Source organism: Musca domestica, unplaced genomic scaffold, assembly GCF_030504385.1.
Source record: "Musca domestica strain aabys unplaced genomic scaffold, Musca_domestica.polishedcontigs.V.1.1 45, whole genome shotgun sequence".
NCBI classification, from domain to species: Eukaryota; Metazoa; Arthropoda; class Insecta; order Diptera; family Muscidae; genus Musca; species Musca domestica.
In genome coordinates, this window is record NW_026712335.1 from 6,082,878 (window position 1) to 6,570,428 (window position 487,551).

At 35.5% G+C, this 487,551-nt stretch overlaps 7 protein-coding genes and 1 long non-coding RNA gene across 8 annotated transcripts; 5 read left to right on the plus strand and 3 right to left on the minus strand.

Annotated features, from left to right (window-relative positions):
* Nucleotides 1–42,726: 42,726 nt before the first annotated feature.
* LOC101897844 (RING finger protein nenya-like) lies at nucleotides 42,727–43,552 on the plus strand. Its single transcript, XM_005178378.3, has one exon. It carries the CDS (start codon nucleotides 42,727–42,729, stop codon nucleotides 43,462–43,464), a length of 738 nt encoding a protein of 245 aa, XP_005178435.2. The 3' UTR covers nucleotides 43,465–43,552.
* A 292-nt stretch (nucleotides 43,553–43,844) lies between these two features.
* LOC101896624 (uncharacterized) lies at nucleotides 43,845–44,751 on the minus strand. The gene is made up of 2 exons (XM_005178371.4): nucleotides 44,351–44,751; nucleotides 43,845–44,297 (listed from the first exon to the last, which is right to left on the minus strand). Exons 1-2 carry the CDS (start codon nucleotides 44,639–44,641, stop codon nucleotides 43,902–43,904), a joined length of 687 nt encoding a protein of 228 aa, XP_005178428.3. The 5' UTR covers nucleotides 44,642–44,751; the 3' UTR covers nucleotides 43,845–43,901.
* Nucleotides 44,752–47,556: 2,805 nt separating this feature from the next.
* On the plus strand, nucleotides 47,557–50,368 carry LOC101896806 (caspase Dronc). The gene is made up of 2 exons (XM_005178372.4): nucleotides 47,557–48,626; nucleotides 49,253–50,368. Exons 1-2 carry the CDS (start codon nucleotides 48,150–48,152, stop codon nucleotides 50,138–50,140), a joined length of 1,365 nt encoding a protein of 454 aa, XP_005178429.1. The 5' UTR covers nucleotides 47,557–48,149; the 3' UTR covers nucleotides 50,141–50,368.
* Nucleotides 50,369–53,889: 3,521 nt separating this feature from the next.
* Nucleotides 53,890–55,524, minus strand: LOC101898007 (uncharacterized). Its single transcript, XM_005178379.4, has 4 exons — nucleotides 55,004–55,524; nucleotides 54,536–54,746; nucleotides 54,368–54,461; nucleotides 53,890–54,300 (listed from the first exon to the last, which is right to left on the minus strand). The coding sequence occupies exons 1-4, from the start codon at nucleotides 55,344–55,346 to the stop codon at nucleotides 53,908–53,910; spliced, it is 1,041 nt and encodes a 346-aa protein (XP_005178436.2). The 5' UTR covers nucleotides 55,347–55,524; the 3' UTR covers nucleotides 53,890–53,907.
* An 841-nt stretch (nucleotides 55,525–56,365) lies between these two features.
* On the minus strand, nucleotides 56,366–57,307 carry LOC101896977 (large ribosomal subunit protein mL46). Its single transcript, XM_005178373.4, has one exon. The coding sequence runs from the start codon at nucleotides 57,213–57,215 to the stop codon at nucleotides 56,409–56,411; it is 807 nt and encodes a 268-aa protein (XP_005178430.2). The 5' UTR covers nucleotides 57,216–57,307; the 3' UTR covers nucleotides 56,366–56,408.
* Nucleotides 57,308–59,433: 2,126 nt separating this feature from the next.
* LOC101897333 (small integral membrane protein 13) lies at nucleotides 59,434–61,539 on the plus strand. Its single transcript, XM_005178375.4, has 2 exons — nucleotides 59,434–59,741; nucleotides 61,312–61,539. Exons 1-2 carry the CDS (start codon nucleotides 59,663–59,665, stop codon nucleotides 61,473–61,475), a joined length of 243 nt encoding a protein of 80 aa, XP_005178432.2. The 5' UTR covers nucleotides 59,434–59,662; the 3' UTR covers nucleotides 61,476–61,539.
* Nucleotides 61,540–61,550: 11 nt separating this feature from the next.
* LOC101897153 (N-alpha-acetyltransferase daf-31) lies at nucleotides 61,551–62,375 on the plus strand. The gene has a single exon (XM_005178374.4). The coding sequence runs from the start codon at nucleotides 61,551–61,553 to the stop codon at nucleotides 62,142–62,144; it is 594 nt and encodes a 197-aa protein (XP_005178431.1). The 3' UTR covers nucleotides 62,145–62,375.
* Nucleotides 62,376–64,260: 1,885 nt separating this feature from the next.
* On the plus strand, nucleotides 64,261–398,453 carry LOC131804524 (uncharacterized). The gene is made up of 6 exons (XR_009343156.1): nucleotides 64,261–64,440; nucleotides 64,557–64,645; nucleotides 110,855–111,040; nucleotides 130,054–130,163; nucleotides 279,573–279,608; nucleotides 398,335–398,453. It is a non-coding gene; the product is annotated as an uncharacterized LOC131804524 (long non-coding RNA).
* The last annotated feature ends 89,098 nt before the right edge of the window (nucleotides 398,454–487,551 follow it).

Below are 487,551 nucleotides of genomic sequence, written 5' to 3' on the forward strand. Positions count from 1 at the left end.
CTCTATTTACATTTTCTTTCGATACCCTTTTCCATCCATTAGCAATAGTTTTAATTCGGAAAAACTTTCTTTTTTTGAGGCAAAGGTGTTTGGGGAAATATATATGAAAATAAATTGCTACGGATAAGAGCGGAATTTGCCTTAAAATGCAGAACCGAGAAACACATTTACAACAAGGATGTAGATGAAGAAAAATAGGGAAATCCGCCATACACCAATACAACTACAATCATATTTGATACAAAATCCCAGTTTTAAGTTTTACAACGGAATTATCTTCAAATAAGTTTCCAAATTTCTGAGAAAAATCGGTAGATTATGTTTTCTGAAAAAGAAGTAAAAAAGGCATGAAGTTCCGAAAGCCTTTTAACTCTTTGTATAATGTCAAATGAGTCAAGTAAAACTTCTGAGTAGTTTTGTAAAAATACGAACGCAAAATACAAAATTGTTGTCCATTCAGTTGAAATATAACAAGTAAAAAAGCTGTAAGTTCGGCCGGGCCGAACTTTGAATACCCTCCACCATTTGGTACAAATTTAACAATTTTCAAAAAAACAAGTTAAAAAGTATCAGTCGGTATTGCCGACAGATATATACCCTCAGCCTGTGTTCGATTATTTAAATATAATTTGACTAGTGTTACAATTATTCAAACGTTTGACCCTCTATGGAGCAGGTTCCGAAGGTATGGCCCAATATTGTCCATTTCGAAAATTGTTTCGAAAGTTATAACATATATAATTATTGAAAATTGTGACCCCAGAAGGGGTTGGCAGATATATATCAACTTCACAACAGATCTTGTGTTGGCAAAAATATTTGTGTGTGTAAAATTTGAAGAGAGTTGGTTATTTATTTCGCTTTATTTGAGTGTTTTGTTTTTCAAAATCTTGAACCCTGTTTATAACAGATCTTGTGTTGATAGAAATATTGAGATGTGCCAAGTCTAAATGGAATCGGATGTTAATTTGGCCTTTTATGTGCTTCAAGATATTGAAATGTGTGAAATTTGAAGACGTTCGGATCCTTACATCACATTATTTAAGAGTTATAATTATTCAAAATGTTGACCCTTTGTGGGGGAGGTACTTGATGGGGTTGACCGATACTGTTCATTTTCGCACCCGACTTAGCATTGATGAAAATATGAGGATTTGCAAAGTTCGAGCAAAATCGGTTTATGGTTTCTCTTTTTGTGCAAAAAATAATTTTTTGAAAATTTTGATCTTTTGTGGGGGAGGTACCAGAAGGAGTGGACCGATACATCCCATGTTAATACCAGATCTTGGGTTTATAAAAATATTGAAATGTGTGTAATTTGAAGACAATCGGACTCTTACATCACATTTTATAAGAGTTGTAATTATTCAAAATTTTGACCCTTTGTAGGGGAGGTACTAGATGGAGTGAACCGATATTGTCCATTTTCGCACATGACCTAGCATTGATGAAAATATGAGGATTTGCAAAGTTCGAGCAAAATCGGATTATGGTATCTCTTTTTGTGCAAAAAATAATTTTTTGAAGATTTTGATCTTTTGTGGGGGAGGTACCAGAAGGAGTGGGCCGATATTGCTCATCTCCGAACTCGATCTAAGTTTGACAAAAATATTACGATGTACCAAGTTTGAATCAAATCGGATACTCCCTTCGAGAGTTATCGTGCGCACCAGCCAGCCAGACAGACAGACAGACAGACGGACGGACGGACGGACATCGGTAGATCGACTCCAAATGTTCTGAAACGGATTTGGTCCAAAGAGACTTAGGGTCTAAAACCATTATTTCGACTAGGCACGTTTTGACCGTATCAAATGATATATACCCTCTGTAGCCATATGGCTGAGGGTATAATTAAATCCGTTAAAAATTCTATTAAAATCTTAAAAATACCGAATGTAGCCGTATATTAGGGTCTATACGACGACGTGGACCTGCATAGGCAACTTTTGTCACAAGCTTTTACAATATTCAAATGGGAAACTTGAAAAAAATCTGTTTATAATTTAGCTGAAATCATCAAAATACCGAATATAGGGAGGTACCATGGGGGTATAATAATTCTTGGACATGCACAGACAATTTTCTTTCATAGGCTTTTGTATTCATTACGAACTTTAAATACAAAATTTGAAATAATTCCGGAAAATAATTTCGCTAAAATTATCAAAATACCGAATATCGGGGGATCCGTTATATGGGGGCTATACGAAGACCTGGACCTGCACAGACAATTTTCTTTCATAGGCTTTAGTATCCATTACGAACTTCAAATACCAAATTTGAAACCATTTCGGTAAATAATGTCGCTAAAATTATCAAAATACCGAATATCGGGAGGTACCGTTATATGGGGGCTATACGAAGACGTGGACCTACATGGCCCATTTTCTGTCTTAAGCCTTAATATCTATTACGAACATTAAATATTAAATTTGAAACAATTCCGGTAAAAATGTCGCTAAAATCATCAAAATATCGCATATCGGGAGGTACCGTTATATGGGGGCTATACGAAGACGTGGACCTACATGGCCCATTTTCAATACCAAAAGTCCTGCAGACAAATACACATTTAAGTAAAATTTTAGCAACCTACTTCATTTCGTTCGGAAGCTACAGTGATTTCCACAGACGGACAGATGGATAGATGGACATACGGACGGACATTGATAAATCGACATAGAATTTTATGCTGATCAAGAATATATATACTTTGTGAGGTCTAAAATGTATATTTAGAGGTGTTACAAACGGAATGACAAAACTTAATATACCCTCCATACTATGGTGGAGGGTATAAAAACTGGAACTAGGAAAAAACCAATTGTTGATGGAAAGCTTAAATTGTGAAAAAAAAACTGTGAAAAAGTATTAAAATACCGAATATCGGGACCTATATAGACAATCTTCTGCCACAGGCGGTTAAACCCATTTCGAACTCTTAATACAGAATTGTTATCAAAAGGAATTTTTATCAAAAGGAATTAATGGAGCCAGGGTATGCAGACGGTTAATTTTCTTCACACACTCACAAACAGACCCATTGAAAAATTGTTTATTCAGGGAGTGACAAAGTGTTCGACTCTCTGATCAATGGAGTGATTTCAGACAGAGAGCCGACAAAAAGAGTTCACAAGGTTCACAATGAGTTGGGGCTAAATGAGTAAGATAAGTTGCAGAGGTTCCAGTCTCTCTTGAGGACGGATCTTCCACTCTATAGGTCATGAAGAATTTCCTGATATGATAACCAGAAGGTCTAATATTTGTGTTAGTCCTGTAGAATCAGTTTGAATCCATTTTAAGTATTAATTGAACGACTCTGCCAGTGTAAATGATATACAAGTCCTTGATATTGGAGTATATGGTCTCGTGCCTTTCTTCACAGCATGAAGATATCTCCAAACTAGAGTTGTGTCAATCTACTTCGATCGAACGAAATAGTTCCATATCTAGTATCGTGGACTCCGGTCGTTTGTATGAAAATATACGTATGAGTGATATGAAATATATGAAATCACTCATACATTTAGGAACTGGTGTTCTAAGCTATGAACTAGATTGAAACAACTCTACTCCAAATGTTGCCTTTGGTGTAAAAAATATGTTTGGCAATATGGATATTTTTTCACATACGAGGGTATCTCGTGCTCCGATGACCTGTAGGAAGTTCTACATGTAGTGGAAACTTAATAGAGAAGGTCTATGAATAAAAGATCTGTTTTAGGTCATTTACATGCACAAGACTTGTAAAATATCTTCTATCCGTAGAAAGTGTTCTAAACCCAGAGCTCAAGTTTTGTTGCATATGAGAGAGTTCGTGAAATCTGAAAAATACTCTACTCTCAAAAGATTAAGAATTTACACTAAGAGTGAAATAAGTAAAGGTTTCAAAATTATTGTTAAGTACTCGTCAAGAGAAGAATCGATTTGAGCGGGTTTCAGAGGTATGTCTAGGGAGGTGTGCTATAGATCGCATATATTTTGGGTAAAATACCTTTAGAAAGCTGTTATTTAAAAAAATCTAGTTATACCCTTCACCATTCCATAGGGGTATATTAGTTTTGTCATTCCGTTGGTAACTCCTCGAAATATTCTGTCTGTCCGTCTGTCTGTTGTAATCGTACTATCTTTTGAACGAATTGAGATAGAATGCTAAAATTTTCCATAAATGCATAGTTTACCAGTAGGCATTTTAAGTTCGTAAATATCGACATTATTTACCGGAATTATTTCAAATTTCATATTTAAAATTCGCAATGCATGCTACAGCCTATGACAAAAATTGTTGTATGCAGGTCTACGTCTTTGTTTATCCCCCATATGACGATAACTCCCGAGACTCGGTATTTTCATGATTTTTACGACATTATTCACTGTAATTGTAACAAATTTCGTATTTAAAGTTCGTAATGGGTAGTACATCCTATGACAAAAAATTTCCTAATTTTCGTTATTTAAATGATTTATCGACATTATTCACTAGAACTGTTTTAAAATTCCTATTTGATGTTCGCAACGGGCACTACAGCCTATAACAAAAACATTTCGTAAGCAGGTCCACGTCTTCGTATAGTCCCCATATAACGGTTTTCATGTAAGTGGTAATTTTCGGATTTTTTTGAAATTCTTCAAGTTCTTTCCAAATGATGGAGGGTTCGGCCCGGCTTTGCTTTGCTTTTTTACTTGTTTTGTACATCAGACCGATAAGATATATAAAACTGGATTTTAAATATCAATCTGTTAGACAAAAATCCTCGTTGGACATGCATTGGACGTCTTCTTTATAAAATGTTGGAGAACTTTTAAGTTTAGAAGAACTGCTGGATGTCTTTTTTTCTATTAATTACATTTTACACGGGTTCTCAGTGAGCAGTTTAGCTCCTCCTTAGGTTTAAAATATTCAATATAGGTGCATGTTTTGGCGTAGTTCCCATAAAAGGGGACTTTCAGATCTTCAGCATTTTTGATGTATATTTCTAGCAAAATTGTTGTTAAGTGATATTTACGCCAGTTGGTAGTTCAAATCCTCCCATAAAGTGTTCAATGTGATACAATTTTTTGTGTGGCCTCATATTTCGGAACTTCCTGATTTTCGATATTTTGAAAGTTTGGTCCAATTTCCAATCGTGTCGCTGTAATTTTATATTCCTGTGGGTACATAATTTACTCTCAAAAATGTTAGCATAACATATAACGAAACATCTCAATTTTAGAGAATTTTATTAGGCCATATTTCCAATTTCCAGTTCAACGGAAATGAACGTCATCTTAGAATTTTATTGTATTTACAAAGATTTAGCAGCTACTTATTAGAAGAAGACCAATAAAAGGTCTCCTTTTTTACGAACACTTATTTTATTTGTTTTTGAAGGCCTTAAAATAATTGAATATGTTTCTATTCGTACAATTTAGATATTGCATTGAAAAATATCCACGAATTAAAAATTTGACAGCCTTTTTTAGGACTCTAGAGGTCCAATTAATTGTCAAAAGACCTTGGGTTAAAATGGTCGACCTTGTACTTCACCGGCTAACATTTTCCGACATGCATGCCACTTCGACTTATTTATTTCTTAACAATTTATTTATTTATTTATGTAGCTGTAATTTATTTAGTTTAGCACCCAAAACCCAAGTGAGATATCACACATAATATTTTGTCAAACTACAACACTTATGGGCTTAAAAAGTTACATTGTTATTTATTACAACATTTAAATAAATTCGAAAAACTTGACAACATTTGCATAAATTTTGAGAAATGTTGAACTTTTCACATTAGTGTGTTTCGAAAATAGATGACACAAAAATGTTCAAAGGTTATAAATTACATTTATTGAAAATTTTGAGCTTTTTTGGGTGAGATATCAGAAGAAGTGAACGGATATTGCTCGTTTCGAAACACAATCTAAGTTTGACAATAATATTACGATATACAAAGTTTGGACGAAACCAGATACTCCCTTCGAAAGTTTTCATACGCACCAGCCAGACAAAAAGACGGTGGGATGAACGGACAGCTCTAGATCGACTCCAAATGTCCTGAAGTGGGTTTCGTCCAAAGAGATCTGTGGTCAAAAACCGTTATTTCGATGAGGCACGTTTTGACCTTATCAAATGGTATATACCCTCAAATGATATTTACCGAAGACTTTGAAAAAATCTCTTTGAATTTTTCATCAAAATTTGTTGGTAATAGAATTAACTAACACTCTTAACTATCCATGATGGTTTATGATAAATTTTAAAATATGTGATGGTGGTGTGTATGAATATTTAAAATTTATTTTTTATTATTTGACCATTCGGTACACCCTAACAATAAACTTGCAGTTCCCAACAATACCTATTATTTACAGAAATACAAACACAAAAGTTTTCCAAACAAATGTTTTTGCCTTGAAATAGAAAAAAATTGTTGTTGCATTGTTTCAGAGTTTAATAAATACTAATACATTTTAGAGAATAGTTAGCATTAAAACCCTCACTCACACAAATAACTACACACACATATATGAATATACAACCAAAGAACATTTTGATAGGATTAAAATGTAAAAAATTACACACACACACAAATAAGTACACATGTATTATAAACACACACAAAAACATCCACAATGAGAATATCTTCTATCCATATCTTGATATTTATAAATTGTTAGTTTATAATGGATTATTATGTTGTTGTATATACAGTTGTGTTCGAAATAATAGCAGGATTTATTTTCAAATGCTGTTCTAAAGAAGCTTAAATCCTGAAATCTTGTTGGAGCTATAATCATGTTATTTATTTAATTATTATTTTTTTTAAATCAATGCTATTATTTAGAACATAGCTGTATATACGAACACAATCAATATCGACTGCATTTTGTTTAGTGTTTAAATAGAATTAAAATTTGTGCATTGTATTCAATGGAGATTAGCCAATGATGTCGCTGTACAAAACACCAGTTGAATCTTTACAGTGCGGTACAAAAGTGTATTTCATTTTTAATATATATTTTTTAATGAAAACGTATATTCTAAACAAAATGTGATATGCGCGCTACTTGAAAAAAAAAACGAAAAATATACCCTTATCAGGAGGATATTGTTAAACAAAAAATTTATTAATTATGGAAAGGTAATTAAAATTGTCCCGCATCCTATAGACATTTATGTGAGATATTCTCTCCAGTCAAGACAAAAAATTCCACATTACAATCAATGCGGTTCTCAAAATCTGGATTAATGTAAGTTTAAACTAATGTCATACAGCGTGAGATAAAAAAACTGCAACAAAGTCAAATGCCATAATTTTTACATTTTTTTTTGGAACAACAGTTCTGGCTTGTTTGTTCGGAATACCGCAGTATTTTTTGTTGCAAAATGGTCAGGCTTTATCCCCTTATTGTTGGTTTTATAAAAACATTTGTTTATTAGTGGAGAACCAGGGGGTAAGGCAAGGTAATTTTAATAAATAAAAGCAAAAAAATGTCAGAAACAGCATCAAATTGCACGAATTATGGCCTTCAAACTGCCTATGAAACCATCACACGCTGCCCGAATGTTGCACTGCGGTATTTTGGCCAATTCCCCGCGAAGCTCTTGCTTGAGGTGATCGACACTTTGGTATTTTTTAGTGCCACTCTTGCTTTCCAAAATACTCCAGACACAATAGTCCAACGGATTGGTATCCGGAGATTTTGGTGGCCATTGTGCGCTGGAAATGAAGCGAGGAACCTCATTTTTTAACCATTCTTGGGTGGCGCGTGCTGAGAGCGATGATGCGGAGTCCTGTTGGAATGTCCAAGGTCTGCGGCCAATATGTTTGCTTGCCCAAGGCTTTAATACACCCTCCAGAATTTTATTTCGCGATAATATTCGGCATTAATGCTGATGCCACGGTCGATTAATACGAGCGGAGAGCGAACATCGGCTGTTAAGGCAGCCCACACCATCACCATGGCCGGCGCTTGAGTTCTGGTGGCCAACCGAATGTGCACATTTTCAGCTGACCTCTTTGGCAAGTAAACACGATCATTTTGTTTATTTACAAACTGCTGGACAACGAGTATTTTCTCATCGGAGAAAACCAAATTCGGCAATTCACCACTTTCGGCCAAGCGAAGCAACTCTTTGAATCTTTTGAGTCTATTTTCTTCCTGTTGCGGTGTATGTTCTTCCACTTTTTGGAATTTCATGGCTTTACCCCGAGCTCATTTTATTTATTCAATATTTGCCGAATGGAATATTGCGATATGTTCAGCAGTTCACGAGCCATTTTTCGGCCACTGCGACGCGGGTTTCGATCAAGTCGCTTCTTTACTTTTCGAACCATTTCTGCTGATGTTGCTGTTTTCTTCCGCCCACTTCCTTGACATCGTCGGGCTACGCGACCAGTATCACGGTAATGAGCGATGGTACGAGACACAAATATTTATTCACATTTAAATGCTGGAGTGCTCTAACGAGAGCCACTTGTGGTTTTCCAGCCAAATATAAAGAAATCGCACTATCACGCTAAAATTCCATCAAGAATAATTTTCTGGAAAATTCTCGCCAAAAAGGTTTTGTACGCTTGTAAAAAATATAATGAGCTGTCACTGGAATAATTTTAAAAGCTGTCGGACGAGTGGCTTAGTGACAGCACTCTGAAGTTGCTTGCAGTTTTTTCATCTCACCCTGTATCTCCCATCCAAGGACGAAGGCTTTAAAAATACCTCCATCCACATGAAATTCATCCACGACAAATGTTACTTTTCCCTAAAAAAAATAAATCTCCATGAGAACATCAATTAAACATTATTATAGAATAATGTTACTATCACTTTTGCCCCATACTGTAAAGAGCAATACACAATAGACGATTGTATATGTGTATAGTTGTAATAAATGTTGTAATCTGTTTGTGTGTATGTATATGTAGATATACAATAATTACTGAATAGACAAATATTTGGACAACAAAACAATTGTAAGTATTCAATGTATTTTTAGTGTTAAATTGTTTTTGTTTTATTTGTTTATTAACTAATAATCCTTAAGTGTTTGGAGTAGATGTTAAAACTTGAAGAAAAAACAAAAACACAAAAAAATAACTAAACGAATAAATGTTAAATATTTATTATTTTAATAAAAAAAATATATCCCTACATTTAGTAAAAGAAGTATATTTAAAAAAACAGTGCCTTAAAAACATACTTTCCCCCCTGTTTACAACACAGCAATTTCCCTACCCTTCCCCTTTGTTGTTTATCACTAATATAAATTTTCTTTTTTTGATGTCATTTGTTGTCGTTTTTCATTTAAAGTCTTCTTCTACTTCTTACAAATTGTGTTTTTATGTAAACCAAAAAAAAAAATAAGAATAATAACAAACAAAAGTAATAAATTTGGATTTTCCCTACTTCCCAAACAATGTCGAAAATGAATTATAGTAAACGTAAAGAGTAATTCAAGTATATTTTGGAAAAACGTAAAAGAAAAACACTAAAACAAAGCTTGCAAATTTATCTTAGTAGTGGTTGTATACTTTGGCTGTTAACTAATGTACGTAAAAGATAAGAAAAAAATATTGAATTTTAACTATTAATTATTTTCTTTTCATTGTACACTACTTTCTAACAATTCAAATGAACTTCTCAACGTGTTGGAATTGATTGTACTCATTATTTTATGGAGTTATCTTATTCAAGATGCACATATGCATATCAAAAGAAAGGCAAATATTTCCGTGTCTATCAAAGTAGAGGATTGGATGCAGTAATAATATTTTTAAGTAGGAAAGTCCGGAAAAAAATTGAAGTTGCTTCTAAATCGAGTTCGATTATATTCATATAACGCTGGATTTGAAAGATGGTTAATTCTATTTATTTAGGGTGTGGAAAATTCCAAGAGCTTTGAAAAGCTTGAAAAAAGTGTTAATATACTATTTGGATGTTTGTAATTGAAAGTATCTATCGGACAGCTTTATTTTAAACATTGGTCTCAAAATAAAGAATTTCTGAAAAACATATTCACTAAACCTATGCAATTTGCTATAGTCGATTGCGATATACATAATGTCATGATCCGATTTGTGATGTTTGAAGGATGAAGAAGCATTAACCAACCAATTTTAAAAAAGAAGCAAGTAAAAAAGGTGTAAGTTCGGCCGGGCCGAACTTTGAATACCCTCCGCCATTTGGAACGAATTTGGCAATAATCAAAAACAATAAAATCCGTTAAAAATTCTGTTAAAATCTTAAAAATGCCGAATGTAGCTGTTATATTAGGGTCTATACGAAGACATGGACCATATTCAAAATCGAAACTTTAAAAAAATCGGTGAATAATGTAGCTAAAATCATCAAAATATCGAATATCGGGGGGAGCTATACGAAGACGTGGACCTGCACAGACAATTTTCTGTCTTAGGCTGTAGTATCCTTTACTATTATCCAAATTTGAAACAACTCCGATGAATAATGTCGCTAAAATCGTAAAAATACCAAATATCGGAAGGTACCGTTATATAGGGGTTACGAAGACGTGGACCTACATGGCCTATTTTCAATACCAAAAGTCTGTGTTTTTCCACAGACATACGGACGGGCATCGCTAAATCGACATAGAATTTTATGCTGATTAAGAATATTAATATAATTATAATATATATAAATATAATAATATATAATATATATAATTATAATAAATAGGCTTCTGTATTCAGTTGTTGGTCCTTTTCAACCCTTTAATATTTTGTGATTATCTTCAAAAACATTAAGCTTCTATTCTGATACTAATCCTACCCCCATGCCTGAAGATCGAACGATAATTGCGACACATGGTATTGCAGGGTGGAAAATATTGTTACGTTCTTGGATTTCACTTAATCCCGTGTAGACGTTGTTTTATTTCCCAATACAGCTCGTACCAAATAAAACGCGGGTTCTTTCGGATTTCGATTATTACAATGATTTTATTCACACAACTTTACTTTGCACTTTACTTTACTCGACGGTTTCAATTCGCGATCTGATTCACAACTGACTAACTGCCTTTCCATTTCCCCTATTTATATGAGCCTCGCCTGTCGCTACAGAAGTTTCTAGACGATCTGGTAACGCTTAGATTACGAACAATCTACCAATGCAACGAACACATACAAACTTACATTGAGTGAACAATAACAACAGCACATACACAGGCGAGGGGGTAACAAAGAAAGAGGAATTAAGCGATCATCAATGATGACGTTTAACAAGAATTGTACGTCAGCAACAAAATAGAAAATGAAAGAGGAAATGGAAGGATGTAGAAAAATCTATACAGTAGTTGTTGTTGTGAAGTTATTCAAATAAACTGCGTAGTAGAAATTTACGTTACAATTCAAATTCTTAAATTAACGGAATTCATCTAAATTAACTTAAATCTAAAGTTATATTCGTAACAATATATTATATAATATTATATGCTGTAAGTCAAATTGAAAATGTGATTTGATGATAAAAAAATATGACAAAAGGTCAAAAGTCGGGCGGAACCGATTGTATGATACCCTACACCATTTTATGTGAAGTAGATCATACAAACTATGAACCAAATAATATTGCTGTTAAATTCGGTTAAATATGAAAACCTCTATTCAATTTGGGTTGATATTAGATATATGGTGAGCAATAACGGTAAAATCGAATGAAGATGTATATCAAAGCTATATAAAAATCTGAACTGATCTCGATAAAATTTGGCAAAGGTATTTTCGAGCAGTATCTGATGCCCGGTATCAAATATCATTGTTGTGGAGTGCATATTACGCATGTGAGGGACTTTAACATCAAATCGGATGAATCGTATATATGGGAGCTATAGCTATATCTGAATCGGTTTTCGCCAAATTGGCTAGGCTGAATTCGGTCGCAAGTGCCACAATTCACTCTATTTGGGCTAATATTAGCCATTTGGTGAACAAAAAAAACCTTAATTCAAATAATTCAGTGTAGTTCCATGTTTGTTCATATTTTTGAATAACCCCCCGTGGGGTCCAAAGCTCATCTTCTACTGAATGGACTGCAATTTTAAATCTCAAATTTTTTAATGATATATAATCAATATTTTATTAATTTTTTTTTTCTCGTATATCTCTCATACATCGGCCGCATGGCGTAGGATATTGAATGATCAACCAGACCAAATTTATCGCCTTTATGCAAGCTTAATTACAGATAGTATAATAATATGGGTATTTTGAAAACTCACTTTCAGAAGTAAAGAATGTTTAAATCGACTATATATTCACACATCTAATAGAGTTAGCTGTATTATTGAAATTACGAAGTTTTTCGGTTTTTGAAATAAATACGCCGCTTAACATGCTTACATTTTTTGCATTCAATCGCTTTAAAATGGATTATTTTTCTACTTTATACTATTTCTATTTTAATCGAATTCTAAAATTAACTACTTATATTCACAATGTTTTCACCCAATAACGATGGTGTTTGATTATTTATTTGGTATATGATCATAATTTGACTTTTTTCATAATAACCAAAAATATAAAAAAAAATGTGTTATTTCTAACAAAACATATTTAAGACAAGTACATTTTTTGCATATAAAACCAGTTTAAAGAGTAACAAGTAAAAAGCAGAAAGTTCGGCCGGGCCAAACATTGAATACCCTCCACCATTTAGAACGAATTTGAAAATTTTCAAAAAATAAAATCCGTTAAAAATTCTGTTAACATTTTAAAAATACCGATTATAGCCATTATATTAAGGCCTGTACGACGTGCACCTACATAGGCATTGTTTGTCACAAGGCATTACCATATTCAAATTCGAAACTTGAAATAAACGGTGATTAATGTAGCCAAATTCATTAAAATACCGTACATGGGGAGGTACCGTTATAGCTATACGAAGACCTGGACCAGCATAGACAATTTTCTTTCACAGGCTGTAGCTTCCATTAAAAACTTCAAATACGACATCTTAAACAATTTCGTAAAATCGTCAAAATACCGAATATAAAGAGGCACTGATATATGGGGCCTATACGAAGACCTGGACCAGCATAGGCAATTTTCTGTCACAGACTGTAGTTCCCATTACGAACTCTAAATACGTAATTTGAAACTACTACGGTGAATATTGACACTAAAATCATCAAAATACCGAATATTGGGATGTACCGTTATATGGGGGCTATACGAAGACGTGGAGCTGCATAGACAATTTTCTGCCTTAGGCTGTAATATCCATTACGAACTTCAAACACCAAATTTAAAAAAATTCCGGTAAATAATGTCGCTAAAATCATCAAAATACCGAATATAGGGAGGTACCGTTATATGGGGGCTATACGAAGACGTGGACTTGCACAGACAATTTTCTGTCTTAGGCTAAAATCATGAAAATACCGAATATCGGGAGGTACCATTATATTGGGGCTATATGAAAACGTGGATCTACATGGCCCATTTACGAACTTAACCTGCCTACTGGCAAAATAAACATGTGTGCAAAATTTTAGACTTCTAACTCATTCGAAAGATAGCGTGATTACAACAGACAGACAAGCAGACGTGACTAAATCGTCTTAGAATTTTACGCTGATCAAGAATATATATACTTTGTTGGGTCTAAGATCATTATTTCGATGAGTTACAAACGGAATGACAAAATTAATATACCCCCCATAGTATGGTGGAGGCCTTATAAATCTGATACATATATCCTACAGTTAAAATTCTTTCTTGCCAATATACATATTAAAATAACTTTCACGATAAGAGAGTTAAGGCCCAATCGAATTAACTACTTGTTTATAATTGAATTAGCATAAATACTACAGTACATGTCAACGTCCATTACCAAATAATAAGTTTCGAAATCAATTGTTGGCAATCATTACTAATTACAAATTGACCTTCCAACACAAGGACATGTCACAAGAGTCTATCTTAAAATAAACAGAAAAGAGTTTTTGTGTTATTTTTGGAAACCATTTCTTAGTCTTGACCGCTGCTGATATTGAACTCGTAATCAGTGTTGCCAACATTTTGAGAGCTAGAAGCGTAATTAAAAACCAGAAAAGCGTAAATGGCGTAAAAACTTTCCATAAAAAAACGTAAAAAGCGCTATGTATTTTTTTTTTTTAACCAAAATTCCAAAATTGTCAACAAAACACTTTTTTTTAACTAAATGCTGCGTTATTCAAAAATTTAGATCGTATCTTATATAAACATTTCATGTATATAAGAGCATACATATTTTTAAAAAAATATGATATATTAGGAACATTTAACATGTGGTTAAAACTTACAGACATATAAATTTTTACAAACAATTATGTTCACCTATAAAACCCATAGCTTCAAATGCAGTTGTCTGCATCAGTTTCTTCATTTTGCCATAAGACCGTTTGTAAAAAATAGTTTGACTTTTTGTAAACTTCCTGTGAAGACATTTTTTACAGACATTTGACGGCAGGTCATATTTGTCACAGCACGTATTCTCCCGACGAAGGCCATATTTAATATGTAAAATAGAATTTACAGAATTGAAGGATAATCTGTTTCTGATTTTCGATTTATATAAATTCATAGCACTGGATGCTCTTTCTACTTCTGCATTTGAGTATGGGAAGCTTAACAGTCTTATAACGAATTCTGATAAATCTTGAAAGGGATTTTGCCCTATGGAATCTTTGAACTCATTTACTTCTATCCAGATCTATCTATTATCAATACTTAGTTCCATATTAGAAATGACATCCGCGTTTTTTTTCATTTTACTTTTCCTTCAATTGGTTTATAATACACAAAAATTCTTCCTTTTATTTTGGTTTATTAAAAGAAAGTTACATGTAAACAAAAGAACATCAATGGCAGGAATGAAAGACACGTAAAGAATTTGCAGTAAAGAACTTGCGTAGAACTTGCCATACTATCAAAATATTCGAATGTATAAACATTGCCACATTTTAAAATCTAAAACCCGCTAAAAGCACCAACAGAAAAGATGAAAAGCGTACGTACAGTGCTTTTTTTCGTTTCGCGCTATGCCCACTATTTTGGCGTTTTGGGGGGTCTAAAAAGCACCATAAATAGCGCGAAAAGCACTAAGTTGGCATCGCTGCTCGTAATCTTTTAATTTTTAGTTACCCCCACACCGTTACGAATATGAAGGGTTGTTTCAAGCATTAAATCTACATCAACAACACATCATATTTTATTATATTTTCCTTCGTTTGTCGGTGCCGAATCTCGAACTCTCAACCTTCGATTTTGTAGTCGAAAGTGCAATTTCTGTGCTGATGTTACTCATTACTTGATACTGGGAAAGTCTTTTGTGTTGTATTTTTTTAAGAATAACCAATATTTTTGTCTCACGCGAATATATTTGAGCTGTTTTTTCAAATCTGGACAACCTTTCGAGTCTGTCAATTTATTGCAAGTAATTTCTTTATTGCGCAATTTTAGAAACGTTTTAAACCCCATATTCTGAAACAATGTAGTGGGAGTTAACATGTGGAGCAGATTCATTTGAATTGTTAGAATATTCCAAAACATGTTCTCTGTTGAGAAAAAAAAAAACGAACTATTATAAATGTATTTTCTTTTATCGATTTCAATAATTATGGCTAAATGTTAGTTCATCAATTGTGATTCGTGCATACTTAAAAGCTTACAAAAAATACCAAATTATAATTCGGAATCGTATTGGTATGCTCGAATCGTATCTTCCGTATTTTATTTGTTGTTTAACATAGTATGTAACTGTAGTTGTTTTCTTTATAACCCTCATGTTGTAGTAGTTAGTGAAATTGAAATTAATTTAAATGCCAACACATGTATCTAAACGCAATGAAATATCAAGATGGACGATGTGTGAACAATCTTCACCATCATTCATAGAGCAAAGAACAATCGATGTCTTGTCCAGGGCAACTTTTATCTCCATCATCACGACCGACCTTAAACATTTATTGGTATTATTCTTGGATATTTTACTCCGAGAATAGAATATATGGATCACCGTTTGGGTATGGCCCTCTAAAGGCTTCGGATCTCATTTCTATGTTTCGACAATTTTTCTTTCGGCCTAACTTGAAAAATGGTCTATGTAGTTCCATTTTTCTGTATAGCCCCTACATAGCCCCTAGGGTTCTCGAAAAAAATATTGAAATTAGGTCTATTTTTTATATAATCCCTATACGGTACCCCTTCAATTTCGATAATTTCATGTTTTCAGAGCAAATTTTCAAATGAATTACCTGTAATTGTATATTTCTGGTTAATATATTTCAGAAAAAATATTTAATATAGGTACAGCTCTCATATAGCGTATCTTTCACATTTTATGCACTTTGAGGATAGCCAATTTGATCATAATTCCTGATTTAGACTAGGTGAGATTACTTTCGGAAATTTTTTATAGTTCCCAATTCTAAATATTTGTAGAAGCTGAATAGTAATTTGCGGGATAATACGATGTCAATAATTCCAAATTTTTATAATTAGTTACATCACACTTTCAGTGCGGTTTTTCGATATTGACAAGCAATTTTGACAAAATGGGCAGCAGAATGTCTTTAGTTTAACTCTTAAATAGCTCACACCCATAAAGGCTCAATCTCTTCAGTTTATCTATAGAAACCCTCTTCAGTTCATCTATGGAAACCACCTTTAGATCGTCTGTAGAGACTATTTTCAAATCGTCTATAGAGACTATCTTCAAATCGCCTATAGAGACTATCATTAAATCGTCGACAGATATTCCCTTCAGGTCTTCTATAAAGGCTCTCGTAAAGTAGTCCATCCAGACCCTTTTAAAGTCTTCTGTTGAATCTCTCTCAAGGTCGTCTATTGAGACTCTCTTAAACACGTCTACAGATGTTTCCTTCGGCTCATCAATCAGGTATCCCTTTAGCTCAACTAAAAAGTCTGCCGTTTCAGTTCGTTTAAAGAAACTGTCTTCAGATGGTCTAAAGAATTTGTCTTCAATTGTTCTTTAGGTATTACCTTTTGCTCGTCTATAGACTTCGTTCACAGCCTGCACAAACTCTCTCTAGCTTGTATAAAGGGCCTTCCTTCAGCTCTTCCATAGGGACTCTTTCAGATCGGCTGAAAACACTCCCTTCAACTCGTGTACTCGTACATCGAGATTCTTTTCGGCTCGCTTATTGAAACTCCTTTCGACTCGTTCATCTAGGTTCCATAAGGCTAGTCTATCAGAACTCCCTTTAGTTTTTCTACAGGGACTCCATCCAACTCGTCTATAGCGAAACTACCAGTTTGTATGCGACACTATAGGTACTCTATCCAGCTCGACTTTACGAATTCCTTTCAGTTCATCTATAGAACTCCGCTCGTCTACTTGGTCTCATTTCAACTCCTCTAAAGTGACATCCTCCAACTCCCTTCAACCCGTCTATAGGGATTTCTTTTAAGTTCAACTGCAGATACTCCCTGCAATTCGTCTGTCGAGAACTATCTTTAGCTCATCTATAACGATACCCTTCATCTTACCTGTAGATTCGAACTTTAGCTCGTCTATTGAAACTTATTTTGGCTCATCCATATACTGCCTTCGTATTTTTATTGGGACTACCTTAAGCTCGGTTAGACTGACTCTCTTTAGCTTCATTACAAAGACTACCTTATGTCGTCTATAAAGAATTTCTCAAGTTCGTCCATGAAGACTAACCACAATTTGTCTACTGTATACTGTTTTCAGCTGGTCTATCATAATGACTTTCAGTTGATCTATCAAGATAAAAGATGTTAACTTTTTTATTTCAAACCATTAAAATTTTCAGAATTTTTCTTTGCGTTTAGATCTAAATAATGTATTACTTAAGTACACAACACCATACATATCAATAACATAATAATACAAAAAAACACACACACATAGTTTGAGGAGACGGATATTTCGCTAATAAATATTAAGAATTAAAAAAAAAACATATAACATATTTTTGAACTCACAACTTCTTGATTATAATTTCGCTTTTAATTTCCCTTCATCAAACTCATTAAAAACCGATTTATTCACCAATTTTCTTACAGTATCAACTATTTTCGGGTCGTAACAATTAGCAAAGTTCTTCTGGGAGCCGTTCAAGCAGTGAAAGTGTGAACTTTATGCGAAATCCGTTTAAGTAATTTAGCTGCTTGTGGTTTTTTCTCATTGTTTTCGAAACAAGACCAATCGAAAAAAAAAACAGAATTTTTGAAAACCATAAAAACACTGCAGCGCAAAACAGAAAGAAAGAAAGAACACCGTAACGAGACCGCTCCCACAACCCCCCAAAACAAAAACTTATTGTCATCAACACATTTACACTAATTTTACAGTCTAAGCAAAAAAAAACTTTCCCTTTTTTCCCCACCCGATATTAGATGTTACAATTTAGAAAATTTCATCATATTCCTGTCTAGATGACTCATACATAGACTACTAAATATAAAAAAGTGTAGAGTAAAAATCTTATACAAATATTTTTATTTTCTCTTCAACATTCAAAAACATATTGTAATTTTAAATTATATAAAAGAACAAGATATAAACATAGAAAAAATTTAAATCATATGCAAATTTTCCAAAGTTCAAAATAATGAGAAGACGAAAAAAAGAACACCAAAACCAACAACATAAAAGCATGCGGCGTTTTCCTCCCATATGCGGAACGTATGATAAACTATGTGGGGTATTGATTTCAAATTATATCAATTATTTACAGAAAATTACTATATCATTGTTTCGATATGCAAACATATGCATCTGCGTGTGTGTAACATGAAAATCAATGGAATTCTATTTTATTATTTGAAATCATGGAACTGAATAATTAAATAATTTATATGTGAAATGCAGATTTTGATTTTTTAAGCGATGGTACATCGTGTCGTATGCGTTATGCCATTAATTATACAACGCTAGGGATAAATATTGTGAATATGCTGGAGCGCACAATTATACTCACTGCAATTAGTATTTCTGTTAAACAAGTGCTATTTTAGAAAAAATCGAAGTGATTACAGACCATACCAAAAATAAATTAAACTATTTCAGCTCTTAAGTGAGAATATATAGTGGTTGATGATTCGCAAGAAAAATTCTAGTTAAAACAAAAAATAGATAAAATCAAAATGGATTTTAGACGAGTTTGTGTTAAGAAGCATAAGTCGACTTTATATTCAAAATCAGAAATATAGAAAGCTAATATTCGATTTTTATTTTCGACTGCGAAAAAACTCATAAAAAGCTAATCATGTAGGAAATACATTAATATAGGATGAAACCACCTCTCCACAATTCGGATAATGATAACATTCATAAAATAAGAAACGATCAACAGAACTTTTTTCAAACTTCTTGGATCTCCCTATCATAGGGCTAACATTTTACCCTATTTTTGGTCGAAACTTTGTAAAAATTATTGAAAAATAGTTTGAATATTGACAAATTTTCTGGCCACTTTATTTGTCCAAGTATTTCGAGAAAAAGCATTGAATACTCGATCGTTACTTCTTTCTCTTCGTTCTCAGTGAGACTGTTCTAGTGAGTATCATCGTCTTCCCATTTCGACTTAAGGGAATTATGACAGTAAAGAAAAACCTATTTTGAGAATCCCAACGGAAAAATTATCACTTTCCAATACAAAATTAGAAAAAAAGTACGAAAATTGACCATTGGGTATGACAGAGCTCATCATCGTCTCATATATTCAAAGAATGTCATGTAGTCCAGCTCAAAATAGACTTCATCAGATAATCAAAATACTAAAAATGTGTCTGGTCAGTTTATTTGCCTAAGTCTTCCGAAAAAAAGAATTGAGCAATTCGTAGCCTGTACTTGGTCGTTACTTCTCTCTCTTCGTTCTCACAGAGACTTTACTAGTGAATATCATGGTCTCCCCATTACGACTTAACTAAATCAGGGTTATAAAGAAAAAAATTAAAATTTAAAAGAAAAAGTCAGAACATTGACCATTTGGAGTGTTGTGTGACTGGGTGCACCATCGTCATATATATTCAAAGAATATCATATAGTCCAGCTCTTACCTTTGGTATCCCAGCTCTTGCCTTTGACATATTTGCAAGAAAGTGAGATAAGGTCTCGCTTCGGCCCTGTACCTTGGTATTACTTCCGATACTGAAGGGTTTTTATATTCCTTCACCACCTAAATTGATGTCGAAAATAATACCGAGGTACAAGGCCTGGGAAAAGCATCCTATCTGAAGACCTTCGGGTTGACGATCGTCTCATATATAAAAAAGATGGCATGTGGGTTTAGACCCCAACGTTTGCTTATAAAATACTTGGAGGAATTGTGATATTTTGACTATCTTCGAGTGTTATTCTCAACCCTTAGTTGGGTTAACAACTGCATTTATTCGTTGACTATTTTTTTTTTTTGGAATTTCGTGCTGATAAACATAAGCATCTCGTCGGTAAATGACACATTTTTGTACCAGCTTTTCCCAAATTCTTTGAAAATTTCGCTTTTGAGGAGGAGTCACAACAGCGGTGGAAGTATTAGGTATTTTAAAAAATTTCCTAACGGAACTGTCCCAAATAACCATCTCTAGACAAGGGAAATACCTAGCTTTGTAAGAGAGAGGATAGACAGAGTTCAGCTTGACATAGCCTTCATTCTTCAAATATTCTCCAACACAGTACAACCCAATTTCAATGAATTTGCCATCCATACAGAGCTCCTAAATTCTTGCTCGGTATCGAATAAGGAGTGAAATTAGCGCAAATTCGAGTAGGGGTGAGTAAAAAAAATCGAGCATTTTCTATTTTCCTATGTCTCTCGTATAAGAGCGTATATGATTTTGCTCATTTTCGAGCGGGAGAAAAATACGCTAACCACCAACTTATCCTACTCCAAGTCTGAGGTCAGAGGGGGGAGTCTAAACTTCATGTAGCAAGGTATGTACAATTTCCCAGCATGTCTACTTTTTCAAAAAATTTCAGTGATCTTCCTAAGGTACATTACAGGCTAGGGAAATGGAAATAGAGGGAGAGAGAGAGAGGATGGAGTATAAGGACAGAATATACAAAAATACGACCGAAATACCAAAAATATTATGAAAATATTTATCAAGACAATCCGAAAAGTTAACACCCATTCAGAGGGGTTGGCGAAGCATATCCATGAAATAGGAAAAATATGTTAAATATTTTACTACAAGGCTAGTCAAAAACCATATCGAACAGTCGCAATGTTTCGCCTCATCAGGCAAAATAATTTCTCCGTGTAATACCGGATGTCAAATGAACTTTAAGACCCAACTTTTTACACAATATACAATGTAATGAGGTCTGTGAACGCCCAATTTCAAAGGCCGACGAGGAACGAACCAGCATTTTCTTTAACACTAGAGCAGCAATATTTCCAGTTGTTCTGGAGAAACGTAAAAAGGTTTTATTCGTTGCATCAGCATCAATTTTTATTATCCACTCGAACCATGTACCCAAACAAGGCTTAACATTCAGATTTAATCCAAATTATGTCGTTCGTGGTCAACACAGAATTTGGTTCGAAAAGGTGCTTCAAGACGATTTAGTTTTTTCCGAACTGTGACTATAAGATTTTAAGTTTTTTCTTTTTAATTTAAATAATTTTCATGCGTTATTGAGGCGTATGTGTGTCGTGTTATTTTGCTAATGAAGTAGATTAAACCTGTCAGATGTGGGTAGTCGTAACTGAAAAAGTGACACCTACTGAAACGCCGGACAAATCAAGATAACACCTCCTGTTAAATACTCCTAAATCAACTCCAATTTAAAATAATACCAATGATTTCCCTTGCGCGTAAGATGTCGGATTCATATGTATCCATATTTCACATTTTCATTTGTAAAATAAAATAATCGCATTTATCAAATTCAAAAAGTAAACACACAACCACATATGTAAATTTAATAAATTTTATTAAAATGTCAACATCAATCCCCCACATAGTCATACGTTCCATAGACTTTAATATCCCTTGAACCTACAATTCCTAGATATGGTACCCTGTATTATTAACTAAACCCCCTAAAAAGGCAACCCTGAAAAAGAAACAAAATATCTGTGTTTAACACAAAACTTATTGGCAAACAATCAATCATATTTATAGAAATAAAGAAAAAACAAAAAACTTAAACAAATCAATATACATGCATATATACATATTTATAGAGAAAAACAAATAACAACTATTTTATCGAAACTATTAAAATACACATGCTATAATATTTACACCACAATATACATAAATAAATAAATAGAAAATCTCTATATATAGTTGAGTGTACTACAAATGAGAAATTCAAAAAAAGAAAAGAAAATGCAATGGAAATTGTTTCTAAAAAACACACAAACACTCAGATAGTTACATTTTATTATCACTACTACATCAGTACCTCTCTAATTGTTGCAAATGTTTTGAAATCGAAAGTAGAAAACCAACAAATGAACATATATACTTATTTAGACAAAATACATCATTTACAACAATTGTTGTTAGATTCGTAGATATTAACATTATTATTATTATTATTCAATATAATTGTTACAATATAACCAACAACAACAGCAACAGTAAACAAAAAGTTCCTGGCACATCCTTAAAATCCTCTCCTATGCAAATAAGAATTTTAATAACCAAAGCAAAAAACTCCACAATAAAACCGATTCCATCCACAAGAACCAAACCAAATACCAAGGAAAACCAATATATGTCCTTTCTAGTGAACAACAAGAACTACAACAACAACCAAGAACAAGGAAATCTAATATTATTCATATAGAAATTTTTAAATGTATAAGCATAGAATTCTATAAAAAAGCATATATATTTTTTTCTTTTAGTAGTGTACCTAGAAGAGCACTAGTTTACATGTCTCAAAATATATCTTAAATATTCAATGTCATAAATATTTTCATTTGAAGTCAGAAGGATATTTGTTTAGGATAACCTGGGTAGGATTTACTTTTTCCTCTTGATAAAGTCTATGATTAGCAGTATACTCAAATCTAATCATCTTAAATTATTTTTCTTTTAGTATCCGGAACATGAAGTAGCTTTATTCTTGTATTAAAGATTAAAGGACACAACGAGACGAATTGCATTAAATGGCATGTCAATTGTATATGTGGTATTTGATAGAAATTGTCATACATTGCCAAAAATGCCCTGTTTAATTCATGAGTGTCATTGTCGAACATGACATTTGCGACATAGATACTCTCACAATACTGTTCATGAACGTCGATGTTACATCAAACATTTGGTTTGATGTCATGCATCACATGCGTCGTTTTCTCTTCAATAAAAAGAGGGCAATTAATTGTGTTTTAAAGATTAATGGATACAAAACTAGTAAATGATTGCCTCATGTCAATTACATACTTAGTATTTGATAGACATGGTCATACATTGATAATAATATCCTATTTAATTCATGGATTTAATTCATTGGCAGCAAGTCATGCCATACAACATGGTTGTGTGTCTTTTGTATGTTCAGTCGGCTGTGTGTTATGTCAAGTTCTGTTATACTACTTTATCCAACCGGTCATAACATGGCAAGTGTTTTCTTCTGAAGACAGCAAACCAAATGCCACATGCATTTCATTAAAAAGAATTGAAGAAACAAGATTCTATAAATTAATTTTCTTGTCGAAGAATTTAATTAAACTAAGCTTTACATTCAGATATAATCCAAAATATAAAGTTCAATATTGTTTGTTTCAAAATAGATATTTGTTTGTCATAATACACACTCTTTCTGCCTTGATATCGATAAGCGTGACATGATGAGACATTGAGTATTTGAATTGATGTCAGGAAATCTTTGACTGTGCGTTTCATCTCTCCATTAATTGATGAACGTCGTTCACTGGCAGCAAGCCATGCCATACAACATGGTTGTGTGTCTTTTGTAAGTGTGTTGTCAGTTGCTGTACAATATTTAACACAGATTTAAGCTAATGTTGTTTGACAGGATATCTGTGACACATTTTTTTGTCGACATGGCATTATGGGGCATCAAACATTTTCCTTTATTGTCATGCATGAAAAACCCTTTATTTTTCAATAAAGTAATAATAAAATGTATCACATAGGCATTCCTTTATTATTGTAAAGTAAGAATAGAGTCCAATATCCCTCTTCGATTATCAACTCTATTCTCTTTTCGTATCCTGCACGGAGGTTCAATGTTTTGAGTGAGAAAAGAAAACCAACCGAATGGTTTGACTGTTGATTCACTTCTGCTTTTATTTAAAAAAAAAAAAATTTTAAGTGCTACAAAAGCTAATCTAACTTAACCTAATCGAAGCCACACAATTATTCTTATCCATTCTAATACTGAATGGAGAATATTGCAGGGCTGCTTGTTATTTCATTCAAGTGGTCTTGTGCATCTACTGAGAGCATCGATATCTGTGCGTGTGGGTCATAACCTTTATCTCACTGAATAGTTCACATGTGGTATTTTATGGCGGCTGGGAAATATGTATTTAAATTTTATTGCTAGATTTTTCCCAGCGCCTTAACCGCACTCAAAAGTATATACAAATATACAGATCGAATATATTGACATTATATTTTTGTATTAAAGATTAAGGGGCACATCGAATCGAATTGCATGAAATGTCATGTCATGACAACCTTATATATAGTGTTTGATAGAAATTGTCATACATTGACAACAAAGCCCTGTTTAATTCAAGGGTGTTATTGTCTAACGTGGCATGACCGAAATAGATACTCGGACAAGGCTGTTGATGTAACATAAAGTGTTTAATGGCAAGCGGGTTTCTTTCCATTATAACAAATGTCACTATTACATTCCTTCAAATAAACCAAGAACAAGGTTTGTAAGAAAAATTATGTTTTCGAAGCAGAAAATCAAACAAAGCTTAACATTATGATTTAATCTGAATTGCGTGGTTCAATATGGTCGGCATGGTTTGATGTCAAGAACTGTTATGCTATTGAACCAACAGGGCGTAGTATGGCAAGTGTTTTCTTTACATTACAGGAGACAAAATGTGAAATGCATTACAAGCATTCCATTCAAACAGCAGTTTATAGAAGTTGAAGAAACAAGTTACTATAAAAAAGCAATGTTGTCGAAGGAGTTAATTAAAACAGCTTTACATTCAGATTTTATTGATTTCAAAGGTCGAATTATAAGAAGTGAGAAAAGAAACTATTAGCTCTGTTCGGATAGTTTGATATTTACCCAGCATAACCCCCCCCCCCCCCCAAATGCTGTGAAAAGACACCATAAATAAAAAGTCGGTCTCCCTGGCTCGTAGAACTAATATACAAAAAAGGCAAACCTATAGCTTCGTTGGGGTGCGGTTTCAAATATATGTGACTCGTAAGGAAAATGTATGGGAAAGAACAACAAACTGCTTCATTACCATGAAGCTTAAAATCTATACGTCTCCAAGACTAAATGAAAAAATGAGAAAAGAAACCGGTTCAGGTATGGTTTCAAATCTCTCTGAATCTTAGCACCAATGTATGAGAAGAGAAACCAACCGATCCGATTGAGTTCAGTTTCAAATCAATCCACATCGGAGGGCCAAATGTAAATTTCAGAAAAGAAACCAACCACTCACTTCAAATCTCTCTGGCTCGAAGCTAGTTTCAAATATACCCGGCTCCTAAATTGGTATTTTTCCAAGTTAGGGTTAAATAAACCATTGTAGCATTCTTTTATTTGTTGTTTCAGATAAACATTCATAAGATTTTCTGTCCTCCCATATTGAAAATGAAAAACTAGAAATTTGTGTTTTGTAGGGTTTTTGTTCCAAAAAGGATTTCTTTCGTTCCCTTTTGCCATGCTTCTTAATACAAGCGCTTTAAAACAAACCTGTCTATTTGAAAATATATTGACATTGAATATTTTTTTATTTTACTTCCTTCGGTAGACTAATGCAAACTTTTTAATATAATCAATAAACTTTTTCAAATTTATTCAAATATATTCGTATGTATAGTAGTGTCAATATTGAAAACTAATTGTTAACACAGCAACAACTACTACTAAGATGAAAACCAAAGGATTAACTCAAAGCAAAACAAGTAAATAAATTATGCAAAACAAATGGGAACCAATAATGAAACAAAAACATTGCACATTGAAAAGGGAACAAGAAAATCAAATGAAAAACGCTATTAAATAAATATAAGAACACAAATTTGAAATATTCTAATTTTGTGCTATCATTTTATCCACTTCCGTTACTCAACTTGTTTGTTTACTATCGTTTTTTTTTTTTTTTAATTTGAGAATTTCTAAGAATAAATACCTTAAAATATGAAGCCAAACAAGAAAAAGTCGTGTTATAGCAATAAAAAATATATAAATAAAAAATTAAATAATAAAAAAAAAACACTGTCAAATATGTATATTAAAAATTTTTCGTTATTTGTTTTTTTTTTAATCTTTAATATTTACAATTAAAAATATGTTATTGTAAATATTATTCCCCTCCCTCCCTCACTTTATCAGCACACGTTATACCTTAATCATTTTAATGACCATAACAATAATTGAAAACTACAATCCTTGTCAATTTTTTTTCGAAAATGTTAAATATGAAAAATATAAATTATTAATATGCATACATATACATACTAACATCTATACAAATGTGTTTTTGTGTTAATAATACAGACAAGGTAAAAATCTGTTATCAATACACATGCATTGAAATATTTTACTGAATTTAAAAAATGTGTGTCGCATTTGTCATCACCCCATGTCTTGAGTGATAAAAAAGATTCTGCATATCCCATTGTAAAAAATATGTAATATATGAAGCCATTTTTTCTGGTAGAAATACGTCCGATTCTATTGCAATATTTTTGAAATAATATAATGTGCAAAGGCTAAATAAATGGATGGGAAGGTGTCTTGGTTGGGAATAGAGGAATTTACACCAACATGAGTTTTTATATGGATGAAGATAGACCAATAAAGGCACACATGTGAATTTTGCGGGGACTGGAAAATATATGTATATTTTTAGAGTATTGCTTTTAATGTTTAAATTTCATTAAAGGTTTCGATCACACCAAAAGTATGTGCAAAGTGCAGGGAGATAAAAATGAGATAAAAAAACCAAAAAAGTCAAACGCCATAATTTTTAGATTTTTTTTAAATTGCATTGAATAAAAGCATACAATTTTAGAATAAATTTAGATTTGACCGAATTGGTCACCTTTGGCACGAATTATGGCCTTACGGCCAATACAACCGTCACACGCTTCCCGAATGCTGCTCTGCGGTATTTTGACCCATTCCCGGCAAGCGCTTGCTGGAGGTGATCGACACTCTGGTATTTTTTAGTGCAAACCTTGCTTTCCAAAATCCAGAGATTTTGGTGGCCATTGTGCGCTGGAAATGAAGCTAAGAAACTCATTTTTTAACCATTCTTGGGTGACGCGTGCTGAGTGCGATGGTGCTGAGATGTTTGCGTGCCCAAGGCTTTGATACACCCTCCAGAATATTTTCGCGATAATATTCGGCATTTATTCTGATGCCAAGGTTTGCCACGATTAATACGAGCGGAGAGCGACCATCGACTGCTATGGCGGCCCACATCATCACCATGGCCGTCGCTTGAGTTCTGGTGGCCAACCGAAGGTGCATATTTTCAGCTGACCTCTTTGGCAAGTAAACACGATCATTTTGTTCGTTTACAAACTGCTGGACAACAAGTGTTTTCTCATCGGAGAAAACTAAATTCGGCAGTTCACCACTTTCGGCCAAGCGTAGCAACTCTTGAGCTCTTTTGAGTCTGTTTTCTTTCTGTTGCGTTGTAAGTTATTGCACTTTTTGGAATTTCAATGGCTTTACCCCGAGCACATTTTTCAATATTTGCCGAATGGAATATTGCAATATGTTCAGCTCATAAGCCACTTTCGGCCACTGCGACGCGGGTTTCGATCAAGTCGCATCTTTACTTTTCGAACCATTTTCTGGAAAATTCTCACGAAAATGCTTTTGTACGCTTGTAAACAATATAATGAGCTGTCACTGGTATAATTTTAATAGCTGTCGGACGAGTGGTTTAGAAACCCTGTATGTGATATATATGAAGCAATTTTTTTATGATAGAAGTAGTGCAGCGATTTTGACCTATATTTGACAAAATTATTAGGATGTGCCAATTTTGTACCGAATCGGAGCCCTTACCGGGAGTTACTGTGCGCACTGTAGTCATACTGTACTATAACGTCTAGGTATACTTCTTCTGCCCTTAAGTGTTTGATTTTGGGCACGTTTTATACTTCAACGATCGAAAAATTTGAAAGCTATATGACGAGAATATACAAATATAGTATTTTCTTTTACTAATTTTAATCACATCTCGAGTAGAGAGTGAAATTCGATAGAATTCGAGCAGGAGGATACCTGCAAGAAATAAAAGCAATAAATTATACTCTATTTCTCTATACTCTTGGCGAGTTCTCTTTAAAGTTTTTTTTTTTTTACATCGTAAACTTTGTTTAAATTTTCCGCTCTTTAGAGCACTCCTGCTCGCCAATAGTTTTAACTTGTAAGTCAAAACGAGCAAATCGAGCTCTGAGTATTCATCAACAAAAATGTACACCACGCGACGCGAACAATGGTACTCACAATTCTTCGGAACGAGAGGAAGTAAGCAAAGAAGTCGGAATAAAAAGTTCAAGCCCCGAAGAGTGAAAAACAACTCCATACTGTTAATATCAGTACTCGAACGTATTAAGCCTAGTCTTTGTGGAAACTCACTCTCTTCAGATGATTTTTCGGCCTCTGAACATCATAGAATCGGGTACTATCGTTGAAGTTGAACTTCTATCACGCCAATGCAAAAAATGTAGAAGTAGAGTAGAAGAATTTATTTTGGGAATGTAGATCCTAGTTGGTATTTAGGGTTGAGATATCTTTAAAAATTAGAAATAAATCTGTACCAAAAGTTCCAAGGTACTTAATGATGTACTATTTTATGAGCGAGCGAATAAAACAAGATTTCTGAAAATTGCAACGGCACCACATTTCCCGCGTATAGCGTTTTTATAACAACCGTACTTTAAGAAATTAAGAAATTACAACAATAAGGGTACGGGCAGTACCAAAAAATTCCAAATATTGTACCATTTGTATTAAGCAATGGTCTCCCAAAGTCTATTATGAACGTAATGGAGAACAATTTGAAATGTAAACAATTGAAAATATAAGCGCCGAGATCTGGGACTAGGAATTTGAATTACAAAATTTCAAAAAATACCTTTAAAAATTTGGCTAAAACCAACAAAATACGGGCGGGACAGGCTGTCGCCAGACGGACATGGCTTATTCGAAATATAATTGTAAGCTGACTAGTTATAATTATACATATGGGATCTGAAATGGTTACAAAGGGAGGGACAAATTTATAGCCTGTTCAAAACTTATTTTTCTATCATTTGCAAGCCAAATGGCAAGCAAACATAATTTTTGGCACGAAAAAAAGTAAATGAAATTAAATAAAACTTTGTCTAGGTAGCAATTATTTGTCTGCCTTGAACAAAAGTTATCGGGACGGTCTATTTATATATCCTCCATCTTTTGGTGAAGAGTATAACAAGTGAGTTGGATACTAATAGCTCCTGTTTGCATTTTGATTAAAACTTATCGCAACGTGTGTCTTTAAAAACAAATAAAAAATCCATACAATGAATGAGGTTTTTCTACATGAGACCATTGAGCACAGTTGGATTTTCTTGGAAATACTGAAGACCGTCTTCTCTCCCATATTTGCAGATATTTTTTTATCTTACAAAACTTCATCCATTTGCCATGCTATAGACCTGTCAGCATTTTCAAGAATTTTTATACTAGATTTTCCTTCTTAATATTCTTGTCCGTCAGAATTCTGAAATTTATTTTTGCCAAATTCGGTGATCCCGTTTAATAATCTCACACTCAAGCTTATTTCGAAAGTGAAATAAACAAACTGAAAGAAAATACATTTGTATAAATGTAAGTATGTATATATGTATGCATTGTAAAATAACACCCTCCCTTGTTATATCTATCTATATATATATATGTAATAGAAGACAATCAGAGAACAAACATTATGTATGTAAATGTGTAAACACATCTTCACAAGAGAAACAAAAACAATTCAAAGATAACAATAAATTCCTAGATATAAATCTAATCGAAAGGAAGAATCCCAGAAGAAAATAAAAACAACAAATGTACCTATGTATCTTTAAATGCTACTAACATTGTATAACGTGCTACGTAAACCTCTTTTTACCCACTCACGACTCACTGACATTCATACATTCAAACATATGTGACGTAACCATAATGGAAAATAATAATAATTAAATAACTTAATTAATGTAAACGAAACAAAAGCAAAAAAAGAAGAAAATAGAATAACCATATAACAACGTTTGTCTTACATAAAAATCACAAATCACTATTTACAAGTTCATGGAACAATAATTAAAATCCGCAGGCCGGGGGCATTGTTATGTGCAACTCTCCGACTCCGGTTTGTATGTACTACATATCTGTATATTTTATTATGTTTATACACTTTGATCTTTTCATTTCCATTTTGACATTTGATAATATTTAAGTCTTAGGCCAAATCTACCAAATACCAAAATTAATGTTAGTTCCATAATTACACACACACACACACGCAAGCAAGCATAAGATGTTTTCAAGGAAATACTAATTAGAAACTAATTTGTAATGAATTTATCAATAATAACCTGTGGAAATAGGATTTATTTTCATCTCCTAATACCGTTGTCATCTCCACACACAAAGGAATTTCATTGAATACCGGAAAAGAGAATTCCTTTGAAATTGACATTCAATTCAAAAAGTTATGATGATGACAATATTCGTTGTGGAAATCTTAATTACGAAATAATTACAAGACTTGGATTGGAATAAAAATTTAATCGTTGAATAACAAACAGCTCACATTTTTGTTAATAATTTATGAAATGATGTGTTAACTGCTTTGATCCATGTAAACACTTAACAAATCAACACAAAGGAAGATAAATAGGAAAAGTTGAGGACTGAAGACAATTACGTGATTGATTACCGACCAAATTGAGGGGAAACGTGCTCAGTGCGTTAGGAAGCCGTAAAACAGAATGGGAATTCAAACAATTTTGTTTACAAATGTCATACAAAATATTGAATAACTGAACTGAATAAGTAATTGAAAAAAAATTACTTTTACGAAAATGGATAGATAGAACATCTATTTTGAAAACACCTGTAGAAGGTATCTTATCTACCATCTACAGAGCATCTCCTATAGTTAGGTATATCAATACAGCTCTTGAAAAGATAGAATATTTTTTATGAAGTTACGACAACACCATCCTAAACGTAATTGCGACAAAAACTACCCTTGTTTGCCTAGGCAGCCAATTGATGGGGGAGGACTCCGAGGAAGCCATTAATAATGTAATTGTTTATGACTTCTATGACTGCATCAGTATGAATCCTACCCAGATCTGCCTGATAGGTTTCTTAATCTAGGGACTCTCTCTTACAGCGTTCGTCATCCTTCTCTAGCATATATGTCCTTCCTGACACGCCTGGAAGGCAGAGTTTTATCAACCATATGATGGTTTGGATAACTCTCGCGATAGCACCCAAGCAGGTACTGCAACGGTTATGCTGACGTATGGGAAGGATTTTCACTTTCTCATGTATATGTCGCAGGGCAGAATTCTGGAAGGTGTGGATATTCTTCCTCTGCATGGCACTGGCCACAGACTAACCAGTCCGCACTCTAAGTTTGGCCTACTTCTCATTTTATCGCAGGTATTTGTCAAGTGTGACGCCTAATATCTTGGGGTAATTAGTGGTCAGAATTAAATTTTCCTAGACCCACAGATTCAACTGTGTTCTCACATCCCCAGACCATGTGGAAAAGAATGTGTCCGTTGACTTAGTGGCAGAAATTTCCATAATCCCCGCGTGGAAGAAGTGGCAAGCTCTAGGGTGTTCAGCCTTACACATATATCCTCTGCAGTTGGATCCGACGCATCAATCATGCAATTATCCGCATAAGTTTCGATATCAATGCCGACAGGAGGGCGAGGAATTCCGAAAAGGTATAGGTTAAACAATTTCGGGGGATTCACCCCACATTGGGCAACTCCGTTCCACTTTACGGGAACTTCCTGTTCCAGAATCCCATGTACGACTGGCGTCCACAAATTTAGTTGGTTATCCAAAATTTCAAACTTGGCCGGAAGGTAGTAGTATCGACATCCTCTAACAAGGTGGCATGTTTGACTTTGATAAATCGTTCCTCTAATCCTGGGGAGTATTCGCCACTGGCGACCAAAGTGAAATCGTCCTGTGTGACTCGCCTTTGTTGGCATCCTTGCATGGCTTCAGCGGGACCACCCGGCAAATTGTTCAGGCTTCATGAAGGATGTGAGTGGCTATCGACAGATGACAATTTTTGTCAAGTACCCAACTTCGGTATCCAGTTGTCTCAGCATTAACATTGAGATTCCGTCTGGGCCCAACCCTTTGGATGACTAAGCCATTTGCAACATCACCCATTGTAAACTGTGGTGGTGCCTCCTCGGCGAAGCCTATCACTCTCCTTGGCAAGTTGTCGATTAACATATCCAGCGCACCTCATCGTATCAGTCGCCTTTACGACCGTTAAAAAATGACTGAGGTCCTATCATCCTGTTTCGCAGGGGTCGAGAGCGATTTACCCATTATCCACAACTTACTGATGTCGGTTCCAATGTTTCAACACTTAAAATGGTTCAGGCACTTTTTCCTCTTATGCTCCAACCGGTTGAACTCACTGATTCTGGCTTAGTAGGTTGGGAACGACGGAGATTATAACGCTACTCTCGCTGCCTCTTCTGCGAGATTTGCTCTTATTTCTGGTATTCGTCCAGCAGGTATAGGATCGAATACTTTCTGCTACCCGAACATCATAAGAGATAAGCAGTTCTCTCAATCGAAGTTTGATTAACTCTCTGAATTCTGGCCAGTGAACTTTCCCATGGTTAAGGAAATACTTTGCCACCCCTGATCCACTATGGTCATTATCTAGGACGGAATGTTAACTCATGGTGGGCATACAATTGGCTGAATATACACAGTAAGTACTTCCAGCTCGGCAGACATTTGACTGCTACCCTCATACATAGAAGTGGCAGCCGCTAAACGTAAAATAGTATAATTCCCTATCCTCCTTTTTAATTTTTATTTCTGGCCAATAAAAGCGGAGGCTTGGTCGTACGGCCAGTCGGTGCTAAATAAGCCCAAAGTGGAGGAAGACTTTTAGGAGTTACATTGAATTAGAACTCATGGTCTAGACCCCACACCATTGTTTGTCATCATCGATATCTGAAATAGATTGATCCATTTGTTTATTTTTAAAGAATTTTTTTGATCCCTGAGAAATCTACATCCATGTCTCGAAAATTATTACCAACCGTAGGTTTATTGTCTCAAAGAAACCTAAACATATAACGACCTTGTTTTTTGTCTGCGAAAATTGGAACTAACATTAATTGTATTATTTAACAAACAAAAATGTAGCTAAAAATTGGACAATCACAAACCAAAAGAAAAAAAACAAAAATAATTTTAGAAACATCTATTATTTTATCCTCTATTTTCCCTAAGAACAAAAAAATGATATTACTGACATAATGATGAGGAAAATCTCAAATTACTTTAAAAACAAACATATTTCACAACCAATGCATATCGGAATAATTTTTTTACAATATTTAAGGGTTAAACTTTATTTAACAAAACTAAAATATTATTACAAAAAACAAAAACTAAAAAGTTTCTATAAATATGTTAATAACAAAATACTTCGAGACGAAAAAAATTAAGCTCAATTTGGACTGAATTTTTTTGAAAATAACAAAAACCACAAAAAATCACATTTATTATTAATATAAGTTGTTAATTTAGTATTATTTTAGATATATAAAGAAAAAGAATCACCATCTCCCAAATTTACTAAACAAATACACAATTTGAGCTTAAATTTACAATTAGATTTTAATTAAACAATGTTATGAACTACTGAGACAAATTTCCCCCGAAGAAAACCAAAAACAAAAATTAAATTTTATTAAAAAAAACCCTGTAATTAAAATTAGTTTTAGAACATTTTATAACACTTGAAAAAATATGCAAAATTAATATAGAATTTTTTAAATTAAGTTTTAATTAAAATTTAAAAAAATATATATATAAATTTTCAAACCTACAATTAACTAAAAGAAGATCCAAACAAACTTGTGAAGTAAAGAACCCATAGCTTGGAAAGAGATGGACCTAAAAACCCGGTATTGTTTATACATATTGATCCAAAACAAGGGCAAACATAAAAGCTAATCTGATATTTAAATATCACTTTTGATTACTAATTTTATAATAATGAGTCCGAATGTGGACCATGGAACTCTTGGACATGCATATCTCCTTACCACATAGCTAGTCTGAAACACTTCAATTATTAGAAATGTGCATGTAGTAGGTTAAAAAAGATCTTAGAACTGGGAATGCGACTCCTAGCTCTATGGCTTGCAAATTCGATCTTCAATTAACACAAAACATGCCGCCAGCTTTAGGTCTGAAACTTTCCATGTGATGCCTTTAAACTGTAAACTCCTTCTGCAAATAAGAACTATAACTTACTACCATTTCTATTTCATCCTTAAAACAAACTATCCAACCAAAAAGAAATTCATTTACAGTTTACAGTTTCATTTATTTCATTTATTTCATACAATTCAATATAAATAAGCCAACATGGCCAAAATCTTATATTAATATGCAACAGTATAAACACAGCCTATAACTATATTAACATAAAAAAAAACCTTAATACATAACAACAAATTTACAAGAATTATACAAATTATATTTATAAACAAAATACTTTAAATAACAATAATCAGACCCTCAGACACAACTTCTCCACCAAGCTGAACAACAGTTAAGCAAGGCAGAGAGGAAAAATGCAAGAGGCATCCATACCTTAAGGTGCTAACCATCACTCGCTTCAAATCGAGCAAATGTAGCAACTACAAGCATAAGAACGAAATTCTTACAAAAGAGAAAAGAAAAATAAAATAATAACGTTACTCAACAGAAATTAAACAACCATAAAAATGGCCCCCCAGCCAATAACTAAAAAGAAATAACAAAAATAACCCGCAACCAGAAACTCAATGAACAGACAAATATTCAAAACACCTCTTCCTGTATGTATTAAAATAGTAGGTAAAATTACGTAGGGTCAGAGGCAACTGATTCCACAATCTCGCAACTCTCACAATAAACGCCTTTTCACCAACTAAAGACGAAAACCTCGGAAGTAGCAATTGCGGATTCCGAGATGATCTACAAAACACAAACTTATTATATAAAGGAGAATTAACATTAATCATAATCCTGTACTGACACAAAAGTAGGCGATACTCAACATATCTGTCAAAAGACAGACCAAGAAACTTAATAACATACTGTGTTACATGATCACTACGGCGCAACCCAAACACATACCTAACAATAGAGTTAACAAGTTTGCGCACGCGCAAAATTTGGCAAGCATTGGTTCCAGAAATTACCTCCAAACAATAGTTGACATGAGACATTAATAAGGATCTGGCTACCATCATCCTAACACCAAGAGGCAAGTGAGCCTGAAGACTATAGAGCCTCCTAAGCTGAAAACGCACACGAGACAGCAATGAATCAACATGCGCAGAAAAATTAAGCTTGGTGTCAAGGACTACACCTAAACATCTCATCTCATCCAAAACATTAACCACAAAAGAGCCAACACAGATGCACGGCATAGGAACATTACGAGGACTATTAAACAGAAGAGCTTCGGTTTTATTTTATTTATTTATTTACAATAAAAGAAAATTGAATATATAATACAAATATTTATGATTAACATCATTATATATGTATGTGTTATTGGGTAATGGAAATTTTTATTAAATGTTTTATGTCACCATATACAAATATTGCATATAATTGCAAAGCAATTGTTAAATTAAACACACAACCTTCCAGCAACCAAACCCTCTTCATGCTACAAAATGAAATATATTTACTACAAAATGTTTTCAAATAGTTTCCTCCCACAGCCATCATCCAAATGAAATTCTCACAATACCCATAACTGTTTTTCTTCTTTAACATAACCCCTTTTTTAACCACACCAATTGTATTTCTATATTTTTAACGAAAATTTAAGTAGAATGAATGTAACAATGTGGTCATGTGTCGTATACCAAATACATACATAGAGAACATACAAAGAAAAATTGAAAAAAAAAAAAAAAAAAAATTAAATAAACTAAAAACCACCTTATCCTAGTGTATGACAAACAACAAGCCCCCCATAAATAAATTTACCAATAATTTTTTGTATTTAATTTGTAATGAAAAGTCAAACAGAATTGAGAAAACTATTTATTGAATTGAAAAAAATAAAAATGAGTATGTTAAATTCTAGAATGGAAAAAGTTATTGAGTCAAATTGTAATGTGCAAATATTAAAATTATTAAAAACAACAACAAGAACAACAAAACAGATAATAATAAATAAATATAAATGTTATATGTCTCAAATATAAATGATGTAGTTTTATTTCGTAAACCAAAATATAAGTTCGATCTCAAATAATATACAGATGGTCAGTCCATAAAGTGGGATATGAGAATAAATTTCAGAAGAAGAACAAAGCAGGAGGACCATAAGTCCTCAGTAGTTTTACTAAAAAGCAAGCAAATAAGTTATACCAGAAAAAAACCTTTCTTGTTTTGTCACCTTTAAAAACTCTACTTCCGATTATTAGGCTATTATGTGTTAACGAAACTTCAAATTATCGAAAACGAGTTTTGCTTGTGTTAGTCGTCGACTCCCATAAAAACCAAAAAAATAATTTCTTAAGTTAATGTTCTTTAAAAACAATAAAGTGGGTGGAGTCGTTATAATTTCTACTACCATTGCGAGTTTTAAATACCTCATTTAAATCAATTCCTTTAAAAAATGTGGCTAGGGCTATCAAAATGACGAATACCGGTGGGAACCGTGGACAATGTTCTGGCACCAGTTGTAGAAACCATTGTAAACTACAAATACCAAATTTTACACAAATCCTATACAAAATGTGACTTAGCCAAAGATAACGTTGTATGCGAGTTTTAAGAAAACCTAGACCAGAGGTAGAATCTGTTACAAACCCATAATGTCAAGTTTGGATCAATTCCGTGGAACACATTACGAACTGCAAATACCAATTTTTAGACAAAGCGGCGGAAAAATGTGACTTAAAACACCAATGAAAGGAATATAGGGAGGTACCGCTATACAGGGTGAGATGAAACAAATTCAGACTGCTGTCATTTCTAAGCCCCTCGTCCGACAGCTGTTAAAATTATTCCAGTGACAGCTCATTACATTGTTTACAAGCGTACAAAAGCATCTTGGGGACAACTTTCCAGAAAAAATTATTCGTGATGGAATTCAAGTGCGATAGTGTAATTTCTTATATTTGGCTGGATCACAAGTGGCTATCGTTAGAGCACACCAGCATTTAAATGTGAATAAATCTTTTGTGTGATACTGGTAGCGTAGCCCGACGTCAAGGAAATGGACGGAAAAAAACAGCCACAACAGCAGAAATGGTTACAAAAGTAAAGAAGCGACTTGATCGAAACCCGCGTCGCAGTGTCCGAAAAATGGCTCGTGAGCTGAGCATATTCTACCGCAACAGAAGGAAAATAGACTCAAAAGTGCTAAAGAGTTGCTTCGCTTGCCCGAAAATGGTGAACTGCAGAATTTTGTTATTTCCGATGAAAAAAAATTCGTTGTCCAACAGTTTGTAAACAAACAAAATGATCGTGTTTACTTGCCCAAGCGGTCAGCTGAAAATGTGCACCTTCGGTTGGCCACCAGAACTCAAGCGATGGTCGCTCTCCGCTCGTATTAATCGAAAGTGGCATCAGATAAAATGCCGAATATTATCGCGAAAATATTCTGGAGGGTGTCTTAAAGCCTTGACCACGCAAATATTTTGGCCGCAGACGTTAGACATTCCAACAGGACTCAGCAATATCGCACTCAGCACGCGCCAACCAAGAATGGTTACAAAATGAGGTTCCTCGCTTAATTTCCAGAGCAAGATGGCCACCATAATCTCCGGATGCCAATCCAGTGGACCATTGTGTCTGGAGTATTTTGGAAAGAAAGGTTGGCACTGATGAATACCAAAGTGTCGATCACCTCAAGCAGTACTTCGCCGGAAATGGGCCAAAATACCGCAGAGCAACATTCGGGCGGCGTGTGCCGGTTTCATTGGCCGTCATAATTCGCGCCAAAGGGGACCAATTCGAATAAATCTGAACTTATGTTAACATTTCATTTAATTCCATTCATTTAATAAAATTAGAAAAAAAAGTAAAAATTATGGCGTTTGACTTTGTTGCAGTTTTTTTATCTCACCCTGTATGGGGGCTATAGGAAAACGTGGGCCGACATATGTCTTCAATAATTCTACCAATATAATTCAATAATTCTAGGCACAATACAAACCATTGTGAAAAATTTCAAAGCTCTATGACAGCTAATGTGAACTGCATTGTGATTTCGAGACAGATGAACGCTTAAAATCTACTTAGAAGTTTATGCTGATTATGAATATATATATACTTTATGGGGTCTACGGCGAATATTTGGAGGTGTTACAAACGTTTTTATTAACAATTTTAGCAATATATTCGGGGTTGTTAGGCGATAAAAGCGATATCAGAAGAAAGTCATATGCGGGAGCTATACCTATGCTGATTTCACACCAAATCTGCTTATGCAATCTCTTTTTCAATCTAAAATTAAATGATTTTCAGAAGAGTTAATTTTTACGCTGACTTTGCAAAAGTCGCATTTCGTTGGCCGACTTAATTTAAGTTAGATTACTGGATGAGCAGCTACACTGGAATCGGCAACGGCTTCACTCAGAGACAATTGGTCCATTGTGTTCACCCTAAGAAGAATTAGTGGTGATAAGGAAGATATATATCGAGAAAGACCCCTTTCCGGTCTCTGACATTCTGAAGGTGCTTTATAGTGTACTAAAAACCAATATGACTACGGTTCTGATGGTCTATGCAAAATAGAATAAAAATGTTCCTATCTATGGCTTCAATAATCTGTTGAAGAGGCTTTTAAAATTAAACATTGGGGTCGAAACACCTTAAAACAAGTAAAGTATTACATTAATACCTTAGGGTAAAGGAAACATTAGAACCCATTATGACCAACAAACACCAATTTTTAGACAAATCCGTTAAAAAAAAATAGGACAAAAATCATCTAAATACCGAATATCGGGAGGTACGGTTATATGGGGGCTATACCAACACGTGGACCTATACATGTATTGTTTCGCCACTGGAGCTAGAACTCATTATGACCAATAAATACCAATTTCTAGACAAATCCACGAAAAAATGTGGCAAAAATAATCAAAATACCGAATATTGGAAGGTACCGTTATATGGGAGGTGTACCAAAGCGTGGACCTATAAATACTATGTTTCGCCACACGAACCCATTATGACCTACAAATGCCAATTTTTCAGGCAAATCCGTGAAAAATGTAGCAAACATCATCAAAATACCGAATATCGGCAGGTACCGTTATATGGGGGCTATACTGAAACGTGGACCTATACATACAATGTTTCGCCATACGAACCAGGAATCATAACGACGAACAAATACCAATTTTTAGACAAATTCGCTGGAAAATGTGTCAAAAATCATCAAAATGTATGGGGCTATACAAAAATGTGGTCCTGTACATACAATGTTTCACCACCGGAACTAGAAACTATCATGGACAACAAATTCCAATTTTTAGACAAATCCGTAAAAAAATGTGATAAAAATCATCATCATCATACCGAATATCGTGTGGTACCCTTGTGTGGGGACTGTACCAAAACGTGGAAGTATACATACAATGTTCCGCCATACTAGCTAGAACCCATTATGACCTACAAATACCGATTTTTAGACAAATCTGTGGAAAATTGTGGGAAAAATCAACAAAATACCGAATATCGAATATCAAAAGGTACCGTTATATGGGGACTATACCAAAACATGGACCTTTACATAAAAGGTTTCGCCATACTAGCTGGAACCCATTATGACCAACAAATACCAATTTTTAGACAAAGCCGTGGATAAATGTGGCAAAAATCAACAAATACCAAATGTCAAAAGGTACCATTATATAGGACTATACCAAAACCTGGATCGATGCATCTCATTTTCAATAACAGCCATGGTACAATGAATTCAAGGTAGGGCAGAGCTACCATATGATGTAATTTTTTTTTATTTTTCTGGCTTAATATGTCAACTTCATTTGCTTATGTGTGCTTCTTCTTTTCAATAATAAAAAATTGTTCAGAATATATTCAAATTCGGGTGTTTTCAAAATGCTTATTGCAACGAATGCATCGACAAAATCTACAGTTTTTGTCGCGAAATAAACCATAAGAGACATATTGAACATGATATTGAAAATAAATTTTGACCATTCATTCAGTTTTCGCGGTTTTAAATTATTTATTCAAAATCAATGCAACAAGTTGTTTGCTTTTTTTATTATTTTGATAGTAATTCTGACATTATAAGCCAAACAGGTAGACCTCTATACTTGCATTTTTTTCAAAGTTGACCTACATTCTCTTCATTGTACCATGATAACAGCCATCCTAGGCACAATACGAATTGTTCTGGTAAATGCTGGACGCTCCACGTCAAAAAATGTGGGCTGTATCGTGATTTCAACAGACAGACGGACGCTTAGCACTTAATTCGCTTAGCCAGGGGTTTCAGAATATTTAGTGCACTCTGAGTCTAGAAAGATTCGTTAACCCACTTAAGAAGTCCCCTTTGGGGTCTCTGCTATTCATTGGTAAAAATGTTTTATGATCTAGTAAAAAAACACGACATATAAAACCTGATAAAAAAAATTCCTTTCAATTACCCGTTGAAAAGATTTCTTAAACTAAAAGCTGACTCGAATTCCCTTACAAACGATTGTATTCAATCATACTAAATCCATGGTTAACCCAAATCACCAAAGTTTTCCGAACGGAATTCCAATTTGTAGTCTCTAACATTCATTGGGAAAAACTTATAGTCAAGTATAGTCAAGTAGAAACCACCGCGACTACTGCTCTGATAGTCCATGTGAAAAAAATGTGGAAATTACTCAAAAATGTCTGTGTTTTAATGAAGAAGAGAAAAACTCTTCAAGACGGACGGTTTCATCTACAACAAATGCCTTGAAGATGGTCACACCCAAAGAGGTATGTGTCTCGATGTGGTACAATTTAGTATTAGTATTATGGTATGAAATGAATAAATAAATAAATTAGATCGTATGTAATTATTTTTTATACCCTCTGTAGGCCGAGGGAACAAATACTACAAATATCGTAATGATTGGACAATACTATTCAAATTATTTTGGTCTTACAAATTGAATATGTTTGCAATCATAAATAGTTGTTTGCAAAAAAATAAATAAATAATAAAATTGTACTCACTTGGTCCACTCCACAAAGCAACAATTCTGCCAGTACTTTCAATATGTATATTGACATTACTGCTAGACAAAGATCTCAATGCATAAAAATTATTTTCCAAATCAGCAAATAAATCGCACAAAATTAAATACATATTCTTTATATTTATTCCTTTTTATTCTTTTATATTTTTCCTGTAATCTACAAAAGATTGAGATTAGAACATATAAATTATACGAATTTAATTCGAATACCTTCACATTTCAATCACATTGTCATTTAATAGGACACAGTACACATTTCTTAGTATTGCGACCCTTTGATAATTGTTTCCACATGAGTCATCCTTTTTATAAGGAAATTCAAGCAAGAGCATTCAAATTTTCAAAAAAAAGAGGCTGTCACATAAATTTTACACTGGACTTTCATGTCGAGAAGATAGGAACCGATATTCACAACCTACAATTATTTACGTCAAATTCTATATTTGCACGTTTAATACACTCGCGAGAGTGTAGAGCTAAGCTTTTTCTTTTTGATTTTAACATCTTCTGTACAATTTTATATAGTATATTTTTTAACACAAAACAAAAATTAATAAATTATTTGTCGGTCATTGTTGTTTACGTTTTGAAGCGTCTATCATTTTACTGGCATTTTTTTCAAACCGTTATCAAAGGTGTTGCCATACCAAAGTTTCACAATTGTCTACCTTGGTGAGTGGCGTTAAATGGCAATAAGTGACGTATGACATATCTCGAAAGGTGCATTATTACAAATAAAAGTTGTAAATTGTTATTATTATTATTGCTGGTTGGTTGACTTAAAAAGAAAAGAAAAAAGCTAAAAGCTAATATTATCCGGAAAGAAAAGTGAGTCAGTAAATTTAAACTTTTAAGATTTTATACCCAGATATTTCTCCAATTTAGCGGAAATTATTTAACCACTGTTCACATGTAGTCCCGCAGTTTCCCATTGACATCGTCACTTAAAATATTTACCGTTACATTTGTGATTAAGTTGCGTGATTTAAGCCTTTCCATTGGTAATATCTTTAAAAAATCTAACAAACAAAATGTTCCCTTTGCACTGCAATAAATGTTTCTGCACTCGTAAATTGGAACCAAAACGTTTATTTAATATTTCACGTTGTGGACACATTATCTGCCAGCAGTGTCTCCAATCCAAGTGTCGCATCTGCTCGAAATCCTACAACGCAATTCCCATACAAAAGGAAATGCCAGCATCAATGCTTGAATATTTCGATGATCCAATCAAAAGCTATCGTCACTATCAAAAAGTTGCAAAATTTCATTACGATCAAGAACGAAGTCTCGGCATCCATTTGTATAGGACAAATGAAGCAGCAATCCAGAAGGTCACCGCAGAGTTGCAAGCTTTTAATAAATTACATATAAAATTAACGCAAACTAAGGAGAAAGAACGCGAACGCATAAGAAAATTAAAAGAATATATTGCGTATTTTGAACGACGATTGGAACAGTCACGTTATGTAAAACCACCCGTTGCAGCACAGCCACGATATCGGTATCCCTCCCGTCATAAGAATACCCAAGATAGCAGTGGTGTTATGCCGGTGGTAGACTGTATGCCACAATTGACACAAACGGCTCGATCGCATTATGCCCCACCCCGCAGTCCCACCTTGAGCAACAACAACAGTTCAGGCAGTGAAAAGACAATAAGTGAGGTTTCCAGAAGGATGTTGCGTACACCACCGCCACTTTTGCCCTTTTCGGAATATAAAAAGAAATCCAAGAAAAGCCCAAATCGAAAACATTTCAACATGTAACAGAAGAGAAATTTAAAGTATTTATAATTTACCATATTTTTTTAAAGGTTCCTAAATTTATCAAAGTAAAAAAAAGAATTCGAAAAAATCCCTTGGCTAATCTTGTTATTGCTATTTGTTGGCGTTGCTCATTAATGGGCAACATTTTTAAATATATTTTAGCAGGCAAAGCTGTCAATTTTCGGTGCTATTGCTAAATTGATGTTAGCACTTGAAAATCATCCTAACTACATCTACACAAAATATCAGACTTCCTTTTATGACCGAACCAATATTAAAAAATGTATGATTGCTTGGTGACAAAGTTTAGATTTGAAACATGCAGCACGTCAATTTAACTTGCATCTGTAAAATGTGTATGAAATAGTAGAATAGTAGAGTAATACTTATTAAAATATTATATTTCTTAAAAATCCACTGATATTTACAAAATATATTCATTCTTCTTCGTCTTCTTCCTGCAGATGGGACAACATTAATTTGCCAGCAGCTCGATCTTTTTTATCGTTTTTAACTCTGCTAACCTTATTGGTTTTCTTTGAACCGCCAATTACGTATTCAGGCATAATAAGCTTTGAGCCCTTTAACTTTGGCGAATCAATTTCAACATCCTCCTGTTCTTGGGCTTTTAACGTTTTAAAATTGCGACTTAATTTGCTAGACTTTTTAAATTCAATTTTCTTGTGCTGTACAGTTTCTGGACCTTCGTCATCCCCATCTGTTTCTTTGCGGGCATCAATTTCTCGTAGAAATTCAAATGCAGCCGATGTATTTGTGTGATCGGAAATATCAACATCTTCCAAAGAGTATTTTTTCCACTTGTGTGGATTAACCTGAAACAGTATGAAATATTAAAAGTCCAAAATACTTCTTGAAAGAGCAATACCTTGAAATCGGGCAATGTTCTGGGTTTTAAACACCTCGATATGGGTAACTCCGGCTTCTTGAATATACTTTCTTTTCCACGTAAACTCTTCAGAGAACGATCGAGGGATTGATTTTTATGTGGACTTTTAATCGAATTTCTGTACACCAACTCCGTCCCTCCAGATGAGGTGCGTTTTAAAGGATTTTTAATTACACTTGTCTGGTCTAAACTGGTACCCTTCAATTCACTGCTGGCATCATCAAGGCATGCAAACAAAGCATTACGTTTTGCTTCGAAATCGACCATCATTTCACTTAAATTGTTTTTTTTTTTTAATTTTATTTATTTAGTAAATAACTATCTTCTTCATTTCAATGAAGAAGAAATGGATGAACGATGAAAATTGGGAATCAAAACAAAAAACCAGTAGGGTTGTATAGATCGTAAAACGGTGTGCAATGTCAGTGCTTCTTGAAATGATAACACAAATCTATTGGAGCAATGGACCTGGACCAATGAAAAGAAAACACATACATAAACAAAAAAGATGACATATTAGGCCAAGAAAATAAAAAAATTAAAATCATATGGTATCATAGCCCTACCTTGATATCATTGTACCATGATACAAACCTTTCAACTTTCAACAAGATAAAAACAAGTAAGCAAAGGCTATAGACGTGCGGGGCCGACCATGTGATACCCTACAACACTACTATATATAAGAAGCTTTATCGCTTTTGAAATTATGTCAAAGAGCACTGCCCAGATATTACCCTTAGCATTTTGGCCAGGGACATTTGCCCAATATTTACGCACTCCGTCGTGCTGTTGGTTGTAGTGGTTCATTTTACAGTTTAATATAATCCAATGGTCATCCAAAATGCTAGAATTCTTCCCTGTCCTTAACTTTTTGCGCAGGCGTGTTGATTGGCTTCAATTGTGTGGTCAGGAATTTTTTTCTGTTTTTGGTTCATTTGAACCTCTAAATATTTTGCGCTCATCTCCAAAAACAAGTGGCCCCTCTGTGTTTCCAAATTTAGACTCATATTAATAATTTGCTTGGCTATAATATTTGGCTATATTCGTTAACGAAATCAGCATATTTGTGTATTTCGGATATCATCTGTAAGTAATGTTGGTATTTTTTCACACAAAAGTAGTGGTCCATTCTACCCGCTGTCCTAAACTCTAAGTTCATGGGAGACTTCGTGTCCTTTAGTTTATATTTGTACCTTTATAACGGCTGCAAAATCAGGGACATTTTTAGTTGTTGGTCCATTTCAACCCCTAAATATATTGCGGACATCTTTGAAAACAATAGGCCTAGCCCTTCTGAGCTTAACCCTACCCTTGTAAAAATTTTGTGAGGATCGGACGATAATTTCATTCTGTATATAATAATCCCGAACTGTGTTGTAAACTGAAAAAATATTACAAAATGTATACTTCAATATTATAAGTCAAATTGAAAAAATCGCATGCGATAAAAAATATGAAAAAATAAAAAAAATTAAAAAAATACTACAAAATCTATATTAACATCACAACTGGCATTTTTTTATGCGATTTTTTTAGATTTATGCTTTTATGCCAAGAGGGCATTCTGAATTGGCAAAATCGGTCCGGCCATTCTTGAGATATAAGCATTCTAGCTAACATCCCCCTCCTTTGTATATACACATTGTATATATTTCGCTATATATATCCGATTTATTTAGTATCGGCATCGACGTAACAGTCAGACTTGACCCGTTCGTCTATTTGTGATTTCGTCGGGATTAAAAAATATTCGCGGTTTAATGGAAAATTTGACTTTTATTTAACACAAATGTAATGATCTATTTTACCCACTAAATATTACCCTATGATCATCAAAATTGGAAGACTTCTAGCCACCCCTAAGCTCTAGCTTCATGCTAACTTCGATTGGTCAATAATTGCGACCTGTAGAGCTGCAACAAAATCTAGAAATTTTTCAGTTTTTGGTGCATTTCAACCCCTAGATATTATGCGATCATCTCCAAAAGAAAAAGGGTTCTATTCTGGCCCTATCCCCACCTTCATTCTAAATTTCGTGAAGATCGGGCCATAATTGCGACCTGTAGAGTGATTACAAATTAACATGGACAGGCGGACGGACGGACATACATAACTAGATCGTCTCAGCTCGGCGAGATAGGTAGATCCATATATACTTTCCTATGTAGGAAATCAATATTTCGAGGTGTTACATAATTTTTGGCCCAATCAAACTTATAATACCCCCAACACATAGTGTTGTAGGGTATAACAAAAGTATGGAAAGACAATTTTCATGTGAGACCAAGAAGAATATCAGTGGAATTGGTATGGAAATGTGATTGTGTGAATTTTAAAACTTCTCGTTTTTTGTACGGAGTATTCCTATTCCATAAGTATTCGAAACGTCAAATTAAAATAACAAGTAAGCGGCAAATACATAAGGACTATAGTAGAGTGAACGCGTTGGGACTTAGTTCGATGCTAAGTTTTGTTTTTGTTTCCACTCATTTACACAAACAGTGAAGGTGTGGGTACATAAGCAGCTTGAAGTCCCCACATGGAATATTATGACATGATGCAGAGCTGCACTCAAATTCTGTCGTCGTTTCCTTTTATAATAAGCCTAGCCATGATGCCAAGAGCTTATGAACCCTCACCTTAAAAAATATGAAACAATTCCCGTTATCTTAATATCGGTTTTGTTTCGTTTCTTACTACAAGAAAATGCAGAACGAAACGATTGCAAACGTTTGATATAGTGCATTTTCGAACAAATCGATTAAAAAAAATTTAAAAGTTTGCGTCTTCGTTGGAGAGGTGCGATAATCGCTTTGTTTGTTTTCATTCTCTGATACTGAAATACGTGTTCCAACGTTTATTTCATTCATTCATACATTTATTTAATTTAAAATAAAGTGTACGTTTCAATATATTCTAAGTTCCACGAAACTGCAGTTACCTTGTGTGTGGAGTATAAGATCTATAATATTTATGCACATATTTTGGCCATATGTCCAGGGCTAATATGATAATGATAGTATTAATTATATAATTATGTTTTATTAATGAATTTCTAATATGTCGAACTTTAGTATTATTTTCGCTGCACATGGCAACTCAAATCATGCAACACAAATTGACATCCCCGTTGTAAGTCATCATCTTTCTCCTGCTAGAATAAACAACACTGCCATTATTTTTATTTCACAATTGGATACCAAGAATCGATTGGTTCAGTACGAAAGTTTTATTTTGTGTTGTTCGTTTTGCCTTTTGTTTCGAGAGAAATTTTATCCACAAAAATATTACAATAAGGACAATTTAAGTGTTTTAAATTTTGATAATTTTTTGCAATTGACATCTGAAGCTTAGTTAATTGTATAATAGATTGAAACTAGAACCTTTTTGGCAATAATTCGTAATTTGCTTTTGAAAAAATAAGGATTGCTGAAAATCAAATCCTATCAAACAAAGACAAAGGAAATATTCATAAGAAACGTAAACACAGCAGTACTAAAAAACGTCGATTCATTTTCGTGAGAGATTCCCAGGCCATATATGAACGTAGGAGAATCTTAATTACTTCCTAAACATTTATTTTCCCATCACTCACTGCCAACGAATTTCATTACCACTGCAGCAACAACAATAAAAAAATTGCAGCAGCAGCAACGACAATTCCAAACATATAGATCAAAAACATACATACACATTTGTCAAATCCGCATAGAGCAACTACGTCACAGTACATCATACATACATACGTATAAACAAAACACATCGACCCGGCACAATGGATGATGAACACCGTAAACTTATTGAAAAAAGCATTGATCGCTTAATAACATGTACAAAATTCGATGAATTATCCCACGCCTGTTTCACTATGAATCTGTTGTCAAAAGTAATGTTACAGAAAATTAATCGTGTTCCAGAAAATCAAATGCAATTATCCGATGCTGAGAAGCAAGTGGAACGTCACCGAAGACTGTTCAAGAAAATTACCCAACGTGGTCCAGATGCGTTCAATAAGCTGTGTGATATATGTGCCGCCTTGCATTATGACACAGCTTTAGGAATACTGAGGCCGGACAGATACGTTTCGATAAAGAGCAATAAAATGGCGATATCATCGGGATCAATGAACCATTGTCAACAGAATGCTAATTATATTAACAATAACACCAGCAGCAATAATAACGATGATAGTAGACGCAGCAGTATAAGCATCGATGATGATGAAGACAATGGGGATGGAGCTTATCAGCAGGTAAATTTGATGTTACATATATCGAGAGGAAATTCCTCTTTAAGTACTTTTTAGTAATAGGTCATAGGTCATTTTTGAATGGAATAGCTTCTATGGGGCTTTTCTATACCCCTTACCTTATATTGACTTTAGGTGACGAACACACCTTCTTTTGGAGCAACACAAACCCCATTAGCCTATTGATGAAGTCTAAAGTCTAAGGCAAAATGTTGTTCAACTACAATTTTGAATAACTAAGGTATCGAATTTGGATCTGTCGAAAAATTCATACCTAGTATATTTGAAGGACCAAAATTTCAGAAAGTTTTTAAATTTTCTCATATAAAATAATGTATAGGCTTAATTAGAAGTCTCTTATTTATTAGTGTTCCAGTTTATTTTCGTGATTGGGTGGAAAATATTATTGCAAAAAATTAGAGGAACATTTAGAATGCTTAGAATTTCGTCATATTTTTCCTTTGCTGTTATTATGATTTGGCCTCTGAGTTCTGAAGGAGCATTAACAATTTTTAAATGCCTCTGGACCTGAAATAATCAAATCTAAATATATATTCTGACGCATACACATACGCATTATATGTCATTGTACTAAAGTTTATACTATATATCATTGTTTGTCATTTCAGACTGACCGCAGACGTAGCAGCAGTAAAACATTGGACTCTGTGAGTGTACTGCAAGAGTATACTGGTGAAATTTGTCCCAAAGATAAGTTTGAAGTGAAAAGAGCCGCAAGGATACTTAAGCATCCTAGTTTGGACACATATCCAATGCAGTCTAAAGAAAATCGTGGAGTTTTCTTTATGGTTAATATGATCAACTTTCCCGTGGAAACGCATCGTCGAGATGGTGCTGATGAGGATACACATTCACTGCTGTATCTCTTCAAACAGCTGGGATTTAAGTTATTCTCCTATACGAATCTATCACACGAAGTTTTCTTTGACATATTGGGTAAACTTCTGAAATCAGATTACACGAAGAACACGGAGTGCTTTGTAATGGCACTTATGACCCATGGTGATATGGATGACAGTGTGCAGCGTATTACATTCAGTGATGGCTCTGTGGTCAAAGTGAAAGATATTGAGGATTATTTCAATCATCATGTCTGTGAGAATCTGGTGAATAAACCTAAAATATTCCTATTCCCATTTTGTCGCGGTGATATGTTGGAACATGGTGTCATCAATAAAGTACAGACTGATAGTATACAATACAATACACATAGAATTAAAAATATACCCATCTTATCCGATTTGATTGTCTGCTATGCCACATCGGAGGGTTTTAAGGCTCATCGCGACCCGGCCGATGGATCGTGGTACATCCAGAGTTTCGTTAAGAATATGGCGAAAAATGCTCATGATACATCCTTTGAAGATATCCTTAAGAATATTCAAGCCGACACATTGAAATTACGAACAATTGACGGAAGTTTGCAGACAGCCAATTATGTGAATAGAGGATTCAATAAGGCATTGTATTTTAATCCTCGCATTTGGCTGGAATAAAGTTCATACAGTATTGCAATGTAGTAGTAGTCGTAGGTGCTAAAATTAATATTTTTTGATATAATTATATTTTTATACAAAAAGTGCATTTGTTTTTTTACATATAAATGTAGTTTATGTAAGTTTTTATTACAAATCATGTCTTCGCTGTTCTATACATATAAAATATAAAAAAATAAATAAAATTATATTTTTAGTATGCTGGTTAAAAAGCATACACAACATTAATTTTATTTTTATCTTAGTGTTATAGACCTAGGGCACTGACCATTTTGTGAGTCATGCATAAACAACTTTAGTTCTATTTATACCCTACAACACTATGTGTTGGGGGTATTATAAGTTTGATTGGGCCAAAAATTATGTAACACCTCGAAATATTGGTTTCCCACATAGGAAAGTATATATGGATCTTCCTAGCTCGCCGAGCTGAGTAGATCTAGCTATGTATGTCCGTCCGTCCGTCTGTCCGTCTGTCCGTCTGTCCATGTTAATTTGTAATCACTCTACAGGTCGCAATTACGGTCCGATCTTCACGAAATTTAGAATGTAGGTGGGGCTTGGACCAGAATAGAACCCTATTGCTTTTGGAGATGATCGCCAAATGTTTAGGGGTTGAAATGGACCAAATACTGAAAAAATGTCGGATTTTGCAGAAGCTATACAGGTCGCAATTATAGACCAATCGACGCGGAATTTCGCATGTAGCTGGAGTTTAGGGCGGGAAAGAAGCCTACCAATTTGGGTGGTCATCGGATAATATTTAGCGGGTAAAATAGACCATATCTTCTGTATTGAAAAAATTCAAAATTTTTCATCAAACCGCGAACATTTTAAATCCCGGCGAAATCATAAAGCCATGACAAGGTTACTTCTGATCTTTACATTGATGTTAACATCCAACAAATCGGATATATAGCAAAATGTGTGCGATATATATGTCTATCAAAGAAGATATGCTTGAAAGATCTCTTATATGTCGAGAACGGCTGAACTGATTTCGACAGTTCTCATTAATTAAGAATGGCCTCTTGGCAGGAAAGAAAAAACGTCTAAAAAAATCGCATAAAAATATCTCTCTAAAGATGAAAATATTGATTTTGTAAAATTTTCTCATATTTTTTCAATTTTGTCATATTTATTTTGGCATATTTTCATTTTGAATTAAACATTTGGTAATATTCCTACAGCTAACAAAACTAAGTAGTTGGGATATCAGGATATCACATACAGATCGCATTTATGGCCCGATCCTTACGAAATTTTGCATGGGGATAAGATGAGGGTCAGAATAGGAGCCTACTCTTTTTGGAGATGATCGCCATATATTTAGGGGTTGAAATGGACCAAAAAACTGCAAAATTGTCGGCAGGTCGTAATTATCGCCCGATCCTCACGCACATTTGAATGGGGGTTACCAGACATTGCAAAAGCCAAGCAGTTTTGGATGGCCATCCAAAAATATTCAATGTGTGAAGGAGTTTGCCAACTTTTGTAGACAAAATAAGAAAATGTCCATTCCAGTGAATTTTTGGAGAATTCACAAATACAGGAAAGACGCACTTCTGACTATTTCGTTTACGCTGATTTCATTGAAGAATATAGTCAAATGTCTGTATCTCAGATAGATGCATTTCAGTCAAAAACCAATAATTGAGATCTTTGGGAAATATTGGTTCCAGATCTAGGAAGACCATTTAAGTGCAACATCTACCAATAAATTGGAAATGAGCAAATTAGTTTAAGTTGCTATTCTAAAATTAGAGAACGAAACCTGATTGTTTTCTTTTATTATTTGTCACACTATCTTGTGCAATTCTTTCGAGTATCTCGCCTAAATAAACTGTATCGTTTATTATAGTGTTGTAGGGTATTCAACGGTCGGCCCCGCTCGACTGTAGCCTTTGCTTACTTGTTTCTTTTATTTTTGTCTGAAAGGTAAAAAAACTTGGGGCACTACCCATTTTATGAGGCCATGTGACGCATGCATTAGGAAATTGTGAAATAAATTTTTATGATACTGTAACTTATTCTGGACGTATCTTAACTTCAAAATCGACATTTTTGTTTATTTACCTACTCATTGAGCAAAAATGAGATTATCTATATAATATAAGAAGCTCGCGATGACCTTTCTTAACACATTTTGATGATAAAATTCAATGATTTGCAAGTGCTGTTCGTTTGTAAGGCAATTCATGATTCAATTATAGACCAAACTGAAGATGTTTGACAGCGTGAGCTGTTTAAACCAGTGTTGCTAAGAAGATTGTGATTGTCCAACGTTTGTAATAGATTTTTTAATGAATATTCTACAGATTATACAGGGTGAGATGAAAAAACTGCAACCAATTTTAGACTGCTGTCATTTCTAAGCCACTCGTCTGACAGCTGTTAAAATTATTCCAGTGACAGCTCATTATATTGTTTATAAGTGTACAAGCATTTTGGTGAGAATTTTCCAGAAAAAAAGTTATTCGTGATGGAATTCAAGCGTGATAGGGTGGCTTCTTTATATTTGGCTGGAAAACCAAAAGTGGCTATCGTTAGAGCACTCCAGCATTTAAATGTGAATAAATCTTTTGTGTCTCGTACCACCGCTCGTTACCGTGACACTGTTGGACGGAAGAAAACAGCAACATCAGCAGAAATGGTTCGAGAAGTATGAACATATCACAATATTCCATTCGGCAAATATTGAAAAATGATCTCGTGGTAAAGCCATTGAAATTCCAAAAAGTGCAAGTACTTACACCGAAACAGAAAGAAAATAGACTCAAAAGTCCTAAAGAGATGCTTCGGTTGGCGAAAGTGGTGAACTGCCCAATTTTGTTTTCTCCGATGAGAAAACATTCGTTGTCCAGCAGTTTGTAAACAAACAAAATGATCGTGTTTACTTGCCAAAGAGATCAGCTCACACATTCGGTTGGTCACCAGAACTCAAGCGCCGGCAATGGTGAAGATGTGGGCCGTCATAACAGAGGATGGTCGCTCTCCGCTCGTATTCATCGCCCGTGGAATCAGAATGAATGCCAATGGTCACCAAAATCTCCGGATACCAATCCGTTGGACTATTGTGTCTGGAGTATTTTGGAAAGCAAGGTTGGCACTAAAAAATACCCAAGTATCGATCAACTCAAGCAAGCGCTTCGCCGGGAATGGGCCAAAATACTGCAGAACAACATTCGGGCATCGTGTGACGGTTTCATTGGCCGTTTGAAGGCCAAAATTCGTGTCAAAGATGACCAATTCGAACAAATCTAAACTTATTCTAAAATTTGATGCTATTTCCTACATTTTTTGTTTTCGTTCAATAAAATTTAAAGAAAACATGTAGAAATTATGGCGTTTGACTTTGTTGCAGTTTTTTTTATCTCACCCTGTATATTTTGTGGATTTCAAAGATTATTTTGAGAATCTTTTAAGGTATGGTAAGTACAAAATCCTTTATTGGACATCATTATTTGGAAGCTATATGAATACAATTTGACGTAACGAATTTTGGGTAAAGTCGTTTAAACCATTGACATCCCGGGTTTGTATGTTTCTGAATCAATGCCTTGAAGTGTACGCGAAAATTGTGTCTGTATTTAATTAGACATGTAGTCCCTCAGTGGCCTGTAATTTAGACATCTAACTCTTCAGTGGTCTCTTAACAAACTCATCAATTAAATTGGCTACTGCCGCTTTTAAAATGTTTCGAAGCATTATCTCTAACAATTTCCAATTAAAAATGAACCTCTCGTTAATTTCTGTTAAATAAATATCTATATTTCATTTAGCTCATTTTTTATCTGCAAATTTGAGTTCGGCATGACTAAAGATCCATCGTCATTGTAAGCATTATAATTCGCATCTGGATCAGGTTTACATTTTGCATCTGTGATCATAGTTGCAACCTTTTCCTCCTTTTTAATTTTTGTTTTCTTTTTATACTTTGTTTTAGCTTGTTGCGTTGTTGAACTTCTACGTTGAGGCTTCCGTTTCCCTGTTGTTTTGGGTAATATATAATCATTAACTACGGTATTTTCTGTAAGCCATAATGGATCTAAGCTTGGAGGTGTACAATTCATTCTAAACGGTAATGATTGCTGGAGTTTTTGTTTCATTAAAATTGTATGGTGATCAGCATCTTCTGTATTGACTTCTTCAATTAAAGCCTACGCAAAGTTTGAATTTTTAAATTAATTCGGTAATACAAAAAAGGAAAAAAGTAACATTTCATACCTCAAACTCATTGGCCAGAAATTTTGCTGTGACTGGGTCCAAATTTGGTTGTGGCAGACCAAATAAACCATTGCAAATAAAAGAATAGATTGCTCTGAAAATATGTAGTTGAAAAATTTGGATATTGGAAATGAGTAGCAAAAATTTGAGAAACAAAATAATACTCACTTCAAATCCACTCCTTGTAAATTTTCAGCTTTAGGAAGTGTTTCGTTATTGATTATTGTACTTAATATAATAGCCGGTTCATAATAACTATGTTTCGGAACATCCATTTTCCTAAAAACCTCTAACCATTCTGATATGTTTGTAAAGCAAAGGGAGTCGCATTCTTGATAGACATTTTCCTGAGCTTCTTTTATTCGGGTCTGCACATAATCTAAAAATATGAATACTTAAGTTCTAGTTGGGAATGGACGGTTATTCAATGTAGCAATGATTGGCTAAATTCAAATGAATTTGGAAATATTTAATATCGGTTGTTAGAGTTGAACCCCAGTTGTTTCCATCAACATTTTCGTTGTGTTCATTTTAAAATGCGCATTCACAAATTAATTTTGAACGAAATTTATTTGATATCGAATACGGAAATTTATCCCACATTTACATATTTTTTAACATTTACACTCAATTTACCTAAAGTATGCTTCAGTATATGTTCCGGGGCTCTTCTCACTTTTTTCATTAATCTCTCATAACTTTGGGATGACCACCCATAGGTCATCATATGTTTAATAATGACTTCCTTGTAGTGAGAATATTTTCGAGCTTCATCATTATGAGATGCAGATGTTTTTGGGGTTTCCTCGTCGTTGCTGACAGTTTCGTCTAGCGGAATATGTTTTTCCTCCTCTTGTTCATAAACATTGTAGGGTGAAAATATATATTCTTCATACTGCACATTGCTATCGTCGTCATCGGGATCGTCGTGAATGGCTTCATTCTTAACTTGAATTTCTACATTGTCGCAACTACTCATTTTTGCACAGAATCGTTCTTGATTGTAGAAATAAAATTATATTTTGCTCTAAGGCGATCCATTTGTTTTTGTTTACAAACGAAGAAGAAGAATCATATCACCAGTACAGGGGAATGGTAAGTGTGGAATCAATTCACTTTGCATAACAATGGAAAATAGAGAGCGAAGATGAAGATTTGTTTTTAGATATTTAGGTCTTTTAGACTTCACAATTCATATGTTAAAGTTATTTAAAATATTCAGGTCTTGTAGACTTCACAATTCATAAATTAAAGATTCAATTCCACTTGGTTTACTAAATTTGATCAAGTGAAAACTATTTATCTAAAAACGATTTCAATTTAATTCAATTTCCGGACATTTGATTAATAAATACCGACTTATTTACTTGCATTCAATTAATTGTACCTGACGGTTGCCAAAAAGGTAAATGTTTAAACGTCTTGCACATGTCTTTTTGTGGTGATCGCTTTTACATTTAAACGGGTCGATCTAGAGGACCACCATTTTGATCAAAAGCATATATGTTCCTCTTAAGAGAGTCAACTTTGAAAATCTTTTTGAAGTCGATATACTTTTTAACAAAGCCCTTGCATAGCTGTATCGCCAGATTTTATGGATTTGAAAAAATGGTCATAATTAGGCTTGGAGTTCTCAAGTAACACATAATATTTCGAAATCCGTACACGTTTTGGAATAGTCCCTTCAATGATTCCGTCTATTTATAGGTATCTCGAAAGTGTTTAACATGTTTTCGGATTAAACTGGCTATAATTTAGTAACTAGCAGATTGTTATCGCTACATTTTAAACCACATTTACTTACAATACGATATTTAGACTTCTTAAGGGTTATATAATATCGAAGCGTAAAAGCTAGATTACACATCATGCTTTGTCAAGTAAATTTTCTAAATTTATATATAGAATTTTAACATTTTTCACTTTATCCCAAAAATTTTCAAACTTCAAATAAACCAAACATCCTTCCATGCTAAAAAATAAAACAAAATGTACAAGTATAATGATTAGTTTAACTTTATTTCTCCACAACAAACATTAACTAAACTAAAAATTTTTGAACACTTTCAACGTATCGCTCGTTACTTAGTTTACTACCCAAAGCATCCTTTTGCATCCAGGCAAAATTCTTGCTAATATTTTTGTCGACATTGCCATTTTTAAGTGAAGCTCTGAAAAAGAATACTTTAGCACCAACCGACTGATCTCTCACTGCTGCGGGATACTTATATTTATAAAAACCACAAGGGGCATTGCCGTAAAACAACAAATCCAATTGTTCGCCACACTTTTCGCGTACAATGCGTTCGGCCGCTTGGCGCATTGTTTCACCCTCCAGACGGGGTCCTTGGGGCAAGAGGAAATGCTTTTTGGAACCAACAGCTTGCTCCACCAAAAGATATAATTTGTCGTCCAAACAACGATTTGTAGACAAAACATTGTTAGTTTTGTCATCAGCCGTTGTACGTGGAGCCTTTTCGAATTTATTCAATTCTTCGGTGTAAGCATCTTTTAGATCCTGTGCAGTTTGTTTGGAGGCAGCTTCATCGAGATCTATTTGGCCTTTCTTAAGTAGTTCAGCCTGTTTTAAATCTCGTTCGTGTTGGATTTCGCTGTCGGATTTAAGCGACTTCTCGAATTCCACACGCCACAAATATTCTTGGAAGTCTTTTTCTAAGGCGTTCAGTTCCTTGGATACAATAGGCAGTCGTTCAACCAACACACCGGCATACAAATCCCATTTTTCCTGTTTCCCTGCAGCACCAGGAGCCGAGGCAAATGGACGACACAATGAAACAGCATTCAAACGAACTTGATTACCAAGAATAAAACTCGCCTTCCGCAACATTGTGATTAAATTATTTTATATAAATTTCTTAATATTAAATAACAATAAACAACAGTGGTGGGGAAATTAATCAGAACAGCTGAACATAACCTACAATTGTCATTTTTCCACAGTTGTATAAAAAGTAGTAGGCATTAGCAAAAATATTATTTTATGTATTAAAAATTAATTAAATAATCCTAAAAACTATATTTATATGTACATTCTCCATTTTGCTATTACTTTTGAAACTAATTTATTTTAAATTTTGAATATTTCTTAATATAAATAAGGTTGAGTTATCATTCCGCAGTAGTTGCCGTTAACAGAAATAGTAGTAGAACATGTTGTCATTTCACAGTAATCAGCTGTTCTTGTCTGCCCCAGTCGTATATACAATTTTCGCGTGGTGTTTTATTTGTAATATTCTAGCAGCAATAAGAAATTTATAACTATTTGTGGAAAGCTGAAGGATTAATAAAAATTTGCAACAAACATCTATACATAAGGTATTTAAATTTGAATTAATATATGTTATTTATCAAAACCTTGCTTCCTTCTTCTTTCGTGAAAATTCTAACCTCTGTATACAACAAAAGTTGAAGAATATGAACAATTTGTTGGTGAGAAAAAATAAAAGGATTCCTTGATGTGAATCTTCCAGCGGATTTCGAAGTTAGCTAATGTGATGACTTGCAGCTCCAATGTGTTTTTCTGTAGAATGATACTTATCATCCCTTACCATTCAATGAAAGCACGATTGTCACAGTCGGCGTTAAGGTTTCAGGGCACCAATTGCTATGCATCTACCTCGTCCAGGGACATGCCATAATATGAACAGTGTTTATTTCAAAAACTTATATGTACATTCTGGCACTTGCTGTATATATTTTTTTAAACTTTTCTGCAACACATATCCAGCAAAGTGTATGCTCAGTAATTCCGAGGTACAAATTTTTGGTACCAGGTCAAATGGACGTGGTAGGTTAAAAAGAAGTCATGTTTGTACCTCAATCCCTATCGAAGTGCAGGAAAAATAAAACACATACAGTAATGGCTAAGGTTTAAGAGGTCTTTAAATATAAATTCATGTCAACTTATTAATCAGAAAATAGGTGATATGGATTAAAATCCTATTTGACTGAAATATGAAGCTCGGAATTCCGAATCATATTGAAAGAGAGAAAGAAATAATTCATTCCGTACAAGATTCAATTTATTTTCCTGGGGCTGGAGTTAAAGGACAATTGTCAAACTTATGTTGACAAATTGCATGATTTTTTGTATTCACATACAGTTCAGATTCATAAGCATACTGGATTTCGGATTAAAAGTCCTTCATTAAAATTTTTGGGACTTTCATTTTAAATCCAGACATTTATGTTACATGTTTCGATTTTTTCAAAGCGTATCTGTTTCCTGCATGTGGAAGATATTTTTATAAAAATTGCAAATTTGTTAAAATATTGCCAAACTAATTGTTATTTAACATGTCCGAGTAGAAAACCTCCTTATAAACCACCGAATGTGCCTTTCGGATTGTGTGTATTTCAAATTGGACCAAACTGCCCTGCTCTATTATGATTACAATTTTACTTTCATTATTAACTGAACCTTCAATATTCTCCTAGATTTTTGGGTCGCAAATTAACCATTTATTAATTTATTTGTCCAGTAGAATTTTCGCAAATTTTTACTGAAAGTCTCCGGCTTATTTTTTTGTATGTCATTTGTATGTCTGACAAGATGTTCCTGCGACAGACATAAACTTTGCTTATCATGCATACAAAATCCGTGGGACATCATTAATAAATCACGATTAAGCTATTAAATTTAGACAATATGATTTGTTATATTAAAAAAGGTTTAAACCCATTTTTTATTTTTTTATTTAAGTTAATTGATTGAAAAGCTCAGGTGTCCAAAAACCATTACAATATTTAACGATTATAAAATGTACAGTTTTATCAGTGGAGAACAAAGGCATTTTATAATAAGACAAGGAAGTCCCTGTTTTCTGAAAGAGTCACCAATTTTCATTTGTGCCTTGGAATTTTCTCCACACAAAAGTTAAAAAAAAATCTTGTTAGCTTTTACATCACTCCACTGCATTAATGTCTTTCATTGTTATGTGAATCATTCCAGTTGAATGTCAAGTGTAGCTCAGAGCAAGAAGAAGAATTAGAATTTCTTTCAGCAAACATATGTTTTTGATGTATAGTTTGTTGTTGTTATTCAACTTTATTTATGTAGTTAGTAATTGTTTCGTGTTAAATCAGCGCGTTCTCTGTGTTTTCTTATTATTTCTAAACAATTTGGTGTTTTTTATGTTTAAACAAGCAAAATTATTTGTAGTTAATAAAGAAAATATGCTAGTGTTTTGTGTAACAACATTATCATAAACAAGTGTAAAATAGAAAACAAAGAGTTCATTAAGAAAATCTAGATTGTAGAAGTAGAGAAGAAAAATGTCTTTGGCCTCAACACTGGCACTAATTTTTACTGTCTTAGCTTCTGTAACAATAGTTGCTGCTATCATATTATTGGGTAAGACAATGATCATTAAATAATTACATGCTTTGCCATAGGTGATGTAAAAAATTGTGACGTCACTAATTGTGTGTACGCACAAGTTCCACAGATATCAATCGATGAGCGATAGTATTTAGACTGATTGTTCTGTATTTCCGCTTTGTCATGACAAAAATGTTAGTATTTGAAACTTTGACCTTAAACATGTGTATTTTGGTGAACACGTATCTGAAATAAACTTTCACTGATTATTGGAAAACAGAATCGGAAACACAATGTGCATATGCATGCAGAACTAAAAAAATTATATAGTAATTTTTCCTTATCAAACCGCGAAATAATTAATTTAGTTCTCTAGAAATAATCAAGTCTCAGAATAAAACTTCAAGTTTGAAGATGCTTAATTAAGTTAGTTTTTATAAATATCAATTTAATTACCAGAACCGTCCCATGAGTTATAAAATCTTCATATTAATAGGAAATAGGTTGTTGTATTTCATAGATGGGCATTCATGCACTGTCGCCTTTGTGTTACCTGTTCTATGCATATAAATTTCAAAAATTTATTTTGTAAATGATTAAAACTAAAAAATTCAACACATATTATTATTCTAAAATTCTATTAAGAATTTCTCTTTCATTATTTTGCCCATTAATGCTGTAGATTCTATTTAGAACTCATAAAAATGTTTTAATAAGCAGAAAGTTTTATATAATTCTATATAAAATAATAATAACAATTTAAAAAATACAGGGTGAGATAAAACAACCTCAACAGACAAGTTAAACGCCATACATTTTACATTTTTTTTTAAATTTTATTGAAAGAAAGCAAAAATGTCGGAAATAGCATCAAATTTTAGAATAGGTTTAGATTTGTTCGAATTGGACACCTTTGGCACGAATTATGGCCTTTAAACGGCTAATAAAACCGGCTTTGGTATTTTTGATTACCAACCTCGCTTTCCAAAATACTTCAGACACAATAGTCCAACAGATTGGTATCCGGAGATTTGGGTGGCCATTGTGCGCTGGAAATGAAGTGAGGAACCATTCTTGGGTGGCGCGTGCTGAGTGCTATGGTGTTGAGTCCTGTTGGAATGTCCAAGGTCTGCCGCCAAAATGTTTGCGTGCCCAAGGCTTTAATACACCCTCCAGAATATTTTCGTGATAATATTCGGCATTTATTCTGATGCCACGATCGATTAATACGAGCGGAGAGCAGCCATCGGCAGTTATGGCGGCCCACACCATCACCATGGCCGGCGCTTGAGTTCTGGTGGCCAACCGAAGGTGCACATTTTCAGATGACCTCTTTGGCAAGTAAACACTATCATTTTTTTTACAAACTGCTGGCCAACGAAGGTTTTCTCATCGGAGAAAACCAAATTCGACCGTTCACTACTTTCGGCCAAGCGAAGCAACTCTTTAGCTCTTGCGATATGTTCAGCTCACGAGCCATTTTTCGGCCACTGCGACGCGGGTTTCAATCAAGTCGCTTCATCTCACCTTGTATATATTTAATTTTTTATTTACATTTAGATAGATCTCACAAATTATTTTTTTATTTATTTTTTAATTCCAGGCTGGTTCCTAATTTGGAAAGCATTCTTGTCTAAATTCAGATTAGTACGAGAACTTTTGGGACAGACAAATCCAGACGGCTCACCGGCAACACCAGAAAAAACATCTAACTCAATAAGCGGTACACAATCACATGCAAAAATTAGAAAAATAAGAAAAGACTAAACGGCCACTTAATTTTCTACACTAAATATATAAAACGTATTGAGCACTAATAACCACAACAACAACACTATCATCATGAATATTCGTTGTGCTAAACCAGAAGACTTAATGGCAATGCAACATTGCAATTTGTTATGTTTGCCTGAAAATTATCAAATGAAATACTATTTCTATCACGGTCTTACCTGGCCTCAGCTCAGCTATGTAGCCGAAGACGACAAGGGCAATATTGTGGGTTATGTATTGGCAAAAATGGAAGAACCCGAATCCGGAGAGGATAGCAAACGTGGTCACATAACATCGCTAGCTGTGAAACGCTCATATCGTCGTTTAGGTTTGGCCCAAAAACTTATGAATCAAGCCTCAAAAGCAATGGTGGAATGTTTTGAGGCCCAATATGTTTCTCTGCATGTGCGTAAGAGTAATCGTGCCGCCTTAAATCTCTATACCAATACATTGAAATTTAAAATTATCGAAATCGAGCCCAAATACTATGCCGATGGTGAAGATGCCTATGCCATGAGAAGAGATTTGGGTGAATTCACCTCAACAAAGGCTGATAATCTAGAAAATCAAGAAAACAATCAAGATAACAATAAAATCCATTACCGCGAATCTGGTACAGCAAATCATCATGACCACAGTAACCATGATGGCCATTGTTGTTAGGAGATAAGTGAGAGAGTAAATGCTTCTAAGAAATTAAATCGTGAACCCTTTTTTTAGAATACGACAAAATATATTGTATTTTTTTGCAAATACCAACAACAATATCTGTGCGTTTTAAATCATTATTTTTTTATTGAAATTATCAAACTATTCTCTACCGTCATTGTGTAAATAACAAAATACGAAAAAAATGCATAATTCTTTAATAAAGAAAAGAGAAGTAATATGTAATGCTGTTTATGTGGTTTTTTATTTATTAATTTAGATAAGTTCGTGGCACAGTAAACCATGGGCATTTTGGGATTTTGACAACGGAAGCATAAACAAATATAACCTCATGTAGTATAACTAGTTAGAAGAAAAAAAGGTCTAGAAAAACCCTTATTTTCTAAGACCTTGGCATCGACATAATTGGTATAATAATAAAGGATTTGGTGTAATTGGTATAATAATAAAGGTATAATAAAAAGGATCCAAGATGTCTTTTGCGCCAGTGAGGTACCCAAACCACTATAATTTGCCTTCTTCTTGATATTAAACGATAATAGAATCATATTTTATGTTATTCCATAACTTTCGTATCCATCCGAAGTAGGTGTGTGTTCGCATGTCTGATTACTTTTCTTGCAAAAAATATTCAGCAACTTCTTCCTCAAAGAGTACGGTGGTTTTTTCCTTCTCTATAAGAAAACTCTAGCAAGTAAACAGGCGTCATCCCTGCCAAAATCTGAGGACAATGAGTGCGCTGTCTGGTAGTAGTTTTTCGTAAGATAACTGTAAGAAGTAAATATACAGTACTCCAGCCGAAAATAAAACTATATTCCCGCCATAAAAAGAATGGAATAATATTTTGTACTTTGGATACCCTCCACCATTTGGATCGAATTTGAAAATTTTCAAAAAGTAATATCCGTTAAAAATTCTGTTTACATCTTAAAAATACCGAATATAGCCGTAATATTGGGGTCCATACGACGTGCCACATGGGCATTGTATGTCATAAGCCATTACCATATTAAAATTCGAAACTTGAAATAAACGGCGAATAATGAAGCTAAAATCATCAAAATACCATATATAGGGAGGTAGGGCCTATACGAAGACCTAGACCTGTATAGACAATTTTTTGTCACAGACTGTAGTATCCATTACGAACTTCAAATACCAAATTTGAAACAATTCTGGTGAATAATGTTGCTAAAATTATCAAAATTCGAAATATAGGGAGGTACCGTTATATGGGGGCTATACGAAGACGTGAACCTGCACAGACAATTTTCTGTCTTAGGCTGTAGTATCCATTTCGAACTTCAAATACCAAATTTGAAACAATTCCGGTGCATAATGTCGCTAAAATCATACAAATACTGAATATTGGGAGGTACTGTTATATGGGGGCTATATGAAAACGTGGACCTACATGGACCATTTACGAACTTACGGTTTATTTTAAATAGAAATGTTTTAAAACAGCTTGCACAAAATAATATCAACGGATAATCGAGAGATGATTGATTGTGCTGGAAGAAGAAGACAAGCAGTGTTTGCAAGAAAATTAATTTTGATTACAAGTTTTTTTTTTGGTGACCAGACAGACCTATTATTAACGTCCTGTCTTATAATCCAAATTTAAGGGCTAAGTACATAAGAAGTAGAATGGCTAAGCATATTTTGTAGCATATCACAAAGGGATTACAGAGCTGCCCTAAAATCCTGCCGTCGTTTTCCATTATAATTTGACATTAATATGCCTAGCCATGACTTCATGCTTTTTATGTACTTGCACCCTTAGTCCTAGGAGAGTTTACTGGCGACAAGTTTTGTCGTTCTCTTTTCAACTTGGCTCTCCCATTTATACAAGGCAATTGTTTTCAGCAAATCTCTTTTTTATAATGGCTTTTATGTTCTTTTTAATTATATATTTTTATAAAAATGAAAACACAAAAAGAATTCTAGAAAATCGCCAATACAAATTCGTCTAGTCTAAATCAGGTCATAAATGGAGCTCATTGTCAGTCTTTTATAAAAGTGTCGCCGTTACGCATTTCATACGACTCTAAAGTTTGTTCAAGCAAAACCCTGCAATCTGGCAACGCAGAACAGGCTAACGGTTAAAAATAGTAGGCGAAAACAAAGAAATGATGCGAAATTTTGTTGAAATATTGTAAATTTAATCAATTTTGTGTGTTTTGAGAAAGTTATGTCGTGATTTGTGAAATAATATTGAAAGCGTCAGTGTTACGGTGACTATTCGGTCGATAAAATTTGGAAATTTGCAAATAAGGGGGAGAAATAGGTTTGTGAAATTCGTTTTTGTTGTGTTTTAAATGTTTTCCAGCGCTTCAACTTCATAAAAATGATGAGTTGTGTTCTTCACATTTACATAAATGATAATATACGTGGTTGTTACAGCTTCCGGTCAACAAGTTGGGTGTTTTAGATTCCATGATGTATCCAAAGCCAACACAAGACAACCTGTCTGTCAAATGCAAGAAATAGTGGTAAGTACATTGCCATTTATTGATATTAGGATAATAATTTAATTATAATTCTATTTATATGAATGCTAGCGTTAGTAACATAAGATATGTAAAAGCTGCCTTCGTCGGAAGCCTCATAAAATATATGTTCGCAATCAGAATAAAATTCTAAGTTGATCTAATAATACCTATTTTATGGAAATAAAGATCCAGACCATATTTTATGACGAAGCGCTTTGCAATTTGGTATAATAGTTTGCATAGTGTCTGGGATGATTTAGCCTAAATTTAATGATTTCTCCCGTTCCATTTTTCATGAAATAGTTTCGGCTTAACTCTAGTTTAGTAAAAACTCTTCAATTTTTTCGAAAATTTTTTTCAGTGGTAGGTATTTTAACCATGATCCCGGGAAACTATTTTTTTCTTGGGGGACGGACCCGGGACCCCAGATTTTTGACCCGAAAGTCCGGGTTCGAGACCCCTACTAGACCCGGATCCACTTAACCGATATAGACAATATGGGTATCGTTGGAAAGCTTATGAAAATACCTATCCAACAAGTGGTCACATGATGGGGTAAGATCTTACGGTTCGGAAGTTATAGTCAAATTATCGATTTTTTGGACCCGGATTTTTTATAAAACCCCCAAAAAGTTAAAAAATGGTCCATTATGGGGGACAACAAAATTGATGCCAAATTATAGCTGACACTTCTACCTTTCCAAAAAGGTTCAATTTGTGCTAATACCTTTACTGAGTCCAGAGATATGGGTCTTTCCATCCGCATAACCCGATTCTAACCAGTTCATTAAAACTATGTTTTCAATAAAAAAGGTATATTTTGCGTAAGAATGAAATTCAGAAATCTTTGATTCGCGTTAGCCGGTGTAGGACATACCCAGAGGAGAAAATCTCAAGCCCCGGCCGAAGGCCGGCTACTTACAAAAGGTATCCAATTTAGAAAACTTTGGTTCGCGTTAGCCGGTGTGGGACATACACAGAGGAGAAAATCTCAAGCCCCGGCCGAAGGCCGGCTATTTCCAAAAAGTGTCAAATTTAGAAAACATTGGTTCGCGTTAGCCGGTGTGGGACATACCCAGAGGAGAAAATCTCAAGCTCCGGCCGAAGGCCGGCTATATACAAAAAGTGTCAAATTTAGAAAACTTTGGTTCGCGTTAGCCGGCTTAGGACATACCCAGAGGAGAAAATCTCAAGCCCCGGCCGAAGGCCGGCTACTTACAAAAGGTATCCAATTTAGAAAACTTTGGTTCGCGTTAGCCGGTGTAGGACATACCCAGAGGAGAAAATCTCAAGCCCCGGCCGAAGGCCGCCTATTTACAAAGAGTGCCGAAATTATGAACCTTTTGTTCGCGTTAGCCGGGGTCGGACATACCCATAGGTGAAAACCTCAAGCCCCGGCCGAAGGCCGGCTATTTACAAAAAGTGCCAAATTTAGAAAACTTTTGTTATTCCGACGACTGCTACGCGAAATAAACACTTTTTTTATTAAAAACATAATTTTAATGAACTGGTTAGAATCGGGTTATGCGGATGGAAAGACCCATATCTCTGGAACCGAAAAAGGTATTAGCACAAATTGTAGCATTTTGGAAAGGTAAGAGTGTCAGCTATAATTTGGAAACAATTTTGTTGACCCCTATAATGGGCCCTTTTTTGACTTTTTGGGGGTTTCATAAAAAATCCGGGTCCAAAAAATCGATGATTTGACTATAACTTCCGAACCATGACAACTTACCCCTTCATCTGACCACTTGTTGGATAGGTATTTCCATAAGCTTTCAATCGATACCCATATTGTCTATATCGGGTAAGTGGATCCGGGTCCAGGTCTTGATCCCGGACTTTTGGGTCAAAAATCTGGGGTCCCGGGTCCGTCCCCAAAAAAAAAATAGTTTCCCGGGATCAGGGTAAAAATACCTACCTCTGGAAAAAATTTCGAAAAAATCTAAGAGTTTTTACTAAACTAGAGTTGTTCCATAGTTTCAAATTTGGTATTTATTAATGGTAATGGATTTTGAATCTTGTGGCTGATAGGTTTACATTTTCGTATAACCCCCCTATTCGTTATTTCGACGATTAAGGCTAATTTGTCATGGAATTTCTTTGAATTTGATATTTACCGATTGCAATAGATACCATCTACTTTAGCAGACAACTGCCTACATAGGTCTTCGTTTTCCTATAGCCCCCATATAAACGTACCTCCTTATATGCGGTATTTTGATCATTTTCACTACATTTCGCAAGAAAATAACTCTTACTGTATAGAAACGTTAGCGTCCACTAAACTGTATTTTGAAGACATTAACTGCAGTTTCCAACCGATTTCACTTGCATTTCCATTGCAAAATGCAATTCATTGGAATATTGAATTTTATTCATAAAAGTCCTTTGTCTCATAGTGGAGAGTAATAAAAGATCGTCATTTTAAATGCTTTTTACTTTTTCATTTTAGATTGAAGAATAGTAAACTGACCAATTGTGGTCTCCAATTTGCAAAAGATCTTGTGAAGGTCTTCTATTTTTAAAAGACCGAGCATTCGACCATATACAAGTTACACTGGAAAACGCTGACCTCTTTGGCAAGTAAACACGATCATTTTGTGGGTTTACAAACTGCTGCACAACGAACGTTTTCTCACCGGAGAAACCCAAATTCGACAGTTCACCACTTTCGGCCAAGCGAAGCAACTTTTTAACCTTTTGAGTCTATTTTTTTCTGTTGCGGTGTAAGTTCTTGCACTTTTTCGACTTTCAATGGCTCATTTTTCAATATTTCCCTAATGGAATATTTCGATATGTTCAGCTCACGAGTCATTTTTCGGCAGGATTCGATCAACTCGCTTCTTAACTTTTCGAAACATATCTGCTGATGTTTCTGTTTTCTTCCGTCCACTTCCTTGACGTCGGGCTACGATTCCAGTATCACGGTAACGAGCGATGGTACGAGACACAAACTACTTATTCACAGTTAAATGCTCTAACGATAGCACCTTGTGATTTTCCAGCCAAATATAACTATCACTATCACGCTTGAATTCCATCACGAATAACTTGTTTTCTGGAAAATTCTCACCTAAATGCTTTTGTACGATTGTAAACAATATAATAAGCTGCCACTAGAATTATTGTAAAATCTGGCGGTACGAAGTTGGTTGCAGTTTTTTCATCTCACCCTGTATAAAAAATGGTGTTATGAAGACTTTATATTATATTAACAAAATATTCATTTCAATATTGGCTGCCGCCAAAAAGAAATATACTAAGAATTTTAGCTTTATATAGGAATTTTGATGTTGACCCATTCATATGAGGCAAGACTATCCAAACAATGGTTTGAACAGCAGACGTAATGGGCACCTGATATCGAATTTTATTTGAAACCATTCTTATCTTGCCGCAAGTAATGATTTCCACAAAATAATCATCAACTATTTTGTATCTGTATGCGTCGATAATATACCTGCCTCCCAACACTTTATTCATAATTATTTCGCAAAAGGGAAATTAATTAAAAATTAAAATAAATTGACCATAACTAATTTCGGTTAATTGAAGGTAAGAGCCTCAAGGCAATGACACAACACAATTATATTGTATTTAGAAACATTTTGAAAAAGAAAAAGAGGAAAGAAATTCTGCCGAAAGGCATGTCTCTCTAAAATTGATTAACACCGTACCTTTAAAGAGGGTCAGATGGGAAAATGTTTTAGGTTGCTGTTGTGTTTTTTACTTGTTTCTTTTTCTTCATATTTCCGTCGATAAAACAAAGTAAAAAGTAGTAACATTTACGAATTTTTAATTAGCCTGATTAACAAATTTCCAAATTTTCTTTGGTTGCTTTGCTTTACATCCACTACATGCGCAACCTAACTGGGTTGATAACAGCTAAGATGAGAAAGAAAAAGCAGAAAGCTTCTTTGTTTCTTCTCTCTTGTCCTTTCGGAGATTTTTTTGTTGCCGAAACAAAGCTGTTGATAAGGCTAATTTTGTTTAATGAAAATCCAACTTTGATCCCTTTTTCCTGGAATTCAATTTGCGTTGGGAAGAAACTGTTTAATTTGAATGGGCCCGTAAACATAAGTTTGGTATAATTACTATGCTTCGGTGTCTATGTGTGTCTGTGTAAGCGCTTGTTTGCTGGAATTGGGCCCAATGAAGGTTTGCTAAAAGTATTGTTTCTTTATATAATGATCCCGGGGATAAGTAAATGTTTATATTGATAAGGGCACAACGAACCTAATATTGTAATTATAATTAATAGATACGTCATGTCTTGTTAAGAGAACATCCAACTCGAAAAAAAAGAATGTCGAAAGGATAAAAGTGTGTAAGGCTTTGAAAAATATTTAAACAAATGGAGAAAAAGGTATCTCCAAAAACAATAAAATACAAATGAAAAGATACATGATTATTGTATTCGAAAAAAGAAACAAGTAAAAACAGATACCAGAACAAATATCTTAAATTTGAAGAGCCTTCAGAAAAACTAAATCTATTCGAATCTTCCTTTTAATTAAAATACAAAATTTATTCCCATTAACTATAGAAATTTGAATGGAGTATCAAAACAGCGTTTTGATTAGATGGAGTAAAATTCGAAGTCTGAACTAAGTTGAGCCTTTTTTTAGCGAGGACGTGTTCAATCTATTCAAAAATACAAATACGGCGGTGTATGGGGCTCAAGTGGAAACGTGGATATATATAGTGAATAGAATAGAGATTTGGGTCGATATAGCAAATACAAGACCTACATCCATATTATTCGGCAGGAAGAGTTAGTATCCTGTGATGAACACAATGGACCAAAAGGTCTCCGAGTGGAGTACTTTCCTTCTCTAACCTCATCTAGTATCCTGCGTGAACTTTAAATTAACCCAAGACCTTCGAAGTAATTTAAATGGAAATGGACCTGTTACTATGGGGTTACACTAAATAGTGGACATATCTTGCTAATCTACTAAATAATCTACTAAATCTCGAAATTCATATGAATTGATTTTAAACTGTGATTGAAATCCTCACAAATTCCGAAAAATATTTTATTAAATCCACGATAACAGTTACCTACGCGATTATGGAAGCAGAAAAAATATTAAAAAATATATTTTTAAAAATCGCCGATTATGGTGACCGACAAACTGTTGTTTAGAAATCCACGAATATTGTGTCCCAATTTGTATACCCTTTACTCTACTATGGAAGGTATAGGGAACGATACCTCACGATACACTGTATTTGGACGACTTAACTTACTTTTCCCTATAGAATTGAACAGAACTTTGTGTCCGTAACCGATTCTTGTTCAGGTGGCAGAGCATTGTCTATATGGGTCCAGGTGTTCCTATGTACCCCATATATCTCCATATACCTCTAGATATTCTTTTTATTTTATCCCCATTTTCTATAGAAATTCTAAAGGGCATATTAAATTCGTCATTCCGTTTGTAACTCATTGAAATAATAATTTTCGACATAACAAAGTACAGGGTGAGTTAAAAAAGATGCAAAAAAGTCAAACGCCATAAATTTTACATTTTTTTAATTTTTTGAATGAAAGCAAAAAATGTCGGAAATAGCATCAAAATTTAGAATAAGCTTAGATTTATTCAAATTGGTCACCTTTGGCACGAATTATGGCCTTCAAACGGCCAATGAAACAGTCACACGCTGCCCGAATGTTTGCTCTGTGATATTTTGGATCATTGCCGGCGAAGCGCTTGCTTGAGGTTATCGAGACTTTGGTATTTTTTAGTGCCAACCTTACTTTCCAAAATAGTCCAACGGATTGGTATCCGAAGATTTTGGTGGCCATTGTGCGCTGGAAATGAAGTGAGAAACCTCATTTTGTAACCATTCTTGGGTGGCGCGAGCTGAGTTTGCAAAATGTTTGCCTGCTAAAGATTTAATCGATCGGCATTTATTCTGATGCCACGGTCGATTAATACGAGCGGAAAGCGACCATCGGCTGTTATGGCAGCCCACACCATCACCATGGCCAGCGCTTGAGTTCTGGTGGCCAACCGAAGGTGCACATTTTCAGTTGACCTCTTTGGCAAGTTAACACGATCAGTTTGTTTGTTTCCAAACTGCTGGACAACGAATGTTTTCTCATCAGAGAAAACCAAATCCGGCAGTTCACCACTTTCAGCCAAGCGAGGCAACTCTTTAGCTCTTTTGAGTCTATTTTTTTTTTTTGAGGTATAAGTTCTTGCACTGTTTGGAATTTCAATGGCTTTATCCCGAGGTCATTTTTCAATATTTGCCGAATAGAATATTGCGATATGTTCAGCTCACGAGCCATTTTTCGGCCACTGCGGCGCGGGTTTCGATCAAGTCGCTTCTTTACTATTTGAAGGAGTTGTTTCAAATTTCGTATTTAGAGTTCGTAACCGAAATTGTTTGAAATTTCGTATTTGAAGTTCTTAATAGATACTACAGTCTGTGACAGAAACTTGCAGATCCAGGTCTTCGTATAACCCCCTATATAATGGCTATATTCGGTATTTTTTAGATTTAACAGCATTTTAACAGATTTTATTTATTTTTTTTCGAAAATTTTCAAATTCGTTTCAAATTGTGGAAGGTATTTAAAGTTCGGATCGGCAGGAAATTTCCCATACAGTTTTTCATTATGGTGCAGCCCCAACAGCTCCATTACTTTATGGTATTTTGAAAACTTACTCCAATCTCCAACCAATTTCACTGGCAAACATTAAACTTGATCGAATATTAAACCCTAATTTTTAGTTTTTAAAGGATTTATACCAGCCGAAGTTAACGCTTTCTTACATTTTTAATTTTTTTTAATCCACATTATTGGATTAATTTTTAGTTTTTAAAGGATTTATACCAGCCGAAGTTAACGCTTTCTTACATTTTTAATTTTTTTAATCCACATTATTGGTTGCCAATTTCCAATATATTTTAATTTTTTGGTGTCCAACTTTTTTTTTTTAATTTTTTGGTGTCCAATTTTTTTTTAAATGCACAAATTCGGTACCGAATAAAAATTCGGGGAAAAAATCCTTAAAAAATATCCTTAAAAAATATCCCTTTTTTTCTATAAAAAAAACAACGGCTTAAGGTCCACAATACTTTCTTCCCTCTCCACTGGCCACCTTTGCATCCTCACCAAAAACTAAATGGCTTTATTACCAAAGTATTTCAAATGCTAAATTATATTTTGTCACGACTGATTATGGAAAACTTTTGCTTACAAATATCGCTGACGCAGTTTCCTGGGCCAGTTTCCTGCATAAATTGTCTTGCAAGAGGTAAACAAAGGCTTGTAAAAAAAATGGAAATGTCGAAGCATAAACACGCTTCAAATGTACTTCGTCGCTTCCTTCCTCCGCTTGAAATGCGAAAGGTATTATGAATGTTTGTAGATTTGTTTCTTTTTGATACTATGAGTTTGTTGTTGTTTTGCTTGCTTTAATTTTTTGCATGAAGTCCGCGCGTCTCTCCCTATTACTAGAAGGTGGTATGAGCCGCCAAAGGAAACTTTTACTGTGCGAACTTTTAATGCTTTATTAAGCTGTCTAAGTAGGGTCGTTACAAGCTCAAGTAGTTACAATTCGTTTAACTTATATCCGTTTGCTGCGGAGTCGACAAACGGACAATGATTAACGGAAAGGAGGTTTGCTTCATTTAAAGGTGCTCTGCTTTTCTGGAATACAGTATCAACTTTTTCTGTTTGATGGAGCTGTTTCTCTGAGGCAATAGACATGATTTATGCTGTTAAAGCCTGAAGGGTAAGCATTGGGACTGTATTTTGATGTGTGAAGCTTAATTTGAATATCTAAAAGGGGTACTGAAATATTTGGAGGGCAATGGTAATATAATCGAAAAAAAGTTTTTACCAGGACACTGAGCAATATAAAGGTAATATTTTTTCGAAATTTATATCAAAGTTCTAACATCAATGTTCAATATTCAGGTAGTTATACAGGGTGAGAAAAAACGGCAACAAAGTCAAACGCCATAATTTTTAATTTTTTTTTTAAATTTTATTGAATGAAAGCAAAAAGTGTCGGAAATAGCCTCAAATTTTAGAGTAAGTATACATTTGTTTGAATTGGTCACCTTTGGCACGAATTATGGCCTTCAAACGGCCAATGAAATCGCCACACGCCGCCCGAATGTTGCTCTGCGGTATTTTGGCCCATTCCCGGTGTAGCGCTTGCTAGAGGTGATCGACACTTTGGTTTTTTTGCCAACCTTGTTTTCCAAAATGCTCCAGACACAAAATGCTTCAATGGATTGGTATCCGATGGCCATTGTGCGCTGGAAATGAAGAGAGGAACCTCATTTTGTAACCATTCTTGGGTGGCGCGTGCTGAGTCCTGTTGGAATGTCCAAGGTCTGTGGCCAAAATATTTGCGTGCCCACGGCTTTAATACACCCTCCACAATATTTTTGCGATAATATTCGGCATTTAGTCTGATGCCACGGTCGATTAATACGAGCGGAGAGCGACCATCGGCTGTTATGGCGGGCCACACCATCACCATGGCCGGCGCTTGAGTTCTGGTGGCCAACCGAAGTTGCACATTTTCAGCTGACCTCTTTGGCAAGAAAACACGATCATTATGTTTGTTTACAAACTGCTGGGCAAGGAATGTTTCCTCTTCGGGGAAAACCAAATTCGGCAGTTCACCACTTTCGGCCAAGCGAAGCCACACTTTAGCTACTTTGAGCCTATTTTCTTTCTGTAGCGGTGTAAGTTCTTGCACTTTTTGGAATTCCAATGGCTTTAGCCCGAGCTCATTTTTCAATATTTGCCGAATGGAATATTGCGATATGTTCAGCTCACGAGCCATTTTTCGGCCACTGCGACGCGGGTTTCGATCAAGTCGCTTCTTTACTTTTCAAACCATTTCTGCTGATGTTGCTGTTTTCTTTCGTCCACTTTCTTGACGTCGGGCTACGCTACCAGTATCACGTTAACGAGCAATGGTAGGAGACACAAAAGATTTATTCACATTTAAATGCTGGAGTGTTCTAACCACTTGTGGTTCTCCAGCCAAATATAAAGAAATCACACTGTCACACTTGAATTCCATCACGAATAACTTTTATTCTGGAAAATTCTCTCCAAAATGCTTTTGTACGCTTGTAAACAATATAATGAGCTGTCACTGGAATAATTTTAACAGCTGTCGTACGAGTGACCTAGAAATGACAGCAGTCTGAATTTGGTTGCAGTTTTTTTTTATCTCACCTTGTATATACCATAAATTGTCAAGAGTTTTTCAGAAGGTCTAGGAAGGTTTATAAAAATATAGGGGGAGGGGTAAGAACGTGTGCTGCAAGTTGTGTAGAAATTATTACATTATCATATCTCGGGCCTAATACGAGTAAGGATGGCTGTACTATAACGAACTTATTCAATCTTCAACTAAAATTGATAGAGATTTGACTCCGAAATCGATATCTCAATGAATATAAATTTTAGTCTGATAAGCTTGTACATCGAGAAGCACTCCGTTGTACCTTCCTCTTCCTATCAGACAGATATTTCCTAACACGCCTGAACAGAAAGTATAATTTTATACTGACCCAAAAAAAGAACCTTTGTACAGCCCACTACAGTTCTCCGAATTACATCATGCAAGCCCTGAATATTCAAGTTCCGCCGATTAGCAACTTGCGGACATTGTTTCTACTTTTCGGTTTATCACAATTCAACTATCAACTATCGAATATGACTCTAAGGGCTTGGTGTAGGGATTAAATGCCTTTCGACCTGCACATTTGGGTGCATTTTCATCTCGGCATTCCACGTGGTAAAGAGGGGGGTCGTTGATTCAGTGGTGGATATTTTCATACTCCTCGTATGGAAATGGTTTTCAAGCCCAGCTGTACTGATTCAATATCCACTATTAGCTTGAATTTTCCTAAAATAGTTTAACCTCCATGTCCCAGAAATATTTATAACTTTTTACCATGTTATTTATTAGCCTCATTATAATGAACTTTTAGTGCCACATTCAAATTTGTGAAAGCCTGCAAGTGTTGATGAAATAACTTTACCCATCCCAAAAAGTAAATCCCATACTTCATTGAACTATAAGAAAACAACATCCCCTCCTACCTAACTTGTAAAACGAGACCATAATGCCATCGCCCTCCCTCATTGTTCCTTTGAAATGCGCGTATCATTTGTAAATGATTTCCTTTTGTTACGGAAAATTATCGAAAAGAGTGGGGCGGCTTAATATCTCAAAAAACTTCGTTGCGTTAATATTTTTAATGAATTCATGAATTTTTGTTGTCTGTGTTTTTTTTTTATTATTTTCCTCCAAATAAAAGATAAAATCTCCCATGTTTGATTTATAAGCCAACATCAATGGTTACGTCGCCGGCAACATCATCACCATTGCCATTGCCACTGCCATCATCATCATTTTTATTCTTTGCCATAAATTTTATGGTTTCATAAAGCCTATCGGGTAAACAAAGGCGGGTGCAGGACTGAGACACACCATATCACATTGTTGATGAGCAACATATTAAACCATAAGGAAGCCAATCATCAAATTTCTAACAACAACAACAACGGGAACAACAATAGAAAACGCAAAACTACGGATATTCGCGTTTGAGAAGGCCCCGCCAATGCCCTAATCCTGGGAAGCAATACAAAAAAGAATCATTAAATTTAATCCTATTTTTGTCCGCAACGTAAAAGCGAAAGTGTTTAGGAGTTATGGTTAACTTGATGAGAATATGGCTTATTTTATCAGCGGGTCACAATTTATGGGAGCTGGGAAATAGACAAATAATTTGCATAAGCGAAGCGATTTGTGAACGCGAATATCCACAGAGAGGAATTTTTTTTTGTGTATTTTTACCTCAATGTTTAAAGGGGAAAATTAATATCAAAAAACACACTTGAGGAAAAATTTTAAAATAAAAAAATTTAAATGTTATTCATGATAGAATTCAAGCATGATAGTGTGATTTCTTTATATTTGGCTGGAAAACCACAAGTGGCTATCGTTAGGGACGTCCAGCACTTAAATGTGAATAAATCATTTGTGTCTCGTACCATCGCTCGTTACAGTGATACTGGTAGCGTAGCCCGACGTTAAGGAAGTGGGCGGAAGAAAATAGCAAAATAAGCAGAAATGGTTCGAAAAGTAATTAAGCGACTTGATCGAAACCCGCGTCGCAGTGGCCGAAAATTGGCTCGTGAGCTGAACATATGCATTATTCCATCCGGCAAATATTGAAAAATGAGCTCGGGGTAAAGTGCAAAAAATGCAAGAACTTACAACGCAACAGAGAGAAAATAGACTCAAAAGAGCTAAAGAGTTACTTCGCTTGACCGAAAGTGGTGAACTGCCGAATTTTGTAGTCTCCGATGATTAAACATTCGTTGTCCAACAGTTTTTAAACAACAAAATGATCGTGTTTACTTGCCAAAGAGGTCAGCTGAAAATGTGCACCTTCGATTGGCCACCATAACTCAAGCACCTGCCATGGTGATGGTGTGGGTCGCCATAACAGCCGATCGCATTAATCGACAGTGGCATCAGAATAAATGCCGAATATTATCGCGAAAATATTCTGGAGGGTGTATTAAAGCTTTGGCCACGAAAACATTTTGGCCGAAGACCATGGACATTCCAAGAGGACTCAGCGTCATTGCACCTAGCACGCGCCACCCAAGAATGGTTACAAATCGAGGTTCCTCGCTTCACTTCCAGCTCACAATGGCCACCAAAATCTCCGGATGCCAATCCGTTGGACAATTGTGTCTGGAGTAGCAAGGTTGGCACTAAAAAATACCGAAATGAGGATCACCTCAAGCAAGCGCTTCGACGGGAATGGGCCAAAATACCGCAGAGCAACATTCGGACAGCGTGTGACGGTTTTATTGGCCATAATTCGTGCCAAAGGTGACCAATTCGAACAAATCTAAACTCATTCTAAAATTAAAAAAAAAAAAAATAAAAATTTGATGCTATTTCCGATATTTTTTGGTTTTATTCAATAAAATTAAACAGAAAATGTCAAAATTATGGCGGTTGACTTTGTTGCAGCTTTTTTTATCTTACCCTGTATATGTGCGAACCCGCCCCACAAGGGTTTATAATTTTCAATACTTTTATCTGTCATAATTCGAGAAACAGGGCAGCGATTTTTTACAACCTGCTATATCTACACATTTCTCTCATCCAGAATCCTGAATATGGATTTTATGATTTCGCATACAATTGGATATAAATGTTCGATTTTCTTGTAATTTTGTTCATACCAACATTTATATCTGAATTAGGTGAAGTATGAAAATGGAATACTTCGGTCCACAATATCGGGTACATCATTCAATTTTCTCTTTAAACTGCAGTTGAAATAAAGTCGTAGAATTCCATTTTCTTCAGCACTTTTTTGCAGTGTGCAATGCTGTTAACGTTTATTTGAAAATTTTAAATAAAAAAATTAAATTTAAAAAAAAAACTGCAGTTGAAATAAAGTCGTAGAATTCCATTTTCTTCAGCACTTTTTTGCAGTGTGCAATGCTGTTAACGTTTATTTGAAAATTTTAAATAAAAAAATTAAATTTAAAAAAAATTATTTTTATTTTTCTCTCAATACCAAAATGTCAATCCAAATACATATTCTGAAAAAAAGTATTAAATGTTCTTTTATTTTAAAATTGGTATGGTACTGATTACACAATCCTTTCACTGGCTCCGCTGACAAGTTGAATAACCAGTCACAGAGCGTTAATTCTTAATAACAGAGAGTCCTTCGGGCGATGCTTGTGGCAGGTTTTGTAGCCAGTTCAATTGTCTTCTTATTGTAATATTTATGTATGTACTTAATGGATGATATGAACGCGCACGTACACATTTACAAACACATACGAATTTAAGTATCTTAATGTATTTGTGTTTGCCATACTCAACATAAATATTCAAATAATAAGTATGTTTGTCAACACCATCATCTGTACACAAATACATACATCTATACATATGTACATTGAATTTCTGCAAGTCCTTGTTTTAAAACTTGGCGAAAACGTTCCTTTGTATCGGAATTATGAAACATTTTCATGTTGTATTGTCGTCGCTCGTTTACTTTTATCATGACATGCATTCATTAATTGTCTGTTTAATTAATTGGTTAATGAAAAACAGAAATTTATTTTATACGTACGCACTTGCATACGAAAGGAGAGCGCACATACGAACGCACGCACTCTGAGGCAAATCCTTTTTAAATGTATTATTTTCGCTGCATTATTTTTACTCTGAAAATAAAAAAAATGAAAGAGGGGAAAGCACAGGATATTTGAAAAACGAAGTGTGTAGCAAAAGTTTTGAAATAGCTGTGCCATGTGAGACGGGTACAGAAATAATAATATTACTTTATGAAATTATATTAATTTAATATACAGAAATGTTTGCCGTATACAGGATGAGATGAAAAAACTGCAACCAACTTCAGACTGCTGTCATTCCTAAGCCACTCGTCCGACAGCTGTTAAAATTATTCCAGTGACAACTCATAATAAATTTTACAAGCGTACAAAAGCATTTTGGTGAGAATTTTCCTGAAAAAAAGGTAATCGTGATGGAATTCAAGCGTGATAGTGTGATTTCTTTGTATTTGGCTGGAAAACCACAAATGGCTATCGTTAGAGCACTGCAGCCTTTAAATGTGAATAAATCGTTTGCGTCTCGTACCATCGCTCATTACCGTGATACTGGTAGCGTAGCATAGTCCAGCGTCAAGGAAGTTGACGGAAGAAAACAGCAACATCAGCAGAAATGGTAAAGAAGCGACTTGATCGAAACATGCGTCTCAGTGGCCGAAAAATGGCTAGTGAGCTGAACATATCGCAATATTCCATTCGGCAAATTTTAAAAAATGAGCTGGGAGTAAAGCCTTTGAAATTCCAAAAAATGCAATAACTTACACCGCAACAGAAAGAAAATAGACTCAAAAAAGAGCTACTTAGCTTGGCCAAAAGTAGTGAACTGCCGATTTTGGAATTTGTTTTTCTCCGATGAGAAAACATTCGTTGTCCAGCAGTTTGTAAACAACCAAAATGATCGTGTTTACTTGCCAAAGAGGTCAGCTGAAATGGGTACCTTAGGTTGGCCAACAGAACTCAAGCGCTGGCCATGGTGATGGTCGCCATAACAGCCGATGGTCGCTCTTTGGTCGTATTAATCGACCGTGGCATCAAAATAAATGCCGAATATTATCGCAAAAATATTCTGGAGGGTGTATTAAGGCCATGGGCACGCAAATATTTTGGCCGCAGACCTTGGACATTCCAACAGGAGGTTCCTGGTTTCATTTCCAGCGCACAATGGCCACCAAAATCTTCGGATAAAAATCCGTTGGACTATTGTTTCTGGAGTATTTTGGAAAGCAAGGTTGGCACTAAAAAATACCAAAGTGTCGACGACCTCAAGCAAGCGCTTCACCGGGAATGGGCCAAGATACCGCAACTTTCGGACAGCGTGTGACGGTTTCATAGGCCGTTTGAAGGCAATAATTCGTGCTAAGGGTGACCAATTCTGACAAATCTAAACTTATTCTAAAATATGATGCTATTTCCGACATTTTTTGCTTTCATTCAATAAAATTTAAAAAAAATATGTAAAAATTATGGCATTTGATTTTGTTGCATTTTGTTGTCTCACCCTGTATATAGTTTCCAACTGATGAAGTTGATGAAATTTGCTCTTGATTTTCATCCTAGCAAAAACTTAAAAATTGTATAAGATGAATTACCAATAGTGTGTGTAAATTTGTCAAATTTTTTTAGAAAACCTATTATTTGGTAGTGGAACCTAAACCCCTCGCATCCATTTTATATGAAACTCACATACATTCGTACATAATTGACCTATGGGAATTAATTTTGTGTTAAATGTAAAATGGCGAACAAATTGGAAACATTATTATTTTGTTGTTGTTTTTTTTTGTGTGTTTCATTTGTTTGTAACAAGGCTCCACGAGTAATACCGATGCGTGTTCGTCCATACGCATTTATCACTGTCCTGTGTACATTTATCCTTGCGGAAGAGTGACAAAGACCACTTAAATGTTTCCATCTGTATGCATAATTAAAATGGCTAATATTTATCTGTGATTTATATTGACACTGAATGAGAGACATTTTATGTGAAAATTAATTGGCAAAAAACAACGCAATAACATATGAGTAAATGGGGTGTGTGGGAAAGGGGAGGTTGTTTATTTTTTCGTGAAACTACCGATCGTTACACAATGTTTTTACGTTTCTTGACATTCCATTTGTGAGTCTTCGAAATAATCACAAGATAGTCAGTTAGTAAAATTAAATAAAATAGCAGTCTCTGAGTTATAGCACTCTCTGATTTTATTTGTAACATGGAGAAGGAAGCGAGATAGACCCATAGATACTTTTGAGGATCTTCATAGATGTATTTTAGTGAACAAAATGCAGGTCGCATTTAATATCCGATTGAGATGAAATTTTCCAAACAATATTTGTTTGGCGCAAGCATTAACCCTATTGAAATTGGTGAGAATCGGTTCAAATTTAAATATAGCTCCGATATATATCTTCAACCGATTTCGGGTTAATTGTGCACCAAATGGCCAATACCAGCCCGAATGACCTGCATTTTGGCACATCCGACCGATTTCAGTCTTCAAGGAAGTACATCAAATTTGGGGAAAATCGGTTCAAATATACAGACTGAGATAAAAAACTGCAACAAAGTCAAACGCCATAATTTTTACATTTTTTTTTTAAATTTTTATTGAATGAAAGCAAAAAATGTCGGAAATAATATAAAATATTAGAATGAGTTTAGATTTGTTCGAATTAGTCATCTTTGGCAGGAATTGTGGCCTTCAAAGGGCCAATGAAAACTTCACATGCTGCCTGAATGTTGCTCTGCGGTATTTTAGCCCATTCCCGGCGAAGCGCTTGCTTGAGGTGATCGACATTTTGGTATTTTTGTAGTGCCAGCCTTGCTTTCCAAAATACTCCAGAAACAATAGTCCAACGGATTTGTATCCGGAGATTTTGGTGGCCATTGTGCGCTGGAAATTATGTTAGGAACCTCATTTGTGCTTAGTGCGATGGTGCTGAGTCCTGTTGGAATGTCCAAGGTCTGCCGCCAAAATGTTTGCGTGCCCAAGTCTTTAACACCATTTCCAGAATATTTTCACTATAATATTCGGCATTTATTCTGAATTAATACGAGCGGAGAGCGACCATCGGTTGGCAAACCGAAGGTGCACATTTTCAGCTGACCTCATTGGCAAGCAAACACGATCATTTTGTTTGTTTACAAACTACTAGACAAGGAATGTTTTCTCATCGGAGCAAACCAAATTCGGCAGTTAACCACTTTCGGCCAAGCAAAGCTCTTTTGGGTCTATTTTCTTTCTGTTGCGGTGTAGGTTCTTGCACTTTTTGAAATTTCAATGGCTTTACCCCGAGCTCATTTTTCAATATCTACCGAATGGAATATTGCGATTTCTTACATCCGAGCCCACAAAAGCCCAAATTATTCCAAAACGAAAGCAAATCCGATAATCGAGTGCTGTAGAAATCCAAATATTTCAGAACCGAATGCCAACAAACTGACTACCTCCGAGCCGGTGGCAATGCGAATATATGTGATCTTGTAACTGTTGAGCGATTTAAGAAACCTAATCAGCACAACATATCTGCCAAACATGGTACTAGAACTATACTAGCAAACCTGTCATTCTTCGTTTTTTTTATACCCTACACCACAAGGGGGTCAGGGTATTATGTCTTTGTGCATTTTTGTGTAACGGGCAGTATGAAACGAGATAAAACCATGGTTAATTTTCATGATCTGCATAGAATCACATTCTGAATCGATTTATGCATGTTCGTCCGTCCGTCTGATGGAATTTTGCACAAGTCATTTGTTTGGCCTAAGTACGAACCCTATTGAAATTGGAGATAATCGATTAAAATTTAGATAAAGCTCCCATATATATATTCGTCCGATTTGCTTTTCATTGAACAACAAACGTATAATATAAGCCCAAATTGGAATTATCCAAATTGAGCCTGGAGATAAGTATGCCAAATTTGATCGAAATCGGTTCAGATATAGCTATAGCTTCCATATATATTGTCCATCCGCAGCCGATATATGCACTCCGTAACATCGATATCCGGGGAAATATATCAAACACAGCTCAAAACAAGTAAGCAAAGGCTACAGTCGAGCGGGGCCGACCGTTGAATACCCTACAACACTATAATAAACGATACAGTTTATATAGGCGAGATACTCGAAAGATATTGTGACAAATAATAAAAGAAAACCATCAGGTTCCGTTCTCTAATTTTCGAATAATAGCAACTTAAACTAATTTGCTCATTTCCAATTTATTGGTAGATGTTGCACGTAAATGGGCTTCCTAGATCTGGAACCAATATTTCCCAAAGACCTATAATCTCTCAGAAGTGGCAAAAGATTAACATTTATTATTGGTTTTTGACTGAAACGCATCTATATGAGATACAGACATTTGACTATATTCTTCAACGAAATCAGCGTTAACGAAATAGTCAGAAGTGTGTCTTTCCTGTATTTGTGAATTCTCCAAAAAGTCACTGGAATGGACATTTTCGTATTTTGTCTACAAAAGTTGGCAAAATATTTCACACATTGAATGTTTTTGGATGGCCATCCAAAACTGCTTGGCTTTTGTAATTTCCGGTAACCCCCATTCAAATGTGCGTGAGGATCGGGCGATAATTACGACCTCCTGACAATTTTGCAGTTTTTTGGTCCATTTCAACCCCTAAATATATGGCGATCATCTCCAAAATGAGTAGGCTTCTATTCTGACCCTCATCTTATCCCCATGCAAAATTTCGTAAGGATCGAGTTAAAATGCGATCTGTATATGATATCCTGATATCCTAACTACTTAGTTTTGTTAGCTGTAGAAATATTACCAAATGTTTAATTCAAAATGAAAATATGCCAAAAATATGACAAAATTGAACAAATATGAGAAAATTTTATTTTTTAAATTTATTTATGCGATTTTTTGGACGTTTTTTCATTCCTGCCAAGAGGCCATTCTGAATTAATGAGAACTGTCGAAATCAGTTCAGCCGTTCTCGACATATAAGAGATCTTTCAAGCATAACTTCTTTGATAGACATATATATCGCACATATTTTGCTATATATCCGTTTTGTTGGATGTTAACATCAATGTAAAGATCGGAAGTAACCTTGTCATGGCTTTGTGATTTCGCCGGAATTTAAAATATTCGCGGTTTAATGAAAAATTTTGAATTTTTTCAATACAAAAGATATGGTCTATTTTACCCGCTAAATATTATCCGATGACCACCCAAATTGGTAGGCTTCTTCCCCGCCCTAAACTCTCGCTACATGCGAAATTCCGTCGATTGCTCTATAATTGCGACCTGTATAGCTACTGCAAAATCCGATATTTTTTCAATATTTGGTCCATTTCAACCACTAAACATTTGGCGAACATCTCCAAAAGAAATAGGCTTCTATTCTGACCCTAACCCCACCTTAGTGCAAAATTTCGTAAGGATCGGGCCATAATTGCGACCTGTAGCGTGATTACAAATTAACATGGACAGACGGACGGATATACATAGCTAGATCGACTTAGCTCGGCGAGCTAGGAAGATCCATATATACTTTCCTATATGGGAAACCAATATTTCGAGGTGTTACATAAATTCTGGCCCAATCAAACTTATAATACCCCCAACACATAGTGTTGTAGGGTATAAATACCTTGCCAAATTTTATCAAAATCGGTTCAGACTTGGATATAGCTCCCAAATATATCTCTATCTGATTTAAAGATAATTGTGCACCAAATGGTTAATAAAAGTCCGAATTGAAAAGGGCACAAATGCCTTCGCAATCGACTTAGGGGAGGATATTCCACCCATATATTAATTCCTTTGGACTTCAAATTGTAACTATAATCATAGTTGGTATGATTTAATTCTCAGAAATTCCTCATAACAAGTTTTTTTTTGTTATTTGATGCTCTACTAGACCCGCCGACTTTTGGACTTTCCTTACTGATTTCTCACTGAATTTGGCACATTTATAATAGGACATCTTACCCTACTTTTAAACCTTTATTTTTGATTATTTCATTTCAATTATTATTTCATTATCCATCAGAATGACAGGTATTTTACTGAACCTGTCAATTATTACTTTTAAAATTATCCCATACTCATCAGTTCATTATCATTGATAATTCAAAATCCATAATTAATTTTGGACTAACAATCTTTTTCACACGAAATTATTCATTAACAAAATTGAATTAAAACTCGACTAGTTTTCGGGCAGAGATTTATTATTTGGCGCATAATTTGTGTGTTCAGGTGTGTGTTTCGAAATATAAGCTGCAATTTTATGTTTAAATAATTCACTGGAATTATTGGCACTCAATAGGCAAATCCTACACTTAATTAACAAACACATTTCCGAGTTCACACAAATACACATATATCCACACTTCCATAACCATTCGTCATAATTAGAAATCAAATTTAATTTTTATTTTTTTTGGTTGATTATTGCTTTTCAAATCCCTCAAATATATATTTCCCATTTTATCCCCTACCCCTCCCCCCTCTATCACATCATGCTGTACCATGTTGGTGTAAGCGAACATTGCCATATATGATCATTTGAATATTGACATGGATTGTATCGAATTTCCAAGAACAAAAACTATAATAACTGACCGTCCATACGTGCCGATATGACCAACAAACGAATTGCATTACTCGACTGTTTGTTGGCACGCATTTCGGTATGTTCATATAAAATGTGTGTGTGTATGTGTGCGTGTCTCTTCATTGATGTTTTTGTAGAAGAAAGAGCGGAAAGAGGAGGCTTTTTCCTCTAACATTATTATAGTTCATTATGAGTGTAGTCAAATTTGTTATATCGTTTGTGGTAAATCTCTGCCTTTTCATGCGGTACCATACACTGAGATAATGGGTTGGACAGGCAGGTTGTTGGCATCAATTCAATATGAATTGAGATAGTTGAATTCTTCTGAACAGAGCATTCGGAGGTCAATTTATTTTATGAATGGACTAACAATGAAGATACTATTCGTGCCCTGTAGATGACATTTTGAAAACTTATTTACACAATGGAGAGCATAAGAAGATGTTGTAAATTTTACGATTTTCCCATAATCGGAATGCCTATCAAGTACATATGCATGTATAAGGTGGCGCGAAATTAATAATTCGCATATGCTAATTTGCAATAAGTTCGAAGTATATACTACTTACCAGAGAACGGCCCTTGTAAGCCATCATCCACACCAAATATGCCTGATGAGCCGCTTAACCAACGGCGAAACGCGTCGCATAGTGGTGAGTGTGTGATAGTGTCTATCTGGCTTTCCTTTTCACTGCAAATTTCAGATCATTAAGCTCCTCTCGAAAGAGAAAACAAACACATAATCTTCCGATGTTTTTTGGATATAATAATTAGGGGCCTTTCGTAAAATTTATAGCATTTTCTGATAGGATGCTTACTTTTGCGCCACCTTGTACCACGTGCCAAACGTGCAAAAGTTCAGGATTATAGATTCAACCTTTCAACCAAATTTCAATAATACAATATTTTGATACTATTTAGTAATTTTGTACCCATATAGAGCCAGTCTCGTAAGACCAAATTGTATTGCATATTAATAGTGATCCTTGTTCACAATTCCAAGAATCCGACTTTAACCATTCGATCAAAACCCATTGCCCAATGTTTGGTATGGATTTAGCATGGGTTTTCGAAAATCTTAAAATAACACAGCTGCGCAATCACACCCCATGATTCTTGGGTCTGTCGTTTCGTCTTTTCTCATTAAGTCAAAAAATGAGGAATTTTTGTATTAACTTCGATTAGCTCGATTTTACTCGCCATTCAAACATACTCGGGAGCAGGAGTGCTCGGAGTATACGAGTTTTATGAGAAGTTTACTCAAAATATTCGAAATATAGCAATATTTTACTCTAGGTGTGAAATCCATAGTAAATTATTTTTATAGCCTGAGCCATATGGCTTCAGAAGGTACAGGGTGAGATAAAAAAACTGCAACAAAGTCAAACGCCATAATTTTTAATCTTTTTTTATTTTTACTGAATGAAAGCATAAAATGTCGGAAATAGCATCAAATTTTAGAATAAGATTAGATTTGTTCGAATTGGTCAGCTTTGGCACGAATTATGGCCTTCAAACGGCCAATGGAACCGTCACACGCTGCCTGAATGTTGCTCTGCGGTAATATGCCTCATTCCCGGCGAAGTGCTTGCTTGAAATGATCGACGCTTTAGTATTTTTTAGTGCCAACCCTTACTTTCCAAAATACTCCAGACACAATAGTCCAACGGATTGGTTTCCGGAGATTTTGATAGCCATTGTGCTCTGGAAATGAAGTGAGGAACCTCATTTTGTAACCATTCTTAGGTGGCGCATGCTGAGTGCGACGGTGCTGAGTGCTGTTGGAATGTCTAAGGTCTGCGGCCAAATGACTCTACCACGAGCTCATTTTTCAAATATTTGCCGAATGGAATATTGCGATATGTTCAGCTCACGAGCCATTTTTCGGTCACTGCGACGCGGGTTTCGGTGAAGTTGCTTCTTTACTTTTCGAACCATTTCTGGTGATGTTGCTGTTTTCTTCCATCCACGGTACCACGGTAACGAGCGATGCTACGAGACACAAAAGATTCATTAGCATTTAAATGGTGGAGTGCTCTAACGATAGCCACTTGAAGTTTTCCAGTCAAATATATAGAAATCACGCTATCACGCTTGAATTCCATCACGAATAACTTTTTTCTGGAAAATTCTCACCAAAATGCTTTTGTACGCTTGTAAACAATATAATGAGCTATCACTGGAATAATTTTAACAGCTGTGGGACGAGTGGCTTAGAAATGACAGCTGTCTGAAATTGGTGGCAAATTTTTCATCTCACCTTGTATATCATTGATAAGGTATAATTGAAATAACAGTTTTAGACCTTGGGTCTCTTTGGATCAAATCTGTTTCAGGACACTTGGAGTCGACCCAGGTGTAGTCGTTCGTCCGTCTATCTGCCTGGCAGGTGCACACCATAATTCTCGAAGAAAGGGATATTATTGTTAAACTTAGATCGAGTTCGGCGATGGTAAACATCGGCCACTCCTACTGGTACCTTTCAAAGGAAATAATTTACCTTAAGAAAGGGGGAAGATTATTCGATTTTGTGCAAATTTTGCAAATTCGAATATCAGTGCTATTTCTGGTGCGAAAATGACAATAATAGCCTACTCCATAAAGTATCTACCCCACAGAGGGCGAAAATTTTGGAATAAATATAAATCTTATAAAATGTGAAATAAAACTCCGATGGTCTTCAAATTTCACACATCCCAGTATTTGCATTAATACAAGATCTGGTGTAAAGATGAAATATATCGGTCTACTCTTTTTGATATCTCCACACTACTACACAAAGCGTCAAAATTGTGAATAATCAAACCGATCATAAAATTTGAAATATGCATCTGATCCTTTCTAAGCCTAGCACATTCCATTATTTCCACTAACACCTCCCCCACAAAGGATGATATCTCTCATCATCGAATTTCACACATCTCCAAATTATTAACACAAGATCTGGCGTGGAGATGCGATGTATCGGCACCTCCCCTACAATGAGTCACAATTTTAAATCACCAAAACGATCGTAAGAATCAAAATAAGAATTGTTCTAAATTTCACTCATCCCAATCTTCTTCCCACAGAAGATCTGGTGTAAACTTTGTAATTATCGACCCATCCCTTATGGTAGCTCCCCTACAAAGGTCAAATTTTCAACTCTTAGGTCTCTCATAATTTGCGAAATAAGTCAACGATTAATTTCGCACTTGGTATATCTAAGTATTTATCTCAACCAGAGATCTGATGTGAATACGAAATATATAGGCCCACTCCTTCGGGTACCTCCCCCATAAATTTTGATTAACAACTGTCCCCATAAAATTGAAAACAAATATCAGATTTTTCTTTAAATTTTAAACATCTCAAAATTCTTATCAGTGTTAGATTAAGTTCGGGTTTACTATTACTCAAAAATGAAGGAAAATCTTACTCGTTATTATTGGACTGTCATAGAATACAGTCGATTTCTGTTTTTTCCCGCTCGAATACGAGTGGAGAGCTCCTTTTTGTAAATTTTGGCAACAGTCGTAAGATTCTTCTTTCTTCAACGCATTTGTTTTCTTCTTTTGAAGTGGTACTAGTGGAGTACTAGGCATTTTGCGTCCCTCGATCGAAATATATTTTATACCACTGTTTTCAAGTATTCTCCTCCCTTTCCCTTCTCTCTGACTGTTTAATATTTTAGTACAGTAGGCCACATAAAAATATTCAGCATTACCGACACTGTATAGCCAATTATTACCCAGTATCAAAAGTCCAACAAAAATGTGCCAACCTTAACATTGCCAGCATCCAAAACCCTTTCCACACAATAGTTTGACAGTTGAAAACCTTCACCACACGAAGAATGAATTTATTCATTTCAACATCCAACAAAATATAGATTTGACTGTATTTATAAATCACATTATTCAGGCAGAGAGGGAGAGTACCAGCAGGTTGCTGGATGATAACAACGATGCTGATGACACACATACATGTACACACAGGAAATAAGGATTTCATTTGAAATTACTTCGAAATAATTGTGCCAATGGACAAATTGCAATTGGACGAAATCACCAACAACATGTTGTCATTCAAACCCGCAACAAAAATTCTCACATACGAGAGTAATTTCTGTTGTTGTTCTGAGTACCCGTTAACATTATAGTACAGATTTTATTTCGAGGTCCGCTCGCATGCTGCCCATGCAGTAGCGGGGACCACCATTATGGTGACAGCGAACGCATTTGAATTCATTAGTTTTTGGGCTACTGATTTCCAATGGAGGAATTTTTGTGAATTCTCTCATTTCAGTCCAACCGAAGGGAGCTGATGGATGGTTGTTTGGTTCGCTGTTTGGTTGATGATAATGAGGGTGGTGATGGTGGAGTTGCATAGTTTAATGATGACCACCGGTGACGGCTCCAGCAAATCAATGGCATGACCACAGTTTGTCATCATGTGAAAACCATTGACACTTAATCGTATTATACGATCAAAGCACAACTACAACAACGTTTAAACTTTTCATCACCGAATTGGATGCACTGAGTTTTGCATTATTACGTTTTTATGTGGGCAGAAAACAAGAAAAAAGAAAATGCAATGAATTTCTGTGCCTTTGACAAATTTCATTTCATGCTAATGAAACGAAGTTTTTGATAATTCGAACAAACATAATTGACTTCTGCAATGCTATGTTGGGGAACGTTGTGGGCTGTAGTACTTATCTGGAGAACGAATGTGGTTGTCATTACTTTTGAAAGAACAAGTCAGTTTTAAATGTTGACCGCATGGAATTATTTTAAAATGAGATGGGAAAGGAAATTGGCAGTTCCTAGAAATGAAGTAAAACTTGGTTGAAGGCAGTAGGGGCTTTCAGTGGATGCAAAAAAATTTGGTGCATTTAGTGAATGGGAAAAAAATTAAAAAAAAAAATCTAAATTTAACAATAAACCAATATGGAAAAGTCAAAAGTCGGGCGGGGCCGACACCACTATTCATATTTAGTAGAGATCCCATAACAGAAACATTTATTTAAAGTAGATGATTCCACCTATCGTCATCTGGCTTTATAGCAGTTATAGTTTGGACTGATATAATAATGGCTAATGATATTTGCCATTTGGACTAATATTAGCCAACTAATGGCACTATAAACCTAAAATCGGATTAAGGATATATATGTGGGAGCTATATCCAAATCTTAGCTGATATCGACACAATTTGGCAGATGTATTTCAGAGCTCTATAAGATATCTGGTACCAAATATTAATGTTATCGAATGCATATTACAAATGTGAGGGACTTAAACACTAAATCGGATGAAACTTATATATGGGAGCTATTGCTATATTTGAGCCGATTTTCAAAATTTCCAAATTTGATGTATTTGCTTCTAGACTGAATTCGGTCGAATGTGCGAAAATTCAGGCCATTTGGACTGATATTGGCTATTTGGTGCACAATCATCCCGAAATCGTTTGAAGATTTATATGGGAGCTATATAAAAATCTGAACCAATCTTGATAAAATTTGGCAGAGGTATTTCCGAGCTCTATAAGATATCTGGTACCAAATATCATTATTGTCGAATGTACGAATGTGAGTACTGTGTGTTCTTAAAAACCCATTCGGATGAAACATATATATGGGAAATTGTACAGGGTGAGATGAAACAAGTAAAAAAGCTGTAAGTTCGGCCGGGCCGAACTTTTAATACCCTCCACCATTTGGTACAAATTTGACAATTTCCAAAAAAAAAAATAAATAAAATCCGTTAAAAATTCTGTTAAAATCTTAAAAATACCGAATGCCTATACGACGACGTGGACCTGCATAGGCAACTTTTGTCATAAGTTATTACAATATTTTAATACGAAACTTGAAGAAAAATCTGTTTATAATGTAGTTAAAATATTCAAAACACCGAATAAAGGGGGTACCGTTATATGGGGGCTATACGAAGACGTGGACCTGCACAGACAATTTTCTGGCATGGGCTGAAGTATCCATTACGAACTTCACATGCGAAATTTGAAACAATCCCGGTAAATAATGTCGCTAATATCATCAAAATACCGTATATCGGGGGGTATGGTATATGGGGGCTATACGAAGACGTGGACCTACATGGCCCATTTTCTATTTTATGCTGCAGTATCTATTACGAACTTCAAATACCAAATTTGGAACGAGTCAGTTAAATAATGTCGCTAAAATCATCAAAATACCGAATATCGGGGGGTACCGTTATATAGGGGCTATACGAAGACGTGGACCTACACAGACTATTTTCTGTCTTAGGATGTAGTATCCATTACGAACTTCAAATGTCAAATTTGAAACAATTCCTGTGAATAATGTCGCTAAAATCATAAAAATACCGAATATCGGGAGGTACCGTTATATGGGGGATATATGATAACTTAGACCTACATGGCCCATTTAACCTGCCTACTGGCAAAATATACATGTGTGCAAAATTTTAGCCTTCTATCTCAATTTGTTCGAAAGATAGCGTGATTACAACAGACAGACGGACATTTTTAAACCGTCTTAGAATTTTACGCTGATCAAGAATATATGTACTTTGTTGGGTCTGACATGAGTATTTCGAGGAGTTACAAACGGAATGACAAAAATAATATACCCTCCATAGTATGGTGGAGGGTATAAAAACGGTAACCAACTTCAGACTGCTGTCATTTCATTCGACCGATTATTTGAGTGACAGCTTATTATATTGTTTACAAGCGTACAAAAGCGATTTGACCGAAACCCGCGTCGCAGTGGCCGAAAAATGGCTCGTATCGCAATATTCCATTCCGCAAATATTGAAAAGTGAGCTCGGGATAAAGCCATTGAAATTCCAAAATGTGCAAGAACTTACACCGCATCAGAAAGAAACTAGACACAAAATAGCTAAAGAGTTGCTTCGCTTGGCCGAAAGTAGTGAACTGTCGAATTTGGTTTTCTCCGATGAGGAAACATTCGTTGTCCAGCAGTTTGTAAGAAACAAAATGATCGTGTTTACTTGCCAAAGAGGTCAGCTGAAAATGTGCACCTTCGGTTGGCCATCCGAACTCAAGCTCCGGCCATGGTGGTGGTGTGGACCGCCATAACAGCCGACAGCCGATCAGAATAAATGCCGGATATTATCGCGAAAATATTCTGGAGGGTGTATCAAAGCCTTGGGCACGCAAACATTTTGGCCGCAGACCTTGGACATTCCAGCAGGACTCAGCACCATCGCACTCAGCACGCGCCACCCAAGAATGGTTACAAAATTAGGTTCCTCGCTTCATTTCCAGCGCACAATAGCCACCAAAATTTAGTAAAAATATTGCGATCGATCAAAGTACGCCCTTCGTCATCTTACGCATCAGCCAGCCAGGCCAGGTAGACACCCACAAATCGACTCCAAATTTCCAGAAACTGATTTCGTTCAAAGATACCAAGGGTATAAAACCGTTATTTCAATGAGGCACGCTTTATCATTTCAAGTGGACGTCACTTCAGCAAACTTATCGATATTTCAATAATCCAAAGATTTCGATTTTAATGAAAAATAAATTTATTCAATTATTACCGAATCGATTTTGGACAATTGTACAGTTGAATTGAATTACAAATTCCTCTGCCGCTTGAGCTTAAAAAATGTCATAAACGTTGGGTTTTATTCCGACTCCATATTGGCAAGTAAAGACACGTTTAAAAATAAATTACTTTTTACGCTTGAATTGCAGACACTCTACCTTTTTTCCTTAGCTTGTGTTCTCGGCTCCCCCTCCCTCCAACCTCGAATTACCTTTGGGCCAATAACAAATGGCAAATTGTAGAAGGGTCATGATAAGAAAGTCATTTGCAAAGTCAATAACTTTCTTCTTTTTTTGCTTCCCCCAACTTTGTATTGATTAAGTTTAACAATTGTAGCTAGGAGTTTTTTTTTTTGTTAACTTTTCCATTTTTGCAAAAAAAGGTAGAAAAGTGGGGAAAACTAGAAAAAAAGGTTTGCATAGCCTCATAATTACGTGACTATCATTTGTAATAGAAAATCAGAATTCATTTAGCTGTTATCGGAACAATACTCCCACAGTTAATCTGCCACAACCTTTTGTTCCATTGTCCCTGGTTACCGGATGGATGGATAGGCGAGAGGGGTTAAGCGTTTCTAGCAGACAGAAAGTTCAAAGCAAAAGCAAAAAAACAAAAGAGCAAAAAAAAAAAAACCCAGAATGAACAATAAAAAGTATGAGAAAAGTTTCGCATTGTTATTGTCAAATGGTAATTTGCTTTTTTGTAGTTGTTGTAGTTTCGCATACCCATTACCATTACAGTCAGAGAGGAGCAGAAGCAGCAGCAACATTGAAATCTCAGAAATCCTACAACATTTTCTCACAACAGCAGTTTTAACGACAGCACTTTCTTTGCACATTTCGACATTCAACATTCTTGTTGCTGGATGGAGCAGGCACGATGAAACATTTCTGTCTACATTTCCATCCGAGACAACCTAGACGGTGGCGAACATCAGGAGAAACAACGAGTAGTATTTAACCAAAGTAATGATGGGAACATGCTTTTATATTTCTTGTAGGTAATCTTTTCATTTGTGTGTTTTCTTTGGTTTGAAAATTCTGCACCCTACAAAAACTAAAAGATATAATTGAAATGTCAGGGAAAGTTGGTTTTCAGATTGTTAAGAAGAAGAAAAGATGAGCCAAAGTCGTGGCGATGAAGGCCACTTTAGTAAGATAAGAGTGATATTTTGATCAAATGGTTACAAACTTCAGAAATCGTTCCAAATACTTGAAGCCACAAGCTCTATCTGGAACGAAGCTCAGTGAGCCATATTGTTATTCTAGAGACCAAATCTTTTTTTGTCATCCCTGATTTTATGATCAAGTGGATTTAAAATGCAATACCAAAAAGTTTGAATGTTTCTGTCGGTGTTATACCCTCTGGACTAAATGTTTATGTATACCCTGTTTGGAAAACGTACAAAAATATTGAACCTATAAATACTTAATACTACAGTATGCGAAATTTGTAAAAAAAAATGCTGAACAACTTCCGAAGAAACCGGGACAATTATTCCATACTTTACGAGAATTATTATTGCATAAAATTATGACTCTTTGTGAGGGAAGGACTAGAAGGAGTTGGTCGACAAGTCCCATTTTTAAACTAAATCCCATGTAGGCCAAAGTATCGCATTGTAATTTTTCAAAATTGTGATCCTTATGGTCGAGGTAATGATATAGTTGTATGGAGTTCGAAAGAAAATCGCGGTATTGTATTTTCTCACCTGACTAGGACTGAAGATTGAACCTTCTATGATATTTACAAGTACAATTTTTTTCTTTCAAAATGTCGACCTTTTGTTGGGAAGAATTACCAGAAAGAGTGGACCCATATTGGCCATCTCCAAACTATCGATCTAAGTTTGGTGAAAGTGGTGGGATATACCGAAGATAAACATCAGCATTTTACTTGCATTTTTTGAGTCTTGTAACTAATCAGAGTTTTGATCGCTTTTGACGAGGTTCCAGAATGTAGGTTAACTTCCAGTTCCTATGAGTTTTCTAACTCGGATTAGTTGTCTAACTTAGTCCTCTCCCATCGCATGATGGTTTTATTTAAAATATACCTGAGTCCAACCTAACTAGAGATCGATGATTTCTATAGAGATAATCTTTTGACGAGGTACTAGAATGAGGTACCCTTTAGGTCCCATATAATCTGTGTTTTGTACATGTAGTCATAATTTTAAAGTAGCCATAATTTTAGTTGCAATTCTTCTTAAAGCAAATCAATTGGAAAAATGTGTTCAGGATCCTTGAAATAGCTGAAATCCGAAGGTAACTTTATGTATAAGCTATACCAACACGAGGATCTATTTCTTAATTTTGCAAGGAGGGGTTCTTCCTACGGAGAAGAATACATATATATATATATATATATATATATATATATATATATATATATATATATATATATATATATATATATATATATATATATATATATATATATATATATATGTATATATATATATATATATATATATATATAATGTTCTGACTTTCAAGGTTTCATATATTATTCAAGTTATTTCCTTTTCGGAATAAATATAGGACAATGTTTAATTTTTAAACCAAAAAGTCTTCAAAATTTTTAATTTTGAAGTATCGAGGAGGATATTAGTTAAACCAAAACAATTGCAGCGTCTCCATATATAGACCAACGACACCAACAGTGACCTCTATATCAAATTTTGGATTTCAGGTCTATTCCTTCACCTAATAGTACTTTTTTTTATATTTCGCGGTGGTTTAGAAATGTGTCCTATCTAAACCACCACGAAATCTCAAAAAAAAAAACACAAAGTGATCAAAATTGTAAATTTCAGAATCTTATATATATCCCTTCACCCAATACCAAATTTAGTATCATTTAGTACTTTTTCGAAGAATCATAGTGCACATTTGTAAAACAACCTCCATCCACATCTTTCCACAAACACAAAAAGTGACATCTATACCAAATTTCAGGATTTCAGCTCTATTAATTCCATTAGTATTTTTCGTAGAACCACTTCCATATCCCGATTCCGGATACCAACAGACACCTCAATATTAAATATGAGGATATGGTTGGAATCCTCATATTTGATATTGAGGTGTATGTTGGTATCCAACACCAAATTGAGTACCATTTAGTATTTTTCGAACAATTCAACCTTAGATACCAACAGTTATCGAAACATAAAATTTCAATATTGTATCTCCCTTATACCTTCACCCAGTACCAAGTATAGTACCATTCAGTACTTTTCGTACAATTATACACACATTTCCGAAACCACCACCATACGTCCAGGCTACACATGAACAGCGACTAAATCTCGGATTTCAAGCACTCTCTGTTCAGCGCCATCCTGTTGAAACTACATCTCCTCCGGATCAATGTCATCCAAAAAATCATTGATCATGGTGCGGTAACGGTCTCCATTGACCGTAAAGCGAGCTCCGGCCTCATTTTTGAAGAAATAAGGTCCGATGATGCCACCAGCATGAAAACCGCACCATACGGTGCATTTTTCTGGATGTAATGGAGTCTGTAGGGTCTCTTGTGGATTGGCCTCACTCCATATGCGGCAATTTTGGTTATTAACAAACCTGTTAAGCCAAAAATGCGCCTCATCGCTGAACACAATTTTGCGATAAAACAACGGATCATTTGCCAACTGCTCTAGAGCCTGATTTTCGAAGTAAATTTGGATAATTTCGTATCGTTGTATATGCGTGAGTCTATTCATGATGATTTGTCAGAGTATACTGAAACAAATATAAAAAGTTTCATCATTACCATCGTTCTCCACTAATAAACAAACGTTGTTTTTATAAAAACAACAATAAAGGGATAAAGCCAGACCATTTTGCAACAACAAAACCATTTGCAACAACAAAACAAGCCACACTGTTCTATTAATAGACAAGGCACGGTCGACGAAGGGGGTTTTTGTTGTAACAGACAAAACCAACTTACATGGTTATGCTACTTCGTTCAGGCTGAACGAAAGCATAACAAGTGAAGAAAGATGTAAATGTTTATAAGTGCGGTTGTAAGATTTAGAAGACTTTCCAAGAGAATTTTAGTTTTATTTAATTCTTTGGTTCCTCTTCTATTGAGCTTACGATCTCGTCACTTGGGTAAAAAAATGTTTTTTGTCATAGAAGTTATTTTTAAAATAACTTCTGGGGAGAATATCCCAGACAAAAACAAGGGAACTGATGAGGATTGGTGGCTCTTTCCGAAACCTAGGTATTCCCTGCCTTACCCCCTGGTAAACATTACCATCGTTCTCCACTAATAAACAAACGTTGTTTTTATAAAAACAACAATAAAGGGATAAAGCCAGACCATTTTGCAACAACAAAATACTACGGTATCCCGAACAAACAAGCCACACTGTTCTGTTTCATCAAAATTTAATTTTGTGTGTTACTTTTTACTATTTAAAGTTCTATCTAGCTTAAAAAAACATCATGTCCTACCTCTGGACACAGAAAGAAAATCTCATTAGAGTTTCCTTAGAAAGAAAGGAGACCTCAAGAGTTATTCCACAGAAAAAGGTTTACTAAAACAGAAGGATTCAAACGATATTCTACAGGCAGAGGACTGCAACAAGTTTTCAATAAATTTAAAACCTCAACAGACCTTCCACAAACAAAATACCTTAAAAAGCTTCAACCGGCATTCCCTAGAATCCCCGAAACCCCCAAATTAATTTTTTGCAAAACAGATCTCAAAAGGTCGCATTTACTGTCTTCTGTATAAATATGTAAATCTAGAGCCCATTTTCAAAAAGAATTCCTAAAATGATATCCATTAGACAAGTCTTCTATAGACAGAACACCTCAAAGATCTTATAAAGACAGAAGACCTTAAAGGTCTTCTAAAGACAGAAGACCTCAAAGATCTATAGACAGAAGACCTTAAATGCCTTCTACAGGAAGAATACTTTAAAGGTCGTCTATAGATATAGGACCTAAAAGGTCTTTTAAAGATAGAAGAAGAAGAAGAATTTTATATACAGATCTCAAAGGCCTTTTAAAGACAGAAGACCTCAGAGGTCTTCTAAAGACGGAAGACCTCAGAGGTCTTCTATAGTACTAAGTAAAATACCTTAAAGGTCTTCTATAGACAGGAGACCTCAGAGGACTTCTATAGTACTAAGTAAAATACCTTAAAGGTCTTCTATAGACAGGAGACCTCAGAGGACTTCTATAGACAAAAGATCTTAAAGGTCTTTTATAGACAGAAGACCTTCTATAGGCAGAAGACTTCAGAGGTCTTCTAATGGCAGAAGACATCAGATATCTTCTATAGATAGAAGACCTCGAAGATATTCTTTGACAGAGGACATCAAAAATTTTATAAAGACATGATACATTAAAGGTCTTTTAAAGAAAAAGACCTTGACGATTTTCTTTAGCGAGAAGACCTTGAAGCTCTACTGTTGACAGAAGACCACTATTGACAGAAGTCCTTGAAGGTTTCTATAAGCATACGATTTTAAATGTATTTTATAGACATACCTTAAAGTCCTTTTGTATACAAAAAACCTTAAATGACAGAAGACTTTTAAGGATAATCTCTAAAACATAACCCTTAACAGTTCTTCTGCAGACAAAATAGGAACTTAAGACTTTTATAGAGTAAAAGACTAAAGGTTTTCTTTTGACATAGAACCTGAAAGATCTTCTATAGACGGTGTTTTACCTTAAATATCTTTTACAGAGAGGAGATATTAAAGGTCTACTTGAGTCGGTTCCTGCTATTTATACTAATGTTGTTCATTTCTTTTTACCAACACGCTGCTGTCTACCTAAGTATGTGTGTGTGTGTCTGTGTGCGTATGCTGAAATGTAAATTGCTAGGGTTTCCTAGAACCACCCAGACAATTTGTGATAGCAAATTGCTTTTATTGGTATTTAGGTCGCCTTCTATTTAGATATGAATGTGCGTGCGTGCGTGCGTACGTTCTCTGCTCGGAGAAATAGACAAATGCAAGCGACTATATGCATGGCAAGGTGTGTCTCAACGAGGCATTTAAAGATTTTTTTTTGTAGGCAGAATTGGAAAGTGTGCCTTATTGCCTGTGTTAGTGTGAATCTTTTACTGAATTCTAATTAAAGTTCAGCGTTTTTACTTGCAAATTCCTTTATTGGGAAGTGTTATTTTGTCAGCTCGGTGTAGATTGCAGGTGACACATGTTATCGTACCGGAGACAATTTCTAAGAGTCGTATCAAAATTTCAGTTAAACGAAAAGTGTTGGAAATTGTTATTACAGTGATGTGTGAGTGAGCATGGTTTAATCAAGTCGTTATTGTCTATTTGGGCGCCATCAGTACATGGTAGTTTGTGGTTCATTCTGTATGCACAGAAATTTGTCGTTAGAATTCTACATGTATGCGTAATCGTTTGGGAAAATACCTTCCTCCCTCCTCTCTTATATTTTGAATTTGAATGTTTTGCTGTTTCCGACATTTCTGATTGAATTTAAAAATTTCAATATGCATTTGCGGCCTCAAATATCTATGCGTGTTCTCGCGTCGCCGAGGGTAAAGTCATTTACATGTTATAAACCCATTCGTTAACACCCGGAATTTAAGGCAAATTACTTTTTAATACAATAATACATGTTTTTGCATATGTATGTATGTGTGTGTGCATGTGTTATGTTTAACTGGCAGCCACCTCGGTGCTAACGAATGCCACCACAATCAGCACCAGAAGCGAATTCGGAAACACACACATTTGTATTTTATACAAATCACGCACACAAACAAATCCATTGTGCTAATGTGCGTACATATGTATGTGCATTTATATTAATTTAAAGCTCATTTACATACAAAAATATGTTACGATACTAGGTTGTAGTTTTGCAGAAAGGGGTTGTATGTTTCGGGGCATTACAACATAATGCAGTAAAAGTGTGGAAAATGTAGAAATAACACAGTGTATAGAGATTGTAGGTTTGTTACACAAATATAGTGAGGGATATAGGGATATTATAGCTCTGTTGGTTGTATTATTTCAATCATTCACGATCATAGGCTCGTAATCATTTTCTATTTTAGGAAAGGTATAATTTTCCAAGGTGTTGCCCTTTTTGGGCAGATATAGTACTATCTTACCAAAGGCTGATACCAATATCTTAATGTAAATTGTTCAATTAATTCGAGTCCCCCATTCAACGAAAAATATAAATTTGACTATTGTGACGTCGAAAACCCTTTATCATCTTTGCCTACACTCAATGCAAGCGAACCGTTGTCACAACAACGGAGCAGCATCACTACCAGACCAGTGAAGCAGCAACATCGACCGCGATTAGCGACACAATCCTTAATGGAATCCTTGGGCATCCTAGAACATTCTTTCGCATTCTGTAGACATCCTCGCATGTTCTGTATACTTCATTGAATAATCCTATGAAAGACCTTCGTCATTTGTTTAAAGTCTTCATTATGCTTAAATATCCTTGTAGTCTATCCGAGTACTTATTAAGGTCTCTTGAAATCGTAGCTTAGAATATCCATGTCGTCAGCTTGAGTACTTATAAAGGTCACTCGCAACTGCAGTTTTGAATATCTATCGCCTGTAGACGTAGCCTTGCACTCCCCCATAGGTACTGCTTGCGAACTTATCAAGCTCTCTCGCATAAAATCTATCCGGTAGACTTGAAAAAACCATCCCAAATCCTGAGGACTAAAGCCTGCCCCGTGTCTTGGATAAATCCAGGTCTCAAGTCGAAGAACCATTTCAAATTCCGGACCTGTGATGAGTAAGATAAGTTATACTTACAATGCAGTATAAGTTCATTTAACAACAGCCTTTCTATTTCCGTCTAAAAAATAAATATCTGTACCAACCGTTGGACCCCGACGAGCTATCCCCGCCCAAGTTGAGAAATCCGGTCCATTAAAACTATGAATATTTGCGAGGGAGGTACTATAAAGAGAGGGTAAATATTATGAGCAAAGTTTGGTCTCAGTAGTTCTAAAATGTTGTTAATTTGTGGGGCCGACATATTCTTTTTCCGATGTATCCAAAACGAGCCACTCTTTGGTGCAGATTTTGAAAAAGAGAAAGGAGTTTCCATTATGTTATCGGGTCATGTTAAACGAATTGAAGAGTGGGATATGGGCAACATTTGGTTTCAACTGGACGTTGAATAAACGGAATGAGAGTCACTTATGGAGAGATTTACCAAATAGTTTTTGGAAATTAGAACTTTAAGGTTACGAAAAGTTCTAAAATTGTACTAAACTTCTAAATTGGTGCCACCTGGTATCATGTGAACAGATAGAGCTAAGAACTTGAAATTTGTTATGAGAATTAAGGTTGGAAAGTAAGTTTGACATAAGCTTTTGGAAATGTGTACAGAGTGTGCCATATGTATTAAATGGTATTAAATTTGGAAAAGTTTGGTTTAGGGGGAACGGAGGAAGCTGGCATTTTGAAATTTTGTATTGGAGTCCCTGCACTACCACAAGTGCACGAAAAGTACTATAATTGGTTCTATTTGATATTGGATATATATAAAATTCTGAAATTTAATATTTAAATTACTGATGGTACCAGCGTTTGAGATTTGGCGATGGTTTGAAAACGCGACCTACATTTGTGCAAAAGGTACTAAATCTGGTATTGGGTGAAGCAATAGAGCTGGAAAAATAATATTTAATATTAAGGCGTGGGTTTTGGATATGTTTACTAAATTTGTACGAAAAGTACTAAATAATATTAAATTTGGTATTGGCTAAAGGAATAGAGCAGAAATCCTGAAAATTGATATAGATGTCACTGTTGGTGTCTGTGTTTGAGAGAAGGAGCTGGTTTTGGATATGCGTACGAAATGACACTTAATTTGGTAAAGTGAGAAGTTAAAGAGCTGAAATACTGAAATTTAATGTTTAGGCCACTTTTGGTATCTGAGGTTTCGATATGGAGATTGTTTTGAAAATGCATACTTTAACTGTACGAAAAGAACTAAATGCTACTAAACTTGGTATTAGGTGAAGAGATATAGCAAATTTAATGTGTATGTCACTCTTGGTGTTTGTAGTACCACAAAATGTGCCGTTAGGTGTTGGGATAGATATGAAATTCTGAAATTTGGTATCGAGGTCACTGTTGGTGTCTGGGGGTGCAGAGAAAGAGGTGGTTTTGGACAAACGAAGTATAACTGTAGGAAAAGTATGATAATCAATTTGGGTTTGGGTCTTAGCATAGAGCTGAAATTCAGAAATTTGGTATGAGAGAAGGAGGTCGATTGTGGAATGCGGACTATGATTGTGGTACTAAATTTGCAGTTACGTGAATGGATAGATCTTGCTGGATTCGGAAATGTGAACTGAAAGTGCAAGAAAAGTACTAAATAGTACTATATTTGGTCCAATTTAGTATTGGGTGAACACATAGTTCTTTAAATCTGAAAATTGCTCTTCATGTATAGCCTAGACATATGAGTTGGAGGGGGTTTTGTTGGTTTCTTTGATCTAAATATCGTGGTGGCCAATTTTTATTACGGAAAGACGTTGAAATAATTTTCCACAGAAAAATTGGATGTGGCTGCATTATGCCCGGTAAACTTAAAATTGTAAGATTTTGAGAATTTTTGGTGTAAAATATAAACATTTTGCTATTATTCTTTCCGAAAAAAGAAAAACTTCAATAATATATAAAATCTTGAAATCCTGAAATTTTAGTAGGATGTATGGAGTATTGATTAAAAAATGTTGTCAAACTGGAGAATTGCTCATTTGTATTGTTCATTGTATCTGAATGGCACTTTCTTTTTTTATGAGGTGAATTATTTCCTTGGAAAATGTTGCCATTTTGAAATGGAAGTACCAGAAGGAGTGGACCACTATTATCCATCTCCGAACTTGATCTCAGTTTGACAATAATATTACGATGAACCCAGTTTGGACCAAATCGGATACTCCCTTCGTGCGAACCAGTCAGACAAACGGACGGATATCACTAGATTGACTCCAAATGTCCTGAAACGGATCTGGTCCAAAGAGACCTAGAGTCTAAAACCGTTATTTTGATGAGACACGTTTTGGCCGTATCAAATGATATATAACCTAGCCAATAGCCATGTGGCTTATGGTGTAAAAAGTTTTTTGTATTGTATTTTAGTTAACACTGAAACCCTAATTTTTCCCTGTAGGTCACAGATGTATATACCTAAATATGTATGTACATATGTATTTGTAATATAACACACATTCACATGCCTCTGCATTCTCTCGTTGATGACATTCTAAGTGAAATGCAACGGAATGCAACCATTTATGTCCATTTGTTGTTCGGTATCAGCGGATAATCCAATGCCACGACGGGGGCAGCGGGGCGTAATGATCGGAATGCAATGCAAAATGGCCGTATGGTGCAAATGCAATTGTGATTTATGGCATTAAAATGACTTTGTTGGGTCCGAAATGTAGTTTTCACTTGGTTATTGTGTCGGATTTAATGCTTTATGGGCAAATGAGTGGGCATCTATGTGTGTGTGAGTGCGTGTGTGCAAATGTGTTGGTGTGTGGTGTTACAACACGTCTGCTTGAAATTGAATGTTATTTGCATTTTTGTAATCTATTACGAAGACTGAATTTAAAATGAGAATTAGCTACCCGATAACTAAATGTAATTGTGTTAAATGTTTAAGAATCTTAAATGAAGGATTTTGAAAAGTGAAAAAAAAAGATATTTTGTTGTAAATTCGAATTAGATAACTTAATAACGTGTGATTAGTTTAGTTTGGGAAAATTTGTTTAAGAAACAATTTCATAATTGCATTTCATAATCGATGGGATCTAAAGATAAATTATTATTTATTACACGTAAAATTGTCAACAAAAATAAATTCTACTGAATTTAACAAACATGGGAAAAATGTTGGCAGCCTTTTTTTGGCATTGGTAAAAATGTCACTCATTTTATTATAAATTTTTTCACAAACCATGCTGCCTGCCTGCATACTGCCTCAATTATTGTAACATTAAATATTGAAACCATTCGAATATTATTTTTTTTTTCTTTTTTTGACCAAAAACCCAATTTTGTGCGTGAGGCTTAAACTATATGTTGTGGTATCGGAATTTGTTTTTGTTTCTGCTAAATGAAATGGAATATCAGACAAAAAACAAAAACACATACACATGCACACACACTCTCATCGTTGGATGTCTGCAATGCAGAGACAGGGACATTTTTTCACTTTTATTTATATCTGAAATTAAATCTTTTAATTGAATATTGAATTTTACCTCTGTCAATTTTCATTGATAGTTTGTTGTGTGGACGAGCATTCGGGTTGTGCGTTTTTGTGTTATTTGGGGACTTTAATTGATGGCAATATATTGGCGGTTTGGCATGAATGTGCAGATGAGTGTGAATGTGTCTGCCCCAACACAGATATATATTTTTGTGTGTCTATTTTTCAAATTTAAACACAGGAATTGCATATAAATATAATTAAGTGTTGAAAAATGCTATATTATAAATATGATAAGTGGGATAGGTAATAATCAATCAATCGAGTTATATGGTTCATATTTCAATTTAATTGGCATTCAAATTGTGTTTTCGATTTATTTAAATAGATAAGATCAATTTTCAAATTTTTTAAATTTTGCACAGGGTAAAAGTTTAGGTTATGGCCGAAATGTTAGTGATATTTTTTTTTGTTAAATTTTTATTGCTTGACATTTTTCAATTGACTTTAGATATTGAATTGTACATTTTGCAATATTTGTATACACCTTACAACACAATGTGTTGTATAATATACAGGTCGCAATTATCTTCCGATTATCACGGAATTTTTCATGGTGGGTAGGTTAGGGTCAGAATAGAAGCTTATTGTGCTTGAAGATTTTCGCAAATTATTTAGGGGTTGAAATAGATCCAAAACTGAAAAATTCCTTATTTTGTAATTGCTCTACAGGTCGGAATTAATTAGCAATCGACATGGAATTTTGCATGAGGCCTAAAGTTAGAGTAAGCTTAGCATTTTGGATGGCCACAACTTTTTGTGTGTAGTTTTTGAGTTTCTATAAACACGGTCGTAAATATATGCCAAATGCCACCGGTCAAAAATCAAAGTTTTTCGAGGACAAAACCATTTTTTTCGGGACTTGATGAAATTATTTAAAATGGGCCAAAAAGGTTTTGGACCTAAGGAAGTCAACATTTTCAGAGAAAATAATTAACCTTATAGAAAAAGAAAAAGTCATCAAATTTTGTTGGAACTTTGTAAATCTATAATATTTGCATAAGTCAGGTGCGAAAATTGACATTAACGGTTAACACCATAAGGTCATCAATGGTGAATAATCATAACTCTTATAATATGTGAAATAAAAATCAGATTGTTATTTAATTTTGAAGAAATATTGAATAACCAAAATGTTCATAAAATTTGAAATAAGCATCCGATTCTTTTCAAACTTTATATATTCCAATTTTTTTATTACCGCAAGATCTGTTGTGAAGATGATTGATATCGGACCAAACCAAAGTGTCACAATTTCCAATATTTATATCTCTCATATCTTGAAAAATAAGTTCTTTTCAAATACAGGGTTGTCCATATTCGACGGACCCATCTGGCAACGCCATAACTTTTGACAGAGATGTCACATCGCTTAATGACATACCGCGTTTGAAGCGTCAGTCCAAGCAAATTTTTACCATGAACCAATACACGCCACGCGAGCTCTCTGAAATAGTTGAAATTTACATTCAACAGAAGAAATCAATTGTGAAAACTCAACGTGCTTTTAAAACATTAAAAAATGTGAGAAGTGCGCCTTCTAAGAACACCATTAAGCGTTTATACGAAAAATGTTCGACTGGTAAGGCTCTTTCTAATCCGAAGAGGCCATATAAAAGTCGACCAAGGCGGTCGGCCGAGAATATCGCTGCGGTACGAGCCAGTGTTGAGAGGTCTCCAAGAACATCCCAAAAACGCCGTTCTCAGCAGTTGGGCATGGCTCGGTCCACTTTACAACGGATTATTCGCATTGATTTGCATTTGTTCCCGTACAAAATTCAATTGACGCAAAGAATGTTGCCTGCGGACAAGCCTCGTCGATTGGAATGGGCCCAAAGAGTCATCGAAATGACCGAAGATGACGAGCAATTTTGGAACAAAATTATCATGTCCGATGAAGCCCATTTCACATTGAATGGGACCGCAAATAAGCAAAATTGGCGTTTTTACGCCACTGTAAATCCTCAGGAGTTTCAAGAAGTGCCTCTTCATGACGAAAAAGTCACAGTTTGATGCGGCGTTAGTGCGAAAACGGTCATTGGGCCGTTTTTCTTCCAAAATGAAAATGGTCATGCTGTTACCATTAATCAGGAGCGTTATCGCGACATGATGACAAATTTTGTGATGCCAATTATTCGCCGAAAGCGTATGAGGCAGTACTGGTTTCAACAAGACGGGGCTCCACCGCACACAAGTCGCATAACAATCGATTTTCTGAAGAATTTGTTTGCGGGCCGTTTGATGTCGAAAAGTGGTGATTTGGACTGGCCACCGCGTTCGCCCGATTTGACGCCGTCTGACTTCTTCTTGTGAGGATATTTGAAGTCAAAGGTTTACGTTAACAAGCCAAGGACCGTAGAAGAGCTCAAGGACAACATTCGTGAAGAAATAGCCGCTATTCCGGCCGAAATGTTGGCAAAAACGATGAAAAATGCAGCAAAAAGGGCACAATACGTCACCAACGCCAGAGGCGGCCATTTGAGAGATATCATATTCAAAAATTGATGTAAACAAATCTACTTGGAACAAATTAAATGATTAACATTGCCAACCGCCAAATTTTTATTTTTTTCTTTGATTTTAAAAAAAGAAAAAAACTTGGGTCCGTCGAATATGGGCAACCCTGTATATATTCCAATTTTTTTATTACCGCAAGATCTGATGTGAAGATGATTAAGATCGGACCAAACCTTATGGTACCCCACCCACAAAGTGTCACAATTTCCAATAATTATATCACTCATATCTTGAAAAACAAGTTCTTTTCAAATATCTTAATATTTCTCTCATATGTGAATATGGAATTTATCGGCCAATCCTTATGGTACCGCCCCCACAAAAAGTTGACATTTTGATTTAAAATTATTCACATAAAAATGGAAATAAATGTTGAATTTTTGTTGCATTTTGCACATTTTAATGGTTTAATCATGAAGTGTTAGATGAAGTGGAATACTTCAGTCCACTATTTCTCACACACACATTTCAATATTTTCCAAAAAAAAGGAAGTCGATATAGTCCATATCAGAGTTAATTCAGATGAGAAGTGGATTATATTTCGCAATATTTAGGACATAGCTTTGGAATTTGATAGAGATCTTTGGATTACATTCGAACTCATTGGTACAGAAAAATGGTTTTATCGGTCCACTATTTGGAACAGTTCTCTTGTAAGTATGACTCGGATTTCAATTTTATTTTTCATATTTGGTTTTGTCAAAAAAAAAAAAAAAAAAAAAAAAAAAAATAAAAAAATAAAAATATAGGTTCACTTTTCTGCACAGCAGTTATATAATGATACCGCCTGGTTTTAGTTTTTGCAAACGCCTTGGCCATATTTTCCAATCGATTTCTTCTTCACTTGGTTTCTTCCTTCTAAAATCCTGCTTAATTATAAAATACTACCAAAAAGGAAACATTTTGGATAAGAATAATACTATTCTCTTTGTGTATATTAATTCCGAACACACTATACATATATAATACACTAATTCCATTGAATCCTAATCCGAATATTTCTAAAAGTGTGGGACAGGTGAATCTTGTTCCCTCCATTTTGGTTACGTTGCGATGTAAATTTTCAATACGCCGACACACGTTTCTTCTATTTTTCGATATATTTTCATAATTTGCCAGATTTTCCCAGTAATTATTTTTTGTGTTGCTCTGTGTTATCTTTCTAAAAAACGGATGATCTGCAACTCCTTATGTACTGTGGTAATATGCTGCGTATGATTTATGAATTAACAAATAATTAATTGCTTATACGCCATGGGGGTATATTGATGCATGAAAATTCCTAGAATACGAAAACAAAAAATAAAAAAAGAAATATTAATTAAAAACACAAATAATAAAATTAACAAACATAAATATTGTCATTTACCGTAAAAAATTGATAAAATATTCTTTATTTATAATTTAATCTAAAATAAAAACAGTTTTCCTCTTTTGTTTAAATTGTGAACTTAAAATAAATGTTAGTATTGTTTATTTTTAAAAATGGAAAAGTTGACTTATACTCTGGAATTTCCAATGCATCATGGAGTGGATTTTTAAATTGTTTATAAAAGTAAATCTTCTAGGCCATTACGGCTGTTATTCAATTGTAAAAAAGTCAAAATTGTAATACAAAAAAAAAAAAAAAAATAAATAAATAAATAAATAAATAAAATAAAAAAAAAATATTTTCACCAAGTTATTTTTTTAGTTTTTATTTAACCGCAACATGAATTAGCCTCCAAATTCACAGCAAGTATTTTAAATTAAAAGTAAAAAATTGTATTAAACATGAATATGTATTGCGATTCACAAAATAAAAAACATAGCCATCAATAATTTCAATTTCCAGGAATACAGTATTAAAAAAATACCCAATACAAATGTACCCACCTGTTCTGTTGATTACTTTTTAAACTATAATCACATATTTCAAATGGCGGTTCAATTATACGCTATGATATAATAAAACAAATAAAATTTAATTGATTTTTCATTTTATTGGTCATATTCTAGAACATTGTTTTTTCCCCCAGTTGGCTTAATTTCTTTCCAAAAGTGTTCATTCACCTGTTATTGAAACAAAAGGCCATGTGGTTTTTTTGGAAGTGGAATTGGTATATCAAATTTGTTTTTTGTTTTCTTTTTTCGATATGAAATCAACATTTATGTAAATTATTGTTTATTGTAGCATATTTGTATGCAAATATGCCGCGATGTGAAAATTATTTCATTTTTTTTTATTTTGTATATTTGGTGGTATTATTGTCGGAGATAAAAAGCAGACTTATGACAATGGTTCTCCCGCTGGAGATAATGGTTAGAAATTTGGTCAATATTGCATGATTTTGTGTGAAGCCCTAATCTGGGGTTATATTGATAATTTTTGTGGTCAAGAATTAAAATTTGAAAATATAAAAAAAATTATTTAAAAAATAATAATAAATCAATAAATAAATAAAAAATCATTGATTTTAAAATGGGTGGTTTTGTTGGACTCACGAAACATGCAGGTTAATGTGTACAATTTTACAAAGAAATTATGAAAATTAAATTTTTGAAATTATGCCGATACCGTGGTTCCCTCCGAATGATTTCCCAGCCGTGGTGGTTGCAATTTGATATTTCCAAATATATATAGGTGACATTACGCGTGTGAGGGGCTTAAACACCAAATTGGATGAAACATATATACACTGGTGGCCAAAACTAAAGCAACTTAAATCGCAAAGACAATAAATGTCCCGTAACTTTTACAAAAATAAAAAATCCGTAATTATTTTTCCAGTTTTAAATGATGGGTTTAATTCACTTTTAAGAAACTAAAAATAAAAATACAAAAATAATTTTGAACGAAAAATAATATATGGAAAACTAAAATGACCCAATTTTTGCTTGGTCAAAACTAAAGCAACTTTTGATTTTTTATTTTAAAGTAATTAAATTTTGGCTAGTAGTCGATAGCATAACCATTATTTTTGATAGCAGGTGCACACCTACGAGGCATTAAATCTATAACACGCTCAATTTGATCCTTGGGTGTGCTTTCCCAGGCACCCCGAATTCTTTAGAAAATGTTGTGCTTATTTATTTCCGAATCTCTCTTGATCTTCCTATCTACGATACTCCAAAGGTTTTCTATGGAGTTTAGGTCAGGTGATTGTGCCGGCCATAACAAAACATCAATTCTTGACTCCCGCAACCAATATTTGACAAGTTTTGATACAAGTTTGGGATCATTGTCATGCTGAAACACCCAAATCAGCCGAATATTTTATTCAGCGTAGGGGAACAACGTGATGTCCAACACATCTTTGTAAACAAACCGATCCACAACTTCTTTTATTTTGTGGATAGGCCCAAGTCCATAGAAAGAAAAACAGCGCCACGCCATTTTGACCCTCCCTCATGCTTCACTGTGCCTTTGCAACACTGCGGCTTGAGTCCTTCATTTTTTGATCTTCTCACCGTAAAATTTTTCACTTCTGAGCCTTTAATATTAATCGTAGACTCATCCCAAAAATAATGTTTTTTTCCATTGAGCTTGATTCCACTTAATATTATCGTTTCCGAAAGCCTTTTTGATTTTTTCAGATATAAGTGGTTTTTTGATGTCTTACGGGCATGCAGACCAGCTACCACTACTCGTCTACGCACTGATCTCGAGCTTATATCCAATGATTGCTCTCTCACCAATCCAGTTGAACTCTTAAATAGTTGTTTTTTATTTCTCTCACAATTTGTGGATCAGTACGGGCTAAAGTTTTTCACGGCCTTCATCCGTTATAGACTGTTACTACTGATCCAGTTTCAAAAAACCGACTTAGTATACAGAAATAATTATGAAATCAAATAAATATTTATGAAATATTTCTCGGAAATCATTTTCTGTGATATGTTGTTTTGATAGTCACTGATAATTTGCTGTTTTATACAGGTATTATATTTGCTTTTAGCCATTTTTAAATTTTTTTTGGGCAGTACTTAAAAAACGAAAAGAAAAACACATACTGTTTTAAAAAACTTCTCAAAAAGGATTTCTGACAAGCGAAATTGTCGAAGGAAGCAAAAAGCGATAAATATCACAGTAAAAACAACTGAAATTGCAGCGGTTATATGAATGTACAACAGAGTTGCTTTTGTTTTGTCCAAGCCAAAATCGGGTTAATTGACTTTACCAAACATTATTTTTTATATAAAAATGAATTTTGGTTTTATGTTTTAGGTTTTTAAAAAGTGAATAAAGTACCTAATTTAAAACAAGAAAAACTTTCTCATTTTCTTAATTTTTGAAAAAGTTACAGGGCATTTATTCTCCTTGTAATTTCAGTTGCTTTAGTTTTGGCCACCAGTGTATATATGGGACCTATAGCTATATCTGAACTGATTTTCACCAAATTTGATGTACTCGCTTCTGGACTGAATTCGGCTGGATGTGCCGAAATTTAGGTCATTTGGACTGATATTGGCCATTTAGTGCGGAATTAATCCGAAATCGGTTGAAAATATATATGGGAGCTATACCTAAATTGGAACCGATTCTCACCAATTTCAATAGGGTCCTCTTTGGGGAAACTAATATTGCTTTTTGAAAATGTTATTTTAATCGTATAATTAATGCGACCTGCATTTTGTTCACAAAATACATGGACAGACGGACTGACATGCCTAAATCGACTAAGAAAGTAGTTCTATTAAGATCCTCAAAAGTAACTATGGGTCTATGTCGTTTCCTTCTCGATAATACCCATATTAATATATGGTGTAGGGTATAAAAACGCCTATTCAGAAACTCCTTATGTACTATAGTAACATGTTGCGTATGATTTATGCATTAACAAATAATTAATTGCTTATACGCCATGGGGAGGAGTATATTCATGGACAAAAATTCCGAGAATACGAAAACAAAAAAATTATTCATTAAAAACAAAAATAATAAGGTAAACCAACAAGAATATTCTAATTTCTACTAAGTAAACATTTTCCAACTGTGGCGAATAGAAAAAGTTCGCCTCAGCCGAATTTAATCTACGTGTTTATATTACTGTTAATAAATCCATATTTATTTTCTATTTCTGTTTGTTTTTTGTAGCATTGCTCTGTTCATCCTGCATCGAATCAGAACCTTTTCGTCTGAACAATTATCTTCAAATGACATGGCTGACACGACAAGTCATCACAAGATTTTGGGGAAGTCATTTCCCATACTATCATCAACGACAACCTATTTAAGAAGGTAAAGGATGAAAAACCACGAAAGAAGGTACATCATTTCACGGTAAGTAAATATTTTATATAAACGTATACATATATCCAAAACCAATTTTGTGTCGGAAGCGATATCTTATGGGCTTTTGCCGATTCTGGCCCCCATGATCGTCACCGATTGTCTACTCTTCATCTTAAAAACCATTCTATTTTCGAAAACCTGAGATAACAATATCGTTCAAGCCTTCATCGCTAGGGATAAAATTGATCATCAGTGTCACCCGCTATAACATTTGCCGGAATGTTGAGATTGCCAGATGACGTATGAAGTCTCAAAATTTAAAGACAAATGAACAATTTATACTTACTCTAGATATTCTCAAAATTTAATGACAAATGAACAATTTATACTTACTCTAGATATTCTGCTTTCTGTTTCTGGACTAAAATTCAGGACTAGGTTTTTTGAATTGTATTGATAGTATTTTTATGGTGCATATTAAGTGGACATATTTCGTTTGCTCTTATCCGATTTTGAGTACATATAAAGTCTCTGGCAAAGTAAATTCTTGTTCCCTCTTGTTAAAAAGGTCATTGGCAGATGATACTTCTGCATCCTTACTTGTGTATTTGTTAAGATTGAAAGAGTATATAATAAGGTATATTTTTGTCCTCCGCAGCCGCAATATGCACTCTGTAACAACAATATTTGGGGAAATATATCAAATACAGCTCAGAAATACATTTGCTAAATTTTATCGAGATCGGTTCAGATTTGGATATAGCTCCCATATATATCTTCGTCCGATTTACCTTAGATTGTGCACCAAACATCTAATATTTGTTCAAATTGGATGAAATTTGGCACTTACCGAATTGAGTCTAGAAGGTAGTATGTCAAATTTGGTGAAGATCGGTTCAGATATAGATATAGCTCCCATATATACTGTTCATCCGATTTGTCATATTTGTTACCACAGCCGTAATATGCCCTCCCTAACTACAATATTCAGGGAAATATATCAAATACAGCTCAGAAATATCTTTGCCAAATTTTATGGAGATCGGTTCTGATTTGGATATAGCTCCCATATATATTTTTATCCGATTTCAAATTTATTGCGCACCAAATGGGCAATACAAGTCCGAATTTAAAAGATACAAATGCTTCGGCATATTTAGTCCTTTGAACTTTAAATTATAATTACAATCATAGCGTGTATGATTGAATTCTCTCATATTAACTTTTAATTGTTATGCTCAGCTCTACTAAATTAGCAAAGTGGTGTAGGGTATCATAAAGTCGGCCCGCCCGACTTTAAGACTTTCTTTACTGGTTTTCTTTAATTTCTTTCAAGAACTGCCAGAGTTAAGAGCGTGGATGTTTAATATTATATTTTAAGGGACTATTAAAGCCATTTGCGTGTTTCTTTTATAAATGAATTTTTAATACTTTTTTCAATGACTTCCAAAGCTATAAGAGTGGATTTTTAATAATATTTTATTTGAAAGACTACTAAAGTCATAAGCGTAGATTTTAATTAATAAATATTTTTTTTTAAAGAACTGCCAATACCATAAAGTTGATATTTAATAAGATTATCAGAACCAAAAGCGTGCATTTTTTAAAAACTATTTTTTTCAAGCAGTACCAGATCCATGAGCCCATGCTAATTTTTTTACATTATTCAAGAATTATATGTGTCATAAGAGTGAATTTTTAATAGTATCTTTTTTCAAGGATCATAGCTATCAGGGTCATATGAAGGCGTGTTTTTTTATAATTTGTTTTCTTTTATTTCTTTCAAGTACTACCATGACTTCGGTCGCTCTGGAGTATGGATTTTTAGGATTATTTTTTTAAGGGCCGAAAGTTTTTATAAAATTTTTTTTTAAGAACTATCAGAGCCATAAGTGAGGTTTTTAATAATATTTTTTAAAAGATTATCTGAACCATAAGCATGCATTAAAAAAATCCAAAGACTTCCAGATCCATAAGCATGGATTTTTTTAAATATTTTCAAGGACTGGATTTCTAATTGTGTATTTTTTAATTTTTTTTCTATGGGTACCAGAGCCTTACGCCAGAATATTAACAGTAATTTTGCTCAAGTGCTATCAGAACCATGAACCATGTTTTTCAATGACTATCAGTACCGAAAGTGTGGATTTTCAATATTTTTCAAGCTCTAACAGGGACTGTCCCCAGTGTGGAGATTTCTGGAATTCTATTCAACCGCCTTAAACTTGGGTTTTCTCTTAGTTGGCTCAGTGTACCTTTTCATCCCTTCTCCAAAAGTCACTCAAAAGGCGAAGCTGGTAACTTTTCCCGGAATTCAACCATAATTCCAGCTTAAATCGTGAATTTTTTTCAAAAGCTATTTTTCAAGTGCTATATAAATTAGATTCTGGAAGTACTGGTAACTTCTCCCTGAATTCAAGAATTATTCCAGATTAAATCATGAATTTTTTTATTAATTTTTCAAGGGCTTTATAAAGGGCTTTATAAATTAGATTCTGGAAGTACTTTAACTGCAATCTGTAAAATTCTCTCAAAGTTAGCTTGTGAATTACTTTTTCAAAATTTCTAAGCACTTAAGAATTATTCAATTTTATAGAAATTCATATTTTGTTCCTTCCTGCTTCTTCCATAAAATTGCAGCATTCATTCATTTCTAACGAAGTTCCCATCCATTCCCTATTCAAGAAATAAATAAATGAAAAAAAAGAACTAAGGAAACTTTATTAGCGAACTACTCTCATTCCATTATGTCGAAGCTCTGTTTATATTTAACACTCAGCACAACAGTTCAGGTAGTGAAGAGGAATTGATGCAGCGGATGGTGATGATGAAGGTAAAAAATATGCAATTTGCAGTGCACTACTATTTCTGATGATGATGATAATTCCGGTGGTGGTGATGGTGCTGGTGCTGATGATAGTTAACGGAAATTCCTTGCCTGAATTTCATTCCCATTCAGTGGGTTATTTGAATTTGAGCTTTTACTTTTATTAGGGCGGGCGGACATAGAGGAATTCGTATTTTTTCCACACTCATATTTACAATTGCTTCATTTGATGGCTGATTAGATACCAACAGATGACCTCCTCTCGCCCCCCCTCTTTTCATCACCAATACCAATGATATTGGAATTTCGTTGTGTGTACTGGGCAACATTTCTAAGCTTCCCCAACCAGTCAGCCGGTACTTCAACTGATGAATTTTTGTGGTAGGGTTAGGTTTCCATTCACAGCACAAGTCCCTCAATAATATCAGTGCCTGATGAATATTTTATATTCCAACAAACCGGAAGATCCTGTCTGCAGCATAGCCTCCGGATATTCACCTGAAATAATGATTCAAACTTTATTCCCGCTCTGTCTCTCTCTTCCCTTTTTTTATTTCAACAATTTTTGTTAACGTTCTTTCCAGTCAAATGATTTCGAGAGTACTGCGAAATGAAATACCGGAACATATTTCTATGGATACTTCATAAAGCAATCAATGTGAAATACTTTTTTTTACTGTGAACAAAAATGAAATGAAAAAATGCAGTTAGTAAATGCTTAATGGCCAATTAAACATTAAAGTCAATAATATTTTTGTATTGCACTTTTATTCCCAGTCAATGGTCAAAGGACTTGATTGCTATTTTGATTTTTTTCGGTAACTCAGGGGTAAATTATAAAACTGAATTAAAAAGTTGTTATTATTTTATTTTAAGTAAGCTAGAAAGGGTAATAGCAGTCTATTTGAAAAAGTCCTTGAGTTATTTAATATTTAATTAATAAATTTTAAATTGTGAATTAAAACAATTAAATTTGGGAGGATATGTGAAAATTTAAATGCTGGGCAAATTGATTGCAAACCAATTTTTGATCTTAAGGATGTTGTTATATGAGGTCTAAATTGCCCTAAGTACCGATAATTTTTGCCATTTGTTCTTCGCTCCAATTTGAACTTAAAAAATCAAGTTGCAGCCCATTTAGTGGAAGCAGTGTTATTTGCAGGCCTGCGAAGTCGAAATTTTTTTTTAATACTTCGACTGCGACTTGGTTCCAAAAAAAATTTATTCATTTCTAGAAAAAATATTTTTTAATTAAAACATAGACCGATATTGACTCGAAATACCGAATTAAAGGCGATCGAGTCTCTCTGGATATACTGTTTTCCAACAATATTTAAAATTTTCTGCAGATATGGCCTCCATCCCGTGCAGAAGGCCTTAAAGTACTTAAATCACTTGCTATTGCAATATGGGACTTATGGAAAAATATGGTCCGACAGAGAATTGCCAAATTTCAGCAAATCTGGCTGTAAATAAGGGCTGAAATCTTCGAATACCGGCAGCTACACATAGGCAGGTATACATAGTAATAAAGCAATCCTCAATATTTTTTCTCTTGAAAGTTATTATATTTTCTTTGAACCGTTAACATCAAATTACGACTGAATTGGTTGAAAAATGTGTATAACATCTTCATCGTTCTTCAAATTGAAGGGTTTAGCTCTAGAAGGCAGACACGCGGTGTTAATATAATTCGGAGTTCAAGCCAAAACGATATGGGTACAAATCTCAGCTACCACGAAGCATCTGCCACTCGTGGCTTCGTAATTAAGATTCTAGTTTCATGGACCAAGAGGAATGTGGTATTGCCATATATATGGTTTATGTTAAAATTTTAACATATTTCGAACATTTTTCGTGTAAACTTTGTGAGAGAAATTGGAAATATTAAAAAGTGATCCTCTTCCTCTCCCAAATACCAAATTTAGTATAATTTAGTAATTTCCGTACTTTTTTTGTACGTCTTTCCAAAACCACTATCAAATCTCAATCCTACACATAAGCAGTAGTAGCAAATTTTAGAATTTACGCACTGTCCGTTCACCCAAACTCAAATTAAGTTCAATTTGGAACTTTTCTATCCTCTTTATTTCAACCTTGTTCACTATCAGTGATCCCGAAACCAAGAATAATTTCCGGCTCAATCCGTTCAATCAAAGCCAAGTGGTACCAAATTTAGTAGAATTTATACACTTAGAACATATTTTTACACTGTAGGCACCAGAAGGAGTGGGCTGATATTGTCGATCTCAAAACTCGATTTGGAAAAAATTTACAATATATCAAGTTTAAACTAAATTCGGAGGAGTTACCAGAAGATATGGTCCGATATCTACAATCTTTATAACAATTTTTTTGTTAATGGAAATAAATAGTGAGATGAAAAATCTGCAACCAACTTCAGACTGCTGTCATTTTTAAGCCACTCGTCCGACATCTGTCAAAATTATTCCAGAGACGGCTCATTATATTGTTTATAAGCGCACAAAAGCATTTTGGTGAGAATTTTCCAGAAAAAAAGTTATTCCGTGATGGAATTCAAGCGTGATAGTGTGATTTCTTTATATTTGGCTGGGAAACCACAAGTGGCTATCGTTAGAGCACTCCATCATTTAAATATAAATAAATCTTTTTTGTCTCGTACAATCGCTCGTTACCGTGACAGCCCGACGTCAAGGAAGTGGACGGAAGAAAACAGCAACATTAGCGGAAATTATTCGAAAAGTAAAGAAGCGACTTGAGCGTCGCAGTGGCTGAAAAATGGCTCGTGAACTGACCATATCACAATATTCCATTCGGCAAATATTGAAAAATAAGCTCGGGGTAAAGCCATTGGAATTCCAAAAAGTGCAGGAACTTACACCACAACGAAAAGAAAATAGACTCAGGAGAGCTAAAGAGTTGTTTTGCTTTGCCGAAATTTTTGAACTGACGATTTTGGTTTTCTCCGATGAGAAAAAAATCGTCGTCCAGCAGTTTGAAAACAAACAAAATGATCGTGTTTACTTGCCGAAGAGGTCATTTGAAAATGTGCACCTTTGGTTGGCCACCAGAACTCAAGCGCCGGACTTGGGGAAGGTGTTGGCCGCCATAACAGCCGATGGTCGCTTTCCGCTCGTATTAATCGATCGTGTCATCAGAATAAATGCAGAAAATTATCGCGAAAATAATCTAGAGGGTGTATTGAAGCCTTGGGCACGCAAACATTTTGGCCGCAGACCTTGGTCATTCCAACAGGACTCAGCACGCGCCAGCCAAGAATTGTTACAAAATGAGGTTCCTCATTTCATTTCCAGCGCACAATGGCCACCAAAATCTCCGGATATCAATCCGTGGGACAATTGTGTCTGGAGAATTTTGGAAAGCAAGTTTGGCACTTAAAAATACCAAAGTGTCGATCACCTCAAGCAAGCGCTCCGCCGGGAATGGACCAAAATACCGCAGAGCAACATTCGGGCAGCGTGTGAAGGTTTCATTGGCCGTTTGAAGGCCACAATTCGTGACAAAGGAACAAATCTAAACTTATTCTAAAATTTTATGCTATTCCCAGTATTTTTGCTTTCATTCAATGAAATTAAAAAAAATGTAAAAATTATGGCGTTTGAAGTTTTTTATCTCACCCTGTATTTATGGTCGTGACAAAGGCCACAATTCGTGACAAAGGAACAAATCTAAACTTATTCTAAAATTGTATGCTATTCCCAGTATTTTTGCTTTCATTCAATGAAATTAAAAAAAATGTAAAAATTATGGCGTTTGAAGTTTTTTATCTCACCCTGTATTTATGGTCGTGACAAAGGCCACAATTCGTGACAAAGGAACAAATCTAAACTTATTCTAAAATTTTATGCTATTCCCAGTATTTTTGCTTTCATTCAATGAAATTAAAAAAAATGTAAAAATTATGGCGTTTGAAGTTTTTTATCTCACCCTGTATTTATGGTCGTCATAGCCGTAATATCCCATGTCCTTAATATTCTGTACAAAATATGTCTAGATAAGCTTAAGGTTAGATATGGCTATAGCTATATATTTGATGTAAATAATAAACTATTCATGACATGTTTGTCCAATTTGGGGCGAATTGTGGATCATAGTCGGAACTAGAATTCAATCTGTCGACCTCGGACTAAAGCGATTTAGATATATATATATATATATATATATATATATATATATATATATATATATATATATAACATCCATAAATATGCTCCATCTGACTTTATATTTAAGGCCTCTGAATACCATAATATAACAAAATATTTTGTATGAAAATTTACAGGAATACGCCTTCATTAAACAAAATAAAAATCTAATTATATAAAAATAGACATCCAAACATAATGGATTCAATCGATTTGAAATGTACACCCCAATAAATATGCATAGTGAGGTAGCGTATTATAAAGTCGACCCGGCGCACATTGGGGTGAGATGCCCAAATACGGAACTTTTTAATCTGAAGACAAAAAGACTACTTATTTTTATGAGAAAGGAATAATTATAAAAAATATGTATACAAAATTGGCTGGCAATTAAGCCTTCCTATCTGAAATAGACTAAAATCTTATTAATATATTTAGAAGAAAAAAATATATGTGACTGATATTTAAAAAATCATCCTCCCTTAAATCTCTCTCATTGTCTTAAATGGGATCATCAGTCAAGATTGAGGGTGAGGCAAGTAACTTCACCACTGATTTTTTAAAGAGACTGGAATATTTTTATATATGTTTAGAATTCCAGTTAATAATTTAATAACTTATTATAATAATAACTTATTTAATAAAGAGCAACAAAAATAAAAAAAAAAAAAAACAAATGAAACAGAGAACTAGATCAAAGTACATTCACCGCAGAATCAGTTGACTATTTTCACTTCTCGATATTAATTTTTTAAAACTCCATATACTTTTCGTATATGGCGAAAATATGGTAATATTTTGAATTAATTTTTAAAATATTTTGACATCATTATTTTTAAAACTTTTTAATTCAAAAACACTGATAACAACCTGTATTCGATTTTTCAATTTTAAAATGATCACTTTTGATGAGGAAAAAACTAAATTATTGCACTTCAAAAAACCAAGGATAATTTTTTTCTTCTTCTTGCGAAAAAGTGAAATATTTCTTAATTTTGCCACTGTGTAATTAGAAAACTAAACAAGGTATGACTTTAAAATTTTCGGTACTGATGTAGAACTTAGTGTTATATAATAGTGTAAAAGCATTTATTCCAAAAGACGAATTTTATTTTCCAATTAATCTCTGTGTTTTGTGATTTCACCCCTCTGTGCGGCGGTCTTTTGTTCTTTCGTTACTGGTTTCAACTCAGTTATCCTTTATATCTTGCCTTCTTTCCTTCCTTCATTATGAAAAACATTTTCTTGATTCTTCTAATTCTACGCTAACATCAGGAAGAATATTCAATCTGGCGATCCCTTATGGTCTATTCATGATCCACTTTTTTCAACCACAATCTTCGTTCCAAAAGTTCTTTAAAAATATGTTAAACTTCATGACTGCAGCTCACAACAATGTGTAGTCGGATTGTTGTACTTTATTATCATTCACTATGATAAAATTCCAAAAGAAATATAACTTCAAATATATTTGAAATTAATTTCTAAGAATTCTACCAGTAATTTTAAGTTTTGCGTGACACATTAGAAAAATCAAACACTACACACACACATACATACTTCACAAATATATAGACTCTTGGTGGCAAAAACTATTTGCATAACAAAACTGTCATTACATACATCTAAGGTTGCATAAAAGATTCATTTATACACTGCAGCGCCAACAACACCAACAACAAAGTGGAAAACTGCAACAAATTAAATTTCAAGCTTATATAATATTTATATGCCACCACCAATTTCCAGGAAACCCTGAGAAACAAAACAACAACAACAACAAACTTTTAGTTGCCTCACTCTCTTTTGAATGTAAATTGAAAATTTTATTTAGCTGAGGACATGGTTACGGTTGCTTGTGTCACATTCACATGCCCGACATGACTCGACTCCATTCGAATCGACTCCGCTCAACTCAACTCCACTACGCTGCACTGCACTGCACTCTACCTGCTTAAATGGAAATAAAACAATTTATTGCTGGGCCATAATAGAGGAGAACTTCGAACTTCCACTTCGTAAAAATTCCCACTTCAAGTTATGTGCCAGGCATTCAGATGTCAGCCTGAGTCGTTGTTGAAGTTATAAAAGCAACTATTTGCAACAACAATAACAACAGCATTTAACAGCCAACAAATTGTGTCAAAAAGTTTAGCAAACTTTGAAATGGAAAATGTTTTTGCCAAAGCTGCTATTTAAACAACAATGAAACAACAACAACAAAAACTTGAAGTTAAAATATTTATAAGCTTTTACCGGCAATACAAATAATGGAAGCCTATTGCCTGCCATATGGTCTTGGGTAGGCCTCACCAGGAATTTGTTTAGAGCTATTCCATGTTTGTTTTGTATCAGGGATGGGAAATTCAATACTATTGGATTTTATAATGGGACATAACAGGAGATTTATGTGAGGATAAAAGAAATCATTTTAAAGAAACGAATGGGTCAAAAAATGTGTGGGTTTGTCTCCATGGTGGATATGAAAATCAGGCCTTCAGTCTAGAAAGAGCCTTCATTTATTTTTCTTTTCATAATATGGAGGGTATATTAAGTGTGTCATTCCGTATGTAACACCTCAAAATATACATTTTTTACCCTAATATATTCATGATCAGCATAAAATTATATGTCGATTTAACGATGTCCTTCCGTCTGTCTTGTCCATCTGACCGATAATCAGTACCCAGACGAAACGGCTGAAGCTGTAATCTCGATATTTTGCACGAGGTTCAGCCTGGGGTCGTAGGCGTGTGATAAGGCTGGGTGTTTGGGAATTGGTACTAAAAGGGTACGAAAAGTACTAAAATGGACTAAAAATTGAATACTATGTGTGTTGGACAAACGTAATTCTGAAGTTTGGAATAGTAGAGGTTTTTGGAGATTCAAACTTTGAAGTTACGAAAAAGTTCCAAAATGGTACTAATCTTCTAAAATAATGTTGTTTTGGAAATTGGTACTAAGTGTGCAAACTGTACCGGACGGTAATATATTTGGAACAGTTTGGTTAAGGGTGAACAGATGAAGCTGGATTTTTTATACCCTCTACCATTCTATGGAGGGTATATTAGCTTTGTCATTCCGTTTGTAACTCCTCGAAATATTCATAATAGATCCTACAACGTATATATATTCTGGATCAGCGTAATATTCACGCTATATATTTCACGCTATTTTACCAGTAGTCAGGTTATGTTCGTAAATGGGCCATGTCGGTCCACGTTTTCCTATAGCCCCCATATAACGGTACCGATATTCGGTATATTCATGATTTTATCGGAATTTTTTCAAATTTCATATTTAAAGTTCGCAATAGGTACTACAGCCTTTGACAAAAATTTGTGTAAGCAGGTCCACGTCTTCGTATAATCCCCATAAGACGGTTTTCATTTAAGTAGTAGTTTTCGATTTTTTTATACCCTCCACCATACTATGGAGGGTATATTAACTTTGTCATTCCGTTTGTAACTCCTCGAAATACTCATGTCAGACCCAACAAAGTATATATATTCTTAAAGCGTAAAATTCTGAAAATTTAGCCATGTCCGTCTGTCTGTCTGTCTGTTGTAATCACGCTATCTTTCGAACAAATTGAGACAGAAGGCTACAATTTTGCACACATGTATATTTTGCCAGTAGACAGTTTAAGTTCGTAAATGGGTCATGTAGGTCCAGGTTATCATATAGCCCCCGTATAATGGTACCTCCCGATATTCGGTATTTTAACAATTTTATCGACATTATTCTCCGGAATTGTTTCAAATTTGGTATTTGAAGTTCGAAATGGACACTACAGCCTATGACAGAAAATTGTCTGTGCAGGTCCACGTCTTCGTGTAGCCCCCATATAACGGTACCTCCCGATATTCGGTATTTTGATGATTATAGGGACATTATTTACTGGAATTGTTTCAAATTTAGTATTTGAGATTTGTAATGGATACTACAGTCTGTGACAGAAAATTGTCTATGCAGGTCCAGGGGTTCGTATAGGCCCCATACATCAGTAACTCCCTATTTTGACGAGTTTAGTTACAATACCCACCGAAATCGTTTGACATGTCGTATTTGACGTTCGTAATGGATGCTATAGCCTGTGACAGAAAATTGTCTATGCTGATCCAGGTCTTCGCACAGCTCCCATATAACGGTACCTTCCTATATTCGATATTTTGATGATTTTAGCTACATTATTCACCGTTTATTTCAAGTTTCGAATTTGAATATGGTAATGGCTTATGACAAACAATGCCTATGTAGGTCCACTTCGTTTAGACCACAATGTAACGGCTATATTTGGTATTTTTAAAATTTTAACAGAATTTTTTAAGGATTTTATTTTTTGAAAATTTCTAAATTCCTTCCAAATGGTGGAGGGTATTCAAAATTCGGCCTGGTAGAACTTAGCTCCTTTTTAACTTGTTAAATTTTTAAGTTCCTTCCAAATGGTGGAGGGTATTAAAAGTTCGGCCCGGCCGAACTTAGCTATTTTCTTACATATTTTAAATTGGTATTGCAGTTACACAATTTTGATATTGAGGTCCCTGTTGGTATCTGGAATCGAGATATGAGGGTGGTTTTGGATATCTGTACTATATATATAGTCAAAGTACTAAATAGTCAAACATTTGGTATTGATTTAAATAATAGAGCGGAAATCCTGAATTTTGATATAGAAGTCGCTTTTGCTGTATGTGGTTAAGATATGGAGGGGGCTTTGGAAATATGTACCATAATTGTTCGTAAATTACTAAGTGGTACTAAACTGGATATTGGGTGAAGGGATAGAGCCGGGATCCTGAAATAATATGATATGGATGTCACTCTTGGTGTCTGTGATTGAGAGAAGGATCTAGTTTTGGATACACGTACTATAAACGTACGAAAATGTACAAAATGCCACAAGATGTTCTGTTGGTGTTGAGATGGAATTCTGAAATGTGGTATTGAGAGACGTAGGAAAAGTACGGTAACAAATTTTGGGATGAGTCTTAAGATAGAGCTGGAATTCTTAAATTTGATATGGAGGCCTCCGTTGGTATATAGTTTTTAAAGAAGGAAGTGGATTTGAGAATGCATACTATGATTATTCAACGACTACTAAATGGTACTAAATTTGATGTTGAGTGAACCGATAGAGCTTAAATTCTGAAATTGGACATTTAGGTCACCGCTGGTTTGCAGGATTTTGATATGGTGAAAAGACGTTGAAATAGTCTCGGTCAGAAAAATTGGTATCAAACCCTGGGCAAGAGTTTAACTAATAAGCTGTTCGGTAATCTTCAAAACTAAAGATTTTGAAAAATTTTTTGTTTAAAAAGTAATCATTTTCGATTATCTTTTTCGATATAGGAAAAATGTAAATAAGAATAAAGTGTTATCGAACTGGCGCAGCTTAAAAAATAGTGCGATGTGTAAACTTTTGTTTGGAAATTTTTGCCCAAGGAATAATGAACAAGTTGTACCTTTAGAGTACTTAAATTAACTGGCGGAACGAATCTAAAATTTTTAGGTAAACTTTTTGCTGACAAAGTTTCGGGCACTTGCTAGTAAAATAGTAAAGATTTGGCCAACTCTACCTGTTTGTCCGGTTTTGAGATCGTAGAGCTTCGAAATTTTGCACTGGCATTGATATTATCCTAAAATATTTGTTATTGATAATGAAATATATGGGTCTAGGGTAAGGTATAGTCCCTCACAAACAGTACCACCTGGTTTTCTGAATTTTAATGGTTTCGGTTCCAATTATCAACCAAATCATCTGTTATTGGACATTTCGGGTTCTCGGGTACCTTAACTCCTCGGAAAAATATTCAAGTTAGGTTCATTTTTAAGTATTACCCCCATATAACGGTACCTCCTGATTTTTATTTTTTAAAGTTTCAATCCTCCAACCCTGTCAACTTTGTGTGTGCTTGTGTCAAACTTCTCCTAATTGCAATATTGAGAAATCGGTTAAATGGCAACGGAAACCAAGCAAGTCCACTAACCTGTGGCCTGTCAGACAAAAGACGAACTGACATCCGGTAATTGTTGTTCACACCGGCTTTGGCCAGGCAATATTTTTCAATAGCCTGGTTATAAATATGCCATGGCGTGCTGCACCATTACTACGGCATTTTGCACTAAGGGAATTTTATTTTCTTTTTTTTTCTGAGATTTCCCCCAAAAGATAAGAGATAGCTGGAGAGTAGAGTAGTAAACTGGCCACAAATAAAATTACTGCATGTCATTGTTGCAAGCCAATTCAAGCAAGGACAACGGACCTAATGTTACTGGTCGTAACAATTTTCTGAACTGACCAGGATGTTGACTGCCGTGTCACTGACGAGTTTTCTTGAGCAATATTTTTACGATTTGTTTCCGAAGTGAACATTGGCTGGCAGCTTGACTAACTGGCTTAAGGACATGCAAAATAGTTTGTTATTCGAACGAAAGAAACACATGAAATTCAGGAATTTGTTTTCTAATGGCATAATAAATGGCCATGGCGAGGAGTTTTGTTAGTTTGTGAAATGAACACATAATTTATGTAAAACAGCAGAACACCGTCTGTGAAAAGAAATATGTTTTCCATTTTAATTTACAACTGGCGTAATCCAATCGCAAATAATTGGATTGCGAGTTAATCAATGTTGACCACCAAAAAAGACATTACTATTTTATATATTCAACAAAAAATATTAAAATTTGAAATAAAAAATTGCAAGTTGGACGGATTTGAATGATAAATAAATATGTACATAAAAAAAAATATGTACATAAATCTCCTATTTATTTCCCGCTGTCAAATGACAAATTACAAAAACAACGGTATAGTCATATAACATTTACTACATACCTATCTATACTCACCATGCGGGCATGTATACAAAAATTCACTTCTACACCATTTTTGGGGGCCCGATTAGCATATAATTTACTTTTCTAAATGAAATTTGTATGTTGAAAATAAAATTGTTTATCAAATACGTTTGATAGAGCCCGATGACTGCATGAGGCCCTTAAAAATTTTAAATATCCATTTTTGCCAAGAAAGTCCTTGATTCCAAGATTGTTATGTGGAGGTCCTTTTCACGATTTGATGTTCACAAAATTCTTTAGCAATTAATATTTTGCCAGAAATTCTTTGAAAAAGAGTTATTAAAACCCTTGATTTTTTAACAGGAATTTTATTAAAAAAATTCAATTGTGGTTTTACAATTGTTGATTTGCTTTTTAAAATCCATAACTTTTTATCAAGAGGTAATTGAGAAGGATATCTATAAGAGTATGCTTTTTTCGTTCGGAAAGACCTGCAAAATCAAAATATTAAATATTTTATTTATTTTTTATCACAGGGAAATTTGAAAAATATTCTTAAAAACCCCATATTCAGGAGTTTTAAAAGAAAAAAAAATTTATAAAGTCAATTATTCTTGACCAAATCCTTTAAACAATCCAGGACTTTTGAGTTTTGGAAAGACTTTTGTTTTTTTTTATACGCTCTACCATACTATGGAGGGTATATTAACTTTGTCATTCCGTTTGTAACTCCTCGAAATACTCATGTCAGACCCAACAAAGTATATATATTTTTGATCAGCGTAAAATTCTAAGTCGATTTAGCCATGTCCGTCTGTCTGTCCGTCTGTCTGTTGTAATCACGCTATCTTTCGAACGAATTGAGATAGAAGGCTAAGGTTAAGGCAGGTTAAGTTCATAAATGGGCCATGTAGGTCCACGTTTTCATATAGCCCCATATAAGGGTAACTCCCGAAATTCGGTATTTTGATGATTTTAGCGACAATATTCACCGGAATTGTTTCAAATTTGTTATTTGATGTTCGAAATGGATACTGCAGCCTAAGACAGAAAATCGTCTGTGCAGGTATTTTGATGATTTTAGCGTCATTATTCACCGGAATTGTTTCAAATTACGTATTTATAGTTCGTAATGGGAAATGCAGCTTAAGACAGAAAATTGTCTGTACAGGTCCCCGTCTTCGTTTAGCACCCATATGCCAGTTGCTCCCTATATTCGGTATTTTGAAGAGTTAAGGTACAATAACCACCGAAATTGTTTGGGATGTCGTATATTAAGTTCGTAATGGATGCTACCGCCAGTGACAGAAAATTGTCTATGCAGGCCCAGGTCTTCGCACAGCTCCCATATGACTGTACCTCTCTATATACGATATTTTGATGATTTTAGCTACATTATTCACCGTTTACTTCAAGTTTCGAATTTGAATATGATAATGACTTATAACAAACAATGCCAAGGAAGGCCCATGTTGCATAGGTACCAATATAACGGCTTTATTCGGTATTTTTAATATATTAATTTTTTAAGGATTTTATTTCCAAATTCGTTCCAAATGGTGGACTGTATTCAAAGTTCGGCCCGGCCGAACTTACTGCTTTTTAACTTGTTAAGAAACAATTTTTGATAAGTTTGTCTTTGCTAACGTTTAAAAAAAATCTTAATTTTTGTCAAGTAACAGAATCCAAGATTTGGATCAGGGGATCCTAAAAAAAACTGAAACAGTCTATGGCTTTTGTCATGGAACTTTTAGTAAAATGTATTCTCAAAATAATTACAAGTTATACATATTATCAAACAATTCAGGAATATTTTAGGAGATTGTTCAAAAATGTTTTAAAACTATACTTGGTCAGGAGTCTTCCACAAATTATGCCATTTTGATATCTATTCTTGACTAGGATTTCTTCAAACTTTTCTTAGCTTTTATTTAGGTGATCCTTATTTTTAATTTTTTTAACCAGAAGAGCTTCAAATAATTTTTAGGAGTGGGTTGAGTTTTTTGATCCAATAGAGTCCCCCTAAACAATCTACTATTTTTTGTTAGAACGTCCTTAAAACTGGGGATTTTAATCCACTAGGGGTACTAAATAGTTTACAATTTTTTGTTAGGTCGTCCTTGAAATTTGGGTTTTTAATGCACTTTTTATTTCAGCAAGAGATCCTTGAAAGAAACCATAAAATTCATTATAAATTTTTAAAAAACCCATGAGTCCTTCAAACATTTGACTCATCTTTATCGGAAGGTTCTTGCAAAAATATTTTTTAAAATCCACGCCTCTTGTATAGGTATGGAGGTCCTTGTATTTTTTTTAGTATACATTTCTTGGACAGAAGTACTTGATATGGTTGACGTTGTAAATACTTTCTAAATTCCCGATTTTTAATGACAACATCCTTGCAAAGACCAAAATCTAAAATTTTTCACGATTTTTAATAAAGGGGTCCTTGCATTTTTTTTAGATGTAAGAAGTTTCTTGCATTTTTAAAAATTCCCTCCTCTTGTAGACAAGAGATCCTAGAAAGTTTTCTTAAAAATCGACAACTTTTTTCACGAGGACATGTACAAAATATTTAATAAAACTCGCTATCCGTAGATTTTTTTAAAATTCCATTTAATTTTATTCATCATTTAATCCACGATTTTTGTAAAGAAAGTCGAGCGCAAATATTATTTTTTTTTATATTTTTTCTTTATAATCAAAAATATTTTTCAAGGGGCTTTGAAATTCTTTGAAAAAAAAAATGGCGGGACTTTGCCATTTTTCTGAAATAATAAACGATCTTCATCAATTGATCCTTGTGAAGAATTCTTGAAAATCCTATCGTTCTTTTTTAAATCAAATTGTGTTTATAAATAAAAATTTGCCGCCATTCATTTATGTCATTTTTTAACCAATTTTTCCATATCAATTGTATCTTTTCGAAATTTCGAAAGGTGCAAAAAAAAAAAAAAATCCACGAATCTTTGCAAGGAACCTTTTTATTTTTCTAAAATTCAGAAGTCTTCGAAAAGGTTTTCCTAAAAAGTACACAGGTCATAAATACTTGCCCATGGAATATTCACCACTTTTGCCAAGAGACCCTTGAAAGAACTTATTTAAAAAAATCTCTCGCGTCGTTGAAAACGTTATAAAAAGTCCATTCCGTAAAAAATCCACCATTCCATTTAGTACTGTTTTTTGCGACATTATTTATTTCTCATAAAAAATCTAAGATTCCTTGAAAACTTTTTCCTAAAAAACTCAAGGGTCCCTTAAAAGATAAGATCTTTAATTATTTTTTAAAGTCCCCACCATCATTGAAACCTTGTTTTCTAAAAAGAATCATGGCTCATTCAAAGGGAGGTACCAGAAAGAGTGAGCCGATATATTCCATCTTAACACCAGACTTTGGGTTAATCAAAATAATAATGGGATGTGTGAAATTTGAGGACAATCGGACTCTTACATGACATTTTATAAGAGTTGTAATTATTCAAATTATTTATTTAATTATTCAAAATTTTGACCCTTTGAGGGGGATGTACTTAATAGAGTGGACTGATTTTATCCATTTTTGCACTTCGATTTGAATTAATGCAAATATTAGGATTTGCAAAGTTGGAGTAAAATCGGTTTATCGTTTCTCTTTCTGTGCGGGAGGTACCTGAAGGAGTGGATCAATATATTCCATCTTCACACCAGACCTTGGATTAATAAAAGAATTGGGATGTGTGAAATTTGAAGACAATCGGACTCACATTTTATAAGAGTTGTAATTATTCAAAATGTTGACCCTTTGTGGGGAGGTACTTAATGGAGTGGACTTATTTTTGCACCTGACCTAGATCTGACGTAAATATTAGGATTTGCAATGTTGGAGCAAAATCGGATTATCGCATCTCTTTCTGTGCAGAAAATATATATATTTTTTTTGAAAATTTCGACCTTTTGTGGGGGAGATATTGCCCATCTCCGAACTCGATCTAAGTTTGACAAAAATATTACGATGTACCATGTTTGGGCCAAATCGGACAATCCCTTCCAGAGTTGTCATGCGCACCAGCCAGCCAGACAGACCGTTGTTTCGAGTAGGCACGTTTTGACCGTATCAAATGATATACAGGGTGAGATGAAAAAACTGCAACCAACTTCAGATTGCTGTCATTTCCATCCAAGCCACTCGTCCGACAGCTGTTAAAATTATTCCGACGTCAAGGGAGTGGACGGAAGAAAACAGCAATTTCAGCAGAAATGGTTCGAAAAGTAAAGAAGCGACTTGATCGAAACCTGCGTCGAAGTGGCCGAAAAATGGCTCGTGAGCTGAACATATCGCAATATTCCATTCGGCAAATATTGAAAAAAATGAGCTGAGGGTAAAGCCATTGAAATTCCAAAAAGTGTAAGAACTTGCACCGCAACACAAAGGAAATAGAATCAAAAGAGCTAAAGAGTTGCTTCGCTTGGCCGAAAGTGGTGAACTGCCGAATTTGGTTTTCTTTAATGGGAAATAGTGTTTACTTGCCAAAGAGGTTAGCTGAAAATGTGCAGTTTAGGTAGGCCATCGGAACTCTAGCGCCGGCCATGGGGATAGTGTGGGCCGCCATAACAGCCGATGGTCGATCTCCGCTCGTATTAATTGAATTCCAAATATTATCTCGAAAATATTCTGGAGGGTGTATTAAAGCCTTTTTGCCGCCGAATTTGGGCATTCCAGCAGGACTCAGCACGCGCCACCCAAGAATGGTTACAAAATGAGGTTCCTCGCTTCATTTCCAGCGCACAATGGCCACCAAAATCTCCGGATACCAATCCGTTGGACTATTGAGTCTGGAGTATTTTCGAAAGCAAGGTTGGCACTAAAAAATACCAAAGTGTCGATCAAGCAAGCGTTTCGCCGGGAATGGACCAAAATACTGCAGAGAATCATTCGGACAGCGTGTGACGGTTTCATTGGCCGTTTGAAAGCCATAATTCGTGCCAAAGGTGACCAATTCGAACAAATTTAAACTTAATCTAAAATTTGATGCTTTCATTCAATAAAATTAAAAAAAAATAAAAATTATGGCGTTTGGCTTTGTTGCATTTTTTTTATCTGAACCTGCATACCTAAACTTTCCTCTTTAAACTTCAAATACTTCCTACTTACATATATTTGAAAAAAAAATCCATTCAAATCCATTCATTCAATTTTTTTTTTATTTTGCTTTCCTAAATGTATCAGTGTGTCATCACAACATAATATGTATTTTGTAAAACAACTCTTGTCAATAATATCTCACATTTTATTATATTTACAGATTTGCAGATGTGTGTCATTATTTGCAAATTTTCAAATTTTCAAACACACTTAGACATACACCATCCAACCAACCAACCGAGTGCCACAAATAGATAAGACGCGGATGCGGTAAGTGGGTAATTAAACACGTCGTGTGTACGGTACTTAACTAAGTGCGGCGCAGTTTATCTAATATTCATATTTTTTCTTGTTCTCCGTCATTGTCCTAAACCATAATTATCAGCTATTGTGTTGAGAAGATTTTATTTTCATCTTCTTTTCGGATATTTATCACATTTGGTTACATGACCCAAGTGTGGCCTCCTTCAATACACCATTTGTGTGTGAGTATGTCGTGCAATGGGCTTACAGTGTTTATGTGCGCACGTGTGGCTGTGGCTGTGAGTGAGTGTGAGTGTATGACTGCGTGTTTAACATCTAAGTGAAAACTAATTATCCTCTATGTTTCCTAGTTAGTTTGCTTTGTTTCAATGGCCATAGATTTAATCGCATTACACTTAACAGCCAACAGCTTTCATAAGATATTTTAATTGTCATGTCTGAGGCAGACCGACGTATAATAATGAGGGATAAATATTAAGGCTTTTAGTTGAGGTAAGCATATAATGTAGTACCAAGTACTTGAAGGCATGCAAATGTGTTGAATATAATCGTTCTGCATAGAATGTGGTCAAGGATCGTCAGATGAAATAATTTGTTTTGTCATGATTCCTAATTTTATGGGTGATTGGGAAATAAGCTAAAGATAAACAAGTAAAAAAGCAGCTAAGTTCGGCCGGGTCGAACTTTTAATACCCTCCACCATTTGTAAGGAACTTGAAAATTTTCAAAAACAAAAAAAAAAAAACACTACAAAAACAAAACTTTGCTGTGAAAAAGATCTGCCAATAGACCTTGAGTCGAACCTGGAGAGTTTCTAGTGTATAATTCGCATATGCTAATTTACAATAAGTTGGAAATATATACTACTTTCCAGAGAACGGCCCTTGTAAGCCATCATCCACACCAAATATGCCTGATGAGCCGCTTACCCAACGGCGAAACGCGTCGCATAGTGGTGAGTGTGTGGTGAGTGTGATAGTACCCATTACGAACTTTAAATACGAAATTTGTTACAATTTCGGTGAACAATGTTTCACAAATCATAAAAATTACGGAGTATTGGGCGGTACCGTCATATGGCGGCTATACGAAGACGTGGACCTGCATACAAAAAATTTTGTCATAGGCTGTAGCACCCATTACGAACTTCAAATACGTAATTTGAAATAATTCCGATAAATAATGTAGCTAAAATCATGAAAATACCGAATATCGGGAGGTACCATTATACAGGGTTGCCCATATTCGACGGACCCATCTGGCAACGCCATAACTTTTGACAGAGATGTCACATCGCTTAATGACATACCGCGTTTGAAGCGTCAGTCCAAGCAGATTTTTACCATGAACCAATACACGCCATGCTAGCGCTCTGAAATAGTTGAAATTTACATTCAACAGAAGAAGTCAATTGTGAAAACTCAACGTGCTTTTAAAAAATGTGAGAAGTGCGCCTTCTAAGAACACCATTAAGCGTTTATACGAAAAATTTTCGACTGGTAAGGCTCTTTCTAATCCGAAGAGGCCATAGTCGACCAAGACGATCGACCGAGAATATCGCTGCCGTACGAGCCAGTGTTGAGAGGTCCCCAAGAACATCCCAAAAACGCCGTTCTCAGCAGTTGGGCATGGCTCGGTCCACTTTACATCGGATTATTCGCATTGATTTGCATTTGTTCCCGTACAAAATTCAATTGACGCAAAGAATGTTGCCAGCGGACAAGCCTCGTCGATTGGAATGGGCCAAAAAAAAAAAACATGTGTCCGTCGACCCTGTACAGGAGCAATACGAATACGTGAACCTGCATAAGAAATTTCCCCCCCTAGGTTGTAGTAACCATTAACAACTCCCAATACGTAATTTGAAACAATTCCGGTAAATAATGTTGCTGAAATCATCAAAATACCAAATATCGCGAGCTACCGTTATGTGGGGGCTATACGAAGACGTGGACCTTCATACAGAAATGTTTTTCATAGGCTGCAGTAATCATGAAAATACGGAATATCGGGAGGGGGCTATACGAAAACGTGGACCGATATCGTCCATTTACAAAACTTAACCTGCCTACTGGTAAACTATGCATGTATGCAAATTTTTAGCCTTCTATCTCAATTCGTTCGAAAGATAGCGTGATTACAACAGACACACGGACAGACAGACATACAGACGGACATCACTAGATCGTCTTAGTAGAATATCGTAAATATCGTGATATCTACTCGTAGCAGACTACGAATTTTGAGAAATTCAGAATATTGATGCAAATTTAATCATATGCAAGGAGCTCATTTGGATTTCTTCCTGAGGAGTAGTTCTAATGCTCTGGTAATGGTGTCGGTGACCTCAAGTTCTATTGACTGCGAGCCCATCCTTGCCAGTTCATCGCCATTCTCATTTCCTTTCCAATGTACTTCTTCATTTCAATGACCAGTCACAGCAAAGCCAGCGAGCTGGGCGCTGACTTTTCAGAGCCAATCTATATCTTAGGACTGCTTCAGATTTGATCGTGGAATCTTATCGTAGTCTTAAGAACAGCTAGATTATCCACATAAAAAGGTGACAGGTTAAGTTATTTCATTTTCCATGGTTTTGAACATGTCTGCTGTCTTTCTGATCGCAAAGACGACCGCATAAAAGCACTGCCCCCAATACCAACATGTAAAATTATCAGCTCCTTCCCTTTACCCAAAATGGAATTGTACTAAATTTAGTAGCATTTAGTACAGTTCTGACATTTAGTACCCATTTCAAGCATAGACCGCAATTCCAACATATTAAACTTCCAGATCAATCCATTCAATTAAAGCCAACTTATACCGATTTTAGTACCCTTTAAGACAGTTGCCATATTTGGTACATAATCCTAATTTATATCAACATGACTTAATTTGTATACCAAATGTCACAATTTTAGCTGTATCCATTCACAAAATACAAATTCAGGGTGAGATGAAAAAAGTGCAACCAACTTCAGACTGTTGTCATTTCTAAGCCACTCGTCCGACACCTGTTAAAATTATTCCAGTGACAGTTCATTATATTCTTTACAAGCATACAAAAGCATTTTGGTAAGAATCTTCCGGAAAAAAAGTTATTCTTGATGGAATTCAAGCGTTATAGTGTGATTTCTTTATATTTGACTGGAAAACCACAAGTGGCTATCGTTAGAGCACACCAGCATTTAAATGTTAATAAATCTTTCGTGTCTCGTACCATCGCTCGTTACAGTGATACTGATACCGAAGTGGACGGAAGAAAACAGCAACATCAGCAGAAATGGTTCGAAAAGTAAAGAAGCGACTTGATCGATCCCGTGTCACATTGGCCGACAAATGGCTAGTGAGCTGAACATACCGCAATATTCCATTCGGAAAATATTAAAGAATGAGCTCCGGGTAAAGAAATTGAAATTCCAAAAAGTGCAAGAACTTACACCGCAACAGAAACAAAATAGATTCAAAAGAGCTTAAGAGTTGCTACGCTTGACCGAAAGTGGTGAACTGCCGAATTTGATTTTCTCCGATGAGGAAACATTCGTTGTCCAGCAGTTTGTAAAAAAAAAAAAATCGTGGTTACTTGCCGAAGAGGTCAGCTGAAAATGTGCACCTTCGGTTGGCCACCAGGGCCATGGTGATGGTGTGGGCAGCCATAACAGCCGATGGTCGCTCTCCGCGCGTATTAATCGACCGTGGCGTCAGAATAAATGCCAAATATTATCGCGAAAATACTCTGGAGGGTGTATTAAAGCCTAGGGCACGCAAACATTTTGGCCGCAGACCTTGGACATTCCAACAGGATTTTGCATAATCGCACTTAGCACGCGTTACCCAAGAATGGTTACAAAATGAGGTTCCTCGCTTCATTTCCAGCGCTCAATGGCCACCAAAATCTCCGGATACCAATCCGTTGGACTATTGTGTCTGGAGTATTTTGTAAAGCAAGGTTGGCACTAAAAAATACCAAGGTGTCGATCACCTCAAGCTTCGCCGGGAATGGGCCAAAATACCGCAGAGCAACATTTGGGCAGCGTGTGATGGTTTCATTTGCCGTTTGAAAGCCATAATTCCAGCCAAAGGTGACCAATTCGAACAAATCTAAACTTATTCTAAAATTTGATGCTATTTCCGACATTTTTTGCTTTCATTCAATAAAATTAAAAAAAAAATGTAAAAATTATGGCGTTTGACTTTTTTGCAGTTTTTTATGTCACCCTGTAAGTTCTACATTAGTGCGTTTTAGTACTTTTAGTACACCCCTAGTCCGCATTTCTAAATATTCAGTCTCATATCACCCCTACAAACCAACATTGATCCACAGGCAACATTTTAGCCGTTTCAGTGAAACTCAAACATCTGGTCAAGTAAACTCGGCCTACAGTTTTTTAACCAATTCTCTCAATTGCTAAGTGTTTTTTTTTCAGTGTCGTTAAAAACTCGATTTTATCCCCTTTGAATGGTTTGAAAAGTTATTTTTTGTTCACATGTTAATCATATCTTAATTCTCCCCAAAAACGCTTTAACATATTTAGGCCAATTTAATCTCAAATTTCGTCATCCATACCCCAAAAAAAGGAGGACATTGTGAATTGTTATCGCTATATTAACATTGTGCTAGCTATCCCAAATGCTATCGAATATAAATGTTATTGCTATAATGTTCCTTGTTTGTTTGTTTGTTTGATTGGTTTTCCTCCATTCACTCGATATCGGATTACCCATCGAATTGTTCAATTTAAAATGTCGACATTTTGTGCGTACTCGCAAAAACAGCAACAACAACAATAAAAAAGGCGAAAAACGACATTTGTCTCAATCAAAACTAAATCGCTTGCAATTAACAGAAGTCACATTTGATAGCGACAGCAGCCGAGAGTGTCTTTGATGGATGTTCTCGACCGTGGCTAAAGTATTTTAATTGCTTTCATTCTCAGCGTTTATGATCCAACGGAGACTCTGGAGGAGCCATTGTAGAGAACGAGAAGGTGTGGAATATCACCATCGGAGAGAAAAAACGAGAACGTGGTTTATGCGAGCAATAACTGGATTCGAGCAACAAGAAATCGCCATTACCCCATTACCAAGTAAAGGCATTTACTTTATCGTCAATGGCAAATCTCAACATAAAACATTATAAATGCTCTGAAAGATTTTCAAAAACACAAGTTAAAAAAGAAGGGAAGATATGAACAACTAGACATCCATACTGAAATCGAATATGGGCGATTCTGTAGAAAATCGGCAAGAATTTGCGACTTGGACCACAATACTTTCCAAACAAAAGACAAGTAGTGTTTATATAAATCGAAATTTGGAGATACGTGGAGAGACATGATTGTCCCCTACTTAGGTGACATTAGATGCAAGATTTCAAAACGCCTGTGAATTCCCTTTTAGCTCTACTTTAATAATATAATTAGGTTTTCCTGTAATTAAACGAGTTAAAAAGTATTAATCGGTTTTGCCTACTTATGTATACCCTCAACCAATGTTCGATTATTTAAATATATTTTGACTTATGTTCGGATTATTCAAATTTTTGACCCTCTATGGAGTAGGTTTCGAAGGAGTGGGCCAATATTGTACATTTCGTATCGGACATTAAGAAATACGTGTTAGGTTAAGACTATATCGGATACTTCCTTCACTTTATATGAGATATGTGATAATTTTTAGAAAAGGTTAAAATGTGCGTGACATACAGATGTAGTCGACCGAAGTATCCCATACCATGCTATACTTCATCTAAAACATATAAAAAAGTGGTTCGCAGATATATATCATCTTCAGAACAGATTGAAGAGAGTTGGATGCTTATTTCGCTTTCTTTAAGCGTTTTGCTTTTTCAAATCTTGAACCCTGTGTGGAGGAGGTTCCAGAAGAAATGGTCCGATCTCTACCATATTTTTTACAAATCTTGTGTTGATGGAAATATGGAGATGTGGCAAGTCTGAATGAAATTGCATGCTCATTTCGCGTTTTATGAGCTTCATGAATATTTAAAATTTTGACCCTTTTTGGGGGAGTTACAGGAGGAATGGTCCGATATCTACCATCTTTATAACATATCTTATGGATAATGAAAATATTGAGATGTACCAAGTCTGAATGGAATTGGTTGTGATTTTGGCGTTTTATGAGCTTCATGGATATTCAAAATTTTGACCTTTTGTGGGGGCGGTACCAGAAGGATTGGACCCATATATTCCCTCTTCATACCAGGCCTTGGGTTAATAAAAATATTGTGATGTCTGCAATTTGTGGACAATCGGACTTTTACATCGCATTTTATAAGAGTTATAACTATTCAAAATTTGGACCCCTTTGTGTGAGAGATACTTGATGGACTGGACCGATATGTATTGTCCTTTTTCTCACATGACCTAGCACTAATATAAATATTAGGATTTACAAAGTTGGAGCAAAATCGGATTATCATACTCTTTCTTTGCAGTACGATATTGCCCATCTTCAAACTCGATCTAAGCCGGATATCGCTAGATCGACTCCAAATATCCTGAAGCAGATTTGGTCCAAAGAGACCTAGGGTCTAAAGCCGTTATTTTGATGAGCCACGTTTTGGCCGAGGGTATCATATGGTTGAGGGTATAAGAATTAAATCTCGGAACGAAATGGGTTAAAGAGGAAAATCAATGTTGTTCTTCATAACTTTCACATTAACATGGATAATATCGGTCCACCCATTCCGATATCTCAAAAACGTTGAAATGAAGACATTCATATGTTTTAAACTTACTCAGTGGTTTTATTGTTTATAAAACATAGGTCAGGAGTGACCATAGGAAATATTTTTTAACCCTCCCCAATAGTTTACGCCTTTATTTTTGTGGACTATCCCATACCCACTACCCGATTTCTACTCAAATCTCATTATAAAGATAAGTGGCACACAGATTCCGAAAATAATGTTCATACTTTCACATAAACCAAACATTTAAGACTAGAATCTCCATCGGAGCATTTGGCTATTGTCTAACCCGTATCTCATGCCATGGCCAAAATGTTGGCAAATTTATGTTGCAACTGACTCCATTCTGGATTTATGGTTTAAATAATGTTGCCCACATAATTCACAAGGCGAAGGAACTTGTGGCTTCGAAAGGAGGAAAAGACGAAAAAAAAAAAAAACGACTAGGAAAACCTAGGAAAACACTTGTGACTGTATGACAAATATTTTTCCTTAACTGTTTAATGGCATTGTTAATAGACCAAAAATTGAGAATAACATTTTAGTAATGGGGTTTTAAAGCGGGGAATGTCATTTAATTAGGGGAGCCTTTTTTGCGGTACTTCTGATAATGATTGCGTTTCATTGTAATTAACCATTCTTGGTAAAAGTTGTCATACGTATGGGCCGGAAATGACCTTACGCAACTTTCAAGGACGTAGACACGGAATTGAACGCCTTTGAGTCTTTTTTTAAAGAAAAAAATTTTGTAACCTCGTAACAAAAAAGGGGTTTAAATATACAGGGTGAAATAAAAAAAAACGATGTTTTTCATTCATCCCAAATGTTTTGAATTTTAAAATATATTTTTAAAGACTTCCCAAAAATGTTCGATTTTTGACGAATATCCGCTAATTTTTAATACTACAAGCCGTATATTTAAGCATCATAAGTATATCTCAAGCGTTGTCAAATTATTCCAATAACATATATTTATACCCTACAACACTATGTGTTGGGGGTATTATAAGTTTGATTGGGCCAAAAATTATGTAACACCTCGAAATATTGGTTTCCCATATAGGAAAGTATATATGGATCTTCTTATCTCGCCGAGCTGAGTCGATCTAGCTATGTATGTCCGTCTGTCCATGTTAATTTGTATTCACTCTACAGGTCGCAATTATGGCCCGATCTTCACGAAATTTAAAATGGAGATGGGGCTAGGGTCAGAAGAGAACCCTACAGGGTTGCCCATATTCGACGGACCCATCTGGCAGCGCCATAACTTTTGACAGAGATGTCACATCGCTTAATGACATACCGCGTTTGAAGCGTCAGTCCAAGCAGATTTTTACCATGAACCAATACACGCCACGCGAGCGCTCTGAAATTTACATTCAACAGAAGAAGTCAATTGTGAAAACTCAACGTGCTTTTAAAACATTAAAAAATGTGAGAAGTGCGCCTTCTAAGAACACCATTAAGCGTTTATACGAAAAATTTTCGACTGGTAAGGCTCTTTCTAATCCGAAGAGGCCATATGAAAGTCCACCAAGGCGATCGGCCGAAAATATCGCTGCCGTACGAGCCAGTGTTGAGAGGTCCCCAAGAACATCCCAAAAACGCCGTTCTCAGCAGTTGGGCATGGCTCGGTCCACTTTACAACGGATTATTCGCATTGATTTGAATTTGTTCCCGTACAAAATTCAATTGACGCAAAGACAAGGACAAGCCTCGTCGATTGGAATGGGCCCAAAGGTCCTTCGAATATGGGCAACCCTGTATTTCTTTTGGAGATGATCGCATAATACTTAGGGGTTGAAATGGACCAAAAACTGAAAAAAATTCTGATTTTGGAGTTGCTCTACAGATCGCAATTATAGACCAATTAAAGCGGAAGTTAGCATGTGCTAGATCTTAGGGCTGGGCAGAAACCTTCCAATTTTTATGGTCATCGGGTAATATTTAGTGGGTGAAATAGGCTACAGCATTTGTGTTAAATAAAATTCAAATTTTCCATTAAACCGCGAATATTTTTAATCCCGGCGAAATCACAAATAGAAGAACAGGTCAATTCTCACCGTTACGTAGATGCCGATAGTAAATATATCGGATATATATAGCGAAATATATACAATGTGTATATACAAAGGAAGGGGATGTTAGCTATAATGCTTATATCTCAAGAATGGCTTGATCGATTTTGACAAATTTTGTCAATTCATAATGCCCTCTTGACATAAAAGTATAAAATCTAAAAAAATCACAGAAAAATATGCTTTTTTGAATTTTTTTATTTTTTTCATTTTTTTATCGCATGCGATTTTTTCAATTTGACTAAAAATATTTTATAATATTTTTTTCACCTTACAACACAGGTTAGATTTATTATATAAGGATTCCAAATATCGTCCGATCCTCACGAAAATTTTCACAAGGGTAGGGTTGGGCTCAGAAGGGCTAGGCCTATTGTTTTCAAAGATGTCCGCAATATATTAGGGGTTGAAATGGACCAACAACTAAAAATTTTTCTGACTTTGCAGCCGTTATAAAGGTCACAAATAGAAACCACAGAACACGAAATCTCGCATAAAGTAAGAGTTTAGGACAGCGGGTACAATGGACCACTAATTTTGCGTGAAAAAAAATATCAGCATTACTTACAGGCGATATCCGAAATACACAAAAGGCGAACTTCTGGCTTTTTTATGCTGATTTCGTTGACGAATATAGCCAAATATCGTAGACAAGCAAATCATATAGATGAGTCTAAATTTGGAGATACAGAGGGGCTTCTTGCTTTTGGAGATGATTGCAAAATGTTTAGAAGTTCAAATTATCCAAAAACAGAAATGTTTTTCCGATCACACAATTGAAGCCAATCGATACGCCTGTGAAGAGAGTTAAGGACAGGGAAGAATTCTAGCATTTTGGATGATCATTGGATAATATTTAGCTGTAAAATGGACTACAACAACGAACAGCACGACGGAGTGCATAAATATTGGGCAAATGTCCCTAGTAAAAATCCTAATTTCAAAAGCGAAATCTTCCAATATGGATTTGGACATAAGTGGGCTTCTAACATACTGTAGTGTTGTAGGGTATAACATAGTCGGCCCCGCACGACTATAGCCTTTGCTTACTTGTTTTTTTTTTTTTTTTTTAATTTAATTTTCAAGAGTTGTCGTTTTATTAAGATTTGCTAAAACATTGTTTGAGACTTTTATATCGTATCAAATTTAGATGATGAGGATAAACTATAGCCTATTTTTTTAATCGAATATAAATTAAAGGATGGCGATGATGAGAACTTTTAACTATTGTTCATTTCCTAAGTTTGCTATTTTTGTTTAGTTTCTTATTTTCTCTCTCAAACGAAAGCAAACATCTCAAATTGACCATCCTACGGTTTGGTTTGAAAAATAAAAAACCTAACATGGTCATGTTATTTTCCTCCCAACGGAGAATACTTTGAAACTTTTCTATTCAATTTTGCCTTCAAATTACGTTTAGATTCCTCGGTCAGATGCTGGGGAAAATGCTGAGCCGCAAGTTGTTCATGTTTTTCCATTAAAGTTGCTAGTGAAAAGAAAGGTGAGAATGCGAACAGAGGTCAAATAATTGGATTCGAGAAATATTTTTAGAAATTAGAGCGTAACCAGATATGTGTTGGCCTGAAACAGAAGAATGCAGAAGAATAACGTTTGGAGAACTAACCAAAACAAGAAACCGGACCAGAGTAGAGAGCGTAACAAAAAAGAAAACAAATCAAGAAAGTTTTCCTTGCGTGTGTGTGTGTATGTGTGTGCGTGTGTTTGTTTTTTTAGAGAGAGATTTTCTTTGAAATGAAAACATTTCCCAATGGTATGGAGTGCATGTGGTGAAGCGTGTAGATGTTTAGATGATTTAATTTTTTTTTGCAATAGTGTTTGTGTGTTTCCCACTATTGCTATGTACATTTACGTGTGTATGTAAAACTATCCATTTATTCTATTGCAATATGCTCCAAGTCATCAATTCTAATTGTGGAAGTGCTGGAAATATTTGCGTTGCACCGAACACGTTTTGTAGAAAAGGGGTTGGCTCATCGATATGACCAGCGTAGATGAAACTTTGGCATTGTTTAATCAAACTTTAATTAATTTTATTTTAGAATGACTTCTAAGGTCTTCTAAATACACTGTGCAACTTTTATTTTAGTTATATTTTTGTACTCTGAAATGTGTTTGATATAAGTTTGATAGGACCAAAACTTATGTAACACCTCGAAATATTGGCCCAAGACATAGGAATAGGGATTGAAAAAACAACAGATAAAATTCTTGATTTTCCAATTGCTCTAGAGGTAACATTTATAGACCAATCGACTCGGAATTTTGCATTGAGCTAGAATTTAAGTTTGGGCAGAAGAATAAGAAGAATAATATTTAGCGGATGAAAAATACCACAACTGTTACGTAAAAAATACGAAAGTTTCCAAAAAACCGCGAATATTTTTAATTCTACCGAAATCACAAATAAAGGTCACTTCCCACCGCAACATTGATGCTAATATCCAAGATATCGCATATATAGCAAAATATATACAATCTCAATTATCAAAGAAGGGGATGTTAGTAAGACCGCGTCAATTCACAATTCTCACCAACACAGAATAGCCTTTTTGCAGAAAAAAAAATCTAATAAAATTGCTAATAAAAATATGATTGTTTTATTGTTTTTTCATATTTTTATAGTATTATTATTTTTATTTTAATTTGACATAAAATATTGGAATTATACTTTGCATTATATTTTTTTAGGGTTTAAAATGGACCTAAATCCTAAAAAAATTCTATATTTTGCAACTAAGGGTCAATAGACATGGCATTTTTAGTGATGTAAGAGTTTAGGATCAGAATTTTGTGTGAAAAAAAAAAAATCCAAAATTAACGAAATCGCAAATACATGAAAGATACGACCTCATATAGAGAAATGACCCCTGACCTCATATAGAGGAATGAACATTTTCAAATATTGTTTTGAATGCTCATTAGCACGACATAGGGCGCAAATATAGGACAAATGCTACGAAGATTTGCATGACGTCGGTCAAAAGCCAGGATAAGGCTTTTCCAGAGATCGTATATTTTTGGAAAAGATTAGTTCCAGATTTATGATGATTATTCAAAAAGAGGAGCAACTGGGTGCAACATTTGCTTTCATTAAGGGGAAATGAGTTAAAAAAACCGCAACCAACATTAGACTGCGGCCATTTCTAAACCACTCGTCCAACAGCTGTTAAAATTATTCCAGTGACAGCTCATTATATTGTTTACAAGCTTACTAAAACATATTGGTGAGAATTTTCCAGAAAAAAAGTTATTCGTAATGGAATTCAAGCGTGATAGTGCGATTTCTTTATATATTGGCTGGAAAACGACAAGCGGCTATCGTTAGAGCACTGCAGCATTTAAATGTGAATAATTTTTTTTTGTCTCGTACCGTCACTCGTTACCGTGATACTGGTAGCGTAGCCCGACATCAAGGAATTGGGCGGAAGAAAGCAGCAAAATCAGCAGAAATGGTTCGAAAATGTGCACCTTCGATTGACCACCAGAACTTAACGCCGGCCATGGTAATGGTCTGGGCCGCCATAACAGCCGATGTTCGCTCTCCGCTCGTATTAATCGACCGTGGCACCAGAATAAATGCTGAATATTATCGCGAAAATATTCTTGGACATTCCAACAGGACTCAGCACCATCGCACTCAGCACGCGCCACCCAAGAATGGTTACAAAATGAGGTTCCTCGCTTCATGTCCAGCGCACAATGGTCACCAAAATCTCCGGATACCAATCCGTTGGACTATTGTGTCTGAAGTACTTTGGAATGTAAGGTTGGCACTAAAAAATACCAAAGTGTCGATCACCTCAAACAAGCGCTTCGCCGGGAATGGACCAAAATTCCGCAGAGCAACATTCGGGCAGCGTGTTACGGTTTCATTGGCCGTTTTAAGGCCATAATTCGTGGCAAAGGTGACCAATTCGAACAAAACTAAACTTATTTTAACATTTTCAACATTTTTTGCTTTCATTCAATAAAATTAAAAAAAAAAAAAAATGTAGAAACTATGGCGTTTTACTTGGTTGCAGTTTTTTTCTCTCACCCCGTATGGTCAAATGCTGTGGGTATATATCTGTCGGAACACCAAGTCTACATTAAAACGGGTGTAAATATAAATTGGATGTTAATTGGAATTGGATGTTAATTTCGCGTTTTATGAGCTTCATGGAAATTCTAAATTTTGGCCCTTTGTGGGGGAGGAACAAAAAGGGAATGGACCATCTTCACACCAGACCTTGGGTTAATAAAAATATTGTGATGTGTGTAATTCGAAGAAAATCGGACACTTACATCACATTTTATAGGAGTTAAAATTATTCAAAATGTTGACCCTTTGTGGGGGAGGTACATGATGGGGTAGACCGATATATCCCATCTTCACAGCAGATTTTGTGTTAGTAGATATTATGAAATGTGTAAAATATGAAGACAACCGGATGCTACTTTCGAATTCTGTAATCGTTTGAGTTATTGAAAACTTTGATCATTTGGGGGGAGGTACGAGAAGGAATGGTCGGATCTCTACCATCCTTATAACAGATCTTGTGCTGTCAGAAAGATTGAGATATGCCAAGTTTGAATTGGATGTTAACGTCGCGTTTTATGAACTTCGTGGATACTCAAAATTCTGACCCTTTGTTGGGGAAGTACCAGAAAGAGTGAACAGATATATCCCATCTTTACGGCAGATCTTAGGTTGATTGTGATGTGTGTAATTTGAAGAGAACCGGATGCTTATTTTGGATTTTATAAGAGTTATAAATAATCAAAATTTTGATCCTTTGTGGGAGAGGTACTGGATGGAGTGGACCGATATTGTCCATTTTCCCATCTGACCTAGCATTTATGCAAATACTAGGATGTGGAAAGTTAGAGTAGGATTGGATTATTCTTTCTCTATCTGTGCAGTAAAATAGTTTTTTATAATATTTTATTTTTTTTGCGGGTTGGGGGGTGGGTTTGTAGGTTCTAGAAGGGGATATTGCCCTTCCAACTCGATCTAAGTTTGATAATAATATTATATTATGTACAAAGTTTGGACTAAATTGGATACTCTCTTCGAGAGTTACAGTGCGCACCAGGACATCGCTAAATCGATTCCAATTGTCCTGAAACGTTTTTGTCCAAGCCGTTATTTCGATGAAGCACGTCGTGGCCGTATCAAATGATATGTACCCTCTCTAGCCATATGGCTTGCAAAAAACACCCGTTATTTCCTCATGATGAAGGTTCGTCCAAACTTTAATCCTTTTTATCTTATTTATACATTTATATTTCAGGAATCAAGAATTATGGCTGAGGACAATGTGATAGAATATAAATAAATTTAAATATATTATTTTGCTTCCAAAAAAAATCCATTTTCATAAACTTGACCATCAACTACTGAAAATACATTGCGGTTTGGCTTAATAAATAATAAAACGAAAATAAACCAACGAAAATATGAACACAACTACCAAAAACCCGGCCTGGCAAACATAATGTCATCACTCCGGATGACTCGTTTTAATTTATTTTTTGATGTCGGTTTATATGCCTCACTTCAACGCTGACCACGGGATAGTTTTGTGTTAACATGTCATGTCATGTCAGGCCTGCATGCACTTGATTAGATTATTTAAGTTTACTTTTATTGTTGTTGCTGTTTTTGTTATGTGTTCATAAAAAATGAAATTGTTTTGTTGTCATCTCCTTTTTTTCCTCTTCGAAATTGCAACAAAGTTCTTTAAGCCTGAGAAAAAAAGGCAATACAATTGCCAACATGATGTCTCAACAACAACAACAACAAAATGCTCAAACAAAAACAAAAGAAGAGCAAAGACAGCTATGAAAGCCTTCCATAACCACACTCTACCACACCCTGATTTCATAGGACGATGATGAAGAAGCCAACTATGATGTTGTGGTTTTTCTTGTTGTTGCTGCTGGGATACCGCCACTGTCATTGTGTTTGCCATGCCATGAAGTTACAACTGCAGTTATTATATAAAGACGATTACTTAAACGAGTTTACTTCTCAGAAAATAACTATGGAGTATCCTCTAAATCTTTTTTATGCTCTCCCTTACGTTTTGTTAACATTCTTTTTAACAACCTGGCCGCCGCCGCTGTTGCTGCTGCATCCCACTGCAGGAGGTGCCAACTTTATTATGGCTTAGTTTTTGTTTTCATTGCTCCACCATTCAGAGCTATGCGACAAATTTAAACGGCAGTAGCAGCCAAAGGATAAAGGATAAAATGAAAAATTGTGACACATATCTTGAAATCCTTTGTAAATAAGATAAAAAAATGTGCACCTCCAATGTTCCATGAAGTGATCTCTTGTGGCCTTTAGTTTAGTTAGCTTAAATCTGACGGAGAAAATATCGCTGATGTCAATATGGTGAAGGATGGGTAGTGGAAAAAGGGGAGTTCGTTGTGGTCATATAAACGTCACGATTACGAAACCAGAAAATGTCAAACAGATGTTTGTCGATAGAATGGAGAGAAAATCAAATTAGGAAAACAGACAATATTTTCTTGTTGAATTTAAAAAAGGAGGGAAAACTTGATTGATATTGGGTAAGAAAAATGTTTTTTGTCATAGAAGTTATTTTTAAAATAACTTCTGGGGAGAATATCCCAGACAAAAAACAAGGGAACTGATGAGGATTGGTGGCTCTTTCCGAAACCTAGGTATTCCCTGCTTTACCAGCTGGTAAACATTACAATCGTTCTCCACTAATAAATAAACGTTGTTTTTATAAAAACAACAAAAAAGGGATAAGGCCTGACCATTTTGCAACAACAAAATACTACGGTATCCCGAACAAACAAGCCAATACTATTCCATTTTTTTTTAATTTTATAGAATGAAAACAAAAAATGTCGAAAATAGCATCATATTTTGGAATAATTTTAGATTTATTCGAATTACTTACCTTTGGCACGAATTATGGCCTTCAAACGTCCAATGAAACAGTCACACGCTGCCCGAATGTTGCTATGCGTTATTTTGGCTCCCGGCGAAACGTTTGCTGGGTTATCGACACTTTGTTATTTTTAGTTCCAACCTTGCTTTCCAAAATACTCCAGACACAACAGTCCAACGGATTGGTATCTGGAGATTTTGGTGGCTATTGTGCGCTGGAAATGAAACGAGGAACCTCATTTTGTAACCATTCTTGGGTGGTGCGTGCTGAGTACGATGGTGCTGAGTTCTGTTGGAATGTCCAATGTCTGCGGCCAAAATGTTTGCGAGCCCAAGGCTTTAATACACCCTCCAGAATATTTATTCTGATGTCACGGTCGATTAATACGAGCGGAGAGCGACCATCGGCTGTTATGGCGGCTCCCACCATCACCATGGCCGGCTTGAGGCTTGAGTTCTGATGACCAACCAAAGGAGCACATTTTCAGCTGACCTCTTTGGCAAGTAAATACGGTAATTTTGTTGGTTTACGAACTGCTGGACAACGAATGTTTTCTCATCGGAAAAAAAACAAATTCGGCAGTTCACCACTTTCGGCTAAGCGAAGCAACTCTTTAGCTCTTTTGTGTCTATTTTCTTTCTGTTGCGGTGTAAGTTCTTGCTCTTTTTGGAATTTCAATGGCTTTATCCCGTAGTCATTTTTCGATATTTGACGAATGGAATATTGCGATATGTTCAGCTCCCGGGCCATTTTTCGGCCACTGCCACATGGGTTTCGATCAAGACGCTTCTTTACTTTTCGAAGCATTTCTGCTGATGTGGCTGTTTTCTTCCGACCTTTTCCTCGACGCTGGGCTGCACTACCAGTATCACGGTAACGAGCGATGGTACGAGACACAAAAGATTAATTCACATTTAAATGCTGGAGCGCTCTAACGATAGCCACTTGTGGTCAGCCAAATATAAAGAAATCACGCTATCACGCTTGAATTCCATCACGAATAACTTTTTTTCTGGAAAATTCTAACCAAAATGCGTTTGTACGCTTGTAAACAATATAATGAGTTGTCAGTGGATTTATTTTAACAACTGTCGGACGAGTTACTTAGAAATGACAGCAGTCTGAAGTTGGTTGCAGTTTTTTCATCTCACCCTGTATATCACACTTCAAGTATCAAAATATCATCAGATTATCTTTTTCACTCGTCTCAATAATTTTACTAACATAATATCTGTTGTGGATATCTTTGATATCGTTCCACATTTACTGGTACCTCCCACACAACGGGTCAACATTTTAAATAATTGTTATACCCTCAGCCATATGGCTACAGAGGGTATATATCATTTGATACGGCCAAAACGTGCCTAGTCGAAATAATGGTTTTAGACCCTAGGTCTCTTTGGACCAAATCCGTTTCAGAACATTTGGAGTCGATCTAGCGATGTCCGTCCGTCCGTCCGTCCGTCCGTCCGTCCGTCTGTCTGTCTGTCTGTCTGGCTGGCTGGTGCGCACGATAACTATCGAAGGGAGTATCCAATTTGGTCCAAACTTGGTACATCGTAATATTTTTGTCAAACTTAGATCGAGTTCGGAGATGGGCAATATCGGTCCACTCCTTCTGGTACTTCCCCCACAAAAGTTCAAAATTTTCAAAAAATTTAATTTTTGCACAGAAAGAGAAATTATAGTCCGATTTTGCTCCAACTTTGCAAATCTTAATATTTGCGTCAGTGTGAGGTCGGGTGTGAAAATGGAAAATATTGGCCCACTCCATCAAGTACCTCCCCCACAAATGGTAAAAATTTTGAATAATTACAACTCTCATAAAATGTGATGTAAGTGTCCGATTGTCTTAAAATTTTACACATCCCAATATTTATATTAACCTAAGGTCTGGTGTTAAGATGGAATATATCGGTCCACTCCTTCTGGTACCTCCCCCACAAAAGGTTGAAATTTTCAAAAAAAAAAATTTTTTTTTGCACAGAAAGAGAAAGAATAATTCGATTATTCTGCTACTTTGCAAATCCTAATATTTGCATCATTGCTAGGTCTGGTGCGAAAATGGAGAATATCGGTCCACTCCTTCTGGTACCTCCCCCACAAAGGGTCAAAACTTTAAATAATCACAACTCTCATAAAATGTGATGTAAGAGTCTGATTGTCTTGAAATTTCACACATCCCAATATTTATATTAACCCAAGATCTGATGTTAAGATAGAATATATCGGTCCACTCCTTCTGGTACCTCCCCCACAAAAGGTCGAAATTTGCAAAAAATATATTTTTTGCACAAAAAGAGAAAGGATAATCCGATTTTGCACTCACTTTGCAAATCCTAATATTTGCATCAGTTCTACGTTAGGTGTAAAAATGGACAATATCGGTTCACTCCTTCAAGTACCTCCCCCACAAATGGTCAAAATTTTGAATAATTACAAATCTCATAAAATGTGATGTATGAGTCCGATTGTCTTCGAATGGCGCACATCCCAATATTTATATTAACCCAAGCTGTTAAGATGAAGTATATCGGTCCACATCTTATGGTACCTCCCCCACAAATGGTCGAAAATTTGAGATATATATTTTCTGCACAGAAAGGAAGCAATAATCTAATTTTGAAAAACATAACGCTCAAAGAAAGCGAAATAAGGATTCACACATACAAATTATTTTTGCTAACACCAGATCTGTTTTGAAGATGATCCTATATATCTGCGAACACCTTCTGGTACCTCACCCACAAAGAGACACATTTTTCAATATTTTTATCTGTCATAAATTGCGAAACAACTCAGTGATTCTTTACAATTGCTATATCCATCTGCTATTATAATATTTATATCATATTTATGTAGGTCCGATACGAAATTGACAATATTGACCCATTTTTTAAAAACCCACTCCATAGAGGGTGAAGAGGACTGAGGGTATACATCTGTCGGCAAAGCCGACCGATACTTTTTTACTTGTTTTTAGTACTTTTCAGTACCTTCGTATACGAATTCACAATATTTCGCACCTTTTAATACGAATTTTTTATACCCTCAGCCAGAGGGTATATATCATTTGATACGGTCAAAACGTGCCTAGTCGAAATAACGGTTTTAGACCCTAGGTCTCTTTGGACCAAATCCGTTTCAGAACATTTTGAGTCGATCTAGCGATGTCCGTCCGTGTGTCTGTCTGGCTGGTGCGCACGATAACTCTCGAAGGGAGTATCCGATTTGGTCCAAACTTGGTACATCGTAATATTTTTGTCAAACTTAGATCGAGTTCGGAGATGGGCAATATCGGTGCACTCCTTCTGGTACCTCCCCCCACAAAAGGTCGAAATTTTCAAAAAATATATTTTTTTTGCACAGAAAGTGAAAGAATAATCCGAATTTGGTCCAACTTTGCACATCCTAATAGTTGCATCAGTGCTAGGTCTGGTGTGAAAATGGACAATATCGGTCCATTCCATCAAGTACCTCCCACACAAATTGTCAAAATTTTGAATAATTACAGCTCTCATAAAATGTGATGAAAGATGCCGATTGTCTTCAAATTTCACACATCCCAATATTAATATTAACCCAAGGTCTGGTGTTAAGATGGAATATATCGGTCGACGTCTTCTGGTACCTCCCCCAACAATGGTCGAAATTTTCAATAATATATATTTCTTTGCACAGAAAGAAACGATAGGCCGATTTTGCTCTAACTTTGCAAATCCTAATATTTTCGTCAGTGCTAAGTCTGGTACCTACTTCAAATGCTCAAAATTTTGAAAATCCATGAAGCTCATAAAAGCGAAATCAACATTCGATTCCATTCCAGACATGGTATATCAAAAATATTTCCATCAACACAATATCTGTTATAAAGATGGTAGAGATCGGACCATTTCATTTGCTACTTACTCCACTTAGGTTTCAAGATTATGAAAAACAAAACGCTCAAAGAAAGCGAAATAAGAATCCAACTCTCTTCAAATTTCATACATACAAACATTTTTGCTAACACAAGATCTGTTGTGAAGATGCTATATATCCCTCTGGTACCTCACCCATAAAGGGACACAATTTTCAATACTTTTATCTGTCATAAATTGAGAAACAACTCAGAAATGGGCAATATTGGCCCATTCTTTTAAAACCCACTCCATAGAGTGTCAAGAGTTTGAAAATTTATAACAGAAGTCAAAATATTTTTAAATAATCGAACATTGGCTGAGGGTATACATCTGTCGGCAAAACCGACCGATACTTTTTTACTTGTTAAAATACATCTCACTGAACTCGTCAGCACTTGCCTTCCTACGAATATCATCAAAATTGTGGTTCAAGGAGAACAGACCTTTAGCTCCAAGACATAGTTATTATACTCATTATTACCCTTCACTTGGAGTTTCCAAACCAAGCTCTGGCGGGTACTTACCAATACCAATCCACATGCAAAATATCAACGTCTACTCCATGTCATCAGGTCTTTCATTGAATTGTTCTTTTCCTCAGAAGAAAATTATTTACCATTCTGAAAATACTGATAGAGGAGTACCTGAAAATTACCGATTGGAATATTTTTAAACCAAAATCCCGGTTTCTGTTGAACATTTAAAATTAACATACCCACCATCCTACAATAATGTGCATTCAAACAACGCATATGAAAAACATTTCAAAAATATAATAAATTGAAAATGCGTCTGGCATTAATCTATCATTTCGCAACATGCCATGTCTTTTTTCTTCAACTTTTAATTCCAAAGCAAAAAATTTACATCAATTACACATAATGTTAACAAATTGCCTGCCTATTTTTTGTTTTTGGTTGAAACAAAAAAATATTGAAAACAATTTACCTATTTATGATAATGTTATGTACAAGAATAACAAACAACAAAAACCAATACCTAGCGAATGTAAATAATAAATGTTCGACTACACGCACTCGCATGTGTTGGTGGATGTTAATGACTCGTTGCGAAATTAATTTTCTAAATTATATGGGTGGTGTTCTTCGTTCTCGTTCGTCGGATGTCTGGATGTCGAAACGTATGTTTTCCATTACTTTGGCAAATATACTTATGCAAATGGCATATACCATCCTTCCTCCCACACACACACACACGATCAAACATATACTCCCACTTGTATTTCTATTGGAAGGACACATTTCTAAGAAACCAATCTGATTTTGGTATAGCAATAAATACGCATAAAAACTAATTAGTTCAATTTTCCGTTTTGAGAAGGGAAAACATGACAAAAGCAAAAAAAAAAAAAAAAACAAAAAAAAAAAAATGGCGGCGAAGGCCCTTGTAAGCAAAAGCTTCAACTCCAACTCAAACCGAAATACGAACAACAAACCAAAAAAATTAAGGCACTCACATTCATAACATTTATCACTTGTGACACATTTAATTAACAAATTATGTGCCATTTCCTCCCGCAACCCTCATGGTAGTGTTGGTGTTGTTCTTGTTGGCCCATTGTTGTTAGCAATTGTTGTAGTTGTTGTTGTTGTTGCAGCAGTCATTCAAGCTGCCCGCCATCCATTTTTATTTCGCGAATGTGTTTCCTTTGCCTTAAATCACAGTCCCACAGCGAATGACGCTGAAATGAAAGTAAAAGTGAGGTTGGTTTTTTGTGTTCCCCTTTTTTTTGTGGTACAGTGGTACGATTTTTGAGGTACTTTGTAAAGATACTTGGCCTTTTGGCCGTTCTATAAAGGCGAAAATGTTAGACATTGATAAAGGAATTTCGATACCTATGTCCGCACTTTCTAATTGTCACCTTTGAAGCACATATATATCAAGTTTGCCCCTGAGTTACGGGGGCATTATTGATCTGTTCCAGAACCTTCAATAATCTACTAGGGGAAATCGGCTATAGTAGTAGAAACGTTTAAATTTTTGCAGTTCTGAAACAGAGAATTTGTTTGTCACAGGAAACAGGAAACGAGGTAGACCCTTAGTACCTCTTTATACACTCAGCCATCTATATAAAGGGTGAGATGAAAAAACTGCAACCAACTTCAGACTGCTGTCATTTCTAAGCCACTCGTCCGACAGTTGTTAAGATTATTCCATTGACAGCTCATTATATTGTTTATAAGCGTACAAAAGCATTTTGGTGAGCATTTTCCAGAAAAAAAGTTATTCGTGCTGGAATTCAAACGTGATAGGGTGATTTCTTTACATTCGGCTGGAAAACCACAAGTGGTTATCGTTAGAGCACTCCAGCATTTAAATGTGAATAATTTTTTTGTGTCTCGTACCATCGCTCGTTACCGTGATACTGGTAGCGTAGCCCGACGTCAAGGAAGTGGACGGAAGAAAACAGCAACATCAGCAGAAATGGTTCGAAAAGTAACGAAGCGACTTGATCGAAATCCGCGTCGCAATGGCCGAAAAATGGCTCGTGAGCTAAACATATCGCAATATTTCATTCGGCAAATATTGAAAAATGAGCTCGGGGTAAAGCTATTGAAATTCCAAAAAGTGCAAGAACTTACACCGCAACAGAAAGGAAATAGACTCAAAAGAGCTAAAGAGTTTCTTCGCTTAGCCGAAAGTTGTGAACTGCCGAATTTGGTTTTCTCTGATGAGAAAACATTCGTTGTTCAGCAGTTTGTAAACAAACAAAATGATCGTGTTTACTTGCCAAAGAGGTCAGCTGAAATGTGCACCTTCGGTTGGCCACCAGAACTCAAGCGCCGGCCATGGTGATGGTGTGGGCCGCCATAGCAGCCGATGGGCGCCCTCCGCTCGTATTAATTAACCATGGCATCAGAATAAATGCCGAATATTATCGCGAAAATATTTTGGAGGGTGTATTAAAGCCTTGGACACGCAAACATTTTGGCCGCAGGGCTTGTACGTTCCAACAGGACTCAGCATCATCGCACTCAGCACGCGCCAGAAGAATGAATGGTTACAAAATTATGTTCCTCGCTTCATTTTCAGCTCCCAATGGCCACCAAAATCTCTGGATACCAATTCGTTGCACTATTGTGTCTGGAGTATTTTGGAAAGCAAAGTTGGCCCTAAAAAAATACCAAAGTGTCGATCACCTCAAGCAAGCGCTTCGCCGGGAATGGGCCAAAATATCGCAGAGCAACATTCGGGTAGCGTGTGACGGTTTCATTGGCCGTTTGAAGGCCATAATTCGTGCCAAAGGTGACCAATTCGAACAAATCTAAACTTATTCTAAAATTTGTTGCGAATTCCGAAATTTTTTGCTTTCATTCAATAGAATTAAAAGTATGGCGTTTGGCTTTGTTGCAGTTTTTTTTATCTCACCCTGTATATGGTCAAAACATGTAAGTCACTGAAATAGGAAATTCGATTTGGTATGTGCTTTTAAATCGAGTACCCTTTTGGTCAACACTTTCTTATCGATATATTTCAAGCATACATATATCAAGTTTTCCCCTGAGGTACGGAATATTATGTCTTTGTGCATTTGTTTGCAACGGGCAAAGGGAGACATGTAAGACCCTTTGTACCTCTTTATACCCTTAGCCGCCTATATACAAAAGAATAGTGAAATAACTGGCTGACTGGTCAAGAATAAACGACCAATGAAACGGCTAAAGCTAATTTTTGCATGAGATTCAGTCTTGGTACGTAGGAGTGTGAGAAGTCTAGGTTTGTGGAGATTCGTACTAAAAGGTTACGAAAAGTACTAATAATTGAATACTTTGTATTGGACGGAATGAGTTAGAATTCAGAAATTTGGAATGAGATTCACTGATGGAGTGCAGGATAGATGTACCAAAGGATTTTAGGAAATTCAAATTTTAAGGTTACCAAAAGTTCTTATATCGTACTAAATGGTACAAAATGGTACTATTTGGTATTGTGTGAACGGATAGAGCATAAAATTTGGTTAAAGAATTAATTGATATATGAAGCCGGTTTTGGAAATATGTGCTAAGTGTGCGAATTGTACTAAATTTGGAGCATTTAGGTTAAGTTTAGGAATTTTGAAATTTTCTAATGGGAGTCCCTGTTGATGGTAGGTTTGTGATAAAGACAACTACAAGTGTGCGAAAGGTACTAAGTAAGCACGGTATTTAGTAAAATGTTATATTGGGTGAAAATATAGGGTTTGAAATCTGAGATTTGTTATTGGGGTCGGTATATATTATATATTTGGTATTTGGGATAGAGATAACACCCTGACATTTGAGATTTGGCAATGGTTTGTAAATAGGTCCCACAGTTGTACGAAAAATACTAAATTGTACTAAACTTTGTATTAGGAGAGCGCTGGTGTCTGGAATTGAGATATGGAGGTGTTTTTGGAAAATGTGCATTATAATTGTTCGAAAAGTACTACATTTGGTATTGGCTTAAGGGATAGAGCTGCAATTGAAATTTGATTTTGAGGTCTATGTTTGTATCTGGAAATGTGTACTATGATTGTACGAAAAAAAAACTAAATAGTACTAAATTTGGTATTGGCTAAAGGAATAGGAAAATAATAAAGGAAATCCTGATTTTTGACATATTTTATGGAGGTGATATTGGAAATGTGTGCCAAGATAGTTCAAAAAGTCCTAAGTGATTCTAAATTGGGTATTGGGTAAAGGAATAGAGCTGAAAACTTGAACTTTTATATTGCGATAACTGTTGGTGTCTGGGATTGAGATATGGGCGTGGTTTGTACCATAATCCTACAAAAGGTATTAAATTTGGTAGTGTAGGTCCATTGTGCAATGGCTTTACTATTGAACAAATTATACATTTGAATACTAAAAAGGTCTAAAATGAACTCGTAGGAGAAATCTACAATTTAGGATATGCACCGTTTTGATACAAATTTCCATACACCCTGCCATTATTGACCGTTTTTACACTAAAGGTGGCTCTCAACTCACATTTCAGAATTCTAGTTCTACTCCATCGAGTTTTTTTTAATATTTTTACAAAAAAAAAGATAATAATAATAAAAATAAGATTTGATTTTGAATGATATTTTATACAGGGTTGCCCATATTCGACGGACCCATGTTTTTTTGGCCCATTCCAATCTACGAGGCTTGTCCGCAGGCCACGTTCTTTGCGTCAATTGAATTTTGTACGGGAACAAATGCAAATCAATGCGAATAATCCGTTGTAAAGTGGACCGAGCCATGCCCAACTGCTGAGAACGGCGTTTTTGGGATGTTCTTGGGGACCTCTCAACACTGGCTCGTACGGCAGCGATATTCTCGGCCGATCGCCTTGGTCGACTTTTATATGGCCTCTTCGGATTAGAAAGAGCCTTACCAGTCGAAAATTTTTCGTATAAACGCTTAATGATGTTCTTAGAAGGCGCACTTCTCACATTTTTCAATGTTTTAAAAGCACGTTGAGTTTTCAAAATTGACTTCTTCTGTTGAATGTAAATTTCAACTATTTCGTGTGGCGTGTATTGGTTCATGGTAAAAATCTGCTTGGACTGACGCTTCATTTATTAATGGCTTCTGACAACTACTATTTCCAATTAACTTAGCTCTATAAATTTCTAATGTCCTTTCGTTGTGGAATTCTGTCACAACCGATTATTGGATTTTTCATGCTCAAACACACACACATACCATCATACGAATAACTAATTTCTTGAGTCTAGACAAAACTTAAACACAAAAACGATCTCAGGTTTCAATAACTTCTCATCTTTGACTAATTAGTCGATGTAAAATACAGCCAAAGTTAAATTTGATTTAGTTTTTTTATTTTATTTTGGACAGTCACTTAATGATTTATGTGTGTAGAAGACAACAAGAAAACTTTTCACCACACTTGTGTGGACACGCACAAAATTGGGAACGAGGGAAACATGTATTTCAATGTACAGTACGCTCTTGAGAAGAGCTTTTGGTGTTCGATGAGAAGATCTAAGGGTCCTCTGTATGAAATTAAGTCACATTTAAAAAAAAAACATCTATTGAATTTTTACGAAATTATCGAATTTCTCATTTATATCTATTGGTCTCCTAAAATAACACAGAGGTACAAAATTCAATACTTTTCCCCATTAGGCTATAAATACAGAGCTAAACAAAAAAGTTAGCATCGAAAAGTTTTTTATATTGAAGTGAACTCTACTATTGCTTCATTTTTTGAAATTTACGGATTAAGATTTATCGAAGCCCCTATGTTGTAAACTATTTTATGAGCAATTCTATTGGTTCTCTATAACAAGACATTTTTTTCTTTTGATTTAATAAAAACTGCAACAAAGTCAAACGCCATAATTTTTAATTTTTTTTTTAAATTTAATTTGTTTTTAATTTAAATTTAAAGCAAAAAATATTGGAAATAGCATCAAATTTTAGAATAAGTTTAGATTTGTTCGATTTGGTCTACATTGGCATGAATTATGGCCTTCAAACGGCCAATGAAACCGTCATACGCTGTCCGAATGTTGGACAGCTCTGCGGTATTTTGGCCCATTCCGGGCGAAGCGATTGCTTGAGGTGATCGACACTTTGTTATTTTTAGTGCAAACCTTGCCTTCCAAAATTCTCCAGACACAATAGTCCAACGGATTAGTGTCCGGATATTTTGGTGGCCATTGTGCCCTGGAAATGAAGCAAGGAATCTTAATTTGTAACCATTCTTGGGAGGCGCGTGCTGAGTGCGATGGTGCTGAGTGCTGTTGGAATGTCTATGGTCTGCGGCCAAAATTTTTGAGTGCCCAAGGCTTTAATACGCCCTGAAGAATATTTTCGCGATAATATTCTAAATGCCGAATATTATCGCGAAAATATTCTTCAGGGTGCATTAAAGCCTTGGGCACTCAAAAATTTTGGCCGCAGGCCATAGACATTCCAACAGCACTCAGCTGAAGTCACGGTCGATTAATACGAGCGGAGAGCGACCATCGGCTGTTATGGCGGCCCACACCATCACCATGGCCGGCGCTTGAGTTCTGATGGCCAACCGAAGGTGGACATTTTCAGCTGACCTCTTTGGCAAGTAAACACGATCATTTTGTTTGTTTACTAACTGCAGAACAACGAATGTTTTCTCATTGGATAAAATCAAATTCGGCAGTTCACCACTTTCGACCAAGCGAAGCAACTCTTAAGCTCTTTTGAGTCTATTTGCTTTCTGTTGCGGTGTAAGTTCTTGCACTTTTTGGAATTTCAATGGCTTTACCCCGAGCTCATTTTTTCAATATTTGCCGAATGGAATATTGCGATATGTTCAGCTCACTAGCCATTTTTCGGCAACTGCGACGCGGGTTTCGATAAAGTCGCTTCTTTACTTTTCAAACCATTTTTGTTGATGTTGCTGTTTTCTTCCGTCCACTTTCTTGACGTCGGGCTACGCTACCAGTATCACGGTATCGAGCGATGGTACGAGACACAAAAGATTTATTCACATTTAAATGCTGGAGTGCTCTAACGATAGCCACTTGTGGTTTTCCAGCCAAATATAAAGAAATCGCACTATCACGCTTGAATTCCATCACGAATAACTTTTTTTTCCGGAAAATTCTCACCAAAATGCTTTTGTACGCTTGTAAACAATATAATTAGCTGTCACTGGAATAATTTTAACAGCTGTCGGACGAGGGGCTTGAAAATGGCAGCAGTCTGAAGTTGTTGAAGTTGCAGATTTTCCTTCTCACCCAGTAGAGCTAACCAAAAAATTGTTCAACGTTTACATCGTAAATTTACTTAAATAGAGGTGGGCAGTTCCCCCCTACTTCATTTTTTGAAATATTCGAAATAATATTTTCTGAAATTCTTATTAGCAGGCGAATTGGTTCTCTACAAAAATACTTGCTTGTCTGTTATTCTGTCTGGAGACCTCGACACAATTTCTTGTAATCCCTGCTATAACATCGATTAATGTTTATTGAGACTGGCTTTCAGATTAAAATCTATTGATATTTTGTTATAATGCAGCTTTTTCTTCTATAATTTTCGCTGCGACAATTTATTCAGAGTTGACTGTCGTATCGCATTTGCCAAAATAAGTTATTGTGTTTTCATTTGGCCTAAAGGTAAAACCAACAGTTTGTTAACATCGTTCCTATCTGTTGCTTTATTATTCTATTAGTTGACCACAAATTATATTTGTTTGTGTACGTGTGATGTATAATTAGCGCCGAGAACAAGGAGGGCCAAATCAAATTACCACAAACTTTTTAGACAACTTTATTGTTTGGCTCAAGTGCAGTGATGGTAATTAAGCGAAAGATTTAAGTTTTAAAATTTTATCGTTGCTTTGAATAGTTTTTTTGAGTTCAAAAAATGATTTTTAACCAGAAGACTCAGGTAAAAATAGGGGGATTCCAAGCCGTCATTAAAGATGTTTTTGGAAAATATTTATAAATTGTGTTATTTTTCTCCTTAAACATATCAGGAAAAATTTGTCAATTGAAAAGATAATGGTATTTGATTGTTTCAATTTTTTTTAAATCAATATAATATAGATGGGAATATATTCGTCCGATGTCAGGAAGGCCCAATAAGAAGCGTACAAATGCTAGATATGTCACGATTTGTAAATTGAGGTCCTTTTAACGGTATATATATGCGGTTTATGATTTTTCTAAATTTGGGCAATTTCACAATTTCAAAAAGAATGTAAAATAGGCAGAAATATTCAAATATTATATTATATATTATATATATTTAATCTTTTGAGTGAGTAGCCAAGAAGGGTGGGTAGAAGGGTAAATATTGATTGTTTTAATGGCAATGTAGGTCTTTGTAAAAAGTGCGATCCGAAGGATTTTATTGAAATTCGGTGCTTCCTTTGCTTTCGAATTAGATCTAATATTGGAAAAAAATATTATTATATGTGGACCTATATAGACAATTCTATTTCAGGAGGTAAAGTACTCACAAAGAACTCCTTGTGTAAAATTTCAGACAATTCCATTGAAAAATGTGGCTAAAATCAAAAATATATCAAAACTAGAACCCATTATGACCTACGAATACCAATTTTTAGACAAATTCGTGGAAAAATGTGGCAAAAATCTTCAAAATACCGAATATCGGCAGGTACCGTTATATGGGGGCTATACGATATCGTAGACCTACTTAGATAATTCCCTTTTAGGGGATAAAGTGCTCACAAGGAACTCCTTTTGTGAATTTTCAGACAATTTCGTTGCAAATGTGGCTAAACTCATCTAAATACCGAATATTGGGGGTACCGTTATATGGGGACTATATGATAACGTGGACCTATATAAAGAATTCTTATTCAGGGGATAAAGTACTCATAAGGAACTCCTTTTGTGAATTTTCAGACAAATCCGTTGAAAAATGTGGCTAAAATCATCAAAATACAGTACCGTGGGTACCGTTATATAGGGGCTATACGATATCGTAGACCGATATAGTCCATCTTTGAACTTGACCTGCCTGCAGATAAATGACTTATCTGTGCAAAATTTTTGCTTCCTATCTTTATTCGTTTTGACTCTATCGTGATTCCAAGAGACAGAGAGACGGACAGGGCAAGAATATATATATACTTTGTTGGGTCCAAAACTATTATTTCGATGAGTTACAAACGGAATGACGAACTTAATATACCCTCCATAATATATATGTGGGAGGTATTAAAATAAAACTAAAATATATCTGTGATCAATATTTTCCAAAAGTATAGATCTCTAAAAAAACATCGGTTTTTGAGATGTTATTCCTACTTGAAATATTTGATTAATATATGAGATTTTATATATTTGGCTATATTGGATATCGGCTTCAATGTAACGTCACGTGCGTGCCCTTTCGTCTATGATTTCGCTGAGATTAAAAATATTCGCGTTTAAATGGAAATTGTCGCATTTTATACAAAAAAGTTATGGCCCACTATTCTCTCTAAATATTATCCGATGACCATACAAATCAAAAACTTACCTAGAAATACACGACGGAAGTCGTGAGGTGTTTACAATAAATCTGTTAAGAATACACGGGTTGATTAATGAAAAGAGGTAAAAAAAAGAAAATTAGCGAATTATATACTACCAGGACATATATAAAAATATTTATAAAATTCTATAATTTTTTACATGTTTAGTTTTAGCCGGAAAATCTGAAAAATATTTTTTGAAAAATCTAACTTTTTGGCTTGAGAAGGATTCTTGTCAAGATTTATCTACGAAGAAACTGAAAAAAGAAGATTTTTCACAGCCGGGAATACCTACCCAGAATTCATGTCCCGAAGTTTTTTTTTGATATTTTAGATCGACAAATATTGGCTAGGAAAAATTGGAAAAATGAGATTCGTTCCAGGTAAGTGCTTAAAAAATCCACGAATTTAGGCCATAAAGGTCTTGGAAGAATATTTTGTAAACATAGTAAAGGTTATAGGTAAGGCTACTCCATTTAGATATTTTTAAGCAGTTCAAAACTTTATTTCTACTCGATGATTCTAGATGTATGCTAGGTAATTGAATATCTCGTGCAATGATATTTATTCCTCTTAAGTAAGAATTTTTAAAAATTTAGAGCTCTTATCACTTTTAGCACCCTTTTGTTCGAATATGAAATTTTAGATCGTTCAATTTCAATGATACCATATACAGTATCTTTTAGCATTTTTGGCATTTCTAGTACCATGTTTCCAAATCTGCCATATTTTAAAACTTCCATATATATAAACTCCTTTAATTTAATGTAAATAGTGTACCAGTTATTAGTACGTCAAATATAAAGTATTAAGTTCCGATAAGAATAAAGTTCTTTAAGTTTGCAAAAAATCGATGGAGAGATAACTATTGCCTCCATATATACGTTTCTTTCGATTTCATGCCCCGGTCTTGTAATGTTCATAGCATGCACTCTATACCAATAATATTAGGTACGCTCGTCTCTTGTCCTTAAATTATAGTACTATCCATAATATTGTTCCACCGTAGTTTGTCACAACGGTAACAACACAACCAACACTTTCAATTAATGTAAAATGCTTTGAAAATGGCCGAAAAACGGGCATATGTACCCGAAAAGAAAACGACAACAACAACAATAGCTAAAATTGTGCGTCAGTAAAACACTTTCATTTTGTGCCACGAAATACGAGAGATAGAGAGAGAAAAAAGGAAGGCCGAAAAAACAAAGCAAATAAATTACAAGTAAAAAGGGCGTCAAGTTCGGCCAGGTCAGATTTTTAATACCCTCCTACAATGATGGGAAGGACTTAAAATAATCCTGTATATAAAAATATGAACCGATCCGATGAAAATTTGGCAGAGGCAGATGCAGCTTGAAAATCTGTATCTGATATCTGGTACCAAAAATCATTCTTGCGGAGTGCATATTACGAATGTGAGGGACTTAAAACTCCAAATCGGATGAAACATATATATGGAGCTATAGTTGTGTCTGAACCGATTTTCACCAAATTTGAAGTATTTGCTTCTGATATACAAAAATTCAGGTGCATTCAGGTGTCATTTGGTACACAATAAACCTAATATCGGATAATGATATATCGTGGACGCATATTCAAATCTAATTCGATCTCGAAAAAATTTGGCAGAGGTATTTCTGGGCTGCATCTGATATGTGATACCAAACTTAATTTTTGTGGGGTGCATATTACGAATCATCAATTAACCCGAAATAGGTTGAAGATATATATGGGAGCTATATACAAATCTGAACCGATCTTGACAAAATTTTAGGGACTTATTTTTGAGCTGTATCTGATATCTGGTACCAAAATCATTGTTGTGGAGTGCATATTACGCATGTGAGATATTTAAAATCTCAATCGGATGAATCATATATGTGGGAGCTATAGCTATATCTGAACCGATTTTTCTAAATTTGATGTACTTGCTTCCAGACTGTATGCGGTGGGATGTGCCAAAATTCGGGTAATTTGGACTGATAGTGGCCATTTAGTGCAAAATTAACGCGAAATCAGTTGAAGTATATTTATGGGAGCTATATCTAAATTTGAACCGATTCTCATCAATTTCAATAGAGTTCGTCCTTGGGCTAAACGAATATTGTTTTCGAAAATTTCATCTCAATTGGATAATAAATTCGACCTGCACTTTTTTTCACGAAAATACATGGACAGACGGACGGACTGACTTGCATAAATCGACTCAGAAAGTGATTCTATGAAGATCCCCAAAAGTAATTATGAGTCTATCTCGCTTCCTTCTCCATGTTACAAACAAAAGCACAAAGACAATGCCCTTACCACTATGTGGGAGACCCACTATTCCGAGACCCAAAAAGTGGCATCATTATGGAGGTCCCCAAAATTTAAACATTGCTTCTCCTTATGTAAGCAGTTGTTGGACTGGTTATTTTTATACCCTCCAACATAGTATAGAGGGTATATTAAGTTTGTTGTTCCGCTTGTAACACCTCGAAATATACATTTTAGACCCCTTGATCAGCATAAAATTCTATGTCGATTTAGTAACGCCCGTCCGTCTATCCGTCTGTGGAAATCACTCTAGCTACCGCACGAAATGAAGTAGGTTGATCAAATTTTTCTCAAATGTATACTATGCCTGCAAAACTTTTGGTATTGAAATTGGGCCATTTAGGTCCACTTTTTGGTATAGCCCCCATATAGCGGTACCTCCCGATCTTCGGAATTTTGATGATTTTAGCGACATTGTTTTAAATTTGATATTTGAAGTTCATAATGGATACTTCAGCCTAAGACGGAAAATTGTCTGTGCAGTTCAACGTCTTCGTGTAGCCCCATATAACGGTACCTCCCGATCTTCGGTATTTTGATGATTTTAGCGACATTATTCACCGGAATTATATCAAATTTTGTATTTGAAGTTCGTAGTGGATACTATAGCCTTAGACTGAAATTTGTCTGTGCAGGTCCAAATCTTCGTATGGCCCCCATATAACGGTACCTCCTGATATTCGGTATTTTGATGATTTTACCTACTTTATTCACCGAATTTTTTTCACGTTTCGAATTTGAACATTTAATGGCTTATGACAAAAATTGCCCATGTAGATCCACGTCGTAGTATAGACCCTAATAGAACGGCTACATTCGGTAGTTTTAAAATTTTAACAGAATTTTTAACGGATTCTATTCTTTTTTTGAAAACTGCTAAATTTTTCCAAATGGTGGAGGGTATTCAAAGTTCGGCCCGGCTGAACTTACAGCTTTTTTACTTGACTAAGCTGGTTGAGTAGACTTGGATTTTCACCTCAAATCAGGTTAGTTCCCCAAGAAATCACACTTGTCCGAAAAAATAGAGTATTATTTACTAAACTATAGTTGTTCCCAACATTGAGAAAAGACAAACCATGCTTGTTTTTTATATAAAATTGATACTGTTATTTAAATATACCTTTATGCAAATATAGCCCAGTTATCTTCTTCTTTAGAGGTTTACTAATTACCTTACTATGGTAAAAATCACCTTTTTGCTGCAAGGTTATTTATTAAAATTATACTGTAAAGATCCCTCGCAAGTTATCTTTATTATAAGAAAATTTCTAAGAGAAATATTCCAAATAGATTGACAAACCCAAATTATTACCATCAGCCTGGGGAGGGTATAGCAATAACATTGACGACCATGGCAACGACGAAAGCAACAACAGCTGTAAAGAGACGTGAAGGAAAACAATAGAAATATCAACACAGCCAGTCATGCCAGCAGAAATGTTTGTTTACCCGTGCAGGGTGGCAGTGAGAGGTATGTGTGAAGAGCGAGCCGAGTCGAGCCAAATGGTTGGTGGCAAAACGACGGAAACGGAAATGTTTGTCATAAATTAAAAGCTGCCACCTACACAAACACCCCACATTCGCAATGTGCAATCATGTGTTTTCGTTTCACTTAAGAGTGTATATGTGTGCACCAGAGTGTGCGCGTGTGTGTGTTTCACTTCACTTTTTTTCCTGGCACTTTTAGAAAACGGTTGCGAAAATGGAAATGGTTTGTTTTTTTCGTTTTTCTTCATTTGGTTTATTTGCATCCTTTCTTTGGCCAGCAACACAGACCAGAGAGCTAAGATTGCCAAAAACAAAACAGAAAAAAAGAGAAGAAAAATTGAAAACATTGAGTGTTTTGAGTTTGTTTTTTTATTTTCGCACATGTTTGGGTTTCATTTCATTTGCGTGTGTATGTGTGTTTTGTTTTCTATTTGATGATTTAAAGAATGTCCGTGCCTTGCAAGAATTGAAGATATTTTTCCTTGTTGATGCAATTTTTACCTATAGGTCACCAAAGAGAAGAATTGAATTATCTGCATCAATGTTGCCAAACAAAATGTGAAAATATGTTCTAATTTTGGTGATCAATTCTAGCTCGGACTTTTTTCCTGTTGAGACAGAAAGTGTCAAAAGAGGAAATATTCTACACAAAATTTCCACTCCTTCTGGTACCTCCCCGACAAAAGGTCGAAATTTTCGAAAAATATATTTTATTGCACAGAAAGTGAAAGAATAATCCGATTTTGCTCCAACTTTGCACATCCTAATATTTGCGTCAGAGCTAGGTCAGGTGTGAAAATGGACAATATCGGTTCACTCCATCAAATACCTCCCCTACAAATGGTCAAAATGTTGAATAATTACAACTCCCAAAAAATGTAATGTAAGAGTCCGATTGTCTTCAAATTTCACACATCCCAATATTTAATATAACCCAAGTTCTGGTGTTAAGATGGAATATATCGGTCCACTCCTTCTGGTACCTCTCCCACACATGGTCGAAATTTTCAAAAATGCATATTTTTTAACAAACCCGATTTGCAAAGTAACCCGATGATCCTATTTTGCTCCAAGTTTGCATATCCTCAGAACCGCTCAAATTTTTGAATATCCATGAAGCTCATAAAAATCGAAATCAACATCCGATTTCATTGCAGACATGGTACATCCAAAATATTTCCATCAACACAAGATATGTTATAAGGATGGTAGAGATCGAACCATTTCTTTTGCTACCTGCTCCACATAGGGTTCAAGATTTTGAAAAACAAAACGCTCAAAGAAAGCGAAATAAGAATCCTACTCTCTTCAAATTTCACACATACAAACATTTTTGCTAATACAAGAGCTGTTGTGAAGATGCTATATATCTGCAAACCCCTTCTGGTACCTGACCCACCAAGGGACACAATTTTCAATAGTTTTATCTGTCATAAATTGCGAAACAACTCAGCGATTCTTTACAACTTGCTATATCTCTCTCAACAATAATCCTGAGATGAATATGGAATTTAAGATTTCCCAAAAATTGAATATAAATGTTCGATTTTCTTATATATTCATAATAATATTTATATCATATTTATTTAGGTCCGATCTAAAATAGAGGGTCAAGAGTTTGAAAATGCATAACAGAAGTCAAAATATTTTTAAATCATCGAACATTGGCTGAGGGTGGACATCTGTCGGCAAAACCGACCAATACTTTTTTACTTGTTTTAAGATAATATCAGTCGAATTTTATCTATATATTTAGAAGAGCAATGAAATAACTGACTGACCGAGAATAAACGAAAGACAAAACGTCTATATCTAGAAATTTGAATTTTGAAATTTTTCACGATGGTCAGTCTAGGTGCGTAGACGTGTGATAAGGCTGGGTTGTTGGAAATTCGTACTAAAAAGTACAAAAAGTACTAAAATGTACTAAAAATTGAATACTTTGTATTGGACAAACGGAATGGGCTAGAAAGAGCTAGAATGTAATTTAAACAAGTTAAAAAGTATCAGTCGGTATTGCCGCCAGAAATATACCCTAAATATATTTTGACCAGTGTTAAGGTTATTCAAATGTTTGACCCTCTATGGAGCAGATCCCGAAGGAGTGGGCCAATATTGCTCATTTCCTATCGGACCCAAATATGATATAAATATTTCGACAGATGTGCCAAGTCTAAATGGAATCGGATGTTAATTTGGCGATTTATGAGCTTCATGGGTACTGAATATTTCAATATTTTGTGAGGGAGGTACTTGATGGAGTGGACCGATATTGTCCATTTTCACACCTGTCCTAGCACTGACGCAAATATTAGGATTCGCAAAGTCGGAGCAAATTCGGATTAACCTTTCTCTTTCTGTGCAAAAAATTTGTTGTTTTTTTTTTTTTTTAAATTTCGACCTTTTGTGGGGGAGGTACCAGAAGGAGTGGGCCGATATTGTTCTTCTTAACACAAGACCTTGGGTTAATATAAATATTGGGATGTGTAAAATTTGAAGACAATCGGACTCTTACATAACATTTTATGAGAGTTGTAATTATTCAAAATTTTGACCAATTGTGGGGGAGGTACTTGATGGAGTGGACCGATATTGCCCATTTCACACCTGACCTAGCACTAACGCAAATATTACGATTTGCAAAAATTGGAGCAAATTCGGATTATCCTTTCTCTTCCTGTCCAAAAAATATATTTTTTGAAAATTTCGACCTTTTGTGGGGGAGGTACCAGAAGGAGTGGACCGATATTGCCCATCTCCGAACTCGATCTAAGTTTGATAAAAATATTACGTTGTAGCCAATTTGGACCAAATCGGATACTCCCTTCGAGAGTTATCGTGCGCACCAGCCAGCCAGACAGAGAGACGGACGGACGGACATCGCTAGATCGACTCCAAATGTTCTGAAACGGATTTGGTCCAAAGAGACCTAGGGTCTAAAACCGTTATTTCGACTAGGCACGTTTTGGCAGTATCAAATGATATATACCGTCTGTAGCCATATGGCTGAGGGTATAAAAAGAGTCACCGATGAAAATCAGGTAGATATACTAAGGGGTTTTTGGAAATTCGAGCTTAACATTGCGAAAAGTTCTAAAATGGTACTAAACTTTAAAATGTGAAGGGATAGGGTGAAAAACATGGAATTTGAACTTGAAAGTTTGGAATATGTAGGCGGTTTTGGAAATATGAACTAAGTGTGCTAACTGTACTAAATGGTACTAAATTCGGAACAATTTGGTTTTTGGTCGCACGGATGAAGCTGGAATTTTTAAATATTACATTAGGGGCCCTGTTGGTTTCAGGTTTGTGATAAAGAGGTGGTTTTGGTAATGCGTACTACAAGTGTACGAAAAGTATTAAATAGTACTATATGTGATGCAATTTGGTATTGGGGGAAGAGATTGTTCTTGAAATCTGAAATCTGGTATTAGACTCGCTGTTCATGTGTAGTCTGGTACGACAAGCCCTGAATGGTACTATATTTGGTGTTGGGTGAAAGGATAGAGATACAATTCTGAAATTTGTCGTTTAGATAACTGCGGCAGAGATATGGAGGTGGCGTTGGAAATTTGATATTGAGCAAAGGAATAGATCTGAAATCCAGAAATTTAACATAGATGTCACTTTTGTTGGCTGTGGTTAACATATGGTCTTCCAAATTGTTTGAAAAGTACAAAGTGGTACTATTGCGTATTGGGTGAAGGGATAGAGCTGGAATCCCGAAATTTGGTATTGCGGTCTCTGTTGGTGCCTGTCGTTTAAGAAAGGAGCTGTGTTTAGATATGAGTATTGTAATTGTATTAAATGGTACTAAATTTGGTAATGTGGGGAAAATTAAAGAGCTGAAATTTGATATTAATATCTGAGTTAAGATATTGAGATTGCTTTTTGAAAATGCATACTATAATTATTCGAAAAGTAAGAGTGAAAATATGGAGCTGGAATCCCAGAATTTGATAATGAGGTATTTGTTGGTATTTGATGTGTAGAGTTGGTGGTGGTTTTGCAAATGTAAGTACTGAAAAGTACTAAATGGTACTAAATTTGCCGTTGAGCTTGAAGCCTGCAAATTTTTAAAAAATGTTATTGTTGAAGTTTGTCGTTGAAAAAAGAAGAAGGTTTTGGATATAATATTGTAATTGTACTAAATGGTACTAAATTTGGTAATGGGGGAAATTAAAGAACTGAAACTCCGAAAATCTGATATTAAAGACAATGTTGGTATCTTATGTTGGGATATGAAGATTGTTTTGAAAATTCGTGCTATAATTGTACGAATAGTCTAAATCGAACTATATTTGGTATTAGATGAAGTGATGAAATTCTGAAATTTGATATTGAGGTGACTTTTAATTTTTAGGTTTTACGCATTGTTAAAATGCACAAATTATGCAATTTGAGTACTGAAATGGCCTTACACGAACTGTTGGAATGAATCCAAAATTTTAAAGTAGATTTTCGCCCACGAAGTATAATTCATATAACGGTTTCGCCACTTTTTAAGTTTTTCGAAGATTCAGATACCCCTTACAATTGAATTACCTTTAATTTAACATTTAAATATTCAATTGCAAATATCTGAGACTTTCGATCTCATTACAGTTTCCTATACCGAACATCCAAAGTAAATGTTTATAGACTTAGAAGGGGAGGCTTTTTCGATATTGTATAGTTTCCTAATAAGCAATAGATCCCATATTACATCGAAATATGTGTATATTTCTTATTATAAATTATATATATTGTCTTACAACCTAAAAATACCCAAAGCTCAAATTTTTGGCAATTCGTTATATTCGCACAAAATGTCAAAACTTGTTTTCTGTTTCTTTGCCATTGTCTATTTATCATTTATTTCTGTCAATGGCGTTTCTTGTTTCTTAGTTAAATTGCGTAATTTTTTATGGTACGACAATTAATGTTACCGAATCAATCACCGTCAATTAAGAGCTGATATTTATGGCATTTTCTCCTTTAGACGTCGTCGTCGAGGTAAAGGTACACCTTTTATAAATAAGTAGCAATTAATTTTTTTCTCCACGAAGAATGAAGAAGGGATAATACCGTGGCAATGGAAAAATGGGACATGAGTTGCCTTCTTTTTCGTTGAGGTTCACATATGGGTGTAATAGAAGGGGAGGTGAAAAAAAAAACCGAATTAATATGTATGTCTAATATTTCATGGTAAATGACTGAAAGCCACGACGTTATACGAAAATGTTTTTGCATTCAAAAACAAACACCTATCCTTAAAATACCTACCACAGGTCTTTGACAGAGAGGTGGTCTTCTATAAGTCTTGTAAAGAAAATATAACTGTTTCAAGCCCTTTACATTTTGCAAGCCTTTTTAAATTCAAATGCCCTTTGACGATCTTTAATAGGTATTCTATGAAAGATATATCTTCTTAAGATCTTCTATAGTTAAAGTTTTTTCAGTATTTCAGAGGTGAAATATACTGTTTTATGTGAAGCGAGATTATTCTCTTTCAGATCATTTATTTTCCTTGGTCTTCTGTTGTCGAGATGTGTCAATGTATTTTATAGTTAAGTACATCAGTTCCTAAACGTATGAGTAATTTTAATAATTTATTTTATATTATATCACTCATACCCACAGTTGTCAAAGATACGACCGAAGTCCACGGAACTAAATAAGGAACCATTTCGTTCGATCGAACTAGATTCGCAAATCTCTGTTTTATAGACAGTAGACCTGTTTGAATCTTTCAAATATAAAAAATACTTTTCTATTTTAATTGGACATTTTTACATTTTATTCAAGTGGTACCTTTTTCGGATAAAATAATAGCAAAATGTTTGCCATTTACACCAAAAAGTCTTCAAAATCATTCATTGTGAAGTTTATCGAGGTTGATATTAGTAAAGACATTGCCCAAAAATATTTCCATATGTAAACCTTAGGAACCAACGGTGACCTCAATATCAAATCTCAGAACTTCAGTTCTATCCCTTCACCCAGTACCAAATTTAGTAACAATTAGTTCACATATCCACAACAATCTATATCTCACCATCCTAGACACCAACAGTGATACAAAATTAATTGCATTTAGTGGTTCTCGAAGACATATGCAAAACTAGCACTAGATCTCAATAGCAGATACCAAAAGAGACCTGAATATAAAATTTAAGAATTCCAGCTCTACCCCTTCACCCAATACCAAATTTAGTAGGATTTAGTAATTTTTTGTTAAATTAAGTTAAAGTTTCAATTTTTTAAAATTATCTCCATGTCTGTACGTCAAATACCAACAGGGACCTTAATATCAAATTTCTGCTCTGTAATTTTCCCCCATTAACAAATTTGGTACTATTTAGTACAGTTATGGTACGTATAGCCAAAACCAGCTCCTTCTCTACTACAGATAACAAAATTGAAAACCATATCAAACTTCGGCAATACAGCTCTATCCCTATCTGGAGCTACTTAGTACTTTTCAAACAATTATAGTACACATTTCCAATACCACCGATACCAACAATTATATCTGTATCACATTTCATGATTTCAGCGCTATTCCTTCGCCCAATACCAATTTTTGTAGCATTTAGTACTTTTTGAACAATTATAGTGCATATTTACAAACCAGCACCAAATCTCACAAACACATATACCATCAGTAATACTATTATACATTTTCAGAATTTTATCTCTATCCCTTCAGCCAATACAGAATTTAGTATCATTTTCATACAATTATAGTATACATTTCCAAACCTACACATTTCAATACCAAATATTAGCAAATATTTCAATATCAGATTTCGGGATTTCAGCTCTATCCCTACACCCAATATCCAATTTAGTACCATTTAATACTTTCCGTACCATTATAGCACAAATCCACTTCCAAATATCAATCGCAGATACTAACAAATAATTCAATATCAGATTTCCCTTCACCGAATGTAGAATTTTGTACCACTTGGTACTTATTGAATAATTATAGTACACATTTCCCAAACCACCCCTATATCTTACTTCCAGATACAAACAAAGACTTCAATATTAAATTTCAGAATTTCAGCTGTATCCCTTCACCCAATACCAACTTTAGTAGCAATTGATTCACATATTAAAACCAATCTGCATCCCACCTTACTGAACAACAATAGTAACCCAAATTTAGTACTATTTAATACTTTTTGTATAATTATTGTACACATTTTCAAAATCGCCATCAAATACCAACAGATACCTCATTTTCAAATTTCGGGATTCCAGCTCTATTTTTTTTAACCAATACCCAATGTAGTACCACTTGGTAGTTTTCCTACAATTGTGTGTACTATATTTCCCAAAGAGATCTCAATATCAAATTTGAGGATGCCAACCATATTCTTTCCCCTATACCAAATACAGGGTGAGATGAAAAAACTGCAACCAACTTCAGACTGCTGTCATTTCTAAGCCACTCGTCCGACTGATATTAAAATTATTCCAGTGACAGCTCTTTATATTGTTAACAATCGTACAAAAGCATTTTGGTGAGAATTTTCCAGAAAAAAAGATACTCGTGATGGAATTCAAGCGTGATAGTGTGGTTTCTTTATATTTTTGGCTGGAAAACCGCAAGTTGCTATCGTTAGAGCACTCCAGCATTTAAATGTAAATAAATATTTTGTGTCTCCTACCTTCGCTCGTTACCGTGGTACTGGTTGCTTAGCTCGACGTCGAGGAAGTGGACAGAAGAAAACAGCAACATCAGCAGAATTGGTTCGAAAAGTAAAAAAGCGACTTGATCGAAACCCGCGTAGCAGTGGCCGAAAAATGGCTCTTCAGCTGAACATATCGCAATATTCCATTCGGCAAATACTCCAAAATGTGCAAGAACTTACACCGCAACAGAGAAAAAAAAAAGACTCAAAAGAGCTTAAGAGTTGCTTCGCTTGGCCGAAAGTGGTAAACTGCCGAACTTGGTTTTTTTGATCGTTTTTACTTGACAAAGAGGTCGGCTGAAAATGTGCACCTTCGGTTGGACACCAGAACTCAAGCGCCGGCCATGGTGATGGTGTGGGCCACCATAACAACCGATGGTCGCTCTCCGCTAGTATTAATCGACCGTGGCATCAGAATAAATGCCAAATATTATCGCGAAAATATTCTGGAGGGGGTATTAAAGCCTTGGCACGCAAACATTTTGTACGTAGACCTTGAACATTTCCACAGGAATCAGAGCCATCGCACTCAGCACCTGCCATCCAAGAATGGTTACAAAATGAGGTTCCTCGCTTCATTTCCAGCGCACAATGGCCAGCGTTGCCATTGGACTATTGTGTCTGGACTATTTTACATAGCAATTTTGGACCAAAATAACGCAGATCAACATTCGGACAGCGTGTGACGGTTTCATTGGCCCTTTGAAGGCCATTATTTGTGCCAATTCGAACAAAACTAAAAGTTGATGCTAATTCCGAAATTTTTTGCTTTCTTCAATAAAATTAAAAAAAAATTAAAAATTTGTCGTTTGACTTTGTTGCAGTTTTTTAGCTCACCCTGTATAGTACCATTCATTAATTTTCGTACAGTTATAGTACACATGCAATCATGCATACATACTACTTACATATGTAGTCGTACATATACATATATGTACACTACTTACACATGAGCCTAACACCAAATTTAAGATTTCAAGCACTGTCTGTAAAGAAAACATTTCCAAAACCACCTCCTTATCATAAATGTACCACCAACAGGGACCCAATACAAAGATTCATAAATTTAGATTCATCCGTTTATCCTAAATCAAACAGTTCCAAATTTAGTACGATTTAGTACAATTCACACACTTGGTAGATATTTCCAAAAACAACTTCACATATCAAACTTCCAACCCTGATTCTCATACCAAATTTCATATTTTAGCTCTATTTGTTACCATAATATCAAATGGTACTATTTTTTGAGTTTGGTACCATTTAAGAAAATTTTGTAACCTTAAAGCCGTAGTTTCTAAAAACCCTTTGGTACACCTATCCTGTACTCCAACACTGACTTTCATTCCAAATTCCAGAGATCCAGTTCGTTTCGTTTGTCAAATACAAGGTATCAAATTTTAGTACTTTTCGCAGATTCTAGTTTTGTCCTGGTGTTGATTCTCAGTTAGTCACCAACTCAGTTATTTCAATATTCTTTTAAATATTTAGATTCACAGGAAAAGCCGACGAGAAAAAATTTTTCAAATTTTTACCATAACCCCTATTTTTACTCAATCTGAAATTACCCACAATACCTATCCTCCGTTAATTAATAAAATAACTTTGCAAATTTGTATTTTCCCACTCTAATGTTGCAGTATGACATAGAGGAAAAAACCTTTTCCATCCAGAAAAAAAAAACACCGAGTGAAAGAAACTCAAGAGACCATGGCTAAGTGATGTTGTTTCACGTATGTTCCGTCCTCGTCGTCGTCATCGTCGTACATCATTCAATTTGCAGCCGTAAATTTTTATAAGCCTAAAGGTTAGAAAAGACTACGACAGTTTTTAGAATTAATCGCCTTTTTGTGAACATAATCCGGGCAAGCGGGGGCAGCTACCTTCCATTCAGCCAGCCCTGCATTGGTTTAGGCGATGTAGAGGAAAACAAAACGAAAGAATTTTCTTTTTCAACTCGAAATATTTTATATTCCCACCTAACGCCCCGCAACTCCGCCATTAATGGTTTTTCAAATGGCGGTGCTCGCTTCGCTGCCAGAATGGCTGTTTTGTCGTGCCATGTCGTTGTCGTTTTTAACGTCGACTTGTTTTCGTTTTTTTTTTTGTTACGTTTTGCCAGGAATTCCAACTGGAAAAAAAGAGCTGCTGCTGCCGCCCGTGTAATGGAGTGAAAAATGTCCTTAAGCATCAATTTACTTCAACAGCTAGACCAAACTGATTACAACAATAAAGTGGCAATAGTAGAGGGTAGTCAGCTAGCTGGCTTCCAAAGCTATGCCGGTAACATTGCCAGTAAGTGCCGGTTTACCTCAATGACTCACTTGGTTCTGTCTGTTTTTTTCCCGTTCTCTCTCCCCGTTTCTAATCCCCCCGGCAGCATCTAAGCTAAATTTTCCCGAAGTAAAAGAACCGCCGTATGTTGATTGCCATTAACCTTTTGCCTTCTGTTCCCCATTTGCTTTGCCGTTTCGATGCTGTCATTTGAGATATGGTGTGTTGCAACTGTTTCTCTTTTTTTGCTTTTCTTTGCTTCAGCAACTGATCTGACAAATAAGATATGTTGTTCGTCATGTGAACTTTAATTTTACCACTAAAAATGGGAAGGGTAATTGCTTTCAATGCACGAGGATGACGGCGACGAGGACGATGATGATGATGATGTTGACGACATGGTGTCGAGAGCTGGGCAAATTGTATTCAGATAATTTGCTACAAATTGAAAATGAAAAGTTTCCGTCATATGCTTGACAGTAAATTGCAGAATGATATGTGTACTAGGATCCTAAGTTACAAGGGCTGTCATAAGTTATTATTTCGTTTATTTACGCCACACCACATTTAAACTTAGTTATTTTTAAATTACATGGCGGGATGTATGCAATAAATAGAAATTAATAGATATTTAGGAAATGTCTAGTCCATAGTTAGCCGGTATATTGTCTGGTGTCTGGAAAATTCCACCAGAATTTCATTTGCCTATGGAAAATTCTTAGAATGAATTTTAGATATAAAAGACTTGCTAGAGGTATTCGTTTAGTGTCATGTATTAGTTATTCTACCTATTTGGAAGAATGCTTTTTATATCCTCCGATACGCATAATATGAGGGGTATATTAAGACTCGTAATCATAATAGGGATTGGATTTAAAGTGGGTAATATTGCTCGAATATGACGATACTACCCCTTTTAATGTGCTTCCGATTTTTCGTATTTGAAATATATTCTTGTTAAAGTTTGCTACATAGACTTCTCAGTGGATGTTTAACAAAGTTGCACAGTTTTCCATCTCATGAGTGGACGATCAATTCCATATTGTGACGTAAGAAGTTTGACCCGTTGTGGGGGTGGTACTACAAGAAGTGGTCCGATACTTTCCATCTATAAACATGATAGATGGAAATATTGGATTATGTCGGGTTTGAAAGTAAAAGGATGCTCATTTTGCGTTTTATGCACCTCATAGTGCATGGTTCAACCTTTGTGGGGGAGTTGCTAGAAGCACTGATCTCTTCTATCTATTAGTATCTATCAGTATTGAGATGTGCGACTATTGAAGGCAATCGGACTTTTATATCACATTTCTAAGACTTATTATTATTTAAAATTTTGAACCTTTGTCATGGAGGTACTTCATGGAGTGGGTCGATGTTGTTAATTTTCGTGGGGGAGGTTCCAGAAAAAGTGGACACATATTACCTGTCTCCGAACTCGATCTAAGTTTGATAATAATAATACGATTTATCAATCTGAATCGGCAGATAGATCGATTCCTAGATCGACTTCAAATTGTCCAAAGAGACCTAGGACCTAAATCTGTTATTTCGATGAGGCACGTTTAGGCCGTGTTAAATGTTATATACCATCTGTAGCCATATGACTAAGAGTAAAACAAGTAAAAAAGCAGCTAAGTTCGGCCGGGCCGAACTTTTAAAACCCTTTACCATTTGAAAAGAACGTGAACATTTTCAAAAAAAATCGGAAAACTAACACTTTAATGAAAATCGTTATATGGGGACTATGCGAAGACGTGGACCTGCATACGATTTTTTTTGTCATAGGCTGTAGTACCCATTACGAACATTAAATACGAAATTTGTTACAATTACGGTGAATATTGTCGCAAATATCATGAAAATACCGAGTATCGGGAGGTACCGTCATTTGGGGGCTACACGAAGACGTGGACCTGCTTACGAACATTTTTGCCATAGGTTGTAGTACCCATTAAGATCTTCTAATACGAAATTTGAAACGATTCCGGTGAATGATGTTGCTGAAATTATCAAAATACCAACTATCGGAATATCCCGTTATATGGGGTCTATACGAAGACATGGACTAGTAAGCTAGTCTAGATCGTCTTAGCAATTTATGCTGATCCACAAAATGGTGGAGGGTATAAAAATTGAATCAGTCGGTTTTGATGACAGAGGCTTTTGTCCACAGAGATTTTAGGTTTTTTGTAATTGACTTCTAGAGGCCTCTACTGTAGAGTAGCTGGCCTCAAAATTCCCTACCATATATTAGCTGGTCTCAGAGGCCTGCAGTGACTGTCCTCAAAAGCTTTTACTGCAGAGTCGCTCAGCCAGAGGTCTATACTATAGATCAGCTGTCCTAAATAGCCTTCAGAGTTGAATAAATGGCCTCAGAGGTAGCTGTCCTCAAAGGCGTCTACTACTGAATACCTAGCATAAGCAATATCTAATGTGTTGTTGCTGGTTTCAAAGACCTCTTTTGTAGAATGGCTCTCCGCAGAATTAGTCGGTTTTGATGACAGATGCTTTTGTCCTCAGAGGCCTTATGTTTTTTGTAGTTGGCCTCCAGAGACCTCTTCCGGGTGACATGAAAAAAACTGCAACCAATTTCAGACTGCTGTCATTTCTAAGCCACTCGTCCAACAGCTGTTAAAATTATTACAGTGACAGCACATTGTATGGTTTACAAGCATACAAAAGCATTTCGGTGAGAATTTTCCAGAAAAAAGTTATTCGTGATGTAGCGTAGCCCGACGTCAGAGGTCTCTACCATAGATCAGCTGTCCTCAATGGTAAAATAGCTGGCCTCATAAACCTCTACTGGGAAGTAGCAGATCTCCAGAGGCCTCTGGAGTAGAGTAGCTGGCCTCGGAGGACCTTACTATAGATCAGCTGTCCTTAATGGGCTCCACAGTTGAAAAGTTGGCCTCAGAGGTCGCTATTGTAAAGTAGCTGGTTTCAGCGATCTTTAATGAGTTGTAGCTGGTCTTAGAGGCCTATACTGAGAAGTACAGATCTCTAGAGGCCTCTGGATCATCTTAATGCTGGATCTTATGCTTTCTAATGGGTATGCACGTATATTGAAGAAAATCTGACATGATTTTAAATTTTTGGGCCATTATTGTTATCAGGGTTGCCAGAAGCATAAGGAGTGGGCCGATATTATCCATCTTCTAAATTTGACAGAGTAACAAGTTTGGATCAAATGAATATCCGATTCGAAAATTATGGTGTCATTACTTGGTAATTGAAGAAGTAAGTTCTTTTCCATATTTCCGTTTTGTTAACGAACTTGTAATTTTGCCACTGCATTTTTATCGGTTATTTGGCTCATTCATATAACAAGTTTTTGCTGGGCACTAAGTGGTCATATACAAACTGATTAAGAAATTATTTATATCTTTTTGTGAACAATGCTTTCCATATTTATTGTATCCTCCTCTTTCATCATTGTTATGTAGCCGCTTCTACCGGAGCCGGATACATTTCTGCTGAGCAACTCTCTCGCAACTCTCTCGCCAATAAATCTCTGTATGATGGAAAATCCATCTCTGCTTGCACTGGTCGTTGTTATTTGTTCAAAAAATAAAGTAATTAAACTGACTAAGCATATCGCACAAAAAAAAACTCTAATAAAAAAAACAGCAATGGTTAATGGCCCTAACAAGATGCAGTTATATTGCTGGACTTGAAGCTGGTTGTCATGGGAAAATTCTAATGAGATAAGTGGAAAATAAAAAAACTGTATTTTTTCGCTTCTATTCCATTACAACATTCGTACATTTTTGTCCAAGAAGTTAGAACAACAATGTATTTGTATTTTGCTTTGTTTATCTTGTCACACAGCGAATACCTGGTAATTAAAGCTTTCCGATTGCAACGTTTTTGTTTTCATTTTCCTTTCCTTGCTTCCCAGATCTGACTTTATCAACACCATTTGTTTTCTTGTGTGTTTTTGTAGTCGTTTCTCATTTTAAGTTGTATTATTTTTTTTTTTTGCGTCAAACCATTCTGTTCTGTTCTGAATGCTGATATTGCTACCTTGTTCAGCATATTTTTTATGTTTCGTTTCCACTTTCGTAGACTAACTACGTGACATTTTCTCACTTTAGTTGCTTGCTACTGATGTTCCTTTTTTTTGCCTTTGTTTTCTTTTTCTAATGTTTTCGTCATTCATAAATCGTCCGTTGAGGATTTATTACGATGAACTATTTTTACCTTATGGATTATGCTGAAATCATCGGAAAGCCAAGAAGTTAAAGTTAAATTCTATAAATAGCAGGTTTTCATTGAGTTTGAAAATTACTAATAAAATTTGTTATAAAATGTTAGTTAAAAACAAGTAAAAAAGCTGTAAGATCGGCCGGGCCGAACTTTTAACACCCTCCACCATTTGGTACAAATTTAGCAATTTCCAAAAGAAAAAATAAAATCCGTTAAAAATTCTGTTAAAATCTTAAAAATACTGAATGCCTATACGACGACGTGGACCTGCATAGGCAACTTTTGTCATAAGTTATTACAATATTTAAATGCGAGACTTGAAGATAAATCTGTTTATATATATAGGGGGTACCGTTATATGGGGGCTATACGAAGACGTGGACCTGCATAGACAATTTTCTGTCTTAGGCTGTAGCATCCATTGAGAACTTCAAATGCAAAATTTGAAACAATTCCGGTGAATAATGTCGCTAAAATCATCAAAATACCGAATATTGGGGGTACGGTATATGGGGGCTATACGAAGACGTGGACCTGCACAGATAATTTTCTGTCTTAGGCTGTAGTATCCATTACGAACTTCAAATGCCAAATTTGACACAATTCCGGTGAATAATGTCGCTAAAATCATCAAAATACCGAATATCGGCGGGTACCGTTATATGGGGCTATATGAAGACGTGGACCTACATGACTTAGGATGTAGTATCCATTACGAACTTCAAATACAAAATTTGAAACGATTCCGGTAAATAATGTCGCTAAAATCATCAAAATACCGAATATATTGGGGGGCGGGTACCGTTATATGGGGGCTATACGAAGACGTGGACCTGCACAGATAATTTTCTGTCTTACGAACTTCAAATGCCAAATTTGACACAATTCCGGTGAATAATGTCGCTAAAATCATCAAAATACTGAATATCGGGAGGTACCGTTATATGAGGGCTATATGATAACTATAGCCCAATTACGAACTTAACCTGCCTACTGGCAAAATATACATGTGTGCAAAATTTTAGCCTTCTATCTCAATCCGGTGTTGTTTCAAATTTGTAAGTCGACTTAGCGATGTAGCGTTAGTCAAAGTAGGTCTACGTCTTCGTATTGCCCCCATAAAACGATACCTCGATTTTGATGATTTTTTGCGACATTATTCACCGGAATTGTTTCATATTTCGCATTTGAAGATCTTAATCGGTACTGCAGCCTATGAAAGAAAATGATCTTGCAGATCCGCGTTGTCGTATAGACCACCTATAAGGGTTCCTCTCGATATTCAGTATTTTGATGATATTAGCAACATTATTCACCGAAATTATTTTAAATTCCGTATTTGAAGTTCGGAATCGATACCACAGCCTATGACAAAAAATTATTTATGCAGATCCACGTTTTCGTATTTTTGACATTTTTCAAATTCGTTCCAAATTGTGGAGGGTATTAAAAGTTCAACCCGGCCGAACTTAGCTGTTTTTTTTACTTTTTTTTTAATTTTTATAAATTTTTTGAAATTATTGAACTTGTGTGAGGAAGATATCAAACTTAGCGGAACCATATTTCCTTTTCAAAAAAAAAAAAAAAAAAAAAAAACTATGAAATGTGGTTCCTTGTCGGTTGAGGTAATATCAGATGTATCCAGGGTCTCCCACTAAACTTAATGAGATAAGAACAGATTTCTTTTTTTCTGGATTTCTGGACGTGGATTTGTGGACAATCGGGAACAATACTGCAGCGATGTTGGATGTGTGAAGTGTGATTAGCCGGGAATAATGTTTAAGTTACCGCCGATTCGAAGGTTTTCGGGTACTCATGGATGATCGTCAGATTTTGACTAGTGCGGGAGATCAGGAATTATAATCTTTGTGTTCGGAGTGACGCTGGCGTTCGGGATCGTCGGATCGGATTTGAAGGTAATAGGGAACTTTGATTTATGGTCGCCGGTTGGCGATTATGTTGGTGTTCGGATAGATGTAGGTGTTCGGGATGTTGACAATTATAATATAATCGGGAATTTTATTTAATGGTCTCTGCTTGTCGATTATGTTGGTGTTCGACTCCGACTTGAAGGTAATCGGGAACATCGTAGTCAGAAGTTACGATATTAGTGTCCGGATTGATGTCGACATTCGAGATGTTGACGATTTAAAGGTAATCGGTAACTTTATTTTATAACCATCGCTGATTGTTGATGTTGATGTTCGGATTAAGGCAATCGGGAACTTAGATGAAACGTTGCCTGCTGACGAATGGTAGATAATTGGGGTTTGCGATGTAGGTGGTTGAAATCTTGATGTTTACTTCTTCTGAGGCGAGTTTGGGGACTCATAGTATAATCGTTCGAGGATGCTAGTTCACTTTAGAGATATTCGGGTGAAGGTCTTCTTAAGATGTTCGTGTTCGACAGATTTCGCTAGGTATGTTCGAGAACAACTGTAGGAACTATGGTGAATGGTTGTCGCGCTGACGAGTGGCAGATAATCAGGGTTTGTGATGTAGGTGCTTGATATGTTGATGTTTAGGGCTTCTGAGGTGGGTGAGGGACTCTTAGAATCGTCCGGGGACGGCATTGCAATGCAGAGAAATTCAAGAGAAGGTGTCCAGTTCGTCTTAGGATGTTCGGTTTCGGCAGCTTTTGGTAGGTATGTACAGGGTTGTCCATATTCGGCGGACCCATCTGGCAACGCCATAACTTTTGACAGAGATGTCACATCGCTTAATGACATACCGCGTTTGAAGCGTCAGTCCAAGCAGATTTTTACCATAAACCAATACACGCCACGCGAGCGCTCTGAAATAGTTGAAATTTACATTCAACAGAAGAAGTCAATTGTGAAAACTCAACGTGCTTTTAAAACATTAAAAAATGTGAGAAGTGGGCCTTCTAAGAACACCGTTAAGCGTTTATACGAAAAATTTTCGACTGGTAAGGCTCTTTCAAATCCGAAGAGGCCATATAAAAGTCGACCAAGGCGATCGGCCGAGAATATCGCTGCCGTACGAGCCAGTCTTGAGAGGTCCCCAAGAACATCCCAAAAACGCCATTCTCAGCAGTTGGGCATGGCTCGGTCCACTTTACAACGGATTATTCGCATTTGTTCCCGTACACAATTCAATTGACGCAAAGAATGTTGCCTGCGGACAAGCCTCGTCGATTGGAATGGGCCCAAAGAGTTATCGAAATGGCCGAAGATGAGGAGCAATTTTGGAACAAAATTATCAGGACCGCTGAAGCCCATTTCACATTGAATGGGACCGTAAATAAGCAAAATTGCCGTTTTTACGCCACTGAAAATCCTAAGGAGATTCAAGAAGTGCCTCTTCATGACGAAAAAGTCACAGTTTGGTGCGGCGTTAGTGCGAAAACGGTCATTGGGCCGTTTTTCTTCCAAAATGAAAATGGCCATGCTGTTACCATCAATCAGGAGCGTTATCGCGACATGATGACCAATTTTGTGATGCCAATTATTCGTCGAAAGCGTATGAGGCAGTTCTGGTTTCAACAAGACGGTGCTCTACCGCACACAAGTCGCATAACAATCGATTTTCTGAAGAATTTGTTTCCGGGCCGTTTGATGTCGAAAGTGGTGATTTGGACTGGCCACCGCGTTCGCCCGATTTGACGCCGCCTGACTTCTTCTTGTGGGGATATTTGAAGTCAAAGGCTTACCTTAACAAGCCAAGGACCGTAGAAGAGCTCAAGGACAACATTCGTGAAGAAATAGCCGCTATTCCGACCGAAATGTTGGCAAAAACGATGGAAATGCAGCAAAAAGGGCACAATACGTCATCAACGTCAGAGGCGGCCATTTGAGAGATATCATTTTCAAAAATTGATGTAAACAAATCTACTTGGAACAAATTAAATGATTAACATTGCCAACCGCCAAATTTTTATTTTTTTCTTTGATTTTAAAAAAAAAAAAAAAAACATGGGTCCGTCGAATGTGGGCAACCCTGTAGATGAATTACCGGCCACTCAACTTATTCCCAGCTAACAATGCTGTTAGTCGGAGGATATAAAATGAAGCATCCTTATATTGATTCCCCATTTTAAGTACTTCTTTTAATTTTTGAACATTGTTAGGGTGTTATAGGTATGACCATACTAATGTCGTCCATTTGTCATACCCTTAAATTACGACGTGCCATGTTTGAACTACTTTGGTACTCCCTTCGCACATTGTGAGATTTGAATGCTTTTTATTGGAAATTTTTGAAACTTTTTTGGTATATATATTTTTCGATTTCAACTTTTCTCTAACATAGGAAAAAGTATTGGAATATTTTTATGTTTCTCCCAAATATTTGGCTCACATATTATTGAAGATTTAAAAAAGTATCCAATTTTGAAAATGAATCCATATTGAGTACTGTCCAATTTTTGTGCTGCGCAAATAAAACTATAAATATTTCAAAACTAATTTTTATTTCGCTGTATTTTTTTACCAAATCTCAATAAGCTGATTTATTTTATGTTATTTTTCTATTGCATGTTGACTTTTAATTTCCATCACACAAATGTCATTTTACTAATCCCAAATCCATTTTTGTTTTAAGTTTAATTTAATGTTTTGTTGTTGCTGTTGTTGTTGTTCTAAGCTGCTGTCCAATATGAATGAAATGGGCGGATAAATCTTTTACTATATCCCGAACAAATGGTACTTGTCAGTGTCACATAACAGCGTATCAAGTGTAAACATTTCAAAACACATATGGTCATTGATATATGCATGTAGTTGTATGTCAGTTGGTGTGTGTGTGTGTGTATTTGTTTAAACTCATTGCATATAAAATTGATATAAAACTTGAAAGCGCTTGAAGTTCAAATAAATTGCTTTTTTTTGTATGCGGAAGCTCAATATAGAACTATGCATGCATTTGTTTGCATAGCAAACACACTCAAATGTTGGATTGATTTGAATTTTTATGAAATTCTTTGTGGGGAATTTAAAATTTAAATTGTGTCGATATGAATTTGTGATTTATCATTAAAACAAAAAAATACAATATAATAATTGGAAATGCCCAATATTGATTTCTGAAACATCCATGGAGATGAGGTGACCTCTGGTGCGTCTGTATAGCTCACCTTCACGCTCGAAAAGAAAATCGGCGTTCAAGTCGTTAAAGTATATTAAGATTAAAGAAGACGTTAGATAAGATACAGTCTCATTAAAAGAAAATACTATACTAGCAGTAGAAGGGTTCTGTGGATGATTTAAAAAAAACACCTTTAATTCTGCTATAGCTGGATAGATACCCAATTCAGCCTGATTATAGAAAATTTAAAAAAATATGAGACTTAAATATTTATCAAAAGTTGAAACTTCTGTGCGAAACGGAAACGAAAGCGTAGAGGAAACAAAACTATACACATGTATATATGACTGAACAACTACAGTTAACTTCGTATATTCGAAACGGAAAAAGCAATTGATATTCGTATATGAATTAATTTGACGGAATATTAGTTTCACGTTTAATACTCCGAGGTTCCTTCCGAAAAATATTCTTTACAAATAGCAAATTTATACTTATAAACACGTCCTTAAAATTGGATCTAATGCTAGTACAAATTAATTTCAAAGTGGAAATTCTGAGGAGAATTAGGAAATTTTTTTTCGATTTTCGTTTGTGAGGAAGGTACCAGAAGGAGTGAGCAGATGGGTGCCATATTCCCACTACAGCTAATAAAATATCGATGAGTTATTTTGAGAGTTCAAATGATTCATACTGTTGAACGTTTGTGGGGAAGGTACCCATTTTCATACCCTCCACCATACTATGGAGGTATATTAATTTTGTCATTCCGTTTGTAACTCCTCGAATATATATGCTGATTCTTGATCAGCGTAAAATTCTAAGACGATTTAGCCATGTCCGACTGTCTGTGTGTCTGTCTGTCTGTCCGTCTGTCTGTCTGTCGTAATCACGCTATCTTTCGAACAAATTGAGATAGAAGGCTAAAATTTTGTACACATGTATATTTTGCCAATAGGCTGGTTAAGTTCGTAAATGGGCCATGTAGGTCCAAGTTATCATATAGCCCCCATATAACGGTACCTCCCGATATTCGGTATTTTGCTGATTTTAGCTACATTATAAACATATTTTTCTCCAAGTTTAGCATTTTAGTATTGTAATAACTTATGACAAAAGTTGCCTATGCAGGTCCACGTCGTGCTATAGGCATTCGGTATTTTTAAGATTTTAACATAATTTTTAACGGATTTTATTTTTTTTTTTTTTTGGAAATTGCCAAATTTGTGCCAAATGGTGGAGGGTATTAAAAGTTCGGCCCGCCGAACTTACAGCTTTTTTACTTGTTGTATTATATCTTGTGTTGGATTTGGAAATAAACAGAAGCTTATTTCCCATTTTATGAGCGTGAATTATTTTCTTGTAAAATGTTGATATTTTGTGGGAAAGGTACGGAGTGAACCAAATTGCCGATTTTCGAACTCGATCTTAGTTTGATTATAATATTACGATTTTCCAAGTTCGAAAGAAATCGGTAATCCCTCCGAAAGATATCGTCCGTACCAGCCCTCCAGCCAGAGGGACGGATGGACACCGCCGAATGGACTCCAAATAAAACCATTATTTCTATTAATTTAATTTTCAAATGATACATAATACATATGTAGCCACATACCTGAGGCTATACAAATCCGATATTTGTGATTGATGTACCGAAAAGTGCATTGTCGGTATTCCGTAAAAAATTGTCATATATTTATTTGTTAATCCAAAAAAAATCTAAGATTTCCGCTCAACAAAAATATATTTAAAAAAAAAAAAACATCTGTCGATGTTTCTTAAAAAATAATCAGAAAAGGAGGCTTTTGTTAAAAAAACTGGAATTTTTGGTTGATATTCCTTTAAAACGCCTTCATTGAAATATATTTTTTTATACCCTCCACCACAATATCATTGGAATAGTCAAGTCAAATCCAACAAAGTATATATTCTTGATCAGCGTAAAATTTCGTAAAGTCGATTTAGCGATGTCCGTCTGTCTGTTGCAATCACCCTATCTTTGGAACGAATGGAGATAGAAGGCTACAGTTTTGCACACATGTGTATTTTGTCAGTAGACAGATTAAGTTCGTGAATGGGCTATATCGGTCCACGATTTTATATAGCCCCTATGTAATGGTACCTCGCAATATACGGTATTTTGATGATTTCAGCGACATTATTATTATTATTATTAAATTGTGCAGTTAAAGTTCGTAATGGATACTACATTTATAACAAAAAAATCGCATATGCAGGTCCACGTCTTCGGATAGCCTCCAAATGTCGATACCTCCCTAATTCGATATTTTGATGATTTTAGGGCAATTAGTTCCTAATCCTAGACTATGACAAAAAAATAACTTATGAAGGAACACGTCTTTCATTTAAAAGGTATTTTTCGGTTTTTTTAATGTTCATATTCTTACAAAGGACGGTCATTAAAACAATAAATTAAAAAAAAAAAAAATAAATTTCTTTATAGTCCTTGGATTTCAATTTCAATGGTTCTAACAAAAAATATATATTTAAAACCTTTCGGATTTTTGGTCGATATTCTCTGAAAAACTATATTTATTTTAAGCGATAATACTTGATTTGATTTTATAAAATTTAAAAAAAATAAAATTATTTTGCAAATATCTGGTTATTTTTTTTTAAATAAACGAAAATAATTTAATAATTTGAGATTTTAGGTCGATGTTCTTGGTGAAAATATTTTCAAAAAACCACTTTCAGGATTTCGAGGTTCATTTAAACAATATGGGTCAAAAAACCTCGTTCGGGACTCTAATAGATTTTGAGAAAATATATTTAAAGAATCCATGTTTAAGCCCCTGACGCTCCTTCAGCAAATATATTTCGAAAACTCAACTCTAAGACGCCGATCGTCTTTATAATCAAACATCCATAACAAAAAATATTTAGACAAAAAACACGTTCAAAGCTCTAATGGTCTTAAGATAATATATTGAAACAATGAAAATATATTTATGGCCCCAATTTTACTAGGGACACCACTTTCAGTGCACTGATGCTTTTTAAGAAAATATTAAAAAAAAGTCGTCATTAAGAAAATATATTTGAAAAATCCTAATTCAGGGCTTCGATGGTCCTTGATGTAAAATATGTTTATAAATCCTTATTGAGACCTCTGATGGACCCTGAAAAATATGGTAAGGAAACCCCCGTTTTTTGCTTGAAAAATATATTAAACAATACTCTTTTTGCTCGAAGAGTCCTTAAAAAAATATTGTTAGCAAAAATAGTTTATTTGCCTTCATAGTCCTTGAAAAAATAATGTTTTAAAATACAACATTATTGCACTGATAGTCCTAGAAAAAATCTCGTTTTGACAGCTCTAAAAAATACTTAAAAATTTACCAATATAGGTCTGATAGTCCTAGAAAAAAATATAAATAAATCCAACACATTTTTGCTTTTTAAAAATGCAATTTTAAATTCATGTTTATGGCTCTTTATAGTCCATAAAAAATGTGTACACGTTTATGGGTATGATAGTCCGTAAAAAAGATGGTTTTTAATCCACGGGTCTGATAGCTATTTAAAGAATATATTTTACATTTTTCTAAAAATCCATAGTTTGACTCTCATAGCCCTTGAAAAATTATAGAAAATATTCAAACTTATGGCTCTAAAAATGATTGTCAAAGTGTCTGAAAAAATATGGATAAAAATCAACGTTAAGGACTTTTCTTGTCCTTTGGAACAATATATTTAAAATGTCTATTTTATGGCTCTTGAAAAATGCAAAATTTTCCCCCTGTTGTTCCTTTGAAAATTATAGTTATAGTTGTCCTTGAAAAATCCAAGCTCATGGCTCAGATAGCTTGTTTACAAGGATCCATATACTTTTATGAGTTATCAAGTTTCTGCTGTCTATACAAAACTTCCTCCTTTGACTGTATTTCCATGACAAACATTTGATCTCCGATGTTATTTCGGTATTGTTAACAACAATGCAGGAAATTCTACAATAGTACCGGAATTAGTCAGAAATATGTATGTTTACAGGAAAATGTCTTGGTACATCTTGTTTGAGTGTGTGCCAGAATTTCAGAGAGGACATATATGAAGGAAGAGCACACAATATTTGAGAATAATCAAAATTAGTGAAAAGAAGAAAATAACTATAAATTTTAAACTTCAATGCTGTCTTTGAAAACAGATGTTGCATATTCGAAACAGTAAAGAGAATTCATTATCCGGCTAATTCCTTCCAAAGCTGCACGATTTCCCCTACCGTTGGAAAAAGGTCGTTGGCATTGTGCAGCTCTCTTTAACAACCCACCCCTTATTCGCTGTCAATTGAATTACCCTCTAAATATGACACTTATGCGACTGTATGCATGTGTGTGTGGGGTATAACTTTATCTTGTTGCCTTGCTAAAATCTAATTAAATCATCAAACATTCTATCCTGATTTTACCCCCCAAAAATGTTTCAAACTTTCTTTATTGGGAGGCAAGTAACAACTTTGATTGGGAGTATCAGAGTTTCAATTATTCAATTATTTTCTTTTGTTTTCGTCAATTATTTGTAGATTTACGTTAATGGAATTTGTGTGTGTAGACGAGTGTGAGTAAGTGTGCGTGTGTGTGTGTTTCATGTAATTTCATTGCAATGAAGCGATTAAAGATAATATCACCACAAATTGGATTTCGATGAAATTGGAGTGAAAATGCCCGGCATTTGGTCGAAAAGTTAACCAGTCTATGTTTATCGATGTAGTGCCAATAATTACGCATGTAAACATAATCCATGGTAAATAAACTATTTACCATGTATGAACAGACACAGACACACACACATATGTGTGTATGTGTATGGAAAAATATGCATGTATTTACACAGTTTATTTATATGAAATGTCCTTATGTTTGCCTTTCCTGTTTAGAAATATAGTTTTTTTTTTGATTTGCATTAAATGTTTGGCAATAGTAAGATGGGTCGCCACATCTGGCAATAGCAGAGGTCTTCAATAGAAAACCATGAGGTCTTCGGTAGAAGAGCATGAGGTCTTCAATAGAAGACCATGAGGTTTTCAATAAAAGACCATGAGGTCTTCAATAGAAGACCATGAAGTCTTCAATAGAAGACCATGAGGTCTTCAATAGAAGACCATGAGGTCTTCAATAGAAGACCATGAGGTCTTCAATAGAAGACCATGAGGTCTTCAAGAGAAGACCATGAGGTCTTCATAAGAAGACCATGAGGTCTTCATAGGAAGACCATGAGGTCTTTAAGAGAAGACAATGAGGTCTTCAATAGAAGACCATGAGGTCTTCAAGAGAAGACCATGAGGTCTTCAAGAGAAGAGTATGAGGTCTTCAATAGAAGAGCATGAGGTCTTCAATAGAAGACAAAGAGGTCTTCAATAGAAGACAAAGAGGTCTTCAATGGAAGACCATGAGGTCTTCTAAAGAAAACCATGAGGTCTTCAAAGAAGACCAACAGGTCTTCAATAGAAGACCAAGAGGTCTTTAATAGAAGACCAAGAGGTCTTCAATAGAAGACCCAGACGTCTTCAATAGAAGACCAAGAGATCTTCAATAGAATACCCAGAGGTCTTCAATAGAAAACCCAGAAGTCTTCAAGAGAAGACCATGAGGTCTTCAAGAGAAGACCATGAGGTCTTCAATAGAAGACCATCGATAGAAGACCATGAGGTCTTCGATAGAAGAGCATGAGGTCTTCAAGAGAAGACCATGAGGTCTTCAAGAGAAGACCATGAGGTCTTCAAGAGAAGACCATGAGGTTTTCGATAGAAGAGCATGAGGTCTTCAAGAGAAGACCATGAGGTCTTCGATAGAAGAGCATGAGGTCTTCGATAGATGAGCATGAAGTCTTCGATAGATGAGCATGAGGTCTTCGATAGATGAGCATGAAGTCTTCGATAGATGAGCATGAGGTCTTCAATAGAAGAGCATGAGGTCTTCGATAGAAGAGCATGAGGTCTTCGATAGAAGAGCATGAGGTCTTCGATAGAAGAGCATGAGGTCTTCGATAGAAGAGCGTGAGGTCTTCGATAGAAGAGCATGAGGTCTTCGATAGAAGAGCATGAGGTCTTCGATAGAAGAGCATGAGGTCTTCGATAGAAGAGCATGAGGTCTTCGATAGAAGAGCATGAGGTCTTCGATAGAAGAGCATGAGGTCTGCAGGATAAGACCTTGAAGCCTTCATGAGGTCTTTAAGAGACGATCAGGAAGTATTCGAGGAAACATCATGTGGTCTTCAATAAAAGACCATTAGGTCATCAATTGAGGACCATGAGGTCTTCAATAGAAGACCATCAGGTCTTCAAAAAAAGACCATGAGGTCTTCAAAAAAAAGACCATAATGTCTTCAAAAGAAGACCATGAAGTCTTCAAAGGAAAACCAAGAGGTCTTGAAAAAAAGACCATGAGGTCTTAAAGACAAGATCAAGAGGTTTTAATTGACAACCAAGACATTGAACTGTAGACCATGAGGTCTTCAATGAAAGGCTATGAGGTCGTCAATAGAAGAGCATGAGGTCTTTAAGAAAATATCATGAGGTATTTAAGAGAAGACCATGAGGTCTTTACCAAAAGACCTATATGTCTTCACTACATGACAACGAGGACCATTCTAATATACTCCAACTCCATTTGCAATGAATTGTGCAAATGTTTAATTTGCTTGGTCTCCCCAAATTGTAGATCCACATACAGATTTATGTAGGTGTGTGTGAGTGTGCTTGTTTTGTTTTTATATGTGTGTTGTAACATGCATAATGTTGACAGCGAATAGTGTTGACCAGCATACCAACGAACCATCCAACCAACCAACCAACCGGCCAGCCAGCCAGCCATCATTCGACCAACCAACTAGTCGGGGTTAATTTGATTGCCATTATTTAGCTTTTCGGCCAGCAAATGTTGGCCTTAAACACACAGGTGTCCTCGTTTTCACTCCAAATGATTTTGTTTCGTTGTTGGCTGATTTGTTTTTTGTTGTTCTTCATTTTCATCTAGGTTCAGCCTATTTTTTGCCTAGTGTTGCTGTTCTTGCCACACGCCACAGTTGTATGGTTAACAAATTGGTTAAACACTGTCAGTGTATTAACCTCAACACTGTTCATGAATAATTTATATATTTGACAAAAATACAATGTAATGACCAATGACAGGTAAATGCCGGTCAATTCTGTATTCATGGGAATATAAAAGTCAGCTAGAATGAGTGGAAGAGAGAGAGAGAGAGAGAGAGAGAGAGAGAGGCAGAGATTTTGCTTGTAACCACAGTCATACACATCCATACGTGGCATGAGCGTGTTGGCCCTAATGTTGGTAATTATCAAAATGAAATGTTTGCCCACAGCCGGTTAAGCTATGTGTAATAACAACAAGGAAGCAATGATGATAATATTATAATAAATACATTTTTAATAACTGTTGGTCCAAATTAATGCATAAACATAGACTTTTGTGTGCTGTGTGTGTGTGGTTGAAGTTAATAGCTTTGGCTGTTGAGATTGTGGGGTGCTTAGAACTTGGGGAAATTACTTTATTGCAGCTGAAGGAGGTTGTATAATTATAGTTTTACTTTGAATTAGGAATTTGTTATGAAGACATTATTTGTTTAACGGCCTTCTTGGAGCTAACAAGCTGCAGTGGGAAGTTTTATTCTGAGTTGTATAAGAAATGTGAGATTTGAGTGAACATTTTAGAAATTCCACTATCCAATAAGTGATTTTAAGCCATTTTTATACCCTCAGCCATATGCCTAGTTATACACTCAAGTGAGCCATATGGCTGGCTCACTTGATACGCCAAAACGTGTCTCATTGAAATAACGGTTTTAGACCTTAGGTCTCTTTGGACCAAATCTGCTTTAGGATATTTGGAGTCGATCTAGCGATTTCCGTCCGTCCGTCTGTCTGGCTGGTGCGCACGATAATTTTTGAAGGGAGTATCCGATTTGATCCAAACTTGGCACATCGTAATATTATTGTCAAACTTAGATCGAGTGGAGAGATAGGAAATATCGACCCACTGCTTCTGGTACCTCCCCCACAAAATGTCAACATTTTGAAAGAAAATAATTTACTGCACAGAAAGTGAAAGGATTATCCGACTTTCTTCAAACTTTGCGAATCCTAATATTTATATCTATGCTAGGTTAGGTGTGAAAATGGATAGTATAGACCGATTCCTTCTAATACCTCCAAAGGGTCAACATTTTAAATAATCTCAAAACTTATAAGATGTAAAATAAGAATCTTATTGTCTTAAAATTTCGCATATCCCAATATTTCTAACAACTGTAGGTTTGGTATGTCATCTTTATAACAGACCTTGTGTTGACATAAGTATGGAAATGTGTCAAGTCTGAATGGAATCGGATGTTAATTTCCTGTTGTGTGTGCTTCATGAACATTCAAATTTTTGACCCATTGTGGGGGAGGTTCCATAAGGAGTGGACCATTTTCACATTAGACCTTGGGTAAATAAAAGCATTGTGATGTATGTAATTTGAAGAAAATCGGACACTTACATCACATTTTATAAGAGTTATAATTACTTAAAATGTTTACCCTTTGTGAGGGAACTACTGGACATTGCCCATTTTCCCACCTGACCTAGCATTGATGAAAATTGTAGAAAACTTGGAGAAAAATCGGATTATCCTTTCTCTTTCTGTGCAGTAAATTATTTTCTTTGAAATTTTTGACATTGTGTGGGTACCGGAAGGAGTGGACCTATATTGCCCAATTCCGACCTCGGTCTAAGTTTGACAATAATATTACGATTTACCAAGTTTGGATCAAATTGCATACTACCTTCGAGAGTTTTCGTTCGCACCAGCCGACCAGACAGGCAAATGTCCTGAAACAAGTTTGGTCCAAAGAGACCTAGTCTAACACCTTTATTTCGATGAGGCACGTTTTGGCCGTATTAAATGATGTAGCCGTAGGGCTCAAGGTATAAACACGAAATAACTTAAAATTTCTCAAATCTGAATATTTTTTCTAACACAGGATCCGGTTTGAAGTTGCGATGTATCGGCTCTACCATAAAAGATGATAATTTCGAACAATTATAACTTTTTCAAAAAATGAGTCAAAATTGTGAATAATAATAACTCTCATCCGATTCTCTTTAAATTTCAAACATCTCAATATTTTTACTAACGCAAAATCTGGTGCGACGAGGACCATCGTCCTGGTACCTCCCACAAAGGATGACAATATTCAATACATATATCTCTTATAACTTGGGAAACTAGTCAACCATTCACTTCAAACTAAGTATATCCAAATATTTCTCCCAGTCAGAGATCTGATCTGAATATGGAATTTATCGTCTCACACCTTCTCGTACTTCCCCATAAAATTTTAACATTTTGATTATCCATTACTTTCATAATGAGTGTCCGACTTCAAAAACTACCGTCAAAACTACTCCAATAAAGGGAAACAATTGGCCGTATGCCCTAATGGGCATAAACTTAAGCCAGTATAGAGCTATTGTGCTCCCTAAAAGAAGACGGGCAGTTTACAGTCTGTTATATTTGAAAATCAGAATCAATTATACGTGTACTCTTTGACACAACTCATACAACTCGAGTTGTTCCAATCGATTCAGTACACAATATCACTCATACGCAGAGTTTTCATACAAACGACCGCAGTCCACGGAACGAGATAAGGAACTTGATGGTTCGATCAACTAGATCTCTACACACATTTGCCAATCAAGTTTAGGCTTGGAACCTGCAGTTTGCAAATTAAAAATTCTGGACCTATCATATAAATAGTTTCAAATCTTCGTACATAGGCTTATAGATGTTGTAAATCAAAATTTAAATGACTTATTATGTATTTAGATTTGAAAAAATAATTCTTCAATTAATTTGACTAATGTGACAATAGTATATATTCATTATACGAATTTCTTTCCAAACACATCCTCTCTAATGTTAAATGCAATAACTCAATCAAAATTTTATTTATCAATATTTTTGACAATATATTCATTTAAATGCAAATTTCAAATTTTTAAAAATAACATTATAGAAATGTCATAATACATTGCAACGAATGGAATATCTTTCGATAAAATCTATTTTGGCTAGCTACTTTCGATTTGGCAAATTTTGAATATGTCCCCCCACACACGGACACACACTCACTCCCCTATGGTATTTTTCGGATGACAATGAAACTGGGTTTGTTGTTCTTAGCCAAAAAAAATCAACCAAATATTTGACTTGCATACATGGCTTCATGCATGGGCTGACAACATAAACTGGAATGGAATACAATGTTGTTGTTGTTGTTGGTGTGTTGTTGCTGTTGTCCAAGATTTTCATGTAGATTAAATTAACATGGCTAATACAAGCTGGGAGCCACTAAGAAATATAATGTATGAAATGTATGTACGTACACATGTATGGACAAGAGAGGGGAAATGCTTACATTTGTGTATATATTTAGGTGACACAGACACATATACACACACGTGTGTGTGTGCCTGTGTATATAATAACGTGTAATATCAAAATAAGGTTTCAAAATATAAAGGTTTCATATACTTGTCCAACAATAACCTGCATAGATAAACAAACAAACAAACAAACCAACAGATTCTTCTCCGGTAAGGATTTAAGTTAGTCCTTCGAGTTCATCTAAGAGAATTTGTAAAGAAGACACCTGAGAATATAGGATATTCCTACGAAAGTTGGATGTGGAGGAGAAAGAACTCCATACTTTAAAGCTGGAAAGGTACAATGTGGACTGGGAAAAAATAATATAGAAGAGCACCAAATGACACCTTGCAAAACCACCTCAGAACCATAGACTTCAACTCCACGTTGAACAATTTGCAAGGAGTCAGTTGGACTTGTCTACAAATATTTACCCAAAGTCTACGACCGTGTATATTTTAATATAGAATTAAACTACATTAGACCATTCCGAACATTATCTAAAAAAAATAATGTTATACAGGGTGATATATAAAAAAATGCAACAAAGTCAAACGCCATAATTTTAACATTTTTTTTTAAATTTTATTGAATGAAAGCAAAAATATCGGAAATAGCATCAAATTTTAGAATAAGTTTAGATTTGTTCGAAGTGGTCATCTTTAGCACGATTTATGGCCTTTAAACGGCCCATGAAACCGTCACACGCTGCGAGACTGCTGTTCTGCGGTATTTTGGGTCATTCCCGGCGAAGCGCTTGCTTGAGGTGATCGACACTTTGGCATTTTTTAGTGCCAACCTTGCTTTCCAAAATACTCCATACACAATAGTCCAGCGGATTGGTATCCGGAGATTTTGGTGGCCATTGTGCGTTGGAAATGAAGCGAAGAATCTCATTTTGTAACCATTCTTGGGTGGCGCGTGCTGAGTGCCATGGTGCTGAGTCCTGTTGGAATGTCCAAGGTCTGTGGCCAAAATATTTGCCTGCCCAAGCCTTTTGTACACCCTCCAGAATATTTTCGCGATAATATTCGGCATTTATTCTAATGTCACGGTCGATTAACATGAGTGGAGAGCGACCATCGGCTGTTATGGCGGCCCACACCATCACCACGACCGACGCTTGAGTTCTGGTGGCCAAGCGAAGGTGCACATTTTCAGCTGACCTCTTTGGCAAATAAATACGATCATTTTGTTTGTTTACAAACTGCTGGACAACGAATGTTTTCTCATCGGAGAAAACCAAATTCGGCAGTTCACCACTTTCGACCAAGCGAAGCAACTCTTTAGCTCTTTTGGGTCTATTTTCTTTTTGTTGCGGTGTAAGATCTTGCACTTTTTGGAATTCCAATGGCATTTTTTCAATATTTGGCGAATGGAATATTGCGATATGTTCAGCTAACGAGCCACTTTTCGGCCACTGCGACGTGGGTTTCGATCAAGTCGCTTCTTTACTTTTCGAACCATTTCTGTTGATGTTGCTGTTTTCTTCCGTCCACTTCTTTGACGTCGGGCTACGCTACCAGTATCACGGTAACAAGCGATGGTACGAGACACAAAAGATTTATTCACATTGAAATTGTGGAGTGCTCTAACGATAGCCACTTGAGGTTTTCCAGCCAAATTTAAAGAAATCACACTATCACGTTTGGATCCCACCACGAATAACTTTTTTTCTGGAAAATTCTCACCAAAATGCTTTTGTACCCTTGTAAACCATATAGTGAGCTGTCTTTGGAATAATTTTAACAGCTGTCGGACGAGTGGCTTAGAAATGAAGTTGGTTGCAGTTTTTTCATCTCACCCTGTATGCTTTTCTTTCTCAAGTTGGATTGCTGTGTAAAATTCTAGTCAGATACAAAACTATATATTCATATGTATTACGTCACTTAGTAATATATCATAGGTTATTTGTATTGAAGATCGACCTCAAGACAGTGCGCAAATAGAACTATTTTTGCATCCGATCTCCTTTAAAAATGACTGGATCGACGCAAAACTCATATTGGTACATCTCAATATTTCCATCAACACTAAATCTGTTATAAATATGGTAGAGGTGGGACCATATGGAGGTGCTTTTGGAAATACGTCCTTCATTTGTGCGAAAAGTACTAAACGGTATTTAATTTGGTATTGGATGAAGGGATAGGGCTGGAATACTCAAAATGTGTTAGTAAGGTCTCTCTTGGTATCTGGGATTGAGATAAGGGGGTGGTTTTGGAAATATGCACCTTAATCTGTACGATAACTACTAAGTGGTACTAAATTTTGTATTGAATGAAGGAATAGGCCTGGAATCTTCAAATTTGATATTGAGGGCTCTGTTAGTATCTGGTGTTAAGATCTCTTGATGGTTGGCAACTGCTCACTAAATGTTCGAAAGTACTAAACAGTACTTTAGTATTAGGTAGAGCTGAAATCCTGAAATTTTATATCGTGGCCACTGTTGTTTTCTACGGTTTACATATGGAGACTTTGAGATAATTTAGGACATAAAAATGGGATGTGGTCCATTGTGCAATTATTTTACCAATATCCTCCTCGGTAAACTTCGAAATGATATATTTCAAATACTTTTTGGTATTAATGGTAAGTATGTTTCTATTATTCAATTCAATGCAATTAAACAATTGGTGTGGCCAAAAAATGCTGGTTTTGGACAAGTGTGTTCACAAACAGAGAAGTTTTTTACCTCTGGGGACTATAAATTTCAAATTATCTCATTGGTAGCTAAGAAAATTTTATAGATCCACAGAATATCAGATTTTCATATTATATATTCTCGTTTATATTCAATAAAATCGGTCGGAAAAAATATTTAATTTCAAAATAGTAATAACATATTTATTATTTTAATTTCAGGAACCAATCAGATTACAAAGTAAATTCACATCACATCCCAGAATCTATACAAATACTTATGGTAGGTGTGAAATGTCTCATATACAACACACACACACATACACAAAGCGTTGTCTATATGAATGTCATTATCTGTGTTTGTGCAAGCTGTGTGTATGTGGTAGAGCTTTATTCAACCGCTTGTCTCTTCTTACCTGCTAACTTTAAATATGGCAGCACTTTCATTGCTTTGGATCCACAATAATAACTTCGAAAGTAGCAACAACAACAATATGTTGTGTAGTCTTAAGCTTACACATACATACGTGTGTGTGTAGATACTCTGTGTCCGCACAGACCTCAATGTTACGTCGTTCTTTGTTTGTTTACATTTTGGGGCTTTTATATTTCATTTAACCATAAATCTTAAAACTTAATGCACTGGGTGGTGTTCAGTGTTCCTCCAGTGGTCCAAAGGTCATCTGCGTCAGGATCCTTCTTCGTTTTATGCTGCTGCTGCTGCTTCTCTGTGTTATATTAAATAATTTACCAGACTTTGTGGTGTAATCATGCTTGTAAAACTTTTCCGAAGATTTCTTCCGAACGACCGTCCTGCCTTGTTTAAATTTGGTTGAGTTGTTACCCCTTCCATGGCAAACAAATAATACATTAACTGCTGCTATAAAGAGAATATCATTAGATGGCACTAATGAGCGGAGGCATGGGTAGATGGACGGAGGGCTGGCTAACGCATCCCCAGATTATTGCCATAATTACATTTTACAATAATTATCCAACGACCCTGAGAGTATCATAGCGAAAAAAGAGATTTATGCTTGAGGAATTGTACTCTAGGGACATGCAGAGTGAGTGAATAGATTCATTGAGTTTGAAATACACTACGTGTAGAGGTTTTAAAGCATCGATAATGTGCTTTTACTGGCAGTGCCAAGAGACTTACTGGATTTCGCGGAGATATATTAGAAAGTGCAGTGTATTTAGCCGAGATCTCCAAAGTAATAATATGTGCTAATAATTAATTAAATTTAGCGATTAAAATAGACTTATTTTCGAGGGCAACAAGTTAGAAAGTCTTCCGATAGATACACCATTTATTAATTTCATTGAATGAAGGCAAAAAATGTCGGAAATAACATCAAATTTTAGCATAAGTTTAGATTTGCTCGAATTTGTCACCTTTGGCACAAATTATGGCCTTCAAACTTCCATGAAATCGTCACATGCTGCCCGAAGGTTGCTCTGTGACATTTTGGCCCGTTCCCGGCGAAGCGCTTGCTTGTGTGGCGCATGCTGACTTCAATGGTGGTGAGTCCAGCTGGAATGCCCAAGGTCTGCGGCCAAAATTTTTGAGTGCCCAAGGCTTTAATACACCCTTCACAATATTTTCGCGATTAATATGAGCGGAAAGCGACCATCGGCTGTTATGGCGGCCCACACCGTCACCATGGCCGGCGCTAGAGTTCTGGAATTCTGTATAGATCTAAAATCCCGAAATTTTATATCTAGATCTCTGTTGGTATATGGGATTGCGATATTGAAGTGGTTTTGAAAAAAGTGGTTTTAAAGAATCATTTTTATACCAAGTAACGATTTTGTCATAGTTATCGGTTTGAAAATTATTATCTTTGAGCGGTCTTTGAAGTCAAATTTTCTCATGCATTCAAATCTTCACCATCGGATAAATTTGATTTACACGTAGATCCTTGTTGTTTTTGTTTGTATCATAATTGGTCTCCTCATACAGTTGTTGTAAAGCTTAAATTTGGCGATTTTGTTCTTTTTAAAATTTCCATCTGTTTTGCCAACTAAGCTCTATATCTATGACGACCAGTTCCTCTATGTGATTAATAAATTACCGAATGAGCAAATGTTCTTGTCATGGTTCCATTTGCATTCATTGCCGATGCAAAATCGTAGCGTTTAAGCGTTACCACAGGGGTTACCATGACAATGGCCAGTCAATTGTGTCTGTTGGTGGACACAGCGTAATCTTTGAAAGGACACCACCATTGACCACTCGGCAAGTTGAAACACTTTTAGCCATGAAATATTGCACCTACACGGCAAACAACACTTTCCACTTTCGTGAAAAGTAGTTGTGTGAATTTCTAAAATGATGATGACGATGTTGATTTTGTGATAGAGTCAATATTCGGAGTCGGTTCAGGGTACCTGATTGTACTTGAAGTAAGGACACTTTTACTGAAATGATGAAATAACCACAGATTACATGAGGGCGTTGGCTAATTATTAATAAACTAAGGGTGGGGGCGATATTCCGATTTTGCTCCAACTTTGCAAATCCTAATATTTCTATCAGTGCTACGTCAAGTGCGAAAATGGACAATATCGGTCCACTCCATCAAGTACCTCTCCTACAAAGACTAAAAATTTTGAATAATTACAACTTTGATTTAAAAGTCCGATTGTCTCCAATTTTCACACATCGCAATAATTTTATTAACCCAATGTCTGGTGTAAAGATGGAATATATCAATCCACTCCTTCTGGTACCTCCCCAAGAAAAGGTCGAAAACCAAACAAAAATATTTTCTGCACAGAAAGAGAAGCAATAATTCGATTTTGCTCCAACTTTGCAAATCTTAATATTTTCGTCAGTTCAGGGTCAGGTGCAAAAATGAATAATATCGGTCCACTCCATCAAGTCCTTGTGGTATCTCCCCCACAATGGGACAAATTTTTGAATAACCAAAATGTTTATAAAATCCGTAAAAAGCATCAGGTTCTCTTTATATTTCACACATCCCATTGTTTTCACTAACAAAAGATCCTGTTTTGAAGATGGGATATATCTGTCCACTCCATCTGGTACCTCCCCCACAAAGGCTCAAAGAAAGTGAAGTAAGCATCCAACTCTCCTCAAATTTGACACATATAAACATTTTTGGCAATACAATATCTGTTGTGCAGATGATATATATCTGTGTACCCCTTCTGGTACCTCATTCACAAAGGGTCACAATTTTCAAATCTTTGTATCTGGCATAACTTGCGAAACAAGTCGGCGATTCTTTACAACTTGCCATATCTAAATATATCTCTCTTTGCCAGAAACCTAAGATGAATATGGAATTTATGATTTTCCATAAATTGGATATAAATGTTCGATTTTCTTGTAATATTGCCCATAGCAATATTTTTATGTGTAGTAGATTAAGCATGAAAATATAATACTTCGGTCGACTATATCTGTTACCTCAAGCACATTTGAAGATTTTATAAAAAATATCACATATCTCAAATATCGACTATCCGATATAGTCCAAACCTAGCACGTCGCAATACTTATATTATATTTATTTTTGAGGCGGTACAAAATGGACAATATTGGCCCGTTCCTTTGAAACCTATTCTATAGAGGATCAAACATTTGAATTATCATAGCAGAATTCAAAATATATTAAAAGAATCGAACATTGGCTGAGGGTATACATCTGTCGGCAAAACGGACTGATACTTTTTAACTTGTTTTTGGAAATGTCGACCTTTTGTGTAGGAGATACCAAAAGGAGTGGGCCGACATTGTCCATTTCCGAACTCGAGCTAAGTTTGATAATATTGTTACGATATACCAAGCTTGTATCAAATCGGATGCTCCCTTCGCACCAACCTGCTAGAGAGACGGACTGACGAACGGATATTGCTAGATCGACTTTAAATGACCTGAAATGGATTTGATACCAGGAGACCTAGGTTCTAAAATCGTTATTTCGATGAGGCACTTTTTAGCCGTCAAATGATGAACTGCAATGAATGAATGGTATAAAAACGTATTTGATGAACATGATAAATTAATTGCCATAGCAAATGCCAATCTTACAGGAATCTGCAATTTTTTTAAACTTGAACACTGCAAGCTTGGTACCATTGCAAAGACATATTGGGTTTATGTACCTTAATAAAATAATATCCGAATCTGAACCGGTTTCAATATCAATTGACAAAAATTATTTTTATACCAAATTCCGTCACACGTTCCATATTTCATTGAAATTGGAAATATAAAGCGTGTTTAGTGCATTAAATCCATGACATCGGTCGTAAATATACATGGAAGCTATATCCAAATATGAATTGATTTCAATATAATTTGGCCTTTTTTTTACTAAATTCCGTTACTCATTCCAAATTCCATTGATATTGGAGATACATAGCGTGTTTGATGCATCAAAACCATTAAATCGTTCGAAAATATATATAGGAACTATATCCAGATCTGAACCAATTTTAATATAATTTGGCAAATTTTTGTTTTTACCAAATTCCGTTACAAATTTCAAATTTGAAGACTGCATCTGTAATCGAGTAAAAGATATGTTCATACAAAATCTTTTTTTTTTGGAGGTACCTCTCTAATTTTAATGCTGTATCTCCAGTTGAATTTCAAAAATGTACTTCCAGCCGATACGTTAGTAGATTTGGAAATTTCAGGAAAATCTACTTAGCGGTTTTTGTACCCTCCACTTTGAAAAGGAGGGTATATCAACTTTCTGATTCCGTTTGTAAGATCGCTAAATATTCATCGTAGACCCCATAAAGAATGCATAAAATTCAATGTCGATTTATCGATGTCCGTCTCTTTGTTGAAACCACGATATAGCTCACATTATTTGACGTAGAGCTTCAAAATTTGACGGAAAAATGTGTGTTGTGTCTTGGATGGTTGGTATTGAAAGTGAAAATGAGATACATCGGTCCACATTTTGGTATACCGATATTCGGTATTTTGACTATTTTCGCCACATTTTCTTTCGGATTGGTCTAAAAATTGGTAGTTGTAAGTCATAATGGCACCTTCCTATATGACGGTACCTATATTCCTATATTCGGTATATTTGTATTTTTGCCAATTTTTTTTGCCATCTGGCAACCCCAAAACTTTTGGCAGAGATGTCACATCGCTTAATGACATACCGCGTTTGAAGCGTCAGTCCAAGCAGATTTTTACCATGAATCAATACACGCCACGCGAGCTCTCTGAAATAGTTGAAATTTACATTCAACAGAAGAAGTCAATTGTGAAAACTCAACGTGCTTTTAAAACATTAAAAAATGTGAGAAGTGTGCCTTCTAAGAACACCATTAAGCGTTTATACGAAAAATTTTCGACAGGTAAGGCTCTTTCTAATCCGAAGAGGCCATATTAAAGTCGACCAATGCGATCGGCCGAGAATATCGCTGCCGTACGAGCCAGTGTTGAGAGGTCCCCAAGGACATCCCAAAAACACCGTTCTCAGCAGTTAGGCATGGCTCGGTCCACTTTACAACGGATTATTCGCATTGATTTGCATTTGTTCCCGTACAAAATTCAATTGACGCAAAGAATGTTGCCTGCGGACAAGCCTCGTCGATTGGAATGGGCCCAAAGAGTCATCGAAATGGCCGAAGGTGACGAAAATGGCCATGCTGTTACCATCAATCAGGGGCGTTATCGCGACATGATGACCAATTTTGTGATGCCAATTATTCGTCGAAAGCGTATGAGGCAGTTCTGGTTTCAATAAGACGGCGCTCCACCGCACACAATTCGCATAACAATCGATTTTCTGAAGAATTTGTTTCCGGGCCGTTTGATGTCGAAAAGTGGTGATTTGGACTGGCCACCGCGTTCGCCCGATTTGACGCCGCCTGACTTCTTCTTGTGGGGATATTTGAAGTCAAAGGTTTACGTTAACAAGCCAAGGACCGCAGAAGAGCTCAAGGACAACATTCGTGAAGAAATAGCCGCTATTCCGGCCGAAATGTTGACAAAAACGATGGAAAATGCAGCAAAAAGGGCACAGTACATCATCAACGCCAGAGGCGGCTATTTGAGAGATATCATATTCAAAAATTGATGTAAACAAATCTACTTGGAACAAATTAAATTGCCAACCGCCAAATTTTTATTTTTTTCTTTGATTAAAAAAAAAACATGGGTCCGTCGAATATGGGCAACCCTGTATAAAAATCGCTTTTACTTGTTGAGTCTATTAATTACAAACAAATAATGAAACGTATAAACATTTTCCTCTTTTATAGATATAGAGAAAATTAAGAACCGTAAATGTCTAATTCCGAAGGATCCGTTATTTGGTGGCAGGAAGCTTTACTAAAATGAGGCCGAATCTATAGAACTATATCGATCCAATACTTTTCACGTCTTAGGTAATATTTCCTGATTTTGCAAATTGAATGACAAATTTAGGATATTATCCACTTTTCCTGAAGGGTATACCTTTAATCCCACAGCCTTACAGAATATATAGTAAAAGGGTCCTATTCATTGTCACAACTTTTACTGGCATTGGCACGAAAAATTTCCAAGCACCCACTCTACCCCCAGAAACAATTGATGGCTGATTTCTCCTCATTTACATGAAATTTCCGGCAGTCGATGTTTTGTTTATTAATGTGGCCAATAAAAGGCTTTTTGTCAAAATGCCAAAAAAGGACGAGAATTGCTTAAATGAAAATGATGGCTAGGCATTTCTAGGTCCCCCTCCTCTACCTCCATCAGGGCCTCAACTCACTGTAAATTTATGTTCACTTGTAAAAGCACTCTAACGAAAGTGTTATCGGAGAGTGATGGTGGTGGTGCTGGTGTATTTTCAATTTTCCACAAAAGTAGAGGGGGTGTTTAATGTTGAAATTGCTTTGCTTGTAATTACCCCCTAAACATGGATCTAACAAAGAAGATGAGTGTTCATCGTTTTTTTTTTTGCTGTTGTTTTGTGAATCGGAAATGTGCATCTGGCCTTTGGAGTGGTATGCACATATGTATGCATGTGTGTGTGTGTGCGTACATGTTTCTGGGTGTTGGAAGTTCAAATTTCACTGGTAATTTTGTTGGTTGCTTCGGCTGTACTTTAGTTGCAGCTGCTGCTGTTGTTGTTGCTGTGATGTTGCAATGTGATGTGTAAATTTGAACATTTACTTAACTGCAATTGCACATGCATCGCTAGCTCCACTTGCAAGCATGTACACCAAACAGCTGGTGGAGTGGAATAATAGGGTGGACTCGAGAATGAATTATAATGCTAATTGAATTGGATTGTAAAGGTAAAAATATACCTTTACCTTTACCAACCGAAAACATGAATCTTTCCGTTAAAAAATAACAATCGGTGCTACAGACCAATATAAATTATTTATGTATATAAAAGTACAGTGAAAAAACTGGCTGACTAGAATCAACGTCCAAACGCTTAGGTAGTGCTCCGTAGTGCTTAGGCTGGTTTTATGGAAATACATATTAAAAGAGTACGAAAAATCTACTTAAAGGTACTAAACAATGAATACTCTGTATTGCACAAACAAAATGACCTAGAATTCTAAAATTTGAAATTAGAGTTACTGATGAAGTGCAAGATAGATATACCAAAGGGTTTTTGAAAATTCGAACTATAAGGTTACAAAAAGTTCTAAAATTATACTAAACTTCGAAACTTGGACCATTTGGTATTATATCAACGGATAGAGTTAAAAACATAAAATTTGGTACAAGAATCTAGGTTGTGAAGTAACTTTAATATATGAAGGATGGTTTGGAAATGTGTTCTAAATGTTCGAACTGGAATAGTTTACATTAGGAAGCTGGAATTTTGATATTTTGTAATGGAGTTCCTGTTGGCGATAGGTTTGTGATAACGAGGTGGTTTTGGAAATGTGTACTACAAATGCACAAAAAGTACTATTTAGTTCTATATATGGTACAATTTGGTATTAGGTGAAGAGATAGGGCTTGAAATCTGAGATTTGGTATTGGGAATGCTGTTCATGCGTAGCCTGTACATATGGAGAGGGTTGTGGAAGTGTGTACTATAATTGTATGAAAAATACTGAATGACACTATATTTGTTATTGGGTGAAGGGATAGGGCTGGAACCTCAAATTTAATATTAAGGTGTCTGTTGGTATCTGTAATTGGTATCAGTCTTGAAAATGTGTATTAAAATTATGCAAAAAGAACTAAATGGTACTAAATTTTGTATTGGGTAAAGGAAAAGGGCTGGAATCCTCAAATTTGATATCGAGATCTCAACTGGTATCTGGAATTTAGATGTAGAGGTGATTTTTCAAATGTGTTTGATATTTGGCGGTGGTTTGGAAATGCGTTCTTTATTTGTACGAAAAGTACTGAATTTGGTATTGGGTGAAGGGATAGTGCTAGAAACCTCAAATTTAAAATTTAAGTCTCTATAGGTATCTGAGAGATTTGGATTGAAATATGTAGGTTGTTTTGGAAATGTGTACCATAATTGTACCGAAAGTACTACATTTGGTCTCAGTAAAAGAGATAAATTTCTGAAATCTGATATTTAGATAAATGTTGGTATGAGTGGAGGTTCAGAGTTGGAGGTGTGATTGGGAATGCGTACTACAGGTGTTCGGCTTGCTTGTTTGGGATACCATAGTATTTTGTTGTTGCAAAAATCGTCAGGCAAAATCCCATTATTGTTGTTTTTATAAAAACAACGTTTGTTTATTAGTGGAGAACGATGGTAATGTTTACCAGGGGGTAAGGCAGGGAATACCTAGGTTTCGGAAAGAGCCACCAATCCTCATCAGTTCCCTTGTTTCTTGTCTGGGATATTCTCCCCAGAAGTTATTTAAAAAATAACTTCTATGACAAAAAACATTTTTTACCCAAGTGACGAGATCGTAAGCTCAATAGAAGAGGAACAAAAGAATTACATAAAACTAAAATTCTTTTGGAAAATCTTCTAAATCTTACAACCGCACTTATAAACATTTACATCTTTCTCCACTTGTTATGTTTTCGTTCAACCTGAACGAAGTAACATAACCATGTAAGTTTGTTTTGTCTGTTACAACAAAAACCCCTTCGTCGACCGTGCCTGTGTCTATTAATAGAACAGTGTTTGGCTTGCTTGTTTGGGATACCATAGTATTTTGTTGTTGCAAAAATCGTCAGGCAAAATCCCATTATTGTTGTTTTTATAAAAACAACGTTTGTTTATTAGTGGAGAACGATGGTAATGTTTACCAGGGGGTAATAGACACAGGCACGGTCGACGAAGGGGTTTTTGTTGTAACAGACAAAACAAACTTACATGGTTATGTTACTTCGTTCAGGTTGAACGAAAACATAACAAGTGGAGAAAGATGTAAATGTTTATAAGTGCGGTTGTAAGATTTAGAAGATTTTCCAAAAGAATTTTAGTTTTATGTAATTCTTTTGTTCCTCTTCTATTGAGCTTACGATCTCGTCACTTGGGTAAAAAATGTTTTTTGTCATAGAAGTTATTTTTTAAATAACTTCTGGGGAGAATATCCCAGACAAGAAACAAGGGAACTGATGAGGATTGGTGGCTCTTTCCGAAACCTAGGTATTCCCTGCCTTACCCCCTGGTAAACATTACCATCGTTCTCCACTAATAAACAAACGTTGTTTTTATAAAAACAACAATAATGGGATTTTGCCTGACGATTTTTGCAACAACAAAAAAAAGTGTTCGAAAAGTATTAAAATTATTATTGGGTCAAGAAATGGATTTGAAATTCTGTAATTTTATATTGTGATATCTGCTGCTGTCTAGGAATGTAATATGGAACGGTTTTGCAACTGAGTACTAAAATTATAAGAAAAGTACAAAATGTTACTAAAGTTGGTATTGGGTGAATGTATAGAGCTGGAATCACGAAATTTGAAGTTGATTTGGTATTGAGGTCTCGCGTACTATAATAGTTCGAAAAATTCTAATTAGCACTTAATTCGGAACACTGGTGGTATCAACCGTGGAGAGATGTAGGTTGTGCGGGATATTCCTATCAAATTTTAATAAATATGGTATTTTGTGAAGGGCTTCTGAAATTTGTTATCGGGGTCTGTTTTGGTTTCTAGGGTTTGGGTGTTGGTCCATTGTGCAATGGTTTTACCAATATCTTCTTCTTCTTCTTAGTACCATGTATGAAGTTGTGATTAAAAAATGTTGTCAAACTGAACAAGTTGTACATTTTGAGTACTAAAAATTCTTTACACGAACTGTTGGAACGAATCTAAAATTTTAAGGTGGAATTTTCGCTGATTAAAACCTTGGGCTATGCAGAGTTTATAGAAAATCGAATATTTATTTCCAAAATTATGGGAATACTTGTGTGAGAGGTACCAGAATTAGTGGTCCGATAAATTTCATAGTCACATCAGATATCTAGTTCAGAAAAAAATTTATATTTACAAAGTTTGAAAAGAGTCGCTGATAAGTTTGGCATGGTATGAGATATAAACGTATTTAAAATTTTGACCCTATATGGGGGAGGTACCAGAAGGTGTGGACCGATATATACCATCTTCACGCTATATATTGTGTTGATAGACATATTGGGATGTGTGAACATTAGGAAGAATCGGACGCTTATTTCGCATTTTTTATAATTAAAACTATTTATCCCGTTATGAGGGAGGTGCCAGAAGGAGTTGTCGGCATTTTGCATCTTCACACCTTTGACCACTTTGTATGGAATGTACCAGAAGGAGTGAACATATAAAACCCATCTTCATAAGGCACCAAAAGGATTGTATCGATATCTACCATTTTTTCAAAGTGTTGACCCCTTTGGGGGAGGTACCAAAAGGAGTTGATCGATGCCTACTTTCTTCACGCCAGATTTTGAGCTAGTAGAAATAATGAGATGTGTGTAATTTAAAGAGAATCGGATGTTTATTTCGCATTTTATAAGAGCTATTATTATTCCAAAATTCTGACCTTTTGTGAGGTAGTTTCTTGATAGAGGGGGCGGTTATTTACCATTTTCGGACCTGATATAGCACTAATACGAATATTGGGATTTTCAAAATTTGTACAAAATTGGATTATCTTTTTTTGTTCTATACGTAAAATTATTTTCTGTGAAAATATTGGTCTTTTGTGGGGGAGGTGCCAGAAGGAGGCGACCGATGTTGCCCATCTCCGAACTAAATCTTTGACAATAATATTACAATATATCAAGTTTGTATTAAATTGAATACTTAGAGTTAGCATGCGCACTAGCTAGTCAGACATACGGACTGACACCCCTAGATCGACTCCCAACACCCTGAAATGGCTTTGTTCCAAACGGACACATGGTTTAAAACCATTATGTCGATGAGATACATTTACCCTTTGTAGCCATATGACTGAGGGTATTAAAAGTCTATTCCTGTACTTATTTTGACCACAGAACATTATTATCCCGCCATAGTTTGTTGGGGGGGGGGGTAAAAACAAATGGAACAGAACCCACGTCTTCATGATTTCTATTGGAGAGACTTGACGATGAAACAGGATTGAGAACTCCAATATCAACATGTCCACCAAAAACCCACAATTCTTCATTAAGAACTGCTTTTCACAATAAAGCCTTGCTAATAAAAATAGCAAGTCCGTAAATTTCGAACCTTCAATTTTTTTCGTATTCTATATTAAACTAATTTTCCAAAATTTTGTTTAGCATTTTTAATTTTGTTTTAGCATTCTGGCGAACTGATTTTCTTTGTTCCTTCCCAATGTTTATTAAAGCATCGCATACGCTCCACTTTTTGTATAGTCGTTATAGTTAATACGCTGATGTTTGTTGTAATCGCATTGTTGTCGCCTGCTGCAGTGTTGTTGGTGGTGGTAGCAACTATCTGGTGGTTCTGTCATCATTGTAGTTTAATGCATGATTTCAATGGCTGTTCTGTGTGGCAGGACAATAAGTGTTAAATGAATGCGAATGGCTGCTCTGGTTGTTGGTGGTAGTGGTGGTGGTGATGGTAGTGGTGATGTTACAAGCAATGTTGCAACATATGGAGTACAGGCAGGCAAGCCCCCCACTGACTATCTGTCTGTTTGTCTGTCTCTCTCTGCATCTATACAAAAGTAACAAACGGAACGAAAAACACTTTAAATGAGTAGCAACAGAAATTAACCACAATAAAGGACATACATTTCCACTTCACCCATAGCCTGGAGTTCAAGCAGGCCAACCAACACAAGCGGCCAACAACAACAATCAGCAGTGATGGTCGGACAGCCAAGTCGGAGCAGCATCCTCCGCAGTCAACATTTAGACCATAATGCAACATCTCATGGGCCACAATAGTAACTAACACCATTAGGCCGGTTTTTTTCATTCAAATGTTGCAACAAAAGTATCAGCATTCTCATCATCATCACCAGCAACAACAACATCATGACTCCTTGTAGCCACTTGACCCATGGAGTTTAAGTATTGGTTGGTTGGTGTCTATGTGTCAGTGTGAGTGCGTCATGCATGGTATCTGCATGTATGCCATAGGCCAAAGTTGTTATGTCTTTTCTGTAGCTTCTGAGTTAAGAATGGTTTTCATGTTACTGCTGTTGTTGCAGTCTTTCTGCCATTGTTGTTGCTGTTGTGCTTCCTGTTATTGTTTCAATTCGAGGCATAACGGGAACATACCGATCTCATAAAAATCATTCAAAGTTGCCATTGTATGATTATGTGAATAATTATTCAGAACTTTCATCTACTTAGTTCATTACACAACTGGGTGAACATGGTACACATTTTTCAGATGAAATTCGAAACATAATTCGTTTGTAATTCGGGATGTACCCTTGCAAAGTTTAATATTTCAAATGCAATTCTAATGATTTCAATTGTAATTACAATAATTTAATTTGTAATTTCAATAATTCTATTCAGAATTCAAATCAGACGTGTCTATCGCGCATTTTGAACGTTTATATCGTAAAGTTACCTGAATAGAGGGGCAAATTTCCCTATCTTCCACATGTCTTGAAAGTAAGATTCCTCGGAATCCATTTATTTTGGGTGTATAGTGCCTTTGGCAAGATTGCAGATAAAAATACGAGAAATGTTGATCGAAAATTTTAACCTTCAAGCGAGTCAACAAATGGGTCTTTTTTGTCATTTTTATCCCCTCAGCCATATGGCTAGAGAGGGTATATATCATTTGATACGGCCAAAACGTGCCTCATTGAAATAACGGATTTAGACCATAGGTCCAACTCTGTTTCAGGACATTTAAGTCTGCATCGATCTTGCGATGTCTGTCCATCTGCTTGTCTGTTTGGCTGGTGCGGACAATAACTCTCGAAGGGAGTATCCTATTATCTATAATATACTATTATTATCAAACCTAGTTCGAGTTCGGAGATGGGCAATATCGGTCAAATCCTTCTGCTACCTCCCCCTCAAAGGTCGAAATTTTCATAAAAAAAAGTGTTGCTGCACAGAAAGAGAAATTATGCTCCCATTTTGCTCCAACTTTGCAAATCTTAATATTTGCATTAGTGCTAGATCAGCTCCGAATATTGACAATATCGGCCAACTCCATCACGTGCCTCCCCCACAAAGGGTCAAAATTTTGAATAATTATAACTCTTATAAAATTTGAGGTAATGGTTAGATTTTTTCCAAATTACAAACATAACATTATTTTTATTAACCCAAGCCCTGGTGTGAAAATAAATTGGTCCATTCCTTCTGGTACATCCCCAACAACGGGTCAAAATTTTGAATATCCATTTAGCTCATAAAACGCGCTATTATAATCCGATTTCAATTAGACTTGGCTTATCTCAATATTTCTATCAATACAAGATATTTCATAAAGATGGTAGAGATCGGACCATTCCTTCTGGTACCTCCCCCACAAAGGGCCAAGGTTTTGAATAACCAAAACGATTATAAAATACGAAATAAACATCCGGTTCTCTTTATATTTCACACTTCCCATTATTTTTAGCGAAACAAGATCTGCTGTGAAGATGAGGTATTTCGGTACACTCCTTCTGGTACCTCCCCCAAAAAGGGTCAAATTTTTGAATGTCCATGGAGCTCATAAAAAGCGAAATTAACATCCGATTCCATTCAGACTTGGTACATCTCAATATTTCTATCAACACAAGATCTGTTATAAGGATCGGACCATTTCTTGTGGTACCTCCACCACACAGGGTTGAGGACTGAAAAACACAAGCGAAATAAGTATTTAACTCTCTTCAAATTTCACACATACAAACATTTTTGCTACCACAAAATCTGTTGTTAAGGTGCTATATATTTGTGGTACCTCACATTTTAACATTTTCTAAAAATTGTCACATATACCATATAAAGAGAAGGAGGATAGTTGATATAGTTTAAATCTGGCACGTCGCTATATGTGTAGCATATTTATTCAGGTCCGATTCGAATCGGACAATATTGGTTCATTCTTTCGGAACCTACTCTATAGAGGGTCAACAATTTGAATAGTCATAACAGAAGTCAAAATATCTTTAAATAATCGAACGTTGGCTGAGGGTATACATCTGCTGCCAAAACCGTCTGATACTGGTTTAGTTCTACTTTCATAATTTGCAGATTTTCCCAGAGATTATTTTTTGTGTTGCGCAGTGTAATCGTTCCATTATGACATTAAAAATTAACTCTAGATATTATGCGCGTTTAGCGTTGCCTCAACTCACCCGAATAATATATATATATATAACTATTGCTTCTTAAGCCTCTTTTCCCGTAAAGGGTATCCGCAATTCGTCTACAACTCCATTTCTCACTATTCCATATTCTAAATACATTTAAACACGTGCACACACACACACACACACGTATGCCAACACTTATCATTAAAATACAATGAAACACAAGTAAAGCCACTTCCTGTTATTGACATTTTGAAACCAGACATGTCTTCGCCAATGACACTTGAAACGATGTGTTGATAATACTATTATTATAATCATTTCAATTGAGAGTGATGTAGTTGTTGTAGTGGTAGTGGCAATAGTTGCTATTGTGTTGTCGCTGTTGACATACAAATGATACAATGACACTATGACTTGACATTTTAATGTTTGTTGTGCGAAAGGGGTTGTGGCTTCTGGCACTCATTAGACATGGAATTACTAGTCAGAAGGTATCAGTTTATTTGACTGCAGTTATTATCTCTAACCTTTGGCCATTTATATAAGCATTTTTATACCCTACAACACTATGTGTTGGGGGTATTATAAGTTTGATTGGGCCAAAAATTATGTAACTCCTCGAAATATTGGTTTCCCACATAGGAAAGTATATATGGATCTTCCTATCTCGTCGAGCTGAGTCGATCTAGCTATGTATGTCCGTCCGTCCGTCTGTCCATGTTAATTTGTAATCACTCTACAGGTCGCAATTATGGTCCGATCTTCACGAAATTTTGCACGAAGATGGGGTTTGGGTCAGAATAGAAGCCTATTTCTTTTGGAGATGATCGCCAAATGTTTAGGGGTTTAAATGGACCAATTACTGAAAAATGTCGGATTTTGCAGTAGCTATACAGGTCGCAATTATAGACCAATCGACGCGGAATTTCGAAAATGTAGCTAGAGTTTAGGCCAGGGAAGAAGCCTACCAATTTGAGTGGTCATCGGATAATATTTAGCGGGTAAAATAGACCATATCTTTTGTGTTGAAAAAATTGAAAATTTTTCATTAAAACGCGAATATTTCAAATCTTGGCGAAATCACAAAGCCATGACAAGGTTACTTCTGATCTTTACATTGATGTTAACATCCAAGAAATCGGATATATAGCAAAATATATGCGATATATATGTCTATCAAAGAAGATATGCTTGAAAGATCTCTTATATGCTGAGAACGGCTGAACTGATTTCAACAGTTCTCATTAATTCAGAATGGCCTCTTGGCAGGAAAGAAAAAACGTCTAAAAAAATCGCATAATAATATCTCTCTAAAGATAAAAATATTGATTCTGTAAAATTTTCTCATATTTTTTCAATTTTGTCATATTTTTGGCATTTGAATTAAACAATTGGTAATATTTCTACAGCTAACAAAACTAAGTAGTTAGGATATCCGGATATCATATACAGATCGCATTTATGGCCCGATCCTTACGAAATTTTGCATGGGAATAATATGAGGGTCAGAATAGAAGCCTACTCTTTTTGGAGATGATCGCCACATATTTAGGGGTTGAAATGGACCAAAAAATGCAAAATTGTCAGCAGGTCGTAATTATCGCCCGACCCTCACGCACAACTTTTGTAGACAAAATACGAAAATGTCCATTCCAGTGACTTTTTGGAGAATTCACAAATACAGGAAAGACGCATTTCTGACTATTTCGTTAACGTCAAATGTCTGTATCTCATATAGATGCGTTTCAGTCAAAAACCAATAATAAATGTTAATCTTTTGCCACTTCTGAGAGATTATAGGTCTTTGGGAAATATTGGTTCCAGATCTAGGAAGACCATTTATGTGCAACATCTACCAATAAATTGGAAATGAGCAAATTAGTTTAAGTTGCTATTATTCGAAAATTAGAGAACGAAACCTGATGGTTTTCTTTTATTATTTGTCACAAAATCGTGTGAAATTCTTTCGAGTATCTCTAACGATCGGTATAAGGACTATCTCGAGGGAATTGCGGTCAATTCCAGGACCTATGGTAAGGTCAAGCGATTGGCCGGCCTCTCCTCTCGAGATTCAGTCAGTCCTCTCGTAGACTCCACTGGTACCAGGGTGAGCTCTGACGAAAATAGGGCTGAGATGTTGGCGGACCAGGTGCAGGGAACGCTTCGACATGGGGGAGTTTCGGTTGCCGATTCCTTCCAAAGCCAAATCAGCTTGGCGGTGGAGGGGATTGAAGACCATTCTCCTGTTGTGTCGTTTAGCAGTTCATTCACTGCTAATGGCTCCTCTGTGGACAACATCTCCCTTTGGGAAGATAGCGGGTTTGTCTATCCCAGGAAGGTTGGTTTTGCGCTTTCACGCCGACCAGCCTGTAAATCCTGCGGTATGGACCAAATTCCCGATGTAGCTTTGAAAAGGGCAGGAAATGTAATTCTGTCCTTTTTGACAATTCTCTTTAATCATTGTCTGAATTTAGGGTACTTTCCTACGGCTTGGAAGGAGGCCAAGATGGTTCCCATCCTGAAGCGGGGTTCTGATCTCTCTCAGTGTGGTAACTACAGGCCTATTTCCCTCCTATCGCCGTTTGGAAAGTTACTCGAATCCTTTATTCTGGCAAGGATTAGAAGAACCGTAGAAGATAGGATAATTCTGCGGGATTGTCAGTTTGGTTTTAGGTCTGGTCTCTCCACGACCCATGCCTTAACGGCTTTCAGCAGCTTCGTTGGGAAAGGTTTTGATAGGAAGTACGGAACTATAGCCGTCTCCCTAGATATCGCCAGGGCTTTCGACTCTGTCTGGCACGATGGGATTTTATATAAATTCCAATCGTTTGGCTTTGACAGACAATCCTGTAGAATGGTCGCTAGTTTTCTTAGGGATCGATTCTTCAGGATTAAGGTGGGTGAGCGACTCTCTAGTCGCCGCCCAGTGTTGGCAGGGGTTCCTCAAGGTTCCCTTCTTGGCCCGATGTTATACAACATCTTTTCTTGTGACATCCCGGCTCCTCTCCTGACCTATGCCGATGATGTCCTTTTAGCCTTTTCCGGTCCGCTTGCTAGGTCGGTTAATAGGCGCGTTAACGAGTATCTCGATGCCCTCCATCGGTACTTCGTTACATGGCGCCTAAAGTTGAATGTAGGGAAATGTTGTGCAACGGCCTTTCTTGGTCGGCCAGGCATAGTATACCCTAATTTTAAGAGGTTTCAGCCGGTTCTTAGAATAGGTTCTGAGCAGGTTCCAGTTTCAGACAAGATGAAATATTTAGGTGTTATATTTCAGGAGAGGTTCGACCATATTCGGCACATAGACTACGTCCTGGCTAGGGCAAAGGGTCTATATTTCGGATATAGTCGAATCTTGAGGATGAGGGGTGGTCTTTCCCACGATGTTTGGCTTTTGATCTACCGGCAGGTGATCAGACCTATCGTCGCCTACGCCTTCCCCGTCTGGTTTGACATTTCGCCACATCAGATGGAAAGGCTAAGGTTGTGGGGCTGCGCCCCATCCTTAGGGCAGATGGCTCCTATAGATCCTATTCTTGTAGGGCGATCTACGATAGGGCGAAAATAGACAGGATAGATGTCTTTATGACTAAGACTGGACTGGCATTTTTCGACAAATGCCAGTTCATAGACAATAGCATCGTTGAGGGAACGTTTAGGTGCTTAGAAGATGCGGACCAGCTACGAGCTCGGAAGCATTTGCCGCCAGCCTCCCTTTACAGGCTGAACGAACTGGGCTTACTCCATGGGGATGAAGGTCTTCTATTCTACCATAGAAGATTTTTATCCTCGGACTGGAGTAGACTGGTGTACAACACCGCCCAGCTCTCTTAAGTTAGGTTAAGTAGTTTTAAGTGTATTGTAAATATTTAGTTTTAATTTAGTTTTAATTTTTTCCACCTAGTTCGTAAGATTTTCATAGCCTTTTTTTATATTATTCTATTTTTCGGGGCATAATTTAAGTTGTAGCCATAAGGCATAATGTAGCTTGTTGTGATCACAAACTTGTTGTGACACTTTTTGTTAACGTAAAGTAGACGTTGTACAAATGCATGTTTATTTATAGTACAGTTAGGTTTAAGCCATTTAACCTATGTTAGTATTAAGACTTGAATTAATAAAATGGCCATAGGCTAAAAATGAAAATGAATTTCGAGTATCTCGCCTATATAAACTGTATCACTTATTATAGTGTTGCAGGGTATTCAACGGTCGGTCCCGCTCGACTGTAGTTGATGAGGTCGACTCCTAACTTCATCACAAAGCGATGTAACTAACGAAAGAAAAAGAAAATGCCGCGAGTTGATCTTTCTCGTTCCGTGGCTGGAAGGGAACTCAATTTATTTACAACATATTCTTAACACTAAAGCTTACATCTAATACATTAACATATGCATTTTATTTACTAATGCACGCTGTGCATTAACGCACACAACACGTTGCGGGAGAAAACGAAACGTACCTAATTTGTGATCGACTCTTTCTTATCTTCTATTTATGGCCGTGACATTTATTACATTATTTATTACCGACCATAAACCTAGCATTTAGAAAACACATGCATCTTGTGTTTTCTTTATTTAACTAATTTACATTCTTCCGAAAAGACAAATAAAAATGAGATAGGAATTTAAAGAAGAACATTCAACACACAAACTATTTTTACAACATGTACAGTTTCTACAAAACTAAACATACTCCCGGCCTTAAAAGATCCTAATCTTTTAACAAACTTCGATCGATTCTATTTTTTTAAATTATATAAAATAAACATAATTTCTTAATATCAAGAATTGGATAAAACTGTGCTAAAGTTATATCTTATTTCAAAATTAATTTCTAACATAAAAATAATCTCCGAAGTATGCTGCTTGAAACTAGGTAATTGCACCCATGACATCCACCAACCACTTGAAGTCTGGATCTCTCCGCCAGCGATGATCAGATACCTGGGATATTTTTAAATCCTTTCCATAATTCAAGGACACATCTACTGCATGGATACGTCGTTTACTTATACTCGTGTTATGTTCACCACGTCTTCTGAACCATTTCGCACGTTCCAGACGGAAATTATCAATTTTCTCTTTATGTCCATCGTCAATACAATCCTTGGCCCGGATTTCACTTTCTTCTTTGTCAGGAGCAGCAAATACAAGATTTTTGTGTTCCTGTAAATTCCTTGTTGGCAGCCCTTCTTCAATTTTAATTTTTCTCGTTATTTTTCCTTCGACTCGCGGAACATCAAGGCGAACGTTTTCATTTTTACTTTCGATAGCTACTAAGTCCTCAACTACCTTTTGATGAGTCCCTAAACTACCTTTAACATTATCAACATGCTTCTTCATGTTCACCTTTTTAGGTGCTATTCTTGAAATGTTCCCACTTCTCACTATGCGGTAACAAATTCTAAGAAAATGGTAATGACTTGTGTAGTCATCCTGTTTTCCAACTACATCCAAATACCGCACGTATTGTGACGATAATGTTTGAAATTTTCTATCGATGTTTTCTATTTTTGAGAAATAACATTTTTTAATCTCCTCCCAAAAATCAAATAAAGCATCGATAAGTTTAACCGTTATCCCAATGTCTGGCGGCTGTGAATGGAACAGTAAGGCATTTTTCCCACACTGTTCCGATGAACTTAAGCTGTTCACCTCAGCTAAATAATCGATATCTAAACGTGGTATTTCTATGGGCACAAAAACACCTATGCCGTTTAGAACTCCCTCGATTTCTTTAGTCGCATAGCACACTCCCAAGGTGTCTATGTAATCCGAGTATGTAAATTTTTTCATACGACGGAGTTCCCTCTCGTTATCTAAATATTCCTTTCTTGCTTCTGTAAAGGAACTACCTAATTTGGTACATTTTTCCCTAACTTCCTCAGTTACACCACACAGAGCAATTTTTTCCATTTCTAAATAAAGTGACACAATATACTCGCCCAACATCCTTTGATGTTGAATGAAGTCTACAAAATTCATATTGACGAAATATATGTGCACTCAAAAAATAAACGAATAAACTAATCACTTTTTTCTACACGTCTATTGCGTTAGTATATGGAGAGATAGATCGACAGAATCTTTCACTGCTACCTATCATGTCTCCTTTTACACAACTAAAAGATCTAACACTATCTTTGCTTCAACAGTGCACCTTTTACGTCGCTACAACAGATAAGCCTAACACACTTCACTACTACGAAAATGCGCGCCTATCACGTCATTTATTTCGCATAAACTAATATTTTCTCGGACACTGAAAATATAGCCTATCGAATAACTTCACTAACTACACGCGATACTATCACGTCGGGGTCACCAAATGATGAGGTCGACTCCTAACTTCATCACAAAGCGATGTAACTAACGAAAGAAAAAGAAAATGCCGCGAGTTGATCTTTCTCGTTCCGTGGCTGGAAGGGAACTCAATTTATTTACAACATATTCTTAACACTAAAGCTTACATCTAATACATTAACATATGCATTTTATTTACTAATGCACGCTGTGCATTAACGCACACAACACGTTGCGGGAGAAAACGAAACGTACCTAATTTGTGATCGACTCTTTCTTATCTTCTATTTATGGCCGTGACATTTATTACATTATTTATTACCGACCATAAACCTAGCATTTAGAAAACACATGCATCTTGTGTTTTCTTTATTTAACTAATTTACATTCTTCCGAAAAGACAAATAAAAATGAGATAGGAATTTAAAGAAGAACATTCAACACACAAACTATTTTTACAACATGTACAGTTTCTACAAAACTAAACAGTAGTCTTGCTTTTTTTTTTTTTTTTTTTTTTTTTGAAATATATGCGGTTGTATTATTATTGAAAATTCCTAAAAATCAAAATTTTTTGTGCAAAAATCCTTGAATAAAATTTTAATAAAGACTCATTTTAATAGTTTACTAACACCATATTGACAATTATTGCGAATGCGTAAGTTTATCAGCCAAAAGCGTGCTTTATTGATATTAAAGATTTAGAACTCATAAGTTAAAGACGATTTTCACAGATTCAGCCATATAGTGAATTTCCCCCAATCTGTTTATGGTGACTCTAGCTAGAAGTATTTGACAATCTTGATATATGTATAAAACTCTTCCAAAAACGGACTTATGGGCCAGTCTTCATGAACTTCTTCCTATTGGATTCACAGATTAGCTCACATAGTTTTAAAAAGGATTCTATCTAGCAAAAGCGTATCCAAAACGGGCCTTATCCAAATAACGGTTATAGACTCTAGTTCCCTTTGGACCACATTTGGAGTAGGTATACGTATATATGCAGAGTGAGATGAAAAAAAACTGCAACCAACTTCAGACTGCTGTCATTTCTAAGCCACTCGTTCGACAGCTGTTAAACTTATTCCGGTTACAGCTCATTATATTGTTTACAAGCGTACAAAAGAATTTTGTTGAGAATTTTCCAGAAAAAAAAAGTTATTCGTGATGGAATTCAAGCGTGATAGTGTGATTTCTTTATGTTTGGCTGGAAAACCACAAGTGGCTATCGTTAGATCTCTCCAGCATTAAAATGTAAATAAATCTTTTGTGTCACTTACCATCGCTCGTTACCGTGATACTGGTAGCATGGCCCGACGTCAAAGCAGTGGACGGAAGAAAACAGCAACATCAGCAGAAATAGTTCAAAAAGTAAAGAAGTGACCGCAGTGGCCGAAAAATGGCTCGTGAGCTGCATATATCGCAATATTCCATTCGTCAGATATTGAAAAATGAGCTCGGGGTAGAGCCATCGAAATTCCAAAAAGTGCAAGAACTAACACTGCAATAGAAAGAAAATAGACTCAAAAGAGCTAAAGAGTTGCTTCGCTTGGCCACTGCTTGGTGAACTGCCGAATTTGGTTTTCTCCGGTGAGAAAATATTCGTTGTCCAGCAGTTTGTAAACAAACAAAATGATCGGATTTACTTACCAAAGAGTTCAGCTGAAAATGTGCTCCTTCGGTTGGCCACCAGAACCGCCATAACAGATGATGGTCGCTCTCTGGAGGGTGTATTAAAGCCTTGGGCATGCAAACAGACCGCAGGCCGCAGACATTGAACATTCCACAGGACTCAGCATCATTGCACTCAGCATGGGACAACCAAGAATGGTTACAAAATGAGGTTCCTCGCTTCATTTCCAGCGCACAATGGCCACCAAAATTTCCGGATACCAATTCGTTGGACTATTTTGTCTGTAGTATTTTGGAAAGCAAGGTACGAACTAAAAAATATTAGAGTGTGAAGGGTGTATTAAAGCCTTGGGCACGCAAACGTTTTGGCAGCAGACCTTGGATATTCCAACAGGACTCAGCACCATTGAAGTCAGCACGCGTCACCCAAGAACGGTTATAAAATGAGGTTCCTCGCTTCATTTCCAGCGCACAATGACCACCAAAATCTCCCGATACCAATCCGTTGGACTACTGTTTCTAGAGTATTTTGGAAAGCAAGGTGTCGATCACCTCAAGCAAGCGCTTCGCCGGGAATGGACCAAAATACCGCAGAGTAACATTCGGGCAGCGTGTGACGGTTTCATTGGCCGTTTGAAGGACATAATTCATTGACTGACAAATTCGAACAAATCTAAACTTATTCTAAAATTTGATGCTATTTCCGATTTTCTTTTGCTTTCATTGAATAAAATTTAAAAAACAAAAATATAAAAATTATGGCTTTTTTTATCTCACCTTTTATATATGAGATTTAATAATTAATCGGACAATTTATTAAAGAAAATGTTTTTCCTGAAAGCTCTTAGACCGACCTTTCCTGGAGTACTATTCATATGTGTGCAGTGGGCCATTTTATAGTACCCTCTGGAAAACACTTGATTTTAGGAAAAAATATATTTTGTTTTTTGAAATAAATTGTCCGATTAATCTTTTAAGAGTGTCTATATATTGTGATAATACTCCTCATGGACTCTCCTATTGCATCTGCCATCATTATTTAAAGTTTTTGCACAATGGGACTCGATGATATCTTTTAAAAAATGCATACGTCAATTTTTCTCCAATTTTCCATAAATCGGTTTGGCCAAGTAAAAGCGTTTTGGAAAGCTCTTAGAACTATCTTTCGTGGAGTACCATTCATGCCCGTGCATTATTTTTTGTTGCAGCACAGTGAGCTATGTAATTTTCTCCTCTAAAAAACGAACGATGTGAGGACGAAAGGTTTTATGCAAAGTGCTTTAAAGTAGTTATTTTATTTTTCCATTCATAATTATATTCCATATCGAGTACACAGACCTCTTAACTACAAATTTAAAAATATCGCGTTTATATTTCCCATCTACAAAAATCGTTTTTTATATTCCGCATTTCAGTTATACCTTGCTGAAAGTGTCCAGGCTAAGTGTTGTCTTCTCTAATTAAAATCGTTTTTATCTTTACGCACATACAACTAGGCATACAAGAACTAGAATCTCGTGTGTGGAAAATTATAAAAAAAATCACAGACCATTTTTAAAGCTTGATCCCGGAAACATTGTGAAATTGTAGAACAATAAATTTGCACATTTTGCCTATTTGGAAATATTGACAAACAAGTTTCAAAACTTTCAATATTTCACCTCCCAGACCATTAATAAAAACAGTTATCAATTTCAGATTACATTATCTACCCTCCACTTTCTCCTGTAAATATGTCAAGGAATGACCCATTTCGGGTCCATAGTTCACTCTGAAGCATTATCAGCCAATACCAAATGAAATGCATAGTTCTAGTCACGAAAAAATGTAACAGGTTCGGTATATTGACTCTGAAAGCAATTGCCCAAACGAGAAGAAATATAATTTCATTTTTGTTTTTCCCATCCTTGCGTATGATTTATGTGTTATATATAAAAAGAAACAAATCATACGCCACCATGTCTATTCAAAAAATACATTTATTACACGATGGAATATCTTTTAGATGTCGGAGGGTTCTTGACGAATTCCTTTTTGGGTTAAAAACTCTTGGTGAATATTTCGTCGACCCGATTTTTCCTGTTTTGAGTTCTTCGAAAGCGGAAAACTCGCAAGTAAAAACTTATCAATATATTTCCAAGTTTGGTATAGCCCTGAAATGAGGTGTTGCCTGATTGCAGCAATTTCGATGGTCCTGGTATGACTCTTAGTTGTTGTTTTTTTTTATTTTCTTATGAATAGAACATTTTCAATATATATGCCAACGTATTGGAGCTGTATAGGACTCCGAACTCCTTTTGGGTTTTGATTTTCTTACTGAATATTCTCACATTAACTTGGAATTTCACGCTTCCCAAATTGACTGTTACACAGTGTTGGCGCTCTTATTTGAGATTGCCTATCCTAAGACAAATTGAATGAGAAGTTTTTTGCCAAATATTTTGACCTTTTAACTTAGTTACTTCTATGCCATCATTTTGCCCTTGAATCGTAACAATCTCCCTTGTGGTAGTTTTCTTTTCAATCAGAAAATCATTTGCCTTTAAAATACTTTCTTTGGCAGTAGTTTATTTAAATTTATTACTCCATTTACTAGCAAGTGATAAGGTATGGTCAGGTCCTGCCATCTATAAACGTATATTAAAAATTTTCAATTTATTTTAAATAACAACTGGTACCAAGTTATTTGAGCTTACCATGGTATTTATTTAAATTAACAATAGCCAGCCCACCTAACCAAAATATAAAAAGATATCTACTCTCACACCCACCATCACTGGAGTTTTTTTTTCGGATACTTCAATTTATTGTTATTTCCAATTTTATAGATTAAATTCACAATAGGTTAGGCACTCTCTCTCTCTCTCTCTCTCTCACCACACTCAGTGATTAAGATAAGTCTTTTGTAGCCACCATAATCCCGTCTTCTTAAATAGCAACAAAAGTTTAAATCTGCTTTAGTTGTTGTTCCCCTGACACACAAAAAAAAAAAACGGGAGAAATCTCTATTCATTGGCATTTTATTTAAAATACAACGATGGAGAGGAAAAGGCGCAAGAACTCAAACACAAACAGAACACTCCAAATTAATTCTACCAAAAGTCATATCCATAAAACCACATCACCAACACCAACACAACCATTGACTATTGTTTAAAACTCTCCGGGTACTCATCATCAACTTCATCACATGAATGGTTCTTGTTGCTGTTGTTGTTTTTTTTCGGTGTTGCTGCTGTTGCGATGTTTAAACTATGGCCATTGAAAAGCCCCAAAATGGCCAAAAAAAAGTTTTTTTCTCTCACTGTTCGGGTGTTTTTTCTGTGCTTTCTGTTTTTAAATAAAGGCAAATAATGGACCAAATATTCAACATATAGACAGAAGTTGAAGCATTGCAAGCTGGCGAGAATATATCGAACGGGAACCCGGTAGTGTGGTCAGTGAGGAAGACGGAGAAGAGGATCAGAAATGCTAAATTAAACATGAATTGTTAAATATCAGTCAAAACAGAAACAAAGGGAAACAACCAAAGATTTTGAATACCAAAATACTTGGCCACTACATTTGAGTGGCCTATTGTTGTAAACTAAGAATGCAAAAAGTTACAAAATTGCCAAAAACTACAGCGGAAACAGTGTTTTCAATGGGGAGAGATTTTGGAAATATTTTTCAATATTTTCTGAAAGTGTGAGGGATTTTTTTTGAAAAAATTTCGGAAATAGCATCAAATTTTAAAATAAGTTTAGATTTGTTCGAAATGGTCACCTTTGGCACGAATTATATAATATAAACGGCCAATGAATCACGCTGTCCGAATGTTGCTCCGCGGTATTTTGGACCATTACCGCCGAAGCGCTTGCTTGAGGTGATCGACACTTTGGTATTTTTTAGTGCCAACATTGCTTTCCAAAATACTCCATATACAATAGTCCAAAGGATTGGTATCCGGAGATTTTGGTGGCCATTGTTAGCTGGAAATGAAGCGAGGAACCTCATTTTGTAACCATTCTTAGGTGGCGCGTTCTGAGTGCTATGGTGCTGAGTCCTGTTGGAATGTCCTAGGTCTGCGGCCAAAATGTTTCCGTACCCAAGGCTGTAATAAACCCTCCAGAATATTTTCGCGATAATATTCGGCGCATATTCGCGATAATACGAGCGGAGAGCGACCATCGGCTGTTATAACGGCCCACACCAACACCAAGGCCGGCGCTTGAGTTCTGGTGGCCAACCGAAAGTGAAAATTTTCAGCTAACCTCTTTGGTAAGTATACACGATCATTTTATTTGTTTACAAATTGCTGAACAACGAATGTTTTCTCATCGGAGAAAACCAAATTCGGCAGTTCACCACTTTCGGTCAAGCGAAGGAATTCTTTAGCTCTTTTAAGTATATTTTATTTCTGTTGCGGTATAAGTTCTTGCACTTTTTGGAATTTCAATGGCTTTACTACGAGCTCATTTTTCAATATTTGCCGAATGTGATATTGCGGTATGTTCGGCTCAGGAGCCATTTTCGGCCACTGTGACACTGGTTTCGATGAAGTCGCTTCTTTACTTTTCGAACCGTTTCTGCTGATGTTGCTGTTTTCTTCCGTCCACTTCCTTGTCGTCGGACTACGCTACCAGTATCACAGTAACGAGCGATGGTACTAGACACAAAAGATTTATTCACATTGAATTGCTGGAGTGTTCTGACAATAGACACTTGTGGTTTTCCAGCCGAATATAAAGACATCACACTATCACCCTTGAATTTCATCACGAATAACTTTTTTTCTGGAAAATTCTCACCAAAATGCTTCTGTATGCTTGTAAACAATATAATGAGCTATCGCTGGAATAATTTTAACCGCTGTCGGACGAGTGGCTTAGAAATGACAGCAGTCTGCAGTTGATTGCAGTTTTTAATCTCAACCTGTGGTTGAAGGTGGATGAAATGTTACGAAATGGTAAATGATCTTCTATATTTGTAGGCCAAATATCACTTGCTGATCGGACCAGATGGATCTGGAGCTATTGGTGTCGTCTTTTTTTTTTTGCTCATTCGAATCTGGCGCATTCCATTTTTGCGAAAGCCGATACAACGGCTTTGCAACAAAATTCCCTTTGTGTTTGCTGCCTTTGTGACACGTTTTTATTCTCCGACAGATACTCTTAGACTTTTGTTATCGTCTTCATTTTGAGAAGCTGAATGGAGTTGAGAAGTAAGCCAGACATCTCTATGTTTTATTCTACCTTTTTCCCAGAGTTCCTTTAAACATCCCTAAATATATTCGATAATTCTGAAAAAAACCATCACATCACATTCTGAAAACACCCTTCATTGCTTCATAGGTGCAAGTTTTTTTGACAATAAATAATGAGTTTCCTCAACTCAACCTACTATTAGATGGCAACTAAAAATATACAATTTTTTTTTTGAAAAGTGTATTTGTTTTCTTTTTTTGGATTTTCCGCTGCTGGTATTGAACTCGCAACTGTGTGATTTGTTGTGAAGCGCAATAGATACAGTACTACTGTTGGGAACAACAATTTATCGTATATATTTATTTATTTCTTCACAACATTCGGATTTGTTGTCAGACGCGCACAGACTCTATGCAGACTTTGCTCATTACTTGGTAATAAGGAGAATAAGTTCTTTCGCTTCCTAACTTTTTAAGAAAACCCTGATTTTGAATCAACTGGTATTGCAAATGGTGGTTTATGTCCACTTCGCCTCATACAGCTTTCATATTGTTGCATGGAGTTTCCATCACTTAAGAGGGCCTCAAGAGAGGGTCTCTAGAGACAAATACATACTTCTCAAATTTCCCAAAAAATTATATTTCTCCTTAAATTATATTTTTGACTTTAAACTTCTTTTACCCTGTGACCACCACATCTACTCTCACAAAACACTGTTCGTTATGCGAATGAAAAAGTGGAATGTAATAACAACTAACTAAATTGATGCTGACTAGCTGATAGATAGATGTATGGCGAACGGCAGAGTACTGGCATGGAACGTAGTAAATTTTAATTACCTCTTTGTGATGGAAAAAATAACAGAGTTCTATATGTTAGTAGGCCTGCTAGTCTACCGGGTGCTGGATGCTGGGTCGTTCGGACGCTGGCTTTGTCGTTCGCCCAGTCATCGGTGGGGAGGGGGTCAAATGTTAACGGTGCACATAAGATTTATGGCAATGCCTGGCTGGCTGGCTGGCAGTGTGTCGACATGAAGGTCAGGTCCGCTCTGAGTGTGATAGCTGTTGGCACTGTTGACATATAAATGGCCGTTTTATTGTTGTATTACTTTGTTTGCTTTACGTTGGTCATTTGTTTGTTTTTGTTGTTGCCATTTTTTTTTGTTTTTGTTGGCCGTCGCCTTTTTCTTCTTTCTTTTTCTCCTTGTGTTTCTTTCGTTTTAGTTGTATTTTGTTGACCAATGGTCCAAACAAATGTTCTTTAATATTAACAACAACAACAACAACAACAACAAAAAGTATCTTCATTGTCTAGAAGTTAAATTCCCTCTCTCTCTCTCTCTCTCTCAGAGTATCCAGCGGATATTGTTGGCCAGAACAGATGTGAACTGTTGGAAAACAAAATAGCTTCAGCAACAACAACAAAAGACAATTAACATGAAATATTGACTACAAGGAAGTCTTTTGTTTGCATAAAAAATAAAAACACAAACGAACATCGAAACACTAATAAATAATTTATATTGACAACACAAAGCACATTCATTCACATAAATTACAACAACGCCAATATTAACAAAGATATTAAGATGAACATGGATAGATAGATAGAGAGAAAGAAAGATGAGATGGGATGATGACACATTATGTTTGTAAAGCAAACATTAACTCACAACATTATTGTTTCTTTGGCTCAATATTAAATATTTAGTACCGAGAGGCGAGAAAAAATCTAGGGCAGATTTTCGTTTTTATGTTTTATGTGTTAGTTTATATTTATGTATACATTATTTGTGGGCCGTATCATCATCTTCTTTGCAATCTTTTTTGCAAGATCTTATATTTTTTCAGATCAAGGAGATCTACGAAATTGTCATTGTTCTAAAAATTTTTCCTGGATAAATATTTTTTTTAGCTAGTTGGTCGTAGTTGTCGTAATTTTGAGAACTTATGGTTATTACAAATTTGTATCGTTTGGAGAAGTACGAGCAATTGAGAACAAATATTTTTTCATGTAAGTCTAATAAAGTGTGTTAGCCCGATAGAACTTGAAATTGTAAAAAATAACACAAAAAATTAAATTTTAATCAATTTTTTTATTCGAAATATCAATACGTGACATTAACATTTGAAAATGATTTCGGGCATATGGGCACCGCGGCTGTTTTTGACGAAGTGCATTCTGGACGTCCAATTTTTGGCCACTTTTTTGAGCACTGCTGGCCGTATGTCACGAATAACACGAACAATGCTGGCCTCTAAGGCGTCAATTGTTGCTGATTTACCAGTGACTTCACGTAGCCCCACAGGAAATAATCGAGAGGTGTCAAATCGCACGACCTGGAGGCCAAATGACAGGTCCACTTCTCGAAATCAACTTATCGCCAAATTCTGATTTCAATAAGTCGATGGTATGGCACGCAGCGCCATCCGGTTGAAACCTCATCTCCTCCGGATCGATGTCATCCATATTTTTAAACAAAAAATCATTGATCATGGTGCGGTAACGATCTCCATTGACTCATTTTTGAAGAAATAAGGTCCGATGCTGCCACCAGCGTGAAAACCGCACCATATGGTTCATTTTTCTGGATGTAATTGAGTCTGTAGGGTCTCTTGTGAATTGGTCTCACTCCATATGCGGCAATTTTGCTTATTAACAAACCCGTGAAGCCAAAAATGCGCCTCATCGCGGAACACAATTTTGCGATAAAACAACGGGTCATTTGCCAATTGCTCTGGAGCCTGATTTTCAAAGTAAATTTGGATAATTTCGTAGCGCTGTTGAAGCGTGAGTCTATTCATGATGATTTGTCAAAGTATCTGAAACAAATAAAAAAAAATTCATCAAAATTTAATTTTTTGTGTTACTTTTTACAATTTAAGGTTCTATCTAGCTTAAAAAAAACACCCTTTAGAAATATTGGAAATATGTATGTTTTTTTTGTGCTCATTCTCGAGGGTTATTATTTTTCAATATTTTGACCCATCGCGTATTTAAATTAAATTTGTGGTTGCGACGTTCGAGATTTGGAAAAAAAAACATATTATTTTTGCATTCATAAACGTTGTAATTATTTTCAATTTTGACCCATGTTAAGAGAAGTACCAAGCCTGTCTTCATATCAGATCTAGGTTTGATAGAAATACTGCAAGCTGACTCTTATGTCACATATAAAAAAGGGTAGGTGCCTCAGATTTTGAAAATAGAGCCAACAAGTAAAAAAACATTAAGTTCGGCCGGGCAGAACTTTTAATACCCTCTATCATTAGAAAGAAAACATTTTTTATAAAAGTATCTGAATTCACATTTTAAACTACAAATAACAGTGACTGATTGCTTGGATAATGATGCAGTTAAACTTTTCAACAAACAATTAAGTGAATGAAGCTGTCATATGGATAGGGCCATATTAAAACGGGAACCTATATAGACAATATTATACTACAAGGATTGTCATCTATTGCGAGTCCTTAATATCAAATTTGAAACAATTTTGTGGGTAAATGTGATTAGGATTAAAAAAACAGCGAATATCGATGAGTGCCGTTATATGTGCGCTATAGGAAAACGTGGACTTAGATATTTAATGTTCTGCCACCGGAGCTAGAACCCATTTTGAAGTACAAATTCCAACTTTTAGACAAACCCTTGGAAGGATGTGGCTAAAACCATCAAAGTATCGAATATCGTACCGTTGTATAGTGGCTATACGAAAACGTGGACCTATATATTCAAACGTGGACCACCGGTGCTGGAACCCATTGCGAACTAGTAACATCAGTTTTTAGACAAATCCCTGGATAAATGTGGCAAAAATCATCAAAGTATCGAATATCGGGAAGTACCGTTATATGGGGCTGTACCAAAACCATATATAATCTTCAATACCAATCATCCTTTGAAGCTCGACGTCCAATCATGTGGGCTGTATCGAGATTTCAACATATAGACGAACATCGTTAAATCGACTTAGAATTAAATGCTGATCATGAATATACAGGGTGAGGTAAAAAACTGCAACCAACTTCTGTCTTCTGTCATTTCTACGCCACTCGTCCGACAGCTGTTAAAATTATTCCAGTGACAGCTCATTATATTGTTTACAAGCTTACAAAAGCATTTTGGTGAGAATTTTCCAGAAAAAAAGTTATTCGTGATGACATTCAAGCGTGATAGTGTGATTTCTTTATATTTGACTGGAAAACCACAAGTGGCTATCGTTAGAGCACTCCAGCATTCCAGAAATAGTTCGAAAAATAAAGAAGTGACTTGAGCGAAACCCGCAACGCAGTGGCCGAAAAATGGCTCGTGAGCTGAACATATCGCAAATGAAATCCCAAAAAGTGCAAGAACATACACCGCAACGGAAAGAAAATATACTCAAAAGAGCTAAAGAGTTGCTACGCTTGGCCGAAAGTGTTGAAATGTCGTATTTGGTTTTCTCCAATGAGAAAACATTCGTTGTCCAGCAGTTTGTTAACAAACAAAATGATCGTAATTTCTGGCCAAAGAGGTCAGCTGAAAATGTGCACCTTCGGTTGGCCACCAGAACTCAAGCGCCGGGCATGGTGATGGTGTGGGCCGCCATAACAGCAGATGGTCGCTCTCCCCTCGTATTAATCGACCTCAGAATATCTATAGACCTCATTATCGCAAAAACATTCTGGAGGGTGTATTAAAGCCTTGGGCACGCAAACATTTTGGCCGCAGACCTTGGACATTCCAACAGGACTCTGCACCATGGCACTCATTCAATATTCATGATGCTATTTCCGACATTTTTTGCTTTCATTCAATAAAATTTAAAAAAAAAAATGTAAGAATTATGGCGTTTGACTTTGTTGCGGTTGCTTTATCTCACCCGGTATTTTTTAGGGTCTAACATTATCGAGGAGTTACAAACATGGACTAAATGTATAATATTCGGAGCAACATTGGTTCGGGTTTGTCGTTTTTGATATATTCCATAGAAGAACATTTCAAGCTCCCAGAACCTCAGCCCGTCTTCCGAAATCGGAGTAAAATTTCAACATCTGCAAAATATAAAAAAAGGAATCCAAGGAATTACACTATAAACAAGTAAAAAAGCAGCTAAGTTCCGCCGGGCTGAACTTTTAATAGCCTCCACCATTTCGAAGGAAATTGAAAATTTTCAAAAAAAAAAAAATCCGAAAACTACCACTTAAATGGAAACCGTTATATGGGGATTATACGAAGACGTGGACCTGCATATGAAATTTTTTGTCATAGGCTGTAGTGCCCATTACGAACATCAAGTAGGAAATTTGTTACAATTACGGTGGATAATGTCGCAAAAATCATGAAAATACGGAGTATCGGGAGGTACCGTCATATGGAGGCTATACGAAGATGTGGACCTGCATACGATTTTTTGCCATAAGTTGTAGTACCCATTAAGATCTTTCAATACGAAATTTGATTCCGGAAATAATGTCGCTAAAATCATGAAAATACCGAATATAGGGAGGTACCGTCATATGGTGGCTATACGAACTGAGCCTGCATACAAAATTTTTTGTCATAGGTTGTAGTACCCATTAGGATCTTCCAGGATGAAATTTGAAACGATTCCAGTGAATAATGTTGCACAAATCATTAAAATACCGAATATCGGAAGGTACCGTTATATGGGGCCTATACGAAAACGTAGACCGACATGGTCCATTTACGAACTTAATCTGCCACCTGGCACAATACACATGTGTGCAAAATTTTAGCCTTATATGTAAATGTTTAAGAAAAATAGCGTGATTACAACAGACAGACATCGCTAAATCGAATTAGAATTTGATGCAGAATATGTATACTTTGTACGGTCTAACATGAGCATTTCGAGGCATTACAAATGGAATTTTCAGGTTTTTGACATTTCCCATAATAGAAAATCGTAAGACCGTCCACCAAAAACAGGGCAAATAATCGACCACTGCAAAAAAAAAAAAAAAACAAATTAAAACTTAGAAATAAACCAAAAGATTTTACTATTAAAAAGCTGTTTCAAATTCTATAGAAATCCTTTGAAATCAGCACCATCAGGTAGTTTTCAGAAGTCAATGACTTCCGCAATTATATTTTACAACTTCCTCTTGATTGCATTTTCTATCGGATTTCTGTGCACATAATCGAACATTTTTGCTCTCATTGTCTGAGACTTACAGTTACTTTTAAATTCTCGAAAATACAGCTGTACAGTTTGTACAGTGTTTAGTCCATAGAAATCGAACTAAGTAAAAAAACCCAACATATTGGTATCAGAATCATGAAATGCTTGGACATTCCATTCCATCAGAATTCATACAACAATATGCATAGACATTTCGACATGTATTGTCTGCGAAATGGAAGTGAAAGTGAGGCTTATCGCTGCCTTACGCAAAAGTAAATTCCCATATACATTTCTCAATTCTGCATATGGAGACAGCCAGGCAGGCATTCAGGCCGGCCGGCTGGCAGGCGAACATGCAACCTATACACAACATATTCAACATACAGATGAAGAATTTTCCTTTAATCTACCTACGACGGCATCACGTTCCTGCTGCCTTTTGATTTGCAAACGTCCAATCATTTGGTTTTTTGATGATGTGTCATCTGACGGAATACAATATTCACTCTTGCCATCACCGTCATCAGCATCATCTTCTCAGGTGTCCATATTCTCGGGAAAACGTTTGAATATTTCGTCATATCACGCTGGAGTTCTCACAAATAAAAAACTCCCAAAACAAGAACACACAAATAAGTGTACCATCTACATACTTATGTATATTCATGTGGATAAGTGGAATGAGAAGACACAAGTACTGGAATATGAGATTTATGTCTTTCAATAAAATGACACTCTTGTTGAGCCGAGCTGTTGGATGTAGTCAACCGATTTCCATAAATTTTATTTTATTTTTGTTTCTTTCGTTTCGTTTCATTTTATTTCATTTGCTGTGTTTGTTGTATTTTCATTCATGTCGACTCCGTCTGTATTTGTATTATATTTCAGTGGCATTAAGTATTCTGCCACAGTTGTGTGGTTGGGAAATCGAAACGCAACGCAACGCAACACACACATACACACAATATGGAAACGTAAAAGTATATGCTCTTGTTTCATTTGTGAGCTGGAGTTTAAATATTTAAATGGTCGACAAGTGCGGTAAATTATAAAGCGACAGTTGCCAAGCGTATTTGATTACTTCTTTGTGCTATTCGAAATTTATGTACTCCCGCAAAAATTAAAAATTTATTGGTTACTTTTATTTATATTTTGACCTAAGTCGTATTTAGATATGAAGGTATTTTAGGACACCATTTTCTATGGAGTTCATATTTTATTTTCAAAAGTTTTCCCTTTGTCAAATATAAGATTTAGAAGATTTATAGTTGCATAGCCTTTGGTTGATTATGGTAGAGTAGGTGCTTATCTCGCTATCTTTATTCCCTATCATGAACAAATTTAACAAGTAAGCAAAGGCTACAGTCGAGCGGGGCCGACCGTTGAATACCCTACAACACTATAATAAACGATACAGGTTATATAGGCGAGATACTCGAAAGAATTCCACAAGATATTGAGACAAATTATAAAAGAAAACCATCATCAAAACCATACCTCTAATTTTCGAATAATAGCAACTTAAACTAATTTGCTCATTTCCAATTTATTGGTAGATGTTGCACGTAAATGGTCTTCCTAGATCCGGAACCAATATTTCCCAAAGACCTATAATCTCTCAGAAGTGGCAAAAGATTAACATTTATTATTGGTTTTTGACTGAAACGCATCTATATGAGATACAGACATTTGACTATATTCGTGCACGAAATCAGCGTTAACGAAATAGTCAGAGGTGTGTGTTTCCTGTATTTGTGAATTCTCCAAAAAGTCACTGGAATGGATATTTTCGTATTTTGTCTACAAAAGTTGGCAAACTATTTCACACATTGAATATTTTTGGATGGCCATCCAAAACTGCTTGGCTTTTGCAATGCCCGGTAACCCCCATTCAAATGTGCGTGAGGATCGGGCAATAATTACGACCTGCTGACAATTTTGCAGTTTTTTTGTCCATTTCAACGCCTAAATATATTGCGATCATCTCCAAAAAGAGTAGGCTTCTATTCTGACCCTCATCTTATACCCATGCAAAATTTCGTAAGGATCGGGCCATAAATGCGATCTGTATATGATATCCTGATATCCTAACTACTTAGTTTTCTTAGCTGTAGAAATATTACCAAATGTTTAATTCAAAATGAAAATATGCCAAAAATGTGACAAAATTGAAAAAATATGACAAAACCAATATTTTCATCTTTAGAGAGATATTTTTATGCGATTTTTTTAGACGTTTTTTCTTCCCTGCCAAGAGGCCATTCTGAATTAATGAGAACTGTCGAAATCAGTTCAGCCGTTCTCGACACATAAGAGATCTTTCAAGCATATCTTCTTTGATAGACATATATATCGCACATATTTTGCTATATATCCGATTTCTTGGATGTTAACATCAATGTAAAGATCAGAAGTAACCTTGTCATGGCTTTGTGATTTTGCCGGGATTTAAAATATTCGCGGTTTAATGAAAAATTTTTAATTTTTTCAACACAAAAGATATGGTCTATTTTACCAGCTAAATATTATCAGATGACCACCCAAATTGGTAGGCTTCTTCCCCGCCCTAAACTCTAGCTACATACGCAATTCCGCGTCGATTGGTCTATAATTGCGACCTGTATAGCTACTGCAAAATCCGACATTTTTTCAGTTTTTGGTCCATTTCGACCCCTAAATATTATGCGATCATCTCCAAAAGAAATAGGCTTCTATTCTAACCCTAACCCCACCTCCATTTTAAATTTCGTGAAGATCGGACCGTAATTGCGACGTGTAGAGTGATTACAAATTAACATGGACAGACGGACAGACGGACATACATAGCTAGATCGACTCAGCTCGGCGAGCTAGGAAGATCCATATATACTTTCCTATATGGGAAACCAATATTTCGAGGTGTTACATAAATTCTGGCCCAATCAAACTTATAATACCCCCAACGCATAGTGTTGTAGGGTATAAAAACAAGTTATAAGGCTTTAGTCAGTGTTTCGACAGAAATATATTTTCAGCATATGGAGAACTCGATTCGTTTTATAAGGGATATATGTATGATTTGTTACAAAAAGATACCATTTTGGATAAGTACACAGGACAGCGGATCAATATGTTCCATAATTGCTCCTGACTCAAGTTTTGCACGGACAAAATCTAGAGTTTACCCCATTACATTTTCATTTTATATTATATCGAACAACAATAGTAGGCATTTCTAAGGCCATATCCATCGTCATATCACAATGCAGGGTTGCCCATATTCGACGGACCCATCTGGCAAAGCCATAACTTTTGACAGAGATGTCACATCGCTTAATGAAATACCGCGTTTGAAGCGTCAGTCCAAGCAGATTTTTACCATGAACCAATACACGCCACGCGAGCGCTCTGAAATAGTTGAAATTTACATTCAACAGAAGAAGTCAATTGTGAAAACTCAACGTGCTCTTAAAACATTAAAAAATGTGAGAAGTGCGCCTTCTAAGAACACCATTAAGCGTTTATACGAAAAATTTCGACTGGTAAGGCTCTTTCTAATCCGAAGAGGCCATATAAAAGTCGACCAAGGCGATCGGCCGAGAATATCGCTGCCGTACGAGCCAGTGTCCCCAAGAACATCCAAAAACGCAGTTCTCAGCAGTTGGGCATAGCTCAGGCCACTTTACAACGAATTATTCGCATTGATTTGCATTTGTTTCCGTACAAAATTCAATTGACGTACAGAATGTTGCCAGCGGATAAGCCTCGTCGATTGGAATGGGCCCAAAGAGTCATGGGTCCGTCGAGATAAAAAAACTGCAACAAAGGCAAACGCCATAATTTTTACATTTATTTTTTTAAATGTTATTGAATGAAAGCAAAAAATGTCGGAAATGGCATCAAATTTTAGAATAAGTTTAGATTTGTTCGAATTGGTTATCTTTGGAACGAATATTGGCCCATTCCCGGCGAAGCACTTGCTTGAGGTGATCGACACTTTAGTTTTTTTTAGTGCTAACCTTACTTTCCAAAATAATCCAGACACCATAGTCCAACAGATTGGTATCCGTAGAGTTTGGTGGCCATTGTGAGCTGGAAATGAAGCGAGGAACCTCATTTTGTAACTATTCTTGGGTGGCGCGTGCTGAGTGCTATGGTGAGTCCTGTTGGTATGTCCAAGGTCAGCGGCCAAAATTTTTTGCGTGCCTAAGGCTTTAATATCCCATCCAGAATATTTTTCGCGATAATGTTCGGCATTTATTCTGATGCCACGGTCGATTAATAAGAGCGCAGAGTGACCATCGGCTGTTATGGCGTCCCACACCATCACCATGGCCGGCGCTTGAGTTCTGGTGGCCAACCGAAGGTGCACATTTTCAGTTGACCTCTTTGGTAAGATAAACACGAATGTTTTCTCATCGAAGAAAACCAAATTCGACAGTTCAGCTCTTACGACCAAGCAAAGCAAATCTTTAGCTCGTTTGAGTTTATTATCTTTCAGCTGCGGTGTAAGTTCTTGCACTTTTTGAAATTTCAATGCCTTTACCCTGAGCCCATTGTTCAATATTTGTCGAATGGAATATTGCGATATGTTCAGCTCACAATCAATTTTTGGCCACTGTGACGCGTGTTTCGAGAGTTAGAGTTTGGGAAGCCTTGAAATCTAGCATTTCGGGTTAATCGTCGGATCATCTGATAATATTTAGACCACAATTTTGTGTGAAAAAATATCAAAATTAATAAAATCACAAATACATGAGAGGCGTCCTTTACATTGATGCTGATTTCGTTGACGAATATAGTCAAATATCGGAGGTACAGGAAATCATTTAGAGGAATTTAAATTTCCAAATATTGTTTTGAATACCCTTTAACACAATATAGGCGTAAATATAGGGCAAATGATACGAAAATTTGAATGACACCATAGTTTCGGTCAAAAGCCAAGATAAAAACTATTGCAGGACTGTGACATTTCAAAAATGAAATTTAAATGTTAAATATTCATGAAAAAAAAATGGAATGTCGGATTTCTGTTCTTCCCGAAATAGCCAATTGGGTAGTAGGAACATCTGCTTCGTCAAATACGGATGCTTTTAAGAGATCGAATGTTTTTGGAAAATATTGGTCCCAGATCAATGATGATTTTATTATTTATTACATAGTAGATGTGGGAATACTTCTTAGTCAAAATTATCATTTTCGTTACTCTGACAAAAAATTGTTACTCTGACAAGATTTCCATCAAATATTTCATATCCAACAATCATTTTTTACTAACCCTATGCTCAAAAACCGTGGATTTTAAAAGAATATTATTAAAAAATACCTCAATATTTATACCGTCAGCAATACGGCTAGAGAGGGTAAATATCATTTGATACGGTCAAAACATACCCAGTCGAAATAAAGGTTTTAAACCTGGATCTCTTTGGACCAAATCCGTTTCAGGTCCGTCTGTCTGTCTGGCTCCCCCACATAGGGTTAAAATTTTGAATAATTATCACTCTTATAAAATGTGATGTAAGAGTCCGATTGTCTTCAAATTTCACACATCCGAATATTTTTATTAAGGTCTTTTGTGAAGATGGAATACATCTGTCCACTCCTTCTGATACCCCCCCCCCACAAAGAAGCTCATAAGAGGTGAAATTAACATCCGATTCCGTTCTTCTTGTGCCTCCCCCACAAACGGTCAAAATTTTGAATATTTATGTATCTCATAAAATGCGAAATAAGTATTAAAATATATACAGGGTTGCCCATATTCGAAGGACCCATGTTTTTTTTTTAAATCAAAGAAAAAAAATAAAACTTTGGCGGTTGGCAATGTTAATCATTTAATTTGTTCCAAGTAGATTTGTTTAAATCAATTTTTGAATATGATATCTCTCAAATGGCCACCTCTGGCGTTGATGACGTATTGTGCCCTTTTTGCAGCATTTCAATCGTTTTTGCCAACATTTCGGCCGGAATAGGGGCTATTTCTTCACGAATGTTGTCCTTGAGCTCTTCTACGGTCCTTGACTTGTTAACGTAAACCTTTGACTTTAAATATCCCCACAAGAAGAAGTCAGGCGGAGTCAAATCGGGCGAACGCGGTGGCCAGTCCAAATCACCACTTTTCGACATCAAACGGCCCGGAAACAAATTCTTCATAAAATCGATTGTTATGCGACTTGTGTGCGGTGGAGCGCCGTCTTGTTGAAACCAGAACTGCCTCATACGCTTTCGACGAATAATCGGCATCACAAAATTGGTCATCATGTCGCAATAACGTCCCATTTTCATTTTGGAAGAAAAACGGCCCAATGACCGTTTTCGCACTAACGCCGCACCAAACTGTGACTTTTTCGTCATGAAGAGGCACTTCTTGAATCTCCTGAGGATTTTCAGTGGCGTAAAAACGGCAATTTTGCTTATTTACGGTCCCATTCAATGTGAAATGGGCTTCATCGGACATGATAATTTTGTTCCAAAATTGCTCGTCATCTTCGGCCATTTCGATGACTCTTTTAGCCCATTCCAAACGACGAGGCTTGTCCGCAGGCAACATTCTTTGCGTCAATTGAATTTTGTACGGGAACAAATGCAAATCAATGCGAATAATCCGTTGTAAAGTGCACCGAGCCATGCCCAACTGCTGAGAACTGCGTTTTTGGATGTTCTTGGGGACACTGGCTCGTACGGCAGCGATATTCTCGGCCGATCGCCTTAGTCGACTTTTATATGGCCTCTTCGGATTAGAAAGAGCCTTACCAGTCGAAAATTTTTCGTATAAACGCTTAATGGTGTTCTAAGAAGGCGCACTTCTCACATTCTTTAATGTTTTAAAAGCATGTTGCGTTTTCACAATTGACTTCTTGTAAATTTCAACTATTTCAGAGCGCGGCGTGTATTGGTTCATGGTAAAAATCTGCTTGGACTGACGCTTCAAACGCGGTATGTCATTAAGCGATGTGACATCTCTGTCAAATGTTATGGCGTTGCCAGATGGGTCCGTCGAATATGGGCAACCCTGTATTAAAATTCCACACATCCCAATATTTATATTAACACCAGATATGCCGTTGCTACATTCCAAGCAGATTATTTGTGTCCGTTTGCACAATAATTCCATCAAATGATGTCAGTAATAATTTATTTACTTTATATTACTAAAACAATAAAAATTAAATGGCCACAAAAAAAGGCCGTCTCAAATAAAACTCTCGCACTGTTTATCTTTTTTTGCCACATTTAATTCTATTTATGTTCTCTGACCTAAATTCCCTTTTAACTACTTATCGCATGAAAAAAGTAGCTTTTTTATCCTCTATTTTATCCCACAGGAATAGCTGTGAAATAATATAATTAAATTGTGTGCAAATAAAAACGGGTTCTATTCTAACAACCGGTGGAGTTTTTTTTTTCCTTTTTTTAAATCTAGCTAATGCAAAATAAAATGCAAACTGCATTTGCCATGGCACTCGGAATGCAGTGGTGCTAGCCTTAAAAAATGATATTAATTATTATTCTTTTCTGCTGCTGCTGCTGCCGTTGCTACAACTGCTTCAAAAGTAAACTCTACTCCACACTTAAGCACTTATGAAAAGGCAGGCAAAAAATATACAGGTCACTGAAGGTATTATAATTCTAATTGTTCTGAAGCACCATTGTTGCGTTAAGCTACACCCTATCCCAGTAATTTGGAAGAGTTTGTTGTGGTACATATAGGAGTAATGAAATTTTATAACGTTGAGTAGACCATTGGTGAAGTTATGGAGAGAATTGATAAACATTTATTTACCTTACCTTGTGTAATATTGAATAATGTACCAGACTTTGAATGCTTGATAGATCGTCGGAGATCATCAAATATGTGTTTTTCCATTTACTTGGATCCTTAAATATTTTTTTTCTCCAAGGCGAAAATATTGAATACTTTAGTCGTTCTCTGTCAACCTGCCGACATTCATTTAGCTACTTTCCTGTCTTCCTTCGCATTGATGTTTTTTCGCGGAGTGGTCATCCTTTTGCGTTTGTGCCCACGTTTTTTTCCTCGAGTAAAAGTATCCCTTTTAATCCTTTGCAACATGCAATGATATGGTGATCTGCTTGGACCCCAGATGACAACATTAACGCGAATAGCCTTATAAAGGAAAACGAAAATAATAAAATACCTACGTAGGTAGCTTTGAGTTTCATATCCGCACAAATCCTTTGATATCCTTGCAGGACATGGTAACCACAATGATGTGATAAAAATAAATTAAATACGGTAAAATTAAAAGTATCCGTCGGTTTCGCCGACAGATTTATATCCTGAGGTATGATTTTTCAAAATATTGACCCTCGATAAGGGAGGTTCCATTTCGTATCCGAGCATAATATACAGGGTGAGATAAAAAAACTGCAACAAAGTCAAACGACATAATTTTCAATTTTTTTAAGTAAAAGTGATAAATGTCGGAATTAGCATCAAATTTTAGAAAACGTTTAGATTTGTTCGAATTGGTCACTTTTGGCACGAATTATGGCCTTCAAACGAACAATGAAACCGTCACATGCTGCCCGAATGTTGCTCTGTGGTATTTTGGCACATTCCCGGCGAAGCGCTTGCTTGAGGTGATCGACACTTTGGTATTTTTTAGTGCCAACCTTGCTTTGCAAAATAATCCAGACACAATAGTCCAACGGATTGGTATCCGGAGATATTAGTGGCCATTGTGCGCTGGAAATGAAGCGAGGAACCTCATTTTGTAACCATTCTTGGGTTGTGCGTGCTGAGTGCGTTGTTGCTGAGCACTGTTGGAATGTCCAAGGTCTGCGGCCAAAATTTTTGCATGCCCAAGGTTTTAATACACACTCCAGAATATTTTCGCGATAATATTCGGCATTTATTTTGATACCACGGTCGATTAATACGAGAGGTGAGCGACCATCGGTTGTTATGGCGGCCAACACCATCAGGCACCAGAGGTACAAGAAGGCCGGCGCTTGAGTTCTGGTGGTCAACCGAAGGTGAACAATTTCAGCTCACCTCTTTGACTTGCCAAGTAAACGCTAACAATTTCAGCTGACCTCTTTGAGTTGCCAAGTAAACGCGATCATTTTGTTTGTTTACAAACTGCTGGACAACGAATGTTTTCTCATCGGAGAAAACCAAATACGGCAGTTCACCAGTTTCGGCCAAGCGAAGCAACTCTTTTGATCTTTTAAATCTATTTTCTTTCTGTTGCGGTGTAAGTTCTTGCACTTTTTGGAATTTCAATGGCTTTACCCCGAGCTCATTTTTCAATATTTGCCGAAAGGAATATTGCGATATGTTCAACTCACGAGCCATTTTTCCGCCACTGCGACGCGGTTTTCGATCAAGTCGCTTCTTTATTTTTCCAACCAGTTCTGCTGATGTTGCTTTTTTCTTCCCTCCACCTTTTTTGCACACATGTATATTTTGCCAGTAGGCAGGTTAAGTTCGTAAATGGGCCATGTAGGTCCAAGTTATCATATAGCCCCCATATAACGGTACCTCCTGATATTCGGTATTTTGATGATTTTAGCGACATTATTCACCGGAATTGTTTCAAATCTGGCATTTAAAGTTCGTAATGGATACTACAGCCTAAGACAGAAAATTATCTGTGCAGGCCCACGTCTTCGTGTAGCCCCCATATAACGGTACCCCCGATATACTGTATTTTGATAATTTTAGCGACATTGTTTACAGGAATCGTTCCAATTTTGGTATTTGAAGTTTGTAATATATACTGCAGCATAAAACAGAAAATGGGCCATGTAGGTCCACGTCTTCGTATAGCCCCCATGTACCGTACCCCCCGATATTTGGTATTTTGATGATTTTAGCGACATTATTTACCGGGATTGTTTCAAATTTCGCATGTGAAGTTCGTAATGTATACTTCAGCCCATGTCAGAAAATTGTGTGTGCAGGCCGAAGTCTTCGTATAGCCCCCATATAACGGTACCCCCCCATATTCGGCATTTTGATGATTTTAGCTACATTATAAACAGATTTTTCTTCAAGTTTCGCATTTAAATATTGTAATAACTTATGACAAAAAGTGCCTGTGCAGGTCCACGTCGTCGTATAAGCATTTGGTATTTTTAAGATTTTAACAGAATTTTTAACGGATTTTATTTATTTATTTTTTGGAAATTGCCAAATTTGTACCAAATGCAGGAGGGTATTTAAAGTTCGGCCCGGCCGAACTTACAGCTTTTTTACTTGTTTCATCTGACCTAGCACTAATATAAGTATTAGGATTAGCAAAGTAGGAGCAAAATCGGATTATCCATTGTCTTAGTGTGCAGTAAAATATTTTTTTTTTAAATTGTTGTCCTTTTGTGGTGGAGTAGACCGATATTGCCCATCTCCGAACTCGATCTAAATTTGATAGTAATATTACGATGTACCAAGTTTGGACCAAATCGGATAATCCCTTCGAGAGTTATCGTTCGCACCAGCCAGCCAGACAGATGGACTTACGGACATCGCTAGACTGACTCAAAATGTCGAAAATCGTTATTTCGATGAGGCACGTTTTGGTCGTATTAAATGATAAATACCCTCTGTAGCCATGTGGCTGATTGTATAAAAAGTACAGATCAAATGTTCCCATTATCAAATTTTTACAAAAACAAAATATTAAAATCTCGACCTTCTTACGCGTTCATAAATTTCTTAGGAAAAATTTTAGCTTCCGCACTTTCAACTTGTCAATTTTTAGAAAAATTGTTTTTTGTGGGATGTATATTTCTTTTCGAATTTCCATCAACTTTTTTGTCGCCCACCCTATCAACTGTCAGCTCGTTGTTTTTGCGAAAGCACAAGAAATGGAATTGTTAAATGATTACAGAGTAACGTGTAAATACACACAAATTATACACGTAAATGTAATCTGATATTCCTCCCATTTTTATTTGCTGTTGTTGCTGCTGTTCTTTTTCTTTGCCAGTAGATTCTGAAAACTTTTTTTGCCATTTAAATTTATTATAATAAATAAGATTTATTTGCATTAAGTTTGAGTCCTGTGATTATTTATTTTGCGTAAGTTTTGCAACAGCGTACACCTGGGTTCGTGGAAAAATGCGCAATCCGTTGCCATTTCTCGAAAATACTCATACAATTGGATATAATTACAATGTTCTTTTAAATCAATAGAAGGTGAATGGAAATTAAAAATATTTGAGGAAAAATATAAAAAATAATTATGCAAATTTTGTTTAAAGAGAAATGTTTTCCTTTGAAAACCTGTTACTTGAGAATTTGATATAAGAATGACAAAATGTTGGTGGGTGGAAAATTTTGATTTGAAAATGCATGATTCAGGTTGCTAAAAATCTGTAAAGAATTTTCGTGTAACACCAACCTCAAAAAGTATATAGTTTTCATAGTATACTGAGGACGCACAAATATTTCGTCTTCATAAGATTATAGAAGGGCCAGACTCTTGAATAGCGCTCGAATTTGAGTGATGAGTGAAACTCACTTTATTCGAGTGGGGCCCCTCATGGGAGCAGAAAAAATCTAATAAACATAATTTTTCAATGTTGCTCGAATAGGGATGAACATGTTTTCCTCTTTTAAAATTCCTTTGAAATCGCGCAGATTATAATCTTGCCGAACACTGTTTTAGTTTTTGTCATACCACTGTTGTATTTCTATGTAAGTGAATTTTTTTCTGTACATGATCACACACCCTTAACCTATTGCAAACACAAAACAAAAAAAAAAACAAATAATTTTTTTTCAAAGGTCAAGACGTTATTTTCATATATCTAAATTCCAGGGGTTCTATCTTATATTAAGAGCTTCTAGGAAAATATTTAAATCTTTATGTTCGTTATATGAAATCCGTTCCAGGTATTAAATAAATTTGGTATTTATTTCTGTCTTGCTCTTGAAAGGTTTTTAATTTTAGGTGGACGATAACGTCCGATTCCACAAACAGCTAAAATAGTACGAAAAACATAATTACATGGAAAAATCAGAAGATTACAAAAATTAATTAAAAAAATCGCCACAGTAACCGAAATAGAGGGTCCATTTTACATTCCTGCCAAATTTTTTAAAATTATTAAATTAGGAATCATTGCATTTTCGGAGTAAGTGTGTGTCGTTTTAGGTGTGCAATTTACCTTGCGGTCTATCTCATGGTGGTCTTAGCACTGGACGAATACAATGCGCCAACAACCCCGCAAGACTTGAGTACAAATTTGCTCGTAGTTGGACGTAGTCTTTACTTAGGCCCTTCTATGGGTTGGGGAAAATCCCCATTCGAGCAAGACACTCTCCCCGCGATTTGGATATAAACCACAATCACCGCGATGTTACCAGAAGGGGCCAAACAACAACTGTCAAGCTATAAGCGGGGATCTAGGGATATCTGGCACCAGCGGTACCACTATCTGTGGACTCCAAACAGTCTGGGTATGGACACCCACCATGAAATGAACTGCAGAAAGCATATACTCAAAATACAACAGTTGACATGCTATCCTCATGGACTGCACAAAAAGTTCTCGAGATCGCAGCAACGTAGTACAAACAAGGACTCCCAATGGTCTGACTAAACAGCCCTCGCCCCACCATCCACTATGTGAGGGAAACATCTTAAGGTCCGAACGCCTTCAAGGACCATACTGAAACCCCACACCGTCCTTCGTAATACCAATATTAGCCAAACTTCTATTATCGTTATAGTCGCGGTACACACCCACATAAATTCTACTGGGAAAAACTTCTCTTATTCAAAAACGCATTGAGAGTCTTCACCGTCAGTAACACAAAAACAGTACTTAAGTACAGAACTTACTTAACAGTACTTAAGCGAAGATCTGACCGCTTCTTCCACAATATCTTGCCGGTCCCGGCCCATCTTTGCCACTGTCCGTTCCATCTACCAGATCAGGAGGGCTACGCCGGAATAAGGGTTATGGGTATTCAAAATTGGCTCTTTGTGTGGGGGGTACCAGAAGTAGTGGTCCGATCTATCCTTTATTTATACAAGGTGCAGAGATACAAGAGATAGTAGTACACTTCTTTCAAATTATATAAGCGTAAGAGGTACTAGAAGGTCTTGGTAGATGATTGTAGAACTAATCCAAAGCTTTATATAAATGTTTAAAGCTCTATGTTATATGTTAGAAAATATATTTTAAAATATGGGGTTCTTTATAAATGGTCACGGTCTTAACTAGTTTGGTCTCAGAAACCGAATCCTTTTTGGGTTTTGCATCTGAAAACCCAGTATTATCTAGTCCACTTGGAATTATCCCCCACCCAGGATTAGGAAATCATTAGAAACTTTGCAAGGAATTTGGATAAGGTTCACAATTTGTCAAACATAATTTTAGTAACAATATTGTTTATTTTTATATAAACTAAAAATTATTTCATTTTCAATGGCAAATAATAAGTTTACATATTTCATTTATTTCGAGTATAATAATGAAACAATTTCCCTCCGAAAAAGAGCTTTTAAGGAGGATTATGGTGCGGATTGGAAACGTATAAAACGAACATTGAAAAATGTCAAAATGTAGTTTAAACCTTAAGTTCATAACTTTCGAAAGTAATTATCTTAAAAACTATCGCACCTATAGTGAGATAAAAAAACTGCAACAAAGTCAAAAGCCATAATTTTTACTTTTTTTTTTTTTTAATTTTATTGAATGAAGCCAAAAAGTGTCGGAAATAGCATCAAATTTTAGAATAAGTTTAGATTTGTTCGAATTGGTCACCTTTGGCACGAATTATGGCCTTCAAATGGCCAATGAAACCGTCACACGCTGCCCAAATGTTGCTCTGCGGTATTTTGGCCCATTCCCGGCGAAGCGCTAGCTTGAGATGATCGACACTTTGGTATTTTTTAGTGCCAACCTTGCTTTCCAAAATACTCCAGACCCAATAGTCCAACGGATTGGTATCCGGAGATTTTGGTGGCCATTGTGAGCTGGAAATGAAGCGAGAAACCTCATTTTGTAACCATTCTCATTCGGCATTTCACCACTCTTTAGCTCTTTTGAGTTTATTTTCTTTAAGTTGCGGTGTAAGTTCTTGCAATTTTGGAATTTCAATGGCTTTACCCGACGCGGGTTTCGAAGACGCTTCTTTAATTTTCGAACCATTTATGCGGATGTGCTGTTTTCTTCCGTCCACTTCCTTGACGTTGGGCTACGAGCGTTAGTACAAGACACAAAAGATTTATTAACATTTAAATGCTGGAGTGCTCCAACGATTAGCCACTTGTGGTTTTCCAGCCAAATATAAAGAAATCACACTATCACGCTTGAATTCCTTTCCCTGATGGCCTTTGATTCAAAGCCACCCTGAATTAACTTGCATTTACAGTAATAGATTTTTCCAATCCAAACCACCACACACACTTGGTTGAGGCAACGTACGCCGAGTATGTGATGAATTAGCTACGGAACGTGGTATTTCAAAAAACGTTTATTCTCATTTTTGGTCTCCGTTGCATCATTTGAATACAAATGCAATTTTTTTGCGAATGCCAAAAATGTTGCGTTTTGTTATCTACTTTGCCAACGTATCCACCATTCCCTCATTTTTCTCTTTCGACAGCATTAAAACCATCTCCTCTCCCCCATTCCCCGACAATGTGTATGATTTGTTCGTTTTTAAGCCATGCCGTGAAAGCAAAGCATAGAATCAGAAAACAATCCTTAAGTAGATGGATTTTTGGTATCCTCTTTCATTCTTAGAATTACTCCTTGAATGTGCTCTGCAAAAGTGTTAAAGATTCAACATAGTTTTGTGGAAACTTTTTAGCGGAACGAACGAAGAAACATATGTCTGTGGTTGGGCGAACTTGATGCATATGCGAATGGATAATCGAATAGAGGAGGTCTTTTCTAAGAATGTAAAGAAGAAGGAATGATTTTGGATCAAAGTTCAGTGAAACGAATAGAGGTATGAAAATGGTAAAAATTTGTTGTTCATTAAAGGCGGAATTTTGAGTAAGGACTGATGTAAATTATGGAATTTTACTGAAGGCTTATTCATCTGGTGAGGCTTTGAAAAATATTTTTTTATAAATCCACGTTTTTTGATCTCCTAAGGCTTTGAAAAATATTTTTTTTAAATCGACGTTTTTTGATCTCTGAGGCTTTGAAAACTTTTTTTTTATAAATCCACGTTTTTTGATCTCTTGAGGCTTTGAAAAATATTTTGTTATAAATCCACGTTTTTTGATCTCCTAAGGCTTTGAAAAATATTTTTTTTTTTTATAAATCCACTGAGATTTGTAAAATATTTTTAAAACCCACCCTTATTGACCTATACAGGGTGAGATGAAAAAACTGCAACCAACTGTTGTCATTTCTAAGCCACTCGGCCGACAGCTGTTAAGATTATTCCAGTGACAACTCATTATATTGTTTAAAAGCGTACAAAAGCATTTTGATGAGAATTTTCCAGAAAAAAAGTTATTCGTGATGGAATTCAAGCGGGATAGTGTGATTTCTTTATATTTGGCTGGAAACCACAAGTGGCTATCGTTAGAGCACTCCAGCATTTAAATGTGAATAAATTTTTTGTGTCTCGTACCATCGTTCGCTATCGTGATACTGGTAGCGTAGTCCAAAGCCAAGGAAGTGGACGGAAGAAAACAGCAACATTAGGAGAAATGGCTCGAAAAGTAAAGAAGCAACTTCATCGAAACCAGCGTCGCAGTGGCCGAAAAATGGCTCGTCGAGTGAAAATATTGCAATATTCCATTCGACAAATATTGAAAAATGAGCTTGGGGTAAAGCCAAAAAGTCCAAGAACTTACACTGCAACAGAAAGAAAATACACTCAAACGAGCTAAAGAGTGGCTTCGCTTGGCTGAAAGTGGTGAACTGCCGAATTTGATTTTTTTCCGATGAGAAAACATTCGTTGTCCAGCAGTTTGTAAACAAACAAACTGATCGTGTTTACCCAAAGAGGTCAGCTGAAAATGGCACCTTCGGTTGGAACTCAAGCGCCGGCCATGGTGAGGATGTGGGATGCCATAACAGCCGATGATCGCCATCCGCTCATATTAATAGGCCGTGGCATCAGAATAAATGCCGAATATTATCGAGAACATATTCTGGAGGGTGTATTAAAGCCGTGGTCACGCAAACATTTTGGCCGTAGACCTTGGACATTCCTACAGGACTCAGCACGCGCCACCCAAGAATGGTTACAAAATGAGGTCCTCGCTTTATTTCCAGCGCACAATGGCCACCAAAATCTCCGGATACCAATCCGTTGGACTATGTGTCTGGAGTATTTTGGAAAGCAAAGTTGGCCCTAAAAAATACTAAAGTGTCGATCACCTCAAACAGGAGCTACGCCGGGAATGGGCCAAAATACCACAGAGCAATTTGAACAAATCTAAACTTATTGTTGTTCTTATTGATGCTGATTCGGACATATTTTGGTTTCATTCAATAAAATTTAAAAAAACTGTAAAAATCTGGAGTTTGACTTCATTGCAGTTTTTTATCTCACCCTGTAGATACCATCAGTAATTTAAATATCAAATTTCATAGTTTTTGCTCTATTCCTTTACCCAAGACCAAAGTTAGTACCATATATTAATTTCCCTACAATTGTAGTACACATTTTCCAATCCTCCTCCATATCTCAATAAGAGATACCAACATAACCTCAATTTCAAATTTGAGGTTTCCAGCCATATCCTTTCACCCAATACCAAATGTAGGACCATTTAGAACTTTTTATATAAATATAGGAAACATTTCAAAACCAACCCTAAATCTAAAGGACAGATCCTATCAGTAATTTAAATATGAAATTTCAGAATTTTATGTCTACCCCTGCAACTAAGACCGAATTTAGTACTTTTCGAACTACTATAGTACAGATTCCCAAAACAACCTCCATATCTGAATTCTAGATACCATGGAATACCTGAATATCAAATATGGGAATTCCAGCTACATCCTTTCATCCAATACCAAATTTAGTACCATTTAGTACTCTTCGTAAAAATATGGAATTCATTTTCACACCAAGGTGCATAATAATCCTTTAAAAATTCTTTAAAAATCCATTTTATGGTCCTTTAAATATCCTTTAAAAATTCTTTAAAAAATCCACGTTTATGGTCCTTTAAATATCCTTTAAAAATTCTTTAAAAAATCCACGTTTATGGTCCTTTAAATACCCTTTAAAAATTCTTTAATAAATCCACGTTTATGGTCCTTTAAATATCCTTTAAAAATTCTTTAAAAAATCCACGTTTACGGTCCTTTAAATATCCTTTAAAAATTCTTTAAAAAATCCACGTTTATGGTCCTTTAAATATCCTTTAAAAATTCTTTAAAAAAACCCACGTTTATGGTCCTTAAAAAATTGTTTAAAAAATCCACATTTTTAGTCCTTTGAATATCCTTTAAAAATTGTTTAAAAATTCACATTTTTAGTCCTTTGAATATCCTTTAAAAGTTGTTTAAAAAATCCAAAGCAAATGAAAAGTGACAGCTCTAAGCAACTTGGTTTATTTCCAATAACAAAACTAATAACATTGGCTTCTATGACAACCAAAACCCATAAAATTCTAATTCGAAAATAAAACCAATAACATTGATTTTCATGACACCAAATCATTTTTTCTTGTCGTTTTTAAAACCAATAGTGACAAAATTGGTTTCTATGACAGCCCTGACTATTTGTTCATCAATGCCAAATATATTTGGTACTATTTTGTAATTTTTGTGGACTTGCAGAACACATTTCTAAAACCACGTCCTTATCACAAACCTACCATTAACAGGGACCGGAGTACAGAATTTCAAAATTCCATCTTTATCCTTTCACCCTTAACCAAAATGTTCCTAATTTAGTATCATTTAGTACAGTTCGTGCACTTATTACACATTTCCGAAACTACTTTTATATATCAAGCTTACTCTCCAACCTTGATTTTCACACCAAATTTAAAGTTTTTAGCTTTATCTGTTCACATAATACCAAATGTTATCATTTTAGATCTTTAGTTCCATTTTGGAACCTTTCGTGAGCTGACCTAACCTATACTCCAACAGCGATATTTTTTCCAAATTTTATTCTAGCTCAGTCTGTTTGTTTAATACAAGTAATCAATTGTTAGTACATTTACTGGGTTGCCCATATTCGACGGACCCATCTGGCAACGCCATAACTTTTGACAGAGATGTCACATCGCTAAAAGACATACCGCGTTTGAAGCGCCAGTCCAAGCAGATTTTTACCATGAACCAATACACGCCACGCGAAATAGTTGAAATTTACATTCAACAGAAGAAGTCAATTGTGAAAACTCAACATGCATTTAAAACATTAAAAATGTGAGAAGTGCGCCTTCTAAGAACACCATTGAGCGTTTATACGAAAAATTTTCGACTGGTAAGGCTCTTTCAAATCCGAAGAGGCCATATAAAAGTCGAACAAGGCGATCGGCCGAGAATATCGCTGCCGTACGAGCCAGTGTTGAGAGGTCCTCAAGAACATCCCAAAAACGCTGTTCTCAGCAGTTGGGCATGGCTCGGTCCACTCTACAACCGATTATTCGCATTGATTTGCATTTGTTCCCGTACAAAATTTAATTGACGCAAAGAATGTTGCCTGCGGACAAGCCTCGTCGATTGGAATAGGCCCAAAGGTCCGTCGAATATGGGCAACCCTGTAGACTTTTCGTACCCTTTAAGTATGAATTTCCAAACATTCAGTTTTATTATACGCCAAGACTAACGCTCGTGCAACATTTCAAGATTCTAGCTCCAGCCGATTCGTCTGGGCACTGATTTTCAAACAGTCAGTTATTTCACTACTCTTTTATTTTCAATTGGTCTAGGGAATTCATCTTTAATCTGATACTAGGACGGATAAAGAAGCCTGATTTTATAGGCCAAAAGTTATGTTGGAATAAAAACAAAAACACTTCTTCCTCTCTTTCCAATATTCAATTTTTTCGCATTTTTTTATTTTGAATCTATCCCAAATTATTTGTTTCAATACACCATTAATTTCCTCTTCTTTTCACAAAAAACTGAAAATTTAATTATTGTGTCTACATTGAAACGGGTCGCTTCTTCGCGTCGCTCATTTCATTTTCAGAACCCCCTCTCTCTCCCCACAATTCTTAATTTTCTATCGCTGAGTATAATCATATTTCCTCGTATATATTTTTTTCTGTTGCGGAAAATAAAACCCTTCCGAAAAAATGAAAAGAAAACTAAAAAAAAGGATTAGAAGGAAACACGATTTGGTTGAAGTTGAATAGTGCTTCCGCTCGCTTTTAACGCATTACAGAAATAAACGGATGAGTGAAAATTCTACTCTCGCAGATAAGGATGTCATTGATGGTGTTGTTGATGTGACGACCGACGGTGTCAATGTTGAATATCAATGAATGAGTGAGTGAGTGAATGAATGACAGACAGACAGACAGACATACAGACTAAAGGCTTAGTATTCACATAGAGTACTCATATACTCATACATATAGAGACACATACAGACCCATAAATGTCTATGAGCAAAATTTTATGTAGAAAATCCGATAAGATTTAATAGTTTTGAGATGAGCATTAAATATGTGTGGGTCCTGCCACTGTCTATGTGTGTGTTTTTTTTTGCTGCGATTTAAATACCTCCCCACCACTTTCTGCAGCATTTGAAGATAAACTTGGAGAGTATAAAATGTTGATATTGCCATAGGAAATATGCCATCATTTAAATTAAAAACGACTGGCTCTTTATGCAGGCTGGGGTTATGAAGAATGCCAAGCTCGATGTCATGAGCAGAGCAATATTTCTCAATCTGATACTGTGTAATGAGATATGTTTTTTCATTTTCTTTATATTTGTGCTATTTACATCGGAAATCGCAACTGCTCTACTTGTTTTATTTGTTTCCAACAAAACGAAAGTCATTTCAAAGTAAATAGAAAATATCGCAGTACTTAACCTTTAGAAAGGGATGTTTTTTCTATTGAAAAGGTAATATTTGAGTGAAATGCTGAAACTGGTAATTTGCAGATGATAGTTCTGTGAAACGTGTTGTGCAGTTGGAAAAGTTGGCAGAATTAAATTTAAAATAAAATTTATGAAATATTTCCAAGGAAGAAATGTTGACCAGCTAAGGCGGCTGTTTTATAGAAACTATATTAAGTGGTGGGAATGAAGCTGAGCCACTAGAAGTTTGAATTAAATTAGACAGAAAATTTATTTTTAAAATATAACTTTTGAAGTGTAGAATACATTTAAAACTATATGAAAAACTGCTTTTTTTTTAAATATAAATGTAAAATTTTGTCAAATCAAAGGAAAATCTATATCAATCAAATTTTAGAATAAGTTTAGATTTGTTCGAATTGGTCACCTATCGCAACTATTATGGCCTTTAAACGGCCAATGAAACCGTCACACGCTGCCCGAATGTTGCTCTGTGGTATTTTCGCCCATTCCCGGCCAAGAGCTTGCTTGAGGTGGATGACACTTTGGTATTTTTTAGTTCCAAACTCGCTTTCCAAAATACTCCAGACACAATAGTCCATCGGATTGGTATCCGGAGATTTTGGTGGCCATTGTGCGCTGGAAATGAAGCGAGGAACCTTATTTTGTAATGTATTTGATGGTGTTGAGTCCTGTTGGAATGCCCAAGGTCTGCGGCCAAAATATTTGCGTGCCCAAGGCTTTAATACACCCTCCAGAATATTTTCGCGATAATATTCGGCATTTATTCTGATACCACTGTCGATTAATACGAGCGTAGAGCGATCATCGGCTGTTATGGCGGCCCACACCATCACCATGTGCGGCGCTTGAATTCTGGTGGCCAACCGAGGGTGCACATTTTCAGCTGACCTCTTTAGCAAGTAAACATGATCATTTTTTTTGTTTACAAACTGCTGGATGACATTTGTTTTCTCATAGACATTTCACCACTTTCGGCCAAGCGTAGCAACTCTTAAGCTCTTGTGAGTCTATTTTTTTCTGTTGCGGTGCAAGTTCTTGCATTTTCTGTAATTTCAATGGCTTTACACCGAGCTCATTTTTCAATATTCGCCGAATGGAATATTGCGATAAGTTCAGCTGACGATATGTTCATTCTTCGGCCACTGCGACGCGGATTTCGATGAAGTCGCTTTTTTACTTTTCGAACCATTTCTGCTGATGTTGCTGTTCCGTCCACTTCCTTGACGTCGGACTACGCTACTAGCCGGTAACGAGCGATGGTACGAGACACAAAAGATTTACTCACATTTATATGCTGGAGTCAGAGGGCGAAGCCGATGTGAAATTCCCGGCGGCGGCGGCTAAGCACAAAAAAGCCGGCGGCGGCCAAAAGTCGACTGCAGCCGAAAGAGAATGGGCGGCGGCTAAAAGTCGGCTACAGTCGACAACTTTAACTTTAAAAAATGATTTTGTTTAGTTTAATAACTTTCAGAGGGCGAAGCCGATGTGAAATTCCCGGCGGCGGCGGCTAAGCACAAAAAAGCCGGCGGCGGCCAAAAGTCGACTGCAGCCGAAAGAGAATGGGCGGCGGCTAAATGTCGGCTACAGTCGACAACTTTAACTTTAAAAAATGATTTTGTTTAGTTTAATAACTTTCTATTCATTTAATTTAGAATAAAAATTAATATATACGTTTTTATGCACATTTGTTGATTATATAACTTCAATAATTATTACAAAAATATACTAATTTGATAAAAATGGTTCGACGACCGCATTGTTATCATGAACAAACAATTGTATTTTTATACCCTACACCACAAGGTGGTCAGGGTATTATGTCTTTGTGCATTTGTCTGTAACAGGCAAAAGGCAACGAGATAGACCCATAGTTCCTTTTGATGATCTGCATAGAATCACATTCTGAGTCGATTTATGCATGTCCGTCCGTCCGTCTGTCCATGTATTTTTGTAAACAAAGTACAGTTCGCATTTATTGCCATATCCAGATGAAATTTTTCACAAATCATTTGTTTGGCCCAAGGACGAACCCTATTGAAATTGGAGATAATTGGTCAAAATTTATATATAGCCCCCATATATATTTTCGTCCGATTTGCCTTTTATTTTGCACCAAACGTTTAATATCAGCCTGAATAGTATGGAATCTTGCACATACAACCAAATTAGACCTGAAAATAAGTGTGCCTAATTTGATCGGAATCTGTTCAGATATAGCTATAGCTCCCATAAATATTGTTCATCAGATTTGTTATTTTTGTCCTCCGCAGCCGTAATATGCACTCTGTTAAAAAAATTTTGGGGAAAAATATCAAGTGCAGCTCAGAAATACATTTGCTAAATTTTATCGAGATCGGTACAAATTTGAATATAGATCCCATATATAATTTCGTCGGATTTACCTTTTTTGTTCACCAAACGTCTAATATTTGCCCAAATTGGATGAAACTTGGCACTTATGATCGAATTTAGTCTAGAAGCTTGTATGTCAAATTTGGTGAAGATCGGTTCAGATATAGATATAGCTCCCATATTTATTGTTCATCCGATTTGTCATATTTGTTACCCACAGCCGTAATATGCACTCCGTAACAACGATATTCAGGGAAATATATCAAATACAGTTCAGAAATATCTTTGCCAAATTTTATCGAGATCGGTTCCAATACAAGTCCGAATTTAAAAGATACAAATACTTCGGCATATTTAGTTCTTTGAACTTAAAATTATAATTATAATCATAGCGTGTATGATTGAATTCTGCCATAAAAAATTTTAATTGTTATGCGCAGCACTACTAAATTAGCAAAGTGGTGTAGGGTATCATAAAATCGGTCCAGCCCGACTTTAAGACGTTCTTTGCTTGTTTAATATTGCAGAATACAGGCTGCTTGCCTTTGCATTAACAGAATTATTTAAATAAATAGTTTTTAATATATCTTTGGCACATTTTATAAATCTTTTATTAATACTTCTCCTACTTTTGATGAACAAGCAAAAACACAATGACTTTTTTGCAAACCATGTGGCTGCCACTCCATCAAAATTCGTAAATAAAAAAGGTTGCCAAAGGTTTTGTAATGGAAAACAAATGTACAAAGACATATTACCCTTACTACAATCAAATAATAAGTTTATTAATCGATAATATTAAAAGGCATATTAATACGTGCTGCATGCATTTTTTTCGAAGGCTTAGTCGACTCAGTCGGCTAAGAATTTGAGCCGATGAGAGCCGCATCTATCGGCGGCGGCTCAGATGACTTAAAAAAAGTCGGCGGCGGTTGTGCGCCGACTGCGAGCCGATCGGCTTCGTGCTCTGGCTGGAGTGCTCTAACGATAGCCACCTGTGGTTTTCCAGCCAAATATAAAGAAATCACACTATCACGCTTGAATTCCATCACGAATAACTTTTTTCTGGAAAATTCTCACAAAAATTTTTTTGTACGCTGTTAAATAATAAAATGAACTGTCACTGGAGTAATTTTAAAAGCTATCGGTGGAATGGCTCGGAAATGACAGCAGTCTGAAGTATATCACTCTGCATATTCTAATAAACTGACATAGGGTGATGGTATACATCTGTTGGCAAAACCGACTGATACTTTTTAACTTGTTTTTATGAAAATTTTGACCTTTTGCGGTCGAGGTACCAGAAGGAGTGGACCGATATTTCCCATCTCCGAAAAAGTTATCGTGCGCACCAGCCAGACAGAGAGATGAACACCTCTAGATAAACACCAAATGTCCTCATAAGGATTTGGTCCAAAAAGACCTTAGGTCTAAACCCGTTATTTCGATGATGCACCTATTGGTTGTATCAAGTGAGTATACCCTCTATGGTCATATAGAGAGCTATTAACTCTCAAAAAGGATAAGAATTCCTGTCAGTTGCATCGTACAGCCACTTCAAGTCTTTTCAAAGAAACAGATTGTACCTCCAAAGCATCAAACGGCCTGTGCCTCTGGAAAAATCAACAGAGAATATGCTCGATAGTTTCAACCTCCTGCTCGCCTTCCCGAATCCCAGAGTATTTGATAACACCGTTCTCCCATCTTCTAGTCATGCACCTTACTCGGCTGTGGCCAGTGATTACCGCTAAAGTTATTATGAGCTTAGTCTTTGTGAGAGAAAGAAGGGATTAAGTTCTACTACATTAAATTACGGGCCAGAGTATCCAAAATTAATTTCACCTATGTTCTACACGTCATAACTTTTTAGCTTTCTTTTGATATAATTGAACAGAAGTAACAGTTAATATCAGGGGACTGAGAACCCAGCCTTGCTGACTTATCAAATCTTTCATTGCCCGCAGTGCCCTGGTACCAAACAGAAAGATGCGCCCCTGCCAACAGTCCTTAAAACAGATCTGTATTCCCTAAAAACCCTGCATTTTATACCAAAAAGGACAGCCTGTCTGTTCAGTAACAGATCCAAAGCAATGATATCTGCTTTAAAAATACTTCAGTTGCTATTAAAGTGCCACGCCGTTCTGATGTCCAACTCTTTGCAGAAAACATCTTAAAAAAAAAAAAAAAAAATCATTAGAATTGCTTTCAATATCTGGTATTCTGAAAATAAATCCAAAATTGTTAAAAATCCTCTTTAATATATATTCGAATTTTCAATACTCAACACTGTTAAATAAATTTAAATTCATGACCCCAACTCATGACTTTAGCATTTAGGCATTTATGGTGTGGCAGGTGTCACTGGGTGACTAACAGGAGTTTAAAATGTAGAAATAAAAAAAAAAGTTTGCAAAATTCATAATCTCCGAATTAGGAAAAAAAAAATGATATTTGTTGCCAATAACCTTACTCAAGAAATCAACGTTGTGCAAAATTATACTATGACTATACTACAGTTGGCCAAACTTCTGGTATTTAAACTCAGTTATTTCACTCAGTCAAAAAAAAAAAATGTTTATCTGTGTGTGTGTGTTAACTCAACCAAGTTTCATAATTAATTTTCATTTCGTCTGGCATTTTTTCGTACAAAAATTAAAAAAAAACACAAGTAAAGAAGCTGTAAGTTCGGCCAGGTCGAACTTTGAATACCCTCAACCATTTGGAACGAATTTGGCAATTCTTAAAAACAATAAAATCCGTTAAAATCTCAGAAATACCGAATGTAGCCGTTATATTATATGACGACATGGACCTGCATAGGTAATATTTTTCATAAGCCATTATAATATTCGAATTCGAAACTTAGAAAAAAATCGGTGATTAATGTAGCCACAGTCATCCAAATACCGATTATCGGAAGGTACCGTTATATGGGGGCTATACGAAGACGTGGACCTACATCGAAAATGTTCTGCCTTAGGCTGTAAACACCAAATTTAAAACAATTCCGGTGAATAATGTCACTAAAATCATCAGAATACCGAATATAGGGAGGTACCTTTATATGGGGGTCATACGAAGAGGTGGACCTGCACAGACAGTTTTCTGTCTTAGGCTGTAGTATCCATTTCGAACTTCAAATGGCAAATTTGAAACAATTCCAACGAATAATGTCGCTAAAATAATCAAAATACCGAATATCGGTAGGTACCTTTATATGGGGGCCATACGAAGAGGTGGACTTGCACAGACCGTTTTCTGTCTTAGGCTGTAGTATCCATTTCGAACTTCAAATGGCAAATTTGAAACAATTCCAACGAATAATGTCGCTAAAATCATCAAAATACCGAATATCGGGTGGTACCGTTATGTGGGGGCTATATGATAACGTGGACCTACATGGCCCACTTACGAACTTAACCTGCCTACTGGCAAAATATACATGTGTGCAAAATTTTAGCCTTCTATATCAATTCGTTCGAAAGATAGGGTGATTACAACGGACGGACAGACAGAGAAACAGAGAGACGGACATGACTAAATCGTCTTAGAATTTTATGCTGATCAAGAATATATATACTTTGTTGGGTCTGACATGATTATTTCGAGGAGTAACAAATGGAATGACAAATTAATATACCCTCCATAGTATGGTGAAGGGTATAAAAACGCACACACACACCCAAAATACCACATTTAAATTCTGAACTGCAACTCGGCACACAATTGCCTACTGAAAATCAGCAACATTTTAATACACTTACCAAAAAAAAAAAGAAGAAAAAATAGAAAACGAAAAACACACCAAAATGAATCTCATTAAAAATAAATCTTTTAAAGGATCAAAATATAAATCATGAAATATGAAACATGTCAAATGCACAAAAAAACAGAAGAAATGCGCGCCAATCTTGTTCCTTCCGCCTCTGGGTATTTCTTTCATTTAGCCCAAGTATTTTGAAAATACATCAGTTTCCATAAATGGGGTGGTGAGGAGGGGGCGAAAATGGAAAGTGAAAATCTGTTGGCAGTGAAATTTATGTGAACTGAAGTTGCATTTCACATCTACTGAGTGTTCGTTGATATTGAACAGTTGAGCTATAAATTTCGTTATGAACCTAATAGTTTTCCATGATATATACGTCAAACACACAGACACATACACACCCTGATATACATGTTCTGTGCAGTTGCATATATTTAACGAACAGCAAGCAACCTATCTAGAAACATGACTGTATGTATACATATGTACACGTATAATAATTCGCGAAATCATAAAAAATTACAAGCTCATGTATATATTCACGTGCATGTTAGCATTATATCTATATGTGAGTGTGTGCATAAATTATGCAAGTCAGTCGAAACGCTGAAGTGGCCAGGTGGGAAAAGTTGAACATGGAATATAATGGGATGAAAATAAAATCGTGCTTCTTTATAGTAGGATTATATGGAAATGGAATTTTCTGAGGATGTTGAAAGTTACAAATTGATAAACATGAAGGAGGAGTGACTGGTTGCCTCATCAATTCCTTGTGTTTCCCCTTGTGTTATAATCTTAAAATTTGGATGTAGGCGGGGTTTTTGGAAATTCCAACTAAATAGTTATAAAAAGTACTAAAAGTTATGTCTTTGAACTGCAGATTTACACTTTTACTCTGTTTGTACTTGATATCATATAAATTGATATTTTGGAGGACAATTCGTACTAAATAATAATACATTTTTTTCATTCTAAAGTCTAAGTTTGTAAATGTTAGCTTTGTTCGAAAGTCCAAAAGTTTCTACCGAAATCGTTTTTAAAAATCGTACATGTTTGGTGCTAACAAAGAGCCAAAGTGTACTAAGAAAATAATGCTACAATTTACAGGGGTCACTTCTGAAATAAAGATATCATAAACTCTAGGATTTGTTGAAATTTGTACTAAAAAAGTACTAAGTAGCACTAAATACACAGTGCAACACAAAAAATAATTACAGGAAAGCCCCAATAGATAATGAGAGTAGATATAACAAGTAAAAAAGTAGATAAGTTCGGCCGGGTCGAACTTTTAATACCTTCCAACATTTCGAGGGAAACTGAAAAATTTTGGACATAGGCTGTAGTACCCACTGCGAACTTCAAATATGAAATTTTAAATAATTCCGGTAATTAATCTCGCAAAAAACATGAAGATACTAAATATCTGGAGGTACAGTTATATGTGGCTATACGAAGATATGAACCTGTATACAAATTTTTTTGCCATAGGTTGTAGTACCTACTAGGATTTACTAGTACGAAATTTGAAACCATTCCGTTGAATAATGTTGCTTAAATCATCAAAATACCGAATATCGGGAAGTACCATTATATGGGGGCTATACGAAGACTTGGACCTGCATACAAACATTTTTGTCATAGGCTGTAGTACCCATTGTGGACTTTAAATACGAAATTTTAAATAATTCCGGTAAGTAATGTCGCTAAAATGATGGTAATACCGAATATCGGGAGGTACCGTTATATGGGGGCTATACGAAAACGATCTTAACCTGACTACTTGTAAACTATGAATGTATGCAAAAGTTTAGCCTTCTATCTTAAATCGTTCGAAAGATAGTGTGATTACAACAGACATATGGACAGACATCGCTAGATCGTCTTAGAATTTTACGCTGATATAGAATATATATACTTTGTAGGGTCTATTATAAATATTTCGATCAGTTACAAACGGTTTGTCATTCCGTTAATAATATACCCTCCATAAAATGGTGGAGGGTATAAAAATAGAAACACGCGCATCGGCGTTTTGAAAGTTTGCATTGCAAATTAACTTAATTAAAGGTAGAAAGTTCCCCTCTTGCCGCATTTTTTTTTTTAATTTCGACTCAAAATTTCCTGAAAACCTTGCAATTTAGATAATTTACAAAGATTATGTTGATTGAAAATATTACCCTCAGTCGAGTTACCAGAATATATCAAAGGTTGAAATCTTACGTAAACACTGAGAACTAGTAAATATTAGTAACAAGTTGAAGGGACAAAGCAGAAATTTTGCCAATTTTGACATGCTGAAGAGCACTATAACTCTCGAAAGGAATATCCGATTTTAACCAAACTTGGTACATCGTAATATTATTGTCAAACTTAGATCGAGTTCGGAGATGTGCAATATCGGTTCACTTCTTCTGGCACTTCTGACACAAAATGTCAACATGTTCAAAGAAAGTAATTTACTGCGCAGAAAGATAGGGGATAATCCAATTTGGTTCCAACTTGGCGAATCCTGATATTTGCATCAGTGCAAGATCAGGTGTGAAAATGGACAATATCGATCAACTCCATCAAGTAACTCCCCCTCAAAATGTCAAAATTTTGAATGATTTTAACCCTTTTAACTTGATATGTTTAAAGGTATTTCTTAGCCAGAAATCTGATATGAATATGTAATTATCGAAATTTATGATTTCGCTTAAACTGTATAAATGTTCGATTTCCTTTAAATTTTGCACATACCAATATTTTTACCTATATCAGATGAAGTATGAAACTGAAGTACGTCGGACGCATATTTCCATGTTTTTTTTTTATCACATATCTCTTATAAAGTATAGAATGTAGTTGATATAGTCTAAATCTATCACGTTGTAATATTTATATCAGTCTTAGGTCGGATACGAATCAGTCAATATTGGCCAAATGCTTCGGAATCTCCCCATAAAGGGTCAACAATTTGAATAATGATAACTCAAGGATGGGGATATACATACAGGCTAAGATGAAAATACTGCAGCCAATTTCAGACTGCTGTCATTTCTAAGCCACTCATCCGACATCTGTTAAAATTATTCCAGTGACAGCTCATTATATTGTTTACAAGCGTACAACAGCATTTTGGTGAGAATTTTCCAGACAAAAAGTTATTCGTGATGGAATTTAAGCGTGATAGTGTGAATTCTTTACATTTGGCTCGCTATCGTTAGAGCACTCCAGAATTTACCATCTCACGTTACTGTAATACCGGTAGCGTAGTCCGACGTCAAGGAAGTGAACGGAAGAAAACAGTAACATCAGCAGAAATGTATCGAAAAGTAAAGAAGCTACTTAATCGAGACCCGCGTCGCAGTGGCCGAAGAATGGATCGTGAGTTGAACATATCGCAATATTCCATTCGGCAAATATTGAAAAATGAGCCCATTGAAATCCAAAAAAGTGCAAGAACTTACACCGCAACAGAAAAAAATAGACTCAAAAGAGCTAAAGGGTTGTTTCAATTGGCCGAGAGTGTTGAACTGCCGAATTTGTTTTTTTTTCGGATGAGAAAACATTCGTTGTCCAGCAGTTTGTAAACAAATAAAATAATGGTGTTTACTTGCCAAAGAAGTCAGCTGAAATTGTGAACCTTCGGTTGGCCACCAGAACTCAAGCGCCGGCCATGGTGATGGTGTGGACTCCCGTAACAACCGATGGTCGCTCTCCGCTCGTATTAATCGACCGTGACATCAGAATAATTTCTGAATATTATCGTGAAAATATTCTGGAGGGTGCATTAAAGCCTTGGGCACGCAAAAATTTTGGCCGTAGACCTTGGACATTTCAACAGGGCTCAGAACCATCGCACTCAGCACGCGCCACCCAAGAATGGTTACAATATGAGGTTCCTCGCTTAATTTCCATCGCACAATGTCCACCCAAAATCTCCGGATACCAATCCGTTGGACTATTGTGTCTGGAGTATTTTGGAAAGCAAGGTTGGCATTAAAAAAATATCAAAGTGTCGATTATCTCAAGCAAGCGGGAATGGGCGAAAATACCGCAGAGCAACATTCGGGCAGTGTGTGACGGTTTCGTTATCGGTTTGAAGGCAATAATTCGTGCCAAAGGTGACCAATTCGAACAAATCTAAACTTATTCTAAAATTTGATGCTATTTACGACATTTCCTGCTTTCATTCAATAAAATTAAAAAAAAAATGTAAAAATATAGCATTTGACTTTGTTGCAGTTTTTTTATCTCACCCTGTGTAAGTAAGAATAGAATCCAATCTCCCTCTTCGATTGTTAACTCTATTCTCTATTCTGGGATGAGAAAAGAAAGAACAACCTTATTCTTTGGATGTAGTTTCAATTCTGGTTTTTATTTAAAAGTATGCTCCTTAAGTAGTACTGGAACTAATCTAACTGGAGAACACTGCAGGGCACTTGACATTTCATTCAAGTGGTCTTGTACATCTACTGAGCGCACCGATATCTGTTCGCGGAAGAAATGTACGCACCGTTTGAATATTTTTACTACACTGAATCTATTTATTAAAAATATTTCTTAAGAACTAGTTATGATAATATGACTTAACCTAAATTATCATTAAGTGTAAATGAGAGAGAGAGATAGATTCTAACTGTACACATGCATATGCACCATGTCACCATAAACCTTAGGGGGAGGTCATAAACACGCATAGTTATCTCAAATGTGGCAAACCAACATGCTGCACTTGCTTATCAGTCTGAGTAAAGATTACATCCCATAATCTAACTCCACCATAAGACATGCAGCAATTGAAAATTCTGTATTATTTATTTCTAAATCGAAGGTCTGGTCTGCTCACTACAGTTTCTTATCTTATTTAAAGACCTCCACAAGCTTGCCCCTTCGGTGTTTGTATTTATTTGTGGACTGTACATTTGTTAACAATAGATTTCCTTTCCCCAACTTACCTCCTCTATTTAACTAAAGTAATTTTATAAAATCTGTTCACTCATCCGTAAACATCTTCCCCGGGGCTTATTTACCCCCATAATTTCCATCATCTTTATAACCTACTTTCTGTTTCTTCACGTGGTTTAGGTACATCTAAGTTTATCCTAACTAATGCCCTTTTCATTTTATACCTATTTCTAATGTTTAATACTAATGCCATTAAAACGAATGCATGTACTATAATTAATGACGCCATTCCGCTATGATGATGAAAATCCAGTCCTCTAAGGTTCAGCTTCGCCTTCTTCAACTCAGCGATTTCTTTAACTAGTCTTTGCATGATCTCCGTATGTTTAATCCTCATATCATTCAGTGGACCCATATTAAATGCAGTTATCTCGGTAACATTGGTGGCCAACATCTTCTTGTTATCCACAATTCGCTCCGACTTCAATTGTACCGGTGCAGAAATTAAAACACGTTTGATACGCAGAGTACATCCAGGTTGCAATTCCACTATCCCTTGAAGCGGCAATTTCATTATCATTTGACCTCCTGGATTACAATATCTGTGCGTGTTGGTCATAACCTTTATTATCTCACACATTATCATCACATTATCGCATGCGTCAGCGCACAAGATCACCGAATTGTTCACATGTGGTTGGGAACCGAATTGTTCATGGCGGCTGGGATTTTCCTAGCGCCTCAACCGCACTCAAAATTGTGTACAAAGTATTTTGTACACCCTGTATGGGTCTCTTATGAGCAATAAAATACCTCTAGGTCTTCTAAATGCGCCTTCCTTCAAATAATCTTTTTAGACCTGGCCACCATTGGCATTCATTCTCGTAACATATGTATGTAGGTATGTATGTTTATATTTGTTGCGGTATATTAATATTTGTAGGTGAACCTCAAATTCATGTCAGCCCGTTTTCGTTTACATAAACTTGCTCTTGTATTTGGCATGTTGTATGTAGATAAGCAGTATTCCTTATGTCTTCAATAAAAAAACGGAAAGTTACAGCCATGTTCAATTATATACAAAACGATTTTTTACCTCTTTCACAAAATGTTTTTATAAATCGATGAAAATTAAATTTTTTTATAACATTTTCATGTCCTCCAAAATTTCTGTCAAGTCAGCGATTTCTTGTGCTCTTTTTATGGTCACATTGGCGTTTTTTTTTACAGGTAATGACTCTATAAACGTGAAAATATTAAAAGTTACTGCAAGTGTTTTACACCAAAAACTACAAATGATGTTATAAACAACAGACATGAACATTCATGTGAGTGAGTCAGTGTGTGTGTTTGTGTATGATGTACCCTGCAATGGAACAACCAAGCAAGCAACCAATATTATGGCGTACAGACAACATTTGAGGTTACCCGCATATGAAAAATGCATCATTTTTGCGGATGCACAAGGATGGGATAGGTAAGGGCTGGCTGGCTGGATATACGGTCGGATGGATGGATGATGTAAATGCACTCATATAAATTTGAATGTATAAAAAAGTGTTTGTCCTAGTTTTGGCGTTTTATTTTGCTTCGTTGTTTTGCACCGTTATTACTATTCCAAGGTAAGTTCGTTCATCTAGAGGCACAAACACCGAAATATGCATAATTTAAAGGACGCGCTCTGTGCGGTGGTCGTGGTGGTTTTGGTGTTGGCTGGCGCTGTTTGCTGCGAAAAAACTATTTCCGAATTTTGTGCCATGGATCAGTATGCAGACTTTGGCGCCAATTGTGTAAGCCCCCATCCTCCCATGAGAGACAAGTGATTCAATTCATTCCATGTCGGAGATTTCGGCTTCGTTTTAATTTATGTAGTGAAAATAAAGGTGCAACATAAATTTAGTGTATGAAACATTTTCTTCTAATGTAGTCTGGAATGGCTTTAAAATTTTGAAATAAGTATGTTTTTACTTTTAAACAAGGAAGATACAGGGTGAGATAAAAAAAAACTGTTACAAAGTTAAACGCCATAATTTTTACCTTTTTTTAAATTTTATTGAATGAAAGCAAAAAATGTCGGAAATAGCATTGAATTTTTATAATAAGTTTAGATTTGTTCGAATTGATCACCAATGGCACGAATTATGGCCTTCAAACGGCCAATGAAACCATCACAAGCTGCCCGAATGTTGCTCTGAGGTATTTTGGCCAATTCCCGGCGAAGCGCTTGCTTGAGGTAATCGACACTTTGGTACTTTTTAGTGCCAACCTTGCTTTCCAAAAAACTCCAGACACAATAGACTAACGGATTGGTATCCCGAGATTTTGGTGGCCATTGTGCACTGGAAATGAAGCGAAGAACCTCATTTTGTAACCATTTTTGGGTGGCGCGTGCTGAGTGCGATGGTGCTGAGTCCTGTTGGAATGTCCAAGGTCTACGGCCAAAATGTTTGCGTGACCAAGGCTTTGATACACCCTCCAGAATATTTTCGCGATACTATTCATTTATTCTGATGCCACGATCGATTAATTCGAGCGGAGAGCTACCAGCAGCTGTTATGGCGGCCCACACCATCACCATGAACGGCGCTTGAGTTCTCGTGGCCAACCGAAGGTGAACATTTTCAGCTAAGCTCTTTGGCAAGTAAACACGATCATTTTGTTTGTTTACAAACTGTTGGACAACGAATGTTTTCTCATCGGAGACGGAGAAAACCAAATTCGGCAGTTCACCACTTTCGGCCAAGCGAAGTAACCTTTAGCTCTTTTGAGTCTATTTTCTTTCTGTTCCGGTGTAAGTTCTTGCACTTTTTGGAATTTAAATGGCTTTACACCGAGCTCATTTTTCAATGTTTGCGGAATAGAATTTTGCGATATATTCAGCTCTCGATCCATTTTTCGGCCACTGCAACGTGGGTTTCGATCAAGTCGCTTCTTTACTTTTTTAACAATTTCTGCTGATGTTGCTGTTTTCTTCCGTCCACTTCCTTGACGTCGGGCTACGCTAACAAGAGATGGTACGAGACACAAATGATTTATTCACCTTTAAATGCTGGAGTGCTCTAACGATAGCCACTTGTCGTTTTTCAGCCAAAGATAAAGAAATCACACTATCACGTTTGAATTCCGAATAACTTTTTTTCTGGAAAACTCTTACCAAAATGCTTTTGTACGCTTGTAAACAATATAATAAGCTGTCACTGGAATAATTTTAAAAACTGTCGGACAAGTGGCTTAGAAATGACAGCAATCTGAATTCAGTTGCGGTTTTTTAATCTCACCCTATATACCTTGGAAAAATGAATATTTGGAATTTTTATATTTTTGGCTCTTTTGCTGGTATGCAATTTGAACCTTAAGTGCTGAAGTCGGACCAACTAGCTCTGTGCCTTAGGAATAGGTCCTAATATTGCCCACCCAACCTTCAACACAGTTTACATTCCACAGCAATATTAAATACGTTATTATCTAAAATGTAATTCATATTGAAATTACACTATTTCTAATTATTAATGCTTATTACAAAATTCTATGAGTATTCTACCAGAATTTTAATAGAATTCTTCATGTAATTCTAGAATTTTTGAGGCAATTTTGTTAATATGGTGATTATGAATAATCATGTTTCAAATTTAAATAGTTTGTAGTTTTCTCAGAATTACCATAGCTATTTAATATTCTTCAAACTATTGGCAAAAACTTCCTCCTCCACCCATCTCTACAAACACACATACACACATTCATATGTTTCTTTATCATAATTTTAACTCCATTATTTGTCATTTATTATTTCTTCGTTTGCAAAACTTAATTTCTAATTATGGAATATGCCAAACACACACATACACACACACCCATACATTCGAAGAAACAAAGATAAGAATAAACATTCTATTTGCATAGTTTAGTTGGGTAAGAATACAAAGTATCACTTGCTATCCAGCAGAATATACGAACACACATCTTCTGTACATAATATAAATATTTATATCAAAATTTGCCAAAAGTTTTTCACAAAAAAAAGTTCTACCAGTTCTCTTTGTTTTGTTTGTTGGTCTTGTGCTCTTCATCATTGTTCATGATTTATGTTTAATCTTAAGCAAACATATATTATGCATACATATGTACACATTGTTTGTTCATGTACGTACATATGACATCCGGTATTGCAGGCAGAACAATGCTAAAAATCACAAGTTAATGTAAAACTTTAAAAGGACTGTTCTATTTAAGACTTCCATAGGTAATAGAAAACATCCTGGGATCTGTAGATCTGTTATAAGCTATACCTCTAGGTATTTATATATGTCTTAAAAGACCTCTTGTTCTTCTATAAGCCATAGGAGACCTACAGTCTTCTATAGGCTATAGAATCCGTAAAACACTTCCAGGTTTTCCATAGCCAATGGGCACTACAACGTCTTCTATAAGCCGTAGAAGACCTTTAGGTCCTCTATAAGTCATAGAAGACCTCCAGGACTTCTATATGTCCTCTAGTTCTTCTACGCCGTAGAAGACCTCTAGGTCTTCTAAAAGCCGTAACAGACCTCCAGGTCTTCTATAAACCATAGAAGACCTCCAGGACTTCTATGTACCATATGGGTCTTCCATAAGCCAAAAAAGGACCTCTAGGACTTCCATAAGCCAAAAAAAGACCTCTAGGGCTTCTATATGACATAGAAGTCCTGCAGGTATTTTAAAATCCATAGAAGATATCCTGTTCTTATATAAGCCATAACAGGCCTCAAGGTCTTCTATAAGCCATAGAAGAACTCCAGGTCTTCCATAAGCAAGGCCTGCTAGAAGCAATAGAAGATCTCCAGGTCTTCTATAAGCAATAGAAGACCTCCAGGTCTTCTATAAGCAATAGAAGACCTCCAGGTCTTCTATAAGCAAAAGAAGACCTCCAGGTCTTCTATAAGCAATAGAAGACCTCCAGGTCTTCTATAAGCAATAGAAGACCTCCAGGTCTTCTATAAGCAATAGAAGACCTCCAGGTCCTCTACAGACATTAGAAGAACTCCAGGTCTTCCATAAGCAAGGCCTGCTAGAAGCAATAGAAGATCTCCAGGTCTTCTATAAGCAATAGAAGACCTCCAGGTCTTCTATAAGCAAAAGAAGACCTCCAGGTCTTCTATAAGCAATAGAAGACCTCCAGGTCTTCTATAAGCAATAGAAGACCTCCAGGTCTTCTATAAGCAATAGAAGACCTCCAGGTCCTCTACAGACATTAGAAGATCACCAGGTCTTCTATAGGAAGACATCCAGCTCGTCTACGAGCCATATATGAGCCTATAGAAAACATAGAAAAACTCTATGACTTGTATATTACCTAAAGCTCCTATGTGCCATAGAAGACCTGTAGGTCTTCTAGAAGCCATAGAATTCCTCTATGATCTAGTTCCTCTAAATGCAATAGAAGACCTCTAAGACTTGTATAAGGCATAAGAGATCACTTGGTCTTATATAAGCATTGGAAAGCCTGTAGATCTTCTATAAGCCATAGGAGACCTGCAGGTCTTCTAAAACCATAGAAGACCTCTTTGTATTATATAATCCATAGAGGACCTTAAGATGTTCTATAAGCAAGAAAAGACCTCCAGTTTTTCTATAAGCAATATATGACCTCTAGGTCTTCTACAAGCCATAGAATTCTTCTATGTTTTCTATATACCATAGAAAAGTTCTAGGTTTTTTTCTAAGTCATAGAACATCTTTAAGTTTTCTATGAACCATAGAAGGCCTCTAGGTATTCTATATACCATAGAAGACCTCTAGATTATTAGGTTCTCTATAGACAATTGAGGACATCTAGTTCTTCTATGGACAAAAGAAGACCTCTATATATTCTATGAACAATCGAATACCTCTATGTCCTCTATGGAGAACTGAAGAATTCTAGGTCTTCTATGGACTATATAAGACCTTTGGGTCTTTCATGGACAAAAGAAGACCTCAAGGATTTTATAGACACAGGGAAACCCCTTAAATCTTCTATGAAAAATATAATACCTCCAGGTCTTCTAGGGAAAAAGAAGACCTCTATGTTTTTATTGGGCAATAGAGGACCTCTAGGTGTTCTACAAAATTCAATTGACACAAAGAATGTTCCCTTCGGACAAGCCTCGTCGATTGGAATGGGCCCAAAAAAAAAACATGGGTCCGTCAAATATGGGCAACCCTGTAGAAGATTTTCAGGTCTGCTGTATACTCTGGCAGACCTAAGACCTCCTGGTCGTAGATATTCACTATAAATCCTCTAGATGACTATGTGCAATAGAAGACCCTCTTAGTCTTCTACAAATCATAGAATTCGACTTGGAAGACGACTATTTTGTAAAATACATTTAGGAGTTCTTCTCGGTCTCCTTTTGGATATAATAGCTATCTGTGCAATATGTTATGTATTAAGAATCCATACGGCAAGCATCTGTTCGCAAGTCATATCCATTAGAGTTTTGTTGAAGACGCGTTAAAATACATGAAATTTATGATACGTTGGCGGAGTTTTGTCACCTGTCATAAACTTGTATCAAGTCATCAATAAACTAAAGCAATCTATCGTGGCTGTCATTATCACAGGTGTTTTAGAAAAGCATTTATGAACTATAACGCTTAGAGGTGTTACGTTAAGTTCTACATGCGTATGTTTCACGTTAACTATAAAGTAAATGTGTGTAAAGGTATAAGAGATTAATTTAATTTTATTAAATGGTGGCACATCATGTCGTATGATTTTTGAAATCACGGGATAATAAACCGCATACGCTACGGTGATTAGGATTTTTGAAAATTTTGTATGAACTTGATCTTTTAGGTGTTCTCCTTAAAACGTATGAAACTTATAAGGAATTTTTCAATCAACCCCAAGAGACGCCTTTAATCTAGCTTTAATTGAGTTGCACGTACTGACAAATAGTGGCTAAGAAATGTGCTATATTTAGAACATTACGATCAACCCTGTAGTAAAATCAACATATGTAGTAAAATAAAACCTCCAAAAACGCTGTCATTAGAAACAATAAACCCAACACTTGCCTTTCTCCCAACAATCAATTAGAACCAACCCACCGCTTCAAATTGCCTTTCACCAAAAGACGTATTCGACTTCCCTCATTTGGCAACCATCACAATTTACAGCAGATAATGTTTAGTATAATTCCAGGTGTTAATAGCTCTCTATATCATTTCGGTCTTTTAGCACATTCATTTGCCAGTCGTAAATCAATAACATTTTTCCAACGCCCTTTCGCCAAGTGAATGGTTGCATGTTTTTTCCTGTTACTTTTTTTATAGATTTTCTAAGTAAAAGCATCTTAATTAAGCTTAAATGACTTAGCAAATCACCATGGGCGCTTCCCTTTTCAACTACACACACACACACACCGACCCGCTTCCTAGACGACGACGAGTACAACAATTATTTATTTAGTTTTATTTCGTTTTTTATTTATTTCACAACGCACAACTGGTGGCTAAGTGTTGAAATTAATTTCAACTTGAGTTTGCTCCAACAACAGCAACACCAACAACAACAACAACCTAGGGACTGAATGTATTCGCTTTTATGGTTAACGTGTGTTCAGCCAACGATTTCGTGTTCACCTCGGGAAGATAATAAAATACGTAATTTTATGTCCGGCAGCAAGTGTTTGTGACTTCAACACTCTTAAAACTCTGGTGGTGAGAGGAGAAAAAAAAACAAAGAAAGAAAAATAATTTCCTTTCCGATGCTCGTTAAATTTATTATGTACCCCCACCAGCCATGTGCGTGTCTGTGTGTGTGTGTGTGTGTGTGTGTGAATGTATATGTATTGTTGAATATCGCAAAGGAAATAATTGGAATTAAAAAGCCGGAAAACTGACGCAAGAAAAGTGTCTTTAGATCAACATGACATGATTAAAATAGTTTTAACAACCAGCTTAAGTTATTTAGGGAAATGTTACGTATTCTTAGTTTTGTCAAAAAAATTCCATTTCAAAATACCCAAATCTTCCGATACAAGTTTCGTGCAGTACATACAACTTACCTTTATCAAATAATGAGTTACGGCAGCAGGAAGTTTACATGCCAGGCTACAAATCGTAATGTCGTTGGATGGTACTCCAACACAAGGTATTTATCCTAACATAAATTTGTGTCAATCACTTTGCACTTCGAACAATTTGGTCATACCCAGGGTGGGGGAATGGGAGCCGAGTCTCTTGGACATGGCTACGTTTTTTGTAATTTTTCGAATACTTTACATAGAAGAGTAATTATGTCCTAGCCGTATGGCTAAAGAGGGTATATATCATTTGATACGGTCAAAAGGTGCCTAATCAGAACAACGGTTTTTGACCCTAGGTCTCTTTGGGCCAGCATATTCAGGACATTTGAAATCGATCTAGCGATGTCTGTCCGTCCGTCCGTCTGTCTGGCTGGCTGGTGCACACGATAACTCTCGAAGGGAATATTCGATTTGGTCCAAACTTGGTACATCGTAATATTATTATCAAACCCAGATCGAATTCGGAGATGGACAATATCGGTCCACTCCTTCTGGTACCTCCCCTACAAAATGTAAATATTTTCAAAGAATAATTTACTGAAGAGAAAGGATAATCCAATTCTGCTCCAACTTTACAAATCCTAATATTTGCATCAGTGCTAGGTCAGGTGCAAAAATGGACAATACGGATCCTCTCCATCAAGTACTTCCCCCACAAAGGGTCAACATTTCGAATATTAATGACCCTTATGAAATGTGATGTCTTTAAATTTCATACATAACAATATTTGTATTAACCCAATGTGTGGTGTGAAGATGGATTATACCGATCCTCTCCTTTTGGTGTCAAAATTTTGAATATCCATGAAGTTTATAAAACGTGAAATTAACATCCGATTCCATTCAGACTTGGCACATCTCTACATTTTAGTCAACACAAGATATGTTATAGAGATGGTAGAGATCGGTGCATTCCTTCTGGTACCTCCCCCACAAAAGGTCAATGTTTTGAATAACCAAAACGATTATAAAAATTTGAAATAATCATCCGGTTCTCTTAATATTTCACACATCCCATTATATCTACTAACACGCGACCTGCACTGAAGATGAAATATATTCCATTTTTACTGCACAGAAAGAGAACGAATAATGCGATATTCCAAATTTTGAATATCCATGAAGCTTATAAAACGCGAAATTGACATCCGACTCCACTCAGACTTGGCATATCCCAACATTTCTATCAACAACAGATCTTGTGGTAGAGATCGGACCACTTCTTCTGGTAACTCCCGCACAAAAGTTCGAAATTTTTGAAAAAATTGTTTTAACGCACAGAAAAAGCAAGCAAAATCGGATTATCCTTGCTTTTTCTGTGCGTTAAAACAATTTTTTCAAAAATTTCGAACTTTTGTGCGGGAGTTACCAGAAGAAGTGGTCCGATCTCTACCACAAGATCTGTTGTTGATAGAAATGTTGGGATATGCCAAGTCTGAGTGGAGTCGGATGTCAATTTCGCGTTTTATAAGCTTCATGGATATTCAAAATTTGGAATATCGCATTATTCGTTCTCTTTCTGTGCAGTAAAAATGGAATATATTTCATCTTCAGTGCAGGTCGCGTGTTAGTAGATATAATGGGATGTGTGAAATATTAAGAGAACCGGATGATTATTTCAAATTTTTATAATCGTTTTGGTTATTCAAAACATTGACCTTTTGTGGGGGAGGTACCAGAAGGAATGCACCGATCTCTACCATCTCTATAACATATCTTGTGTTGACTAAAATGTAGAGATGTGCCAAGTCTGAATGGAATCGGATGTTAATTTCACGTTTTATAAACTTCATGGATATTCAAAATTTTGACACTTTGTGGGGAAGGTACCAAAATGGAGTGGATCGATATATTCCATCTTCACACCAGACCTTGGGTTAATACAAGTATTGTTATGTGTGTAATTTAAAGACAATCGGACTTATACATCACATTTTATAAGAGTCATAAATATTTGAAATGTTAACCCGTATGAGGAAGGTACTTGAAGGAGCGGACCCGTATTGTCCATTTTTTCACCTGACCTAGCACTGATGCAAATATTAGGATTTGCAAAGTTGGAGCAGAATCGGATTATTCTTTCTCATTCTGTGCAGTAAATTATTCTTTGAAAATATTTACATTTTGTAGGGGAGGTACCAGAAGGAGTGGACCGATATTTTCCATCTCCGAATTCGATCTGGGTTTGATAATCATATTACGATGTACCAAGTTTGCACCAAATCGGATATTCCCTTCGAGAGTTATCGTGTGCACCAGCCAGCCAGACAGACGGACGGACGGATGGACAGACATCGCTAGATAGATTTCAAATGTCCTGAATATGCTGGCCCAAAAAGACCTAGGGTCTGAAACCGTTGTTCCGTTTAGGCACATTTTGGCCGTATCAAATGATATATAGCCTCTGTAGCCATATGGCTATGATATAATTACTCTTCTATGTAAAGTTTTCGAAAAATGACAAAAAAAAACATTTCGGAGAGACTCTGCTCCCAGGCCCCACCCTGCGTTTGACCAAATTGTTCGAAGTGCAAACTGATTGACGCAAATCCGTGTTAGGATATAGACCTTGTGTGGAGTACTATTCATCTACATTAAGATTTGTAGCCCGGCATGTAAACTTCCTGCTGCCGTAACTCATTACTTGATAAAGGTAAGTTGTATGTACTGCACGAAACTTGTATCGGAAGATTTGGGTATTTTGAAATGGAAATTGTTTGACAAAATTAAGAATACGTAACATTTCCCTAAATAACTTAAACTGGTTGTTAAAACTATTTTAATCGTGTCATGTTGATCTAAAGACACTTTTCTTACGTCAGTTTTCCGGCTTTTTAATTCCAATTATTTCCTTTGCGATATTCAACAATACATATACATTCACACACACACACAGACACGCACATGGCTGGTGGGGGTACATAATAAATTTAACGAGCATCGGAAAGGAAATTATTTTCCTTTTTTTTTCTCCTCTCACCACCAGAGTTTTAAGAGTGTTGAAGTCACAAACACTTGCTGCCGGACATAAAATTACGTATTTTATTATCTTCCCGAGGTGAACACGAAATCGTCGGTGCATTCCTTCTGGTACCTCCCCCACAAAAGGTCAATGTTTTGAATAACCAAAACGATTATAAAAATTTGAAATAATCATCCGGTTCTCTTAATATTTCACACATCCCATTATATCTACTAACACGCGACCTGCACTGAAGATGAAATATATTCCATTTTTACTGCACAGAAAGAGAACGAATAATGCGATATTCCAAATTTTGAATATCCATGAAGCTTATAAAACGCGAAATTGACATCCGACTCCACTCAGACTTGGCATATCCCAACATTTCTATCAACAACAGATCTTGTGGTAGAGATCGGACCACTTCTTCTGGTAACTCCCGCACAAAAGTTCGAAATTTTTGAAAAAATTGTTTTAACGCACAGAAAAAGCAAGGATAATCCGATTTTGCTCCAACCTTGCAAATCCTAATATTGGCATTAGCGCTAGGTCAAGTGCGGAAATGGAAAATATCGGTACCTCCCCTCACAAAGGGTAAAATTATAACTCATATAAAATGCGAAATAGGATTCCAATTGTCTTCAAATTACACACATCACAATATCTTTATTAACGTAAGGTCTGGTGTGAAGATGGGGTATATCGGTACACATCTTCTGGTACCTCCCTCACAAAGGGTCAATTTTTTAAATAACCAAAACTATCATAAAACGCGAAATTAACATCCGATTTCATTCAGACGTGGCACTGCTCAATATTTATATCAACAACAAATCTTGTGGTAGAGATCGGACCATTTCTTCTGGTACCTTTCCCACATGGGGTTCAAGATTTTGAAAAAGTAAGCGCTCAAAGACTTCGAAATAGTTATTAAACTCTCCTCAAATTTCACACAAACATTTTTGCTGACACAAGACCTGTTTTGAAGATTACAGCGTGAAATGAAAAAAACTGCAACCAACTTCAGACTGCCATCATTTCTAAGCCACTCGTCCGACAGCTGTTAAAGTTATTCCAGTGACAGCTCATTATATTGTTTACAAGCGTACAAAAGCATTTTAGTGAGAATTTTCGAGAAAAAAAAGGTTATTCGTGATGGAATTTAAGCGTAAAAGTGTGATTTCTTTATATTTGGCTGGAAAACCACAAGTGGCCATCGTTAGAACACTCCAGCACTTATTTTGAATAAATCGTGTCTCGTACCATTGCTCGTTACCGTGATACTGGTAGCGTAGCCCGACGTCAAGGAAGTGGAGGGAAGTGGAAGAAAACAGTAACATGGGCAGAAATGGTTCGTAAAGTAAAGAAGCGACTTGATCGAAACCCGCGTCGCCGTGGTCGAAAAATGCTTCGTGAGCTGAACATATCGCAATATTCCATTCGGCAAATATTGAAAAATGAGCTCGGGGTAAAGCCAAGTGCAAGAACTTACACTGCAACAGCTTGGCCGAAGGTGTTGAACTGCCGGATTTGGCTTTCTCCGATGAGAAAACCACCTTTGTCCTGCAGTTTGTAAACAAACAAAGTGATCGTGTTTACTTGCCAAAGAGGTCAGCTGAAAATGTGCACCTTCGGTTGGTCACCAGAACTCAAGCGTATTAATCGACCTTGGCATCAGAATAAATGCCGAATAGTATCAAAAAAAATATTCTGGATGGTGTATTAAAGCCTTGGGCACGCAAACATTTTGGCCGCAGTCCTTGGACATTCCAACAGGACTCAGCACCATGGCGCCGGCCATTCTGGATTGTGTGGGCCGCCATAACAGCCGATGGTCTCCGCTCGTATTAATCGACCGATGGTCTCCGCTCGTATTAATCGAGCGTGGCATCAGAATAAATGCCGAATAGTATCAAGAAAATATTATGGAGGGTGTATTAAAGCCTTGGCCACGCAAACATTTTGGCCGCAGACCTTGGACATTCCAACAGGACTCAGCACCATGGCATTCAACACGCTCCACCCAAGTATGGCTGCAAAATGAGGTTCCTTGCTTCATTTCCAGCGATAATGCCCACCGGATACCAATTCGTTGGGCTATTGTGTCTGGAGTATTTTGGAAAGCAATATTACCATCTTAAGCAAGCGCTTCGCGGGGAATGGACCAAAATGCAGCAGAGCAACATTCGGGTAGTTTGTGACGGTTTCTTTGACCATTTGAAGGCTATAGGTGACCAATTGGAACAAATCTAAACTTATTCTAAAATTTGATGCTATTTCCGAAATTTTTTGCTTTTATTTAATAAAATTAAAAAAAATGTAAAAATTATGGCATTTGACTTTGTTGTAGTTTTTTATCTCACCCTGTATATTGTTCGTCCGATTTGTTTTTTAATTTGTCCTTCACAGCCGTAATATGCTCTCGAAAACAAAGACGTTCGGGAAATTAAATCTAATACAGCTCAGAAATACCTTTGTCAAATTTTATCGAGATCGGTTCAGATTTGGATATAGCTCCTATATATATCTTTACTAAATTTCAAGTTTATTGTGCAGTTAATGGCTAATTTAAGGCCAAATTTAATGGGATGAATTTTGGTACATACGAACGAGTTCAGCCTGAAATCAAGTTACGTGAAAATCGGTAAATATACTCTCTTCCAGGCTGAATTCGTTCGTATGTACCAAAATCTATCTCATCATAAAGGCTTTAAATTACATCTGCTTTTAATCCAAAATTTTTATGGGTTGCTCCACTTGCTTTGCAAACTGGAGTAGGGCATCATAAAGTCGCTATTTCTTTATTTATTTATTTTTTTTTTTTTGAGTGAGAGAGAAGTAGAGAGTGAATTTGTCCCATATCAATTTTTGGAGATGATAGTTAATCTCCAATTATGGTGTGAATAGAACTTCTGATTGTTAAATTAGATATTACATCCTTCCAATTAAATCCAATTAACATTATTTCCTAAAACCCCATATCTCCACCTTAGTATGTATTTATGGGAAAGGCGTCTTTGTTTTAGTTGGCCTGTGGTAAAGGCTCCTTGAGTACAGCTCGCCGATGAGGATGGAAGGCAGTTTAGGAAGGATGTATAATTTTAACAGCGAACCGCAGAAAATTACGAATATAATCCTCTTCGTACAATTATATAACACATTTCCAAAACCCCCGACCTAATTATCAAATTTTAAGATTTCGGCTCTTTAATTTTCCCCACTACAATTCCATATTCCAATTCCAGATACCAACAAAATTTGAGAATTCCAGCCTTATTCCTTCACCTAATACTTAATTTAATACCATTAAGTACTTGTCGTACAATTTTAGGACGTATTTCCAAACAACAGCCAAACCTCACACACAGATATTATTAGTAACCTAACTATAAAATGTCAGGATTATATCTCTTTCCCTTCACCTAATAACAAATACTATAAAATCAACTGACTCTATGTAGCGGATCAAGAGGAGAGTGCTAAGCCTCCAAAATACCCATCTTCAAATGTCCACCTTTTTCCACCTACTGAGAAAAGTTATGTTAAAGGACTTTTGACATTTTCTTAAAATATAGCATCTGAATGAGTTATTAGTCATTTATTTTTCCGTTTAAATTATTTTCCACAATTTCAAGTGAAATCCTAAATTCTCAGAATTGACACTCTTTTTTATTAACCATTTCCAATAAAAACAAATACCCATACTAACATAAAATTTCTTTTCGCCTCTTTCTTATCGCCAGCAATTAAAAAACTTGGCCTTGAGCTATGGCATATAAATAAAGAAAAATACAACAGAGAAAAAAAAACCGGCGCACACATACCGGAAATAATCAAAGCTCATAAAATATGTACAAATAAAAGATTATGATCTGGGTCGGCCACAAACAGAGGCCCACAAAGGGACTTACAATTCAAAGGAATCCATTAATTTCAACTGAAAATACCATAATATTATTTGATTGCTAATTTTAGCCTTGGGAAAATCATTAATAACATATTAATGATGATGATGAGGAGAACGATGACGATGATGAAGAAAACGTCCATGTCGACCATGTCAAATATTTATTTGATTTCGGTTTTCCAGAATATTTCAAATGATTGCTGAAGGTTATGGTATATCGACATTAATAGAATCAAATCCCAAATCAGTGTTGAAAACTACATGTGAGTGGTTGTGTGTGTGAATGTATATACATTCATCAATCTAAGACATTTCATGTCCATATGCTGGCGGAAGACACTAACGAACCAGGGCAATTTGAAACACATTTGAATATTAAAGGAGTCCAAAAAGGACTATGTTATTTGAGGCCATGTAATTTGTGGAAAATATATAAATTAGTCAAAGGGTTCAAATAAACATGGATGGGTGTGGGTGTGTGCGTGCATATTTTATGTTCATAATTGGCATGTGTAATAGTATTAATATTTTTGAAATACATACAATTTTCTTCGAAAATGTTCTGTAAACTTTCATTTCAAGTATACTTACACATTATAATTTTATGTTAAATATTAAGATGCAATCTGTGTAATCACGAATGTGTTAGTATAACTATGTGGTACAAAGTTATTCTCTATGCTATTATGAAATTGTATCTGTAATATTGTCAGAGACACCACCTGAAATGCATCAATAACAAGTTAAAGAATCATTGATTATTAATTTCACGTTTTATGAGCTTCAGGAATTTCAAAATTTAGACCCTTTGTGGGGGAGGTAATAATATAATGGAATGTGACATATGAAGAGAACCAGATGCTTATTTCGGATTTTATAATCGTTTTGGATATTTAAAACTTTTACCCTTTGTGGGGGAGGTACCAAAAGGAGTGGACCGATACATTCCACCTTCACACCAGACCTTGGGTTAATAAAAATATTGTGATGAGTGTAATTTGAAGACAATTGGACCCTTATATCATATTTTATAAGTGTTACAATTATTCCAAATGTTGACCATCTGTGGGGGAGGTACATGATGAAGTGGACCGATGTTGTCCATTTTCGCGCACTTGACCTAGCACTGAAACAAATTTAAAAATTTGCAAAGTTGGAGCAAAATCAGATGATCCTTTCTTTTTCTGTGGAGTAAAATAGGTTTTTGAACATTTCGATCTTTTGTGGGGAGATACCAGAAGGAGTGGACCGATATTTCCCATCTCCACACCAGACCTTGCGTTGATGAAGATTTTGAAATTTGAAGACAATCGGACTCTTACATCATATTTCTTTAAATTTATTATTATTCAAAAACTTGACCCTTTGTGGGAGAGGCACTTGACGGAGTGGATCAATATTATGCATTTTGGCACGAATCCTAGAACTGACGCAAATATTATGATTTGCAAAGTTAGAGAAAAATAAGATTATTGCTTCCTTTTCTGTGCAGAAAATATTTTTTTTTTTGCAAATTTCGACAATTTTTAGGGGAGGTACCAGAAGGAGTGGACCGATTTTGCCCATATTAACACTAGACCTTGGGTTAATATAAGTATTGGGATGTGTGATATTTGAAGACAATGGGACTCTTACATCAAATTTTATGAGAGTTGTAATTATTCAAAATTTTGACCATTTGTGGGGGAGGTACTTGATGGAGTGGACCGATAGTGTCCATTTTCACACCTGAGCTAGCACTGACGCAAATATTAGGATATGCAAAGTTGGAGCAAAATCGGATTATCTTTCTCTTTCTGTGCAAAAAGTATATTTTTTGAAAATTTCGATCATTTGTGGGGGAGGTACTTAATGGAGTGGACCAATACTGCCCATTTTCACACTTGACTTAGCTGTGACGCAAATATTAGGATTTGCAAAGTTGGAACAAAATCGGATTATCCTTTCTCTTTCTGCGCAAAAAATATATTTTTTGAAAATTTCCGATATTGCCCATCTCCGAACTCGATCTAAGTTTGACAAATATATTACGATATACCCAGTTTGGATCAAATCGGATACTCCCTTTGAGAGTTATCGTGCACACCAGCCAGCCAGACAGACAGACGGACGGACGGAAGGACGAACATCGCTAGATCGACTCGAAATGTTCTGAAACGGATTTGGTCCAAAGAGACCAAGGGTATAAAACCGTTATTTCGACTAGGCACGTTTTGACCGTACAAAATTGTATATACCCTCTGTAGCCATATGGCTTGAGTATAACAAAGTGTCAAATCAAGATTTTCAAACAAACAAAAAAAAATTAAATAAATAAATAATAAAAAAAATTATGGGAATTTTCCCCAGATTGTATTACACTGTATAGAATTTGAGAATGCAGGAGGTAACTTTACACATCTTGGATAGAGTAGTAGTCAAAGACTAAACTACAACACAAAAACGGGTACGAAGAAATAAAAAAAAAAATAAATAAATAAATAAAATAAAATAAATAAATAAAAAATAAATAATTAAAACGTAAAAATCGTTTTCCTAACATAAATAATATATAAGATCCTGAAAGTCTGAAAAGTTAATACGATGTATGCCAAATTTTCAGAATTTCAAGATTTTGTATATTATTGAAATTTTTTTGGGAAAGAATACCTTCAACACATTCAAAAATCTTCAAAATCTTTAATTTTGAAGTTTGCCGAGAGGAGGATACTAGTAAAACCATTGCACAATTTGCACATATTTTTTTTGTCCAAAACTATTTCAATGTCTCCATATATGAACTCTAGAAACCAACGGTGAATACATTTTCAAATTTCAGAATTCGAGGTCTCCCTTCACCCAATACTAAATTCAGTCACATTTAGTACGCATACCCAAACCACTCGACATCTCTCCATCGTAGACACCAAATGTTATCCAAAATTAGTGCTTACAGGCTGAGATAAAAAAACTGCAACAAAGTCAAACGCCATACATTTTTGTTTTTAAATTTTATTGAATGAAAGCAAAAAATGTCGGAAATATCATCAAATTTGAGAATAAGTTTAGATTTATTCTAATTGGTCACCTTTGGCAAGAATTATGGCCTTCAAACGGCCAATGAAACCGTCACACGCTGCCCGAATGTTGCTCTGCGGTATTTTGGCCAAGTCCCGGCGAAGCGCTTGCTTGAGGTGATCGACACTTTGGTATTTTTTAGTGCCAACCTTGCTTTCCAAAACACTCCAGACACAATAGTCCAACGGATTGGTATCCGGAGATTTTGGTGGCCATTTTGCGCTGGGTGGCGCGTGCTGAGTGCGATGGTACTTAGTCCTGTTTGAATGTCCAAGGTCTGTGTCCAAAATGTTAACCTGCCCAAGGCTTCCAGAATATGCAGAATATTTTCGCAGAATAATATTCGGCATCTATTCCAATGCCAGGGACGATTAATACGAGCGGAGAGCGACCATCAGCTGTTATGGCGGCCCATCATGACCGGCACTTCAGTTCTGGTGGCCAACCGAAGGTGCACATTTTCAGCGGACCTCTTTGGCTAGTAAACACGATCATTTTACTTGTTCATAAACTGGTTGACAACGAATGTTTTTTCATCGGAGAAAAACACATTTGGCAGTTCACCACTTTCGGCCAAGCGAAGCAACTCTTTAGCATGTTTGAGTCTATGTGTTGTACTGATGATTGTATCTCGATAATCTAAATCTAATCAGAAAGGTTCCAGATCTATTGAAACTTTAAGGCAAATTATGGTGGTGTGTTGTATGATATGATCGGCCTTCTAAGACTATAGAATTGAGAGGTTCCTGCTCTCTCCAAAAGTGGATCGAATTTTAGGAACTATTTTCCCTTAATAAAACAGTATGGCTCTTTTACATCCTTCATATAACCAAACAAACTAACGATTTCTGTTTTTAAATTACTTGCAGAAAAAAACATCAAGCTGAAGATAAACAAACTTTCAGGTAAGTGGAACCTCCTGAAATATTGTCATATTTCCAAAGTATTTTTGTAATCACTTTTCCTCTAAAAAAAAAAACCACAAGACTTAGCCTAACCTTCCATAGTTATATTGTTATAATCTTATATAATGGAGCATATTAGACCTATTTCTGGAAAATTCATGAAATATTTCACAAATCTGAAAATTGAATCGTTGTTAAGCTAAATTTAATTAAATAAAGCCTGTCATTGCAATTTCTTTTCAATTTTCATCTCAAAGCCATCTTTCTTTCATTCTCTATCTCTCTCTCTCTTTCCGTAATGCAGTTAAATCTTACACCACCTGACAGATATCACTTTATTGAATTCTCTTCTCCATTTTTCTGTCTTCGCTTTCATTTTGAACAGTCTTTTAAAGGCATTTTCCCTGGCTGACATCCGCACGATTTCAATTTGATTTGAACGTGACAAATTCGTCGAACATTATTTATGCTGTCATGTCATTCGAAGACGCAGTGTTAAATGCAAATAAATGTGTGTCCTACATTGTTGTCGGCAGCAAAGGAATATTTGAAACGAAACGCGCTCACAATTCTGTCAATAATTCATCACCTGCTGCTGCACCCTGTATTTAAACTACTCCACATGTTACATAATTGATCACTTATTGTGAGTGTGGCATATCCGCTTTTGTTTTGCTAAGTTTCAGATTACAGACATTATCCTTTTGTCAGTCATTTGCCACAATCATTTTATGGCAATTACGACATGGAATTGTGTTTACAGATAATTGCACAGCAGCGGCTAAAGACGCAAGACGGTGTAAGAATGCAGTGGCATGGTAACAGTGGCAGACAAAATGTGCAGCACATAGAAAGAACGATGTGACCACCATGATGAAGATGATGACTCTCGGAAAAGTAACCGAAAAAAAATTTTGACATTTTGCACGAGGAATAACATATATTGTGAGAAAATGGAAACTCATCCCTTGAAGGCATTAAAAGTTACTAAATTGTACAACATACTCATTCATTTTTGTCAAAAGGTCGAAAGTCGGGCGGGCCCGACTTTATGATACCCTAAACCACTATGCATTCTTAGTAGAGCTCCCGTAACAAAACAATTTATTTGAAGTAGATCATACAACCCATAAACATTTGGCTTAAGAGCAGTTATAAGTTGGTTTCAGAGGGAACTAAAATATGGGAGCCATATCAAATTCTGAATCGATTTTCACTATATTTGACGGAGACATTTTAATCTTTTATGCTATAGAGTCCATGATGTCACCTCGAAAAGGATTATATTAAAACAAGTTAAAAAGTATCGGTCGGTTTAGCCGACGGATAGATATCCTCAGGCAATGTTCGATTATTTAGAAATATTTTGACCTCGTTATGAATTTTCAAACTCTTGACACCCTAAAGAGTGGATTTTGAAAGAATGGGTCAATATTGTCCATTTCATATCGGACCTAAATAAATATGATATTAATATTATTATAATTATATAAGAAAATCGAACATTTATATTCAATTTATGGGAAATCTTAAGTTCAATATTCAACTCAGGATTCTGAGTTGAGAGACATATATTTAGATATAGCAAGTTATGATAGATAAAAGTAAAATTGTGTTCCTTTGTGGGTGAGGTACCGTAAGAAGTTCGTTTATATAGCATCTTCACAACAGATCTTGTGTTAGCAAATATATTTGTATGTGTGAAATTTGAAGAAAGTTGGATGCCTATTTCGCTTTTTTTGAGCGTTTTGTTTTTCAAAATTTGAACGCTATGTGAAGCAAAAGAAATTGTCCAATATCTACCATCTTTATAACAGATCTTGTGCTGATGGAAATATTGATATGTACCATGTCTGGAATGGAATCGGATGTTGATTTCACTTTTTATGAGCTTCATGGATATTCAAAAGTTTGACCCTTTCTGTGGAGGTACCAGAAGGAGTGGACCAATATCGTTTATTTCAGCACCAGACCTAGCACTGATGCAAACATCAGGATTTGCAAAGTTGGAGCAAAATCGGATTGTTGTTTCTCTTTCTGGGCGAAAAATATATTTTTTTAAAACTTCGACCATTTGTTGAGAAGTTAGCAGAAAGAGTGTACCGATTTATTTCATCTTAACACCAGACCTTGGGTTAATATAAATATGTGTGAAATTTGAAGACAATCGGACTCTTTCATCACATTTTAGGAGAGTAGTAATTATTCAAAATTTTGGATGGAGTGGACCGATATTGTCCATTTTCACACCTGACCTAGCGCTGACGCAAATATTAGGATTTGCAAAGTTGGAGCAAAATCAGATTATGCTTTCTCTTTCTGTGCAAAAAATATTTTTATTTTAAGTTTTCGACCTTCTGTTGGGGAGGTACCAGGAGTAGTGGACTGACATTGCCCATCTCCGAACTCGATCTAAGTTTGACAAAAATATTACGATGTACCAAGTTTGGATCAATTTGGATACTCCCTCCCAGCCAGACAGACAGACGGATGGACGGACATCGCTAGATCGACTCCAAATGTTCTGAAACGGATTTGGTATCCGTATCAAATGATATATACCCTCTGTAGCCATATGGCTGAGGATATAAAAATATATATCGGAGCTGAGTTCCTCAAAATGGAAACGTACGTCCCGAAACTCACTCCACTTGGGTTAATATTAGCCATTATTTGCACAATAAATCTGGTATCGGATTAAGGATATATATTGAGCTATATCCAAATCTTAGCCGTTCTCGATAAAATTTGGGACAGGTATTTCTGAGCTCTATAAAATATCTGTTGCCAAATATCATTGTTGTCGAATGCATATTACGAATATGAAGAATTTAAACACAAAATCGGATGAAACATATATATGGGAGCTATAGCTATATCTGAACCGTTTTTCACCAAATTTGAAGTACTTTTTTCTAGGATGAATTCAGTCGTAATTTTCAAAACTCAGTCCATTTGGGCAGATATTAGCCATTTGGTGCACAATAAACCTGATATTGGATAAGGAAGGGAGCTATATCTGAACCGATCTCGATAAAATTTGACAGAGGTATTTTCGAGCAGTATCTGATGTCTGGTACCAAATATCATTCTTGTGGAGTGCATATTACGCATGTGAGGGACTTAAAATCCAAGATCGGATGAAAAATTTATATGGGAGCTATAGATATATCTGAACCGATTTTTGAAGTACTTGTTTCTAGACTGAATGCGGTCGAATGTGCAAAAATTGGGTTATTTGAACTGATATTGGCCGTTTGGTGCACAATTAACCCGAAATCGGATGAATATATTTGGGAGCTTAATATAAATCTGAATCGATTATCACCAATTTCAATAGGGTTTGTCCTTGGGCCAAACAAATATTGTTTGCAAAAGTTCTTCTTAATCGGATAATAAATACGACCTGCATTTTGTTCACAAGAATACCTGGACGGACTTGCGGACATGCGTAAATTGACTCAGAAAGTGATTCTATGAATATCCTCAAAAGTAACTATGGGTCTATCTCGCTTCCTTCTCCCTGTTACAAACAAATGCACAAAGACATAATACCCTTACCACTATGTGGTGTAGGGAAAAATCCCACTAGCATTTCCTTTTCAGCAAAAATATATCCCACAGATATAATCCATATAGTTTTTGTCCCTCACTGTTTTTCCTACCAAGAACTTCAATTACACAGCAAAATCCCAGTCCCCCTTTCTTATACCTGTTTATTTGTGTGTACATATGATTGTGTGTCAATTTGTATTTACGGATATATGTCTTTTATTGTCCAAGCATTATTCTGGGGCCGAAGGGAAATTATTATTTTTCAATTAATAAACGTCAATTACCATGTGCCATGCACCAAGAATAAGGTCAGCCGCAGAGGCGAACACGAGCAAACAAATTAAATCCCCCTTACAGCAATTGCTCAGTGTCAGCCACAACAGCAATCTCATCAGGCAGCCAGGCAGGCAGGCAGGCGAGAAGAAAGCCAATCTACCATCCTACCTACCAACCATCCAGCTATCCATGCAAACACACGTTTCACTCTCTTCTGTGTATTAGCCACACAAACGCAGTCACTTTCGCTTTGTAGAGAGCAGAACTCTTCGTCTTCCTCTCGTCCTTTTGAGTCAATTCGTAAAGGCAAACAACAATGTGCATTCTATGGAGGGGATCTGTTTTGGTTTGAACGAGTGTTTAGAAGTGCGTGTGTGTGTAGATGTGTGTATGTACGTATGTATGTGTATAATGACCTTAGAATCCAAACAACTAACTAATGCATGTGCTCGGTGTCAGAGATCAACATTGTGACATTACGAGTACAATGTATTAGGTGTGTTCCGCCCTAGGAACATATATACTTTTAAGTATGCACATACCATACATTTTGAAAATATTAAACGGATATAAGGCGAATTTCCAAACTCTAACTTAAAGACTGTCTCCCCTTACACAAAATATTTCAAAATTACTCTTTCTTTCAAAACCGCGTGAATCAATCTATTGCATGCTTTATTTATTTACACATACACATGTATGTGTATGTATGCGTTTGCCTTTGATTGTATAAACCGACTGACACAGATGCGAATACGGGTTTGACATTAGCCTTAGTGTCTTTGTTTTTGAATATATAAATTTAATATGCAATTATATGTTGTTTCCTGCCAAGTGAAATAAAAAGCCAAACCACAAAAGTCAAAACATTTCTAATTGATTAAAATGAGATTCGGTTGGAACTGCATTCGGTAATGGAACGCCGAACACACACAAGGGCATTTTAATTATATCGAATTGAATGGAAATTAAATAATAATCACAATGATCTCCCAATGTATGTAATTGGTAAATTGTATTGATATTTGACATTAAATAAATAGTTGATATCGGTAAGGACATTGCTGGTAATAGGGGATGTAGGCTATTCTGAAAATATAATACATACGTTTGAATACTCCCAGTGATTTTTAATAACCCTCCTTCTGGTAAAAACGTTTATAAAAATTGGATACATTTAAAGACGCCGACATTTTATAGAGCTGTCATAAATCATTGATCCTTCTAGAATTACCATTATATAAAGGATCGTGCAAAGACATTTGTTAAATTATTCTTACAAATACTTATTTGGTTAATTGTTTGGCTTAAGGTCATTAAAAAACTATGTTTTTTTATTTTTGAATTTTTCCTATTTTATTCATCCAATATTTCAATTTCCTCCGGAAATCATCTTCAGGGATATTTTGAAAGTAGAAGCTCGTCTATTTTGTTTAAATGTCACTAAATTAACCAAATAAGTAAAATAAATATATCAGGTCAACAATATACAACAACAACATTCTTACAAATATTTATACCCTAAGGTGAATGGCTACAGAGGTGAGATAAAAAACTGCAACAAAGTCAAAGGCCATAATTTTTACATTTTTTTTCAAATTTTTATTGAATGAAAGCAAAAAATGCCGGAAATAGCATTAAATTTTAGAATAAGTTTAGATTTGTTCGAATTGGTCACCTTTGACACGAATTATGGCCTTCAAACGGCCAATGAAACCGTCACACGCTGCTCGAATGTTGCTCTGCGGTATTTTGGCCCATTCCCGGTGAAGCGCTTGCTTGAGGTGATTCTGATGCCACCGTCGATTAATACGAGCGGAGAGCGATCGGCGGCCCATACCATCACCATGACTGGCGCTTGAGTTCTGGCAAGTAAACACGATAATTTTGTTTGTTTACAAACTGCTGGACAACGAATGTTTTCACATTGGAGAAAACCAAATTCGACAGTTCATCACTTTCAGCCAAGTGAAGCAACTCTCTAGCTCATATGAGTCAATTTACTTTCTATTGCGGTATAATTTCTTGCACTTTATGGAATTTCAATGGATTAACCCCGAGCTCATTTTTCAATATTTGTCGAATGGAATATTGCGATATGTTCAGCTCACGAGCCATTTTTCGGCCACTGCGACGCAGGTTTCGATCAAGTCGCTTCTTTACTTTTCGAACCATTTCTGCTAATGTTGTTGTTTTCTTTCGTCCACTTTTTTGACATTGGCCTACGCTACCAGTAACACGGTACCGAGGGATGGTACGAAACACAAAAGATTTATTCACATTTAAATGCTGGAGTGCTCTAACGATAGCCACCTGTGGTTTTCCACCCAAAAAAGAATAAAGCACACTATCACGCTTGAATTCCATCACGAATAACATTTTCTCTGCAAAATTCTCACCAAAATGCTTTTGTACTCTTGTTTTTTTTTTGAACATGTTGGGGGGAGGAAAGATTGGAGCAATGTATTCCTTATTTATATTGGATCTATAGTTGATAGAAATATTGCATTGCATGAAGTTTGTAAAGTAAATCGCTGTCTTTTATGAGACGTATAGTGCTTCAAAAATTTTACCAGTTGTGGTAGAGGTATCAGAAGGAGTGACCCTATAAATCTCAGAAATAGAAATATTGGGATGTGTCAAGTTTGGATCGGATGTCGTTTTGAAATTTATGAGGGTTATGGGTATTCAAAATGTACCAGAAGGAGTGGTCTGATGAATAACAAATTTGTACCAGACCTAGAGTTGGTAGAAATATTGGGATGTGTCCAATTTGAAATATAATAATGGGTAATAACTTTGCTTGTTAAAGAGCTATTATTATTATTTTTATTCAAAATTTTTAACCCGTGGTTGGAGAAGTACCAAAAGAAGTAGACCGAAATATTCCACCTGCACTTCCATCCTTTCGTTGAGAGAAATATTGGAATGTGCCTAGTTTCAAAATAATCGGATGCTCGTTTCGCGTTTTATGAATATTCAAAATTTTGAACCGTTGTGAGGGTGGTACCAGAAGGGGTGGTCCGTTCAGTCAATTCTTCATACCAGATCTTGCATTTGTAGAAAATTTGCAGACTGGAATTTTAATTATTCAAAATGTTGACCCTGTGTGGGTCAGATCGCTCTAATCTAGCACTAGCAAAAATATTGGGAGATCGCTCCTGATCTAGCACTGATAAAAATATTGGGATTCGCAATTCCGAACTCGACCTAAATTTGATAATTATATTAAAATGTAGCAAGTTTGGACCAAATCGGATACTCCTTTCCTGCGCACCATCAACCATACCGACAGACAGACTAGAGAAAAAGAGTAGTAAATAACTGACTGACATAGAATCACCGCCCAGACGGAACGTCTAAAGATAGAATCTTGAAGTTTTGGATGAGGGTCCGAAGGGAAAAGTACTAACATATTCTGAAAACCAGTAAGAAAAAGTTAAAAGTCGGGTGGGGCCGACTATATGATACCTTACACCACTATGCATATTTTGTAGATTTATTTATTTGAAGTAGATCATACCACCTATCAACATTTGGCTTTAGAGCAGTTATAATTGGGTTTCAGAGGGAAATAATATAGCGGAGGCATATCCAATTCTGAATCAATTTTCACTAAATTTGACGGAGACATTTTAATGTCAAATATCTCGATCTTGATACAATTTGGAAGAGGTATTTCTGGGCTGTATCTGATACTAAATATCTGTGTTGTCTTCCTAAAGATGTGTGTACCAAGTATCTATATCACAAAGGATCAACCTCAACAAAAACCAGTAAAGAAAGTCTTAAAGACGGGCGGGACCGACTTTATGATACCCTACACCACTTTGCTAATTTAGTAGAGCTGCGCATAACAATTAAAACTTTTTATAGGAGAATTCAATCATACACGCAATGATTATAATTATAATTTAAAGCTCAAAGGACTAAATATGCTGAAGCATTTGTATCTTTTAAATTCGGACGTGTATTGCCCATTTGGTGCACAATTAATTTGAAATCGGATAAAAATATATAAGGGAGCTATATCCAAATCGGAACCGATCTTGATTAAATTTGGCAAAGATATTTCTGAGCTGTATTTGATATATTTCCTGAATATCGTTGTTACGGAGTGCATATTACGGCTGTGGGTAACAAATATAACATATCGGAAGAACAGTATATATGGGAGGTATAGCTATATCAGATCCGATCTTCACCAAATTTGACATACTAGCTTCTATACTCAAGTCGGTCGTAAGTGCCAAATGCCATCCCATTTGGACAAATATTAGATGTTTAGTGCACAATAAAAAGTAAATCGGACGAAGTTATTTATATCCAAATCTGAACCGATCTCTATAACATTTAACATATGTATTTCTGAGCTGGCAGCGGAGGACAAAAATAACAAATCGATTGAACAATATATATGGGAGCTATAGCTATATCTGAACCGATTTCGATCAAATGTGGCATACTTATTTTCAGGTACAATCTGATCGTACGTGCAAAATTCCATACTATTCGGACTTATATTACACGTTTGGTGCACAATAAAAGGCAAATCGGACGAAGATATATATGGGAACTATATCTAAATTTTGACCGATTATCTCCAATTTCAATAGGGTTTGTCCTTGGGCCAAAAAAATGATTTGTGCAAAATTTCATCTGGATCGGGCAATAAATGCGAAATGTACTTTGTTTACAAAAATACTTGGACAGACGGACGGACATGCATAAATCGACTCAGAATGTGATTCTATGCAGACCATCAAAAGTAACTATGGGTCTATCTCGTTTCCTTTTGCCTGTTACAAACAAATGCACAAAGACATAATACCCTGACCACCTTGAGGTGTAGGGTATAATGACAACAACATACCTACATATCCTGTTATTAAGAGATTCCTCCCCCACTACAGTTGGCTGCTGGGTTCGCTGTCATTGTCATTTCTAATCTTCAATTTCTTTTCCAATAACAATCTAATTACAACTCCGATCTGGTAATTTAAAAGGATAACATAGCACGAGGGACACATTGAAAATAAAAACATTATAAACAATGAATGACAGTTTATCCTCTCTTTCGTTTTCTTCCCTTTACATTTTTCGTGTCATCACAACCATTTCATTCTCTATTTGCCATGCAATGGAAACGGAAATGACAGAGTAACTCAAGAGATACTCAACTCCCATCCGCTCCCCTACCAGTTCATTGAAAACACAAAATAATGGGAATCATAGCTCTTGAATAACACACACAAACAGACTACATAATTAAGTCATTTGCTTTCAAGATTATCTGTAATCCATTACATGTTAAAGTGTCGCCAAACATGGTTTTCTCAACTGTTTTTTTTTTTTTTTTTTTGGTGGGGGGCTTTGTCAAAAACATTTCCACGGAAATGCTCTCTTGAAGCAAAGAGTCATCCAGGACAACGGCGAAAAAAAAAAACAAAAATATGAAAACATTTTAATAAAATTGCTGTTTATGATAGAGGCAGCGAAAAAGCCACTGTGGGCTGACATCAGCTGCACAAAGACCGCGTAACTCGCGAAATATTATGAGTGGAAAGGACCTAAAGCGACATTACATATCCGTTGACTCATCCTTCTGTTCCCTTGTATGGTTGGGCAGGGATCTGCGTACGTATGTATGCTGGGGGCATGGCTATCTCCAGCAGATTGTGTGTGTGGGTTGTCATATACTTTAATCTCATTAGGGGGTCGTTAATCCTTTTTTTTTGTATGTGTATCTGAATGTATGTGTGGGTGTTTTTTTTTTCTTGTAAAGACATTTTGAGGGTGTAGTTAGTTTTCTGATTATGGTGATATAGCCAACCGAAATCACTTTGCAGGACAAACAAACTTCACCACACACGAATTGCACAAATAGAATCTAAGCATCATTCGAGTACATTAACTTTATTGTGGTTAATAATGAAAACAGTCCTCCTCACTGGATACAGTTACTGTAAGGGTGTTATAGAAAATCTCTAGACATTATTATGTTGTAGTTTGTGGTAGTCCACAATGTAAATTGTACTCTGTGACCAATTGAGGGGGTATAAACATATCGTTAGGAAATGTTAAGAGATTTGTACAATTTTTAGTGAAATGTGCGGAAACTTCTAAAATGTCATAAATCGTGAAAACAGTGAAAACAGTAAAGGCCATGAATGAGCCGGCGGACAGTGTAATATTCTGTGCCACCATAATTTGCGATAAAGTTTCTAAAAACCTTTTGACTGGAATGAACAAATAATTTAAGATATTGGGAGGCATAATTGGACAACTTATAAAATCTTTCGAACTATCAATGTCCGTTCTCCGTTCTTAGAGGCGGTGAATAATGTATTAGATACATGTACTTGGTTTTTTTTATACCCTTTTTTTAACTTTGTCACTCCGTTTGTAACTCCTCAAAATACTCATGTCAGACCCAACAAGGTATATATATTCTTGATCAGTGTAAAATTCTAAGTCGATTTAGCGATGCCCATCTGTTATTCTGTCCGTCTGTCTGTCTGTTGTAATCACGCTATCTTTTGAACGAATTGAGATAGAAGGCTAAAATTTTGCACACAAGTTTATTTTTCCATTAGGCAGGTTAATTTCGTAAATGGGCCATGTAGGTCCACGTTTTCATATAGACCCCATATAAGATTACCTCCCGATATTCGGTATTTTGATGATTTTAGCGGCATTATTCACCGGAATTATTTAAAATTTGATATTTGAAGTTCCAAAAGGATAGTATAGGCTAAGACAGAAAATTGTCTGTGCAGGTCCACGTCTTCGTATAGCCCCTATATATCAATACCTACCAATATTCGATATTTTGACGAGTTTAGGTACAATACCCACCGATATTGTTAGAGATGTCGTATTTAAACTTCGTAATGGATGCTACAGCCTCTGACAGAAAATTGTCTGGCTGGTCCAGGTCTTCACACAGCTCCGATATAACGGTACCTCCCTATATACGATATTTTGATGATTTTAGCTACATTATTCACCGTATATTTCAAGTTATCGAATTTGAATATGGTAACGGCTTATGACAAACAATGGCTTTGTAGGTCCACTTCGTATAAAACGGCTATATTCGGTATTTTTTAAATTTAAACAGAAATTTTTAAGGATTTTATTTTTTTAAATTTCCAAATTTATTCCAAATGATGGAGGGTATTCAAAGTTCGGCCCGGCCGAACTTACTGTTTTTTAACTTGTTTCTTGATATAAAATCATTGCTGCTTTCGGTCCTCGAAAGATACAAACCGATTTGACGATATATATTTATAAACTTTTTGGGGGACAGATTAAAAAAAATTGGGGTTATATATCTTACCTTTACACTAGATCTTGTAAAAATCTGTTTCAGCAAATTGGTGTCGATCTAGTGATTTCGGTCCGTTCGTCTGTCTGTTTGGCTGGTGTGCACGATAAAACTCGAAGGGAGTATCCGATTTGATCAAAACTTGGTACATTCTATTATTATTGTTAAACTTAGATCGAGTTCGGAGATGGGCAACTCCTTCCTCCACTCCACTCCTTTTGGTACCTCCCACAGAAAATGTCAAATTTTTCAAAGAAAAAAATAAACTGCACAGAAAGAAAAAGTATAATTCGATTTTGCTCGAACTTTGCGAATCTTAATATTTGCATCATTCCTAGGTCAGGTGCGAAAATTGACAACATCGGTCCACTCCATCCTGGAGCTCCCCCACAAAGGAACACAACTTTATAATACATGGTGAGATGTTGTCATTTCTAAGCAACTCGTCCGACAGCTATTAAAATTATTCCAGAGGCAACTCGTTATATTGTTTACAAGCGTACAAAAGCATTTTGGTAAGAATTTTCCAGAAAAAAGTTATTCCTGATGGAATTCAAGCGTGGCTGGAAAACCACAAGTGGCTATCGTTAGAGCACTCCAGCATTTATATGTGAATAAATCTTTTGTGTCTTATACCATCGCTCGTTACCATGATACTGGTAGCGTAAACCGACGTCAAGGAAGTGGGCGGCAGAAAACAGCAACATCAGTAGAAATGGTTCGAAAAGTAAAGAAGCGACTTGATCGAAGTCCGCGTCGAAGTGGCGGAAAAATGGCTCGTGAGCTGAACATATCGCAATATTCCATTCGGCAAATATTGAAAAATGAGTCATTGAAATTCCAAAAAGTACAAGAACTTACACTGCTACAGAAAGAAAATAGAATCAAAAGAGCTAAGGAGTTGCTTCGCTTGGCCGAAATTGTTGAACTGCCGCATTTGGTTTTCTCCGATGAGAAAACATTCGTTGTCCAGCAGTTTTGTAAACAAACAAAATGATCGTGTTTACTAGCCAAATAGGTCAGTTGAAAATGTCCACCTTCGGTTGGTCACCAGAACTCAAGCGCCGGCCATGGTGATGGTGTGGGCTGTCATAACAGCCGATGGTCGCTCTCCGATCGTATTACTCGATCGCAGCATCAGAATAAATGCCGAGTATTATCGAGAAAATGGCCGCTGAACTTGGACATTCCAACAAGTCCCAGCACCATCGCACTCAGCACGCGCCACCTAAGAATGCTTACATACTGAGGTACCTCGCTTCATTTCCAGCGCACAAGGGCCACTAAAATATGGGACTATTGTCGGGAGTATTTTGGAAAGCAAGGTTGGCACTAAAAAATAGCAAGGTGTCGATCATCTCAAGCAAGCGCTTCGCCGGGAATGGACCAAAATACCGCAGAGCAACATTCGGGCAGCGTGTGATGGTTTTATCGGCCGGTTTAAGGCCATAATTCGTGCCAAAGGTGACCACTTCGAACAAATCGAAAATTTGATGCTATTTCCGACATTTTTTGCTTTCATTTTTACGAATATTTAGGGATGTTACGAACTCATCAAAGACATTCTTAAAAAAATATCAGGATTATTGGCTTTGCAAAATTATATAAAACAAGTAAGCAAATGCTACATTCGACAGGGCTGACAATGGTATACCCTACAACACTACATTTAATTTTAATAGATAAAGTTTCTGACAAATTCCGTGGCCATATCCTTATATTTACGGCCTCTGGTGTGCTTATTCCAATTCGAAACAACGTTTGAAAATTTAGATTTATATATAAATCTGCGAAATTAGCATTAATTTAAAATTTAGAAAGTGAAAAATAGTTGTCAGCTCTATATTCACAAATCTGGCCTTAAAAGTGCTTGAGAAATATTCTTAAATAAATACAATATTATGTCTTCAAGAAACTTTGATGCTTTACAAAATTATGATCCAATGGGTTCTTGAATAAAATTTCCTATAAAGGCCACTATGATGAGCAATATTCCTCACCCACTTACTCATTCCTCCTGCACTAATAAGACTCTGATAATCTTTTGGGAAATAAGGAAAATGCCACGGAAATAGATCAAAATGGGTGGTGAGGACGTTAGTCAAAATTGTTAATGCCCATTCTACGGTAATAAAAAATAACTAAGTACAATGGGTATATGTCAACACGGTATTAAACTACCAAATAACTTATCGAAAATTGCCTATTGGAAGTACTGTGGCCCTTACAAGAATAATAGCTAGAATGAACAATCCTATAAAAAATCACAAAAAATTTATTCATACGTGTGCCTTTCCCAGACAAAATTAAAAAGTTTAAAAACATCCGTAAAATAATTTGATTCTCCAAGTTGTTTGCAAAGTACAATCATGAACGATGATATATGACGATGATGTTGTTTTAAATTTCTTTCCCCTTTTTCACGGTATTTCCTTCGTACAAATTAAGATTTGTAGGCTTTTAAAAGAAACGTTGCAATGAAACGCCCTTTTAATCCACAAAGACTGCTAAAGGACCCATTGCGACAGCAAAACCATTCCAGGATACCCATCAGCAAATATGCAAAACATTTGTGTGAATGTTGCACTCATGCTTTGTGCCTCTCGCACTCTCTCTCTATCTCTCTACAGACATGGGAAACAAAAAAACACCGACTCTTTGTTCTGTACTTGAGATCTTGGCTCGATTCGGGTTCCAAACTTATGTTTGTGTTGGATTGCATGTTGTATTTGAGTTGCTACCAGTTGCCAGAACACACACACATACACATGTATGCACTGCAAAAAATGAAGATTGCAACGATACTGTTGACTACACACACACATGCACACGCAGGGACTCACATGTTGATAACTAGTTTCCCCAAGGGATGCCTAGACAAATGTATCTACATACCTACCTACCTCCCTACCTAGCTACGTGTGGATGTGTATATCCTTCATCATTTACATCTGTGTAAATATTCATTCTCACATGAAGTTTAATTTAGTAGAGTGTGGCGACATGTTTTAAGTTCTTGTTGGTGTTCGTGTTGTTGTTGATGTTGCTGCTGCTGTTTTTATTCGTTTGCCTTTGTGGGGTCTATGTCATCCATGGCCAATGGTATTGTCCACATATGGATGAACTGTTGTTGTTTTTTTGTTTTTATCATGTCAGGGTGACGCAAAACAACTGTAATAAATTGTTTATAATTTTTCCCTCTCATTTCAATTAAGGCAATTTATTAGGAAAAATACTGGAGCAGAAATTGCAAAAACTTACGTGGAATTTAATCTTCGTGGAATTACGGTGAAATGTTTAAAATTGAGGCACGGCGTAGAGCAAATAGACGAAGGCTCTTGTTTTTTAATTAACCGTCGAAAAACGTAACCGCGAACAGGTATTCAAATATAAACAGTAAATACATTAAATCAGGTAAAAACCATTCGTGGGACAGGTTTAAATAGGTTGTATTTATCATAGTCCTTCATAATTAAGTTTCCCTGTTAAAATAACAACAATAACAACTTGTTAACGAGGATCGTAGAAAATCCTCACAATCTACAAAATTGGAATAAGTATTAAGTAAGGACATAATACTGATTTGAAAATTTGGCAGAAGTCTATTAAATATACGAAAAGTTGGATAAAAGTCGAAGTGACTATAACATGTGATTAAAGCTTTTAATCGAAGAAACTGTTTTATGGACACTAAGAGCTGATAATGTAAAATTCCAAATCCAAAATACACAAATTTTAGTGTGTGAGGAGGTAAGTTACCCCCTTTCCAAATTTTGAAATTGGAAATTTTTGAATACGGTTTCTTGAAATATTTACAATATAGACAGATATGCCCGTGAAGATAAATTTTAAAATATAAATGCAATGTGTTGGTGCGCAAGGGGTTAATTGAAAAATAGTTTTTTTTTAATATTAATGATTTTTACCATTTTTTTGAATAAATCAACGTATTTTTAAATTAATTTAAATTAAATTAATTAATTAAATTAATTTAACAGGAAAATGACACAATTTCCCGACGAGGACGAATAACCAGAGTGGTGTTGGCGGTAGGGAAACTGCATGGAAAATGCTGAATTGCATAAAAACTATGCTAGCTGCGTCATTGAGCTGGAAATTTGCACTAAAAGGGTATGGAAAGTACTAAAATGTACTAAAAATACAATACTTTATATTGGACAAACGGCATGAGCTAGAACTCCAAAATGTAATACGAGAGCTACTGATGGATTGCAGGATAGATGTACCAAGAGGTTCTGAAATAGTACTAAACTTCAAATTATTTATCGTGCCAAATTTTGCAAATCCATGTATTTGTGTAATTGCTAGGTCGGTGCAAAAATTATTATTCCATTCAAAATTTAGAATTTCTAACAACACAAGCTCTGGCGTGTGAAATATTTTAAACCACTTCTTCTGGAGCTCCCCCCACAAGGGGCTAAAATATTGAATAATGATATCTTTAATCAAATGCGAAATAAGCAGCCGATTTATTCTAAACCTCACACACTCCAATATATCTACTAACACAAGATCTGCTATGAATGTGCAAAGTATTGGACCACTACTCCTGGTATCTCTCCCACAAAGGGTCAACATTTTGGTTACAAATAACCCTTATAACGTGCGAAATAAAGCACGGCAGAACTTACTATTCGGGAAAGAGACCTACTATCTTTTGAGCGTGAAATTGAATAACTCACATTAAATTTCGAATAAGCAAAATTACAAATTTATGTAAACGTTTTCAAATGTGGCATAGTCTCCTGACTCCTGTCAAAAACCCCTTTGCATTCTTTTTGAAATGTTGACCATTTGCAGCATACAGGTTGAAATGAAAAACACTGCAACCAACTTAAGACTGCTGTCATTTCAAAGCCACTCGTCCGACATCTGTTAAAATTATTTCGGTAACAGCTGATTATACCTGTACAAGCGCACAAAAGCATTTTGGTGAGAATTTTCCAGAAAAAAGTTTCTTTATATTTGGCTGGAAAACCACAAGTTGCTATCGTTTGAGCACTCCAGCATTTAAACTCAAAAGAGCTAAAGAGTTGCTTCGCTTGGCCGAAGTGGTGAACTGCCGAATTTGGTTTTCTCTGTCTCCAATGAGAAAACATTCGTTGTCTAGCAGTTTGTAAACAAACAAAATTATCTTGTTTACTTGCCAAAGAGGTCAGCTGAAAAGGTGCACCTTCGGTTGGCTACTAGATTTATCGATCGTAGCATCAGAATAAATGCCGAATATTACGGCGAAAATATTCTGGAGGGTGTACTAAAGCCTTGGGCACGCTAATATTTTTGCCGCAGACCTATGATATTCCAACAGGACTCAGCACCATCGCACTCAGCACGCGCCACCCAGAATACCATAGAGCAACATTCGGGCAGCGTGTGACGGTTTCGTTGGCCGTTTGAAGGACATAATTCGTGCCAATAGTGACCAATTGGAACAAATCTAAGCTTATTCTAATATTTGAAGCTATTTTCGACATTTTTGCTTTCATTCAATAAAATAAAAAAAGGAAAAATTATGGCGTTTGACTTTGTTGCAGTTTTTTATCTCACCCTGTATAGTTCGAACTCATTTTGCCTTTTTGGAAAGCTTTGAACTTTTATTTGTCCGGGATATACGGATGTTTTGTTTTTATTCAAAAACAATTACCTTTTTTGGGGCAGGTACTGGAAGGAGTGGACCTTTGCTCATGATAACAGAAATATTTAAATTTACATAGTTTGTAGGTCAGTCGTTCGTTTTCAGGATATTTAAATAAACATCTAATATAGAAAACAATTTTGAAAATTTAATAAAAAAAAAAAAAAAAAAAAAAAAAAAAACATTAAAGAAACCCCAAAGTCGGGCTTGGCCGACTTAATGATACCCAACACCGCTTTGCATGTATTGTAGAGCTACATATAACAAATAAACGATTTTATGTAAAATTTATGAGAATTAAAAGATACAAAATATGATCGTTTGTGTATGCATATTATTCCTTCAAATCCGTCCTAATTGAGCTTATGTTACACTTTTTAGGGGCAGTAAATGTGAAATCGGGTGAAAATATATATAATCTGAACCGGTCTCTATCAAATTTAGCAATACCGCTCTTATAGAGCGTATTATAGGGCGTGAGAGAGTAAAATGCCAAATCGGATGAAACATATATATCGGACCTATAACTATATCTTAACCGATTTTCACCAAATTTGCTACAAATTCTTCCAGGCTAAATTCGTATTTGAGTTTATGTATTAACCATTTGGTGCACAATAAATCTGAAATCGAGTAAAGATACATGGGAGTTATGTCCAAATCTGAACCGAGCTCAATAAAATTTGGCAAAATTATTTCTGAGATGTATTTAATATATTTGTCCGAGTTTCTCGTTGCTGCGGAGTGCATATTACGGCTGTGAGGTGAGAAATTTAACAAATCGAACGAAGAATAAATATAGAAGCTTTAGCTATATCTACACCGATTTTCGATTTCAAATTTGAGACACTTGTTTCTAATCTCAATTTGGTTATGTGTGTTAAATTCCATTCAATTTGGCCTAATATTACACGTTTGGTTGACAATAAAAGGCAAATCGGACGAAGATATATGTGGGAGCTATACCTAAATTTTGACCGATTATATCCAATTTCAATAGAGTTCGTCCTTGGGCAAAGTAAACTATTTTTGCAAAATATCATCTTGATCGGGTAATAAATGCGACCTGTACTTTGTTTACAAAATCACATGGACAAACAGACTGACGGACATGCAAAAATTGATTTAGAATGTGATCCTATGCAGATCATCAAAAGGAACTATGGGTCTAATCGCTTCTGCTCTATGTTACAAACAAATGCACAAAGACATTATACCCTGACTACAGTGTGGTGTAGGGTATAAAAATAATTTATTCGCACCTTGAGATGCTTGCATATTATTCATATGTGTGTTGTATGTCCAGTGTTAGTCAAAGATCTCAACTTTTTAAATATTATGAAATAATTCTTTGAAATATTTAGGAAACATCCGTTGCTCCTTTAGAATTTGTTTTACGTAACAAATAATGTCTCATTCTCTCATTCTAAAACACATCGTAGTATGGAATTTGTTTTGACGGCTTTGTTAGAAAATTGTCGGTCCAATTTCATTGAGAGCCATGCAGACATCGCATAGATAAAAAGCCTTTTGTCCAGGATATGGAACTTTCTTAGACAATTAAAATACAAGGATTGCAAAACAAAAACCAAACAAAAGAAAAGGATATAGAACCATTCTAATGCACTCAACATTTTACATTAACACACAATGTATGTGACGGCCATTTAGATGGTAGTTGAAGTGATTTTTTGGATATTCATTTGAAAAGAAAATGTTTTTTATGAGTTCTAAGTCTCATCAAAGAGTAAAGTGGAATGCACAAAGAAAATGAAAACTATTAAATAGGTTGGTTTTTGATGAAATCTTTATATTAATGCCATGTAAGTACTTTTATTGTGTCTATACCAGAAACATCAACGTCACAATTCAGCCTTAAAGATGTGATGTACATTGTAGCAAATCGAAACATTTTTTCAGATTATTTAAAGTCAACCCAGTTATGTCCTCTAATCTCTATGTTTAGCTGTTAAATAGGACATTCCTCCAAGGAAGAAAATGGATTGTAAAAACTTTGATAAAGTTAGGCAATGAACTTTAATTTCTTCTGTTTGCTCCCTAAAAAAAGATAATTACAAAGCGAAAGAAACATATGGATGGGCGTGGATTTTTAAAAATATTTTCCAAGGGCACATATAAAGGCGAAATCTTAAAAAATATTTTTTCAAGGCCCATACTTAAAAGTGGATTTTCTAGACTCACATATAAGTGATGACATTTTAATAATATTTTTTCAAGGGCCACATATAAATGCAGTTTTTAAAAAAAAATAATTAAAGTCCCACATACTTTAAAAATACTTTTTCGGTAAAACAACCTGATTGTGAAAATTTCCGTTATCCAGCTACGAATTTTTATACCCTCACCCATATGGCTAGGTACGGCTGTTTGAAATAACGGTTTTAGGCTCTAGGTCTCTTTGGACGAAATCCGTTTCAGGACATTTGGAGTCGATCTAGCGATGTCCGTCCGTCCGTCTATCTGACTTGCTGGCTCGTACCTTAATTCTAGAAGTGAGTTTCCGATTTGGTCCAAACTTTCTACATCGTAATATTATTATCAAACCGTGTCTCCATGATTTGCTTTTCTACAATATTTGGCTATATTCGTCAACGAAATCAGCATTAAGAAAAGTTCGCCTCTTGTGTATTTTGGATTTCGGCTTTAAGTTATTTTCAGCGTTTCAGTAGAATGGAAATATTGGTATTTTTTCAAACAAAAGTGGTCCATTCTACTCGCTGTCCCAAACTCTAACTTCATGCGAGATTTCGTCTCCTTTAGTTTATATTTGTGATCCTTATAATGACTGCGAAAACAGGAAAAATTTTAGTTGTTGGTCCATTTCAACCCCTAACTATATACTGCGCTTCTGAGAAGGGTAGGGTTACCCTTATGAAAATTTTCGTGAGAGTGGGACGATAATTACAATCTGTATATAACACTAACCTGTGTTGTAAGGTGAAAAAATATTACAAAATATACAATTTAATATTAAGTCAAATTGAAAAAATCGCATGCGATAAAAATTTTGAAAAACTAAAAAAAATTTCACAAAATACTACAAAACTTATTTTAACATTATTTACATTGACAAAATTTGTCGAAATCGGTTCAGCTATTCTTGAAATATAAGCATTCTAGCTAACATCCCCTTCCTTTGTATATATACATTGTATATATTTCGCTATATATATATCCTATATTTTTACTATCGGCATCTACGTAACGGTCAGAATTGACCTGTTTGGTTATTTGTGATTTCGCCGGTAATAAAAATATTCGCGGTTTAATGGAAAATTTGGCTTTTAATTAACACAAATGTTATGGTCTATTTCACCCACTAAAAAGTACCCGATGACCATCAAAATTGGAAGGTTTTTGCCCAGCCCTAAGCTCTAGCCCCATGCTAACTTTCGATTGGTCTATAATTGAGACCTGTAGAGCAACTGCAAAATCAGGAAATTTTTCAGTTTTTTTGTCCATTTTTACCCCTAAATATCATGCGATAATCTCCAAAAGAAATAGGGATATATTCTGACGTAAACCCCACCTCCATTGCAAATTTCGTTAAGATCGGACCATAATTGCGAACTGTAGAGTGATTACAAATTAACATGGACAGACGGACGGACGGACATACATAGCTAGATCGACTCAACTCGGCGACCTAGAAAGATCCATATATACTTTCCTATGTGGGAATCTAATCTTTCGAGGGGTTACATAATTGTTTGGCCCAATCAAACTTACTTGAGACCTGTAGCGTGATTACAAATTAACATGGACAGACAGACAGACGGACAGACATACATAGCTAGATCGACTCAGCTCGGCGAGCTAGGAAGATTCATATATACTTTCCTATGTGGGAAACCAATATTTCGAGGTGTTACATAATTTTTGGCCCAATCAAACTTATAATACCCCCAACACATAGTGTTGTAGGGTATAAAAAAAGAGATATAAGCATCCAAATCTCTTCAAATTTCTCATATACAACCATTTTTGCTAACACAAGATCTGTTGTGAAGATGACATATGTCTGCGAACCCCTTCTGATTCCTCATTTACAATTTTCGATATTCTTTTAACTTGCTATATCTAAATATTTCTCTCAACCAGAAACCAGGGATGATTATGGTATTTATGATTTCGCATAAAGTTAGTCATGAATATTCGATTTTCTTGTAATTTTGCCCATACCAAAATTTTGATCTGTATTAGATGAGGTATGAAAATGGAATACTTCGGTGACCATATCTGGTACTTTATGCACATTTTAACATTTTCTAAAAATTATCACATACCTAATGTAAAGTGAAGGATCTTATCAATATAGTCCAAACCTGGCACGTCGCAAAATTTATATCATATTTATTAAGGTCCGATACGAAATGGACAATATTGGCCCATTCCTTCGGAATCTACTCCATAGAGGGTCACCAATTTGAATAATCGTAAGAGGAGTCAAAATATTTTTAAATATTCGAACATTGGCTGAGGGTATACATCTGTCGATAAAGCCGACTGATAAGTTTTATCTTGTTATATTAGCGTAAAATTCATATCTACAAGTTTTTTTTTTGTTTCGTGTGTAAATTCTTGACATGACTTAACAAAAATTTTTGGGTTTTTCCTCAATCAATTGTTTTTCTTTCCGTCCCTTTGAAACCGTCACTATTTTTTGCTGCATGCATGTGGTTATTTTCCCATAAGGTGTTTTTTTTGTTCTCATTTTAGCTGCTGTCTATAAAAGTTGATGAAGTAAAGAGGTACACAAAAAGACATGGAAATGCTTTTAAAACCAATTTTTCATTTCCTTTTATAAGGTTTCCACATTGATAGCAGGCTGTTTTCTAACAGAACAGGGGAATATGTGGAAAACATCGATTCGATCTGATTGGGAAATAATACATCTGTGGTTGGCTGTTAACACACACACAGAGAGGTATGTGCTGCAAATATCGACTCTTGCATATTCGAGGAACAGCTGCTTGCTTTCTTATTGATGAAAGAAAAACAAAACAAAAAATGAAGCCATTTTCCACTTCAATATTCATTTGCAGAGTGGAATTTTAAACCGGGAACTTTTTCGCCAAGTATTTAATAGTTTTGTTCGGAAATATGCCATACTTTTATATTTCATTACTAAATACTGCTTGTTTAAAACGTCCAGCCTTATTTCTACAAGGAAGAGCCGTAAGTCCGAATGGATAGAAATCATTGTCGATGCGCCCAACAAAGATATTTTGAACGTTTCCAAGAAAACAAATCAAATTATTTTTTTTCAACATTTTGTGTGGGGGTTTCGGAGTTTTGGGCCCTTGACTACGGTGGAATACAGGGGATATTAAATTATATAAATCAGTCCAATCTGTTATATGCCAATTTGAAGTCGGCCTTGTGAAGTAACCTCCGGGCTATATAAGTCCAAGTTTTCCTTTGAATTTAAAGATATTATACTTCGCTATTTTTTGGAAGAAAACTGTCAATATATATCCGTACCATGGTTGTGACTCCAGGTCCAGACATTGGTATATCCACGACAGAATACATCGTTGTATTCTCTATTTTGAAAGTCGTAAATATAAAAGTAAAGTAGGCATTTAACCCTAAAAAGTTTTTTAATATACAGGGTGAGATATAAGAAACTGCAACAAAGTTAAATGCCATAATTTTTACGTTTTTTTTTTTAATTTTATTGAATGTCGGAATAGCACCAAACTTTAGAAAAATTTTAGATTTGTTCGAATTGCTCACCTTTGGCACGAATTATGATCTTCAAACGGCCAATGAAACTGTCACACGCTGTCCGAATGTTGCTCTGCGGTATTTTGGTCCATTCCCGGTGAAGCGCTTGCTTGAGGTGATCGACACCTTGCTTTCCAAAATATCTCAGACACAATAGGCCAACGGATTGGTATCCGGAGATTTTGGTGTCCACTGTGCGCTGGAAATGAAGTGAGGAATGAGGTTTGTAACCAATCTCGTGGGGCGCGTGCTGAGTGCGATGGTGCTGAGTCCTGTTGAAATGTCCAAGGTCTGCGGCCAAAATGTTTGCATGCCCAATGCTTTAATACACCCTCCAGAATATTTTCGCGATAATATTCGGCAATTTATTCTGATGTCACGGTCGATTAATACGAGCGGAGATCGACCATAGGCTGTTATGGCGGCCCACACCATCACCATGGCCGTCGCTTGAGTTCTGGTGGCCAACCGAAGGTGCACATTTTCAGCTGACCTCTTTGGTAAGTAGACGCAATCATTTTGTTTGTTTGCAAACTGCTGGACATCGAATGTTTTCTCATCGGAGAAAACCAAATTCGGCAATTCACCACTTTCGGCCAAGCGAAGCAACTTTTTAGCTCTTTTGAGTCTATATTCGGTGCGGTGTAAGTTCTTGCACATTTTGGAATTTCAATATCTTTACCCTGAGCTCATTTTTCAATATTTGCCGAATGGAATATTGCGATATGTTCAGCTCACGAGCCATTTTTCCGCCACTTCGACGCGGGCTTCGATCAAGTCGCTTCTTTACTTTTCGAACCATTTCTGCTGATGTTGCTGTTTTCTTCCGTCCACATCCTTCACGTCGAGCTACTCTACCAGCATCTCGGTAACGAGCGATGGTACGAAACTCAAAGGGTTTATTTACATTTAAATGCTGGAGTTACGCCTGGATTCCATCACGAATAACTTTTTTCTGGAAAATTCTCTTGTAAACAATATAATGAGCTGTCAATAAAATAATTTTAACAGCTGTCGGATCAGTGGCTTAAAAATGACAGCAGTCTGAAGTTGGTTGCAGTTTTTTCATCTCACCTTATATAGGTCCACGTGTTCGTATGGCCCCCGTATAACGGTACCCGACATTCCCGATATTCAGTATTTTGATGGTTTTAGCCAGATTTCTGTTGTTAGCAATGGGTTCTAGCTCTGTTTGCGGAACATTGTACAATATCGGTACCTCCCGATAATCGTCAGTTTGATGATTTTTGCCACACTTTTCAACCGATTTGCCTTAAAATTGGTATTTGTAGTTCATAATGTGTTCTAGCTCCCGTGTCAGAACATTGCAGATCTAGGTCCACGTTTTACTTGGCGTACATTTAACGGTACCCACCGATATTCGGTATTATGATAATCCTAGTCACATTTACCCTCGAAATTAATTTAAATTTGGTATTTAAGACTACCAACAGATAACAATCCTTGTGATTACTTCCGAACGAATGAGCCTGGAATATAAGCCAAATTGGTCCAAGTTTTCTTTTGAAAGAAAATTGTCAATATATAGCCGTACCATGGTTTTGACCCCATTGAACTGCAAAGACCGTTTGCACATAAAAACCTTGTTGTAGAAGTTACCTTTCGTATTAAATTCGCAAAAACAAAGTCGGTTCGCACATTCCAGAGAACATCAATTACTAACACAATTAAACTTATAAATTCCCAACATACCAAAATGACTTGAGAATAATATTACAATAAGCTTATGAACATAAGCCTTAAGCTTGAGAAAATCTTGAGAAAACATTGAAAAATGTTTGTGTAACAAGTATAGAATAATCGAAATGGAACCCTTACTTATAAGCTTATACTTGAAATTGTAGAATAAGCTTACGAAAATAATATTATATAAAGCTTATTTTTGTAATATTATAAAATATTTATTTATTTTTAATCATTTTACACATTTTTTTTCTTCGATGGACATCCCAGCTGTCACTGCCTCCTGTTGCCTTGATACCCTGACGCTTTCTTCTCCCTTATTTGAGCTTCTGCATCTTTTCCACTAGTACTACACTTCTATTGAATTCCTGCAACTTTTTTGATCCATCCTATCTGAAATGAGATTGAAATGGTATATAGCACAGAGTACCAGATTTTTTATTCATTATTACCTTAAGAATTCGGTCCGGAAATGGGTCCTACATTCGCGTTATTTTGCGTTTTAGCAAAAGAAAATTTTTAGCTGACAATTTTCACAAAAAATCAAAACTAATTTGTCAACAAACGATTTGAGAAAAGTTTGTGAAACATAAGTGTTTTTGATTGAATTCTATTTGACAAAATTTGCATACGAATTCACATGTGAGGAATAGAAATTCATTTCATATTGTTAGACAAATTTATTGTCCTTTTTTAAATTAATGGACATTTTCATATCCCTTGATTTCTCTGAAATGATATGTACGTTCTTAATCAATATTTGGAAAAATAACAAAATGTGATGTTTGTCATTCTGTTTGTAACTCATAGAAATAATATTTTAGGACCCAACGCAGGATATGAGTTTCTGATCAGCATACAATTCTACGACTATTTGCGTATGTCAGCCTATGGTAATCGGTATTATTTTTAAAGGTTAGGATGCTAAGTCCGAAATTTTTAAACACAAATAACATCAAAATTATGTTAACTTATATATTTTTGAAGGACATTTATATTATTTTTTTATACCCTCCACCTCCAAAATTCTTTTTCGATTTAGCGATGTCCGTCCATCTGTCAGTCTGTGGAAATGGGCCATGTAGGTCCACGTTTTGGTATTGCCTCCATATAACGGTACCTCCCGATAATCGGTATTTTGATGATTCTAGTTACATTATTCACCGTTTCTTTTATTCAAGTTTCGCATTTGAATATTGTAATGGTTTATGACGAAAGTTACCTATGCAGGTCCACGTCGTTGTTTTGACTCTAATATAACGGCAACATTCGTTATTTTTAAGATTTTAACAGAATTTTCAACGGATTTTATTTTTTCGAAAATTGACAAATTCGTTCCAGATGGTGGAGGGTATTCAAAGTTCTGCCAGGCCGAACTTATAGCTCTTTTACTTGTTTTATATTAAAATTAATCATAATTGAAATAATTGTGCAAATATATCTCCGAATTGTCCAATCAAAATATTAATTTTTACCAACAAAGTTGTTTTGAAAACAGAAAGTTTAAAATTGAAAATTTAAAGATAACCAATTATTTCTCACTCTGTAAAGAGAGGCAAAAAAGCACTTGCGATATTTTGTTATTTCAAAACACATACAATCACAAAAAAATTTTGAGGCTCCCCAACATACCAAAATGACTTGAGAATAATATTACAATAAGCTTATGAACATAAGCCTTAAGCTTGAGAAAATCTTGAGAAAACATTGAAAAATGTTTGTGTAACAAGTATAGAATAATCGAAACGGAACCCTTATTTATAAGCTTATAATTGAAATTGTAGAATAAGATTACAAAAATAATGTTATAATAAGCTTATTTTTGTAATAGTATATAATATTATTATTTTTTTAATTTTTAATCATTTTTCACATTTTTTTCTTGATGGACATCCCAGTAGTCACTGCCTCATGTGGCCTTGATACCCTGACGCTTTCTTCTCCCTTATTTGAACTTCTGCATCTCTTCCACTAAGACTACACATCTATTGAATTCCTTCAACTTTTTTGATGCTTCCAATCTGAAATGGGATTGGAATAATTTATGTGAAAGATACCCGGATTTATTATTCATGCATACCTTAAGGGTTCGGTCCAGAAATGGGTCCTAAATTCGCGTGATTTTGTTTTTTTGCCAAAGAAAATAATTTCTTCCTGACAATTTTCACAAAAAATCAAAACTAATTTGTCAACAAGGGACAGATTTGAGAAATGTTTGTGGAACATAAGTGTTTCGCAAGCATTGTTGAAAAATTATATTTTTATAATATTGTTCTCAAGCTGTATTGTATTTTTGGTATGTTGGGTCTCTTCCTAGCCCTGATTTATATCGAAGCATTGGGTTTTTTAACTTCAAAATTTGTTATGGGCGCTTAAAAGTATGCTATAAAATGCTAATTTAAGATGCAAAAAACTTACCTTCATATGATTCTAACATGATGTGTAAACTGGCGTTATGTTATGTAAAAAAAACGTAGTTTTAAAGTATTTTTTTTTTTCAAATTAATATTTTGCAAACATTTGGATTACAAACTGTATTTATTTCAATTATATTTTTAAAATTACTTTAAACAATTAGTTTACTTTGCACAGAGTTAAATTGAAACCAAACGAAGAAAAAAACATATACTCCAATTTCTGTAGTTATTTTTTTGTTCATTGCTTTTCACATTCACCCGAAACTCAATCATATTACTTGCCAGGTGGCGACAATAGAAATTTTCCATTCTATGTGTGAGAAATGTCCTTTGTGCCATTACTTGCAATTGTCAAGCATTTAACCTTCTCTTCTTGCATTGTGTTCGAGCTGCTCTTCGACTGCTTATGCAGAGTGGAAGGAAGATGAAGGCGAATACTGTTGACATCTGTGCATGCGAGGAGAAGGACTCGAGGCAAAAGTGCTTTCAACTGTCTGGCCCCATTACCACGGCATAATGAAAATATTTAACATTTTCCGAAGGTTTTACTCAGAACTCAGAAATTGCATAGAAAGTCATCAAAATTTGTGTTGATTGAGAGGGAGAGAGAGAAAGAGTGAGTGAGAGTTCTTCATTCGTTTCCATTTGTAAAGAGGTCCTTGTTTTAGACTTTTTTGTTTTGTTTTTCAATTGTTCTCTCGTAGTGGAAGTACCAGGTATTGTGAGAGGGTGAATGGAAATCAATACATGACGTAATGGGGGTTTCTCACATACATACAAACATTTTTGCTGGAATTCATTAGGGAACAATAGAGGCGGCTACGGTTTCACATGGGTGTTGCAGATGCACAAAGAACATGTGTCAGATTGTGAAATAGAAAAAAAGGATAAAAGCATTCTAGGCTGGCACCTACCTGCACCCTGCCAATACTTCCCGGAATCTGTGAGCACAACTATTATTCATGATATATCCAGACTCGTTTTTGTTCGAGGTGGTAGTAATTGTGTAATTGAGGAGTGCTGCTTGCAAATGATTCTATTCCCATTTTATCGACGTTCTTGCTACCCTTCACTTATCCAGCATTTGTGTCATCATTAAAACATCTGGCAAAACAATTTCCTGTATTACTCGACACAGCCTGCACATGTCATTTTAAATTGCACAACATAAATGTATGTACGAGTGTGTCCTCTTAATCCAATCACTTTTCACGTTGACATGAAGTTAAGAATAATAAATTGGGCCCGGAAATGAAGCTGTTCAATTGCGATATAAAACATTCGGATTTCGGGTTCAAACAAAAAAAGTGAAATATAATTTTCCTGTTCAATTGTTTTCCAGAAGAGTAATTTATTTATTTGCCATGGCAAAGTTTTTGCTGTGTGCACATTTGGCGGTGGTTGATTAATGTGAAATTAAATATTAAATATTTGTTAATATTAAATTTATAAATTGTGTGAATTTATGGGATAAGATAAAAAAGAGGAGATTGATTGCACAGATTGGCAGCATTATTTATCATTTGAGTTTTGATTATAAAAAACAAGAAATTCTACTGATAAAAGACAAAAAGGTCTTTGTATAGAATACCAGAGGGTTTTCTTAAAGAAGCCCTTCTCAAAAAGATTAGAAAGTCTTCTCAATGAAGACGAGAAGATCTTCCTACAAAGGACGAGTAAATCTTGTCATAGAAGACGAGAAAGTCTTTCCATAGAAGAGGTGAAGAATTTTCTACAGAAGACGGGAAGGTGTTTCTATAGAAGACGGAGAGATATTTTTACCAGAAGGTGCTCCATTAGAAGACCAGCAGGTATTCCCTAAGAAGACCAGACCGGAAGGTCTTCTCATAGAAGATGTGAAGGTCTTCTCATAGAAGACGTGAAGGTCTTCTCATAGACGACGTGAAGGTCTTCTCATAGAAGACGTGAAGGTCTTCTCATAGACGACGTGAAGGTCTTCTCATAGACGACGTGAAGGTCTTCTTCTCATAGAAGACGTGAAGGTCTTCTTCTCATAGAAGACGTGACGGTCTTCTTCTCATAGAAGACGTGAAGGTCTTCTTCTCATAGAAGACGTGAAGGTCTTCTTCTCATAGAAGACGTGAAGGTCTTCTTCTCATAGAAGACGTGAAGGTCATCTTCTCATAGAAGACGTGAAGGTCTTCTTCTCATAGAAGACGTGTAGGTCTTCTTCTCATAGAAGACGTGAAGGTCTTCTTCTCATAGAAGACGTGAAGGTCTTCTTCTCATAGAAGACGTGAAGGTCTTCTTCTCATAGAAGACGTGAAGGTCTTCTTCTCATAGAAGACGTGAAGGTCTTCTTCTCATAGAAGACGTGAAGGTCTTCTTCTCATAGAAGACCAGAAGGTCTTCTTCTCATAGAAGACCAGAAGGTCTTCTTATAGAAGATTAAAAGATCCTCTCGTAGACCCCAAAAGTTCTTTTCATAGAAGACTTCTTCTCATAGAATACTAGAAGATCTTCTTTTCATAGAAGAACAGTAGGTTTTCTTCTCATAGAAGACCAGAAGGAGGTCTTTTAATAGAAGACCAGAAGAAGGTCTTCTAATAGAAGCCAGAAGAAGGTCTTCTAATAGAAGACCAGAAGAAGGTCTTCTCATAGAAGACCAGAAGAAGGTCTTCTAATAGAAGACCAGAAGATGGTCTTCTCATAGAAGACCAGAAGAAGGTCTTCTAATAGAAGACCAGAAGAAGGTCTTCTAATAGAAGACCAGAAAAAGGTCTTCTAAAATAAGACCACAAGAAGGTCTTCTAATAGAAGACCACAAGAAGGTCTTCTAATAGAAGACCAGAAGAAGGTCTTCTAATAGAAGACCAGAAGAAGGTCTTTTAATGGAGGACCAGAAGGTCTTCTAATAGAGGACCAGAAGGTCTTCTAATGGAGGACCAGAAGGTCTTCTTCTCATAGAAGACCAGAAGGTTCTCTTTTTGTAGAAGATCACAAGGTTTTCTTCTTTTAAAAGACCAGAAGGTCTTTCTTTAGAAGACTAGAAGGCCTTTAGGCTTTAGAAGTCTAGACGATCTTTCTATAGAAGACTAGAAGGTCTTTCTATAGAAGACTAGAAGGTCTTTCTATAAAAACGAAAGGGTTTTTTTATGGAAGACGATAAAGTCTTCATGCAGAAGACCCTAAGGTCTTCTTGTACAAGGCCGTTTAAATGCAGAGACTTTTTACAATTCTTCTTTAGATTGAAATAAATATAAAAAATAATGACTTGGGTTACCCAATGGAACACCTACAGCTACACATACCGCTACATATTCTCCAATTCACTTCGAATGCTGTTATTGTATGCCTACTTCTTTGTATCCTTGAGATAAGACAAATACTCATTCGTCCGCAACACAATGAATCGATGCAAAAACTTTTTTAATCATCATTCGTGGAAATCATCCTTTAAATGGGAGATTGGGTAAATACACAACCACACGCTATCCCACTTGTATTTTTGGTGGATGGGGTAGCGTATGCAGCTGGAATTCGGGCATTGTAGATATAGCATGGACGCCAAAAAGAGGAAATCGAACTACGAATTTATTCATTTGGGGCTGAAGTGGAAACAAAACACAGAGTACCTACATACATCAAATAATGGACGATGGATAATTTCCAAACAGGAAGTAAATTAATAAAACATTTTGGTGTGGATCGACCAACTAACTATCAAATAGAGTGTAACAACCAATGGAGAAATGTCTACTTGTGAAGCTATTTCTATTTGCCGTGACTAAATATTGTGAGCAACCATTGCTGATGGTATCGACGATGAACGGGAAACTAAAACGAGTAGTGTTTTGTTAATTTTTCCAACTTGTTTACCAAAGTGGTAGAGATGTTGCCAGAGCTTTATTTGTTTTCGGTGGATGAAAATATTTTATTTTATTTCCAACACAAACTACAGGGTGAGATATAAAATCTGCAACCAACTTCAGACTGCTGTCATTTCTAAGCCACTCTTCCGATAGCTGTTAAAATTATTCCAGTGACAGCTCATTATATTGTTTACAAGCGTGCCAAAGCATTTTGGTGAGCATTTTCTAGAAAAAAAGGTTATTCGTGATGAAATTCAGGCGTTATAGTGTGATTTCTTTATATTTGACTGGAAAACCACAAGGGGTTATCGTTAGAGCACTCCAGCATTTAAATGTGAATAAGTCTTTTATGTCTCGCACAATCGCTCGTTACCGTGATACTGGTAGCGTAGCCCGACGTAAAGGAACTCGACGGAAGAAAAAAGCGACGTCAGCAGAAATGGTTCGAAAATTAAATAAGCGACCTGATCGAAACCCAAGTCATAGTGCCAAAAATGGCTTGCGAACATATCGCAATATTCCATTCGGCAAATATTGAAAAATGTGATCGTGGTATAAGCCATTGAAATTTCAAAAAGTGCCAGAACTTACACCGCAACAGAAAGAAAATAGACTCAATAGAGCTAAAGATATGCTTCGCTTGGCCGAAAGTGGTGAACTGCCGAATTTGGTTTTCTCCGATGAGAAAACATTCGTTGTCCAGCAGTTCGTAGACAAGCAAAATGATCGTGTTAACTTGCCAAAGAGGTCAGCTGAAAATGTTCACCTTCCGTGGGCCACCAGAACTCAAGCGCCGGCCATGGTGATGGTGTGGGCCGCCATAACAGCCGATGGTCGCTCTCCGCTTGTATCCATCGACCGTGGCATCAGAATAAATTGCCGAATATTATAGCGAAAATATTCTAGAGGGTGTATTACAGCCTTGGGCACGCAAACATTTTAGCCGCAGAACTTGGACATTCCAACAGGACTCAGCAACATCGCACTCAGCACGCGCCACCCAAGAATGGTTACAAAATGAAGTTCCTCGCTTCATTTCCAGAGCACGATGACCACCAAAATCTCCGGATACCACTCCATTGGACTATTGTGTCTGGAGTATTTTGGAAAGCAAGGTTGGCACTAAAAAATACCAAAGTGTCGATCACCTCAAGCAAGCGTTTCCCCAGGAATGGGCCAAAATATCGCAGAGCAACATTCGGGCAGCGTGGGATGGTTTTATTAGCTGTTTGAAGGCCATAATTCGAGCCAAAGATGGAATCTGAATTCATTCGAATATTTGATGTTATTTCCGACATTTTTTGCTTTCACTCAATAAAATTAAAAAAAAAAAATATATATAGCGTTTGACTTTTTCGCAGTTTTTTTTTTTTTTTTTTTTTTTTTTTTTGTATAATATATATCATGTGTACAATAGACCAGAAGAGCATCGGAACCATTTAAAAATATATTTTTATAATCCCTACTATTACATCAAGGGTAAAGGAGGTGCTCGAAATATATACTTCAATTCTGATGTCCCTGACAAAGCTTCTCTAGTATATCTCTTTCTATCTGATTTTTGTTACGAAGTACCTTTTCTGACCCTTGACATAATTTTCTACGTCACATACGTTCTCCCCTCCCTTTCTCTTCAACTGTGGAAATATGGTCTCACAATAATTTATTTCTTAGACTTATCACCTGCCACAAACTTTTCGAAATGAGCTTATTTGTTTTATGCTCCCCTCCTCCCTAACCCCGACAGGCAGCTATTTTAAATTGAAGTTCCATTTAAATTCGTAACAATTGCAATTAATCTTAAGCTATTCCATGAAATAATAGAATCACACATGCACACACACTCACAACAAGTTACAAATACACATAGAAGACCATACAAGACAATCACACACGCTCTCATACACACAGACACGTTTGGCGAACAACAACAATAAATCATCAATAAATATAATGATTCATTATTGTAACCAATCATCGCATAATGTGACCCATAAATTTACCTACTTTCATTTGTGTGCCAAAAGTTGCCCTTTCACTAGAGATCTCTGCAGATATTCCCAAACATATTTCCAATAAATACAAGATTGTATTCGTTCAACAATATCGTACCATGAGAGTGTGTGTGTATTGTTTAAGTACATATACATGCACGCGTGTAAACTGCAACAATCGAATAATGGCATAGAGTATATCATCTAGGGGAAATAGCTTTATAGGTGTGAATGTTTATTAGGATGTATTGGTGGTTTTCGGATTGCATTTTTGAGGTATTGGGAAATATATGAAGTGAGATCTTCGACGGGTGAGTTGTGTCTATCTAGTTGATTGTTCAGTACACAAGTTCCTAAACGTATAATTGATTTTATAAATTGCATATATTTCTATCACTCATACGCACTAATACAAATGACTAAGAGTCCACAGAATTAGATAAGGAACTAGTTAACTTAACTTAACTAGTTAACTCTGTCAACAATCTATTAAAATACTTATTGGAATTCTTCGGCCTTTCAAAGTTCGATTTAATTGAAGTTTCAATTTGAAAAGGCAAAAACCCGCGGAAACTTAAGAAGATATTTCGCTTTAAACAGCTATAAAATAATATAATTCCGAAAAACTGAAATTTCTATCGCCAGAAAACAAAATATAAAAGTAACAAGTTATAAAATATCAGTCGGTTTGGCCGACAGGTCTATAACCTCAGCCAATGTTCGATTATTTAAAAATTATTCCGTTTTCACACTTCATTTAAAGCAGATGAAAATATTGGTATGGGGAAAATTATAAGAAAATCGAACATCTATATTCAATCTTATGCGAAAGCATAATTCCATATTCATCTCAGGTTTCTGGTCGAAAGAAATGTTTAGTTCTAAAGAATCACTGACTTGTTTTGCAAGTTGTGACAGATAAAATTATTGAAAATTGTGACCCTTTGTTGGAGAGGTATCAGGAGGGGTTCGCAAATATATACATCTTAACAACAGATATTGTGTTAGCAAAAAAGTTTGTATGTGTGATACTTGAAGAGAGTTGGATGCTCATTTCGCTTTCTTTGAGAGTTTTGTTTTTTTCCTGAACCCTATGTGGTGCAGGTACCTAAAGGGATGGTTCGATCCCTACTATATTTATAACATATAATGTGTTGATGGAAATATTGAGAAGTACCAAGCCAGAATGGAATCGGATGTAAATTTCACGTTTTATGTCTTTCATGGATATTTAAAATTTTGAGCCTTTGTGGTAGAGATACCAGAAGGAGTGGACCGATGTATCCCATCTTGACAGCAGATCTTGTGTTAGTAGAAATAATGGGACTTGTGAAATACCAAGAGATCCGTATGCTTATTTCGGATTTTATAATCGTTTGGGTTATTCAAAATTTTGACCCCTTGTGGGCCGGTACCGATGTCTACCTTCTTTATTTGATATCTTATAATGTAGCACATAGAAAAAATGTATCCCAAAAAGATTTATTGAAAAAAGCGGTGAAAAGCAACTTATGTACACGTCTTTTTTGATGGCAAATTGTAGTTGAATAATGACAATTTAAAAATCTGGACCAATTCATTAAAATTATATCATAACAATACCAAGAAGAACCTTTTGTGTCAGTAGGATAATTACACATATCGAACTTCAAGTTCAAGGCTCAAAAACACTGCAACAAAGTCAAACGCCATAATTTTTACATTTTTTTAATTTTATTGAATTAAAGCAAAAAATATCGGAAATAGCATCAAATTTTAGAATAAGTTTAGATCTGTTCGAATTGGTCACCTTAGGCACGAATTATGGCCTTCAAACAGCCAATGAAAACGTTACACGCTGCCCGCTTTAATATTTTGGCCCATTCCCGGCGAACCGCTTGCTTGAGGTAATAGACACTTTGGTGTTTTTTAGTGCCAACCTTGCAATAGCCCAACGGATTGGTATCCGGAGATTTTGGTGGCCATTATGCGCTGGAAATGACGCGGGGAACCTCATTTGTTGTAACCATTCTTGGGTGGCGCGTGCTGAGTGCGATGGTGCTGAGTCCTGTTGAAATGTCCAAGATCTGCGGCCAAAATGTTTGCGTGCTTAAGGCTTTAATACACCCTCCAGAATATTTTAGCCATAATATTCGGCATTTATTCTGATGCCACGTTCGATTAATACGAGCGGAGAGCGACCATCGGCTATTATAGTGGCCCACACCATCACCATGGCCGTCGCGGGAGTTCGGCTGGCCGATTTGCAGATTTTCAGCTGATCTCTTTTGCAAGTAAACACGATCTTTTTGTTTGTTTACAAACTGCTGGATAACGAATGTTTTCTCATCGTAGAAAACCAAATTCGGCAGTTCACCACTTTCGGCCAAGCGAAACAACTCTTTAGCTCTTTTGAGTCTATTTCCTTTCCGTTGCGGTGTAAGTTCTTGCACTTTTTGGAATTTCAATGGCTTTATCCCGAGCTCATTATTTAATATTTGCCGAATGGAATATTGCGATATGTTCAGCTCAAGAGCCATTTTGCTTTAACTGCGACGTGGGTATCGATCAAGTCGCTTCTTTACGTTTCGAACCATTTCTACTGATGTTGCTGTTTTCTTTCGTCCACTTCCTTGTCGTCGGATTACGCTACGAGCGATGATACGAGACACAAAAAGATTTATTCATATTTAAATGCTGTAGTGCTCTAACGATAGCCACTTGTGTTTTTCCAGCCAAATATAAAGAAATCACACTATCACGCTTAAATTCCATCACGAATAACTTTTTTTCTGGAAATTTTCCACCAAAATGCTTTAGTACGCTTGTAAAGAATATAATGATCTGTCACTGGAATAATTTTAACAGCTGTCGGACGAGTGGCTTAGAAATGACAGGAGTCTGAAGTTGATTGCAATTTTTTCACCTCACCCTGTAGGTAGGTATCGTTATATGGGGGCTATACGCAGATGTGAACCTGCAGATACAATTTTTGTTCATAGGTTGTAGTAGCCATTACGAACTTCAAATACGAAATTTGAAACAATTTCGTGAATAATGTCAATAAAATTAGCAAATTTTTTTATTAAAAATTTGTGTCAAAAACCGAATATCAGCAGGTAACGTTATATGAGGGCTGTACGAAACATGGATTGACATGGCCCATTTGCGAACTTAAATTCCCTAATGGCAAGGAATAGTAAGGCTGGGAATACATAAAGCGCTTATTTGGCTGGCTTAAGTCATCGGCTGGCTTCTTCGTAAATGAACAAAGGAGTTTTAGGTTGACCTAGTTCGATTTTGGCCCTAGGCTCCTTTGTTCATTTCCGAAGAAGCCAGCCGATGACTTAAGCCAGCCAAATAAGCGCTTTATGTATTCCCAGCTTAATTCTAAAAAAATCTTGCCTCAAGAAACGCACCATATGTTGCTGTTTTTCAAAGTAGTTAGACCAAAGTTTGTGGAAATCACAAATAGATCTCTAAAGAAATTCCCTGTTTTAGTTGCTTATATATTAACTACCCTTATATATCATCGACCATACATATACAACCATTAATGCACGTATGTATTTTATATATGTATGTGAGATTGCTGGCGTGTATATGAAATTCCCCAATTGAACATAATGAGTTGTTGCTGTTCTTGTTGTTGCTGTTGTCATTGTAGCCAAAATATTGTAAATGTTTGTGTTGAAGTATGAAAAAGGCCATAAAAGTACGCACGTTTTTCATGTTTCTCATGGCTTTATCGATAAAATGTTCGAAGTGTTTCAAATAGCCAGAGAGAACAACAGACGCAAATACATTTAGTTTGAGGATGGACAATGGGTGAAAAAGTCTTCCTTACAGGCCTTTACTTATTTTTTCACCTAAAAATAGTTATTGTTGTAATAAAGAACAACAATAAAAAATTAAATGTTTAGAATAATTAATAATATAATTTCAAAATGAATACAGGCACATTTTGAACAAATTCAAATGCATTTTTAAAGGTTTAAAGACTCTACCTTATTATCTCACAATAGTCTCCCCAAATTATCCCCCACTGTGCCACCTATACTAAATGCCACCTATACAACACATTTATGTGTTGGTGTACTTAAGAATATCGTTGTATGATGCTGCATGATTTGAAATCAAATGTAAGCCATGAAGGACATAAAGAAGTTACTCGTTACAAACCCACATATATATGTACAATACAGAATCGAATGTTCAATACACTGTCATAACAATACAATTACCAATACATTTACGTCGTCCTTTTTCATGTCGAAAACGCCATAGCTAAAGCTATAGCATTTGCCGCCAACAATTTACGACGAGAACAATAACGACGAAGTGAATTTTTGAATAGAAGTTGGGCAAAAATGTAACGCAGCAGAAGGAAGAATAATAATCGCAAATATTTATGAAGGTTATTCGAATTAAGCTCTAGACAGCAGAGACCATTTGAAGTGAGTGAGAAAATAAAATGATTTCAGTGGGGAGTTCAAGGGAAATTTACGTTAGAGAATTAAAATTTTCGCCATTAAAATTCCTTTGTAATGCGCAAAATGTAGACCATTGGGCTATTGAAGATTTTAAAATGTAGTAAAACTAGCTTTTCCGACTGATATATACCTTCATACCAAAAAAAAAAAAAAAAAAAAAAAAAAAAAAAAAACAAATTTGTTACAAATTAAAGCGTATTATTTGCAAGCACTGAAAATTGTAAAAACATCTACCATTCTTTGACAAGAAGTCCTCTGAAAAAAAGTAAATGAAAAAGTCCTTAATTTTATGTCAGAAAGTTCTTAACTGACATCAGGCTCACAAAACCAACAATTTTGGTAATTTTTAAATATTCTTAAGAAATTCTTTCTGTTCTGGTCTTTCGGGGTCAGGGCGTCCTTCAAAATATTTAAGGATTTCCTTTTTTTGACCAGGATTACCTTGCTTTTAATGTTTTTTTTTTTTTTTTTTTTTTGATAGAAATTAGTTAGAAAATACCATCATTTTTTAGAAAATTCACGTGTCTTATTTTGGTCCAGGAAGGTCATCTTAGAAATCATGATTTTCATATAATCGGAAATTCTTTGAAAATGTATAAAAAAAACAACAAATATTTGTTTAGAAAATCTATGGTTCTTGGTTTTTAGAAAAAAAAACTAAAAATCCAGGATTTGAATTCGAGCAGACCTAGCAGGAATTCATTGCAATACATTAAAAAATCATGGTTGTAAAATTTTTGAATTCTGCCATTGAAGTCATTTAAAAGCGTCTTTAAAGTAATCCATCAAAGAACAGTGTTGGTATGTTTGTTCGGGATACCGTGGTATTTTGTTGTTGCAAACTAGTTAGGCTTAATAACACATTATCATCGTTCTGCACTAATAAACAAACCTTTTTTTTTAAATAAAAGCAATAATAATCGGATTAAGCCTAATTATTTTGCAACAACGAAATCCACCTTGAATGAAAATAAACATTTTCAATCTTATATATATATATATATATAAGAAGAAATCCACATATGTATTTCATGCAGAGAAATTTGAAAATATTTTAATTTTTTATGACTTACGAGGGTGATTCGGAAACTTCTTAGCCTATCAATGAAAGAGAATAGTTAGTTTTTCAAAAATATTTTAATTTTTCAATATAATCCCCTGAAACTTCAATACACTCAGTCCAACGCTTTTCTAGCAATTCTATCACTTGATTAAAATAGTTTTTCTCAAGGTCTTCAAAATTGTGGTTTACGTAATTGCATCTTCATTTGAGGTAAAACGCTGCCAGCAAGTATTTTTTATACTCTACAACACTATGTGTTGGGGTATTATAAGTTAGATTGGGCCAATTATTATGTAACACCTCGAAATATTGCTTTCCCACATAGGAAAGTATATATGGATCTTCCTATCTCGCCGAGCTGAGTCGATCTAGCTATGTATGTCCGTCCGTCTATCCATGTTAATTTGCAATCACTCTACAGGTCGTAATTGTGGCTCGATCTTCACGAAATTTAGAATGGAGGTGGAATAGAGGCCAGAATAGAACCCTATTGCGTTTGGAGAGGATCGCATAATACGTAGGTGTTGAAATGGACCAAAAACAGAAAAATTTGCTGATTTTGCAGTTGATCTACAGGTCGCAATTATAGACCAATCGAAACGGAAGTTAGCATGGGGCTACATCTTAGGGCTGGGCAGAAGCCTTCCAATTTTGATGACCATCGGGTAATATTTAGTGGGTGAAATAGACCATAATATTTGTGTTAAATAAAAGTCAAATTTTCCAATAAATCGCAAATATTTTTAACCCCAGCGAAAAAACGAATAGACAAAGGGGTCAATTCTGACCGTTACGTAGATGCCGATAGTAAATATATCGGATTTATATAGCGAAATATATACCATGTATGTATACAAAGAAAGGGATGTTAGCTAGGATCTCAAGAATGGTTGAACCGATTTTGACAAATTTTGTCAACTCAGAACGCCCTCTTGGCATAAAAGTCTCAAATAGAAAAAAATCGCCTATAAAGATGTCAACAATGATGATAATATAAATTTTGTAGTATTTTGTGAAATTTTTAATTTTTTCATACTTTTTATCGCATGCGATTTTTTCATTTTGACTTATAATATTGAAGTGTATATTTTGTAATATTTGTTCGCATTACAACACAGGTTTGGGTTATTATATACAGATTGCAATTATCGTCCGACCCTCACGAAAATTTGCACAAGGGTAGGATTAGGCCAAGGAGGGCTAACCCATTGTTTACAAAAATGTCCGCAATTACTTAGGGGTTGAAATGGACCAAAAACGTAAAAAAAATCATAATCACACAATTGAAGCCAATCGACACGGATAAGAAGAGAGTTAAGGACAGGGAAGAATTTTAGCATTTTGGATGACCATAGGATTATATTTAGCTGTAAAATGGTCCAGTCCATTGTTGGGATAGTTCTTTTGTCTCTGGAGCATAGTAGTGGACCCATGTCTCATCAACAGTTATGAAACGATGAATAAAATTCATTTTATTTCGCTTAATACGATCCAAACAATCTTGAGAAATGTTCATTCTTATGCGTTTTTGGTCGACTGTTAACAAATGAGGCACCCATCTTGCAGAAAGCTTTTTAATTTGTAGTTCTTCATGCAAAATTAAATGGACGCGATCATTGAAGATTTGAGAGAGTCCATGATATTAGCAATTTCACTCACTTTTATTCGTCGATCATTTATTACCATAATATGCTAACTTTGGCTACAATTTCTGTTGTTGTTGTTGCTGTTTTTGAACGACTACTATGCAGTTCATGTTCAATGCTTACACGACCACGTTTAAATTCAGCAGTATTTTATTCGTCGATCATTTAATACCATAATATGATAACTTTGGCCACAATTTCTGTTGTTGTTGATGCTGTTTTTGAACGTCTACTATGCAGTTCATGTTCAATGCTTACACGACCACGTTTAAATTCAGCAGCCCAATCTTTATACCCTACACCACATAGTGGTAAGGGTATTATATCTTTGGGCATTTGTTTGTAACATGGAGAAGGAAGCGAGATAGACCCATAGTTACTTTTGAGGATCTCCATAGAATCACTTTCTGTATTGATTTATGCATGTCAGTCCGTCTGTCCGTCCGTCTGTCCATGTATTCTTGTGAACAAAATGCAGGTCGAATTTATTATCCGATTGATATGACATTTTTCAGAAATCATTTGTTTGGCCCAAGGACGAACCCTATTGAAATTGGAGATAATCGGTACAAATTTAGATATAGCTCCCATATATATGTTCGTCCGATTTGCCCTTTATTGTGCACCAGACGTGTAATATCAGCCCGAATAGTATGGAATTTTGCACATACAACCAAATTAAGCCTGAAAATAAGTATGCCAAATTTGATCGAAATCGGTTCAGATATAGCTATAGCTCCCATATATATTGTTCATCCGATTTTTTATTTTTGTCCTCCGCAGCCGTAATATGCACTCTGTAACAACAATATTTAGGGAAATATATCAAATACAGCTCAGAAATACATTTGTTAAATTTTATCGAGATCGGTTCAGATTTGGACATAGCTCCCATATATAACTTCGTCCGAATTACCTTTTTTTGTGCACCAAACGTCTAATATTTGTCCAAATGAGATTGAATTTGGCACATACGACCGAATTAAGTCTAGAAGGTAGTATGCCAAATTTGGTGAAGATCGGTTCTGATATAGCTATAGCTCCCATATATATTGTTCATCCGATTTGTTGTATTTGTTACCTACAGCCGTAATATGCACTCCATAACAACGATATTCAGGGAAATAAATCAAATACAGCTCAGACATATCTTTGCCAAATTTTATCGAGATCTGTTCAGATTTGGATATAGCTCTCATATATATTTTTATATCTATCTTCGGCATATTTTGTCCTTTGAACTTTGAATTATAATTATAATCATAGCGTGTATGATTGAATTCTGCCAAAAAACTTTTAAGTGTTATGTGGAGCTCTACTAAATTAGCAAAGTGGTGTAGGGTATCATAAAGTCAGCCCGCCCGACTTTCTTTACTGGTTTGCTGTTGCATATGAAAGAGCACTTTCACCTAACACATTCACCATATCATTACGAGTATGAATTTCTTGCCCCGATAAACTTTTTTTATGTAAATATATATAAATATATTTATATTTTTAATTTGTAGCAGCTTTCCTGAATTTACCATGTTAGGACTTAGCCATTCCATCTATTCAATAATATATGATTTACGACTCTTAAACATTCGCCGTTTGTAAGAGAGGTACCATTATTATTTTGGCAAGATTATTGAGAAGTTAATTTGTGTTTGAAAATAAAATCAAATAAAATACAACCTGTGTCCAGGTGTGGTTTATACTCAGACTTCAAATGACAAATTTTTCAACTAGCAGCAATTGTAGATATCGATCTCTACAAAAATAACAAAATTCTGCTCTGAAAAAAACATTTTCCATAGTGAAGAAGTTGTCACTCCTCATTTCACTGATGCCTCATTTCAATTGCTTCGAGATATAATCATGTTCCATACAGAATCTAATTAAATTACATATTACTTACTTGTATTATAAAGAATGTATGCCCACTCTAACTGTACAAATAGTCTCTGTTGGAGATACACATAAATAATATCACACACACACACACACACCCACTCACTCACTTACTCGCCAAACGCGTCAATAAATCATCTTAAAGTGCAGAGGAGGCATTCACATCAATTTTAGCACTGCGTGTCTGATGCTTTATTATCGTCGAATCTAATAAAAGGATAATAAATTCTGTTGTAATTAGTTGCATGTTCGATGCAATCAAACATAAACTTTTCGTGTGTATTTGTGTGTGTGTGTGTTAGTGAAACTACACACCTGGGATGTTACATGCATGTGCATTCATCCATTTATACGTTAGCGCGTTTTGCTGGTCGGTCGAGTGCATTGAGCAAGGATGTGTGTTACAATATTACATAACGTGTATGAGATAATCCAGGACTAAGGAAAACACTTAATTATGGTATTTTTATATAATTAACAACGTTAGAATGATCCCTAATTCAAATGCTATATCGATCAATCACAATATCGGTAGAAAATTAGTTAATTTGGTTTTTTTATACCCACCATAGTATGGAGGGTATATAAGTTTGTCATTCCGATTGTAACACCTCGAAATACACGTTTTAGACCACACAAAGTTTATATATTCTTGATCAGCATAAAATTCTATGTCGATTTAGCAATGTCTGTCCGTCTGTGGAAATCATTCTAGCTTCCGAACGAAATGAAGTAGATTGATAAAATTTTACTCAAATGTATATTATGTCTGCAGGACTTTCGGCCCATGTAGGTCTACGTTTTGGTATAGCCTCCATATAAAACGGCACTCACGATATTCGGTATTTTGATGATTCCAGCGACATTATTCACCGGAATTGTTTTCAAATTTGGTATTTGAAAATCATAATGGATACCGAGCCTAAGGCCGAAAATTGTCTGTACATGTCAACATTATGGTACAGCTCCCATATAATAGTACCACCCTATATTGATGATTTTAGCTACATTGCCCACCTAATTTTTTTTTCAAGCTTCGCATTTGAAGATTGTAATGGCTTATGACAAAAGTTGTCTCTGCAGGTACACGTAGTCCTTTAGACCTAATATAACGGCTATATCCGATATTATTAACATTTTAACAGAATGTTTAACGGATTTTTTTTTAAATTACCAAAATCGTTCCAAGTGGTGGAGGGTACTTAAAGTTCCGCCCGGCCGAACTTACAGCTTTTTTACTTGTGAATTATGTGATAAGTCATTACCGATTCAATTTTTTTTGCCAAAAAACTAGTATTCTGAATTACAAAGTAAATACTCCCAAGAGCCTCGGGCAGATTTCTTTGATTTTTTGCAACAACAAATTTTACATTCTTCGTTCCTGTCAATCAATCAGCAAAGGAAGGCAATGATTCTTCCCTGGAATGACTCATATAAAAATATGTTATAATTAAAAGCGTTTCAGGTGTAATCATGCATTGAGATATTTATTGTTCATGCCCTAAGTGCTGTTAGCGTTTTGCGGACCAACATCACTGGACATGCACATAAATGTGTTGGCTAAAGTTTGCAACATTATTTGTACTGGACTTTAATATTGTGGCCACTTGTAGAGAGGATACTTCAAAACTGATGTAATTTTAAAGTTGGATGTAATTTGGAATCTTCAAAAACCATGATATCATTTCAAGGACAAAAAGTAAAAAAACGGAATTTAATCGATTTCTAAAACATATTATTTAGAGCTCCATACTATGGAGGGTATATTAACTTTGTCATTCCGTTTGTAACTCCTCGAAATATTCATGTCAGACCCAAAAAAGTATATATATTCTTGATCAGCGTAAAGTTCTAAGTCGATTTAGCCATGTCCGGCACCCCCTATGTTTTCCACTTCATATAATATGATTATGTAGCTTCGCTTTGTACAAAAATGATCAATTCAGGTCTACCTTTTGGTATAGCAGTAATACAATGGCTATGATCTGAAGACAAGTTAAATAGCAGTAAGTTCGGATGGGCCGAACTTTGAATACCCTCCACCATTTGGAACGAATTTGGAAATTTTCAAAAAATAAAATCCTTAAAAAATTCTGTTAAAATTTTAAAAATACCGAATATAGCCGTTATATTGGGGTCTATACGACGTGGACCTACATAGGCCTTGTTTGTCATAAGCCATTACCATATTCAAATTCGAAACTTGAAATAAATATCGTATATAGGGAGGTACCGTTATATCGGAGCTGTGCGAAGACCTGGCCCAGCATAGTCAATTTTCTGTAACAGACTATAACATCCATTACGAACGTCAAATACGACATCTCAAAAAAAATTTCGGTGGGTATTGTACCTACCGAATATTGGGAGGTACTGATATATGGGGTCTATACCAATACCTGTACCTGCATAGACAATTTTCTGTCACAGAGTGTAGTTTTCATTACGAACTCTAAATGCGTTATTTGAAACAATTCCGTTAAATAATGACGCTAAAATCATCAAAATACCGAATTGTGAGAGGTACCGTTATATGGGGGCTATACGAAGACGTGGACCTGCACGGACTATTTTCTGTCATAGGCTGTAGTATCCATTACGAATTTCAAATACCAAATTTGAAACAATTCCGGTGAACAATGTCGCTAAAATCATCAAAATACCGAATATCGGGAGTTACCGTTATATGGGGGCTATACGAAGACGTGGACCTGCACAGACAATTTTCTGTCTTAGGCTGTAGTATCCATTTCGAACTTCAAATACCAAGTTTGAAACAATTCCGATGAATAATGTCGCTAAAATCATCAAAATACCGAATATCGGAGGTACCGTTGCATGGGGGCTATACGAAGACGTGGACCTGCACAGATAACTTTCTGTCATAGGCAGTAGTATCCATTTCGAACTTCAAATACCAAAGTTGAAACAATTCCGGTGAATAATGTCGCTAAAATCATCAAAATACCGAATATCGGGATGTTTTTATATATGGGGGCTATGTGAAAACGTAGACCTACTTGGCCCATTTACAAACTTAATCTGCCTACTGAAAAAAAATAAACACGTGTGCAAAATTTTTGCCTTCTATCTCAATTCGTTCGAAAGATAGCGTGATTACAACAGACGGACATGGCTAAATCGATTTAGAAATTTACGCTGATCAAGAATATATATACTTTGTTGGGTCTGACATGAGTATTACGAGGAGTTACAAACGGAATGACAATAGTATGGTGGAGGGTATAAAAAAGTAACTATTCTCTTTCATTGATAGGCTAAGAAGTTTCCGAACCGCCCTCGTATAAATGAAATTTTGTCTCGGATTTGATACGTGTTAAATTGACAGTAAACATGATAAGTAGTATCAGATGTATACCCTTAGCATTGAGTTATGATTATTCTAACTGGCCCTTTATGAGACAGATTCCGAAGCAGTTTGCCAATATTGTCCAATTCGTATCTGACCTTAGTCTGACATAACGTGTCATACCGTACACTTCCTATACTGTATACGAGATATGTGCAATTTTTTGGAAAATGTGGAAATATGCCTGAAGTACCAAAATGTTGACCCTTTGTAGGGGAGGTACCAGAAGGAGTGGTCCGATATAATACACCAGACCTTGTGTTAATAAAAGTATTGTGATGTATGAAATTTGATTACAATCAGACTCTTACATAAGACTCTTTATAAGAGTTATAATTATTCAAAATTTTGACCATTGGTGTTGGAAGTACTTGATGGAGTGGACCGATATTTTCCATTTTCGCACCTAACTTAGAGCTGTTGATCATATTAGGATTTGCAAAATTCGAGCATAATCGGATTATCCTTTCTCTGTAAAATATTTTCTTTGAAAATTTCGACCTTTAATGGTGGAGGTTCCCGTAGGAAAGGACCGATATTGCCCATCTCCAAACATCATCTAAGTTTGATAAAAATATTACGATATACTAAGTTTGGACCAAATCCGATACTCCGTTCGAAAGTTATCGAGCGCAGCCTTCGCCCTAAATCAAACTGTTCCAAAATTTAGTACCATTTAATACAATTCGCACACTAAGTACAATTTTAAAAACCCTTCTTTATACATCAAACTTATTTTCCAACCTTGATTGTGTACCAGATTACAAGTATTTAGCTCCATCCGTTCATATAATACCAAATGGTACCACTTAAGAACTTTTCGTAAATTTTAAATTCGATTTTCCTAAAAACCAGATGTTCTTTTATCCTGCACTGCGTCAGTGACTCTCATTTCAAATTTCAGAATTATATAGCATTCTGTTTGTCGAATGCAAATTATTAAATTTTTAGTACTTTACGTTCCTCTTAAGTACGATTTTTCAAACACCAACTTTATCTTACTTTTATAAAGCAAATTTCAAGATTCTACCTTGAGCAGTTGATCAGCCACTTAATTATCACTTTGATCTGTCTATATGCAAATATCTCCATCATAGACTAAATTCTTTTATCTATCTCTCAAAGCCTCTGATTTGTTCTTGCTATTCTTAAAAAGTAAAACTCTACTTCCTTAAGAACCAATAATGAGGTTACACAAATATTGGGCAGCAATATTATGGAGATATTACTTCCCATAATTCTTCTATTCATATTAGCTAGGACATTAGGTTCGCATATCATGAACAGTATGTGTTCAATTACTTATTGTTAAATGGTAATTGCAATGGTATTTACAATCCAGGGAGCAAATTGAAAATGCCCTCTCTTACACAGATACACACATACATACATATCCGCAGTCAATACTAATTCCCCCAATAACACTTTTGAATTGAACCGTTTCGTACGTGCTTCTGATCATAAGTATTGCTCACACACACACGCACATACACACTGCCGTACAATTCTTAGGGCTTTGGAGAACTTTATTACCGTTCTTTAATTGCCTGTTGGCATTTTGCCTAAAGCAAACACCGTCTGGTGTACAATGTAAATTGTATTGATTACTCCCCGAACCCCCCTCGTAGTAGATGGACGTGAAATTGAAATCCAGTAATTGTTTACTTTTCGTACAAATACGATATTGAATTGCCAAACATTATAATGATAATAAACTAAGAAAATAATAAAAATTGTTATGGAACGACATAAAATGCTCATTTTGTTTTGAGTTGTGTTGAGCAACGCTTCAAATCACTTTTTTTCAAAGTTCATTGCGAAAAAAAGAAAACGATGAAATAAGAGAGACTGCCTTCAATTACAAGCGATTCTGAAGATATTAAATAGAAGCGATAGCAGAAGAAGGATAGACACTCCACCGCCCTTGAGCCAGCAGCAGATAAGTTTCAGTCCACTCCACACAATTTGCTGCAGGAAGTATTGTTGTCTGACCCCCCCCCCCCCCCTTTATCACTGTTAGATTGCAAAATAATAAAAGATAGGATAACGGCATTGTGAAATGTGTGTGTTCGTTAGTTAACAGATCTATAAGTAATCAAATCGATGGTACTTAAAATGGCGTAAGAGAAGTAATTTGTTATGTGTGTCCCTTTCGTGTGACGTTCGGTATAGGTAAGCCTCGTAGAAAATGTAATTACTAATGATGAGGGGCATTTTTTTATTAAAAATGGGTAAATTGGTTACAGGTTTCGTTAAATGTCCCAAAATTGGTTGTTTATTAAAATACCTAACGTCAAAATTAATGGCGATCGATTAAAATTAACCCATGTCACTTAAACGATTTTAGTTCCATAAGATATTTTTACTATAGGTCCTGGAAACATGTTATATGCATTTATGCAAAATTCTTCAATAAAGGTAAAATTGTAGAAGGATACGTTATACTACCTAAAAATATTCTCCATCAAAATTTGTTCTAAGTCGCCATTTTTATACCCTACAGCACTATGTGTTGGGGGTATTATAAGTTTGATTGAGCCAGAATTTATGTAACACCTCGAAATATTGGTTTCCCATATAGGAAAGTATATATGGATGTTCCTAGCTCGCTGAGCTGGGTCGATCTAGCTATATATGTCCTTCCGTCCGTCTGTCCGTCTGTCCATGTTAATTTGTAATCACGCTACAGGTCGCAATTATGGCCCGATCCTTACGAAATTTTGCACGAAGGTGGGGTTAGGGTCAGAATAGAAGCCTATTTCTTTTGGAGATGATCGCCAAATGTTTAGGGGTTGAAATGGACCAAATACTGAAAAAATGTCGGATTTTGCAGTGGCTATACAGGTCGCAATTATAGACCAATCGACGGAATTTCGCATGTAGCTAGAGTTTAGGGCGGGGAAGAAGCCTACCAATTTGGATGGTCATCGAATAATATTTAGCGGTTAAAATAGACCATATATTTTGTGTTGAAAAAATTTAAAATTTTTCATTAAACCGCGAATATTTTAAATCCTGGCGAAATCACAAAGCCATGACAAGGTTACTTCTGATCTTTACATTGATGTTAACATCCAACAAATCGGATATATAGCAAAATATGTCCGATATATATGTTTATCAAAGAAGATATGCTTGAAAAATCTCTTATATGTCGAGAACGGCTGAATTGATTTCGACTGTTCTCATTATTTCAGAATGACCTCTTGACAGGAAAGAAAAAAACGTCTAAAAAATCGCATAAAAATATCTCTCTAAAGATGAAAATATTGGTTTTGTAAAATTTTCTCATATATTTTCAATTTTGTCATATTTTCATTTTGAATTAAACATTTGGTAATAATTCTACAGCTTACAAAACTAAGTAGTTAGGATATCAGGATATCATATACAGATCGCATTTATGTCCCGATCCTTACGAAATTTTGCATGGGGATAAGATGAGGGTCAGAATAGAAGCCTATTCTTTTTGGAGATGATCGCCATATATTTAGGGGTTGAAATGGACCAAAAAACTACAAAATTGTCAGCAAATTTGAATGGGGGTTACCGGACATTAGAAAAGCCAAGCAGTTTTGGATGGCCATCCAAAAATATTCAATGTGTGAAATAGTTTGCCAACTTTTGTAGACAAAATACGAAAATATCCATTTCAGTGACTTTTTGGAGAATTTACAAATACAGGAGAGACACACTTCTGACTATTTCGTTAACGCTGATTTCGTTGAAGAATATTGTCAAATGTCTGTATCTCATATAGATGCGTTTCAGTCAAAAACCAATAATAAATATTAATCTTTTGCCACTTCTGAGAGATTATAGGTCTTTGGGAAATGTTGGTTCCAGATCTAGGAAGACCATTTACGTGTTACATCTACCAATAAATTGGAAATGAGAAAATTAGTTTAAGTTGCTATTATTCGAAAATTAGAGAACGGAACCTGATGGTTTTCTTTTATTATTTGTCACAATATCTTGTGGAATTCTTTCGAGTATCCGCCTATATAAACTGTATCGTTTATTATAGTGTTGTAGGGTATTCAACGGTCGGCCCCGCTCGACTGTAGCCTTTGCTTTCTTGTTTATATTACAAAGGAAAATTATGCGTTTGTTTTTTATTAGAAGTTAGGCCAAATTTCGAATGAAATTTGTATTCTTAATTTGCACCATTACAAATATATCATAAATTTTGGGTTTATATAAAAACATGTAAGCAAATGCTATAGTCATGCGGGGCCGACCATGTGATACCCTAAAACACTACAATATTTTAGAAGTCCCCTTGTGCCCAAATTCATTTTGGGTGATTTCGCTTTTGAAATTATATTACGGAACACTGCCCAGATATTACCCTTTGCATTTTGACCAGGGTAATTTGCCCAATAGTTTCGCACTTCTTCGTGCTATTAGTTGTGGTTGTCTATTTTACAGGGAAATATAATCCAATGGTCATCCAAAAGGCTCGAAGTCTTCCCTGTCCTTAACTCTCTTCTCAGGCATGTCGATTGGCTTCAATTTTGTAATAAAGAAATTTTTTCTGTTTTTGGTTCATTTTGCGATCATCTCCAAAAGAGGTAGTCCCCACTGTATCTTCAAATTTAGACTCATCTATATGATTTGATTGTCTACGATATTTGGCTATACTCGTCAACGAAATCAGCATAAAACAGCCAAAAGTTCGCCTTTTGTGTATTTCGGATATCGCCTGTAAATAATGTTTGTATTTTTTTCACACAAAATCTAACTTCATGCGAGATTTCGTGTCCTCTGGTTTCTATTTGTGACCTTTATAACGGCTGCAAAATCAGGGAAATTTTTTGTTGTTGGTTCATTTCAACCCCTAAATATATTGCGGTCATCTTTAAAAAAAACAATAGTCCTAGCCCTTCTGAGCCTAACCCTGCCCTTGTGAAAATTTTCGTGAGGATCGGACGATAATTGCAATCTGTATATAAAAACCCTAACCTGTGTTGTATGTTGAAAAAATATTTTAAAATGTATACTTCGATATTATAAGTCAATTTGAAAAAATCGCATGCGATATAACATATGGAAAAATAAAAAAAGACACAAAAATACTACAAAATCTATATTTACATCATTATTGGCATATTTTTACGCGTTTTTTTTTTATATTTTATACTTTTATGCCAAGAGGGCATTCTGAATTGACAAAATTTGTCAATATCGGTTCAACTATTCTTGAGATATAAGCATTCTAGCTAACATCCCTTTCCTTTGCATTTATACATTGTATATATTTCGCTAACTGTCAGAATTGACCTGTTCGTCTATTTGTGATTTCGCCGGGATTAAAAATATTCGCGCTTTAATGGAAAATTGGATTTTCATTTAACACAAATGTTATGGTCTATTTCTCCCACTAAATATTACCCGATAATCATCAAAAATGGTAGGATTCTGCACAGTCCTAAACTCAAACTCCATGTAAATTTTCGCGTCTATTGGTTCATAATTGTGGCTTATAGAGCCACTGCAAAATCAGGAAATTTTTCTGTTTTTGGTCCATTTCAACACCTAAATATTGTGCAATCAACTCCAAAAACAATAGGGGTCTATTCTGACCCTAACCCCACCTGCATTTTCAATTTCGTGAGGATCGGGCCATAATTGCGACCTGACGCTTGATTACAAATTAACATGGATAGACGGACGGACGGACATACGTAGCTAGATCGACTCAGCTCGGCGAGATAGGAAGATCCATATATACTTTCCTATGCGGGAAACCAATATTTCGAGGTGTTACATAATTTTTGGCCCAATCAAACTTATAATACCCCCAACACATAGTGTTGTAGGGTATTAAATATTCTTCAGATTCAGACCTTGGACATTCCAACAGGACTCAGTTCCATCGCTCAAGCAAGGTTACAAAATGAGGTTCCTCGCTTTATTTCCAGCGCACAATGGTCACCAAAATCTCCGGATACCAATCCGTTGGACTATTGTGCCTGGAGTATTTTGGAAAGCAAAGTTGGCGCTAAAAAATAATAAAATTTCGATCACCTCAAGCAAGCGTTTCGCCGGGAATGGGGCAAAATACCGCAGAGTAATATTTGGACAGCGTGTGACGGTTTCATTGGCCATTTGAAGGCCATAATTCGTGCCAAAGGTGACTAATTCCAACAAATCTAAACTTATTCTAAAATTTGATACTATTTCCGACATTTTTTGCTTTTATTCGATAAAATTTTAAAAAAAATGTGAAAATTATGTTTTTTTTTATCTCACCCTGTAGATATATTGGCATCCTTATTCCGTTTGCATCAACTCGAAATATTCGTCGCGGACCCAATGATATATTCGTGATCACCATAAAATCCTACCCCTATTTAACGTCTGTCCTTATTTAACGTCTGTCCCTCCGTCAAGATAGAGATCAAGATATTTAAGACTAGTATGTGTCTGCTAATTCGTCAGCGATTCGTCAGTTCGTGTTAGGCCTTTTTAATAATAATCAATATCAATATAATATCAATTTTCCGATTTCAAGCACCCTATACCAAATTGTACTAAATATAATAAAGTTATGTACTTTTAGTGCACTTGTAGTACACATTTCCAAACCACCTAACCACAAATCTACCACAAGCAGGGACTCCAATACAATATTTTAAAATTCCAGCTTCATCCGTTCAGCCTAGACCAAACTGTTGTAAATTCAGTGCCATTCGCACACTTAGTGTGATTCTCATAAAAAAAAAAGTTTTTAGCTCGAACCGTTTACATAATACCAAGAGGTACAACTTTAGAAATTTAGTACGATTTTAGAACTTTTTGTAACCTTATAGTTTGAAGTTCGAAATCACTCTGGTAGATCTATCCTGTACTTCATCGGTGACTCTAGTCCCAAATTTCAGAATTTTAGCTCATTTCGTTTTTCCAATACAAAGTATTTTAATACGAATTTCCAAAAATACAGCCTTACCACATGCCTACACACTAATATTTTAACATTCTAGCTTCAGACGTGGCCATAACTCCTTAAATATGTTAAGTTTTCGGCGTTTTTAGCTATTATTTGTGATCACTTTTTCAAGCATGCATTATTGAATATTTTAAAATGGCCATAACTTCTGAAATATTGAGTTTTCGGCGTTTTAGCTACTATTTGTGATCACTTTTTCAGGCATGAATTATTGAATATTTTAAGATGGACATAACTTCTTAAATATTGAGTTTTCGGCGTTTTTAGCTATTATTTGTGATCACTTTTTCAGGCATGAATTATTGAATATTTTAAAATGGCCATAACTTCTGAAATATTGCATTTTCGGCGTTTTTAGCTATTATTTTTGATCACTTTTTCAGGCATGAATTATTGAATATTTTAAAATGGCCATAACTCCTTAAATATTGAGTTTTCGGCGTTTTAGCTACTATTTCTGATCACTTTTTCGGGTATAAATTATTAAATATTTTAAAATGGCCATAACTCCTTAAATATTGAGTCTCGTACAATATTTTAACATTCTAGCTTCAGACGTTGATTCAGTCAGTTCGCTATTTCAGTACTCTTTTATCTATAGATTTCATCGATTTCGTCTGGGAAATATGGTTAAAATCTTCAAAAAGCGAATGCTTTTCTATTGGATCTATGCCAAACAGTGGATCTATATTAAACAATTTTTCAGGACATTGCGCCGACATGCGGTTAACACCAAATCCGTAGGCAGCTTTTTATGGGGGCTATGCGAATTCGTGGACCGATATACCCCAATTTCAATCTCAAAAGGCATAATATGATAACTACATTTTATTTTCAGCCGCTTTGCTTTCATCACATCCTGCAAGGTTGCACTGTACTCCAGTTTGTTATGTGTTGTAATACTCTTTATTTTTTCTTTGCATTAGCCACTTGAGTATTTGTAGCACTGTTGTGCAGCTACTTAACTTTAGTCAGTTGTTGGCAACAATTTTCCCGCACTTACAACCGCTGTAACTGGAATTTCAGCGGAAACAACAACAAGTACAACGCAAGCAACAAAACTCCATCATATCCCTCCATTGGGACAAAAACAACATTCACTCAATTAGTTGCCACAAACTGGTTGTTGTTGCTGCTTCTGTATTTTTTTTTTCTTCACATCAAGTGGAACAGGAAGAAATTTGAAGGTGAAGAAGTTCCAATGGCTCTTAGCCGCATGTGTAGGCTTCGCTAAACGGAAGAAAATCGTGTAAGGCTGGAAGGAAGTAACAAATTTTGTTTAGCTAAGCAATTGCTGTTGATTTTTCTTTCCTTCATTTTTTTTTCGTATTCAACTTCAACCCCCAAAAGGCAGGCATTGCGAAACGGAAATCCAATGTTATCGAATCGATTACAGATTTTGAAATACGAGCCACGAGCAATAAATGCGATTACGACGACATGATTGCCAAATTTTTATTGAACTGAAATTCCCTATTAAATTAATAGATTCAGTAAATTTTTGTAATTGATTGAGAAGTAAAGCAAAACACATTCGTTATTGGGTTTATGGTCCGGTGCAAAATAATGAGAAAAATTGTTATTTGTTTGTATGTGTGTATGTATGGTCAGTCGGACGGTTGGTCGGTAATGTTCCAGGCAAATGCCAATATTTGTACGAAAACACTTTTTGTTATTGTTGCGGTAAATTAGGTTGGGTAATTGATGTTTCAAAGGTTCGAAGTACGTTCTTGTAAAAAAATCATACGAGTAATAAATAGCCAAGGTTTAAGGAAAAATGTTTGAGTTAAAAATTAAAGACTGGAGTTTCGAAAATGTGGGGACTCAAGAGAATATGTGGAATACATGAATACATGTAACTCATGGAATAAATATTATACAATTTTAGATCCTCTGGATCATGTCAGTAACTGGATGATCTTGTCAAAACCGTCCTTGGGCGTCCTTCCACAGGGTGAAATAAAAAAAAAATGCAACAAAGTCAAACGCCATAATTTTTACTTTTTTCATATTTTGTTGAATGAAAGCAAAACATGTCGGAAATAGCATCAAATTTTAGAATAAATTTAGATTTGTTTGAATTGGTCACCTTTGGCACGAATTATAACCTTCAAACGGCCAATGAAACCGTCTCACGCTGCCCGAATGTTGCTCTGTGGTATTTTGGCCCATTGCCGGCGAAGCGCTTGCTTGAGGTAATCGACACTTTGGTATTTGTTAGTGCCAACCTTGCTTTCCAAAATGCTCCAGACACAATAGTCCAACAGATTGGTATCCGGAGATTTTGGTGGCCATTGTGCCGGAGTTGAAGCGAGAAACCTCATTTTGTAACCATTCTTGGGTGGCGCGTGCTGAGTGCGATGGTGCTGAGTCCTGTTGGAATGTCCAAGGTCTGCGGCCAAAATGTTTGCGTGCCCAAGGCTTTAATACACCCTCCAGAATATTTACGCGATAATTTTCGGCATTCGGCATTTATTCTGATGCCACTGTCGATTAATACGAGCGGAGAGCGACCATCAGCTGTTATGGCGGCCCACACCATCACAATGACCGGTGCTTGAGTTCTGGTGGCCCACCGAAGGTACACATTTTCAGCTGACCTCTTTGGCATGTAAACGCGATCATTTGGTTTGTTTACAAACTGCTGGACAACGAATGTTTTCTCATCGGGGAAAACCAAATTCGGCAGTTCACAACTTTCGGCCAAGCGAAGCAACTCTCTAGCTCTTTTGAGTCTATTTTCTTCCTGTTGCGATGTATGTTCTTGCACTTTTTGGAATTTTAATGGCTTTACCCCGAGCTCATATTTTAATATTTGCCATTTTTCGGCCACTGCGACGCGGTTTTCGATCAAGTCGCTTCTTTATTTTTCGAACCATTTTCGCTGATGTTCGTCCACTTCCTTGACCAGTATCACGGTAACGAGCGATGGTACGAGACACAAAAGATTTATTCACATTTAAATGCTGGAGTGCTCTAACTATAGCCACTTGTGGTTTTCCAACCAAATATTAAGAAATCACTCTATCACGCTTGAATTCCATCACGAATAACTTTTTTTCTGGGAAATTCTCATCAAAATGCTTTTGTACGCTTGTAAACAATATAATGAGCTATCACTAGAATAATTTTAATAGTTGTCGGACGAGTGGTTTAGAAATGACAGCAGTCTGAAGTTGGTTGCAGTTTTTCCTTCTTTCTACTGTGGACCCGGCAACTTTAATTCAGTTTCAACCTATTAAACGGTCAAAAACTTAAATAAAAATGCCATCAACAGCAGACACCACACAACACCATGCAACATCACACAACACATTAACCATATGGTTGCGGTCAATATTTTCACTATGAAATAAGCCATGTTAATTAAGGGGGATGCATAATTAATGGATGATGCCGTAATTAATGATGCTTTAATGTTCAACACAAACCATATTCAAGTTTCAAAAACAATTTCACTTGTGGCAACTTCATGTCATAGTCAACACAATTTTTTTCCGCTTGGTTAGCATTCATTTTAAATTATAATTTTTAGCAAATTAATTACTTTGATACGTCTATTTTTAATAAGAGAAGCAGAAAAAAAACTCGAAGCGAAAATTTAAAAGCTTTCCGAGTCAAATATCAAAAGAATCAATTTAATAAAATTGATTTAATTAAAGTTATAAGGTTAATGGATGTATTTTTTTACCCAATAAATTTATTGTTGCAAAGGAGTGATTTTTTTTTATTAAATTTACATGGTTACACAAATGATTACACTCACACTTATGAGTTATGCACGGTCAGATCTATACACTTCTATAATAAATGGTGAAAACTGGGGAATCGCGAATTTTGGAAAGATTTGGCCGATATTTGAGTAGAGAATTAAAAACGTTGCTCAATATAATTAAAGCAAATTCTTTTGAAAGCGAGACCTATTACTTTTTAAGGAAAATCTAGTGAAAAAAGTTTTTGTTTCTGTTGTATCCCTTTTTTTGAAAATTATATATTTTTATAGACATTTTTTGTATGGAATTTGTCAAAATAGTTGATATTTTTATTTTTTTTGTTATTCGGTATTTAGATGATTTTCGCCATTGTAACATTGTATGTATAGGTCCACGATTTTGAATTGCCCCCATATACCGGTACCTCCCGATATTCGGTAGTTAGACGATTTTTGGCACATTTTTCCACGAAATTGGTTTAAAAATTGATATTTGTAGTTGATAATGGGCTTTAGTTCCAGTGGCAGAATATTGACTATTTAGTAGGTCCACGTTTTCCTATAGCGTACATATAGCGATACTCACCGATATTCGGTATTTTGATAATCCAAGTCTCATTTACCCACATAATTGTTTCAAATTTGATACTTAAGAAGATTTCGTAGATGACAATCCTTGAAGTATAAAATTGTCTATACAGGGTGAGATAAAAAATTGCACCAAAGTCAAACGCCATAATTTTTACATTATTACAAAAATATTTACAAAAATGTCGGAAATAACATCAAATTTTAGAATAAGTTTAGATTTGTTCGAATTGGTCACCTATGACACGTATTTTGGCCTTCAAACGGCCAACGAAACCGTCACACGCTGCCCGAATGTTGCTCTGCCGTATTTTGGCCCGTTCCCGGCGAAACGCTTGCTTGAGGTGATCGAAACTTTTGAATTTTTTAGTGCCAACCTTGCTTTCCAAAATTCTCCAGACACAATATTCCAACGGATTGGTATCCGGAAATTTTGGTAGCCATTGTGCGCTAGAAATGAAGCGAGGAACCTCATTTTGTAACTATTCTTGGGTGGCGTGCTGAGAGCGATGGTGCTGAGTCCTTTTCGAATGTCCAAAGTCTGCGGCCAAAATGTTTGCGTGCCCAAGGCTTTAAAACAGCCTCCAGAATATTTTCGCGATTATATTCGGCATTTATTCGGATGCCATGGTCGATTAATACGAGCGGAGAGCGACCATCGACTGTTATGGCGGCCCACAACATCACCATGGCCGGCGCTTGGGTTCTGGTGGCCAACCGACCTTTTTGTTTGTTTACAAACTGCTGAACAACGAATATTTTCTCATCGGAGAAAACCAAATTCGGCAGTTCACCACTTTCCGCCAAGCGAAGCAACTCTTTAGCTCTTTTGAGACTATTTTTTTTCTGTTGCGCTGTAAGTTCTTGCACTTTTTGGAACTTCAATGGCTTTACCCCGAGCTAATTTTTCAATATTTGCCGAATGGAATATTGCGATATGTTCAGCTCACGAGCCATTTTTCGGCCACTGCGACGCGGGTTTCGATCAAATCACTTCTTTACTTTTCGAACCATTTCTGCTGATGTTGCTGTTTTCTTCCGTCCACTTCCTTGATTTCGGAAGTGTCACGATAACGAGCGATGGTATGAGACACAATAGACTTATTTACATTTAAATGCTGGAGTGCTCTAACGATAGCCACTTGTAGTGTTCCAGCCAAATATAAAGAAATCACGCTTGAATTCCTACACGAATAACTTTTTTTCTGCAATATTCTCACCAGAATACTTTTGTACGCTTATCACTGGAATAATTTTAACAGCTGTCGAAAGAGTGGATTTTATATGACAACAGTCCAATCCAAAATTTTATGGTGTTTTAGGGTATTCATGGTCTGCCCCGCCCGACTATAGCCTTTTCATATAGTTTTCTGCTTTTAGCAAATAAAATTTTGGTTTTAAAATTTTTATCAACCTTCGAAAAAGAAATGTACAATTATCAGCCCTCAGAATGTCCTGTACGATGTACATACCATTTCCTCACAATTACAACCGAACATTAAATTGCTTGTAACTGCTACCAATTCGTATGAAGTCAAAGTAATAAAATAGAAAATAAAAAAAATTAACATTCAAAAGTTTCCATTCCAAAAATAAATCACTGCTTAACGAAATGTAGGAAATTTATGCATTGTACCGTCTGTCAACACGTGGAAAACTCAATTTGATATGCCAGTCAGAAGTTGGTGTTGTTGTTGTTGTTGCTTGCTGACATCACATTCTAAACTTCAAATGAAATCGAAATCCCAGAATTAAACACTTGTGGGCTAGGCATGAAGTAAGGACAACAACAAATACTGGCCTATACAACATTTGAAACGAAAAGTCCTGCAGTCAACGTTGAAGGTATTTATGTCAAGTTGGGGGAAAAAATTTCCTTTATTTTTTCCCCTCTCTCTCTCGTTTGGAATTTATCTGTATTTATTGGCCCAGATTCCAGATGCTGGCTGATATGAAACAAAGTTTAATCATAAAATGTATGCATGTACTCGGTCTTGTATTGCAGAACAAGGAGCCTCTTTGCTTCTCTGCCGGGTGGGTATGTTTGTGTGTGAAGGTAAGTACATATATTTGCCGGCCCAGACATTTATTAACTGGCCAACGTAAGAGAGTATTTGTAGCAAAATACAAAAGGACATACCCATACATAAGGCAAGTAAGCTTAGGAACAAGAAGACGATGAACATGATGATGGTAATAATGATGACGATTGTTGGTACAACAACAAAAAAATGTGGGTATTACAAAACTTTTTATTCTTTTTATCTCTGTTGAAGTATTACTTTGTAAATACACTTTAATGCAAAATTGTCTTTCATTTTAAATATCTTAAAGTTCATAAATGAAAGAACATAAGTCTGTGGAACATAAAGTTTAAAGCTCTTTAGTTTGTTTATTCGTTAAAGGGATTTTAAAGAATTATACATTTGTATACCCTTAGTCTTATCTCAGTCTATGGCTAATAGAGGATATCATTTGATAAAGTCAAAATGCGTCTCATTGAAATTACTATTGGAGACCCTAGGTCGCTTTGCACGAAATCTGTCGAAATTAAAGAGAGTTGAAATTAAAAGAAAATAAGTAACAAGTTAAAAAGCGGTAAGTTCGGCCGGGTCGAACTTTGAATACCCTCCACCATTTGGAACGAATTTGGAAATTTTCAAAAAACAAAAACCTTAATACATTCTGTTAAAATTTTAAAAATACCGAATATAGCCGTTATATTGGGGTCTATACGACGTGGACCTACGTAGGCATTGTTTGCCATTAGCCATTACCATATTCAAATTCGAAACTTGAAATAAACGGTGAATAATGTAGCTAAAATCATCAAAATATCGTATATAGGGAGGTACCGTTTTATCGGAGCTGTGCGAAGACCTGGCCCAGCACAGACAATTTTCTGTCACAGGCTACAGCATCCATTACTAACGTCAAATACGATATCTCAAACAATTTCGGTGGGTATTGTACCTAAACTCGTCCAAATACCGAATATAGGGAGGTCCTGATATATGGGGCCTATACGAAGACCTGGACCCGCACAGACAATTTTCTATCACAGACTGTAGTTCCCATTACGAACTCTAAATACGTAAATTGAAACAATTACGCTGAATAATGATGCTAAAATCATCAAAATACCGAATTTTGGGAGGTACCGTTATATGGGGGCTATACGAAGACGTGGACCTGCACCGACAAATTTTTGCCTTATGCTGTAGTATTCATTACGAACTTCAAATACCAAATTTAAAACAATTCTGGTGAATAATGTCGCTAAAATCATCACAATACCGAATATCGGGAGGTACCGTTATATGGGGGCTATACGAAGACGTGGACCTACATGAGCCATTTACGAACTTTACCTGCCTACTGGAAAAATAAACACGTGTGCAAAAGCCATCTATCTCAATTCGTTCGAAAGATAGCGTGATTACAACAGACAGACAGACGGACAGACAGACAGACGGACATCGCTAAATCGACTTAGAATTTTACGCTGATCAAAAATACGTAAACTTTGTTGGGTCTGACCTGAGTATTTCGAGGAGTTACAAACGGAATGACAAAGTTAATATACCCTCCATAGTATGGTGGAGGGTATAAAAAGGGCTATAAGTTCGGCCGGGTGGACTTTTTATACCCTGAACCACTACTTTTATTGAATTAAAATGAAATAATGAAAAGCATAGGAAACGTTAACTAAGAAAATCGATCCCTTTTAATTAAAAGAGCAAGTTAAAAAGTATCCGTCGGTTTTGCCGACAGATGTATACCCTCAGTCAGTGCTCGATTATCTAAATATATTTTTACTTCTGTTATGATTATTCAAACGATCGATCCTCTATGGAGTAGGATCCATAGGACAAGTAGTGTCCATTTCATATCGGACCTTAATAAAGCTGACATAAATATTGCGACGAGCTAGGTAAAGTCCAAACCTATTGCTTCCTTCACTTTACATGAAATATGTGATAAATCGTAGAAAATGTTGAAATGTGCGTTAGGTACCACATGTAGTGGACCGAAGCATTCCATGTTCACACTTCATCAAATACAGATACAAATATTGGTATGGACAAAATTACAAGAAATCATAAATTCCGATAAAGTTCATATTCATATCAGGTTCCGGTTAGAGAGTAATATTTAGATACAGCAAGTTGTAAAGAATCACTGTTTTATTTCACAATATATGACAGATACATGTTTTAAAAAATTTGACCCTTTGTGGGTGTGATAAAAGGGGTTGGCAGACATCTATCATTTTCATAACAGATCTTGCGTCAGCAAAAATGTTTGGATGTATGAAATTTGAAGAGAGATGGATGCTTACATCGCGCATTATGAACGATTTATTTTTAAAAATGTTGAGCCCTTTGTGGGGGAGGTACCAGAAGAGTGCGTCGGGACATATCGACATATCTCTTCACAGCAGATCTTGTGTTAATAGAAATAATGGGATGTGTGAAATTTCAGGAGAACCGGATTTTATCATATTTTTGGTTATTCAAAATATGGGGGCGGTACCAGAAGGAATGTTGCGATCTCTATTATCTTTATAATAGATCTTGTGTTGATAAAAATATTGACATGTGGCAGGTTTGAATGGAATCCGCGTTTTATGATCCCTTTAGATATTCAACAATTTTTACCGTTTGTGGGCGAGGTACCAGAATGAGTGTACCGATATAACCCATATTCACACTAGATCTGGGGTTAATAAAAATATTGTGATGTGTATAATTTGAAGACAATCGGGCTCTTATATCACATTATATGAGAGGTACAATTATTCCAAATTTTGACCCTTTGTGGGGGAGGTACTTGATGGAGTGGAGTCCATTTTCGCACCTGACCTAGCATTGATGCAAATATTAGGATTTGCAAATTTTGAGCAAAATCCGATCATCCTTCCTTTTTCTGTGCAGAAAATTTATTTTTTCAAAAAAATCGACCTTCTGTGAGGGAGGTACCAGAAGGAGTTGACCTATATTGCCCATCTCCAAACTCGATCTAATTTTGATAATAATATTATAATATACACAGGTTGGACCAAATCTGATACTCCTTTCGAGAATAATCGTATGCACCAACCAGCAAGACAGACAGACGGACGGTCGAGCACCTCTATATCGACTCCAAACGTCCTGAAACGGATTTGATCCAAAAAAAAACTTAGGGTCTAAAACCGTTATTTCGATGAGACACGATTTGGCCGTATCAAATGATATATACCCTCTCTAGCCATATGGCTGAGGGTATAATAACCCAAATATTAAGACCCATATTATCATCAAATTTTGTTGGAGATTGTGGCAGAAACCTTCAAAATATCGAAAATCGGGAGGTACCGTCATATGGAGGCTATACCAATTAGTGGACCTAAATTGAGCATTGTTCTCAAGGAGAGAAAAGACCTTTCAAGAAACCCAAATGTTAAGTTTGATATTATGGCAGAATCCGTCAAAGTAAGGAAAATCGGGAGGTACCGTTATATGGGAGCTATACCAAAAATTGTGTACCTAAATCAATGGTTTTATGGAAGGAGAGAACAGATCTATCGAGAACCTCAATTGTCCAGTTTGAGCTAATTTGGTTAAAAAGTTGTGGGAGTGATCTTTAAAATATCGAAAATCGGGACATACCGTTATGTTAGTGGACCTTAATCGATAATTTTTCGCAAGGAGAGAACAGTCCTTTTAATAACCCCAAATGTCAAGTTTAATTTGATTTGGTTGGAAATTGCCGAAAATCTGGAGGTACCTCAATATGAGAGCTACAAAAATTAGTGGACCTAAATCGATAATTTTTTGCAAGGAGAACAGACCTATCAAGAACCCTAATTGTAAAGTTTCATCTGATTTGATTGGAAATTGTGGCAGAACCTTTAAAAATATTGAAAATCGGGAGGTACCGTTTTATGGGGCTATACCAATTAGTGGCCCTTAATCAAACATTTTTTTCAGGGAGAGAACAGATCTTTTAAGAACCCCAAATGTCAAGTTTCATTTGATTTGGTTTGAAATTGTGGAAGAAACTTTCAACATACCGAAAGTAAGGAGGTACCAATATATGGGGGCTATACCATTTAGTGGACCTAAATCTAACATTTTTTGTAAGGAGAGAACAGACCTATCAAGAACCCCAATTGTAAAGTTTCATCTGATTTGGTTGAAAATTGTGGCAGAACCCTTAAATATATTGAAAGTCGGGAGGTACCGTTTTATGGCCCTTAATAACACATTTTTCTCAAGGGGAGAACAGACCTTTCAAGAAAACCTAATGTCAAGTTTTATCTGATTTGGTTGGAAATTGTGGTAGAAACTTTCAAAATGCCGAAAATCTGGAGGTACCGTTATATGGGGGCTATAACCAATTAGTGGGCCTAAATCGATAAATTTTTGCAAGAGGAGAACAGACCTATCGAGAACCCCAGTGGTCAAGTTTCATCTGATTTGGTTTAAAATTGTGGCAGAAACTTTCAAAATACCGAAAACCGGGATGTACCGTTATGTGGGGGCTATACCAATTGGTCGACCCAAAACGATCAGTTTCTGCAAGGAGAGAACAGACCTATCGAAAACCTCAAATGTCAAGTTTCATTTAATTTCGTTGGAAATTGTGGCAGAAATCTGCAAAATGTCGAAAATCGAAATATAAGTCTGGCTGACACCGCTACATCGCCTTATAATTTATATTCTTATATATTCTGATCTGAAATCTCCGACGAATATTTCGAGGTGTTGCAAACGGAATAAAAAATGTAACATATCCTGTATGGTGGAGGGTATAACAAATAAAGAAGTACACGATAAAGTCGAACGGCCATACTCTTAACCTTTTCCAACTGGCTGAAGTTAGTGTCTACCATATATTCCTCTTATTTTTGAGATCTCCCACGGAATCCTTAAAAATATATTCGTCAAACTCGATTTAATTAATAATACATTTATAACAATTTCCCAACATCCACATAAAAATCCATTGTCTTTCATGCAAAACAAAAAAGGAACCAAAAACACAAGCAATGACATAAACCTCAATAATAACTTTATAAAAATCCATCATAATTTATTTTTTTTCTTGTTCTGCTTATTGAAAAGTTATGCGATGAAATCTTGGGATAACAACGCTTGCCTCGCTTTTCGCAACTACTTAACACTTTTGAGCGTATCCATCACGTCGACTCAATTTAAACATAAATAAGAAATATCAGCTCGCCTCGCTCAATGCTCAAGACAATTTGTCACCAACATTAAAGCCGGAACGTGACTACGCATATTATTTTCACTAGCCCACGTCCGTTCGTCCGTCTGCTCGTTCGTTGAAGAATACTTTCTTCTACTTCCACTCGAGTGTGGAATGCGATTTTATTGCTGGCTGGCAAAACGTACGTACGCCAAGTCACCAACCACGACATGAAGTATGTATATTGAATAATCTTTCAATGCCCAGATTGTTTACTTTTTCGATGTCATGAAGCTATGAAGCAACACACACACACACAAAGGATGCTGCTGTGAACCCACTTAAGTGTAGGTAAAGTGAAACGTGTGTCCTTGAGGTTAGGCTGTTTCAGAGATGTTTTGCTTCGTTTTGTATTGATGTGTTGCCTGCGAACTATGAATATATTAATTTTGACTAAGATTCCGTTGTAACGTGCTGATTTGCGGATAAGTTCAAGGGAATACTTTTGCGAAGGCATAATTTTATTTGCCGTTAAAAAAAGATTTTGCTGAAGAAAAGTTAATTGCTGCAAATAAATTTTGTCTCGTTTTGTGTCAAGGAATGGATTTTATTTGATGTTGATTGAAAGCGAAGAAAGGTGTATACAATTTATTCTCTACCCTAAATCATGAAAGGGGATAGTGACCTTGGGGAATTATCTTAGAAAAAAAAGTAGAAATTGAAGAAATTTTTAATGCAAATTTCAGAGTTGATACCAGTGCCCTCTAATCTTTGTGGTTGTTTGGCGAACATTCGATTGAAATATAGAAAACATCAATATCGTATTTTAAAACGAGCCCTACTTGACCGTATTGTCTATCGAATATTATATCGAAAGAGTATGTGTTCTTGATAAGAATAAAATATTAAGACGAGCCATTATGATCTACAACTACCAATTTTCAGAGAAATTCGTGAAAAAATGTGTCAAAAATCATCAAAATACCGAATATTGGGAGGTACCGTTATATGGGGGCTATACCAAATCGTGGACCCATACATGCAATGCTTCGCTACCGGAGCTGGAACCCATTATGACCAACAAATACCAATTTTAAACAAATCTGTGAAAAAATGTGGCAAAAATAATCAAAATACCGAATAACGGAAGGTACCGTTATATGGGGACTATACCAGAACGATATATCTCATTTTCAATACCAACCATCCTAGACACAATACAAATTGCTCTGCTAAATTTTGGCGCTCTACGTCAAATAATGTGGGCTGTATCGTGATTTCAACAGACAGACGGACAAACAGGCAGACAGACAGACAGACGGACAAACAGACAGACAGACAGACGGACAGACAGACGGACATCATTAAATCGACTTAGAATTTTATGTTGATTATGAATATATATACTTTATGGGGTCTTCGACGAATATTTAAAGATGTTACAAACGGAATGAAGATGATATAGATCGGGGCACTTCTTTTGATACCTATCCCACAACGTTTACCCATTGCACTCATAAGATACAAAACGAACTTCAGAATTTTTTTAAACTTGGCACATCCAATTATGTCTACCAACAAAAGATCTGGTGTAAATGTGATATATGTCGGACCACTCCTACTGCTACCTCCCCCACAGAGAGTCAAAATTTTTGAATAATCACAAATGACATTTTGTTCTTTTGAAATTTGGAGCATTCCAAATTTTTTTACCAACAATAGATTTGATGTGAAGATGAAGATATATCGGCCCTCTCCCTCTGGTTCCTTTCTCAAAAGGGATAAATATTTTTAAGTTTCACAACAAGTCAGCGATTTGCTTTAAAATTCAAGTATAACAATGTTTCTATCAACCATAGATCCAATGTAAATATAAGATGTGTTGGTCCACAATTTCTCCCTAAAATAGTTCAACATTTTCCAACTAAAACTGGCACGTTATAATATTTATACCAAACTTAGTTCAGATACCGATTGTACAGTATCATGTACCCCGTTCGTACCTCCCCCATAATAGTTATAAAGCAATCAAAATATATTTTAATAAACTGGCACACGCTGAGGGTGTACATCTGTCGAAGAAACCAACTGATACTTTTTAACTCCTTTTTTTGCATTTCGTGAGAAATTTCGGCGGACCTTTCGGCCATTTGGGCCCATTCCAATCGACGAGGCTTGTCCGCAGGCAACTTTCTTTGCGTTAATTGAATTTTGTACGGGAACAAATGCAAATCAATGCGAATAATCCGTCGTAAAGTGGACCGAGCCATGCCCAACTGCTGAGAACGGCGTTTTTGGGATGTTCTTGGGGACCTCTCAACACTGGCTCGTACGGAAGCGATATTCTCGGACGATCGCCTTGGTCGACTTTTATATGGCCTCTTCGGATTAGAAAGAGCCTTACCAATCGAAAATTTTTCGTATAAACGCATAATGGTGTTCTTAGAACGCGCATATCTCACATTTTTTTATGTTTTAAAAGCACGTTGAGTTTTCACAATTGACTTCTTCTGTTGAATGTAAATTTCAAATATTTCGCGTGGCGTGTATTGGTTCATGGTAAAAATCTCCTTGGACTGACGCTTCAAACGCGGCATGTCATTAAGCGATGTGACATCTCTGTCAAAAGTTATGGCGTTGCCAGATGGGTCCGACGAATATAATAAAATTTCGATATTCCAGTTTAATTTTTTCATCCAGTACCAACTTCCCAATTTAGTACAGCTTAGCATTTTTCCTACAATTATAGTACATACAGAGTGAGATGAAAAAACTGAAACCAACTTCAGCCTGCTGTCATTTCTAAGTCACTGATCCGACAGCTGTTAAAATTATTCCAGTGACAGTTCATTATATTCTTTATTAGCGTACAAAATCATTTTGGTGAGAATTTTCCAGAAAAAAATTATTCGTGATGGAATTCAAGTGTTATAGTGTGATTTCTTTGTATTTGGCTGGAAAACCACAAGTGGCTATCGTTAGAGCACTCCAACATTTAAATGTGAATAAGAGCACTCCAGCATTTAAATGCAAATTAATCCATCGCTCGTTACCGTGATACTGGTAGCAAAGACGACGTCAAGGACGTGGACGGAAGAAAACAGCAACATCAGCAGAAATGGTTCGAAAAGTAAAGAAGCTACTTGCGTTGCAGCGTTGCAGTGGACGAAAAATGGCTTGTGAGCTGAAAATATCGCAATATTCCTTTCGGAAATAAAAAATGAGTTCGGGGTAAGGCCATTGAAATTTCAAAAAGTTCAAGAACTTACACCACAACAGAATGAAAATAAGCTCAAAAGAGCTAAAGAGTTGCTTCGCTTGGCCGAAAGTGGTGAAATGCCGAATTTGGTTTTTTCCGATGAGAAAATATTCGATGTCCAGCAGTTTGTAAACAAACAATATGATCGTGTTTACTTGCCAAAGAGGTCAGCTGAAAATGTGCACCTTCGGTTGGCCTCCAGAACTCAAGCGTCGGCTATGGTGATGGGGTGGGCCGCCATAACAGCCGATCGTTGCTCACCGCTCTTATTAATCGACCGTGGCATAAGAATAAATGTCGAATATTATCACGAAAATATTCTGGAGGGTGTATTTAAGCCTTGGACACGCATACATTTTGGCCGCAGACTTGGGACATTCCAACGACACTCAGCACTATCGCACTCAGTACGCGCCACCCAAGAATGGGTTCAAAATGAGGTTCCTCGCTTAATTTCCAGTGCACAATGACCCCCAAAATCTCCGGATACCAATCCGTTGGACTATTGTGTCTGGAGTATTTTGGAAAGCAAGGTTGGCACTATAACATTCCAAAGTGTGGATCATCTCAAGCAAGTGCTTTGCCGGGAATGGGCCAAAATACCGCAGAGCAACATTCGAGCGGCGTGTGATGGTTTCATTGGCCGTTTGAAGGCCATAATTGGTGCCAAAGGGGACCAAATCTAAACTTATTCTAAAATTTGATACTATTTTCGAAATTTTTTGCTTTCATTCAATAAAATTAAAAAAAAAATGTGAAAAGTATGGCTTTTGATTTTGTTGCAGTTTTCATTCCACCCTGTAGTACATTTATATCCAATTTTATGCGAAATCATATATTCCGATATTTAGATATAGCAAGTTGTAAAGAACCGCCGACTTGTTTCGCAAGTTATGACAGATATAAGTGATGGAAATTGTGACCCTTTATGGGTGAGGTATAAGTAAGGGTTGGCAGATGTATATAATCTTCATAACAGATCTTGTGTTAGTACAAATGTTTGTATGTTGGATTTGAGGAAATGGATGAATGCATTTGGATGGTTATTTCGTTTTCTTTAATCGTTTTGTTTTTCAACATCTTGAACCCAATGTGGGGAGGTACCAGAAGAAATAGTACGATGTCTACCATCTTTATAACATATATTGTGTTGGCGGAAATATTGAAATGTATCAAGTCTAAATGGAATCGGACGTCATTTTCGCGTTTTATGAGCTTTAAAATTTTGAGCCTTTGTAGGGGAGGTATCAGAAGGAGGGGACCGATATATGCCATCTTCGCACCTTGGATTCCCGTGGGATGAAGACAATCGGAGTTATATTTATTTCAAATTTGGACCATTTGTGTGGAAGGTACTAGAAGGAGTGGACCGATATTCTCCATTTTCGAACCTGACCTAGCACTAACAAAAATATTAGGATATTCAAATTTGGACCAAAATCTGATTATCCTTTCGCTCTCTGTGCAGTAAATTATTTTCTTTGAAAATGTTAACATTTGTTTGGATGTTTGGATCAAATCGATCAAAGCCATACAGATGGACGGACATCGCTAGATCGACTCCTGAAACGGATTTGATCCTAAATATATCAATAATTCAATGTTGTTGTCATCTTCAATACCTTACCAACAAAAGTTTATTTCGATCCAAAATTAACATATATACGATCCGAATATGGTTGCTTCTCGTAATTGTTAAGCTCCTTTCACGATCTGAGTTTCCTTCTCCCTTAGTTATTTATTCCTTAAATTTCCCGAATTCTTATCACAATTTGAATACTTTGTATTCATTCTCCACCATTTTTTGTGTTCCCCATTCATCATTAGAAGTCCTTATTCTTAATTTCAGAACATGTAAAACATTGAATTGCTTATAAATTTCAGTCAGTATTAAATGCTAACAAAGTTAAGCAATTAACTTGGAGGGCTTACTTTGTGCATTTGCGAAACATCCGAACTGCTGCATGAAATGAAAATTAAGAGAAGGAGAAGAGCAGCAACAACGACAACTGCAAATAAAAAGAGAGCGTGGGAGAGAGACCGGAAAGAGGGGAATTGGTTGAAATTAGTTGCAACGCCATCAGCAACAGCATAAGTTTAAACTTCAAAGTAATTGCAACAAAAACACACACACACATACACACTTTCTGCAAGTCATAACGATGTAAAATCAACAAAAGCGAGCAGTGTTGCATGGCTTATGATAGTCGCCGGGAACGGGAACCACGATTTACGGAGAAAACGAAAATAAAACTGGGATAATGAATTTGGGTCCAGCTCTCATGGTCACAATCATGGTACGCGATATGGCAGCAACAGCCAGCAAGCAATTGCTGGGACATGCACTTTCGCATATATAATCAAACCATGTACCCTTCCTTTACCGACACCGAACTCACCACCACCACCAGCAGCACCCGGGACCCGGTCACCATCACCATCGTCATCCGCCATGAATAAAAGTCTTTTATAAAATTTTACGTTGGAATGTTTTGGCTCTTCGTTTCTTTGGCTTTTTCGCCGTGGATGTGGCTCGCTGCAGAGGGTGGGTAGTAAGTTGTGGACGTGCCACATTTTCCCAAAATTTGTGTTTAATTTGGGAAAATTGTTGTGCTTTCAATAGCACCAACATCATTTTGGGACAGTGGAACCCCAGAAATCACATTAAAACCGAATGGCCAAATGAATATGAATGGAACGACACTTGCCATGAGTTCCATAACGTGATAGCCACATCACCACCATTCGTGTTGTTGGTCTTCTTCGCCATGATCCCAAACAGCAGTTGGACAGCCTTTATATACTATTTGGACAATTGCCACAATGAAAATGTTCTTTGTGCTGTGTTCCTCCGTTCGTGTGGCCAGGAAACCGGAATGGTTGTTGCAATGCACCTACACCTTCTTGCAACAGTAAGCACGGCAATCACAGGGCAAGGCAATGTAAAATATTTATTTGGGTATTAATGACATCTTTTGTTGTTGCCAGTGACCACACCAGAGACAGAGAGGCTCTTATGAGTCAGCCCTCTTCCACCCCATACTGCACTCCTCTTCAGTGTGAGAGTCATCACCACCAATTTGTGGGCGGCTGGCTGCTGTGCTGTGAGAACATAAAATTAAATAAAAGCAAATCGATTTTGCATCAGAGCCTTTTCTCCCAACAAAATTTAATTAAGAGACGACATTGTTTGGAATTCGAAAGACATAGTTTAAAAATTTCTGCATTTCTACGTCATTTTAAACCTACAATGTTCTGGCATTCTTCCCACCCAACCCTGCACTGTAATGGCTTTTCCCCTCTGTCCCCGGGGTGTTGAGTAAATTAATGCATTTTGCAATGATTGGAATTTGATGTTAATTAAAAAATATCTCTATGTAGACATGTATTCTTGTTTGCCAACAAAAAGGGGTATAAAGGCGATGCCATTGTGTTGCATACCGGAACATAATGTCATCAGACTAATTTCGTTACAAAAAGAAAAAAATCGGTATTCATTTATGATACCAAGAATGAAATTTGGAAATTAATTTCTCAGAAGAAATACTAGGAAATGGGAATTGGATTTTTGCATTCCAGGTGCAGCAAATGAAAATGAGATGTCTTTCATTGGAAGATTTTGATGAAGAATATGTTTGACATCTATATCATTCGAAGTCAGTATGGTCGGGAGGAGAATGGGCGAAAATTTTGAAGTAAGAAAAGCCAATGGTTTTAAAATATGATTGAGGTATTTTGTATTTCGTTTGTTTTCACTTTATTGTGCAGTTCATAAGCAATAGTGCCTTAAGTGCTAAAATTCCAGAAAAGTGAAGCTCCAGAATAAAGTCAAACGCCATGATTTTTATACATATTTTTTTTTTTAAATTTTATGGAATGAAAGAAAAAATGTCGAAAATAGCATAAAATTTTAGAATATGCTAAGATTTGTTCGAATTGGTCACCTTTTGCACGAATTATGGCCTTCAAACGGCCAATGAAACCGTCACACGCTTCCCGAATGTTGCTCTGCGGTATTTTGGCGCATTCCCGGCGAAGCGCTTGCTTGAGGTGATCGACACTTGGTATTTTTATACCCTCCTCCATACTATGGAGGGTATATTAACTTTGTCATTCCGTTTGTAACTCCTCGAAATACTCATGTCAGACCCAACAAGGTATATATATTCTTGATCAGCGTAAAATTCTAAGTTGATTTAGCGATGTCCGTCTGTCTGTCCGTCTGTCTGTTGTAATCACGCTATTTTTTGAACGAATTGAGATAGAAGGCTAAAATTTGGCACACATGTTTATTTTTCCAGTAGGCAGGTTAAGTTCATAAATGGACCATGCAGGCCCACGTCTTCGTATAGCCCACATATATCGTTACTTCCCGATATTCGGTATTTGGATGATTTTATCCTCATTGTTCACCGGAATTGTTTCAAATTACGTATTTAGAATTCGTAATGGGATCTACAGTCTGTGACAGAAAATTGTCTGTGCATGTCCAGGTTTTCGTATAGGCCCCATATATCAGTACCGCCCTATATTCGGTATTTTGACGAGTTTAGGTACAATACCCATCGAAATTATTTGAGATGTCGTATTTGAACTTCGTAATGGACAGAAAAATATCTACGCTGGTCCAGGTCTTCGCACAGCTTCGATATAACGGTACCTCCCTATATACGATATTTTGATTATTTTAGCTACATTATTCACCGTTTATTTTAAGTTTTCGAATTTGAATATGGTAATGGCTTATGATAAACAATGCCTATGTAGGTAGACGTCGTATAGACCCCAATAAAACATCTATATTCGGTATTTTTAAAATTTAAACAGAATTTTTTAAGGATTTTTTTTTTTGAAAATTTCCAAATTCGTTCGTGGTGGAGGGTATTAAAAGTTCGGCCCGGCCGAACTTATTGCTTTTTAATTTGTTTACTGGTAATCTTGCTTTCCAAAATACTCCAGACTCAATAGTCCAACGAATTGGTATCCGGAGATTTTGGTGGCATTGTGCTCTGAAAATGAAGCGGAGAACCTCATTTTGTAACCATTCTTAGGTGACGCGTTCTGAGTGCTATGGTGCTGAGTCCTGTTGGAATGTCCAAGGTCTGCGGCCAAAATGTTTGCGTGCCCAAGGCTTTAATACACCCTCCAAAATATTTTCGCGATAATATTCGCCACGGTCGATTAATAAGAGCGGAGAGCGACCATCGGCTGTTATGGCGGCCCACACCATCACAATGGCCGTCACAGGAGTTCTGGTGGCCAACCCAAGATGCATATTTTCAGCTGACCTCTTTGGCAAGGAAACACGATCATTTAGTTTGTTTACAAACTGCTGGACAACGATTTTTTTCTCATCAAAGAAAACCAAATTGGGCAGTTCACCACTTTCGGCCAAGCGAAGCAACTCTTTAGCTCTTTTGAGTCTGCAGTGTAAGTTCTTGCACTTTGAAGCAAAATCTGATTATCGTTTCTCTTTCTGTGAAAGGAATATTTTTTTAAAATATCGACCTATTGTGGGGGATGTACCAGAAGGAGTGGGCCGATACATTCCATTTTTACACAAGACCTTGGGTTAATAAAATTATTGGTTTTTGCACCTGACCTAGCACTGACAAAAATATTAGAATTCGCAAAGTTGGACCAAAATCGGATTATGCTTTCTCTTTCCGTGCAATAAATTATCTTCTTTGTTGTCATTTTGTGTGGGAGGTACCAGTAGGAGTGGATCGATAGTGACCATCTCCGAATAATATTACGATGTACCAACTTTGGATCAAATCGGATACTCCCTTCGAGAGTTATCGTGCGCACCAGCCAGACAGACGGACGGACGGAAGGACGGATATCGTTAGATCGACTCCAAATGTCCTGAGACGGATTTGGTGCAAATAGACCTAGGGTGTAAAACCGTTATTTCGACTAGGCACGTTTTGGCCATATCAAATGATATATACACTCTGTAGCCATATGGCTGAGAGTATAATTATACGAAAAGTACTAAATATAACTTAATTTGGAATTGAGTAGATGTATAGAGATGAAATCCTTAATTTGAAGTCTCTTTTGGTATCTGGTGTTGAGATGACAAAGAGTACTGTAATTGTTCCATATTCATTCCTGGTTTCTGGTTGACCGAAATATTTAATTGTAAAGAATCGCTGACTTGTTTCACAAGTTATGACAGATATAAGTATTGAAAATTGTGACACTTTGTGGGTGAGAGTGATACCAGAAGGGGTTCGCAGATATATATCATCTTCATAACCGATATATTTCATCTGCCCACCATGAGCTAATAAAAATATTGTGATGTTTGTAATTTTAAGACAATCGGGCTCTTTCCTCGAATTTTATACGAGATATAATTATTAAAACTTTTGACCCTTTGTGGGGAGTGGACCGACCTAGCTCTGATGTAAATATTAGTAATAATAATATTACCAAGTTTAGACCAAATCGGATATTCCCTTCGAGAGTTATTGTGCGCCTAAGCCAGCAAGGAGATAGACAGAAGGACGGACATCTCTAGATCGACTCCAAATGTCCTGAAACGGATTTGGTCGAAAGAGACCGTTATTTCGATGATATCTGTATCCATATGGCTAAGGGTATAAAAATAGCACACAAAAGTTGTGATCCATTTTATCCAAAATGCTAGGCCCATGCGAAATTTCGTGCCGATTGATCTTTAATTATGATCTGGAGATCAAATCAAAAATCTGGACTTTTGGTTTTAGTCTATTTCATCCTTTAAATATTTGTAAATAATTTCCAAAAAAAAAAAAAAAAAACAATTTAAAAAGCAATAAATCTGGCCGGGCCGAACTTTGAATACCCTCCACCATTTGGAACGAGTTTGCAAATTTTCAAAAAATAATGTCCTTAAAAATTCTGTTAAAATTTTAAAAATACCGAATATAGCCGTTATATTGGGGTCTATACGACGTGGATCTACATAGGTATTGTTTGTCATAAGCCATTACCATATTCAAATTCGAAACAATTTTCTGTCACAAGCTATAGCATCAATTACGAACAACAATACGACATGGGTACAATACCCACCGAATATAGGGAGGTACTGATATATGGGGCCTATACGAAGACCTGTACCTGCATAGACAATTTTATGTCACAGACTGGAGTTTCCATTACGAACTCTAAATACGCAATTTGAATCAATTCCGTTAAATAATGACGCTAAAATCATCAAAATACCGAATTTTGGTAGGTTATATGGGGGCTATATGAAGACGTGGACCGGTACAGACCTGTACCTGTACCTGCATAGACAATTTTATGTCACAGACTGTAGTTTCCATTACTAACTCTAAATACGTAATTTGAATCAATTCCCTTAAATAATGACGCTAAAATCATCAAAATACCGAATTTTGGTAGGTTATATGGGGGCTATATGAAGACGTGGACCGGCACAGACAATTTTTTTATTACGAATCTCAAATACCAAATTTGAAACAATTTCGGTGAATAATATCGCTAAAATCATCAAAATACCGAATATAGGGAGGTATCTTTAGATGCGGGCTATACGAAGACGTGGACCTGCACAGACAATTTTCTGTCTAAGGCTGTAGTATCCATTTCGAACTTCAAATACCAAATTTGAAACAATTCCGATGAATAATGTCGCAAAAATCATCAAAATACCTTCCGAATATCGGGAGGTACCGTTGTATGGGGGCTATATGAAAACGTGGACCTACGTGGTCCATTTACGAACTTAACCTGCCTACTGTGAAAATAAACACGTGTGCAAAATTTTTACTTTCTATCTCAATTCGTTCGAAAGATAGCGTGATAACAATAGACAGACAGACAGACAGACAGACGAACATGGCTAAATTGAATTAGAATTTTACGCTGATCAAGAATATATATACTTTTTTGGGTCTGACATGGTATAAAAAATGGCTTTTGTTCTGACCCTAACCCCAACTCCATGCGAAATTAAGTGAAGATTGGGCCTTAATTGCGACCTGTAGAGTATTTTGGCCCAAGCAAAATTATAACAATTGTAAATTGTATTTTATTATCTAGAAATTATCTAAAGGCTGCTGCCAATGTATTCTTAAAATGGTCTTAGAATCAGAGGTTTAGAATTGTGTTTCATAGGGTAAGTGTACCAGTAGTCGGCACTTTTAGGATTTTCGGGTTTTTAATCGCTCACCATTCTGAGTGGAACTTTTCAATTATTACAAAGTTAATTTATTCAGATTTGAAATTTTGTATAGTTTTTGCAGTAATAAATAAAGTTTTAATAACTTTTTATTAAATTTCATAAATTTGTAGTTTTATTAAAACAATGCTTTTTTGCCAGTAGTCGGCACCACTTGCCAATTGGCGGTATGGCATGTTCCAACAGTCGGCATACCAATTTTTTTATAAGAATAATTAATAATAATAATAAATTAATTCATTAAAATATAATATTTTTGTTTAGTTAAACTGATTCGACGTCTTTATTGTACTTTTCTAAAGAATATGGATTGTTGAGGACCTTCACAGACAAAAATTTAATTTTTATTAGAATAAATCATCTTTTCTTAGCGAAATTGTACACAAAGATAGCTGACAATATGTTTGAAGTAAACAAAATACATTTATTTATAATAGTTTCATTTATTTGGGCTTAAAAATGAAAAGTGCCGACTACTGGGACATGCCGAACTTAGGCACACTTACCCTAGACATTGACACTTGAAATGAAAAAATGGCACCAAGATGGGTCCTTTTATCTACCATGTCGATCGGTTTGGTGTCCTACCTGTTTCACTCGAAGTATGTAAAGAATCGTAAATTCAGTTTTCTATGTAAATTGTTTGCTGTCGATTTTCTTTCAGTTTAATTTTTTACAAAGAGTCTGCCACAGTTCTTTGCTGTCGATTTTCAAGGAGCTTGATTCTTTTCTTATGAATTTGATTTAAATTTTTATTTTTTTATACTGAAAAAACTCAAATGCCTTCCATTGTAAATAAACAAGCCTCATAAAAATTACAAAAAAAAAAAAACGATTTTATTTCCTTTGCAAAATCCTTGATCCAGAAAAGCCAAACTCTAGTCCACATTCTTACAATTGCCACTTAAATTTATCCATAATAAAAATGCCCAGAGAAAATATTCCCAAATTAAATACAAATAAAATCATAGTAAAGGAAGGCAAATAAATTTGGTTTTATTCCGCTTCAAATGAAAACAGAAATAGAAGTCGGAAAAAAGAGCAAAGCAAATATTATCAGAGGTGACGGAGCATGGCAAATAAGTTTTCGCAAAGAAATTTGTTCTTTACTTCATCTGATGCTTCTTAAAAAAATGAAATTGTGAAGAAAAAACTTCTCGTTCATCTCAAAATCATCACATCCACCTACCTACCTACCCATCTGCCGACAAACATAGCTTGCTGCAGGCCGAATGAAAAAAAAAAAAAAAATACATGAAAATGAAATTCGACAAGGAGGCTGCATCAAGGCCATGGCAGGAGAGCAGCAGTAAAATGAAAAACAACGAATAAAACGAAACATATTGTAAGCTTTTTTATGTTCCTTCTTCACCCATCAAGCTGGCAGCAGATGAGGTTCTCATGCAAGTAATGGCAAAATAAACTATGATAAACCTACAAATATTCTTTCAAACATATGCTGATGATGATCATCATCATCATCGTAGTCATGTGATGGTTCATTGGGCTTTTTTAACATCGTGTTGTGTGTGTGTGGATGTTTTTTCTTTGCAATTTGTTTTTCTTCGAAAGATGAACATTTCGGGCAAATAATAAAAGTGTATACTAGTGATAGTATAAAAAAGGTAAAATTTTTGTGGGCAATGGCATATTGAGTTCAGTGTAGGTTTAAGGAGAGCTTTTATATGAAACTATCGGACAATGTTTTTATATATTCTGGAATATAGGGCAACTTTTTAAATTCTTTTATATGACAAACTATTATAATATGGTGAAAGTTAAAAAAAACTAAAATGTTATTCTTAGTATAAAAAGAATGTGGTTTTACAATCGCCTTTGGATTCGTCCTGGAATATGTCGGAGTGTGGCAAGAAATTTTGAAATTTAACAGCACTTTCTGTCATGATTTAAGTAGGAGTATAGTAGTTAGGAATACTGTAGTCTATGTTTTCATACCCTACAACACTATGTGTTGGATGTATTGTAAGTTTGATTGGGCCAAAAATTATGTAACACCTCGAAATATTGGTTTCCCACATAGAAAAGTATATATGGATCATCCTATCTCGCCGAGCTAAGTTGATCTAGCTATGTATGTCTGTCCGTCTGTCTGTCAATGTTAATTTCTAATCAAGCTACAGGTCGCACTTATGGCCCGATCTTCACGAAAATTGAAATTGAGGTGGGGTTAGGGTCAGAATAGATCCCTATTGTTTTTGGAGATGATTGCAAAATAATTAGGGGTTGAAATGGAAAAAATTTTTCATGATTTTGCAGCTGCTCTATAGGCCACAATTATGAACAAATCGACCCAGAAATTTACACGGAGTTAGATTTTAAGGCTGTGCAGAATCCTACCAAATTGACAAATGGATAATATTTAGCGTGTAAAATAGACCCTAACTTTTATGTAAGAAAACAGGAAAATTTCAACTGAACCGCGATTATTTTTAACCCCAGCCAAATCACAAATACATTAAAAGGTCACTCCTGATCATTAAAGTGATGCTGATAGCCAAAAAATCTGATATATAGCAAAATAGGAACAATGTATATGTAAAAGAAGTAGATCTTATTTATTCTGATTATAAGACAAGAACCGCTGGTCCGATTTTTACAATTTCCTCAATTCGGGATGGTCCCTGGCCAGAAAAGGATAAAATCTAAGAAAATCGCGGTAAAATATCCAATAAATGAGTTAATATCTTTTGTTCCATTTTTTCAATTTTTCTCACATTTTTATCGCATGCGATTTTTTCAATTTGACTTACAATTTTGAATTGAAAATTTTCTAAATTTTTACGCCCCTCAACACTACGCTTTGGTGTAATATATGCATGTCGTAATTGTCGTCCGATCCTCACGATATTGCATGGGGAAGAGTTAAGGTCAGAATTAAAGCCTATTGTTCTTAATATGTACATTTAAAGGTTCAAATGGGCTAAAAAAAATAATTCTTCTAATTTTGTGGTCGCTCTATAGGCCACAATTGAAAACTAATCGACACGGAATTTCGCATCAGAAGAGGGTTAGGGACAGGGAAGAAGAAAAACCTAAGGGTAGCATGTGGACAGGGCTCTTTGACTTTATTTCAAAAACGAAATCTTCCAAAATGGATTTGAATATAAGGATACTTCGAACGTATTTTAGTGTTGTAGGGTATCACATGGTCGGCCCCGCACTACTATAGCATTTGCTTACTTGTTTTAATTTAATTTAATTAAGGTTTGTTAAACCCTATTTTACGAAGAAAAGTACAACACGAAGAAACCATTCAAAATGTTATATCTTCAAATCTGCCCCTCCCAAATTAATTTTAAATGATACGGTATAATAAATATTATTGTTTCAAAATTGTCAGCTCTAATCCTATTTTTAGTTAATATACCCTCAGCCATATGGCTAGAGAGGGTATATATTATTTGATACGCTCAAAATGTCCCTAATCAAAATAACGGGTTTGGACCCTAGATCTCTTTGGACACAATCCGTTTCAGGACATTTGGAGTCGATCTAGCGATGTCCGTCCGCACGATAATTCTCGAAAGGAGTGTCCGATTTGGTCCAAACTAGGTACATCGTGATATTATTATCAAACTTAGATCGAGTTCAGAGATGGGCAATATCGGTCCACTCTTTCTGGTACCACCCCCTAAAAAGGTCGACATTTTTAAAGTAAAATTTTTTTTACTCCACAGAAAGAAAAGGAATAATCCGATTTTGTGATCACTTTGCAAATCCTAAGATTTGTTTCAGTCAGGTGCGAAAATCTTCAATATCGGTTCACTCCATCAAGTACCTCCCCCACAAACGGTCAAATATTTGAATAATTATAACTCTCATAAATTGTGATGTATGAGTTCGATTATCAAATAACACACATCACAATATTTTTTCTAATCCAAGGTCTGGTGTGAAGATGCAATATATCGGTCTACTCCTTCTGGTACCTCCCCCACAAAGGGAGGCTCATAAAACGCGAAATTAACATCCGATTCCATTCAGACTTGGCACATTCAATATTTCTATCAACACAAGATCTTTTATAAAGATGGTATAGATAAGACCTTTTTCTTTTGGTACCTCCCCCACATTAGGCTCAAGATTTTGAAGAACTGACTAAATTGTTATTGAATGAAAGCAAAAAAATGTCGAAAATAGCATTGAATTTTTGAATAAGTTTGTATATGTTCGAATTGGTAACCTTTGGCACGAATTATGGCCTTCAAAAAGCCAATGAAACCGTCACACGCTGCCCGAATGTTGCTCTGCGGTATTTTGGCCCATTCCCGGCGAAGAGCTTGCTTGAGGTGATCGACACTTTGGAATTTTTTAGTACCAACCATGCTTTTCAAAATACTCTAGACACAATAGTCCAATGGTTTGGTATCCGGAGATTTTGGTCGCCATTGTGCGCTGGAAATGAAGCGAGGAACTTCATTTTGTAACCGTTCTTGGGTGGCGCGTGCTGAAAGGGAAATCTGTTGGAATGTCCAAGGTCTGCGGTCAAAATGTTTGCGTGCCCAAGGCCTTATACCCCCTCCGGAATATTTTTGCGATAATGTTCAGCATTTATTCTGATACCACCGTCGATTATTACGAGCGGAGAGCGACCATCGGCTGTTATGGCGGCCCACACCATCACTATTGCCGGCGCTTGAGTTCTGGTGGCCAACTGAAGGTGCACATTTTCAGCCGACCTTTTTGGCAAGTAAACAAGATCATTTTGTTTGTTTATAAACTGCTGGTCAACGGTTGTTTTCTCATCGGAGAAAACCAAATTCGGCCAAGTTCACCACTTTCGGACAAGCAAAGCAACTCTTTTAGCACTTTCGAGTCCAGTTCCTGCACTTTTTGGAATTTCAATGGCTTTATCCCGAGCTCGTTTTTCAATATTTACCGAATGGAATATTGCGATATATTCAGCTCACGAGCCATTTTTCGGCCACTGTGACGGGGGTTTCGATCAATACTCTTCGTTACTTTTCGAAGCATTTCTGCTGATGTTGCTGGTTTTTTCCGTCCACTTCCTTGACGTCGGGCTACACTACCAGTATCACGGCAACGAGAGATAGTACGAGAAACAAAAGATTATTCACATATAAATGCTGGAGTGCTCTAACGATAGCCACTTGTGGTTTTCCAGCCAAATATAAAGAACTCACACAATCACACTTGAGTTCCATCACGAATAACCATTTTTCTGGAAAATTCTCACCAAAATGCTTTTATACGCTTGTAAACAATTTAATGAGCTATCACTGGAATAATTTTAACAGCTGCCGGACGTGTGGCTTAGAAATGACAGCAGTCTGAAGTTGGTTGCAGTATTTTCATCTCGCCCTGTACTTCTGTAGGCAAAACCGGCTGAAACTTTTTTATTTTTTGCATATCCAGCTCATATTTCAATTTTTATCTTATCTACTCAATAGCAGAAAAATGCTATACTCTAACCGGTGCACAGTGGTCGAGGTCGTATGGGAACAGCGGCCAAAAATACTTTCAGTGCACATATCAATATGAATCTTTGGTTATGGTACCTTGATGGGATAAAAATAAAAAATGTGACAAAATGGATTCGACCATATCCATTTTTTGGTATGGTCCCCTTACAACGTAATTCCCGAATAAGGGTTATTTGCCCAATTCTTGTCACATTTCTACATCAGATTGTAATGTGATTTGATATTTTACGTTCTAAGGAGTTAAAAAATAATCTTACTGAAAATTATTTGGAACGGTCCGCCTTTACCTGCGGGTCCCACCGTAGAGATACCTCTAAAAATAGAAGTATTTATACCCTACAACACTATGTGTTGGGGGTATTATAAGTTTGATTGGGCCAAAAATTATGTAACACCTCGAAATATTGATTTCCCACATAGGAAAGTATATATGGATCTTCCTAGCTCGCCGAGCTGAGTCGATCTAGCTATGTATGTCCGTCCGTCCGTCTGTCCGTCTGTCCGTCTGTCCGTCTGTCCATGTTAATTTGTAATCACTACAGGTCGCAATTATGACCCGATCTTTACGAAATTTAAAATGTAGGTGGGGTTAAGGTCAGAATAGAACCTTATTTCTTTTGGAGATGATCGCCAATTGTAGACCAATCGACGCGGAATTTCGCATGTAGCTAGAGTTTAGGGCGGGGAAGAAGCCTACCAATTTGTATGGTCATCGGATAATATTTAGCGGGTAAAATAGACCATATCTTTTTTGTTGAAAAAATTCAAAATTTTTCATTAAACCGCGAATATTTTAAATCCCGGCGAAATCACAAAGCCTCTTCTGATCTTTACATTGATGTTAAGATCCAACAAATCGATGAATTTTCTCATATTTTTTCAATTTTGTCATATTTTTGGCATATTTTCATTTCGAATTAAACATTTGGTAATATTTCTGCAGCTAACAAAACTAAGTAGTTAGGATATCAGGATATCATATACAGATCGCATTTATGGCCCCATCCTTACGAAATTTTGCATGGGGATAAGATGAGGGTCAGAATAGAAGCCTACTCTTTTTAGAGATGTTCGCCATATATTTAGGGGTTGAAATGGACCAAAAAACTGCAAAATTGTCGGCAGGTCGTAATTATCGCCCGATCCTCACGCACATTTGAATGGGGGTTACCGCACATTGCAAAAGCCAATCAATTTCGGATGGCCATCCAAAAATATTCAATGTGTGAAATAGTTTGCCAACTTTTGTGGACAAAATACGAAAATGTCCATTCCAGTGACTTTTTGGAGAATTCACATATACAGGAAAGACGCACTTCTGACTACTTCGTTAACGCTGATTTCGTTGAAGAAAATAGTCAAATGTTTGTATCTCATATAGATGCGTTTCAGTCAAAAACCAATAATAAATGTCAATCTTTTGCCACTTCTGAGAGATTATAGGTATTTGGGAAATATTGATTATAGATCTAGGAAGACCATTTAAGTGCAACATCTACAAATAAATTGGAAATGAGCAAATTAGTTTAAGTTGCAATTATTCGAAAATTAGAGAACGAAACCTGATGGTTTTCTTTTATTATTTGTCACAATATCTTGTGGAATATAAACTGTATCGTTTATTGTAGTGTTGTAGGGTATTCAACGGTCGGCCCCGCTCGACTGTAGCCTTTGCTTACTTGTTTTTATATAAATCAATTCCAAATTTGATTTTTGTAAATAAAATAAAATAACAATGCAATATAAAATTAAATCAAAGTTAAATTTTGCACAAATAATTTGTTTGACCCAAGGCCCGATTGAAATTGTAGATAATCGGTCAAAATTTAGGTATAGCTCCCATATATATTTTCATCCAATTTGCCTTATATTGTGCACCAAACTTGTATCAACCCAAATAGTATGGAATATACGTGCGACCAGAACTCTTTAACAACAATATTTGGGGAAATGTATCAAATATAACTCAGAAATACCCTTGCTAAATTTTATCGAGATCGGTTAATATTTGGTTATGGCTCCCATATATATCTTCGTCCGATTTGCTTTTTATTGTGCACCAAACGCGTAATATTAGCCCAAATGGAATGGAATTTGGTACTTACGGCCAAATTGAGTCTGGAAACTAGTATGTCAAATTTGGTGGAAATCGATTCAGATATAGCTATAGCTCCCATACATATTGTTCATCCGATTTGTTGAATTTGCTCTGCATAGCCGTAATGTGAACTCCGTAGTAACGATATTCGGGGCAATATATCAAATACAGCTCAGAAATACCTTTGTCAAATTTTATCGAGTTCGGTTCAGATTTAGATATGGCTCTCATATATATCTATCCGATTTCAAGATAATTCTGCACCAAATGGATAATACAAGCCCGAATTGAAAAGGCGCAAATGTCTCGACAAATTTAGTAGAAATCGATTCAGAGGAGGATATTCCTCCCATATATTAGTTCCTTTGGACTTTTTATTATTACTATAATCATTTGATTTAATTCTTACAAATTCCCCATTAAAAACTTTATTTGTTATGTAAGGCTCTACTAAATATGCAAAGTGGTGTAGGGTAACATGAAGTCGGCTCCGCCCAACTTTAAGACTTTCTTTACTGGTTATTGTTTGGTAACGTTCGCTGTCCCGTTATAAAAGGGTCAGAGCTCAGAAGAAGACGGTTAATAAGATCTTTGTTTGTTGAAACACGAGACTTTTTTCGGTTATGATTTAGTCGAAACTTTTTTATATCTTTGTTTCTAAACTCCACGGCCTCCTCCTATAATTATCTAATCTATACAATGACAAATTTCTAAAGTCGGGTGCATGTATTAAAGTTTTATGAATTGTGGGTGGAAGATAGTGCCATGGATATCTATTTGTTAACTTTTTAGCAGTTTCCAGTGCAATGGCCTTAAATTTTTCGGCATTAGTCAGAAGACAATGCTTGCAACATTATTGAACACCCCTCAATTACATCCTTATCAATCCCAAACAACAAAAACATATTCTATGTCACTAGCACCATAGAACTGACAAAATTGCAGCGAAGTCACTTCAGTATATTGGGCATAACATACAAATCTGACAAAATCTGAAAGTTAAATTAGCACTTTTAAAATCTTAGGGCCATTACTAATGGCGTGAAAAAAATCACATTGGAGGATTCAGGGGGAAAACAATTAAAACTTTACCTGAAATCCAATTTAATTTTCAAAATTAATCTTAAGGGCAACTCAGATCACTCACATCTTCTATATTATACACAACTACTAAACACACAAATTACTGCACTAAAAATAAGTCAATACCTTGCTTTTCAATAATAATGCCAAGATTTGTCGTTTTAAAATGTATTTAATTTTGTAATTCAGTTCTATTTTTACTCCAATTTTTCACTGATCCCACTGAAAAAAGCAAATACCTACATTTTCTCTTTTTTGATGCTATTCTCGAAGTGGGCCGTTAGAATGAAGTCAAGATAATTATGTTTTCTAAAAAGCTTAACCTCTTAAGAGTTCAGGTGTACACATTTGACAATGAATATCTGATTTTCATTTTTTGAATTTTGGCCAATGGCAGCGACCACTGTGCGGTGTCTTCAGTTTTAGGAAGAATAAAAGGTTCGTGTGGTCCAATCTCGAAAATATGCTGCTTGAGACATTATTACGCGTTTGACCAAAAATCAAATTTGGCGAACTTGACATGCTTTTTTCGGCGATGGCTCTTTTAGACGCTTACATTGGGATGATCGGGCTTTGGTTTCAATGACAACATCTACACCTATGATTCTTCACCAGTAATGACCTCTTTGACATATGTCACAAAATTCGATTATGATCAGCAACTTCTTTAACTGCGTGATATATCTACCAACATTAGATCAAATATGAAGGTTATATATCCAGTTTTTCATAGTAAATAGCCTACAGTGGGTTTACATAAGAATATATATTGTCGGTGTCTTGTTTCAGTGATCTATGTGCCATTTATTAGTTTTTACTAAATAGGGTATTTCTAAGGTTTCCGATATATTCTCTAAATTTCGAGATATCCTAGAAAGTACACGAAATTTAAAGGAGATTAGAGTTTTTATATGAGATATAACATCCGAACAATCCATTTCACCATTTCATCCATTTCATAATATCAAAAACCACAAAAACGTTAATATATTAGGTTACTATACTACACAATTTTTAGCCAATTGTGGCAAACATTTTGATATGGAGCAAATTTAAAGAAATCCAATTATTTAAAACAAGTAAGCAAAAGCTATAGTCGTGCGGGGTCGACCATGTGATACCCTACAACACTACAATATGTTAGAAGCCCCCTTATGTCCAAATCCATTTTGGAAGATTTCGCTTTTGAATTTATATCACGCAGCACTGCCTAGATATTACGGTTAGCATTTTGACCATGGATATTTGTCCAATATTTACGCACTCCGTCGTGTTATTAGTTGTTGTGGTCAATTTTACAGCTAAATATAATCTAATGGTCAACAAAAACGGTAGACTTCTTCGCTATCCTTAACTCTCTTTTCAGGCGTGTCGATTGGCTTCAATTGTGTGATCGGGAATTTTTTTCTGTTTTTGGTTCATTTGAACCCCCAAATATTTTGCGATCATCTACAAAAGCAAGAGGCCCCTCTTTATCTCCAAATTGAGATTCATCTTTATGATGTGCTTGTCTACGATATTTGGCTATATTCGTCAACGAAATCAGCATAAAACAGCCAAAAGTTCACCTTTTGTGTATTTCGGATATCGCCTGTAAGTAATGTTTGTATTTTTTCACAAAAAAGTAGTAGTCCATTTTACCCGCTGTCCTAAACTCTAACTTCATGCGAGATTTCGTGTCCTTTAGTTTCTATTTGTGATCTGTATAACGGTTGCAAAATCAGGAACATTTTTAGTATATAGTTTTCTTTGAAACAATTGGCCTAGCCCTTCTGAGCCTAACCCTACCCGTGCGAAAATTTTCGTGAGGATCGGACGATAATTGCAATCTATATATAATAACCCCAACCTGTGTTGTAAGGAGATAAAATATTACAAAATGTTTACTTCAATATTATAAGTCAAATTGAAAACAATCGCATGCGATAAAAAATATGAAAAAACAAAAAAATCACAAAATACAGCAAAATCTATATTAACATCATTACTGGCATCTTTTAATACGATTTTTTCAGATTTCATATTTTTATGTCAAGAAGGCATTCTGAATTGACAAAATTTATCAAAATCGGTCCAGCCATTATTGAGATATAAGCATTTTAGCTAACATCCCCTTCCTTTGTATATATGTATTGTACATATTTCGCTATATATATCCGATATATTTACTACCGGTATTACCTACCTAACGGTCAGGATTGACCTGTTGGTCTATTTATGATTCCGTCGGGATTAAAAATATTCGCGGTTTAATGGAACATTTGATTTTATTTAACACAAATGTCATGGCCTTTTCCACCCACTAAATATTACCCGATGACCATCAAAATTGGAAGGCTTCTGCCCAGCCCTAAGCTCAAGCACCATGCCAACTTCTGCGTCGATTGGTCTATAATTGCGACCTGTAGAGCAACTGCAAAATCAGGAATTTTTCAGTTTTTGGTTCATTTCAATCCCTAGATATTATGCGATCATCTCCAAAAGCCCAATCAAACTTATAATACCCCCAACACATAGTGTTGTAGGGTATAAAAAAATTTTGAAGACTTTGTATTATTATTTATATAGGTGTTTGTTGTTCATAACAACTCTATTAAAACATATAACCACAATTGTCAGTCAGTTCTAAGCAATTCGAGGTGCAAGCTTTGAAAAGTTATGTCTTCAAAAAAAACTTAAGTGTATGTGGAGGAGAGTATGTCAGGTGTTAAATTAAGAAATTACTGTTTTCCTTTTTCTTTCTACCTACGGTTTAACGCATTTAAATTATGCTCTCTGATGACTCCTAAAATATATATTTTAATTTATTCTACTAGAATAGTATACTTTTTCATTCAAAATAATTACCATTTTTCGTTACAAAAATGAATATTTCCGTTTCATTTTCCTACTTTTTTTTTGGACTTCCTTTGCAAGAATAAATCGAATTTCATTGTCATTTTCGTCGTCGTCGTCGTCATCGCCAATGCCATCGTCTTTGTCATCGTAGCCTTTGTCTTTGTCGATATCCTTGCCAATAAAAAATTTACTAGTTCCAGTGCCACCTTATTTTTCTATTATTAAATTCTTCGTTTCTTAAGTTTGTTTCTGGCCTCGACATTGATGCATGCTTCGCTTCTGAAAACAATTCGTTGAAAAATATCTTTTGCTGCCAAAATATCTAACATCTAAAGTATTTTATTGTTTCAAATATTCGAGAAAGTTTCGCAAACCGTTTTTGATGTTTTGTCGTTGTTGTTGTTGTTGTTCGTGTTCGTGTTGCTATTGTTGTTCGAGCCAAAGCTGTGTTCTCACTGCCGTGGCAAGTAGTTTCTCTTGTTTGCTGTTATTTTGTGCTGTGAAGCGAAAAATAAGATTAGTGCTAAAACTCTACCAATTTTGGTCGTTTTTCAAGCATACAATTTGACTTCACTTCCGCCGTACACATTTGGTCGTTTTAGTTGTTGTCACAATAGCAGTATCAACATCATCAGTGGCTCTAGCAACAGCAGCAGCAGCACTGGCACTGGCAATAGCGATTACAAGTAACGCGTGTTTTTCTTTGTTCTTCCGTTTCTCGTCGTCTAGATGTCAGTTTCATGCCAAGTTGTAGAAAAAAAAAAAAAAAAAAATACAGAAAAGTAAAATCACTACAACTTGAAAAAAAATAACATAAAAAAATAAATAAGAAAACTACGTGGAAAATTCTATTACGAGCACATTTACCATAACATACTAACTCACACAAATACACTCACACAGGACACAAGTGTACTTATTTGTGTGTATTTGCTATAACGACACAAATATTCGCCCACCCACACTTGCCTGAATCGAGCGAAAGTAGTTGTTTATTTGAACACATATATGTTCGGATTAAAACAATGCAATCTACACATACTTACCTAGAAACGCCAACAATTTAACAGTGACGAAAAAAAATATTAAGAAAATGTTTTTCTTAATACCCACTTTTACGTTCAATTACATATTACAATACTGGAAAAAAAAAGAATGGAGATTGAAGCATTTAGTGATCATTAAGATGCCCATAACTGTTGAAGGCTTCTGACTCCTTATTATTTTTAGCGAGATCTCTATAACAATTTTTGTCCAGTTCGTTGGTTCAATTTTTTTTGGAATTCCCAAAAATGTCCTAGATTGTCAATAAAAAAAAAAAACAAGTAAAAAAACATTAAGTTCGGCCGGGCCAAACTTTTAATACCCTCCACCATAGGGTAAAGAAAACATTAAAATAAATGTGGCAAAAACCATTAAAATGCCGAATATCGGGAGGTGCCGTTATATGGGGGTTCTACCAAATCGTGGACCTACACATGCAATGTTTCGCCAAAGGAGCTAGAACCCATAATACCTAGAAATACCAATTTTCCGTGAAAAAATGTGGCAAAAATCACCAAATTACCGAATATCGGGAGGTACCATTATATGGGGGCTATGCCAAAACGTATATACGTACATATAATTTCAATGACTCGCCACACGAACAGGGACCCATTATGATCTACAACTACCATTTTTCAGAAAAATTCGTGAAAAAATGTGTCAAAATCACCAAAATACCGAATATTGGGAGGTACCGTTATATGGGGACAATACCAAAACGTGGACCTGTACATACAATGTTTCGCCACACGAACTAGGACCCATTATGACCCACAAATACCAATTTTTAGACAAATCAGTGAAAAAATGTGACAAAAACCATAAAAATACCGAATATCGGGAGGTACCGTTATATGGGGGCTATACTAAATCGTGGACCCATACATGCAATGTTTCGCCACCGGAGCTGGAACCCATTATGACCAACAGATACAAATTTTTAGACAAATCCGCGAAAAAAAGGTGGGAAAAATAATCAAAATACCGTATATCGGTAGGTACCTTTATATGGGGGCTATACCAAAACGTGGACCTATACATGCCATGTTTTGCAACACGCACAGGGACCCGTTATGACCTACAAATACCAATTTTCAAACATTTTCTGTCATTCCTGTCTCGCCGAGGTGAGTCGATCTGTCCGTCCGTGTTTCCGCCTGCTCATGTTAATTTGTAATCACTCTACAGGTCGCAATTACGGCCCGATCTTTGCGAAATTTACAATATAGGTGGGGATAGATGGGATAGATGATCGCAAATGGACCAAAAACTGATTTTGCAGTTGCTCTACAGGTCGAATTATAGACCAATCGAAGCGGAAGTTAGCATGGGACTAGAGCTTAGGGTTGGGCAGAAGCCAATTCTGATGGTTATGGGTAATATTTAGTGGATGATATAGACCATAACATTTATGTTAAATAAAAGTCAAATTTTCCATTGGACCGCGAATATTTTTAATCCCGGCGAAAACATAAATAGACGAACAGGTCAATTCTGACCGTTACGTAGTGCCGATGGTAAATATATCGGATATTTACAGTGAAATATATACTAATGAAATATATAATCAAAGGAAAGTTAGCTAGAATGCTTATATCTCAAGAATGGCTGGAGAGATTTTAACAAATTTTGTCAATTCAGAATGCCCTCTTGGCAAAAAAGAATAAAATCTAAAAAAAAAATTGCATAAAAAGATGCCAATAATGATGTTAATATCGATTTTGTGACATTTTTTTATTTTTTCATATTTTTTATCGCATGCGATTTTTTCTCTTTGACTTATAATATTGTAGTGTATATTTTGTAATATTTTTTACCTTACAACACAAGCTAGGGTTATTATATACAGATTGCAATTATCGTCCAATCTTCACGAGAATTTTCACAAGGGTAGGGTTAGGCTCAGAATGGAGAGGGATACTGCTTTCAAATATATTGCGGATTTCAAAGATATTGCGGACATTTGTGGGTTGAAATGGACCAACAACAACAAAAGGTCACAAACAGAAACCAAAGGACATGAAATATCGCATGAAGTTAGAGTTTAGGACAGCGCGAAGAATGGGCCACTATTTTTGTGTGAAAAAATACCAACATTTCCATTCTACCGAAACGCTGATAATAACTTACAGGCGAAATACAAAATACACAAAAGGCAAATGACGAATATAACTCATATAGATGAGTCTAAATTTGGAGATACAGAGGAGCCTCTTGCTTTTGGAGATGATCGCAAAATATTTAAGCGTTCAAATGTACCAAAAACAGAAAAAATTTCCTGATCACACAACTGAAACCAATCGACACGGAATTTCGCATGTGAAGAGAGTAAAGGACAGGGAAGAAGTCTAGTATTTTGGGTGACCATCGGATTATTTTTAACTGTAACTAACAGCACGACGGTTTGCGTGAGGATTGGGCAAATGCTCTGCGACATAATTTCAAAAGCGAAATCTTCCAAAATGGATTTGGACATAAGAGGACTTCTGCCATATTGCAGTGTTGTTGGGTATCACATAGTCGGCCCCGCAAATTTTAGAATAAGATGGGATTTTTTCGAATTGGTCGCCTTTGACACGAATTATGGCCTTCAAACGGCCAATGAAACCGTCACATGCTGCCCGAATGTTGCTCTGTCGTATTGTGGCCTATTCCTGGCGAAGCGCTTGCTTGAGGTGATCGACACTTTGGTATTTTTTAGCGCCAACCTTGATTTCCAGACACAATAGTCCAACGAATCGGTATCCGGATATTTTAGTGGCCATTCTGCGCTGGAAATGAAGTGAGGAACCTCATTATGTGTCCTGTTGGAATGACCAAGGTCTGCGGCCAAACTGTTTGCGTGCCCAGAGCTTTAATACACCCTCCAGATTATTTTTGCGATAATATTCAGCATTTATTCTGATGCCACGATCAATTAATACTAGCGGAGAGCGACTATCGGCTGTTATGGCGGCCCACTCCATCACCATGGTCAGTGTTTGAGCTCTGGTGGCCAACCAAAGGTACACCTCTTTGGCAAGTTAACACGATCATTTTGTTTGTTTACAAACTGCTGAACAACGAATGTTTTCTCAGCAGAGAAAACCAAATTCGGACAAGTTCACCACTTTCGGCCAAGCGAAGCAACTCTTTAGCTCTTTTAAGTCTATCTTCTTTCGGTTGCGGTGTAATTTCTTGCACTTTTTGCAATTTCAATGGCTTTACCCCAAACTCATTTTTCAACATTTACCAAATGGAATATTGCGATCTGTTCAGTTCACGCACCATTTTTCGGCCACTGCGACGCGGGTTTCGATCAAGTCGCTTCTTTACTTTTCGAACCATTTCCACTGATATTGCTGTTTTCTTCCGTCCACTTCCCTGACGTCAGGCTACGCTACCAGTATCACGGTTACGAGCGATGGTATGAGACACAAAAGATTTATTCACATTTAAATGCTGGAGTACTCTAACGATAGCCACTTGTGGTTTTCCAGCCAAATATAAAGAAGTCACACGATCTCTCTTGAATTCCATCACGAATAATTTTTTTTCTGGAAAATTCTCACCAAAATGCTTTTTACGCTTGTAAGTAATATAATGAGCTGTCACTGAAGTAATTTTAGTAGTCATCGGACGAGTGGCTTAGAAATGACATCAGTCTGAAGTTGGTTGCAGTTTTTTTTATCTCACCCTGTATATGAATTCCTGCTGTTTAGGTAAGATTTAGACGATTAACGTCTGCTAGGGCCTATAGTTAAATTCTATGAGAAATAATTTTGTAGATTATTTTGAATAGCTTCGATGGGATGAACTTGCTGCTTCTGTTGTGGTTCCTTTTCAATGTAAACTTTCAAAACATCGATGCACGAGTCCTCTTTTTTTAGGTCTACTTTCATAGTCTGCCAAAGTTTTCCCGTGATTATGGAAAAAATGAATTTTGTAGCGCAATGTAGTCATAAAAAGTTTTAGTTATTTTGAAATTATTATATCTGTAAATCCTGACTTTTCACGAAAATATGCTCATCCTACATCTTAAGTTTTTCAGTGAAAATACACATGTAGATTATTCCTGCTATACTTGCACTGTATGGACATTTTGTCCTTGCAGAAACAATTTTCGCATCTTTTGTCATGTTTCAAAATGTTTCTTATTTTTATTCTATTTTGCTAGTCCCTGCAATTTTCCGCCCCACTGTTACTATTTTTCTACATCCGACTTGAGAGAGAAATGTAAGCTGCTGTAAAAGAAAATCAACCCAAATTGGGTTAAACAATGGGAATAAAAATGAATTGTTATTTTAGTGTAGTGCGGAAACTCTACTTTTTATGGCTGCGAATAAAACGCCTGACATTTCTGTTCGGGCATAACGTGTGTTCCAGATTTTCTTCTATTTGGACAATCATTCAATTTTCGATTGCCATTGTAGATGAAAACATCGGATTTATTTGCCATTGTTATTTGTTGCCACAAAGACAAGCATATATGTCGAATTGACAACGGATATGTCTAATACCTTAAATTAGGTTATTTTTTATTTACTTGAAAAAATTGAAATAAATATAAAATATTTTTTTTAAGAGATTTAATCCAGTTTTTTTATTCGACAATTCTAAGTTTTAAAATCCTTTTCTTTTTTAAGCATTAATAATAATCCAAATATCTTATTTTGTGTTCTTAAACCAAAAAAACACAAATAAATCCCCAAACAATGAAATGGTCAAATGAAATTACACTCAAGTGATGACAATAACAATTAAAAGTAAATGAAGTGTTAAAAGTTTTTCAAGAAAAACAAAAAAAAAAAAAAAAAAAAAATCTTCCAAGATGGAAAGTACTTCAACTTGTCCAAGTGATGAGAAAAGTAAATAACAGATGACAGCAACAACAATACCAACAAGTATAGCTTGTTAATATCAATATATTTCTTCTCCAAAGACTTTGCATGGGGGAAGGGGTGTTTTGGGGTCATGGTCGACGATAAAGAAGACAATTGGTAAAGTGTATTTCATATGACCGCAAGACCACAAACAACTATTTGTAAAACTATTTCAAATACTTTTCAACTCAATTTAAGAGGATAATCTTTATATTTTGATTATTTGCATTAATACCATTCCAAATGTTGTTAGATATGGAAATAATAATAAGAATAATTTGAAATAAAGTTCAATTTGGTTGGTAAACAATGCCAATTTGTTTTTTAATAAAATACAATACATTTATGGAAAATATTATGATTAGCAATTCTCCATGGTTTAATGATTTTCAAAACAGCTTAGAAAATATTATTTTTATTATATTATTATTAATAATTTGCCGACCGATGCATATCCTCCGCCAATATCCGTTTATTAAAATAAATTGTGACTTGTATTATTTATATTAAAAATTTTGAACCTTTATTGGGATGGTACCGAAGGATTGGACCAATATTTATACCCTACACCACAAGGTGGTCCGTGTGTCCATGTATTTTTGTGAACAAAACACAGTTCGCATTTATTACCCGATCCAGATGAAATTTTGCACAAATCATTTGTTTGGCCCAAGGACGAACCCTATTGAAATTGGAGATAATCGGTGAAAATTTAGATATAGCTCCCATATATATATATATATATATATATATATATATATATATATATATATATATATATATATATATATATATATATATATTCGTCGGACTTGCCTTGTATTGTGCACCAAACGTGTAATATCAGCCCGAATAGTATGGAATTTTGCACATAAAGGGTGTTTTTTAAGCTAGATAGAACTTTAAATTTTAAAAAGTAACAAAAAAATTAAATTTTGATGAAACTTTTTCTTTATTTGTTTCAGTATACTCTGACAAATCATCATGAATAGACTCATGTTTGAACAATGCTCCGTATGGTGCGGTTTTCACGCTGGTGGCATCATCGGACCTTATTTCTTAAAAAATGAAGCCGGAGCTCACGTTACGGTCAATGGAGATCGTTACCGCACCATGATCAATGATTTTTTGTTTAAAAATATGGATGACATTGATGATGCGGTTTCAACAGGATGGTGCTACGTGTCATACGGCAAACGCAACCATAGACTTATTGAAATCAAAATTTGGCGATAAGTTGATTTTAATAAGTGGACCTGTCAATTGGCCTCCAAGGTCGTGCGATTTGACACCTCTCGATTATTTCCTGTGGGGCTACGTGAAGTCACTGGTTTATGCTGATAAACCATCAACAATTGACGCCTTGGAGGCCAGCATTGTTCTTGTTATTCGTGACATACGGCCAGCAGTCCTCGAAAAAGTGGCCAAAAATTGGACGTCCAGAATGCACTTCGTCCAGAACAGCCGCGGTGCCCATAGGCCCGAAATCATTTTCAAATGTTAATGTCACGTATTGATCTTTCGAATAAAAAAAATTAATAAAATTTAATTTTTTGTATTATTTTTTACAATTTCAAGTTCTACCGGGCTTAAAAAAACACCCTATACAACCAAATTAGTCCTAAAAATTAGTATGTCAAATTTGATCGAAATCGGTTCAGATATAGCTATAGCTCCAATATATACTGTTCATCGGGTTTGTTAGTTTAGTCCTCAGCAGCAGTAATATGCACTCTGTGACAACAATATTTGGGGAAATATATCAAATACAGCTCAGAAATACCTTTGCTAAATTTTATCGAGATCGATAGTATGTTAAATTTGGTAAAGATTGGTTCAGATATAGCTATAGCTCCCATATATATTGTTCATCCGATTTGTTGTATTTGTTGCCCACAGACGTAATATGCACTCCGTAACAACCATATTCAGGAAAATATATCAAATACAGCTCAGAAATATCTTTGCCAAATTTTATCAAATCGGTTCAGATTTGGATATAGCTCCCATATATATATATATATATATATATATATATATATATATATATATATATATATATATATATATATATATATATATATATATATTTATATATACATATATATATATATATATATATATATATATATATATATATATATATTAGTAGAGCTCCACATAACAATTAAACGTTTATATTGGGAGAATTCAATCATACACGCTATGATTATAATTATAATTTAAAGTTCAAAAGACTAAATATGCCGAAGAATTTGTATCTTTTAAATTCGGACTTGTATTGTCCATTTGATATATATATATATATATATAGATATATATATATTCTCACAATATAAACGTTTAATTGTTATGTGGAGCTCTACTAAATTAGCAAAGTGGTGTGGGGTTTCATAAAGTGGGCCCGCCCGACTTTAAGACTTTCTTTACTGGTTTTTATTTCGTATCTGACTTAGGTCAGATATAAATATTACAACATGTTAGATTTGCACTATTTTTATTTTCAATTCAAATCTCTGGTTGAGTGGAATATTTATATACTCCAAGAATTTCTGACTTGTTTCGCAAGATATGATAAATGAAGAAGGAGTGCGCTGACATATCCAATCTATAAAAACATATCTTAATTAAACTGTTGAAATGTGTGCAATTTTATGAGAATTATTTCACATTTTATAAGAGATATAATTATAATCTACCACATTCAGAACAGATCTTGTGTTCAACGAAAAGTTGAGATATGCCGAGCTTGAAAGGAATCGAATGCTAATTTCGGGTTTTACGAGCTTCGAGGCTATTCAAATTTTTAAGCCGTTGTGGGAAAGATCAATAAAAATATTGGGATATGTGAAATTTATTTCTATTTTTGACTCTTTGTTGGAGTGGTACTTGATTGACCCATATTGTTCATTTTCGCACCAGGATTTGCAAAGTTTGAACTAAATCGAATGGTTCTTTCTCTTGATATGAGGTAAGTTTTTTTTTTTTGGAAAATGTGAACCTTTTGTTTCGAGGTATCTGATGGGAGGACTCGATCTAAGTTTGACAACAATATTACCATGTACCAAGTTTGAGAGTTATTGTGCGTACCAGTCAGACAGACCAGTCCAAAGAGACCTAAGGTCTAAAACCGTTATTTCGATGAGACACAGTTTGGCTCTATCAAATGATATATACCTTCTCTAGCCATACGACTGAGGATATAGTTAGAGGAGCAACAAATGAAACGGCAAATTACAGGGCGAAATGAAAAAACTGCAACCAAATTTCAGCCACTTTACAACGGTTTATTCGCATTGATTTGCATTTGTTCTCGTACAAAATTCAATTGACGCAAAGAATGTTGCCTGCGGACAAGCCTCGTCGATTGGAATGGGCCCAAAGAGTCATGGGTCCGTCGAATATGGGCAACCCTGTATGTGGCTGGAAAACCACAAGTGGCCATAGTGGTTGGAGCACTCCAGCATTTAAATATGAATAAATCTTTTGGGTCTCATACCATCGCTCGTTGACGTTGAATATGCATGTTGAAGAAAACAGCCACATCAGCAGAAATGGTTCGAAAAGTAAAGAAGCGACTTGGTTGAAACCCATGCCTCGCGAGCTGAACATATCGCAATGTTCCATTCGGCAATTTTTGGAAAATTAGCTCGCTGTAAAGCCATTGAAATTCCAGAAAGTGCAAGAACTTACACCGCAACAGGAAGAAAATAGACTCAAAAGAGCTAAAATGTTGATTCGCTTGACCGAAAGTGGTAAACTGACGAATTTTGTTTTCTCCGATAAGAAAACATTCGTTGTCTAGCAGTTTGTAAACAAACAAAATGATTGTGTTTACTTGCCAAAGAGGTCAGCTGAAAATGTGCACCTTCCGTTGGCCATCAGAGCTCAAGCACTCAGCACGTGCCTCCCAAAAATGGTTACAAAATGAGGTTCCTCGCTTCATTTTCAGCGTACAATGGCCACCAAAATCTCCAGATACCAATCCGTTGGACCTATGTGTCTGGAGTGTTTTGGAAAGCAAGGTTGGCACAAAAAAAAATCCAAAATGTCGATCACCTCAAGCAAACGCTTCGCGGAAATGGGCCAAAATATTGCAGATCAACATTCGGGCAGCGTGTGACGGTTTCATTGGTCGTAATTCGTGCCAAAGGTGACCAATTTGAACAAATCTAAACTTATTCTAAAATTTGATGCTATTTCCGACATTTTTTGCTTTCAAGCAATAAAATTTAAAAATAAAAATAAAAATTATGGGGTTTGACTTTCTGGCAGGTTTTTTTATCTCACCCTGTATATATTAAGATATATTTGAAAAGTTCTGGTTTTGTACCCATATGAAATTATCGTCGATTTTGTGTGATATGTTTTTATAAGGGATTTGGATATTAGTTCGTGTTTTGGTTTCTTCCAACAAAAAATGTTAAACATTAGTAATTTTTTTTATTTTTAGACTTTACATTCGTTGCTAATTTTAAAGCTTAAAAGTTTAAGTAATTATGTCAGACGCATTTTATGCATTTTTACATGTCTCAAGCGTGAGAGGCTGGGGTTCAAATTTGTATACAACGTGGACTAATAATTCATTAAATTCCTTCGCCTGCCTTGATGAGTATCTGCTACACCACCACGTTAATGTATTTACTTTAAATACTGATTGTCATTTAACCCGTATTGCAAACTTTGCTTATGCTAAAAACAAAACGAGTTGGAAAATCGAGTTTTAATTTGAAACAAATGTGCGTGACGCCACGGAAAACGCCGGCACGTAATTTTCTCATTAAACCAAATGTTTGGTTTGTGCCGGGTTCCAAAATTTAAGAATTCAAACCAAAGAAAAATTACTAATATTTATTAACTTTTTTTTATTTTTCTTAATCTTTCAAGTAACTTTTCATAATTACTAATGGCTTGGAAATCATATCTGAATGACAATAAAGCCGACAAATGCAAATCGCTTTTAAGGCACCCAAAACAAACGACTCGAAGAACTATGGATGGCGTCAGTAAACACAATTAATGTCATTGGCTTTGGACAGACAAACCGACAACAATCAAGGACAAGTGTCTGTCGTCTAATCGACTAATCGTCGACTAATTTGACTCTACACATACATACACATATATACACATATGCCCACGCCGGTGACTCGTATCATTAGCCAGAAATATAAGTAGGATAATAATTTGCAAAATGTCGTGGGCGTATTTATGTATGTATTATAATGGTGAAAATAAAAGGAAATTGCTCTAATATTTCTACACATATATGTATGTTTTTATGAAGAAAAAAAAAAAAAAAAAAAAAAAAAAAAAAAAAAACTAAAAGCAGAGAGAGATTTAAAGAAGGGTGTGTAAAACACCACCAGAATTTCACAGAAGGACAGCCTGAACATATTTATACCCTACAACACTATATGTTGGAGGTATTATAAGTTTGATTGGAAAAATTATGTAACACCTGGAAATATTGGTTTTCCACATAGGAAAGTGTATATGGATCTTCCTTTCTCGCCGAGCTAAGTCGATCTACCTATGTACATCCGTCTTACCGTCTGTTCATGTTAATTTGTAATCACTCTACAGGTCGCAATTATGGCCCGATCTTCACGAAATTTAGAATGAAGGTGGGGCTAGGGCCAGAATAGAAGCCTATTGCTCGCATAATATTTAGGGGTTAAAATGGACCAAAAACTAAAAATTTTCCTGATTTTGCAGTTATTCTACAGGTCGCAATTATAAATTTTGGTGGTCATCGGGTAATATTTAGTGGTTGAAATATACCATAACATTTGTGTTACATAAAAGTCAATTTTTCCATTAAACCGCGAATATTTTAAATCTCGGCGAAATCACAAATAGACGACAGGTCAATTCTGACCGTTACATAAATGCCGATGGTAAATATTTTGGATATATACAGCGAAATATATACAATGTGTATATACAAAGGAAAGGGATGTTAGCTAGAATGCTTATATCTAAAGAATGGCTAGAGAGATTTTTGCAAATTTTGTCAATTCAGAATGCCCTCTTGGCATAAAAGAATAAAATCTAAAAAATTGCATAAAAAGATGCCAATAATGATGTCAATATAGATTTTTTGTCACAGTAGTCGGCACTTTTCTTTTGTAAGCCCAAATAAATGAAACTATTATATCTAAATGTATTTTGTTTACTTCAAATATATTGTCAGCTATCTTTGTGCAGAATTTCGCTAAGAAAAGATGAATTATTCTAATAAAAATTAAATTTTTGTCTATGAATGTCCTCAACAATTCATATTGTTAAGAAAAGTACAATAAAGACGTCGAATCAGTTTAACTAAACAAAAATATTATATTTTAATGAATTAATTTATTATTATTATTAATTATTCTTACAAAAAAATTGGTATGCCGCCTGTTGGAAAATGCCATACCGACAATTGGCAAGTGGTGCCGACTACTGGCAAAAAAGCATTGTTTTAATAAAACTACAAATTTATGAAATTTAATATTGCAAAAACTATACAAAATTTCGAATATGAATAAATTAAATTTGTAATAATTGAAATGTTCCACTCAGAATGGTGAGCGATTAAAAACGCGATAATCCTAAAAGTGCCGACTACTGGTACACTTACCCTATTTTGTGACATTTTTTTGTTTTTTCATATTTTTTATCGCATGCGATATTTTTCAATTTAACTTATAATATTGAAGTGTATATTTTAAAATATTTTTTCACCTTACAACACAGGTTGGAGTTATTATTATCGTCCGATCCTCACGAAAAAAAAAACCACAGGGGTAGGTTAGGCTCAGAAGTGCCAGACTATTGTTTTCAAAGATGTCCGGAAAATATTTAGGGGTTCAAATAACCTAAAAAAGAAAAAAATCCTGATCACACAATTGAAACCAATCGACATGAAATTTTGCATGAGAAGAGAATTAAGGACAGTTAAGAAGTTTAGCATTTTGGATTATCATTGGAATATTTAGCTGTGAAAAGGACCACAACTGCTAACAGCACGACAGAGTGTGCAAATATTGAGCAAATGTCCCCGGTCATTTGGGTAGTGTGCCGTACATAATTTCTTCTAATCTTCCAAAATGGATTTGGACATAAGAAGGCTTCTAACATATTGTAGTATTGTAGGGTATCACATGGTCGGCCCCGCACGGCTATAGCCTTTGCTTACATGTTAAATTTTACCTTTGGTATTTTTAATTTATTTTTTAATTTTGACAAATATTCATTTCTAAATGCACCAACAAAACTATATGGGGTGAAAATCAAATTGTGGATGAACCTGATATTATCGTATGAAAAATCTCCAATTAATATGAAGAAAAATTGTTAAATTAAAGCCCATTCGTATGGGAATTGAGACTGGTGAAGTACCGAACATAACAAATAGTAACAAATAGTAAATTTATATCCTCTAATATGGAAAATTGTTTGAAACCAATATTAAGCAATTATTGCTGAAAGGATCAGTTTCAACGATCTATCTGTATATATAAAAGAGTAGTGAAATTACTGACTGTTTGATCGAGAATCAACGCCGAAACAGCTGAGGCTAGAATCTAAAAATCTTGCACGAGGGTACGAATATGTAATAAAAACTGAATATTTTGTATTAAACAAACGAAACGAGCTAGAATTCTGAATGAGAGTCACTGATGGAGTGCAGGATAGATGCACCAAAGGGTATTTCGAATTTCGAACTTTAAAGTTACGAAAAGTTCTAAAATGGTACTTAACTTAAAAATGGATAGACCTGTAGTTGTGTCAATCTAGTTCATAGTTCCGTACACCAGTTCCTGCACGTATGAGTGATGTCATAAATTTTATATTACTCATACGCATAGAAGAACTGGTTCGTTTGAAAGTAAGCTTGAAAAGTGAAGGTGGTTTGGAACAGTTTGGTTAAGGGTAAAATCTGAAATTTGGCGTTAGGATCGCGGTTCATGAGTAGTCTGGTAATACTATATTCGAAAACTATATTTGGTATTGGGTGCAGATATAGAGATACAATTTTGAAATTTCATATTTATACACCGATGGTATCCGTGTTTGAGATTTGGCAGTGGCTTGGAAATGAGTTCCATATTTGTACGAAAATTACTAAATTTAGTATTGGGTGAACAGATAGGGCTGGAATCTCGATATTTGATATTGAGGTCTCTGTTGGTATCAACAATTTAGATATGGAGTTATTTTGTGAAATGTAAACTATAATTTTACAAAAAGTACTTAATAGTACCAAATTTGGTTTTTGGGTAAAGGAATATATATAAAATCCCAAAAATTAATATTGAGATCTTTCTTGGTATCTGGTGCTGAGATATGGGGATTGTTTTGAAAATGCGTGCTATAATTTGGATCAACGTTGATGTCAGTATGGATAGATGGAGATTGTTTTGGATATGCCTACTAAATGTTACAACATTTGGTATTAAGTGAAGAAATGACGATGGTCACTGTTGGTTTTCTAGGTTTTATATATGGAGATGTTGAAATAGTTTTGGATAGAAAAATTGGATGTGGATTCATTGTGCAATAGTTTTATTTATATCCTCCCCGGTAAACTTCAAAACGAGAGATTTTGAAATCTTTTAGGTGTAAACTTTAAACATTAAACGTATAATATAAAGCCTTAAAAGTCTGAAAAGTAAGAAAGAAGTATGAAGTTTTGATTAAAATTTTAGTCAAACTAAACAAATTGTGTATTTCGAGTACTAATAAGGCCTGACACACGAACACGAAGTAGGAGGCACTTTCTAGATCCTTATAAAAAAGTTCAAGGAGTATAGTTTTTATTATTTGCAAGAAGAGGAGAATATTCTTAGAAAATGCACGAGGGGGCCTTTTAAAATATGTGTTTATGGATCAAAGGGTCAAGGTTGGGCGGGCTTTATATATATGGGACTAAAATCAACATTTTAACCGATTTTCACCAAATTTGGTACATTTTTTCCAGGCTGAATTCGTTCATATGTGCCAATATACATTCAATTAGGGCTTATATTAACAATTTGGAAAACAATAATCTCGAAATCGAGTACATATGGGAGCTATATCCAAATCTGAGCCGATCTCTATAGAATTTTGTATATCTGAGTTACATTTGATGCATTTCTCCGAGTTTCGTTGTTACGGAGTACAGGGTTGCCCATATTCGACGGACCCATCTGGCAACGCCATAACTTTTGACAGAGATGTCACATCGCTTAATGCCATACCGCGTTTGAAGCGTCAGTCCAAGCAGATTTTTACCATGAACCAATACAAGCCACGCGAGCGCTCTGAAATAGTCAATTGTGCCAATTGATGTCAATTGTGAAAACTCAACGTGCTTTTAAAACATTAAAAAATGTGAGAAGTGCGCCTTCTAAAAACACCATTAAGCGTTTATACGAAAAATTTTCTACTGGTAAGGCTCTTTCTAATCCGAAGAGGCCGTATAAAGTCTACCAAGGCGATCGGTGGTAGCCTATGTCCGCCACCTAGCTACCTTAATACAATTTTCAGTCATATCGCCGTTCTTGAGCTATAAATAGTGTAACTTACTTGAATGTCTTTTATAAAGATTGACTTCTAGAGGGGAAAGTACGAGAAGCCGCTTTATACATATACGTGGTGGTGGGATGGTCCAGTTTCGAATTCGATATAAGTTTGTGGAAAATTATATGGGACATAAAAATTTGTGACCAAACCAGATACTCCTTTTGAAAGCCTTCGTGTAGACCAGACAGATATACCGACATCTCCACACAGACTCAAAATTTCCTGAAAAGGATATCGTTATAGATTTTTAGACCTTTCAAATAATGAAACTTGTTTCGACCTTGTAGATGTGTTTATAAGTTTTCTTATTAAAGAGTATAAAGGGTTCCTTCTGCAACAGCAACATGACTTGTTAACATAAGTTATTTCAAAACAAACAAACCCAATGACTTTCAGTTGAATCCCTTTCAAAATATATTTAAAAATATTTCGTTTAGATTTAAAATAATCATCAAATCAACAGATATTTTCCTTTCATCATTTCACCACCCTTCAAATTGAATTGTGTCTAGCCTTGAATAAATTATTGTAAAAAGTTGTCGATGGATATTCAACCGACCTTTTAGAAATTAAAATGCCAGCTCATGTAACGGTCTCTTGAAATACTACAATTTTATGCTCCAGAAATTTTCAAATTAACGATAGAGACTGAGACTGGGACACGGCTAAATGTAAATATTGAAGGAAATCAATCGAGCCGATTTGATTTCGGAAAGAAAGAACAACAACATGTTGGATGAATGAGCGAACTGTAAATACAATTTTCGCAGGCAAATACAAATGTGAATATTGGGCTGTATCGCGTGAGAAAAGATGTTTAAAAATATGTATATATCCGAAATAATCGTGAAATTTAAAATTTCAAGGAAACATTTATGGGTTAGGTTTGGTGGGGAAATATTTTTTGATAGCTGAATTCACGGTGTTGTCTATTTTGAGGTATAGGGCGTAAAGAAGCAGTAAATGTTCTCTCATGGATAGGTATCACCATCTCCATTCTCTTCCAAAGAAATACTATTTTCGCTTCCAAAATATAAATCAAATTCTCGCCACCATATTTTGTATTCAATCAAAACCACATCTCATTCAAGACTTCTCTTCCAATTTACTCTTCAAGCCGAAACACATCAAATCACATTACCGCCATTCATCCTATTACACATTTAGGTCATGTCTACTTCAAGCACAAACAAACGCAACACAAACCTCTGACTGACTTAAATTTGAACCTGTTGGCTACACAAGAGTCGACAAGCAGGAAAATATGCTGGTTGTTGCCTTTTTAGCCATCAAACTGACTGTCTATCAGACAGTTTGATTTGTTGGTAATTGAAAATTTGTGTACACTGACGCAAGGACATTTACTTGTATTGCCCAGGATTGAATGTGAATCAGGGAAATCTTATGGAAAACAACAACAACTCAACAATGATTTGAACTAAGGACAGATGCCTTGTTTGACAAACGAAGCAAGATTTTGAAGCTTTACAGATTCATTTTCAAACATATTAGAATTCAATCTGGGGGCATGTGACTTAGCTTGAGGATAATATGTTAAGAGAATTCAAAGATATTAAAGAGGGAGATGTTGGCTTTACTAATTCCACTGTGGAAGTTTTTAGGCATAAGGACCTTAATAAAATTTTGAAAATTCACTATAAGTGGATGACAGAATTAAAAAAAAAGAAAAAAAGCTGTTAGTTCGGCCGGGCCGAACTTTTAATACCCTCCACCATTTAATACAAAATTTGGCAATTTCCAAAAAAAAAAAAAAAAAAAAAAATTAAATCCATTGAAAATTCTGTTAAAATCTTAAAAATACCGAATGCCTATACGACAACGTGGACCTGCATAGACAACTTTTGTCATAAGTTATTACAATATTTAAATGCGAAACTTGAAGAAAAATATGTTTATAATGTAGCTAAAATCATCAAAATACCGAATATAGGGGGTACTGTTATATGGGGGCTATACGAAGACGTGGACCTGCACAGACAATTTTCTGGCATGGGCTGAAGTATTCATTTCGAACTTCACATGCGAAATTTGAAACAATCCCGATAAATAATGTCGCTAAAATCATCTAAATATCGAATATCGGGAGGTACGGTATATGGGGGCTATACGAAGACGTGTACCTGCACAGATAATTTTCTGTCTTAGGCTGTAGTATCCATTACGAACTTCAAATGCTAAATTTGAAACAATTCCGGTGAATAATGTCGCTAAAATCATCAAAATGCCGAATATCGGGAGGTACCGTTATATGTGGGCTATATGACATCTTGGACCTACATGGCCCATTTATGAACTTAACCTGCCTACTGGCAAAATATACATGTGTGATTACAACAGACACACAGACAGACATGTAGACAAACGCACATGGTTAAATCGTCTTAGAATTTTACGCTGATCAAGAATATATATACTTTGTTGGGTCTGACATGAGTATTTCGGAGAGTTACAAACGGAATGACAAAATTAATATACCCTCCATAGTATGGTGGAGGGTATAAAAAACTATTTAAAAAGTATCAGTCGGTTTTGCCAGCAGATGTATACCCTCAGCCAATTATAGATGATTTAAATCTAGTTTGACATCCGTTATGATTTTTTAAATTGTTGATTCTCTATGGAGTAGGTTACGAAGGTATGAGTCAATATTGTCCATTTCGTATCTGACGTAAATAAATATAATATAGATACTGTGATGTGCCAGGTTTGTACTATATTGGTTACTTCCTTTATAATATATGAGATTTGAGACAATTTTTAGAAAATGTTCAAATGTGCGTGAGTTAACAGATATAGTCAACCGAAGTATTCCATTTTCGAACATTTACAGGGTAGAATGAAAAAACTGCAACCAACTTCAGACTGCTGTCATTTCTAAGCCATTTGTCCGACAGCTGTTAAAATTATTCCAGTGACAGCTCATTATGTTGCGTATAGAAGCATTTTAGTGAGAATTTTCCAGAAAAAAGTTATTCGTGATGGAATTCAAGCGTGATAGTAGAATTTCTTTATATTTGGCTGGAAAACCACAAGTGGCTATCGTTAGAGCACTCCAGCATTTAAATGTGAATAAATCTTTTGTGTCTCGTACCATCGCTCGTTACCGTGATACTGGTAGCGGAGATCGAAGTCGAGGAAGTGGACGAAAGAAAACAGAAAACATCAGCAGAAGTGGTTCGTTCGAAAGTAAAGAAGCGACTCGATCGAAACCCGTGTCGCAGTGGCCGAAAAATGGCTCGTGAGCTGGACATATCGCAATATTCCATTCGGAAAATGCCATACCGACAATTGGTAAGTGGTGCCGACTACTGGCAAAAAAGCCTTGTTTTAATAAAACTACAAATTTATGAAATTTAATACAAAGTTATTAAAACTTTATTTGTTATTGCAATAACTATACAAAATCTCGAATCTGAATAAATTAACTTTGTAATAATTGAAAAGTTCCACTCAGAATGGTGAGCGATTAAAAACGTGAAAATCCTAAAAGTGCCGACTACTGGTACACTTACCTTAGCAAATATTTTTTTTTTTAAATCCACGATTAATGGCTAAGAAATTCTTTTGAAATATTTTTGATAACTTACAATTTATAAAGGAAATATTTGAAAATATTTTTAAAAATTCCAGATTCTTGAACAAGAATTTTATTAGCTGAATAAATCTGATTTTATGGTGTGAAATATTACGCAATAAAATTATATAAAGCCATAATGATTTGCCTTGAACAATTTTAAAAGCCTGCCCACATTATTATTATTCTTTTTTTGAACACAACAATTTGATAACTGCAATTCGTTTTAGCATTTTCCACCAAAAAAACAAAATAATAATATTTTCATAACCTCCACAATTGTATTCGCATTACTAACACCGCTACATGTAAACTATTTTGTGCTACTGCCGTTCGCTGCCATTGGTGAGTGGCTCCACACATATATACCACCACCACCACGACACCACAGCCATGAATTGTAAATAGTTGACATTGTGGCTTTTTATAATTTATAAATTACTTAATTGTTCGCACAAACTATTGTCACATATGCACTCATTTCAACATAATTTATTTATGTGCATTTTAATTTAATATAAATATTTATACTCGTTATATGCATTTGTTAGCATTTAAAACAATATATCAACTGTAGCAAAAAAATAATAAAAATGAAAATAATAATAACAACAATAATATCAAATTAAAGACAATAATTGTGTATTGTGCTGTGTGTGTGATGAACAAAACAGAAAATAGGATTTAATTTGTTAAGTCGGAGAATATGACACAAATGGCAACAATTGAGTTTATTTGGTGAGATAGCTAGGGAGGGGAATTATTTCAGAATGTTTTCCGTAACATCAGCCTTATGGTTACTGAGGTTATATAACAAGAAAAAAGGGCAAAATGTGCCCTCTTGAAATAACAATTTAAGACCGTTTTTTTTTTTTTTTTTTTTTTTTTTTTTGATGAAGCTCTAGGAAGAAAACTTGAAATCGATCTTGACATGTACGTTTGTAGGGCTGATCGATATGTACTACGAGGGCGGTTCGGAAACTTCTTAGCCTATCAATGAAAGATAATAGTTAGTTTTTCAAAAATATTATTATTTTTATACCCTACAACACTATGTGTTGGGGGTATTATAAGTTTGATTGGGCCAAAAATTATGTAACACCTCGAAATATTGATTTCTCACATAGGAAAGTATATATGGATCTTCCTATCTCGCCGAGCTGTGTCGATCTAGCTATGTATGTCCGTCCGTCCGGCTGTCCGTCCATGTTAATTTCCATGTTAATTTGTGATCAAGCTGCAGGTCGCAATTATGAACCGATCCTCACGAAATTGAAAATGGAGGTGGGGTTAAGGTCAGAATAGAAGGGGTTAAAATGGACCAAAAACTGAAAAATTTCCTAATTTTGCAGTTGCTCTATAGGTCACAATTATGAACCAAACGACACGGGAATGTACATGGAGTTAGAGGTTCGACCTGGGCAGAAGCCTACCAATTTGGGCGGCCATCGGACAATATTTAGCGGGTAATTTAGCGGACCCTAACTTTTATGAAAGTAAATAGGAAATTTCCATTAAACCGCGAATATTTTTAACCCCAGCCAAATCACAACTACATTAAAAGGTCACTCCTGACCATTAAAGAGATGCTGTTAGCCAAGAAATCGGATATATAACAATATAGGAACAATATATATTTAAAAGATAGAGATCTTATTTATTCTGCTCATAAGTCAAGAACCGCTGGGTCGATTTTCACAATTCCCCTCAATTCTGAATGGTCTCTGCCAGAAAAGGATAAAATCTAAGAAAATCGCGGAAAAAACCTACCAATATATGAGCGAATATCTTTTGTTCCGTTTTTTTTCAATTTATGTCATATTTTTTATCGCATGCGATTTGTTCAATTTGACTTACAATTTTGAATTGAAAATATTCTAAATTTTTACACTCCTCAACACTACGCTTTGAGTGTATTATATGTATATTGCAATTATCGTCCGATCCTCACGAAATCTTAAAGCCTAGTGTTTTTCTATTGTTCTTCTATAGAGGCTCAAATGAACTAAAAAAATTAAAATTTTCTAATTTGTGGTCGCCACAAATTGAAAACTAGTCGACACGGAATTTCGCATCAGAAGAGAGTTAAGGACAGGGAAGAAGTCTAGCATTTTGGATGACCATTTCGTGTGAAATTGTTTTGAATACAACACGACGGAGTACGTGAATATTGGCCAAATTCTCTGAGTCGGGGCAGAGCTCCTTGATATTATTTCAAAACGAAACCTTCAAAAATGGATTTGGATATAAGGAAACTTCGAACATATTGTAATGTTGTAGGGTATTACATGGTCGGCCCCGCACGACTATAGCCTTTGCTTACTTGTTCAATATAATATCTAAATCTTCTACCAATTCTATCTCTTGATTACAATAGTTTACCTCAGGTCTTCAAAATAGTGTTTTACAGCTGTAATTGCATCTTCATTTGAGGTAAAACGCTTGCCAGCAAGGATTATTTTTTAGGTTTGGGAACAAGTAAAAGTCACTGGGAGCTACAATTTTTGTTGCTGATGCTGTTTTTGGACGCCCACTACGTGCTACGTGGTTCATCTTCAATGCTTGTACGACCACGTTTAAATTCAGCAACCCAAGTTTTTACTATTGAATATAAAGCAGCACTTTTTCTGTTTCTATATGAAGGAGTTGCCAGATCGAAACAAAATTTAACATGTCTTAATAGCAGAGATGGAAGTTTCCAAAGCACTTAACTTTTTTCACTTTATACCGCGCTCTTTGTGTTAGGCTAAGAAGTTTCCGAACTGCCCTCGTACATCCAGAATCGTTGGTACAGAAAATAGGACACATAAGTATATTTATTGAAGTTGCCGTCTTGTAAGCATAACTTCGATTATAAAACCCTTGAAAAAAATCATTATATCTTAATTAAACATTGGTACCAAAAATGGTACAAAGTCTTCCTGGACCATAATCGTGGATTTTGTCAGGATCTCCTGACAAAAATCCTGGTATCCTCCTAATGAAAATATGTCAAGTGATATTTTTACACATACAGGGTGAGATGAAAAAAACTGCAACCAACTTCAGACTGCTGTCATTTCTAAGCCACTCGTCCGAAAGCTGTTAAAATTATTCCTGTGACAGCTCATCACATTGTTGACAAGCGTACAGAAGCATTTTGGTGAGAATTTTCCAGAAAAAAGTTAGTCGTGATGGAATTCAAGCGTGATAGTGTTATTTCTTTATATTTGGCTGGAAAACCACAGGTGGCTATCGTTAGAGCACTCCAACATTTAAATGCGAGTAAATCTTTTGTGTTAGGACGGAAGAAAACAGCAATATCAGCAGAAATTGTTTGAAAAGTAAAGAAGCGACTTGAACGAAACCCGCTTCGCAGTGGCCAAAAATGGCTCGTGAGCTGAACATATCGCAATATTCCATTCGACAAATATTGAAAAATGAGCTCGGGGTAAAGCCATTGAAATTCCAAAAAGTTCAAGAACTTACACCGCAACAGAAAGAAAATAGATTTAAAAGAGCTAAAGAGTTGCTTCGCTTGGTCGAAAGTGTTGAACTGCCGAATTTGATTTTCTCCGATGAGAAAACATTCCTTGTCCAGCAGTTGGTAAACAAACCAAATGATCGCGTTTACTTGCCAAAGAGGTCTGCTGAAAATGTGCACCTTTTGTTGGCCACCGGAACTCAAACACCGGCCATTGTGATGGTGTGGGCCGCTATAGCAGCTGATGGTCGCTTTCCGCTCGTATTATCAGAATAAATGCCGTATTTATGGTGAAAATATTCTGGAGGGTGTACTAAAGCCTTGGACACGCAAATATTTTGGCCGCGGACCGTGGACATTCCAATAGGACTCAGCAATATCACACTCTGCACGCGCCACCCAAGAATGGTTGCAAATGAGGTTCCTCGCTTCATTTCCAGCACACAATGTCCACCAAAATATCCGGATACCAATCCGCTGGCTATTGGAGTATTTTGGAAAGCAAAATTGGCACTAAAAAATACCAAAGTGTCGATCACGTCAAGCAAGCGCTTCGCCGGGAATGGGCCAAAATACTGCAGAACAACATTCGGGCAGCGTGTCACGGTTTCATTGGCCGCTTGAAGGTCATAATTCGTGCCAAAGATGACCAATTCGAACAAATCTAAACTTATTCCGAAATTTGATGCTATTTCAGTCAAAAAAATTTATTTTTTTATTTATATTCAATTAACACAGTAACCTAGCCCATAGGGCCATGGACGGGCCCAAAAACTTCTATTCATGACTACTCTAAAAAAATGTAAAAAATTATGGATAATCGACTAATATTTTAATGTACCACCTAGAGGACTCCTCTACAAGGCAGTCACACTTACGTTCGATTCAGGTGGACTTATCAATCCCTAATTGATTTTTCCGTGGAATTTTAAATGACCATTGAACATTTGCCATTCCATCTCCAAATATTTGTAGAACATTTTTCTACGATTATTTTTTTTTTTTTTTTGAGGGAAAACATTCGAATTATGACTGGTGTGGATTTTTTAATTCAATTGAAACGTCTTCAATTTAAAAGTCATTTTGTGTGTTTGTCGGCAACACCCACCCACCTCAGCCGCCCCCGGCAAATTTCTTTTTGCACTTGGTAATGGCTTCTGTACACAATTAAAGCAAATTACAAATTATGCTCAATTTAATCCAGTCCTCCTAGTCGATGTCATCTTTATTGGATGAGCGATGACTATCAATGAGCCTAAACGTAGCAGCTGATTTGGTGGGATGTAAGCAACATCAGCAACACTTCAACGAGCACCCAGCCAGCCTAATGGCTTTATGTGTAAGTACGGATGTATGTTCCGTACGTACCCAAACAATTCTTTGGCAAACATAGAACGAGATACACACAAGAAATAAACAGAAGAAAATGTTGTCTGGGACTTTTGAGCAAATCGCTTTGGCTGGATGAAAGTAAAAATAAACGAAACTCAAACACCCGGCCATGGAAGGGAAATTACTTATTTGCATTTGTAATGAATTTGTATGCGCGTTGAACTGTTTTTCATAAAGCCAAAAGGAGAAAAAAAAACGAAAAACAGTTTGATACCATGCCATTCAATTCAGAGCTGTAGCACCCCAAACCAACCAACTGTTGCCGTCGCTGGGGTCAAGGCTGTGTAATATTTTCCAAAGAAGCCTGTCATAATTTATATTCTAATGTCAAACACTTTTTTTGGAAATAGAAAAAGTGATTGAAGGCGACTATTTTATAAAGAGAGCCCTCTTAAATTGCAATCAAGGAGGCACTATGACTTTTTGCCCTCTCTATTTGTAATATCAAAATTTTCACCATGGCGATGATGATGATGATGAAGCGATATTCTGTGAGCTGTTTATATCATTAACATCTGCTTCATTTGAATCAATCAATTATGAAATTTTGTTCTTTACGCCTTGGTTTTTCATAGAAACTGGGGAAGTAGGCAAAATCGTACTTAATTTGTTTTAAATTTAGGAAATTATAAAATATTTGGAAGGATAGAGGAGGAACAACACCGAAAAATAAGATTGATTACGATACAAATTATAAAATAAAATTGTACACGTTCCGTTCCCAAAAAGGATATTGTACTCAAATGATTATAGTCAGAGTTGCGGAATAGGAATATTGAGATTTAAAATGTTTGTTATGTGTATGTAATACTAGCGAGTACCCTCTAATTATTCAGCGACAGTCCACCTTAAAGTTTCGATTCGCTCTAAAAGTTCGTGTTAGGCCTAGTACTCAAAATGCACAATATGTTCAATTTGACAACATTTTTATACCCTCAGCCTTATGGCTACATAGGGTATATATCATTTGCTAAAACGTGCCTTGTCGACAAAAACGGGTTTAGACCCTAGGTCTTTTTGGACCAAATTCGTCTCAGAACATTTGGAGTCGATCTTGCAATGTCCGTCTGTCTGTCTAGCTGGCGCGTACGATAACTCTGATAGGGAGTATCGGATTTGATCCAAACATGGTACATCCTAATATTATTGTCAAACTTACACCGAGTTCGGGGATGGGCAATATCGGTCCATTCCTTCTTGTACCTCCCACACTAAATGTCAACATTGTCAAAGAAAATAATTTACTGCACAGAAAGATAAAGAATAATCCGAATTTGCCCCAACTTTGCGAATTCTAATATTTGCGTCAGAGCTAGGTCAGGTGAGAAAATGGACAATATCAGTCCGCTCCTTCTGGTACCTCACCCACAAAGGGTCAAATTTTTAAATAATTTAAACTCATTTAAAACGTAATGTAATGGTCCGATTATCTTCAAATTGCACACATCACAATATTAACCCAAGGTCTGGTGTGTAGATGGAATATGTCGGTCCACTCCTTCTTGTACCTCCCTCACAAAGGTTCAAAATTGTGAATAGCCGATACGATCATAAAATCTAAAATATGCACCCAGTTTTCTTCATATTTCACACATTCCATTATTTCTACTAACACAAAATCTGCTGTGAAGATAGGATATATCGTTCCATGCTATCTGGCACCTCCTCCACACTGGGCCAAACTTTTGAATATCCATATAGCTCCTAAAACGCAAAATTTAAATGCGATTCCATTCATACTAGGCACATCTCAATGTTTCCATAAACACAAGATCTGTTATAAAAATGATAGAGATCGGACCATTCCTTGTAAAACCTCCCCCACAAAGGGTCAACGTTTTGAATAACCAAAACGTATCATATAATCCGAAATAAGCATACGTTTCTCTTCTATTTACACACATTACACTAGTTAAATTAACCCAAGGTCTGGTGTGGAATTGGGATATATCGGCCCTCTCCTTCCGGTACCTCCCCACAAAGGATCAAAATTTGGAATATTCATGAAGCTCATAAAACACGAAGTTAACATCCGATTCTATTCAGACTTTGCAAATCTCAATATTTCATTCATTCATTCATTTAGTACAGCTCGCACACTTTGTTTTCATTTCCAAATCCATCTCTATATATCCAACTAACTTTTCTACCTTGATTCTCATACCAAATGAAGTATTTAGCTCTACCCGTTCACATAATACCAAATGGTGCCGCTTTAGTGGTTTAGTACGATTTTAGAACTTTTCGTAACCTTAAAATTCGGATTTTCGGAGACCTTTTGGTGCATCTGGCATTTGCTATGAAATTAATAAATCCGAAGGACAAACCGTTCGTGTATGCGGACTAAATTTAGCATGTTTCTGTTTTTCTCATGGTCAGCTGTTCCTGTCATGTTCATATGTTGGTAGAACGAACTCTTTGTTTGTTCACGCATTAAAGTATTACAATAGTTACGTTTCTTTTAATTTTCGAATTTTTTATATATTTTTTTTAAACCAAATTAAAAAATTTTAATGCATATAAAATCATTACACTTGTTAATAAAATAAAAACTGAAATTCAATAATAAATTCATATCTAATCTCATCTGATTATCAAAATATCTATTTTATTATTTTTAAATTTTGTATAATTTACTTAAAATACAAAAATGAATTTTTGTCTAAAAATATTTTAAGGAAAATCTCCAAAATGTTCCATTTGTCACAATATTTTACTTCTTCTCACAACTGTAACACAAACTTTACAACCCACTACTCTGAACGACGTGTCATCGCAAGACAGATTAGATTGTGCGCTAAAAAAACAATCGTTTAAATTCTTCAAATTTCACAAATTCTCCATTTTCTGTTCTTGAGTAAGTGGCTGTTGGATGGTCGTGGGTGTTGGTTGCATGGGTGGATGTGTCAATGTATGTTTTATGGGCATGCCTGTGTGCCTCTGCAACTCTGAAGAACATTTAGGTAAATGCCACTTTTTATGATACCCACATGGTTTCACTTGTCATTTTATTTATGTGTTTTTGTTGACTCCTCGCATGGATGTCGGATGTGTGTGAGTGTGTGTGTGTTTGCTTGTTCACTGAAACTAAGACACAACGGATTCTTCCTTTCGGAATTTCTACAGATACATTGAACAGAGGAACATTTCACATAAGTTGCAGCTCTTTCAGCCAAAATGACAACACATACATACACGCACACACACATAAACACACATTCCGCACACACACACACATACAACTAATGTTGCAAAAAGATGTTTTATTAGCATTTTGGGAATGTAACGAAAAGTAATGCCATCGCAGGGAATGGAATGGAAAGAAATGAAATGGAATGTGTGTAATTGAAATATAATCCAAAAAGAACGAAGACACCAAAGTCAACAACATTACTTTGTTGAAAACAAAGAGAAATGTTGACGTTCGTACATATGTGTGAATGTATGGATGTGTACACATCTTCTCAACTCGAAACATTTTGGAAATTAAGAAGCGTATTTTAAAGTGCAATTCTATCGGCTGGGAATTTTTTAATATCCTTGTAAATTTTAAAGTTAACGCTTTTGGGAATTTTGTACATCCGAAGAGTGGTGGAGCGGGTTCAACTACATTTGAGGCTATCCGAATTGGAATCGAAATGACAAAATTAGTCCAGCCGTTCTTGAGTTATCTGCGAAGAAACTTACGTCATTTTCAGACAATTCGGAGGTTTAGCTATAAATTGTGATCAGTTTTTAAAAGAGGAAAAATATCATACTTTAAAATGGCCATAACTCCTTTAATATTGACATTTCGGGGTTTTTAGCTATAATTTGTGATCAATTTTTAGAAGAGGAAAAATAGCATACTTTAAAATGGCCATAACTCCTTTAATATTGACATTTCGGGGTTTTTAGCTATAATTTGTGATCAATTCTTAAAAGAGGAAAAATAGCATACTTTCAAATGACCATAACTCCTTTAATATTGACATTTCGGGGTTTTTAGCTATAATTTGTGATCAATTTTTAAAAGAGGAAAAATAACATATTTTAAAGTGGCCATAACTCCTTTAATATTAACATTTCGGAGTTTTTAATTAAAATTTGTCTTCAGTTTTTAAAAGAGGAAAAATAGCATACTTTAAAATGGCCATAACTCCTTTAATATTGACATTTCGGGGATTTTAGCTATAATTTGTGATCAGTTTTAAAAGAGGAAGAATTCCATACTTTAAAATGACCACCGACGTAGTTTAAAATATTAGCTTTTCAAACAACATTTTTAGAAAAATTCTGAACAGCATTTCGGAGGGACATGGTTGCCCTACGTGCTATATCGGTGCCTTTATTTCAGTATGCTAAGTTTGTTTTTTTATCCTAGTATTGTTTTTTGTTCTGGTATTAAAAAGGTCCACGATTTACTATAAAGGTATCTCCTGACATTAGGTGTATTTAGGCAAGAATTTATTTTTCTGTCGGCTGGCAACACAAAATTTTGATTTAGAGTGGACCCTAACACCATCAATATTGGTCCATTGAATTTTCATAAATGTGTTATTTGGCAATATGTGCTCCATATCCGCATTCCGATACTGGTACATTTTAAGATTTAAGCCACATTTTCAAAAGGATTGCTTAAATGGAAGGATTGCTTCTGGAAGGAAATTATCTTGGTGTTGACCTCGTAAAAAACCGGTATACATGGTGATATTTTATTTATAAGGATTTTAATTCAAAACGTTTCGAATGGCATGATTCAAACTCGTTATGTTTTATTTGATATTAAAATATATTTAGCAGCTTAACTCCTTGGAAAAAAATCGAGACAATATTTTTTACTTGGTTACAAAAGAAAAAGTAACATGTGAAGGTATTGAGCATGGTACAGTAGGGAGGTAGAACAGTTTCGTAGAACTACAGAAATACAGCCCTGAGGCTATGCTCGATTCCAGTCAGAATTTTTCAAAATCATGGGCAACAAGATGTTTTCATTTATTTGGTATTTTTTGTTCACTTCTAAAAAGAGTCAAATAGCGCGAAAGATGAATGAAATGCCCGGATGTTCTCTAAAAAATATGATCCTAAGTGTTCAATCTTTCAATTTCAATGCTAGTCTAGTTAATATTATTAATGCTCGTCCCGCAATTTAAGTTTCTTCCAATCATTGATATTGAAAATATTTTTTTTTTTATTTTTCAAAACAACAAATACATACACAAAATTTGCAGAAGTCGGGCACACTTAGAAAAAATTGTAATCAGCTGGGAGCTCTACCTTCCCAACATACCAAAATGGCTTGAGAATAATATTACAATAAGCTTATTAACATTAGCCTTAAGCTTGAGAAAATCTTGAGAAAACCTTGAAAAATCTTTGTGTAACAAGTATAGAATAATCGAAATGGAACCTTTATTTATAAGCTTATAATTAAAATTGTAGAATAAGCTGACGAACATAATTTTATATTAAGCTTTTTTTTGTAATAGTATAAAATATTATTTTTTATTCATTTTACACATTTTTTTTCTTGATGGACATCCCAGTAGTCACTGCCTTATGTGGCGTTGATACCCTGACGCTTTCTTCTCCTTTAGTCTACCACAAAAACTACACATCTATTGAATTCCTGCAACTTCTTTGATGCCTCCAATCTGAAATGGGATTGAAATAATATATATCACAGATTCCAGGAATTATTATTCATCCATACCTTGGTCCAGAAATGGGTCCTAAATTCGCGTGATTTTGCTTTTTACCAAAGAAAACAATTTTTTGCTGACAATTTTCACAAAAAATCAAAACTAATTTGTCAACAAAGGACAGATTTGAGAAAAGTTTGTGGAACATAAGTGTTTCTCAAGCATTGTTGAAAAATTATATTTTTATAATATTATTCTCAAGCTGCATTGTATTTTTGGTATGTTGGGTTAGCTTATTGTTGTACTATGGTATTGAGCTGAAGTTTGGTATGTTGGGTACATATTAAGTTTGTTTGCTGTCAACCACTCCAGACGGCGATCAAACATGTCAAGGGTGTAGAAATAAATTAAAACAATCGATTGACATTCAAACCACTTTTATTACATGTGAAGCAGCCAACTTGTAGCCAAATTAATGTATTGACACTGTTGCAACAACATAAATAAATATAACATGAAAGCAGTCGAAATTATAAAAAAAAAATATTTATAAATTTTATGGAACAGTAAGCCTTACAAACTAGAGACTTTTTTAATGATTACGAAACTGTATCTTTTGCTACACCCTAATTTCGCTTAGAATATTAAACGTTACAGTTTTGGCATTCTTCGTCGCTTATCCACCCTTATACATTTATCTACCAATACATGCTGTGGCCTCTGTCAATTATATACATATAGTATGTGATTAATTGCAGACATAACAAATGACAGGCACAGCATACTTGCGAACAAGTCAATGTTGCTTTAATTCTTCGAATGTCTGTACAAGGACGTCTAAATATTTTAGAGTTTGTGGTCAATAGTGACGCCCACAATCTCTTCACGCAATTTCCTCCAAGCGAGTTGGGGGCCACATCAGCATTGATTAATACATTTTGTTTATGCAAAACGAAGAAAATGAAAGGGTGAGAGAAGCAGGGGGAAAGACGAGGATTAATGATTGACTAACATGTCAATTTGTTGCTAAGATGAAACTGTTAACGTACTTAAGACGTCTTAACGAACGAAAAGCGTAAATTGACACGTTTGTAGGGTTTTCATTAACCTTATCAACCCTAATCTGTTTAATGGCTGTCTTCCAATATCAATTAGTCAAATTTTCCAAAAATGATTAAAATGAAAATTTCACTGGAATATTTATTGAATTTTTGAAACCTTGCTAATTTATGCTTGTACATGGTGGCGTATGAATTCTATTTGAAAAATAATATTGTTTATACGCCAACATGGTCGCCAGTCAAATTATATCCATTAGCTTTGAAGAAGAAACACGCGCTCTTTTAATTTGGTTTATTTTATAAACTTTCATGTTTATATTTGATAGAATATATAAAAATTAATTAATCGAATGTTAAAACACAGAATTACAGATAGAAAAATTTAATATAATTGGCTCTGAGTTACCGACGTAACCAAAAATGCTTTTAAACAAGTAAGCAAAAGCTATAGCGTTGCGGGGCCGACCATGTGATACCCTACAACACTACAATATGTTCGAAGTCTCCTTATATCCAAATCCATTTTGAAGGTTTCGTTTTGAAATGATGTCAAGGAGCTCTGCCCAGACTCGTAGAATTTGGTCAATATTCTTCTGATGTGTAATTCCGTGTCGATTAGTTTTCAATTTGTGGCGACTACAAATTAGAAATATTTATTTTTTTAGTCCATTTGAACCCCTATAGAAGAACAATAAAAGAACACTAGGCTTTAATTCTGACCCTAACGCTACCCCCATGCAAAATTTCGTGAGGATTGGATGATAATTGCAATATACATATAATACCCTCAATACGTAGTGTTGAGGAGTGTAAAAATTTAGAAAATTTTCAATTAAAAATTGTCAAATTAAAAAAATCGCAAGCGATTAAAAATATGACATAAATGTGAAAATCGACCCAGTGGTTCTTAACTTAATAAGTTAACTTAACAGAATAAATAAGATATCTTTCTTTTACATATATATTGTTCCTATTTTGCTATATATCCGATTTCTTGGCTATCAGCATCACTTTAATGGTCAGGAGTGACCTTTTAATGTATTTGTGATTTGGCTGGGGTTAAAAATATTCGCTGTTTAATGAAAATTTCCTATTTACTTACATAAAAGTTAGGGTCTATTTTACCCGCTAAATATTGTCCGATGGCCGAATTGGTAGGCTTCTTCCCAGGTCTAACCTCCAACTCCATGTAAATTCCCGCGTCGTTTGGTTCATAATTGTGGCCTATAGAGCAAATCAGGACATTTTTCAGTTTTTGGTCCATTTTAACCCCTAAATATTGTGCGATAATCTCCAAAAGAATTAGGGTTCTATTCTGACCTTAACCCCATCTCCATTTTCAATTTCGTGAGGATCGGTTCATAATTGCGACCTGTAGCTTGATTACAAATTAACTTGGACAGACGGACGGACGGAGATAGGAAGATCCATATATACTTTCCTATGTGGGAAATCAATATTTCGAGGTGTTACATAATTTTTGGCCCAATCAAACTTATAATATCCCCAACACATAGTGTTGTAGGGTATAAAAATCATTGGGACAGTGGAGTAATAGTTACGTCTATAAACATTTTTAGAAAATAATTGAAGATAAACATTTTGGATGGGGCGGACCACCGCTCCGACTATGTCGGTGTTTCAAGTTTAGTATGCTACAATTCAATTTTTATCCCAGTACAGTGGTTTTTTAACTTATTTTTTAACTTATGACTTTCAAAATGTGTATTTAAAAAGTGCTTTGACTTTGATCAATTTGTTAATCTTATTATTTTTAGGATTCATGATGTTATTGCCCTAAAGTGAGATGCCAGCGACTCAACTGTAAATATCAAAGACATGTAAAAGACATCAAGAGGATAGTACTACTATATTTTCAAACTCAAACAACTTTATGGAATAGGTAAGTAAACATGGTATTCAAACCGGAATTGAAGACTACATAAAACAATATAAGCTGAGTATTTTAAAATTCGTCAATCGTAACAAGACCACATGGCGTATAAAGAATTCTCGCATATCATTGTAGATCCTCACTAAAGTACTCAATTGGTATGCTTGCATATCCTTGTAGAGTCTTGCTATAGTACTTTTTATCGTCTCTCGAAGTGATATATCTGAATATTCTTGTAGAGCCTTGCTTAAGAACTTATTAAGGTGACTTTCAGTAATGTCATTGAAAGGTCATGCTTGAGTAAATTCTTGTAAAACCTAGCACGACTAAATACAGGATGATATAAAACAAACTGCAGCAAAGTCAAATGCCATAATTTTTATTTATTTTCTTAAATTGTATTGAATGAAAGCAAAAAATGTCGGAAATAGCATCAAATTTTAGAATAAGTTTAAATTTGTTCGAATTGGTCACCTTTGGCACAAATTATGGCCTTTAAACGGCCAATGAAACCGTTACACGCTACCCGAATGTTGCTCTGCGGTATTTCGGCCCATTACGGGCGAAGCGCTTGTTTGAGGTAATCGACACTTTGGTATTTTTTAGTGCCAACCTTTCTTTGCAAAATACCCCAGACACGATAGTCCAATGGATTAGTATCCGGAGATTTTGGTGGCCATTGTGTGCTGGAAATGAAGCGAGGAACATCATTTTTTTAACCATTCTTGGGTGGCGCGTTCTGAGTGCGATGGTGCTGAGTCCTGTTGGAATGTCCGAGGTCTGCGGTCAAAATGTTTGTGTACCTATGGCTTTAATACACCCTCCAGAATATTTTCGCGACAATATTCGGCACTTATTCTGATGCCACAGTCGATTTATACGAGAGCGACTATCGGTCATTATGACGGCCTACACCATTACCATGCCCGGTGCTTGAGTTCTGGTAGCCAACCAAAGGTGCACATTTTCAGCTGATCTCTTTGGCAAGTAAACATGATCATTTTGTTTGAAGGACAACGAATGTTTTCTCATCGGAGAAAACCAAATTAGGCAGTTCACCACTTTCGGCCAAGCGAAGCAACTCTTTAGCCCTTTTTAGTCTATTTTCTTTCTGTTGCGGTGTAAGTTCTTCCCCTTTTTGGAATTTCAATGACTTTACCGCGAGCTCATTTGTCAATATTTGCCGAATAGAATATTGCGATATGTTCAGTTCACGAGCCACTTTTCGGCCACTGCGATGCGGGTTTCTATAGTTTTGGACCATTTCTGCTGATGTTGGATGGTACGAGACACAAATGATTTATTCTGTATTGAGGTCCTTTTCAATACTATTCTCGCATATCTTTGTAAAAATTAGCTTGAGTACTTATATAGGGGTCTCCTGTCTTAATATCTTGTCATGTCCTTATAGAGCCTTGCTTAAGTTCCTATTGAGGCCTCTCGCAGAAATATCTTTTCAAGTCCTTGTGGAGCTTTGCTTGAGTACTAATTATGGTCTCTGGCAGAAGTATCATTGCATATACTTGTAACGCCTTGCTTGAGTAAAAAAGTGTTCTTGTATATCCTTTTCGATTCTTGCTTAAGAACTTATGTCTCTCTCACAGAAGCATCTTTGTATATCCCCACAGAGCCTTGATTAGGTTCTTGTTAATGACTCTCGTTGAAGTATTCTAGGATATCCTGTAGAGTCTTGATAGAATACTTATTAAGTTCTATTGCCGATGTATATCCTAATAGAGCCTCTCTTGAGGAGTGTGGAGTCTTGCTTGAGCATTTCTTTAGACCTCTCAGAGAAGTAACCTTTTAAAGTACTTATTAGGTCTCTTTCAATTGTATTTTTGTATATCTTTGTAGGGCACTTATTAAGACATTTTCAGTAGTAGTATCGTTGCATATCCTTGTAGAATCTTATTTACACCTTGCAAAGCCCTCCCTGAGAACATATTACGTATTACGCAAAAGTATCCTTGCATAACCGTGCACATCATATTGTAAAATTTTGTATAGAATATTTCTTCTTTTGGCTCTTTTTGCTTTGTTTTCTTTGGGGAATTATGTTATAGTATTTTGATTTACTATGATCGCGCTTAAAGGAAGTTTTTAAATATGTTTTGAAAATTGACCAAAACCCCTTTTTAAACCATCAGCTATATGGCTACAGAGGGTATATATCATTTGATACGGTCAAAACGTGCCTAGTCGAAATAACAGTTTTAGACTCTAGGTCTCTTTGGACTAAATCCGTTTCAGAACATTTGGAGTCGATCTAGCGATGTCCGTATGTCTGTCTGTTTGTCTGGCTGATGCGCACGATAACTCTAGAAGGGAGTATCCGATTTGATTTGATCCAAACTTGGTACATCGTAATATTTTTGTCAAACTTAGATCGAAATTTTCAAAAAAAATATTTTTTGCCCAGAAAGTGAAAGGATAATCCGATTTTGCTCCAACATTGCACATCCTAATATTTGCGTCAGTGCTAGGTCAAGTATGAAAATGGACAATTTCGGTCCACTCCATCAGGTACCTCCCCCACAAATGGTAAACATTTTGAATAATTACAACTCTCATAATATGTGATTTAAGAGTCCGATTGTCTTCAAATTTCACACATCCCAATATTTATATAAACCCAAGGTATGGTGTTAAGAAGGAGCATATCGGTCCACTCCTTCAGGTACCTCCCCCACAAATGGTCGAAATTTTCAAAAAATACATATTTTTTTGCACAGAAAGAGAAACGATAGTCTGATTTTGCTCCAACTTTGAAAATCTTAATATTTGTGTCAGTGCTAGGTCTGGTGAGAGTATGGACAATATCGGTCCACTCATTCTGGTACCTCCCCCACAAATGGTCGAAATTTTCAAAAATATATATTTTTGCATAGAAAGATAAACGATAATCTTATTTTGCTCCAATTTTGCAAATCCTAATATTTGCGTCAGTGCAAGGTCTGGTGCGAAAACGGACAATATCGGTCCACTCCTTCTGGTACCTCCCCCACAAAGGGTCAAAATTTTAAATAATTACAACTCTCATAAAATGTTATGTAAGAGTTCGATTGTCTTCAAAATTCACAGATCCCAATATTTATATCAACCCAAGGCATGGTGTTAAGATGGAATATATCGGTCCACTCCTTCAGGTACATGCCCCACAAATGGTCGAAATTTTCAAAAAATACATATTTTTTGCACAGAAAGAGAAACAATAATCTGATTTTGTTCCAACTTTGCAAATCTTAATATTTGCATCAGTGTTAGGTCTGGTGATAGAATGGACAATATCGGTCCACTCCTTCTGGTACCTCCCCACAAATGGTCAAAATTTTGAATAATTACAACAATTCTTCTATTGTTATCAGTAATATTGCCGAAGTCCATGTATACCTAAAATGCACGGATTCCAAGGAATCCTAATCCGAACATTTCAAAAAGCGATAATGTTCTTTTAGGAAGTCAAACACTTGACCGCTATTGGAATTACAAAAGACTGATTTGTTTAGGAATAATCTAGTCCCACAGCCGTTGATGCCTCTGATGTGGTGTGGCTTTTTAAATTTTTTCCTTAAAAAACATCTTATAAATTTTAACAAACATGATACAGTAATGCCACCACAGGCATACATTCACTTGTTATGTCAAATCTAATTTGTTCTTCTTAATTCACAATGGTACGGGGGGGATTATGAAAACACATGCCGACCAACATCGAAGACTTGTTTTTACAACTATATCATATTTCTATTTGTCATTAATCTACTTTTGTTGCTATTGTAACTGTTCAGTATCACAATTATGAAGCGTCTTTTCTTCTCTCCTCTTGGCGGAATGATGATGTGAATGAGTGTGTGTGTGTATTTTAAACATTCTTAATGCGAATATAATACAAACCATTAACAAGTATCTGTGTAGATGGTGATGGCCTAGCTGAAACAGCCAGCCACCCAGCCTGCCAACCAAATAACCAACCAACAAGCCGAAAATCTGTGGTAGGCATTATTTAGCTGAATTTCATTGACATGAAAGACAGTGATTTAATGGGAAATTTATTTGAAGTCAAATGTTATTATGGAACAGGTGGGTAAATTGGGGTGATAGCTACATACAAAGGATCTGGTGGGCTTTCCAATGCCTGTTAAATAAATAGGAAGTGCTGACAAGTTGAGGGAATCGCTTGGGTAATATTCCATTTTTTTAGGAATTTTGTTATAAAGTGGGAAATTTGAATTTTTTTATTTTTAAAATTTAAAGAAAAGAAAATAAATCCGTAAAAACATTTTCTTAATATTTGTTTATCATTGCGATGTTTATCATTATGATTTGTTTTTCTGAAGATTTTTTGTTATAAAGAGGGAAATTTGCATTTTCTTATTTTTAAATTTTAAAGAAAAGAAATCCGTAAACACATTTTATTTATATTTGTTTATCATTACGATGTTTCTCATTATGATTTTTTTTTAAAGAAATTTTTTTATAAAGATGGAAATTTGCATTTTTTAATTTTATAGTAAATATATCGGATATATATAGCGAACTATATACAATGTGTATATACAAAGGAAGGGGATGTTAGCTATAATGCTTATATCTCAAGAATGGCTGGACCGATTTTGACAAATTTTGTCAATTCAGAACGCCCTCTTGGCATAAAAGTAGAAAATCTGTAGTATTTTGTGACATTTTTTTTATTTTTTCATACTTTTTTATCGCATGCGATTTTTTCATTTTGACTTATGATATTGAAGTGTATATTTTGTAATACTTTTTCACCTTACAACACAGGTTGGGGTTATTGTATGCAGATTGCAATTATCGTCCAATCCTCACGAAAATTTTCATAAGTGCAGGGTTAGGCTCAAAAGGACTAGGCCTATTGTTTTCAAAGATGTCCGCAATATATTTGGGGGTTGAAATGGACCAACAACTAAAAATTTTCCTGATTTTGCAGCGGTTATAAAGTTCACAAATAGAAACCAAAGGACACGAAATCTCTCATGAAGTTAGAATTTAGGACAGCGGGTAGAATGGACCACTACTTTTGCGTAAAAAATACCAACATTACTTACAGGCGATATCCGAAATACACAAAATTCGAAATTCTGGCTTTTCATGCTGAATTCTTTGACGAATATAGCCAATTATCGTAGACAAACAAATCATATATGTGAGACTAAATTTTTGATATACAGAGGGGCCTCTTGCTTGTAGAGATGATATGAAAATAATTAGGGGTTCAAATTAATTGAAATTGAAACCAATCGACACGGAATTTTGCATGAGAAGAGAGTTAAGGACAGGGAAGAAGCCTAGCATTTTGGATGACCATTGCATTATATATAGCTGTAAAATAAACCACAACAACTAACAGCACGACGGAGTGCGTAAATATTGGGCAAATGTCCTTGGTCACAATGCTAAGGGTAATATCTGGGCAGTGCTCCGTGACAAAATTTCAAAATCGAAATCTTCCAAAGTGGATTTGGACATAAGGGGTTCTAACATATTGTAATGTTGTAGGGTATCACATGGTCGGCCCCGCACGGCTATAGCCTTTGCTTACTTGTTTTTAAATGAATTTTGTTATAAAGTGGGAAATTTTCTTCATTTTATTTTTAAATTTTAAAGAAAAGAAATCCGTAAAAACAGTTTATTAATATTTGTTTATCATTTTGATGCAATGCCTTTTTAATTGTGGTTTTTCGTTTTAAGCTTTATTTTCACTGTTTGTATTTCTTTGATGTTGGCTGTTTGTTTTTCCTTTCTTTTTTTTGTAGCCATGTATTAAATTCAACAGATATACTTGTGTGCGTATGTCGGAGCCATTGGAATGAGGGAGGTACACATGAACAGCTCTGTTGTATGTCAAAGGTGATGATATCAATTCTGGCATCCATTACACGTGTTAATGGTATTGCTGATAGCAGCAGCTTTTCCTTTTGCTCCAAACTCTGCTGTTTTACGACAAGTTAATACCGAAATAATTTGTTTCAAAATAGGTCATATCGTTGTGGGTTACAAAAAACAAAAAACAGTAAAACGATTTAATACCATCAGTGTAGGGCATATATCATAAGCGTCATATCCCTTTATAGAGAATTAGTTTCAGAATTGGAGTTGATTTGGCAATGTCAAATTTCTTAAAAATATGTCATAAGTTTTTAATGAAATCTCCCATTTCTAAACTAAACCAAAGTCTTCCATAATTAAAAGCCTTTTTAAAGTTTGGCCTAAAACCCTTGAATTTTTCACAAATATTATAAGATGTTATAAGAAAATTAAGTATATAGTATACATTTTTCATTGGCTCATATATTCACAAATATATTTAGTCTCGGATATTTTCTCCATTAATATTTAGTATAGAAAACTTATTTTTTTGACTATTTAGCCTAAAACGAAATTTTATGTTATTTTTACTCATCAAATCGGAAAAGAGGCAGAGAAAACCTTAACCAGGAAAATAAGGAAATATTTTTCCGCTTTTTTTAGCAGCATTAATGTATATATTTCCTTGATTTATAATGGAAGCAGAGACTTCTTTTCCTTGGTGACTTACAGTGTAATTTAGAGAATATTATTTTTGTCTTAGACTGTATCATTCTAAAGTGACGAATTGTTAAGTTAATTTACGACAAATAATTATGTAAAATATTTTGGCATACTGGGATCCCGTATACAGGGTGAGATAAAAAAAAAACTAAAACAAAGTCAAACGCCATAATTTTTAAATTTTTTTAAATTTTATTGAATGAAAGCAAAAAATTTCGGAAATATCATCACATTTTAGAAAAACTAAGATTTGTTCAAATTGGTCACCTTTGGCACGAATTATGGCCTTCAAATGGCCAATGAAACCATCACACTCTGCCCGAATGTTGCTCTGCGGTATTTTGGCCTAACTCTGGCGAAGCGCTTGCTTGAAGTGATCGACACTTTGGTATTTTTAAGTGCCAACCTTGCTTTCCAAAATAGTCCAACGGATTGGTATCCGGAGCTTTTGGTGGCCATTGTGCGCTGGAAATGAAGCGAGGAACATCATTTTGTAACCATTCTTGGGTGGCGCGTGCTGAGTGCGATGGTGCTGAGTCCTGATGGAATGTTCACGGTCTGCGGCTAAAATGTTTGCGTGCCCAAGGCTTTTATACACCCTCCAGAATATTTTCGCGATAATATTCGGCATTTATTCTGATGCCACTGCCGATAAATACGAGGGGAGAGCGACCATCGGCTGTTATGGCGGCCCACACCATCACTATGGCCGGCGCTTGAGTTCTGGTGGCCAACCGAAGGTGCAGATTTTTAGCAGACCTCTTTGGCAAGTAAACACAATCCTTTTGTGTTTGTTTCCAAACTGCTGGACAACGAATGTTTTCTCATCGAAGAAAACCAAATTCGGCAGTTCATTACTATCGGCCAAGAGAAGCAACTCTTAGCTCGTTTGAGTCTATTTTCTTTTTGTTGCGGTGTAAGTTATTACGCTTTTAGGAATTTCAATGGCCTTACCTCGACCTTATTTTTTAATATTTTGCCAAATGGAATATTGCGATATGTTCAGCTCATGAGCCATTTTTCGGCCACTGCAACGCGGGTTTCGATCAAGTAGCTTCTTTACTTTTCGAACCATTTCTGCTGATGCTGCAGTTTTCTTCCGTCCACTTCCTTGACAAGATCTATTCACATTTAAATGCTGGAGTGCTCTAACGATAGCCATTTGCCGTTTTCCAGCCAAATATAAAAAAATCGCACCATCGCGCTTGAATTCCATCACGAATAACTTTTTTTCTGGAAAATTCTCACCAAGATGCTTTTGTACGCTTCTAAACAATATAATGAGCTGTCACTGGAATAATTTTAACAGCTGTCGCAGCAACTTCGGACTGAAGTCATTTCTAAGCTACACCTCCGACAGCAGTTAAAATTATTCCAGTGATAGCTCATTATATTGTTTAGAAGCGTACAAAAGCTTTTTGGTGAGAATTTTCGAGAAAAGAAGTTATATATTATCTGAATAACTATCCACACGAAACGCCTAAAGCTAGGGTCAATTTTGATGCATTCGTACTGAAAGGGTACGAAAAAAAGTAATTTTTCTAAAAAAAATTATACTTAGAGTGTACCCAAGGATTTCTGGAAATCCAAACTTTAAGGTTACGAGTTGATAGTGCTTTTGGTAGATAGGTTGTAGGTGGTTTTGGAAATATGTAGGGTGAACGGATGAAGTTGAATTTTTAAAATTTTTTATTGGGATGCCTGTTGGTAGTAGGTTTGTAAAAAAGAGCTGGTTTTGGGATTGTGTACTACAAGTGCCCGGAAAGTATTAAATAGTACGATTCACACAATTTGGTATTGGGTGAAGGGATAATGCTTGAAATCTGAAATTTGGTATTGGAATATAGCTGAAAACCTAAAATTGGATATTGATGTCACTCTAGTGCCTGCGACTAAGATATGAAGCAGTTTATGGTAATGTGTACTGTAATCCTCATATTGAAGACTCTGTATCTGGAATAAAGATATGAAGGAAATTCGGGAAATGTGTACTATAATTGTACGAGTACTAAAGTACTAAGTGGTACTTTATTTGGTAATGGGAAATTTGGATAGTTAAAATCCTGAAAATTTATATATTTAGGTTAATGTTTCGTATCTGAGATTGACATATTGATATTGTTTTTAAAATGCGATCTTTAACTAAATTGTAATAAATTTCGGTATTGGTCTAGTGATAGAGCTGAAATCCTGAAATTTGATATGGATGTCACTGTTGGTGTTTGTAGTTTGTGTATTGTAGTCTGAAAATTCCTACTATGAACGTAGGAAAAGCGCAAAATGGCACAAAATGTGCCATTGGAAAACCTAGAAAGTCTGAAAGTTTAGTTCGATGCATGAAATTATGATTAAAAAATTTGTCAAACTGAACAAGATGCGCATTTTGATTATTAAAAAGCTTAACATTAAGTAGTGGAACGAATTTAAAATTCTGAGATGAAATTTTCGCTGACGAAGGAGAAGGCTCTTGCGATTAAGGAATATGTGTGCCTTTTGATCTTTGCTATCCTGAAGGCAGCATAATTTATTAAAACTATGGAGGACGAAATAACAGAACCGGTGACTATTGAATCTTCTATAATTCCAATGCAGCCTCCTTGCGCAGAACACATCCTCTATTATATATGATTAAATCAAAATTTCTTATAACACTAGGGATATTAACATGTCACTGCAATATCCGATCTGGAACGTCAAAGTGGATAATTCTAACATCTAATACTGCCGACTGTGTGGGGATGAGGAAGAGTATGAAACGATTCAACACCTTTTATGCCACAATCAACGGAAATACTACAAGCTTTAGGAGAGCACTCCACTCACGATCTCAGTGTGCATTCAGGCATTTTAATCTATAACATCTATTACCTTTCGCCTCTCTCAGCTTAAATTTCTCCTTTTTTTCTTTTCACGCAGTATGATGACAATGGAGGACAAGTTCATCAAAGTCGAATTTATGAAATATTTTTGCGGAATATTTCTTCCTTAAAATACAATTTTTTAATATCTGTTTCAAAAGCTGATTTTAGGCGGAGTTCCCAAAACCAAACAATCGAAATTTTCATGTTTTCATCAATGGAATCAAATTTTATGCACAATTTTTTCGCATGCCTTCCATATATTTTTCCATAAAATTTATTTTCAATGGAATGTGGAGGTTCTTGACTACTTGACTCACAGTGCTATATGATACGACCGAATGTAAAACATTGGATAACACCCACAAATCCTAATAACCTCCGAACAGCTTTGTTCGGCCCAAATCTTCCCCCAGGTTACCTAAAACAAACACAACAAAAATCCTCCGTTGAACATGGACTGATTTTTTTCTCTTTTTTCGGTTATATTTGATGATATTTGATCATTTGTATATTTATTTTTTATTTGATTTAAAAAATAAGAAAAACAAAACGACATCATAATTCCCCATAAATAATGAATATTTTACAGATTTCTGCTTTGTATTCCACATTTATATACACAGTACTTGACACACATTTATTTGAATTTCTGCATGTATTTGTGTATATGTATGTGCGTATAATTGTATTGAACAAAATACTGACATATGACAATAGATAGCATATGCATAAAATAAATTATAACAAAAGTGAAACAATCAAACATACCTTTCAACTACAGACATATTAATTTATTGAAAAATAATATAAAAAATAAAACAAAAAAAGAAAATCATAACGAAATATGAGCACATATTTGTTCAAAAGGGTCTTGAATAAAATAACATAATCCATTTGTTATGTAGAAAATTAAAAATTGATATACATAGAGGGAGGCAGACAGAATATAAAAGAGTCAAGATTTATACGAGATATATTCAGATAGAACAAATATTTTATACTATCAATAATTAAATCAAAAAAGGTATATTTTTTTAAATGAAGGCAGATCAAAAACTATATAATTCGTAGGCGTGTTGCAGCCAATAACTATTTTAATAAGTCATATTTTCAAAGGTGTAAAATCGGGGTCCATATATCACAATTTTTATACCCTACAACACTATGTGTTGGGGGTATTATAAGTTTGATTGGGCCATGTATCACCTCGAAATGTTGGTTTCCAACATATGGAAGTATATATGGATCTTCCTATCTCGCCGAGATGAGTCGATCTAGCTGTGTATGTCCGTCCGTCCTTGTTAATTTGTAAACACTCTACAGGTCGTAATTATGACCAGATCTTCACGAAATTTAGAATGGAGGTGGTGCTAGAGCCAGAATAGAAGCCTATTGCTTTTAGAGATGATCGCATAATATTTAGGGTTGAAATGGACCAAAAAATTCCTGATTTTGCAGTTACTCTACAGGACCAAGTTGCTCTTATAGACCAATCAGTTGCTCTTATAGACCATTCAAAGCGGACGAACAGGTCATTCTGACCGTTACGTAGATGCCGATATTAAATATAACGGTTATATATAGCGAAATATATACAATGTATATATACAAAAAAAGCTAGAAATCTTATATCTCAAAAATGGCTGGACCGATATAGACAAATTTTATCAATGCAGGATGCCATCTTGGAATAAAAGTATAAAATCTAAAAAAATCGCCAATATGATGTTAATATAGATTTTGTAGTATTGTGTGACTTTTTTATATTTTTTCATATTTATTATCGCATGCGATTTTTTCAGTTTGACTTATAATATTGTATATTTTGTAATATTTTTTCACTTATAACACAGGTTCGGGTTATTATATACAGATTGCAATTATCGTCTGGTCCTCACGAAAATTGTTACAAGCTTAGGGTTAGGATCAGAAGGGCTAGGCCTATTGTTTTCAAAGATGTCCGCAATATATTTAGGCGTTGAAATAGACCAACAACTAAAAAATTTTCTGATTTTGCAGCTGTTATGAAGGTCACAAATAGAAACCAAAGGACACGAAATGTCGCATGGAGTTAGAGTTCAGGACAGCGGCTTTTATTCTAATTTCGTTGACGAATCTAGTCAAATATCGTAGACAAGCAAATCATATAGATGAGTGTAAATTTGGAGATACAAAGGGGCCTCTTGCTTTTGGAGATGATCGCAAAATATTTGGGGTGCAAATGAACAAAAAACAGAAAAAAATTCCTGATCACACAATTGAAGCCAATTGACACGCCTGAGAAGAGAGTTAAGGACAGGGAAGAATTCCAGCATTTTGGATGACCATTGTATTATATTTAGCTGTAAAATGGACCACAATAATTAACTGCACGATTGAGTGCGTAAATATTGGGTAGATGTCCCCGGTCAAAATGTAAAGGGTAATGTCTGGGCAGTGCTCTGTGACATAATTTAAAATGTTAAATCTTCCAAAATAGATTTGTAAATAAGGGGGCTTCTAACATATTGTATTGTTGTAGGGTATCACATGGTCGGCCCCGCACGACTATAGCCTTTGCTTACTTATTTTCTTTAAATTATAATGTTTGCATTTCATTTCTTTATTTTAACCCCTTAAAAATTCTTCAAACTTTAGCTTACTTCTCAATCGATTATATACGTAAGGGATTTTCTAAAAAAAAAAAAATACAAATGAACCAAATGTCTAAGTGCCTCGTTATCGAACATAACCTTCAAATTTATCGACAACTCCACAATGCCCGGGGGACGTTTAACTTTAAAAAATTGTCTATTTTATGGCCTATATATTTTTCATTCGCTTCAGCCCATGGAGAAACATAAATTAGTATGTGCAAAGTGTTTTGTGGCCACATGTGTCATCTGGACGTTTGGTTTATTGTTTCTGTTTTAACAATAACTGGAATTCGATAGTCGAAACAGTGTTTGGATAACACAATTTTTATATATAGATACGCAATTGACAGCATACATTTTCGTAAGGAGAAATACAATGAAATAAAAGTTAACATCTTATCCTATTGGTAAGGGTATTTTTAAAAAATACATTGAATTTTAGGATTCTTTTAATAGTTTTTAGCTTAATTTGTTTCTGATTAACTTCTATATTTGCTCTCAATGCAAAATATAACATCAATTTCGATATCTAGAAATGCAATTTATAACATACATTTTTGCAAAAAGAAATACTAAAAAATAAAAGCTAATATCTTTAGACATATGAGAGAAATGATTAAAGGAGAGGGGATGTAGCTTCAAATAATGCCGTAGCATTGATGGGTCTTATTAGTATGGCTATTTTTGAAAATTGTATTTTCAAGTCATTCTGCACTGCAATTTTGAGGAGGACAAAGCTAAATGGCACGATTTTCTAAACAACGCAAATTCCAAATCAACTCTCAAATTAAATCCCATGCTGAAAATGAGATCAGGTTTTTTAAAACACTTTAAATCGACCGGTATGTGAGCATGTGTTTATATGTTTTAGTACTATTTAGTCAAGTCATTATTTATAATAAAACAAGTAAGCAAAGGCTACAGTCGAGCGGGGCCGACCGTTGAATACCCTACAACACTATAATAAACGATACAGTTTATATATGCGAGATACTCGAAAGAATTCCACAAGATATTGTGACGAATAATAAAACAAAACCATCAGGTTTCGTTCTCTAATTTTCGAATAATATCAATTTAAACTTATTTCCTCATTTCCAATTTATTGGTAGATGTTGCACTTAAATGGTCTTCCTAGATCTGGAACCAATATTTCCCAAAGACCTATAATCTCAGAAGTGGCAAAATATTAACATTTATTATTCGTTTTTGACTGAAACGCATCTATATGAGATACAGACATTTGACTATATTCTTCAACGAAATTAGCGTTAACAAAATAGTCAGAAGTGCGTCTTTCCTGTATTTGTGAATTCTCCAAAAAGTCACTGGAATGGACATTTTTGTATTTTGTCTACAAAAGTTGGCAAACTATTTCACACACTTAATATTTTTGGATGGCCATCCAAAACTGTTTGGCTTTTGCAATGTCCGGTAACCCCCATTCAAATGTGCGTGAGGATCGGGCGATAATTACGACCTGCTGACAATTTTGCAGTTTCGGTCCATTTCAACCTCTAAATATATGGCGATCATCTCCAAAAAGAGTAGGCTTCTATTCTGACCCTCATCTTATCCCCATGCAAAATTTCGTAAGGATCGGGCCATAAATGCGATCTATATATGATATCCTGATATCCTAACTACTTAGTTTTGTTAGCTGTAGAAATATTACCAAATGTTTAATTCAAAATGATAAAAGATATGGTCTATTTTACCCGCTAAATATTATCCGATGACCACCCAAATTGGTTGGCTTCTTCCCTAAATTCTAGATGCGAAATTTCGCGTCGATTGGTCTATAATTGTGACCTGTAGAGCAACTGCAAAATCAGCAAATTTTTCAGTTTTTGGTCCATTTCAACCCCTAAATATTATGCAATCCTCTCCAAAAGAAATAGGGTTCTATTCTGACCTTAACGCCACCTACATTTTAAATTTCGTGAAGATCGGGCCATAATTGCGACCTATAGAGTGATTACAAATTAACATGGACAGACGGACAGATTGACGGACGGACATACATAGCTAGATCGACTCAGCTCGGCGAGATAGGAAGATCCATATATACTTTCCTATGTGGGAAATCATTATTTCGTGGTGTTACATAATTTTTGGCCCAATGAAACTTATAATACCCCCAACACATAGTGTTGTAGGGTATAAAAAATATGCCACTTATATGAGCCAGATATGTGAAATATTATATTTAAAATACCAGCATAAAAGAACAAAACCCCGGGCCAGCTAGTAAGATCATATATTGGAAAACATCTATGAATTCAGAAGGAACTCTAAAGCGTGGCACAGTGAGAGAAATATATCAAAATAACAAAAACTTTCCCATAAGAAACATAGCGAAACCGATGGAATTTTCATTTAAGACACTAACAATATCCTCCCGTAAAGTTTTTATATTCCTATTTTTTACCGCAAATTAAGGCGTATACATATTGGTAATGGCTGATATTATGTACGTACACCATACGCTATATAGTACCCACTAAGATTTAAATAAAGTTTTGGTTTTATTGAAGGATATTTTCGTGTAGATATGGGCTCAACTTTAATGCATCTGCAATGGTAATTTTACAACACCCCACTAGCTCATTATATAATAGATCCTCTAGCTGGTTAAGTGATTAAAAGGGTTATATGTAATTTAAATGGAATATAATTTAACAGGAAGGTGAAAACGTCACATTCCAACTTCTAGTTAACGGAGTGAGATAATTACCCACAGTTGAACATTGCGATTTGTTTTTGTTTTAAGAATATTCTTGTTGCTTGTTACGTCAGTCATTCAATGAAAGCTACATGTTGTTGTTGCAGCTTTCGTCGTTTCTATGCTAACTGACTGTATTACATATTAGCTACAGGATTGAAGAGCTATTAGCTTTCCATATAAAAACAATAAAATAAAAACCGTCTAGATACCAAAAACTAACTTTACCACCGTCCGTTTATTTTCAAACTTCACAAATTTTAATATTTACAATATTTTAAAAAGAGTCCACCTTAAAATGTTAGTACTCCGTGCATCATACTAATTTTTCCGACTTTCAAGGTTTTCAAGGTTTCGGAAAAAATAATGTTAACCTTGGCACAAAAAAACAAATGCCAAACTTCCAAGGATGATATTAGTAAAACCATTGCACAATGGGCCAATATCCAATTTTTCTGTCAATACCATTTCAATGTCTCCATATGTAAACCCTAGAAACCGTCAATGACCTAAATATCAAACTGCAGGATATCAGTTCTGTAATTTATTTTATTACCAAATTTAGTACCATTTGGTTCAATTATAGTACGTTTATCCAAACCAAGTCCTTCTCTCAACCACAGACACCAACAGTGACACCCATATCAAATTCAAGATTCAAGCCCTATCCCTTCACCCAATACCAAATCTAGTAGCATTTAGTTTGCACATCCAAAACTACATAAAGGGTGAGATAAAAAACTGCAACAAAGTAAAACACCATAATTTATATTTTTTTTTTTTTTTAAATTTTATTGAATGAAAACAAAAAATGTCGGAAATAGCATCAAGTTTTAGAATAAATTTGGATTTGTTCGAATTGTTCAACTTTGGCACGAACTATGGCCTTCAAACGGCCAATGAAACCATCACACGCTGCCCAAATGTTGCTCTGCGGTATTTTGGCCCATTCCCGCCGAAGCGCTTGCTTAAGGTGATCAACACTTTTGTATTTTTAGTGCCAAACTTGCTTTCCAGACACAATAGTCCAACGGAGTGGTATCCGGAGATTTTGGTGGCCATTGTGCGCTGGAAATGAAGCGAGGAACATCATTTTGTTACCATTCTTGGGTGGTGGGCGTGCTGAGTGCGATGGTTCTGAGCCCTGTTGGAATGTCCAAAGTCTGCGGCCAGAATGTTTGCGTGCCCAAGGTTTTAATACATCCTCCAGAATATTTTCGCGATAATATTCGGCATTTATTCCGGTCCACGGTCGATTAATACGAGCGGAGAGAGACCATCGGCTATTATGGCTGACCACACCATCACCATGGCCGGCACTTGAGTTCTGGTGTCCAACCGAAGTTGCACATTTTCAGCTGACCTCTTTGGCGAGTAAACACGATCATTTTGTTTTTTTTTTTTTACAAACTGCTGTACAGCGAATGTTTTCTCATCTGAGAAAACCAAATTCGGCAGTTCACCACTTTCGGCCAAGCGAAGCAACTCTTTAGCTCTTTTGAGTCTATTTTCTTTCTGTTGCGGTGTAAGTTCTTGCACTTTTGGGAAGTTCAATGGCTTTACCCCGTGCTTATTATTCAATATTTGCCGAATGGAGTATTGCGATATGTTTAGCTCACGAGCCATTTTTCGGCCACAGCGCTTCTTTATTTTTCGAACCATTTCTGCTGATGTTGCTGTTTTCTTCCGTCCTCTTCCTTGACGTTGTGCTACGCTACAGGTATAACGATAACGAGCGATGGTACATGACACAAAAGATTTATTCACATTTAAATACTGAAGTGCTCTAACGATAACCGCTTTTGGTTTTCCAGCCAAATATAAAGAAATTTCGCTATCACGCTTAAATTGCATCACGAATAAATTTTTTTCTGGAAAATTCTCACCAAAATGCTTTTGTACGCTTATAAACAAGATAATAAACCGCCGCTGGAATAATTTTAACAGCTGTCGGCCGAGTAGCTTAGAAATGACAGCAGTCTGAATTTGGTTGCAGTTTTTTCATCTCATCTTGTATATTAAATTCTAGGATTTTAACAAAATTATAGTACACAATCTGAGGATTGCAGGCATTCAATACTTTTTGAAGAACTATAGTACGTATATTTAAATCTCAATCTTATATACCAATAATTATTTCTGAAATGTATATGTATCTATCCCTTTTACCCAATTCCAAATTTAGTACCATTCAGTACTTTTCGTACAATTATAGTATACATTACCGAAACCACCTCCATATGCCCAGGTTACACTTGAAGTGTGACCCTTAATACCTTATTTCAAATTTCAAGGACTATCTGTTCATCCAATATGAAATTGTACCAACTATTGTACTATTTAGTACTTTTCGTGCACTTGTAGTACACAGTTCCATAACAACAACTTTATCACAGATCTACCACCAATTTACAAGCAAATTTCATTCGTTCACCCTAAACCAAACTGTTCCAAATTTAGTACCATTTAGTACAGAACATGTATCAAATGTACTTTCCGACCTTTATTCTCATACCAAATTTCGAGTTTAAATCCTATCCATTCCCATAATACCAAATGGTAACATTTTACAAAATTTAGTTACATTTTAAAACTTTTCGTAACCTTAAGGTTCGAATTTCGAAAAACCATGTGGTACATCTATCCTAACTCTGGTACCATATTTCAGAATTCTAGCTAATTCCGTGTATCCAATACAAATTATACAGTTTTTAGTACATTGTAGTATTTTTCGTACCCTTTTAGTTAGAATTTCGCGATCCCACCTAGACTTACATTTATCACTTGGCAGGAGGACTCATTCAAAATCTCTGCTGTCCTTCTTGGAAAAAATCTTTGTTGATAAGCATCTAATCCCACTTCAAGGTAGACAGATTTGGACATAAAAAATTGAACAAACTCCACATCTTATAATGGAGGGTATTAAAATTGGCTGATACTACCGATTGTCTGTCTCACCAACCGTCAAATATACTCTAACACTAAAACTAAAATAATTTATTCTACACTATGTGTATGTTATTGTGGAAATCACACTGTTCGAATTCTCAAATGTACAACACGTGTTTGTATGTGTGACTGAGTGGATGTGTGTGCGTGTGTGTTTATTGATTTTGACACTTTTTGTTAGGAAAATGGAACAATATTTGGACATTGATACGACACGTACACACAAATATTTATTGGATGCCGTACATAAACAATGTTTGGATTTTTTTTTGTAAAAATATACATCTACACATATGCACATACATACATACAATACTCCGATGTGTTAGCTTCTTATTGATTGTTTTCAATATCAAATCACACATTGTTTTGTTGATAAAGTAGGTCGTCGTTTTGCCGAAAAAAAAAAACAAAAATTCTTTTGACGCCTGCACTGAATGCGGTGGCTTTTAAAAAGATTTTGCATAAATACACGATACGAAACTTTAATATTGCATAAAGGCAATTCGATGTGACATTTCATGATGTATTTATGGTAATCGGATTGTGTGTAGGGGTGTATGTGTGTGATAGAATATAAAAATATAAAGTTTATTGTTTGTATATTTGTTGTGTGAGTTTAATTTAGGGAAATACTAAAATCTATGGTTGTGTCATGAATGAATTTGTAAGGGAAAATGCTTTGTAACTTTCTTCCGTAATCTAAAGAATTAAAATAAAGATAAAATCCACAATAAATGAAGGTGTTAGAAAATATTAAATATTTATGTAGTATATATTGGAAATGTATAAAGATACAAATAAGAGAATTATTTTATATTAATAAAAATTGCTATTTTAGAGAGTGATAGTCAGCAATCATATACTCTCGGCAAATGATGGTATATATCAATATAGTTTTCTTTGAAACCAACAATATATGACAACAAGTAAAAAAAAAAACATAAAGGCCGGGCCGAACTTTTAATACCCTCCGCCACTGGAAAAAGAAAACATTTTTATATAAAAGTACCCGATTTCAAACGTGTTCCACTTTAAACTACATATTCCAGTACCACGATCATAATGCTGTTAAACTTTTCCCGTTATATGGATGCCATACCATACGGGAACCTCTATTGAAAAATTTATAGAAGGATTGTCATCTAGCAAATCTTCTAAAATACCAAATTTGAAACAATTTCGTGGGTAAATATGGCTAGGATTATCAAAAAACCGAATATCGGTGGGTATCGTTATATGTGCGCTATAGAAACACGTAGACCTAAATATTCAATCTAGAACCCATTATGAACTAGAAATACCAATTTTTTTGCCAAATCCGTGGAAAAATGTGGCAAAAATCATGAAAATGCCAAATATCAGGGGGTAACTTAAATGGGCTAATATATACTATTTGGAGGTACCGCTATATGGGAGCTAGAGCAAAACGTGGACCTATATACACTATGTTCCGCCACATGAGATAGAACCCATTTCGAATTATAAATACCAGTTTTTAGACGAATCCGTAGAAAATTGTGGCAAAAACCATCAAAATACTGAACATTGGGAGGTATCATTATATGGGGGCTGTACAAAAACGTGGACCTATACATACACGGTTTCGCCACCGGAGCTAGAAACCATTATGACCTACAAATACCAATTTTTAGACAAATCCATGAAAAAATGTGGCAAAAATCATCAAAATGCCGAATAACGGGGGTAACATTAAATGGGGCCTATATGTACAATAACGTGGGCTTATACCACGTTATTGTACATATAGGCCCACGTTATTGTACATTCGCCATCGGAGCTAGAACCCTTTAAAAAACAACGAAACCAATCTTTACACAAATCCGTAGAAAAATGTGGCAAAAATTATCAAAATGGCGAATATCAGGGGGTAATGTTAAATGGGGGCTATACAAAAACGTGGTCTTATACAAACTATGTTCCGCCCCAGGAGCTAGAACCCATTACGAACTACAAATACAATTTTTTTGACAAATCTGTGGAAGATGTGGCAAAAATCATCAAAATACCGAATATCGGGATGTACCGTTATATGGGCGCTATACATAAACGTGTACCTATACATAAACTGTTTCGCCCAACTTTTGTCGACTTCATATATATCGATGTTAAAGTACCCACTGTATGGTCTGGTCGTTTATAAAGACCAAGACAAATGAAGGCACCGGTATTGGCGTCATTTGCCCTAACCCAAATTAGGAGATTTTAGCAATCAAGAAGGCAGCCGAAATGGTAAGATAACTCTGCCATTGCATAAGAGGACCAAAGATTAAACATATCGATGGCCGCTTGACCCTTAAAGTCATCCAGTCGAGTGCCGAAAGATTAGCCATTGAAATTCCAAAAAAAGCTACAAATTACACCGCAACAGAAAGAAAATAGACTCAAAAGAGCTATAGAGTTGCTTCGCTTGGCCGAAAGTGGTGAACTTCCGAATATGGTGTTCTCCGATGAGAAAAAATTAGTTGTCCAGCAGTTTGTAAACAAACAAAATGATCGTCTTTTCTTGCCAAAGAGGTCAGCTGAAAATATGCACCTTCGGTTGGCCACCAGAACGCAAGCGCCGGCCATGGTGATGGTGTGGGCCGCCATAACAGCCGATGGTCACTTTACGATCGTATTAAGATTAATATATTTCACCTTCATCTAGGACATTTCCCCTAATTGTTATGTTCAGGATTAGTACACTATCATAATGTGAAGAGTGTCTTTCTCCAGCCTCCCGAAGTCTCAGGGAACTTCTTACTGCTTGTTTATTTTGTTTGTTTACTTAATTGCAGATTTCACCAAATAAATGTTTGAAGATTCTAAGAGGTGGAATCATGGTCTTAAAAAAACTTTTGAAAAGTGCTAAAAGAGCGCTAAGTACGTACTTTATACATTAGGGTGAGATATATGATACAACAGTGAGATATATGAGAATGCAGTGGCTCGCCAACCGGTATGTCTAGAACTATTCATAGTTCCGACCAGTTCAAGTGCAATCTTCTTCAAGCTTCTTTGATGAGAGACTTTTTGAAGCAGCTCACATAACATCTTACTTTAAGAGGGTTTCACGAACTATTCCCCTAGGTTTGGGAACATTACTACAATATTTTCATATAATTGTATTTTAAATACCCTGCACTATTCCGTTGTTTACCCTGTACCTGTGTCTTTGAACATATTTTTGTAACATGTAAAAGAAAAGAGATAACCCTTAGTTTCTTTTGGTGATCTTCATAAAATCATATTCTAAGTCGATTTAGCTACATCCACCAATCATTATCATATTTTAAACTATTTGGAATTAATACTCCCGATTTACAATTAGCTGGTATTCATCTATGAAATTATGTGTTATCATTTGTTAAAAAATCAGTCTTTCTTTCTCTCTTCTCTTCAACGTCATGATATCAGCAATAAATGTATCCTACGCCCAGAACTTTACAAAGAAATATCCTTCTTCTCCGCCACTCCTTTAAACATCCCAAGAAAATGAACAATGAATGTAGGCCTTGTTCTCATCAACCGCCTCTCAATGTTTGTTATGTCGGCCTATCGTGTATAAATATTTCATCAGTTGTTACTGCGTTTCCCATTTTTCTCTGGTTGGTTCTGGTGTTGCTTACCAAACAAAAAAGCCGCAAAAAAGAAATTGGCCATAATAATACATTTCCTCAAGTTATTGTCATAACCATGGCTTTGTATCTAATTTAATATGCAAACTAAGTGATTACAGAATATAATCATTAACTGGCGGACGGACCAGAGGACCTAATGTTATTTAGGGGCTGGTGTATGTTGTTTGTTTTGTTACTTTTTTTTGAAGAGAGCAAAAATTGTGGTCCCCTTCACAATAAAGACCACAAGTAAATGCATATTTTTGAGAATTATTTAAATAAGTTAACAATTTTTGGAGTTTCCTTGATTGTTTATGGGAATAAATTTGGCATTATTATGATTTGTATCTTGTGCAACAGACAGTGAGAATGTAAATAATGTGGTAGAATATTTTTGGTTGTGATTGGTAAAATATACCAAATATTGTATGCAAAAAATACGTCAATTTCCACTAAACCTCTAATATTTTTAATTCTGGCGAAATCACAAATACATGAAAATGTCGGTTCTGGTCGTTACATTGATGCTCATATCCAAGATGTCGCATATATAGCAAAATATATACAATCTCATGTATCAAAGAAGGACATTTTAGTTAGACCTCTTATAAATCAAGCACCGCAGGACAGATTCTCACAATTCTCATCAATTTGGAATGATCTCTTGCTAGAGAAGGATAAAATATAAGAAAATCGCTTAAAAATATGCCAATAAAAAAGTAAATATTTTTTAATCTTTGTCACATTTTCAACGGAATTTCTCCAAATTAGGTGTTGAGAGTTTGTAAAGAGTTCTCCCCGTATAACGGTGCCTCCAGACATTTGATATTTTGGTCATTTTAGCCACATTTTCTCCATCTTTTTAGATTTGTTATTCACTATTTTTAATAGTTTCTACCCTCTGCGGTATATCATTGTCTAAATAGGTCCATATCTTCCAATGGCCCCCATATAAAGGTACCTCAAATTCAAATTTTAGAATAAGTTTAGATTTTTTGAATTGGTCACCTTTGGCACGAATTATACCCTTCAAACGGCCAATGAAACCGTCACACGCTGCCTGAATGTTGCTCTGCGGTATTTTGACCCATTCCTTGCGAATCGCTTTCTTGAGGTGATCGACACTTTGGTATTTTTAGTGCCACCCTTGCTTTAATACACCTTCTAGAATATTTTTGCGATAATATTCTGATGCCACGGTCGATTAATACGAGCGGAGAACGACCATCGGCTGTTATGGAGGCCCACACCATCACCATGGCCGGCGCTTGAGTTCTGGTGTCCAACTGAAGGTGCACATTTTCAGCTGACCTCTTTGGCGAGTAAACACGATCATTTTGTTTTTTTTTTGTTTACAAACTGCTGGACAACGAATGTTTTCTCATCGGAGAAAACCAAATTCGGCAGTTCTCCACTTTCGGCCAAGCGAAGCAACTCTTTATATTTTAGTACCATCCGTGCTTTCCAAAATGCTCCAGACACAATAGTCCAACAGATTGGTATCCGGAGATTTTGGGGGCCATTGTGCCGGAGATGAAGCGAGAAACCTCATTTTGTAACCATTCTTGGGTGGCGCGTGCTGAGTGCGATGGTGCTGAGTCCTGTTGGAATGTTGAAAGTCTGCGGTCAAAATGTTTGCGAGCCCAAGACTTTAATACACCCTCCAGAATTTCGCGATAATATCGGCATTTATTCTGGTACCACGGTCGATTAACACGAACGCAGAGCGACCAATGGCTGTTATGGCGGCCCACACCATCACCATGGTCGGTGTTTAAGTTCTGGTGGCCAACGGAAGGTGCACATTTTCAGCTGACCTCTTTGCTGCTGGACAACGAATGTTTTGTCATCGGAGAAAACCAAGTTCGGCAGTTCACCATTTTCGGCCAAGCGAAGCAACTCTTTAGCTCTTTTCAGTCTATTTTCTTTCGGTTGCGGTGTAAGTTCTTGCACTTTTTGGAATTTCAATGGCTTTAGCCCGAGCTCATTTTTCAATATTTGCCGAATGGAATATTGCGTATGTTCAGCTCACGTGCCATTTTTAGGCCACTGCAACGCGGGTTTCGATCAAGTCGCTTCTTTACTTTTCGAACCATTTCTGCTGATGTTGCTGTTTTCTTCCGTCCACTTCCTTGACGTCGGGCTACTCTACCAGTGTCAATGGTACAAGACACAACAGATTTATTCACATTTAAATGCTGGAGTGCTCTAACGATAGCTTTTGGTTTTCCAGCCAAATATAAAGAAATCCCACTATCACGCTTTAATTTCATCACAAATAATTTTTTTTTCTGGAAAATTCTCACCAAAAGGCTTTTGTACGCTTGTAAACAATATAATTAGCTGTCACTGGAATAATTTTAACAGCTGTCGGACGAGTGGCTTAGAAATAACATCAGTCTGAAATTGGTTGCAGTTTTCTCATCTCACCCTGTGCATCAACTCATATTGATGAAAATCCAACAAGAATTTAAAATATAAAATATCATCTTAATTAATCACAACATTTTGGTTTCCAAATGACCCGAGAGTTACGTAGGCAGACTTGAATACCGGATCTCTTCTAATATGCATAATTTTCTTAACATTTTATTTTATTTTTATTGAATTGGATCCACAGGAATTTATAATGCCCGCTTAGATCCTGATACGCTGAATAATATCGGATGGTATCGTTGGTTTAGTCCTATGGATGGATGGTTTAATCTATAAGGAAAATCAGAAAAATACCGTGATGTATAGCCCCAACATCACGGTATTTTCCTGATTTTCCATGTTTTTAGGTTCTGGCCACGCTATCGGTATAGCATATTTTCCATGCCTAACATGTTCATTTGCTTACGGGTGATCATCCTTAAATTGACATGGTCTTGGTGTTATTAACAACGGTATGGATAAGTTAGTATACCACCTTTCTACTGTGGAGGTTAAAAATAAATTGGGATATAATTCTTTGTCTTTGGAAGTCCCTCAAAAAGGACTACTAAGAATAGAAGACCATTACAAAGAGGGTAGTTTATATCTCGTAAAGTGGTAATATCACTAAATAAGGTGGAAACAGTTTTTGAATAAAATAAGTCCTTACGTTCTACTTCCTTTAAAGAGAGCTTTTATCTCCAATGACTTATAAATGTTAACCAAAACCAGTAAAGAAAGTCCTTAAGTCGGGCGGGGCCGATTTTATGATACCCTACACCACTTTGTTAATTTAGTTGAGCTCCACTTAATAATTAAAAGTTTTTATGGGAGAATTCAATCATACACGCTATGATTATAATTATAATTTAAAATTCAAAGGACTAAATATGCATTTGTATCTTTTAAATTCCGACTTGTATTGCCCATTTGGTGCGAAATTAATTTGAAATCGGATAAAAATATATATGGGAACTATATCCAAATCTGAACCGATTTCGATAAAATTTGGCAAAGATATTTCTGAGCTGTATTTGAAATATTTCCCTGAATATCGTTGTTACGCAGTGCATATTACGGCTGTAGGTAACAAATACAACAAATCGGATGAACAATATATATGGGAGCTATAACTCTATCTGAACCGATCTTCACCAAATTTGGCATATTACCTTCTAGACTAAATTCGGTCGTATGTCCCAAATTCCATCCCATTTGGACAAATATTAGACGTTTGGTGCACAATAAATGGTACATCGGACGAAGTTATATATGGGAGCTATATCCAAATCTGAAATTTAGCAAAGGTATTTCTGAGCTGCATTTGATATATTTCCCCAAATATTGTTATTACTGAGTGCATATTCCGCAGCCGTGGAGGACAAAAATAACAAATCGGATGAACAATATATATGGGAGCTATAGCTATATCTGAACCGATTTCGATACAATTTGGCATACTTATTTGCCTAATTTGGTTGTATGTGCAAAATTCCATACTATTCGGGCTGATATTACACGTTTGGTGCACAATAAAAGGCAAATCGGACGAAGATATATATGGGAGCTATATCTAAATTTTTACAGATTATCTCCAATTTCAATAGGGTTCGTCCTTGGGCCAAACAAATGTTGTTTGCAGAATTTCAACTCAATCGGATAATAAATGCGACCTGCATTTTGTTCACAAGAATACATGGACGGACTGACATGCATAAATCAACTCAGAAAGTGATTCTATGCAGATCATCAAAAGGAACTATGGGTCTATCTCGTTTCCTTTTGCCTGTTACAAACAAATGCACAAGGACATAATACCCTGACCACCTTGTGGTGTAGGGTATAAAAAGTAGTGTACATTAAGTCCTTTATGATGGTACCGTCCCATCTCTGTTTGTATTAAATAAAATTTATTGTCCACACTTCATTCGCCTTGTCCTTACATCCGGCTACTGTGTCTTTCCACGAATCTCCTTCGATGACAGCAAATGATATGACGACTTGCCTTAAAAATAATGGCAGAATGAGCATGGCAATAGGAGAAGCCATGAAATATGATGTTTAAATTTAATTACAGCTTTAAATTGTAATAAAATTATCTAATACAATGTCTACAGTAACAGCAACAACATCAACTATAATGATAATGGTGTTTATATTAACATCATACAATGACTGTAAATGTTCATTATTAGGCTATACAAAGGCAGCGCAAAGACTAAGAGCCAAACAAAAAAAAAAAAAAAAAAACAACAAATCTATGTAAATGTATAAACATTATAAACTGTGTACATACAACAACAGTACATATAGATAACAACGATAGCAACAGCAACAACAAAACATTTATGCCACAGGCAATGACAGACAGGAGTTGGGCATACCACAAAGAGCAAGGACCGCGATAACCAACACCAAAATAAAAAAAAAAAATATAATTTTGGGTAATAAAAAATTTTGCTGGAAAGAAGATTGCCGCCGTTGTTGTTGTTGCCACGGCTGCTCGTGTGCGGACAAACACACTCTTCTCTCTACATATATACATTATTATGTGAGTCCATGAATAATTAATGCCTTCATTGGACGTTATTCTGTAAAGTTTATGAACATAAAAACAGTGAATTAATATATTATATTTGCAGACACCAAAAAGTAAAAATGATTTGAATTGTAATGTGATTTAGGAAAAAAAATTTGGGGGGGTGAAGAAGACGTAGAATTTTGGTAATAATTGTGGCCTTGGATTTAATCAACAATTTTATGATACTGCAACATTTTGTAATAATGAGGGAGATTTTAACATTTATCTAGTAGGACATAGATAAAACAAGCAAGGAAAGGTCAAAAGTCGGGCAGGCCGACTTTATGCTAACCCCAGACACTCTGCCTATGAAACAGAACTTCCCACCTCAATGTTGTACATCGATAATCCTATTTCCTCCGAGCTGAGCCGAGTCGGTCTAGCTATGTGTATCCATAATTTGTAACCACGCTGCAAGTCGCAATTACGGTTTAATACTCAAATTTGTTGAGTTATGACACTCTTTGATTAAATGAGCGAAATGTGATTAATGTGTTTTGTATCAAATTTCGTCTTTTTACGTCAACATCTTATGTCGTGTATCAAAATACAAATGATGTAATACAACGAATGTGTGGGTTTTCAACAATCAATTTCAGTTCCAAATAACGTACGTGGATTTGGTAGAAACCTTCTTTGAAAATTTATTACAAAACCCATAAGGAAAAGGGGCAGACTATATGATACCGTAAACTACTATGCATATTAAATATAGCTCCCGCAACAAAAGATCTTAAATTGTGAATTTATGTGAAGTAGATCATACCAAATATTAACTTTATTTTAATGAGTTATAATTTGGTTTCAGAGGGCCTAATATATGATAGACATATCCACTTCTTAACCGATTTTCATCAAATTTGACGGATGCATTTTTACCTTCCATTGCTGTAGACTGCTTGATATCTCTTCGAGATAGATTACATTAAAAATATATATCCTAGCCTAGTTCCGCAAAGTAGGAACGTACGTCCCGAAATTCTAACATTAGACATTGATGGCACAATAAACCTGAACTCGGAAAAAGATACAGGGTGAGAGGACTCCAAATGGCCAATGAAACCGTTACGTGCTGCCCGAATGTTGCTCTGCGGTATTACGGCCATTCCCTTCGAACCGCTTGCTTTAGGTAATCGACACACTGGTCTTTTTAGTGCCAACCTAGCTTTCCGAAATACTCCAGACACAATAGTCCAACGGATTGGTATCCGGAGATTTTGGTGCCCATTGTGCGAAGCGACGAACCTCATTTTGTAACCCTTCTAGGGTGGCGCGTGCCGAGTTCGATGGTGCTGAGTGCTGTTGGAATGTCCAAGGTCTGCGGCCAAGGTTTTTGCGTGCCCTAGGCTTTAATACACCCTCCAGAATATTTTCGCGATAATATTCGGCATTTATTCTGATGCCACGGTCGATTAATACGAACGGAGAACGACCATCGGATGTTATGGCGGCCCACACCATCATCATGGCCGGCGCTTAAGTTCTGGTGGCCAACCGAAGGTGCACATTTTCAGCTGACCTCTTTAGCAAGTAAACCCGATCATTGTGGTTGTTTACAAACTGCTGGACAACGAATGTTTTCTCATCGGAGAAAACCAAATGCGGCAGTTCAACAAGCGAAGCAACTCTTTAGCTCTTTTGAAACTATTTTCTTTCTTTTGCGGTGTAAGTTCTTACACTTTTTGGAATGTCAATGGCTTTACCCCGAACTCATTTTTCAATATTTGCCGAATGGAATATTGGGATATATTTTTCGTTCACTGCGACGCGGATTTCGATAAAGTCGCTTATTTGCTTTTCCAACCTTTTCTGCTGATGTTGCTGTTTTCTTCCGTTCACTTCCTTGACATCGGGCTACGCTACCAGTATCACGGTAACGAGCGATGGTACGAGGCACAAAAGATTTATTGACATTTAAATGTTGGAGTGTTGTAACGATAGCCACTTGTGGTTTTCCAGGCAAATATAACGAAATCACACTATCACGCTTGAATTCCATCACGAATATTTTTTTTCTGGAAAATTCTCACCAAAATGCTTTTGAATGCTTGTAAACAATATAGTGAGCTATCACTGGAATAATTTCAACAGCTGTCGGACAAGTGGCTTAGAAATGACAGCAGTCTGAAATCGGTTGCAGTTTTTTTTTATCTCACCCTGTATGGGAGTTTTAGCCACATCTGAACCGTTTTCGCCAAATTTGACGTTCTTTCTTCTAGACTGAATTCGGTCGGATGTGCCAAAATTCTGATAATTTGCAATGATAGTGGCCATTTTCAATAGAGTTCGACTCAGAAAGTGATTCATGATTGGGGATCCCAAAAGCAACTATGAGTTGATCTCGCTTCCGCCAAATGCACAAATATACCGGTACCATTGTGTGGTATAGGGTATAATCAATTTCTGGCTCTTCTTATTTATTTGCAGTTTATATATAATACTATAATTACGGACTATGGAGGTCTGTTTTCAAATTGAGTGTCAAAAGAAACAATGTAATTAATCTTGATGAATGAAAATTTTTATTTGATGTATTAAAAAATTATGCAACCGATGCCACTTTAATAAGGACCAAGACCCCAATTCAACGACATTTTTTTACATTCCTTCTATATTTTCACTAAAGAAAAAATAAGGCTGTTTAATTTAGAATTGCATAAAATATTGCTATTTATTGACCCCTGGTTTGGTCCTTAATTAGTCGTTAAAATGTACGCGCTACGGTTTATTGCAACCTTGTGCTAGCGCCTTTGACATTTTAACGAGTAATTATTTGTCACTTGTTTTGCCGCCTCCTTTAGACATCAAGGAGTATTTCGCTGTCATTCGGACAGACAACACCCGCAATATCGTTTGCAAAGCACATATCGTTGTGTGTAGAAAGGCATATTGTTGCCACAGGTAATATTGTTACCCGCTAACCAAACTAAGAATAAATAGTTACATATATTAAGAAAAACTATTGTGTTTTATTTCTTTTTATATTACCCCCCTACGGTCCACTGCTCGACGCATTCGGCGTTTTACTCCCATCGGCGGAGCCCCTCTGAGCTAAACATTGGTCCAATCGAACCGGATATTCCAGCCCTCTTGAACGCATTTGGAATCCAAAATTTACAGTCCATTAATCCTGCATTACAAGGTACGTATAGTGCAGTGTTTTAAAGTGAGCTCGCGTTAGTAAATTGCCGCGACAATAACAAACAATCGGTTTGTTTAGGTGCAAAGGTCGTTTTACAACGTCACCTCTTTGCCTCTTGTTTTGTTTCCCGCCAATCGTCGGCTTCTATTTTGGATGCTTGCATTCGGCAGCATCATAATCAAAACAAAACTCCAAAAGAAAATTATTGCAAAAATCGTTTGCTAATATTCTTTTTGTTTTGGTTCATTTAAAGCAAAGCAAAGATCGCAATATTATTCTTTTTGTTTGGTCTGTCCGCTTTAATATTGCATATTGTTGTTGTTACACTTATTGTCTTTTTCTCGTTGTAACAACAGTCAAATTCATTTTCTGTTTTGTTTGTCGCAAACAACAACAACACTGTTTCATCATCCACCAACATCACTGCTTGCTTTGTCGTTGTTCTCTGATCAGCGCTTGTTGTTTGTGCTTTGTTAGATCAGTGAACGAACATAACAAACGAAGGAAGAATATTTTTGTGTATTCCTCTTTCTGTCGTGTCCGTTTAGGTTGAGTAGCTACACTACGTTGGTCGGTCACTTTGGTTTGTTATATTAGTTGGCATTGGGTGTAAACTTAAAGTTATTATTAAAGTTAAATTAATATAAATACTATAGTGCATTTAATTTTTGTTGTTGTTTTCGATCTTTTAAAAATTAATACACCCTATAGTCGGTCATTTTGGCTAATTAAATAAATAAAAATAAAATAGTTATTTTATTTATTTTTGTGTTATTCCCCAAATTGGTTCAGTGTTTTTTGCGATAATTATGGCCTTCGCTCCTCTACAAAATTTCATAAGAGACTCAGACGCTTTGATAGAATTTGGTGCACAAATCGGTGCAGTGAAAGATGATGGTACAGATATTAGTTTTTTAGAGGAAAGGAAGAGCAAGTTAGAAAAACTATGGCAATCCGTAAATAAATCGTTGCGTCTCTTAGAAAATTCGGAAAATGTAACAAAAGAACATCTGCATTTGGCAGAAAATAAACACAACGCTTCTTTAAACATTTACTCAAGCACTATGGCCACAATTAATAGAAAAATTATAAAAACTCGTTGTGTATTAAAAAATTTATTAAAAACGCGGATAAAAATCAAGAGCAATCGGCTCAATCTCTTTTGGTTCCTGAATCGCAGGAAAATATGACCGCAAATATTTCTTCTGGTTGTGATATCGTTCACAATATGGCACTGCCCCCTATTGATATTGATATTTTTGAGGGAGATTTTATTTCTTGGCCTTCCTTTCGGGATTTGTTTAGTGCCGTATATATAAATAATACCAGGTTAAGTGATGTCGAACGCATGTTCTATTTGCTTAATTAAACTGCTGGAGAAGCTCGGAAAATCGTTTCACAGTTTCCTCTAACTAACCGCGGTTTCGCTTTCGCATGGAAAGCATTAAATGATGAATACAACAATATTCGAATATTGGTTCATCATCAACTAAAGTCGTTGTATAGTCTTCCAATTCTTCTAAAAGAAACTGCATCGGGTCTAAAAGAGATCCGACGGGGAATAAACAGTTGCATATTTTCAATGTCGACCTACAACGTTCCCACAGATCAATGGGATCCGATACTGGTGTTTCTCTGCCTTCAACGTTTGCCAAAAGAAACGCTTGTACTATGGGAACAAGGTATTAAAAACAAATCGGCTCTTTCTTCGTGGAAAGATTTAGACACATTTCTTTCAGAGCGGATAAACACGCTCATATGTTTGGAAAATTACAGGGAGAAATCCATTCTTTTGCATAATTCAAATTCGCTTAATACCGCTAGCAAGTCCAAATCTAAAGGTTCGTCTCCCCCTTCTATTGCAAAATCATGTTCTCTTTGTCGAGAGAAATGCCATCGACTTCATTTTTGCTCAAAATTTAAGGAATTATTCCCCGCAAATAGATTTGCATTCGTCAAGCGCCACGAACATTGTATAAATTGTTTGGTAAAGGGACATAAACTAGTAAATTGTACTAGTAAAAATAGTTGTTCGAAATGTGGTCAACGTCATCACACGTTATTACATCGCGAGTCATTAAAACCGAATAGTTCGATTCCGGTTTTGACTCCAAAAGCTCAGGCAAGCTCGTCAAAATCGTTGTTGTCAGCTGCAGCCCCAGTTTTTCGTCCCTCAATATGTACATCCTCCACATGGGTTGGAGTCGAAAATTCAAAATCTAAATTTGTTTGTTTGAAATCGCTAAACAAAATGTCGAAGAGGAACCTAATTAAATTCATAAAAACCAATTTATCAGATGGAAATCATAAAGAGAAATTAAAAACGACCTCCGCATGAAATCGGCCTAGCGAATATCCTTTCGGGAAAAACCGTAGCTCGACTGAAGTCCGAATCTGTAACTGCAGGTTCATCTGCGGCTTCAAAGTACTACATTTCGTGTATAAATATAGCTTGATTGAAGTCCGAATCTGTTACTGCAGATTCATCTGCGGCTTCATAATATCGTTGTAGCGGAGATGGATCCCGAATCTGTTACTGCCGATTCATCTGCGTTTCCATTCCCTACATTTAGTTCGAAAAAAAAGCTCACACTGCACTATACAACCTGTACCTACTACTGGAACTAATATAGATTAAGTTAATTGTGTTGAAACATGCTTTGATGTTTCAAGGGGGTCGGCATGTTTAATTTAGAATTGCATAAAATATTGCTATTTATTGACCCCTGGTTTGGTCCTTAATTAGTCGTTAAAATGTACGCGCTACGGTTTATTGCAACCTTGTGCTAGCGCCTTTGACATTTTAACGAGTAATTATTTGTCACTTGTTTTGCCGCCTCCTTTAGACATCAAGGAGTATTTCGCTGTCATTCGGACAGACAACACCCGCAATATCGTTTGCAAAGCACATATCGTTGTGTGTAGAAAGGCATATTGTTGCCACAGGTAATATTGTTACCCGCTAACCAAACTAAGAATAAATAGTTACATATATTAAGAAAAACTATTGTGTTTTATTTCTTTTTATATTACCCCCCTACGGTCCACTGCTCGACGCATTCGGCGTTTTACTCCCATCGGCGGAGCCCCTCTGAGCTAAACATTGCTTTGCTTTACGTAGTAAAGCACACCAAACTAAGAAATAACAACGACGACGTGTTTGTTGGTATCAACGAAACGAGATGTTTAATGTTTTGTTGTTTTACATGAACCTTTTCCAATCAGCCTCAGTTGCTGCCAAAAGTGAATCATCCCAACCAACATTATCCGGCCAAACCTTCTGCATAATCATTTTCGCTGTCACAATGACTGGAGCCAACCACCCAACGGGGTCAAACAATTTCGCAATAGCCGAAAGAACTTCCCTCTTAGTGTAGGTGGATTTATTAACAATAGGGTTAACTGCAAAATAGAAACAATCTAACCGCGCATTCCATCTTATACCCAAAGGTTTAGAACTGCTAGCTTCTACAAACGACAACAATTGAGCGTCAACCAAATGCTCAGGGGGGAAACGATCCAAAATAGCTCTATTATTGGCAGTCCATTTTCTAAGCTCAAACTTTGCCAACGAGAGTGCCCCAATCAACTGGTCCCTAGCTGCTAATGCAGTCTCAATGCCATGAGCTCCAGCTAAAACATCGTCAACGTACATACAATTTCGCAAAATATGCGCTGCTAGGGGGAATTCTGACTCAGTATCATCTGCTAGTTGTAAAAGCGTCCGAATTGCTAAGTATGGTGCGCAATTTACACCGAATGTGACCGTCTGAAGTTCATAGTCTAAAACCTGCTTCGTCGTCGAATCACGATATAAAATTCTCTGAAGAGGTGAATGACGAAACGAAAAAAAAAGTGTTTCAGCAACGAGTATTCATTTTATTTATTTTCTTTTAAATGAACATTGAATAATATAAATATTCCTGTCTGTATAAATATTTTTCTTATTCGCAGACGCGGGTCAATGTTCCCCTTTCATTGTGTAAATATTTTTCTTAATACGAAAGAGAGCAGACAATGAATACTGCAATTGAACGTAACAACCGATGACTCGGTATTGATAAAATTCTCAGACATTGCCCTGACCAGTGTTTTCTTAATTTATTTCAATTTGGATTAATTTCATTATGTGTTGCATAGAAAAAGGATTATCCAGCAGCAACGTGCTTTGGCTGAGATTTTAATTAGTGAAAAGTTAAATATGACATTGCTTAGCGGGAGGTCAGAGAGGTCAGTTGGTATGCAATAAAACACACGCAACAACTTCATGCGATAAGATAAAGATTAAGTGAAACGTTTTTTCAATTGCTACAGGGATTTCCAAACAGGAATAATCCTGAATGCACAGATGGTGAAGGACTATCGTTATCCCAAGTTCAAATATCGTATTTTTATACCCAACAACACTATGTGTTGGGGGTATTATAAGTTTGATTGGGCCAAAAATTATGTAACACCTCGAAATATTGGTTTCCCACATAGGAAAGTATATATGGATCTTCCTAGCTCGCCGAGCTGAGTCGATCTAGCTATGTATGTCCGTCCGTCCGTCTGTCCGTCTGTCCATGTTAATTTGTAATCACTCTACAGGTCGTAATTATGGCCCGATCTTCACGAAATTTAGAATGTAGGTGGGGTTGAGGTCAGAATAGAACCCTATTTCTTTTGGAGATGATCGCCAAATGTTTAGGGGTTGAAATGGACCAAATACTGAAAAAATGTCGGATTTTGCAGTAGCTATACAGGACGCAATTATAGACCAATCGACGCGGAATTTCGCATGTAGCTAGAGCTTAGGGCAGGGAAGAAGCCTACCAATTTGGGTGGTCATCGGATAATATTTAGCGGGTAAAATAGACCATATCTTTTGTGTTGAAAAAATTCAAAATTTTTCAATAAACCGCGAATATTTTTAATCCCGGCTAAATCACAAAGCCATGACAAGGTTACTTCTGATCTTTACATTGATGTAAACATTCAACAAATCAGATATATAGCAAAATATGTGCGATATATATGTCTATCAAAGAGTATATGCTGAAAGATCTCTTATATGTCGAGAACTGCTGAACTGATTTCGACAGTTCTCATTAATTCAGAATGGCCTTTTGGCAGGAAAGAAAACACGTCTAAAAAAATCGCATAAAAATATCTCTCTAAAGATGAAAATATTGATTTTTTAAAATTTTCTCATTTTTTTTTTCAATTTTGTCATATTTTTGGCATATTTTCATTTTGAATTAAACATTTGGTAATATTTCTACAGCTAACAAAACTAAATAGTTAGGATATCAGGATATCATATACAGATCGCATTTATTGCCCGATCCTTACGAAATTTTGCATGGGGATAAGATGAGGGTCAGAGTAGAAGCCTACTCGTTTTGGAGATGATCGCCATATATGAAATGGACCAAAAAACTGCAAAATTTGTCAACAGGTCGTAATTATTGCCCGATCCTCACGCACATTTGGATGGGGTTACCGGACATTGCAAAAGCCAAGCAGTTTTGGAGGGCCATCCCAAAAATATTCAATGTGTGAAATAGTTTGCCAACTTTTGTAGACAAAATACGAAAATGTCCATTCCGGTGACTTTTTGGAGAATTCACAAATACAGGAAAGACGCACTTCTGACTATTTCGTTAACGCTGATTTCGTTGCGTTGCAGTCAAAAACCAATAATAAATGTTAATCTTTTGCCACGTCTGACGGATTATAGGTCTTTGGGATATATTGTATATATAGTATATAGTGATATAGTGTATATATATATCCAGATCTAGAAAGACCATTTAAGTGCAACATCTACCAATAAATTGGAAATGAGCAAATTAGCTAAAGTTGCTATTATTCGAAAATTATAGAACGAAACCTGATGGTTTTCTTTTATTATTTGTCACAATATCTTGTGGAATTCTTTCGAGTATCTCGCCTATATAAACTGTGTCGTTTATTATAGTGTTGTAGGGTATTCAACGGTCGGCTCCGCTCGACTGTAGCCTTTGCTTACTTGTTTTTTAATGAAATTTTGGTTTTGCTAATATATTTGGAAACATAGACCTGTCTCTCAGCTACCTCCACCATCGCTACCTTTTATATAAAAAGAGTGATAAAATAACTGACTGACTGACTGACTGATAGAGAATCAACGTCCAGAAATTTCTGCACGTCTTGGTGCGTAGGCGTGTGATAAGGCTGTGTTTCTGGAAACGTGTACTCAAATGGAAGTACTCAAATTGAATGGAAAGTTCTGAAATGTATTAAAATTGAATAATTTGTATGGGAAAAGCAGAATGTTTCTGAAAATTAGAATAGAAATTACTGATGGAGTGTAGAATAGGTGAACGAAAGGGTTTTTGGAATTTCCAAATTTAAGGTTACGAAAAGTTCTAAAATGGTAATGAAATCTTAAAATGGTGAAATGTGGTATTGTGTAAAGGGCTAGAGCATAAAATTGGAAATTCAAATTTGGTACGAGAATGAAGGTTGGAAAGTAGGTTTGATATGTGAAGATGGTTTCTGAAATGTGTACTAAGTGTGAGAACAGTACCAAATTGCATTAATTTGGAACAGTTTTGTTTAGGCTAACCAGATGAAGCTGAAATTTTGTTTTGGAGTCCCTGTTGGTGGTAGGTTTTTGAAAAAAAGTGGTTTTTGAAATTTGCACTACAAGTGAACGAAGTGTACTTAATAGTACTTTTCGTCCTTGTACAGGTATTGGGTGAACAGGTAGTGCTCGAAATCTGAAATTTTGTGTTAGGGTCGCTGTTCATGTGTTGCCTGGACATATGAAGGTGGTTTCGGAAATGTGTACTATAATTGTACAAAACGTACTGAATGGTATTATATTTAGTATTGATCTTTAGATTACTGATGTTATCAGTGTTTGAGATTTGGCGGCGGTTTGGAAATTGGTTTGGTATAGAACAAGAATCCCGAAATTTGATGTTTCATATTGGTGGTGATTTTGTAAATGCGTACTATAATTGTTGGAAACGTTCTAAATGGTACTAATTTTGAATCACTCTTGGTGTCGAGGATGAAGACATGTTGATTTTTCTTTAAATAAATATGCGTACTAACTGTTACCAAATATTGTTCTGGGTGATGGGAGAGAGCTGAAGAAATTCCGAAATTAGATATTGAGGTCCATGTTTGTTTCTAGAGTTTACATATGGGGACGTTGATATAGTTTGGGACAGAAAAATTGAATTTAAGTCCATTTCGGTTTTACTAATTCCTCCTCGATGATCTTTATACAATTTAAAATGAAAGATCTTGAAGACTTTTACGCATTTCCCTATTATTCATTCCGAAAAATGAAAAACGTGAATAAAATATAAAAAATTAAAATTCTAAATATTTTTTTCTAAAATTTTAAGGTGAACTTTTCACTGACGTGGTAGCGGGCCCTCACTCATTATATTGCTTACAAGCGTGCAAAAGCATTTTGGTGAGAATTTTTCAGAAAAAGTTATTCGTGACGGTATTCAAGCGTGATAGTGTGATTTCTTTATGTATGGCTGGAAAACCACAAGTGGCTATCGTTAGAGCACTCCAGCATTTAAATGTGAATAAATCTTTTGTATTTCGTTGAGCTGAACATATCGCAATATTCCATTCGGCAGATGAGATGAGAGAAAATGAGATCGGGGTAAAGCCATTGAAATTCCAAAAAGTGCAATAACTAACACCGCAACAGAAAGAAAATAGACTCAAAAGAGCTAAAGATTTGCTTCGCTTGGCCGAAAGTGGTGAACTGCCGAAATTTGCTTTTCTCCGATGCGAAAACATTCGTTGTCCAGCAGTTTGTAAAAAAACGGATCGTGTTTACTTGCCAAAGCTAAAAATGTGCACCTTCGGTTGGCAACCAGAACTCAAGCGCCGGCCATTGTGATTATGCGAGCCGCCATAACAGCCGATGGCTGCTCTCCGCTCGTAATTATCGACCGTAGCATCGGAATAAATGCCGAATATTATCGCGAAAATATTCCGGAGGGTGTATTAAAGTCTTGGGCATGCAAACATTTTGGCCGCAGATTTTGGACTTTCCAACAGGACTCAGCACGCGCCACCCAAGAATGGTTACAAAATGAGATGTATCGCTTCACTTCCAGCGCAAAATGGCCACCAAAATCTCAGGATACCAATACGTTGGACTATTGTGTCTGGAGTATTTTTGAAAACAAGGTTGCCACTAAAAAATACCAAAGTGTCGATCACCTCAAGTAGGCGCTTCCCTGGAAATGGGCCAGAATACCGCAGAGCAACATTCGGGCAGCGTGTGACGGTTTATATGGCCGTTTGAAGGCCATAATTCGTGCCAAAGGTGTTTTGCTTTCATTCAACAAAATTTACAAAAAATATATAATAATTATGGCGATTGATTTGTTGCAGTTTATTTTTTATCTCACCCTGTGTACTTTGTAGAATTTACCATGAGTATCTCTAGGGGTTATAAACGGAATGACAAAGTTATTATAGCCTCCATAGAATGGTAAAGGGTATAAAAACGGAAGCATGTGTATCAACGATTGGGTTAATATTTTTGGATTATCTCCTCCAACAATAGGCTTCGATTCAGGCCCTAACCCGAATTCCAAGCTCAATTTCTTGAGGATCGGAGCATAATTACAACCTGTATCGTGTTTACAAATAAACATGGAGACACGTATTTCTAAGACCAATATTTTGAGGTTTTTCAAACAGTTTTGGCCTAATCAAACCTATAAGACCTCCATAGAATGTGACATCAGTGCCGATTCTTTATGAACTTTGTATTATCCCAATTATCCGGTTATTTTAATTGGACACAAAATTGATAAATAAAACGTTTAAGTAGTTTCGTCGTGTATATATCTGAACCGATTCCGATCAAATTGGACACAAACTTGATAAGTAAAATGTTAACGTAGTTTCGTCGTGTATATAATACCGATAACCGATAATACCGATACCGAATAGCCCTTTAATTTGGTATAAAACAATTGCATAATAATTTCATATTCTACAAATTTACTTTGCAGATCAACCTGTGACTTCCGGAGGCAATTCATTTGTTTTCTTTTTAATTTTAAACGGGCAAATGTACAACGCTTTGTGAGTCTTTTTATTAAATCGTATTACATTATCTTTCTTCCCTTACAATCATTCCCTCGGGCTATTTTACTTACACTCAGAAACATACCTCAGCTACGATGATAGCTGAAGTTTTAAATGCTCCATTTCATGTTACTCGTCTACTTCCATATGCATGTAATATCTCAATATTTGCAAATATCTCGCGCCATTTTGTTGTATATTTCCTGATGAAGATTGTACGGTTGACGAAGATTTTTTCCTGGTAAAATATACGTTTTTCCATTTAAATAAAAAGGAAATACAATATTCACCAAAAAAAAGTGTTTAGGATATGTTGTCGCTTATCGGAAATATGCTGAGAATTCATTGTAAAACTCAGTATTTGGAGTCGGCGATGAAGTTTATATGTATGTATGTTTTTAAATAAATCTGTTTGTCGAAAAATACCACCTACCATTTTGTAAAATGAAGAAGGGCATTTTATGTCATCATTTAGGCTCTCGCATTTTAAAGGGTCTTTTCTTTATATTCTCCATGTGCCATTAGCAGCATTCGTATCTTTGTTATTATATATGAATCTCCCCAAAATTTAAACCTCCTGGCCGAATTTTTATTCTTATAAGTATTGATGTCATTTATCTTTGAAATTTCAATTCCTTCGATGTCATATCTCAACATAGTTATATACATATGTGTGAGTGATATAGTAGCTGAAGTAGGTGTGGACATCCTGTGAACATTTATTCAATGTGCGATAGTACCATTTTGTACTCTTAAATGTGCTACCAACAAATAAACCAGCCCCCCGTCGAGTTGTAACAATTTAACAGTCCCTACATTTAATGGAGCGTCAACGAGAAGTGAAGTCACGTCAATAGTAAAATGTAAATGACAGTTGTTGCATCCTTCCTTGTGATTCCGTGATGTGACTGTTGGCCTATTTGTAGACGAGGGTGTTTTCATTGTTGTTGTTGGCTTTTTAGCGAGTCGGTGGGTGCTTCGTTTGGTCGTTTCATAACGCGTTATATTTTGCGAATAACAATGATGTCAGTCGGATGCTTTTTCCCAACTAGGTTTATATTGTCATAGGGCCTACAATATCACATGACTGACATACTTAGATGCCAGTAATAGATGTTGTGTTAATTTTTTGGTAAGGGGGCGAAAAAGTTAGGCACGTAAAAAAGGAAAAAAAAATATTCTTCGGAGAATCTGGAAACTTGTTTATCTTTTTTGGCTTAACTCTAGTTTAGTAAAAACTCTTCGATTTTTTCGAAATTTTTTTCAATGGTAGGTATTTTTACCCTGATTCCGGGAAACTATTTTTTTCTTGGGGGACGTACCTGGGACCCCATATTTTTCACCCGAAAGTCCGGGTTCAAGACCCCGACTAGACCCGGATCCAATTACCCGATATAGACAATATAGATATCGTTGGAAAGCTTGTGAACTGGTTAGAATCGGGTTATGCGGATGGAAAGACCCATATCTCTGGAACCGAAAAACGTATTAGCACAAATTGTAGCATTTTGGAAAGGTAAGAGTGTCAGCTATAATTTGGAAACAATTTTGTTGATCCCCAAAATGGGCCCTTTTTTTGACTTTTTGGGGGTTTCATAAAAAATCCGGGTCCAAAAAATCGATAATTTGACTATAAGTTCCGAACCCTTCATGTGACCACTTGTTGGATAGGTATTTTCATATCGATACCCATATTGGCTATATCGGGTAAGTGGATCCGGGTCCAGGCGGGGTCTTGATCCCGGACTTTCGGGGTCCCGGGTCCGTCCCCCAAGAAAAAAATAGTTTCCCGGGATCAGGGTAAAAATACCTACCTCTGGAAAAAATTTCAAAAAAATCGAAGAGTTTTTACTAAACTAGAGTTGTTCCTCTTTTTTAAACAATTCATTTCTTCAGCCCAGAGTCAGAAGGCTGGAACCTAAAAGATTCAATTTGCACTGACCGTCCAAGCTAATTTAGGCTATTGCAATAGAGAAGGCTTCAGAGATAAACTTCACGGTAAATCGTCGGAATCGAGGAAATCTCAAAAATAATAATCTCAAATGCGACAAATCGAAAATTTTGTTCTAATGTACAAATTTTGTACAGAGTATAGCTTCAGCCATTGTATCTGTCAAAATACGACACAGAGGCTTAGAAAAATTGATGCTGATACCGCTTAGGCTGTATAGAATCAACGCCCACACGAATCGACTGAAGTTGGAATCTTGGCGAAAGTCAGTCTTGGTGCGTAGGTGTGTGATAAGGTTGGATTTTTTGAAATTTATACTCAAAGGGTACTGATAGTACTTAAATGAGCTAAAACTCTAAATTTGGAACGAGAATCACTCTTGGAGTGCAACGTAAATGTACCAAAGGGTTTTTAAAAAAATCAAACTTGACGCCCACGAAAAGTTCTGAAAAGGTACTTAGCTTTGAAAATTTAGTATTTTGTGAACGGATAAAGCTAAAAACTTGAAACATGAGAATCAAGGTTGGCAAGTAAGATTGAAATATGAATCTGATTTGGGAAATGTGTACTAAGGGTTCGCATTGTACTAAATTGTACTTAATTTTGAAATTTTGTATTGGAGTATCTTTTGGCCGTAGGTTTATGGTGATTAGGAGGATTTGAAAATGAAAATTACTACAAGTGCACGAAAAGTACTTATTAGTACTAAATTTGGTACAATTCGGTATTGGATGAACAGGTAGTCATTGAAATCTGATATTTGGTCTTAGGGTCGCTGTTCATATGTAGCCTGGACGAATGGAGGTGGTTTTAGAAGTGTGTACTATAATTGTCCGGTGAAGGGATAGAGCTGGAATCCCGCAATTCAATATTGAGGTCTTTGTCGCTAACTAGAATTGTGATATGGAGGTGGTTTTGGAAATGTGTGCTATTAATGTACGTAAAGTACTAAGTGGTACTAATTTTTGTATGCGGTGTTAGAATAGAGCTGAAACACTGACATTTGATATAGATGTTACTGTTGGTGTCTTTGGTTAGGATGTGGTTGTGGTATTGGAAATATGTGCTATAATTGTTCGAAAAGTACTAAGTGATACTAAATCGGGTACTGTATGAAGGTATAGATCTTGAATCCCGAAATTTTATATAGATGTTACTGTTTGTGACTGTTGTTAAGATATGGTTGTGGTATCGGATATGTGTACTATAATTATTCGAAATGTACTAAGTTGTACCAAATCGGGTACTGAGAGAAGGGATAGAGTTTGAATCTCGAAATTTGGTATTGAGATCTCCGTCGATATCTGGGATTGAGATATGAAGGTGGTTTTCGGAATGTATACTATAACTGTACGAAAAGTACTTAATAGTACTAAATTTGGTACTGAGTACAGGAATAGAACTGAAATCGTGAAATTTTATATGTATATCACTGTTGGTGTCTGTGGTTAAGAGAAGGTGTTGGGTTTTGTTATGCGTACTATAATAGTACTAGATTTGGTAATGAGGAAAATTACAGAGCTGAAATTCCGAAACTTGATCTTGAGGTCTCTATTGGTATCTGGGATTAAAACATGGGTGTGATTTAAAAATGTGTACTATAATTGTATGAAAAGTACAAAATTTGGTATTGGGTGAAGGAATAGAGCTGATGGATGTCACTATTGGTGTCTGAAGTTGAGAGAAGTATGTGGTTTTGGATATGCGTACTAATAAATGGTACTAAATTTAGCAATGGTGAAATCCTGAAATTTCGCTCGGTATCTAGGGTTGAGATATGGATTGTACGAAAAGTACAAAATTTAGTATTGGGTGTAGGAATTGGGCTGAAATCCCCAAATTCAATATGGATGTCGCAGTTGGTGCCTGAGGTTGAAAGAAGGAGGTGGTATTGGAAAAACGAAAAGTGCAAAATGCCACAACCGTTGGGGTATAGGATGGAGAGATTAAGGTTGTTTTGGTCATGCGTAATATAACTGTTGATTTTCAGGATTTAGGTATGGTGATGGCCAATTTTTATTATGAAAAGACGTTGAAATATTTTTGGCGAGAACTATTGGATGTTGAACGATTGTGCAAAAGTTTATCTAATACGCTCTTCTGTAAACTATAAAAAAGAAGGATATTGAAGACTTTTTGGTGCTAAAAGTAACCATTTTATACCCTCAGCCATGTGGCTAGAGAGAGTAAATATCCTTTGATACAGTCAAAACGTGACTAGTCGAAATAACGGGTTTAGACCTTAGGTGTCTTTGAAACAAATCCGTTTCAGGACATTTGGAGTCGATCTAGCGATGTCCGTCCTCTGTCTGTCTAGCTGGCTGGTGTGCACGATACCTCTCGAAGGGAGTATTCAATTTTGTCCAAACTTGGTACATCGTAATATTATTGTCAAACTTAGATCGACCTCGGAGATGGGTAATATCGGTCCACTCCTTCTAATACCTCCCCCCACAAAAGTCCAAAATTTTCAAGAAAAATATTTTCTGCACAGAAAGAGGAGCAATAATCCGATTTTGCTCCAACTTAATATTTGCGTCAGTTCTAGGTCAGGTGCCAAAATAGACAATATCGGTCGACTCTATCAAGTACTTCCCTCAAAGAGGGTCAACATTTTGAATAATTACAACTCTTATAAAATGTGATGTCAAAGTCCGATTGTCTTCAAATTTAACACATCCCAATATTTGTATTAACCCAAGGTTTGGTGCTAAGATGGAGTATATTGGTCTAGTGCTTCTGGCACATCCCCCACAAAAGGTCGAAATTTTGAATATATATTAAGATTTTAAAACCCGAAATTAACATGCGATTCCATTTAGACATGGCACATCTGAATATTTCTATCAACACAGGATCTGTTATAAAGACGGTGGTAGAGATCGGACCATTCCTTTAGATACCTCCCTCCAAAGGGTCAAAGTTTTGAATAACTGAAACGTTTATAAAATCCGAAATAAGCATCAGGTTATATTTATATTTCACACATACAAACATTTTAGCTAACACAAGATCTGTTGTGAAGATTGGATATATCGGTCCTCTCCTTCTGGTACCTCCCCCACAAAGGGTCAAAATTTTGAGTATTCATGAAGCTCATAAAACAAGAAATTAACATCCGATTCCATTTAGACCTGGCACATCTGAATATTTCCATCAACACAAAATCTGTTAAAAAAAGGGAGAAATACCTCCTACCTGCCCATATAGGGTTCATGATTTTGAAAAACAAAACGCTAAAAGAAACCAAATGAGCATACAACTCTCTTCAAATTTCACACATACAAAATTTTTTTGCTAATACAAGATCTGTTATGAAGATGCTATATACCTGCCAACCCCTTCTGGTATCTCACCCACAAAGGGTCAGAATTTTCAATACTTTTATCTGTCATAAATTCAGAAAAAGCTCTGCAATTCTTTGCAACTTGCTATAACTAAATATTTCTCTTAACCAGGAACCTGAGATGAATATAGAATTTATGATTTCCCATAAATTGGATGTAAATATTCGATCTTCTTATAATTTTGGCCATACCAATATTTTTATCTGTATTAGATGAAGCATGAAAATGGAATACTTCGGTCGACTATATATGGTAACTCTCACACTTGTTAACTTTTTCCAGAAATTATCATATATCTCATAAATGTGAATGAAGTGAATGAAGTTACCAGTATAGTCCAAACTGGGCACGTCGTAATATTTGTATCATATTTATTAAGGTCCGAAACGAAATGGACAATATTGGCCAATTCTTTCAAAACCCACTCCATAGAGGGTCAAGAGTTTGAATAATCATAACAGCAGACAAAATATTATTAAATAATTGAACAATCGCACAGATGTATACCTGTCGGCAAATCCGACCGATATTTTTCTTTTGTTCAATTATCCTTTACGATGAAGGGAAAACTTGAATATGAATGAAGTGTTATCGGTACTTCTGAGCATTTAGTATGATTTATGACGTTTTGTTAGGAAATTTTCTCCAAGAAATAATAAATAAATTGTGAATTTGTTGGAATGAATCTAAAATTACTTTTAAGGTGAACTTTTCGCTGACGAAGTAGCGGACACTTGCTAGTCAAGCAAATAAGTACAAATACCATTCTATTTATTAAATACGTATTTTTTGAGGTTGAGTATGTCTGGCCAAAACCATTTCCCCTCATTCCAAGAACTACAGCTACGCATTTTCCCAAATCTAATTTCTATAAATAAATTGACAATTACACATATTTTACATGCGCAAAATAAAGAGAAAAAAATATTGAAAATAATTGCGGTTAGACTACTTTCGCATGTATTTTTGCTGAAATTGAATTTTGGGAATTTTATTAATAAATATTCAACATGATGATGCTTTTATTTAAAGTCCTCTTCCTTACTCCTACTTTTATGTCTCCGCCTCCTATATTGACAACATTGACTTTTCATTTCGATTTTTTTGCAAACTAACACAGAAAACAGATAATACACACACACACGAACAACATCCATTCATTTCAGAATTTACATTTTTCCCATTTCAAAGAAAAGAAAAATCCAAATCACAATAGGATTAAATTGTGACGGTAACTATGGACCCTTTTTGCAAAAAGTTATTGTGGCCGATACGATAAGAACAATATGGTATTGAAGAAGGAACAAGGGCAAGGCAGAGAATGAAGTAAGCCACACAACAATGGCTAATACATATAAACAATGTATCTAAATATTGTGTTTTTTATTTTTTTTTCAAAATTCCAATATTTATGGCAAATATCGAAGAGGGTTACACCAACAACTTGATGTGTGTGCGTTTGTGTTGGCCCTTAAACCCTTATAAAGGTATAGACAGCCATAACCATCAATGATATAATAAATTAAATATTGAGTTTCAAGTTTTGCTATTTGGGAAATAAATCCCCAGAAATCATTCAATTGTAAAATTTATGAAAAACTTTTAACGACACACATCACCAGCAACAAGGACCAGGCCAACAGACCCCACCACATATGTTAAACCAACCATACTCCCATGACAATGAATTTTATTTTGATTCGGAAATTCAGAGAAATATACATTCAAACACACAACATACTCGTACATGTTGATGATGTTGGGGTTATGTGTTATAGAAATCACTAGGTTACGAATGAAAGTTTTGCATTTTGTTGTTCTGTCATCGGGGGTGTGGATATTGTTGTCAAATATAAACAATGTCAAAGGGTTAAAATCTCTCACTACCAGTGACACGCACACATATCGACAAAGTTACATTTATTTGGTAAGAACAGTGATTTGTGGGTGCAAAGAGAACTAAAAATGGGTGTTTAGTAGGAGTCCAGTCGAAACAGACATGCTAGACATTAATACAAGTATGGAAGTATCTAATCTTAGAGATTTAAGCTTCCAGTCAATGATTGCAAAAGCTGTAAGTTCCGCCGGGCCGAACTTTGAATACCCTCCACCATTTGGAATGAATTTGGCAATTGAAAAAAAAAAAATAAATAAAATAAACTAAAATAAAAAAATAAATAAAATCCGTTAAAAATGCTGTTATGATCTCAAAAATACCGAGTGCAGCCGTTAAATAAGGGTCTATACGACGACGTGGATCTGCATATGTAACTTTTGTCATAAGCCTTTACAAAATTCAAATACGAAATTTGAAAAAAAAAAATCGGTGTATAATGTAGCCAAAAACATCAAAATTACGAATATAGGGAGGTACCATTATATGGGGCCATATCAAAACGTGGACCTGCACAGACAATTTTCTGTCATAGGCTGCAGTATCCACTACGAACTTCAAATGCCAATTTAAAACAATTCCGATGAATAATTTCGTTAAAATCATCAAAATAATTTTACCGATGGAGGCTATACGAAGACGTGGACCTGCACAGTCAATTTTCTGTCATAGGCTGAAGTATTCATTACAAACTTTAAATACTAAGTTTGAAACAATTCCGGTGAATAATGTCGCTAAAATCATCAAAATACCCAATATCGGAAGGTACCATTATAAGGGGCGATACTAAAACGTGGACCAGCACGGACAATGTTTTGTCTTAGGCTGTAGTATCCATTACGAACTTCAAATACGAAATTTTAAATAATTCCGGTGATGAATGTCGCAAAAATCATCAAAATATCCAATATCGGGAGGAACTGTTGTGTGAAGACGTACCCTGCATAGACAATTTTATGTATTAGGCTGTAGTATTCATCACAAATTTCAAATATCAAATTTGAAACACTTCCGGTGAACAATGTCGCATAAATCACCAAAATAAAGAAACAAGGAAGGTACCATTACAAGCTGAGATGAAAAAACTGCAACCAACTTCAGACTGCAATTTTCCAGAAAAACAGTTATTCGTGATTGAATTCAGGCGTGATAGTGTGATTTCTTTATGTTTGGCTGGAAAACCACAAGTGGCTATCGTTAGAGCACTCCAGCATTTAAATGTGAATAAATCGTTTGTGTCTCGTACCATCGCTCGTTACCGTGATACTAGTAGCGTAGCCTGACGTCAAGGAAATGGACGGTAGAAAACAGCAACATCAGCAGAAATGGTTCGAAAAGTAAAGAAGCGACTTGATCGAAACCCGCGTCGCAGTGGCCGAAAAATGGCTCGTGAGCTGAACATATCGCAATATTCCATTCGGCAAATATTGAAAAAGGAGCTCGGGGTAAAGCCATTTAAAATTTGAAAAATTGCAAGAACTTTCACCGCAACAGTTAGAAAATAGACTCAAAGGGCTAAGGAGTTGCTTCGCTTAGCCGAAAATGGTGAACTGTCGAATTTGGTTTCTCCGTCTCCGATGATAAAACGTTCGTTGTTCAGCAGTTTGTAAACAAACAACAACTTGCCAAAGAGGTCAGCTGAAAATGTGCACCTTCTGTTGGTCATCAGAACTCAAGCGCCGGCCATGGTGATGGTGTGGGCCGCCATAACAGCCGATTGTTGCTCTCCACTAGATTTAATCGACCGTGGCATCAGAATAAATGCCGAATATTATCACGAAAATATTCTGGAGGGTGTATCAAAGCCTTGGGAACGCAAACATTTTGGCCGCAGACCTTGGACTTTCCAACAGGACTCAGCACCATCGAACTCAGCACACGCTACCTAAGCATGGTTACAAAATGAGGTTCCTCGCTTCATTTCCAGCGCACAATGGGCAGCGTGTGTGTGTGGTTTTATTGGCCGTTTGAAGGCCATAATTCGTGCCAAAGGTGGTCAATTCGAATAAATCTAAACTTATTCTAAAACTATTATTATTCTAAAATTTGATGTTATATCCTGTATTTTATGCTTTCATTCAATACAATTTCGAAAAAAAATGAAAATGATTGCGTTTGACTTTGACGCAGTTTTTTTAAGTATATATACAGGGTGAGATAAAAAAATGCCACAAAGTCAAACGCCATAATTTTTACATTTTTTTTTTAAATTTTATTGAATGAAGCAATGTTTTTAATACACATTTATTTCTATTTCATATTAAGGTGGTCAGGGTATTATGTCTTTGTGCTTTTTTTTGTAACGGGCAAAAGGAAACGAGATAGACCCATACTTTCTTTTGATGATCTGCATAGAATCACATTCTGAGTCGATTTATGCATGTCCATCCGTCTCTCTGTCTGTCCATGTATTTTTTTTAACAAAGTACAGTTCGCATTTATTACCCGATCCGTATGAAATTTTGCACAAATCATTTGTTTGGCCCAAGGACGAACCCTATTGAAATTGGAGATAATCGGTCAAAATTTAGATATAGCTCTAATATATATATTCGTCCGATTTGCCTTTTATTGTGCACCAAACGTGTAATAATGGGGAAATATATGAAATACAGCTCAGAAATATCTTTGCCAAATTTTATCAAGATCGGTTCAGATTTGGATATAGCTCCCATATATATCAATTGGGCAATACAAGTGCGAATTTAAAAGATACAAATGCTTCGGCATATTTCGTCTTTTAACTTCAAATTATAATAATCATAGCGTGTATGATTGAATTCTCCCATAAAAACTTTTAATTGTTATGTGGAGCTCTACTAAATTAGCAAAGTGGGGGTATCAGTTGGCGGCCCCGACTTTAAGACTAACCAGTATTGCAATTTAGTTTTTTTTTTTTTTTTTGAAAAAAAAAAAAACACCCCACTGTTCATTTTAACGAATTATTAAATCATATCTCCCAATACTCCCGAAATACACCAATGTCCCCACCATCGTCTTCCTAGGCTGTCATACCCACATTTCGAATTCCACTCACACACAATTGGATAAAGTTAAACTTTACTATTAACTTTGTTATGTCTGGCCTGCGGACGAGATAGAAAACAGTAGGATTTGCATTTTGACCCTAACTCTAGTTGGTTTTTATTCTTGTTCTGTTTCGTTAAAAGCTTTATAATTTCATTTTTATTATGAAAATTGTCCCTCGTGCAAAGTTGAACTTTGTCTAATTTTTTTTGGAAATTTTCGAAAATTTGCCAGAGATAATTGTATTAAATTGCAATTTCTTATAAATTCTAAATTTTATTTAGCCTTCAGACCATGTGTATTATGTTGAATAGTTGAATGGTTAGTTAGGCAGTTATTTTATGATTTGCAATTGGTTAAAATGAAATTTATAAATAGCCTGAAGTTTTACAAGGGGGGGGAATGATAATAGTGCAGTGTTTTAGCTTAATTGCGTTTGCTGTATTTTAAATAATTATACAATCAACTGATTTGTTGGTTTTTAAAACAATTAAAAATATTCGAAATTAAATAAATTAGCTCATTTCTGTTCCCTCATTATAGTAAGAGTCCGCTTGTCCTAAGCTGCCTTGAAAAGAAGAACAATGGACAATTGGGGTATTATTGTCACATATCCACCAAACATTGATATTCTCAATTTTTATACGCTCAGCCATATGGCTACAGAGGGTATATATCATCTGATACGGTCAAAATGTGCCTAGTCGAAATAGCGGTTTTAGACCCTAGGTCTCTTTGCACCAAATCCGTTTCAGAACATTTGGAGTCGAATAGGTGATGTCCATCCGTCCGTCCTTCCGTCTTTCTGTGTGCGCATGATAACTCTCGAAGGGAGTATCCGATTTAATCGAAATTTGTACGTCGTAATATTTTTGTCAAACTTAGATCGAGTTCGGAGATTGGCAAAAACCGGTCCATTCCTTCTGGTACCTCCCCCACAAAATGTCAACATTTTCAAAGAAAATAATTTTCTGCGCAGAAAGAGAAAGGATAATCCGGTTTTGCTGCAACTTGGCAAATTCTAATATTTGCGTCAGTTCTAGGTCAGGTGAGAAAGGTCCATTCCATTAAGCACCTCCCCCACAAAGGTTCAAAATTTTGAATAATTACAACTCTTATAAAGTGTGATGTAAGAGTTCGATTGTCTTCAAATTTCACACATCCCAATATTTTTTTACCCAAGGTCTGCTGTTAAGATGGAATATATTGCTGTACTCCTTTTGGTACCTCCCACACAAGAGGTCGATGTTTTCAAAAATGTATTTTCTGCACAGAAAGAGAAACGATAATCCGATTTTGCTCAAACTTTGCAATGGGAAACAATAAGAAAGAGAAACAATAATCCAATTTTGTTCTTGCTTTGTAAATCCTAATATTTGCGTCAGTTCTAGGTCAGATGCAAAAATGGATAATATCGGCCTACTCCATCAAGTGCTTCTGCCACAAAGGGTCAAAATGTTGAATAATTATAACTCTTATAAATTATGATGTAAGTGTCTGATTGTAAGTGTCTGATTGTCTCCCTCTGAACCCAATATCTGGTGTTAAGAGGGAATGTATCGGTTCACTCCTTCTGGTATCTCCCCCACAAAGGCTCAAAATTTTGAATATCCGTGAAGCTCATAAAACAAGAAATTAACATTCAATTCCATTTAGACTTGGCACAGCTGAATATTTCTATCAACACTGGGTCTGTTATAAATACGATAGATATCGGACCATTCTTTCTGATACCTCCACCCCAAAGGGTCAAAGTTCTGAATAACAAAAACGTTTATAAAATTCTTTATAAATCTTTATATTTCACACATACAAACATTTTCGCAAATACAAAATCTTTTGTGAAGATATGATACATCGATCCTCTCCTTCTGGTACCTCCTTCGCAGAGGCTCAAAATATTGAATATCCATGAAGCTCATATAAAAAGCGAAATTAACATCCGATTCCATTCCATACTTGGTACATCTCAACATATCCATCAACACAAGATCTCTTATCAATATGGAACAGATCGGACCATTTCTTCCGGTACCTCCCCCACATAGGGTTCATGATTAAAAAAAAAGCCTCAAAGTAATCGAAATAGCATCCAACTCTCTTCAAATTTCACACATAGAAACATTTTTGCTAACACAAGATCTGTTGTGAATATTATACATATCTGCTAACCCCTTCTGATACCCCACCCACAGAGGGTAGCAAATTTTCCTTACTTTTATCTTCCATAACAAGTCAGCGATTTTTTACAAATTTCTTTATCTAAATATTTCTCTCAACTGTAAACCTGAAATTAATATGAAACTTTTGATATCGCATAAAATTTGATGTAGATGTTCGATCTTCTATAATTTTTGCCCATACCCTTTTTGTATTTATATTAAACGAGGCATGAACATTTAATACTTCGGTCGACTTTATCTGGTAACTCACGCACATTTCAACATTTCCTAAAAATTACCACATTTCCCATAAAAAGTGACGGAAGCAGTCGATATAGTCCAAATCTGGCATGTCGCAATATTTATGGGTCCGACATATTTATTTAGGTCCGACAATATTGGCCCATTCCTTCGGAACCTACTTCATACTCCAGAAGTCAAAATATATTTAAATAAACGAACATTGGCTGAGGATATACATATGTCGGCAAAACCGCCTGATACTCTTTAATTTGTTTTCAACCATCCTAGACACACGACAAACTATTGTGCCAAATTTCAAAGCTCTACGTAAAAAAATATGGGCTGTATCCAGAAATCAACAGACGGGCAGATAAAGACAGTTAGATCGACTCAGAATTTTATGCTGTTCATGATTATATATTTTATGGTGTCTTCGACGAATATTTAGAGGAGTTAAAGAGGGATTGTCAAATTTAATATATCCCCTTTTCTAAGCTGGGGGTATAAAAATGGGAAAATGTTGAATTTTTGATTTTTTTATTCCAGTATATCTCAAAATTACTATTTAATATAAATAGAAACAAAGTAGTAGCATCCCATATATATGAATAAATAAACTATCCATATCAACCGTATATTTTAACCATACGGTTGCTTTGTGGGGGAGGTACCAAAAGAAATAGACCGATATATTCCATCTTTACAGCAGATCTTTTGTTGGTAGAAATAATTGGATGTGTGAAATATAAAGAGATCAGGATGCTTATTTTGTATATTATAATCGTTTTGGTTATTCAAAACTTTGACCCTTTGTGGGGTAGGTACCAGAGAAAATGGCGCGATCCCTACCATCTTTATAACAAATCAAGTGTTGATAGAAATATTGAAATGCACCAAGTCTGAATGGAATCGGATAATAATTTCACGTTTTATAAGCTTCGTGGTTATTCATTTTTGACCCCTTGTGAGGGAGGTACCAGAAGGAGTAGATTGATATTTTCCACCTTCACAGCAGATCTTGTGTTTGTAGAAATAATGGGATGCGTGAAATATGAAGATAACCTGATGCTTATTTTCGATGTTATAATCGTTTTGGTTATTCAAAACTTTGACCCTTTGTGGGAGAGATACCAGAAAAAAATGGCGCGATCCCTACCATCTTTATAACAAATCAAATGTTAATGGAAATATTGAGATGTACCAAGCCTAAATGGAATCGGATGTAAATTTCGCGTTTTATGAGCATCATGGATATTAAAGATTCTGACCCTTTGTGGGAGATGTATCAGAAGGAGTAGACTGCTATATCCCATCTTCAGAGCGGATCTTGTGTTAGTAGAAATAATGGGATGTGTAAAATATGAAGAGAACCCGATGCTTATTTTGAATTTTATAATCGTTTTGATTATTCAAAATTTTGACCCTTTGTGGGGCAGGTGCCTGATGGAGTGGACCGACATTATCCGTTTTCGCACCTGTCCTAGTACTGATGTAAATATTTGGATTGGCAAAGTCGGAGCAAAATCAAATTATCATTTCTCTTTCTGTTCAGTAAAATATATATTTTTTTGAAAATTTCGACCTTTTGTGGAGGAGTTACCATAAAGAGTGGACCGATATTGTCCATCTCCAAACTCGATTTAAGTTTGACAATAATATTACGATGTACCAAGTTCGCACCAGCCAGACAGACGGACGGACATCGCTAGGTCGACTCCAAATGTCCTGAAAGGAATTTGGTCCAAAGAGACCTAGGGTCGACTAGGCACGTTTTGGCCTAGTTTATACCCTCAGTCATATGGCCACATAAAAAGTACTGAATTTAGTGCATTTTAGTACTTTTAGTACACTTATTGCACGAATATCCGTGAACCCTATCTATCCTACAACATCAAAGACGCTTTTTCCAAATTTCAGATTTCCAGTTCTATCCATTTCCCAAATACCCAATTTAGTACCAATTAGTACTTTTCATGTTTTTTTTTTGGACCCATTTCCAACACAAAACCAAATCTTTATCCAGCACACCACCACTTGAACCAAATTTCAGATTTCCAGGTCTATTATTTTATCCTTTTGTACTTTTTTTAGATTTTAGATTTCCCACTCAATTCCTTTCTCAAATATTACATTTAGTACCATTTAGTACTTTTCGTACTTCTATAGAACGCATTTTCAAAACAACTCAAACCTTTACCCTACACACCAATAGAGATCCCAATGTCAAATTTCAGATCCGTTCACCCCATAACAAATTTAGTACCATTTAGTACTTTTCGTATATGTGCAGTGCGTATTCCAAAACCACCGCCATTTATCAATCCAACTTCCGAAACTTTGTTTTCAAACCGAATTTCCATATTTTACCTCATAATTCCAGATGTCACCTAATTTAGTACATTTTTGTACTTTCAGTACACTTATTGCTTGAATTTCCAAAAGATCTTTGGTTCGTCTATCCAACCCCACATCAAAGGACCTAATGCCAAATTTAATGTTTTTAACACTAACCATTCATCCAATCTGAGATATATCGCAAGTTAATGTGAATAAGATAGCGAATGCGGAAATTTCGCAATTTGAATTTCAGTTTTAAACTGTAAAAAAAATCGTGTTATTTAACGCAGGGATTAAGAGTATCTACCATTTATGTTCTCATTTAATATAAAAATAAACATTTAATGCGTAAAAACTTGATAAAGTTTAATAATATCGTGATTCTTGATCCTTGGAGATACTCACACCACACATATCACATCTGTCTTCAGATCACCATCAAATTTCAAATAATTCGGAGAAATAATCTATTACGCTTCGAAGGCTCGTTCCAATGCACCAACTATATAAGAAACCCCATCACGTATTTGTATAGGACTCAATTATTTTATAATTAGCTCAATGCCACCCGTTCTCAAAATTTTAACAAATTACTTGTCACGTCCTAACCAGTCAAATCTAATGACTGACGCAAAATTAAAATTCACAAACTTTACAATTCTGGAAAATGGCTTTCTCCAACCCCATGTCAGGGGATTTCCAATATTTATACAACAAACCCTCCGGTATGGCTTCATGAAACTTTCGCAATAACAAATGGAATAGTTATTGAAATTATTTTTTGGAAGGCAAAAGAAAATATACCTCATCCCTTTTTCCTTCCCCCTCACTTTATATTTAATTGAGTTCTTCAAACACAACATCTTGAACGAAATCTAATAGTATTTTCTCATTTCATAGTTGGCAATCTTGCAAATTCGGAAGGAAGCACGTAACCAAACTTCAAACCAAATACAAATCCCTGCGAAATGTTCAACAAAAAAACAAAGAAATAAAAGACGAAGAAAACTACAAAACAAACGTCGTCGTAAGCGTTAGCATTGGCATCAGAACCGCACAAAGAAGCAATTGAGCGACCAATATTCAACACGTTCACAGGCGGCAAACACGTACAAACAATTTTTACGAATATAAACATAACTCAGTAAGAAATAAATAAATTATATTGGGTCAAAGGCGAACTGAGCCGGACCGAAATGACTGAAGTGTTTGGCAGGATAGGCAAATGGGGAGAATGGATATTCGTAGATTACTGGAAAGAGCCATAAAGGCAATAAGACTTTTTTTGCTGTTGATTTGTTTGTTTGTTTCTTTGTATATCTCTCCTGGTAGTTAACCATATTCATTTTGACAAGATGCTATCTGACCATGACAAAGGGTCGAAGGGAATTTTTCTTTTTCGCTTGAAAACTAAAATATGAACCGAGAAATAAACACATCACTCAGACGAGAATTATGACATCATCATATTTTACAAATGGACTTAACTCGAAGAATTTAAAATAAATCTACACGTCCGATGACCTTTATCACAGTATGTTTTATGTTAATGAGCAGCTTTGATGGGGGTCAATGAAGAGGTAAAAAAGAAGCCACGTGTATCCCTAAAAATAGAGATTAATTCAGGGAAACATTCTATCGCTTTGAAATTTTGATCAGACATTTGTATTACCCCTAATATGGGCATATCGGTTCAGATTTCAGTAAGGGCCCCACGTAGCGTTACTTGCTAATTTACGGTATTTTGAATGTTTTTGGCCACAATTTTAAACCAAATCATGTGCAACTTGACGTATAAAGTTCTGAGTTGGTACAATCTCTTCACGCTAAAACTTTTCAAGATTTCTCCAATGTTTGGTGTAGACCCCATACTACTTACTGTACCTCCTAATTTTCGACATTTTGAAGGTTTCGGCCACAATTTCAAACCCAATTATGGAGATTAATATTGTACTTCCTAATTTTCGAATTTTGAACGTTTCGGCCACAATTTCATTATGAGTAACTTGACATTTTGAGTTCTGTGTGCACACAACCTCTCCCTACTAAATTTTGTGGAGATAAATACACTATTATGTATTGGCCATATATAACGGCTCTTCCATATTTTAGGAATTTTGAGAATTTGTTTTTACAAACTTATTTTTTGGTATTTTGTTTCTCAGCGGGTAAAAACTGCAAAAATTGCCAATATAAAACAAAAATTTGAGTTAACCTAGAAAAAATGTATTCTTTTGTAAAACTTTCTTAAATCTGAAGACAAAAAGTCTACATATTTTTATGAAAAAGGAAGACCATTTTGCAACAACAAAACACTATGGTATCCTGAACAAACAAGCCGATACTGTTCCAAAAAGGAATAATAATATAAAAATGTATAAAAAATTGAAATTAAAAATCATCCCTCATTGTCTTAAATTGGACCATCATTCAAAATTAAGGGTGAGGCAAGTAACCTCACCATTGATTTTTTTACAAATTTTTTGGATTTCCCGTTTATAATAGGACAAAAACACAAGAGAAACTTATATAAAAAGAACAACAAATATAAAAAAGAAACAAGTAAGCAAAGGCTACAGTCGTGCGGGCCGACCATGTGATACCCTACAACACTACAATATGTTCGAGGTCCCCTTATGTCCAAATCTATTTTGAAAATTTAGTTTTTGAAATAATGTCAAAGAGCCCTGGCCAGATGTTACCCTTAGGTTTTGGACGCGGAAAATTTGGCCAATATTCGTTAGGTATTCAAAACTATTTCATACGAAAGTTGTGGTCCATTTTACAGCTAAATATAATCCAATGGTCATCCAATATGCTAGACTTCTTCCTTGTCCTTAACTCCCTTCTAATGCGAAAGTCCGTATCGATTGGTGGCCTATAGAGCGACTACAAAATTAGAAAAAATTAAATTTGTTGTCCACTTCAACCCCTAAATGTACATCTTAAGAACAATAGACTCCAATTCTGATCCTTACTCTACCCCCATGCAAAATTTCGGGAGGATCGGATGATAATTACGACATGTATGTAATACCCTCAAAACATAGTGTTGCGGTTTGTAAAAATTTAGAAAATATACAATTCAAAATTGTAATCAAATTAAAAAAATCGCATGCGATAAAAAATATGACAAAAATCGAAAAAAAAAATAAACAAAAATATTAATTTTATATTGGCATATTTTTCCGCGGTTTTCTTAGATCTTTCCCTTTTCTGACAAGAGACCATTCGGAGTTAATTGTGAAAATCGGCCCAGCGGTTCTTGATTTTTAAGCAGAAAAAATAAGGTCAATCATATTTTTTGGCTATCAGCATCACTTTATGGTCAGAAGTGACCTTTTAACGTATTTGCGATTTGGCTGGGATTAAAATTATTCGAGGTTTAGTGAAAATATTCGTATTTTCTTACATAAAAGTAAGAGTCTATTTACACGCTAAATATTGACCGATGTCCAAAATTAGTAGTCTTCTGCCCAGTCCTAAACTTTAATCCCATGCTAATTTCCGCGTCAATTCGTCTATAATTGCAACCTGAAGATCAACTGCAAAATCAGGAAAATTTTCTGCTTATAGTCCATTTCAACCTCTAAATATTTTGCAGTCATCTCCAAAACAATAGGGTTCTATTCTGACCCTAACCCCACTTCCACTTTCAATTTCGTAAGGATCGGGCCACAATTGCGACCTGTATTATTACAAATTAACATGGACAGACTGACGGACGGACGGACATACATAGCTAAATCGACTCACCTCGGCGAGATAGGAAGATCCATATGTAGATTTCTTGTGGGAAACCAATATTTCGAGGTGGTACATAATTTTTGGCCCAATCAAACTTATAATACCCCCAACACATAGTGTTGTAGGGTATACAAACAGAGGACTCGATCAAAGTACATTCACCGCAAAATTAGTTGACTATCTTCACCATTTTTTAATTAAATGAAACCGGCAAGAGTTTTTGAAAGATGAAATTACTAAAATACAAAAAAAAAAACCACCTCGATATTATTTACTTACGTATACTTTTTGGATATGGCGAAAATATGGTCATATTTTTTAATTAATTTTTAAAATATATTTACATCATTGTAATGCTGATATCTACATGTATGCTATGTTTCAATTTTAAAATGATCCCTTTTGATTAGAAACAAGTAAACAAGATGTAAGTTCGGCCGGGCCGAACTCTTAATACCCTCCGCCATTTGGCAAAAAAATTAGGCAATTTCCAACAACAACAAAAAAAAAAATAAATAAATAAATAAAAATAAAATTAAATTCTGTTAAAATCTTAAAAATACCCAATGCCTATACGGTGACGTGGACCTGCATAGGCAACTTTTGTCATTTATTATCAAAATTATATATATATATATATATATATATATATATATATATATATACATATATAAATTTTCTTCTTAGGCTGTAGTAACCATTACGAACTTCAAACGCCGAATTCGAAACAATTCCTGTGAATAATGTCGCTAAAATCATCAAAATACCGTATATCGGGAGGGACCGTTATATGGGGCCTATATGATAACTTGGACCTACATGACCCATTTACGAACTTAACCTGCCTACTGGCAAAATATACATGTGTGCAAAATTTTAGCCTTCTATCTCAATTTGTTCGAAAGATAGCGTGATTACAACAGACAGACAGACAGACACACAGACAGACATGGCTAAATCGTCTTAGAATTTTACGCCGATCAAGAATATATGTACTTTGTTGGGTCTGACATGAGTATTTCGAGGAGTTACAAACGGAATGACAAAATTAATATACCCTCCATAGTAGGTGGAGGGTATACAAATTAATAAATAAACAAGTAAGCAAAGGCTACAGTCGAGCGGGGCCGACCGTTGCATACCCTACAACACTATAATAAACGATACAGTTTATATAGGCGAGATACTCGAAAGAATTCCACAAGATATTGTGACAAATTATAAAAAAAAAACATCAGGTTTCGTTCTCTAATTTTCGAATAATAGCAACTTAAACTAATTTGCTCATTTCCAATTTATTGGTAGATGTTGCACGTAAATGGTCTTCCTAGATCTGGAACCAATATTTCCCAAAGACCCATAATCTCTCAGAAGTGGCAAAAGATTAACATTTATTATTGGTTTTAGACTGAAACGCATCTATATGAGATACACCCATATGACTATATTCTTTAACGAAATCAGCGTTAACGAAATAGTCAGAAGTGCGTCTTTCCTGTATTTGTGAATTCTCCAAAAAGTCACTGGAATGGACATTTTCGTATTTTGTCTACAAAAGTTGGCAAACTATTTCGCACATTGAATATTTTTGGATGGCCATCCAAAACTGCTTGGCTTTTGCAATGTCCGGTAACCCCCATTCAAATGTGCGTGAGGATCGGGCGATAACTACGACCTGCTTACAATTTTGCAGTTTTTTGGTCCATTTCAACCCCTAAATATATTGCGATCATCTCCAAAAAGAGTAGGCTTCTTTTCTGACCCTCATCTTATACCCATGCAAAATTTCGTAAGGATCGGTCCATAAATGCGATCTGTATATGATATCCTGATATCCTAACTACTTAGTTTTGTTAGCTGTAGAAATATTACCAAATGTTTAGTTCAAAATAAAAATATGCCAAAAATATGACAAAATTGAAAAAATATGAGAAAATTTTACGAAATCAATATTTTCATCTTTAGAGAGATATTTTTATGCGATTTTTTTAGACGTTTTTTCTTTCCTGCCAAAAGGCCATTCTGAATTAATGAGAACTGTCGAAATCAGTTCAGCCGTTCTCGACATATAAGAGATTTTTCAAGCATATCTTCTTTGATAGATATATATTTGCTATATATCCGCACATATTTTGCTATATATCCGTTTTGTTGGATGTTAACATCAATGTAAAGATCAGAAGTAACCTTGTCATGGCTTTGTGATTTCGCCGGGATTTAAAATATTCGCTGTTTAATGAAAAATTTTGAATTTTTTCAACACAAAAGATATGGTCTATTTTACCCGCTAAATATCATCCGATGACCACCCAAATTGGTAGGCTTCTTCCCCGCCCTAAACTCTAGATACATGCGAAAATCCGTGTCGATTGGTCTATAATTGCGACCTGTATAGCTACTGCAAAATCCGACATTTTTTCAGTATTTGGTCCATTTCAACCCCTAAACATTTGGCGATCATCTCCAAAAGAAATAGGGTTCTATTCTGACCCTAGCCCCACCTCCATTCTAAATTTCGTGAAGATCGGGCCATAATTGCGACCTGTAGAGTGATTACAAATTAACATGGACAGACGGACAGACGGACGGACGGACATACATAGCTAGATCGACTCAGCTCGGCGAGCTAGGAAGATCCATATATACTTTCCTATATGGGAAACCAATATTTCGAGGTGTTACATAAATTCTGGCCCAATCAAACTTATAATACCCCCAACACATAGTGTTGTAGGGTATAAAAATTAAAAATAAAGAACCAAAAACAATATTTTTCTACCTCTTCTGAAAATGTGAAACATTTCTCCAATTTAGCACTATGTAATTAGAAAACTAAACAAGGTATAACTTTGAAATTTTCGACACTGATATAGAATTTTGCGTTCTATAATAGTTTAAAAAAATTTGTTCCGAATGACGAATTTTATTTTTCAATTAATCTTGGTTTTTGTGATTTCACCCCTCTGTATGTCGAGAATCTAAATTTTACATTAACGCTAGGAATTGTAAAATATTAAAATGACATTTTAGGGCTAAAGATGCACTTTATGTGAGTTTATTCAAAAATCTCTAATAAAACGTCATTTTAAAAGGATGATGTCAAAGACAAAAATATTGTTAGTAAATTTTAACCGTTTTTTAGAAAACCAAAATATTCTATTCATTTTTGTCTACAAAATTGACGAAGACACTAAATACCTAAAAATCATGGATTCCAAAGAATCTTAATTAACCTTAGTGTCTTGTTTTTACCGTAATTATTGAATTAGTTTTTGTTGCACAGCGTTATATTTGATAAAAAATTTTTAAAGTAATTATATGATTATATGATTTTCGAAACCCACAAGGGGAACTTTAGAATGACATGAAAAGAAATAGTTCCCTGTCATTTTAAAATGCTTTCAAAATTCCTTTGGCTGTCCACCAAATACCGTTGACATATAAACGAAAAAGCAATGTAAATTCGACACACATGGCATGACTGACTTCACGTTTTTCTTATTTAAGCTTTTACGGGGCTTCTTCCTGGAAACCAACATTTTACCAACTTCCTGATGAAATCAGGAGGGCAAACAAAAACGTAACGAATTTCATTGGAATTCCCGTTTGAAACATGAATTTATATCGTTTTATTTGAATATATGAAATATATTTCTCTCTCCCCAATGTGATACCCACCTTCACCACCCATTAACCCCCCACAGCCAACGGGACTCTGTGGAAAGTGAAATCCATAAAAAATCATGAAATTAATTTAACGCAATGTGACGCACGCCTTAAGTGCTATTAACAGCCAATATTCACTCGAAACCCCCCAAAAAATATTTGCAATAATCATTAAATAACAGCACAAGTGTACCAGTGGCAACAGTAACAACAACAACAGCACACGGCCGTAGCAGTAACATTCCTGACACCTACACACATTGCCGAATATGTGTGTGTGCGCGTGTGTGTGTTCTTTGTGCAGATGCGTTTGGCTCCATTAAATCCATATTAAAAAAAAAGAAACATGAAAATAAATACAAATAGACATTATTTTAAATTGTGTTCGCATGGTCGGACTACCAACCCCCCAAAACGCAAGTCAGCGCTCGAAGAATGTGAAAATAAAAATGGAATCGAGCTTTGTTTTTTTGCACAGCCAGTGAGTGGAGTAACTTAATTTGTTAGCTGAATAAAAACCAGACACAAATGTTTCTGGTTGGGATAAATTGTATTACGATACCACCATATTGAAATTAAATCCCTTAAATTTTTTATGTTGGTGTATTGAAACTATGTTGGCAATGCATCAATATAAAATATAAAGGGAACAAAGGAAGAAATCTAATTAAAATTTAATTGGAATATGGAGGAATAAAGAAAGGTCATATTGTCACAAAGCACGATGATGTTTTATACTCCCCCACAGGATGGGGTGAGTCCACATTCCGCTTTTTGAGAAATTCTGTACAAAAATAAAAATATATTTTCTACAAAATAACAAGAATTATTAACGATTGCACTCTGCACAGACGTGATTAGGCGGAGAAAATAAAAACACAATGAGTTTTGAGTTCGAATTTTTAGAATGACAAGGGAGTTACTTTTGACTCTTTGTTCGTAATTGGCTCAGAGTCATCAAATACGATATGTATGCTTTTTGCTTGCTATTATTTAATATTTGCAAAAATCAGGTAAAGCCCTGAAGCACAATTTTGAAATTAACAACGTCACTTTAAAGATAAAAACATTTTCCATCCTATACATTGTTAGAAAACTCGTAAGATTATGTATATTTAGAATGTATTGGGTATATGGTGGCGTAAACTTAAAATAAATTATACAACTTATTAATTATACGCACCCATGTTCTTGGGAGCCTAAATTCTTGCTTTATGAAATGTGATATTAAAACTTTTTTAAAGGATTTTCGATTTTAGTTTCGATTTTCCATAATTTTTTTCGATTTTCCTTAAAAATTGGACGAGAAATTAGAGTTAGGACGTAGGAATTTCGATGAATGATTTGGGGTTTTGTTCAATTTTTTCAATCGTCTAATACCTGCTTCCCAAAAACAACAAACCGTTCGAAAAAATAAATATTATCTATACAAATGTTGAAACGTATGCCTACAAATAATTACTTGGTAGACTCTACATATTTTGGACTCACTCAATTTGTAACTCACCGAAATAATCATTTTATACTCAATGAAGATATATATTTTTGATCAGGGTAAAATTCTAAGTCGATTCAGCCATGTCCGTCCATTCGACTGTTGTAATCACGTTAGACTCTTATCGACGTGTGATAAGAAGCTTAGATTTTGCACAGAGGTATCTTTTCTCTGCAAGTAATTGGAAGATGGGCCACATTATTCCACGATATGGGGTACTCCTCATATTTCGGCGATATATGCCACATTTTCTAAGGGAATTGTTTCAAATTCGGTACTTAGAATTTTTAATTGGATCAACCACTTGCAGCAGCACATTGTCTATACAGGGTGAGATAAAAAAACTGCAACAAAGTGAAACGCCATGATTTTTAGATTTTTTTTTTAAATTTTATTGAATGAAAGCAAAAATGTCGGAAATAGCATAAAATTTTAGAATATGGTTACAATTGTAAATGTTATAAAAAACGAGCTCGAGGTCTTTGTCACAAATTTACAATTGTAACAATATATAATAAAGGTTGAATTAAATATCTAAAAATCAAATAATTTTAGAATATGTTTAGATTTGTTTGAATTGGTCACCTTTGGCACGAATTATGGCCTTCAAACGGCCAATGAAACCGTCATACGCTGCCCGAAATTACTCTGCGGTATTTTATCCCATTCCCGTCGAAGCGCTTGCTTGAGGTTGTCGACACTTTGGTTTCTTGCTTTCCAAAATACTCCAGACACAATAGTCCAAAGGATTGCTATCCAGAGCTTTAGATGGCCATTGTGCGCTGGAAATGAAGCGAGGAACCTCATTTTGTAACCATTCTTGGGTGGGGCGTGCTGAGTGCGAAGGTGCTGAGTCCTGTTGGAATGTCCAAGGTCTGCGGCCAAAATGTTTGCGTGCCGAAGGCTTTAATACACCCTCCAGAATATTTTCGCGATAATATTCGGCATTTATTCTGATGCCACGGTCGATTAATACGAGCGGAGAGCAACCACCTGCTGTTAAGGCGGCCCACACCATTACCATGGTCGGCGCTTGAGTTCTGGTGGCCAACCGAAGGTGCACATTTTCAGCTGACCTCTTTGGCAAGTAAACGTGATCATTTTGTTTGTGTACAAACTGCTAGATAACGATTGTTTTCTCATCGGAGAAAACCAAATTCGGCAGTTCACAACTTTCGGCCAATTGAAGCAACTCTTTAGCTCTTTTGAGTCTATTTTCCTTCTGTTATTGTGTAAGTTCTTGCACTTTTTGGAATTTCAATGGCTTTACGCCAAACTCATTTTTCAATATTTGCCAAATTGCGATATGTTCAGCTCACGAGCCATTTTTCGGCCACTGCGATGCGGGTTTCAATCAAGTCGCTTCTTTACTTTTCGAACCATTTCTTCCGTCCACTTCCTTGACGTCGGGCTACGCTACCAGTAACGGTAACAAGCAATGTTACGATACACAAAAGATTTATTCACACTTAAATGATGGAGTGCTCTAACGAAAGCCACTTGTGGTTTTCCAGCCAAATATAAAGAAATCACACTATCACGCCTGAATTCCATCACGAATAACTTTTTTTCTGGAAAATTCTCACCAAAATGCTTTTGTGCGCTTATAAATAATATAATGATCTGTTACTGGAATAATTTTAACAGTTGTCGGAAGAGTGGCTTAGAAATTATAGCAATCTGAAGTTGGTTGCAGTTTTTTTTTTTAATCTCACAATGTATATATCATTATCTGACTGATTCCTGCTCAAAAAGTTTATAATTATAAAAATAATAGGGAAAAAGTGTTACTTTGGACGCTTTGTTCGTAATTGGCTAAGAGCCACTAAATAAGAACTGTATGATTGTGGTTCTGCCCTTATGAAATTGAGAAAGAGCTCACAATTAACAGTGTCCGATAAAATTTTCTTTTCTAACCAGAGCTCGTTATTATTTAACTTTTGCGAGAAAAAAATTTCAGCAAAGACCTGAAGCCGAATCACCACAATTTTAATTTTTCAATCATTTAAAAGTGATAAAAATATTTTCATATTTGTAGAAAACTCGTATGATTTACATTTATTTTTTCGCATTGTACTTGGAATGTATTGGGTAAAAGGTGGCGTATACTTAAAATAAATTCTACAACTTATAAATTATACGCACCCATGTACATGGGGAGCCTAAATTCTTGCTATATAAAAATGTGATGTTAAAACATTTACAAAGGAAATAAATGAATGTAATTAGGACAATATCATCATTTTATTTTTGATTTTCCATAAAAAGATATTTCTTAAAAAATTGGACGAGAAATTGGAGTTATGATGTGGGAAATTCCTGGAATAATTTGGGGTTTTGTTAATTTTTTTTCTATCGTCGAATGATGGGCCGCATTATTCCACGATATTGGGAACTCCTCATATTTCGTCGATATACGCCACATTTTCTAAAGGAATTGTTTCGAATTCGGTACTCGAAATCCTAATGGGGTGGAACCACCTTATTAATTTTTTATCGGAAGCGCCCCGTCCCCCCGTCTGTTTAAATCAAAATGTAGAATACAATTTTCGAGATAAATGAATTGCGTTCGACAAAGGTATTTGTAATTCTCCCAAGATTCACGCTTATGTGTAGGCCCCAATTATTTTCGATATTTCGAGGGGTTTGATTTCGATTTTCAACCTAATTAGCTGCTGCCCAAAGTGTCAAATTAGTACTTAAGTGGATCAGTGGGCATTTTATATCCATAAAGAGCGTTCAACCTCTTGATTTTTAGTATATTTGTATATTTTCTGTAATCTATTTTGACTTTACAATGGATTGTCAAAAATGATGGAGTATGGTCTCCATATAATGGAACTTCCAAATCCGAGGGATTTTTAAAATAGCCGATTATATTATTATATCAATTATTTGATATTTTACTTTGCGCAGAGTAGAAATATACATCTACGTATATATATTTGCTTGTTATTTCGCATTTCCCATGGGTACGTTAAACCCAAAAATCTATTACATTAATGCAATAATTTGGCCATAGAACCTCAATTTAATACTAAGAAAAACCTTTTAAATAAACACAAAACAAAGGAAAAGAAAAAAAAAAAAAAACAACGCTATGATTTTTTATATTTTCTTTTGGTTAGCAACCCCTACGCTTCACGAAATTCGTCCTTCATAAAATACAATTTAGTCTACCCAAATATGAAGATCCATCTGCTGACAAGTGGTATCACTTTGAATCATTAAAAATGCTAACACGTTGACAATGTGGCATTAAGGCTGCCAGCGAGGAAAACGAAAGATAGACGAAGAGTGCATAGAATTGACAAAAGTCTGTCTTACCTTTAAGTTTGGCTGGCTGGCTGGCTGGCTCGCTGGTATATTCACTACCTCAGCACATGCTTCGTGACTTGTTCGCTCCAACCAAGCAAGCAGTGAGTGAATGAATGAATATATTACAAATATTATGTACTTCTTCGATGCGAATACTGAGGTGGGTAATGTATTAAAGATCAGTAATGAAGATGTTATATTCGTAAAATAAATTTAATAACTTCTCAAAGTTAGATAAAAACTGATTAATAGACGTTTAGTAAGGCCGGACAAAACTTTTCATATCTGTCACAATTTTAAACTTGACTTATGGCTTATTAGGCTATCCTTAAAATCCCTGAAATTTGGAAGCTCTTTTGTCTGTGACTGTTCCTATATTGAATACATTTTGAAAAAAAAAGACTCCGAAGTATCAAGCTACATTTGATTTGGTTGGAATTTTATAAAGAAACCGTACAAATATTTAACTCAAAGGGTATCGTGGTATGAGTGTTATTTCAAAAAGTTGGCCTCAATTAAATATTTTTGTTAGGAGTTAGACTATCAATTTTGACTCTAAACATTAAAGAAGCTATTGGGTCAAATTTCAGTGCCTTACACAAACTTATGTAGACATGAAAATATATGCTTAAAGGGGTAAATATCTCGGAGCATTGTAAAAGGAGGTTATGATGGAGGTTCTAAAAACGACCATAAAGCGTGATATGAAAAAAAATGCAATTAAATTCAGACTGCTGTCGTTTCTAAGCCACTCTTCCGACAGCTGCTTAAATTATTCCGGTGATATTGCTTACAAGCGTCCAAAAGCATTTTGGTGAGAATTTTCCAGACAAAAAGTTATTCGTGATGGAATTCAAGCGCGATAGTGTGTTTACTTTATATTTCACTGGGAAACCACAAGTGGCTAACGTTTGAGAAATCCAGCATTTAAAAGTGAATGAATCTTTCGTGTCTCGTACCATCGCTCGTTATCGTGATACTGGTAGCGTAGCCCGACGTCAAGGAAGAAGACAGAAAAAACAGCAACTTCAGCAGGAATGGTTCGAATTGATCGCGTCGCAGTTGCTCGTGAGCTGAACATATCACAATATTCCATTCGGCAAATATTGAAAAATCTGCTCGGGGTAAAGCCATTGAAATTCCAAAAAGTGCAAGAACTTACACCGCAACATAGAGAAAATAGACTCAAAAGAGCTAAAGAGTTGCTTCTCTTGGCCGAAAGTAGTAAACTGCCGAATATGGGTTTCTCCGATGAGAAAACATTCGTTATCCAGCAGTTTGTAAACAAACAAAATGATCGCGATTCATTGCCAAAGGGGTCAGCTGAAAATGTGCACCTTCTGTTGGCCACCAGAACTCAAGCGCCAGCCATGGTGATGGTGTGGGGCCGGCGCTGACCTCTTTGTTAATTTGATACTATTTCCAACATTTTTTGCTTCCATTCAATAAAATTAAAAAAAAAAATGTAGAAATTATGGCGTTTGACTTTGTTGGAGTTTTTTATCTCACCCTGTACATTAAATTTTGTTGCATTTTAAAATAATATTTAAGAGAATCAAATAGAATAATTCCGGATTCTCGGAAGTACGATAACATTTGAATATGTTTCTCCCGACCCACTCTAATATCCCAAGTTGTATAGTTCGCGGCAATATTGAAGTACTCCTCGTAAGCAAACAACAACAATAACAGCGGCCGTGTGATGGGTAGGTTGAATAGAAGTACTGTCATTGTGGGTTCTTTTGATGGTTAAGGCGTTATTATGTCGAGTACTCCATTCGAGTGCGTATGTCAGATAATTGTATACTAGAGTGCTGTAATGTTGGCCTGCAACCTGTTGATGTTTTTGTGTAGACATGTATGTGTGTGTGGAAAATTGGGCCCTGCCTCAATTTGTTTGCCGGCGCTTACAAACGCCACTTGGCAGAAAAAGATGTTTTTTTAAATTTTTCGAAGGCACAACTAGTTGCCAGCGATTTCCAGCTCAATAAAAGAGCTTTTTGATTTTTTTAATTTTACTAAAGTTTTAAAGCCGGTTTAGGCTCTTTCTAACTTCTGAACTTTATTTTCAATTTCATCGTCCTTATATATAAAACATAACGGTACTTAATCCTAGATTTTGTTTTCTTAATATATCCTTAAAAATAACAATAACAATCCTTAAAACTACAGCTGTTAATCAGCTGATCTACTTAGCCTAGTTACAGGTGATCAATACAAGGGTAGTTCACATGCATTAATTTATCGTAACATTACACCCTTACCCTAAAAAAAAATAATTTTTGCTTTAGTAAAAATTATTTTGCATTATTCTTTTCAATATAAATTAATTAACTATAACTCCATTTTTTTAAAACATTATTGTGGTATTTCTTGAATTTACCATTTATATCTATTACAGTATTGACTCCATCAGTACTAATGACTTTATATGGGCCTAAATACGGTGATTGATTTTTTTTCCTATTCATTAATCTTAATAACACTAAATCATCTTTATTTACTTTTAGTGGATTAGAAGTTTCGTTTTTAGTAATTCTTTTAATTTTAGATTTTTCCAAATATTCCTTAGATTTACAGAGAGAAAACCTAAGTCTTTGCTTAATTTCATTTGAATATTCTTCAATATTATAAAATTTCGATTCTTTTATAATTTCATCATTGGGTAAATATGGCAGTTTTCCAAAAACTAACTCATAAGGAGAATAGTTAGTATCAACATGTGGTGTGGTATTGTATGCAAAGGCAAAATATGGAATCCAAATGTCCCAGTCTTCACTATTTGAAAAATTTAGTAGAAATTCATTAAGAACCCTATGAGTTCTCTCTACCGAACCCAATGTTTCATGGTGATAAGGAGTGCTAAATATTTGTTTTATTTCCAATAAACGACATACCTCAGACATTAACTGATTAGAGAACTTTGTACCATTATCAGACTTTAGTATTTTAAAATTTCCATATATCAAAATAAACCTCTCTACAAGAGTCTTTGCTACAGTCCTTGCATCTTTTGTTTCCATAGGACATGCTACTATGTATTTGGTTAAATCACATTGTATTGTTAGAATGTATCTGTAACCATTTGATATTCTCAGTGGACCTACTGTATCTATTGATACTACCTCAAAACTAGTTCCTGGTGTATCTGTTAATGTCATTGTTTCTTTTGTGTGTGTAGTTTGTTTATTGATTCTACACTGTGGACAGTTTAAAACATATCCTTTTATCATTTTCGACATATTTTTCCAAATGTAACGCTGTTTGAGTTTTAAAGTTGTCTTTCTGACCCCTAAATGTCCTCCATGCGTTGAATCATGATACTCTGATATTAATTTTAATTGTGTATTTTTGCAGTTAATCCTTTGAAGATCTCGGTATATAATTATTTGTAAATTTGTGTTTCGTTCTTTCTGTAATTTGTTCAGTAATGCTTTGAACTCTTCCATGGCCATGGATTTGAATATATCATCATTTTTGTTCATTGCTAGCTCTTTTATTCCTTTTTTATTGGTTTTTGTTAACAGTTTCTCCAAAGACAAATCTATGTTCATTGGATTATCGCTGTAACTCACAGTTATTATGTCTTTTCCAATCTCAATTGCTGGTTTCTTCTTTTCTTTGAGTATTGTAAACTTAAGTTTTCTTATATTTTTTATATCTGAGAGTGATGTACATTCCCAAATCAAAAGTTGATCAGGCTTTGGATGAGGGCTGTCATCATCTATAATTTTATTGTTTGAGTTTTTCTTGCTTAAAAGTTTTTGTTTGCTCCTGGTAATTGCAAGAATTTTATGGTCAAGTTCGGGTGTCGTGGGAATTAAAGCCTTTAAAGAATCGCTGTTGAGTTTTATTCTGGACAATGCGTCAGCATTTGTGTTCATCTTCCCTTTTTTATAAGCGATCTCAAAATCGTAATCACTGAGATCCATGCGAATCCTTGTCATCTTTGAGGATGGATTCCGATGTGAAAAAAGTGATACTAATGGTCTGTGGTCAGTAACAACAATAAACTTTCTTCCATATAAATATGGTCTAAAGAAATTAATTCCCCAGTGTATAGCAAGTAATTCTTTTTCGATAACTGGTTTCTTCAAATCGTGTGTCGAGAGTGTAGCGCTGGCGTAGGAAATAGGCAAGTCGTTTCCTATTTCTCCTTGGGATAACACTGCTCCCAACGCATAATTAGATGCGTCCGTTGTTAGCACGAAAGGCTTTGAAAAATCTGGATATTGTAATATTGGTGGTTTCAGTAAACAATTTTTTAAAGTTTCAAAAGCTTTTTGGCACTCAGGTCTCCATTCAAATTTGCTGTTCTTTTTCAGAAGTGCATTCAAACTCCTTGCTTTGTCTGCAAAATTAGGTATAAATCGACGATAATAATTGCAAAATGCTACATATCTCCTCACTTCATCTGCGTTTGTAGGTACGGGATAGTTTTTTATCGCACTATCCTTGGCTGGATCAGTTCTTACACCTTTATCGGTTATGAGATGTCCCAGGTAAACCACTTCAGGTTGTAGAAAACTGCACTTCATAGCATTTAACTTTAAGTTAAATTTTCGTAATCTTTTAAAAACGTTGCACAAATTGTCGTTGTGATCTCTCAGTCCAGAGCCAAAAACGATTATGTCGTCCACATATAAAAATGCAGATGCGTCCAGACCACTGAGAGCTATTGTAAGCATTCTCTGAAAACTGTTTGAAGATATCTTCAAACCAAAAGGCAAACGTTTAAATTGATAGTGACCATTCGTTGTTGAAAATGCCGTCACCGGGCGCGAATCCGTGTGTAAATTAATCTGATGGAAAGAACTCGTCATATCCAATGTGGAAAAATACTTTGCTCTTCCTAGTCGATCCAATACATCTTCAATTCTAGTTAACGGAAACTTATCATTCACAATTTTGTTATTCAGCTTACGGAAATCCACTACTAATCGCCATTTTTTCTTATCATCCATTGACTTTTTTGGTACTACTAAAAGTGGTGAATTATATGGACTAACAGATGGTTCGATTACATCTTCTCGTAGTAACTGATCCACTTGTTTATTTATTTCTTCCAACTGCGTCTGCGGAAGTCTATAATTTTTTATGTATACTGGTAAGGAATCTGTTATTTGTATTTTTTGAGTGTAAAAATTGTTCACACTTAACGGCTCCCCAGGCAAATGAAAAATATCTTGAAATTCTTGAAGAATTGTACGAATTGATTTTAGAGCGTATGGATCATTTGTGCCGATGTCTAACCCATCAAGTAATGTCGAAAGCCTTTTGTCATTTTTTTCTTTTGTAGCTTTAGAGTAGTATATATGATAATTTTTTAATGAGTTGAATTGGCAATTCAGTTCGTTTAACTTCACATCTTTATCAGTAGTATTTAACACCTTAACATGTACTTTACCATAAGCAGGAACTAAACAATTCGCTAGAAAGACTCCTTCAGATATTTCCTTATTGAGTATTATGCTATCCTCATCTACTTTCATATCAAGCGGTAATATCGTTTCCGATCTTGCAGGTATTAACAAATGCTTATTCTGAACAGGCTTTGCATTCATTGGCACTACAATCTCTCTATTATTAATATTAAATGCAATGGTGTGTGTTTCAAAGTCTATTTTGCAATAATATTTTGCTAAAATATCTCGACCAATAATTCCATCAGTATGTATGGGCAAATCATCTGCGACTACGTAAAAATCATGACACAATGTCTCTCCTTCAATTTCTAACTTGAGTTCTGAAGTCCCAATACATTGAATAGCTTCTTTAGTTATGCCAGTTAATCTTGCAGTATTTGTTTTGTTCACGTATGAAAATGTGTGTTTGCATATGGATATATCAGCTCCGGTATCTATTAAGAACGTTAAACGCTTATCCTTAGAATTCAACGAAATAAAAGCGTTTGTCATCAAAGTTACATTAAATATCCTTAATTTTGGGCCTCCTGGATGAATTCTTCTATCATCCGGCCGTCTGAGTTTCCCTGTTGACATGTACATGGAAAAGCCTTATAATTTCTGACTTCCGTATGCTTGATTCTGTCGTTTTTACCATTATTGTATTTCACATTGCCGTGTATATTTTTATATTCTGCATTCTTATTGTTGTTTCCTTGATAGTTATTGCGATTATTGCTGTGACCATTGCTGAATTTTTTTCGTCCACCTGGATTTCCATAATTATCACTGCATCGATTACCGATATTGTATCGTGTATTGTAATTGTTTCTGTACGAGTTATTGTAATCGTTATAATTGTATCTATAACTTTTTCTATAAGGTTTACTTTGTTCATTTGATCTATTTGTTCTATTTACAAAGAATACATCCTTCGTATCCAGACCTAAACTTCTCTCAGCTGTAATACATCTTTGGGTCGCCTCATTTAAACTTGAGGGCATATTAGCCAATAAAATTGGCTGATATTCTGCGTTAACCCCTTTCATAAAAACATTTAATGCCATACTCTCATTAACTTTGTATATCGCGTCTTTGGTCTCTTGAGACGGGTTCTTTAAATTTCCTATTTCAAAACGATTTAACTCATCACAAAGTTCAGATATCTTTTCCCTATATGAAGTCATTGTTAAATGCCCTTGCTTGGTTGTTCCTAATTCAGTTAATAGCTGTTGTAGCGTTCTTGGGTTTGGATAAGCATCTTCCAGTGCCTTTTTTAATTGTACAAATGTCGTTGGCTTGTTTGAACGACCTAAAATACTCCTTACTTGGGCTGATAACTTGAAATTATAGATGTACTTAATGAATAATTCTTTATCTTGCTCTTGTAGCAAATCATGCAGCAATTCTGCTTGAGATATAAAGTCTTCTAAATATTTGAATTCGCCTTTAAATACATGCAAATTTTTGCTAACCATTGACATGTCGAATTGTGCCATATTTACGTTATTATTTATTATTTCTTCTTTTATATTCAATTCATTAATTAAAACCGAAATTTCTATTTTCAATTCATTAAATCTCGCTTTTAAAAGATAATCATTCTCATCTTCACATTGGTAATCATTCACCGCATTTACCAATTCTTCTAATCTTCCTAATTTTTCTTCAACGTATTTTTTTGTAAAAATCTTATTTTTACTTTTCTTTAAATTCAATTTTAATTTTTCTAATTCATTAATGCATGTTTCTATCTCCATTTATATTATTTTGCAACTAATATTAATACTTAAATTAAATGGAACTGTGTTAACGATCCTTAATAAAAATTTCAAATTTAACGGTCGCTTAATATTGAACTAATGAGTACAGGGTTGCAAAAGTAGCGTTTTTACAATGGTGGTTACCAATTACTTTCAAACTAATTATTTATCAATCAGTTAACACTAATCATCATTTCATTTTGTTTTGATCGACATTTTATAAATTCGTGGTGTGATCTTGTGTTTTTTTTTTTGAAAATTATTAAAAATGAGAAATTTAAATATTTTATTGTGCTATGTGTGTGAAATAAATTTCTAATTTATATTTTTGTGATAAAATTTTACATTATTTGTATTTCTTGTGCAAATTTTATGTTTATGGAATTATTCCTGTGATGTTTCATCTATTGTATTCTTCTTCTTCTTAATAAGGAATAATGTTTACATATCAAATAAAATGAAAAGAAATTTGGAAAAAATTTTTGTTTATGTGATTTTATTTTCAAATGTGTGTGTTTTGTGAATTTTTAGGTCTCATTTGAGCTTCCACAGCATCTATTTGTAGCCAAATTTGTGTGGCTTTTTGCCAAGATGGTGGAGGATCTGCATTCACAGCTTCTTTGAGGGCTGCCAATTGTCGACGCAGGCGTACAATTCTGCCTCCTCTGCGGTGTTTAGGCTTTTCAGTCGGGGGAATCCGAGTCAGCTTTTCTTCTTTAATCTGCTGTTGGCGCTTGAAATATTCCTCCAGTGTCAACCTCTTAGGACCTTGGGGTAATGCGTCATGGCAGGATTTGCTGCTCGATGCCGTGTTTGGCAGGATCGCCATGTAATGTTGGCCTGCAACCTGTTGATGTTTTTGTGTAGACATGTATGTGTGTGTGGAAAATTGGGCCCTGCCTCAATTTGTTTGCCGGCGCTTACAAACGCCACTTGGCAGAAAAAGATGTTTTTTTAAATTTTTCGAAGGCACAACTAGTTGCCAGCGATTTCCAGCTCAATAAAAAGAGCTTTTTGATTTTTTTAATTTTACTAAAGTTTTAAAGCCGGTTTAGGCTCTTTCTAACTTCTGAACTTTATTTTCAATTTCATCGTCCTTATATATAAAACATAACGGTACTTAATCCTAGATTTTGTTTTCTTAATATATCCTTAAAAATAACAATAACAATCCTTAAAACTACAGCTGTTAATCAGCTGATCTACTTAGCCTAGTTACAGGTGATCAATACAAGGGTAGTTCACATGCATTAATTTATCGTAACATTACAGTGCAATGAAATGATTTTCCAGGAAACAACAATATCATCATCATAAAGTCATTTGATATTTGTAACTCGATTTGCATATTGGCACCAAATATATTTTAGAAAGCAAAAATTACAGATGTAAATAAACGCGGCACGTGACTTAAAATTTGACAACAGATTTTGTTAGCGATTGATAGGTTGTTAGAAATAATTCTATTTTATTTTTTGTAGAAAAAAATCCATAAATTATAGAGAATATGAATTGGAAAATAGTATATTTTATATCGGAGTGTAGATTTTTTTTGCATTTATTTTTGTGAGTTCGTACATTAAATTGATTACCCTTTACATTGGCTAATTTGGTATTTTTTCCGTCAAAATTGTGAAAAATATATTTAACAAGTTCGCACATTGCTGTTAGTCTTTCTCTTTTCATTATCGCATATGTCATTAGGAATTTGCAAGACTTTGACCTTTTTAAAGTGTACTGCCGTTAATATTAGTGTAAACATTTAATCGTGGCAAAAGCATTGAGAATTTTCCGTGTTGAAACTTTAACGTTAGACTAATTGGGAAATTTTACATAAAGAGTTAAAAAAAAGTTACAAAGTACCAGTTGTTCTGCCGAGAGGTATGTACTGTCCGCATATGATTGATTTAGAAATCTTGTACCTTTTGCATGGGAGGTACCAACCCAGAAACCAAAGCAATATTTGTGGGGAAAGGATCACAAAGAGGAGACCGATCAACACCTTCATATATATATATATATATATATATATATATATATATATATATATATATATATATATATATATATATATATATATATATATATATATATATATATATATTATAAAGTGTTAGATTATCACCATATGAACTACTTTTAGTAAAATCTCAATATAAACCCAATAAGGAAAAGTCAAAAGCCGGTCGGGGCTGACTATATGATACCCTACACCACTATGCATATTTAGTACAGCTCCCGTAACAAAAGAGTTTATTTTAAGTAGATCATACCACCTATCAACATTTGGCTTTAGAACAGTTATAGTTTGCTATAGAGTGCATGATATTACTTGGAGAAGGATTATATTAAACAAGTAAAAAAGCTGTAAGTTCGGCCGGGCCGAACTATTAATAACCTCCACCATTTGGTACAAATTTGGTCATTTCCAAAAAAAAAAAAAAAAAAAAAAACAAATAATAAATAAATAAATAAAAAAATCCGTTAAAAATTCTGTTAAAATCTTAAAAATACCGAATGCCTATACGACGACGTGGACCTGCATAGACAACTTTTGTCATAAGTTATTACAATATTTAAATGCAAAACATGAATCAAGATCTGTTTATAATGTATCTAAAAAACGTGGAAAATTTTCTGGCATGGGATGAAGTATCCATTACGAACTTCACATGCGAAGTTTGAAACAATTCCGATAAATAATGTCGCTAAAATCATCAAAATACCGAATATCGGGTGGTACCGTTATATGAGGGCTATACAAAGACGTGGACCTGCACAGATAATTTTCTGGCATGGGATGTAGTATCCATTACGAACTTCAAATGCCAAATTTGAAACAATTCCAATAAATAATGTCGCTAAATTCATCAAAATACCGAATATCGGGTGGTACCGTAATATGGGGACTATATGAAGACGTGGACTTACATGGCTCATTTTTTGACTTAAGATGTAGTATCTATTACGATCTTCAAATACTAAATTTGAAACGATTCCGGTAAATAATGTCGTTAAAATCATCAAAATAACGAATATCGGGGGCTACCGTTATATGAGGGCTATACAAAGACGTGGACCTGCACAGATAATTTTCTGGCATGGGATGTAGTATCCATTACGAACTTCAAATGCCAAATTTGAAACAATTCCAGTGAATAATGTAGCTAAAATCATCAAAATACCGAATATCGGGAGGTACCGTTATATGGGGGATGTATGATAACTTGGACCTACATGACCCATTTACGAACTTAACCTGCCTACTGGCAAAATATACATGTGTGCAAAATTTTAGCCTTCTATCTCAATTTGTTCGAAAGATAGCGTGATTACAACAGACAGACAGACGGGTATGGCTAAATCGTCTTAGAATTTTACGCCGATCAAGAATATATACAGTTTGTTGGGTCTGAAATGAGTATTTCGAGGAGTTACAAACGGAATGACAAAGTTAATATACCCTCTATAGTATGGTGGAGGGTATAAAAATGTATATCGGATCTGAGTTGTACAAATTGGAAACGTACGTCCCGAAATTCGCTCCATTTGTGCAGATATAAGCATTATTTGCACAATGAATCCGAAATCGGATTAAGGATATTTGGCAAAGATATTTCCGAGCTTTATAAGGTATCTGGTACCAAATATTATTATTGTCGAATGCATATTAAGAATGTGAGGGACTTAAACAACAAATCGGATGAAAAAGATATTTATGGGAGCTATAGCTATATCTGAACCGATTTCCTCCAAATTTGATGTATATGCTTTTAGACTAAATTCGGTCGGATGTACGAAACTTCAGGACTTTTTGACAGATATTGCCCATTTGGTGCACAATTAACCCGAAATCGGTTGAATATATATATATATATGGGTCCTATATCCAAATCTGAACCGATCTTGACAAAATTTGATATACTTATGGCAGACCTGTATCTGATATCTGGCACCAAAGGTCATTATTGTGGAATGCATATTACGCCTGTGAGGGACTTTAAATCCAAATCGAATACAACATATATATCCGATTTACACCAAATTTAAAGGACTCGATAAAATTCACTCCATTTGGGCTGATATTAGCCATTTTTTGCACAATAAACCTGAAATCGGATTAATGTTATATATGGGAGCTATATTCAAATCTGAGCTGATCTCAATAAAATTTGGTAAAGGAATTTTGCGAGCTCTATAAGATATCTGGTACTAAATATCATTATTGTGGAGTGCATATTACGAATGTGACTCGAAGTCCAAATCGGATAAAACATATATATGGAGGCTATAGCTATATTTGAACCGATTTTCACCATATTTAATGTACTGATTGATTCTAGATTGAATTCGGTGGGATGTACCAAAATACAAATCACAATTAACTCGAAATCGGTTGAAGATATATTATATATATATGAAGATATCACCAATTTCAATAGGGTTCGTCCTTGGGCCGAACAAATATTGTTTGCAAAATTTCATCTAAATTGGATAAAATAATAAATCAACTCAGAATTTCGTAAAAAATAAGACTTCAAAAACTCCATAAAATCAACTTAAAAAATATTTTTTTTTCTATTTTTTAACAGGAAAATAAAAAAATCCGACAATTAAACGCAATACTAAAAATTCTTGCATTTTGACATTAAATTTATTAGAAATGATTAAAGTTACTTATTAGACCATTTCTGTTATTTAAACACAATTCGGCGAAAATCCTTTCTAGCTACAAGTTTTGCCCAAATAATTTTAAATATAATTTCGTTTTTATTATGTCAGTCGGTAATTTCTCAGATTAGCAATCCTTTTACACAGCGTGCCATTCTCTTTTAAAACATTTCGTATTTTATTTCACCCGAAATTCTTTTCATGTTTTCTCGCCATATTTCTATATTATGTGTGGAAATTTTCATTAAAGCCATCGCCACGCCACCATCAACCGCACATCTGACCACAGACACTGCATGTTGCTGCGCGTACCATTTGCTTGGCGACAGCGAGCGAACGAGCCAGCGAAAGTAAACGTTGAGATTTAATTAAATTAAATGAAACACATTTAAATGTGTTGGTGAATCATACTTGGCTATAAATATTCACAAACGTACACACACACCCATACATAAGTATGTATATAGTATAAGTGTGTCTGACAAAATACGTTTTTTTTGGCAATAACTTGACTTGACTTTTTTATGTTTTACTTTTTTTCTGTCGTTTCTGGTCTTTTCCGAGTTTTTTTTTTTCCCGTCGAGTAAAGTAGGTCGCTTTGGTTAGCTTGGCGGTTGACTGCAAATCCCCAACCGGCTTTAATTATAATAATAAACCCAACTATACTGTGAGAAATTCTTTCAGATGTTTGGCGAGGAGAGAATGTGTGGGTGTGTGTGTGTTGGGGTTTGTTTGCCTTTGGCGTAGGTGAGCCTGAATTGGTGTTTGTGTGCTTTTACAGTTTGCATTGGTTTTGGAATGAAAAGCTTTTGATTCAATGGGCAAATAGTGTGGGTGTCTGAGTGGGTGTGTGTGTGTGTGTGAGAGAGTGAATGTTTGTGAGAGTTCAAAGAACAACTTCTTGCTTTACTTTTGGCGGCTGTTACACATGACTCAGAAAGAAGACAAATCATGCTACGTGTTCCTTTTTGTGATTTATTCTTTTTAAACTATCAGGAGATATTTTATAAATTTGGGAATTTCTCAGAGGAATATCCCGACACAAATGCAATGTATGGCAGGATTTATGGAAATGAAGATATAGTAAAAATATAAGAATTGCGGAGCAGACCGTGAAATACCCTAAAGCCCAATGAGAACTGCAAATGCAGATTTGATCTTTTGTGTTTCTTTTAACGTATCTAAGCCAATTAAATTTAGATTTGGGAAATTTAGTGTTTAGCTGTATATTTTTGTTTGCAATTTTCTTATTATTTGTGTAATTTTCGTTGTTGATTTAAATCTTCTCCTGGAGTATTACGTGTATTGCAATAAAATATATTGATCTAAGGAAAATTTACACTTGTAATAAATGAAATTTCAAAAAATCTGTATGTTGCCTGAAGGTTCCTACCTCATCTGAATGTTGCGCATGTACGGGTGAGATAAATAAAAACTGCAACTAAGTAAAATGCCATATTTTTATAACCTACACCACAAGGTGGTCAGGGTATTATGTCTTTGTGCATTTGTTTGTAACATGCAAAAGGAAACGAGATAGACCCATAGTTCCTTTTATTGATCTGCATAGAATCACATTCTAAGTCGATTTACGCATGTCCGCCCGCCCGTCTGTCCATGTATTTTTGTGAACAAAGTACAGGTCGCATTTATTGTCCTATCCAGATGAAATTTTGCAAAAATCATTTGTTTGGCCCAAGGACGAACCCTATTGAAATTGGAGATAATGGATCAAAATTTAGATATAGCTCCCATATATATTTTCGTCTATTTTCTTTTTATTGTGCACCAAACGTGTAATATCCGTCCGAATAGAATGGAATTTTGCACGTACGATCAGATTGGACCTCGAAATAAGTATGCCAAATTTGATCGAAATCGGTTCAGATATAGCTATAGCTCCCATATATGTTGTTTATCCGATTTGTTATTTTTGTCCTCCGCAGACGTAATATGCACTCCGTAACAACAATATTGGGGGGAATATATCAAAAATACAGCTCAAAAATACATTTGCTAAATTTTATCGAGATCGGCTCAAATTTGGATATAGCTTCCGATTTACTTTTGATTGAGCACCAAAGGTCTAATATTTGTCCAAATGGGATGGAATTTGGCACTTATGACCAAATTGAGTCTAAAAGCTAGCATGTGAAATTTGTTGAAGATCGGTTCAGATATAGCTTTAGATCCCATATATACTGTTCATCCGATTTGTTATATTTGTTGCCCACAGCCGTAATATGCACTCCGTAACAACGATATTCAAGGAAATACAGCTCAGAAATATCTTTACCCAATTTTATCGAGACCGGTTCCGATTTGGATATAGCTCCATATATATTTTTTCCGATTTCAAATTAATTGTGCACCAAATGGGCAAGTCCGAATTTTAAAGATACAAATGCTTCGGCATATTTAGTCCTCTGAATTTTAAACTATAATTATAATCATAGCATGCATGATTGAATTCTCCCATAAAAACTTTTAATTGTTATGCGGAGCTCTACTAAATTGGCAAATTGGTGTAGGGTATCATAAAGTCGGCCCCGCCCGATTTTAAGACTTTCTTTATTGGTTTAATTTTTTTTTAAATTTTATTGAAAGAGCGCAAAAAATGTCGGAAATATCATCAAATTTTAGAATAAGCTTAGATTTGTTCGAATTGGTCACCTTTGGCACTAATTATGGCTTGCTTGAGGTGATCGACACTTTAAATTTTTTAGTGCCAACCTTGCTTTGGTTGCCATTGTGCGCTGGTAATGAAGAGAGGAACCTCATTTCGTATTCATGCTTGGGTGGCACGTGCTGAGTGCGATGGTGCTGAGTTCTGTGGGAATGTCCAAGGTATGCGTCTAAAATATTTGAGAGCCCAAGGCTTTAATACACCCTCCAGAATATTTTCGGCATTTATTCCGGGGGTTTCAATCAAATCTCTTCTTTACTTTTCGAACCATTTCTGCTGATGTTGCTGTTTTCTTCCGTGCACTTCCTTGAAAAGATTTATTCACATTTAAATGTTGGAGTGGTCTAACGATAGCCACTAGTGGTTTTTCAGCCAAATATAAAGAAATCACACTATAACACACTATAATTTTGGGATTATCTCCAAAAACAATAGGCTTCTATTATGACCCCACCTACATTTAAAATTTAACATGGGCAGACGGACGGGCATACTTAGCTAGATCGGCTGTGTGGTTTCCTATGTCGGGGACCAATATTTCGAGGTGTTACATAATTTTTGGTCCAAATCAAACCCAAAACATTGTGTTGTAGGGTATAACAATTATAATTTATTAAACGGTAAAATTGTATTATTTTTTAACTTTTCAAACCTCGATATTTCTGCCAATATAGGCTTTTGTGTCACAATAGTCTTTACGATTAAATTCTTTTAGAACCTACCCAAGTTCAAAGATTTCGAAAAATAAAAAATATTCATTATGTTAACAAGTTCGGTTGCAGTTAGTGTTATGTAGGGTATCAGATTGCCAATACCTGGTTTGATCATTTATTTAGTTTGCAGCAATATTTCTAATAATAGATATCGGCCTACCCACTACCTCTGATACTTCCTTTCCCACAAAAAGTTAAAATTTTGATTTGCAATTATTAGCATAACATTGAAAAAAAATTTCTGGGTTTCTTTACATTCAGCATGTCCCAATATTTTTATTATTAGATGAAGTGAAATACTTCAATCCAATAAATCTGGCACCTCACGCACATTTCAACATTTTTTAAAAATTATCACATATCTCCTATCAAGTGATATAGTCTAAATATGGCAGTTTGTATTATTTATATTAGACATATATATTTACATTAGACATATATATCCCCATTAAGTCTCATAAATACAGATCCCAAAATCTGTTTAAATAAACTGACAGTAGCTGAGGGTATACATCCGTCTGCAAAAACCGACTGATACTTTTTAACTTGTGTTTTTTTTTTCGAAATTCTCAAACCTCTTTACGACTAAACTCTTAGAACCCACCCACAAAAGTTCAAAGATTTCGAAAAAAAATTATTCACTATTTTAACAATTTCGGTTGAAGTTAGTGTTATGTAGGGTATCAGATTGCCAATACCTGATTTGATCATTTATATATTTTACAGTTATATTTTTTATTAGTTAATTCCAACGAACAATTGTCAACCACACTTGTTAAACACTTTGCAGACGTGCATTGTAAAACATGCATTCAAGTGCCAACTTCTGCCATTCGCACTCAGGAGAAGAAGATGACTCTGACAAAAGACTCTCTTTCAATGGTACCATTTGCCTCAGCACATTCTTAAAAAGATCCATGGCCAAACGCTAAGTAAGTGAGTCTCTCTACGGGTGTGAGTATGTTCGACTGTGAGTGCATTTGCCCTAACTACACACATACATAGATAGAAATTAGTTTGCATTGAGGTGTGGGTGTCACTCTTGAATATTGTAATGATGTTTGTATTGTCGCAAAATGTGTGTCGTCGTCTCCATTGAGATTTATTATTTTATTTCTATTTTTTGTTATTGTTGTTCTTCTTCTTCGTCGCTCTGTCGCATTTGTTGCAAATCTTTGATCCAATTTAACAATATGTACTCCACTACATTTATATACACATATACTAGCATATGTATGAATGCATGTGTGATATACTTTTGTAGCCATTGTATTTATTATAACACTAGCGTTTTATTCTCTATGCGGGTATCTGTGGCAAAGTCATGCCGTGTTTGTTTTCACGTAGAAATGTGCCAGTGTGTGTGTGTGTGTGAATGTTTTTTATGCTGTTTGTTTACAAATGTTTTATTGTGAGTCGTCTATTCTATAATTTGTTTTGCGCTCACAGGAAATTGACTTGCAGATATTGTTACATTTCCATTGAACCTAATTTTAACGTATGTACATATGCTGCGTTAGTGTTTTAAATTGTTCAGTCATTTTATACCGATTATTGCAGTAATCTTATCGTAACAAAAAAATAAATTAATAAACAAATTGTAAAAACTTATTAACATAGAATGCTATTTTGAGTATGCAAATAGAACCCAATTAGAATGAAACATAAAAATGAAGTCCTTCTTTACAAAAAATATAAATATGTAGACATTTTAAGATAAACTTCTCACAAGCAAATGCTAGCTACTTCGTCAGCAAAAAGTTCGACTTAAAATTTTAGATTCGTTCCAACAGTTCATGTTAGGTCTTTAGTTCGCCAAATACAAAGTTAATTCAGTTAGACAAGTTTTTTTAACACAATTTTATACATCGTACAATATGGTCAGACCTTAAGGTTTAATATATTATTCAAATGTTTCGAAAAGAATAACAGGAACATATTTATCTTTTACAAAAGAAAAAAAATCAACATCAAAATCAAAATCTTCTATTTCGATGTTTGCCAAGGAGGACCTTATTAGTAAAAGAATGAATCCACATCCAATTTTTTGCATAAAACTGTATCATATGCAAGTCCTAGAAATCAACAGTGACCTCAATATCAAATTTTACAATTCCATCTCTATCTCTTCACTCAATACCAAATTTAGTAACATATAGTACAATTATAGTACGCATATTCAGAACTATCTCCTTTTCACTACCATAGACACCAACAGTTACTTCAATATCGAACTTCAGGATTCCAGCTTCATGCATTCACTCAATACCAAATTAAGTAACATTTGGTATTTTTCGTTAAATGTTAGTACATATTTCAAAAAGCGTTACAAATCTCAGTCCTAGAGACCAACAGTTATAGCAATATAAAACACCAAAATAGTACAATTAAGTACTTTTCGTACAAATCCATTACGAATATCCATACCACCGCCAAATCTCAAACGTTGATACCAACAGAGACATGAATATCAAATTTAGGCATTCCAGCTCTATCCCTTCTCCCAATACCTAATTTAGTACTACTTAGTACTTTACGAACAATTAAAGTACACATTTCTAAAACCACCTCCACATCTTAACCAACAACACCAACAGTGACATTTATACCAAATTTCAGTATTTCAAATTTCAAATTCAACAAATTCAAAATTTAGTACCATTTTATACTTTTCGTACAAATATGGGATGCATTTCCAAACCACACAGAAATTACATATACCATCAGTAATAAAATATCATATTTAAGATTTTTTATCTCTGTCACTTCATTCAATACCAAATATAGTACCTTTCCGTACTTTTCGTATATGCAGGATAAGATGAAAAAATTTCAAACAACTTCAGACTGCAGTCCTTTCTAAGCAACTCGTCCGACAGCTCTTAAAATTATTCCAGTGACAGTTCATTATATTGTTTACAAGCGTACAAAAGCATTTTGGTGAGAATTTCCCAAACAAGAACTAATTCGTCATGGAATTCAATCGTGATAGTGTAATCTCTTTATATTTGGCTGGAAAACCACAAGTGGCCATCATTAGAGTACTCTATCATTTAAACGTGAATAAATCTTCAAGGAAGTGGACGGGAGAAAACAGCAACATCAGCAGAAATGGTTCGAAAATAAAAAAGCAACTCGATCGAAACCCGCGTCGCAGTGGCCGAAAAATGGCTTATGGGCGTAAAATATCGCAATATTCCATTCGGCAAATATTGAAAAATGAGCTCGGGGTAAAGCCATTGAAATTCCAAAAAGTGCAAGAACTTACACTGCAACAGAAAGAAAATAGACTTAAAAGAGCCAAAGAGTTGCTTCGCTTGGCCGAAAGTGGTCAACGAATTTGGTTTTCTCCGATGTGAAAACATTCGTTGTCTTGCCAAAAAAGTCAGCTAAAAAAGGTTCACCTTCGGTTGGCCCCCAGAACTCAAGCGCCGAACATGGTGGTGATATTGGCCGCCATAACAGCCGATGATCGTTCTATGCTCGTATTAATCGTAGCATCAGAAGAAATGCCGAATATTATCACGAAAATATTCTGGAGGGTGTATTAAAGCTTTGGACACGTAAACATTTTGGCAGCGGACCTTGGACTGATTCAAACTCTATTTGTTGGCCCAATAACAACTTGTACCTAATATTGTACTATTTATTACTTTTCGTAAACTTGTGGTACAGATTTCCAAAATCAGCTTTTTATCACAAGCCAACCAACAACAAGGACCCCAATACCAAAATTTTCACCTTCTTCCGTTCAGCCAAAACGGAATCGTACCAAATTTAGTACCACATAGTACGGTTCTTACACTTGTTACATACTTAATTCATTTGCAAACCCACTAGCTTACATCGACCCCATTTCCAAGAATCGATTCTCATACTAAAATTATATATTTCAGCACTATTCGTTCACATAATTCAAAATGGTACCTAATTTAGTGAATTTAGTACATTTTGTACACGTACTGTTAGAATTTCGGAAAACCCTTTCGTTTGTCTATGGTACACAACATCAGCGACTCTCACTCTAAATTTCAGATTTACAGCTCTATTTGTTCCCCCAAATACCAAAGTTAATACCGTTCAGTAATTTTCGTTCTTTTTAGTACGTATTTCCTAATCCCAAAAGGCAATCCTAATTTCAAGTTTTAGACTTCCAACTCAATCCCTTACCCGAGTACCAAATTTGGTACGGTTTTGTACTTTTAAGTACGTTTTTCCAAAAATCACCTTCAAATTTCAACCCTACACACTAACAGAACAGAAAAAAAAATTTTCAGATTTCCAGCTCTATTCATTCTCCAAATACCAAAATTAATATTATTTAGTATTTTTCGTACTTTTTTGTACAAATTTCCAAATCCCTCGCCTTGTATCAACCAAACCGCACAAAATGTGATTCTAATGCCAACTTTTGGATACTCGAGTTAAGGGATTGACCTTAATACGATATAGTACGTTTAAGTACGTATAAGAAAAAAAAAAAAAAAAAAAAAAAAAAAAAAACACCCTCAAATCTTAACCCTACGCACTAGCAGAACAAAATTTTACAAATGTCATATTTCCAGCTCTGTGCCTTCCTCAAATACCAAATTTGATACTATTTAGTACTTTTCGTACTTTTTAATACGTATTTCCAAATCCCTCGCCATGAATTAAGCAAACAAAATAAAAGGTAATCCTAATGGCAAATTTTAGACTTCCTATTGAATTCCATACCAGAGTACCAAACTTAGTACGATTTCGTACCTTTTACTGCATATTTCTAAAACCTCCTTCAAATCTTAACCCTACACACTAACAGAAGAGAAATTTTCAGATTTCCAAACATATCCGTTCCCGCAATAAAAAAACCAAACCAATTCTTCATCTTAACTCCACCCACTAGCAGAGATCCTAATAATAAACTTTTAAATTTTCAGAACAACCGCCTTTTATCAACACTACTTCCCATACTTAATTTTTTACCAAATCTCAATATTTTAGCTATATCCGTTCACAAAATACCAAAAGGTAGAAAATGTAGTCCTTAGACATTTCTAGTCCGAATTTCCAAAAATCCAGCCTTATCTCATTCCTACCCTTCAACATCGATCCAAATGCAAAATGCGAGATTACAAGATTCTAGCTTCCGACGTTCTGCCTGGGCATTGACGAATCAGTTACAACAGGAAAATTCTGAAAACTTACTACTTGAAAGTAAAAATTTTAAAAATTCTTATCAAAGGTCTAATATTCCTTTTTTATTGCTCGCTTTTATCAAACAAGTTAGCGTTTTTTGGCTCCTAAAACAAAAATGAGATCCTATTCATTACAATGACCTCAAAACGGTTTCGCTCAAATGTCCACTTAAATTACTTTTCTTTTCAGTTTCCATTCCATTTTGATACACTTCAGTTGTTTGGATGGTCAGTGAATTACCGGCGAAGAAGAGCGAATAATCAAAAAGATTTATAGCCAATGTCATTTTCCAGCTTGTAGTTGTAGCTATTTAGCATTTGTAATTGTTTGCTTTGTAATGGCGAACGAAACAAAAAAAACTCTTCAAAAGAAACCCCACTGCTCTACCATTACAAAAAAAAACAGCAACAATCCCGAGTTTACAATGTTTTTCGTGGCATTTTTCATTTGTATTTTCGTGTAGAAGATTTACTTGCCGTCCGTCAGTTAGTCGGTCGGTCGGTCAGTGGGTTTTTGCTGCTCCTACAACTAATATGTCAAGATTAGTTGTTTTCTTCATTTTCCCCCAGTTCAGTTTGGTGAGCGGTCATTACGATTTTCATTCTTCATTGACTTTTATTTTCTAATTGTGAGATTTTCTGGTATTTTAAACATTTCGTAATATCCTTTTTCCTGGTCATTCATTCATTCGTTCGTTCGTTCGTTTGTGTTTTTTTGTTTGTGGTGTCCTTTGGCCCTTGTTTGTGTTGCGTAAAACAATGTTATGCTGATAAATTGCGGTCCTCTGCTGGTGAATGAAAATAATGTTGTGCGCTTTTTGTTGCCACTGGCCGAAGTGGTTTCTTGCCATTGCAGTGCTTGTAATTCCCATTAGCTGGGTGGGTTTTTGTTTGTTTTCTACAGATTTCTTGCACAAGCGGAATCAAATTATAGTCAGGTGCTCTACACTTGTTCCCCAACTAAGAACATATGCAGTAACTAATTGCATGCAAGATTTATTGTTGACACATTTTTAAACGACGTTCTTAATTCTTTTGATATAAAGCGGAATCACGAGAAAGGTATTTGAGGCAAATAAAATGGCAGATGCAGAAATATTAGTACATATTTATTATACACTCCACCTTAAAAGGAGAATATTTTAACTTTGTCATTCCGTTTGTAACATCCCTAAATATTCGCCGAGGACCCCATAAAATATATATATTCATGATCAGCATAAAATTCTGAGTCGATATAACGATGTCCGTGCTTCTGTCTGTATTTTGACGATTTCGCCATATTTTTCTACGGATTTGTCTAAAAGATAGATAGATTTTTGTGTTATTTTTCTACGGATTTGTCTAAAAACAACTATTTGTATTTCTTAATGGGTTCTGGGTTTCTTATTGCTCTAGCATCATATAACGGTACCTCCCGATATTCAATGTATTGATGATTTTTGCCACATTTTTCAACGGATTTGTCTTAAAGCTGGTATTTGTAGTTCTTATTAGGTTCTAGCTTTGGTGGCGGAACATACTACACAGGGTGAGATTAAAAAAACTGCAACAAAGTCAAGTGCCATAATTTTATAAATTTTATTGAATGAAAAAAAATCGTCGCAAATAGCATCAAATTTTAGAATATGTTTAGATTTTTTCGAATTGGTCACCTTTGGCACGAATTATGGTCTTCAAACAGCCAATGAAACCGTCACACGCTGTCCGAATGTTGCTCTGCGGTATTTTGTCCCATTCCTGGCGAAGCGTTTACTAGAGGTGATCGACACTTTGGTATTTTTTAGTGCCAACCTTGCTTTCCAAAATACTCCAGACACAATAGTCCAACGGATTGATATCTGGAGATTTTGTTGGTCATTGTGCGCTGAAAATGATGCGAGGAACCTCATTTTGTAACCATTCTTTGGTGGCGCGTGCTGAGTGCTATGGTGGTGAGTTCTATTGGATTGTACAAGGTCTGCGGCCAATATTTTCAGAATATTTTCGCGAAAACATTCGGCATTTATTCCGATGCCACGGTCGTTTAATACGAGCGTAAAACGACCATCGGATGTTATGGCGGCCCACACCATCACCATGGCCGGCGCTTGAGTTCCGAAGGTGCACATTTTCCGCTGACCTCTTTGGCAAGTAAACACGATCACTTTAGTTGTTTACAAACTGCTGGACAACGAATGTTTTCTCATCGGAAAAAAATTCGGCAGTTCGCCATTTTCGCCCAAGCGAATTAACTTTTTAGCTCTTTTGAGTCTACTTTCTTTCTGTTGGGTTGTAAGTTCTTGCACTTGTTGGAATTTCAGTAGCTTTGCTCCGTGCTTATTTTTCAATATTTGCCGAATGGAATATTGCGATATGTTCAGCTCACGAGCCATTTTTCGGCCACTGCGACGCGGGTTTTGATCAAGTCGCTTCTTTACTTTTCGAACCATTTCTGCTGAAGTTGCTGTTTTCTTCCGTCCACTTCCTTGACACCGGGCTTCACTTCACCAGTATTACGGTAACGAGCGATGGTAGAAGACACAACAGATTTATTCACATTCAAATGCTGAAGTGCTCTATCGATAGCCACTTGTGGATCTCCAGCCAAATATAAAGAAATCACACTAACACGTTTGGATTCCATCACAAATAACTTTTTTTCTGGAAAATGCTCACCAAAATGCTTTCTCTTGTAAATAATAAAATGAGCTTTCACTGGAAGATGTCGGACGGGTGGCTTAGAAATGACAGCAGTCTGAAGTTGGTTGCAGTTTTTTCGTCTCACCCTGTATATCCCGGATCAGCGTAAAATTTTAAGACGATACCGCGACGTCCTTCTGTCTGTCTGTTTATTGTAACCACGCTATCTTTCGAACGAAGTTTGTAAATGGGCCGTATCGGTCCACGTTTTCGTATAGCCCCCATATA

What these genes read in the sequence shown, in the direction of transcription:
- LOC101897844 (XM_005178378.3), top strand. Translation starts at nt 42,727, where the DNA reads ATGTTCCCTTTGCACTGCAATAAATGTTTCTGCACTCGTAAATTGGAA.
- LOC101897153 (XM_005178374.4), top strand. Translation starts at nt 61,551, where the DNA reads ATGAATATTCGTTGTGCTAAACCAGAAGACTTAATGGCAATGCAACAT.
- LOC101898007 (XM_005178379.4), bottom strand. Translation starts at nt 55,346, where the DNA reads ATGAGTAGTTGCGACAATGTAGAAATTCAAGTTAAGAATGAAGCCATT. An exon ending in TATACTGAAGCATACTTTAG is followed by an intron (nt 54,747 to 55,003) that starts GTAAATTGAGTG and finishes TCATATTTTTAG; the next exon opens with ATTATGTGCAGACCCGAATA. An exon ending in TTACAAGGAGTGGATTTGAA is followed by an intron (nt 54,462 to 54,535) that starts GTGAGTATTATT and finishes ACATATTTTCAG; the next exon opens with AGCAATCTATTCTTTTATTT.
- LOC101896624 (XM_005178371.4), bottom strand. Translation starts at nt 44,641, where the DNA reads ATGATGGTCGATTTCGAAGCAAAACGTAATGCTTTGTTTGCATGCCTT. An exon ending in GAACATTGCCCGATTTCAAG is followed by an intron (nt 44,298 to 44,350) that starts GTATTGCTCTTT and finishes ATACTGTTTCAG; the next exon opens with GTTAATCCACACAAGTGGAA.
- LOC101896806 (XM_005178372.4), top strand. Translation starts at nt 48,150, where the DNA reads ATGGATGATGAACACCGTAAACTTATTGAAAAAAGCATTGATCGCTTA. An exon ending in GGGATGGAGCTTATCAGCAG is followed by an intron (nt 48,627 to 49,252) that starts GTAAATTTGATG and finishes TTGTCATTTCAG; the next exon opens with ACTGACCGCAGACGTAGCAG.
- LOC101896977 (XM_005178373.4), bottom strand. Translation starts at nt 57,215, where the DNA reads ATGTTGCGGAAGGCGAGTTTTATTCTTGGTAATCAAGTTCGTTTGAAT.
- LOC101897333 (XM_005178375.4), top strand. Translation starts at nt 59,663, where the DNA reads ATGTCTTTGGCCTCAACACTGGCACTAATTTTTACTGTCTTAGCTTCT. An exon ending in TGCTGCTATCATATTATTGG is followed by an intron (nt 59,742 to 61,311) that starts GTAAGACAATGA and finishes TTTTAATTCCAG; the next exon opens with GCTGGTTCCTAATTTGGAAA.